At 39.8% G+C, this 573,188-nt stretch overlaps 3 protein-coding genes and 1 long non-coding RNA gene across 21 annotated transcripts; 3 read left to right on the top strand and 1 right to left on the bottom strand.

Annotated features, from left to right (window-relative positions):
- Positions 1 to 18,589: 18,589 nt before the first annotated feature.
- On the top strand, positions 18,590 to 152,336 carry CHD7 (chromodomain helicase DNA binding protein 7). Of its 8 annotated transcripts, none has more exons than XM_071554467.1 (38): positions 18,590 to 18,824; positions 61,613 to 63,473; positions 92,407 to 92,828; positions 101,858 to 101,996; positions 105,283 to 105,420; positions 106,465 to 106,530; positions 111,090 to 111,145; positions 112,556 to 112,670; positions 114,028 to 114,111; positions 115,029 to 115,166; positions 115,258 to 115,379; positions 115,832 to 116,075; positions 120,721 to 120,897; positions 122,796 to 122,939; positions 125,010 to 125,265; positions 129,818 to 130,028; positions 130,543 to 130,738; positions 130,963 to 131,130; positions 131,782 to 131,961; positions 132,250 to 132,360; positions 132,452 to 132,657; positions 133,599 to 133,798; positions 134,401 to 134,560; positions 137,580 to 137,669; positions 138,291 to 138,394; positions 139,812 to 139,941; positions 140,210 to 140,282; positions 140,501 to 140,555; positions 141,242 to 141,470; positions 141,639 to 141,847; positions 141,988 to 142,665; positions 143,068 to 143,228; positions 144,871 to 145,098; positions 145,326 to 145,769; positions 146,334 to 146,555; positions 146,969 to 147,109; positions 147,615 to 147,719; positions 148,493 to 152,336. In XM_071554467.1, exons 2-38 carry the CDS (start codon positions 61,788 to 61,790, stop codon positions 149,444 to 149,446), a joined length of 9,042 nt encoding a protein of 3,013 aa, XP_071410568.1. In that variant the 5' UTR covers positions 18,590 to 18,824; positions 61,613 to 61,787; the 3' UTR covers positions 149,447 to 152,336. The 8 variants fall into 8 exon arrangements, with proteins under 8 accessions (XP_071410568.1, XP_071410569.1, XP_071410573.1 ...); XM_071554468.1 differs by lacking the exon at positions 18,590 to 18,824 and adding an exon at positions 19,477 to 19,797; XM_071554472.1 differs by lacking the exon at positions 18,590 to 18,824 and adding an exon at positions 20,081 to 20,518 and having other exon boundaries at positions 143,071 to 143,228.
- A 21,515-nt stretch (positions 152,337 to 173,851) lies between these two features.
- Positions 173,852 to 217,471, top strand: LOC139670950 (uncharacterized). Of its 2 annotated transcripts, none has more exons than XR_011697614.1 (3): positions 173,852 to 173,999; positions 214,140 to 214,288; positions 216,208 to 217,471. It is a non-coding gene; the product is annotated as an uncharacterized lncRNA (long non-coding RNA). The 2 variants fall into 2 exon arrangements; XR_011697613.1 differs by lacking the exon at positions 173,852 to 173,999 and adding an exon at positions 174,618 to 174,752.
- Positions 217,472 to 335,222: 117,751 nt separating this feature from the next.
- Positions 335,223 to 438,264, top strand: CLVS1 (clavesin 1). The gene is made up of 6 exons (XM_071554464.1): positions 335,223 to 335,611; positions 345,336 to 345,956; positions 370,267 to 370,441; positions 417,324 to 417,434; positions 418,242 to 418,477; positions 436,064 to 438,264. The coding sequence occupies exons 2-6, from the start codon at positions 345,568 to 345,570 to the stop codon at positions 436,149 to 436,151; spliced, it is 999 nt and encodes a 332-aa protein (XP_071410565.1). The 5' UTR covers positions 335,223 to 335,611; positions 345,336 to 345,567; the 3' UTR covers positions 436,152 to 438,264.
- Positions 434,479 to 554,607, bottom strand: ASPH (aspartate beta-hydroxylase). Of its 10 annotated transcripts, XM_071554460.1 has the most exons (30): positions 554,098 to 554,290; positions 537,665 to 537,814; positions 536,832 to 536,876; positions 535,578 to 535,646; positions 522,357 to 522,401; positions 515,365 to 515,454; positions 513,879 to 513,953; positions 512,919 to 513,080; positions 510,533 to 510,592; positions 508,983 to 509,039; positions 508,415 to 508,459; positions 507,631 to 507,666; positions 503,522 to 503,560; positions 502,570 to 502,614; positions 502,434 to 502,475; positions 501,336 to 501,386; positions 500,299 to 500,343; positions 489,897 to 489,938; positions 476,410 to 476,498; positions 474,778 to 474,864; positions 472,642 to 472,792; positions 471,430 to 471,566; positions 465,950 to 466,048; positions 465,191 to 465,280; positions 461,434 to 461,571; positions 454,492 to 454,627; positions 454,031 to 454,122; positions 449,283 to 449,416; positions 437,071 to 437,133; positions 434,479 to 436,091 (listed from the first exon to the last, which is right to left on the bottom strand). In XM_071554460.1, the coding sequence occupies exons 1-29, from the start codon at positions 554,231 to 554,233 to the stop codon at positions 437,088 to 437,090; spliced, it is 2,433 nt and encodes an 810-aa protein (XP_071410561.1). In that variant the 5' UTR covers positions 554,234 to 554,290; the 3' UTR covers positions 434,479 to 436,091; positions 437,071 to 437,087. The 10 variants fall into 10 exon arrangements, with proteins under 10 accessions (XP_071410561.1, XP_071410559.1, XP_071410556.1 ...); XM_071554458.1 differs by lacking the exons at positions 434,479 to 436,091; positions 437,071 to 437,133; positions 554,098 to 554,290 and adding exons at positions 437,319 to 442,159; positions 554,307 to 554,607; XM_071554455.1 differs by lacking the exons at positions 434,479 to 436,091; positions 437,071 to 437,133 and adding an exon at positions 437,319 to 442,159 and having other exon boundaries at positions 501,336 to 501,383; positions 554,098 to 554,292.
- Positions 554,608 to 573,188: the final 18,581 nt, after the last annotated feature.

Here is a 573,188-nt window from a genome sequence, read left to right as displayed (position 1 = left end):
TAGCATGTTCATGCTCCCCTGTCATTATCCTGAAGTCCAAGAGAGATGCTTAATGTATATTACTAGAAGCTACATAACGTGCTATCTATTTTAATGCCAAATGTTTGCTGTTTGTCCACAATTTCCACAGCACCTCTTCAGAAATGGATTAGCTGTTTGCCTTAATAAATTCTATAGGTAAAAGTAGAGTATGAATGAAAAGTAGAGGAGGAGTTCATAAATTTAAAATGGCACATTATAAAAACATTAATCTTTTCTCAGTGTTTTTTTTCTTGTTTACCACTTGATTTCTAAGTATATTTTTCATGCAAGGACAGTTTTTCAACCTAAATGTATAGTGGTTGTGTAAAGTTTTCTTTTAGTGACAACTTGTAATCCTAAATATATGGTAAGCATCTTGTCTATTGTGAAGAGGGTGTGAAAATAAAATCTGCCAGTTTGGAAATCTTGATGAAAATCAAAATTAGAAATGTTTTGGTACTTATTATGGTGGTGGTTGGGGAGGGCATGTTTTACCTCAAGTGAAAGGGTTGCAACAGTACAAAACTAAATCCTGTGTTTAAGTGTTGATTTGTTAAAATACAGTGTTCATGTCACTTTTCCTACCACTGTGCAAACAACTGAGTTTCCATCTTATCCTACTTAAATAATTGCAGATAAAAGGGTGACACTAATGCTAGGCCATTCTTTATGTGTTGGGGAAAAAAAAAAGGGGTGGGGAGCAATGACTGCAAAACTTTTGTCTTACTGGACCAATACTGACCTCAGCACAACACTGGGGGACAGGGATCCTCATGTTATCCCTTCTGATTGTCAGAACTTTAACATCCAAAGTGAATAAATTTCAGCCTGACAGGTGTAACATAGCAGTGGTTCTGAGATTAAATAAAATTTGAAAAAATGTGTGGAACCTTTTGTTGGTATTTAGGGGAAGGGGCAATCAATATGGATTTTTGTTAGTTGCTGACTTGAATTCTTTTTTACACATTTAGGAACATTTTCAGCAATGCAATACAATTGTTTTCAACTATTTATATTATTAAGAGGTCAGTCAATTTACATACTTGCAACTGTTACCTGTTTATTATATGAAGCTTGCATTTATAAAGCACACATTGTTTCAGGTGAAGTTTGAAAATTGTGTTGCTTGACAGTAAAACCGTCGGACTGAATTGCATGGATGCCAAGGGAAAACTGGCTTGTAGTAACTAGCTGCTCACAAGAAGGAGTGAACAAACAAAGAGTACTTGCTTGAATTAACTGTTTGAAGTGTTTTTTGCAACTGGCAACATTGTAGAACTTAGTTGCTTGAGATGTGATGGGAGGAAAGTATGCTCTTCTATAGCGGCCTCAGCTCCATTACCAATGGGAATAAATTTCACTTAGCCATAAAAATTGTCCATTATTAAGGGAGCAGAGAGAGTATTTGTACCCTATCCCAACAAGAACAAAAATGCACTGTTTTAAGTGGTGATGATTTGCAATACCGGCAGTTCTGACATCCTCTCACTTTCTGAAAGCATGGCAGAGGTAGAGAATTGCCCACGAATCTTGGGCTACTGTAGCAAAGAGCCAGTGTTGCTTTTCGGGGGGTGAGGGGCAGGGGGAATGTGCTGTGAGTTACTGAAGCCACATATGCAATCGATTGCTGATCCTGCTGGCTGGTCCTGGCTCACATGCCAATCTTATGCTGTATATTTTGTCAAGAATCTGGTACTTTCAAAAAGGAGCTAAAACAAAACCGGTTTCCATGCATTGTGGCTGGGTTTTTGTCACAAACTTCATGTACACATAATCATTTTGCTGCCAGTTACAAATCTGTATTTTTGTGACTTTGGGATTTTTTGTTTAGTTGGTTTTGTTTGATTTTGAGAAGCCCTGATGCTATTTTATTCTATTAGAATTTGAAAATTATATAGCACAGGATGTATCAGGAGGGTTTTCTTCTAGAACATGTGCTTTAACAGGGTTATTCTTTCACAGCTTTCAGTTTTGCCTGTACATGAGTGACTGATATCTTGCCGAGATTTCATGTTGAATTAAAGTTGCTTTTATTAGTTGCATTTTCACAACCAAGGAACCATTTACTTTTCCCCCAGCTGTACAGCTGTTACATATAATGTAAAAGTATCAATACTGAAAAATCATACCAAGGTGCCGTTTTCCGTATTCCCAGTTTAGCATATGGTATAAATCACACTTAATTTACAAATCAGTAAATTTGGAGTGATAAGTCTTCTAAGCATGACTTAAGACTTGTCTTTCCTATTCCTACTAAAAATGAGAAGCTCCAGGATTTTTGGCAGTCATTTAAGAAAGATTAACCCTCCCTCTCAATCATACCTGTGCATTTCTGTTGGCTTCAGTCATTCCGATTTATTCTTATGTGAAATCAGACTTAGTGAGTTAAGGTGAAATAAGCTGATAAGCTAAAATAACAAGAATGTCTGAAGCCCTTGGCAGGCAGCAAGTGCTCTGTCCTCTGCTCCAGGATTGTGTTCTTTCTGCTGTGTTACACTTTTTGTGGCACAGCTCGTGGTTGCAGCTGGAGGCTCTTCAATGAGCCGCCTTATTTTTGTATTGGTGGGGTTAGAAGGGCGCACACTCGTTTTAGGCTAAATGGTATACATTTAAATCAGGAGAGTTATGTCTGCCTTAGGCATTTGCCTGTTGGAACATTACATCTGTTCTTGAGAAGAAAGGTAAACCTCTTGTCAGACTCAGAGTTAAACTGAATCTGAATGAAAAAATGTATATTAAACTAACTTAGAAATATCAGAAGACGATTGCCGGCATTGAAGGATTTTTTTTATTTTTTTTAACGTAGTCTTTCTTAATGAGATCACCCCAATGTACCTGCATTTTTCTCAAAGTTATCAATAGAGTTTTGCTTTTGTAAATGCTGAGGCCTGAGGTACTGTTTCCTCTTGACGGATTGTTCTTCTGATACTGATTGTCCTACAGCTTTCTTCTTAGGTTTTTTTAGTTGATTGGTTTGTTTTGTCTGTTTTTTCCTTCTAAATCAAGTCTCTCTTTTGTATTATCTCCTTTTGTCTTTTCTGTTTTCATATTCTTTCATTCAAACTTAATCCTGTGAGCAGAGTGCTGCTCTCCATCTTTGTGCTCCACTCCTACACGTACAGGAATCTGCCCAGTATGGGACATTTGTTTTTAGGGATGGAAAGGTGGGGCAGAGGGAGAGGGATATGCTGTCTTGCTGCATGATATAAAATGATGAAGGAAGTATTGCATGGTTACACATACTGTGTGTGCTGTTTTGCATGTGTGTGGGGATATAATTTGCCTAGAACTCTTCCACTATTGCATGGGAGGAGATAGGGGAGACAGAGGAACATTAACAGGTTTTATTTGGATATGTTAATAAATTTGTTTGCTGATAGCATATGTATGATTTGTATATACTTAGTGTTCCTCCCCTTGGAATCTCTGGGTTTTCTTCTACCGCGTTACCACAATTTAACTGTAACAGTATGCAGTGGTGATTTATTGTAATACACTACTGAAATCTCCATTTGTAAATAATCCAGGCTGCTGCTGTGTAAGTAGCTGATGAAATGTCTTTACTGGGTCTGCTGTGTATGAAAGAAACCACAACATTAGGCAATAAAAACTACTAACAGAATGTTACAAAACCAAGACCATGACAAAAAAAGCAGCATGTTGTGGATCTATCTTTTTTATTCTTGAGACAGATTTTATTATTTTTGGAACTATTACAAGGCTTATGTTAAATATTGTGGATGATAAGAGGAAACAGACTCTTGGCAAACATGGAAAACCAATTACAGCATATTACCCTATTCCCCTTCCAATAAAGGAGGGGCGAAGCTAAAAGTTTATTCTTTGCTTAGCAGCTGGAGGAGGTGGAGGGGGGGAAGTGTTCCTGCTTTAGCATTGGCTTGAGGAAAGAGATTGTTGCTGTAGCAGTCTTACCGCAGGCAATCCGAGCTGCAGAAGGCAAAACCAGTGCACTCCATAGCCTGTTACCCCAGCCCAAAAAAGCACACTGTTGTGCTGAGTAAAGAAATAGCTATTCTATACCATGAGGAATACTGTTCACTTAAAAATACATCTTAAAAACTTGTGTTTGGTTGCAGATCTCCATGTCATGGTGATAAATACTTGATTTGATAAATAAACTGGAATATGTATCTGATACTTGGACATGGAATTTAACTGCTACATCCCATGGCTCTGTGACATAGAGGTGAAATAAAGTGTAGGGAAAACCTACATCAAAGCCTTTTTAGAAGTCGGCACATCCATTTGAATTCCCATCCCAAATTGCAGTTCTTGTAAAATTGTCCATAGCAGCTTGAATGTTGATGAATTGACGTATCAGTGTGTTTATGTGGGGGTTTTTTCCCCCACAGCATAGTTACGATTTTTAAAATTCCTTCATTAAGGAGTCAGAGATATAAATGTTTATATTGGGTGGACTCTGGCTGATGGTTTCAGTCTATGGTACACTTGCTGTAAATTACAGCAGGATCTAACTGGCCTTTCTTAAGCAAAACCCAGTTCCATGTATCAAACTAACTGGAAACTGATTGCTTGCTTTTCCTAGATTTAGACATAAAATACTGGGAGGCAGGAATATCCTGAAGTGCAAGGACAGCTCAGAAGAGACCAAGTTACCACCTAACAATTGGTAATTTAACATTGTCTGGGTTAAAGCAGTCAAGTAAACAGTGCGTGTTCTGATTATGGCATGGGAAAATATTTTCAGACACAGGAAATGTCTGAAAGAATGTGGCTTGCAAGACAGTTATATAGCAAGCATGCTTGGGAAGACAAAAACTCATGCAGTTGTTTGCTTTCTCCCAGGATGAGGCAGGAGAGGCTGCCAGTTTGAGGCATTGCCCAGCAACTGAGCACTGACACCTATGCCAGGGCAGGTGATGCTGCTTGAGGACTGTAGCACTGGGCTGCCTGTGAGGAAGGACCTTTTAAAATTTGGACACTGTTGCTGGGTGTGCATTGGTAGCTCTAAGATGAGAGCTGAGGCAGCATCTGTAATCTGTAGGATACATATGCCCGGTTTTAAGGAAGAGAGATGGGTACAGAAACAGTGAAGAGGACATGGGTCAAATATACTTGTCAAGGTACAACACCTGTCTGTGATTGTTGTATCCAAGCACAGCAAAGCTTTGTTTTGAATGTAGTTGTATGCAGATTATTCTCTGGGTTTTTTTAATTGCATTTTATTCGTGAGGATGACTGGACCTTTTGTGGGTTGCTGGTTAGGTTCATGTCTAAAGTCTTTAATATGGAGAATGTCAGAACACTGAAGAATTTGTGTGTCTGGTGCCCTTGAGAGTAAATCCAGCCATTTCTAAGCAAAATCTGACTGACTGACTGACCGACCTAAACAAACTGGTGAATGTCTGTCAACCATCAGTGGTGCACAAAAATCCAGCAGATGAGCTATGCTGATCCTCCTTGCCCCCATGCTATTCAACTCCCATCTCAGAAGTAAAACATGCCTACACAGAAACAAAAGTGCTTGTGGTGTGTCCCATAGTTTTGGCTGTGAAGCAGAAATTAAGCTTGTGAACTCGTGCCATATTGTAATTCTGTCTAGGATGTTTTTCTGTAAAGCCTCATAACTCCAGAGAAAAAAAGCATCCTTCTGTACAGGACTGACCACTGTGCATCATCAGTTAAATACTCCATCATAGTCTCTGGATTCCTATCCAAGTCCAGTTCTGTGTCCAGTTTTCAGAGCTCCATGTCTTCTTTCTTGTGTTCTTTCCTATCTTCTATACGTTCTCTCCCACCTTTTTCTTTCCTTCTTGGAGTTTGGGGGTGGGTGTCTGTTTAGGGGAAATGATTCAAAAAAAGCAGCAATGTATTTATGGTACCCAGTTCTTCTGGAAGACCTGTATTAACTGGTAAAATAACCAAAAAAACACTCTGCATTTGGATGAAATGGTTTTTTGTAGCAATGCCATTATATGAACTTAACATACATAGTTGGTCACAGACCCCTCTCTTTAATTCTGCTGAATCCTCTCTCCTGCGTCATGCACCAGTAGTACAATCACAGAAGAAAAGTGCAGTTGTCTACCAGTAATTTTCTTTTTTGGCAAAGCACCATCTGAATGGTGGGGTTTTGTTTAGTTTGGACTTTGTTTTGAAGGTGTGTGTAACTTCATTCCATCCTGGCTTTCTAGTTTAATTCAATTGCTATGCAAGGCAAAAAGCAGTTTTCCTTCAATGTCAGATGAACTCTGAAGTTCTAAAGTTATTGGGTTGTTGTTGCCTACCACACATAACAAAGATCCATTAGAGGAAAAGCTGCTACTGAAACTATTGCTTTGTGAGCCAAGGAATAAGCTGCTTGCTGCAAGCAGGAGAGGTCTCATTATCTGCGTGCTGGGAGCCACTGTGGTAGAGGCTCCTTTTTCCTGCTCCACAAGGACTGAGGCGTCTCTGAGGTAAGCAAAGCAGCAATGCGATACTCCCCAGGCTTATCAGCTCCTATCAGTTGGATCTCATGTTTGCTCTAGACTCCACCTTTACTTGGAAAGTGCTTGCAATTCCATGAGGTAATTCTTCCTCCCCGCGCTGTGGCTTGTTAAGACGACTGTGTCGTCCTAGCGTGCGCCGGGACACAAAATGATAAAAGCCTACCCCGCCATCCATGCGCTGTAACTTCCTTTTTCCCCGTCCTGCCGGGGCAGGCTGTTGTGCTCCGCATGTTTTGGCTCTGACCGCCGTGGCAGCGGGTCAGCCCTGCCGGGAGGGCAGAGCCATCGCCCTCCCGCCAGCCAAACGCCTGACCGAGTGCCCACTGCCGCTTTCGCCACAGGTGCGAGGTAACACCTGCTCCGTTGGCACCGGAGCCAGTATAAATCTGCGTTATTTTGATTGAGCTCGGATTGATTAGGAACAGGTCCGGGCTAACATACCATAAACACCTATTAAACCGAAATAAATACGTCTACAGGGGGCTTAGCTTAACCGGGTGCAGCTTTGCAGCGCGGGGCGGGCGCAGGCGGCGGCGGGCACCGCCGGTTCCAGGAAAGCCCGTCCGGGCTGACGTCGGGCGGGGAGGGGGCGGGACGGGATTTCCCCTGGGAGGCCGGTGCGGATCGTTCCGTGCTGGTGGTTCCCTCGCAGCCCCGTCCGGGGGGGACGGTGTTGGCCCGTCCCCATGGCAACCTCCGACCCCCGGCGCGAAGGGGCGCGGGCAGCGGGTCGACCCCGCCATCCCTCCGGGCCTTCCCCCACCCCTGCCTCGGGGACGCGTCCGGCGCCAGATACTCGCTCTTCCCAGCGGCCCTGCGAGGGCTGTGCCCCCTCGGTCCCTTGCCCATCCCGGCCGGGCTCCTGCGGCGCTGCCCCGGGCTCCCGGCGCGAGCCTGCCCGGGGCTCCCGGGAGTGACCGTGGGAATACGAAACGGCAGGAGGGGACGGGCGCGAGGTTGTGCGATCGGAGCCTCTCGGGAGGGAGGGGACGGGTGGCCCTGCCCCGCTGTGGCCCAGGGCTCAGAGCCGGAGCAGCTGGAGACTTTAAGGGAGGGACGCCGTCCCGGAGCGGGAGCGGTGGGGAGGCGCGGGAAGGGGCGCGGAGCCCGATGCGTGCGGAGTCCCGTTCCCGGGAAGCACAATGGCTGCTTCTCCAGCCTCCCGGAGCTTCCCTCCGGGCTGTGTTTGTCTGCTCGACCTCCGCCCTTGCTGGCGGCCGCGTCCTGCCCTCGCCGCCTGCGTGGGGAGCTGCGCCGCTGTGGGAGCGCACGGAGACGTGCGAGAGGCGAGGCAGCAGGAAAACCATGCCCTGTGACCAGGGAATGGCGTTTCGTGGTCACTTCCAGGGTAGTCCGGCCTGTCGCCTCCTCTCGGCCCTGCTGAACGTGTCCGTAGCCCCTCCCCGAGTCTCTCCTCCGACCCAACTCCAGCTGGAGCGTTGCTGACCCGTGTGTTGTGCTCCCGAGCCGGCTCTGAGGCTAATTGATGTAAACATACCTATATAGCTGTTCTGCTCGGAAAAAATAATAGGAAAACTGATGGGTTTAACTTCTTTCACTGCATAGTATTATCTACAGTGCTATCTCCAAAATTTTTTCAACTTTTATGTTAAAAAGTTATTGCAGTGAAGAACACTTTCTTTCAGATTATTTTTGTATTTGGCAAAAGGAAGGCCAGAAAAGATGCAGTGCAAGTAAGTATTTTGACCTTTGAGTGGTTAGACAATTGAGCTTTGATGTCTGTCATTTTTTTTCACAATATAAGCAATAAATAACATTTTTACTGTCACCTGTTTTACTTGCTAACGCAACAACAATCTATCTGGATTTTTTGCCCCTGCACTTGCCTTTTGTACTGATACTCTATTTAAGTTTTATATAAATTAGACTGGTCTCATCTAGAGAAAATGGAAAATCCATATAAAGTCAACTTTTCCTTAACAAAAGTCTGTGGATGATTCAGTACTAGATGTGATGCTTAGACAGTAAAGTTTCATCTTGCAAAAGTAAAATAACATTTTCTTTTTGCTCTAAATCTTACAACTCAACAAAGTGTTTAAAAGTTGACAGTGGGCACAGTTGGTATTTACCTGATCAACTGCTTCAGTTTTAAGTTGGTTTCTGGACAGGTAGAGTACACCACAGGCATGCCTGGACATTTGGCGCCTCTGAGCAGTTTGTCTTTGAGGAAGCAGATCATTAAACTGTAATGCGAAGAGAAACCATTTCAGCACTCACAGATAAATACCTCTTCTCCTTTTTATTTTTGACCTCCTGACATCCCTAGTTTAGGTGGGTTTAAATAAATGGGAGAAACACATGGAATGCAATGCATACTTTTAGGTGTACACTAACAGAATGTGTACATTGAAATACTATTTAATAGACAAACAGCATCTGAAAAGCACATAAGCCTAATTGATTCCAGACACAACTGGCCTGGGTTTTGTTTCCTCTTATTCCAACTTTCTGACCTTGTAAAAATTATCTTGATTGTGTTATATTAAAACAAGGCCATCATCTTGCAAAAACTACCATGTGTGCTGGTGCTGAGAAGTGCCCAGTTAAGCACTGGCTCTGGAACAGATGCTGACAGCATTGGGCCCCAGATTGGTGTGTTTGTTTTCCCTTGCTTATATCTAATCATAGTGAAGCAATAGTCTCTACGAAAAGTGCTCATTTTTAAAGGATGTAAAAAATGTGTTGTAAAACTTATGATTTGTGATGAATTATAGGTTTTAAATTCTTAGAGCAGCTTAAGCTACTGGGATTTTATCGCTTTTACACTATGGGAAAGAACAGTGAGGGTTTAAAAACATGTATTGCCTGTATTTTTTTCCGTTGTGTGTGTCTCGTGGTATCTTTGTTTTTCAGAAGATTGTTTCTAGGGATTTGTAGAAGGGTTGAAGGACTTGCTGGCTTTGATGATAACTCGCCCTTACAATACCATGGTGCCTTTGTATAAACATGTGAAAAAGACCTAAGGACAGCATAGTGTTAGATGTGCTGCTGTCTTTGGCACTGGAGAACTTCTGAGTTTAATAATATTTTCTGCTTGAAAAAGAATCCACTGATCCTTTTATTACAATAACTGCTGCTGCTCCATCTATTTGGGAATCTGTGTCCTGCTAGCCTTGAATCTCTGTGAAGAGTAGTGACAGAAAGATGTTGAACTGAACAGATGATCTCTCTCTTTATTTCTCTGAAGGCTGTCCTTTTGGGTTTTTTTCAGGATCAAGAATAAACTGTGTGTTTGTGCCTTTGTCAGCAAGGCTCCCGTGGGGAAATCCTTCTAAGTGCTGGGATTGCCTGGTTAGTAGCAGGGAGGCTTATAAAAAGCAACTCCAGGTGGAAGTGGGCCTTTACCTGCTCCTCCCTTCATCCTGCTGCAACTCCCTTTCATCCAGGCCCTGACAACAGCTTGCCTTTCAGTCTAAGCTACAATACTAAGACAGTTGTAGTCACTTGACCAAGGCATTAGACTATCTGCCTTTACAGATTCATTGATGTTCTGAGGAGTTTTGTTGTGTATAATGTATTATGTCAATTTCTGGTGGTCATACAACAAATGTAACTTTAAAAACTAAGGCTACCTTTGAAGAAGGCAAGCAGCTTTTATGCATCATTAAACTTGGGTTCCAAAAAGTTGTCATCAATGCAACTGCCATTAAGTTTGGACTTTTTAGCTCTCATGTCAACATTTCTTTTTTCCCTACAGATTGCAAGGTGGACATGGTGTGTGGTACGTAATTTATCAAATAAAAAACCTGACAGCATGTGCAGTGTTCTGACTCAAAAGTCACGTTAGTAACCTGGTACACCAAAGATGAATATTAGTGCCAGAAAACTGCATCAGTTGTCTTTATCTTTTAGCAAGTGTTTTATAGCTTTTCTGTGAAGTTATAGACAAGCTTCAGGTAAAAACCTGCCGCCTTGGAAGCCGTGATATAATCTGTGTTCTCAGTGCAAAAAATACAACATGTTCTGGCTTGTGTTTTTTAAGAGAGAAAACAATTGGTCCATTGCTTAAAAGCTGTACCGTTCTGTGCTGCGCCACTGAAGTGTGCAGCCTGTGGAGTGTGACCTGTGGCGTTACAGATGCGGCACACATCCCCTCCCTTCTCAGCAACCACAGGATGAGGACACAAGGTCTTTCTGCCTTAACTGAAACAAGCAAGTTCTGTTCATCTGCCCAGAACGTACGGGTAAATATAAAACGATTGTGTAAGGTGGTTGTAATACCCAAAGTATAAACAAACTTGTGCACAGGAGAGGTGAGTTTCTGGCAGGTTTTCAGGGGAGTTTCCCCCAGTGCTGCAGAATCAAGGCATTGCTTTTTAAGGATAAGACAAATTTTAGGTATTTATGTAAGTCTGTGCAGAAAAGGTGCAGAGTAGGGGGATACCAAATGAGGTGTTGTGTGCTCGTGCTTTTAATGCTGCCCCGTGACTCCAGATTTATTTCTTCACATTTGGCACTCAGTGTTATTGAACCACCTCTACTTTCATACCATGTCAGCATGGGTGGCAAGTACACACCATTTCATGGAATCAGATCTCATATATCTCCTATGAAACATAAGCAAGAAGTGAGGTGTTTCTTTACCTGTGGGTTGTTATTATCAGACGAGTGAGTTTTAATATTTTTAGGTTTAATTAATGGTGTATTATTGTAAATACTTAGGTGATTAGAAGTTTTTTTTACAGAGAGTGTGGCTGTAGTGGGTTGATCCTGGCTGGATGCCTCTCTCTTGCTCCCCTCTGCAACTGGACATAGGAGAGAAAATATAATGAAAGTTTCATAAACTGAGATAAGGACTGGGAGAGGTCACTTGCCGATCACAGTCATGGGTAAAACAGACTCAAAGTGAGGAAGTTAATTAAATTTATTACTAAAAGAATCAGAGCAGGAGAATGCAGAGTAAAATACACCTTGAAAAGACTCTCCTCTCAGCCCTCCCTCCTTCTAAGGTCTCCCTCCTCCCCACCAATGGTACACGAGGTCAGGAATGGGGGGTGCAGTCAGTTGTTGTTTCCGCTGCTGCTCAGGGAAAGGAGTCCTTCCCCTTCCCCCTGTGGGGTCCCTCCCACGGGAGACAGTCCTGAACAAACCTCTCCAGTTATGAGTGCGTCCCACAGGCAGCAATTCTTTACAAACTCCTGGAACATGGGTCATTTTTCTACAAGGTGCAGTCCTCCAGGCCCAGACTGCGCCAGTGTGGGTCCCCCACAGGGCCACAGGTCCTGACAGGAAAACCTGCTCCAGTGTGGATGCCTCTCTCCCTGGGTCAAGCAGGTCCCTGCCAGGCCCTTCCTCTAGCATGGGCCTTCTTTGGGGTCACAGCCTTCCTTGAGCCATCTACCTGCTCTGGTATGAGTCTTCTCCACAGGCCGCAGGTGGATCTCTGCACCCCCATGGACCTCCATGCTGCAGAGGCACAGCTGCTCCACCAAGATCTGCACCACGGGCTGCAGGGTAACCTCAGCTCCAGCACCTGGAGCACCTGCTGCCCTTCTTTCTCCACTGACCTTGGTGTCTGCAGAGTTGTTCAAATGTTCTCACTCTGCTCTTCTCTGGCTGCAATTTTCAGCCGCCCAATAACTATTTTTCTCCTTAAATATGTTATCCCAGAGGCACTACTGTTGTTCCTTATTGGCTTGGCCTTGGCCAGTGGCGTCTCTGTCCTGGGGCTTGCTGACATTGGCTGCAGGTCATGGGGGGAGCTTCTGGTACTTCTCACTGAAGCCATCCCTGTAGCCCCCCTGCTCCCAAAACCTGGCTACAGAAACCCAGTAAGTGGTTAAGCACTAGAGCAGGTTGTCCTGAGAAGTGCTGGATGCCCCATCCCTATAAACATCAAAGGTCAGTTTGGACGGGGCTCTGAGTAACCTGATCAAGTTGAAGATGTCCCTGCTCATTGCAGGGGGATTGGTCCATATGGGCTTGAAGGGGCCCTTCTAACTATTCCATGATCAAACTCTGCTTAGTCAGGTAGTTTCTTTTCTTGCACTGAAGTGCTCCACCAGGGATACAGGTTTGGCTGGCTTGTGAGGAACTGTGAAGAACAGACAAGTCAGTTTAAGTCCTTATTGTGTTTGCTGAATATATCTCACACCTTTTAAATGTCCCAGTGTCCACAATAATTGATGCAGGCTACAGTGTGAGTGCATTCTCCTTTTCCTCCAAATTATACTCTTTCCATAACAGAGTATTGATTAATATTTAGAATTCTGGCCCTTCTCTTAAAGTGAAATGGAGACCACAGCTGGCACCTTCACTACTCTCTCACAGCAAACCTTTTCCATAAGCTTTAAACTTAGCTATGTATGAGATTATTTTCTTAATTTAAACATGTAAGAGACTGTTTTCTCAGGGCTGGATCTGAAGGAACAATTTATTTGACTGTTTTTTCTATATAAACATACAATGATTTTATGTATGTCCCTATATCCTTCTGAAACCAAATTTTCCATGCACGCCCTTCTGGAGAGTGAAAGGATGAGACAGAGAGGGAAAGAGACAGAAGTGGTGTCACCAATTACTCTGCTGTAAGGCACCAGGATAGTACCATGATAAATTTGGTCAAAGAAAACACAAAGGATATTCTGGATTGATGTAATGCAGAGCATGTTTATGAATTGTCTCAATTACACCAAGCTGGGAGGACTACAGATGATCCTTTCAGAAATCAAAATGAACTTCCTAAGTGCAAAAGAAAAAAAAAATCAGTTTCATGGAGAAATCAAGGTAGATGGTTAGAGGGAGTTTGTAGAGCATCACTAACAAAATAACAGTGGACAATGCAATGCTCCTGTGAAATGCTCTCTTAGGATTTATCAATAGGTGGCATGTGTAAGTCATCAGAATGATGTAAACGTGACTCCACCAAATGCTGGTAAAGCCCCCACTGCCACATTGCCCTTGGTTTCATGTTCTGTGCTGAAAAATAAAGTATAGGACAGGACAAGAAAGCAAATAAGAGATATAGAATATAAAAGGAAATGATGAAGGAAAGGAAGATGCTGAACCTGAAAAGTAATATTTAGAGGAAATCAGATAAATTTTCCAATGTGTAAAATATTAGAAGAGGTTTGATCAACTGTTTTTGAATGCTGAGGGAAAGATGAGACAAATTGTATCTGTACAGAGGGAAAATGTCTCAGATAACATGTTAGGAGGGTGGGAGGATGATTTAAAATGGATCTTAGGAGAGTGGGGGGATATGCAACAACTTCTAAATCATTGGAGTGAAATACCAGAACAAGCTACTTAGGAAGTTCAGGTCTCTGCTTCACGGAGGGTTTCTAAGAACAGGTTAGACAAACATCTGTTGGGGATTGTCTGGGGCTACTTTATCCCATCTTCGTGTGTCCAGGGGGCACCAGATGGTTTCTTCAGATCCCTCTCAGCCCTCGTCCTACAAGTTTACCAAGCAGGGAGGGGAGTGGACCTGAGTTTAATGACAAAACGGTATCATCCTATTAGTTGATCCTCTTTCAGAATAGAAAAATAATCAGAGAGAAACCACATTTAACTATGTAAGTAAATGGACTTTTTAAAATTGCTGTTGAATTGCAATTTTATGAAGAATTGATAAAAAAATACATGGCTATTAAAAAAAGTTATAAAACTGAACACATGTAAAATAGTCCTTACAGCATTTGTGGTGTGACAGTTTAAAGAAACAATTTTAAAGGCAAAGTAGCAAAAATAGCAAATTTATAAGTATTTCTCAAGCATGCTGTAAGTGTGTGTTTGGCCATGGGTTTTACATTGCCTCCCATTTCAAAACAAGCAACAAGAACATCCGTTGATATATCTGACTGTATCCGAGAGTGTCGCACCTAGGTGTTCCTGCATGTGCAAATCCAGGAAATAATCATGATAAATCACTTTTGCTCTCCAGTCCACAGAAGGAACAAGTTATTCAGTATGTGCTCTGAAAAATCTGTCTGGAAGGACAGCTGAATGGAAACATGGCAGTCAGTGCCTTTCCTCCTCAGCAGGTGAACTCTGTGACTGCAGCGGTGTCTCCCTCCCTCCCTCCCTCCCTGCCTGCGCGTTGGGAAGTTCCAATGAAATATAGCTGCTGTGGAAAGTCCTGCTCACAGCGAGGAGACGTGACCTCTCGGCGAGTCAGATCCAATTTTACAGGCGGCTCTGAGTCAGGGCGGAGCCCGTGAACTGAACTTTGTATTTAAGAAGGAAGTGATGTTGGTGGCAGCCTGTGTTGCTAAGCAGATGAGTTGCTGTATTTTTATGTCAGCTGATAGTTTCAGTGGGGGTGTGACTTCATTCTTAGATATGATGCCTTCCATTTATTAAGGACAAAGGTCAGAAATTGTCAGTGCTGGGATAGCTGTGACTCTCCATATAAGAAGCGGCACGTTCTGCTGAGCCGTCAAAGATGGAAATGGGAGTCCTTAATGCTGCTCCTGCATGGTGAAAACAAAACCGACCGTGAAACTGTCAGTTCATGTCAAGTCCAAAAGCAAACCTCCTCACAAGCAGCGATGATGTGGAGTAGGTCAGTTCTTCAGTGTTGCTCCATTTTTATAAGACCTCAGTACTGTTCCCGATTAAAGAGGTGGCCTGGTCTTGTCTCCAGCAGTAATGGGAAGCGGGGGCCTGAGATGAGGAGTTGGTCACTGGCCTGTTAAATCAGAATTTAGGTGGAAAGCCAAGTGATTCTGCCTCATAAGCCAGTAAACTAAGTGGTGTGTCTGTTTGGGAGGGAGAGAGGGTTGTTTATCACCTCTGTGCTGCTGGCACTTCCAGCTGTCCACAACAGCACGGGTAAGTGGCAGTACCCAAGCAGCATTTCAGAGATACTTGAGGGGGAGAGCGCAGGCAGGTTGGGGACAGCTGCTCACAGCTGTGTGTGCACCCACACAACCCACAGTGAGAAGTCACAGTGTGCTGTTTCAGGCAGCATTTTCATGTATTCCCCCCTAAAAGTCTTTGGTTATGTCCTTAAGTCAGCCTCAAGAGAGCTAGATGTTGTTAACCTTGTTCTGACAGAGACTGCTATATCAGAACACTTGCACCAAAAAGAATTAATTTCAGGAGTACTATTAATTCTTCTTGTTGTTGCTAGATTCCTGAGGGCGAGGCAGTAGTGAATGCAGAAAGCTTTGCCCTTTTAAGGCATGGCAAAGGTGAGTGGCATGTGAACGTGAGCTGCTGGAGCTAGCTGCCCCCCTGCTTTTCTGGTTCGGTTCCAGAGTTAAGGACTTCCCCGCCACAGAAGTGGCTGTTTGGGCCCGTTCCAGCTTTTGTCAGTCACTCCAGCTGGCTTGAGTTTCAAAGAAACCCCCAACTAACCCCCACAAGTGTCTACATTGCCTTGCCCTCTGTTCCCTTAGCTTGCTGGTGCCACAGGGTGGCTCCTTGTAGCACTTCTATTTCCAACACTTTTAGCTCTTCATCTGATATCGTTAAAGTTGTTCTTTCTGATATGAGTCTGCTGCTTCCTGGTACTTACAAAATCCATATGTTCTTGGTATTTCAGTGTGCTGTAGGTTGGTGAACAATTTCTTTTGAAGAAGGAACATTGTTTTCCTTCAGCATGTGGCATGTCATTAGCATCTGTGCCCTTTTGGCCACTACACGCTGTCAGTCTCGTGAGCTTCCATTACTGTCTAAATTTTGAGAAAGTTTGACTAAAACTTTCACTTGTGAAAGAAAAAGAAACCATTTGTCTTTTTCCGTTCATTTGGCTGAAACAATCTTCGGAGATTAATAAAACATGAGTGTGTGTCAGGGTCGTGTGATTTTGGAGCCACTTCCCAGCAATCATGGGACAAAACATGATGCCTTAGCTTGTCTGAGGCTGTCGAATGGCATTCTGAATACTGCACTTGCAGTGCTCAGAGGACAGTTACTATAGGCCAAGCTTGGGCTCCCAGTGCAGTTTCACATATCTCCTTGCAAGAAGAGAAGTAAAAGCAAGGCTGTGAGAGAAGAAGTTGTTGAGGTTTGTGTACATCTGTACAGAAGTTCCTTGGGACCTGCAAGTTCCTTCACCAAAGCATAAAAGCCTTTTAGAAGAAGCCAGCTGGAGGGTGTGGCACCAGTACAAGTACTCTCTGTTGGAACTGTTGCATGGTTTGGACTGTGGCACTGCTGAGCAGGTGAGGAAGCAGATGTGCTGAACAGAGCTGCTCTCCAGTGGGGTGGGCTGCTCTGTGCTCCCTGTGCGCAGCTCTCAGCAGCTCTCAAACAAACTCAATACCTGGACTTGGTTGTCAGAACAGACTGCTGGTGCCTTGTGGCCTGAAGGCTTCCCTGTGCATGGCTTGTTTGGGGACTCACAACTTGTGAGGTGTCATCCTCTGCCTGCGGAAGTAACAATGTCTAGATCTTCAAATCCCATTTCACTGTACCTGGCTGTTAAAACAGATGCTGGTTCTTCAAAGTCTGCTGAATAAGTAACCTGCCTTTGTATTTTCATGTGATGCTAAATCATTTGCATTTTGTAATACTGATGTTTTAAAGCAGTTTTAAATGCTGCCTGGTAATCTTGGTGGTGTACTTCTTACAGAGTACATTAACTTATCTCTGCACAATTATGCCTGTCATACACAGTGACTGGCTTAGCTTTGCACAAACTATCCCCACCTTGAGAGTTTACCTAGTTAGGTAAAGTGTAGCAATTCATTGGGGTTTTGTTGGTACACATACCCTTGCTCTGCAACTGCTGTTGAAATTCTCAGCCATTAATGCAAATTCTTGTTAATCTGCGAGCCAAATGGCTGCCTACATCAGATGGATTACTTCGTCCCAACACCACACAAAGGGTTGGGTGGCTGGCTACAAGTGAATTTTCATCCCTATCATCTCATGGATATTCTAATAAGCTGTTACCAATAAGGTTAGTTGTGAAGACTGCCATGTTGCTGTTTCCTCACTCTCCTATGGAGCTGCCTTGTTGATAACTCATGGAGTTACGGCTTTCTTTTTGGGGACTGGCTGAAACACAAGTTCAAATTTCAAAAATTTTCCCTCTGTAACAGCTATGCAATGATGTATTTTGTCCACATCTGGTACTACCACTGAGTGTGCATGTGTGAGAATTTGTGCCACACATAGATGGTGTCCCACCTTGGAGTGGTGAAACCCCAGCAGCACTTTTCCTTACTCCATTTCCTGTTGTTGCTGAGGAGTTGGAGAGCAGCTGTAATTGTCCCTGTCCTGTGAAAGTGCTTTCCTTGGAACATTTAACCAAGTACCTACCCATGTCCCCCCTCACTGCTGCTGCCATGCTAATGTACTTTTTTTTTAAGAATTGCTGCATTTCTTTGGTTATATTACGCTTACCCTGTCACCATGATATTCTTTGAACACTTTTCATGCTTGACAGCTTTGCGATCTGATTTCTGCTCAACAAGAAACTGAAACAAGTTCTAGAGGGAGCAGTGAGGCTGCTGGCAGTTGGTCTCAGAATGAATTTGTCTTGCCTCTAAATCTTGGAGAACTTAAATCTTTGAAAGCAAGGGGAGTTCCAGGCGAGTTTACACTACATCAGTGTACTTGGCTGCCAGATTAGAGGCACAGTTAAGTGATACACATAGAAAAACAGACACCCCAAGTGTTTTTAGGCTGTTTTCTGTCTGGTCTGTCAACATACTGCAAGAGAAAACTGAAAGTGATTACATTTAGTAACTTGGGAGGATACCTCTGTGTAGGTTGGCCTGTTGTTTTTTTCTTTTTTTTTTCCCTCAAAGTAAAGAAATGCAAATTAAAAATAGAATGATAGTAAGTGGGCAAATTTGGTGAAGGTATACTCAGGGCATGTACTGCTTCAAAGTGGTTTTTTTTTAAAAATACTATTTCCACTTGCTATTTTTAACTTCATAGAAGACCTTGGTGAAGAACACTGAATGTATTCTAGTGCACCGTCACGTACTATCAGCTTTTCAACACGTTTTTCGGTTGAAAGCATGGGACAGCAACACCTCCCCGGCTGCCGGTCCCTTTCTGTGTGATTGCGCGGGCCCAACTGCATGGGAGGTGGCAATGCCTCTCCAACCACAAACCGTCCCTCTAAACCCAAGAGAGACGGAGTAGGTCAGACACAAATGACATGGTGTGGAAGAGTGTCATACTTCCTCCGGAGAAGCCTGAACTAGTTTTGCAGCTGTAGTGGACCTCATGGCTGTGGAATCGACAGGGACACCTGGAGGGAGGGAGCCAATGACCCAAGAAGCAAGAGAAGCTTTTCACATCCACGTTCATGTCCAGCTCCCAGCTTACTGTGTGTTAAAAGAGCATAGAGGAGAAGTTGTGTGAGATCCTGTGAACATGCCTTCTCTCTTTCCCACGGAACAGGTATGAGTGTGGGTGCAGCAAACAGCCCCCTAAAAGGAACAGCAGGAGCTGGAGGGGGGAGGGTGTCTCACTCCTCGAAAGCACATGACTTTGTTTTTCCTTCACCAACCTGCTCCAAACAATGATGGTAAAAAGTTATCTCGTCAAATGACTCGCTGAAAATTCCTGTAAGGCCGAGTATCTTTACACTGGGTTTACGCTTTAATCTCTTTACACTTTTAAGACGCTTATTTAGTTTCCAGAGCAATGTAGGGAGTACCGCTAAGCGCGCTACTGGTAATCACTTTTGGGTGGAATTTGTCTAATTTACTTATGGGATGAGTTTGTTTCGGTTTGTAGCACGAATTCGGGTGTATCGCGTAAAACATGGGAGAGGCAGAGCTAGTGCCGGTGCGGTGCCGAGGGAGCGCGGCCCCGCCGGGACGGGGGCGCTGCCGCGGGCGGGCAGCACTTAATGGCCGCTTCCCTTTGAAAGCCCGACGCGTTCGGGACAAAGTCCACCCTAAACCGCGGTCTCGGTCCATCCTACCCCCGCCCTGCCCCGCCCCGCCGCGGTGGCCGGCATGAGAGCGGCGGGCGGGCGGGGGCGCGGTGCTCGCTGCCCGCCGGGGGCAGGGACCGGGGCCGGGGCGGGACGCGGGGGGCAGGCGGTCTTCCCGGGGCGCCTCTCGGTTTCGTTTCGCCGCCGCGGTTGGGAAGTTTGAAGCGCGGCAGTGACACCTCACACAGAACACACAGCCCGGGCTTCACCGGGAGTTTCCCGGGAAGGGATGGGCCAGAGCGGTCGGGCGCGGCGCTGACCCCGAGGAGCAGAGCGGAGCGCAGCGAAGCGAAGCGCTCCCCTCGCTGCGGTCAGCGGCAGGCGGAGCGGAGCGCAGGGAAGACGCCAAGCTCCGGCCGTGCCCCGCAGCAGCACTGCCGCGGCCCGCGGGGGAGAACCCCGGCGGGGCGCTGGCGGGCCGGGTGCAGGCAGGTTAGTGACCCCCTGCCCCTCCCCCGCCCGGGGCGGGGGGGGCGTTTCCTTTTTTTTTTCCTCTTCCCCCCCTCTTCTTTTTCCCTTTCCTCCCTCCTCTCCTCGTTGCATAAATTATGCCGGGCGGGGCCGTGACGTCGCGGGGGCGGGGCGCGCGGCGGCGCTCGCCCCCGGGGAGGGGGCGGTGTCGGGGGCGCGCCTTGTGGCGGCGGAGGGAGGAGGAGGGGGAGGGAGGCGGCGGCGGGGGCGGGCGCGGGCGGGCGCAGGGGGCGGCAGCCGCCTGGCTGGCTGGTGTCGCGCTCGGCTCGGCTCCGGCGGGCGCGCTCGCTCGCTCGGGAACTATCGGATTAAACTTGAATTGAGTGAAATTACACAAAGGAGCGAAGCGGAGCCGGCGGAGACCCCGAAACTACCCGAGACCCGCGCTGACCCTTCCGCTCCCTCCCCTCCCTTCCATCCCTCCTTCGCCCGCCCGCCCCGGTCAGGGATCCCCCTCCTCCCCTCTTAGCCCTGCCCCGGTGCGAGCGAGCAACTCCGTGCGTGTGTGTTGTGTGCGTGTGTGTGCGAGACCCGCACCCCATCTCGCCCTCCCCCCCCCCCCCCGCGCCGGTCGGCGGCACCAACTCCGGAGCGTGTCCCCTCCTCCTCCCCAGCCCCTCGGCGGAGGGCAGCGAGGGAGTGAGCGGGGGACACCGGTCCCCGACGGCCACGCACCGGCCCGGTGAGTGACCCAGCACCTCTCTGGGCACGGAGGGAGGGAGGCTGGGCGGGCGGGCGCCGGCCATGGAGCAGGGGACCTGCGGCAGGTCTCTGTCCCCGGCCGAGCGGAGCGGCGCGGGGGTGCTTGCTGCCGGCGGCGGTCCGGGGGGGCTGGGGGATGCTGAGCCCTGCCGCGGCTCCGGGCGAGGCAGGGCGGGTGTGTGTGTGGGGTGTCTCAGCGGGGCACTTCCCCGGGTGTAAATGGCTTTTTGTTGTGCTGCGGCCGGCCAGCCGCCTGCCTCGCCTCGGGGGAGGGGAGGGCACTGGGGAGCCAGAGCGCCGGCGCCCCTTCCCCTTCCCTTCTTCTCCCTTGCTCCCCCCTCCGCTCCTCTCCGTAAGTTTGGAGGGTGACTAAAAATCCGGGAAAAGTTGAGCGAAACTGCGCGGCGGGGGCGGTGGGGCCCAGCGCCGGCCGGGATGGCCGCGGGAGCGCTTCCCCCGCTGACCACGCTGACGGCTCCCGGCGGCCGCGGCGGCACAACAAGCGCTAACAAAGTGAGGGCGCTTCCCTGCCGCGCACGGCCTGGCCCGGCTCGGCCCGGCACCGCCCGACTCCTCGCTCCGCGCCGGCACATGGGTCGCCAGGGCCGGGGCCGGGCCGCAGCGGGGGCACCCCCAGCAGAGGCCGGGCGGTGGGTGGCGGCGGGCGGCAGGAAGGCGGGCGGGGAGGGAGGAGGAGAGGAGGAGGAGGGAGGCGGGAGCACGAGGTGCCGCTCCGGCCGCCGGTGCGCGCGGCGGGGGGATCGTCCTGCCCCGGCGGCACCGGGAGGGGGCAGGGGGCGGCCGGCGCTTCCCGGCGGCCGGAGAAGAAAGGGGAGCGGGGGAGGTAGGGAGGGGACGGGAAGGGAAGGGAGAGCGCTACCCGAGGTAGCCGGAGCGGTGCCGACGGACGCCACATAATAGGGGCTTCACCTCGCTGGGCACCTTCGCTCCGCCGGCGCGGCGCGGGGCCGGGGCAGGCGGGAGGCGCTGTCGCCGCCGCCGCCTCGCACATGGGGTCGGGGCGCTCCCCTTGTCGCGCTCCCCCACACCCCGTTCCGGGCCATTTTGAGGGTGAGCGGAAAAAGGTGGTTTGAGGCCAGAGCGGTCAGGGCGCGGAGCGGGAGGGCGGCCGCGCTCTGTCCGCGGGGTGAGGGGGGAGCGGAGCGGGGCTGGCGGCGGGCGCTGCGTGCGGGGCGCGGGGAGCGGGCAGCGCCTGTGCGTGTGCGCGGGTGTGAGAGAGAGAGCGAGCGGTGGCGGGGGGAGGGGGGCAGGGTTGTTAGTGAGTCTCAGGGAGAAGGCGCTGCAGGCAATGAGCAGCCATCATTACATTGCCTTCATTTATCCCGGTAGCGCTAAATCAGGGGACGCGCTCCCACGCCGGGGGAGCCCCTCCGGGCGCGCCCCGTGCCGGCCTTCGCGGGTGGGTGTCCGGGGGGGGCGGGTCGGGGTGCCGGGGAAGGGGGTGGCTGTGGAGCACGGGCTGGAAACGAAGCCGGTTTCCCGGCTCCCCCCGACACCCAGCTCACGCCTGGGTTTAAAGTAGTTGTTTTTTAAACAGACAATGGACAAAAGGAAAGTAGCGATGGATGCCCGGGAGCTCCCTGTCCGCTGCGGGGCCGCGCGGCTCCGCGCAACTCTCCCGCACTTACCCACTTTCTGTCTTTGTTTTCTTTTGGAAAGGGGCCGAGCGCGCCTCCCCATACAGAAAATAGCGATTTTTTTCATTTGCGAGAACCTTTTTTTCTTTTTTTTTCTTTCTTTTTTTTTTCCCCTCCCTGTTTTCTTTTTTTTTTATTTTCCCAGCCACTTGGGTTTCTGCGCGTGTTTGGCTCCGGGAATATCAGAATAACCTCGGTGCGATAAGTTTGTTTCTGTGTCGATGTTCGTCTCGATTTTTACTTTCATCAAAGCAGATCGCGGGCTGTGTTTGTCCTGGAAGATGGCTTTCGGGAGAATGTGTTAGCCCTTTCCCCTCACCCCCCCATTTCCTTTTTTTCTTTTCTCGTGGTATACGGGAATAGCGGAGGTACAAACAAGCAAGTTGAACAAAAAATGTTTCTGTTCGTTTCCTCACAGATCATCCATTCTAACGACGGCAAAAAAATCTTAATGACTATGACCTTAGCAGCATGGGTAGCTGATTTATCCCAATTATAAATCCCGTTAGTTTGCGGTAATGTGTGAGTATCAATATATAATTCATATTAAAAAGCATGATCCATAATTCTTATTCCTTTTTTTTTTTATAAAAGTTGAAATCCATCGTTTTCCAGTGAGAGTGCTGCATCTGTCGCTTGGAGTGTTTTTGTCTCGCTGTTGCACAACAGAGGCTCTCTAGTCTTTAACCTAAAATGGCAGCTTTAATTTGACTGGGGCCCATTCATTGACAATGATAATAAAAAGGCTGAAAGCTAAATGTAGCTGGATGCTTGGGGCACGTTTGCAGAACACTCTCCTCCTCATTGCTGGGCGCTGCAAAGAGAGGAACTTTGAAGCTCTCTAGTTTCTATTGTGAAAGTTTCAAACACTTCTTTTTTCTCATTAAAAAAAGAAAGAAGAAAAAATTATGTTGCTCAGCGTCAACCACATTGTAGATGTCTGGGTTGTTGACCAACTTAACGGAAAGAGGATAGTTAGAGAAAGCTCCTTCCAAGAGGGCTGCATTTATAATAACAGCGGAAAAATTCTAATAATGCCTTTTAAAATAAGATGCAGTCCAGGGGAATATTAACCATTTGTTTCTGAGGTTTGTAACAGGTGATTAGAACAATTACATTCCATATATTTTTCCTGTCTCCAGCTACTAAAAGCAGGGAGTGTTGCTTGTTTCTTCTTGTCTGGTGTTGTATATGTTCTCAGGGTTTTGCGGAGATCCTTTTGATAATGTGCTATTTTTCTCCAGGATAAAACCACAACTGCTTGGTAAAAGTAATTATTTTTGGTCAGAAACGTCATTTGAAGTTTGAAACAGTTTTATTAAACAAAATTTCCCCCACTAAAGCATTGGAAAATGCCACGGATTCACACATCCCCTTGTCTTGCCTTTCTGTTAACCTGAACTGCTTATTTTCAGTTTCTGTTGAGCCTTTTTTTTAGTGAGAAATTTATAAAGATCATTATTAAAGCTGTCGCACAGGCTGTTAGAAGAGCATTAAATGCTTGTGATTGCAAGTTTAACTGAATTAGTGATTCACTGATACTAATTGGATAATCGTATTTGACCAAATATCTTACTAAATATTTAACAATGTAATGATATTTCTGTTATTACTTGTGAATCCTGGTTAGGTTATTTAAACAGTGGAAAAAACTCACTTATATTGGAAAATGCAAGTGATTTTATTGCCTCTTCAGTAATGAAGGGAAGTTTTGATCATAGGCAAGGATCACACACAGTCCCTTTAGGAAAATAACAATTTCTAAGGATGTAGCATTGTAACAATATCAGTAAAAATAAGGCATAGCAGAGTAGTCTCTACTGCAATCAGAACTCTGCACAGTGATGGGAGATTTGGGTTAGGACCAATTTTTTTGGGATTTGATTAATGCAGAAACCTGAAGATTTGGGTTAAAAGGAACACTGTAAAGGCTTCCCAGTCCATGTAGAGGGGTCAGTTAACTTGAATGTAGTATTTTTTCACATGAATTATTTGCTGTTTTGAACTGAAAAGCTTTTGATGAATGTTCACCGTATTTCCCGTTAACACTCAAATAATATTAGGGCTTTTATAAGACATAAAATGAGTTATTTGCAAGTCAGGGTGAAACAGTCTGATGGCAAAGCTGCAAACAGTGTACTCTAAAAGGGGATGTGCTGCTCAGTCTGAGCTTGGCACAGGTGAGTGGATGTTGGGGTCTGTGGGCCTGCCCTGCCCTGGCACGGAGGGAGGCTGTACCAGGTGTGTGCCCCACAGATGGTGGCTGTGCAGGCAGGAGGTGGCCTGGGCCCTTCACTGGAGAAGAACCTGCAGCATAAGGATACAGCCAAACCTTAACAAACAAACAAAGCTGACCCAGATGTGATTTACTGTAAAGGTGGGAGGCTTGAGTAAGAGGGTCTTTTCAGGTTTTCCAAGAGCTGGTGAAGTGTGGCAGTGAGGCTCAGTGGTTTGCCATGTCCATGGCTTTTCTAGAGCATCTGGCTGTTCGGGGTTTGGTTTTGTTTGTAGCATACGGCATGATAGGTAAAGATATCATAGGTAAATGACATGATAGGTAAAGATGGGAGGAGGTGGAAGAAAGTAACCAGAAAAAAAGAGTGGAAATAAACACATGCATTTCCTTGAATCCTGTACCTTACATCTATTCTTTATTTCCCACTCATTTTTTACAATTTTCAGAGGGAAAACCTTTAGAACCTGCTGCTTAGAAATTTGTGTGGCTAGCAAGAGTACAGGCAACTGTGTGTCAAGTTGTTTGTATGTCTGAAGGTCTTCCTTCCTCCAGTTCCCTTAAATCCTGACTTCCAAACCCTTATGTATTCGTCTGCTGTGAACAAATCACTAAGTGCTCAGATTTATGAGCTGGTTAACTGATGCCCATAAGTAACATGGGTGATACTTTTATGTTACTTTAATGTTCCCTGTATACATGAGAAAACTGCAAATTTTAGTAAATAATTAAACTGTCTTTCTGACAAATGAGTCTTTTGTGTGTAGGTGAGGCTTTAGATTTCACTTTTCCAACAGAAAACTTACTGCATCAATTTATTGCATCAATTTAGCTTCATCATTAAGACAGACATCAACTCCATCATTTGTATTTCCATGAATAGCTTGTTTGCACAAATACAAACCACAGGATTTCAATGGAAGAAAATCTCAAATATTCTCTATGTTGGAAAATCCAACTATAATTTATTTTTTAGAACTCTTCAGAGGAAGGAGTGAGGTGTAATATACAGAAACATCCTATGTTTTTATTAGGATTCTGACAAGAGACTGAAACCCAGTGGAAGAGTTTTCCTCCTGATTTCTTTCTGCCTGCAGAATCAAACTAACTCAGTGCTTCATATCTTACCTAAGATCAGCAGTCGTGGAAATACAATAAAATTCTTCCTTGTAAAACTCCTTGCTTGGAAGGCATGATGCAAAAAATGAAAAGGAGGCTGTGACCTAAAGAACACACTTCAAGAGCCTGAATATGACAACAAAGCTCTTAAGGGTATTCTTAAGTATACAAAAGCTGATTAGCTCTTAGCTTGCAACATTGTGACTTTTCAAAGATGTAAACATGCACCTAGAAGAAGCCAAGCCAAAACTAAGGATCTTCATGCTGCCAGTTGGGTTCTCCGGATGCTGCTCAGTAGTGGTCTCTAAACATCCTGGTTATTTTGCTGACATTACACTAAATGCATTCTCCTTGAAAAAAATAAAGGAGAGATGCAACTTAATTTAAATCTTTTCTTTTAAAAGTTGTAATTCAATAAAAGAGTGCTAATTATCAAATAAGCTACTGTATTAGTTGAGCATTGTAACACATGATTTTGAAAGCTTATTGGCATATAGGAACTAACCAGAAACCCTTGCTGCCATGATGTAGGGCTCGCTTTGCTTTGTAGTGACCTATATAGCTATTTTGGGTGTGGTTTTGCTTGGCTTTCATGGGAGCTGAGTCCAGCCTTCCTCTGACATAGACAATTGCAGTGATGAGAGGGCCTTGAGGGAAATGGTGGGGAATAAATAACTTTGAGAATCAATTGTCTGGAAAAAGTCATTGCCCCTAAAATGCTTGCCACCTTCTAATGGTTCTGAGGGAAAAATTAATTTCAACTTACATGGTCCTGGTTAGAGGTTTTTCTCTTTAGGTCTCATTTAAATATGGGCTGGTGATTGTGGTGAGCAGTGCAGTAATTGACCTGCTTGGGAGTAGCTGGTATGTGGAGAATCCAATGTTGGATAGTTTTGGAAGCACTTTATTTAAATGTTCTTCAGCCACTTTTAAAGCTGTTCATTAGAGCTTTCTGTTTACTGCGAGAACTTCAACAGGTACCTGACTTTAAAATTTTTTCTTGGTGATTTTTGAAAGTAATTGACATCCTCACAGTTTATCATCAGATATACAAAGTATGATTCCTTTTGTGCAGCAAAGCCAGTCCTGCTCTGAAAACTAAACCTTTTATTTCTCTTTCCTGCCTGCCCCCGCCTCTCCAGTTTTCCCATAGATTTTTTTTTTCCTCTTCAGATTGTGCCTTTCCTGTTGGGTTTTTAATCTTCTTTCCAGTTCATATTGCTGTCTGTTTGCTTAGTGGAGTTGTGTTTTCTTGCCAGCCCTAGATAATTAAGATATGTTACAAAATAAACATGCGTTTCAACTCCTAATAATGCTGCTTTCTACCCAAAGCATGGAGGATGCTTTTGTTGATATGAGGAAAAGCTGGCTGGCTGCACCAAAGGCTGACGAAAGGCTCATGTTAGACCTTGGATGCTGTTCTGGCAGGCGGATGGTCGACAGTGGAGAACCAGAGCAGAGGGCCACTGCAGCCTGCCAGCAGCTTTCCAAAGGTTCTTTGTGACCCCTTGAATACGAAAGGCCTCTTGTTGTTTTAAGTTTTGTTTCCATGAAAGTGATGTTACCCCATCTTTTAACAGTTAAGACACAGAGCTGTAATGCTTTCTCTTGCTCTGTGCACTGAGCAGTTGTGAGGGGGGAGGGTCTAGTCCCATGACAGCTTTGAAATGGGCATGGCCACTGTGGGCTATCCCTTGCCAAACAGGAATTTGTGGTGTGGGGAGGAGTTCCTGGGAGGTTTGTGATGTTTCTGAAAGCAATAGGGAAGCTTGGAGACGAAGAACTATGTGACCAGTGGTGAAGCAGATCAGAACATGGAGCAAGTCCAAGGAAGACTTTAATAAAGGCACTTTTGTCCTCGACCTTAAAAAAGGAAGCCTGTGGATTTATTTACAGGGTAAACAGGATTTGTTAAATGGGTAGTCATTAGGTGCAAAGGAATACTAGTCATTCTTTGAGAGAGAATTTAGGGGAAAATTAACTAAAACTGAACTGAAAGCCAGAATTTTTGAAGTTTAGACATCAGTAATATGACAAAACAGGGAGAAAGTCTTCATAGAAAGCATTGCAGTAGTGCTGTTCTGTGAAAAATGTGAAACAAGCTCTTATGTGTCAGAAACAGAAATTCATTTCAAGTCTTTGGTATGGTATTAACTTGAGTGAACTAGTAAGTGGGAAGTCTGAGCTGATGACAACTTACAAGAAAACATTCTTTGCTTCAAAGAGGATCCATCAATGTAGCTGTTGAGATTGAAGTCCAAAGCTGAAATGCTACTTGGTGAAGTGTCTTGCAGGAAAGTGCATAGCAGTCTGTACTGCAGAGAATAGTAGCTTAGTATTTCATCAAGTTGAAGATCAGCAGCCAAAAAGGCCATACAACTGACCTCATTTTTAATGCTCGATAGAAGGAAGATTGAGGAAAGAAGGGTAATGTTGTGGCTAACAGATGTTCAAAAATCACTCTGATAAGCCTGAGATAAAACTACACATAGGTGAGAGACTGGTAAATTTCAAAGATGAATCTTAATTCATCATTCAGGATATAAGAAGTGTTTTCACAATCTTACTTGTTCCTGGGTAGGAGAGCTTATCTGAAGTCCAGAAATCAGGTATCTTGCTGCTTGTAGTTCTGTATTTGAATGTGCATTGTTTGCTTGTGTAGGATAAGAAATAACTAAGCAAACATAACTTTGGTTGTTGGCTTGAAATAAGATCTAAGAATGTGATTTTATTTCTTTTTTTTTTTTTGTCTTAACTCTCTGGCATATAGCTAGGCAAGTCCTGTGGCCTTTTGAGTATGTGTTTTGGTTTGCAATGCTTTTGGAGTGGAGTAGGTGCTTGTTCTATTTGGTGTATTACTGCAAGGCAGAAAGCAGGCAGGTTGTCATCTCCAGTTCTTGATTTGAGAGGTGCTGGGACTATACTGCTAGTTCCTGGGAAGATCAGGCAGGCTTCACAGGGTGGTGTAGTTGTGTAAGCATGGCTTAAAGGAAGGCCCTCTGACATAGCAGCCATTGCTTATGTGAATTCAGACATTCCTTTAAACTCCGATGAAGGACTCTAACTAGGTATAATTCTTGCCTCGAGTTGTTTTAACTGTGAAGAATTAAACTGAGAGTTTATAGTGAGCAGTTTAATATCTCTCTTGATTTAGGAAGGAATCATTCAGCAAGTGAGTTAAATAGGGGTTTCTGGACTGCCTCAGGATGTAAGTCTGGGAGAGACCTGCTAAGTAATTCAGTTTATTTATCAGTACCACTGTGAGGTGTCTGCTATGCTTTGCATTCACTCAGCTCTGTAAGTGGGGTACAGCCTCACTCATCCTTACTCTAATGACCATTCTTTCATTGGTAGGGAAGTGAATAAGAAGGCTTCAGCTTCACTTCCCCCCTCTTTCTGTCTTGATCTCTGCAAAGATACATTGTCATTTTCGTTTGGTGTTTTGTGGGTTTTGTTTTGTTTTTTGTTTGTTTTGTATATATGTAAGTGAAGACAGTTACACCTTTAATTCTGTTGTAACCTTCACAGAGGTTACTAAAAAACCCTGCCTCAGTTTCACCTGCATTCCTCCTTTCCTTCAGTTCTGCAGTATTCCTAGACCACGCTGCCTTCCCTCACAGAAGTGGCTCTTAGTGAACATTCTTTTGTGTGTTAAACAGGATTTGAACCTTGTGGCAGCCATGCAGAGGGAAGGGGTTGTTTCATAGAATTGGCATGGCTATTGGAAGAGTCAGCTTCTTACAGGCAGTGCTAGAACAGGAGCATGTTTTACTGCCTGGGTTGGTAATTGTGGTAGGTAGTAGTTCTAGAAGTCAAGAATGTTAGACATTACACGGAAACTATTAAAAAAGAAAAATGGAAGGGGGGTGTTTGTGTGGCTTTTCACTTACCATGGTTACTGAGTTCTTGAATGGTGAGTTCTCAAGGAAGTAAGTTAATGCCTCAAATCCCCTGGCTGTCCTCTGCCCAAACCATGACTACTTGATTTTGGAGCGTTAAAAAAGAAAACCTTGGCTACAGAAAAGAAGGCAGGTGAAAGAAATTGCTTCCATTGGTCTTCTCTTAAGTAATTTCCCTGACATAGTTATTTAAAAGATTAATCTCTCTTCTTCCCCTTTCCCTGCCTCCTCTCCCAAAAGTCAACCAGAATGCCGTCTTCCTGCCTCCCTGGAGAAGGGATGCACAACCTTTGGCTTGTCGGTGGTTCATGCTGAGATTGTCGCATGACCAGTGGCACAACTGGACTGTGCAGTATGGGGCTGGTTGGGCAATGGGAATTTTTGTTGTGTGAGGAACTGGACTAGGAAGGGCTCTTGGAGGCAGATATTAGTGTCAGCTGGGATGCAGGCTGTGTGCCTGATCTTATGCCCTAGTGGGGCTTCGGGGATCTGCTCTGCCTTCCTTTGTGTGCCTGTGTCTCCCTGTCACATGGAGATTCATGGTGCACTCCGTGGCTGCCCAACATTTAAGATTTTTGGTAGGATGCTCATAAGGTCAGGAAGGCTGAATATCCCTTCTCTCATGCGACAAGGTGTGGTGATGGTGGTGTTTTGGAGCAGTGTGCTTTTTCTCTTCACTGCATACTGAAAGGAGCTGTTTTCTGTTTCAAGGTGCCTCCCAGGTAGGCAGTGAACTTTGAATAGCAAGGCAGGGACTCCCACAGCTGAGCTGTTCTGTGTGCTGCTGTCATGGATTCCAAGTGGCCATGGGAGCGATACATTTGATACATGTTGACTTCTTGCTTCTCCAGTGAAATGGTACATCCACAGTAGGCAGTCCATTGCATAAGGCAGATTGATCCAGGAAGAGAAATCCGTGGGCAGAAAACCTGGAGACTAAGTATCCGCAGCACCTGCCTCCAAACACTGTTGTCTTGACTGCCTCCCTCTGAGTTCTTCCTCCTAGGCACGTCAGCCATCCCCTGATAGGTTTACTTTGGATACTGGTGATAATGTTAGGAGAAAAGACAAAGTTCTTGCTGTATTTTGCCTATCAGAAATACTTGTTTCTCCATCATAATGCCTATTGGGTTTGCTGTTCATGTTCCCAAGGCTTTTTTATTGAAACGAAACAAAAACCCAAACAAAAACATGCCAAGCTTTATTTACCCTTCTCTTCTAATTATTATTCTTATCTTGATACTGTGTTTGTAAGAACTTTTTTTTTCTTCTGACCAAGTGTTAAACTTGTGTAAGACTACATACTACCACATGTTTTTGTACAGTAAGTTTTTCAAAACTCTGAAAAGAGCTGGAAGCTGTTGAATGTCATCTTATAGTCCATGTAATCATTTGTAAGTCAGGGTATGGTTTGAGAACTGCAGTGAGCTAATTTAACCAGACATTGTTCTGAAAGGAGAAGTTTCCTCTCTGCCTTTGTCCCCTTGCACCCTTCCTCACAACTGCATGGCTCTGCTACTTTCTTTCGTCAGCTGTGCTCATCAGGTCCTTCTGTGAGCCACTTTAGTTCACCAAAATGGCAGAAAAATAACTCTGTAAAATGGAGAGCATTTTGCTGTTGTAATGAATCAAACTGGCTCATAAAAGGATGTGATGAACACCAGAGCTGGTACTAAGGACGAGGGGGGGCACTGGCTTGGAGAGCAGCAAGCGCTTTTCATCTTTTCATTTTGGTGGCAGTGAGCAAGTGGATTGGATCAGTTGCCTGGGAACCTTCATGGGAGAAAGAGAAATAGAGTAATCATCTGTGAAGCAAAGGACACCAGAAGAAAAATGTGCTGGCCTGAGTTCAAATTGATATTAAAATTTGTTTATTCTGGTGGTGCTGTGGATTGCATGCTATAAACAATTTGTTAGAATTAATAATCCACTGCCCAGAAATCAGTTTTCTTCTTGAGGCAGGAGAACAAAAGCCTTAAAGATTTACTTATATATAAGTAACTTTTCTGCTATTTCAAATGTGAAGTATTTAATCTTTGAAACATTTTATTTGCAAGCAAGGAGGTTTTATTTGTGTGGTGGGTTTTTTTGGTTTGGTTTTTGGGTTTCTTTGCAAGCTTGAAGTTCTCCATGAGGTTTATCAAAGTTCTGAGTCAATTTGTGTGTCTCAAATTTTATCAAGTCAGTGTTGTTTCAGTGTCATTAAGTTTCATCAGTCAGTAATTCAGTGGATTCTGTTATTCAGAGTTTTATCCCAAGTATTTACATTATTCCTGCTAGTTTGAGGTGGAATGAGAAGCTTGGTCATAGTATGTGGCTGAGATTGTTATTTCCTATAATAGTATAAAGTTTTCTGATAGTGAAATGAATGCACTCCTACTTGTTAAAATTGGTGAAAAAATACATTGCAAGTCAAATAACACGCTGCTTAGTCACTCCTGTAATACTGTCTCCTGCTATTCTTCAGAGAGTGAAATGGGCAGTTTATGCTGTGTAGCTCAGCAGAGGAATGAACACCTTAGAAAAAATGAGGGATTCTGACTGCAGCTTCTGCTCAATCCACCTGCCAGCTTGAGGTGACTCTTTCAGTGCAGCAGGAAAACATGGCACAAGAAGCTGCTCACTTTCTGAAGATCCATGGCTATTTTATCAAGTTATTTGTGTAAACTGCCTGCAGTGTGACAGAAAGGGACTTGTTAGCAGGTGGGAGAGTGGAAGCTCATGCTTTCCTTCCGTTTTTTCTCAATATTTGGGCAATTCTATGTGCCTTTATGGAAAGTAAACATGTGCCATAACTATTAAAAAAGCCAAACTCCCATGTAGTACACCATCTAGAGTCCTTTCTTTGGGTTTTACATCTAAAAAATTCCCTTTCAGGAGCTACAGGGGATGGTGGGAGGAGCAGGAGAGAGGACTTAAAATTCTATCTTAAGGACATGGTAAGCTGCTTTTGGTGAAAACTGTGAGGAGTGGTGGCCCTGCCTAGCATTATGTGTGTTCAGAGTGAATATTGTAGTTACTAAAAGCAGCTTGTTTACATTAGGAATTGTATGTGCTAGCTCTAATGGGCTTTAGGAAGCTCAAAGCACAGCTGTAAAACATCTGTCTCTGGGACCAGATCTTGTCTGTCTGATGAGTTGTCCTGCATTTCATGTTCAGATTTAGAAAACAAACTTTTTTTTTAAATTTAAATGGAGAAATTCTTCACTGTCCTGCTTGAAGACTGGTTTGCACTTGAAAGGCTATCATGATGTTGTCTTGAACATAGAACTTAAAATAGTGACTCCGTATTAACTTAACTCCGCTTCCTCTTTAATCCGATCATCTTGCTTGCTATATGACCTTATAACACCTTAATTTAAAGACTGCTTATTCTAGTGGATTAAATTTGGAGGTGTCTGCTGTGGTGGGCATTGCTACAGGAAGGACTTAACAGGAACTTAAGCGTTGCATCAAAAAAATGGGCATTCAGAATCGGAGCAGCAAGAAAGTGTTTTCCCACTTTGGAATGCTTACTGTTACTGACCTGTGGACAGGCTTGCTGTGAAAGGACAGGAGGAGTTTTAAGCACGTAGTTCCATTGTACTATGAGAAAAAGTACATTCATTTCCAGTGAGTGAATTGATGCTCCTTGTCTCAATTACACGTGGAAGTGATAGAAGGCAAAATATCTGCAGCTCCTAGTGTTTGGATGGTTTTTCTTCTCTTCAAGGCTAATGGCCTGAGCAGATGGTTGGAAGCCAGGATCCTAAGTGCTACTTCAAACTGGTGTACTACCAGGTTCATAGTGATGTGTTTTGCAGTCTGCCATACTGGGATACGTAATAGTTGCTGATTATCTAGCAGCACTCATCAGATGTTCATGGTTCTTTACCAAGTGTTAATTTTGCCTTGCTACTGCTCTCGTGAAGTAGATAAATGCCCTCCTTAAAAGGAGAGTTGGTCTGACATCACTTAAAAAAAAATCTGTTTTAAGTGTGTTTAGAGTCGGTGTCTGAGTAGGCTGTGATTTTTCAGAATTTACATCTTATTCCTTTAAATATTTTTCTCAGGAGTAAATTCTAAACAATTGTATTTTGTGTATTGAGTTTGGGGGACTATAAGCTTCTGCCTTGTCCCATACAGTTTCCGGAACAAACTCTGCCAAATAGTCTGCAATTATATGTTAAGCTTAGGTTTAGGAATAGAAACAGTTCAGTGAATATACTTTGTATTCTGGGCTATGTTATTAGCCATTTTCACTTGCATTTTCTATTAGGTTATTTTTCCATCTCAAGTATTTAATCTGACTAAACTAAACTACAATCAAACAGTCAGTCTCTTTTGAAGAACTGTGTGTTTCCAAGCAAGGGTGTGCAGTTTCTGGGTTGAGTGTGATCTGGGGTTTATGGTGAGTTTTACTGTACCTGTGAAAACTTTGATTGTTACGAGTCCTTGAAAATAAACCACTGGCTTGTGCTGCCTTGTCTCTGACAGAGATTTAGCAGAAGGCCTGTTCTGCTCTGGGAATATGCTGTGGCCTTCAAGCTTGGACTGTGCTCAGCATACAATGGCAACAGCACCTCTCTTGGATTGGAGGAAGCAGCAGTAGACTGGAAGGTGCAAAGAGACAAGGGTTCTTCCATTGCTTACCACAGCAATCTCCATGCCTTCCTTATTTGTTAAGGAGAAAATTTGTACCCCTTATTTAGGAGATGGACATAGTCGCCTCTTTATGGGTAATAGAGAGGGTTTGTTTTCAGCAGATAAGACATTGCACAATGACTTGTGGCTTGGAGCTGAGGATTGAATTCAGTCTTCCAGTAATTCCTTTAAGTACTTAACCTAAATATATTGTAGTTATTTTAAGTACCTTTTTATAACAGTAGTAAAGCTTCAGGCCAGTGCTTTGAGCTCATGCTATCTTTTATATCTGCCATTTAAATCAAGAAAAGTATGAATATTTTAATTTTTTCACCACTTAGTACTGTTTTTAAGTCTTTTTCCTTCAAACGTGAAAAATGTTTTTAGTACAAGTTTGGTATTCCTAAAATGTCAATGTATAATAGAACTTTGTTTTGAGTTATTAAAACCACACTTTTTTTTAGTTATTAAAAATGAACTTAAAAACCTGCAGGTACTGAGCCGCATCCAGAGAAGTACTGCTTGTGCTGCAGTATTTAGTATTGTCAATGTTTCTGCCAAATTTTTTTGGACTCCTTTATGAGGTTAAAAACAGATTTTAAACTCTTCTCTGAATTTTCTGTTGTTGGAATAGGATAATCTTTCATACAGGAATAGTAGAATTTCAGCAGACTCTGACACAGTTTTGGGTGTCCTTTTCTGTCTCATGCTGTGGTTTCCTGAAGTGTGGTACTCTCACTTGTATAATTGAAGTACTAGTAACATGGACTGAAATATAGTTTCTTCATGAAAGAAGGGTGAAATGATATACTGAAAATTGTGTGTTATGGAAGTAGCATAGTTGTCAAGAGCTATTAAAGCCATGTTGTGAGTATCATATTAGTTTTCTAGTACCAGAGGTCTGTCTCATCCAGAATCCTATTTCGCAGTGACCAAGGGGAAGGCTACCCAGAAACAGAGCAAGCCCCTTAGTCTCCAAAACTGTGCAGCTCAGAATTGTCTCAGAAAAAGTAATAGGTAATGCTTAATGAATTTTTCTTGCATGAATTCATCTGGTCTTCTCTTGGTCTTTGTAAACTCTTGGCTTCCATTGGGATCGTGGCAATGAGTTCTGCAGCTTAAGTACATATTGTATGAAGAACTGCTTCCTTTTATTTGTTTTATTTTGAACCTGCCACCTGCTAGTTTTGTTTGATGTTCTCTAGTTTCCTTGTTAAAAGAGAAAGAGAACAATGGTTCACTACTTACCTGTACCATGCCACTCCTGATTTTGTAGGCTCTTTTATTCTCTCCCAGGTTGTCCCTTCTTGAGGTTGGAGATTCTGAAGGGTCTTCAAATGCTTATAAGCTCTCTCTGGTCTGTCAATAATTTTCATTTTGAAGTGGAGGTGAGCACAGCAAACACTGGTACTGCATCAAGATGTAGGTACCTCTTAGACTTGTGTTTTCCCATTTTGTACAATTATGTGAGGTATTTTTCCTTCTCTTTTTTTTTAAGTATGCCTAGTATTCTGTTTACTCTTCTGACAAATCTTGTTTTTCTAGATCTATTTATTCTGACTCCCGAATCTCTTTATTGACAATGATCACGTCAGAGCTCAGTAAAATGTATGCAAAACAGTCAGACTGTATTTTCTCAGGTGCATTGTCTTCTATTTACCTACACTAAATCTCATCTGCATTTTATTACACCTTCACTGGGTATGAGGCTGCTTCCTGCATAGTGGATTTAAATTTTTAGCAAAATAAACTTGTTAATATTATCAGCAAACTCGCTTCTAGGTTCACCACCTGTTTCTAGACCTTTTATGTTCATGCTATCAGCACAGGTCTGGAAAAGAGTTGGGTGATGTTTCCTAATGTTTTTTTTCCAGTTTTGAACTCATTACTTTTATCCATATGAAGACCTTCCCTCTTTTGCTGTTGTAGCTTAGTTTCTGTAGGAACCACTGCTGAAGGACTTCTGTTCAGCAGCTGGCATTTGTTTTGGTCATCCAAGTTAGCTTAGACTTTGACCACTTATCAATTGCTTCAATGAAATCTCCTGTATTGGTTATACAGGACTTTTCTGTGAGAAAGCATCAGTGTCACATCTGTAGTCTGTACTTATCTATGTGCCTGTGTTTCTTCTGTCTTCTACTTATCTGCCCTACTGAGACCTTAGACTTGTTGGTCTTGGGAGGCTAAAGGTGTGACCACCTTTCAAAACTGATGCACCATTGACACGAAAGCAGCGTTTGGCCCTGATGTGGTATGCAGCATAGTGGACAGACAGGCTATTTTATCCTTTGGCTCTTCAGAACTCTTGGTGACTGTCATCTCACACTGGTAACTTGTTGCTGTTTGTATTGGTTTGACCAAAACTACCTCTTGAGAGTTTATGTGAACAAAAAAGAAGAAAGCTTCCCATAGCTTCTCCAGTGACTGTAGATACAGAAAATTTAAATTTTTCTTTCCTTGGAAACTTTTTTCATGTCTTGGTTATACGTTAGTCCAGTGGATTCTCTAGCAGGCTTCATATAACTGGCATTTGTGAAAGGATCTTTTATGACTTTGCCATTTGAGGAACCTATTTTTGTTTGCAATTTTCCTTGCTAGCTCCTTTTGTCCAACTTATTTCTTTCTTCTTGAAAAGTGTTCTTACTGATAGTTTCCTAGCTTGTGGTTTAACTGTGATGCGTTTTTCCCCATGTCTCTGCATTTTTAGTTTATATATATTTTTTATCTGTTGCCTGTATAAGTTTTGCCCAACTGATTTTGTATCTCTTACCAAGCTTCCTCATTCTCATGCATTTTTGTCTTTGAGAGTAAGCACTCCAACAATGCATTTTTATTACTTGTTGCTTTTTTAGGAATGCTAAGCTTAAATATATTTAATGTATTTCATTAGCAGTAGCCATGAGTCATGATAAAGTTAAGTCAAATATGACATGAACAAATCTGAATGTAATGTAATTTGATGGATTCTTAAATAGTCCATGATCTGGTTAAAATGTGCCAGTGTGGCCCTGTGTAGTTCACCGTAACTTCATGGAAGTTGTTTGATAAATATGGTTTATGTGCTTTTATACTGTGATTTCTTCTTGCCAGCAAACCAGTCACCTTACCAAGTCATACAAGTGGAATGGAAATTTATTTTGAATGCCACTGATTTATTCTGGAGTGAGACAAAGTATATGACTGTGTCCTTCAGTTATAATTCCCCATCAATTGTAAATTGATGCATTTGTTCAAATACACTGTATAAAACAGTATTACAATCAAGCTGTAGTTATCATGGGAGCCATAACTTCTGCTTTTCTTTTTCTTAGCTCTCTATGTGAAAAACTGTACTGTAATATATTATTTGATTGTTTAATACTGAGGTCTCTCTGTTTTATCATAGTATGTGACATGCTACAGTACCACTCTGTATAAAAACCTTTGGTGCTTGAAGCAGTGGTGGAACAGTAAGAGTTTATTCATGTCTTCATGTATAGATATGTGAGTACCGTATTTCGAAAAACTTTTGCACAAATAATAACCACTTCATACTGGGGTTTTTTTGAGAATTGTGTTTCTTTGCTTAGCTGAGAATGACTTGGGAAGTCGTAAGTCTCTAAATCTGAAGTCATGGACATCGACTGTTACTTTTATGTTCCATTTGATAACTTCTGTTAGAGAAGTGACTATCCTGAAAGTTACTTGCTCTTTCAAAGGAGTCTGTAATATGCATTCAAATATTTCAGCATAAGCTACTGAAATTAGAGAAATTTCATATTTTGGTAATGGAAAAAATGTTTGCTGTATTAAAATCATGAAATATTTAAGAACTCATAGTCATGAAAGTAGGCATCTGGTTTTATAAAGAAGCATCAGTTGCACTTTCAAAGTGGGTGCTCCAAAAGGTGGCACTTTCAAAGTGGGTGCTCCAAAAGGTGACATAGTACTAAAAATAAACAGAATTTTAAAAGAGATCTTGCAAAATTATTTTTTTTCTTAAGAAAAATGAAGGTGTCATGAAAAGCTTATGCCTGTTCCAGTTGTTGAGGAGTCATGGTTGTGCTTTGCTAAGTTAATTTTTAAACTTTCTCATGAAACCTACTACAGCTCCTAGATAGCATGCCATTGTGTACAAGATAAACTCATAACTTGTTTTGTTTTCTGCTTAAAATACAAGTTAAATTGCAATCAATATGCTTACAGGTAAATTTGTTGGGGGCAGCAGGGAAAGGAACTATAGAAAGGATAGGTTTTTGGTTTAAGAAAAAAACTTAAAGGAATATTAGGGTGTGATAATTTCTTGGTTCATCTAATTACTAGCAAAGCACCTAGAAGAAAGTGGAGGGGTGGCTTTCTGTTTGCAAAGTAAAGGTTGCTAACAGAATTTGAAGTAACAAGAGTTGAAACTAGTCCAGCCTAGATAAAATCAAAAGCAGTGTGGTCTGAGATCGTAAATTCTCTTAGATGTTGTTAAATGAATGGGTGCTCTTGCCAGTTGTATCTCTTCCCTAATTAATGCATTATGAACTTCTCCTCGTAAGTAACTTTCATGAAGAATAAAGGGGGATTTTAGCATTTGCTTAAAAGCTGCGTAGTTGTGTGTTAGTAGAACGTATCTCTCCTACTGGAAGATCACAGGCTATCAGTCATTTAGCACTGAGGTTTAAATGGAGTAGGTGCTTTTACCAGCTGATTTATTAGAATACATTACTTGCAGGCTTGCTGAAAAATGTAAGTAGCAAATTTTATATGAAAAAAGACATGAAGGCAGTTGGGGATTTCATCATGGTCTATGAATAGCTGATAAGCAAAACGGGGTGCTGCAATACTCTTGTTTTCTCTCTTAACCTCCTTTTTCCTTATCTGCCCCACACATAGGATTTTGAAAGTGGTATTGGGAAAGGGAAGTAGGTCTCAGTCTAGCAGCATGAACAAAGCTATGGATTATAGGTTATAGGTATCTGTCCCTGTTTCTGTGATCCTTGTCAAAGGTGTGTACCACTTTTGTTCCCCTCATGCCCCAGCAGTAAGGCAGTATCTTTTCAGGGCTTTTAAAAGGCAACCTTTGTGCTGACCAAATACATTTTTCAAATAAATTTGGTGTTGATGATTTAATGATCTTGTTTGTATTACCTTATTCTTAATCAAAAACTCATATGTAGCATAAAGTTAAATCATGTGCTTTGTTTAGAGAACCAGAACTAGATGATCTTTAAGGTCCCTTCCAAACCAAACCATTTTATGATTTCTGATTTGTGAAGCAGTTAATGCATTGGCAAAATAGAGTCACAGCATAGGGTTTGTTGTAGAATAAAATCAAAACTGACTCTTTGACAGTAAGTTGCCAGTTTTCCTTGCCTTTTCAAAGGCTTGGATACATACTTGTTCCTTCTGGTCTACCTTGAATTTTAACTACAATAGCAAACTCTGGAAAATTTTATATGGAAGGTACTTGAAATGCGTCAGAAAGATAGACTAATTCACCATGGTTCTGATACCTCCTTTCCCACCTCCCCATACAATTATTGATCTGAATCCTCAGACATTTTCCCATCACTTGTGCTCATTTTCTTATTAATGAGATAGATAAGGATAATTGGAAGGAATTAAATTGTTTGCTTCTGTTTAAGCACTGTTTTGCAGAGTGAAGAATCATGATTTTTCTTTCCTCTATTTTCGTTTTCACCTATATATGTCTAGAGTAGAAATAGTCAAGGTACCAGTTACATATTTTTAGCTGGAGGAGTAGAAGAATAATCTAGACCTTTAAAGTATTGGATATAAAAGAAAAATGCTTATCTGAATATTCAGGTAGATATAAGTGTAATACAGAGAAGCTCTGTGTTTGGAGTAACTTCTGAAAAGTGTGTAACTGCAGGAGAAAAAACCCACAACAAAGTAATATGGTCCATTTGAGTGGGTAAGCAAGTTGGGACCCTGAGGTGAAGGGTCTCCATAGTTTCAGAATACAGAGACATGATTTAAGACAGTATTCTTAGTCATCTGGCTTGGAAATAAAAGTACAACTTCTGTGTTTAAATGGAGGCATGTTTAGAATTGATAATACTATTGACACTGATGCTACAAACTGCCTTTTTATAGACTGATGTCCTGTACATCATCTCTAACCTTTTCCAAAAATTGTGAGATCTAAATTCTCTTACCATATTCTGCCTTGTGATAAGTCTGGTTGTATCCAGCTATTCTTCTGGTTGTGGACCATCCTTACCCTGTGTGATTACAAAGTTGCTGTGCATTAACTAAGGGAATCCATAATATGTTTAAATACATTCACAACTGTGATTTTCTGTGTTTAAAACCTCCAAACTTTATATTAGGTTCTCCCGTGTCTTGTAATTTCTCTTTAAAATCTTTGTGCAATTAGTGACTTGGCCCTTCTATCTAATTAACAGCACCCATAAAAGTCATCTGTGAGTGAAAGGTCAATGGTCTGCTTTCTTTTTTGTTTAGCAGTGGTGGGGTTGGGTTTGTTTGTGTTTTTTGTTTTGCTGGGTTTTGATGTCTTTTTTCTTTTTTGATATGAAAAAACTTTGAAGTCATGTATGTTGTGCATCTTAGTCCAAGTCAAGGTTTCTGTAACGTGAATTGTCATTCATTGGAATTAAACTGCTTTCATACTGAGGCTTCTGTTTTAAGATACAGGTATTTTCAACAGTGGAAGGTTAAAAATGATGTCTTGAAATCTTTCTGTTATCTTGAAATATGTCTTGAGTCAGCAGCTAAGTCAAGTTCTGGTTTTGAAACCTGATAGATCCCAGCCTCTGGTATTCCTTCAAATAAAACTGTCTTTAGCTTAGAGATTGAACATTTGGAGTTAGTCATAGATGTGAGCTTTGTGAAGTTGCAAAAATGAGGCTCGGGTTACAGAGCCAGAAACCACTCTTTTAAAAGTTCAATTTGTTCGTTCAAGAGATTTGGCATAGCTGAAGGTAGAAACCTGTTCTCCAGAATAGCATTCACTTCCCTGTAGCCATGAGTTTATTTCATTTTTTGCTGGCTAGCTAGCTGACCACAGCAAACTGATTATGTGAAGTTGAAAAATTACAAAAGAAAAATTGCCCTCTTGCACTAATTTTTATATATTAATTACAGGTTATTCTTCATTTATGACCCTTAAAATCTGCATTTCCTACTAGAGAATTAATAACACTTTAGGAGATCAAACCTCTCTTTCTGATCTGTAATAAATACAGCCCATGGTGAAGATATTTGCTGTAACCTTTGGAATCAGATTTCTGTCAGTCTATAAATTTTCATTTTCTTCTTACACTATTTGTTCAATGTAATTATGATTTAGTTGATGATCACTCTGTAATTACACTTGATAGAGTGAGTGAATCCACTATATGTAACTTCAAGTAAAAAACCATCTGTGTAGTGATGCTGAATGATAAAGCCATTGATAATTTATTTTGCTTCAGGAATAGTATTGCAATTCAGTCATATCACAGTTGGTATCCCTTTAAAACTGCTTCTAAATTGTTGAAGCATCCTGTGTGATAGCTCTTGTATTCAATGAGTTCTTAGATGTTTCTGAAAGATTTATAGTGAAGTCCAAAGCATTTCAAGGCCAAGTTATAGCAGTCTTGTCAGATGCAGCTTTACAGCCTAGTGACTTATAATGAGAGTAGAATGTAATTAGAAATTGTCCGTGTCTTCACTGAGTACTGATGAAAACTATGGCTCAAAGGTTAATTCAAATAATAATTAATATTGGTTTCTGTCAGAACAGGGTGGTAATGAAATCTTTGTCATACAATGACTTTGATTTTAAGAAGTGGGTGCATAAGAAATAGAGGCTACAGTTTACCTTTTCTGATTATATGCAGTTATCTTATAATCAGCATGATGGCTTGATAAAGCATAATTTGAGGGCAATTTAAACATATTCAGAAATATTACAACCTACAGTGAAAATTATCTGACATGTTGCATCTGTTCAAGGAGATAGATTTATAGCTAGATTGCTGAAGTAGATAGATTACTACAAATGATCCTTAAGGACTGCATCTGATTTTTTGTTGTTGTTGTTGATAATAACTGATCAATACCATGTTTTTGTGGAAAGTCCTCTTAGTAAGATTTGCTAGCATGAGAAATGTGGGATGTTACATTAATGTTTGTTTAAATTGGACTAGTTTCAACTAAAGCAATAGACCAGGTTTTGCTGGCAACCAAAACAAATTCTGTTCAGTTTCTTTTCTTGAGTTGAAATTTTCTATTGGAAAAAAATAAATGCTGTTAGTTTTGCTGAAGCCAAACCCATAATTTTTCAGTTGCCAGTATTCAGTGAGCTATTGGACCTGTTATTTTGAGAGGCATTTCATGAATACTTTGCTGTCTCCTGTTTTTTCCTCTGTCTACTCTGATCCTGTCCTTAAAATCTGCCTACTGAAAAGCTTCTCTAGAAAGTTACAGCTGCAGCTTGGGTTTATGGGTCAACATAGTTCTGTATAATATGCCTTTCTCACACCTTCTATTCAGTCTGCTTGACTTAAATGTTACTGCACTGCCTACCACAATTTTAAATTTGCTTTAATTTTAAGGCTGTTTCCCCTACTGTCAAAAAGGAAATCTAAATGCCTCTAAATTAGATCTGACAAACATCAAGTTTTTTCATTCTTATGTGTTTTAAAGTGATCACAAGACTGATTTTTTTTCACTGATCTGGATAATGCTTTCCATACAAAGAGCTTCAATTCTTGGATAGCAGAGTCCATATTCAAGATTGTACTGTTTGGGAGTGGTGACACGCAACAGGGAATGAGTTACATGGTGGGGGTGGGAGCTGAGAAAAGGGGTATGCATGTTGTGTGTTTGAGGGGTGTTTTAAAACTCCCGAGATGAGAGATGTGTGTGGCTCATCTTCGCGAACGAAGATTTGGGAAGGGCTGTCCCCACGTGGGTGTGCCCTTCCAGCCTGCGCAGTGGATTTTTAGGTGAGGCTCAGCATGCGCAGAACTGTCCCCACCGTTTAAGTCCTGAGGTCCATCTGCCTGAAGTGTTATGTTGGTTTCTCGGACCTATTCCTGTTCTTTCTTCATACATTTTCTCAAAATCCAGGATAAGAGAGTTCTATGCTATGCTGAAATATCTACTAGCTGAGGAGGAAAACCCCTCCCTGGATTTTAGTGGTAGCACTGGGGAAAAGCTCACTGTTCAAATCAGATGCTTATATTTTCTCTCCTTTATTTTATTATAAGCAAAAAAATACAGGCTCGGGAACTGAGCTGCACTTAAGAAAGAATCTTACTTAGATTTCTGAAACTTTGAAAGCTCTAGTGAACAAACTTGACCAGGAAATAGAGACTTTTTATCTAAAACAATCTCCATACAAGTTTTCGAAGACTAACAAAGGAAAATCTAAGGGATGACTGAAACCTTTCTTAGGCAATTAAGGTTGCATGTTTATACTTAGTCATTTGGTTCTTTAACAGAATCATTGCCTGTGGAGTTGACAGCATCTGTAGAAGGTCTGCTATAGTGGTAGAAGAAAAAAAAATTTTGCTAAATTTGAAATATCGTGAGTTTTACTGCAATATAAACTCCTAATAAAAAGACCCTTCATTTATAGCAAGACCTAAACATACTGAAATTTGTTCTGGTACTTAAAGATGTCAAAGCACAAATGTAAACGGATAGAAATTTAAAGGGAGGTGTTTTTTGTTGGACATTCTAAAAACTTTTTTTTTTTTGGAGGAATATATGGAAACATTCTGAACCATACACTGGGTCATTCAGCCAGTCCCTTTCCGTGACAACTCCGTATGCTGATGAAGAGGTATTGATTAAGACCACCCTTACTTAACTAGAGATGCATGCACTGGTGCAAATATGCCCCCCCCCAAACAGCAGTGAGACATACATAGTGGGAAGCAGGGGAAGGGAATAGGAGGATGGTCATTTTGGTTCATCTTTTTTAATAGTAGAAGTGGCAAAGTTTCTGGGATTAGGTTTGTTAGTTTAAATGTGTTGTAGGTTGTCCAGTAGTTTGCTTTCTCCAACCACTTGAAATTCTTTGGGAAGGGAATCTTCCAGAGGATTGTATCTGTGCTGTGGAATAAACAGTTGTCGTGTGAAACTGATGTGAGCCTTAGTTTTACTCTGCCTCCACTAAAATACACTTTTACCGTAGTTTGTGCAGGATCAGCACAGAGGAGTACAAAGAGGGAGCTTTTCAGTACAAAGGCTGCCTGTTTGGCCTGCCCAAACCACCGTGAATGTGTTTAAAGGGGACTTTTATTACCATGGAAACTCTCAGACAGGAAGGAATTTGTCCTGCCATATCTAGAAAATAGTCTGTAATGGTCAGCTCTTGGAACAAAAGTGTTTCGAATAGTAGGATATATTTAAAAATTCTTGTGGTGAATATGTCCAAAAAAGAAAAGAATATGTAAAACCCAGGCTTATGCTAATGGACTTTTCGTATGAAGATTTAGGGAAGACTGCAGACAAGTACAATGTGAGCAGGGGAAGTGTACTGAGAAATCTGAAGAAGTTTTTCCTCTCTAGGTCCAGAAGGCTTCCTAGGTGTTGAATGGATGTTGATGAAATATTCTCCCTTTAAGTAGTGTGTTTATCCATCACAACCATTCATTGAGGAACTGTGCACGTGCTTGGCTTGAACTGCTGGAGGCAGTCTTCTGAGCACCATGGAAATAATTGCCTTTGAAATGTCTTAACTAAAACCTGTTCTTTGACTTTCTTGACTCCTTAGTATTCACAAATGGCCTGTATTTTCCTAAATCACACTGCGATATAACATTTCTTGTCTAAAAGAACTTCTAACGCCAGATCCCAGAATATTTGCGCATCTTTTGCTGGCGTTGTGCAGTGGTATGAAATACCTCTAGGTCAGCATCTTCCAGTCAGCAGGAGCAGCTAGTGGGAACTGCAAGATTTTCCATGGTTTGTGTAGTGTTTGGTGTTGATTTGATTGTCTGTCTCATCAGTTGGATGTTAAATATTTTTTTCCGATATTTGACCAAATTAGAATTCATTATTTTTTTTCTCTACAAGTCATACCAGCAGACAGTGCTTTCTCATATTCTTTCTGTACAGCAAATGCCTGGCTTGTTTTACTGCTGTGCTTTTCAGGTTAAGTTGTTGAACCACCTGGCTGTGGCCTGAAGGCAGTTTGAATGAATGGTATAGTAATAAGCTGATCCAATGGGTTGTGATGCTTGAAATCAGCCATACCACTCTTACGTCTCTCCTTGTGCTGTTATTGCTGTTCAGCTACCCCTGTGGTGACTATCTTCTGATGGCAACAAATGGTTAGATCAGTTTACCTCTGGTGTTAGACTGCACCTGAACTTTTTCTTGAGGTGTTTGGGATAATAGTAGAAAAAAAAAAGGCATCATATTTGGGGTTAGGAACAGGAATAACTATGGAGGAAAAATTGTCATGAAAACTTTCCACTACCATGTCGATTTTGCATTTGCTCACAGATGCTGAAAATCAATGTTCAAACTTTAATTCTATGTGGGAGGTCAGGTAAAGACCAGGTTTATATGTATGTGTGTGTATATATGTGTTATATATACACATACACACATACATATAAAATGGAGTATTTCTGTATGCCTTTCACAAGCTTTGACTGACCTTGTTTGCGTTATCTGGGTTAACACTCTAATCTGCTGCTCTCATATGAGGACTTCCTTCTTACACGTTGATCAGTTTAGTTTCTTGTCTCCTGACTTGAGGAGCCAAAAGGATTGCAGAAGGTAGTTCCAACCAGATTTAAAATAAATAAACAAACAAGAACAAAACCCACCTTACTCTTGTTTATACTAAACTCCTTGCTTGATGGCTCACTTTCCCTCGTAGGGCTTGGTCTGTTTCCCTCATCTGGGGACTGGGAGTACGCTGCTGTCCAAACTGTGTCAGGAGATGGGCTTCTTATTCGTGGACAGTCATTTGTTGTTCCAAAAGTATAGAAACCCCTGTTAGATGTATTTCCCTTATCCTTAACTAAGTTGAGAAAGGAAATACTGGTTACATCATGTATGACTTAATATGGTTATTTAATGTGCAGGTGTTGTAAAGCTGTGAATCTAAACTGCAGTGGAATAGTTGCACCATATGGCAGGGGTTTTTTTTCAATTCTTACTATTCCTTATTTACCATGTTTGGGTTTTTTTCTCTTTAAAAATGTATCTCTGTGCCACTTTGGTTCTGTAATACCTCCTATTTAAAAAAGAAGAAAAAAAATCCCTCAAACTTTCACAGATTTTGATATTAATTCATTTACTATTTGCTTACTCATTTCTCTAGTATGCATATATAGTTTTGTTTCCTTCCTCACTGTTCCAGTTCTAGGCCTTCTCCAGCTGGCAGTTCTTCATCTACTGTGCTTTTCATGAAGAATGGAAATGCCCAGCTTGCTCTTTTCCACTATCTCCCACTCCCCTGAGGGGCTCACACCCAGTGCTTGCAGGTCTGTGTTGCATGGCTCAGTGTTGCTCTCCTAATAGGAAGTCTGGGAAGCACTAAATCATCTGGCCACATACTGCTTCCTTCAACTTTCTCCCCAGCAGATCTGGGGGCTGAGTTTGCAGTACAGCATGATGGCTGCACGCAGCTTTAAAGCTTGGGAGCAGGGATGGGCTTTCTGCCCCCACCCCACCCCCTCGTCGGCACAGACATTTCCCTGCTCTCCAGCTGCTCTGGTTTCCATCTGTTACAGGGCCTTCTGGTGCGACTGTTTCCTCATCTGCTGAGCTGAGTAAAATGTTGAAGGACCAGACACTGCTGACCCGGGGAATTAAGGGGTTGTGGTTTTGGAGAAAATGGGTTGCATGCTTATTTTCCTTTTCTCTCAGAAACTTGGCATGCAATACATGCACATCTAATATAATGAGAAACTTTGCTAGGTGCATTTTCATTTCTTTGTAGCAAATGAGTTTACTCATCTTAGTTGCATGTGCGATGCTGTAGGCCTGTCCTGTGTGGTAGCTGCCCCCTGCCCTGGGAGCAGCACTGTGCTTCTGTCTGGTGGGCTCAGAAATGTACAGCGATGCTAAATGTTAACATGCAGCAGACAGACGGAGAAATAGCTGAAGACTTATTCGTGAAGATAAAAATATGCAACTAGTGGCAAAAAGCAGGGAGCCAAGGGAGGCGTTAAGAAACCTTGGAGTGGCCATCACTCTCCTGGCCCAGGAGCTGGGGAACTTTACCCCACGAGGTGGTTTTGCTTTTGGCAGGCAGATGCCTGCTGCCCATCTTCAGACTGCTATTTTAGGCTGCTCCTGTCTTTAGCACTTCTTCCATCCTGCAGTCACTTAGATTATCCCTTTCACAGATTGCTGAGCTGTTGCTCTCTTTTGAGTGAATCTGGTGAGTTAGCCACAGCAGCAACATGGCAATGCAGGCCTGCAACTGAGAAGTATTTCTGTAAAACAAAATATGTGAAAAACAAAATTTCCATTTTATAAGTGAAGAGTTGTAACCACTTCTTACTTGCTGGTACACAGAAACCGTGCAGAACTTTGTTAATTATCCCTGCCAAATATATAAAATTGTCAGAGTGCAATCCCTTGCTAGTCAGGTTGTCCTAGTGAGTGAGTAGCTTCCCTTTTTCTGACTACTGCATCATCATCTTTTTGGAAGTATTTGTTCTTGGCTTTAAAATTTGTTTAGACACCATCAAATTGGTTTGGATTTCAAAATTATATGTGTAAATGAGAAATGTACCTAGCACCCACTTTAGTAATTGAACAAAGCTTTTATTTCCAGAATCTGACTACTACTCAGTGTGTGGGAGAGGTGTGCTCTGACAACTTGGGCTGTTTTTTAAGGACTTATGTGATCTCATTGAAGGGTTTTAATATTAATTCATTGCTAGTGTTATGGTTATGTTTTGATGATAGTCACTTAGGAGATGGGTGTTAGGCAACCAGTTGGAAATTACTGTAAAGTGATTTTTTTTAAGTGGTTCATACATTCAACTGGAAATCCCAGAGCACATTAAAAGTGCTAATTCTCACTCTCCTGAAGGTAAAGTTTCTGTGTATTTCTCAAATTAGCCCCCCTCTGCCCAGCTAATACGGTATATGTAACTTAACCACTTATTTCTAACTGAGGATCATGCATTTATATAGCTTGATGTTGGCAGAAACTGATAATGGAGGAATAAAATAGAGAGTTGCTGATAGGAGCAATTGTTTGCCTTTTGGGATGATAGATGTATTGCATTATCAGAGGTGTAATATACTTCTGGATGATTTTCTGTGCAAGTGCAGCTGCCACAGGTTGTTCATGCAGAGTGAAGAGAAGAGAAACCCCATGCCCGTGAGATGTTTTGCCTTTTTGAAAAACATGGAGTGAATGAAACAGTGACCAAGGAGAGGACTTGGTGAGACAGGAGTGTTTTTATTGATAGGTAACATTTGCATGACATAGTCTCTCATTTGTGCTCAGTCATGAGCAACTACCATGTTAATAGTTTGGGAGTTCAGCTGAACAATAAAGTGATTATGGAGAAGTCAGGAAAGAGGCTCTGCAATATTTTGGTAAAAAGCTTTCCTATCCCATGTTCAGCACTTGGAGCATCACCAGGGAAGATGCAAGACCAGGGTCAAGGGAAATCCAGCTTGTGATTACTGAAATCTGGGAACAACAAACAGTGGAGTGAATGTCTACTGATGGTTTCAGGAGTTACTAGGTAGTCTAGCTACAAGGCACTCAGACTAAGTACCTACAGTATGGTGCAGCAGAAATAGGAAATTAATTTAAATAGATGAATTAGTAGTTTAGTACCTGGGTTTGAATTCATTCAAAGCTGAAGATGCCTAGGTCAAAAAGAAATAGGGGGAAAACTGGCTGGCTGACCTCTGGTTCCAGGGAAATGTGAAATTTGTGGTTATGACTGAAATCTTTGATCTAGTTATCAAAACTGTAAAAAGACACTGGGTGTGTCAGTTAACTTGAAAGGTGGTATGTCTTTTGTGAATAAGATGGACACTGCTTTTTTAAGAAAGTATAAATGATTGGACCATATTGCCATCATAAGCTTGAAATAGAGGCGCTCCATAGGTTTCTGTCTTGTAGATGTTCTTTGCATTGCTGCTTTGTCGATGCTGCTCAGATGAAACTTCCTCCTTGCTGCTCAGATGAAACACTGGTTTAAACTTGTTTTAGTTGGCCTGAGCTCTGGAGAAAAAGGCTTTTTTAGTACTGATCTGGACCTTAACTGTAAGCTTTAATGCTGTTACCTCACTCAGTGTTTTAGAAGGTGTGAGAGGGAACTCAGTTTTGTCCTTGTTGTGAAGAAGACATAGGACATGGGTGTGAGACATGAAAAATTAACTGTTGATCCTGAGGTAAAGCAGTATATCATGGCCATAGGAATAATCTCAAATTCTCAGATTATCAACAAGGGCTATTTGCCGACCAGGCTGATACCAGGGAGCTGACTCTCCTGGTTTAAATGAACTAAATTGAATTACATGTATATGGGCAGACAGAAAAAGTGATTTAGCATGTTTCTTCATAGAACATCTTGATGTTGTGAAAAGTGTGATGATCCCTCCTGTATGCGATGCTGTTTACAATCTTGAGATCCCTAAAGAATTAGGGGAATGTTTCCTTTCAAGCACACAGATATCAAAGTGGTTTTGTTTGGGTTTTCTTGGTGGTTTTTCTTTTTACCTAATGCTTTGGTTACTATTTACTAAAGAGATTACAGATACATAGTAATTCTAGTTTCATGGTATCTTCCATTCATTCTAGAAATATGTATTGTATATGGACGTGTCAGAAAGAGTTACTTTATAAGTAGAAGAGTTAATTTATACAGAAGCCGCAAATCCAACACAAATGCAGCCTTCCTTCCCCAGAGAAAAAAAGGACACACACAAAAAATGTCTTAATTTAAAATAAATACTTCTAGGTTTTGGTAGCAACACCTTTTGAATATGAGCACATGCAGCTTGTGCTGTAATCCAGCACTGGTGTGAGAGGCATGGCTGACTAGTGAGGAGTGCATCTGAAAGGGAAGGTGGCAGCTGGTTTACCTGGATGCTCAGGAGCAGGCTGGAAGTCCTGACAATCCCGGTGAGCAAATCCGGTTGACAGCTGTTGCTATTGCTACTGCCTTGCAGACATCTCTCAGTTAAGCTGGTTCCACTATCTTTCCCTTGACTCTTCATTTTTGGTTCTTGAGAAACTTGCAGAGCTGCACAGAATGTGTTGGGTGCTGTGGAGATACGATAGGTGCAGTAGGTGTTAGCATCCATTACACTGAGGAGTGAGACCAGGATTTCAGGGACATCCAGACAAAAGAGCCTCCTTAACAGTTTATACAAAAAGCAGGTGGTAGAAGGTCAGTGTATTAAATTAAGTCTTTGTGTATTTTTGAGTGGTAAGCACTAAAGCTTCTCACATAGAATTTTTTTTCCCCAAACAACTTGTTCCTGCCCGAGCTTGGCACACTGGTTTAGTGTCCAGGGGGGCCGATTCTGAGGACTGGCTATTGCTGATGTGTGATGTTGCATTGTTTGCTTTGCTTTCAAGCTGCAGTCTCAGTTGAGGACATAGCATGTACTTCACTTAGGTGTTCTCTCTTGTTTCTATTTCAAGACTAAACTCAGGGATAACTGTTGCCTGAAAACACAGAGATACTTGGAATTTAGGTGCTCAGCAAGGTAGAAAAGGAAGAATCATGTATTTCATATTTTTGCATGATGCTTTGTGACCAGATACAGTAATTTAAAAGGTACTGTAAAAACATTGGACAGGAAAGCTAATTGTGGAGGTATTGTAGTGACAGCAGGCATTTCATCTTCCTTTTAAGTAATTCTATGTACTTTTACTTTCATAACTAGTTTTATATAGTATATATAATTGGGGGGGGGGAAGGAGCTACATTTTATAGCTTTGCAAGCATCATTAATTAAACAGTTACCAGAGTCTCAGCTGTAGGTCCAAATACAAAAATGTATTTGCTAATACAGCATAAGTATTTAATCTGCCACTAATGCCTGTGACTTCTAAATCAATTGATCTCTAGCAGAGCCTCATCCATGCTTTTTCCTTTGCTATGCACTGTATTGTTGGGTTCAGGTGATCTAAGTCTATATTCTAAAAATGCCATTTAATATATGCTTAAGTAAAACATAGTATAGTCTTTCAGTCTTTTATTGGCTATCTTATTCTGAGTTATGCTTTTTTTTGGCAGAAATAAAATAAATTTGGAAATACTGTTTAGCACTGGAAATTTAGAGTTCTTTGTACCTGTTCTGATTTTTCTCTCTGTAGTTGCTAAAGCAAAGGAGTACATTTTTAGCTGTTTGTATTTATTCACCTTTGACTTGCAGGTTTTTGACCCTTGATAGAATAAAGATTTTGCTAGTAGCATTTCTGCATTTCACTACAGCATAGATAACACACTAGCTGTTGTAGGTCTTGTTCTGAGAACCAGATTCTCAGCACTAAGTGAAATAGCTCTAAACTTGGCTGGTTACACAAATCTGTATGGTAGCAGTCTCTGTATAGTACTTGCTTAAGAGTCCTCCCTTATGTCATTCTGGTATCTTTGCCTCTTGAGTGTTTTTTTGCTTGGGTGTGTTTTAAATGAGCCATTTTATTGGTCACTTTTACTTTCTCAGATATTTACAAACACAAAAGAAAGGAATTGCTAGTCCAAGAAAGTTTGCAATCAAACTCTTCCAAAGTTCTCAAATAAGCATAAGAAATAGGAAGGCTTGTAAAATAGTACTCCGTTCTTTTAGGCAGCCTACCCACTCCTTAAATTTTCTTGGTTTTGTTACTTAAAAAAAAACACAACAAAAATGATAACAAGAAAAACCCCCACAAAATAACCCAAACAAAAAAAACCCACCAATTCTCCACTCTCAATTTTAACCTCACAGTTTTCTAGTGAGTAGAGATAAATTTTGGGGTTTGTTGAGGGGAGGGCAATGTGGAAATAGGTATTTGTGTTTGTTTTGGTTTGTGTTGAGTTTGGTTGGTTGTTTTTTGGGGGAAGTTTAGTTGTTCTTATATTTATTTTAATTTAAAAGTGTTCAAAAAACTTCTGTAGATGTTGCAGCAAGATTGATAACCTTGAGAGGTAAATTTAAGTAGAATATGAATCATTAGGAACGCTGAAGACAGTGCTTCCTATTATAAAATTAAGTTTAACTCTGCTTTCTGAGTGAAAGTGAAGCTACCTACCATGAAGTGGAACTGATTTCCAAGTTCATTCAGAGAGGAGTAAAAATCACGTTCACATCTAATCTGTGAATGCAAATCTCTGCAAAGCTTGTGGGGAACTGAAGGTAGATCAAGAACTTTGCTGTTGGGTGTGACAGATTTTTGTGGTAGATGAATGTCAGCTGCTCCTATTTCTTGCAGTGGTTTGAATGACTGTGGCTCCGGGTACTGGGTCAGTTGTTTGCAAGTCAAAGATAAATACTTCCAATTCTTCAAAATCTCAATGAGAAGGGGAGTGAGATTGCATAATTCTAGAACTTTAGATGACAGATTTTTCCCTGGAAGGCTCTGTTTGTTAGAACATAACTACACTGGAGTCATCTTAAAAGGGCACATCAATGAGGCAATACATGTGAAAACACCTCAATTAGTTTTCTTACTTGCATGAGGTCCATTAAAGTTTTGCACAAGAAAATTTGGGTTTCCTCCCTTTGAACCTATTCTGCTATTATAGAGGAAAAACTTTCAGCTCAGTTCTGCCTGGAAAGAAGGGCCATGCTGCATATGAAGCTGATAAGGGCTGTGCTCATCTGACAGTCCCCATTTCAACATATAACTTTTGGCACTATTGTTTATGCTCTCTAGGCACCCCTTTTCCATGTCTGAGTGAACTTTAGTGCAGCAGTTTATTTACTCTTAAATTTCTTAGTCTTACACAGTTGAAGCTGTTGAGAGCTCCACAGTGTTTCTCCTTGGCATTCTCCATTGCAGAGAACAGCCTGGTATAGTCGTTTGTGTTGTGGTTTGAGTAAGTAGCTATGATTACTGAGAGCCAGGCATTATGTTCAAAAAAAAAGAAAAAAACAAACCAAAACCACCCCCCCACCACCCCCCCCAACAGACTTAATTTGTGTGTGCAAGACTCTGCTTCCATTCCACTGACCGAGAATAAACCACTTTTTTTGGCATATCCTTCTTCAAAAAAAACAATAGAATGTTGTGTTCTTATGTTAATTTTGTCAAAATAAACAAACAAACCTCTCAAAATTAAATAGTCCAATGAACAGTAGTTGTGGAAGATCTTTTGGGGACCTGTCCTATAACTCAGCTGTCCCCCATATCCTGTGGGACATTACTGCACCCACTCAATGGCCTAGGCACTAAATGAAGGTTCCTGAAATCTCTTTACTCCATGTACTGCCTGGTGTCCTGCAGAGGACTGTCTTTCTTCACACCCTCCCTTCCCAGCTTTTTTCTTTATGGTTGATTTTAAGTTAGTGAAGGAATTTAACATTTCCTTTAAATAGTTTATAGCATATGATAAAAGACATAATTAGTTTGGTACTACAGGTCTTTTTTGTAACAAAGTTAAAATTTGTAAAATCCAGTAGATCACGTTTGGGGCTTGGGATGATCTTTAAGGTCCTTTCCAACCCAAGCCATTCTGTGTGTGATTTCATTGAAAATGCTGTATGAAACACTGATGTTATTTTTTTTCTGAAAAAGATAATTTGTAATAATCCTTTCCCGGTGTAATAAGTAGTAATTTTTTTCTTTGCTGAAAAGTTCAGGATGGTATGCTTAATTGTATGGGGCCAAAGTGATCATGAGTGCTGGGAGTGAGGGCTGAAGTTCAGATGTAGGACGATTCATCTTGCCACATGTGAAGAGAGTAAGGGAGAACTACCATTTTGTTTCGCAGTCCTGAAGTGTGTTCTCCTTAGTCTTGGCAAAACTCTGGCTTTTCACTTTGGATGCATAAGGTGTATTTATCTTCACAGAAATGAGTGTGGATATGTGGTTCCTGTAAAAGCGCAGACTGTGATCTGCCAGTATTTATGAAGAACACATGTACAGGAAAATGGCTCTTAAGTACAAGTCATAAATTGAAATGATTATAGAATATACGTGGACAAATATACCATGTGTGGTATCGGTAGACTGTAATTTCATCAAGTGGTTTTTCAGACTTCATAAAGTATGAATGAAACATGATTGTATTGGCCTTGTAACAGGTAAAGTAAAATATAGGGTCTGGTCACATTAAAGTGCTCATAATTCTATTGCTGGAAATAGCCTTTTGGGATACGATTAAGTCTTAAAACCTGCCCATGATTAAAAAAATACATTTCGGCGAAAATCACATGTTCAGAAACTCTGGGAAGCATTTGAGTCTCCACCTCATGAATTTTTACAGTTCCCAGCTTTCTGTGTGTAAACACCATGAGCGGCTTTCAGCGCAGGGAAGGGGCAAGGCCTCCTGTTCCTTACAGCCTCGTCACCCCTCCGGTTATTTTGTTGTTTACTGCGGTTTTTTCCGGTGTTTGTGGCCCGGGCTTTGTTTGCTGGAGGGGCCGCAGCGGCCGGGCCGGGCCGTGCTGCGCTCATGGCGCCCTGCCCTGCCCTGCCCTGCCCCGCAAAAACCTCCCGCTCGCCTCGCCGACCTCTGCCCCGCTGTATCCTGTGACACTCAGCCTGTCTTTGTGCTCAAGTTTATCCGTGATGGATACGTTTCCCTCCCAATCGCATATGCCGGGAGCCCGGCGGAGCGAGCAGATAAATGATTTTCAGCTGCAGGCGGGGGCCCCTGCGCGCCCCTCGGGCCGGACGGGGCGCTGCCTCCCCTCCCCCGGGAATATGCAAAGGGATGGCTCTCGGGCTCTCAGATCCTTTTTAAATGCAAAAGAATGTAGGAAATTGCCAGATCAGTTGGTTAATCAGTGACAACTGCAGTCGGTGCACAAAAAGCCGGGCCCTTTAACAGGAGCCCCGGGTTGTGCGGGGTGTGTTTGCAGTGCCCCAGCGGGGTCGCCGCTGGCCCCACCTCTTGAATCCCGGGGCCGGGTTAGTGTCAGCTTGAGAGGGGAATGTAATTGCGGGGAGATTTCTGGTGACTGATGGCGACAATATAAGTCTTCTCCCTGACACCAGCGCCCCGGCGGCCCTGCCAGGCCTTTGTGCTCGCCTGGCCGCGGAGCAGCGAGCGCTCGGGTACGTGTCCCCAGCCCACCAAAGCCCACCAAAACAAGGCAGCCGTGTAGCCCATACAATTTTTCATATCTTCTATTTTTTATATTGGCTACACGGCTGCATTGTCATGGTCAAACGTCATTTAGGGCTCACCTTAAGCATGTTCCTGCTCCCCTTTATGGAGCTGTTTGCAAGGTTAACACATCTGTCAAACGTTTTGAAGAGTATTGCTGAAATGTTTTTGTGACTGCAATTGTTTCTCTTGCTTATCTAGGACTATTTTTAGATAAACTGCTTCACATATGTGTTTTAAACTTATGTTGGGAGAGAGGGTGGTCAAACGCCTGAAAAAGAGCTCTTAAAATTCCAGATTATGTAACACTGAAACTGAAGTGTCTCTGGATTGGGTTTGTCCCCTCTCCTCCCACTCAGGTTTGTAATGTACTTAAATGTAAAAAACAATTTTTTTTTCCTTATTGCTCTGGTTGCCTCATTAAAAACCTCCAAATATGTGCTTGTAATAAATGGCTCAAGACTTTCCTCTTTTTCTTCTGATCTGGAAAGAAAAGACATGCTGAGGCTTCTTACTTTGTTATAGGCACTGACTTAAAATTAGCAGTGCTCCCATGTAAGGGAAAAGAGTTTGCAACCCAACTGGTGTGGCAAATGCTTTCATATGATGTAACAACAAGGCTTGGTGTGTTTGCATCAGAGTCCTCCTATGTGACACTGTTTGTGGTCACGTATCAGAGCTCCTGTGAACTTGAATGACGTAGGATATTGTTTCCAAATGTGTGGCACAAGCTGAACTCTAGGCTAGTCATTCCTGCATCAGCTGCTTGACAGCAACAAGCTGCCAAATATTTGAAGGCTGTTGTGCCCTCAGTTGCCTCAGTAGAAGCCTGTTCTTTGGCAAAGTACATCATGTATTAAGGAAATAAAATACAATCTGGCTTCTGCTGAACGATTGTATGGGAAACTTAGGATTTTATGGATTTCTTGCCCAGAAGATGTTACTGTATAGGATTCATGGCATTTGGCTGACTGCACATAGGCCAAACCTTTGACTTTCGAGGGGCACTTGAGGTTTTCACTCCCATCCCCGTTCCCAGTTCTTAGTTTAACAAGCAACACTTGACAGCCCCAGCCCCTGTAGATTTTTGTAAGGATGTGTATTTCTGTGAAGAGCTAACTGAATTTTAGTAAGATAAATGTTAAACAAAGCTTTTCAAAAGTGCTTATGTCATATTTGTGGGCGCTACCCACTGAAGGCAGAATATTTCCAGAGTGCATCAGGTCTTTTCATCTTTTCAAGTCCTATCGCTCCTTCCCAGGATGAGGGAGAATGAGATTCCTGCCATCCTTTGATGTCCAAACTACATGGATTTAATTTTTAACACAGCTATACTGCATGAAGTGTGTACTAGGAAAGCATTCTGTGTGAATTAAAAAAAAAATAAAGTGTCTTCAGGCATTCAGAAACCAAGTTTCTTTGGAAGCTGCAGTCAGAAATAATGACGCAATCACTTTACAGGTCTGGTCTTGTATTTTGGCCGATCTGTATGCAAGAGGAACGTATCGTCCATGGTGTCTGTGACAGCCCTGAGAGCTAAGCGTTAGACACGCAGGAGACCAGGCGTGCTTCCCGCAGACGTGGTCAGGCACTTGCATAACTGTCCTGGCATCAGCAGCACTGTTCGCTCAGTAGGTAAATGAGCTGAAATGTAGAAGTCTCACCAGCCAGCTTCCCCAATTTGAATGTCTTGTCATGTTTTTTTCCATGTTGTCATGGTCTTACATGTGTTTGTGAAGTTTTTGGTGAATGTTTTCCTTCAACTTTGTGAGTAAAATAAAAATGTGACTTTCATTGCTGTCATATATGTCATCTTCTTCCATGCGGCAAATGCTTAAATTACTACCCCTTACAGCCAGCAGGAGCTTAGCAGTTTTGAAAAGCAGTTTAAATACGCAATGTTTAAATGCAGATTTAGTAGCCTAATGTTTAATCCTACATTTTGAGGCTTTGATCTCAATATGACCTTTGGCATGGCAATTTCTAGCAGGAGAGGTCTTTTTAGCCTAGTTCTTCAAAATGTGTAGGTGCATAGTTTCAATATATGAGTTTGTTTGTGTCTTTTAAGTACTTAAGAGTTTTGTTTGAGATACCAACTAATAGCTGTAAAAATACCAACTCTGCATGACATGTCTTTCCAGGTTGAAGCACCCAGTATTAGCTGCCTTCTCAGCTTCTGTTTGTTTAGTTTACTTGCTGCATGGCCATCAAGAAATGCTGCTAAATTTCTTCTGTAGATGGTCAATAGCTGAATTGAGGAACCTGATCAATTACAAAAACTTCTTCTGAATGGCAGAATGTGAGAATGGTGGTGTGGAGGGTGCATGTGCTACCCTTGCTGCTTTCTGGTCTTGACTGCCTGAATCTGCTGCTTTAGGGGCAAAAGTAATGAACTTCAGGTTTTAAAGTCTGCAGCCCTAGACTGGGTTATGCGTGTGCAGCTGCCAGTTTAGTTCACCTCATAAAAGTGGGAAGGTGCCCAAGGCTACTGAGTCCACGCAGGTCTGAAATATTAAGCTGGACAATGGTTAACTGCTACTTAAATTTGAAATCTAGCTCTTTAGGACTGGAATGTTGCAGACTGGAATAAATGTAAGCTTTTTACGCTGTGACAACAGGATTGTTAAGCAATTGTCTGTGTCCTGGTGGTTGGGATCATACCATGGCTTTGAACAGAAACAGGCTGTATAGGCAGCCTTAAGAAAACATATTCATTGACTATTTAGGTCAGTCTTGGTGCAATCTTTCATGTTCAGGAACAGAAATGTGATAGAATTTTATAGCAGAATCTGTGTAGTTTAAGATGATTTTAAAAGAATTACTGCCTTTTATAGACTCACACTTTTTGTAAAGCAAGCCACCTTTCTAAGGGTTCCAATATTCTTTCCTTTGTACCTAAAAAATAGTCACTGTTTCTCTGTATGTTGGTTTAAATTATAGGAACATAGAGAAGAATATGCACCATCTTTTGTTTTTAAACTATTTAATCAAATAAAGACTGTAAGCTGAGTTCATCCTGGTCAGTCTTGCTGTTAGTATGTGTGCATTAATGGGGAAGTGAACAGTGGTACTGAGTGTTGTAGAATTATTGCTTGATGATGCAGGTTCTGCCTTTAGTTTTGTGTTGGCTTTTTTTTTTTTTTACTAGCTTTGAGAATTTAAGCAAAGAATTTATATTGCTTGGAGAGAAAGAAGCAAAGAGATTGCTGCAACTTAAAATAAAGCTGACTCTGGTGACTTATTTAACTATCTAGAAGGCATCCTCTTATTGTAGAAGGTTGAGAGGTTATTAGGTAATTCCAGTATTGACTGTTCCCTTATCAAAACATTGGTTAATTTATTTTGATCAGGCTGTGGCTGCTACTGTCTTTCATGCTTCAACAGCTGCTGTTAGCCATATATCACATCAGAGGTGTGACTTTCATTGGGGGAAGTAGAAGAAGGTTTGGCAAGAGCACAGCTGACTGTAAAGAGCTGTGTTCGTTAATTTTAGAGCAAAACTTAAATCTGAAGAAATACTCTTGCAATTTGAGACATCTTCTTAAACATGGTCTTACGCTGTGTTTGAGACCTAACAGCTTCAGCATCAACAGCTCAAAGTCTATTCACACTTCAGATAAAAATGTAGATCTAAAATCATATGTAGTGGCAAACAGTGGTTTTGCACTGAATTTAGATGATGGATTTGTTTGTTTACAAACTACATCATGAATGTAAAGGTTACTTTTTTTTTGAAAGATCACCATGCTCAGGAAGCCAGGTGAGTGCTGGGTTCCAGATCACATCCCCTTCGTTGTAAGGGGACAGTCTCTAGCCCAAATCTGCAAATCAAGATTGAGTGATCTGGGCAGAAATGTGTCTGTAGTAAAAAAACCATCTTACCATGTTCTAATTTGGTTTTCTGAGATTCACAGCCTAGCTGCTGTTAGCTGATGTTGACTGTTACCTGTGGCTGACTGGCCTGGATTTCCTTGTAAGCTTGTCAGCTGAAAAACAGTAAAAAAACCCAGTATAGTTCAAATGTGTACTTGCTGCTTGTAACCTTGTTTGTGGAGATGTTCTCTTAGCTTGTCTATAACAGGTAGCAAAGAGAATGCCTTTGTGTAATTTCAATTCTTTTTATTGGAAAATTTCATTAGTTCTTCAAGAAAGTAGAGCGTGCTTGTCTTAAAAAATGATTCTTTTAGCAGGCATGATTTATATAATAAAATGAGTGAAAATTCTTACATGTTCATAGCTCTGTGACTGTAAGCACCTTAGAGGATGGTGGAGATCCTCTACTCGGCTCAAGTTTGATATTGCCCACATTGCATCAGTGGTTGGGAGCTAACATGTATGTCTGTGCTATTCTTCTTAGCTTTTCCAAGCAAAGAGACTGTTCCATTAAGTGGAGACTCTCAGTACACGCTGATGTCCAGCTTTGACAGCTCCTGGTGCATCAGTAGTAGCAGTGCCAGAAGTCCTCAGGCAATCAGGAATCTTCACCATGACTCTAGTCTGCTCTGGAGCAGTCTAATAACAAAAGTTTGTTTCTTGGTGAAGGAGGTTCCTTCTCACCTTCTTGTTTGAACTTCCTTATGGTGTGCTTTAGTAAACTGATTGAGGTGGTAAAAACTACAAATGGCTTTGCTTAATAATGGAAGTGAAATAAAAAGAATAAGTATTACAGATAGGAAGATGGCTCATAGGAGTTTACCTCCAAATGATTTAGGGATATAAGTGTTAATATCCCAGCTGAACACTAAAGAGATTTAAGAGTGTGGTTTTAAAGGTGACATTCAAATGCTATTTTAAGAGGAGTGATAAATGCTTTTGCTTTTCCTCTTGCCCTCTGCTTCATACTGTAGAAGGTCCTTTTGACAGTGGCTACAAGAAGGGTAATAAATGTGCTGATATTTTCTCCCTAAAACTTGTCTGGGACAAATCACCTTCAGTTAAATAGTCTGGCCTGGCATTTTGCATCCAAAGTGACTGAAGGCATCCCTCCTCCACTACAAAATGCAAGCTGTGAAAGAACAAATTTGTAAATCTTCTTTACTTTGGTTGCTCGTTAAAGGGCAAATTGGTATCTGCAAGTACAATTGCTACTAAGTTGCAATAAAGATGGAAAAATACTTTTATTTGCTGTGTGGATAGGCTCCCTTGGCTATTGTCTTAAAGTTTATTTTGAGATGTAAGACACAGCATTCAACGTTTTGATCATAAGAAGAAAAGACAGCATTGTTCGTAGTAAATGGATCCAAACAAAATCTTGCAAGTTCTTGTGGGGAGAGGATAGGGGTCCCATTTCAGAACAGTTGTCTTTCCTGTGAAAAACCTAAATGGAAACTTTTCTGAATCTACTCTATGACTGTTGCTTTTTTTTTTTTTTTTTAACCTGAATCCAAGTGTATATCTTGTTAGGTTAGCTTCTTACTATTTGAGCTCTTTTGCCATTGCTAATTCTCTTGAGTGAGTATTCAACATTATAATTCTGGACAGAGCAGAACTTCAGTGTGGTCTTCTGAAGTGCTGTAGTTGCAGTAGTAGTAGCATGATTGCCTGAAGATGAATAATGAAATCCAAGGATACTAGTTTCGTGTTACCATCATGAAGAAAATTAGGATATGGATTGGGAAATCTACTTCCTCATGGAGTGAAGTTTTTTAATTTAATTTTCTTACACAAACCGAGCATATAGTTTTGCTTAACTGGACTGAAACATTGTGTCTTTCAGTTTACAAATTCGTTAAGATAAGCTGTCAGTTTAAAAAAAATATATTTTTTTTCCTTCCTATAGGCTAAGTCTTGGGGTTGGATACGTTTTAGTGGGTCATGCTTGTGTGCACTTGAAAAATCTGTTGTCCGTATAACTAACTTCAGTTCATTGTAGGACTTGGTGCTTCTGCTTGCTCATCTGATTACGCAGCTCAAGGGAATAAGGTTAAGGACATGCTGTTGGTAACTAGAGCGTTTTCAGGGCTTTAGTTCAGCAGATGGGCTGCCTGGATATATTCATACATCTGCCTACCTGCTGTGGCAGCTGCTGCTGCTGCATGTTGTGTTCTTTTGTTCTGTTCCACCCAAGAAAGGAGCACTAGGAAGTGTAGTGAATGGATTAATTTAAGGTTAAGGCTAGTGTTTTGCTTGCTTCCTAACTCTCCATCATAACAAAGCTTCTGATAAAGCTAATGAATCCTTCATAAAGGGAAATAGATTTTTAAGATGTATTTTAAGGGGCTGAAACTAGCTAGAGTTGTTTAAAAAACAGTCAAGTATTTTTTCTTTATATTGCCTGATGTTATTCATGCCAATATCTCCCTCTCTTTCTCTTCCCTCCCCCACTTTTTCTAGGAGCAGTAACCAGACTTTGCCTGACACTGCGTGGTCCAAAAGAATTAAGGAAATATGGAATGACATGAAGGAGATTAGTTGAGGATTAAAGGCTTTGAGGACAAAACACCTCTCCGAGGTGAAGCACAGACTAGCATTCTGGTTGTAGCTCCAAGGAGCTGTGTGCTGAAAAAACATGGCAGATCCAGGAATGATGAGTCTGTTTGGAGAAGATGGGAATATTTTCAGTGAAGGGTTGGAAGGTCTTGGAGAATGTGGATATCCTGAAAATACAGTGAATCCTATGGGGCAGCAAATGCCTATGGATCAAGGGTTTCCTGCTTTACAGTCATCTCTTCATCATCCCTCTGCAAATCAAAATCAAGCCAAGTTGACCCATTTTGATCACTATAATCAATACGAACAGCAGAAAATGCACATGATGGATCAGCCAAACAGGATGATAAGCAATGCCCCCGGGAATGGTATAGCATCTCCTCATTCGCAGTATCACAACCCTCCAGTTCCTCAGGTTCCTCACAGCAGCGGTGCTGGTGGTCAGATGGGAGTTTATCCCAGCATGCAGAATGAAAGACATGGCCAACCCTTCGTAGACAGTGGCTCCATGTGGGGACCACGGGCAGTTCAAGTGCCAGACCAGATAAGAGCACCATACCAGCAGCAACAGCAGCAGCAGCAGCCACAACCGACACAGCCCCCACAGGCACCCTCTGGACCCCCTGGGCAGGGCCATCCTCAGCACATGCAGCAGATGGGAAACTACATGGCTCGTGGTGATTTTTCAATGCAGCAGCACAGTCAGCCGCAGCAGCAGAGGATGAACCAGTTTTCTCAAGGCCAAGAAGGCCTCAATCAGGGAAACCCTTTCATTGCCACCTCAGGACCTGGCCACTTGTCTCATGTGCCCCAGCAGAATCCTAGTATGGCACCTTCTTTGCGACACTCAGTCCAGCAATTTCATCACCATCCCCCCACTGCTCTCCATGGAGAATCAGTAGCCCACAGTCCCAGATTCTCCCCTAATCCTCCCCAGCAGGGTGCTGTTAGGCCGCAAACACTTAATTTTAGTTCTCGGAGCCAGACGGTACCCTCACCTACTATAAACAACTCAGGGCAGTATTCTCGATATCCTTACAGTAACCTTAATCAGGGATTAGTTAATAATACAGGGATGAATCAGAATTTAGGCCTTACAAATAACACTCCAATGAATCAATCTGTACCAAGATACCCAAATGCTGTCGGATTTCCATCAAACAGTGGTCAAGGACTAATGCACCAGCAGCCCATCCACCCTAGTGGCTCACTTAACCAAATGAACACGCAAACTATGCACCCTTCACAGCCTCAGGGAACTTATGCCTCTCCACCTCCCATGTCACCTATGAAAGCAATGAGTAATCCAGCAGGTACCCCTCCTCCACAGGTTAGACCTGGTAGTGCTGGAATACCAATGGAAGTTGGCAGTTACCCAAATATACCCCATCCTCAATCATCACACCAGCCCCCTGGTGCCATGGGAATTGGACAAAGGAATATGGGCCCCCGAAACATGCAACAGAATCGTCCGTTTATGGGTATGTCTTCAACACCGCGGGAGATGGGTGGGCACATGCGACCAAATGGTTGTCCAGGTGTTGGCCTTGCAGATCCACAAGCAATACAAGAACGACTAATATCTGGCCAGCAGCTTCCTAGTCAGCAGCAGTCTTTTCAACAGCAAATGCCAACCTGTCCTCCCATGCAGCCTCATCCAGGGATACATCATCAGTCTTCACCACCCCCACATCCTCATCATCAGCCTTGGGCACAGCTTCACCAGTCACCACAAAACACACCACAAAAAGTGCCTGTCCTTCAGGTAAGCTACTTCCAATTAGCAGAAAATGCTTTAAATGATTGTGAATGAGTTTCAGGATACACAAGAACTATGGTTTCAAAATACTTGATCCTGTTTGACTACCTTGTTTGCTACTGGTTATGTGGCTCTTTTGGTGTACAGAGGCTGAAGGTAAAATGAGGTTCAGGTAGCTTGCTAACGTCCTTAAAGTAATTTTTACAGGCTAACATGGATAGAGTGAAATTTGATACCGCAACAGGACAAGCTGAATACCTTGTCTTTTTTTCATGTTGGTTCCTTTGAGGGGAAGATGGAAAGCACGTGTGAGAATTGTCATTTAAACTATTAATTTTTGTAATTGCAGTTTGGAGAAAGAAGTGTGTGTTATAATGTGTTTGTTTTGGCCAAACCGGTGGTTTTCTTTAAATCTTAAGGGAATATTCTGTGGTTTTAAATTAAAGCTGAAATCTTTACATGTGAAAAAATTTGCAGCGCGAACCTCTTCAGCACTAAGTAATGGCAGAGAAGCGATGGGGCAACAGTTTATGCAAGGAGAAGGCAAGAGTTTATGCAAGAAAAAGACAACAGATGTGAATCACATTCTGAAATAAAATGAGGCTTAAATGAAATGTTAAATAGAAGTTTTGTTTTACCAAGTCTCTGATCTGCCAGGTTTTGATGGCAATGTATTGCTTCCACGTTATTTTTCAATTAAAAGCTAAAAATGGTAAAACATCTTTGTCCTCCATAGCTTACCATGTTTGACTAACTGCTAGTATATTAAGCTTCAGCTGAAAAAGTGCTTTTTTGGATCTTCACATTTGACATTGTTTGCTCTTTGTCACCATTCAAGAAGTTTTGGTACAAACTGATAAGTAAGTGGTCAAGATATCAGAGGTTTACTTTTGGTTTTTTTTCAAACCAGTCCAGGATTAATGCAAAGTAGCTTTGCCCATAAATATTTAGAGACAATTGCTGGAATGCAGTTGTAATGATACAAGGCTACAATACACTTAATAAATCATAAAAACAGTTGTCCTAGCCTGTGTCCTGGGCCTGTGTCCTGGGCCTGTGTGGGAAGCAGCTGCTCAGCAGTCGCCTCCACTGCTGCCTGCCGGCTGCTTCTGTTCGCTGCTCTGCACAGCGTGGGGTGGGTCTGGGAATCAGATGTATGCACTGCAGAGAGGCAGCTGCCAAGGAGTGGTAGATGGAGCAGCTCAGCAGCTGGGACGGGCTTTACATTCCCTGTGAAAGAGAGGAAGGGGGAGCACTGGAGGTGCTGTAGGGTGGGGAAGCCCTGGGAAGGAGATCAGGGACTAAACTGGGCAAGTACTCTGTGTTTCTGGGAGAAAGGATGAAGTTCTCTTGAAGGGGCAAAATATATCTTCAGGACTATCTTTCTCTTTCCTGCCCTCCTCAAAATGGGTATGAAATTTTATGCCTGTGTTGATCCTCCCTCTTCCTCCATCTCCATGCACACACTTTGTTTGGAGAATCTAAATTACTGCTCTTGCATGCACGTGGAGTTGTGTGTTCCTGTTGAGAAAGTATCTTTTGCCAATGCCTTGTGTTATCCACTGTGTAGGTAAACAGGATGAATAAGGAGGGAACTTGAGACTATATGAAAAAACAAAGAAAATGAGCAGATATTGGGAAAGGGACAGCACAGAGAAATCAGTACTGAAAGAGTAGGGATGATAAAAAGAAGTACAAGATGCAGTTTTTACCCTGAAGATGAGAGCTGATGCATCTAGCAGAAAAACTTGAAAGAAAACTGTAGAAATGGTGATGAAAGACTCGTAAGGCAGTAAAAAAACAAAAACCAGTGTCACTGACATCTTCCACAACTAGTGATGGCAGGGGATGTGGGAGGAAAGACTTGAGGTGGACTGTGCCCTAAAGCTGTGGTGTTCTTTACCAGCATTAATTCCTTATTTTCATCTGACCATCTAGGAAGCCTATTTTTAGCATCAAGAGGTGGTCTGGGAGAAGGTTTACTCATAGATTGGACAGGCTTATATTAAATGTTCTTGGGACATATGTTTCTCTTCAATCATTGAAGAGGTAAAATGCAGACAGCTCAACCCTTAAATGAGCTGTACAACCTGTTACAAAGTGCTGAACTGCAGATGAATAGCTTGAAGAAAGGTAAGTACTGAAACTAAATAATTAGAGGAAAACCACATGGTAACTCTAGTTTTATTTGATAAAAATCAGTAATTCAGACAGTTGTAGCAAGCCAAGTAACTTCTAGCCTACTTCTGTCAAGTTTTTATCTGGTAAAAGTTATTGTTAACATACCTTCCCATTAAGTAATTAGTTTGAGCCCTGACTGTAGTAATGAAACTCTTGACAGGCAGGCATTTTCCCCCTTGAAAACTGTTTGGATGAAATAAATATTGCTCAAATCAATGAAAACTCAACTCCTCCCTATCCCCTGGGGAAAAATACAGATGTGCAAACCCCCTATTCTAAAGTCGAATACAGAATTCATAGTTTTTCCTGTGTCATGGTTTTCCCTTCATGTCAGTAGGCAGAAAGTTGTTCACTGAAGAACAGTTATTTAAATGACTGCTTTGTTTTTATTTGTATAAAATTAATCAACAAAATTAATATAGTCAGTGAAATGGAAATCAAAAATCAACAGAAGGCATCTTAGTAATTATTTTTCAGTGATTTGAAGCTACCCTTATCATGGGAAGGCTTGTGGTTAACCAAATTACTGTTTTGTTTTTAGATATGCTGGAAGGAAAGAGAAATCCTTTTACTTTTAAGTTTAAAAAATTGCTGTGTCAATTCTAAAGCTTGTTATTTCTTTTTTGTGTGTGCAAAACTGCAAATTACTTTGGCTGGGAGATGAAGGTGATGATTGACAATTCATCTGGTTTCGATTAATGGCTGAAAGAAAACTAGACATGGTTATTAGGACTGTGTTAGCAGTGAGTTGCTGGCTTCAGTGGAGTTTGGTAGATCCATAAGAACCAGCGTAGTGCTGGGATGTGCAGTTGGTGTGCTTGGTTTTTCAGGCCCTCCTTTGAAGTGTTCTTCACCACCAAAAGCTTTTGGAAGAGCTCAGTGGCCATGGGGTGAGAAGGCGGGTTCTGCTGTGGCAGGGTAGTTCACCAAGGTGCAAAGCGAGGGTAGGAGTAGCTTGCATCTTTTCACGTGGAGGCATCTGTGTTGGGCTTATGAACCTGTGCTCTTCAAAATACTCCTAAATGATATGGAGAAGGGTGAAAAGTCAGGTGGCAAAGTTTGCTGCTATTGTCAGTATACCGAAGCAGAGTGCCAAGTGTCTATGTGATGAAGAGCCTAACAAGAATGAAACTAAATAATGAAACTGAATAGAAATATAATAGGAATGTCAGTCACTTGGCCCTAAGTTGTGTGAGTCAAGACACAGCCAGGGGAGGCTTAGATTGGATATTAGGAAAATTTTCTTCACTGAAAGGGTTGTCAAGCATTGGAAACAGGCTGCCCAAGGAAGGGGTAGAGTCGCCATCCCTGGAGGTTTTTAAAAGATGTGTAGATGTGGTGCTTAGGGACATGGTTTAGTGGTGGACCTGGCAATGCTGGGTTAACAGTTGGACTTGACGATTTTTATACATCTTTTCCAACTTAAAAGATTTTATGGTTCTGTGGTGCTTGGGCAGTGAGAGAGCAGGCAAAAACCTCTCCTTAGGAACTGGGTCTTGGTGTTGGATGGCTGCCTAAAAATGTGCTATTTAAAGAAAGAAATCAGTAGGAATTGTTATGGAAGTAGTAGAGAGCAAAACAAAGATTTATTACCATGTTGCTACCTGTATGCGTGGTATGCTGGGGTGGCAAGTGCTGTTGATTCTCTGGGTCCCTTCCTCAGGCCTCAGAAAATGCAGCAACACTTGAAAAAGCACAGAGGGAGGCGATTTGGGGAGAAGGAGAGAGATGGTGAAAGCCTCTAAATTGTGAGTGATATGGGCAGATGAAGAGGGTGAATGTGAAATAAGGCTTGTTTGTCACCTGTTTTTTATCTCCTTTAATTCTTTTAAGGTATTCAGCAAGTTACCAGGCGGTGAACTCAAAACTGCACATTAAGATGCTGATCTCTGAGATCTTGCATGGAAAAATGCATCATCATTTGATAAACATGAAGGCACCACATTTGGCTCAGCAGATCTGTGCCGTATATAAGTGGCTGAGAATTTGTTACTGGATTGCATCTACTGCATGTCTGGTTCTTGTGCTCTTCCACACACTTTATCAGAGATGGAATATCAGGTTAGACAGGCCTCTGGAGGTCTAATGCTATGCAGTTGTTCTTACATGTCAGTATTTTCAGAGCATTTTATTAGCTATAGAGGAAATGTAGGAGTTTTCTTTGCCAAGAATAGGCTGTCCTGGGTGTGTTGTTACACACAAGTTATTTACCCACAGCTACTGTGTGGGCTGAAGTTTTGAGTCCTGTTCAGTAATCATGTTCCACAAATGCAATCTATGTTATTTATAGCCAAACACAGGAATATTTAAATGGCAAACAGATATGGTATATCCTCCATACTTGACTAAATGATAGAGCTCGATGAGGGGCACCAGCAGTGTTGAAGGATGCCAGATTGCAGTGTCCAGCTTCTGGTGGAGAAGGAACTCCTTTTGTTTATGTTACCAGTTCACTGCCAGGTTTATTCTGCTGGCCTTATTATCTGTGGGCATGTGACTTTGCTTTAAATCATAACTCATGGCTGTGTTTGGTATGAACACATTCTTTTGAAATTTCCTGCCCTCCCTTTCTGGGGAAGAGGCAGGGAAAGTCCTGCTGAGTCACCAGCTGGGTCACCCCTCTCACAGGCCCTTCCTGTGTTTTCAAACCCTGGTTGCTGCCTCAGGTTAATTTATACTTGGATATACCTGAATGGAGAGGGATATTAATGAAAACTACTATCAGCTGGAGTGGTTTGATGCCGGTTTTTAACCTGGCAGAGAGTGGAGGTTAAGTCAGTTACTTGCTGACACACTAAAATGAAGTTGGCTTTCTCTTAGGTATTTTTTTAATGCCAGAGAGAAGAGATTGACTCCGTATTGTCTTCACATGAGCAATTACCTTTCAGCATGTTTCCTATAATTTTACATAGAAAGAAATGGTATAATTTCAAATAGTTAAGATTTTTTTCCCATTAATTAATATTCATAAGCAATTTCCCACATCTCCAGAGAGGACTGCTTTTTAATCCCTGAAGTGTTTAACTTTTTGACTATTTTCCTGTTGATAAGTAGAACAAGTTCAATTTTTTAAAAGAAAAACTGACAGACACTACTGGTTACTTTTTTGTTTTGATACAGAGGCTATTTCACATGACTGCCTGCTGGTCTTTTGGGGTACTGTAGGTGCTGCATGTTCAGCAAAATCTCATGGCTGCCCCTGGAAATTATAGTTTCCCTTTCTAAGTATTCATAGACAAGCAAACTAGTTTATGCTGGCAAGATTTCTGACTAAATGAAATTAAAACCCCACTAATACTGAACTTTAATTAATTACAATTATATATTATTTTTATATATAGGTAAACATGAGTGTGTTTGTTTATGTTATGTATTTATGTAGAAAACCTAGGCAAAAACAGAAGTGGGGTGGGAGATGAAAGAAAAGCTGAGAGGATCTGAGGAATTCCTATATTTGAGCAATGCATGCAATGTAATGAACTATAATTTTCCAACTAAAAGAAAAGTAGACCATAAAAGTGTTTTAAGTGTTGAAGTAACTTCAGCTCTGTGGAGCAGAACAGTCTGTTACACTGATAACTTGATCCATCTATGAGCTAGTTCCCATGGTGTTCTCTCAAAGGATATAATAATTAATTGTCCACCAAAAGTTCATGTTTTAAAATTCCTCAGTTATATTCAAGTCTAAAGTTAATATTGAGATATCCAAAGATATTTATTTATTATTTCTCTCTCATTCTTGAAAAGACCATGTGTGCTTTTGTAAATAAGGGCTTGCAGGGATCCTTCAGTGAATAGGCCTTTGGGCCAAAGACCTGTAGTTTTGCTATAAATTCCTTTGTCTTTTTTTACTGCTGAGGAGGCACAAGCAACTTCAGTAATATTTCTTCCCTTGGGTGCCATGATTTGACTGTGATGAAAATAATTTGTGTCATTAAATTATCTGCTCTGAAGTTTTGGGTAAAGCCAGTTTGCATCATTAGCATGAAAACACAAGTCTGCACCAGCATTCTGGTTTGTAGGCTTAAGAGTTACCAGGCTTGTTCTTCAGCATGGATATTTTGAAAGTTTCTGTGGTATGTTGGTGACCTGAATGTATTGTTTCCTGAAATCATTACTATTATCTGGGGAATCACCCAACTAGAAGTATTTTTAAATTTATGCTGCTATTCAGTACTTCAGTACAGTGTTCTTATCTGCTGATGCTCAGTTCCAGTGGGATTTGACAGTCGTCTTATTTTCCTGTGGCTGAACAAATTATATTACTTTGTATTTATTTGAACAAATTTAAATCTGTTGTCAGAGATGGGTTTTTCCATGATTTAAAGCTGATAGTCCAATACAAACCCTCAAGTCTGACTTACAGGGGTGGAAAATTAGGGCAAATGAAAGGAAAAATGCTTGATTTTTATTTTTTAAATTTATTTTTTATTTCTTAAAATACAGTAGAAATCCTAATAAGGAACAAGTTGCAGGCAAAGTAATAATTTCCTACCTTTTTATTGTGGATCCTCCTCCCAGTCTTCTGTCCTGCTCTTTCACATGGAATTCCAGGCATCCATTTATTTTGAACTAATTTGCCTATGCTTGTATCTTGAATGCAAGTGTCACATACTTGCATAAGTGTCCTCTCATTTTCCTCATGTGGGGAGTAAATGTTTTCAGTTCCTGCTATGATGGGACACCACCACTTCTTCAAAGTGTAATTTTTAAATTTTGCCTGTAGAAATTGATTTCTCCCTCAGTTCAGCGAGCCAGTGCTTTTCACTTTTGAATTTTCAGTTTTCAGTTCTTTAAATTCGATGATGATGATACATATAGGATGATACGGGTGATAATGTGGTCTGGATTTGGGAACAAAACATTTCTTTGTTTTTTTCTTTATAGAGATGCCATCTATAAATATTTATAGATTTGTTCTGGCAACATAGTTGTAAAGTTTGGTGGCTGATGAGCAAGGTTGACACTCTTGAGTTTTTCATGGTGGTTAAAGCATCTGTTTGTACAGATCTTTCTTTTGAAATATTCCCAAATTTGCAGGTGGAGTTTAAAGGTGATGAAGCTGCTTCTTGGGATCTGGTAGGAGCAGAATAGGAAATGTAAGCAGGAAGCAGTGATCAGGGAAGGGGCAGTGAAAGGCTGAGCTGAGCTGACAGAGCCGTGCTGAGCAGTAGGAACAGAGAGGAAATGGCCAAAGTTCTGTTAAAATGGGGACAAAGAAGTTTAGGGAGTCACCCCGCCTCACCTGCTTGAGTCACCTGCCCCTTGAGCCCTTGCCATTTGGTCCAGTGGTGCCTGTTACCACCCTGCACCCTACTTCAGGGTGTACCTTTGTGTCACTGTGCGGTGGCCAAATAGTCCACTGACAGCTTCCCAGCAGAGTTGTGTGAAATCCATAACTCTCAATATCTAATCTGCTTAAAAAAAATAAATCCATGCAAATAAAGGTGGCTGAGGTCTGGGATACAGAATGTTTGCTCCTTCCTTGCATCATCAGCATGCCTGGTCATTTGGTGAACAGGCTTATCTGGCCAGCTCACTTCTGGACAAGTCATGTTCCTGGCATCTCTTTACTGTGTGACCACAAGATCACCCAAGCTGGGGATGTGGGACTAGGAATGATTGCTGGGGCAGAATGGGGACTGCCATTTTCTCTGGCCCTTCATACCCTTTCAGACCCTTTAATACTCTCACACAGCTCATGTTTTTGTAGCACTTGCCCTCAGTAACTGGCCCTTGAGTTCTCCTTCAAATTTTGAGAAATTAAAACTTCTGTTAGAAGTCAAAGCTTTGTCTTGTTTTATTGAATTAGTGACAAACAGGTCACATTCCAACTTTTCCCAACACTTTTTTACTCCACTCAAATATGAAAGACTTGACTGTTTTCCAGCTGAAGTATTTACAGCTATTTTGTTATTGAAGAGGTGAAAGAACATCCCCTTTCTACCACAGAGCTTGACACAATTTTGTTAGTTATGTCATGTGCACTGAAATGAGGAAAGATGCTTCCAGTACCAATGAATGAATTGTTTTCTTTAAGCACTGAATGGGATTTTTTCTTCTTTTTTTCTTCAGCACAGAGAATTGTTTAAAAGCATGAAAAGTTAGAAATAAAACTCAGGTGGTTTTAGTCATCAGAGGATGACCTGGTGAACTGAGGGTAGGTTTCATTTATAAACTCTGAAATCAGCATTCTTTCTGATTTTACTGTACTTAATCATGTGTTTAGTTAAAATTTTCTCTGTTCCTAGGCAAAGTTGGTGTAGCCAACAAAGAGGAACATGCAGGTGATGGGCATAAACTTTGTTACTTATTGAAAACCGAAATCCATAAAATTTCCAATTTGAGTTCTTATTAGGTATCTGTTACTCTAAAACATGTCACCTCCTTGCTCTCCTTGTCAGTCCTTCCAGTATTGCTCTGTCTTACAAGGGCAGCTTAAAAAGACTGTGACAACTGGTCTTAACAGTTCAAAGCAGGACATCCTACTTCTTCTGCAGGAATTTGTTAATTATAGAGGTTAATGTGAGAGTAATGCAGTTATGCAAGACGTGGAAGAAAACAAGTAGATCTCTGATTTTTTTACTGTGGGGTTGAGAGGAATTGTTCATTTGCTTTTGTTCTTCCTCAGTACTGAGGATCTGGATGCAACTCTTTCCTTTACTCCCTCAGTGGTTTTACTGTGTTAGCCAAGCTTAGGAGACAGCAGCTCTTGTATTATGCTGGACAAGCACAAAAATTAAGAACTCCTGGCAATGGGTTGATATTGCATGGGTTGCTGCTGTAGACGTTAAGCGTTAAGAAATCACAGGCTGATGCAATGACTTGTGTTGGAAGGACCTTAAGGATGATTTAGTTCCAGCTGTCCCACCACAGGCAGGTGAGCCACCCACTACATAAGGTTGCTCAGGGCCCCATCCAACCTGGCCTTGAACCCTTCAGTGATGGGGCATTCACAGCTTCTCTAAGGAAAGAGAAGAGAGGATTCATAACAAGCTTCATAACAAACTTCCTAATGTCTAGTAGTCAATATGAACACTGTTTTTTCTACTCTCCTTTTATGTCTCCTTTCTCTCCAGATGGCCCTCTATCCACTTGCATTCTGTTACTTCATATCTTTTTTGGCCCTGCTAGACTCTGATAACTGAATACTGTAATTTTCCTTACATGTGAGCACTGAATGATATGAAGTCCTCTATTTTATTTTTGGAAGAAATCTCTATCAGCCCATTGTTTCTAAATATAGTGGGAGTCTTATAATACACCGTGCATGGTTGAATTTAAAGTGACACCTTTCCATAAAAAGTTGACATCACAGTTTACTTAAACAACTGTATATGAAATATGTAGTCATTAAAACTAGTCTAAAATTTTTGGGCTTTATAGTTATTATTTCTATGTCACTCAGCTTGTTAATGGGATCTTGCAGAGGTTTACAGGATGTTGTCAGATGTGGACTTAAGGATAAACACCTGCAGTACTTGAAGACTATCTGGTTCTAAGCGTTTTTCTCTGCAGACCTTGTTTGAAATACTTCAGGAAAACGTGTTGAAAAACTAGAACATTCTGCACCTAAGACATTAAACTGGGATTTGGGGGCTTTCTGCTGACTGACACGGTTGGTTGTTTGGTGCTTGTATTGCCAGTGTTGCTGTTGGGTGTCCTTGGGAGGTGCTCTGCAGCAGTGGCAAGCAGGGGATGGCAGAGCAGTTCCTGCAGTTCCCTCTTGTATTGTACAGCAACGCTGAAAAATGTAACTAACAAACTCTTACGGCAATGAGGGGTGAGTTAAAAAATTGCTTTAGGCGCAGCAATCCTGTTATAATATAATATTACAATATAAAAAAAAATCAGACTTGTTTTTGCTGTAGACGTGTCTGATGTAAGACCTGTGTATAGGTATTTTTACATTTTACTATAGCTTGTGTAAAGAACAGACGGAGCTAGGATACAAAAGGTTTCTGCACTAAGGATAAGGTGTTTTATAGAACAATGTTAATCAAACTGGTTGAAGAACCTAAAGTATGATTAAACATTATAATTAAGAGTTATCTAAGTTGGTGCTGCTAAATGAGGTAGGTGTTTGTCCACAGAAAATGAAGTGTGGGACTTTTGGTTGGCTTTCTCCCTGCCTGCCCCCCCCCCCCCCCCCAACTCCTTCCCTCCATTTCTAATGACACGTTATGATTTAATTGTTAGTTTAGCTCAGTTACTAGAGAAGCTGGGGAAAGACTCACCAGTGACACACCATAGCTATCATATTCAAAGACTATTTTCCTTTGTTGCTGGGACTATAGAACTAGAGTCTGAGAAGTATCTTGGGCTCTTTGACATAAATGGATCTTGGGCAGCAAATATAACATCAAAGGATTTTTTACAAGTCTGTGATTTCAAGCCCACTTTGTCATGTTGAAGTTAATAAAACAGTGCAATGAAAAGGCCGTATGAAGAACTGTTGTTTTCCCACCCCAAGAGAAAAAGAGTTGATTACTGGTGATCACTTTTAGTTTTGTATGTCATGTATCTGTTAAGATTTCTTTAAGTTGGGGTTTTCAAACGATGGTCTGTATAGCTCTGAAGTCCCCTGCAGACTACTTTTATGTGGTCTGGAAGAGTTAAGTAAGGAGAGTAGGTTTATATGATAAGCAAAAATATACATGTAGGCAGTTGGTCATGGGAATTACTTTTCCCTACTAGAGGCTTACAAATCTTAACAACATAAAAAAGGGAGAGATAAAAACTTAACAGAGTTTTGTGGTATAATGTAAATCTCATTTCTGGAGGAATCTGTTCAGGTTGGTGTCTAAAATGACAGTGGTTACACTTCAGCATAAAGCTAAATGCAGAGACCTCCTGTTCCAGACAAGGATATTGTAGTCAGTGCCATTCAGTGTCTTCATCAATGACTTGGACGGTGAGATCAAGTGCATTCTCAGCAAGTTTGCAAACCACACTAGGCTGAGGGGTGTAGTGAATGCACCTGAGGGATGTGAGGCCATCTTGAGGGACCTGGAAAAGCTTGAGAAGGGGATTTGTTTGAGGTTCATCAAGTCCAAGAGCAAGAGGTCCTGCACCTGCATCAGGGCAACCCCTGATATCAGGCTGGGGGATGAAGGGATTGAGAGCAGCCCTGCCGAGAAGGCTTGGGGGTACTGGTGAATTCAAGACTGGGCACGACCTGGCAAAATGAGCTTGCAGCCCCAAAAGCCAACCATATCCTGGGACGCATCAAAAGCAGTGTGGCTAGCAGGTCAAGGGAGATTGTTCTGATCTTCTACTCTGTTCTTGTGGCACCCCACCTGGAACACTGCATCCAGCTCTAGGGTTCTTGGCATGAGAAAGACATGGATCTGTTGAGGCAAGTCCAGAAGAGGACATGAAGATGATCAGAGGTCTGGAACACCTATCCTAGGAGGGAAAACTGAGAGAGCTGTTGTTGTTCAGCTTGCAGAAAAGAAGGCTCTGGAGATATGTTATTGCAGTCTTTCAGTACTTAAAGGGGACTTCCAAGAAAGATGAGGACAGACCTTTTAGCAGGTCCTGTTGTGATAGGGCTAGGGCTAGGGCTAATGGCCTTAAACTAAAAGAGGACTGGATTAGATTACATACAAGGAGGAATTTTTTTTACAGTGTGGGTGGTGAAGCAGTGGAACAGGTTCCCCAGTGAGGTGGCAGATGCCCCATTCGTGGAAACATTCACAGTCAGATTGGACGGGCAACCTGATTGAATTGAAGATGTCCCTGCTCATTGCAAGGGGGTTGGATTAGATTGCCTTTAAAGTCCTTTCTGACCAAGTCAGTCTATAATCTCTTCAGAAGGGAGTTCTGTGTTGGCTCCAAATGGTGTAGCCCTACTTCACCTGGAAGTAATGAATTGTAAAGTGGCACCTTTTTTGGAAAGGATACAGGAAGAGTGAAAAGGACACATACTAAAAATGTTATATTTGCCTTTGGATTTGAAAGGAACTGGACATAACTGAGCCCTTTCTGTTGAGCTGTAAATTCTGTAGTGGAAAGTGTCAGCATGAAACAATAGTTACCTGAGTTTGACAGGTGAGTATTAGTAAGCCAGCTAGAAAAAGATTACTTTAGCCTGTGACAGGTACCCTCCATGTCTGTTAACTTCTTCCATCAGATAACCTTTGTGTAATTTGAATTGGTGGGAATTTGCTGGTGGGTCAGGGAAACTGAATCAGTGTTTCCATTTCAAAGGGTGGAAATGTGCAGATGGGTAACACGCCTGGTGTTACAGAGGTGACCACAACCTCCTCAGTCTTCCACCCCCACCACTCTGGGGAAGCTCCTCCATGTCTGCTTGGTGCTCTGAGGAGTGCCTGCCTCAAGCTCTACCTTGAGAATAGTTAGCCCTGCTTGTTCTGCAGTTCCTGCACACTTTCTCGATTGTCTGTATTTACAGGTCCTCAAAAAGGTAAAAAAGCCTTTGAGTGTAGTCCTTCATTTTGCTTTTTCTTCTGCTGTATCCAAAATACAAACTCTGCAGCTTCAGAAAGTGACCTTCTACATTTAAAGGGATTTTACTAACTACATCCAATTAGATAATCAAAAATTCTCATGCAAAACTGTGGGGACTGGTAGATAAAAAGAACACTAGCAGTGCACGTGAAAATATCTGCCTCCAGTGCTAGAAAACCACCAGTTTATTTCTTGCAAGTCACAACTAGAGAATTACTTAAATCTTGATTAGCATATTTTCCTTGGAACTCAGGAATATGTTCTGTGACTCGTAGATTCTTAAGAGGTAGATGCTTCTATTCACAACTGAAGCAAAGAAAACATTATGGGAGGGAAATACATATCCAAGAAAACTTGGGTTGTAAGTAGTTGAAGTATGATCTGCAGGTTTTTTGCTCTTTCAGTGATCAGCTGCATAGGTCTGACTTACTAGTAGGTGTAAAAGTTAAAAACTCTTCCTCCTCTCCTGTGTCTCTACACCAATTTGTATCAAACTTAAACCAAAACAAATCACTTTTTTAAACCACTCAATTGCTTCAATGGGCAGGGGTGGGAGAAGCGGTTTTAGATTGTAATTAACTGGTCAGGCCAGGAGAGCCCTCAAAGCAGTCTGTGGACTTCTGGGCTGGGAGCTCTGGGGTGCTTTATAAAGAAAAGAATTTCTTTTTTTGAGTAAAGAATTTATTCTGTATTCATTTATCATCATTGATTCTGATCTTTTGTTTTAGGGATGTTGTGTGTAGGAAGTGGTGAAATTGCCTCAGGAGTCGTTTTAGTTGCAATATTCCTGTTGCAACTTAAGACACATGCTCAGCAATTGGATACAAGCACCATTCTGCACTAACCCACTTCTTACAAGTATATCACTACTACTTAAATAATGTTACTGTATAAATGTACCAATGATGAATGACCAGTAGTTTAATAAATTGTTTACTTCTACTTTTCTCACATCTCTATTGTCTACAGTACTTGAAAATAAAAACGACTTCTACGATATTCTGGGGAAATTGTCCAAATCAGGGAATAGAAAAGCTATTGCAAAAGAATACTGGGACTATGGCATCTTTATTTAATAAGTAGCCCTTTCTGTTTTAAACAGCACTGTTGTATTTTATATGGCAGTCATGGTACAAAGACAATTCCTAGTCAAGGAAAAAAAGTTACAAATACAAATCACAGAGGTTTTCTTTGCGATATCTGAGTCATCACAGTCATAGCTGTGATGATTTGAGGATGTGTGTGAAGCAAGGCTTATAAAAGAGATAGTACTTGAAGGGTTTTTTCTGACTACATTGGCCAGTGTAATTATAAAAGCTTTTTTAGTAACCAACCCCTTTTTTTAGGTCTGAAGATAAAATTTCTGTGACCAGAAGCTTGTTTTACCAGCCCTAATTAGTCTGCTTAATAGATATTTTCTTCCCCTTGAAAATTAAACATAAATGATTGTTCTAAGAATATTTAACTCTTTTCTGAACTAATATGTTCCATGTTTGTCACATTCCAATTTTCCTTTGTTAAATGCTTTTATTTTTTAATGTAAACAAGGCTTGCTGTTGATTTTTACTGTCACCAGTCATTAGGAGCAAAGTACTTGTAAAGGTGGTCTGGGCCACTGAGTTGAAGTTCCGGCTGTCACAAGCACCATCCTACGAACTGCTTTTTGCAACCTCATCAAACTTCAATTTAAAGATCACTTTGCTTTTTCTCCCAGTATTCATTTTTCAAAAAAATTCTTACCCAAATCAGATCACTTTGTATGTTGGAGTAGGCATCTGAATTTCTATCCTAAATGTATCAGCTGCTGGTTTTATACCCAATTTGCTCTAGGGCCAAATTGGCCCACCCTAATTATTTTAATTTCCTGTACTAGGATCTGCCAGTGTTTTGATAAATAGCAATCTGTCTAATAAAGTAAGTTAAATTCACTTTAGACTTCTTCAAGACAATCTGTACCCATGTCTGATCTGTTAACTGTTGTTGATGTGGATGATCAGAATTTTGTCCAACAGTGTAGTCTGGCACAAATGCTTCCCTGGGAAGCAATCTTGAGAGGCACTTCAACATTTTAATTTTTTTCCTCACTGTATATCCCACAAACTTACAGACATTCTGTGGTTAAGCACAAACTCCTTGGGTATTCAGCTACACAGTCTTATGCTGTTTTATGTAAATATAAATGAATTAAAAAAAATTAGGGGTAATAACATAGCACAAAAATTACAGGTACTGAAGTATTTCAACTTTGGAAATGCATATGAAATACTGATTAAATTTGAGAGGGCTCTACACCAATGGACCTAATTTCTGTGATAGTATTTTGAAGTTATAGTGTCCACAAATTTCTGAGGATCTCACTTAAAGATGGTAAGCACAAGCTGCTCTATTGCTACCAGAGGCACAGCTGGGTAATGCTTAAAGGACACCTTCCTTTGCTGTAACATTTAAAAATACTAATTCCTCTTACTCATCTGCAGTAGTCTTCCCACAGCTTGAGCTCAGGACTATAATGGAACCTATTACAGGGAAAAGGTCTATGACTCAGCCATTGAGCCATGCAAACTCTTGGCTTCTTTAATTGGCATCATTAAATCTTTAGTAGTTTTTCTCTCATAAAATAGGTGTCACTGGTATAAAATGCATCCCTACTGAAGATATATTATACCTTTTGCCCTCTGATTTCCATGAACTGGTCAACTATAGGTGTTTAAAGGCTGGTTAATTAGAGAGACTTTTCTAGAATTACTGCTTTTCCATAACTATTTAGGAGTGCATTGAAAACACAATGTAAGAAAGCCACTGCACAAATAATTAGTTTTTCAGATTATTTTGCTTTTCTATTTAGACTGAGGAGAGGGAAAAAGGAAACACCTGCCTTTCCACTGTTTTTTCTTTTATCTTAGGAATTATTTAACTTGAGAACTGGTTATCTGCTACATGACAAGATGGGAAAAGTTAATTCTTGAGTATGTAATCAGGGGAGAAGGGGCATGGTTTCGCCAATTTTTTTTTAATTAAGTATTACATGTTGGTTTAGGGGTTGGTTTGGGTTCTTTTTTAAGATATTGAAAAGTGAATGTGGAAACAGCTGTAGTTTGAGCAGGGAGTCAGACATCAGTAGCAAAAATTTAAACACTGAAAGTTAAATGTTTGAATATATAGTAGTAAATATATATGTCTATAAGGAAGAGCAGTAGCTTCTAACTCTTTTGTTCTTTCCCTGCATGCTTAAATGGGACATCTTAGAGCTTTTAAGTACTTACATTGCTGTAAGCATCAGTGCCTTTCAGAGAGGGGTGTGATGAGGACATCTAGAAAACAGTAATTGTTACCATCTGTGGACACTTAGACAAGAAGTCTTTGGTTGTAATGTTTCTATATACTTTTTAGTAAGTATCAAGAAAGAACTAAGTAAGATACAGAAAATATTAAACTGCATAACTTTTGGCACATATTTTAAGTGATGGTGTTTACAGAATGATAGCGAGCTGCAAAGCTGGACTTCAGAAGGATTGGAAGTATGACTGACACTACACATTCCTTGTGCCTATGAAATAGGATTTAGTCTGTGTATGCAACCATGTTTTCTCTGTCCCATTTCTTGTACCTGCAGAAGACCACCTGTGGTAGAAGTAGCTGTTTAATTAGTTTGTTTTTATTATTTGAGGTATAGCCTGATAATTTGTTTATTCTGTATTATCCAGTAAACCCAATAATAAATATTACTGAACCTCATGAAACAGGCTTATTCTTTCTACAGTGTCTCTCTTCCCATCTTGGTAAAGAATAGCTCAATGAGCTTTTTAAATAGTAATTTTAATCCTAACACAGAAAAATTTCACCAGCCGCTACTTCATTCATCTTCTAAACTCTCCTACAGTGTGTATTCTCCACTTTACATATGCGGAACCCAAGACAGAAGGATGAGGAGTTCCTGAGGCCAGAGTGGTAGTAGTGGGCTTTGGGGCATCTTTCTGTGTGTGTTATGCTGGGCTGATTGCCCTGATGCTGAAGCCAGTAGTTATCCAGGTGGGTGTTGTCTTACAGTCGTGGTTGGACACTTCTCAAAACGAGGGTCCATGGCAAATCCTTTGCTGGAGACCCAAGTTAGAAAGAAATGAGTATGTAATTAAAAGGGAAAAGAAACCCCACCAACAAACAATATCTTGTGAACTGAATGAGGTAGCAATTCTGAAAGCAACTAGGGAGGAGCCACCCATATGTTAGAGGTATTATTGTAAAAAGTTAAACAATAGGACATAAAATTTTTTAAATAACAACAATTATTGTTTGTTTTCAAGTATTTAAAATACTGAAATGATTTAGACTGCCAATTAAAAAAATAAAAATATATTTATAACTTACAGTATGTTTTGTTAGGTTTGCAATGAAGTTTAAATAGTCTTTTTTTTGAAGGCAACATCACATGTTTACTATTTCATTGAAGAGTGACTCATTGGCCTGTGTCTGAAGGAAGCTTTTGAATTTCTGCTGGACAAGAACAGTGTAATGTTGACTTAAACTAAACATGGGTTAGAAAAGTCCCTTCAGCTTACTCGGGACATCTAATAGATGTAAAATTGATAGTGGCATTGGGATTTTGCAATTTATCTCATGATGTGGTACTTCTTTGTGATTATAGAAATCACATTTAGAATGTCAAAACAAAAAGCTATAATTGTAAATTATGAATCTCCTAGTACTAAGTGTACTCACCTGTACTTTGAAACAACAGCAGTTAAACAATTTTAGATTTCAAGTACACATGAGCAGTAGAGACAGCTTGATTGATATACCATAGATATCATCTTATGATATCAGAAAGCATTCACCAAATACGGTCTTTTGGGGGGAAATTCTGAGATGAGCCCCTTTTAATCAGAAGTCAGACAACTTAAAGATTAGAATCATTAAATAATAAGAAAAAAAGCTAGTTTAGACTGATTTAACTTTCATTCCTAGGTGGTTTCTTAGTATTTTACACCATTAGAAGTCCACGTAATCCAAGAATCCTGTGTGGTTTTTAAAATTTGTCACAGAAAAGCCTTGAGTACAAGTTGTAGTTTAAAAAAAAAAGACACCAGCTCAACTGTTGAATCAAAAGAATTACATCTTTTGATTGTGGATACAGTACAATTGCACCTTGCAGAGTGGCAGGGGAAGAAAAAAAGTATTGTTTGTCTAGTGGGATCTCTTGCCAGTCATCCACATAAAATATTGATGAACTGTAAGTTTGTCAGCTCTAAATTGAAACCAAAGTGTAATACCTGTATTGGCAGTGTTTCTTCTGATGCTTTCAGCTCATTTTTGCTCTATCTGGTACACTCTTACCTGCTCAATATCTTGGTGAAATTGAAAAAAATCTTGTTGTAAATCATGGAAGAATTCAGACTATTCTGTGATTTAATAAAAATGCTTAGGAGTGGTATTGTGGGACTTCAGTGGGACCTCCTTTCTAGGGACAAGAATAAAAGCTCAGGGGATATGGTCTTTTTCACATCTGTTGAAATCTTAAACATCTAAGGTCATTGCCCTTTCCTTGAAGTATTAGAACATGATGTCTATATTTATACCTTTGGGGAAAACTCATTCTTTGGTGAGGGCTTGCAGATAGGAGAAGTGATAAAGTTCTTAGTAAAGGCTCTCTATGAATTGCATCCTCTTTTCACCAGCCTCATCATCTGATGCATGTTTGTCATTAAACTGTGATTGTTACATTTTTTTATATGTGCAGGCTTCTTAAACAAGGAAGCAAGTGTAGAAGCTGATGGGGGAAACTTTCATAACAAAAATGCTGGGCTTTTTTTTTTCCTAGGTACATAAGGAAGGAGTTAGAAAACTGTTAGAGAAGTTGTATCTTACTTAAAGTCTTCCTACTGTACTGGAACAAACACCATATGCTAATAAAGGGAATGGCCTAAAAATACATTTGAAAGCATTCTGCTGGTGGTTGCTGTATCTTACTGTTTTATGAATGTATCAAGTCATGCTCTTCAGTTGCTGCCCTCATTCACGTCTATGAGTGAGGGCTTGGTGGGCAGCTGAGATCCCCAGGCTGTCCCCCAAGGGATGGCTTTCTCAGAGATGGGCTAGACCTGTTGAAGACCCTTGCATTAGAGTGCCCTCAGAAGAGGGGTGAGAGATGGCCCTGGGGCAGGTATGTGGAGCAAACCAGAGCATGATTTACCACCAGAATGCTGAAAGAACTGGCTGTCTTTCTAAAGCTTCCCAAGACTGGAAGGTAACCAAGCCCAGAAGAAAAGACACTATGGTGTGTGCACACAAGCAGGGCACATAGTTGTGGATGTGAAGTGTATAAGGCTGAATTTGAGGACTTCCTGGCGCAGGCGTGTTGTAAAAAAATATAGAGGCATGCAGGTGGTGCCAAGTAATTAGATTGGGGCAATATGACGTTACAGCCACATGGCACCCATCTGCTCCAAGTGCATTTCCTTACAGTCTATCGCAGATTGGTCCTTGTGCAGTCTCTTCTCTCTGGTGGCAGTAACAGGACTGCAGGCAATGTGATGAAGCTGTGTTAGGGGAGGTTTAGTTTGGATATGAGGAAAAGGATTTTCCTGGAGATGTTTGAGCGCTGAAAGAGGCTCCCCAGAAAAGTGGTCACAGCCCTAAGCATGCCAGAGTTCAAGAAGCAGCATTTGGACAATGCTCTCAGGCACATGGTGTGATTCTTGGGTGTCCTATGCAGGGCCAGGAGTTTGACTTTCGTGATCCTTGTGCATCCCTTTCAACTTAGGATATCCAATGATTTTATGATTCTTAGATGAAAAGTATTAGTGTGGTTCTTACAAGCAATGGACTGAGGCTCACAGGATGTCCATCAGAGAGGTGGTGTTTCTCTAACTTGTATGTACTTTAATCTTACTTTATTAGAGGTTTGGCAAATCAGAAAAGAGAACTTCCTTCTGAATTTACACATACACCTTGTATTTTTGTTTTTAATAGTTTGTTTGTATCTTTTAAGTACGTATGTAAGATATCTTACTGCCTTTCACCTTTTATTTTTTACATTTAGAGCCTGTAACAAAAGTTTTGCTGTTACCTTTTTTGGGGGTTAGAAGCAGCGGAAGAAAAAGTACCAGAATGGAAATGCTGTTGCTGGTGTGACATGAAATGCTTTTACTGTTACTGTTGCTTGCAGCAGTGAAAGCACAGATGGAACTTTTTTGGTTGTCTGTGGTCAGAAGAACCAGCACTTGTACCACGTATGCTGGTCTTCGATTTTCTCTTCAGTCGTAAACATGGTGCTGTTTGCTGTGTGTCACTGTGATTTAGTTTTGATAACAGTAGAGAAATGTATTGATAGAAGTAGATGTGACCCATTTAAGGCCCCTCTTAAAATTGTTCTCTAAGTGACTTTAAGTCTTCCATAGAAAAAAAGCCCCAAAATTTTAGAAAGTGCTTAATATACCAAGTCAGGCAGGACTGTTTTGTTGTGGTTGGTTTTTTATTGGTTTGTTTTTTTTTCCTCCAGGGTAGGGAACAGGGTGTTTAGTGGAAATCATTGTTTGTACCAGAGCATCATAAACTATGGTGATGGAAATACAAGATGAGGTAGGAATGGGTTACCCTTCAAACAGGATGGATCCCTATGTATTTGACATTCAGTAACTGAACAGAGGGAATTCTGCTAGCTGAGGGAGGAGGCTGCATCTGCAGGACAGTGTAGTTCCTCTTTTCCCTTCAGGACCTTGGATTTCAAAGGATGGCTCTGAAATGTGCCTATGAGAAAAAGGATGTTTGCATTTTACTATTTTGGAGGAACTGCTTTGCTTTCACAGTGAAGTTTAAGGACTGAAGAACATGGAGGCAAGCCCAAGAGCAACAACTCAGCCTATACATATGCTAAAATGTTAGATGAGTTTTTGTAATGCTTATGTATTTAATAATAGTTTAATTATTACTGTTTTAGTTGAATATGTGCAGATGTTTCCTCCATTATTCCCCTTTTACTGGAGAAGTGGAAGTATTGTACAAGGTCCTCTGGAGACTGTTTCCTCCTTACATGTTCTTACTTTACTGTGTGACCTCCCTATCTTGCCTGGAGATCAGCAGCCACTGCCTTGTTTTAGAGGGGTTGGAAAAGACTCTTGGTAAATCTCCTGGATATTCTCTAATCCAGGGAATTCTTTAGTAAGCACTAGGTATCTTGATAGCTCTGCTGGGGTATAACTTCACAGACATAACTTCACAAAGAAAATACATATATTAATATATGGCAGAATCAAAGAATTGATAAGATTTGAAAAGACCTTTAAGATCATGAAGTCCAACCATCAACCTGGCACCATTAAACCTTGTCCTCAAGTGCAATATCCATGTGTTTTTTGAACACTTTAAGGGGTGTTGACTCCGCCACTTTCTTGGGCAGCCTGTTCCAATGCTTGAACAATCATTTCTGTGTAAAAAAATTTTCCTAGTATCACAATCTAAACCTCCCCTGTTACAACTTGAGGCCATTTCCTTTGGTTCTGTCACTTGTTATCTGCAAGAAGAGACTGACCCCCACCTCATTACAACCATCTTTCAGGTAGTTGTAGAGAGTGATAAGGTCTCTCCTGAGCCTCCTTTCCTTCAGGTTTAACAGCCTCAGCTCCCTCAGCCTCTCCTCATAAGACCTGTACACCCCCTTTAGAAGTAAAGTGTTAAGGAAAAGGTGCTTATAGGCCATATTACAGGTGAGCTCTTGCTGGCCTGCCAGTTGTTTTTTCACCTGTGGTATAGACTGCATGGTGTAAACTTTGCAAAACTTCCGTGGTACAACATTGGCATGTTTTGGCATGTCTTCTGCTTGATAATGCAGTGCACACAGAAGTGAAGATTTGTTTGGCTGTGGCCATGCAGAAAAGGCAGGCTTGAGGTAGACAAGCTGTCAACATGAGCAATATAGCTTTTGCCAGTAAAATTCAGTACCTAATTGTCCCACCCTTTCTATGTGTCTCTACAACTAGAGCTAGTAAAAACTTGCTAAAACTATGAATCCTCAACCAGTCTGTCTATATTGTGATGATGGAGAGTGGAGAGTCTGGCTGATGTTTTGTAATACTTAGGACCTGCCCTGCTTGCATTAGGAGCAACCTTTTCCTGCTAACTCAGTATATATTACAAAGTAATCTGTAGCAAAAAAAAATTAATCAAATATTTGTCATTTGGGCCATCACATTAGCAGTTACATACAATCAGTGTGGTTGCTGCTGCAATGTCTTGTGTAGAAAGCTAATTTGGATCATGCACGCTTCATTATTGGAGGGGCAGCAGTTGTCTAGGATTGCCTGATTAACATTGATGCCAATTCTGATTGATGGACAGCAAGCTAGGAACTCTCTTAGGGGGAAAGTTCGTTCTTTTTTGAACTGTGAACAAACCATCAGCACTCATGGCTTTGGCTGATATTCCATAGGTTTAGTAATGTCTAACTTTCTGTGAGCATGAAACACTGTTGCTGCATATGATTACTATAAAATATAATGGGATGTTTGCTTTTTGGGTGGCCACATGAGTATCATTCATATTTTGTAATCTGTGTACATGACAGGAAAACAAATAATTCTAATATTATAGCTGCGTGAAGACTCAAATAAGAAACTGTATTTTTCATTGAATGTTTTTACTATTCCAGATACAGTAATTGGGTGATATTTTCAGCTCCACCAAATCAGCAATGACTGTACTTTTGCTGTGGTGGCAGAGGGCATTAAGATTAGTTTTAATTGCTTCTACTCCGCTGTTAGGATACTGCTAGCATCAAAACTTTAGTTGTTTTGAATCAGAGTTTTTTTTAAAAAAACTTTGGATCAGCGAGTTAGTACTTGTTAGTAGTTATGCCTGTTTTTAACAAGTTTCCAGTAGCAGTAACAGAACAGGATGATTAAGGATAGTCTTAGAATATCCTGTTCTCTGCTAGGACTAGCTCAAGAAATAAAATAGGACTGCAGCAGCACTTTGCTAAAACATTAACTTTTTCATGCACAGTGATTTTAAATTGTCAAGTTATGTCTTGCTAGGAAGGTATTAATAAAACTGCTGTTTTCCATACAGTTTCATCTGTTTTGTAGAGGTATGTCAAGAAATTTAGATTCCTGTCAAGCCTGTTTGCAAAATAGACTTCTTTCCTTCTCATCTGGTGTGATGTCTTTCACTTTATTGCAGAGATCACTGACAGCATGTGTTGGTTTATAAATGCCAGTTTTCACTTTGCAACAACAATTTTCTTAGAGGGGTTTGATTTACTGAGATACAAGTTATTTCTAAACAACATCATATTCCCCAAAGTATTTTAAGTCATACTTTTTCAAGGTAGTAGTTTCACATGAAAGTGAAGGGATCACCATTCACAATGAAGGAGAAGAAACTGATTGGTAAAACAGATTTTTGAAAGAATTATGGGTGTGAATGTAGTCTTGAGGATGTCTCTGTACTATAGGAAAAAATACTGTACAGCTGTAGTGTTTTTGAATGTAGGTATACCGGCATTTGGTTGAAGTTTTGGAGGTGGTGTTGATTCCTATTTGCTCTGTAGTTTTTACTGAAATGTGAGCTTTGCAAATGGACAATGTCTGAATAGTATTTACAGAGCTCTAGAGAAGACAAAGCATGCTTCAGACTGAGGGAGCACCAAGAGAGGCCTCATGGTGAGTGCTGGTGAAACACGTTGAGAATTGCAGGGGTAAAGCAAAGAGACATGATGCAGAAACTTTCCAAATTATTTGTCTGGGGGATAGTCAAGAGGAGTAGTTAATTCTAAATAATCCAGAGGGATGATGAATCCTTTCATTAACCTTTAAAACAAAGACTTGTGGAGTGATTTCAACATGTGATGGCTTTTATCACCTTTTGGACTGTGCCATCAGGAAGGCTACAAATTGAAAATGAGTCATCTCTGTGGCACTAGGTAGGGCTGCTGCCAGAAGCAATCCTGTAGTCTATCTTCTGTTGTAAAAGAATTTTCTTTTGTCACAGGTTGCTATTTTAGTTTTTCCAAAGCAAATGTGCTAATTTAACAGGACTGCAATTGAGAATATATGATTTACCTAAAGTGAAATCATCCATTGTGTGGAGATAGTACTGGAGAGGTTTGTATTTTGGAGTCAGTGGGAACTGACTGAGCACTTGCTTTACTGTTAGACAACTTAGTAAACTGAAGTTTTACTGGAAAATTTAAGTAAAGTGGTTGTCATAGATGTCTAGTAAAAAAAGGAAAAAACATGGCATCTGGCAATAATACCCATAAGGAAAATGAAAGCAGTCCTGATGAAAAAGGACCTATTTTTTTTGTTCTGCTTTGTTTGGTGCTGATGTTTAAATTTCAGAAAGTTAGCTGAGTCATGTTGCATACTTTGCTGCTCTCGCTTCATACTTCTTAAAGCTCAATATTGGCTCAAGTTGCTGCTCTGCTGGGGAAGTGACACTCAGCTGCTTTCAGTGCTTAAGTACAGTTGATTGTGGTTCAATCCTTGTTCAAGCAACAGAAAGACTTTCCTCCTTAACCTCGCTGCCTGCCACTCACCCTCACTGGATTAATCCTACATCCTGGTCCATCTTGCTGCTTCACGTAACTGGCTTGGTTTGAGACAGCGGTCTGTGCTCTGGGCTGCAGAGAATGAGCTTAGCTCTAAACATGTGAGCAGCTGTGAAACAAACATGGGCAGCTTTGATTTTGATTTTTCAAGTCTTAGTGATACATGTTTGAAAGCTTAAAAATAAGCTAGAATTCCAAAAAAGTGAGATTTTTGCAGTCTAGAAATAGTTTCTTCAACAGCGTTTTCATTTTTCATTTCCTTGGATGTTGTTGGCTCTTAGTGACAATGCAAAAGCATATTACCGTGCTGGGTAGCCTGTTGAGCTGCAAGTGATTTTTAACTCTTCAGAGTTCCTGAGGAATCTCTGTTTTGCTCTAATAAGCTGCGATCTTTAGGAGTGTCCTGCATTATAACATTGCATGTTAATAGCGTTGATTAACTGTCAAGCAGTGGGAACTGATGAGAAAATGTCCATTCTAAAATGAAATGGTATTACTGAAGGCTGTGCCATGCTGCTGGTTAGGGAGGTGACTAGCCCCAGTAGTCGCTGGTAGGAGTATTAATGTGAGCTCCAGGTTTTTTCGCATGATTAAAACAGGCCATCTGTTCTTTGTTAAATGTTTACAAAAACAGCTTTTCTCTAAAAGATTTAAAGAGATGTGGGTCTAGTAAACAAAGCAATATTTTTGACCACCTTTTTCACCTTATTTCAAATAATACCAAAAATAATTCTGCTGCAATATCAAATAGGATGAATACCTATTTGTGTTTAATCTTCACTAGTTTCTTTCCTGTGAAAGATTTAATTCGGTACCAACATACTAAATTATGGCTTTGTTATTAATAAAACCAACAGGAGAAGTGATTTCTGTGAAGTATGCAGGTAATTTTTTTCAATCTTTTGGTAAAACTCATAATATATGCATTTTTTAAATTTTATAAATGGAAAATGGGCTTCTTTCATTAGAAATTGTGACCCTGTAACTAGACCTAATCCTTTGTAGATTCAAAGTAGAAGTATTTTAAATAATTCCCTGTGGTAGGCTTAATCTAATATTTACTAGTGAAAGTCTGTTGTTCTTCCTTTTCTCCCTGCTTAAGAAAGAGCAGACAACTGGTTTGGGTTAAGAAAATGCATCTTTCAAGCTGCTTCCCATCTCTTCTTCTCACTAGATTTGTGCTGCTCCTACACAGCTTCACACTAGGGAGCAATGTGGGGTTGTTGGTTAGGGATAAACCGTTTTAGCATATTGCAAAAGTGTAGCCACAGACTTTGTAGAAAAATAGAAGTACTCACAACTGTTTCTTTGAAAGAGTACTGCAATTTAGAAAATCACATATAGGTTACTTACAAAATGTGCTAGTCTGCAAGGGGAGTGGCATGTGGCAAAAGTGATGTATTTTCAAATAACAGGAAATGCAACCAAAGACTAATTAGGGCAGAGCTGGGGTTTTGTAGCTTAATGTTTCTGAGATTGTCAGCAATATGAAACAAAATCTTAGTATTTGTATGCTTGGTAATGCACATAACTTGGTACTGTAAATAAAAGGCAGTAAGTTCGGGGTTTTTTAATATTTATTTCAAGCATATCATTTAAGTCTAATGTATAGTCTAAGTTGTTTTAGAGCCTGAAAATGATTTTTATGAATAAGGTTTCTGGGAAGTAAGAATCTGAATTTTCATGGAATGAGTGAGTTACTGGGTACTACAGTGGGGCAGCAATTGCTGCCCTTCTCAGTGCTTTATCTTCTGGCCAGACCTTCCATTAAAACTACACATGTCAAATTATGAAGCCTGACATTTTTTTCGTGGAGATTTGGAAAGCTTTGCTTTCAGATTTGCCAATGACCCTCCTGAAAGTTGTTGTTCAGACTTCTAAAACAAACAAACAGAAACAACCCACAGGTCTTAGAAAGAAGACAAAGATTAATTTTTTTGAATACTGAAGCCTCTATAAAACAGAATATTGATTTCAGTGACACAGTCATACCACTAATGAAGGTGCAACCTTGAAAATTTCAAAGAATTAAATGTACATGTCATTACTGGATTTCTTGTGGGTTTTAATACTTGTTGGCTTGGGTGTTTCATAAGCTCAAGAGGAAGAGAAATAAACTACCAATTCTGATTTGTTCTAGAAAGTTGTGGCATACACATAATTTGCTAGATAGTTATAAAAGTCTCTCTTAATATGGCAAACAAATAATATAGTGCTAAATACCAGGTACTTGCTCAATATAAAATTTACCAGTACTGGAAAGAAAACCTTGGATTTCTTATATGTTAGACACAGCAAGTGGACAGTATTTTCAAAGAAGATTTAGTATTTTGGTGGACAGCTCAGTGAAGAAGTTGGTAAAACTTGCACTTAAGGTTTCTGCAAAATGTAGGATACATGAGATATGAAATGGCAGACAATACAGAAATGTATGGACTGCCATGCAAAAATGTATGTTAAAAGTACTGTTCTGAAAGCCTAGGGGTGAGAAGGACTTACAGGTGATCTGTGTCATATTCAGTTGTTTTCCTGACTAAAAGTAAGTGTTAGACAGTACAAGCATGTAGCAGTCTGAGGTAGAAAGAAGGCAGTTTTGTTCTGTATCACAGACCAAATTTGAGGAGACATTCAATTCAGTCAAGTGAACCAAATTCAGAACCAATTAGAACATTTTAAAAGATCTCTATTTTATGGAATGCATAATTGGACTGCAGAACTCATTGTTACTACTGATTTTCTGGGATCAGTGTTTTCTAGACACATACCCAGTTTTTGTGAACTTTCTGGCATGGAGATATAAGTGTCGATGGTGACTACGGATTTCTAGAACAGATGTTGCTTCATACTTCAGGATTCCTAACATTAGATAGGCTTCAGGCAGGGATGATTGATGTTGGTGCTAATGCAATGGTTGCCTCAGGTTTGCATTAGAGCTGAGTTTCCACTGCAACTTAGGCCCTGTTGCACAAAAAGGTATCTTAACAGGTGGAGGACAGAAACATGCAGAAGTCACCCTGGAAGTTCTTGGTTAAGCCAAGGAGACCCAGACCTTCAGTCTGTTACTCAGGCTTTCCTTCTTGTCCTGTCTCTTCCATCAAGAATTCTAGTGTATAGCACATACCATTCAAACCTCTCCTAGACAGCAGAGAAAATTCTTGTCTTCACTTCTTGACAGCCTTGCTCCTTCTGCTGCTTGCTTAGCTTCTGAGTATGTGAGTGTATTCAGGGCACAGTGGTTTTATGCTACTGTGAAGAAATGACAGAAGTAGTTAGACTGCACTGGTTCAGTTTATTTACATCCAGAAAATTATATTAATGTATTTGAAAAGATATACATGCATTCACTTTCTCGTGTAATGATATCAAGAATTTTGTTTCCTAAATCTTAAGCGCATTTCTGTTTAGATCCAGGTGGCTGAACTATATGTCTGTGTATGCCCATCCGTTCTCTTTATGCTCAGGGATTGGGTTTGCAGTCGTTTGTTTGCATGCTTGCCATTTCTAAGTGCAGTTTGAATAAAAAGTGGAGAAAAGGAAATGTGAAGAACATGACAATTACACAGGCACTGGTATTCTAAGAAGTAAAATTCTGATGTGCTGTAAACTTTTCCCCAAATGAATGGATGAAACATCTCTCAACGCTAGACTTTGACACCATAGCTAATGGGGATTCCACCAAGAATCATTCTGCCTTAATTTTTAGTGAAGAGAAAAGGAGGAGAAACAAAGAGGGAAAGAAGGTGGGGAAATGATCTGACCGTATATTTATGTCAGGCCATGAGTACAGTGTCATGTTATTGCTTTTCTTCGTGCAAAGCCCTGTTGTCCTTCACTTAAAACCGCAGGCGAAAAGGCAGGAGAAGCAGGTTACAGCTTGGATACGCTGCAAAGTCATGGTAGAGCTTATGCATCTTTTCACTGCAGGTTCATGGATCTTTGTGTAGAACAGAAGTATTAAGATGAAAATAGTTCTTAATATATCCAATATGTTTTTAGTTCAGGCATTTGACATTTGTGTAATTACACATAGGTTTTCCTGTAGTTATAAGTCTGGCATAAACCTGATACACTATAGAGACTTTGAAATAGGATGTTTATGCAGGTTCATAAACACTTAAGGTCTTTCTTTATGCAGTTTGGAGCAGGAAGAAATCTGTTTTCAGTACAAGTTGGGAGCTGTGGCTCTTTGACATAAAATGTAACATTTTCAAGTGGCTTAATCCTTCACATGCTGATCGAAATACCTCCTGTCACAGCTGAACCAATGTAAATTGCCTTGATTAATTTTTTATAAATACAGCCTGTGAATATACTTTATTTTCCTTTGAATGTTTAGAAATAAACTTTAAAAATTTTTTCCCCAAAGGACAAAAGTACAGTGCAACCGAATAATTTGTAACAATATATTAATTCTACTAACAACTATTTTGAAATACCTGAAACATTTGCTTTCCTTTTGCATATAAATGTTGAAAACTAAATGTTTTCTATACATTTCATATACAAGCTTTAGAATAATTTTACCCTTGATATATCAAGAATTTCTCATCATTTTGCTACTGTTTTGAGTGCAAAAAGCTTTGTTCTTTACTGTTTTACTGCACAGTGTTTCAGATATGCTGAGTCTTGTTAACAGGCTAATCTTGTGCTTAGCGTTTTCTCTCTGTTACCTGATGCTCCAAAAGAGCAAAGTTTTAGAAATCAAAGTTGAAAATCTACAATTTTATTTCTATTTATCTCTCTCAGCATTCTCCGTCGGAACCCTTTTTGGAGAAACCAGTGCCGGATATGACTCAGGTTAGTGGACCGAATACCCAGCTAGTGAAAAGTGATGATTATCTGCCGTCAATTGAGCCACAGCCACAGCAAAAGAAAAAGAAAAAGAAAAACAATCACATTGCTGCAGAAGGTCCTAGTAAAGGTTTTGGTAAGGAAGACTTTCCTGGGGGACTTGACAGCCAGAATCTAAGCAGAAATTCAGTGGATTGCTCCCAAGAAGAGAAGAAGAAAAAGAAAAAGCCCAAGGCAAAAAAAGAACCGAAGGATCCTAAAGAACCCAAGGAAAAGAAGGAACCCAAGACCCCCAAAGTCCCTAAGACCCCTAAAGAGCCAAAGGAAAAGAAAGCAAAAAATAGCACGCCAAAACCCAAGACCAGCAAAAAGGCTAGGTAAGTCAGGAAACTTCTATATGTGATCAGAGAAAAACTGTGTGTTTGTGGGATTTCTAGAGCATCTGTGCTAAATGGCGTGGGTGGAGAGGAAATCTTGTTTTGTCGTTTGTCTTCTACCATCTACAATATCATGTTTTTGAGAAGCTTGGGCACATTTCTCTCGTTTGACTTTCCTGTTTATGGCTTCACAGTTATTTTAAGCAAGCTGAAAAGGCAGAAGGTTAATTTTTCCTTTCAAGGCAGAAAAGTTTCTGGACGTGTTAGATTTCAAAATTGACTCTTTCTCTTATAGCTTTGACCAAATTCAGAGATGAAGGCTTAGAGTAAAAAGGTTTAATGATGTTTTTCCCTAAATGAAGAAGTTAGGTAGTTCACGTTGTTGTAAGCTGTACAACCCTTACAGACACTATTTTATATCAATACAACCCGTGGTCTACAAGCTCTGCTGTTAAAAAAAGCATTTTATATGGATATTGATGGATCCTCACTGTAGGGATTATATTAATTTTGCTGTTTCATGTAAAGACAAGTTTCCTAGCAGAAAATCTTTGTGGACGGACCAGATGCTTCAACCCTGTTTCTTAACTGTTTTCATTCAGCCTTGTGTCCCTTTATCAGGATAGGCTTAAAATGCTATAAAGTAGTATGAGAAAGAATAAACTGCTGTTACACGAGTAAATACGTCACAGATAATAACACAGATTCTTTGCTTGCCCCTCAACTCCCTGAACACTGTGGTTATAAATGTCTACTTGAAAGAAAATGGAGAGGAAAAAGACATTAAAGCTCAATTTTTTTTTTCATTTGTATCTAGAATTTCTTACAACTGTTCTGAATTTGTTCCAAACATCTGAATCCATTTTTCAAGATGTGGCTAGCGTTATAAATATAACTTCCAGATGGAAGCACAGCCAGACTTGGTTAATCCAAATCAGTGTGCAAAACCCATTTGTATTAGGGTTTAAAAATTGAAGTTAATGAATCAGCTTTGCATATATCCTACAGGACTGACTATTTATTAAGTGTGATGCAGTTACATGGCTAAAGAAGGCATGGACACTAATATGTCACTTGCTCCTTTAGCAAGACAGAAACAACATTTCCTGAAGAACTAATAAACAGTGTCTTGTAAAATCAAGAGTTGTCATAAACAGATTATATTAACTGATCAGTAAATTACAGTTGATCAGCCTATCCCTGTTGGAGAAGTTACTTAGGCTGTATTCCAGATTGTCTTAAGGATGGGGTTTACATACATAGCAGCAACTCACAGCTTAGAAAGTTACGTATCACCCAGTATGTATTTTTGACACCAAAATACTCTTATCAGCTAAAATAACCTTTTCACAGAATCACAGAATGGTTGGGGTTCAAAGGTGCCCCTGGAGATGATGTAGTCCAACCCCCCTGCTAAACGAGGTTCACCTACAGCAGGTTGCAAAGGATCACATCCAGACAGGTTTTTAATATCTCTGTGGAAGGAGACTCCACGCTCTTTGAGCAGCCTGTTCCAGTACACTGTCACCCTTAAAGAAGTTTTTCTTCATAGTCAGATGGAACTTCCTGTGTTTCAGTTTGTACCCTCTGTTCCTTACCCTGTCAATGGGTGCCACTGAGCAGGTTTGGCTCCATGATCTTGACACCTGTCCTTAAGATATTTGTATGCATTGATAAGATCTCTTCGCAGTCGTCCCTTCTCCAAGCTAAACAGGCCCAGCTTGCTCAGTCTTTCCTCCTAGCAGAGATGTTCCAGTTCCCTAGACTCACAGGTTTCAAGATTAACCAGGCTACATAACTCATGGAATTGAGCATCTCCCAGCAATTTTTGCCACCAAAAAGTAAAAAAAAACCTGCAGGACTTCTCAGTTAGTGAGGTTTTACAGAGGCTTGGCTACAATGAAGCTCTGTTTAATAAACCGTGGGTAGAAGGAGTCTGCCTCAAAAACATGCATGGATTTCTGTGGCTGTGCTGCACATCAGAGCTCTGAGATGATCTGTCCCATCCACTCAATCCTGCTATCTCCGCATGTGTCTTTAAATCTTGAAACACGATGTGCAGATTAAAGGAGCTGTGGCACATGCTGTGCAGTTAAAGGAGCAGTGTCTCCTTTGAAGGAACAAATCACTGCTTTCTTAGATGTGTTTGTAGGAGTCTTTATCTTGTTTTCCATGCAACAACTCTCATCTCTGGGTGGCCAGGTGACTTTGAGTATTCTAGTAAGTATTTAGCTCTACTGTCTTACCTGTGAGAGAAACGTGTTTGGAGAAGTATTAAGAGCATTCCATGTTTTTTATGCTTGCTCAGGGGTGTGGAGAAAGTCCTACTTTCACCATAATGGGCTTGTGTCTCTTATTACCAAATGCTCTCTTGAAAACAAGGTTGTTCTCATTTTGTGGTCTTGTCATCTTCAGTATCAAGCTCCTTGAAGAACTTGGAGACTGTGTTGTGATGCTGTGCTGCCAAGGAATTTTAAGTCAGTGAAAGAAATTGCTTACTTTGGCAACATCACAGAGTGGGGAGCCTGTCCAGCGACAGATCATTGAATCAAGTTTTCAAATAAATCAACAGTCCAAATGTTTAATCGTATAAGCCACAGTATTTCAGTGGCACTAACTCTGGAAAGGAAATATTACAGTAGCTGAGATGGGTGAGATTAAGGAAAGTTAGTATAGATTATGGATGATTATGTAGCAGTAAAATATTTTGATAAAGTAAGAATCTGCATGTCTTTACTACTGCTGCTTATCTTGCTTGGTATTTTGCTTCTAAGCATTGAAAGGAGTAGTGTGATTTTTAGATTTCCAAATGCTGTGCATAACTAATGGTTCTCATCCCTGAATAAGATGATCAGTTTCAATAGAAGAGTTTTGCAGTCTTATAAAATTCAGGTAAATAATGTTAGGTATTTATTGAAGAGCAACAGTTTTTGGATAGAGCACAGTGAATCCTTGATAGATAATTTTGACACAGGCTGTATTCGAGTATACACATAGATAAAATGCCTGGTATTTAATTATCTTAATTGTTTTGTAATTTAATATAGCTCATAACTCTGCTATTTTACTTCCAATTTTGACTAAAAGTATAGTCCTTTTCTGTAACAAACCAAAATGATACCCCAGAAATTTTATCCTTTACATCTCTTTTATCTTTGGTGTAATTTGTGATGAAGTGAGCAGCCTGTCTCACTGAAATGCACCTACATGTGAGGGACGAGTCAGATTGGAGAAGAAGCTGATTAATTTCTTGCTTGTTTGAATTCTGTCTTGTGGCATCTGAAAAAGAAAGAAAACACCCAAATGGGCTGCTAGTGTGTTACAATGCATAGTGAAAGAAAGATCATACATTAATATTGTACTGTTACGCCTCTAATGGATATTAGCCCAATCGTGCCAATATAGCAACACCAATATAGTGGTGACTAGAAAAGAAATTTGAAAAACAAATCTCTTGTGGACCAAACTAGTCGAGTTTGAAAGCAAAATGTAGGTATACGTAGGATCACAAGTGAAGGGGTTTCATTAAATTGTGGGGGCGCTGCGTATTACATGAGCTCTAAATGTTAGCTGTCAGCTTCAGGCACGTGCAAGGCAGGCAGATTTTTCCAAAAGTAGACGGACAAGGAAAGGCAAGTAATCCTGGTGAACTGCAAAGTCATGGCTCAGATATCTGTTCCTCCTGTGCATGTCCCTGGAGGAGATGAGGACCACCTGTTTGAGAAGATCATGCTGCAGCACAGCTGATCTCTCTCCTACCACTTCCTATGAAACTGAGCGGCCACCAGTAATGGTGGGAGAAGCAATAACTGTTTGCAAGGGCCAAATGGCAGCTCTTTGCAGTAGCTCTTCTATTGTCCCACCTCCTTAAAGCAGTGTGCTGTGCTTTGCAAGGCTGCCCATATCTGCTTCCTCCCCTCCCTGTGGCAGGGAAAACTCTTCATCCTTCACACATACAGAGCAGCAGTCTGGGATGCAGAGTAGGGCAAATGGGTTGCTGCTTACAAGGGGAGTGCTAAACATGAGCATAATTACAGCTTTTAGAGGGCGGTGGAGAAGGGCTTTTTTGGCACACAGATTGGCTGTTTGTTGTATCGGAAAGGGGATGGCTCCTGGCCACGGAAGTGGGAAGAGGCTGCTGTGTTGGGGAGCAGCGCAGACAGCAGGACTCAGCACCCTGGGGAGCTGGAGGGCAGGAAGAGAAGGTCTCGAGGCAGTGGTGGTAGTTTCCACTCCCAAGGTTAGATCATCCTGAGCACGGCAGGAAAGGGCTGCCTGTGGGAGAGAACAGGAAATCATGTGAGATTTCCATGCATAGGTCCACTGAGGCTGTTCCTGTTCACACCTGTCCTCATCTTTGAACCAGCCCAGCTGCCTGATATTTACCTTTGTGTGTGCTGCCAGCAGGCCTTGTAGGCTTCACTGTTACCAAAGATTTTTAGTCATTTGGCTGACTTTTCAGGCTGGAAAGAAACTTTGTTTTCCTATTGCTTTTCCTACTTCAGTGATGTATAAAAATTGATTTTTAAAAAAAGTTTTGATTACACTAGGAGCTGTAAAAAATAGTTACTTTCCTTGGGTAAGGCAGTATAGTAAGTCTCACCTCACTGACATTTTGGAAGGGTGGAATTATTTTTAAAATTATTTTAATGCTCTACAGTGGATGTGTAATGTTTGTTTAAGCCAGGTTCCAGTCATGATACTCTCACATGACAATGTTCCCAAATGATAAAATAGGAGTCAGTAATTCATCTGACTTACTTTAGATCATAGAACTGTAGGGAAAAAGAAATCATCCAAATCATGACAGTTGTCATAAATTATACTGATAAACAGATCTATCTATTACCCAGATCAGATGAAGTAGTTACACAGCATAAACATATGGGCTAATTACTTCCTCTTAATCCTGCAAAAAGCATGCCATGATTTGGGGTTATTTTTGAGTCAGTTGGTTCCTGGAGTTTCACCTCGCTCTGTAGGTGTCTTCTGGGCCAATTGACAGAAAACACTTTGTCAGAGTTTGGATACCATTCACAAACTGTAATTCAAGCTTTCTTTTCAGCTGTCCTACTTAATATTTTCCTGTTCAGCCTATTTTTCTTCATGTTTGCTCATCTGACTTTCTGCAGGTTTTTTACAGTATGCTGTGCAGTCCTCAGGGGTAAAAGGTTGAAACCAAAAAGTGGTATTGGACATCTAGATTGTAAAATGTCTAATCTGAAATGTTTGTATTTGTATCACTTGAATTGAGGCACTAATTCAACTGACAGTTTTGAAATACTTCAGTGGCATGTGTGTGTGGCAAATACTACTTCAGTTTCTCCCAGATTTATAATTCTTGTTTTCGCACTGTACCCTATCTTGTCTCTCGGGGGACTTCATTCATGCATGTGTAAAAGCAAATACGAGATAGAGTTGTCTAACCATGTATGTTGCAGTTCACCTTCCTTGTTGCTACGTTGGGAAAGCGGTATCAGATGTGCACCCAGAGTTGAGCATTGACAGGGAAACCTAAGGGTAATGGCAAAGTTTCTAAGAAGAGTTTCTAAGTACCTGCCATGTGGAAAGGTAATTCTGTCCCAGGCTAACACTGTTCCTGAATGGCCCGAGGATGATCTGCTGGAAAGTGGAAAAGCGGAGTCAAAAGTGGGTGCATTTAATTGTCAGGAACAAATCATATTGGCTCTGTGGGAAGATGGAGAGGAATAGTTGCTGACAATTCCAGGAAGCTGATGCTCCCACTGGCCAGGTAAAGCTCCTGAGTGTGGGATGCACTGGGAAGCACTGTGTTGCCTCGCTCAGAGGGATGGTGCTGTTCCATAGTTTATTTCTACTTCAGCTTTTTTTTTCCCCTTTTCCTTCAAGGAAACCGTAGCTGTGCATTTGAAAAGAGCAATTCTGCTGCTGAATTTAGAACTTAAAATTCCCGGTGGAGTTGCACAAGGGCTTTGTTCTCCCCAAGTTGGTGGCTCTTTCATGTGTCTGTTTATAACCGGCCTAGCAATTTGAAACTGTGTCCGAATCGCTTTGGTCGCGTCTCCGTTACCGAGAGTGCCTGTACGGCTCGAGGGTATATATAGGTCAAGAAATACTCATGGCTCGGAGGGGTAAAGGTCTCTCAGAAGCCAGAAAGAAGCCCGTGTCGGGGCGGACCTGCCCGCAGCGCCGGGGTCTTTGCGCCCGCCGGCCGGGAGCGCAGCGCGGTCGGTGGGTCGGCGAGCCCTCGTTAGCAGTGCCCGGCCTTTCACAGGCTGGTGTTTTATCCCGCCTGGCCCACGCTATTCTTCCCGGCTTTAAGCCTGTTATTCACAGGCGGCCTTGCTCCTGGGGCACGGCACGGCGGCTCAGCTTAATTGCGCGCCCCGCTCCGATTCACGGGCGTCAGAGGCGAAGGGCGCCGGTCCGTCAGTGCGTTTCACCTGGTGGCGATCTTCGCCTTTGATTTAAAGTTCGAGAAACGTGTAAAGGGGGTGTGGTTGTGGGTTTGTTTTTTGGTTTTGCTTTAGTTTTTTTTGTGTGTGTGTTGCCTTTTTTTTTCCCCCCTAAGCGGTTTCGCGGTGATTTGCTGGCGGGCGGGGGAGGCGGCTGGTCCGGGGGGTTCCCGGTCCGTGGCCGCGCAGGTGCCGGGAGCGGGCGGGCGCTGATGGAGGGAAGCAGATGGCAGCGCTCGGTGGCCGCCGGCCAGCAGAGCAGGTGCTGGTCACGTGGCCGCGGGTTGCCGGGGCGACGCCAGCGCTCTCGGCGTGCGGATGAAAAGGCGAAGGGGGCCCCGCTTCAGCTGTGGCTTTTTGTGCCATTGGTGGCAGCCAGAGCGGAAACAAGCGCCGGCGGGGAGGGAGGGGAGCCTGCCGGGCACCGAGCGAGGCAGGGAGGGACGCGCCGTGCCCGGCCCCGCCGCCTCTGGGGCTCGCCCTCTGCCCGCGCTCCTCCCGCCCTGCCGAACTCTTCCCTTTGCCCCCGTGCGCTTTCTGCTGTGTCAAATGCTTCCCCCCACTCACTGCCTTTATTTATTTTAAATTGTTGCAGTTTGAGGTGTTTTCCTCCTGAGCTCTGTTGCACCCTGTTAATTTCACAGAAACACGGAGTTGTTAGGGTTGGAAGGGACCTCGGGAGATCATCTGGTCCAAACTCCCTGCCAAGGGAAGGGCACCTAGAGCAGGTTACACAGGAACGCGTCCACGTGGGGTTTGAATGTCTGCAAGAGAGGCAGACTCCACGAGCTCCCTGGGCAGCCTGTTCTGGTGCTCTGCCACCTTTGATGTAAAGTTTTTCCTCAACTTAGGTGAAACTTCTGCTTGTGTGTGGCCATTGCTCCCCATCCTGTCTCTGGGCACCATTGAAAAGAGTGTGGCACCATCCTCTTGAGACCCGCCTTTGAGATATTTATATGTGTTAATGAACCACAGAACTGTTAGGGTTGGAAAGGACCTCTGAGATCATCTAGTCTCAGTCTTCTCTAAACAGAGCCAGGTCCTTCAGTCTCTCCTCATAAGAGAGATGCTCTAGCTCCCTAATCATCTTTGTGGCCTCCCACTGGACCCTCTCCATAACTCCTTCTCTTTCTTGTACTGAAGAGCCGAGTACTCCAGATGTGGCCTTACTAGCGTCAAGCAGAGACAATGTTGTAATAATACAAATTTATGTTCAAAACTCGGAGCTTTTTCACATATAAATTTCTATTTTAATTTTTAATCTTTTATCTTTGAAATCGGCATTCATTTAAACACAGATTGCAAGGAGAGAATAACTGCAACCAGGTTGTCCCAGTCCCAAAGCGGCATGTGCCCATACTGGGAAATTCAAATTTTATTTAATTTAAAATTACAGCTCCAAAATATGCTGTTGGTGGGCTAATGAACAGGGTTAAGGCTGATGTTGAAATGGGAAGTTACAAATCTGAGGATTATGAAGGAAAAACAAACCCCATGCAGCATCCTGGACATGAAATTAAAATTATGAGTATACACAAGCCATATAAAAGTGTCTGATATACTGTTTGACAACCTGTGTTCTCTCTGTGTCAGGTACCAGCACACAGCTCTGCTCTCAGGCATCACAACACCCTCCCACAGAAAGCCCCTCACACTGGTAATGGGCCAAGGTGGGCTTGACCACAATAAACTAGCAAAAACCCACCTCGCATTCAAAGGCCAAATGTGCTTAAAAATGCTAACTTCTACCACTGATCTTCTTCATCATAGTTAAAAATTTCACCCCTGCAATATTCCAGATCATCTCAGTCTGAACAATTTGGTTGATGGTGAAGCTGGATTTTGATATACGTGTCCTCACCCATTTCCAAATCTCTGAGTGTAGCTGGAGGAGACCTGTGGTCTCAACTCCTCAGGTGGTGAACATTTTCATGGAGGAGGAGAGGGAGAAACCACTCTCAAAACATTTCTCTACCTTCAGTGGATACAGCTTTCTAGTGTTGTGTAGATGTTGAGGTACCAGCTGGGTTTTTCCCCCCCATACAAGCTGCGGTTGCATGCATGGAAGCTGTACAGGTGCCCTCAGAGTGGACTCAAAAGTGCTTTTCCTGCTTGGAAATAGCAAGGATCGTAGAAGAAAAGGAAGAATTTTCTAATTCAGTCCGTTGTTTTGGTAATGCTTATTCTGATTCTGCTTAGTTAGTTTGCACAGTTAATATCAAGACAAGCACATGCATAATCCTGTTTCTCTTCTCATGTGTCAGGTTGCCCAAACACTACTGTCAGAAATTGCAGGTTCTGAAGAGAGCAGCTCTTCCTTTCCAGCCCCATTTTTAGTTTCCTGTTGAGTACACATCCAGTGTTGCTGTCTAAGGTATTGAAGGAAAGAAGTGAGGTATCTGTTGTTACGGAACGAGAGATGTGTAGTGATGGACCATGCATCACTGATTTTGCAGTTAGGTTGAAATATTTAAGAAAGGCAGTTGAAAATTATGAAGTCACTGAAAACAAATGTCTCACAGATTAACTATTTTATTGAGCACCTCTTGCTTGTGCTTCTTTACAAATAACTGATTAAAAATACCTCTGTTTCAGTAATAAGAAACAAGATTCAGAAGCGAGTGCTGCGAAGAAAAAGGTTAACAAGGGAAAGGAAGGCTCTGAAAACTCAGATTTGGAAAAAACTCCACCACCATCACCTCATCCTGAAGATGAAGATGACCCAGGGGTTCAGGTAATGCTATTATTCAAGTTCATTGTAGGCTTTGACAAGTTAGATACATAAAACCCTAGTTCTCATGGTCTTTGTTACAGAAATACAGCTATTTGGGTAATTTCTGTGTTATTTGCAATGAAGGTGAGAACTGAAAATTGCTGTGGTGAATATTTTACAAAAACAAGTGTTTTTCATCATAATTCTGCTTTGCAGTCTTGTTACCTGTAGATATGTGTGCGGTGCTACTGACTTTTCACACATTCTCTTCCATCACTGTTGCGGTTATGGTGCTGAATTTTCTGCTCTGTAGACTTAATGTACCATTACGAGATCTTGCTTATAAGCCTGGTGTTTCTTGCATTCACTTTGCAAACGTTCTGAAATCAAGAATGAGACAGGACAAAGCAGTATGTTGGAAATGTGCATGTCAGGGATTGTATCTACTAATGGATGAAGGGCCTTTTTGCAGAACTGCCAGCTGTGGGCTAACATTGATTAATTTCTCTTGACTACTGCAGACCTATCACTTTCTGTCCAAACTTTATTTCATGTGAAGACAGTCTGGAAAGAGAAGTAGCATATATGACAAGTTTTGTGTGCTTTGTCACTAGCTGTGTTAAGAGGTGGTCAGCTCCTGGCTTGCGTCTGTTGGCAGCGGTTTGAGTCGACACTAAAAATAAGAATCCCCTCATGAAGGAGTAGAGACAAATTGTGATGAGGAAAGTATGAGATTCCTAAGTAGTCCTAACTCTGTAATTGACATCCACAGCATTTGTCCATTGCACATCAGGTTGTGGATGTGTTGCTTCTGGTTATGAGGGATGTCCAGATTGACAATGACTTGAGAATGGTCAAAGCGGCTCAGTGAAGATGCTGACAAACAGTGGTGTCCTACACAAACATGGTTTATGCCTTTTCCTCTTGCATTCTCTGGAAGGATGTAGGGTATAATGAAATGTGAGCAATCTAGTATATTGGAATTAAAAACAAAAGCCGCAACAGAAGAGTGTGTTCTTTCTGACTTGTTCAGGCCATTTATTCTGAATTAGAGAGGTTGAGTTATACCATGCAGATGTTAAAATGTTTGAAGAATTAAATTTTTTGTCCTGTGCCACAAATCTCTCTCAGCATGATTAATGACATTGACAAAAGATGTAAAACAAATTTTGAGGCTGATTTTTTGGGGGTTCATTTGCAGAATACATTCTGTTTACAATTTAACATCTATGCATGTTTGCTTATTTTTAGTAAAGTGGAACAAAAACTTTGTGTTTGTGAAACTCAACTGGTGATAAACTTTTTTGATTTTTTTTTTAAATAGAACTGTTAGGGTATTTGCATCACTTTTTAGTTAAATAAAGTATTTCAGGTAACTTTTTTTCTTTTCCTAGAACTTTTTCATACTGTGCATGGTTTACTGCACCCATACCTCTTTGCCTAAACTTAGGGAAGGATTCCAACAATACATGCTAGGACAGCTAGCATTAATAAGCTTGTTGTGCATTTCCCAGCTGAGATTATTGTCTAAAACACAGTTGCATTCTTAGTGTTAAGTCCTGAACCTTCGGTAATATTATATAGTAAAGCACAAAGTGGTGCATTGTTATGTTTAAAGAGCAAAAATACTTGCCTTTTTATGTTACCATACAAACTTTTTCTATTCCACTATCAAGTCTCTTACTCCTTTCTACCTATAGAACAATTAATGAGTTAACGATAATTTGATGCATGTAACCATAATGCACAATTTCTGACAATAATGCATATCAATTGCAGAAGTTCATATGAATGTAAGAGGAAACAGGAAGTTCATCAAGTCAATAAAATTCAAATAAAGAACTACCATTATACCTCAGGCATTCTTTCTATTAGGTAAATGGAAGGAGAGATTTTTGGCACCAAAAATAATGGTAAGACTTACCTATACAGCCAGAAGAAAATTGGTATTTTCCCATCTGATTATGTAAATGAAGATGCAAATTTGTCAAGTGGTATCTATTTTAAAGTATAAAAATACTGTAACAATTTTGTGGAAACCCCCTTAAGTTACCCTGATAAAGGTAAAAACCACATCACCATTGTTTAAAAGGGTGATGTAAATTTAACCTTTGCTCAAAATTTTTGTTTTCAGTTAAAGAAAGAATTTCTAATTTTGTGAAGTACATCAGGTATTTGTGCTTTAAAAAGCATGACTAACTATCTAAAAGTAAATATTTTACTTTTTCTATGTATATTGAAAGACTCAGGTGCATAGGCCTTTTAAACAAGCTACATAAGTATTTGCATGTACCAGTGAGATGTGTGATAGCTGAAAAAGATGCTTAAATAAGTAGCATGGGTTTAACAATTAATATTCAATATACTTTTAGTAAATACATTAGTCCATTGAGATATTTGATACTCAGTTGACAGTTTCCTTCAACAGCATATGTTCTCGGCTCTTCAAAATAAATAACCAGATGCATACTACCTGGGAATTTGAATTTTATTGTTGTAGAAAACAATGCCAAGCAACTGAGCATCAAGTTGCAAATTCTGTCAAATGCATGCTTGTGTGTTTTACAGATTGTGTGATTTTTCTGGAGCTTTCTCTCATCCTGGTAATGAGAACATGGGAATACAGAAATCGTGTTTTCAGTTTGAGGTGGTTCAAGTTTTTCATTCTTCTCTATTAGTTTTGGGGTCTTTTCTCATGCTGTGCTGCAGGATGCCTTTCTGAGCGGTGCTGGGTCAGTGAAGTGAGGAAATCGTATTTCATTGTTTCCCCTACAAGATAATCCTGGTACAACTGGGTGGACGGGCAGAGCAAGAAAGTGTGTTGTGTCACTGCTTAGCAACACTGTGGGCCATGCTGTGGAAAGGTGGTGTTTGGTTCCTGCACTGGCCATCTGTCAAAGTTTGTCATAGACATGAATGGAGAGGTGCAACTTCTTGGGTTTTAATTGCTTTCTGAGATAGGCTTTCTAATTTTCTAACATGGTTTTAGTAATGTTAAAAACAAGGAGAAAGGGAAACCCCACTTTCCAACTCAGAACACACATAAAATAGATTTTTGTTTGTGGTTACTTTTTTGTTTGGTTGGTTTGTTTTCGGATTTTGTTGTTACATTTTGCTTACAGAATTTAACAACTGGCAGGAGTTCAGAATAGTAGTGTCCTGAGTCTACTATTTCTACTGGCGTGCTCTAAAAATTACAGCATTAGGTACACACTGGTGTATTTGAGAAACGCAAAGAAGTTTTCTCAGTTATTCTGCTGCTCATCAGTTTTGCTTCTCATGAAAAATATTAATGGTTTCTATTCAGAAGCGACGGTCCAGCAGGCAGGTGAAGAGGAAACGCTATACCGAAGACCTGGAGTTCAAGATCTCAGATGAGGAGGCTGATGATGCTGATGCTGCTGGAAGAGACTCTCCTTCAAATACTTCTCAGTCAGAGCAACAGGTCAGATATGAATGGACTGGAAAGGTAGCTGTAACTGCAGCATTCAAAGTTGAAATATGGACCCTTTTTTTCATTCATGTATGGTTGGCACAGTGCGCCAGAAGGCATTAGTTCTTTATATTCATAAAGAGTATATCAATTCATGTCTTTGTTTGCAAGCTGATGATACACATCTTGAAAGTTCTTTGAAATTAATGATCTCTACCTAAAGGAAGCCTAAACTGTACTGCTAGGAATCTTGAATTTACTTCTGTGAATTCAGTGGTCTGGCTTCTGTGACTTTAATAAACCACTCAAGCTTGTCCCCTGCTGCTAGGCACCATAAGAACTCCTTTATGAAATTACTGCCTTGTAGTACCCAGCAGGGTACACTTTATTCTCTGTGCAATGTAAATGACGGATAAAATAGTTTGAATAAGATGAGGAGCAATACTGTAGGAATGACTGTTGTAACCATCTCATTGTCTTGTAGTGCTTTTTCAAAGAACTACTTGATTTAACTGATGACCTATTGGAGAATATATACATGTTCTTTGGTATTTCATTTGATAATTTGTTAAGCCTTGAGAAATATTGTGTGTCATCTCCATTGTTAATTGTGTCTTATCAGAAGGGGAATTTGGTAGGTTTGCCTACCATTGTAATAGTGAATTAATGTAATATAGAATTGCAGGCAGTTTTGATAGCTATCATGTGGACACTTCATCAGCCAACTAGAGTTTCTGAACATCATCTGATATTTAGACTGTATGGTGCTGAAAGTGCGTATTAGTTTAGGGGAGGAGAACTGCCTATTTGATTATATCTGTTTATCTATGCCTGTCAACCTTATTGAGAGAGCTGGAGTTGCATTAGCTCTTAAACAGATATTCTTCCATCCTTTGTTACAGTATTAAATCTATTTGAGTCCTCTTAAGTTCTCATGCTAGGGGGGGAATGTCCTTCTGTCTATTAAGCTCCTGTTGCAAAATATTATTGGAAAGTTTTCTAATAAAAAGTCTTTATGTAACACAGATTCACTCTTGTATGGTGTTTTTGATACAGGAATCTGCTGATGCTGAAGGTCCTGTTGTGGAGAAAATCATGAGCAGCCGTTCAGTCAAGAAGAAGGTAAAACAAGCCCTCTCCTCCCTGTATTTTTAAATAGGTTAAGCATATTTCTGCTGAAGCCCCTACTGAGTTCTTAAAATACCTTGGATATTCCAGATTGAAGACTGTTGTGTTGAATAGAGGGGGTTCCCTGAAAGTGTATTTAGATAGTATGCAACATACTTTTGGATGCACATACATAAAACAGATTGTTTAATCTTCTACTCATTTCTTGCATTTTCTTAGATGAAAAATTTGATTTTTGCAAATATACATATCTGGAGGAAATCTGTGAGTGCTCTTCACTTCAGAACAATGTTTCGTGGGAGTTTGAGCAGTGAGAACTCTACTGCAACACAAGTTTCTGCCTTTTCTACCCTTGCCCATAATTTTTGCATCTTTTGATTGTGGTTGTGCTTAACAGCTAAAACAAGTTCATATGTGATCATATATGTTACATATACAGGGGATTAATACTTTCCTTGTCACTATGCTAAGATGGTGTAAGAAACTCTCAAGTTCAGCGAGGTTCTCTTTTAATTCTGCCCTGGTTGCTAGTTACATTCTTAGTAGAAAAGAACTTGTTCCAAAAAGGGCATGATGATATTTTATAGACTCTTCTGTGTACCTCATTCTCTGACTTGTACTACAGTTGGACCAATATGGTACTGAGGTTGATCTTAGTTAATAAGAAATACTTCTTTTCCTCGGTGTTAATTTTCAAATAGGAGAAAGGAAAATTGCCTTTATTCATGGATTTTTTGCAATGTTGTGTTGGTTTGCTTTTTGGTTTGTGTTTTGTGTGTATGTGTGTGGTTTTTATTTGGTTTTGGTTTGGCTTTTTTTTTTTTTTTTGAGCTGGGGGTTAACAGCTTTGTAAACCTACATTCATGCAATGTCATGACTGGCCGTGATTCAGTCTGACCTTTTTATGCACCTTGCACAATACAAAACTTCTAGGGTGGGGTTTGTTTTTTTTTAAGTCTAGAGCTGTATTTTGTGTTTCAAACCATAGGCTTCTTTTTCAGATAAACTTTAGGTAATATGAACTGAATAATTAGTTGTCCTGATGGTCTACTAGGCAGGAGAGGAGAATGTGGTCTTTTCATAAATGTCTTTACATTGGAAGCTGTTTTTCACCAGTTATTCTTCTCTTCTTCCTCTCCCCTGCAAACAAAGGTGTGATTACTCATGGGGAGTGTGTATTTGCTTCAGTTTGTGGGAAGTGCTTGGTCTGCTGCCTACATGTCTTTGATTGCAAGCTCTGCTGGAGGCAAGCTCTATTTTGAGCTTTTTCTTTAATGTTTTTTATGGATTGTATTTGCAGGTTTGAGGGGTGTCTCTTCTTTCCCTGCTCTTCTCCCCAACCCATTTCTCCAAAAAAAATGGATTTCAGGATGTTAATATTTAACATCTGAAGTATCCAACTGTGCTTTTATTAAAGGTCTTTTACACTCTTACTAACGTCATCAAAACCCTGGTTGTTAGATTACTAATCAAAGTAAAATTGCTGCGATCAGGACCAGTGCATAAAATAAACATGAGGAAAGGCTTTACTAGGAAACCTTTCAGTGGATTAGTTTTAACAAAGATGTTGCATTCAAGTAAAGGACATTAGATTATGAATACACTTTTGGACAGTATTCTTATCATAAAATAATGCTGTTTTTCTCAGAAATAGTCTTAGTCTAGTTGTGGAGCTGCCAGATAGGATGCAGCACTCTACTTGCAGCCATTTTTGAAACATGTAAAGTAAAAGGTAGAAATTAGCAGTTATGTTTGAAGTATAAAAGACGGTGTTTTCCCCTGTTGTCCTTAGCATGGAATGTTGAATTCCCTTGAATACTCTTTCCTCTTGCAGAAAGCATTAAGTATATGTATCACTCTCTTTCCAAACCTAATGTCTTATTGTTGAAATTTTTCATTCAGTCCCCTTTGAATTTCTGCTTCTTAACTTTGAAAAGGAATGGCTAGAGCTGAATATGGTATCCAACCCAAATTGCATATATTATGGAAAGACATGGGAGTTTGTACAACATTGTACCTGCATGTTGCACATCTGAATGTGTCTTTTTGCCTACCAGTATATGTGAGAATTGGATCTAATGGAAATGTGTACAATGCCTACGTCTCTTCCTCAAACTGATCAGTTTACTGTCTAGTCTTGTGTGTGTACTGAGGTTATTGGTTCTTATGTGTTGCTTTGCATTCCTTGAAGGAAGGGATCATTTATTTATTCAATTATTTACAGAGATTGTGGATCAGATTGTCAATTCTGGTCACAGCTAACGGTGAAAATTTGAAGTGTTCCACATTGCCCAAGTCTACCATGTGTTATTTTAGTATGTCTGTGTAATTGCTTTTGGGAGAATTCTCCGTAAATGTTCTGTCTCACTTTTTTACCTGATTAATGTAAATGTACATATAGTGGGAGTTGAACAGTGAGGTTGGAGTCATAAGCTGCTGTCTCATATATCCTAAACTGATGTACTGTTAACTCATACTTGAGGACTGGCAATTGTATCTTGATTAAATTTTTGGAGGAGGGTGTAAGTGTTGAATGCTAGACTAAGATTTTAAAAAGTTTTTTTCTGAAATACTTTTTACTTAGGTGAATCTTTGATGCACTCTCTTAGAACATATAATAACACAGACCAGGTAGACAATACAAGTTAGGCATATTAGACAATACAAGAGTGTTTTACTCATAAGAGCTATGGGATTTATCAAGATCTACATTATAAATTATTGTTAGTAACTTTGCAGCTGACAGAAAATATGTTTAGCTGAAATGCTGTTGAGGGGAGTTAAATTGGCTAATACGAAAACTCTGTGCAAAGGTGTTTAACCATGTTGTCATTATAAGATTGATGGATCTTAAAGGATTCTGATTTAACACTAATCAAAGAGACTTGGCTGCAATACATTTTAGCAAATAAAAGAATTTATTTTCTTAAAAGTAGAGTTGACTTCTTAAAGACCAATTTTGCCTCCGGGCAGTGAATAAGTTCCAGATAATGTGATCTTAATTTATTAATGCTTCTTTTTAAAATGCAGTTTTGATCTCTAAATATGAATACCGTCTTGAGAAAGACATGAGAATCATTTGGTTGAAAAAGAATCTTGATGGTTTTTATATTCCTTCCTTTGATAGTGTCTTTGTAAGTGACAGAGACATTTCTTCCCTGTGTTTAGGATTGGGGATAGTTTGGACAGTTCATCATCTTTGACAGAGGATTCAAGAAGTAGCTCTGGGAATACCTTATCTTCTTCCTTTTTTTTAGGGATAAATAGAGGAAGTCTGATGTTGCTCCTGTCTCTAGAAACGAACACAAGCAGACTGTAAACTGATAAAATCCCTGGCTAGTCTGGAAGCAAAGGGACTATATGAATCAGGGACTAGAAATGAATGAACTTTACTGTGCTAGAACACCGTTTAATGCAGTTGCTACTGTTGCTTCTTCACTTCTGTGCAAGGAACATTTAGCCAACAACTAGGAGAGGACAATTCAAGTTTTAGAGTAGTCTTGTGTATATATGTTTTTTTCCTCTGTCTTTTTAAAACACATGTATATAAATACAAAGAATGTTGACTTACACAGCAGTCAACAGTTTTGTCTGTTTAGTGCTGCATACAATATTTATTACAGATGTTGTTGTTCCTGATGAAGTATGTAAAACAGAAAATGCTCTTCTACTTAAAATTGTTACAAAGTTCATTAGTAAACACAAACCGTTAATGTTGTGACATAAACTGAATTCTAAATGTGTGCCTGATGCACTGTCCTTAGTTTGTCCTATGGTTGGGTTCAGGAGTAATTCAACAATGTATTACATGCCATATGTTATGCAATACTTGGCACTAGGGATGAGTTAAGGATAGTCTCAACCCTTAGCACTGAATGCCCTTGGTTTTGCTGGTTTATATCACAACTTTAACCTTGCTTTAAATGTAGTTTTTGGGTGTTAATTTAATTTGGCTGCTCTGTATGTGAGACATCTTGCCTGAGTGAATTTAATTGCACCATTGAGTAAAACTAAAGCCGTGAACATTGATGCACTAAAATTCTAGCAGAGGTATAAGGTTTAGTTTTATATGGCTTCTTGTTTAGAGTTATTAACTATATGGAGGAATAAACCCCTTTTAAAACTCTTTTTTAAAACATTACAAAACCCACAATGTAAAGTTGCCATGAGCCAGCCAAAAATAATACATATGGCATTCAGAAGTGCAGTTGCTAATTGGCTGCTGCCTGAGAAAATGGTACACTTGGCTTCTACTTAACACTGTGGGTTTGGCAGAAAGCCAGGTTTGGGGTGAGGTTGTGAATGAAGCTGCATGTGGTTAGGGAGGAGTTCAAATGATTCATGTCTTGGAAGTTGTAGTAAGCAGTGCAGTATGTACTTGGGTAAGCAGCTGGAGGAAACTCCTCACCCATGTCCTCCCCCACAAACCCCCTCCTGCACCTCCACTTTTGTGTCTATGTGGGGACCATATTCCATATTTTAGATAGCTTTTAATCATTTACAAATTGGGCTGTTTAGAGGTTTAATTTGTTTCAACAATTCTTTTCTTGTAGATGGAGAATGGAGAGGAGATAGAAATAGAGGAATTCTATGTAAAGTACAAGAACTTGTAAGTAAAGTTGTAAGTTTGATTGCTGTCTTTAATGTCATGTTATTTCCAAATAGTTTTCAGAAACTGGTTTTGTAATTGATATAACTGTTACTATTGAACTTTAAATATATCTCATGTTTAATCCTAAACCATGACAAATAAACAGGGAAATACCTTGCGTTGGTGGTATTGTGTTTGACAGTGTTGTCTTAGTTTGTGTTCTCTCCAAAATTAAATCCATAGGTAAAATTGCTCTGCTGTTAAAATTTTCAGGCTTATTATGCATGCAGATTCAGGATCTCATACCTATGTAGCTGTGTAGTCTAACTGCAACTGTAGAGTAACATATGTGCAAACTACTCAAAAATAACCCTTGATGTTCTTTCAAAACCAAGATTTATGTTCAACAAAATGTCTTAGATAACAAAGGAGATGGCTTTCAATATTCCAGCAGATCATTGTCCCTCTGTAAAAGGCATGTAAGAGAGGTCAGAGCAGCATGTTGTATCACTTCTGAACTTGTAAAATGCAATGCAGTCAGTATTTAAAAAAAAATGCTTCATAGCTGGATAAGCTCACTTTTTTGGTAGAAAAATAGCATATCTTGTTTAATATTACCAAATTTTCCATCTGACAGACAGAAATCTGCTTCAAGTGAGCCTCTTGCAGCTAGCTGTATATAATTGACCTTACTTTTAATATGCTGTCATTTTGTACCTTTTGCACTGTATTGCATGATGTTTAATAGCTTAATTGTGCTTTGTTTAGTTCTTTTACAGAGACATGTAATTTTTGTATTAACTATTCATGTCTTAGCAGTAGAACTTTTGACAAACTCTACATTTATAGAGTGGGACAAGTCATTTTGGCAGAGATGCTTTTCCTTACTCTGTGTTTTCTTAAGGAGCAATTATTACTATGGAACTGAAGTTACAAAGGGTTTTCTTTCCTTTCAGTGTTAAAACGACAATTAACTCATAAGCAACTTCTAATTACAATGCTGTTCTCATAAAAAAATTTATATAGGATGTTAGTGCTTAAAATGTTTACATATTTTCATTAACTTCTAAAACCCCTACTCTTTGCTAGAATATGATGCTAAATAGTGACACTTATGATAAATGTCTTGTATAGTAATTATAAGTATGCCTAATAAAAATCAACCTAGCTTTGTGCCAAACACTAAGTATAGAGGGTATGTATTTAAACTTTGAGTGGGAGTTGTTTCTATTTCCTGGCAAGTTTCTCTGCTAGTAAGTATAATTACTTTCAGTATAGATGATTTCTTAATAACTTGTATGATAAAGAAGATACAGTTTTCCAAGCCTGGCACTACAATGTGCTGCAAAGATCTAGTTATGCTAGTGGGATACATAAGGTTTGCAATGGAAGCACTGTTTTGAGTAAGATTTTTGTTTCATCTTCTAGTTCTTACCTCCACTGTCAGTGGGCATCTGTGGAAGAGCTGGACAAAGACAAGAGAATTCAGCAGAAGATTAAGCGGTTTAAGGCAAAACAGGGCCAGAACAAATTCCTTTCAGAAGTACGATTAGTGTGTCTGTTTCTTTTGGGTATTTTAAGGAATGTTCTTATGAATTCTTGTTCTATATGCAGGCAGAACATTTTGAATAACCATGTGATACATCAGTAGCATTTATTCCCATATAAAGTGTAACCATTCCGGATGCAAGGCTTGCAAGTTTATGAAACTCAAGTGATCCTGACTGTATACTTTTTCCTGTAGTAGGTTGTTTGTTTTGGGGATTTTTTTAAGTGAGTGGCCAGTTGTTTGCTTTGCAAGCATGACTGAATCAGTACGATGTCTCTTTTCTCAGGAGCTGATTATGCCAGAAAAATTGCATCCCATTTTTCTGTGTTATGGACTGCTGCTCACTAGGGATTCTAAGCTTTTTATCATCAATTTAATTTCACTTAAAGCCATAAGCAGTAATGGGGCAGGGGTCCTGTCAATAAAAGACCAGATCTGCCAATTTGTGTCTCTGAAAGCTTACCTTTCAGTAAAATGCTGTATCTTAAGAAAAAAAAAATTAAGTTCATCAGCTACTGTATTTATTTATTTATATTTATTTTTACTAGATCATTCACGCCAAACAAAACCTGTTGCAAATTGAAAACTTTCATCTGTTCTCAGTGAAGATGCCTAGAAATGCTTCTATATTCTTTTTTAAAATCTGTTTCCAAGTGGATCACGAGTTATTGTAAATACTTGGAATTTGTTCTTGTTTTGGAAAAAACTCTTAAAATGTACATGGCCTTTAGTCCCTTTGTCTGTCTCTTCTGTTGGAGGGGAATCTTAAAAGTATAAAATGAAATTGAGTGCTTTAGTGCGCAAGAGAATCCTGATTGTTAAGTCGTTGAAGGGATAACAAATTGTGATTTTTGGAGAAACTGTGTATGCATGCATTATCTTTTCTCTGTTTTTGAAATAATCTTTGAATCTTGCTTATAAAGCTGTTGGACAATTCCTGTAGTTAAAATAATCCAAAGGCACTTATTGTACAAGGCTCTAATTTCTTTATTGCAAGCTGTAGTTTTCAAGAATGCTAAATGCATTGCATGCCATAAGCCTTTTCGATTGCTCATTAGTGAATTGTAATTTCACACTTCATTTAAAATATTCTTAAACATTCTCTCACAGTAAAAGGTTTCACACAGTAATTAAGAGGCCCAGTTAACAAAGTCTGAGAAGTCTGATTCCCTCACGGGGAATGATCTTGCTGAATTGTAGCATTTCAATTAACATGTTGAAGTTTGCCAAATATAAATTCTGTGTCACCGTGACCCAAAATATTATTGCCTGGTGAAATATATAATCATTTTTCCTCTCAAGAAGGGCTAATAGAGATATCTTTTATATTTTCACCTCTCTCCTTGAACAGATTGATGATGAGCTTTTTAATCCAGATTATGTGGAAGTTGATCGAATCTTGGATTTTTCACGTAGCACAGATGATAATGGAGAGGTGAGCAAAACTTATAATGCATCTATAGCCATATGGACATTGTATTTAGAATTTATGGTTTAGAAATGTGACTATATTAAAACACTTACAGAAGCTATTTCAGTGTATATGTGTAGAAAATGGGAGAAATTTAAGAAAACATTGGCTAATATGGCAGTTGCCCTAAAATAAAGGGAGTTAGGTGAGAATTCCAAACTTCTGATAAGTTACCTATATTTAAACACTGCTCCCCACCCCGAAGCAACCAACCAAACAACATGAAAGGATTGGTACCTAATACTGTAGAAATACAATGTCCATGCGTGTAATGCAGTGTTTAAATGAAAATTGCAAGGAAGAGTCTTAGCTAAATGTCATAGTGGTTTAGACATGGCTTGGACTACTTGTTGCAGAAGAGATAATGAATTCACTGTTTCTTCACTTTTGATGACTCGTTCTGCTGAACAAGACCATTTTTTTCTTCCTGGAGATTGCTTTTTGGTCCTGGGAGAATAGAAAGCTTCACTGGCAGTGCCAGTGTTTCCGTATTTCTCTGTCAGTGAATTGCAGTGGTTGAGTTGTCTGCTGGGAGTTTCTGATGACACTGATAAGAAAGTGCTGTTGACTGTTTTCAATATGTAGTAAATCATTAGCAATTGTAAGGGTTGAAAAATTAACACTGTTTTAGTTCTAAATTTTAGTCTAACCTTAGTGATTTCAAATGTAGTGTTGTTCAGTTTGGTGGTAAGCCCCCATTACCCCATGTTCTAATCTTGCTTCATTAGGTTGCATGCTCTTTGCTTATCTTTTGGCTGATTCAGACATTCAGGACTGATAAAGCTTTTTAAATTTTAGCTGGCCTGCAGATCCCCTGATAAAAATGGTTGCACTTTATTCTTTCTATGTTGTGATATAATATTATTTTTGTCTTAACAAAGCCTGTAACGCATTATCTGGTGAAATGGTGTTCGCTTCCTTATGAAGACAGCACTTGGGAGCTCAAGCAAGACATCGACCAAGCTAAGATCGAAGAATTTGAGAAACTGATGTCTAGGGAGCCAGAAATGGAGCGTGTGGTAAGAATTGGCTCCATAGAGAGGATCTTATTTGAAAATAGTAATGTGGTCTTTTAGAAACCACTAATGGGATTTGCTGTATCTGAAACAGGAGCGACCTCCTGCCGATGACTGGAAGAAATCGGAGACTTCCAGGGAGTATAAAAACAATAACAAACTCAGGGAATACCAGTTGGAGGGAGTAAACTGGCTTCTTTTCAATTGGTACAACACGTACGTAAAACATTGCTTATTGCTGAATCCTGCTTTGGAAAAGCTTTTATTGCTTGTTTGAAATAATAACCTTTTAAAGTAATCATTTAAAGCGAGGTTTTAGAATAATTTACTTGTCTCATTTTTTACTGCGGCAGTCATATACAAACTAGCTTGGGGTGGAACATGAATATTTCAGATAGATTCTTGTGGCAAATGCTTTGCGTTCATGCATACGCCTGCTGCCCCTTCCTCTCTCTTATGAAATTGAAGGGTAGATAAAATGGATGTATCCATGCTTATTGCAGCACAAATCATAACGTTTATTTAAAATGCAAAAATATTCTAATGTATTTTCAGTGTAAAATTGCCATTTTAGAAATAAGTGGTTTATTTAGTCTATGTCCTTACTGATTTTTCTGTGGTTTAAGTTAGGAATAAATCATTCAGACTGTTTTTATTATTGTTTTTAGACGAAACTGCATTTTAGCAGATGAAATGGGGTTGGGAAAGACTATCCAGTCCATTACGTTTCTCTATGAGATATATTTGAAAGGAATCCATGGTCCTTTCTTGGTTATTGCACCATTGTCCACAATTCCCAACTGGGAAAGGGAGTTCCGCACCTGGACAGAGTTAAATGTGGTTGTGTATCATGGGAGTCAAGCAAGTCGGCGGACCATTCAATTGTATGAAATGTATTTCAAAGATCCACAGGTAAAAGCTCTTCATTATTTTTCTTTTTCTCTTCTTTGTATATTCTTTGGAGTTGTTTATTAATTTTAGCATCAATTAGTTTTTCAGTACTAATATATTAGGTTTTAGCTAATAAAGAAGATACATGTATTAATAAGGAGAGTGCTTTCTAATAGTAGCCAATAGATCAGCTAGAAATAGAGGAGCAACAAGAGATGGTGCAACTCTTGTTTACAGTTTCATTGTTTCATGAAAAGTTTTTGTTACTATGTGTTCCTGAGGAGAGCTGTCAGAAAAGATTCTTAACGGAGAAACTTTAATTGGCACTAAGCTTAAAAATCAATCTTTGCCCACCATTCAAGGAAAGACCTGCTTGCAAAAATTAACTTGTTGATGTTTCTTTATCAAATTTTATAAATCAGATATATTCTGAATGTGTTACTGTGCTCAGGTTGAATAGTTCTTATGAGTGAAGGAAAGCAGGTACAGAAAAGATTAGGCGTAGAAATGAAAAATTATTTGGAAAACAGAAGCTAAGAAGAACAACAGATCTCTACTCTTAAGTGCATGGTTTTGCCCAGAGTAGAGAGGATTGGGTGAAAATAATGTACATACATTCGGTGGTATTGCAAAACAATATAATCCTCCTCGCTTAAGAGGAAAAATAAAAAGAGTGGAAGTTCAACCTGATTTGATATATTATGGAGTATTATTTTCAACTGAGCTTAAAGAAGTCATAGTGGTGAATTCATACATTTAGATTTTCTGTAAAGCATTTGATTTTCTGCCACTCAATATTTTGATTAATAAACTAGAAGGATATAAAATCAATAAGGCACACATTAAGTGGATTTAAACTGGCTAACTGATATTTCTTGATATAATTGTAAATGAGAAATGATTTGCATTTCCAGCATAGCTCTTCAGGGATTGGTTTGTGTCCATGAGTTATGTAACACTTTTATCAGTGACGTGAAAGAAAAACATAAAATCATTACTGAGGAAGTTTTCAAATGATGCAAAGGTGGGAAAAGTGCTAAATAATCAAGACAGTTCATGGATACAGAGTAAGCTGTATTATTTAATAAATTGGATCCATGCTAACAGTACTCAGAATAGCTACATGTAGGGCTATGTGCAGACAAGCAATGGTGATTCTTACTGTAGGGAGAGGGCTCTGCTCTGAGAAGGCTATAAGGCAAATGCAGATTCTTTTGTGTTGTAGCACACAACCAGTTAAATATGAGTTCCTACTGCAAGACTGTGGTGAAAAGGGCTAGTGTGTAGGAGGAAACAAATCTTTAATAAGGATGAGAGAAGTTACGGCATTCTTCTCTTTGTCAGTAATTTGGTGGGTAGTCCTGTTTAGTTCTCACTTCCTGTCCTCGAAAAGGGTGTTGAAAAAACTGAGTCTTTGAACAAAGCTATGTATGAGGCTGGTTGCAAGGTAGAAAATACGTTTTTACAGGGAAAGAACTGATTAGAAACTGTTTCGAAGCTGATGACTTGTAGTACAACTTGACATGCCATTAGGACAAACAGAAATAGAATTATGTCCTTAAATGTAGTAGAAAAACACATAGTAATTTATATTTGTTAGAAATTACATCTGTTTGGTCTAGAAAATAATTGTTCTCACAGCAATTTATCAAAGAAACTTTCAAATTAAAATTATATACCTGGTTTTTGATGATTTATTTGAGTAATAGTTGCTACAGTGAAGTCTAGTGGTCCAGAGATGTTGTGGATGCCCCATCTCTGGAAGTGTTCAAGGCCACGTTGAATGGAGCCTTGTTTAGTGGAAGGTGTCCATGTCCACGGCGGGGGAGTTGGAACTAGATAATCTATAAGGTCTCAATCCAGGCCATTCTATGATATTCCTTACAATAATTAACACATTTAGCTTCTTACCTGGATGTATAATATACAAATGAACTGTAGAGATTGATATTTTATATAACTTAAAAATCTGAGTTTATACAAATACTGTCTCTACTGAAATGTGCTGTGTTAAAAATCACGTTTGTTATTTAAACAGTGCTTGTTCTTAGCATGTTCTTCCCCTTAGGATACAGCAGTTACCTAGCATGAAACCTGAAGGAATGTCATCGGAAAAAATCTCACTTCCTGTGCAGATTCTTAGAGTTATTTTGGCAATATTGGATTTTTGATCTAAAGACAACTAAAAAGATCTGCAGCAATATGCTGCAGAAAGTTTTGTTCCACCTATTGCCATATTCTTAACTTGGCTCTTGCAATGAGGATGGCAGTCATTTGACCCCATAGCGAGTAATGACAAAGCACTCATGGCACAGAAAAATGAATCATTTTCTGCTAGCTTTGCTCCCTGAACTGGCTTAAGAGGAGATTCAGACAATTGCTATGTATGGGGATAAAGAAGAAAGGGAGTGAATTCATCCTTTTTGTGGCAACTAGCTTAGGTGTGTCACCTTCTGTGTTCCATTCTTTGCAAGATCATGTCAGCTATGAAACACATCATAGAAACTGAATTATGGGGGGAAAAAATCTCTTTGTATTTTGTCAAGAAGAGTCCTCATATATTGTTCAGTTTGGCATTCCCCAAAGTATTGTCATTGGGCATACAATGGGAGACAAGGAAAGACAAAGAGGACAGGATTTGGCAGTATCATTTCTAGTTCCCTTGCCAAACACATCAACCAAGATATCAGCATCTTTGACTTTTTGGGTCTTAACATAAACAGAAGCCTCTCAAGTTGAGCTGTTTCTCAAAAAGACAATTGAACTTTGAGAAAGTCTGAGTGGCTTTGAAGGGCAATAACAAAAGACAAGCATGCATAAGAAGCACCTACCCCATCTGTTGTAGTGTGTTTTTTCAGATTCAACACCAATTACCAGAGTCAAGTTGTTGTGAAATGCTAGAGAGTTGTCAATGACAAAACAGGTTTCTGCAGTGGTGTGACTTCAACAGTAAGGACTTAGTGTGACCAGAGACATTCTGCTTGTGAGATTCACATAGAGAAGCCTGTTCTCGTGTTCTTAAGCAGTGTAACTGAAAAGTCCTTCTAGGGGGCTTTCCCTGGTTGGAATATCAAATAACACATTTGCTTTTCTGAAGTGTTCTACCTCTGAGAAGGAGTTATGTTTTAAGATCAGGAAAACTATATATGCCAAATAGATCTATTGGCAGAGTCCTGTGAAAGAGTTGACTTGTTTATGGTGGAAATTTACTTGGCTTATGAAAAGGTTGCAGCATTTCAGTTTGCTGGTTTTCAAAGCTGCCCCCTTAGTATATGTTCATCTCCTTGTTTGTTAAGTAGCAACTTATTTTGTTCCCTGAGAAGATAAATGTTTCTGGACTATGCCATGAAAAGGCATTGTTAAGCAGGTCATTACTCCTAATGTTCTTGATGCGAGAAGGCAGATTTAATGATGAGTTCAGGATATCAGGTTGCCAATCATTTTATTGAATCAGTAGCCTGTTCTGATCCCTAAGGTTTGGAGAGGGTTATATGCAGGTCACTTATGAAAGGATTCAGTCTTGCACAGGTCTAAAAGAAATGGTCATCTTACTGTAAAGTATCTGTTTTTTTTGAAATATATTCAACATACAACCACAGACATAGTCCTGCTTTGAACTTGTGTGAGGCCCATCCTTAGAGAGACAATTTTTCTGCACAGACCCAGTGACATTGGAGATGCCAAATAGCATTTTTCTTTGAACAACACTGGGAAGAAGCATAGCTTTATGTCAGAAAGATGGTCACGACTGAAGTTTATTTAGGGCTATTTGGGGTTTTTTTTCTAAACAGCCTTCATATCAGTGCTGAAAATAAGACACTCAATTAATGAAATAGTGAATATGGTGCCAGACATCAAGCTAATTGTCCTGTTGAACTTTGCTTAACACACATTTACAAAAATACTATGGAATTGTTGCATTCTTCATTTAAGGGAGTTCAGATTTTTACTCATTAAGAGTTCAGATATTTGCTTCTATCAAAGCTGTTTACTAGAATTGTTGTAGAAACCTCATCCCTGGAAGTGTTCACAGCTGTGTTGGACAGAGCTTTGAGCAACCTGGTCTAGTGGAATGTGCCCCTACTCATGTCAGGGAGTTTGGAACTAGATGATCTTTAAGGTCCCTTCCAGTCCAAACCGTTCTATGAATTGTAGATGTTTTGAATACTTAGTGTCCACCAGGAAAAAAATTACTGGTGAGCACAATATTCAAATAGTTACAAAAAGAAAGCCTTAATGCACTTCTGCTTATTTGAATTGTTTGGGAGGACCTTCACATACCTTTGATTTAAAAAAAAAAAAAGAGAATTCCCTTGACAAAGTCTGAAAATCTTATTTGAATATTGCAGCAATACATTAATTCCTCATGGCATTAGTATAATCCATATGAATTACAACTTAAATACTTGTGTAACTTCTTTGTAATGAGTGTGCAGTGGTTCTATGGGCCTTTTTAGGGGATTAAAAACACCTATCAGGAAGGCAGTAGCAAACTTACACATTTGTATTCCCCCATTTAGTCAGCAATAATGTGTTAATTTGCTTTAAATGATCATTTTGCCAATTGTATCATTCTGTATTTTTAAACAATAAATTTTGAAGATGAAAGAAATCACTTTCTTTCTTTGCCAGGGAGTTTACTTTTAACATTTGCTGTTCTTTTTAGGGTCGTGTGATTAAGGGGTCCTACAAGTTCCATGCCATTATCACAACATTTGAAATGATCTTGACTGACTGCCCAGAGCTGCGTAACATTCCATGGCGTTGCGTGGTCATTGATGAGGCCCACAGGCTGAAAAACAGGAACTGTAAGCTTTTGGAAGGACTCAAGATGATGGACCTGGTCAGTGTGAATTGTCTGTATTTTCGTTACTTCTGTTTTATGGTTTAAACCAGAAGCAAAAAAAAAGTAAAGGAATGCAGATGAGAAAGTCTGTAAAATACCTGGATGCATATGCATGCCTTCAGTTTTGGAGTGCTGGGGCTTAATAAGTTTTTTCATTGATTTAGTTGTTGTAGAATTGTTGATTGTGTTAAGAGAATAAAGATAAATTTGTTCTTTCCTTTCTCTTCTTTCACATGACTTAATCCATAGTCACTTTTTCACACAGATGTTTATTTAAAAGTATAATGTGGTCAGGAGACCAAATTCAGCCATGAGAGTTAAACTGCTCTGCATTAGTATCACCTCTAATGTTAATTTTTTGTGTAGCCTTAGGGGTGTTCTTTCAGAGTGACTAAGGAGGGAGAAGTGAGTTCATTTCTGATGTTTAGATAAATATGTATTATTTTGTATATACAAAATTAGTGTATTAAGCACAAAGAGAAAAATAAGATAATGTAAAGATATTTACCATTTAAAAGACACAATAATTATTTTTTCTAGTCAGAATACTCTTTTAAAATGTGAGACGAAAGCAGTCAAGGTAACTTAATAACTGTAACTCAGTTTGTAAAATTGCTGTGTACCATTTATTGTCCTTATTACTGTTGCTGTTAGAGGAAAGCTGAACTTGGAATCATGGCTATAGATAGAGAGATGGGACTTTTCACGTTGGTTCTTGTTATACTGCTAAATTCATGTTTGGCTGTGGGTTAGTTGCTTAACCTCTCTGGGCTCCTCCTAAAGCAGTATGCAACTTTCTCTGCCCATCTCATGCTCAGTAATGTTTAGTAGGACAGTAGAACTCTACTGCAGATTTACTATGTTAGAAACTTAGACCTGTCATGAGGAGATGTCCTGGGTTGAGCTGGCAAAGTGCCAACTGTCCAGGACAGAGTGAAAAGGGTTCCTCCTCCCCCCAACCAGCCAAGGGAAAAAGAAGAGGGAGAGAGGAAAAAAAAACTTCCAAAGCCAGGTCTATGCTGAAACTAACTACATGTATTTATACAGAAAAGAGAAAATTAAGAGGAAACTACAATGTAACACACACTTACACAAGTCATGTATAACAAGAAATAACTTCCCACTTCCCAGTAAACACAAATTCTACCATTTTAACTACAAATCATTCTAGAGAAGTTGGTTCTTCAGAGACAGACTTAAGCAGAGAGAAAAGCTAGGAACAAATATTTTACTTCCCTCAGATAACATGATGTTAAGCCGGTGCTCTGGGCTTGGGGCTCCCCATCCCTCCTGGGACAGCAGAGTGTCTTGCTGGCACCACAGCTGTGAAGCAACTGCCCAAGCCACACCCATACACCAGCTCTTACCCCTTTTGAGATGATGCAATATGGTATGGAATACAATATTATTGGCTAGAAGAAGTCAGCTGTTAGCTAGCTCAGCCCAGCTCAAGTCAGCTGACAATTCCCAGGCCTAGCTGAACTTTAAAACCTAAATTTAGGCCCACCTGGCTAAACCCATAACAGGAGATCAATGCACTGAGCTCTTTTGGATGTGTGGTAAATCAGTGGATTTTTACTGGAAGTGATGGTATGAGTTCAACTGCTATTTTGCCATTTAAAGTTCATTGTACTTGTGAAGGAGCTGGGATGTTCTGGATCAGTAAAATCTCTTGTGTCTTGGAGAACTTTTGAAGGTGCTCTAAGTAGTGAAGTATTTTTCTGGGCTGTCACTGAAGGAATGTCTTGAAAAGAGTTTTATGTAGGAAGCTGGGGGAGGAAAGAGGAAGCAAAAATGAGACAGATATAGGGTGATGAGGGGAAGGAATTTTGTGAATTTTTCCTTTGAAAATTAATTGAGTTGGATGTCTAGGCAACTGTATCTTAACTTTTCAGGAGCATAAAGTGCTGCTTACTGGAACCCCTTTGCAAAATACAGTAGAAGAGCTATTTAGCCTGCTTCACTTCTTGGAACCAGGTCGTTTCCCATCAGAAACCACATTCATGCAAGAATTTGGGGATCTTAAAACTGAAGAGCAGGTAAACTTATCGTGCACACTGTTGTATTTATATATTGTGAATTTATCAATTTTATTCCATCCGAACTTGTAGTTAGTTTTACAAATAATACCTGTTTGCTTACTGGAAGACTACAGTGATTTTATCCCTGGTTTTTGTTTGTTTTCATTTTGTTAAGTTTTTTGCTTTCTGACCAAAAATCATTTCCCTTGGTTAAAATGTAGTGTTTAAATTTAGAGGTGGTGTGTCTTGTAATGCTTACTGGAAGAAAATACTTCTAAGAAAATTGTCAGTTGACGTTCTTCCTTAAGTGGCAGCATCAGTGAGGGGACTGTCCTCTGTAACTTCTGTGGAATTAACATCTGAGAGTTTTTTCTGTGCAAATAGGGACATTCTTGAAAACCAGTTTAGCAAATGGAGGGTGGGAGGGTTTTTTGACTCAGAAACAGATTTCTCAAGCTGTCCAATAAAAGAGATGCATAAATTAATACACAGTGCAGCGTGTTTTATATCTGAAATGCTAAATGTTCCCTTGTATGTATGTTAAATGAAGCATGCCATCTTAGTTTGGCCCTTTGCAACCTGTGATAATAACTGCATGCATTTTTGTGTGCATTTTTGTTGGGTTTGTCTGAAATTTCAGTTTCTAATATCTTAACTTCGCTTGAATTTTTTTGCTTTCTTTGAGAGCAACTCTTTTATAGGTAGTTGTCTAAATTACAAGATATCTCTTCCTCCAGCCCCTTACCTCCTGCCAAAGTCATAGGATGTTTCCACAGATTGTGCAGGCTGTTGCATGCCAGTCAGAATGGACCCTGACCTGACTGAAAGTGAGCCAGCTCTGATCCAGAAGCCATGCAGTCCTGTTAGTATAGTACAGTATAGCTGGAGTTAATATATCCTAATTCTCAACATAGCTGTTGTCTGGCCAGCTCAACATAACTGGAAACTTTTGCAGCCATACATAGAACTATTACTAAAATAATGCCATTGACTATGATCCAAATTATAGCTTGGATTGCTTGGCCCAACAAGTTTTGGAAGAACTTTCTTCTATGTTGACAGATACACAATCAGGTGGTTTGGAATTGGGTTTATCTTTCAGTGATGGTGCAGTTTATGTGTTAATGACTTGAGGTTTCTCCTTCATTCCTTGCGATCGCCTTTAATGTATTTTTCTAATTGTTCATCCCATTGTACCAATCTATCTTTTTTTCTCATGAAGTTGCTTTATTACTCAGGGTATGGTGTGAATTTAGGAGAAATTGTCGTTTGTTCATGTTTCAGCTGTGTGGCTCTCATCAGGAGATGATTACCAGTTTCAGGGTGAATTATTAGTTCTTCAGTTCTGAGGTGGTTTATACTTTGAGAGACTACTGAAAACAAGCTAAATACCAGTCTTTTTTTTTATATATGGAATATCTTTCAGCTTTTCTGTAAGGGAATTTTCAAAAACTTTGAGAAATTTAGCTTCCTTTTTCTTTTTCATTTTTTTTTCTCTTTGGAAAATGGATGTTTTCTTCTTTCCCCCTTCCATTCTTTGGGATGTATCTTAAAGTATATGCCACAAAACCCAGCAACACTAAAAGTGACCAGTCTTAAAAGTGTTTCCACTTTTAGACCAGGCCTAAGTAGTTTTCTACTAAGTGGATGTCAAAACTAGAGAAGTAAGAATATAATTGGGAGCAGATATTGGAAGGGGGGAAAATAGCATTAAACACTGTTTAGTGATTTGAAGTGAATGGCAAAAATTGGTCTTACAGTCAGATTTGCTTCTGTAGCTGTACTCAGGGTTAACTGTATGACTTGTGTGCTGTACTGTCCTTGTCGAGAAGGATAGTTCTGAGTGAGGTCTTTTTAATAACAGACGTCACTAAACAGAAGGGTTGCACACTAAAATTGATTTTAGAAGTGTGTATGCCACTGAGTGAAAAAGGAGAGCTCAGTCTCTAGGCCACTGAGGAAAGACTTTTTTACTTGGGATCTGAGGCAGGAAACAAAGATTTTAGAATTAAGGAAATTGAAAAAAAAAAGTAATATTTGAAGCCTGGCAGTTTTAGTTTAGGTATTTATTAAACATCTGTTTTCCAGGTGCAAAAACTCCAAGCTATTTTGAAGCCAATGATGCTGAGACGTCTGAAGGAGGATGTAGAAAAGAACCTGGCCCCCAAAGAGGAAACCATCATTGAAGTTGAGCTGACAAATATTCAGAAGAAATACTACCGTGCTATTCTTGAAAAGAATTTCACATTTCTTTCCAAGGGTGGAGGTCAGGCAAATGTACCTAATCTTTTAAACACTATGATGGAACTAAGAAAATGCTGCAATCATCCATACCTTATTAATGGTAGGCCTCCTATTTTTCTCCTCATTTGAAAAATGGTTTTAAGGATGTTCAGTAGGTACAAATTCTATTCTAGCGTGTCTTTTTCTTTATTCATGTATGTTAAGTAGAAAAGTGACATACCCTTTTAGGTTCTCATAGGTATGGAGATGTGCTAGCCAGAACAGTACTGCTTTTGCAGACATGTATGCTGGTTTTTTCCAAGGCTTCCTAACCCTGACAAAGTTAATGTTGGTAACATTAAGTTTTGCTTTCTGTTATTTCTGACAAACAGGACATAAATTATCATGCAGGTTGTTAGATGCTAGCATGAATATGGCAATTTTTTCTTCAGAATTACAGCTAGCTGCTACTTAATTTCTTGATGTAGAACATTTTTAGATAATAACTTAAAGTTACTGAATAAAAGTTACAGGGTAAGAAGTCATGATCAGACCTCCTTTTATGGCCACATGTTGTCAGCTCATTTCCTTAATATAACTAGCAAGGAAAAGATTAGTATGAATGTTTGTCATCTTAGGCTTTAAAGACTGGTTTTCAGTGTGATGCTGTTGGTTTTAGATCAGGATTATCTTTGGCAAGTGCTATAGAATCATACAATATTTTAAGTTGAAAGGAACCCATAGGTTGTTGATTCCAACTCCCTGCTCCTCGCAGGACTACCTAAAATTAAAGCATGACTTAAGAGCATCATCCAGATGGTAATTGAACTCTTGACTTGTGATGCCATGACCACTCCCCTGGGGACCCTGTTCCAGTGACCAACCCTATGATGAACCAGCTATCTGTAGCTGTCTGAAGTATGCTAAACTTGTATTTGTTGGTCAGTTCTTCCCTTTGAGGATGTAACTCAAGCCTCCATACGGGATTGCATTCTACTAGTTTCTTGTTTCCCAGCTCGTCTTTCTTACTGTATATGGTTTATGCTATGGTTGGTTTAATGCTGGATATAAGCTTCATGATGAAAGACTGTTTTGTTTGAGCCATATGTGATTTCAGTTTTTTTAATTGTATGACTTCCATATTGCAGTACTTACGTTTTTTTCCTTGATATTTTGTGTTTAAATGTGGAGGAAAATGCTTAAACTGACTCATGAAATTACATCTAATTATATTTCATGCACAAGTAATTATTCCAAAGACATGATATAGGGTTACCCCAAAGTACTTTAACTCAGCCATGCTAGTGGCTGCTCAGTTTCTGAACTCATATGAACATACAATAAAGTAGCCTTGTGGTTCTGTTACACGCTTTGTTGAGGGGGTTTTGTTGAGTTTTTTCTTTTTTTGTTTTGTTTGTTTGGTTTTTTTTACATTAATCCATATACGAATGAGTTAATCAGAAAATAGTTTAGGATGTTCAAGTTACGAGCTTCTGAACCTGATGCTTCTTGGCATTCAGATAGTTTTAATCTTGTCGTTATCTTTCCTTATTTCTTGTTTGCTAAAAGAAATAAACTGAATATTTTGCTGCTACTTTGTTTTGTCAAATAGAGTGTGTGAGTGGTTCAGTGTTTCCTACAGCAGTGATCTTTTTTCCTCAGAAGGCTTTTGTATCATTTAATGTCTTTTAGAGACTGCTGAAGTCCATGTGGTTATCTAGGAAATTTCAAATATTTTTTGGTGACTATATCTTAACCCTAGTAAAATGGGATGGATTTGTCTCTTGAATGCATTTGCTTTTGTAACGTTTTTGTAATTTTTGAACTTTTGGACTTGTTTGGTCTCACTCTGCAACGTGGCAGGTGGGTCAGACCTTCAGATTTGAGGGGAAAAAGAAATAAATCAACTGTTATTAGTGTGGAGATGGAACTGAACAAATACATCCTTTGTAGTTCTAGGACAGAAAATACATCTTACAGTAGTCTGAGGCTGAGGTTTTATTTTGTTAACTGATAATCAACATCTTTGTATTTCATGTGGTGACACAAGTTTATTGTAATTCTACTAAGAGGTCTTGTAGTGCTAGGATTTATTGTTGTGTAGTGTTCTTCTGATGAATGATTTGTTGCAGTAGCAAGTTCTGGTTTTGAGACTTGAATGTTTTCTTAACATTTCTCTGAATCTTTATTATTTTCTTCCAAGTTTGCAGGTTTTGTGAGGAAACAGTATTGTGTGTGTATTTGAATATCCAAGTAGAACACTGTATGTTTTGTTTTGCGTAAGAGTTACAAGCAAGTCTTCTATATAATCTTCAGTTAAGGTTACGTGATGGAAGTAGTAGTGTAGGAGTTGAATGTAGAGTGGCTTTTTTGTTTATGGATTGATCTATGTGTTCTATGGTCTGCTGAGACTGAGTAGACTTCTGGAGGTAGTTACTACATTTTGTGTATTCTCCAACCAACTTGGGCAAAGCATTGTGTGTCATTTTTCTTAGAGCTGGACTCCTTGTTTTCTCCATTCCCAAGTATTTGTATGTCATTCCTTTTTCTCTGTCTCCAGGAGCCAGCAGTGGGGAATGCTTCTATACTTACACATCCTACAGTGCTGAACACTGGAAAGGTTCCTTACTCTGTTCTGCCCTCTTGAGCCCTAGAAGCCTCTCCTAATTAGGAGTGGAAGTGGGGCTTTCCCTAATGGACCAAGCACACATTTGAATACCTTTCTTTCATCCCCTACTAAAAATCAGTCAGGATAGGAACTAGTGTTACAGACCTGCAGGTTTTTGTTTCAAGTAACATTTGGGTGACATGTGCTCAATATACATGACTTAATTGCAATTGAAATAGGAATTAAAAAAGCTAGGATGGTTGTTTACAGGGTTTAGCTAGGACAGAATTATTGAAAGAGCAGGTTTTTGGAGGTCATGGTCTGGTGTGGATATGGGTCTTGCAGAGACCAGGCTCTGATACTTCAAAATTCACCATTCATTAGACCAGTTTGGGGGTTTGTTGTGTGCTTGGCTTAGGTGGTTTGCTTTTGCAGATGCTGTTTGCATATTGGTTCGCTTCATAGTAGTAAAATTTAAATCTGGATGTCACAGTTGAGTAAGAAACAATTGATGTAACCAGGAAAGATCACTGAAGTTACTGTGTATGAATGGCTTGAAATTGCTGAAGTTCAGTACAGAATTGGAGATTTGCTGCCCAAAATTCTGCCCATTTTACAAGTTAGGAAGTGATGTGATTGAAGGGAATTTTGGATATCTGATTACACAATTTTCATGTGAGCATATTCTTCTCTTACGTGCAGACCATGAGGATGAGTATTTTGTGGAGCAGGGGATCCAGATAAGGAAAATTCAGGGATGTAAAACTGTCTTCAAATGTGGTTGCACTGAGTCCATTAGGTCCTGTAAAAGCGAGTAGTGCAAGTGTGTGAAGTAACACGAGCCTGTCAGCCAGCCTGCTCAGGGAGGTATCTGGTTAAGGCACCGCATTACAGCAGGCACTGAACCAGCGATCGCACAGGGAGGGTGCATTTCCATGTTTGTTTACAGGCATCTACTTAGAACGGGGATATGAGAGAGAGATGCTCAGCAGAAGCCTGGCAGTAAGCTGTTCTTCCCTCCTCCCCCAACCCTCCAGCTTTCCTTTTGCTAGTCAAAAGCAGAATTAAAGCTGAATATTATACAAACTAGAAATACTTTATAAATTACATTTTGTTAAAAAAAGGCAGAGGGTCTGAAAAAAGATGGCTCCAAAACAGGATTTATTTGGCTGGGAAATAAGCTTAGAACGAAGATTCTTAACCTTTTACATAGTCAAGAATAGCAATCCGATAATTCTTGGAATTGTCCACTGTTTGTAGGAGTGACATAAAAAGTGCAGTAAAAGCATAGGAGAGGTTGAAGCGAAAACTTGAACTTGGTCTTGTGGTAGTGAGCAGAACAAGGAAATAGGGTCTGCTGTGCATATCATTCATGGGCAAATCGAGTGGCAAGAAAGAACTTTTGACCAATGTTGTAAAGAGTATATACATTGGATAGCTTCATCAAACTGAACAAACAAATATATTCAGTGAGAAAAAAAGCTAAATAGAAGGTACACTAATAATTTCAGAGCTGCTTTCCCCCAGTTAGCTTTTTCATTGTTTGGATTCTGATTCTATAACTAATAGTGAAAGGAGCGGATTCAGATCATGTGGGTGTTTAAGGCTGATTTTGGAGGCACAGACATCAAATGTGACTTGTATTCCTTGTATTTTCCTGTAGAAATGAGGTATTTTTATTTTCATGTTGCATTTTAAAAAGAAAAAAAATCCATTTTATCAGTTGAAATGAGTTTGTTGTTTTCATATATTTCTTAATTTTTTCATTAAATTGTGTGCATCAATAATTGCATGAATTTATTTAAGAAAGAGTTGCCTTTTTTTCCCCCACCTCTTTTAAACACTAGTCATGAATTCTCAGTTACTTTTTATTTATGCTGCATTCGTGTGTATGTTTGCTTTAAATTTAAGCTTAATACTTCTAATAAATGTTTATTTTTTAGAAGTGTTTATTCACATAGTGCTTAAAACATTCCTGCAGTTTCTATAGGGTATTGAAAGCGGGCTCATTGTTTATTAGTAAAACCCTTTGCACTGTTCATGTATTGCTGTCCAATCTTTGCAGGTGCTGAAGAGAAAATTTTGGAAGAGTTTAAAGAAACACACAATGCCGACTCTCCAGATTTTCAGCTCCAGGCAATGATCCAGGCTGCTGGCAAGCTAGTACTGATTGACAAGCTGCTGCCAAAACTGAAGGCTGGTGGCCACAGGGTGCTTATCTTTTCCCAGATGGTGCGCTGCTTGGACATACTGGAAGACTACCTCATTCAAAGACGGTGAGAGCAACAGTATAATACAATTATAAATAAACCATACCTTCCTCAGCGGCCACAGTATTTAACCTGTGAGTAATCCATATTGCAAAGGGATGAAATTCAAACACTACTGTATTTTCTGTAGTGATCTGACTAAGGGAAAGAACATACTTGTCAGTTGCAAGTACTGAGCTTTTTTTTTCGAGTGAATACAAAATGACCTCATATGGAGAGCTTTCAACCTCTTAGTTCACTGTTCCATTAAGTGTTTTGATGGCTCTAGAGTTTTTTAGCGTAGGCCTAAACGTTTATTTCATTCCTTTGAGTGAAAATCTGTTCTTTGCCAAAAGGTGCAGAGCAGGAGATAAAGTAGTATGTCTTTTACTGATGAAGTTAGGGGGTACAGACACAGTCAGTTTGTTGTAGTTCTTTTGACCTTATGGTAGCATATAATTTCTTTTTTTAATTGCATATTCTTCTAAAGAAACAATGCCATTGCAGCAAAGCGATCCCCTATAATGCCTCTGTTTTTCAGGTACCCATATGAACGAATTGATGGCCGAGTAAGAGGCAACTTGCGTCAGGCAGCTATTGACAGGTTTTCAAGACCTGATTCTGATAGGTTTGTTTTCCTGCTGTGTACAAGGGCAGGAGGTTTGGGCATTAATCTTACTGCTGCTGATACCTGCATCATTTTTGATTCAGACTGGAACCCCCAAAATGACCTCCAGGTAATATTACAGGAGATGATTGTAGTGAAAATTTTTCTTTGCCTTTTTCCGATGAGATTTTCAGCTACAATAGAAGTTATCCATCGTTGCTCTCTTGAAAGCATAAACATTATTATTTATATTGAAAAACAATAACTTTTAAAATAAGTTCTCTGTATTGATTATTTTAATTTTTTTTCTTCCCTGTATGACCTGTAACTGAATGTCTGCCTTTGTTTCATCAGGCTCAAGCACGATGTCACAGAATAGGGCAGAGCAAATCAGTGAAAATTTACAGATTAATAACCAGGAATTCTTATGAAAGGGAAATGTTCGACAAAGCTAGCTTGAAGCTGGGCCTTGATAAGGCTGTGCTACAATCTATGAGTGGAAGAGAAAATGCTACAAATGGGGTGAGAATTAATATTTTAAGGTGCACAGCAAATGCTGTGAATGTGCTACACTTTTCTTGTTTGTGTTTTAGCTGGGGGAGAGTGGTTTTCAGATGGAGTACAGCATAGTAGGGTTAATTAAGGGCATTGGCTACGTGAACTGACTCAGCCTATCTACCGGCTCACTTACGGCCAAAGGGGCAAGTGAAATCATGTTTCTTCAATCCTGATCGTTCTCATCATTCCACCCTTTACATTATGTTGATCCTGGCACTTTATGGAGTTCTTCTAGTTAGCTTTTGCTGGTGTAGCCTTTCTGACTAGTGTAGCTTTGGACTTTCTTTGCTTTAGCTTTTTTGTCAGGTTAGTATGTTAAATCTGCTCCCAGAAGGAGTTTAGCAGTCATCAGAGCTAAAGGGATTCAGTGACATTGAATTATTAAGTCCTTTAAACCACTTGCATACCTTCATGCTGAGAATTTTGTTGTTTGTATTCTTCTTTAAATGGTGATTTCAGCATGAGTGTTTAGTTGACTGACACTACATTATCGCAGAGTTTCATTTCTTAGAACACCAAATAAGAGGACAATCAATCTGATTGTGCTGTCACATGAACACATTGGATGGTGTAAAAAAAACACAAAGCAAAAAAACCCTCTCCTATGTGTTACAGGTGCAACAGCTTTCTAAAAAAGAAATAGAAGATCTTCTTCGAAAGGGGGCATATGGTGCTTTGATGGATGAGGAAGATGAAGGGTCTAAGTTTTGTGAAGAAGATATCGATCAGATTCTCTTAAGGCGAACACACACCATTACTATTGAATCTGAAGGAAAAGGCTCAACATTTGCAAAGGTGTGCATTGAAATTCAAAGGAAGATGAATAAAATGTGACAAGAATAGATGGAAGTAGTATTAAATTGCATTCTGTGTCAATTTGCTTTTTCAGTGTACTCGTCTCAGGTATTTTCTTGCAAATGTTCGGAATCTGTATTTCCAGTAGCAATAGTTTTCAGGCTTACCTTTTTTCTGTCTTGACACTACCATTTTATAAGTCCTAAGTATTGTATTTGCTAATGAAAAATAGGTATTCTTTGTAGCATGTAGTTAAGAAACCAATGCATGTGTTTTCACATTTACTAGGCTAGTTTTGTTGCATCTGGGAACAGGACAGATATTTCTTTGGATGATCCTAATTTTTGGCAGAAGTGGGCGAAGAAAGCTGAGCTGGATATTGATGCTCTGAATGGAAGGGTAAGAACTTTACAATTATTCCTAGCACAATTAAATTGAATATTTTACCCTTTCCGCCCCCTAAATTTCTACATTTTCACTTTCCTTTTAGAATAACCTAGTTATTGATACACCAAGAGTAAGAAAGCAAACCAGACTCTACAGTGCAGTCAAAGAGGATGAACTGATGGAGTTTTCAGACCTAGAAAGTGATTCTGAAGAAAAGCCTAGCACAAAGCCCCGTAGGCCTCAGGACAAATCACAAGGTTATGCAAGAAGTGAATGTTTCAGGGTGGAGAAGAACTTGTTGGTTTATGGGTAAGTATATACAAATGAAATATACTGATTGTGGCTAAACATCTGAAAATATATACATTATATATAGTAAATAACTAACCCTTCTCTTAGACACATTCACATCATCTCTTACTGTATAATGTTTGTCTCATTATGCTGTGTACATGCCAGGGAGATTTTTTTGGTTCTGTCTATATAAGTTGTGTATGTGTGGGTTTCTTAAAGTATCTGAGTGTCTCTCAGATGGCTCTGAGCTCATTGTGAAGATGAGTAGTTTTGTGATGATGGAATATTTGTTTCTGATTTCTCATAGCATAAATATTCTTGAGTTATAAAGTTTTAATCTCTCCAAGTGTTGAGAGTAATAAAAATGTATTTGTAAAGAACAGTATGGTTCTGAAATCACAGTCAATCTAGGTTTTCAACACAGATTCTGGTATTTTGGCACCACTTAAATGCAGATATTTGATATTGATATTTTATATTTTTCCCCATTGAATGTGCTGGTTTGAATTTTATCTCTTTGCAAGCATATTTGACTGCTAACATGGTGGGCTTCAGAATGATTGTCTTTATTTTAGGAAGTAGCATACAACAATTGCTAATAATGAATTTCAAGATTAAAATAGGAATGATTCCCCAAATCCCATGATTCTAGGAATTGGTTGAGTTTCCTGTTTGTAACTTACTGGGACCATTAGAGTTAAACATATGTACTTTATTATTTTGAGTGTAGTTCAATTGCAGCTTTACGAGCAGTGAACTTACTGCCTGTTCTGTAAAATAAACATTCGTAACTCTTTGGTGCGGGAGGTTGAATTCCCTGGCGTAATCTGCAAATGCAAAATGCATTAGTGCTAACACAGGAAGTTCCAACTTGCTTGGTACCAGGAGTTAAATTGAAAGTCACAAATTAAAATATCAGTGTTCTGGCTATTGTATTGAACATATTTTTCTTATAGCTGGGGTCGCTGGACTGACATCCTTTCACACGGGCGCTATAAACGTCAGCTAACAGAACAAGACGTGGAAACCATCTGCCGGACTATCCTGGTGTATTGTCTTAATCATTACAAAGGGGATGAAAATATCAAAAGTTTCATCTGGGATCTGATCACTCCAACTGCAGATGGGCAAACTCGAGCTTTGGTTAATCATTCTGGTATGTCTACCGCAATCAAATAATGATGCTAGTAAATAGGAAAGAATTGCTTCAGTCATGCTATGTATTTAGTTGAAACTATAGCTATTCTGACATGTCGTAGGATGTTGTCAGATTTTATGAGTAAGGTGGGCTTTGACCTGGTCTGTACTTAAAGGGAAAGTCTCCCTCAGACACTTTGTAGAATGCAGTGCTCTTTCCCTTAAAAATTATGCTAGAATGTTTGTTTAAAACTGATTCAACTGGCACCAACTGCTGGAGTTAGTCTCTTTTAAATTGCCATAAATCAGAAAGCTTGTTTCCTTACAGCCATTCAGATTCATGAGACTTTTTACAAGAAATATTTATATAACACCATTTTCTGGCTAGCACTCTGAATTTTTGAAATCTTCACACCTAAATTTGCATGAAAGTTTTGGCTGATTTTGTTACTTGCACTTTTCTGTACTGAATTACGTCGCTGTTCAGTTTTTGGTGGCTGTGTTGTCCACAAAGTAATTAATATAGCAGTGATACTTAGATTTAAATGTATGTTTGTAATGTAGTTTGGGGTGAGAGTTTTTCTATTCAGATTGTGTAAGAAATATTTGGGTTTTATCTAGGTCTGTCTGCACCAGTGCCCAGAGGGAGGAAAGGGAAGAAAGTAAAAGCTCAGAGTTCACAGCCAATGCTGCAAGATGCCGATTGGCTCACAACCTGTAATCCAGATGTATTATTTCAGGAAGACAGCTATAGGAAACATCTCAAACATCACTGTAATAAGTAAGTATTAAAAATATCTCATTTAGAGGTTTAGTGGGTGTTTTTTAGTCTACATGCTTTTGAAAAGTCCTCAACTTAATTTGGATATATTTAATAGAACACAGGGCCATGTAATAGGATGTAAAGGCCATTATTACTTTTTAATTTGGGGATAATCATCTTAACAGATGTCTGGATACTTCTGTAAGCTCTTTATGACTGATCAGCACAGTTCTGAAGAAAATTGTTCACTCCTTGCTAAATAAGAATGGAATCAGATGAGGTTATTCTTTTTACCATATAAAGGAAAGACTATATTCCTACACTGTGTCTATTTCTCTTGACAATTGGCTATCTTTAAACAAAAGCTGTTTGTTTCTTACCCTTTTTGTGGGGTCTCTCAGGCTGATGTCCTTAAGGTTCCCTTTAGTAGATGGTACACTATTATATCCAGTTCTTAGTTTCCAGAGTTTCTTGTAGTAGTTCACCTATATCTGGATGTATCTTTTCATTCTTTCTCTCCCTTCCTCTCTTGCTCTTCACATTATACAGATTATTCTTTCTCCTTTGAGATGAAATTTCTCACTGAGCTCTCTTACCTGAATTGATTTGTCCTGATTTGATTTTTGAAGTTCTAAACAAGTTGCTAAACCAAAAACCTTTGGGGATAGAGGTTATTGTATTTATTTTTTATTGTTGCATGAATGTGTCTTAAGAGACTCTCTTACCTTTTTTTCTGGCTTTTGTTTTGTACTGTATTTTTTTTTGTGTCAGCTTCCTTTGACTGCATCTCAGATTTGCTTACTAGATTCTCTATTATAGACACTGAACCTACTTGTGTCCCAGAAATACCTTGTTTTACAGTTGAAAGTGGTTGTTTGCTTTTGGGCTTTGGGGAGTTTGGTTTTGTTTTTAAATTTCTACTCATAGTATATATACCATAGAATTATAATGCAGTGTTACTGAAAGGTTGTCACTACTTCTGTGTTTTGAATAGATATTGTGTCTTACTCATACTGTTTATTGGAAAGAACTTATTGATTTGAAAAGTACCTGTGGGCTGTCAATAGGGGGTGTGATGTGATGGAGGAAAGACATTTAAGGGGGTTATTAGTTCATTTCCAGATGCTAACTGAGCTTAATTCTCAGCTGATGACAACAGATACTCATAGAATTACGTTAGCAAGTGCACTTCCAAATAAACTGTTTTCTGATTTTTTTTGTGAACTGTTACTCAGATTTATTATTACATTTCATTTGCTCATGAAGGGATAAAATTCTTTTCTGGAATATTATTTTAATCTCTCAGGTAACATGTCTTCGTTGCTCATTATATCAGTTTGCAGATCACACTTAAATTCATTTTTTAAATATTGCTTCTTAATAACACAGTGGAACAGTTGCAAGGATTGGGAAGACTAGTAAATGTGCAGGAGTGTTTTCAGTTGCTATCTTTTTCCTTCACTTGCGAGATCCACCAGGACTAAGTGAATTGTAGAAGCCACATGTTTAGCACAGGTAAAATCAAACACAGGTGGAAGCCAGTTAATAATCTGAGTAATTTCCTTCAAAAGATACCAGTAGCAGTTGAGTTTATAAGAACTGGTGTTCTGTCCTTGTGTACCATGTATGCTGGTTTAATGCACAGTACTTCTGAAAGGTTCAAAGAGCCTCTGGTTTTTGGTTGATCTTGGGTTTTATTTCCTGCTCCTCCTCTTTGGCTTGATGTAACAGCTGTTATTGCTTAATACTAAGATGATAGAGACCCTCAACAGCTTATTTACATAGCCACACAGGGAGCAGGGACACCTTAGTGGTCCCAGTTACCATGCATTCAGAAAGAAGCATGTTGGACATGCTTTGAATTGCAGACATGACCTTCATTCAAATCCCTGCTCTTCCAAGGTTTGATTGTATAACACGTGTGAAACTGGGTATTGCTCTGGTTGCATCAAGTCTCTAATGGGGAGCTCTCAAAACTGGTGGTGGTCTAAATTTTTCATGCGAGTGGGTGATCAGATTACTGCTTCCCTGGTCACCCTCGCTATTCCAGGAGCAGCAGCAATTCAACAGTTGCCGTGATGGATATGGGTACAGTGAGAGGGCAGGCTGAGTAATCTCCATTTTAGCTGGTACTGGTTTTACTTCATGAACTAGGCAGCAGGGGGTGCCCTGAATTGGGTAAACATAGGAGAACGGGATTATTTTCAGGTAGATACTTTGTCTATAGAAATGACCTCATTTCAAGTCTCCTTGAAAAGCTAGTCTGCCATTCTCTCTCCTGCCAGCTTCAAGTGTGACCACAACACCTGACAGTGCTTCCAAAAACGACTGTAGTATTGCAGAAATGCAGAAAAATAAACATGGACTATGAAGATTTTTCGCTTCCTTGTAGCAGTTAGGTTGTGCATAGGTAATTAAATAGCAGTTTGAACTATTAAGAGTAAAAATAGTTAATATCTCTCAAGGGAAATGGGGGATTATTTTTCTCCCCCATTCTCAGAAGCAAAAAGTTGTATAATCTGAAAAACCTGACATTCCATATTGAGGGTTTATTGTAAGGTAGTAAAACCAGATTTTATATCTCGTTTATTCCTACAACTTCTGATGTGCTTCCAAAAATGGTATTAAGGCAGCAGCTGAGGAAATTTTATGAGATAATGAAGCAGAACAGTTACTGAAAGCCATCTGCTCAGTTGTTTACAAACTTGCTTCAATACTTCAGAGGCAGTGGTAGAGTACGTGTCTAAACTTCACAAGCTGCACTAGGTAGAACTAAATGAAATGCGCCGGGGCCGGGCTGAGCTGGGTCCCTCTCTGTGCAGTGTAAGCAGTTGCCAGGCAGGCCTGTTGGAAGCCAGCAGAAAGCACCACACAGAGGTGATTATGTGCCACCATCTGTCACGCTTCAAGCCTACCATACAGCATGGCTAATCAGCCTTGGCAGGATGATGGATGAACAGCAGCAGCTGCCAAAAGCCACTGTTGGCAAACAGTCCTGAAGTTAAGAACTTTTTCCCCCCTCTGCCTTGCTCTCCAGGGTCCTGCTGCGTGTCCGCATGCTCTACTATCTACGACAAGAAGTTATAGGGGACCAAGCAGACAAGATCTTAGAGGGTGCTGACTCAAGGTTAGTGCAAGTGCAGGTTTATTTTTTGTTTTATGACACTGGCTTTTATAAAGTACACATACTATAATAATGCGATGTTTAAAGGTTGTCACACTTTTTATCTTATATGTCTGTTCTCATGCAGCCTTATTAATTTATCAAGGGCAGTGGGTAGTTTTCCTGGAGGAGGAAACAAAGTGGGAAATGACAAAAGTGGATTTTCAGATCTCTAATATTGAGGGATTATTCTATCGCAATTTAAAAAATACTAAGACCTTAAATTAATCATATTTAGATAACCATTCCACTCCCAAAATAGCCTAATGTTGGGGTTTTTTTGTTGTGGGTTTTTAAGTTGGTTGGGTTTTTGTTTGTTTGTTTAAAAATTGTAATTATTTATTAGGGTGTTTCAGTTTCTGTGTTGGGTTTTGGGGTGTTTTTCCCCCTCAAAATTCATATTTACAGAACAGTGTGAAACATTTGGGGGTCTTTTGGGGGGTTGGTTTTTTGGTGTGGTTTTTTTTGTTTGTTTGTTTCTGTTTGTGTTTTTTGTTTGGTTTGGGGTTTTTGTTTTTGTTTTTGTTTTTTTTTAATCTTGGTCCGGTAATACCTTTGAGAATGTATATAATGCCATCTTCACAGTGAAGTAGATGTATGGATACCTGAGCCATTCCATGCTGAAGTTCCTGCAGACTGGTGGGATAAGGAGGCGGATAAATCCCTTTTAATTGGTGTTTTTAAGCACGGTAAGCGATGTCTCACTCTGAACAAAACTCAGTTGTAAAGCTTTCAGTGTGTAGGACTGTTCAGTCATAATATTAACAAGTATTGTTCCAAAGAACTGTTGGCTAGTATCTCCCTTTTTTTCCTGCCTGCATTAAAAACCTAATATGAGCTGTAAATATCAGATGCTGTTTTTAAATGTTTGCAGAACATTTGAGAAGAAAACATTAGTTTCTTGGCTGTAAATAAAACAAAGCCATATTTGTTTAAATAATAGCCAAATAGTAAGATAGATCTTCATAAACTTTGCTTCCAGCACTGCTTCACTTGCTAACTCTGCCAACCAGTGTCAAAGTGGACGGTGGGCTTAACCTCTGCTATTAATCTGTACAAGTGCCTCCTGGGCTTTGTTCCAAGCAATATTTCACAAATGTCAGTGTTGAGAACTCCCGGCTCCCTTGAGTGGGATGCAGCCTTGTTAACTTTGAAAGGCTGGGGATGCAGAGCTGGCATGATATATACAGTGAGCGATTCCTGATTATAATCCCAATTCTCTGGAGGTCGCAGAGGTATTCTCAGCAGCCCAGCCTGACTAAAGGGGAGAATGATGGCTTATAAAACCTTTCATGATTACAGTTTGGCTTGAGGCTCTACAGCAGTTAGGAGCAGTGTGTTGTAGTACAAATCCTAATTGAATTGTGCTGTTCTGCCTATGTACAGCAGCTCTGTGTTGTGGGCTCAGCTGAGGCAAGTCTAGTCTAAAAATCATTTTCCTGCAGTGCACTGTTGGGATCTGCCATTTTCCATCTAGTCAACTTGGGCAGTAAAAAAGCAAACAGCAGTTTGAAAACCATAGAGGGAACAGTGTCATCTTACTGACATGCATCATCCTAAACCTAATAAGACAGGTTCATTGGCCTTCCGTATAACCCATGTATACAGCATTTTTTCAGCCTATATTGAGGGCTCCAGCAGGGCTGGAGCTATAGAAAATGTGTGTGTGTGTGTGTGTGTGTGTGTGTGTGTGTGTGTGTGTGTGTGTATGTGTGTGTGTGTGTGTTTCCATTCACATCTGTGTTTCCACTGGTGAGTATTGAATGTGAAGAACCACTGCAAAAGTCATATAAGAAACTTCAAGTTTTTCACTTGTGAAAGGTTTTTACTTTACCTTATAACTATATTGAATTTAATGCTTTCCTGACTATCTTCTGTTGTTTAATGTTGTTGATGGGAAAGTGTTTCAGTGCTGGTAGAATTTATGAATGGGAACAACTTCTTTACATGGATGAAGTGATTGTTTCCAGCATGGTGACAGCTTCTTCATTTTATTAAAAAATAAATAAATGAATCCAGAAAAATTTACTTCTACTGCCTAAACCTGTTCTATTCACAGTTGGTCATAGCTTTTTGAAAAACATTTGTCTCCTGCTCTGCATGCAGGTTATGAGAAGTACAATTCTATGAGAGCTGATCCAACACTGTGCTTTCTGGAACGGGTTGGCATGCCTGATGCAAAGGCCATAGCTGCTGAACAGAGAGGGACAGACATGTTAGCAGATGGCGGTGATGGGTAAGGAGGACATGAAAAAATTAATAAACTTTTTCGGCATTGTATATGTTGGCATGAGTTCATATGTCATATTTTACTTACGTGTTGCCTGAGGATATAAAGTGATCATATGATGTGCAAAGTACATAGAATAGTTTACACAGTTGAGCATGAAATAGAAATGTGCAACTTGGTACACCATACTGATGTCTTTTGTAGCTTATTTGCTTCTGTCCAGAAAATTAGCCCCCTCTCAAAACCAATATACTTCTTTTTAAATATTTTATAGGGGTGAATTTGACAGAGAGGATGAAGATCCAGAATATAAGCCAACCAGAACTCCTTTCAAGGATGAAATTGATGTAAGAACTTCCAACTTTCTGTAATTACAAATATATAAAACTATAACTGATTCTCCATACTTATTTTACTGTGCAGCTCTTAAATTTGAGAGCTACCAAATAAATACACCTTACAAAGATTGTTTGTTGCTCTGTTTGAGACATAACATATTTTTCTCCTCAAACAATGACATATGGTAAAAACTGGAAACTAAAATAACTTCTGTCTTCTCCCTAAGGAATTTGCAAACTCACCTCCAGAAGACAAAGAGGAGTCCATAGAAATACATCCAAGTAAGACTATAGCAAAGATGGATCGTTTAGTGAAAGGTGGACTGTCTGTATTACTATGTGAGGAGATGGGTGGTGTTTTGGGGCAGTACCACAGTAAACTTTTTACTGCCGAATTGCTTTGTGCTTCATGTTTTCCAAACCAATTATTTACTGTCTTTAAATAATCCTCATTGTGGTTCACTGGATTTTTAATTACATAGTAGAAACTGTGATGATAAAGACCAGATGTTTCATAATGCAGCCATTGATGGTTTTGCCGAGATAATCTTGGAAGTTACAGATATGTTGTTTCCTCAATATGAAGGAAAATTGCCAAGTTTACTTGAGAATAATAAAGTGAGAATTGATAAGCATAGGTGTTTCCTCAGAGGCAGAATAATCTCCTTAGTGATGTATTTAAAGATGCATTGCATTAATTTAAATACGTAGTGTTCATAATATGTTTGCATTCGTAATATTGAATAATAATGCGTGATTGTTATCTCTAAATGTTTCACAAGCATTTTTGAATTCTTAGAGTTGGATGGTTTGATTCTACCAATAGTTATCCTGTTTCTAATTTGTTATGCACCAGTATTACAGGCATGTGTTCTTATCTGATAAAACAGGAATCCAGTTTTAGCCATGGAAACTTTGAACTGTTTAGTGTTGGTTTTACAGTGTGCAAATACTTCTCTGTTCTCTAGACAAGCACAGTGAAAGCAATGCTGACTTAGGCCAACTCTACTGGCCCAACACTTCAACCCTGACTACCCGTCTGCGTCGCCTCATTACTGCCTATCAGCGCAGCTATAAAAGGCAACAAATGAGGCAAGAGGCACTAATGAAGACTGACCGCAGGAGACGTCGGCCTCGAGAAGAAGTGAGAGCTCTAGAAGCAGAAAGGGAGGCTATAATAACTGAAAAACGACAAAAGTGAGTATCTAGATGGTATCTTTCTTTAAATGTTATTTGAGCTTGTGTGTCGCTGATACCGCTCTTCTGTTTTGAAAGAATAAACTAAGGGGGGTTTGAGGCATCTAAACTATGTTTGGACTCTTGTTTAGTCAGTGGCCTCACTTCCCTTGTTTCTTCCTTGACTAGATGGACAAGAAGAGAAGAAGCTGATTTTTATCGTGTGGTGTCTACTTTTGGAATTATTTTTGATCCTGTAAAACATCAATTTGAGTGGAATCAATTCAGAGCATTTGCACGGCTTGATAAAAAGTCCGATGAAAGCTTGGAAAAGTATTTTAATGGCTTTGTGAATATGTGTAGGCGAGTGTGCCGAATGCCAGTCAAACCAGATGATGGTAAGTTTTAACTGACTGTGGAAATCAACATGGTTATTACTTGAAAGTAGGACTGTTGAAACTTCCTGCCCAGGTGTAATGATTTTGAAATGGGAGTACATTTAATCCATGTTAAACAATACAAATTAATGTCATTGCAGAACCACCTGATCTTTCCATGATGATTGAACCGATCACAGAAGAGCGTGCTTCTAGAACTTTATATCGCATTGAGTTGTTGCGGAAAATCCGTGAGCAGGTTCTCCATCACCCACAGCTGGGGGAGAGGCTGAAACTTTGCCAACCAAGTTTGGACCTGCCAGAGTGGTGGGAGTGTGGTAAACATGACAAAGACTTACTGATTGGTGCTGCTAAACATGGAGTCAGTAGGACAGATTATCACATTCTGAATGATCCTGAACTCTCTTTTCTTGAGGCTCACAAAAACTTTGCTCAAAACAGAGGGACAGGTAATGCAAATACTGTCTCCTCTGTAAACCCTCTGGGTGCTGGCTGCAGTCAAACACCACCTATTGTCCCATCCACACCAGTACAAGAAGAAAAAACTACAGAACAAACAGAGTCTAAAGTTGAAGGGTCTGAAAATCCAGCAGCCAAAGAAAAATCCGATATCAAAGAGGAGACAGATATTGCAGATAAGGACACTAAACCAGATTGTGATGCTGAGGCTGAGCCTGGCTCTGTTAAATGTGAATTGAAAGACATAGAAATGAGTACAGATGTAGATCCAAAATCTATTTCTGAGAAAGGTTCGGAAGAAGATGAAGAGGAGAAACTGGATGATGATGATAAATCAGAAGAGTCCTCCCAGCCTGAAGGTAATACATTGGTCAGATGAGTTCTGTGTGCTTAAGCACGAGTCCCACAGCTGTTGTAGCTCATGCCAGCTGGTAAGTGGCACACATGGTGCCATTCTGGAGTATGAGTTGGGCTGTATGCAGCAGTTCCTCTGCCCTCCTGTGTATCAGGTGGCTAGATAAGCTTTCATAAGAACTATCCAGCATCAGCAGGGTATTCTGCCACAAGGGATGATTTTCAAGATAGGTTACTGAGCCAATAAATGTGGTCTATCTGTGTGCCAAATGCGGAAGACTAAGGTTCTTCTGTAGTAGTTAATGAACTCAAAGCCTGAGCACAAAATGTTGTGTCAAGCCTCGTTGCCTTAGCCTACCTAGTTAGGTTGACATTGGATGTTAATTCTGGTTATGGTTGTTATTCAGCAGGAGCAGTTTCTCAGGGTAAGAATTTCGATGAAGAAAGCAATGCCTCTATGAGTACCGCAAGGGATGAAACACGCGATGGATTCTACATGGAAGATGGGGATCCCTCTGTTGTTCAGCTGCTTCATGAGAGAACATTTGCCTTCTCTTTCTGGCCTAAGGTTGGTTAGGGTTAAAAAGATGTGTCTTTTTCAATATAGATAAAATATGTGCAATGTGTTTGCAAAATGAACAGTGAGCTTTGTATGATAATGCAATTCTAACGGGCAAGAGACTATTTTCTGTGAATGATGTGTGGAATAGCATTTTTTCCTCTATTTCATACAAATTAGCAGTGGAATTGAAAGAAATTGTTTATTGAAAATAGTGTCTTTTATTAAAACCACAAACATGCCAGACATGAGTTCTTCATAGGGTCCATAAGTGTGTCCTCAGAATCCCACCTCTTGCACCACCACTATACAGTTTTGAATTATGAATTTTGTCTGCAGAGTAATCTGCAACACTGAGAGATGAGACTTTCTAAGATCACCTCTTTATTTTGGGGTGAGGAGGTTTTAGAGAAGAGTTTAGTGACCTACATGATCTAAGCCATTATGTAATGTTGACAGATGTAATTGTATTAAGGTATCCTGCAAACATAAGCAGCCGTTTTATATAGGATAAAGCTGTACCTTATTTTGGTAACAATGCAGAAAATTATCTAATATGAAATGTTTTTAAAAATACAAAATTGTAACCTTGTAATAAATCCACACTTAATTTAGTACCCTCCTTTGCAGTAAGGGGAGAGAGAAAAATAAAGTAGTAATAGTCTTAAGCTTACTAATCACCATAACAGGGCCATCTGGTTTGGGGTGGGGGGGAAGGGGGGAGCAAGGCGGCAGGACCTTGCTCTTAATAGGCTTATTTCTGGGGAAAGCAAGCAGTCTGTTGCAGCTGCTGAGATTTGCTAGTGGCTTTTGCACGGTTTTGCTGTTCAGGAAGCTAACTGATGTTCATATTCCCTAACCAGCAGTATTTCTTTTAGTCAAGAAGTTTCTACTACTTCAGGTAGGCTAGCACAGAATGCGCTTGAATACTGAAATGGGAAAAAATCAAATAATACTTCTCTGCTTTCAGCAAGTATTTAGGAAACGTGGTCTAAAATCTTGTTCCTGGTCATAGTGTGAAAACAGAACAGAAAATCCTTCATCTGTATAGGTTCAGCATAAGTAGACTAATAAACATAATTAGAGATTTTTAGTGTACACGCTTCAGTGAAATTTGAAGTGATAATGGGTGTGGAATGAAAATTGACATTCATTAGATGTCCCTAGGTTGGTGCCCATTTCATAATGTTGAACTTTATTAATAGTGACGCTAATGAGGATCCACTTCCTAGGACAGAATTGCAGATCCAACCTCTTGGATCTCACGAACTGCAGCTTTAAGATACTGATTGCAGATGTTTTGATTTTTCCATCCTAACTGTTGATTTTGCTAACTACTGGAGTTTTGCAGTGTAAAACAGCAGTGAGTTTCTGTTAAACTTTTCAGTTAGTACATTGTCACACAAAAAACTTGATCTGTTTTTTTTCTTCTTCCCCAGCAATATAAATGCAGTTTTTAAATCCTAGTGATGTTTTATTCTATAAAATTGTGTGTTGTCTTCTTGTAAGGTGATCAATTTATCCTAACATGCAAGAATAGTTTTAAGTGTATTTCTTAAGCTCTGGAAACTGGGCTGTGTCATAACAGTCATTTGAGTTTAAGTGGCGGCTTCTGCGCTGAAGGTTCATTACATACTTTTGCTTTATGCAGGACCGAGTAATGATCAACCGATTAGACAACATCTGTGAAGCAGTGCTGAAAGGGAAGTGGCCAGTAAATAGGCGCCAGATGTTTGATTTCCAGGGGCTCATACCTGGATATGCTCCAACAGCTGTGGACAGCCCTCTACAAAAAAGGAGCTTTGCAGAGCTCTCCCTGGTTGGTCAAGCCAGTGTCAGTGGCAGTGAAGATATCACTGCGTCTCCTCAGTTATCAAAGGCAAGACTGCATCTTTCTCTTCTTTATGTAAAATATTTTATCTTGCAGGTGCTTCTGCATAATTGAGAAAAATAGCGTATCTTTAAATAAAATAGGAAAAATATAAAAGTGTTTCTTTGAGTAAAATGAAGGCTTTGTTTTCCGAGTTTTAGGTTTGGAGTTATATTTTAAATTCAGCATAGCAAACAGAGCTTTGCTAATGTTTGTAAATGCCCATTTTTCATTAGGAAGATGCACTCAATTTATCAGTTCCACGTCAGAGGAGGAGGAGACGCAGAAAAATTGAAATTGAGGCTGAGAGAGCTGCCAAGAGGAGAAATCTTATGGAAATGGTTGCCCAGTTACGTGAGTCTCAGGTGGTCTCAGAAAATGGACAAGAAAAGGTTGTAGATTTATCAAAGGCCTCACGAGAGGCAACAAGTTCTACCTCAAATTTTTCGTCTGTTACTTCAAAGTTTATCTTGCCTAATGTCTCCACACCCGTGTCTGATGCCTTTAAAACTCAAATGGAGCTGCTGCAAGCAGGTCTTTCACGCACACCCACAAGGCATCTACTAAATGGCTCTTTAATAGACGGAGAACCGCCCATGAAGAGGAGGAGAGGAAGGAGGAAAAATGTAGAAGGGCTTGATCTGTTATTTATGAGCAACAAACGGACATCATTGACTGTAGTAAGACCACAACCTTTTTCCTTTTTCTCTTGTATTTGTTCTTCTGTCTCTGGTACTTCCTGAATGTGTTTAAAGTCTTGTTATACTCTGCCTAATAGTAACATACTGGTTTTGCCCAACCAGCTTTTTCTTTGTTTAGAGCCATTACTTCTTTTTGAACCAAACAAAATGTTCACATCAAGATTTTACTCCAGCAAATTGTAGCTGAGTTTTAAGTAGCTCATACTTTCAAAATTGCTTTTTTTTTTTTTAACAAAACATATTTCTAACAACTTATTTTGAGGTTTAAGTATGTCATCCTTGTTGTGTTGAAAAGGGAGGGTCTTGGAGGACATTTACTAGAAAAGCACAAAAACTGCTTTGTCTTTAGCTGTATGTTCTATATTGTTCAAGAATGCTAAATTTACAAAATTCCCTAATGCAATGATACTGCTTTATGTAGTATGAATATTTAAACCCCATTAACTCTTGCATGTGCAAAATCTTGAACATTTCTCTTCAGTCTTTGAAATTATTTCTTCAGATGTTCCTTGAAGTGAAAATTAATATAGATACTGTTTTCAGGAGGATGCAGAAGTGACCAAAGCTTTTGAAGAAGATGTGGAAGCCCTACCAGCAAGGAACATTCCATCTCCTGGTCAATTAGACCCAGACACTCGCATCCCTGTAATCAATCTAGAGGATGGGACCAGGCTGGTGGGAGAGGATGCTCCAAAAAACAAGGATTTAGTTGAATGGCTTAAATTGCATCCTACTTACACTGTAGATATGCCTAGTTATGTACCAGTAAGTATGTGATTCTAAAAACATTGTTCTATGGAATTAATGCAAAAGCTAGCTTTACAGACATCAGAACGAATTTCTTCACGTTTGGCATAGTAATTCCATTTTGTAACTTTGTTTTCAGTGGAGGTTTTTTCTTCAGCCACCCTAACTAATGTATCTAAACACCCCAGTGGCATCAGGGTGTTTGAGTTGCTTTTCCTTTCTTAATATTTGTATATAACAACATGTTAGAACAGTGTTTGTCAAGTTCTGCAGAATTTCTTCATCTGATACAAGAAAAATGTCTTCTGACATAATCTGAGAGTAAAGTAATTGATCCCTTCTTAAAATTGTTGTGAAAAGTGGTACTGTTATTGGTGATTTTTGTCAAGAAAATGAAAAACTAAAAAGCAATACATTTCTCTTCTTTTCAGAAGAGTGCAGATGTGCTGTTTTCCCCATTTCAGAAGCCGAAACAAAAACGACACAGATGTCGAAACCCTAATAAACTGGATATAAACACCTTGACAGGAGAAGAAAGGGTACCTGTTGTAAATAAACGGAATGGAAAGAAGGTAAAAATTAAGTTAGTTCAGTGGAGGTCTTTAATAATGGCTTTGCATGTGGAAAGCAGGTTTTCTACTCCAAACTTTCAAAGGGAAAATTTAGTAATTTGGCACTGGCAGTTATTTGTACTGGGCTGTGCCACCTGGTTCCTTTAATTCCCTCTTTGCTCTTCAGGTATGTTCATATTGATCACTTGAGTGAATAGCTCTTACTTTTTGAACCTATATAGCACATTTTTTCCTTACATCTGATCCAAATTTTATTACTAGGCCTGCCTAAGCTGCAGCACTTGACTGTTTCGTTGGGTTTTTTGTGGTTTTTTTTAAGAAGTTTTTTTTAAAACATGATGTTGTCAATTCGGGTATGCCATGTAGTTTTCCATAGTCTGAACTAACAGTCTTCACTGCTATCCTTCAGAGATGAAAATGCATAGATAGAAAATACCCATATAAGTAGTTGTTTGGTTTTGTTGCTGGGTTTTTGTTAAAGTATTAACTTTATCTCTTCCATTAGATGGGTGGGGCTATGGCCCCTCCAATGAAGGACTTGCCAAGATGGCTGGAAGAAAATCCTGAATTTGCTGTTGCTCCAGATTGGACTGATATTGTTAAACAGTCTGTAAGTGAAACTCTCATTCCATGCTTCACGGTAGATTATAGCACAGAAAAGTTGAAGGCTACGTAAATTGATTATTAAGTCTTTATGTTATAGCACCTTCTGAGAAAATTGTAATGTCTGTGTAGGAGTTACCCAGCTCAGGAGGAATGGTGATAGGAGGCTGCTGCAGAATGGGATTGAAATACACTCGAAAAGCAAGCTATAGTTAAGGCAGCCTTCAGCATTTGTTTTGCATTATTTTTTTCTTATAAACACCAACCCATAAGAAACACGGGTATCTGTACATTAGGAACTATTAAGAAAATTTTTGTCACATTCATAACAGAAATATATGTGGTTGGTTGTCTTGATAACAGGCAGCATCAAAGGAATAGGTTTTCTACCTTTTATTTGACAACATTTGTTTGAAAATAAAAGGTCAAATCTGCAAGTATTCAATTTAATACTCTATTGCTATACTGAAAGTCAGTACAAATTGCAAAGATAAAAATTCTTAACTACAGCATATCAGGGTGGGTTTTTTAATGAAGCTACAAAGTTTCAGTATGTATTGTTTTACTGTTTTAAGTGTAAAAAAACTGCTTTCTGCAGCTTTCCTTACATGTTCTGCTGCTATTCACTATAGTAGCTAGCTAGTCACCATTTGCCAGTGTGAAAAAACAAACTGCTTTTTGCTGAAATCCCTTCTGCTTTTTTCATCGTCATCAGTTAACTGCTGAAAGCTATAAAAGTAAAATGAGAATAAAGTTTGTTTTTTCGCCTCCCCTTTTCAGGGTTTTGTTCCGGAGTCCATGTTTGACCGTCTTCTCACTGGACCTGTTGTGAGGGAGGAAGGAGCAAGCAGAAGAGGAAGAAGGCCAAAAAGTGAAATTGCCAAAGCAGCTGCAGCAGCTGCTGCTGTAGCATCAACTTCGGGAATCAACCCACTACTAATGAACAGTCTGTTTGCTGGAATGGACCTCACAAGCCTCCAGAACCTACAGAACCTGCAGTCTCTCCAGCTCGCAGGCCTCATGGGCTTTCCGCCAGGGCTAGCAACAGCTGCTGCTGCTGGGGGGGACGCTAAAAATCCGGCTGCCATGTTGCCTCTGATGTTGCCAGGGATGGCAGGATTGCCCAATATGTTTGGACTAAGCGGATTGTTGAATAACCCAATAACGGCTACTACTGGAAATGCCACTACTGCTTCTGGTCAAGGAGAGACTGAGGATGGCGCTTCAAAAGCTGAAGAGAAGAAAAATGAGAATGAAGAGGAGAACAAAGACTCTGAGAAAAGCACAGACACTGTTTCTGCTACTGACTCTGCAAATGGATCTGTCAGTGCTGCTACTGCGGCGACTACCGCCACTGCCACCACTACCACCACCACCAACACTGGATTGCCCACAAACCCTCTGGCCTTCAATCCTTTCCTGCTGTCTACCATGGCTCCTGGCCTCTTCTATCCATCTATGTTTCTACCTCCAGGACTGGGAGGATTGACTCTGCCCGGTTTCCCAGCACTAGCAGGACTTCAGAACGCAGTGGGCTCCAATGAAGAGAAGGCTACTGACAAAACTGAAGGAGCTGCCTTTAAAGATGAAGAAAATCTCGAAGGCAGTGATGCAGAGGAGAGCCTTGATAAAACTGCAGATTCCTCTGTTTTAGAAGATGAAATAGCACAGGGTGAAGAATTAGACTCACTTGATGGGGGGGAAGAAATAGAAAACAATGAAAATGATGAATAACCAGTACCAGTTACAGTTAAAGTGTTTTAAACTTTTGACAAGTGGTAGTCCTACTGTTTACACTCACAGTTAATGTCCATACTTAGTTTTTATAAGCTGTTCTGTAACATAGTGTAGCAAAAAAAAAAAGTTCAAGTCATGTTATACAGATGTGTCAAAAGGTATCTTGGTCATTAAGTATTGTGCAGTGCATTATTTATTATCCCTAGGAGAGATGAAATTTGAGAGGTGATCATGTCTTTTTAAGGAAATTGACATAATGCTCTGCTTTTTGGTTTTTTTTTTCTTTTGGTACCATTGGTATTATGAATTAAGCAGCAATTTGTAATCAAGTGGCACTAATAGAAGGAAGTGCTGCTTAAAGGAAGGATGAAATTATATATTTAATTTTTTTTTTTTTTTTGCTGTGAAGGTCAAGATGAAATTTACCATACATATCGTACTCGCGCTTCATTTTGACTGTATGGGAGTTCACCCACTCACATGCGCGCACACACCCACACACACACTCTCTCTCTGACAATCTTCATGATAGTGTGAATGTCTCTGTCTTGAGACGCAGCAATAATAAGGCAGCTGTTGAATGTGAAAAGTACCTTTTGGAAATTAACCCGCGGAGAAGGTTCTTACAGGATAAAGCTACAGTTTAATCGTCTCGTGATCTTGTAATGCACTGGTATAAACAAAAAGAAAAAAAATCAGGTACCTTTTTTAAATTAAAGGACTTTGTTACTTTAGCCACAAAGCTAAACAGCATTACCTCAACTCTAAACTAGCCTTGAAGTTTACACACATGACTTTGTAAATGTATTGTTTTTCTTTGTTGTGATGTCTTTTTATTTTTTTTCTTTGGAAACTGCTATCATGTAAGATAAGATGTAAATTGCTGCCAACTGTAGTAATGATGCTTTTAATAAAAGTGGCCCATGATATGCAGAGATGTAATTATAGAATGTAGTGTTTAGGGACATCAAAACTGGTGTTCACTTTCTGTATTTGCATTTGTGGCTTTTTTATAGCATTTTCCTGCTATATTCTTTATAGATTAGTGGCTATAAATGCTAAACTGATCGTCTTCAGGGGACTAGGCAGGAAGAGAAACCTTGAATTGCCTTCATATTTTCCACACTAAGTAACTCTACAGAAATGCACACTGAAATCCCTACTTTACTCCTTCAAAGGGGCATGAGAGACTGAGAATACTTTAAATGTGTTCAGCATGTGATAATGTGGTACACTAAAGAACAAAAGGGCAAAAGAAAAATGAGGCTTTAATAGGCACAATATCTAGGTCATTTATCCTTGGTTAATGGGTAGAAAAACACAATGCTGTAGTGACAGCAAGGGATACAAAGGCTCTGTGGTATCCTGTAGACCAGAGCTTGTGATGCCCGAAACCACTGTGTCAAACAACCTACATGAAACTAAAACTGACCCACTTTTCATAAAAACCAGTGTCTCTTCTGGAGAGCTACCGATTTGTACCCTTTTGTGACCTTTTGATATTCGAGATAATGTACCATTTGAGAAGTTCTGTTTTAACAGTGTTGTCACCTTGACACACACATACACAACCAGCTCAAGAGTGAGGATAAAAGGTTCGATTTTCAGTGGAGTACATGAAAAATTGGCTATTTCAGTAGCCAGCTGTGGGTGGACCCCTGTCTTTAGGACTGATATTATCTATGTTTTGGAATGCAGGAGAGCTGTGAACCTCACTCTCATGTAGACTGAATTTGCACAAGAGCTCAAATGGACAAGTATTACAAGGCCAAAATTTGGTCTTGAGGGGGATGTATGAAAAGGGGTGAACTCGGCTTGAAAAGAACATTTCATGGATGATGAAAGTAGATGAGAAATGAAAGCTTAGGAAGTGAATTTTGTGTGAATGAATCACAGGCACACACTGTTAAAATGAATAGAATGTCAGGATGTCTTGTACTGCCACTTAAATAGATCATAGGGAGTTAATGAAGGTCAGGAAGGATTCCCCCCACCATGTGCATCACAGAATGGTTGACGAGGTGTGTTATTCCTGCCTCTTTCTAAAACATCACACATAGACCATGACAGAAAAAGAGGCTGAAAGCCAAGGTGCATTAACATGATCAGGTGTGTTACATACTCTGTTGAATTCGTTTGAGCTGTTGTTTAAATGCCTTGTGTCTTATTTTTTCTCCTACCCATAGAATTCCCACTGTAAGCACTGGCAGGTGCTTCCCATTGTGTGTATTCCACATACTGTATCAAATAGCCTTTTTTATTTTTTTTTCAATTCAGTTTTATAATTCCCAGAAAAGATTTACACAGACTAATGATATCCCTTGGGAGGACCCTTTTTAATTGGCAAGACTAGAAATTATATTGTTAAATGCCAGACTAAATCCCTTTTTCCTCTGTCAAAGCGGGGAAATTCTTGTAACCACCTATTTCTGCCTACAGGTTTTTGACACGGAAATATGTAAGTCATAGTGTCCACGTAACAAGTGACAACGAATCTTACCCCTAGTATAAGGATCTTCCATGATGGTATTACTCATCTGCCTGTCCTACTCAAGAAAACTGGAGAATTGTTGCAACAGAACGAATACAATGGGAATATGAGAGCCTCTGTGCTTTCTGAACAGCCTCGCTTTCTACAAGCCAAACAGAGCCCTCACCTGTTGCAAAGGTGGTGACATTTGATTTTTGGAAGGGATATGGGCCCCTGGTATCAAAAATGAAGTGGGGGGATTGCCATCTAATGTCCGAGAAATGTATTACATGAAAATATGAAGGTTTTTCTTTGATTTGACAGAGTTTTTACATGTTAATTATTGCAAATATTCTGACGGAGTTTTAAAGTGTGTCTAAATGAATAAAAGCTTACGTGAGTAAGATGCATAAATCAGATACTATTCTGCACTTGATTCGCATCTGGAGCACCCTTTCTGTCTGTCTCGATGAGGAGGGAGCCTTTCATTTGCCACTAACTTTTTTTTTCTTTTTTTTTTTTCTTTTTTTTTTCTGGACATCCTAATGTTCATGGAAACGCTAATGGGGTTATTGAGGAATATAAATGACTTTCACTGTTACTTTCAAGAAGAAAGTACCTGTATCAAAGTACAGCAGTGGTCTGAATGCTATCACAGTCTGTTCTGTGTGCACAGTGTGTAGTTCTGCCAAGGGAAAGAACTGAACAACAATTCTGCCCAGGCTGTTACAGACATATTTTTAAATAAGGGAATTGTAAATGAGAAACAGTTCAAGTATGAGTGTTGAAAACTGTCATTGCTGAAATAGCAGGCAAATTCCTGAACTAATCCCAGGTATTTTCTGTCAGCTTCACTCTCGTTTCATATTCATGTCAAATATCAAAGTGTTGCTTATTGGAGTAACCTACTTCTATTGAGGACCTTTGCCATTAAGCACTTCCTCATTTGAGAGGGGCTTGAGATTGGGGTAGGGAATGAGATTGATATTCAATATTCAATAGTATTTTTAGTATTCAGCTTCACATTTAAATTTGTATTGTGAACAAAACTGCTCGGGACACTTAAGACTTCTATTGCTGTGCACCACATGTTTCAGCTACCTCTGAATTCTTAACATCAGGACTGCAGTCTGATAATGTAAAGGGCACATGAGAATTCTTGGTCTTGCTGCCTTCAAACTCTCCTGGGGGCCTGCAAAGTGCCAGCCTATGAACATTTTCTGACTCTCCTCAGTGGGAAAGAGCATTGGCTGCAGGTTTTGCTTTGCATGATGTACAAATAACCTTTTATACCCTTCTTTGGCTTCAATGATGATGCCTTGGAGAGACCTGAAGATGGCTTCTTGCATAGACAGATGATGTTTGGGGATCCAATCTAATCACTAGCTTGAGTCAGCTGTTCTGAGGAGAATACATGAAGGAAAATAAGGATGAACAGTTGCTGTGATCAAAGTTTGATGGGACTTAGGAAAACCTCCTTCCAAATGCAAAGTGAATATCCCAGCTCAGTCTGCATGCAGTTTTAGATAACAGATTTGATGCAAAAAGCAAATACTTAGAGTTAGGAACTATAGTGCAAAATACATATTTTGTAAAAGGGGGGAAGTTATGTCAGTTAATGGTTTTGGTTTTTTTCCAGCTTCTATAGGTTGCTGTCAGCACTGGTAAAACCATCAAAACTCAATCGTTTGAACTATTTCTGTTGCAGTAGCTCAATGCAGGTAGTTTCCAATTTGTTCCTTGCCCTCCCTTAGTCTTTGCCTAAAAAATTTAGATATTGGTGATAGCTGCAAGTCAAATACTTCATTAAATCCTAATTTGTAATTGTAGTTACATTAAAAACAAAACCCCATCCCATCCATTTGGGAAGTTTGCTTGGAGTATGTAGGTGCAAATATTGTTTATTGGGGTCTCACTGCAGAAAGTCCTTTTTTCTTTTAGTTCCAACTTTTTATACATGAGCCTTACTAACCTAAGGGACAGTATAGAGAAGTTGAACCATGGGTTCATCAGTCTTTTGGGCAGTTGCACCCATGAACTGAATGGCAGACAAACTGTAAATTTTAAAACATCCAGTGATGGTGTACAGTGGGCAGTGTGGGTCAACTCTGATAGCACAGCTTTTACAGCTCTCCTTTTCTTGGGTGATTCTTTGGCCTTTCAGTTTTCAGGAAGTGCCGGGAACCTGTGAGGTTTACAGACTTAGGAGTTGGGAGCAGCAGTGCCTGGTCTGTGCTCTCGGTCTCCTCCTCCCACAGGGTTTCTGCTATTGTTGGATCTGGGGAAGGATTTGCATATCTGTGAGCACAGAGCTGATGTTCACTCCCTCCGCTCAGAGGCCCTGCAAGGAAACTCCACGATCCTTCCCTTATTTTTTTTTTCCCTTCTAAAGGGTAGTAGAAAATAAGAGACAGCCATTGTATTTCACTGCAGCGGCATTGTTCTGCACCAGACAAAGATGGCATATTTCTCTGAACCATAGTTTCTGCTCCTTCAGCCATGGCTCGCTACTGATGAGCAGCTGTGCAGACTCTGAATAGCCTACAGCATTTCCTAAAACCATTAAAAAATATGAATTTTCCCCAAACATGTGCCAAACCCTTCCCAAAAATATGTGGCAGAAGGAGGGGGGCATAGCCTTTGCTTTTTGTCCAGAATATATCTTCCTAAAATCAAACTTTCAAGGCATGCCGGCTTTCAGAGAAAGCCTAGGAGTTCTCTCAAACATATCAGTTGATTCTGGAATTACTCAAATAAGTCCTTTTTAGCGGAATATTTTAAAAGGAAAAAAAAGAAAAAAGATTTTTAATGTTTTCTTTCAGGCTTTTTTTATGGAGGAAATAGGTGAAAGTGAAAGGTTTATATTATGCTATATAATTTTGCTTTATGAACTAGGCAGTTGCATGTAATAAATAGCTGAAGAAAATGCTAAAAATCAGTCCTGTTCATCATCTGCCATGCATGTGACATTTCCAAAATATCATTTTGGGCTGTCACTGTAAGGACATGCTTTATCTTCCCAGTCGTCTTCAAGTTCTTCTCAACCAGACTGGCCATCTTCTGCTGTCTCAGTCTGCAGCAGGCTTGCCATCTGCTATATGGCTAATCAATTCACAAAGGTGCTGCTGGGCAGTGCAGACTCCCTGTCCTCTGCCAATATTTTCTGGAAGTTGTCAAACATAGCTGAATTTGTTCTCAGCTGTCACAATCATTGCATTGATTCCAGCTTGTAACACTCCAGTGACCAGTGGGGTATGCGCTTTGTTTTGCAAGCAGCGTTTGCTCTTTTGTGCCTGTTTGATTAGGCTGGAGCTATCGCTGGAGTCTGGGGAAGCATCTCTCAGGCAGCAGGTAAAAGGTGCCTTTTGACTGTTCTAAGTTGCCTGCTCCCAAGTTTGAAAGGTGAGCCTGTGGGCGAATCAGCAGACCAGGACTCCAGACTCAATTTCTAATTCTGTCTGCTTCCCTGAGGCGGTTGCTTTAATTGCAGTTTCCAATCTTCAGAATGGAGAATGACACTTGCCTTCTTCACAGAGGTGTTGTGAGGCTAATGTTAGCAACAATCATGCAGCACTCAAACCATCCTGATTAGGACTGCCTGGGTAAGACTCCAGCTCATCCTTGAACATGACAATCTTCATTACATCTCAGGCTGTCGTAATACAGCCCCCCTCAGTCAATGGCTGCCACTGTACAATGGCAAACCTGCTACCCTGCTGTGAGGTACCAAATTTGTCAGCCTTTCCCCTCTGTCTCCTACTTCCATGGAAAACTGTGTGCCAATCTTTGGGTCTAGATTCTCATTGTTCCTTTGAGTCCCACTGTCAGGGCAGGGCCACAGCTATTGCTTTTGTTGTACAACTTGCTACCACTTGACCTTATTGTTCTGACTACATAGTACATCATAGAAATGGGAACATAAATCAGTACATTGACTTCTTCAGGAGGAGGATTGGTTGTTGTTCATGTTTCTTTAGTATTCCTTTGGGCGTGCCTAGATATAACGTTGGAGCCACTTCACCTGCCTAATGCAGTTATCGAAGTTGCAAGTTTGGACACTGGTTTTAAGTGGTAGAATTTGCATTGTTACAGCTTCAGGTTCTCCTCAAAAGGCTTCAGCTGCACACACTGCTCTGCTAGTGGGACAAATCTGAAATTAAGACAGTAGATTGCTGAAGCTTTAGTAAGCAACAGCTTCTCTTTCTCCCTGGTCATGCAGGAGTGCCCCCCAGTTCTTCCTTGGCTTTGCTTACAGCTGCCTCAGTAAGGGAGCTTGTGGATATGTTGGGGACAGGCAGAGAGATGATCATATTACTGTTTCTTTCCATCCTTGTCTGCATTCTGTCAATAAGAAGTGGTTAGATGATGCTTCCAGTGTCCACTGGTCTCCTAGCAGAAACGAGTAGTTTTAAAAAGGCCTGAAGTCCAGCTTTCCAAGTACCTGTTCCTACCAAGGAGCACCTGTCGTTGGCTCTATACAACAGCACAGAAAATGAGCATTCAGAAAAACAAAAAGGCATCTGCTGTCTTTAACACTTAGTGCTTGAATTGAGCAAGCTTTTTCCCTGCCTTATTAGTTTCCCTTGCCACGTGAAGAACTGCCATAATTTCTTACCTTCTGTATACTTATATTTAATCCAAAGGAAAACAGCAATTTTCTACAAGTCATGAGATGCAGGCTCCAAAGTATCTTTCAGCCTGTTTTCAGGACATGCTGCTAAATATCTCATATTTGTCAGCTCTTCTTGGCACCCGTCTATGTAACAGCCTCTAATGATTTTGGATCGGCTTCTCTGCTGATGGCTAGTAGGGATCACGCTATGCAGTGACAACACTTGAATGTGTCCAGCATTTGGCTACAACCATAGCAGAGGTGGCTGCTTGTAACCTGGATTTGGAATAGGATTTGCAAAACTGTTTTCATCAGTAGATTTCATTATATACAAGCTAAAGGATGAGTGGGCTTCCTTGCACATTGTTTATTGAAGTCTTCAGAAAGCAGTTGCAAGTTCACGTGCCAAGAGGATCTTAACTAAGTTGGAACCAACTATGCTTCTCTGCCATGTGCTTTATTTATTCCTTGTGGAGGGTGGCTTTTTAGCTCTCCTCCTAGGCCTTATGCCTCTGATGACCCAAGCAACATTTGCGTGCAGTGGTATCAGGTTTTCTTGCTGAGCTTTTGCTGTTTGCACCTACAGAAATAATCTGCAAACGATTGTGGAGCTGTTTTTTATGCTTGTCTTCACTCCTGAGAGGTAAGGGAGAATATGCTGTGAGCAGGCAAAAGCAAATTAAATCTGCACTGATCTCTCTGATGACCAATGTGCAATAGGGTGGCACGCAAATGCCTTTGTGTCTGTTGCTTGCAGCAAATAAAAACTGTCATAAGGAAATAAGAACCAGAAGTTCAGGAAGGAACAGGGAGATTTCTGTGGGAATACTATGGTTTACGTTCCAGGTTCAAGTGGCAGTGATGCCCCTCTGGTGAAAGGTGAAGGCTGAAGGGATCTGTAGCTGCTGTGGTAAAGATCTCCTTGTATTTTGGTACATTTTGTTAATGGATAGTACAGCAAGGGCAGGGAGAACTTCCTTCGTTGACTCTGTTATCTTGGGGAAAATGCACAGAGAGGGCTGGCACAAGGTGACTCTCCCACCATGCCATCCTAGGCAGGGTTTCTGACAGAGCAGCTGCAGAATGGAGGCGAGCCAGAGGTGACAAAATCCTCTCATAACCTCACAGAAAAGAATGGTTTCATCTGCAAAATGATAAATTGATGGTATGAATCAGTAGCAAAATGCAGAGCCTTTCTCTTGTGATTCTCATCACCTACCAAGTTCAGACATGAGCAGTTAGAGCCTCTCTGCAAAATGTGTGTAGGATGGGAACATGTGGCACAGGCTTCTTGGTGTTTGCTAGATGCTTGCTGGGTAGTCACTGAGCACATTTTTAGCTGATGCAGGCTATATATATGTGTGGGGCTGTCGGGAGGGTGGAAAAGGTGAGCGTGCCATCCTGAAAACCAAAATGTCACCAGATACCCTACTCCCTCTGGATTAACTCCCCATGTTCCTTGATGTCCTGGCCAACAGATTTTAGTGGCTTTTACAAGGTCATTTTCAAGTTCTGGTTTCATGCCTTGTTTTATGGTATGTTTACTCCCATTGGTTTTATTACTGACTTACAATTCTACAATTCTCATGTTTGCTGGCACCAAACCTCAGGTGAATCTACAGCTACCATTCTCACCACTAAAATGCTAATGGCAGCTCCTGAAATCCCAGTAGTGATCAATGTAACACCAAGTATTGCAGGGAAATCTCCAGTGGCGAAAGGTCTGTAACCCTTTTAATATTTCTGCTAGTTTGAGTCCTAACTGCCATAGAAATAAAGGCATAAAGCTAAAGATGAAAATGTCACCCTGAAGTACAGGCAAACTGACCACTCTGAATTTGTTTAGGAATTACATTTGAATTTTAGAAGTCAGCCAAGCTATGCACAAGTAATTCAAGAAGATATAAATGGCTACATTATAATGAGTAGACACCTATTTTAAACATGATCTATGTTTTTAAGAAAATTCATTACAATAAGTCTTACAATACCAAGCTCTTCAATGAATTTTTCATGTCTGCATACCAAGATATATATAAAATGATCGTAATCATACACCTTTGGGGCAATGCTGAGCACCAGCTGTTTCACTGATGATTTATAGGTTGCCATGTTCAAGGTTAATAATCAGGAGAAACAGGTTACAGTATGCAATGTATTTATGTCAGGTTAGAAGTTCAGTAGTGAGAATATGATGTTAGGATGATATGTGTGGTTTTAATTAGCTACATCCCAGTTTTCTGGAAAATCAATGCATCTGCTTTCTAAAGGTAAAATCTGAAAAGTTACTGGTGCTAATTTTCTTTTTTAACTCAGCTGAAATTAAACCAGCAAAATATCTTCATCTTAACTGAAATGTGCATGCAAACTGCCCAAGTGATCAATCCATAATAAAAATTCAGTGCTGAGGTGGAGGAAGATGTTCCCAAGACAGGCAGCAGGATGGTTTAAACTGCAAGTGCATTTGCCCTCTATGCTTTGTGAGGTGCCATACTTTGCAGTCCAGTCTGTTAAGATCAGCCATTATAGTCTGTCAGTGTACCAGCCTTGAAGCTGGAGATGGCAGTCACAACATAAGACGGTGCAGCAGCCTCAGCCACTGGCAGGGGCATCGCTGGTGGCCGTGGTTGTTTCATCCCTGGATCCACCTAAATACATGTCCTACTGAAAAACAACCGGTGTGATTGCCAGGATCTGCTCTTCTATGAACAATCTTTTTTGTTGTCTGAAGGCTCGGAGTCAAGATTTGATGCCACAGGCTCTTTTTAAGTTTCTGAATAGTTACCCTTTGTGTTACCTAGGGAACTGGAGTTTTCTGACACAAGCCAAAGGTGCAAGCTTTTCTGCTAAGGCCTGGGGAGCTGTAGCTGCCTGCAAACACCAGAGTCCCTGAGCTGGGCCTCAGAGAATTGTCATCATAGTGCACTGCTTTGCAAAAACCTTTGCTTCTTCTGTTCTGCTGTCCTGAGCTCTCTCAGAGCTTAATGCTCATTCCCAGAAGTCGGCAGCTTTCTCCACACACTTCTGTGATTATATTCACAACAGGGAACTCCAAATAAGATGAGGAATGGGGTTGATTCATTTCAGAGATATCTTTAAATCTGACCAGATGCACTAATAGCAGACTGCTGTTGAATGGAAAGAGCTGTTCCATCTCATCTGCATTTTCAACTGTGTTACCCACCAGACTGGGAGTGATGGGAGGTGTGCTGGTGCCAGGGTACCAGTCCTGGGTCAGGTCAAGCTTCATGCCCACAAGTTGCTGTGTCCAGCTCTTCATCTGACTTACTGGAATTTGAGTCTAGTACTGCTGTGAGCCTGTGCTGAGGATTTCTGTGATGCTGAGATGTTCTGTGGAGCAGCGTCCTGCACCCACAGACCCCAATAGCAAGCTTTGACTGTTTGATGACATGCATTCAAGGCCTGCCTCTGCTTCCCACTGGCCATTGATGGATGCTAAACAACTTGTTGGACTTATAATAACAAATGAAGCCTGCCCTCTAAACAAATGGGAAGAGTTACCCTGGCATAATAAAATCACCACAGAGAAGGCAAGGAATAGGACACAGATGGGATTTCATTCTCATAAATTGCCTCTCTATTATACTTGAAGTATATTCACAATAGGGAACTCCAAATAAGATGAGAAGAGGGGCTAATTCATTTCACAAGAATGGCTTTAAATCTCAGCCTATACCCATGCTAGAAAATTAATTATGGCTATGATGAATGAAAGGAGAAGTTATACTAGTAATGAACATTACCATATCCTGCTTTCTTAGCCCAATAAAATTTTCTTTAACTAAGCAGTGGCATTCATAACTGTCAGCAAAGCAAAACATGAAGATAATAGGACATGTTGCGTGCAGACAATGGTGCCTGTGGGTATGGAAAAAGCTGTTTGAGTCCTTACATATTTGTGTATAACTTTAAAAGGCCAGGCCCTCTTATGCATTTCATAGAACAACTGACCAGAAAGTAGCAAAAAAGCCAATAAAAATAGGTGATACATTTTATTGAGAATTGTGGGCAATGGTGAAGGGAGCTGGAATCCCAGGGTGAAAATTTGGCTATATTGAAGGTAGTAGTAAAACACATCCTGCATCTAGATTCTGGTCTTACAGCAAGTGTAAATTGTTTATTAAGTTCCTAGACTGTATACCCGGGGTTATTACTGAAGGGCTAGTGCTCAACCATTTTATTTCACTACTATGTCAATGTATATTTGCCTCTCACTGACCTGTCAAGGGCCTTTGGATGTTTAACAAATCTAAAAGAGGGCTAACCACCCTTCATGCTCTTCTGTTCATATTTGCTTAACCTGTTCTTGAAGACTGTGAGAGATAGAGATTCCACAATCCATGCTGTGCTCCCTTTGCGTTTTAGCTTACTCTCCTTGCTGTAGTTTTTGCCTGTTCCTGTTACTCCCATTTTGTGTGAACATGGAGTACCAAATGATCCCTTTTCTTTGGCAAATGATCCCTTGGCAAATGATTCCTTTTCCTTGTTTTCTAGCTTGGACATAAATTTTCATGCTTTTCCTCAGTCTTTTGTCTTCAGAATGACCCATGGTTGTCCCAGTCTTTCTCTGAGGGTTGTCCCTTCAAGGCCACTCCCTTCACTCAGTCTTAAGGCACATCCTGGTACTGGCCAGGACTGTTTGGGCTGGGGCATTCCTTGTAGCCAGCTTGCTTCACCTGGGGCTTCAGCTTTTCCCACTCACATCTCCTGTTACCCAGGTCTGTTTGGCCGTGGTGTCCTATTGTTTTGTGCCCAGCTTGTGATCTGTTTCCCGGGAGAACCACTCAGTGGTCCCCTGGCTGGTCATCTCTCCAAGTATTATTTCTGACTAACTCCAGTCCTGTTCTTCTTCTCACCAGATTGCATGGGACACTTCTTCACTGTGTTATTTCAAATCAAGACCTTTTTTAAACATAAACATCACTGTTCAAAATATTTTAAGCATCTCCATGAAGGTGTGAGGCCCTGGGAGAGGCCTCACAGAATCCACTTTCAACTATAAACTAAATCCTTTCATACAGTTTCCAATTTGATTTTCAGTCATGTTGCAGGAGTTTGAGTTAGAGCTTTCTTCCCCAATTTGCTTAGGAGGATGTTTGGAAGACTTTGTCTTGCTAACCTCAAGTATATCCACAAAGCCTATTACTTTACCACACAAAGAAATTAATTTGATTTGATGCAATCTGTTCTTAACAAACCCATCTTGGCTGAATCTCATCTCCTTGTTCTCATCCGTGTGCCTACAAAGAGGTGTTTTTTTTATTTTCCTGGGAAATGAAATTAAGCTGACAGTGGTTTATAATCCCCAGCACTCCTCCTCCCAGCTTGCCCTCCCCTTTCTCACCCCATGCATCCTCTTCCTTTCTCCAGCCACACTACAGCCTCTGTGTGTTGCTGTTGTGGCAGTCCTGGGCCTTCTGCTGAAATTTCCGTCCATGCTTTCCTATCCGCTTTTCTTTTTTCTCCATTTGGTTTGGTTTGGTTTGATTTTGTATACCTCTGGTACAGTAACCATCCCTTTGCATCCAAACCCCTCACTCCAGCACTCCCACAGGGGATGGAAAGCTGCTGTTTTCCCTCACATGTCATGACATTTGACCATTTCACCCTCAGCCAAACAGCAAGTGGCTTGCTGCTTAATTTCAGGATCCAAAATACAATTGCTTTTTAAACTCCCTATGGACTCTTTCCAGGCTACTGCACAAATTAAGCCTGCCTCCACTCTTTTCCCCACCACTTCCTTTTCTTACAGAGAAGCAGCCTCTTCTTTTTAAACTTTTATATAGTGCTATAAATTTATGTGGAGATTTATGAACACTAGATAGGAACCCCTGGCTGCTCAGAGGGTCCCCTCCACAGTTCTACGCTCCCTCTTCCAGTGGCAATTGCAGAAGCCAAATGGGAGCAAGGCATGTCTCTCTTGACAAGGTATCTTCGGTAAATGGTGCCACCCTATCAAAAATGGTTACAGCCTTCTCTGCAAAGGTCTGAAATGCCCAGGGATCTGTGTGTCTCCTGTGTGGCTCTGTGGTCTCCTGGTTTGCACCCAAAGCAGAGCGGGAGCTGCAGTTTTGTTTCCTTTACCTCTTAATGAGCTCAGCTGCTCTGGCAGCAGCAAAGCCACAGCTCAGCTGCAGGCTGTGCACAGCCCCAAAAACACTGGCAACAGCATCTCCAAAGGACAGAGAGAAGCCCTGTAATGGAAACCAGCCCATCTTTGCTCAGTCTCTGGGAGCTGTAACCCATTTCTTTGGCAGCAAGGGTGATGCCACTCTGCAGGAGTGGTTCCCAATGGGGAAATGGCATCCGGTATCCTTTCCCCTCTGCTGACTGGAGAGGTTTCACAAACCCATGACCCTGGGAAACACTGCCACCACTGTGAAGGACCAAAAGTATTTGTTAGAAACTCAGCGCCAAGTCATGTGGATGAATTTGGTTCCCATTTATGCTTTGTTTTGAAGTCTGCATGAACCATTTTGAGTCTAAATACACCTGCTAACCAAGCTAAGCTTCATGTGGTTTTGTCTTTTATGTCCACAGCCATTTCTCTTCTGTCTTGCTCACCATCTAGAGATTTTGGTTTCTGCAACAGAAATAAATCTGTGAAGACCTTCTGGTTAATGTATATTAAAAGACCTCTGTAAGTAATGTTTGCTATGAACATTATAGCAAAAAACTCTCCCACAATTAGTAATGAGTGAAAATTAATGCTAACAGAGCATCTCTGCTTTGGTACTTAATGTTACCTCCTTAAATGCTTACAGAAATATGAGCACTGAGGATGCATAGTAATACAGATTTCAGATTTTACACCAGTCTGGTTATCTAATCAAAGCTAAAGTAGCTGGATTGTAAAACTTGCCTAGTGAGTTAACAAATCCTCAGCAAGCAGAAGTCACAGGGGAAATCCACTGTTTTGATTTTTTAATAATTTTTGGCTTTGAATAAAATACACTGCTTGCTTCTCCGGAACAATATAAATCCATCTTTGTGTAGATACTTTGTATGCTGTGCCATTCACAGCCTCATTACTAGGTGTTACATGTTTATTAAAAAAAAACCCACAAAACACAACGGTATGGGGGCAGAGCCACCAAACAATATGGGGGCAGAGTCCCAAAACCCCTGGGTGGCCACAGCCATGTCGTGGGGTGCAGCAGCCACGGGGGGTCCTGTACATGTGCCGTGCGTAGGGCAGCTGCCCTGGCTGTGCTGTGTGAACCTGAACTTTGGTGTGAACCTGAACTTCTGCATTTCCTGCCTTTGTTTTGTTTTGCTCCATTGTTGGCCAGTCTGGCCTCCCCCCTCGCCTAGCCAGCGGATGCACCCTGAATTCAGCGTCTTCCTATTCTCAGAATCCCTCCCTTATTTTCTCCTCTTCAGGCTCCGAAAAAACTTTTGATCCTTTCCATGTTTTGCTTGATTTTCCCAGCAGCTGAGTCAGCATCTCCCTTTCCTTGTGAGGCAGCAGCCCTTTAAAGCTGCTGTTATCTCACAAGCATGCCGTTTGCTGCAACCACCACCTAGAGCGCTGAGATAAGTGAAGCAGTGAAGGGAGTAACCATCTCACAGCCCATGAATGCTTCCAGTCAGACTGGGAAATAATAGAAATATTTATTCTCTGGAAAAGCTTCCTGCAGCTGCTCTTGCTCCCTCTTTGTTTCATCCGGTGCTGCCTATTTCAGTGGCAAACTGAGATGGAGCCAGGAAAGGCCTGTGCCTGGTGCGAAGTCCAGCTCTCCTCCTCATTATCAAGGGTTTCAGTGAGCACCAGAGTGAGCACAGACCAGCTTTGCCCCCCTCCTCTGTGATATCCTCAGCCTCGAGCACTGACAGAGGGACTTCGCAAGAAATGAGGCTGTGGTACCAAAGCCTCCTTGTCAAGTGTCCTGTGCAACAAGCCCGAGGTCTTACAGGGCAGAGGAGCAGCCAATGCCAGCACCCAGGAGCCGTGCTGGGCCTGAAGGCAACCCCCCCTTTCCTTCAAAGGCCACTAAGCCCCAGTAGCTGCCCTTTCCCCGGAAATATATAATGGAGAAAAGGCTGTGGCACAAGTGCTGGCGAAAAGTTTCATGGTAAAGAAGACAGCACTGGCATGCCACCCAGGACAGATTTGGTCTGGCTGGCTGAGCCAACCTGGGCCAAGAGCCAGGGGAAGGAACAGGTGAGGGCCAGGCTGCAGGGTCTACCCAGGAGTCCATGTGCACACTCAGAAAGGGAATGAGATCCAGGGGACATAAGCAGATATTCTGTATTTATAGAGTTTTCAGCATCCCATTTGACTTCTCTGGGTATAACCCTCAGGGTAGAAACTGAAATTGCAGCTTAGCTGGAAAAACCAGGCAGCGTGTGTTATAAACACCCACTAGAGCTGTGAGCTCATACCAAGAAAGGGATAGCCTTCCTTGATATCCCTAAGGAGCCCATGCTCAGGTTAGACGGAAAACTAGTTTAATTTGCTCTTCTCTCTGGAAATACCACTCATACAACTATTTCCTGCAATGAGGAGGCAACTGCTTTCTGTTCTATGAGGTACATGGATACAGGGGAACCTGCTATTTTTATATCAAGACCAACAACTTCTACATCAGCTGTTTGTGATTAACCTTTTTCTTCTCTCTCTCTTTGCAAACTGGCTGAAGTTCAAAGGCTCAAAGCTGGGGCACCAGGTTTATCCTGATATGTTGTGACTGAGCCATGGTTTTTGACAGGCTGGAAGTGGCTGTATAGGGTATGGGCAACAGTGGCTCCCTGTTCTGGTTTTGCACATCTTTCCAGGGGTGTGAAGAGTGGCCAGGTACTATGACTTGTTAATGATGTTTCTGGGGGCTAAACACGTTGCTCTGTATTTCTCAGCCATAGTAGACTACAAGTGCTATCAGAGAAAGGTCTCATGCTGATGTCTTTGTACAAATACATATATATTGTTGTACTGAAAAGTGCAGGGAGTTATTGTAAAATAGAGCTGTCCTTCCCATGGTCCGTATCAACCTAAGGATGGCCAAATTCAACCCCAAGAGTTTTTGCTGCTGCCCGTGTGCCTGTTCACATCTTGCTCTTCTCTATTCTATGCCATGTCCCAGTGCAGCACACTCCTTGGTGTGCATTTTTCGGGGTTCATTCCTCCCCTGCAGGCTGTTGGAAGCGACAGGATGAGCACTACACAGACTCCACGGGATTCCAGCTATCCACATAGGCAGTGCGAGGTCTGTGAGAAGCCATCTGTGCCTCGGGACCCCTTCGTCCATCTCATCCAGATGCTTTTGCCCAATGAATCAAGTGAAAGTGGCTGGATCTTGACCAATTTTTAATTACCAGTGCACTGACTGAAATGGTGGCAGTGCCGGCTACCTGGAGTCAGTAGGAATTGTCTCCTGTCATGTGGTGGGTATAATCTGCTCTCACTGTGACCCTGCTGTTGGGACTAAAGCCAGGACAACAAGAGCAGAAAGTGGATTTTTAGAGGCAGTGAAAGCCCACAGGTTCTGCCGAAGGAGCGGAGAGCATTGAATCCTCTGTGACACTGTGGATATCAGGCCATGGTCCCTGGCCAGCCCTTCTGTGTGTAGGACTGCTATGAGATAGCATTGTGGCATGCCATACTGTGTTCTCAAATAAAGAGAGGAAGGAAAAGGATTTTAAGTAAACAAGAATGGAGCAGTTCACAGAGCTGACTGCCACTGCCAGGCAGCCTCGTCAATAACTTGCATACTTGCCTCAGACTGCAGATTATTTCAATGTCAGCACAGATGCCATTTCTGGAAACTCCCTGCAGACCAAGGACATCAGAGGAGCCATTTTATTGTACTTGATGGGCGAGTGCAGGAGGCAGAGTTTAGTAAGACTGGTATCGTGCACAGACCAAGCAGAATAAACCAGGCATCGTGAAAACTTAGTGTGAAAAACGTTTCATTTTCTCTAGGTGTGCTGAAGAAAAAACACCATCATTTCCTCCAATACCTGTTTTTAAATGCACACCCGTGATTTTTGCAGCTGCTAACGTGTGTAACAGCACTGTAAGGCTCTCCTGAGCATAAGACTTCTCACCTAATATGCACATACTTAACCGCCTCTGAAACTCATTTATCTACACCAGCTACTTCCAGACTCCCTGGCAGAAAACAGTTTTGCACCAAAGCTGTGTTTGTATTCTCATATGTGACAACACCACATGAGGTGTTTTGGTGTTATTTTGTAAAGTCTCTCTTTTCCTACGCACAAGCCACATTTGTCTGTGGGTGTAAGGAAGCCTTCCTACCCCCTCTGGCTTTAGAGAGAGATTTGCGAAAAGCAATAGTTGCATTTTGGAATACTGTGTAAGTTTAGAAAAAGACAGTATTTTTATATTTACTCCAAAAAGTACTTGAAAAAACTAGCTAATGCAGCTAATAGAAAAGTTTACGATCATGTTTTCAGATACTCTCACCAGAAGTCACAGTGAGTTTTATAGCTGCAGAATCTTTTCAGAACCCTCCACGTGCACAGCCCAAGTGAGATGCTGCTTTCAGGGTATCTTGTGAGTGCTGTGACACCCAAATGCCCAAAACCGTGGTAAACACAAGCATTGCTGAATATGGTAGAGGGCTGCCAGCACCACCCCTGTTAGAAACAGAATGAGAGTTTTGCTGAAGCTAAAGGAACTCTATTGATAAAGAAGAGAATAGGGGGAGAGGGGTAGTTAAGTTTCCAGCAGTTTTTCCTGCCTTTGCAGAGATGTGGGGGGTGTTGGGCATGTAGGTGGACTAGGCCAGACAGTGAACCCCCAATTTCTAGCCAATAGGAAGGGGGGGGGGGGGAGGGGGTCAGGGAAGGCAGAGACTTTTCGGCCGGGAGAGGGTATAAAAAGTTCTGTTTCTTTTTGTTCTGTTTCTCCCTCCAAGGCCAGAGGGACACACCCAATTCAGCTGATTTGTTAAATAAAAGTTTAGTTTTGCTTTGATGACTTTGTCCCCTTTAAATTTTATTAGTAAATGTGAGCATTTCTCACAACCTCTATTTGCAAAGATGCCCTTTATGTCATGGGGAAACCTCCCTGCACATCAGGCTGTGAAGAAGGCATGTCTGTCATTCCTAAATAATGCTTGAATAAGTCTTTCTAAACTTTTCAGAGAGCAGTGCACACACAAGAAGGAGAGAACAAAGGTTTGCTTTTGCTAACCTTGGAGTCTTTGCAGCACTGCAGAGTGAAGGCTTAGGGAGATGATGGGAAAGGAAGGGTCTCAAGTCACTAATTATCACATGGTTCTAGTGGGCTGAACAGGGACTCCAGCACAGAGAATGTAAAGATGTGAGCCCCAGATGATGAACTGGGGATAGGACAGGGTGGGGTGGAATGCCCTGACAGGAAGTAGATGACTGACTGGTGGCAATTCTCTGAGCATGAAGCATCAGTTTGTCTGTACTGCAAGAAAAGTGAAGAGGGTGCCGTGATGTCCCAGGTCTAACATCTCTTGGCCGCATTAACAGCATCCATGAGTGCTTACAAAGGTAAAATACTTAGGCGCTGGCTGTCTGAATGCTCAGGCTCAGTTGAATGCTGAGAAAGCAAAGGGGCTTCAGCTATTTCGAAGACAACAAATTCAGACAAAAGATGCAGCAAAGCTGACTGTAACAGCATATGCCACAGAAAGTTAGCTCCTCATCCTTTGTAGCCAGGATGGGCTGCAGCTGCAACACGGGGGGAGCGAGGGGAGGCTGAGCAGGAGTACAGCTGCTCCCCATCACGTGCGGAGAGCTCACACGGCACCTCCTGGGGAAGACTCAGGAAAGAGGAGGGAGGAAGGGAAGGTGGCTGGTCCCAGGATCGCTGCTACCCTGCTGCTTCTGCTGCTGCTGCTGTTGCTGCTGCTGCTGCTGCAAAGCAGATTTGTCGGATGAGGGACAGCGAGCACCAGGCTGCACATCAAGGTGTTCTTGGGCAAATTGCTGTCCAAGAGAAAAAAAACTAGGTGGATTGAAGGAGATGAAGTTGATGCTGGCTGTATGGAGCTATAGAAAGATACCTGTGCTGTCTTTCCAGGTGTCCTGAAGTGGGTTTTGTTCATGGCATTAGTTGATGGGGAGGAGTTTGGTACGGCACCCATATAAGGACAATGTGAGCAGTGAGAGGTTAAAATACATGTGGGTAGCAACAAACAGACAGAATACCAAATAGCAGAGATGTCATGGGTGAGCCATGAGGTGATTCTGAGAAGGGTTAAAAAAGATGCTGCTGCAAAGGTTAAAGCTGTAACTCAAATGCCAATTAAAAAAAAATTAAAATTGAGCAATGGATGCTGTCAGATGCCTGGATGCTCATATATAACCCCCGTGAAGGAAAATGGCTACAGCGCAAAGTGGATGGAGTTGAGGTGATGGCATGGCAGACCCGGCACTGTCCAGCCAAAACATTTGCTACCACAACTATCCCCTTGCTGGAAATGATTCCCCCCGACCCATCAGTGAGAACTGCGGAGAGCATCGTAGCACTAAATGGTGGCTTCTTAGCATAGAGATTGTGATTGATATGGATTTAAGCAGTAAAGTTAATGCAATTTGCATTACTAGACCTTTTTCTTGTTCCCTATGACTTTCTCAAATTAATTCTAGGTTTTCTTGCTTGAGCTTTCCTCATGAGCGACTTCTTGTTGTTGCTTGATGGGATGAGATGGGATGAGATGGGATGGGATGGGATGGGATGGGATGGGATGGGATGGGGGAGGGAAAAAGGCAGGAATGCAACCAGAAATCCTGTCTCCTTTTTGATTCTTATGGATGGGTTTAACCAAATGCGACCATTTGACCTGCATATTCCAAATAACACAAAAGAGATTTTGTTCAGCCATAGCACAACCTCACAAATCCCTGTGAAATAATACAAATTCTAAGAAAACTGAACTAAGTCTTTCTGTGTAGACCTGGCAAGACTGAATGAATAGGCTGGGGAGTAGCTAGCATACAGCTGTGCACATAATCAGTTCCTGAGCACCTTTCTAATTTTGCTTCTCTCCATGTCCTTCTCCCGGCGTGCTTCTGAGCATCATTTCAGACTCCACAGAAATACATAGATGTAAGCTCTACTAAAATGTCCATATAGCAAGTTGACTAGAGGATGCTGTGAATATAGACAGAAGAACTAAACAGATGATAAGGAATCCAAGTGACTGGAGTCTTACATCCTTTTCTGTCACTGTTGGGTCTTAATAACTGGTGTTTATCAAGTGTCGCTTCATCATATTATTAGTTGAATTCGATACTAAGGAGACTGATGTTTATAACCTGTCTTACCAGCAAAAGACTGGGATAAGAACATCAGTGTGAATTTGTCTTAAAAAAAAGGAAGTAAAAACAGTAAGGAAAATGTAGGATGGAAAGGGAAATCATGTTGTTGAGAAGTTGAGACCAGAAACACAGGGAGAAGAGGATCTTGAACTGATGCAGTGTCTCAGAAAAGTGTGTTTCTCCTCAGTGAATGTGTTGGAGTCTACCTATAGGTCCTGCCTTTGCAGCCTGGTGTCAAGTGATGCCTAGAAGTACATATTGCCTGGAGCATAACAGGATGTGATGGTAGGCTGAGAATTTGCAGAAAACACAAAAGATCAAGGCAAATTCTGCAACTTGCTGTTCGTTTTAGCTGAGAGATTAAAATACAAGCAAAAAAAAAGAAACAGAGGGAGCAGATGCAGCATCTCCATGGGGCTTCTTCTCAGTCATTTTCCTGTTCCTGTTTTGTGCTTTCTTGTCCTCTGGAGTGTCATGGCAGTCCCAGTTATTACTAACAAGGCACACAGTAGCACCACAGTGTGCAGGAGTGGGTGCCTGTGGGGGGCAGCGGAAGGGTGGACGCAACCTGAGGCAATTTGGAGAGACACTTGTGTCTTCTTTGGAGGACATGGGATTGCCACACTTTGGGGCCAGAAACCATCTGCTCTTGGATGCAGAAACTCCCAGCTTCCTGGTGCAAGATGACCTCCAGCCTATTTCTGGAGAGGCAGAGGAGATATTCCATGCAGGCAGGGGCACCAAACTGGGGTAGAGGGAGAGTCTTGGAATCCCTCCTCACTCTTCTGTCCAGCACTGCACTTGTCTCACTTGCATGGTGCCTGCCGTATGATTTCACAGGGATACCTGGCTTCATCCTGATGAACAGAGACTTATTGTCACCATGTGGACAATTACCTTCCCCAGCAATTACACCTCTTTCTGCACTAGAAGAGAGAGACATGCAGGCTGGGGACATCCACTTCTCTCTCTTAGTAAATTTAACAACAACAAAAAAGGTTTTATTGAACTGGAAAAAGATGCTCAGCAACACAGGAAATAATTAAAGATTAATTTCACTCCAAAGAAGACCATTTAATTTTGTTTTGCCTTCTACATTCCTTAAAAAAAATTTCAAAGTGAAGCATCATTTAAAAATACAGAATTGAGTAATTTCATTTTAAAAATTGTACTTCCATTGGAAAACCCCAAATTATACACTGGTGAATTTTTGTTTTATTTATCAAAACTGAAGGATTTAGAGTTGCATTTTTTTCCCCAAATCAATTACTCCCTTGAAACAAACCTGTCTCACCACTAACCAAGAGCACAGCTTTGGCCCTTCAACATGCAGAAAGCTTTTATTTCCCTTCATCACTCCCTAATGTGCATTAAAAATTGCACATAAGATATAATTATTGAGGTGTGTAATCCATGCATAGTGGGAAAAACAAAAGTGATGAAGTGAATCTGCCAGGCTGGAGTCACATCAGTCACTGGCTTTCTGGGCAAGTGCCTCACCCAGCTAAAGTCAACAGCAAAACTCTCAGCAGCATCAAGAGTTTAAGGTGTTTTGTTTTGTTTTATTTTGTTATATTTTCTTGTCCCCAAATCTGCTTTAAAGCACCGCTTTTTAAACTCAAAATTTGGATCCACCGTGGGGAAAAAACCCCAAACCACAGAACCCTGAAACTCCTCAGTTAGCAAATGTACTTTGAAGGCTGCAGGGCTACATCCTGATGCTGCCACTGTGCATGGCAGGGCTTTTAGTCCACAGGCACCAGCTGCTGAGATGCTAAGCAGCTGACAGCAGTGTGCAGGCTCCAGCACATGCACATGGGTGCACACAGACACACACACACTTTTGAACCCTGCTGTCTCTCCCAGCACACACACAACAAAGGAACCCTGTGTGCCCCCCTCTGGTCTCAGCAGCATCGCGCTGTCCCCACCATGAAGCTCCTATGTGAAACTCCAATATATCTTCAAATAATTCTACATGGGTTTTTTTATTCCAGTTCAATTATTTGCTTGTCTGTCTATACAATGGCTATTCTGTCATCAATGTGTTTTTGTCTCTCATTCATTTCCCCTCTTTTTCCTTCTTTTTTTGAGCGGGAGGCGAGGGTGTGTTAGGGTTGGAAGAGGCTAATTAACCCTTTGCATAACAGGGTCCCTGGCAATCATCATCATCCAGTGAAGGTGGGGCTGTGAGGGGGAGGAGGGAAAGGGAAGTGAGTAAGATGACACAACAAATATGAGGCCACAGCAGCCGGTTCCAGACACAACATCTGCAGAATGAGGCCATTTTTCTGTAACTCTAATCTCATAATTCATTGTTTGTGCGGTGTTGGTTACAGTAGCTGAAAGGGGGGATAACAGCAGGTCAATTTGGCACCGAAGTGTGTTTGAATCTTCAATGAGGGACTAACCCACCTTCTGATGAGCTGCTGAACTGTGGCCAGAAACAGAGCAAACAAGCAGGAAAGTGGCTTTGAAGAAGAAACAAGACCTCTGAAAATTGTATAAACCTGCTAGAAGGACTTTTTTTTTTTTAATCTGTGGGGGTGGCATGCATTTGGTGAGAACCAGGGAGACAGTTTTTGCCTCGCTGTTGCTTTTCATTTACTCTTTGGGCTCCAGTGAAAGGGGGCTGCTGGACTGGCTCCTGTGGCCAGGGTCTTGCCAGCACTACCACAGCACTGTCTTATGCTGCTGAGCCTCTTGCCTTTTTTTTTTTCCTGCAAAAGGAAAAAAAATATTCTTTTTTTTTCTTTCCCATTACATTGAAGGATGCCCGAGCCTTGTGCAGGTGGTTGTGTGAGAGGTGTTGGTTAATGTTAGTGGCTGATTACTAAACTTCTTCTTTCAAACCGCAAACCCCTAACATGTCAGCCTAAATTAGCTAACAGCAAGGGAGTGTCCATCTCGCTTTGCACGCCACAGCACATCTGCTCTTTGAAGAAAGAGAATGAGTGAAATAGGGTGGGGTGGGTGGTGGTGGTGGGTTTTTTGCCTCCCCTCAGCCTCCCATTTGTGCGTGTGTTCATAAATATCCTGATGAGAGGCTCCTCTGCGGTTGGTGTATAGGAAGGGGGAAGGAGGGTGGATAAAAAGCGATTCTCCACCCGCGTGGGGGACACCCTTCTTCTCCCTGCCACCTCCTCTTCCTCCCCCTCCCTTTGCTGTTTGACCTTGAGTTCATTCTCTGCTCCCGCTCCCCTCCTCCCCCTGCCCGCTTGCATCTGGTATCCAAGACAGGCTGGTGCAGCTGGGGGCTGAAAATCCCCCTCTCCACAACCCATAACCCCTGCTGCTCTGGGTGCAACCACACTGGATGTCCCCCCTGCACCATCCCCAGAGCAGAGTGCTGAGGGATGGGACACAGCCCCCTTGGGGACACCCGGCACGGGTGTCCTGCACTGCAGCACTGCCACTCATCTCCCCTAATCCGGTTGTCTTTTCCAGCAGCGTACTGGGAAACAATGGGCAGCCTTGTGCTGGCTCAGGCTGCACGTCCCCGTCCTTGCAGCTGGTGCATCCACCGGTGCTAAGCTCCAGTGAGCAGGATCAGCTGAAACCCTCATTCCCCTTCACCCTCTTCAAGGGCTTGCCTATCCGCTGGGGCTGCTACATGAAACATTTGGTTCGCAATGGCCTGTTTGTGCTGGAAGGCAGAGGGCTCTTCCAACAGTGGGCAGTGATCCTCAGCACAAAAAGCTCACCCTGTGTTAGTTTACAACAGTTTCACCCACACAGAAAAGTACAATGGAGACAGATCATGCACAGTGACAGACTGCTGGCAGCTCCAGGGGATCCATAATTTATGATGTTTTTCTTACCGATACGGTTTTGGATTTCACGAGCAGGCCTGTTTCCTTCCCATTTGTTGCTTCCTTCCATCCTCCTTTTGAGAAACTGAACACTGGGCTCTAGACAAGTGACAGTGGCAGCAGCTGCCTGGCTCTCCTAGGTAGCTGTGTTTGCATGGGGCAGAGGGGGGTGGGGGGGTGTTCCCCAGCCTCACCTTGCTGCCCTGAATTTGTTACAGAGAGGTGAACGCCCTGACACGCATTGCTGCAGCAGAGCTTCCCGATGAACAGCAGCGGTGGCAGCCCATGTGCTGCTTCCCTGAACCACATTCAGGTTCACCAGGTCATCTGATAAAAGCAGGACTTCCAGGATGTCCAGCAATTGGCTGATTAAAGGTAAGGAGGTTAATAATGGGTTTTAAGGATTGTTCCTACTTCAAGTAAGTAAGAATCAAAACTTAATCTGATCTACCATCCATAATCTAGCCATTGCTCCTTTGCCAGAAATAGATGCACCAGGGCAAGTTGTGGGCAGTCAGACGCCACCTCCGCAGTGAGCGCAGTGCCACCAGTCACGTTCAGACATGGATGTGCAGAGCTGTGTGGGTTTGTGCACTGGACCAAGCCTGAGCCCGTCATCTGGGGAATGCTGCAGTGTTGGACCTGGATTTTTGGCTGAAGGCCATCCCCACCAAGAGCTACAGGTCCTACCTGCTCCATGGCCATGTTCCCACCCTACTTGCACCTATCCAGCACAGAGATGGTGAAAGGACCAGCGTCAAGGTCCCACTGCCCCCAGCCCACGCATGGGCTGGCAGTGAGGAGTGTGGGCTGTGTGCCCCCAGCCCCACACCACAGCTGCCTGCCCTGCCACAGATGGCTGGGTCATCCCTGTGGTTTGGAAATGACCAAGTAAGGTTAAAACCACAGTCACTGTGGTTACCGGCACTGTGATTAGTCACACAGTGAGTGATCCAATTATAGCAACCTCTCCCTTGCAGCAACCCCCACCTCATCTGTGTAAAAGGAAAAGCCCAGGACTCCCTTAACTCGATTTCAAGGGAAAGGAGATGAAGTTGAAGAAGGAGAAGCAGAAGGCTGGAAGAGGTGCCAGAAAGGTGGTTTCCGAATCTGCCATGGATCACAGGGGTAGGAAGTCCAGCTTGCCCCTGCTTCGGAGCACTGTTCTGAGTGACGCAGTCTAGAGGGTGGTGGGGACCCTGCAGCTCAGGGGATGTCAGAGCATGCGAACTGCTGTGGTGGTGTCACCATGAGGCCTTGGCAGGTCGGTCTATCTCCTGCCAGCACAGTTTGCTAACCCTGGGGCTGCTGTCCTGCTGCTTCCCACCTGGACCTCAATGCAGCTCAGTTTTCTTTTTTTTTCCTTTCATTCTTTAAAAAAAAGAAAGAAAAAAAAGAGAGAAAAAGAAAACAAGAGAAAGGATTTCAAGCAATTTCAAGAACTCTACCTGATCTGCCTTGCAAATGGCTGTGGTTTGGAAGGGAATGAGGCAGACTGGGCTGCTTGCCCCTATCCTCCTCTATCTCAGCTGGAGTTGGGAGCAGGTGACAGGCACCTGTGTCCCTGCACTACTGGGTAGCCCGCAGGCTCCCTCCCTGGTGGTCACCAAGGTGGTGTGAGGAGCGAATGAGAAGCAGGGAGGAAGGGAGGGGAGTCATTAATTTGCTTTCGTGGGCGGAGGTAATGCCTACCCATAGAGCACAGAGCTGGGTACCCTGAAACAGCATTCTGCCTGCAGAAGCCTATGCCCTGCAGATCCTACTGACATCCTCCACAGAGCCCTCTGCACAGGGCACACTGCTACCACCATCAGTCACTGTTATTTATTGTCTTCTTTCAGTGCAGAGCAATCCCAGGGGCATCAGACAGTTCAGCAATGCCAATCCTGTACTGGATTTTTCTCCACCTCTCCTTGCACGTGTAGGTTTTTCTGGGCATGCTGTGCTCAAGTGTAATCACTCCAGCTGAGAGCACATTGACTCTTCTTGAGCAGGGTGAGGGCTGAGAAATGGCTGAGGTAAATCTGCAGAGGGAAACTGATGCAACAACTTTGTTCTCATGCTGCCAACTTTTGTCCCAGTGTACAGTTTTATAGCTGAGATGTAAATCCTCGGGAAACCATCTAATGGAGACCTTGATCCTCTGCTGTGGTGTTTGCAGTCATGTTCATGGGGTGAACTGCTATAGCCAGAGCCCTCCTTCACTTTCTCATGAATGCAGCAGCTTTGCTCCCAGCAATGGGCTTTACTACTCCATCTCATGTGCCTCTCTGGTTTTACCTGGTCAGGGCTGAAGCAACATACACAAAACTGAGGACTCTGTCTCAAAGGTGTGTGAATGAGGGATGGGAGGCTGTGGACTGACCCAGCCTCAGTGGTGTGCTGTTGGGTTGTTTGAGGGGCCTGTCAAGATCCTGCTGGAAAAAAATTCCCCTCTTTAATTAGGGATGAGTCCATTGCTCCTGTTACAGCCATTCCCTGTCTACCTGCTGACAAATCATTCCTGGCTGAGTGCTCAGCTGTCCTGGGGATCATACAGCAATTTGAAATTAGTTTCCTGGCCTTTCAGGGCAATACCTGTGAGACAGTATCCAGAGTATTTTGGAGGGCAAGGTACATGCAGGCACTCCCCACTTCACCCACCGGATTTATCTCCTTATACACCTTGTCTCAACATATTCCTGACTTCCTGAATAACTGGGAACTTTCCTGGAGCTATTTCAACAGATGCTCCATTATGCTGCTTGCCTGCTGATGTTGCTTGCCTACATGAACTTTCCTGCTTTTCCTGTTTTGTCCCTTCCCTGACTACTTTCTGGCCTGCCAGGAGGATTTCTTCCTGCTCTTGCCCGTAGCCTTCCCCAGCCAACCCAAAGAAAACATCCCCTCTTCATTCCATAGTGATGTGTTCCCCTCACATAGCCACTTGCCAAGTGCAAGCAACGTGCCTTTCTCATTGGAGACTGATGCTTTGGCAGCAACACCCTCTGGGATGGGAAGCCCCCTAGACCACAGAGATGTGGAGGACCAGGTCCACCTACCTCTTCTCTATCCACCCATCCTCCTGGTCTCTGGGGCAGGTTTCAGAAAAACAGCATTGGCACAATAAAATATTATAGTCTGTTCTTGAACCAGTGCCAGCTCTGATGACCAGCATTGCAGCCTGGGTAAGCAGCAGCAGATGTCTGAGGCCTCAGAGAGCCATTTCCCAGCGGAGGAGAAATGAATGACATGAAGTCTAGGTCAAGGCGGTTCAGCACCAGCCACTGTAGTGCCTGGAGATTGGGCTGGAAGCAACTTTCTTGCCTCAGTGAAGGATGAAGGGGCCAAGGAAGGGCTGGGGAAAGCTCACTTGCCTCTAGCAAGTCACCTCAGGCCAGCACACTTACACCTGAGGGCACCACATCAAGGAAGAGCATGCCGTTCTTGTGAGGGCTGTGAGCATCCGTGACCAGACTCTAGAGCTGGCACCCAAACAGGTTAAAACACACTGAGTTAAACAAATTCTGGATGTTAGTTATTTTCTATTTGCCAGGATGTGCCAGTCCACCAGCAAGGATATGTGGGTTGCCTGAGCAATTTTTCCTGGCCTGTCTGGCCTCTGCCACCGGAAAAGCTTCTAACTGAGGCAGGGAGCAGATGAAAAAACTTGTCTGTCTCTTCACACAGCATTATCTTCAAGTTGTATGGCCTCTGCACAGAGCAGGGCTCAGGGAAAATGCCAGGTGCACCTTCCCAAGATCGAGTATAATTGCACATGAAGCAACAGGACTGTGACAGCAATGCATAACAACCACCTGGCATAAATCCTGCTTGTGAGGCTACAAGGACTGCCAGAAACATCACCTTTAGTGTTGTTTATTGTTTGCACACCAATGAATTATAGAAGCAATTCCCAAGGATAAGGATTACACTTTCTACACCTCTTGGCAGAGTAGATTCCTGTAGGTAATTGGTTCAAATTTTCAAGTCTGATCCAAACTCCACAAAGTTTTACAAACCTTAATCATCTAAGGTTCAAGTTTTTCCTGCGTAGAGAAGTGGAAAGAGAAACAAAATAATTTTCTTTTATGAATGGACGGAAGAGAAGAAATTCCTAAATAATTATAAGCATGTTTATAGTGACTCCCACTGTTTTATGCCTGTGACTCTGGGTCAGATGTGAGGGTTTGTATAGATCCATCCATAAGTAACATAACACACTTGTCATAGATAAGATCAGCTCTGATGTATTTTTCTGTCAGTTTTGGAGCCATCGTATTTTCAATGTTTTGTCCAGTCAATCACATCTCAAATGATGGGGTTTCCATCACAACCCTCCACTGTTTCTTGGGAGCACTTTGTTAGGACAGTTTCTCAGTTTTGTCAGGAACTCTCCAGGTAGAGAAAGGCAAGCTTTGCAATTCTTCTAAAGATGACCTGTTTTATTTGCATTAACTGTCTTCAAAATGGAACTCCTTGCAGTCCTCCCTATCTCTCATAGGCTTGACTTGCATGGATCTAGGAGCAAGTACCTACATGGCTGAGCATGATGCTGTGCAGAAATACCCTGGGCAGCCCCGACTGGAGGCTATAAACCTCAGCTTGCTCACCATCCCTGGTGGGAACATCAGCCTAGGATGAGCAATACACTACCTCCAGCAGCAGATGCGGCTCCCTGAGAGCCCATCAGAGCAATTCTGCCATACCAGCAGATGCCTGCTTAATGGTAGTGGTGATGTCAAGCTCAGCTGTGGCACTCCAAAGAGCGAAGGGGCAGGCAGCACAGCTCTATGAAGTGTGTAGCCTGGGTGTCTAATGGGCAGCTATGGGTTTGCTAGACACTTTTCTGCCCTGTATGAGATCCACAGGGGTATACCTGGGCTTGGAAAACAGGCTGTTTTTAATATGTCATTGCCGGCATCTTCAGATGTGCTCGGGGTCTGCCCTGAGGCTTGCATGATCCCCAGCCCCTGCTTCCCGTAGGGTCACTGCTACGGGTAGGGTGTGTATAAGCCACCCACCTCCCCTTTTCTGCATCTTCTGCCTTGACACAAAACCCCAATACAAAATGCACACACACTGTAGGATCCTCTCCCAGTGTAAATTTGCTTAGATAGGTCGCCAATGTGAAAGAGTGGGACACCAGCTGTGGATTCTGGTGCCTGAGCCCTACCTGAGGAGTTGCCTAGGTCAGTGTTCATGTGCTACCCTACCAGCAGCACCACACATCTTCAATCATTTTTGTGGTACTAGCCTGTGCTGAAGTAGGATCATCACAGCAAAGGAGGTCGCTTCTGCACTATCATACATGTTTAAATATTTTTCACACCAGTGCTGTTCCTGCTACCTTTGTGTTTCCACTTGTCTTGCCTCAAGCAACCAGACTCAAACCTGTTCCCATTTTCCGTTGGCTGTGACAGAAGTAGCTGGGGGTCAGTTGTCTCCCCAGCCACCGACAACAGCATAGAACTGACGGGAAAGTGATGTTGTCCCGTGGCCATGCTGAGACCCAGCAGAATTGTGTTGGCAGGTCCAGGGAGGGTATGTGTGACATATGGCATGTGGGGAGGATGTTTATGAGAGAGCAGAGGGAAATCTGTCAGAATGGGCAGCGGCAGAGACACTGGCCTTCCCATGTGTGCTCCCTGGCAGGAGTCTTTCTACATTTATTTTTTATTCTCTTGGTACTGGGTGAACTTGAAACATTTTGGAATTTGAGTGTGTGTCTTCAAGGTATGCATAACCACTGATCTTTGAAGAGCAGAGTGTGGATCCACCCCGTGGCTTTCCCTGAGACCCCCACATTCTGTAAAGCAATCACAATGGATAGGGAAGCCTGTGCTTCCTTCCTTCCCTCACCCTCCACCTCCCTCCTGGAGCCATCATGCAAGGCAGGGCAGTGCAGAGCAGGACAGGACAGGCCTCAGCGCTCAGGGCGGAACTCAGGGAGGTTCTTAGACCACTGACATTTCTCTCCCTGATGATACTGATGAGGAGACATGGTAATGCTCCTGCTCACACCAGCTCCGGCTGTGGTCTCACATGTATTTCTGCTCACATCCATGTTCCTACCATATCCCTGGCAGCTGTTCTCATTTATTGCCTCTATTTTTGACTACCCAGTGGTGCCCATCATGCCTGTGCCTGTGGGCGAGGGTTCCAGAGGTGCTTCCCCGTGCACGGGTGCCAGCAGGTGCTGAGTAAGGGTTTTCAAAGACATCCTGTGTCTTAGGACTTAAAACAGGAGTGAAGCATGCTGGCACCTTTTCTACCCTAATCTGCATCTTTTGTGCTGAACACTGTATTTAGTTAGGATTACTTGGGTGTCCTCACCCTGCTTGTCTTCTGAATCACTGATATGCAAGCCAGCTCCTATCTGCGGTAAAGCCACATAATGGTGTTAGCAGTTAACACCAAGCCTGGGTAAATACACCCAGTTGGGCTGGCGTGCTTGGTTTGGCCCTGGGCTGACCACGGCTGCTTGGTCTCCGGTGAGGTTGGAACATAAGCAGGGCAGGCTGTTAATGTCTTACTGGAACTCAGGCAATTTATATTAGCCCAAGATAGGTCCTTGTGGGTCTCAGTGGCATGCACTGTACAGAGCAAATGTTTGTTCTGTGATTCGTAATTTGGGGAAGTGCAAGGGGTATGCTTAAAAAGAGCCCTTCCCCACCACTACCCAATTAACTTCCCTGTCATAATTTTTTGCATTTCTGTATTATTATTTCAGTAGTTTCAAGTTTATTAAGAGTATTTATTATAATATCTGGGGGTTTATTTAAAGTCTCAAGTCCTGGAGTCTTGCAAATGCAAAGGGACTGCTGCTTTCAGTGCAAGGATAAACAGAGCAAGAATGAGTTTCTGCTTTCTATAGCCACAAAGACATGCCAGAATACTAAACATCCCTCAGTCACCCAAAATGTCAGCAAAGAGAAAGCCGATCTGTTACACTGGAGTGTATTTAAACACATGTCCTCCTTTTAATTTCACTTGTGGGGGTGGGGGGTCTGAACAGCAGACTCATGCTTTCTGCATGATGATACCGCGTTTGACCCATTTTTGGAGTGGATTGAGAAGCTGGACATAAGCTGCAAGGAAGAGGCCATGGTGCAGTGAGCATCGAGGTGATGTCCCCGGAACAGAGAGGAGATAGCAATGGATCAGGAAGGATGTGGCCCTGGAGCAGTGAGATATCCCTGGAACAGTGCAAAAGAAGGAGCTGCACCCTGGGCAAGGAGGAAGGAAAAGACCCCCGCCTCCTAATGGATTCCTTCAGATAAAAGAGCCCCAGCTACCTTTTTTTCCCTGTAATGGCCCCTGAGGCTAATGTCTTAAAGAGGAAACAAAAGGATTGCTTTACATCACACAAGTGGGGCAGGAGGGAAGTGGGGAAAGGCACTTGAGTGCTGCATCCCTGCCAGGGCTTCTTCAGCAGGGTAGAGCCGGGGGCGGGGGTGGGGGGGGGTGGGGGTGGGGGGTGGGATGGGGGGGTGGGGGGGGTGGAGGGGGGGGGGGGGGGGTGCAGCTGGCCCTAACTTGGGCTTTGCTGTGTGGCCTCTTGGTATTAACCCTTTAGTAACCCCTTCTCTGCTCTTCTGGTCTCCACGTGCTCCAGCAGGGCCCTGCTGCCCTGGACCATTCAAACAAGCGCTGGCACCAAGGCAGGCCACCTAAATGGGCTTCATGGGCACAGCCAGCAATGAAGACATACCGTCTATGGTGGCTACATTAGTGAGAAACAGCAATAATAATGATGGAAAACACAAAAGAATTCTGCAGTAATGCCTTAAAAACGATGGCAAGGGATAAGAATGAGGGAGCTGGAAGAGCCAAACGTGAGAGAGCCGCTGGAAACAGAACGAGGCTTCCTACAGAAGAGGGGTGTTGGGCAAGCACTGTACCAATCCGGGTAGCGTGCAGCTTCCAGCAGCTCCAGCTGTGCGGATCGTCCTTTGTCTCCTCTCTCCTCTGGTAGCTTTCCGAGGGAGGGCAGAGCAGGTGTGACAGCCACCGAGGGAGCCCCAGCAGCAGCTAAAGCAGGCGGTCAGCTGGCAGCTGCGGCTGCAAGCAGAAGCTGGGGGAGATGCAGCAGGTTTGCTTCTAATGGGGATGCTGTTAGTGCTGTCCGTTGTGACGGACTCTGTCACGAGAGCCATTGTGTCTCCGTGGCTTTCCTTGGCTGTTGACTTAATAAACCACTTACTCTGGCAGCTGAAATTTTCCATGCTTCGTCCCTGTGCAGCACCTTCTGTGCATCTGTTTTTTGGCAGGGTGTTGGGTAGGAGAGATTGTTGTAGGAAGAATAAACTGTCAAACAAATTAAAAGAGGCATCTTTGATTAGTAGCTAATAGAAGAAAATCAACTCTTTTGGACCATCATCATCCTTGCCACAATGGATCAGAATGATGCTCTGATAGTGCCCTGGTTTTGACCCTTCCCTACACCAATTTCTTTGCAGGAAGATACAGGGAAGTGAGCTAATCAGCATCTCCTCCAAGAGCATCCTTCTTACCCCTAGGATTCTAGCTCTGTCACATCTCTGAAGCACGACTTTCTATACTTGCCGTAGACTTGTTTTCCAAGGCTTTTGTGCTTGGATTTAGCATGTTTAAAGAAGAGCTGGCAATATTTGATACTTGTCCTGATACAGTTTCCACTCACAGTAAATGTTTTGCTTGATTGAATATGTCACAGCCGAATAAAAGACTGTGCTGACTGATACAGACTGCTAGGACTTTCAGCCTTGTAGGGCAGGTATGACCCTTCTGTAACATTACAGAGCCTGAAACACTCTTTCGGGCTTGTGAGAGCTACACCAGCTCTCAGAAAAGCTTACCAATGACATCCTGCCATTGAAACCTATAAGAAATGCAGATAAAGTTAAAAATAATTAAAAATTAACAAAGAAAACAAATCAAACCCTATCCCCTCTAACAGTAGAGCCAAGGGAGAATATTGGGCACTGAAAATGGCATATCCCCAGGGAACAAGCACCATCTTTTCAAAGGTGCAGCTCTTTCAAAAGCAATAGGAGCAACATCTGTACATATAACTTTCAAGTTTGTAATCTGTCTACAATTTATCTGCAATAACCAATATTCCATGGGGCTTCTAGGGTGCTTTTTTTTAGTGTTTTCTTTCTATTGTAAAGACTAAACTCTGAAAGCCCATATGCTTCTGTTCTGTTTGACTTTAGCTTGCAGGAAATGGCCTCTGTCCAATTAGCAGCATGGGAATTAGCACTGCTCAAAATTCACTACTCCCCACAGTATTCCCCTCTGAGTGCTAAACTTCAGTGCTCGATTTTGTCTCTTTCTCTCTTTTTTAAAACAGCATCACAAAGATTGGGTGCATAGGAAACTATTTGAAAAGCATTGTTAATACTGAAATCAGGAGATGCAGCTGTTCAGTTCCTAGTAATACTAACATGGAGGTATTTCGTGTGAGTTGGGTTTTCAAGGTAACTTTTTTTGCTGTTTTAGTATATATCATTTATCTTGTAAGAATTTAGTAGTGTTGGCAGTTCTTGTACCTCATCATAAACTCGTAACATTGATACTTTACTTAAGCCCTAGCGAGTCTCATGAATAACAACAAAATCTTAGTTTTAGCACCTGCACCTTTGTGAAAAGAACATTGGGCATCATCAAAGTGCAAATGGACAATGCAAACTAAATAAACAATCACAATTCCATATATACACTTATATACATAAACATATATATTTATACCTAAATAATGTACTCTAAAGTATGATGCTTTACTGGGGTGGGGAGAAAGCAACACATGCTTTTTATGTCCTTAGGATTGACATTTCTGTGTGAATAGTGTGAGTCACATAAGGAGAAATTCATCTGAGATAACATAATTGCAATACCTCATTTTTAACATCCCATGCTCAACCTTTTACCAGTCTGACTTTAATGTGATACGTTTCTGTGGTGTTGCATATTTACTGTATAAAAGAGATAGCTAGTGCTCTTTTGTGATGAATGCAAAGCATGGAAAGGAAACTTTCTATTTAGGCTGCTGGACACAGACCAAAGCTTTGGTTTTTCCTAGCTGTCTAGCTCCCAGTCTGACTCTCACAGTGGGTGCCTGGTGTCACAGTAATGGGTTTCTTGAAGTCCTGGCCTGGATTAGGCAATTACAGATCAGAGTGAAATGCCAACAAAATTACACTTGGTTACCTTTTTTCACAGCAATTAAGAAAAAAAGAATCATTTAAAACACACTTTTGAAAAGGTGCTTTGGAAAACACATTTCATGTACAGGGCAGTAAGTCCCTGCTGTGTCTCTTGCCCTTCTCCCACAATCACAGTCAAAATTAAGCATAACTATTGTCATTATTAAATTACCTTGTGCCAAGCAATGTCTTCAGGTTTTCAGGTATAGGGCCTAATATATAAGTTGTAAACCACAGTAGCTGACAGAAACTGATGAAAAGGCCAAAAAGCATTTGTTTAGCCTGAGAACAAATTGGAGGGGTGTGGGAATTGATCTTCCATGTCCTCCTCTGCCAGAAAGCCATTGAAGGTGTCTGGTATATCAGAAGATATTTAGGGAATCAAACTTCTTTCTTGCATTCACTGGGCCAAAAACATATGATGTCATAATATCATAGAATGGTTTGGGTTGGAAGGGACCTTAAAGATCTTCTAGTTTCAACCTCCTTGTCATGGGCAGGGGCACCTTCCACTAGACCAGGTTGCTCAAAGTCCCACTTCTAGGGATGGGACATCCACAATTTCTCTGGGCAACCTGTTCCAGTGTCTCACCACCTTCACTGTAGAGACTTTTTTCCTAATACCTAGTCTAAACTTGTCCTCTTTCAGTTTAAAGCCGTTGCCCTTTTTCCTATCCTATGTCCCACCATTTGTGTCTCTGAACTCCAATACTGGTTCTCTTGGCAGGGCCTATGCAGACACAAACCAAGGGAGGCGCACATGGATGCCACAATAATTCCAAAATGCCTTTCATTCTGAGATGGACACAAAGTGGAAATATTTTCCCAAAATAGAGGAAAGTGCATCAGTAAGAAAACTTGAACAGAAACACATTGCAGGACACTTGCTTAGCTTTCTTGAGATTAGCACAACCCTTCTGTAAGGTGCAAATGGTGATGAACTGGGAAGAGTTTGGCTGCATGAGAACACTGGACAATGTAGCTTGGAGAGACTAGCTTGATGACAAAAGTAAATGGATGATATTTGTGGCAGTCTGGAGGCAGCTCAGAGGCCCATTTTTTCATGATGAGGAACTCTTGCTCTATCACTCAGTGGTGGGAAAATAAATAAGAGAACCCTAGGAGAGGACCTGGACAGAATTGCTGTAAGACAAGACTGAGACACCAGTAGGCTTTGGAATAAAACTATTTCCCTCAATTTTCAATAAAGATTATTTTTTTTAGTCAAAGTAGAAACTCACTTTTATTGATACACTGTTTAGCCAAACTGGGGCCATGGAGAGGTACTATCCTAAATATGTGTAGAATCTCAGGCAATGTATGGCTTCACCTTATTGTTTGACACCAAAAATTCTTCAGTCAACATATTGCATCCCACCTGTGTCAGGGTTTGAGCTGGAAATTTATATAAGCAGCATGGACCTATTCCCACAGTGTCCTTTCCTAGAGAAGGCCTGTCATGTTTCCTAAATCTTGCAAAGAACCAATCTCATACTGTCCCAGGAATTAGTCATTATAACACTGTGGTCATATTTAGACATTTTTGTAAAAGAATTTTCTTCAAATCAAAAGTTTGCTTATGGGCCTTTGTCCCTCAAATGTGAAGCAGATTTGACTCTAAGGAGCCTGTTATCATCCATCCTTCCACTTTTGAGGATCCATGACCTAGCCAGACACAAGGGCTGTTCCCAGGTGCCCAGGATACTATTGTGCCTCTCATGAGCTGTGTGAGAGGAGGTGATGCTATTACTTTGGTGTGACAGCAGTGAGGATGGTGGGTGGCCTGGCGTGCTGTGAGTGGGTATGTCCTCCCTACATGCCAGGGTGCTGAGGGCAGGATTGCTCTGCTGGCCCCCCTTGGGGTGCGTGGCACAGCATCAGCCCTGATTACCTGTGGGGGTGTTGGGTCCTCCCTTAATTAGCTGTGGCCTGTGGTCATGGACAGGCTCTCGGCTATTTTAATGAAAAGATGTGTTCTAACAGTGACCTTGATCTAACTGAGAGGTGCCAATCACAGCAAGGATGACTGTCAAAACAATCATCATAGGTACATAGGGGACCTCAGGACTAGCAGAAAGACAGACTGCACTATTCACAGCCTCTGCAGCTTCATCCTGCAGCAGGTTAGAGGAAGCCCTTGAGCACAGAGCAAGGGAATTTAGACTTTCCTCACCATCATGTGCTTGTGTTCTGGTCTGAGGAATTAATTCTTCTATAGGGTCTTACAGAGCTTCATCCCTTATTAACTGCACAAATATCTCCTTTATCTGTCCTCTGCTTGTGCTGACTGTCCTTCAGCAGCCTTGGCTGGGTGTACCCAGCACTCATGCAGGTTTGTTCCCCACTGTAGCACCGCAGGGCGTTGTGCTGGGATGCCCCAGCTCTGGGGGTCTGCAAAGGACTCCCACTCCCTCTCCTCAGAACCCCTTCTTTGTTCTGCGCCTTCATTCCCTATTCATGTGATCACCTCAGTGCAATGCTGTCTCTCTCCTTCCCTGACTCTGCAGGAATCAGCGGTAGCTTCCCTCTCCATCTGCTGCTGCAGAAGGCTCCTGGGCTGCACTCTGCCCTTCCCCCAGTATTTGTAGGTCTCTCCCTCCCTCCTCGCCCTCTCTCCCCCCCACCCGCTACAGAAGTCCTCAAGAGTCAGCTGTCACTTGTTTTTATTTTCTCCTGGCTCCTGTAGCACGGTCACATCTGACTTGCCTATGCTATTCCTCTGTGGCTGGAGGAAAATGTGGCCAACTTTTGCCTGGTGTCAGTTTAGCAGCCCGGGCCTCCTCCTCCTCCCTCGGGGTTGTAAAAGCCATTGCTGCACTGTCTCCTCTCCTTTCTCATCATGGCTGGGCTGCAGCTGGCATGACTGCTTTGAGAAAATCTGGGGCTCCCTGCAAAGCTGCTCAATTGAGTTTGCCCTCCCTCTCCCTTACCCTGCCCCTGAAAGGCTTGGGAGGGTCTGTGTGACTTTTCCCCCCTTCTCCCTCCCCTTGGTAGGCAGGAAGACCCAGTCCGAGTCAGAGATGGAGACAGGAACGCTGGTGGTGGTGGATAGGGAACTCATGGCAACTGTAGGCAGCGAGAGCTTTCTGAGGTCCACTCACTGCTGCCTTCTGGGGCTCATCCAGAACAAATAACCAGTGGCTCCGCCAGTATGCCAAGGGCAAGCAGACATCCCTGCTGCTGGGCTCCATCATGCCCAGCCATCCCATGGCCCCAACCCCACACTGCCTGGCCAGGGACTGCTGAGGTCCCCCAGTCCTTAATGAATTGACCCTTTCCTGCTTTCCTGCTTATGCTTTTACGATTGCCTTGAGGCATGGCTTGTTTTACTCCCTCCTTTAATGAGTCAAAGGGGTCCAGCTGGAGCATTTCCAAAACTGAGCTTCCTGCAGTTCTTTACCTTACGCTTTCTACAAGCTTAATGAATATGCCACCAAAAAGCTCATTAGATGTAATGTCGGTTCTGTTTCTGGTGCTCCCTCTTGGAGAAACTGCGTCCTGTGCTGGCAGGGAGATGAACCCAATGACAGCCACAAACAAATACTAAACTCCTCCCATCCCTTCTTTTCTGTCCTTCCCGTTTTTGCACTGAAACAGAACAAGGGGAGATTCATAAGCCTTCCTAACTTCTCTCACTGTTCATTTACCCAAGACTGTCTTCCCTCTTGGTCCTTTGGTCTAAAATGAGTAGCCTGGACTTTTTGGTCCTTGTCGCTGCTGTGGCCAGGGGAAGGAGGGGAGGGGGGGGAAGGGGGAGGGGAAGGAGGGGGGGCAATGGTGGGGTGTGGCAGGCTGGTGAGAAGCTGCCTGGAGGAAGTGGAGCCTTTAAAGAGCCATGCAAACCACAGTTCTTCTGGGTAGCAATCAGCCCTGTTTACTGCAGGTGAATCAGAGATCCATGACTGGTGAATCACTGGAGTATTTGACATGTCACAGCAGTGGAAAATGATTCACTGAAGGTTTGATCTCTGGAGAATAGATTTTTTTTCTCCCTTACCAAGGAAATTTGGGATTGCTTCAGGGTTTGCTTGGGTCCCCTCCTCCCTTCCAGGGAAACAGGCATTCACAGAGACAGGCAGACAGACATAATGGAGGGCAGGGGGGAGAGAAATTTAAAGATGCAGTTAGTTGGTTGGGAGCAGTTCAGTCCTGCTGCCTGTCCTTGGCTGATGCTTGTCATATATACATGAGTTGCAGCAGGCTGCCAGGAAGGGAGAAGCAGCAGAAGAGAGAGGACATTGACTTTGCAATATACAGTATTGCCACTACAAAGTTTTAAAATGCATTCTAGTTACCTTGCAAGCCCCTTCCAAAAAGTGTAGGAGAAAAGTTCTTCTTCTGCTTTTCTATTTCACTTTCTACAGATGTATTTTTCAATGTAACGTTATTTTGTCATCTGTGTTACTATCATCTGGTGAGGAGGTCTTCTATTTTGGGAATGAGTATTCTCAGCTCTAGGAATTGTAAAATGTAATATGGCTTTTCACGCAGTAGGAGCACTAACTCCCTTGTAAAAAATCCTATTTATGTTTGAATTTGAACAAGGTATTACAATGATTTAAAGGGTACAAGGTCAGAAGGACGCCAAGATTAGTGGCCTCCTATTGGTCTTAATCTTTTTCCTTTACCATTTTCAAAGATATATTAATAGCTTCAATTTTTAATTTGAATTTTTCCTCCCTGTAAGGTATCATTAAGTTGAAAGGTGCAAATGAATGACACTAGTAAATTGGTCTGCTTGAATGTCTGTGCCTACTATCAGAGGGTCAGATGTTTCCAAGTTGCTTCCCCACGTGGATATCACTTACAGAGTAGATTGTATCCTGTACCTCCAGAGGTGTGGAGAAGGCAACAGTGGCTGTAAGTCACCTTAAACTTCCTAGGCTTTCTCTTCCTGTTTCAGAGCTGAAGCAGCTCCCTGTTCCTTACTTTTCTCTCCTTTAGTGCATGTCTCAGGAAACAGTGATGCATTTCTTGGGTACAGCTCCTTGATGGGAGTATAGGTCAGAGGATGGGTCCCCAGTTTGCAGAATGAGGCTGCCCATCATGAGTATGTGCAGACAGAATTGTTGGCTGATAGTGTTTTGCAAAGTACCTGCTCTAAAAATGATGCTACCTATATACTAATAACTGTTTATATTTTGCATTATTTTTATTTTATTCTAATTAATACTGTGAAAAGCTTCTTGCACAATTAAAATGATGAAGTAAAAATATAAAAGATGAGAATCCCTATAGATAAGGGACAAAGGGAAGCAGCAATTAGTGGAGCCATCTTTAGCTCAGCCCTTTGCTAGGACAGCAGAGAGCTATTTATTATGGAGTCTGGGTGTCCTGTTTAAAAAAAAGTCTAGGAGAATACTCATGCACTAAGATGCTTAGTTCTCCCTTGCATCTATTCACTTCTGAAATAGCACTGTGCTTTTCATTTTTTTAAGATGAAACTCTCTTATACCCCTTAACCTCATCTCCTCTGAGGGAGATAGAAATTCTACCAGGAAGCCCTGCAAGAGATTAGCGCTACTGATATACTCACCACCATAGCTACCACCTCCTTATTTGTCTAGGAGCATGCTGTGTCTGGCAGCTGGTAAGAAAATAAATAAATAAACACCAGGAATCAAATTCCTGAGAAATCTGGTCATTTCAAGGTTCATCTGTACGTACACAGGTTTCAAAGGCCAGAAGGGACAATTTATTCTGACCTCCAGTGCAACATAATCCATTGAATTTCTCCTAGTGTCACCAGCACTCAGCCATATGAAATGAGTTTGTGCTTTTTAAAATCCTCTTCTCAGCTCTAGTCTCTTCTCTCAAACAATCCCATCTTACCACTCATACTCTCCTGTTCAGTACTGCTTATGTGGGTGAGGCTGTTTTCAGGTCCGCTAACAGTAGCAACCCAAGCATGATTATTTTATGTTAAAGCATCACAGTGTGATATCCCTTTAACTCATGCTCACCAGTTCACCTCTGAGCCTTCACCCAGAGGTGGGGTCAGCCTTCACAGATGTATCACAGATAACTCCTCTCTGGGTCCCCTCCATGGAGCAGTTTTAGGGCAATGTTTTTTTCCCATCAGGGAGGACAGGTGGTACCTCTGCCAAATGGCTGGAGAGTAGTAGCACCACAGCTGAAGGGCTAGAGCCACTGGGGTGTGTGTCTCCATACAGCCTCAGAGTGGGAGAGTTCATGTCTTTTCCCTTTATTTATTTCTGTGAGGCTGAGATCCAGGACTGGCCTGCCACTCACAGGGATAGTGGCAACGAGTGGCTAGCCCAGATCATGGATGTGCTCTGTGTGGTATTAGGATCACACTGGTGTTTGGGGAGCATCAAGCCTCCTCCATGCCTGAAGTAGGTAGAGCTGAAACCACATAACAAGGAGAGAACAGTTTCTTAGTAGATGAAAAAGCTGGGAAGGGAATCTGGATTAAAGTCCCTGGGCTGGGTAGGGCAGGGACAGAGTGCTCTTGGCACTTACTCAGAGCAGCCCTCCTGGCACACCTGGGCGGAAGAGATGACTGATTCCTATACAAGGACTGAGTAACTTGTGTGTTTAGTCAGAGGATAATTCCCTCCCCAGCAGGGTGGTCAAATCCCAGCAGCTGCCTGCAGCCTGGCAGAAGCTTTGCTTGCCTTCTCTTAGCAAAAGGAGAGCAGAAGCCCCAACACATTTCAGAGGCAGGCAACTGGCAGCGTCTGCTTGTGCCAGTGTGCTTGCTATGGCAGCAGTGTTCCATTTACCTCGACGCAGATATGGGCTGAGTCTGGCCCACATTTACTAATGTTAAACCACGTCTCTCAGTTCTCTTACAATGAATCTGACTTCACAGATTTATCTAGAAAGTCCGAACTGAGATTAGCTGCGTATCTTCAAATGCTACAGTGATGAAACACCTATTCTGCAAAATGAATCAGCAAGAATTACTTTTTTTGCTGTGCTTTAAATCTGCCCTAAATAGTGTGGATTTTTTGGAAAGCTGTGTAGTTAGGCATCCATGAAGGTAAGATTTGTCCCTCTACCACTTTGAGTGTGCCAGAGCTCCTGTAGTTCTACCCAACACCTTGAAACATGCATTGCCTCTGAGTTAAAGCCTCACCTTCCAGACGTGAACAATCTCACAGGGCTGCTCTTTCATTTTTTAAGTCAGTTTATTTACTTACCTATTCATCCAGGGCACATGTCTAGCTATTCTAGCTGAGCAGCAAAGCTTGAAAACTCAGGCCATGGAGCAAATAAAAAGAACCCCAAATGTATTATTTAAAAAAAAATCTCATCATCTGGTAAGCATGTCCCCCTGTCTGCTGAGGACCTGGCTGGTGTTTTTGGACTGACTGGTTGGCAGGACTGCCATTTCCAACAGGCTCCAGCCTTCCCACAGGAGCAGTGATGTGTTTTATATATTTCAGTCTGCTCTTCGGTGTGCTGCTGTCTTTAAAATGGTTGAAAGTCCTGAGTACAGGGAGTAGATGTTCCTAAAAAATCCCTTTGTGTGGTGCTTTCTTTTCCACAGCTGTGATTCACTTACCATTATAAACAATGCAATAACTTCATTCTGATGGGCTGTTTTAATGTGCAATAAAATATAAATTTAGGCAGCATGTAAAAATAAGCTTTTCCTGCCATATGACAGAAACCACAACTGTCTGGCATGGACACATAAGCCAGAACCTGAAAGGAAGCAAAGCACAAAGCCAGACATGATCTTTGATCATATGTTGTTTAAAATTAACAGCACAGATCATAACCACACTTAAATAACACATCTGTCTGGGGGTTAGATAGTAACACACAATATGCTTTTTTAATTCATTATGCATTTGAATGTCTCCCAAGTAACAGGTGGTTTTCTGACAACTCAGTCTGCCAAAAAAGACTTGAGAAAGGTCTGGCTGATGGTTATCCTGGGAGGTGAGGTAGCCTGGGTTCCTGGATAGCAACAAGCCCTGGCTCTCTTAACACTTTTCCTTCTGGTTCTCCATCAGTTTCTGCCATCATTAATGCCATGGCTGTGTTATGGCCCTTGTAATAGGGCCTTTGCAGGGGAAGCTGCATCCTGAAGCAGGGCAGCAGATGTTTGGGGTCTATGCCCTGGGGCCAGGGACCCATGACACATGGGCAGTGCTGGTGGTGCCAGCCTGGCTGCTGAGCAGGTTCAAAGGATGGGACTGATCTGGCTGGACACATGGCTTTTCCGGGGACAGGTCCAAGCTAATGACCTTAGATATCCTTTATGGTCACCAGAGAGGAAATGGCACCTTTGAAGGGCGATTCATCCAGGGCCATAACAATCTCATAGGTGTCTGTGCCCACAGGATGCCTGCTTGTCCCCCCATCTTGGCAACATTTACACTGCAGGCAGGGGTTGGAGAGGTGAATCTCACCTGAGCTGCTCACACATATTCTGGGAGAGCTTAAGCCAGCCAGGCAGCCTTGACATGGCAATCTGCTGCCCTCTAAACCAGAGCACATCTGAAAAGTTTGGGTGGCATGCAGACAAGAGGCTGGGGTCTAACATGGCAGGCATGCCCTAGACCCCTGCCACCTGCTGCTCACAGAACCCTTTGAGGTGGAGGGAGGCTGTGACTCTGACAAGCTTGGTGTTCCACTGAACAGTGACCAGCACCCAATCCGAGACAGGGAGGTGTAAAACCTGATGCACCTTGCTTTTCCCCATTAAATAGTCTGCACAGATGATCCAGCTACAGCAAGAGGCAGGGAAAAGATTAACTGTACCTCATTGCATGTAACAGCAACCACCAGAGCTTATAAAATTAGCCACGTCATTTAAAAATCCAGCTGTGATGTTTGTAGTCCAACACATGTCTCACTGCACAATTTCTTGGGCCTTGAAACAGGTTTTCTGGTGCAGAGACCACTGGCTCTCCAGCTTGGGAGGGACAGGAACATGATGTGGCCCCACTTTTCTCCTCATTTTTTTGAATTCCCTCTGGGCAGACTTCAGGACATCTGCCTGTCCCTTTGGCAGTCTTTTGAGCTCAGGGTAAGGGGAAAAGTCCTGACCTCAGCTCTTGCATAGTGATGTGAACTCGGATCCAGCAGCAATGGATTTATGACCCTTCATATACTCCAGTTATAACAGTCATTCATTTTGAGCTGTTCCTTGTGTAAGCAGCTGCTCTGGGAGGTGGGGGAAGGAGAGACACAACTTCCTCCAGGGCTTGCTCATGGTAATTCCCATTTTTGGCCAAATAAACTCAGCAGAGGATGATGGAAAGCTTTCCCTTTTTCTGATAGCTCTTTGATCTTTATATCCTCAGGGCTGAGGGGAACAGCTTCCTTTGGGTGGTTGGCACAGGCCTGCCTTACTAGAGGTGCTTGGTTAGGTCTCCTCCAGATTCACCAGACCAGGGAACCTGAGCTTTGTAGCCTGGGAACAGAGCAGAAGGTGGTCACCTTAGCTGCTTTCCCAAATGTAATGACATGTTACCCCTCAGGGTCCTCCTGGGTCACTTGTCACATGCAGTTCAGGTTTGAGGTATGCCCAAAACAGATTTCCAGATCAGTGACTGCCACTGCTGAGAGGAAGTTCGTTAAAACAAACTTCTCAAACACTCTTTTTATGGTTAAGTAGAGTCCATGTAGGCACATGTGTGGTCTGATTTGAAATGTGCGATCTGTGGTATGATTGGATCCCATCCACCCTATTAGTTACAAGGAGGCCTTGAGAGTTCCTGACACTGAGTAGGCTGCAGATGAGCTCTGGGCTCGGGGAGTTGACAAGCCTGTGTCCTGCTCTCTTTTCTGTGTGAATTCCTCCTGATTTTCGCACATTCATCACACAGATCTGCTTTGCCCAGCACCCGGGTAGGGATAAGCACTGTGAATACTTAGCACAGCACAGCTAGTAGGGATCCTAGGCTATGCTGCACTGTAAATAGCAATGATTCCAGACCCTGAAGACAAGGTGTTTGGGCCTTTGGCTTAGGCTTTTTGCCTGCGGAGCGAAGAGAGTTCTGCAGATCCTCTGATGCATACACTTACAGACAGGAGTGGGGTGCAGTCATGAGCACTCCCTAATCTCAAACGTCACTTTTTGTGCTGCTTGCAAATGTTCCTAGAGGACTTTCTAGGAACCGCACCTGTGCGAAGTGCACTCACACAAAGCGCCAGCGCTCGCACACGAAACCGGTGGGGGCTGCCCGGGTCAGCTCCCTATACTGGTGCCGGGCAGCACCCTTGCCTCTCCTCTCCCCTGCACCTTCTGGGCAAAGGAAGGAGGGATTTCCCCGAGGTCTAAGGCCCGCAGCCGCAGAAGGAAGTCGCTCCCCAGAGCTTGCTGAAGAGATGATCCACCTCGCCAGGGCACGAGAGGGCACGAGAGGGCACGTTCATTTAGAAACCCTGTTGCAGGAAGGTGAAGAGCCATCTGAACAGCGAACCCGGCTTGTACGGGTGCCGGAAAAACAGGGTCTTCTGTCAGACTGGTGGAAACCCGAGCATTGCCCGGCGTGTTTGCGAGCGGTGTGTGGCACACGCGTGGCAGGGGGCTGGCAGCTTCCACGGAGGCGAACAGCCCCCCAGGGCAGGGGCTCCCCGGGGCCGCTGATGCCCACCAGTGCGGTGTGGCGGTGCGTCAGCAGAGCGCAGCTGTCAGCCGTCCTCCGGGGGGACAGGGCTGCGTGTTTACATGAGCGATCATATGGTAACCTCTTCTAGCTTGTGGGCAACTTGCAGGGTTACCTCATCTGCAGTGGAATTACCTCATCAGTGTGAAATGCAGCACGATGGAGGCAGGAGCGACACAGGCTGCTCTGGTGCATGGCTCCCTCAGCAGCGGGCTGCGGAGGAGCGACCGCTCCTGAAATCTGTTAGTTTTACAATTATCTCGATTCACGGAATCCCTCATAAATCAACTGAGATTGCTTTGCAGTATGAGAGGGTGTCCATGCGTCACCCATCGGATTCCTGCGCAAGAAGTTGGCTGTGCTGACCCCAACTTCACTCTTGGCTATTCCCAACTGCCATATGAAGTCCCGGCAGGAGTGCAGGGAACCGCAACCAGGATGCTACTCTTTCTCCACCACAGATTAAGACTAGGAGAGCAGAGCTTTCTGCATCCTTGGGCTGAACCTTGTTTCTTGACCCAAATTGTCCAGCTTCACCTCTTTTAAAGCAAACCAACCAACTACACATGCATAAATAAAAAAATGCATGGGATGCCTAGGAATTTATAATAAATTATCAGTGCCATAGGCAGAGGAGTTTATTAGCCCCTGTCAAGCTATTCACAATGTAGAGGACATACTGACCTAGAATGATCTCTTCCTTCCAATCAGCATTTACACTGTAACAGGAGGAGAGCCAGTATCTGTGCATTGGTGAGGTTAACCCTTTGGTCTACTCTTGCAGATATTTACTCTAGGATTTTGTGTATGATTCCAACTCTAACAAGCCATTTTTATTTCTAATCCACCCTTAATCGAGGAAGCTGTGAGCTGGAGGTCACCACTTCTGTGAACAAACATATTTTAAATTCCTTACAGCATGTGTGTATGCACATATATATTTCTGTGTGTGTGTGTATTTTTGTTTTCTCCTAGGCTATTTATTATGTCCAGTTGGACACATTGTATGAACACAGCTGTTCTGATTTAGCATGGGGTAGGATATTAAAGGGAAGATTAAGATTAACATTTTGCTTTATTTTATTTCTCAAAGCTTGATCTGCATAGCCAGTGCTTGTGTATGTATGTGTGTGTGCGAGTGCAGAATAACAGCTGTAAGCAGCATTTGCACATGGTGTCTCTAGGCAGTAGGTAAGGCACATCTGGAGTTTACAGCATCCTGGAGATAGTTGCTCAAATCCCAGGAGTGTGGGTTGGATTGGGAATGGGGGGCTGGTATCCATGGTGAGGCTTCCTATCTCACAGCGCCAGGTGTGTGTGTGTGTGTAGTTAGATCCTGGAAAGGCCATCCTCAGGAGGGAAAGAAAGAAACCAGGAGAGAGGTAATTAGGAATTACCTTGCACAACTGGACCAGATTGTTAGGGATGGGTATGGGACGGACAGTGCTCGGAGCAGGTGATATGTGTGGAAGTTTCACACAGCGTGCCAGTAGTCATGCTCTTTTTCTTCTCTTTTTTTTTCTTTTCTTTTTCTTTTTTCTTTTTTTCTTTTTCATTTTTTTTGTTTCTCCTCCCCACTCCCTTCTCCCCTCCCCTCCCTTGCCTTTTCCCCTCCCCTCCCTTCTCTCCTCCCCTCCCTTCTCTCCTCCCCTCCCTTCTCCCCTCCCCTCCCTTCTCCCCTCCCCTTCCTTGCCTTTTCCCCTCCCCTCCCGTCCCCTCTCTTCTTCTTCTCTCCCTTCCCCTCTCCTTCCCCTTCCCTCCCCTTTCCCTCCCCTGCTCTCCCCTTCCCTTTTTCTTTTCCTTTTCTCTCTCTCCTCTTTCTTTTCCTTTTCTCTCTTTCCTCCCTTTCTCTCTCTCTCTGTGTTATCAGGAAGGGAAAGGGGCAGGAGAGTGGAAAACAGACCTTCTGAAATAATTCCAGGAGGCTCTGTTTGACAGCATCAGTGCTAGTTGTTCTCTACACTGAAATAAGATCCATATAAGATCAGTAGAGATTTGTGTGTGGGGAAGTGTTCCCTTTTATTTCTTTGTCAACTCAAGGTGGCAGAGCTACTAAAAAACACATGCTCTGAAAGCTACTAGTTATTAAAAGAAACTCCGCCTGCTCTGTGTGCATCTCATCCATTTTCAAACATAGACCTACAGCATGGCTGAACTCAGATCTATGCTATTTGAGCCCTGCACATCGAAGAACATGGCTGTTTTACTTCTGGAAGTTTGGAGCCTACCAAATCCTGCACCAGCTTCCCAGCATCCCACAGACCAAGAGCAGCATGGTGCTGCCTTAAGCTCCCAGCAAAAATTGGGTGAATATGGCTCATAATCCAAGCTTAAGTAGATTTAGGGGGTGAAGAGGCAATCGTCCTTCTGTTCAGTGTTTCACAGTGTTGTTTGGAAAGAAATCTGATGCATGATTGTATTAAACCTTCCCTCCACTCCAAGCCCTAAATCATACTGGAAAACAACATGTCTGTGTGGGGTGCTGAGCACTGGCTTTTGTGAAGCACTGGGGACCATATAAGATCAAAATCTGATACAGGATCAGAGCAGGAAAGGCTTCCCTTAACTAAGCTTACTATTTAAGTAATGTTCACTAGTGGCTATCTCTTCAGCTTTGCCACTGACTTCCAGGCAAGCAGAGTTACTGCTCCCTGTGCTGGGGTGGGCTTAAGCTTTCTTTTTGTGGGAAGAATTTTGAACTCGAGGAATTAGTAGAGGAAGCTGCAATTCTCTTGTGCAGGTGAAATTAGAGAAAGATATGACTCATTGGTGGGACAAATTAAGCCTGCCAGCTGGGCTTCATTCAGCTGAAAAATATGCCCCTGTGGCTGCAGAGAAACCAACCAGAACTAACCAGAGGGGTGCAAATCTTCCAGTCAAACTGCAAATTGGGAACACAAAGCAAATCATTCAGGTAGAAGGCATGCAAAATGCAATTGGTTCTCTTGCGCTTCACCTTGAATGGATTAAATCTGGCACTCAATGCACGAACCCACAAGCGCTTGAACGGTAGTAAGCTGGCATAAGGCTGGCTATAATTAGAAGTGATATCTGCTCAGAATTAAAGTGCCAAATGTGCCTTCAGGTGTATTCTTTCTCCATCTTGCTTTTTAGTTCAGGCCTGACACATTTGGGATTCTTGCCACAGGAACTGTACCAAATGACTCACTCACAGTGGTAGCCGTGTGCTGAGGACTGCATCCCACGGAATCAGTGGGCTAGGAGTTCAACATGAAAGGAAAACCTCAGGAGACTGACATATGGTAACTTGGTTCGAAAAAAGCTCCTTCAAACCTGAAAATTTGTCTACATTTTTGTCTTCTTTCTGCCATTTCCACAGTTGTGGCTTTTCTTGACTGGTTTCTACCTTATTTCATCTTCTCTGTGCTCTCATTCCTCTGTTTCCTTTAGTCTCAGTGTACTTGGACAGTCCCCATTCTCAGATTCCTCCTATTAACAGCAGGCACCACAAGCTCTCTGTTTATCCTTGACTCCCTGACAGCATGAGAGGTTTTATAGCCCCTCTGGAGGCTCAGCTGTAAAGACTGGAATGCTCTCTGCTAATTTCCTACTCATTCTTTCTTGGTTGCTGGTGTAATAAGGGACAGATCTGCAAAACCACTTAGAGGTTGGAGGGGTGAGCTCTGTAGAGCTTGTCTTCTAAGTCTTCTGGTGGAGTTCACAGCCCAACAGCAGCAGCTGGGCAGCCATCAACAGGATGAGAAGGAGAGGTATTCGGGCTCACCTGATAGAGCAAGTGTAGAAGGGAGAATAATACCTCCTGCCCCAAGGAGAGGCTTATTTTTCATTATGCAGAAACCTCCAAGGGTGATTGGTATTGGTTGTACTCTGATTTTGTACAAAGTGGCTGGTGCTGTCTGCCCTCAGACCAGGGTCTTAAAAAATGTTCTTGGATTCAGGTACTATCAACAAAATCCATCCAAGGTAATGTTTGTTCTGCGATCCAAGTTAGCCAATCTGATTTTAAAGTGTTAGACAAATTAAAATGTGGTTTCTTGCATTTTGTAAGTCCAGGCATCTTTTAACACCTGTTGGATTAAAAAAATAAAAATAATTTTTTGGGGTTTGTAGCATTTTGTGCTGTTGTGCTTGGCATGTCAGGAACAGGAAGGAAGACCTCCTCTTCTCTCAATTCCCCCCAGATTAGACTGATAATATGTATTGAATGATGTTGCTTAAATCAATGCAAATTGATTGAGGGCCTCAGAGCATCTGGAAGATAAAAGGAGAAGAGAAACCAACTTCCTGAAGGGATATTCATGGCCATTTTTACACCACTGCACAAGTTCTGCCCAAAAGCAAAACCTTGCAGGTCATTTTGAGAGAATGACATGCTTTGGATTGAAACTGAGAGCCCGTGTAAGATAGGTAATGATGCTCCCTGAGTACTGTTATCCCTCTTATTTCTTTTAACTCCTATAACTGCTAATAAATTATGTTAACCATTGGATTATGGGCAGCAAGGATTCTTAAAGAAAAAAAATTGGTTGTCTTAATGAGGAAGTGGGAAGGGGAAAAAAGAAGGGAGGGATTTTAATAAAGAAAACAAACATCATCAGGACACTGGGCAATTTATTTTTTCATCCAGATTGTGTACAAAACCAGGAAACCTGAAAAGCCAAGCTGCTGCTGCTGCTGAATTTCTGTCCATCTCCTCCATCCTGCTCAGAGTCAGAGGCAGCTCTCATAGCTGTCTTTGTGATAAAGCTTACAAGCAAATTGGACAGGGTGTCAGGCTTGCTATGAAATATGACAAATTAACAGCTGAGGCTGCTACTGCCCTGGTAACAGACACTTCATTTAGAAGTTATCATGTTACTGGATGCTTTCTGTAATCTGTGATGATACTGATTGTGATAAATTGCAAGATTCAGGTAAAAATTTCAGCCCATTCCTGAAGCTGAATATTAAAGGAGGAAATGGTTGTCAATACTGTGCCACTTAACTTCAGGCCCCAAATGAGAAAAGATCTCACAATAACAATAAAATTCTCAGTCACTGAGCGATGTAATTAAATTAAGCTAATTACATTACAATTAGCAAATCTTTAATTTATTTTTAATGCACTGATTAAACTTTATGTGGTAACCATAAAGCTTTCTGAATAGTAATCCTGTTGGGTAAGCATTGACACCAACCCTGGGTCATTGCTTGATGCTAGAGTATTTCCCGAAGTAATAAATAATTGCATTTTATATCTAGCTGGGAAAGGTTTCATACAAATATTTCAGGCACAAATTTATTCATTTCCTTCCCTTTACTTTGATGGCTGATAATGAGAAAATGAATGTTCCACATTCCAGTCCACTCCTTGGTCCTGTATGTCCCATGGATTATATGCATGTTCACTGGATTTGTTTATTTGTTTGTTTGTTTTTTAAAGCTGGCAGTTGTCTCAAAGGACCCAAAGAAGTCCTTATCAAGTGGTTTATCAGAGATTCCTCCTTATTTCAGTAGGACACCCTCTGAGAAAAGGTTGGAGAATGTACCTCCTTGTAAACTCTGCATCCTACGTGTAGCATCATCTCACACCAGACAAAAGAGGGCAAATTAGTCATGACAAATGTAAATAGAAGGAAATTAGGAACCTGAGAGTTAAGTTCCCTGAAAACTATGTTCAGATCCTGTCTGGTCTTACAGGCACTGAGACTGTGCAAGTCCTTCAATCTTTGCTAATAAAGTTCCCAAGGCATCTAATGGCATTTCGGAGCATGCCTAACTAGTGCTTCTGCCTTGACTGGGCTGTACAGTGGGGCACTTATCTGACATTTAAGTCAGATTAGAAACCATGAACTCTGTGTTCTTCCACTTATCTTGTGGCAGGGCTCAGTCTCACAAGGACGCTTTGAATCTGCCTGCTGTGCTTTTCCAAATCTGGTCCTTTGGCCATTAGGCCAAATATTTTTCCTTCTTATCATGTTTTGTCTATTCTATCCAACAAATACATATCTATATATCTATATATCTACAGAGTGACTGACAGATCTCCACAGAGAGAAGCGAATCTCATCAGGCAGAAAAGGGGACAAAATACTTTGGGTGGCATTATTCAATTGTTGTAAAATATGGAGGATTTCAGTCACTTGGGTTCTTTTTCTGATCACCCTCTGTGACACTGCTCAGTTCTGCAGGAAAGAGGTATCTTTCCAAAAGAGGCATCTTTCTGAAAGAGACATTCAAAGTGAAAAAATAGAGTAAAATAACTAAGATCTGGAGAGGACAGGAATTTTAATTGTATTCCTATCCCACATCCATTTCCTAGAGGTGGGCTATGACGACTTCTTGCTCTGTGATGCTTTTAAAATGCAGGCATGGAGCTCTGTTGATCAGGGCCAAATGCTGCTATCTCAAAAAGCCCATGCCCCAGCTGTGCATTTCCCCTGTCTGCTGGAGGAGGTGAGGGTGAAGGGGGGTACAGAAACAATCACATTCCCAACCCTGCCTGTTGTGAACAGTGGATTCCTGGCCAAACGGGAGCCGGGCATTATGCTGGGAGGGTGACACCTCATCCCTGGGGAGAAGACTGGGCTTTTTGCCCTGTGTCAGCATTACTGATGTAAAGCACCTACCCAGCTCCTGGGATGTGAGCTATTATCTCTGCAGGGCTCTCTACTTCTTGGAGTAGATGTATCTGTTTCCCTGCTGTCACCTCCAGGCTCTCTCATATGGCAAGCACCAAGGCCCACACAGAGACACGTGTTGTAGCTCGTTTTTTTGGATCTGATCCTTGATGCTTAGGGACCAGATGTAATTTGTTCATGCACCTTGAGCTCTGCAGGTGACTCAGAAGCGTGGGACTGGCCTCTACCTACGTTCAGCATCAGTGAGAGGCAGCCATTCCCTGCAGACAAATTGACGTGTCACTGCCACACTAAATACACTGAAAGGAAATGGCTGAGCTGGAGGAGCTGAAAACAGAGCATACTTAAAACTGTGAACATTTGGGGCCAATTATTGTGCTGAAAATTTTGCAAAATTGCTCTGTCAGCACTGAATAACTATTAAAAAATTAATTGGAAAATGCGTTATTTTGCATCTTACGAGTAAATAAGAGCAATGTCTCATCACTGTGTATGGAGTGACCTGCAGCCCTTGTTTTGTTTGTATGAGACCTTGAGCAACTGCTGTGTTTATTTTTTTCTTGATAATCTCTCTAAAAACATGGAAAAAGAAAGCACAGACTGTGTCTTTTTTTTTTTTTTAATTGAAATAATTCATGTTACTCCTCTGTGGAATGAATTTCCCAACCACAATACCGCACGTTGAGTGTATCTGGAAAGGATGCTGCCTTGTTCGATGAACTGAATTGTGCACACAGTTGGAGGCTCTGACAGTGCCAGCATCGGTGAATGCAAGTTGCATAAAAAAGAGGCAGCATCATTCATGACACTAATGAACAGTCCTTCCTCGTCCATCAGAGAAATCTTTCCCAGGGATAACGATTCTCCCAGCATTTTCTTAGCCATAAAAGAAGAGATTGTGTTGGGTCTTTGGTTCTGTATGAAACTATCAGGAGGATTCTTAGGCTGGGAACAGAAATCAATGTTTCTGTGATACTGTATTGGCTAAATACTTAGACAAGAGAAAAAAGATTTTGTTCTGACTGCACAGTGAACTTCTTGTTTTGCTTTGCTGCTACAAGATTGTGAAAATAGTGTGAAATTTAAGGAGACATATTTGATTCCAAGGAAATCTGCCATCAAGTTCTAGTCGTTTATTGCAACACAATCTACCTGGGTCACTCTTATAATCCTACAGCTTTAAGTAACTGTAACTTCATTGATTTCAGTAGAATCTCAGGAGTAAAAGGGGAAAATTGGTGTGACACAACAGTGATTCATCTTTAATGTATTTCCTTGTTCTTCTCCAGGTATTTATTATCCTTTAAGAGACATCCACTTTAAATCTTTCTTATTACTTGAAAAAAGGTCTCCTAAGATATGAACAAAACCAACAGCAGAAGAGTCTCTGGGGATCTATTCTACAAAATGACAGTTAGACAAGATCTAAACTAGGGACTTGATTGGAACCACAGTTAAAGGCATTATCCTTTCTTTAATTATTGAAATGAAAGCTAATAAACTACAGAATCAGTTTTGTCAGAAAAGTAGGATTTGTCTTGCATAGCTTTATTAGAATTGTTGAATAAATATGGCCTGTACCTACTTATTCATCAGCATATGTTACAACACCCCTAGGAAGTTCTATCAGTGCAAACCTACTACTGTAAACCAGATCTCAACCCACAATTCCAGATATTTTTTCTTTTAATTTGCCCCTTAAATATTTTGACCCTTGCTCCCTGCTCTGTGCATGTATTTCTGTGCAAACCCAAGTAATATTTAATAGGCTTCTCCATACACTGTATAATGCTCTGATTTTCCAATACTTTATGAATGGCTCCAGTGGTGTGTAGCTAGATCCCGATCCATATTCTTCTGTGGGTGATCATACCAGTTGTAATGGCTTGTGTGTTTAAGTTTTAAATGCATGTGCAGTGCCTTTTGGGGAAAGAAACTGACACAGATAGCTAGGTCTTGGAGATTGTGCTGGGGCTTGTGATAGCAAATGTGATGATTTGGATTATAGCTGAAAAAGAGTTTGAAGCTTGCCTTTTAGTTAGAGAGGAAAAATCAGATCTTATTCCATTGACCACATGTAGTTATGCATCATCTCACCTTCTCCCCTTCCCCAACACATGCTAGTATCTGATAAAATTGCATCTATACTTTATCCATCTGCCAGAGATGGATTTAAACTAAAAAAAAAAAATAGAATCTATGTTGTGACTTAATGGTCTGATATGAGCCATTTAAAGAAGTATATTTTAGGACTGACTGTGATTAGGTTACAGGCCACTTTTCTTTAAAGCAAATTTGTTACATATTGTGCATTAGTATCAGGCATGAGGCTTTTGTCACTGGAGGAAATCACTTTAAAGAACCAGAGCAAATCTCTCTCATTGGTGAAGTATCTGTAATTCCAGATCTCCCTCGCATGACTGATTTCGTCAGAAGCAAAGCTTTTGTGATCCATGCATTAGCAATAACCAACTACAGCTACAGTAATTAAACAGTTTAAGTCTACCATCCTATATGGATCCACTTTGATTGCTTGCTTTCTTGCTGTTCTAGTTACTGGACTCTAGAAATTAACACTTTGGTAGATGCAGGAAAGGCCAGTTTCCTCCCATTCCTGATGTAAAATGAACCTCATTAGAAGTCAAAACATTAATTGGTATTGAGTTCGTATTAATATAGTCATGATATTTATACTTCAATCACTACAAATTGCAAAGTGCAATGCCAGTTCAAGCAGTTACTATCTTGTGCAATTTTGTTAGGAAGTTTTTATTAGTTCATTTGGTTTAACAGAATTAGAGAGCTTCTTTGAGAAAAAAAGTATGAAGTGTCTTATGGTGGGTAACACACACTGGTAGACTAGTTGGTTGTTCCAAATTGTGCCTTCATTGTCTGACCAATAAAGGCAATGGCTACTTCTGTAAGAATATGGACTTATGACATGGGACATTTCTGTTGAAGCCAGTCCTCAAAACTTTGTGTGACTGATCTGTTGTTTGAGAAGTCAAACTGAAAATTATTCTTACACCTCTACAGGTCTGATAAATTTGCAGATCATCTTCACTCCTAGAAGAGAAATGAAGTGTTCAGTCTCTAATATGTTTGTTTACAAAAGACAAGTCTTTTCTTTCTGAGTTGCTCACAGGAATGTCAAAGCTTAAAAAACTTTTTTTTTCTTTGTTCCCAAGCCCTGAGTTTTTCACCTGGGAAACCCTTCTAGGTCAAAGCTCCTCCTCTGAGACCATATGACCTTTAAAGGTGGGCTTGAACCTTTTTTATGCAACTGCTCTGCAATACAAATGAACCTCAAAGCTTTAGCAATCAGACAAAGAAGAGGTCTTTAACCCACACAGTCTCTGTAAGGGGGGTCATTTATGCTCAAATGACCTCTAATGGGCAAGTGATGAGTACTGTTCAGCACAACAATATTAATGGGCAGGCAAGAGCACAGAGGAAGGGGCAAGATGGATGTTTGCATGTTTCCCTACCTAACAAAACAAAAAAGGGTGGGGAAACTTACCTACTCCTTTCCCAAAGGACAGCCAACAGCATCTGAGTACTTAAAAATGTTATTTTTATCAATTTATTTCAATAAAATGAAAAGATTTCTAAATTCACATTTAATTAGATAAGTTTAGATTTATTTGGCTTGTATAGCCCAGCTGATATGAAGGTAAGAAGTAGAAAATTTACTTTCTTTCCAGTGATCTGATGTCCATTTCCATGGAAACAGAAATGGAAGCAGGAACCAAACATAAGCAGTCACAGCCCTGGTTAATTGCCCATGGCTGCTTTCTGTTTCCACCTCTGTAGTGCTGAACTCTATGTTTTCTACTGACCCCTTTACTAGAAAGCAGTTGTGTCTGAGAGGGGACCAGTGAGGGGAGACCTGGCACAGGAAGGTGGAGAGGGGAAAGATCTGAGCGGCAAATGCAGGCTCTACAGGCTCACCAGTGGAAAAATCTCCTTTAGAGTTTGTTTTACTTCACTGGAAAAAAATTAAGGAGTAACATCAGTGAAACTAATCTAAATTAAGTTATTGCTATAAGATTGGTAATATAACAACTCTTAATGATGACCACTGTAAATCTGGAGTTGCTCCATGGAAGTCAATGACAGTCTAACAGGAATTAAGAACAGACTCTGGCCTCTAATGAGAAATGCAAAAAAAGAGAATAAAAAAAAATTAACAGAGAGTGTGTTTCTGTGGTTGCTGAGGCAGTGACAAAAGTGGTATAAGAAGTCACATTTTCTTGACTATGATATGTCTACCATGCAACAGTCATCTAGAGGGAGGCCACCATATTCAATGATAAAATAAAAATTGAGTATGAGAAACAAACCACCAGCAAATATATTTCCAGGCTGCAAAACTGTTTTATTTGTTCATTAAAGCGACTGAACACCTCTGCACTCTCAAATTTTGTCTAAAACCAGGAGAAGAAAATAAAATTAAAACCAATACTCCCTGTTCTTGTAGTTTCCAAAACCAGATCCTCCAACAGGAAGAAATGATCCCCAGAGGTACAGCTTCATGGAAACCCAACCAGATTTTAGGCCTTTTGAGGTTTACTCATCTCTTGGAATCATGCTGGCATCTGTCCTGTAACAGCTGATATAGAACAGCTTGTTCTAACCTAACAGATATAAACTAACAAAAGACTGCTGTTTGGAAGAGTTTAAAAAGGCTTGTGATAAAAAAGGTTTACTGGGTTTTCTTCTCAAATGTTTTGTGGACAAAATACTGAAAATAATCCAGCATATCTTTCAATATGGAAAATAAAAGGGAAACAGGAAGGGAAAAAAATGTGTTATAAGGTACTTAAGCTTTGAGACAAGGTAGGCTCAAAGCACAGCAGTTTCTTCTCCCAGTCTCACATCCCACCAATACTCAGTGACAGTCTGCAACACCTCATGAGGATCCTTGTGCTGCTCTTCCTTTCTGCAATGCCCTTCTGAGAAGACACCACCTTCCTTTGCATGTTAAACTTTGGTTTGCTAACTAGCAGGAGGTGACAATGGATTTGCCCATCAAAACTGCAGTCAAGCACTGCAATGAGCTTCACAGTGAAGTCGTGGAGTCACCTTCCCTGGAAGTGTTCAAGAAATGACTGGTCGTGGCACTTAGTGCTGTGTTTTAGTTGACATGGTGTTTGGTCAAAAGTTAGACTTGATGATCTTGAAGGTCTTTTCCAACTTTTATGATTCCTTGATTCCATGAAAATATCACGTATCAAAAGAACAACTGTCAAAGGAATACAAGCTTTTACAAAAACTATTCCATCAGGATGTACTGCAGTATTGAAATGCACTTGGATTTCCTTCCTCAAATAAATCATCCCCTCCATTTTAACACTGCCTGGGATATCATGGAAAGGGAGTGCTGATTTTAAGCTGGGCAATTTGTTCATAGCTTTTGGAAGAGCCTCCCCGATTGTCTAAATGTATATTCCTTGATAGATTGAGTGAGAATTGTTTCAGGTGTGTAGAGTCAAAAGATCAGGTGTAAGTGGTGAGGGATGTCTGACTGCAGCTGGAGTGTGGACAGGCCAGATGGCTGTCGAGGAAGGAGGTGGAAACCTGGGGAATTCTAATGATGAGAAGCTCTGGGCTGCAGAAAAGCTAAGGTTTCTGGGAGATTTAGCAATAAGCCTCCATGCAGCCTGCGCAGGGCATTCTCACACATACAACTGCATTTTAAGGTATGGCATAGCCTTACAATCTGTGACTCATGCATGAATTTAAAAGTTGGGGCAAAAATGTCCACTCCAAAGTGGTGCACATATTTTACAATCACACTGAGTAGAGTCTGACTGAGGAAGTGTAAAGAACACTGGTTTTGCTGTTCCATTGTTTCCCAAATCTCCAGCTTCAAATGATACATTAGCTCTGACTAAAAGTCTGTATTTATAGACAGGAAAAACATATTGAAAGGCACAGATCTCTGTGAACCTGCAACCTCAGTCTCCATTTTCTTGTACCTTCTGTTACCCTACTAACTTGGTGGTGGTTTACCATCCTTTTGCACAAATGTAAAAGATAGTGTAAGAAAAGGAAAGTCAGGCTGAGTGTGCAAATAACTTAGTTCTGTGCTAAACTTTGTAGCAGAGAAATATCAGTTACATATGGTTTACTGTAGATTTTGATTACCCACATACTAGAGGTGACCCTCACTCTGACATGCTCTTATGTTGATAACTATACAAATTCCAAGATTTTTACTAAAAAAAGAAAAAAGTAGGACTACCAAACATTAGAGCTTTCCATGGGAAATTGTATGTAGCATCTGGTACCTGATGAGGAAAGCCCAGCAATGTATATAATCTGATTTTCTGTGAATGACACACAGACAAAAAAAAATCCAGATGTGTGGAGGTTGCAAAGTTTAAACCTTGTATTTCTTGTGAGTAGGAAGATACAACCTAGAGACTTACTTGACTTTGTACATACTCATCAGATATTTGAGTCCTAAAATACCTTCTCTTTTAGTGGCCAAGCAGTTAAGATGTTATTGAACTTTAGACTGTAATACTCAAACAAGAAGTAAGAGGCCATGTTGAATGTGTCTGGGTTTTTTTCACTTTTTCACAGTAGGTGCTTCTGCTTTTCTCTATCATATTAAAGGACAGGAAGATTTCCAGAGCAGCACAGCTCCCAAAACAGAAGAGTGACTTGATTTCAAACTGAAGAGCAGGTAGCTGCCAATACAAGAGACTGCAGGTTAATTGGGTATCCTGACCCAGGCAAAACTCAAAAGAGAGAGCAGTACAATTCTTTCATTTTGTACATGAAAAATTACTGTTTGTGTTGCACAGAGTTCAGTTTAATCAGCCCTGTGAGCCACTATTGTAACATGAAGTGGATCACCTCTTCCCAGGAAGGAGGAGGAGAACTACAGAGGAGACCCAGGAGAACTAAAAGATGGTAACTTTAAAAAAAAAAGCCAAGTTAGTGATTTTGAAAGGCACCAGATTAGCAGCACAGGAAATGGCCTCCTTTATTTAATCATACCTAAGTGCTTTGAGATAGATTCTTATTCCTTTTATCTTGATGAGTAGCACATCTTCATGATGGGCACACAGCATCTGCTGGGGCAGCTGTGCAGGAGAGATAGGGGTCAAGTAAAGTAAACCATGCAGGCCTGTCAGCAGCAGGAAGCGGATAAGCGCAGCGTTGTTCCTCTGCCACTGTTTCCCCTATCTACACATCTCGAGGTCAGCCTAGGGAAAAAAGCTGCAAAGGGAAAAAGGTGTTTTAAATGGTGTGCTGTAGCAGATTTACAGATGAAGAGCTAAAATAAACTGAGACTTAGTGCTAACTAAACACTTTGAGATGGACACTGATGGTCTTCCTTTGGACTAGGCAGTTTCAGAGGACTGTGAAAAACAGATATATGGGGTGCCATAAACATGGCCCATGCTGTACCCTATCCACCTGCTATCTTCATGGCAGTCTTGTGGACAGTTGCTATGAGCGAGTGCCTAGCTGATAATCTCAGCATTCAGCCATGCCCAGAGATGTGCCTGCAGACTTGTAGTTTGAAGATATGGTGCGGAGTCAAGCTGGCACTCAAAAGCACTCAGTAGGATCACTGGGATCTGCAGACAGAGCCTGCAAATTTGGGCATACTTCTGGTAGAGTTAGATGGTACTGGCACATTCTAAGGTAGGTTATTAGCATTTGATCTTGTATCAAATTCCACTGTTAATTCAGAGAGAAGAGCTCAGAAGGGGTGCCTGAATGACGGTCAGTGTGGTGTGACCACTGTGACACCTAGACTAAAAGAAACTTAGATGGGTGTTAGACAGCAGGGAATTACCTGCCTTCTTCAACCCCTTGAAGCTAAATTCAGGAACAGTGCACATTTCTTTGTTCCACTGGAGTAAAGTTGTTTTTCATTAGTAGAGTGGTTTTGGTTACTGTTTCATTTTTTTTTCCCACAGCTGAGTGAGCATAAGAAAGGAGGGAATAACGCTGGGTGGTAATAAGTGAGCTGGAGTCCTAGGATTGCTTTACAATGTCAGATACCTAGAAACACATTTTTATGTTGAGGAAATATTCAATGTCAATTCTTTATCTCCCATGAATGGTTAATGATTCTTACCTACACATTTTCTTCAAAGGATCTTGCTAATGGGTTTGCTTTTGGCAGAAGCTGCTCTTCATTTGGAAATACACCCATTTGCTCCTTCTCTCTTTCCACCTTGCCTTGTCAGTCTCCTTGTGAACTGCCTCCGGCCCCTGTTCCTAGAGCAGGTCAGAACTTGTCCCTTTCACCTCTCCTCACAACTCTCCTCCCCCGAGAAGCTCTAGGAGCAACTGTAAGGATGCTGTTGCGTTTCAGGTCTGTAGAAGAATGGATTTCACTTATGGTGTCTATATCCAAGTGTGAATTTTTCAAAACAGCAGCAGCTCTGGGATGTCATAAATTAAGGGTAGGTGTGTTTGTGGCTCTTGCTTAGTTTCCTTGGCCTCAATGGCTACTGATGGCATTAAAACAAAAACTAGACATTGTCCCATCTGCTTTTTGTACTGAGTGCCAGATTTGTCAATTCTTGACTGAGAGACAAGAAAAAAGAAAGGGCAGAGTAGATTGGAGACAGGTCAAAAATTGTATGCTCTAAATCCTGGTATTTGGCCCCCTCATAAACAAAAATATCTTTATAAAATTCCCAGCAGTGGCAGGTTCCCATCCAAGAATGTATGGCATTCAGATCATATAAATATGCACATCTCTCTGTATCCTTTTAGCTATCACTAATTCTTTCTCAGCCTATGGGGCTAATGACTAACTCCCAATCAGTAAAATCTTAGTTCCTTGTTGGCAGATTTCCTTTGCTATAAGTGCTTCTCTTCCTGTGGGTATCAAAATTATTCCAACACCCCATCATTAGATCTCATGCCAGTCTAATATATGTGAATTTGACTTATAGATTTAGTCTGCAACTTCTTTAGCTCTGAGTCAAGTCAGCTGTTTCCCAGATAAGACATTGGATAGACAGGAAACTCTCGGTGCTGTATCTTGTTGTAGAACTGGCTTGGTGGCCTGAACATAAAAATACATGGGAAAGCTTCTCCTTGATAAGGACTTTAATCACAACGGCATCACTAACATTTTGCCACTATTTTTAACCACTTTTGTAGTCATAGAACTTTGGCCCAGGAACTATGTTATGAAATTACATACACATTTCTTGGAGTGGGGAGATACAGAAGTGGCCTGAATCTCAAACCTCAGGAGGCTGACTCTTCACAGAGTCGAGATGGATTTATATTGAGAGACCATGCCCATGAAGATTTCAAAGTCAGATCTGGATGATACCCACCTGGAGAATCCAAGTGGTCCTTCATCTCCAGGAGCCTGAAAAAGACGCAGCACCCTTCTGAGGAGTCAGTCCATAAGTAGTAAATACAGACTTGTATATGAAGGCAACAGTGGGAAGACTCCAGTACAGATTTTCTTGCCTTCAAGAATTAGAGCTTCTGCTCCAAGGAGGCATAGGTCCAAGATTGTTATTGGATTTGTTTTCGTCTTCTGAGCCATGTATTGTGCCTTTCCAGTAGCTCCCCCTGAATCTCAGGGTAATTTGAAAGATCAAAAAGAGACAAAGACATGATCATTCTCCAGCTCTGTACTGGCCAAGATAGTTTTGGCTGACAGACCTAGTACAGATGGTCATCAGCCTCTGATCCAGCTCCTGGACTGCCTGGACGTGATCTCACAGCCCTGCAGCCAGATACTCTGTCCAGACCTAGAGTCACTGCACCTGACGACACTGCTGTTGCTTGGCTGTGTAGCACTTAGAGACATGGATCCCTACATCTGTAGGGATCCTGACACACATGGGAGGAAATATATTTGTCCAAATGGAGAAAGTTTTCTTTATAGACAGTCCAAACTGACTGATCTGACCTTGTTATCAAAGGTATTTTTCTGTATTTGAAACAAATTCTCTTTGTTCACTTTGGTTTGAACCAATTTGCACATTCCACCTGCTTATTTAATTATTCTTTGTCTTTTCTGAGTGCTCTTGCCCAGTAGCCAGAGATAAACTGTTGGCTTTGCATCCAGAATAAATGTTCCCAAGACTTCTAAAATATCTCTTAAAATGTTTCTTATATCACTTGTTTGTTACCTCACTTTGAAGTCCATCTTTCTAGCATCTATCCTCTAAACTACAAGGCTGATCTCAACTCTCTCTTCTAAGCCTTTTCTGTAAACTCTATTATGTAAACTATTCCTTTAAAGTCAGATGTTACACTGGGAGAAAAGACCCATGTGAAAAAATGACAGCATCACACTACTGTCAACTGACTGGTATCATTCTTTCTTCCCAGACTAACTCCACTTTGCCTACTTGAGAAATGAACCTAAATCCAGGGTTTGGCCAGAAAACTACAGATTACCACTCCCAAACATATTTTTTGTGTCTTCTGTCTGTGTTCTTTGATTGAAGCTGAAGCAGAACCTGGTTATTTTGGTGCTCTGTCCAACATTTTTATGACTTGTGTGTTATTTCCTATTTTAGTAAGGTTGGGCACCTTTAGGAGCCTCCTGAAATTGTGTCTGATTTCTGCAGATTGTATGCTGGGAACACTCACAAATCTGGAATTTCCAGCTCATTCAGCTAGAATGGCTGCATTTGCCTAGTGCTTACAGAAGACCTGCAACAGCTTCTGAGAATATTTCTTTATTTTTACTTAGCTGTATTTAAAGAGACTCAGGCCTTACGGCAGAATAGAAACTACACTGCATTGTAAAACATTTAGAATTGTGAATCAGCTTAGCCTCTGTTTGCACTTCTGCTGTTTTGATTTCTGTAGAGCTACAGCAGAATCAACCCAGTCAGAGGTTTTGGCCCTGACTAAGGCTTCAGAGTGACACTCTGTTCTTACACTGCTGTTTCACAGGAAAAGACAATTTCAATTCCTTCACTTTGGTTTATGTTTGCAACTTTCTTGCTCTTTATTCTGCAAAATTTGGCTTAATGTATTGAGCATGAAATCACCAAACAGGATTCTCAACTTCAGCTGATCCTTTTGTAAAAACAGTTTCTGCTTTGGTTTAATTGATCGTAGTTGCTGAATAGCTAGTTTGGGTTTCCAGCCGTGCTCTGTCAGCTACTACTCAAGGTGAACTTCATGAAGGGTATGAGGTTTTTTCTGGCAATGGGACGCACTTTGCTCAGTATAAATGAAACCTTTTTGTTCACCAATAGGATTTCCATTGAATCATTTTCCCATTGAATACTAAAAAATATTGGAATAGGTGAAATTTGGAAATGGAGTGGGTGATTCCTTTCATTTTTTGCGAATGAGCCATTACTCAGCCAGTGTAATTTGTCAATGCTCCTGAACAGTAGCAGCAGTCAGTTAAGATTGGCCTCGCTGCAGTGTTTAAATAGTATGTGATAGAACTGCCTATGCTGCAGCAGGGACATTGGAAATCTCTAGAACCCTGTTTCCAAAGTGGGAACCCCACCACATCCACTGACCAGGGCTGGGCTGTCAACTGAGCTCCCATTCATGAATAAAAATGGCAGAATCTCACAAAGAGAGAAGTAGGGAGGAGATATGGGTGATTTTATTGAACGTTACGACATGTAAGTGCCAGAATACCAAAGAGCTTATTACAGCACACAAAATCCCCTCTGCTAGCAACTCCATTTGCACTCCAACACTATTCCATTGCAGGACCTATAAAGCAGATTGCTAACAAAAAGGTTATTCAGAAGGTTTCTTTCAAGAAGCCCAAAGGTAACAAGTATCCACTGAGCAGATGTCATGAGACTGAGCTGCACTCTGGAAAACTGCCGCAATATTTAAAAATAATGCTTTCTTATTAACCTAAGTACAATACTAAAAGTCTTTTAAAATAAAACTTTCCAGATGGCACCTGAATCAAAGATGCTAATAGGATGAATGCCAGTAAGCTCACTAATACTGAAAATGCACTTTAAGGAACAACTACAACTGATTGTACTGGCACAAACAAATCTAAAACTAATTTATGTATCCCTGCAGCTGCATCTCCAGCCAAAGCAGAGGCAGGAGTCAGGACCAATTCACAACTGACTAATGTGGCCTCATTCATTGCAGATTTCTAGCATTTAAGTGTAATTAAGATTTATTGTTTGCTAACTCACAGGTCAGAACAAGCACTGCAATATGGAGAACTTTTTGTTGACTAGTAAAATGCCTGGTAGGAGGAATCATCAAACCTTCCAAGCAGAACATGACAGAAATAAATAACAGAGTTACTCTCATTTCATCTGACTGTTGTGATCTCAGCAGGATCAGGAAGGGCTGGATATAATAGTAGGCTAGAGAAACCAAATGCACAGGGTGGTATAGAGTACAAATAGCTGAGTGCACAGTAGCAGAGGATATTGTAGGCACACTTTAAATGCTGGTTGGTCTTTCCCAAGTCAGATTTACCTATCACTATCAGTTCTACACCCTTGCTTTTATGTCTCTTGAAGCCTTATAGGGGAATGCAGGAGGCAATGTAGGGCTCCCTTCATCTCTTGCTAGCATGATCAGGTAAATAGAGAAAGTGATCCACCACAGGTTCCTGTCCTAGAAAGCAGATGAGAAAGGGATAAGATACTGCTACAGTTTGGCTGCAAAGGCGATAAAGTCATGCAGGAGGATGTGAGTTAGACAATCACTGGTCTGTAGCTTGTATCATCAGCAGGTTTAATTCATTCATTGCCACCAAGTTGGCAAAACTATACGCTAGCTGATGACTGAGACCTAAACACAGTTGGGACCAGAATCCTCTTAAGGGATGGTGAATCTTTTCTTCAGGTTTTGCATGGGACTTTTATTAGTACACATAGCATAAGGTGAAGCTCAAAGTCTTGTTGATGAGGAATAGCCACAGAATATGAAAAATCACATTCTCATTCTTAGAAAAATACTTTATGTTTATGTGCTCATTACAACTAAGAATTTCCAAGCACTATTTTGCATTTATAATTTAAACTTCCTTACACACCTGAGAGTTACCCTTATATCACAGTCACTCCTTGACAGAGAGTAAATGGAGGCAAAGGAGATACTGGACTGGATTCCTTTTTTTATATGCATCTTAAATATTTGTTATAACCTGTGCAAAGAGGAGACAAATGTTATCTTGTGTCTTTTCAGACTGCCTAGTGCCTGGGTGGAGATGTAATGAAGGAGGTTTGGTTCAAGGAATGAAGCTGGTTTGTCTCAGGCATCACAGGAACAGCAGAATAAAGCTGCAAGCAAAGTTTAGCTTTCCTTTGCTTCTGTTGCCAAGCCTGATTACAAGGGTAAGACTGACTTGAATCATTTGTAGTCATTTACATCCCTGCCAAGAAAACTACCAAATCAGGGTCTGTACAACTCCATTCTTTTAATCCTACTCTTTCTTTCACCTCAAGTCTGTTCATAAGCTGAGTCCAAACTGTTGTGGAGGGACACAGGATAGGGATAAGGAAAGCTGTGCAGATCCACTTAATTTACCCAGCAGTGCAGATACTGTAAATAAAACTGGCTGTCATAGATTCTGGCACCAAAGGATGGAGCAGGAACGTATCTGAATGTAATCACTTTCAGTAACTTCAGCAAATAATGAAGGGCTGACTAATACCAGGAGCCTCTCCTACAGCTCATTTACTGTGTGTAAGCTAGTTCTGAGACATGCTCGGCAGACAAGAATGCACATCAAATGTTCTGATCTATGGAAGAACATTTTTCCCAATATTTTTTCAAAGATTTTTTTCCCTCAACTTTGTAATGTGACTCTGAAGACAGTCATGCCATATTTTTAAAGGAGAGACTTCGTGTGTGTTTTTTAAGACCTTTTTTGAAGGGGGATGAAGGGTTGCATATTTTTTAACTCCAAAATCCAGATGTTCTTTAACACAGAAAAATAGAATAACATACATTAATAGCTTGGAAAACAATGGCAATATTTAATTAACCTTTAGAAATGCCTAATCTGTGAATCTGCACGTGTCAGCTCATCTTTAGAACAGAGTGACTGTGTGTGCCTTTGCCAAAATCAACATGCTTGTTCGGTGGATTTCTTCCATTGGGGATTCACATGAGGAACAAAAAAAGATAAAAAAAGAAAGAGAAAATAAATTTTTTTTTCAGTTGTTTGACTTGAAGCATTCATGTGATCCAGATGACCTCGTCAGGGCTGATGTAGCCTGGTGTGCCACAGATCCAAGATCTGCATGCTCAAGGCTTGGCTCTTAGCCCTTAGTCATTGGACCAGACAGTCTGTAGGTCTTGTGGGACCATTAAAAGCTTCAGCTTAGCAATGGGGCTGTTACCTCTTCATCACTGACTTTTTCTACCCCCCTCCTCTTTCTCCCCCTTTAGCTTAGCTGCTATCAGTGCTTGCCTTCATCAGATCTTTTACCTGCCAAATTCACTCTTTTTTGAATATTTTAAGTAGAAATACAGAGCACAGGAGACAAAAAGAGTCACTGAACATTTGGCTCCTTTCAGAGCCCCCCATTTCCCATTTGAAAGGAGTCCCATGCTAAAGTGGGATGGGCTACATCCCTCCTCCAGCTGGCTCCAGGGCTGCAAGGTGCAGGCAGCTCGAAGAGTTTCTCAGCATGCAAGAGAGGTATCTGAGGCATAAGGCTCGTGGTGCATATGGGAGGAGTGGCAAGTACACCAGAAGGTGAAGAGATGGCTGGAAGCAACACTAATGCCCCTCCATCTGGAAAGATGAGTGCTGTTTAGTACGTCTGGAAAGCATTATTTCTGCAAATAGCTCAACCTCTTTCAGCTTAGAGGCAGGGATCCCAGCCTGCTGCCAAGCTTAGATCTCCCTGATGGCAATGTGGTAGGGGAGATGGTGAACAAGTGTACTAATGGCATAAAGCAGGAAAAAACAGCATCCAGTGCATCAGCTTAAGCTACATCAGGCATCTGCCCTTCTCCCAGAAGGCTGCCTGCAACTTCAAATTGCATTAAGACACACTTGTGTTTTATATCATGGGATCAACCCCTATGATAAAAGTTTAATTGGGTGGGTGTGAAGAAGAATTTAGAAGTCACTTAACTGATTGTTCCCAGTGATTTAGTTTCATGGGAGAGATATAGGAAAGGATCAGCTCTAATCTACTAGTGTCCCTGAATTTTTGTTTAAATTGCAGCTCTGCAAAGATCTAGCTTTACGTGATGCTTGTCTGAAAACACTGAGGTGTGCTATTTCATGTTGTTTCAGAACAAATGCTTGCAAGCTTGATTAAATTCAGAGACCAGAGAGGATCTCTCAGCAAACCTCATCAGGCCTTTGGCCTTGTAGCAAAATCAAGATCAGTTTTTAGGACTTGTCTCTAAAAATTTTTGAATGGATAGAGATCCAGATCAAGTTCCAATAAAACACATTAAGTCAACAAGTCAACAACCTACACATTTGTCAGGAATGTACTTCTCACGTGAATCTCAAGCAAGACAATTTCCAAACTCCTTATCAGTGTATTGCCTGTTTTCTAATGATATATATTCATGATCAATGTGGGATGCTGTGCCTGGTAATGAAGAAGTTGTAATGCAGCTGATGTGTGAGGGTCCTGTGTGTATTCTCATGGGTCACTGTTGACCAGCCATCTGATATGTGCCAAGTTTGGATGAGACACATGGTGTGCCAAGACCAAGGAGGATTTCTGGAAAACGTTGCTTTGGTTTATTTACAACAGATTTTCACCTTGATAAATGTTGGTGATTTTTTTCCCTCATGAAATTCAATAAATGTTCTTATTTGAAACCATAAGTTCAAAATGTATTTTAAAACTCTCTTGCATAGGACTCCAGACCTTGAAATACATTTTTGGAAAAGCAGGCTATTCTCAGACTTTAAAATAAAGGCACAAACCCCACATTTTAGGCAGTTCCAGGAGAATTTTGTCACAGTTATAACGGGTTTGTATATCTTTTCACAGACTTGTGGATGTTTGCCTCAAATATTTCTTTATGGTGCTTCTCTCCACATCTGTCTTCTGTTCAGAATGTCAGCCTGTTCTGAAATATTTGTTGAATTTTGTGCAACTTGAAGGACTCCCTGTAGCTTATATGCTTAAGTGTATGGAAGACTTCGCAGGTCAGAGCTGACATTTGTTTCCTTTTTAGAGGCTTCAAAATTACTTCAAAAATTGCCTGTGGTGATTTAAGATTACTGCATAAGCAAACTTGTGAATTCACTTATATAATAATTCTTAACGGAAGAAATCAAAATGCAAGGAATCAATTTATAGCAATAGCAACAACAAAATCTTAGTAAGCAAATGTTTCACAGTTTTCACCAATATTGTATCAAAACTATTTGCTTGTCATGTTTTCTTGGTGAAAGAGTAAAGATGTCCATATGGATTTGGATTTTTTCCTCCAGATTTTTTTTTTTTTCACTATGCAAAGTAAGAAAATTGACAGCATTCTGGTAAAACACGATAGAAAATATCCAATAATAAAGAAAAATGACTGATGCATTTTGTGACGAATTGTTTTTGAATAAAATGGTTCTTTTCAAGTGAAAAGGCATGTTGTGCAAAAAATTCAATTAGTTCTAGTTTCAAGATCCCTATGGGCCATATCCTGAATAGTTATTGAGACAAAGCTCCCATTGAAGTCATTGGGCATACTTCCTTGATTAAAGCCTTCAGGACTAGGTCAACTGGGAGTTTTGCCTGAGTAAGCACTTCAGGATTTGAGTGTAAACACACTCATTGGGGAATAAATGGGTTAATACAGCAGCCTAATACATTCTCTGCATTTGTAAGCTCTCCTTTATATAAGGGACGTGGATCCCTCTTCACCCTCATGTGGATGGCAGACATTATATTTTCCAGAAATGCACTGTGCTGGTGCCATTTACTTCATGTCATCGATGTACTGTGGTCGGTCCAAGCCTTTTCCCACTGCCCTACATCTCTCCCCTCTGAGAACGAACCCCCCACGTCAGCATAAAGGCCAAATCATCCTTTTAATACAGTACCAAGGGAGGAATCCCCCTGCCCCCTCCCAGCCAACCCCGTTCCCCCATCCAGGCTGAGTTAGTCATGTCTGACTTCTCCTATTCACATTATGGCTACCCTTGTTGCTTTTTGGGTTTTGTTTTGCTTCCTTACTGTTGTTGTTTTTCAGCCAAAGCTGTCATTTATCATGAGAACAAGAGCAGCCATGTGTTGATTTTTCTGGATTCCTTTTGGACAGTGTCCCAGTGATAATGAAGGCCCTTCCAAAGTGCTAAAGAGCTGGTGCCAAAATCAGTTACAGTGAAAACAATAGAGGAGTGGTGCATAGACAGCACATCTAGTGTGTGTGTGCGTGCATGCGTGTGTGAGTGGAGGGAGCACTTACAATTGTGATTTTGGTCCCCATCCCTTAAGGATAATAAATTTGACTGAACTAAGGAGATCGGATTCACATTTGCTAAGAGTCTGGGGCATATTAGAAATAAAAGCCAGTGGAAAAATAGATGGTAGATGTTCACACATTATGTCCTGGCTGGTCTGGATAATAACACAAAAATCAATGTTGTACGTCAGCTGTGACAATGATGATGAAGCTTCTGTGAGAGTTATAGGACCTTGAAATTCAGGGCTTTATCTCTGCCTGTGGGCCATTTATCTAAAAACTTATTTTTTAAGGGTTGCTGAAAATGCCTTTTTTTTTTTAACTCTCTTTAAAAAAAAGCAGAAGTATTCTGCTTCTCAGACTATATAGGCTGCTGCACTGACAACATGTGGTGGGTCTCACAACACCAAGCAGCACTCATTGCATGCCTCAGTGTTAAGGTGGAGGGTGGCGATGGGGACACACTTTTCCTGGGTCCACGAAGGGGAGTGAAACCGAGACAGGAACACGCAGGAGGCGCACGAATCTCCACAACGTCCCTACGGAAGTCCCGTCCAGACACGAATTCCAGGCTAAAGACGGGCGGTCATCGCGTGGGAGCTGAGCCTCGAGTATTTTCACCTCGTGGGAAGCGGACAGTCACTGCTTTTCTCTGTTGTTATTAATCTCGGAGGATTTATGTGTTTGATCGAAATACCGGGCAGTTTTGTAGAGCCCCTTTCTCCTCCCCCCACCCCGCTCCAGCAGCGTTCCCCAGCCCTGTTTCTGGCCTTGTGCTCCATCTACCGGCTGCCGACCCGCTTTGTGCCCGGACAGACGGGTTTGGGGCGCGGGCACATGGAGCGGCCCCGACCTGCCCCCACTCCGGCGCATCCCGGCGGCAGCGGCACCGCGGACGCTGCCCCCCGGCCGCCGAGCGCACGGCACCAAAAACATACAAGGCAGAGTCCATACACACACACGCGCACACACACAGACGCGCACACACACAGACGCACACACACAGACGCGCGCGCGCACACACACACACACACACACACACACACACACACACAAAAAAATCTATCTATAGCTCTCTATGTGTATATTCATATATCTTGCACCTGGTGGGTATCCAGCCACTTCTGCGGTATTTCAGCAGCACCCGTTCTTCTTTATTAAACCCCAAATGATTTAATCAAACTGTTGTTTACCCAACATAGCTGGGAAGCCATACTTTCATTAGCAGGTGCCAATCTTTCTTGTGTGCATTTCAGTTGTGAGCAAGCCAGTTAGGGTTTAGAGGCAGATGTTGATGGTTTGGAAAGGCCTTTCTGTGATAGTACCCACTAACACTGCTGTTTGAATTTTGTTCCAAAATATATAAATATGCAGGGGTTGGATAGAATAATCTCTATAGTTAGGACTAATCTGATGGGTGATTGAATCTAGAGACGAGTTAAATTTACCACTGCACACCTACCTACTTACTTCTTTTGTATATATATATATATATGTTCTGTAAATAAAAATGACCTCTGAGTAATTCACATTGTTTAGTTTTTTATTGCCATTTGACATAAAGTGTTACCGGAACTACGTAGTTGATTTTTGTTTCTTCTCTGCACAGACACTACCTCCTGCAAGATTTGGTAAGACTCCATAGATTCTTAGGCCAGAAGGGCTGTTACGTTCATCTGCTCTGATCTCCTGCATAGCGACAGGCATACGATTTCACACTGTGATTTCTTCATCTACGGAAGCAATTTGCAGCTGAGCTAAGACACAGCTTACAGAGAGATAGTCAAAAGGCACACAGCTCTGTGCAGCACTCATAACAACCTATCTGGACTTTAAATTTTATTCGAAACGTAGCCCTCCATTAGAAGTTTCCATCCATGCTCCCCTGAGCCACACCAGAAGAGTTGCTTATCCTCCTTTGACAGCACTAAGCTATTTTAGATGTAACATTTAGGCACATAGATGTTTCAGCTATCTAATTTATCAGCTATCTCCTCTTCTTTCGCCCCCTTATTCAAGCATTTCAACAGAGCAACAGATGGTCCTTTCAGGCCATTTGCTGTGATTGAAATTGTAGTGTCCCAAAGAAGGGCCACTTTCTTGTATCTAAAAGTGGGTCTAAGTTTCCTTATTCAGTAAGAATTTCAAATGATGCCTCAACTTGCCTTGCTGCTAAAGAAAACATGTTTTTCCAAGAGCTGAAGGGTGAAATCTGCAAAGTAAAAATCATTTTTTACCATATGGACTACCCTTATAATCAGAGAGAATGGAGATTTTGAAGGCATTGCATAGAGGAGACCTAATTTTTATCTTTGCACCCTTGGATCCTGAATTTTTGATGACTGAAATAGTAATTTATTTGAAAGTAACTCCTCATTATTTATTGATATCATTGGCACATTTAAACATTTGTAGGGACTAGTTTCAATTATATACTGTATCGATGCCCCTTATAAGCACAGTCATTACGTGAACCTGTATGTTGCCTCCCTGGGCAACCTATTGCACTGTCTGACCACCCTAGTAGTGAAAATTTTTTTCTAATATCTAATCTGTATCTCCCCTGTCTCTGTTTAAGGTCATTTTCTCTAGTTCTCAGTTCAGAGCCATTAAGGCTCCTTGCACATGAGGTCTTCTGCTGAGTTTATTCTAGTCCTGTTTTATATAAAATAGGTTTTCAAATTCTGTTACCAGAGATTGTCGTAGAGAACTTCTTTCCTCCTGCCTAATGTCACCAAGTCTAGGTATTCAGGACACTTTCTAAATAATTTGAAGCCTGTGTGGATGTACAGGACTATGAATTTCATCTGTAGCTTTCAGTCATCGTCTGGGTCTCAGAAGAGGTTTTATTCATTGTATTTTTACGTGTCTCACTACTTTACTTGTGTGCATCTTAACAGCTACAAACTTGAACTGATCCAGCCTCTTGACTCTAGGGATTGACTTTATGTCACCGCCTGTTCACGCCTGTCTTGTATGTGACATACAAGCTCACAAACCAAGAAAAGGGATGATTCAAGACTGTGATCTCAACTCTTTCACCAGGACTCAAAGGTAAAGAGTTACATTGTGTGATGTCAGGTTTCAAGAGGGCAACAACTTTTTTTCTCACTCTACAAGAAGACAGGAGAAGGTGGTTATTGTTTTCTCCCAGGCTAAAAAGTTAATTATAATATAATAGCACTTCTTTCATTCCTCATCAGATTTTACTGAGAGCTCAACATAGCCTGGTCAATGGATAAGGTAAAATAAACTGTGAGATTTCAGATGGAAAAGGCATTGTAGGAGGAGATGAGATCACTGAGGGGAATACGTTGATTTAGCCAGGCAGGAAAAGCATATGTGCTAATTGAGGCAGTCTGGATTATGGAGGTAAACCCTATAATTTTGAACTACATTCACAAGGTGAACTCATACAGTAAACCTCTGCTCTTTTATGGGCTATCATCTTGGGGAATTCATAATCCAGGTTAGATAACAGATTCCCTTACCTAGTGCAGAACAATTAGGTGCCTGAGAATTGGAAATAAAAAAATAGCATGCTTAAGAGGAAGATGTAGGTGTGAGTCTATGGAAAATGCCAGTACATTTTGCCTAACCTTAGCTTGGAAGGTTTCTGGTTTCCCCACGTGTTCAGAAATGTTTATTCAGGGCAGATGACCACCTTATTAAAGCATGAGACTTCAGCCTGGTACAGATTTCATGCTGATGGGTCTGTGCATTACATTTAAGAGTCATTTATGGAGAACTATGCCTAAGACTACAACTAGCTTTGGTGGTGCCATCTTTTACATAATTTCCTACAACAAGGGCATGGCAAGAAAGTTCTCATCAGTTTTATGAGGACTGGTGATTAGAAGGACATAATAAATATCACACCATGGCATTCCTGGTGTGACAGCACTTTCCAGTTTTCTGTTCTGTCTTAAGAAGTTGAGTCACTGTGCAGATGCATATGCAACACTGGTGGGAACACAAACCACTGAGTGGTTGTAGCACTCAACTGGGTTGGATGCTCGGGCTCTGAAGGTGAAGGCTAATGGATTGTATGTTACCTGGAGGCTGGTAACAAGTGAAGAATAATAGGGGACTGGGACTTACAGAATCTTAGAATCATTAATGTTAGAAAAGACTTCTGAGATCCTCAAGCCCAACCATTAGCCCAGTATGGTCAAGTCCACCACTAAACCATGCTCCTAAGCACCACATCTACATGTTTTTTATACATTTTCAAGGACAATAACTAACATCTTTATCAATGACCTGGAGGAGATGACAGTATGTACTTGTCACATTTTCAAATTACAACAAAATAGAGGGGCAGGGAGTTGGGGTGGGAATGGGGACTCACTGATCTGCGTGAGGGAGGTGTCACCAGTCAGGGGGACATAGACAGGCTGAAGGAATGGACCAACAGGAGCCTTATGAAATTCTATGAGGACAAACACCAAATTCTGCACCTGGATCACCTTGCAGTGATACAGGCTTTGGATGCTCCAGCTGGGGAGCAGCTATGTTGAAAAGGGCTGGAGAGCTGTGACAGACAGCAAGCCAAATGTGAAACTGAGACTGCAGTGTGCTCCAAGCAGCAAAGAAGGCTGCTGGTGTCCTGGACTATATTAGCAGCAGTATGGCCAGTACAGAGAGGGGAGTGATTATCCCCCTTTGCTCTGCACTCCTTTGGTGGCACCTGGAATACCACATCTGGTTTCAGACCACTCAGGTGTGTATAAGAAAGACCTTTTCCCCCATGATGAGAGTCAAGCAGTGAAACAGGTTGTTCAGAGGCTGTAAACTTCACCTTTGAAGGGTCAAAAAAACAGACAAGACAAGGCAATGGCCAGCCTATTCTGATCTTGTAACTGAGATGAGAGTCTTCCTGAGGTCTCATAGATGAGTTGAGAGATTTCCTGAGGGCTTCTTCTGAGTCATCCTCTAATGCTGTGACTCTATAACTGAAGTTTCTTTCTGGAAACATAACAACTCTCTGAGTGCAAGGAGAATACCCTGCTATTTCTGTGCTGCAGGCTTAAGATAGACACTGTCTTGTCACAATCTGGTAGACAGGGTTTTTTCTTGGGATGTGGGTTTAATGCATCTCATGATGAAAAGAGCCTAAATCCAAGTGTGTTACTTCCTCAGTTGTGTAAATAGTCATCACAGGGCAGGTGGCAGCTGCATCCTTTTGTTGTAATACAGTTACATGTGATATAGCTGTAATATGTTATGAGACAGGCCCATCCATATACATCCTCAGAGAAGATCCCAAATAGCTACTGACTGTACTCATATAGGGGATGGCCACCCCTCACTGCCCAGAACTCATGGCCCCAGGTCCTCTCAGGGGTTAGTGCCTGCCCTTTTCTGCCAAAACCTAAAGCTGTTGCCTTACTTGCACCTCAGATGTCATGAATTGAAACAGTCATTCAGCCTAAAGGTATGCCAAAAGGATCATGTAGCAGTTAGTCAGGATATAGCCCTGAAAGTAAGTGAAATGCAAAGTGTAGTGTCTTTGACAGGACTGGCTGCAGTGGTGAGGGATCATAACTTAGGGTTTCATCTGGGAAAATGGAATGTAATTCTTCAAAACAGTGTGACAAAATATTTATACTTTCTTTATGACAATTAGGGTACTAAAAGGGAAGCCGAGAGATGGCAAGGAACTGTGTCATTTTCTCTTCCATCTTTGCTGCACAAAACCATTTTGTGACCATGCTCTGAGCCCTGCAGACCAACTAAGGGAGGCAAGATAGGAACTTTTCTTGTGGCAGTGAAGTCTTGGAAAAAAGGTGACCTTAGGTGACTTGTTGCTAAGGGAGTTAGGGTGTAAACTTGTAAATGCAAAGGCCACGTAGGTAGTGGACTTTGGTGCTGAGTTAGGTCATTGTGTCCTCTGAGTCAGTCTGGGCACTTGCTTTTCTTTATTCAGAACAATTTGCTTGTAGAGTGAAATTACTGAAAGCCAATACACTGGAATACATGGATGTAGCTACCTCATTTCCCTTCTTTCAGTGCCGTTATATGTGCTGCTTGAGTGATATGGGAGGGATTGAACATTTTTTCAAGCAAGAGATCTATAGAATATAGAAGGTTGATGGGGAGGGAAGGATAGCAATATAATTTATCAAAAGCTCTTAGAAGCAACAGCTCTAGCTTTCTGCTATCATGGAGCACAGCTGAAAATAGCAGGTAATGGGACCTGTGTCCCTTTAAGAATTCTTGAGGTTACTAATGGATATAGGTCATGGTGACAGCCTTAAATAAACCTTCAGTAATAAACAAATCATTTTGAGTTTTCATAAGATTACCATCACTCTGAGGCTGCTCCAGTAGGGCTAAGAATGCGTGAAGGAAATGAGCATGATAGATCATATACATCATACTGTCATATCCCAAGAAAAGGACAAAAAAAATTTTTCAAGGAGGCTCACACTGTATTCCTGATAAAAGCTGTTAAGAGAGTGCATTAATATTAATCCTCTATTTTGCAATAAGCTATTCACAGCCTCTACACAAAATGCAACATTGCATCAGAGGAAAATGAAAACAAAACTTGGGAAAAATGAACTCAGCAGGAATAAATATACAATTCCCAGGATTTGGAAATTGAAGTACCTAGAGGGCTACAAGGAATGATGATTTATCTAAAATCGTATGGAAGTCTATACATTTCAGAAATTCCATATCTCATTGTTTCCTGCAGTACATTCCTTATGTATTGCAGTTTTACTTCGGTTTTAGTTATTTACATTTAATTTAAATAGAGTTCATAGTTCTTGCCTATTCTAAAAGTGCTTCCAGTTGGATAGATTTTGTGCTTTCTTATGGTGAAGGATGAGGTGCATTTACACAGAAATATTGCTTGTTCTTATTTGATGCTTCTATATATCTTAAATAATCAATGTTTACACTTGGTGTTCTTACTACAGCACTGGGGAAACTGAACTGGAGTTAAGTGAATTGAGATGTGATTGAAATAAGATTTCCTTCTTTAGTAATAAAGCCTTCTCTAAATTGAGTGTCACTTCATTATTTACATAAGTCCCATTCTGAAATACAAATGTCTCATGGATTGTTTTTAAACCTTTGATATGTCCTTATAAATTCCTCCAGCCCCCAAAAGGAGCATAAGAGAGTGAAAAGAGATTTGGTGTAGAGTGGATAAGTAATAGAATTTATGGCTGAAGAAAAAAATTAGTTGAGAGATCTTTATGGATAATGACCTGTCAATGATTGTAAATACAAGGTGACATCTTTAAAGATAAGGACATTCACAAATCAATTAGACAAATCATTTAAGTAAGCCACACAGATATATATAACTGTTGGGATTAAAATATCTTACTGCATAGAACATACAGATGATTGAAAATATTGTAATGTCTTCTTCCTTGTGTCCATAAATAATAAGAATCATAATAAACATGCCCCTGCCAACAGCCTAAGCATCCCAGTAATGTGAATTGATTGTTAGCATTTTGCTTTAGAGATAGATTAATTAAGGTTGAATCATATGGCAATCCTTGCAAAAGTACTGTACATGTGACATCTAAATTAATACCAGATTAATTCATCACAAGCAGGGTAATTACAATGAATATCTAATGAATTAATGATGATAGATCATTTATGATTCATGCATATATATATGTGTATATATATATGTATGCACATATATACACACATACACACAGAGGATAGCAAATTTGCTGTTTCTGCATGGAAGAGTGAGATCTGTGATTTTTAGCTCTGTATGAGAGTTCCTATATGAAATTAGCACTGTATTATACCTACTGCTGGGCAAAATGGAGACAGAGAAACTAGCTGAAATAACATCCAGGTATGGGTGGTGAGTCACTGTCTTAAAGTTGTGATCCTTTCTTACTGTGTAATAAAAGATACTGATATAGAAGCAGAGACATAATTCTTGTGCAGTTTCAAAGCCACTCTGGATGGACTTTGGATATTTGACAGAAGTTTTGCAGGTGGAATATGGAGACTGAGCACCTAAATGTACTTGTGCTCTAGCAGCAGAGGTCTGCTGTGACTGGCTGGTTGGGCCAGGAGCCTCTTTTCAGTACTGACAGCCCTGAGTTCCCTTGTCATTAGTTCACTAGCCTCTATAGGTTGCGACAACTTAGAATGTTTTCAGTTTTAGAAATGCTAAAAGGTAGCACACATAGGCATGAACATAGACTTGAAAGTGTTGAGTTCATCTGTATCTTCCAATCACAGATACTTTACTTTCCCAACATTTAAATTTCTTTTCCCTCTGTCATCTGACCCATCACTCATTTCCTCTTTTAAGATCTAATCTTGACTTTGTCTTTCTCAGCAACTTCTAGCTATCTTTGACTTTGTGAAAGTGCCTCCTACTGCCAGTTCTTGACTTCCCTCGAATCTTCCATCCAGTACTCTGTAATGGAACTGAAATATGGCATCTTCATTCATTAACAAGGTGTTTGTCGAGGTCAACATGACCTTTTCTGGCTGCTGCCACAAATTCTTGCTATTTTCATCTTTCCCAGTCTATCTGTAACTACTGAGTCACTGATGATAACTCAGTTAATAAATTTCTCATTGATAATTTTTACCTCAGATATCTTTGAGTGTGCTTCCCCACTACTCAGCCTTCCCTTTATGACCATTCATTCAGTGACTCTTAGTTATTTTGGCTCTATCTTCAGCCTGTTCTTGTATTCGTCCCTTGGTAATCCCTTGGCAACCCATTTCCCTGTCCTTGCTGATAGCTCACATGGCCATCTCCTTGTCCTTGACCCACTGCTTAGCCATTCTGTTTCTAGTCTTCTTCCATTTCTCTGGCATTGCTATGACGAACTCATCAAGTCCAACTCAGCTTTATATTGACTGTATTCTATTTTTTGCTTTTATTTTCCCTCCTTCTCCATTACTGATATAAGTTGCCCAGGCTTCTTGGCAAAGTGACATGACTGAACTTCCTCCAGATAGTTACAATAGTGCCCAGACTCTGGAGACCCAGTATTGAAAACTCTGTTCCTGGCTTTGAGCATCTACCCTGCATTTCAGAAGCAAACCTCATACCTGACACCAGGGAGGAATCCTCAGTCTAAAAGTCTAGCTCTTGAACTGGTACTTTGTCTGCCCTATTCTTCTCAGTAGTTGTTATCCCACTAAAGGAATATCAATTTTCATTTGTTTTATGTTTTGTTTCTTCAAGGACACATGATAGAAGCAGGTAAAAAACATCTCTGTGTATGCATGCACACAGTTTGCTAGAGAGTCTAAAACTTGGCATATCTTTTCTAAATAATACAGGAAGCATGTGAATCTAGGTAAGGTTAATAAAACCATAAAGCCTTCCTGCCTCTCCACTACCTCAATTCCCTCCTCACTCTGGATGCAGTCTTTGAGGTTCCCTCAGAGCCATTAAAGAATATAGAAAATATTTTCTCTGCAACACTGAATTGTCTTTTAAACCAAAAGTTTCATTCAGCTCACTTTAGTACAGTTGGTCTTGCCATTAAAGAGGGTCTTCCTATTAGAAAGTCTTATCTTTTTCTTCCCTACTTAAAACCCTTTCTTGCTGCCATCTCAGTGTCTTCTCTGTGTGTGTTCCAATACCCAATTCCTTTGTTTTGCCACTGACTCTTCTTTTCTTTCTACTTCACCTGCAGACTAGCTGGAGTAGAGTACTTCTCCTTGCTTCTGCTGACCCCCCTGGTTATTGTCTGTTTAGAGTAGAGACATGAAGATCTTTATTATATCTAGTCTGGGAAAGACTTACTTATGGCCTTGTGAGTGAATACACAGTGGCATTCAATGATACAATAGTTTTCATTGGAACAGTTTCATCATATCGAACACTACTGAATTTACACTGCCAATCTTTGACCCATTTTTCCTCTCCTCTTTCTTTCATTCCCCTCTGATTGATACACTTGGCTGACGCTCAGCAGAAAAGACTGTGCAGTAACCTAATTCTTTCTCCACCTTTTCTGCTTTCATGTGATACCTTTGCATAGTTGTGCAGCCTTGGACCCCCTCATCCCTCAAATCACTACTCCTTATTCAGCTTCAATCTGGGCAAAAATGTGTTTACCATCTGGCAAATTGTCTTCCTGGTCTACCACACCCACATAAAAAAGGGAAGGGAGCTCAAGAGGTCACCGAGCCCATCGCTTGCCCCAGGGCAGGATCAGCCACAGCTACAACATTCTCAACAGATGTTTATCTAACTTGTCCTTAAAACCTTGAAATACCGAGATTTTCCAAGCTCCTCATGCAGTTCTCAATTCTCCTTGCAAATTCTTAATGATCCTCAGTGTCCTGAGCTCTTCAATTACAACCTCTCACATTCCCCCATTAAATTCAACCTGCTTATCTGCTCCTTCAAAGGCTCTGCACAGCCCTGGCTCCATCTGTCCCTGGTTCTTTATGAGAGTGTCTTCGCAGGGTGTCTGGGTGCCTTTGCCCTCTTACTGATTAGCTATTTAAGCCGCATATCTCTCCTCACTTACATTCTGCACCCACCCATCTCCCTATCTCCATCTGTCTGGCATCCTTTGCCCAAAAATTGCTTCATCAGGCTTTCATTTTCACTTTCAGGAGCTTTCCCCTTAAACTCTTTCCTTTTTGTGAATAAGCAGGCTCTCGTCCACTTAAAAATGTGGCTTTTGAAGGACAGCCCCTCCACACTCCCCCGCCCGCTGCCAGCGCGGGAGTTACCATTCAGCCTGCCACCCTGTTCAGCCAGTCAAGTGGAGGGTTTTGTTTGCCTTCATTAGCCTGTAAACTCATTTTGGGTGGGGCTGTTTTCTGCCCTTTGTTCTCTGCCGTGTTGAATGTGCTGACAGCGCTGAACTCTCGATTATTAATAGCACAAACAAAGCTTAAAAAGGGATGGATCAAAGGAAGGAGAAAGGGAAGGCAGAGGGAATATGAGGTTTTGTTTAAAGCAGCCAGGAAGCTTCGGGATAAATGTATCCTGTTGGGATGTGTTGAACACCTGTTAGGAAGAGGTTATGGATAAGATTGTTGAACAATCTGAATGAAGTCAGTCTCTGCATCTCCCTGAAAGGCTCAGAAAAAAAATCTATTCAGTGTAACAAGTCGACATTTTGCATAAATTAATTTGAAAAGAGGGACACAACCAGTAAATTAGTGAAATGAGGAAAGGAGGAAAGAGGCAAATAGAAGGCAGGGAAAGCATCAATGACACTTTACCACAGGGTTTACCAGGATCTGAACATTTAAGCTTTCTTGCATGTGCCCACCCTGCTATACTTCTCTTGAGTTATAACTCATTTAAAGTGATGGCCATGCTGTCCCAATACTTCGACTTTTGGAAAGCCGATGCAGACCTTTGAACCCTTTCATACTGTAGACCTATTGGTGACTGCCTGTTCCTCTGTGTGGAACTGCTGAGCAAATGCAGGCTGTGCTTACCCTACGGGAAAGACACCTCATCCCATCACTCTGTCATCAGCAGACCCAGCATGGTATGAGGTGGGGAGGCTGAAGCTGGTGTGAGGCTGGAGATGGAAAGGCAGCATGGGACATGTTACAGAGCTTTCTGGCGACGTTCAGAGGGTGATTTCAGATGCTGGTGAGTGGATCATGCAGACCTCTTGGAGACATCTGTCTGCAGCCATGAGGGTTTCGGAGAGTCCTTATGTACCAACCACCGACAGCAGAAGAGAAGCACAAGGACAAAATGTCTCAAAAAGGCCTGTCCTATGGATCTGGGAGGGACAGGACCTCCAAGAAACTGTGGAAGGAGTTCAGTGCAAGGGTGCTTCAGACCTGACATCCCCAGGAAGTCCTGAGGCAGATTTCCATCATCCTCTGCAGTGTATGCCACACTACTCCAAATCTGTTGCTGGCTGGACTATCATTGTCAAACCAGACGTCAGTGGTGTGCTAAGAGAAGAGCATGAGGTCTATTATTGCTTCTTTCCCCACCAAGATCATATTTACCACTGAAGAAATAAAAGACCCAAATTGTGCTGGGAACATCAGTGACATGAATATGTTCATTGTCTGCCTCTGCATGTGAGAACTGAAAGTTAAGAAAACACTACTTGGCTGTTATCCAGTTTTGGGACAACCATCAATACCCATGTGGGGTGTACCCATTAGTTACAGAAGGCAAGGTGTAAGACATTCTGGAGTTAACTTGTCTGGTCATGAAGAACAATATCATCTCACAGTAACATGAATAGCAATGGAGTGTCTGCCTCCCTGCTATCCAAGTGACCCAGTGACCACATTTTTTATTGGCTTCTGAAGATGGAACTGGATGAAGGAGAATTTGAGTAAAAGTTGTTGCACTCACCCCAGCATCCAGGGGATGTACACCTGTGTGGATCAGATGTGCTGCCTGTACATTTCCACCTGAGTGTCTCTAATGTTATTTGTACTATTAGGGCATGCACTGCGTGGCATGACACATGGATGAAAAGGGGATGGGATGCTTCCTCCAGGAAAAGAAGGATTTAGATAGTTTACAGGCATGATAGAGGCAATCAGAGAAGTTGTGTCAGGCAGCAAGGGTGTTGCATGCTAAGGGAAAAAAAAAGCAATTTGGGGAAGTGCTGTAGTACACATATCAATCTGTCTATTCACTATTATTATTATGAGAGTTTATTAAAAGTTTTAGTTTACACTTCTTGCCTTTTTCCTTTTGTGAAGAATCACATAATCAGTAGATAGTGTAACCTGGTGGGTTGTACAACCACAGACATCCGTGTCATTGTTATACAGGAAAGCCTAATTTTAATAAAAGCAAAAGGTTTGACAGGTAAGGACAAATGGTAGATGAGTCCCCCAGACTACAGCACCTGTGGGAGCTGAAGACATGGGTGAGCAGGAGTTGCCTGGCCACTCTCACTTCCCTCACAGGAGTTCACTGACCCAGCAGCCCAGGCAAAAGCCTCCAGACCTTGCTTGGCCTACAGCACAAGATAAACCAACCCTGAACTGAAGGACTGTTTCCCCCTAGCTCTTGAGGAGAATATTTAGAAGATGTTTTTTCAATTGAATTTGCCCATTGGTCTTAACTAAAAATACATTTGAGATGCTGATTTTGTTATACTGGTCAGAATTTTCATTCAGTATTTTCTAGAAAAAAAGCCCACCTTGATTTTACTTGCTTGAAAATATTTTGCTTTGAAATAAACTTCAGTTTGATAGCTAAAAATGTATTAATGAATGATTTGTAGTATCAAATACTTCACATGACTCAAAGTGAGTTATTTTCTAGAAGAATTTTTGGAGAGAAAAATTATGGATTATTTAAAATAATAACAGGTACCACTCTCATCAGAAGTTGAAAAGTGTTAATAAGATTTTACTTACACCCACACTGTCAAGTGGCTAGATTAGTACAAATGTTAATGGGAAGCCTAGGTTTAATTTATATCACCATTTCAATAACCAAGCCCATATTCAGGACACAGATACATCTGAGTAAAAGACTTCTGTGCCTGTATAAGAGGAGTTTAAAGACAATCTGGCTCACAGGCTAACTGAAAAGATGATGTGTTCCCAAAAGGCTGGAGAGGGAGGAAGTGCACAGCAGAGAGGAATTGGAGGAGAAAGATAGAGAGCGAGGGAGGGAGAGAGAGGGAGGATGTGTGCATTAGGGAAATTGCCAGTAGGGTGGTTGGAAAAAGATTAATTACAACAGTAGCAGCATAGCAAAGACAAAAGAACTGACTATGCCTGAGTGGCTTCTAAGGTGAATTTATGAAAAAGAATGAGATCAAATATCAAGCTCTTTAAAGCACAATAGTGGCAATGTGTGCTACTCAGCTAACATCAGTGGTATTACTCCAGGTTTACACCACTTGCAGTGAGAGGAATTTATCTCTGATTCTCTGACTTGTTCCTAATATGTTGCAATCTTTCAGTCAGATACCAAGCTGGGTCTGAGGTGCCTCTTTGCAAAATGGTGCAATTCTCTCAGTTGATAACAGCTGAGGATGAACTTCTGAAAAGGATGAAATTGTTTTAGAGACATTTGGCTCTGTATTTAGTTTTATCCTATTGAAAGATGGGTGCGTCCCCAGTTCTAGTGAATTATCTTTAAGGATTTGTCCATATCTGTGAAACAACTCCCCTGTAGTTTCCCAGACTTGTTCCTAGAGAACATCTGTGGAAATACTGAGGGCCTGGTGTAATCATCAGAATGGCAAGTACTCTGATCAGTGAGCCACATGCCAAGTGGGTTTCATGAAGTTAAATGAAAAAGGACCTCAAAGTTCAGAGAACGGCTGCACTTCTAATTAACGGTATCTATGAGGTTTCACCGCACCTTCAAATTACACATATGCCTATAGTTCACCAGAGTATCCATCCTTCCTTCACACAGCTGATTAATGATTCTTTTGCGCATGCATCTGAAGCCTGAGGAATTTCATTTTCTGATGATAATTTTCTTTATCTGTGCCGTCAGTGAGGAAGTGTTGCCTTGTGCAGGGCAGAATGTGGTAAAGAGAGGAGGCAGGACTGCAGATGGCTGCTTGCACCACCCACACACATTACTGAAGTCCTGAGGGACACATACCTGGTACTGCAGCAGTGTAGAGGAGTCATGGCATGCTTTGAGCACCCACCACTCCTCCACACTGAACCTTCCAAAGGGAAAATGATTTTCAAGCACAAGGACATTTTCCTGAATGCCACCCCACCTTCAAAGACCATGTTATCAGGTTGCATCTTCTGAAGAGCGTATACAAAGTTTTCAGACCACTCCATTCTCCCGGGGGCATATGTTTTCTGTAAGTTTCTAGGCCTCTGTGCAAGTCTGAATTTTATCTGCAAGCACATAACTTTGCTTGAAGTCCACTAGAGGCTAAACCCTGCCCTCAGACAGTGTCAGGCATGTCCATGGGCATCTGCAGAAGGTCAGAGTGAGGATCCAGTTCTGCCCAAGGGGGCTGATGAAAAGTCAGAGATTGAAAGATGAGGTCGTTTCTCTTTTATTCCTTGGGACATAAAGAGTTATTTATTTAAAAGACTGTATTAGCTTTATTGTAATTAGTTTCACAATGGGTGCCTGGCTGTTCCAGCCCCAACCAGCAACTTCTTGTTCTAGGCACTAAAATTGCCACTGTGACCTTTGGTTCATTTAATACCTGGGTGTATCTGCTGATGTTCCTTTTTTAATTTTTCTTTTTCTTTTTCCTTTTTTTTTTTTTTTACCAGAGAAATTTACATTTCAGAATCCATTCACATGTGCTAACCCAGTTATGAGCCAGTTTCACTCTTCATGAACTTCCTGCCTACAGGCATTTTTTGTAAATTGCTGTAATATGATAACTAGAAATCCTTTTTACTATCTCCAAACAGGAAATAAACATCCTGTTGTGAGAAAAGAATTAGAACTATGCATGATGCTTCTTTTGTAATTTACTCAATCTTGATAACATAATATTATGTAGGAGAGACTTCTAGGGCATTAAAGCAAAGATGACCAGCAATAAATCAACCTCAAGGAGAGAGTCTGCTGAATCCCTGTTGCACAGCACTTACATCATTCTTGTTCATCTTCACTGTCAGTAATCTTTCACCTTTGAGACTGATGAGGAATTGTGAGATTAGAAAATATTTAGAAATTCAACTGGATTTCTGAGTCTGCATTTTGTTGATTTGCAGATGCAGGCTCAAGTAATTTGTACTTTCTGTCCCCTACTGCTATATATTTGGAAGGTGTTTCCTTTAATGCTGGAAATGTCAGTGTGCAGAGCATACTTAGGGTAGGTTCTTGTGAGCTGGAGATTGCCTTTTCAGCAGTGGGCAGCAAACTCTTTGGTATTGGAGGTCCTGAGGTGTGTTTTGTACTTGTCATCCTTAGATGCCTCAGTCAATATAACTAAAGTTCCTCTTCTCAGTCTTCCTAAATCTGAATTTGTTTTTCTCCATTGAAATTATTGATATATATATATTTTTTGGCAAGACAATATTTTGCTTTTGCTTTTCACTTAATCTAGGATTTTTTTCCTTTTTTTACCTTTCTTTTTAATTTCATATGATAAAGTATTGCTGGAAGTCTTATGAAGATGTTCTTATTTTGGATGTCAATAGGAATTTTAAAGAATGACTTCTCTCTCTATGCATCTTACACTTCTAATCAGTAAGGAATTTAATTTAAAAAGGAAAAGGCCAGCCACATTACTGTAATTTCTGAAAAGTGCCTTGATGATGATTTGTGGCAGAGGAATGTTACGGTATCTCTCAGTTAGATAGGATCAGACAAATTAGACTAATGTTAGTGTTTGGATTTCTACTGTCATTACTGAGAAATCTTTGGACCAAAAAATTAGGGCAAATATTCTTTGCATAATATTCCTTTATGAGTGATGCTACACTACTACAATTATTTTTGAAATTGGAGTTCTTTGGTATACTAATCATAATAATATGAGACAAATAATTCCAGTTTGGCATACATTTATAAACACTGTTGAAATGTTTAAGTGCTTGTAACAGCTGTAGGACTGGGTTTTTTTGTTGGTTTTTTTTTTTTTTGAACCCTTTCTTCTGTGTATGTGTCTTGTGTTTCTGGTTTAGGTACTTTAATAGAAGTAGTTTTCAGATGAATGAGAAATAAGTGCAACACAGTGCACTTATGCAAGATAATATTTAAACCTGGAGAATGGATTATTGGTCTGTCTTTATTCAGATGCTGCTGGTCAAACTGGATTAGAGTTATTTAAGCCTGGGGTTTTTCTGAGCTTTGGTAGAGTCCTTCAGCTGAACACTGAGGCTTCTCTTAAAATAGATTCTTCCCCCTCCCTCCAGTTTTAAGAATACAGCTTAAATATTTTGTCTAGGCACATTTTCTGGGAAGTGGCTGGTGGTTAAAGGATGTGTCTGTGAGACAGACGTATGTGACTCTAATCTGACGTCTGCTTTTGAGTCATTCAGCTTCATTTGCCCTGATGGGTGCAGGTCATCACATGTCTCCTTCACCCACACACCGAGGTGGCCACATATGGGCCAGCACCAGAGCAGTTGCGTTATTGTGGTGTTAAACCCAAACAACTATATCCTGCCTCTTAGCGTGGCTTATTACAAGTTTGTAACCAAAGTTCTGATTAAACAAGTCACACACTGGAATGTTCATCTCTCCAAAACCTGCAAGACACATCCCACGTAGTTCATGGGGCAGGAGCTCTGGGAACACTTCATAAGAGGGAAGTAGCGATGACTTATCTCCCTACTCTGTTACTAAAGGGAACAGGTCTGGGCATTTGTCTGGTTCCCAAGGCAACATAACAATATTGACTTTATCAACCTTTGATGATTTGGTTATTGCCACAGCTGGGAACTCAGATTACTCGGAAGTCCCCTTGGCTGTAGGGTCTTGCTGCTCATCATGAGTGCATAACACACTTGAACTGATCGAGAACCACAGCTGTGCCACTTTGAGATTATTACCTTGGACTTGTGCCTACAGAGCTCCTGGACGGGAGTTGATTCCTGTCCATCAGAAGACAAGCAAAGCAGATGTACAACTGTCAGCACTTGTAGGTCCCTCAGCTTTAAAATCACGGAAACTACCAACCTTTTCTTTCCAGCGCTTGCTTGCTAAAGAGGTTTCTCACACATTAGGAAGCTGTGATTCCTAGTCTTTACTTGCTTAGTCTGTGCTTTGACATATTCCTTATTCGTTTTCAGAAATGACTACAACTTCGACGTGCAGGCATCTTTCAGAGTGGTTAAGGAAGAAATCTCTCTGCCCTGAAAAGTTTTCTGATAAGGCCCCAGTTTTGCATCTTGAAACAAGTGGGCATGCCCTAACACCTCTCTGGAAAGTCAGTTCTTCCTTGTGTATGTTTGTCATTTTAAACAGCAAAGTATTGTCAGTAGAAGTTTGTTATGCTTTTTGAAGAAGGACATGGATGAAAGCTCCCTTTAAATTCAGTGGGGTTGAGGTTTAGTTTGTATAGTTGTGAGCCTCTGAAAAGTTTCTGCAGCTTAGTTAGTGTTCATAATTGTACTCTAGAAGTGTAAATTATTTTTGATGTTTTGTTATAAATAATGCTGTCTTGCTTTGGATTTATTAGTTGCAGCTACTTACATAGTAGCTCATTTTCATCTCCACAATAAGATTGCTCTGGGACTTGCTTTTGCAGTGTGGAAGGTGGTGAGATCAGTCCCACTTTGGAAATCCCTGTATTTTCTTCATATGTCTGGATAGGCCAAGGGTGGAACTTTCTCTCTTAGCCTGAAAACTGAATTTGTGCTATTTCATTTTCACTTTTGCATCCCTTTTGCAGTTGTTAGAACCTTATCATCTTAAGCTGTCACCCCTCTTGCTAGTGGAATGTGCTGTCATACATTCCACATCAGTTATTGTAGCTTCTATGATGAAAAAGAAATGACACCCTTCACCATCACTATAGGGACTAGCAGGGCAAAGTGTCAGTAGTACGTGCCTGAAGTTTTAGGAAGAGCCCAGTTTCACTTCATTTCTTCCTGTAATTTCAGAAAGGTCTTTATGAGCTGAAGTTTTGGATCACAGGCTAAATAATGATTGATTTACTTAACAAAATGATGGTTAATTCCAGGAATACAGGGAAATGCAAACTTGGGTTCAATGGACTTGTGTATGAAGCCATTTCAAAAGGTTTTACAGGAACAAAGGCAAAGACAGGTTCTCAATCCTACTTTCAGTTTAATAGACACAAACATATATATGTTACCTTCCAAAGGATCAATTTCATACAACAGAGAACTGCTGTGAGTCACTAAACCAGGAAAATATGTAAACAGGAAAATGAGAAAGGGAACATATAGCAAGCACCAGAAGTTGAAGGCAAAAGGGGTAGAAGATTCAGCAGGGAAGAAGATGATACAAATGGAAATGCTTAAACAGAACAAAAGGAAATTTTACAGGATTTCACAGGATTTCAGATATAAAACCTCTCCAAGATATGGTATTAATCCATTTATTAGCTGGTAGAATTCTCAATAATAATTCAGAAAGGGCAAAAGTGTCCAATCAATACTTCTGTTCAGTCCTTGGGGAAAAGCCAGATGATTCAGGACAGAATGATGATGAAATGCTTTTCATTTCAGCAGTAACTAAGGGATTGTGTTAAACAGCAGATATTAAAGTTAGATACATTAAAATTAGTGGGTCTGGATAATTTACATCCAAGATTTTCAGATCAATAGTCAAGGAGGACTACAGACGATTAATTTTGATTTTTAACAAGACGTGGAGTATTGGGGATGTTCCAGAGGACTACAAGGGAGCTAATGTTGTACCAATATTTAAAAAAGGTAAATGCAGTGACCCAAGTAATTATAGGCCTGTCAGCTTGCCTTCGATCCCAAGCAAAATAATGGAATGGCTGATAGGGTGCTTGAGTAATAAGGAATTAAAAGAAGGTGATATAATTAAAGACAATCAGGATGGTTCTGATCAAACTAACTTAATATCATTTAAAATCAGATTTCAAATGGGGTGATTTAATTTGCGTTTTGATGCAATAGATTTAGCCTTCTGTAAGATGTTTGTTCAGCTTGACATTTTGATTATTCAAATAGAGGCCAGCTCTGCAAACACTGTTTTGAGAGAGAAGTTAGAAGGAGTTTAGGCATCTGAATCTGAAATGGCAATCCTGAAAACCCAGCTCGGTGGCTGCCCAGAATTGCCTTAATCTCTTTGGTTTTCAGCTGGAGAAGTTTCCAAGGTAACTGAGGTTCTGCTTTTGTGCACTCCCAGAAGACACCTCAAGCCTCACAGGGTTGAGCAGTTCGGTCTCAATGTCATAACTATACATTTGTCTGTTTCCTGTACAGAGCTTGATCCAAGGAGTGTGCTTGTGGCACACTTCAAGGATCAGTCTGTGTATAAAATGCAAAAGCATATGCAACCTTTCTTTAACACATGACCACAGGAAAAGGTCTTTTATTCAATTACTCAGTGGTTAGAGTTTGTCCAGGTTAAAAAAAACTCAAAGTAGAATTCTTTCCTCCCCTCAAAAGGTTTCAAATCTGCTTATCTCACTGGAACTCACCAATTATTGGTGTATGGTAATGATGGAGAAAGGAGGGGCAGAATGCACATTAACAGAAGCAACCATCGTGTCCAAAGTCAAGTTATGATCACAACTGTGCTCTTCTCACAAAGACAGATATTCAATATCTTTGGCATGAATTCCTGTACTCAGGTGCTTCCATCACTGGACAGGAAGGTTAGATTACATCCTTAGAAAAAGTTAGGAAAAAGAAGTTCCACATAAGTACATACACATTGATCAGAGAGAGCTCTCAAGTTCAGCAAGGATAACAGCTAGTGGTGGAACCATTATTCAATTAGTGGGAAAATTAAGGAAGGAATAAACCACCAGTTTTTATTGGTGAAGGTTACTTAGAGTTGTTTATAAAAAACTATATTGGATTTGGGTTTTTTCTTTTTTTTTACATTATGTATAGTAGGAGAAATATGTATGTATGTATGTTTATGTGTATATTTTTTTTCTAAAGTCTATTCTTTTGTCAATCTCACATGCTAAAATAAGAATTAATTCTGGGAGCTCTCAGGACTTGTCTTGTATAAGGGGTCATGTCCAGATGATCACTGTGGTTCCCTCTGGTCTTAAGGGTTCCAGCAAAAAGCACTGAGGACAAACAAACTGAAAACCCAAGCCCATACAGTAAGAAGCTTTCCCTGCCCAGGAAAGCAGATAATCTAAATAGACAAGACAGACTGGGGTGAGAAAAAGGATGTGTTATCTCTGTTTCACAGATGGGAAACAGAGGCACAGAGAGATTAAGTGATTTACACAAGGTTTGTGTCAGAGCCAGGAATGGGAGCCAGATCTCTTGAATTCTGTGTCACTACCTTACCTCTCTCTTACCATAGCCTTGAGAGGGAAAGACCTGTACCGTCTTACACACAAAATTGCACCATTGCTTACAAGGTAATCTAATAAAATTATATGCATGAAGCATAGATCTGGTGCTCTGATTTCTTATCTTTTGTCAGACTGACTCTTCTTTACTTCCTTCCTTCATCTTTTCTTTTATCCTCCTTTTCCTCAGTTTTCACTGTCTTTTGCAAAGGACATTGGTGTCAATTCAACCAGAAGAAAACCCCACTGTCTCAGAAACAGCGTAATCAGACCATCTAACCTTTTAATGTAAAGTCAGAAACGTACCAGGCATACTTATCCACACAGCTTCTTGGACCGAGTTTGCAAATATGAAAAGAAATAAAATTAGGAAAAGGTATTTGAGATTTGCCTGTTTTATTATGACCAAATCTGAGTAGATTTTCAAGGGATTCAGGAATTATCTCAATGGGGTCTGCTTAGCTGAGTTGGCTAGGTTCAATTATGTCTAAATCCTTGAATCTTTCCCTTCTGTATCTTCTCTTTTCACAGATGGTTCTGGCCCCTTTGGGTAAAAACGTTTCATTTTAGATACAGATAGCGGGATCCTGAGATGAGACAGTACCTTGGACAAAACCTGTAAATACCCAGCCTGTTTCTGTGGTGGCTCTGAAAATGTCAGTTCCCTCCTGATTTATGCAATACTTGGAATAAGGTCTTCTTCCAGTACCTCAAAATCTTGCAAGTTTGCAAGATGCAAGAGAAAAAGCATCTAATAATATTGTTCATATGTAGAACAGAAGAATATCTGAGAGGATTTGAAAACATTTTCAGCAGGCTACAAACAGAGGACAGTCAAGCATGGTTTGCGAGGGGAGGACAGTTTGCCCAGAACCCTGTGTTTTGAGAGGTTAGAGAGGGCCCCAGCTAATTGCCTAATGATACACAAGAGGTCATAACCTCCACCTTTGCCCCTGGCCCCCTGGAACTGCTGCTATTGCTTGTTCCTACACTGTGGCCACCTACACAGCACAAAGGACAATGGCCAGCCAACAATGGTGCTCAGCATTTTATTTTGGGCAGGCAAGCAAAGGCCATACATGGCAACTGAAATTTGCATCGAGCAGGGTGTAGATAGTGAGTCAGAACCTTACGTGTGCACATGACAAAGGTGACCTCGCTGAGAGATGCAGCTTTGGGCTCTGTTGTATCATAAAAAGTTCTGGTCAAAACTCTGAGAACCTGAACCTCTTTCCATCTAGCTGCTCCCTGGGAATAGGTTCCCAGAATCAGGTTATCCTCCTATTAAGGGAGGCATAAAGGATAGTGCTGCGAGAATTACAATGCCTTTTTATGGAAAGATCAATGACATGTTCTAAGCTAGAATGCTGTTTTTAGGTAAGGGTAGCTTCACCTCGTAAAAGATTATATGGCTGACATATTTTTATGTCCAGAGAAGAGTAACAAAACCTGTGATGAAGAGGTATGGAAACACTTTGAGATGAAGATATGGACAATTGAGTAGTGGAAGGTGGCAAGTAAGAGTTGTCACTGTAGTATATAATATAACAGATGGTACCAAGGGGTCATGTGGTCACTGCCGCATACCCTCTTTTGTAATAAATATCAGAGAGAGATTCAGAAATTAAAGCAACAGGTTTAAATCTAAAACAGCAAATGCTTTTTTAACACAGTGTCACTGCCATGGCCTTGAGAAAATACTGAGGTAAAAAGCTCAGCAGGATTAGCAAATGTTAGACATTGCAATCGATACTGCCTACATCTGCAGTTAAACTATACAGGGTAAAAGTTAATCTATTAACTCATATTTTAATGTAATATTATTTTAATAACTCAGATCTCTGCTTCAGGGTTTGTGACAATGTGTGCTTCCCTCTTGCAGTGAAACTGGACTCCTGAACATGTTTTTGGATGGGCATTTGTCCTTTGCAGGGGGGTTCTTCTGCATGTGTTCCTGGCGAGCAGGAGAGGCAGGATTTCAGGCGAACTGGACCTGTGATCTGATCTGCTCTGGCACCTGATGCTGTCTAGGGCTGCTGAGAAGCGGCTGGCCCAGCTCCCCTGCTGGCGGCTGGGGCTGAGCTCCTATAGCTCTTCCCAGGGCTGGTCCCATTGGCATTTCTGCCTGCCAGACTTGCACTTGCAAAACGTGGGTTCAGCTTGGTATCGATGAGCACAGCATGTTCAGGCAGCTTTGAGATTTCACATAAATCACCTGCCCTTCCCTGGAAGACATCACCTATGTTAAACTTACCCTAGTCAGGAAATGGAAGAACACATCAGACCTAATTAAAAAAAAAATAGTTAAACTGCCTGCCATCTGCATAGGAGCAGAGGGGATGTGCTTGATTCATGCTGTGATTCGAATGGAAGAGAGTGAATTGAAGGCTGATATATGTCAGTGCTGAGGGCAGGATTCAGACACGTGAACAGTTGTTTCTACAGCAAAAACAGATAATGTTGTCAAGTTTGTTCCCTAACCAAGGATTCAATCAAACACTCACCAGACTTGAGCTAAATCTCCACAACCTTTATTGCTTCCTGTACACTCACTTAAACCTTGCCTAACCCCTTCCTGTCCCAGCACTGGTTTCCTTCTTCCTCCTGAGGGTGGTATTAGCATCTGCCCACTAAACCATGTCAGCAGGTGAAGTTTCTAGATGGGCTACGGCAAGCTGTTTATCACATTTTTTGTAATTTCTGTACCCACTCCCCAGTAAATGCAATAACCTTCTGAGCACTTTAGTAATGAGATCCACTGTCATATCCAAAAGATTATTTCCCCTTCTGGCATGTGAACATGACAATTCCCTGTCCCATGGCACTGCTGCAGTCACTTAATGGTAGTTTGAAATAATTTATATTTTTTAAGAGAAAAAAACCATTACAAACACAGTTAGAACTTTTACAAGCTCTGCAAATAGGTCATTCCCCTTAATGAATCTCTCTACTAAGCAAAGTAGTCACAGTCACAAGGAGAAATTGTAATGAGCATTTCCTCTCAGTATTTGGAGATCACAGAGAGCTTGTTCCCTCCATGACCAAGTGTGGACCTTCAGGAAGTGAAGTTGATATAAGTACATGACCTGACACTCATGCTGCAGGGCTTCCTTGTACTTGGCCTCTCCAACCTCATGTTTTCCACACAGATTTGGCTATTTCTGCCTTCCTTCTAATAAGCAGCAAACATAGATAGCTTAGAAGAGTTTTCTTGGGAAAGGAAGGAAATGTGCATTCTAAAAGGAGGTGCCTCATGCTCTCATTAACAAAGCAAAATTGACCAGCAGAGGGTATGATTTTTCTGTTCCCCAGCTTGCCAGAGGCTTGCATGGGGAAGGGAGGAGGACCACATCTTCTGGGGGCTCCTCTACATACTGCTGGAAAGGCTGCCCTTGGGCTGCTGGGCAAAGTCATACTTGGGAAACTGGTGACTAGGAAAGTCTGTTCTCACAGGTGGGTCCACTTCCTGCTCTGACATAAGATACTGCTCGTGTATAAATAAATTTTGGGGAAAAAAAAGGCCTTTGGGAGTAACAGGAGGAATTTACTGGAGAATTGTGGGAAGTACACTGTTAGTTCACCAGGTGGTAATGGTAATTTTTCTCTGTTTTTAACTTTTTAGTGGTAGCTTCTCACTGGCAGAGACAGAGGAAAATAGGAAATGTCCCAGGTGCTAAATACAGAAGATGGGCAGTTTTAGAGAGTTTACTTTTGCTCCATTGACAAGGTAGTCTGGAGGAAAGGGCTCCAGGGATTGTACAAGAGATAAATACATTGTGTGAGTTTTTCTTCAAAGACACTTTCAGCCAAACACGATTTCAGCTGAGGATTCTAAGATTGACAAGCATAAATGTGTTGATATAAATAAACATTAGAATGCACCCATAAACATGAAGCAATTTTGGTGTGCTTGTTCGCTATGCAGGCATTGGAAAAATGAAACAACAGTTCTGGGTGATTTCAATCCTTCTTCAGCATAGGCAATTTTTTATCTTTGGACACTCTATTCCTTTGATAAATCCAGAGTGGCTTGAATTTTCAGTGCTAGTTTAAGCCCACCATCCCAAAGCCCGCCCTGTGTTATTGAAGGTAGCAGAGCTTTCAGCTTAAGCCAGACCTACTCTGCCTGCTCACACCACAGACATGGAGGGTGCTGGAGACAGTATGGGAGTACACACACACTCACTGACTGTCCTTATATTGCCAAGGGAGGGAGATTGCAAGGATTTGGACAAACTTGCTCAAATAGCCAGCTCTCTATTCTGCTTTAAACATGGAAGTTAAAAGATCTCAACAAACTATTCTAGACTTTTGATTCATATTCACATTTTGATTCATTTCCTTCTCTGCTTCAATCACTTCCAAACCCTCTGTTCTCTGGCCTTAAAGTCAAACAGTGCTGCAATGCACAGGAACTGTAAAATTTATCCTCTCAGTAACTGCTTAAATCTCATCTCTAATCCTCTAAACTCCTTGATTCAGGGTAGTTTAAATTGTTGTAAATGTCTTTGAGGTGGATTATACTGCTTAATTGCTACTGAGGGAATAATAATATTATGTGTATGTGCATACATATTATAATGTACATAGAGAGACACAGACACAGGCATAAAATCTTTCTAGCAAAGAATATATTAAATAATAGTTTAAACTACTCAGGATTTGGGAAAGCCTGTTAAAGGGATTAGAAATGAAATCCCAAACTGGACAAGGGGTAAAGGTAATAATTTTCACAGATGACAATAGTAACAACAAGTGTTTTCTCTCTTTCTGTAAGTATGTTTTCTTTATACATGGTCTATACCACTTAATGAGAGAACATGATCTTTTCTATTAAGTCAACCTCAATTAGGTAAAAGACACATGTCTCAGGAAGCACAGATAATACTCCCACAGGAAGATGAAAGCAGAGTGTCAATCAGTAGCACTTCTTTCATTGGAAGAAAATAGTCTCCCATCATCCAAACATCAGAGTTGTAAGTCCATCTGTCCTAAAATAATTTAAACCTGAGAAAAAACTGTATAAATAAATAGTTAAATATGGTTTTCTACATGTGAGGAATCCTGCTGGGTTGCTTGTCACCTATGTGCATGTGCAGGTGCCTGGGCAACTGGGAACAAAGACTTCATCCTGGAAATGTGCAGTCAGATATAAACCATTTAAAGAATGTATCTGCAATAGTAACTTTTCCTGAGAGTGGGAAAGATTGTAGGAAGAAGATTTTAACTTTTAAAGCATTCATAAGAAGAAAGCTTATGAATTTCCAGAATCTTGGTTCTCAAGAGTGTGTATATCACTGTGAATGTATGCATTTCATCTTTGCTTTTCTACTCTGTCTTGCTCACAAAATGCTGCAAATTAATTTTTGTGGAAGCAGCATTGGTTGCCTGTGCTGACCCTTGACTTGAGCTGCGATCTACCACAGTTCAAGAAACCAGTTCCAGAAAACCACTCCAAAGTACTATAAGGAACTGATTTTAAAAGAAGTTTACTGAAAAGGTAATGACTGAATGTAACAGCTGGAGTGAAATACCTAGTTAATGAAAGAAGTAAATTATGCTCTTATAGACTTAATAGAAAACATTAGTCCAAATATTGAATGTTTCAAAATGTCAAGGACATGCAATAGCAGTGAGCCTGTGATGGCTAATTGTTGCCCAGACTTCATTCACTACATAGAAGCAAGAGGCTCATTACACCTGTAAGTTTGAACCTGAGCATGGACTGAGTTTCAGAAGAACCATGCCTTGAGGCACTGTCTGTCTTTTATCAACTTAAATAAAGCTACTTTACTAGAAACACAGTAACTGAATGTGCTTAAATGATTGCCCTCTTTTTATGCACACTGGATCTGCTTTTCATGCTAGTGTTTATATTCTGTGATTAAAACAGTTTCATCTTGTTCTGAAGTAAAAAGAAGAATCTCCACTCTGGAAGACAAAATACACAATCTTACTACCCCTTGCCTATTCTATGGTTCATCTTCCCTAGCTACCTCTTTTAATTCAAGGCTGGTTAAAAGTCTGAATTTATGTAACAGCATGTGAATATCTAAGGAACATTAACATTATCACATCCTCTTGATTTACATCTTGTATCCATTCTTTAGGCTCATGGTACTCTTTCTTTCCAGTGTTTGTACAGTACCTTGGAGACAGGCTTTGGTTCATGATTTGTTCTCGTTGGATCTGGCCAAAGTGTAGCGAAGTCAGCACAGCCATATTTGGAGCTGCATCTGGCCATGAGTGTGCTAAGGCCAAGGTCAGATGTGCTCTTGTGTGAACTGTGAATGCAGCAGGGTGCCCTGTGGTCCTACTGCTCCTCGTGTACAGGCACAAGAGTGAAAGGTACAATTATGAATGCAGTAAACAAGGTTAGTTTTCAAACAGCTGGAGATAGAAACAAACATCTCTCTGCAGAGCCAAAAGTTCATGTTGTACAGTAAAATCTGCTTAGACTGCTAAATATATTTCAGTTTGTGTCCTTTTCTATATAGTTGCAGTTTTTAATGTCCTATGCATTAATTCATCAAAGTAGGCTTTAACACAGCTGTTCTTAAGTAGCTTGATAAATAGGGATCTACATGTACTTGAGACTAGGTCAAATAAAGGACATGGTGACCAGCAAGAAAGGGGAAGCAGTTGCCCATCCCCTGGATGGAGTCCAGGCCAGGCTCTGGGGTTCAATGTCTGGGTTATCCCTGTAAGCTATTCCTGTACAAGAGCTTTACACACTCCTATAAGGAAAGGGAGGAGGTAAATTTTACAGTACAGGAACTGGACCTGTTTCTCAATCATTTGTTTGCACTTATTGTTAAGATGCAAATGGTTTGAGTGCTTTGTATTTTTTGTGGGAAGGGGATTTTTTCCTCGGTTTCTGCTGAACTCCAGCCTTGGTTGTACATGAGACATTTGAAGGAAGAGACATTTAAGTTTAGTTTTTTCATCATTATGATCTGTTCTAGTGATCCCTTCCTACTGCTGTGTTTGCTAATTTCCTGGCATAAATAAAGGGTGTACTGTTTTTTGTAAAAAAATTTAGCAGCTCTTCTCATTCCAGAAACAGAAAACTGAGGCACAGGATTGGGAACTGGCCAGTTAGAAGGATTGGAGGACAGGTCCAGCAGTCACTATGTGCCATCTTCTGGTCTACTGTTGATTTTGGCAGACATTGAAACAGTGCCCCAGGTTTAGTCACCTACAATTGCAAGCAGCTTTTCAAATGCTGGCAAACAGGCTGGGTCCTCAGCAGAGCTTCTGGCAGCAGCCCATGGTTCTTCCATTTTCTTTTCTCCAGATCATTTTTGCTCGTTAGGCCTTTTCATCTCCTTTTCATGGAGAGCATGATTTCAGAGGTGATCTGCTTCCCCCACCCATGTAATCAGAAGTGAAGGCTGTGATCATGCTTATTTACAAACAAAAAGGGATAGGAAGGAGGAAGAAAGAACATAATCCAAGATTGTGATATTTGGGAAGAGAGATATGAAAAGGGACAAATTTATTCTTTTTGGGTCATAGTGGGAAAATGAGGTGAAAAGGAAGAGAAACAAAACCAATAACAACCACCCTAGAAGCAGTCATGGACATATTGCAGTGACTTTCAGGCACATTAGGAAGACTCATACAAGATCTAGAAAAAAATCCCAGCAGGTTGTAACCTTTCCTTTATTAAATAAAATATAAATTAAAAATCTCCTCAAAAAGTGTAACTGAATCTAAAGCACATATAGATCAAAATATTGCCCCTAAATAAACTGGCTGATTCTTTTGTTATCAGATCATGTATTAAAAAAAGGAATTTGTGGTATGCTTAGAAGAAGCAATAACTTACATGAAGGTGGCTTGAAGCACTCGTTCTGGCATTGCGAGAGATGTGACTGTAGAAGGCAAGTGCACACCAATTCACAGACACAGAGTAGATGGAGTGCTTTTCTAGCTTGTGTTTTGGAGGTGGAAGGAAGGACAAAAGCAGAAGTACTGGTGTTTTTACAAGGAAACAAGTAAAAAGGGAAGGAATAATCTCCAGAGTAAGATAACAGGTAGGAAAAAAATCATTAATAACAAATAACCTACACATGAAGTGAGGTGGAATAGCTGTGGTGAGACCCACAGAGCCAAAGCATAAAAGCTGGCCCATGAAGAGTCAGAGCAGGTATTGCTCCATGCTGCTTCTGCAGTTTGCACTGCTGTAAGGTTATCAAGATATTTTCAGAGGACTGGGATGTCTTCCAGGTATATTTCACCTTGAAACAGAGACAGTGATTCAGCCAGGATGGCATCTGTGTAACCACTGCATCAAGGGAGAAGGAGAAGCAGCAGTTGCTAAAGTGCATGGGAGAGAGATGGTGCCAGTGCTGCAGTTTCTGCACCCCCAGCTGTGTGCTGACCTGACGGCCAACCTCCACATGGGCAAATGCTTCATTCATACAAGCCTGAGCGACCTCATCAAAGTATGACAAACTGCTCATTACCAAGTGCCTGTAATGAAAGACATGTTAACCCAACTTGGCAGAAACAAAAATAGCCTCAGCACTTGATGCCAAAGATAAATATTGCCGAATGCTATTGGATAAAGAAAGCAACCACCTCACTGCATCTTGGACACCAGCAGGTAGTTGCAGATGGTGGAATATGCTGTTTTGGATCAAACCTGCAGTGGAAGAATACTTCTGCTGCCAATAAGATGCGCTAACAGGACTCACAGGGATCAGAGGTGTGGATGATGGCATTCTGCGGTAGAGCTGCAGAGACACGGAAATGGAAACTGACATAGATCGCACTCTTGTTTGTTTGCTATAAAGAACCAAGAAAATAAACTCATAGTTAAATACTAATAATTGTCCTATCCACAATAATAATAATTTGCAGCAGACTGTAGCATCTGACCCTGGACTCTTAAAGCATATCAACATTCAGTGCAAGGTCAGGAGCCGTGAAGTGCTGGCTAAATTTGTCACCTGGGGCTTATGAACATTTTTGGGACTTGAGGGAATAGGAAGTGATGCTACGGGATGGCAAGGTTGGGCTGTATTCCCATGAGCCTGGAGCAAGGTTAGAAGGGATTTTCTACAGAAACTATCTTAAATGGCTCCATACTGGCCTGGTAGACAGAGGACACACTGAACTACTGTGTGCCAGCAAAATTAAACAACAGCTCATCTTAGAAGCTGTGTAGTTTCAAATTCAAAATCCCCATCTACTTTCAGGAAGGTTTTTTAATTTTACCTGGGAGTGAAGCACAGTCATTCCATGCCTTCAGTTACATTGGGTATTATGCTATCACAGACAGGCAGCTGGGAAAGCTGTTATAATTCCTAGCTGTGGCTTTAAGAAGATTCAAAAAGCAAGCAAATCACATAGCAAGCCAGCCTTGAACTCTGAAGGTACTCTGTCTCTAGCATCAGCACCTATAACACTCAGTGTCAAGATGCATCTCTATGGCATTGCCTATGGCTAGTAGTAGTGAATGAAGGAACAGAGGAGGACAAAAAGATGTGTGGGAAGGATATGGCCTATCACACCAAAGAGATTCCCCACTGGTGTTCAGAGACGTAGTTACAGGTAACACTTTTTCCTTGAGAAATGTCAGGCACAGGAAGGCAAGCTGCATCAATCAGGCTGTGAAATTCCAGTTTGGGGAAGATGGTGGTGCGTGGACTTCTCTATCGGTGACACCAAAAAGACAGATTGGATACAGCACTACGTGCACTCTGCTGTACTTTGATTAGCCAAATGCCGAAAGCATACAAGTTTTGAATGATCAACTACAGTACCAAGGCATGGTACACCCTCCACCTTCTTCCACAAAAAGAATATAATTTTAGGTGCAGTCGTTAGGCATGATTCTCATGTATGTACTTCAGAGAGATATATGGCAAGCTGAATCTAAAAGCAAGCCAAAGAAGTGATTTTTAATTCTGCACTGGAACTTGGGAGATCATTGACTCGCTAGGTGACCAAAGCAAAGTATTTTTACCCCCCTAAGCCTTCATTTCCCCATCTGGAGAAGAATGGCTGCAACATTTGATGGTGTAAAATGTGCTATTTGCAACTGGGTATTATCATCATCTGAAATGAATGTGACAAATGGAATGCTGTGATAAACAGCTTCCTCATCCCCGAGTTGGGAGCACAAGGGTAGGATTGTGTGGAAACTCTGAGAACACAGCACATGACCAGAATCGGGTATGGGTGACAGCAGAATAGGCAGGGGGAAGAAGAAAGCCTGAACGTATCCCCATTTTCAGAGTTCTTTCTCCTTTTGCTTGAACACCCAATAATAAGGTCAGCTGTGATTTTAACCACCTCAAAGAGAAATTCCTGATTTCTTCCCATCTGGACTTTAATTTCCTACATATTTCACATGGTACTACATGGTTTTGTGGCATCAGAAGTCTCACCAGGATGACTTCATTTCCGTTTCCATGAAACAGCAATAGCGATAATGCTCAGGTAGCCAGGCTAAATTATCTGCATTTTTTGTTCATTGCAGGAAGCGTGCCAGCTGCTTACATGACAGGGCAAGCTTTCTGAGGCCATGCACACAGTGAGGGCACCATGCCAGTTGTCTGGGTGGCTCTGCTTTTCACAAGTCAGTGAGTCACTCATGTAGTTACTGCTGCTTCAGCTCCACCCCTAGTATTGGTTTCTAATATCTTACCCTGGCAGGAGGTCAGGAATCCAGGAGAACCCAAATTTGAGTACAGGCTTCTGTTCCATTTCCTTCCCTTTATGGCAGTAATGGATTTCCTGTGCTTCTCTCCCTTTCATCTCCAATTTTTTTGTAGATTTGACCATTACATATCTTGGACAAAATGGATTACCAGGCAATGTTTGGCATTGCCACTGCTCTCCCACCCATTTATCTGTTTACAGAACCAGACTCATTAAACAGAGGTTTTTAATTGCTGTATTTGTTTTAGCCAAGTTCTGGGAGGCCATGGTATTTCAAAGCTGTGGCAGGCTGGGAGGTATTATGCCTGTTGCCTACATTACCCCATTTGCTACAAATCACTGAGGGAGACTTCTGGATGCTTCTTGTAACCTCTGGATGGGGGTGAGTCAGAATTCCCTTGAAGGCTCCATTGCAGCCGTTGTCATTTCCTCCTCCTCAACATGGCGTGCGACCAGAGGCACCTACAGAGCCAGGCAAGTGGAGTTACAAATGGGTGTGCCTCCCTGAAATGAAGCAAGCATTTTGGTGAAAGGTATCCATGCTAGTGCCACTCACAGTGTGCAGTCAGCAGGGCAGGGAGTGATGGAGGGCCTCATTAAACAGGCTGGTACTTGCTGCTGAAAAATGACACTGTGAGAGTGTCACTGTACTCTCCTTGGGCCACAAGCATGGTCTGTCCATTGCCCTGCAGGAACACCTTGAGATAGGAGCTGCTGTTCAAATGGATGCCTTAGAAAAGTGAACTGGAACAAAAGTGTTTAGGGGGTTGCTATTTCATTAGCACTGCTTGTAAAGCTCTCTGAAAAGTGTGAACGTTTCCTGCTTTTAGCCAGGCTCTTAATTTACACCACACTAGGCTTGACCTCACCTCCCACCAGCCTCTTCTCTGCTACCACCATCCTTCCCCAAACCTGCCCCTGTACTTTTCCAGTCTCTCTCACTGGATGATGCCAAACCTCAGTGTCCTTGCACCAACCCTCCAAATCAGGCTGTTGATGCCACAGAATAATGATATATCCCCACTATGCATGTGATAGTAGGTGTCACACATCTGCTGCTGTTGGGGAACATAAGTAGCTCCATTGCATGGAGGGGTGTGAAGTGATTATGGTTTCTCAGTCTCTCAGTCAGGAGATGTTTCCAGGCCTCCCTCCTCTTCCTCCTTCAATACAGGTTGAACCCACCCTTACTGCTACTGCTTATCCTCATTCAATGAATCTGGACTAAGGTATCTCCTTTTGTATGTCTGAGACTACAGTTCCTCATACTTGAAGTCCCTCCAAACCATTTTAGTTATTGCTTCTGTGTTTTCTGTTTTGCATTTCATTGCCAGAATAATTTGATATTCAGGAAGGAAGTGATAACAATTTTTTTCAGGAATCTCTGTATAAAGCATCACACATCTCTAAAAGGCTGTCATTACTTATGTTGCAAATTCAATTTGTTTTAAAAAGCACCCAAATTTACATGGGAGAGTAGTTGTAGTTTAAAGAAATTGTATTTCTATTTACAGACAAGGAAATGGATGTCTTTAAAAATTGTGTAACATTATTTGCAACAGCTGGTTTAGTTTATGAAGCTTCTAGGAAAAGAGAGAGCAGTCTCTGAAACAGTGATTCTATACTTCAGAGTACTAGTAATCTGTTTGTCCCTGCTTAACTTCTATGCAATGCCCCAGTTCACATTTGGAGCTATATTTTATCTCCAAGTTCCTATTATTTCTTACAGGTAAGCACACCATATGACCTATGTCATTGCAGCCATAAAGAAAGTAGGCACATGTGATTTTTCCTCCAGTTTTCATATCTCAGAGCTCTGGCCATTCAATTTAGTTTCCCAGGTTCTGACAGCCGGTAATGCTCGTAACTGCTCTCCCCTGTTGGTAAGTTATGGATATTTCCTAACTGAAGTTTAATTGTATAACTTTACTTCACTTGAAATGCCAAAGGTCCTAGGAACCCATTCCTCCTTGAGGCTGATTATGGCACTGGAGATAATACTGTTTGCAGATGGTGAACCTAAGTTCCTGCCAAGTGTCTTCTAAGACAAACTGACATCTATTGTGTTCCTCATTATGACATGACCATCCTGAGTTGGCCCAGAGGACAGAACCCCACCTTTTTTTAGGTTTCATCTCCCATGTATATAAAAACAAGCATAAGGAAAAAATGTTTGAGTTTATCATTCAGGCTCAAAGAGATGGTAGCAATAAGTGATTTAAAGGAAGAGCTGTTCTGTGGATACCAAAGGTAGGAGCAGGAACGCACAGGTGTTGCACCAACCCAGCACTGTGAGGCAGGATTCAGTCCTACACATAGTGTCTCGTACCTGCCACATTCAGTACGTGTTTGTCCCCCTCTTCCTCATGACATCTCCCTACTCTTGGTGTTGGGCATACTGTGCAGTGCCAGGCTATCTTGTCTGCTGGGCCCTGCTGGGGTAATCCCTTGGTGGCCTCAACGCAGTAGCTAGAATGTTAAGGGTGAACTCAGAGCCCCTTCTGTGAACCTGTTGCCCCCATTTCTTCAGCCTGTAGCAGCGTTGGTTGCCCTGGCTGCCTTGCTTCCCAGGTGGGCAGAGTGACATCAGTGACATTACATCCCATCAGGCTCCTCCTCTCTGAAAGAATCACAGAATAACAGACTATTCTGAGTTGGACGGGACCCACAAGGATCATTGAGTCCAACTCTGAAGTCGATGGCCCATACAAGGGCTTGAACCCACGGCCTTGGTGTTATTACGACCAGGTTTTAACCAACTGACCTAATTTCAGTGGTAAAGAAAGGAACCTGGCCAAGGGACCCCATAGTGATGGTACTCCACAGTGAGAAGGTACCAGGTCTGTGCACACCATTTATAGGACCAAAAGCAGATCACATGGCACATGCATCAGTGTTACTCATCACCAGCCTTCCTGACCCTCACTGGGAGTTAAGGTCCAAAATACCTATTGAGACTGCCATGAAGTTTGCCCATAGCTTTGCTCAAATGGTGAAGTAAGCCTTCACTTAATCCCTGGAGGTAAAATGAGGTTAAACTGTGAGGGCAATAAACTGCAGGTAATGAGCAATAAAATAATGGTGAAATGTTCTGATGCTGTTGAAACAGACAGGCTAGGGTGGGGAAGGCAGGGCTGATTGATGTTCCTTTTGCTGAAAGGTGAACTCACTTTGCCCAATTTCATGACTATTGATTGCTTCTGCAGTCATGGCAAGATAGACTCAGATGGAGAGGGAGAGAACTTAACAAAAAATTATCATGGCATCCCTTTTGTTCTGCCTCCACTCTGTATATCCATACCTCTGTGTAGTTGGGAATATCTAACCTGTACATGGTATTGTCAGCTTTGGTGAGTTAGGCTGCTTCTCCCTAAAAGGCAATAGAGGAAAGTTTGTTGTGGGAACCACTCTGGATTAGGTCTACTAGTATCACTGTGAAAGAAAAAAAGTTTGTCAAAACTTGATCCTCATTTAATAAATCCTCAGCAAGTTGGCTGGGATTCCCCTTCTTTGTTTTTGGTTTTCTCCCTTCGCGGACTCTTCAGTCCCCTGCAGCTGGCAACTGGATGCTGCCTGTTCAGCAGTCGATGGGGAAAGATTAATGCAGTAGGAGAAGGTGTTACAATCCTTCTGGAGCATCTGCCCCAGCTTTGCTGCTTGCTAGTGAAGTCCAGAGGCAAAAGGCTCTCCCTCCCTGCTATGTGAATGCTCCCGGGGCCCTTGCATGAGGCATGGGAAGGGTGGTGAGGCAAAGGTTGTGTTGTATTTGAGGGTTTGGAGTTCTGCTGCAGCAGAGGAGAAGATCTCATGCATAGGGAGACCTGCATGTCTTGCATGGCCTTTTCCAGACAGTGTATGGGATTTCACAATGCCGAATTGCGAACTAGTCTAACACAGATCCAGTGAAGAGAAGCTAGGAAGAAACAAGCAAGTTTTTTTGGTCCAGTTAGTAAGGTAGCTGGCTACTAGTCACTGTTAATGTTTCTATAGGAAGAAAACAGTTGGAAAAGCTCCTCATCCCTCCCAGTGCATTCCCCCTCTACTCTTTTCCCTACTGCAGTTTCCTGTCTCCTGCCACAGTTACTTTAAGGCAGCTATTTTTGATGTCAAGGTCTAAAACAGACCAGCAGGGTTTTTCTGGTTTTGCTCATATGAACCATTTCACTGATTTAGTTTAAAGGGTATCAGCACACTTAGGAGTGATAAATGGAGGCAGGAGGGAGAGTAACAAATAGCTGTGGGTGAGAAAAGGCAGTCATCCTTTGGCAGCTTTGCCATTAGATAATTGTGGTGTGGAACAGCACCTTTAGATGTCCACTGAGAAACGCATCGGCATTTGGGCCCTGATTCCAAAAAGCATGCTGGAGCATGCTTCACTGCTGCTCTGTTGCTTCATTCTTAGTACATTGTCAAGCAAGCACCACTGACTAGTGAGTGGGGAGAAAAGTAAACATTGCTAGCTTTATACTGATGAAACATACGGAAAATAGACAATGCAATACTTTCAATAAAAATAAAATATACAGACTGAATATCCCTTCACCAGGTATTGCAGTGGTGCAGTGCTTTGCTGAATTGCCTGTGGTTTTGCTATAGCACTCATCTCTAGTATTTGAGGCTTACACATGTATTTAGGCTTCTTGCTTCTCCTTAGGTGACAAACTTTTGGTCCCACAAGAACTCAATGGGCCTGTTTCTGATTTATTCCACTGAATAGTTTAGTTTTTCTTGAGTGCAATTTCTCTTGATTTTTGCTGGTGATTTGGAACTGAACTATAGATCTGGGTACACTAGAAAGTTCCACTGGAAATTGCTGCAGGGGATACCCAGTACTAATACACTTTTGCTGATCATCCTGATTGCCTAAAGGATTACCTGATTAAACCTGTGATTTAAATGCTTCATGTCTTTATAGACAAGGTGACAGTTATGCAGCCTGAAGTGCCACCTAGAGTTTTACTTCATGTATCTTTTATAACATTATTCCTCAAACTGTGTTGGAAGGTCAAGAGCTGGATAGTGGGGGCAAGATTAGCAAGTGATCTTCAGAGGTCTAAGAAATTACAATAGTGAAAATTAAGTGACTGGGATGAGCAGACCATCATCACTGGAAAAACCCTGATTTCTATTTGCTCTCTCTTGCCTGATTTCTCCTCCACACAGAGAGATGTCGGAAGGTAATAGGGTCAAATGGGAATCCCATGAGGCACAACCACTGTGGGGTCTGCTTTGGACAGCAGATGGGAGCCAGAGTTGTGTTAGCCAGAGATGACTGCAAAGAAGCGCTCAGGACCAGTTGGTGTCTCCAAGCAACCCCAGTGCACCCAACAGTGCCCTCTGAATGATCTGTGCCTAGGAGAAAAGTGACCCAACTGAAGGGACATTTCAGTCCTCCTTATGAGAACGTGTGCAGCTCAAGAAGTTCCACCCATGGTACCAGCAACCTGCCAGGTCCTGCTGGATGAAAACGAGATCTGCTCCTTCCCCCCCTCCCTGCGAAGCAATGCTCAGTCCTTGTCCCTGCTTTGGGGGGAAACACAGCAAGCTGAGGTGGAATTTCTTATCCTGACTTCTTTCTCTGCCAGTGTATGTCATTTCCCCCCTGCATGCTCCTAGAGGGCAGGCTTTTCCTTTCTCCTGTGTCTCCTGAGCTCACACATTAAATTGGAAAGACCTTTCTGACCCCCCACATATTCTGTCACTTAAAGTGAACCCCCATGGTTCTTGGAAGGTAAACTGCCCCCCTTTTCAGGGTTTCTGGGATAATTCTGTGTCAGAATGGCTGAAATCACAGGAGGAAGGAAGATGTTCAGAGCTATGTGAAAAAAAGTGAAGCCTATATGCACAGATCCTCATGTTTCCCACATATAATATCCTGTAGTATTCTGAAACTGATTTCCTTTGTAGCTATATTGAGAATAAAAGCTTTTCCTTCACCTAACAGAATCAATCGGCCCATAGTGGGTCTTTATTCCCATTCAAATTAAGGGCTATTCCATACCGAAAACACACTAATGTAACTAAATTGATTTCTAACTTGATTTTAGTTAAATGGGTGTAGTTCCCTGCGGGGATACACTTAAATCAGTCGAAGAGTGGGTAAATTATGCATCTTTGTGTATTTCTCTGTGATATATCTTAATTAGGTGTAAAGGGATCTCAAAGTAACTGAGGTTCTGATCGCAGGTAAAACCCCACACACAGAAACCCCCATCTTCCTATTCCTGGGGATGCTTACAACTCTCCTAAAGTGCAAAATGCTCTTAACTCCTGGCGTAGAGTGCCGGAGGTGTTCACTGCCTCACAAGTGTTCAGCACTTCTGCAGATCAGGACCTGCATTGTCGCTCTGTGTGTGTGTCGTGTCTCCCCTCTCATATTTTCTGGTAGATAATTGCCTCCCCCCCTAGCTAGGAGCAGCCTTGGCTCTGAAGCACCCTCGTTGTTCTGAGAGCTGAGACTAAGTGCAGCCCCCAGCACGCCCAGGATCCCGGAGGATTTGGAAGGAGGTTTTTTTCTTATTGAGATGTGCCACCCTTGCAGGGGAGCTTATCTTCCTCCTGAGAAAGAGGGAAAAAAAAACCCTTAGCAAAGGAAAATGGAAATGATTTCTAACCTGAGGCACAGCCAGCACAAGAAAATGCCTTCCCACTCATCTTGGGCATAGCCGAATCTCAGAGCAGCTTGGCCACAGTTTTTGGCTTTGAAATGTTTCTTTACTCCCAAGCAGGAACCTGTTGTCTGTTCCCATTCCCAGTGTCAGGAAAGCAGGGTATACCTTCAAAGCAAGGATGTTAGGTGGCTGTGATCCCCACCCCAGAAGGGTATTACATGCTATGTTTTATGGGAAGGAGCCATTCACACTCAACACTCCTACAAGCTATGGTGCTTAAAAATAATAAAATCAATGCTATATTATTTTAATTGTTTTCAAAATGGATGGATTGGAAAGCTGCAGAGACCAAACTGCCTGTAACCCCTTGAAACAGAAAGGGGGGATGGCATGTCCCATCATTCAGGATATGGATTTTGAAATTTCAGTGTCTAATTTATTGGAGATTATATGCCAATATATAAATGTGTGAGACTTTTGACCTTTCACCATTGATGAAGGCTGTGGACAGGTCTAACGTACACTGGGGTAATGGCAATATAAGCAACAGCTTCTAGGGTAAAGGCCAGAAGTGTGGAGGCTGTGGTCATTCTTCCAGGAACGATGTGCAGGCTTGATTGACCAGAAACATCTATGAGAAAGTGAGGGACCCAAAGAGGTCAATTCTCTCTCTTCAATGGCTCTGGCTATTTTCTTTAAATTAAAAAGAAAAATGGGACACTCTAGTCCTTTGTGTAATTTTATAGCCTAAGTAATATTTCCTAGGCTTAGTCTGCTGTGTGCACTATAAAGCACAATGGGGTATTTAGCTCCTGAATTTTCCTGTGGGTGTTTTTGTCTCCTATTCACATTAATTTACTGTACAATATTAGGTTTTATATGTTCTGTGTTGTTTAGGATTTTTTAAAAAATGAGTATTTTATATTAATAAACAATGGAATCTTAATGTCAGTGTTTGCCAGCACCATAGACATATGCATTATTTTACAGATGTATTTTCTCCCTTCTCTCACCCTTCTTTCTTCCTCTCCCTTCTTCCTTCCTTCCTCTCCTAGCTACTACCTTTACATCTTTAAACACAAGGAGGTTCCCAGTCAGCTCCATGTAGTATCAGAGGAACTGTGTCAATTTAAACATGCTGCAGGACAAAATGTTGAATGGCAGCACCAGAAGGGTCTTCTGGGCTCTGGGTGAACAGACATTCATTGTGTTTGCTCATATGATGACTGCAATCTCTCCCTTCCCTTCCTTTCTCCTCCCCTCCCCTGCCTTCTTCTCCTCTCCCCTCTCCTCAGATTCATGAGTCTGTAATTTTGGTGGCAAAGATGACTTCAGCAGCCTTGCATCCCTCAGTCTCTCTGTTTTGGTGTCCAGCTCTACATCACAGTTCCTTCATGCCAGTCTATCTCTATCTGAACTTGTATGCATTGAAAATATCCTTTCTTCTGAGGAAGACCATGAGGTGGGTATGACAGGAGTGTTGCAGACTGAACTCTTAAATTTGGTCTACTTTTATATCTATATCTCAGAAAGCCAACCAGATCCTGGGCTACATAAAAAGATGTGTTCAGGTTGAGGGAGAAAATTCTGGCCCTCTACTCTGCTCTCATGAGAACTCATCTGGAGTCTAGCTCTGAGTCCTCCAACATAAAAATCTAAGGACATGAACGTTTTGGAGCAAGTCCAGAGGAGGGCAAAGAAGAAGATCAGAGGGCTGGAGCACCTCTCATGTGAAGACAGACTAAGACAGGTGGAGTTGTTCAGCCTGGAAAAGGGAAGGCTCCAGGGAGACCTTATAGCACCTTCTGGTACCTAAAGTGGCCTTACATGAGAGCTGAAGAGGGACTTTTTACCAGTGACAGGATGAGGGACAATGGCTTTAAACTGAAAAAGGGTAGGTTCAGGTTGGGTATCAGGAAAAAAATTATTTACTGTGATGGTGGTGAGGCACTGGAACAGGTTGACCAGAGAAGGTGTGGAATTGTAGTCCAGGCTGGATAAAGCTTTGAGTGACCTGTTATAGTGGAAGGTGTCTCTGCCCATTGCAGGGGGGAAGGAACTAGGTGATCTTCCAACACAAACCATTTTATGATTCTGTATCTGTATCTGTGATGCATGTACTCTTACCCTATGTCAACTTAATCTTCTTCACACTTTTGAACCTAAGGAAATTTAAAGCAAATCTGCAGTTTACAAGAGACAGGACCATCACAACTTTTCTTTCCTCTGGAACTGCATATGTCAGCTTTGGTATTGGTGGCAAAGAAGTCTTATGGTGGATGGGAAGATGCTTTGGTAAGTACATACAGCTAGCAAGTGTACTTTTTACCAAAAAATTTTGAGTAAGGAGCAATGTTAGATGACAGAGCTGCAGCGTCTGTCCTGGGCAAGTGGTACAGCCCATGTAGTGTCCCTGACATGGCATCTTGTGCTTTTGGCTCATGGGAGTTTGCAGGATGGAGCTGCACATCGTCGTCCTCCAAAAGGCAGTCCCTCACAGGGAACCTGCACTGCAACTGTACAGGCAAAGGTAAAAAGACAGCTCTGACTCGTGTTCGATATTTTTCTGAATGGTGGTGAAAATGTGCCTCATCATAATCTACTCAGTAATAGGAAAGTGATCATTTTTATGTCATTCAGCAGAAATGTACAGTAAATGAGATTCAAAGGATTAATGCACAAAGGAAATGTCAATGTTAATCTGTAGACAGTCCCTTTAGTCCTGCTTGTCATAAATTCAGAGCAAGAGAGTTTGCAGACTGGCTTGGGAAGGATAAAATTGAAGGATTAAACAAACCATAACTCAATCTTTCAGTGCCTTGAATTCTTGCTTTTGGGGGATTTTCCTCTGTCGTTTCTCTTAAAAGAACATATATCTTTAGTGAGAGAGAGAAATTACAAACATTAAACCATGAAGTTGGGCTTTCTTGTAGTCATGCTTGCACAGCCGGGCTCTAACTCAAATCAGCTGTGCTGGCTTAAAGCTGTGCTAGTATCCTTTATTGCTAACACTGAGCTACTTTGGTTACTCAGTGTTGTGTCTTCTATGGGAATACAGGAAGAGACAGGCTGGCTTTGTCTCTCTTCTGACAGGGAGGCTCTGTATCTACCCATCCTCAGCAATCAGATCATAAAATTAGAGCTTCATGATTGTTGTTAGTTTTGTTTGTTTGTTGGTTTTTTCTCCTTCTTAGATGAATGTTAAATTTGTTTTGCTTCCCAGTATTCCAGCTCAACATGAAAGGAAGGTGTGGATCTTTGGATAATGTGAAGGACAACTCAGAGCTGACTTTTTCTCTGGTTGAGGGACTCATTCATACACCAGGATTCACAAGGGTAGTACTTTCTGTTCATCCATTTAGACTGCAATCTGGCCAGTGCCGGGCCCTACCCAACTTCTTAGTGTACAAAATGTGCATTCAATTGCATATCTAATTTGTTCACAAATTTTCCATGAGTGTTGAACCAAATCACACTGTAAAGACTATGCCTAGTTATGTGCCTAACTCAGCATTTGCACACAAAATTGCCTAATGAGCATGTGCAATTATGGCAATTAGGCTTGTGAATTAAGCATGCAAATACCCTAGCATTTGGGTTAGAGAGTCATAGCCCATATCACTAGAAATAGTATAACCTATTTTAGATATGATGAAAAAACACATCCACCTTTTCCAGTGTGACCACATTCATGAAAAGAGAGCATTGTAAGACTTCTGGCTTGGGGAGGAGAGACTACAAGTGCTGGGCAGAGGCCACAAGAAATCTGCGAATGTAATGAGACTTTAGGTGCTTCTCTGTTCCCGGGTGTCTCTTACTTGTAATGAAATACCAGAATGCTCTGACTGAGCATACCTTGTCTTAATGGGGTTAGTTGTTCTAATGTAGCCTCCATCAGCAGCAATTACTGTAAAAAAAGTGGACAACTTTCCTTCCATATAGTCCTTACTTCTAAAAATAACTTATAATGTAGAACTACCCTATGTCCACACAAGTGTCACTGCTGAATTCGTTTGTTTCTAAGATAATTCCACTCTAAGGCATTCCCACCCTACTGAGGGAAGGCACTGCAGCTGGCTGCAGCACAATTCCCAGTGGAAGGTGTTAATTCATTTGGCAGCTGCCACGACTGAGAGTTTTGCAGCAGTTATTACTGCTTTAGTGAAATAAGGTTAACAAATACAGAGGTAACCAGGTGGTCAGAGATAAACAGGTGAGGAATACATTTCTGTAATAAAGAAAAGTCTTGGGAAGAAAACCATACTCAGCCCCTCAACCTCCCCTTTAAATTTCTGCTTCATTAAGGTGATTTCAAACTCGCTGGGAAATCAAGGACTCAGTAGCTGATCAGCGCAAACAAAAATAATCCAGGTGGCAAGTCTGATGAGATATGACCTTGTTCAAAATCAATAGACTGTTCCCCTTCCACTGAGCACAACCGACTCTCGAATGAGTTTACTTCAACGGAGGCATTTCCCTCACAACATTAACATTTTAATTGCTTGTGCAGGATTTTCTGGAAAATTAACCCAGCGCTGGTTGAGCACCGGGTGAGGATGCTGGGCACAGGGCTGGGACCGCAGGCGGTGCAGCGGGGAGCTGCAAACACATACCGCCACCTAAAGGAAAGAAACCTGCAGGAAACCACGGGAAGCTGCTCCCTTCGACCCTGTCAGAGCTGGTTAAAACAAAGAGGCTTAATTTGCTCTTCGCAGCCTGCCTCCCTGATGCCTTCCAAAGGGCTTTCTGCCTGGCAAAGAAGGACAAGTCGATCAACACCATGTAGTCTCCACCACAGGACCAGTAATGCAATGGTCACGCACCTCGCAATGGGCACAGGGTAACTTTTCAAGTTATCCCAACTTCTTCTGTGTGTCTACAGACTCTTGAAGCAGGGCCACAAATTAGGTGAAGCCAGGTAGTGTGCCAGGAGAGACCTGCAAGAGTTGGGGAAGGCTCTGACAGGGAGCAAAACCCGACCTGGGCTGTGGCACAGCACTGTGGCATCACTTGCAATCATACAGCCAGGTTCTGTGGGACAGGGCCAGCTGGCAACAAGAAGAAAGCTCAGGCCCAATGAATGGTTGGGGAGAATGGGTGGCAGGTGAGTAGGTGATCTTAGACCATGTCTGATTTTACTTCATTATCTAGTGTAGATTGCATAAATGTCAGGGGGACAGGACTGAGATCTGCTCAGCCCACCTGAATATCTGAACTCCTAGTGCTAAAGAGTCAGATGTCTTTTCAACAGGCTTTTTCTGGCTTCATAAGTCCCACATTCCTGGATGCACAGAGGAGGCAGGCAGAAGAAGAAACTATTTACACATGATATATTCCCACTGAGTATTCCCAATCTGTTTATGAGTAAAGCCTGTGAAAATAAAGGGATGGAGGGTGGGGGCAGGGGATAGAAGGAGGAAATCTTCCTCCAGTCTTCTGTAAGCTTGTGGAGCATAAAGAAAGCAACCTCTTCCAAAGACATATCCAGGCAATGCTGAGCCATGGAACTGTGCCCTTGGGGTGTGGCTAACATGTCAGCCTGCAGTGGCTGAGCAGACTCTGTGCCAAACCACCAGCAATAAAAAAGGGTGAGTTTGGGAACTTTCCATGTTTTGGAGAGCTGTCCAATTTCCCGGTGAGTGGCTGCCAATATCACATTAACACCATGACCGTTGGTAATGTAGAGTTCTCAAAGGCTGAGCCAGCGAGCCAGGACTGAGGAGGTGTGGAGGCACATGTAGCTGGCACACTAAAAACAGTCTACCCGGGAGGCAGCTGGGGTTAGGGGAACCTGTGCTTGTAGCAGCCCCTTTTGTTGTTTGAAAGGCAAAATTTTGGTCTTTTGAAGCATTTCTGCAGAGCAGTAATGTTTCCTTAAGTGCATGCCCATAGACAGACATACACACACAGAGCCTCCTGCCTAAGCTCTGCCTGCGGTCCATGGTGTCTGACTGACTGCAAGTAATCGGTTGCATCCAACTGCTTGACATCACACATTGCTGTCCTGGGAGGGATGATGTCTCAGAGGTTATGCACAGACAGCAGCGCCCCACTGAGCAGCCATAACCAGCACATTCCTGGGATTCCTGCAGGGCCAGACCCAACTGCCAACTCTGAGCTCACCAGGTGGAGCCCTTCTGGTCTGGTGGGCCACTGTGCCGCTGTTCTCTTTGGTCAAACTCTCAACAAAGCTCCAGAAAAGCTGCTAGGCCATGGGTAGGCACAATGGATGCTATTTTATCTTATGCTAGTTATTTTCTTTTTAAAAGTGACAATGATCTCAGCATTGTTACTCAGTGTTTGATCATGGAGCAGGTTCAAGAAGTATCTTTCTTGGGTTTGGTGTTCTCCATTGTAACTTACAGCCTCGGTTGCAATTCAAAATGTGCTTGCTGAGAAGAAAGTTTCTCAGACTGAAAGGAAGATTAATGTGACTTTTCATCATACAGAACTTTAATATTATTTGTGATAAGGTCATCACAATGAGGTATCTGTGTTGGTGGTATTTTTATTACTATCTTAGGATCTTATTAATGAGGTACATTTTTTCCTTTTGTTTTCCAGATGTTGATTCTGTAAGCCAATGAACATCTGTGTTCAGGTACTGTTTTCAATCCCATACAGCATCTGCGTTTCCAGTGGCAGGCACTAGCATCTTGCTCTCTTCCATATCTATAATATTGTTTAATGGGCTGGAGGTAAATGTAACAGGAAAGGAATGAAAAGACAGACTCTCAAATGGGTTAGGGTACTGTAAAGCACTATTTGAAAACCTGGATATAGCTTCTCATTAATTAACACTACAGTTGTATGGACATGGTCATAAATGTTGGAAGGAGCACTGTCCTGTAGGGAAAACATTTCATGATTCTCAAATAATAGACTTGAACAAAAAGCTATTTACTCCTCTGTGCCTTAATTTTTACATCTGATTAGAGACATTATGATTAAAGCTGATGAAACATTTTCAAGTCAATGACTGGAGAAGTTGGTTCTGGCTACAAGGACTAACGGAATATTTCACAGCTGTTCCTCTGATGGGATCAACCCAAGTTGTCTATTTCTAAAAGATCCAAAAGACCAAAGCACTTTAATGTCACACGTTAATGTTTTTTACATTAAAATAGTTTTCTCTTTGTTAATTAAATATTCCAGCTTTGTCAAAACTAAATGCTTTTGCAAAGTTATTAAAAAGTTCCTTTCTGCCCTTTATCTTCTGATTTTGAAAAAGACTTTGAAGGTATTGGATCCCCTTTTTCTGATGTTCACGCAGCTTGCAATGTGACTAGTGCCAGGGATTAGTACTCTTTGTATGTTTTGGGGGCTGTGACAAAGTACTACCAATGAATGTTCATAAGGCATAGTCAGTGCTTCCCTGGCACCATCTGCAAGAGTAATAGCTCAGGACTGCTCCTTTACAAGCCAGACATCACTCAGCTTTTCTGTCATGGTTTCTCTGTGCTGGGTCTGGCGGAGCAGAAGCTAATATTCCTTATAGAAGCCCTCACAGTGCTGCTTTTTCTACTGTTACCTAGGAAGGTATTGATAACACACCAGTGTTTTGGCTACTCCTGAGCAGTGCTCGCACATCACCAAGGCTGTCTCTTCTAAATTCCACCTTCATCCTTAGGCTGGGAGTGGACAAGATCTTGAGATATAACACAGCCAGGACAGTTGATCCAAACTGACCAAAGGGATATTTTATACCATATGGTGTCTGCTATGATATAAAACCTTAGAGGAAGGAGGAGGGGAGGATATTCATTACTCCAATGTTTGTCTTGTGAAGCAACAGCTATGTGTACTGAAGCCATACTTCTCAGAAAGTAGCTTTGTGACCTTTTCTTTTTCTTTATTAAACTGCCTTTATCTTGACCCACAAGGAATTTTTTTCATCTTATATTCTCCCCTGTCCTGTGCTTCTGAGGAGGAGAGTGGTAGAGTGGTTTGGTGAGCACCTGGTGTACAGCCAAGGCCAACCCACCACAGTCCTTTCTGGTGCCCAATGTGGGCACGAGACAGTGGCAGTTTTGTATTTTTTGCTACAGCTGCAGTAGTTATAAAGTGGCCAGCACCTGTGCAGGTCACGGAGTTTGTTGGCTGCACTGCTTATCTCTTTATTTTACTGAGTTTGGGAACATATGTTATACAAGCAATGGCTCTGTGCTTTGCCCTGGCATTGATGGTCTTGCAGTTCTTGGGAGAGCTATCATGTGGAGAGGATGAGGGAATACATCTCCCTCTCCCTACCCGGTATTGATGTGGATGGTTTTATTATGAGGTTCATGAAGTTCTTGTTCACCCTTGTGAGCACTTTAATATGGCAAGTTAACAATGTAGCATAGTATGTGATTTGTGGAGTCTGTTGTCATCCTGGTGTAAGAGCAATTTTTGAGGCAGGTGATACTGAAATGTGCCCTGAGGCAACAAATCCCTGGGTGGCAGGATGTGTGAAAGGATTTGGACAGGTTCCTAGGATGGTTGTCATCTCCCATAGCCTGGGACTTTGCCCCTGAACAGGCAACCATGCCTGCCAATCTGACTTGCCACATGACAGAAGAGTGACTTGCCTACCCCAGTAAGAACCAGTTTCCACTGGCTCCACTGCACTGGTGCCTGACCTGTGCCTATTGAGCCACAGTTCAGTACTCTCAGAGGACTGTGGTTGTGACAGAGACCCAAACAACATAACTACCCTCATTGCCCCAGCAATGAAAAAGAAACAGATGACAAAAAGGAAAAAAAATTACCCAACCAAAAAACCAATGGGTCCATATCATCAATTAGTAGGGGAGGAAAAAGAGGAAAGATTTGCTCAAGAAGCTGATCCTTTGACAAAGAAGTTGGAGGAAGGAGCGAGAAAATTCAGACAGGAAGCAAAAATTACCTGGTCCCAGCCTCATCAGAACTTTGAGATGTATAAGATGTTTATCTTCCAAAGCAAGTCCTACACATACCAAAGCCCTGTTTCTCAGTAGCTGTCTGTGCTTCACCTGCTGATAGGAATTAGAGAATAAATATTTTGTTTTCCTTTGCTTCTGTGCATGGCCTTTGCTTTTGCTTTATTAAACTCTCTTTATCATAACCCAAGAGTTTTTCTCTATCTTATTTTCTGCCTTCCTTGCCCTCCCCAGCTGAGAAGGGGTGTAATAGAGTGACTTGGTGGGTACCTTGGTGGGTATCCAGCTAAGGTCAACCCACCACAATCCCCCAGGTCAAGTCACTGGCAAGTTCAGGAAGATGGTTTAGAGAAAAAAGTCTCAATATGACTTTTCCTAAGACCACTCATACCATTATGAGTGTCTTGCAGCTCTAGAGGCAGCAGGACTTACAAACTCAGCTGCAGCCCTTCTCCAAACTGGTGATATCTGCAGGAGCACATCCAGTAAGTACATTTGCTGGATTCCAAATGATGTTGTGTGGCTGCCATAGCTTCCTGGGAGCCAGCCTCCTCACTGCATGCACTTTGATGCCTGCGTTTTCCTTCTCCTAGCATAACTAGTTCACAGCCTTGCCTACATTGCCTAGAGCTGGAAGGCTGTGTAAGAGCACCACGTACATCTCAGAGGAAAACCTGTCTTTGAAGAATAGGAAAGGTGGGCTCAGGGGAATATGTATCTGTGATTAATCTGTTCAGCCACTGGGTGCCAATGTTGGCTCATATTTGATAATCGGATACATTTTTCAATGGGTAGAGGAATTTTTGAAATCTAAAAGAAGATGTTGCAGCTTTGAAATCCTATAGAGCCTGAAAAATGTCTGAATTTTTCTTGAAGCAAACCTGGAAATGGAGTGCCAGGAAGGCATCTGTGAGGGGTGGGGAGGCAGGGGAGCCCTGGGTTAACAAAAGAAAGAGAGGTACCCTTAATGAAATGGGCTTGCTGAGAATTATGAATCTGTGAGCCTATGTCCTGTAGTGATTAATGATGAACCACTGTTTTAACTTTGGATCAAATAATGGGTTGCCTCTGAAGAGGTTCATTAATCACTGTTAGAAATAGGCCTGCCAATTCATTACTTCAGGGCAGACATGAGCTGAACAGTTCAGCAAATTTCAGGATTGAGTGACTCTAGGCAGGGGATGGTTAAAAAGAAAGCAGGGGTCTAATCTGTGTTTTAATGCATTGGGGTTTATAAGCAAAGAATATCCTCTCATTGGCAGCTCCTCTTCTTCCCCTCCTCTCCCACTAAATCTTTTTGCTGATTGTAATCTAGGCACAATGGACAGAAAAAATGTGACATTTGGGGCCGTATCTGGGCCATATTCTTCTCCCAGGTATGCCAGATGTGGGTCCCATCAGAATCACTAGAAATCATATTGCTGTCCTCAGATGCTGTTTGTCACTTTGCAGACTTTATCGAGGAATAATTCTGCCTACTGGTGCAGGAGAACATTTGCAAGAAACATATTTGTCCCCCTTTTAAGAAACTCCTGTCAATAGTAAGAAGCTTCTGTGCTTTTGACGTGATTCAAGATTTTTAAGCCACCTGAAATCTATTTTAATTGCTGTCTCAGGAAGCTAAGGACTGGGAAACACCAGAAAGTACAGCTGATGCTCCCTGCTTGGGAAGAGACCAACTCGGGTTTTTTTTAAGTAACATGCAAATATCAACCAGAAAGTGCACTGTGTCCCCATGCTCTCTGCACCTAACCATTCTGGATAGAGAGAAAGAAGGAAATGTAAATTAGGGCCAGAATAAATTTATTTGTCAAATTTGTTTTGCTCCCAAAACATTAGTTTTGATCAAAACAAAATGGCTTTGAAGGTTTAATGAGACCTATTCTGGTAGTAATCTTCCCTTTACTCCTGCAAAAAGAAAAAGAAGACAAGCTATTTGCTCTACTCTCACCTCCTTCCCCAAAGCCTAAATGCATTGACTTTTTTTTCTGTCACTACAGCATTTAAAAATTTGCTTCAACTATTACTTACCATAAATTTCTCAAAGATCAAAATCATTAATTTTTTTTTGTTTCTTTGTTTTGAAACCTTCACTCAAAATGATAATTCACATTATTTTGATTTTCTGAAAATACGAGTACTTTTGTTCATCATTGACCTAACTTCCTTGAAACAAACAAAAAAGACATTTATTCTCACAGCTGGAGATAGGGAGGGAAAAACATCTGGATGTGAGCAGAGAGAGAAAATGTGCATTGGAAGGGAAAAAAACAGTAAAAGGACAAAAGGTTATAAGTAGAAAAAGAAAAGGGATTGATATGGGGGTTGGAGAACGTGTCCAGGGATTATGTGAAGAGAGCTATAGAAAGTGGGCATTGAAAGAGAAATGTAAATATGTTGATGGAAAGGATGAGGGGAAAACTAAGATGAAACCAGGGAAAAGGTAGGGGGAAAATTAAATGGAATAAAATAAACAAAGGAAAAGAAAAAATAATGAAAAAATTTACATTTGAATAAAACAAAAGAGTAACCAAAGCAGGAAACCTGTAGCCTAAGAAAAACAAAGCTAAGAAAACTGATGAGAGTAAGGGATATGCTGAAAAAGATCTACAAATTGAAAAATCCTGGAGAAACTTAATAATTTATTGCAGAAAAGGAAAATATCCTTTTCGAATCTTGACCACTTGTCACCCAGCTCCAGCTGTAGTGAACATGCTGGCACAGCGGCCCCTAGCCCGAGACTGCAGTGTCCCTGCTGCTGAAATCCACGTGTGGGACACAACAAGGCTAGGGCAGAGCAGGAAGTCACATGTCAGCACCTGGGACCTGTGTTAATTCAGTGCATCAGCACCTTGGCTTCTACTAGCTCATTGTTTCCAGATGGTGCCTGAGTTCTGAGCTGGTATTTAAGGCATTTAAGGTCACCTAAGTTAAGATTCCTGGGGGCAGGAATTAACCCACTTCTCATGTATGCAGAACTCTTTGGCATGTTGCAGCACTGCCAAGCGCTTTGCAAAATTGAGATTGTCATTGAGCATAATGATCTGTTTTTCATGGACTCAGCAGCATCTCATCCGGTGCAGCGTGGGGAAGGGAGTGCACTGGTTTGTACTGGACCCCCTGCCCTTGCAGCAGGGAGATGCGTCCATGGTCTGTTTATCAACGCCTCTTGGGGAAGCTCTGAGCTCTCCATTCTCTGGGGACAACCCCAGCTTGAACTTGCAGGGACAAGGCTGGGGTCTAAGCCAGCCTTCCCTCCTCATTCACTCTGGCAGACAACAAGCAATACGCTGGGGCACGTGAAGATGGTGGGATTTCATACCTGCCCTCTGAGTATCTGGCTGAGGAGGCAGCTGGGTACTTTCAGATGAATTGCCCTCAGGACATTCATGTGTGTTTCTCCAGGACATAGGAACATCCTAGAAAAATAGTTTAGTGATTTGAACTGACTCACTCCTTCCCAAAGTCATGGAGACACCTCAGACCCATATGTGGCTGAACACACATGATACACCACAGAGTTGCTGGTGGCCCTGGAACAGACTAGCCCTGAGCCCACACCAGTGAGGCAGGAGACACTCCAAAACCTGGTCTCTGTCCCTCACAGCACTGGCCTTTCACAGTGAAGATGTGGTCTGAAGTTGCATGTATGGCAGCAGCTATTTGAGCACCTTTTGATATTTCTCTTTTCTCCCTCATACATGTTTCTTCTGCTTGGCTGAAATTGCAAAGCCTTTTTCTTATTTTTTAAAATTTTCTATTTTCAGGTTTACTTTATGAATGCCTCTAGACAACAACCTTAAAACATCAAAAACCTGAAAGTAAAAGCAGAGTGTGAAAATTTAGGTGATGTGGAAAAGGGTCTGGAATCAATAAGCACTGCTTCATAAAAGGGTGATGTGTTTCTATTGGCTTACTGTAAACAACCCAAGTAACCAGCATTGTGATTCAGTGTCAGATCCTGGCTCTGCTGAACTTAATCCCATAAAGTTATTAAAACGTCAGACAGAGAAATGAAACCAATGATCTTCCTCTTCTGTCATACTGTTTTAGTTTCACTATTACACATTGATTACAACCCTGCCCTCATCAACTGCTTTTGTTATTAATTTCAGCATATGCCAACTTGTTCACAGACTTTAAAGGTAATACCATTTCCTTGTACCCTTGGATAAGGGATAATCAGGCAAAAGTCCAAATTCTTAATGTTTTTGAGGGCAGTATGGTCTCAGATGGTATGAAAAACCTATATTTAACCCCAGCATCTAAGGGTTAGTGAAATGTGAATAATTTTGATTTCCACACAAGGACTGGATCACTAGCATATCTCAACTGTCTACTGTTTCAGGGAATAAATGCATTTATAACTGAAGAATTTGTAAATTTTCCCTTGAAACTTGTCTTACAATGAAAGCTCTTGGTCATAAGCATCAATATGTACATGATCGGATTTGTCCTGTTGTAATTGTCAAACTGTTAAAAAAAGCTGACATATGGATAGAAACATGTATTTCCATACAGCACTCAGCTTTCAAAGTATAGCCCATCTCTTCATTGTCTTTAAAACAGCATCTGAAAAATCTTCACCTAGTGTATGTAGTCAATAGTAGAAACTTGAAAATGTGCTATAACCCTTTTATTTGTATTGGGTTTGCTTGGCAAGGCTGATGTTGGGGGTGGGATTGGCTTCCATGAGAAGTTGCCAGAAGCTTCCCCTATGTCTGACAGAGCCAATGCTGGCCACCTCCAAGACGGACCTGAGCTCATCAGTGATAGTGGTAATGTCTTTGGGCATTTAAGAAGAGTGGGGAAAAAGCAGTGTGTAACAGAAGCTGGAGAGAGGAGCAAAAAAATATTGAACAACTCTGCAGACCCCCAGGTCAGGGAAGCAGGAGGGAGAGGAGGTGTTCCAGGCATTGCAGCAGAGATTCCCCTGTGGCCCATGGTGAAGAGCATGATGAGGCAGGCTGTCTCCCTGCAGCTCATTGAGGTCCATGATGGAGCAGAAATCCACCTGCAGCCCATGGAGGACCCCATACCAGAGTGGGTGGATGTACCCAAAGGACACTGTGACCTTGTGGGAAACCCACACTGCAGATGGTTCCTGACAGGACCTGTGGAGATAGAAGCCTGTGCTGGACCAGGCTCCTGGCAGGGCTTGTGACCCCATGAAGAGGAGCCCACAATGAAGCTGATGCAGGGGGTGCAGAGGAGGCTGGGGTGATAGTTTCTCCTCCACTTCTCATTAGGGTGGTGGAGGAAGCACAGCATGTCCCCTGCCAATTTCTACCTCCTGCAGGTCCAAACCAGCCCCATACAGAGGAACCCGTCCTTCACTGGTAGCTCCCCTGCAATACTCAGCTCCAGGTGAAAGGTGTGACCTCTGGGAGGCTTCAGGGGCACGAACAGATAGTAGATAGCATCAGACTTACAAGAACTCCAGATGCTGATGGCTCTGATCAACCTGATTTGTGGCATGAAATCATTCCTGGTAAATCATTGGAATGCACACAGCAGGTTGTCTACCTGGTCCTGAATAAATTTGAACCCAGAGGCTGGGTCCTACATGTGCAAATGGAAGTAATTTATCAAAAGTCAGAGCTACAACCACAGCCCAAAGAGCAGGATGAGGGCTACAGCAATGGCCCAGAACTGCCACTGCAGCATGGCAGTGAAGCACAGGCATCCCTGGGCCATGTCATTCTGCTTCAGCTCCTGCAGCAGACCAGTCATCTCCTGGCTCACCATCTCCTCATGCTGCCACATGCATGTGGCCTCATCCAGATCATCATCAGCCATCTGTGGGCACTGTATGATGCCTTGTGCCAGACTGAAGGACATTAGGGCAGCCATGGCCTACAAGAGGAGAGAGAGAAGGGGTCAAGTGGGGCTGGAAGGGAGGAAGCTGGGGATGGGCAGGCAGAGATGGGTGTTGCAGGGAATTGGAGGCATGTAGGAGAGGGAATGAGTCTATTGGCAGGTGGCCGGGCCCTCAGTGCAGGGTGAGAACCTACCAGGCTTCTGTGTTTCTGTCCCAGCTCTTGTCCAGCCCAGCTTCCTTCCACATGTAGACTCACTGCTGGCTCAGGCCATGCTGGGATAGCACTGGGACAGCACTGCCAGCTGGAGCCCCTGATAACCACCCCTACCGCAACTCTTCCCCTGCGATGCCACAGGCACCAGAGCCCATTGCAGCCCTGCCCACTGGTCTCACCCCAGCTTAGCAGCTCACAGTGCCCTGGGCAGTCAGAGTCCCAGTGTCCTCAAACCACAGACTTACCTGGCAGGACAGGTAGCAGTGGAGGCCTCAGGGATGGCTTCTATGAGAAGGTGCCAGAAACTTCCCCTCGTTTCTGATAGAGCCAATGCCAGAGAGCTCCAAGATGAATCTGCCACTGGCCAAGTCCAGCCCAACAGCAACAGTGACAGTGTCTCTGAGATAACATATTTCATAAGGTTTTTTTTTTCCCATAGCAGTAAACAGTGAGTGATTTATCCCTGTCCTTATATCAGCCTATGAGGTTTTTGTTGTATTTTCTCTCTCTTGTCTGCCAGGAGAGGGGAGTGATAGAGTGGCTTTGGTGATCACCTGGCATTCAGCCAAGGTCAATCAAGCACACATCTGCAGGATGTGAAGACAGTCATCTTGGGCAACAGGCATCTACATATTGTTGTTTTCAGAGCTAACCAAATTAGCTCTAGTAATTCTATACTTCTTGCAGCTGAAGAAATCTGATGGAAAATATGTGCTGCAATTGAGGTTATAGAAGTTTGGAACATTAGATTGGAGCTCAGACATAAAATGTTGAAATATTCTTAATACAGTTCCATTAATGTAATGAAAACTAACAGGCAGACAAATAGTTATTCCCTTTACAGTTGTGAAGTTATATACATCTTTTGAAACAGGCTGAAATCAGTGGGCACAGATAAAAGTAGTCCTTTTCAAATCAATCTTCCATTGTAATGTTACTGATAATGTATGAAACTTTTATATGACTGAGATCATATGATGAAATTTTGAAAATACATAATACCACATTTTCTGCCATGTTGTTGTATACAGAAAACTAAGCAATACTAGAGCAGAATGGGTCCATATCGGGGTGTTTTCCAACTAGAGGCCTATAAGCTGCTTAGTAGAATACCTAGCAAACTGACTCAGGATCTCTCAACTATGACTCCTTGAGAGTTTGTGAAGATGGCTATGATGTTGTAACACCAGAACAGCTTTAAAAAATGAGAATAATACATCCATTTGCCTAGTTTTGACATTCTTACAAATACTGGAACAAATAGAATATTTATTAGTGCTTGGAACATAAGAAGAAGAAAAAAGAACAATCCACAACAACCCACATTAGTCATTAGCTAATCGTATCAAATCCGTCTCAATTACTTTACTGTAGGACACTAGGTCCTATAAGTAAATGAGAGTGGTGTCATATACAGTGATTTTAGCAAAATTTTTGACATTGATTCTCGTATAATTTTAAGAAAACAAGATTTACATATGTGCTGGTTTAAAGGTAAACAGGCAGGAGAAATGGACCCACCACAAGAGAGATTATAAATCAGAGTTACAATTTAATGAAAGATATTACAATAAATAAACTGACACAAAGAAAAATTGCTTTCAACTCACAAAACTCCAGCAGTATAACCCAGTGTCCTGGGGCACAAACCCAGAGGAGTTTGTTAGCCCTTGTGCTGAGACCCATGTAGTTCCTCCGAGTCCAAAGCAAAAGGAAGTGAAGAATCTGTTGGTGCAGGTGATGGCTGTAGTCTGGTCGACAGTGGTAATCTCCTCTTGTTGAGGTTGTGGTCCTCCTCCCAATCCAACGAGTGGTCCCGAGGTCTTCAAATCCCCATATTATGTACCGTCAGGTCCAGGTGGGAGCACCCGGTACCTCCCCCAGGGCAGGGAGTTACACAATAGGTGATCTGACTCTGTGAGTCATGCGATATTTTGGAATCGTTGATGGCCCATTAGCACCCTCAGGCTGGGTGTGGAGGTGCTAACAACTTGTTGGAAGGGAGTTGCCACAGCTCTTATCTCACAGGCTTCTTTCACACCCTGAGGGGGTCAGGTGTATCCTGGGCAGTTGCTGCAAATGGTCCATTGTTAACAGTTCTTGGGAAATGAATAGAGGGTGTGGAATACATAGCTTTGATCACCTACACACAGTGATAAACTGGTCCCATCTGCTGAACTAGGACAACATGTAAGTCATACGAAGCAGGCACAACACTGCCCAGAAAACACTGTATTTACAATTTAGTTAACTGAGCAATTCCCTGGCAAACCCCAAGGGTATATAGAGTTCAATTCTGCAAGAGTCTGGTATTATTCAGTAGTTTCCTTAATAGTTTAGATGATCCATGAGGTATAATATGCTAGGTTTTAAGCTTTCAGATAATGTTATGATGAGAAGCACTTGGAGAAGAAAGAAAATGATTGGAAAACTTGTCATAATTATCTGGAAAAACAAGTGAAAAAGAATAAAAGCAATTGAAGAAAAAATATGTAAAATACTGCATTTAGACTGAAGTATTTTAAGAGACATGTATAGAGCAAGATTAGGTACCCTAACCTTGACTGGTTAATAATCAGTTCTCCAGAAAAGCATGTGGGGATTGTGAGCTGACTATGATTCAACATTGGCATGTTATGAAAGGCAAATACACACTGCAAACTAGAGAGAAATCTGCAGGATTTAGATCTATGATTTTTTTGATACTGAGTTCTCAGCTAGAGCATGGTGTCCAGATTCAAGTATCACACTCCGAGAGAGATCTGAGCTAACTGGAGAAAACTCAGAGGAGAGCAACAAGAATGGTCAGCAGTCTATAAGACATGGAAGACTAGGTGATGTGAAACTGATAGCCTAAAGAAGAGAAGGAGATGAGGGGTGGAAAATATTGGTGCAAAAAAGGAAAGGAAAAATCTGTTCTTCATTTCAAAGGAAGGCTATGGAGATATAAAGTGCCTGAATACAGTAAGGAAGGTTTAGGTTAGATTTCTGGGAAACCTTTATTTTGCAGAAGCCCAGGAAATGTTTCAGTCTTACAGAAACAGGTAAGATGGATGTCTGTCAGGAATGGCTGAGTGCTTGATCCAGTCTTGAGGCAGAACAGTAGATAGTAACTTCTCAGGATGCTGTTCAGACTTATTTGATTTTATGACACTTTTTTGTCCTTACACAACTGTCACCTTGTCATTTTCTCTGTTTTCAAATTTCTTAGCAACAACACAGGAATTGCTGTTCTGATCAGTTCATTTTCTTGTGGTCCTCCATTTGACAATCAACCACCAGCAAACACGCTCCCTGTGAATTGTTATAATCCTGTCAGTAATTATTACTACCTTTACTGAGCCATGAAAAATAATTTCCTCTCTAATTCTGGAAAGCAAGTGAGTGTAAAGATCATTCTTGCTTTTACTGTGTATCATGACTTGGTGATGAACATTATGGGCTAAATATAAGCTTGGCCCAACTAAAAACACAGAAATTATATGTACACACAGCTTTACACTGTGATCAGTGTGTATGCTCAGTCCTCTGTGGTCAGGGCCAGTGGGTTCAGGTACATACAGTATTTACCTCCTGATGACGATACGAAAGAAAACTGAAACCAAATACTATTAAATTGAATAGCCACAATTATTTTTTTTTAAGGTAGAATAACGCAGGTCTCAAAATGAAATTTTAGAACACAACTTTGCATTTCAGTGGCAGGTGAAATAATTTTCTGCATTCAGACTACAAAGAAATTGCAAATGTTTTATTTTTAAATATAAAGTGCTGTTGATTAAGATCAACTGCAAAATAGAGGAGATATTTAAGTCTAGTGAATTCTTTAGGAAGATATTGAGGAATCATCCATTTGGAACCCCTTCTGAGAAAGAACTGCTTGAGATATTCCTCTCAGTTGCTTCCTGGTGTTTTTCTGTAAACATTTCTAGTTCTCAAGCACTGAGTTGAGCATAGAGATCAAAGTTTTGTCCCATTTTTTGAAGAAGTTTTCCATCTGATTGTCTGAAACTTCATTCCTCTAGTTCTAGGCTCAAGAAGGATCTAATCCCATTTCTGTTCTCCATCCTCCCAAGTGCCACTATTGTCCTTAGTTTTTCAACACTCTCTGACAATAACGTCCTTCCTACTTTAAATTAGTCTTTGCAGATAAAATTTCTCAAGATCTAGCAAAGTATTTAACTGGAAATTGGTAAGGAGCTGGCCTGCTACCATTTTCCAGTCCTGGACCTTGCTATACTGTAATAAAGAATTAGTAGACAGCTGTAACAGGGATTTGGTTTTTAGCCATTAATTAACCCTTTAGAAGTTTTCTTCTTCCTTGCCTTTAATTTAGTCTTTCATTAAATTGCAAGTACAAAAGCAGAAGTCTGTGATAGTATCATGTTTTAACAGGCAAGCCTCAAAAGGGAGGTTCCAGACATGATTTTTATTGCAGGTCTTCTGTTTGATCCAGAGTAAGGGTAATGCCAAAAAAGAATTAAAAGAAGAAATTGTTTTTCAGCCTCAGTGTTGTTATTGTAAAAAGAAAACGCACACATTTTGGAATTTCTAAGGTTCAATTCTACATTGAAAGCAACATTTAACCAACTATTAATTTGCTTAATGTTTCTCTATAAGCATTTGATTAACTGATTCAGCCTTCTCCTTACTCATATAACAAACAAATGATGGGATGGCCACTTAAACCAAGGGATGGGGAGAAAGATCATTCTTTTAGAGAAACTCAAATGAAAGAGCAATTGTACAGTTAAAAGATAGGAATTGTACAGTTATAAGTTAGGAACAGATCATTATCTCTTTGATGATTATTAGTGTCTGGATTGGAATTCTACTTTTATCGTATAATTAATGATACATATTTTCTTTTTTGGGGGAAACTAACACATGCTAATAGTGCTCCATGTTTCCTTGTGAAGCAAGGAACCCAAAGAGAATATCCAAAAATAAAGCAGAACACTCAAAGGCAACATCAAAGGACAATGATGTTAATTAGAGGTCAAATCCTGAAGCACTACATTCATTAAAAAATGTAAACATTGCCTAGTGGGTAACCACTAGATTACAAGACACTGCTTTGTTTTGCACAGTGAATCCTCAATTCTTCATTGTACCTTTGGACAACCTTGGCAGAAAAGGTGCAGAGACCTGGCATCCAGCTCCTCACTGAACGCTGCAAGTAGACAATGATTTCAGTTTCCCAAGTAAAGGAAGGAATTGAATTTGTTTTCGCAGGAGGCATCTATAGGAGCTGTGTCCAAAACTCTGAGTTGTATCCTATGAAATAGTCAGGATGCCTTACTTGGAAGAGGGGCATGAGACAACACACACTCATAAACTGCCCTCATGTAGAGGTGTTGAAGTTCTTCTGGGGTTTAAGCTGCAGTCCTTGCTCAGGGTTCACCTAAGTCTCACACATCCAGAATTTGCAGTGAAACATCAGTCATTGTTTTTCAGGTAGTGAAAGGTAGTTCTTTGTGTATTTGGGGAAAAAAAATTGGCACGAATCATACTGAAAATGGAATCTGGAAAATGCCTGACATGCAGAATGAACCCAAGCAGAGCTTTGTATTATTTTGCTAGACAGGAACCATTAGTCTGGAATAAATCTTGTTATTTTGAACATATGAACTGTCGCATGAATGAGAAGGCCAGTTTAAACAATAAAGCTGGTCAAATGAATAAAGCTGCTCTATTAAGAACAGAAAGGGTTATCATAGAATCATAGAATCAAAGAATGGTTTGGGTTTGAAGGGACCGTAAAGATCATCCAGTTCCAACCCCTCAGCTACTGGCAGGGACCTCTTCCACTAGACCAGGTTGCTCAAAGCCCCATCCAACCTGACTTTGAACACTTCCAGGGATGGAGCACTCACAGCTTCTCTGGGCAACGTATTTCAATGCCTCACCACTCTCACAGTGAAAACTTCTTCCTTAGTCTCAGTCTAAAGTTACCCTCTTTCAGTTTAAGTCCATCCATTTCCCCTTGTCCTATCATTACGTGCCCTAATCAAAAGTCATAGTGTTAAAATGGAATAGCTGAAAAAGTCCAGAGAATGTAATTACACAGCAGTTGACACAGATGACCAAAATATTATACAGCAAACATAGCTCTCAAAATTAAAAATAGAGTAAAATAACATACTTTCAATAGGAATGGAAGTGAGCATCAGGAGGGAGGGCCTGGCTCCCAAAACAGTCCAAACCCTGCTTCCCTGCCTTGAGGTGTTAGAGAGCATGGGGGATAATGACTTTTTGGGAAAAGGAGAGCAGAAGGTTTGCTTTTGGTCCACAACTGAGAAGCAGAGCAATGAAGAGTTCAGCTTGAGACTGTGCTTCTACCCTTCGGAGCACGCCATCAAAAGAAATTGAGTTCATCGCATCTTTGCATGGTGGACCAAATGCTTTTGAAAAGCCTGAACAGATTCGTGAAAGAAAATCATCGCTGCGTTATTGCGATATGAGAGGCTTGAAAATGAGCGAGAATGGGAAAACGTCGCGCCTCGGGGAAGTACCAGCAGAGGTCAGCACAGCCGGAAAAATGGAGGAGCCGCTGACGGGATGCTGCTGCCTCTGCCGGGATGCTCCAAGGCCGGCGGCGAGGCCCTTCCCGCGCTGCTCTGCTGCGCCGAGGAGTTGGAATTAAGTTCTGCTAAGTGCGTTAACAGCAGACACCATCACACGTTCTGTGACAACACAGCATCCGATACTGGTAGTTTCTTTTTTCTGACCTCGTATGTGCTTTTCAAATTCAAGAAATGTAGATTGACATGACACTTATATGAGGAAAAAACCCACCTGAATCCTTTCCCAGCAACGACGTTTCCTCTACAATTCATATAATATGGAAGGTATCACATTTGTCACTGTCTGTTAAGAAGCCCATCCTGCTGCACCTTTTTCTTTCATAACACTGGTTCTCACATAACACTGTAGACATAAAAGCCAGAACATCATCCATTGGACTTAATCAGTAAAACCCTCCTTCATGGAGCTGTTTGTTTCAGGAAGGCTCAGTTTCATGAATCATTTTTATCTGGATTACTTGATTTAAAGCTAGTGCAGGAGACTGGATTTCCCTAACATAAGGTGATACATCACATCTGTCTCTCCTGAGAACAGTGCTGGAACTTGGGTTCCTTCCATATGAAATGATGGCAAATGCCAAAATGCCCTATAGAAAGAGAAGTGAAATGTAGAAATATACACAGAGCTTGCTTCACATCCTTCTGAAGCAGAACAGTGCTAGTAAGAGAGTTTTGGTATGTAGCAGAGTTTTGTGAGCTTGAGGTTGTTGAGTTATGAAATTAATTAATAAGCACGGCGATGCAAAGCTTAAAGTAATGCCAGTGATATCATGCCAGTGATTTCCTGACTGAAAAGAACTACAACTGATCGACTGTTTTGCTTTAAATTGTGTGAATTATTTTCCAGATCCAAAAGGCTGGTTTTCTCTAATTTCCCATATTTATGCTATAAATGTTAACTTAGATTTGTGCTTCTCCAAGATAAAGTGTGAGACACAGTTATTTTTCATAGTGTGTGGTATGAGGCTGAGATTTTCTAAAGAACTGGTAAGAACAACCAAGTGAAATTATACGTCATCCCTAAAGATGTAATTATAGAACTGAGTAATTTTATAGTGGTATCATTGCTGGTGTCTCATGCAAAGACAGGAAAGAGAAATATATTGTGCATGAATTCTGTAGATAGGCACCTGGGGCAACTTTGTACCTGCTGCCACACCACCATGACATGATGCAGCACAGGAAAGAGGTGCTGACATGGGCCTAGAAGCAGTAGAGCTGTTTTCATTGTATTTTCCACATCATTTGATGTTAAGGAACCCATAGCAGTATTATTTAGGCATGTGATATCTATATGACTAAATTGCTTTCTATTCCAGAAGTAGCTTATATGACAGAAGCTTAAATAACTTTAGTATCCACTGTATTGCACAGTATGGGCATCTCCCTCACTTGAGTTCCCAAAGAACAGAAGTTACCAGCATCCAAAGAAATTTAATTTCTTATGAGGCTGAGTCAGCTGAAAAATGGATATGGAGATCCCCTTTGTGCATAATTTTTGAGCTCAGATGATAATTTTGTCTAATCAAAAGACTATCTACTACTGTTTTAAATATTGCTAAGCCTGAAAAAACTAGTGTAAAGAGATCTAGCAGCAGAAATGTAAAGATGTGTGTAAAGTCTGTCCTCAATATTATTGCATAGAAAGGTGTGCATGGAAGTCTTATGGGAGCAGGGCTTCCATAGCTACATAGTCAAAAGGCTGAGTCAGACCATCAGATGGTGGTGAGGCTGAGGCCTTGAGGAACAGTTGTAATTGTAACCACAAAAATTTCCAAAGCCTTTTATTTTGTAAGCTAAATTCATAATAAACCCTAACAACAGTAAGATCCAATGTATTGTCCAGACACAGAAATAGTTTCAGCCTACTGCACATTTACATAGTTTTCCTCAGTTTTCCAACAAAATTCCATTATTCAAGGTAATTGTTGGCAGATCTAGAGACTGTGGGTTGTAACTGGATGATCTTTAAAGTCCCTTCAAACATCAAAACCAGAGTTAAAATGGCCTTGTGTATGTAAAATGTCAGTTGTCCCTTTATGTGAGAAAAATCACATAGAACTGGATTTATCTGATGCCAAATATTATTTGAGACCTCAATTTCCTGATAAGAGTTGAACAAAGAAAACTGCATTTTGAAGAAGCTGTTTAAGTCTGAGAAAGGAAAAAAAAATGCAGCTTATTGCCATTAGTTTTCTATTTCTCTAAAACCTGTAGTGTGTAGTGCTTTTTATCTGTGATATAAACAGAATCAGTATTTGTTTAATAATGTAAAACTTCCTAAATGACAAAGATGTTAAATAAGACTGAGGGCTGCAGAAAGTACCTGCTATGTAGTAGTATAGCCTTCTCCTAACCTAAGAAGAAATATGGCATTTTTGGATATCCAAGAAAACTGTTCATGTGCACCATAATGGTTAATAAAATTATTTCTCCCTCTGTTACTTAGACCTGCATGAGACTGGAGTACTTGACAGAAGATGTTACCTGTGAGCTGATGTTACTGATATGAGTGATGGAGTAACCTCATTTTTTGCTGATAGCTATCAATGTATGTAGCTGTTTTTTATCATAGTACAAACCCCCTGTAACTCCTTAATAATTAGAGAGGCATAAAAATTATTTTCTCTGAGCATGGGGAATACACCACCATTTGTGACTGCACAACTAAAAAAGGTGTCTGTGTATTCGCATTATGTCCAAAAAGGAAAACCCCAATCTCATATATCAAACGGAGTCAAGGATACTGCTTGATAAGTATTAGTTTATATTAAAGAAATGCAGCACCATGCATCAAAAAACATTAGTGAAACAGGACCTCATCCATCACTGGCTGTCAGGGAAGTGTAACCATATCCATTAATTTCATGAAAATTCAGAACTGAGCATCCGTTTATGTTGGGTAATCTTTGCATCACATCATATTGCATTAGGCAGAAACTCAGCTTGGTAAGTCATTATAATTAACTTCTTCTAAAATCAACACAACTGTCACTTACCACTCATGCACTCTTGTTACACAAACTAAGAACCCCAAACCTTAAAACCACAAAGTATCTTTCAGTCAGGACATATTTATGAGGCACAGCCTTAGATCACACAGGCTGTGTGTTTTTGATGATGCCAATGCAGTGACATGGAATGACAATGCCAAAGAGCTGAACTTTCTTCCCTGAAACACACCCCCTGACTCAAACTCATCACTATCTTTATGAGAACCAGCCTCAGTTGCATTCAGGTAGGCATGTCTCTTGCCATTGTAAATCCTCAGAGATCTGACAGGGATGGCACTGGGCTCATGGGTCTGCAACCTGCTACAACTGCAACTAGAGGACATAGAGGACGGCTTAGTGTCTCTAGCATGCTACTGGAATTAGTCAGTTAAGTCCTACCATTGATGCCTTGCTTGATTTCAGAGAATTTTAACGTGCCCTTTTCTGAGCACTGTTAACAGATTAGCAACACAAACTAATTGTCTTGGGTAGAAAAAAGCAGTCATGCTATATATATATAATATTCCGTATAAAAACATATGTCAGTCATGGAAAACTACAAGGTCACAAGTCAAAGAAAAACATGAGAAGTTTTATTCCATAGTTTCACTGGTGAATTATATTTTTAGATCATGGCACTCACTTTTTAATTCCCAACATGCAGCTCTTTTTCAAAAATCCATTCTTACCAGGACAGGCAGGGAAATGGCCAGGGAGACCGTCTGCCTTGGGTTCCTGCTGTGAAAGGAGCTCAGAATTTCATAGTATGGTAAATCTTGCTATGTAAATCATGTGCCCCAACTTTTACATTTGGGCCTTCTGGAACCACTTTGTGTCCCTGAGTCAAGTAACTCAGCTTCAATCATCAAGGTACCTCAGAGAAAATTATAATAGGGCATTATTTTATAATTAAGAATGGAAATTCAGTCTCCCAAATGGTAATGAAATTAATCCCTTTTCATCTAGCGTTTTCAGAATGAGAAACCTAGTCTAATGCATCTCTTGACAGTAGCAACAAAATCATCATCCATCACTTTGCACCAGGGAAGTCTCTTCATTTGCTTCATTTTCAGTCCGGGAATACCATCTTCACACAAATGAATGAACACCAGAAAAACAGCCCTTCAGATAAATTGCCTCCTGGGGGTATATGTCTTTAGATACTGCATTGCATTCATATATTAGTATTATATGCATTACCTTTCCCATAAGATGAATAAAGTCCCCATACAGCAGAAATCATCCTCTATATATTCACTTAATGATCAGGATAAACCTGCTACATTACCTATAGTGTGGGAATTCTGATTGGAGACCAGGAAAACACTAGAGGAAAGGAAAATCTACTTTATGGCACTGCAAAGTAAATGTAATGGAATGTGCTGCTAACAGCCCTACATAGACAAAAAGCTGCCATAACAACCATGCACAAACACTAAACATAAAATCCATTTTAAACAACCTCAATGTTGTCTGCATGTGTTCAGTACAATGATGCAGTTATAAATGATATTGAGGTTGGCAACCTTTCTAGGGAAAGAAAATTAAATATCCTCCAGCAGAGTCATCCTTTGCTTTCATTCAGCAAAGAAATTTTGCTGCATGTTTATATTTGTAAAGGAAAAAGCCCCAACCTATTACTTATGTAACGTTTGTTTTTGCATTTAGAAAGAATATCAATAAGATTTTTGAAAAAAAACATCTGAGTCGTTTTTGTTCAAAAAGACCATGTGGATGAGGCTCAAGACAATTATGTTGTATTAGACTGTAAGCATTGCCTAATACACTGCTGTCAGTGAAGGGATCTTGCACTTAGTATCACATCATTTCAGCAAAAATGCACCTAATTGGATCACTTCATTTAGAGGAATTGAGATACAGACATTAGTTCAGATCAAAAATATTTCCATAGCCTGTTCTCAGTGTATGCCAGGGGATTTTCCATCCCATCTTGCAAGAGTCAAAGAATTTCTTACTGCTAGAAAGGGGAGCTTTTTCTACATATTCTACCTAGAAAAAAGATGCTTTACCATGTGCTCCACACACCACAAGATTCATTTCACTTGGCACAAAACTTCTGAGAATAAATTTATCTAACTGCATCCTTTCTGTTTTGAACTGAGGCAGGAAAACTCAGTCTTGCTTAGTATATACCATAAAAGACTTTCAGGTTTAAATTTATGTTGAAGAAATTCCACTTCACTCATCTTAGAATAAAGTAAGAGCATGTAGAAGCTGATGTTCATAAATCTAGCATACCTTGGTCATGTCAGTAGTAGGGCTTCAGACCTCAACTGATTACCTGCAATAGATGGATCAACATGGTCCTTGAAAAAGCAGATGGGGAAATATATTGTAAATGGGAGAAATATTTTATTGGGGTAAAAAGGTGTTTTTCTCTCATTCTTCATTCTATTTAATTAACTGTGTGTTTATTGAGCACATACACTGAATTGAATAGAAGAACCTCCAGTGGAGGGATTTCCCACACTTAAAAGAGAAAACTAGCATACAATCAAAAAATGTATTTCTTTAAAATGGGACAAACTTCTTATTGGTCTATGGGATTTGTGAATCTGGGTCCTTGAGTCTCACTGCTTTGTTCAATAGTTGTAATTAAGGTCTGTAGGTTTAAAGGCTGTGATACTCACCTCTTACACCCTCCCAGACAAGTAGAATGTGACTGGACATTTATTTCAGCTGTGGTTTACATCGATGAACATCAGGCTATGTTTCACTTTACACTGTGGAAAGTTGGTTCCATGTATTAGTGAGAAGTTCAGCATGGATGGATATATCACAGTATGCAGTTGGTTGGCTGGGCCCATGGCACCTGCACATGAAGTGAAAGATTGAAATGAACTTTCCAGTGTCCAATCCCTCCATCAGTTGGTAATTTTGCTGTGACATTCAGTACGAATTTTGTAGATTGCATTCTTTTTAAAATCAGAAATATGAAAAAAACCCAAAACAAACAAAACACCTCTACTCCTGTACAGAAAACTGCCCTCATGTATTGAGAAAAATAAGGGCATCTCCAAAGCCTTTAAGCAAGGCATTGCAGGGACCAGCAGTAAAACTTGATGTCACCAAATAGTTTGTGTTATGACAATGCCCTTTGATCTCTTCTTCTTACCTAAACATATGTGAACAAATGGAAGCACCACTGATGGTCTGATGTCAAGGAACTCTGTCTTCAGGTTTCTCATTCCATACGTTAGAAATGGTTATTAAGTATCACTGGATCTTTGAAAAACACTAAATCTCCGTTCAAGTTACATAAGGAAAATATAACTCCGTGCTTCACTGGGTGTTGGAGAAACACATGCATCACTGTAGATGTGAAGTAGTCAGCAGTTGCTTTTTATGCTCTTTACTCCCAGGAAACATTTTCCCAGGCATCACTTTTCATTAAAGATACTTGCCCACATGTATCATTCTGCAAAATGTAGAGTTGGTATAATAAATCATATTACGAAAGGGAGATGCCACCACACATTACACTAAAGAAGTGCTGCCTCATGATTTTGTTAAATATTGAGGAAAGGTAAATCTTTCACTTCGTTTAACATCATGGGAACACAGCCTGGCAGTGAGCAACCTGGACTGGGAGAAATATCCTTAGCTAGAATAGCACAGGAATAAAAAACATATAATTTTTTTACTTACAAATATTAGTTAAATAATTTATTATTGTTGTTTTCTCTCAATCTAAACATTTAGCTGTTGGTTATTTCTTCCACAGATGCAGCTGATGATGGCATTTTCTAATTCTAACATGTTATCTTACCATGCAGATAGGGCACAGGATGCAATCTTGTTGCCTAGAACATAAGAAGAGTTTTTCAGCTTTCTGTTCGGAGCTTCCTCCCTTCTATTCAACACTTTTAGATTTCTCTCTTTAAAAAAATTCCTATGACCACATGGCCTTCTAGGGGCCAGGCTGCATGTGACTGAGGTCCTAAGCTCCTCTGGTTTGAGGAATGTGGACACTACTTTATTTTTGTTCCTTTGAGAGAGACATGTCCCAAGAGCTCACCAAGGCTTTCTTTGTGACAATACGAATAACAAAAATAGTAACTCATGGCCTGTGGGAATGATTGAAAGGACTGGTTTTTTTTAACATAAGCAAAAAAGTAAATCATAGGGGCTAGTGATAGCAATCTTCCAGTACACTAAGTACTCCAGTGAAGATGAGAACGATCTGATGTCCATGTCTGCAGTGAACAGAATATGTGATACACTGATCTTGCAGCAAGAGGAAGTCAGTGTAACAGTAGGGAAAGATGCCTAGACATGAAAATAATTGTACATGGGAAGAGTCTGTTCATGAGAAAATGTCTCTATCCTAAGGCTTAAGAAAAAGTTGGTGTTGCCTTGGGATATAAGGTTTGGACTACAAGACCTCTCAAGTTTTATTTTCTAGTTTTATTTTTGTCTCTAAAGCAAATCTCACACAGTGTTCAAAGTTCAAATTTTTCTTCCTCTATACCTTTTTGGGGGCCATATTAAAATTCTTGAACACTTTTGAAACTATAGAATGACCAGCAGATTTAAAGTTATCCCATAAATTCAAAATATCTTTTGCCAGTGTACTCAGTATAATCATGTCCATAATCAATATCCACCTTCTCCCCTTCCCACATGATACATGATATGTTGCTTCAGTTGTGAAGCTTCCTCATCATAGATAGCTTGGGCATTGAAAAATAATTTCAAATGTCATTTCTAGTTGTGAGTTATTCTGAAAAGACTATCTTCTCTATGGAAAGTTTTCATTTTGCACTGGTAAACAAGAATTATTTCCTGACATCTGTAGCAGACAATATAGTCACATGAAGAACCAGATATTTGCAGCTAAACTGCCAGTTACCCTATGAGAAGGAGGTATCAGTGTTACTGTGCTGTGCTCCGCTGTGAAATTGTGATACTGTGGGTTTTGCAGTCTCATTTTTGAGCCAATTGTCCTTTAGAATTCCTTATTCCATGGAATGTTTCTAGGGACACAGAGTCTGTCAAAACAATCTGTCCATCCACATAGTGACATTTGTCTGTTGCCATCAATCTGTCCACTGTGATCACCAATAGTTCCTTTCAGACAGTGTGCAACAATTTACTCTTCAAGTGTTATAGACTCCCACTGCAATTAGCCATGATCCTCTGTAGTCCACTACGTTCTTGTGTCAGTAAAGTCCTGGGTTGTGCTTAGTACCTATCTCTTGTGGCATGAAGCTTATAAAGACACACCAAGACACCAGTGGTCACTTACAGGAACACTAGCCAATACTGACCATGCTAAAGCATCTCCAGGCTGTGGAAGTGACTTTTCTTTCTATACAATTATGAGATTATTTTCCTGTGATATCAAACTCACAGATACCACTCTCAAGAAGAAGCAGAGTATTTAAAACATTGTTAGTCTGAGTGTTGACCACATCAACTCTGAAATTCACCATTACTGAATTTGACTCCAAAATTTTTGTAGTACATATAGTCTGACTGCATTTAAAAATCTCTTCAAAGTTCTACTTTAAATAACTATAGAAAGCTTCTTCCTCATCTAACATTTTACACAATAAAAATTTTATAAGAAGTTGAAGCCATAATATCAGTGTATTGATGCCTGTACCACAGCCAACTACTTTCAGTAACAGCTGTCAGGCTCAGTGCTGCATCAGATCTCTTAATAGTGTTTATAATTTACTTATCTTCCAAGAGATTTCTGATGAATGTGGACAAGAATTTGTAAAAACTAATTTCTTTCTTTTCTTTCCCTTATATATCCAAAATATCCCTGACTTTTCCACTTAACTGATTTTTTTTAGTTGGCAAAATAACAGCAGAACTGGAACATTGCTAGTTTCAATAAGGATGTGTCTGTCTTTCACTACTGGATTTTATATCAAAGCCAGATTTTGGTGCCTTTCCTATACAATAAATACATATATTAAAGATATGTGTGCTTATACACAAACTTTCTTCTCTGTTTGAAGGATTTTCCACAAATGTATTTTTCTTTCTCTTTTTCATTCCCTTTTCTATCCTGCATCCACAGGTAACTTCAGCTTGTTGAACAGAAATAAGGAATACTGCATATTACTAGGAATTTATGAATGAGTCCTACAAGGAGAATTTAGGATTGTTATAATAAATTTTCTTGGAACATTGACATTAAAAGTAAAATAATTTTCACTGCAAACTGAGACCAGTGCCAAGGAAAAAGACAATGCTAAGAGAAGACAATATGTGACAGACATTAAAGATCCCTTCTTGGTGATATTGCTTTATGACTCTTGGTTGTATTTATATTATCAGAAGTTTCAACTCTTTCTCACCACAGTGCTGCCTGTTGGTACATCTCAGATAGTCTTTCTGAAACCTGAGGTTATAATTTGCACTGGAAACTGTAGTTCGTCACAACAACACAGTGTTAGCTTCTTCCAGTCATGGAAGGACATGCAAGTCACCTATCAATTACATTGCTTCAGAGATTAGGAAGAGTCCTAAGAGAAACCAACCTACCCACTGTTATTACTAGGAGTAGCAAGAGAGTGAGTACCTTTCTCTTCCATTTTGGTCTATGATCATTCTCATCACATGGAACTCGGTCTTCTCCAAAAGTTCTCTGTAACAATCCGTTTGACAGTGTATTTGCTAACCCAAAGTCAGAAAAACAAAGGGAAATCTTTTTAAATATATTCCAAAGTCATCTTGTCTGCACTACATCAATGTACTTCCCTGATACAAAGCAACATATAGTAAATACTCTGTTTTTCAATAGTGCAAGGGCCTGGGTTTTCATAAATTCAAGTGTAGCAGAGTCTGATTTCAGTATTTATGATGCTTGATTATTCTTTTGTGCAGGAATGCATTCACTGTGATGTCACATAAGTACAAAAAGATGTCACATAAGTACAAAAAGAATGGATTTGATTGGGAAGTACAGTAACATGCAAAGTTGGATTTCTGACATAAACCAGTGGATGGGATTGAGTTCTCCCTTCTCCAGCTATGGAGCTGGGTTCCAATGAGATAGCTTTATGAACAGAGCTGGCTTGTATGTTTTCTTACAAGGTATTGTAAGGCTTACCTTCATTACTTCAAAATTAAACTTAACTTTCTCCTAATGTTAAAAGGATCTGTGATACAGGAATTCTAACATTATAAGATTCCCCCCGATTTTATATGCTTTCTGTCTGTTTTGTTTTTATTTAGGTCTTATGACTCCTAATTGAAGATCGCATTATTATCTATGCCTAGATTCTGTTTCTAGGCACATGACTGCAAACTGATTCAAGTGGTGACTGCAAATGACCCTTGTAAAAGAAACCTGAGGATTTGGCTAAGTCCAGTGGGTTTGCAAGAAAATATGGAGATTATATCACAAGACGAATAAGCTCTATGAAGTTCTGATTCCTATTGCCATCAACAGAGTAACTCAGAGTTTGTTTTAACACAGTAATACTAAAACCTGTCACTTGTTATCTCTGTCACCATTAGATGTGTTTGAGAGACTTGTCTTGAATGTTTACAGTTTTCAACCCTTCCCAGTCAGAGGGGTAAGGAAGATCTCCCACTAACTTTCAGAGGTGCTTGGATATAAGCCATGGTGTAATACAATCACCTGGGGAACAGCTGGAAGAGATGTGATGACAAGGGGTACATTCACACATTGGCTGAAAGTTTGTGACAAACAACAGAGAAAATTTCTCTGATTTTATCCAAGTTGTACGTTAGCTTTGACTTTTCATTGACATATAAACCCAAAGCTCATTTGACGCCTACAGGCATAGAAGAGGTCACATAAAACATGCACTGCAATAATAGTATTTTACTGCCAGCAATGGATGGTTTGGCCAACACCTAAGCCTTATCCTTAGAGGGACAGATCACAAACATTTAACTCTATTCCTTTGCTTACATCTACCACTTCATATAACTTCAACCTCACCATGGAGCTTCTGAGAAGGAATATTCAGTCAAGAAATGTTTGTTTTCCCTATGGTACACTTCAGACCTCAACAGTTATTCAGAAATACCTAATGGCCCACATTCATGGTCATATGGGAGATGGTCATTGATGTCTGTTAATGAGTTTATGATTTCAGATTTAGTTTCCATCTCTTACCTCTCTATCTGCTGTTAATAATAATGAGCTCAGGGATGTGATTCACTGGGAGGAGGAGGATCCCTTAACATTTTTTTGCTCATTCCCACTAACAGAAGTAGTGCTGGGACATAATTGTGCATGTAATCTCAGAGGTGCTTCTGGTGCATCCTTTCAAACTAGCAAAGAGCAGATTTTCAAAGATATGAGGAAGTGTCTGTTTGTTTCCCACTCTAAGAGAAGCAGAATGGTCTAAAGTCAAAAAGTTTTTGCATCAATCCTTTAGGGGACACTTAAAGTAAATCTGAGACCTCCTTGAAGTTATACAAGCATCTTTCAAAGAAGGAGGTCAAAACCAGCAGACAGCACAAACACACCAGCAAAGTATAAGCTAGACACAGTCTCAGCTAAAGATATAAAGGGGGAAACACTCATCTTTTAAAAATGGCCTTAATTACTTCTTGCTTCAGCTCAGATTACTTGCATCCCTAGAGGGAATAATGCCCGATAATAAAGAAAAAATCTTGTATTTGTAAAGATTACCATTGTTTGGAGTGATTCAAAAGATGAAAAGGAGCCCAGAGTGAAAAAAAACAAGAGACATCATGCAGTCCAACACCACTGAAAAGACTTAGGGAGGCAAAGATGTGATTTCTGGGCATCATGCAATTTCTGAAAAAACATCTGTTCCAATTAACCTCTTGTCCTTGAAAGTCTGAGCTCTCCATGAGGTTGAAATGCAAGGTAGTTATTGAACTGTCCCCTGGCTGAAAGTCTGTGAGGTGCAGAGCACCAGCAGCCAACTCACTGGGCCCCAGCAAGGTGAGTTGCAAGGCTTACCATCAGTGAAGAGAGACAATAAGGGAAACAACACCAATCCCCAAATCAACAAGCTCTTCTGAAACATAAGTCATTCAGGACCATGCCTTCTTCTCAGGGCTCGACATTTGTCCAGAGAGCATGTTTGAGACAAGACAAGACTTCTGATGCCGTTTAAAAAAAGAATGAACATCCTCCATTGTAGCAGAAATAGAAGAAAAGCAATTGCTGCATTTGTTTTTTTGCATCCTGAACAGTGTTTGAAACACCACTTTCAAAATCACAAAATCCAAGGGGGAAGAAATTACAACCTCTGCTTTTACTATGTGGAGGTGACTGATGACTTCCAATACCTCTAAATAATGCCTAAACTGGTAAATCTTCTGTCTCCTTGAGCTTTGCTGCCTGGAATAATGCAGCTTGAGCTGCTGGCTGGGCAAAAACCTGAATCAGGACATATTAAAAAGTGATTTGTCAAACCGCAATTAAACAATAACAACAACAACAACAACAACAGTACTACTACTACTACTACTACTACTACTACTACTAATAATAATAATAAATTTATTGAGCTGCTGCAGGTACTACTGCTTTAACTGAAATGATAGCATTTTCCCTGGATGTGTTCCCAAGAAGAGGATGACTGCTCACTCATACACAGGGACAAAGAATTTCTCCCCAGACTACAGTGTTACATCTGCCCACAAAGAGCACTTAAAAAGCTACCTTCACTCACAGCTCCTTTATTGCCTTCAGTTCAACACACACATGACCCTTTTCTATTGGTTTTTCCCGGGAAGACTATAGGTGATCTTGCTCCCTTCTTTGCTACAAGAATCCCTGGAAGAAGAGGATGCAACTTTTAGGAATAATAATAGATTATCATGGGGACACCTGGCCAAGCGATTAAAACAGTCATTGCAAATTCTTCTTTTTCCTGTTTTTAATCACTTTAATCTAGTTAGAACTCTGCATTCATTCTGCTCATTCATATCCACTGAATGTTTTGCATCTCATAAGCAGAAATTCTTGAAATTTCCAAGTACTTACTAATGAATTACAATTAATTATTTGTGATGTGTTAATTTACAAATCCTTCTGAAATTTACTACCTCCACTAGTACAATTCAGTATGGATTGTGTGACTCATTTCTCTGTATGAAAATTTGAATGGCCTATGTTAAATTGCTATTATTGTTAATGCTGTTGCTTTTACATGTGCTAGTAAATAAGTGGTTGATGATAAGCAATAGCTTACACACCACAGAAAGATTCTGCGAATTGATTACATTCATGAGGAAATACTACCTGGAGTCTGAGTGGAAAAAGTTTCTGCACAATGCTGAACTTAGGAAAAAGCCTAGGGAGATTTTGGCACACTGACTGACCCTAAATAGCTGCAGGGTAGGTAACCAATGTATAACAGCAGCAGAAGTTATCTCTCTCAGCAGCTGGTAGCAACTTGTTGCTTATCTAAAGAGATCTGAAGAGGTTAGAATCCCTGAAGTTCGAATCCTATCTGAGGAGGAGACTTATCTTCTGAAATCACGGCCTCCCTGATTCCTCTAGGTACTCAGTCATATTGGCAGAGTGTAGTCTGCCCAGAAAGTGATGCTTTCTCCATTTTTCTCAGCAACAATGGTATATTTTGTGTACAATATGCTAACATTCACTAGAGCAGGGCCACACATCTAGAACTTCTTCCCAACTGAGTGCTCTAAACTCTAGACTATATAGTGTTTCCACTGATTCTAGTTCCAGCACAAAGGCTATTTATTTATGCTGTTCAGTTTGGTAGAACTTCAACCGAAAGACAGAGAGTCACCTTCATGAATGTGTTACATAGTCTGGTGATGAGACCATTTGCTTAGGAGAGAAGAGACATCAGATATCTGGAGGCAAAAGAGGGAGTTGAAAATAAGAGTCCTTTGACCCATGATGTCCCAGTATTTTGCTAACCCATTGTATTCTAAACCACTTGAGCAAAAAGGACTTCCATCAGCTCTGGCTCTTTGTCGGCTGTAAGACCAGATTCGAGGATTCTTATCAATCCTGGCCTGCAAGCATTACTATTACCCTGTGAGTGTTATGGCTTGGATATGACTTAGGTAATTTAGGACTGAATCCTCCCACACTCATTTTCCAGGATTTCTGGGTATGTAATTAACTCAGCTATTTACGTTCTGCACCTGAGTTGCGTGCCTAAGAATTTGGCACTGCAGCCCAAGTCACTGCAGTACCCAGGTCTTTTCTGGGATCTGTGCGTCATCCACTAAATTAGGTAGTTCTCCATGTCTAGCAGCGGTAAACGTCTTTGGCAGAAACATAGGTGCTAGGCAACTGAGATGTATTTTTCAGATTTCACATCTTAAAAAGGCAGTTAGTTGCCTATGTTTCTCAGGGGCATTAGACTCTGCTCTTCAAATACAACCAAGGACTGCACAGCACAAGAGAAATACCATGATTTGGATACCTGCAAAATGTTTTTGAACTGACATCTGATGCATCCACCCAAGGTCAGAAAGTGTGAATAAAATCACAGCATATTTTGCTGGGTAGAGGTAAGTGATCATTGAGCATGAGCAGTATAGAACACAACTATATTAGAATCACCTAGCTGAAAACATAAGGATGATTCAACGGTATAAGAAAGAACCAGCCCTTAAAATAAAGTACAAAAAGCAGCCAAAAGCCACAAAAGGGGACAAAGTTCCCAAATACACTTTAAGAAAGATATTGCTTTAAGTTTGATTTCTGCATTTGAGTCACATACTAGGATCTGGATGCCCTTGAGCTATGACGCTGATGATTATTCTTCCTGCTGGTATCAGCATATCCAAGGTCACTTGCTCTGCTTCATCTCAGCTGGGTCAGGGAGGCATTGCTGACTCACTATGCTTCAAGAAAAACCTGAGACGAGCTGGAGGGGGGAGAATTTGGGGCAGATGAAGTCATAGAATCCATTATATCAGCTAAAATAAGGCTCTTCATTGAATGGCCAGTGGTTCCTCACATCACTACCTAGAGCTCTGCCAGATCCCCCAGTGGAGTCCTTCAGTTGCCCAATGCAGATGATCACACAGGACAGAGATGAGTGGGGGTGCACAAGCCTACTGTGCCACTGCAGGACAGTGGTTAGGGCCACAGTGAACAGCTTATGTGGCTGTTGTTTTCACCTGGGGCCAAACTATATGGAATGGGTTTATCTTCAGGACTATAGAATTGTGTACGCACTAAGGACAAGTCCTCCTGCTGACTGCAGTGGTTGTTCAATGTGCTGGAATGAGAATGGCCATTGTGGTGATTCTTGGATGCAGTGGGGAGCCTTATAGCTGGGGTAGTGCAGAGGGTCTGCTGGTAAGATAGATTCAAGCAACACCAGTGCAGTGGTGAGCAGCCGTTTTCCCCCTTCCTTTCTTGTTCAGTTCTTGGTTGCGTGCTGAGCACTGAAATTCCCTTCCTGCTTTGGGTCAATTAGGTGACTCAGGTTATTCAATTTTCCTCCATAAAATATCAGTGTAGAGCCTTGCACTAGGACCTGTCATGGGTAGCCAGAATATTTCTCACTCTTTGAGTTATTATAGTTGATTTTAAACTAAGTTTGTGTAAACAAGGGGCTTGTACAATTAAGTTATCCTCTGTAAGGCAGGATGTTAGCTCTCATGAAAGCTTTCACTTTTCTTAAGTCACTTTTTCAATCTGCTTTTGGTAGCTGGTGTTACAAATTTGCAACTTTTCCTTCACTGATATGACAGCACTAATTTGTATGTCTTGCCTTTTCTCAGCTGCTGATTTTCACAAAGCCTGTGAGAATATAAATACATTTGAGGCTTCCACCCTTTTTTTAAATCGGCTTGAAACTAGTCAAGGATTTCCACAGTCTTAAGGAGGGCAAAGGACAGAGAAGTAACTAGGACCTCTTAAATTTCACTTTATAGGAAGACATGCTAAAAGAGGTATTTCTTTTTTTCAGCAATCCTTAAGGGATTTCATGATGAAAGGACAGGCCCAGAAAACTAAATATTAAGGAAGCCATCGTAAAAAATAGTGGCATTTTTTAGAAAACACAAGGTGGAAGAATTCTCTGTTTCAATTCTCTCCACCTGATGGGTGAGGTATCATATTTATGCAGGGAAATAGGTCTCTGAAAATTGTCCTCAAGCCTTAAATTTAGAGTATTCACCCCAGACTGAAAGCACACAAACAGCAAAAATAGACAAAGGTTTGAAACTTTGATCTATCAAATATTTTTGGAAGACTTTTGACCAAACATTCTGTTTCCAGGTACTTATATTGCATATTGCACATTCCTCTCTGGTTGTGAGGGGAACAGCTGGTCACTTTGGGTTCATTTCCTCCCTGGTAGGGCTCTGGCTGGGGGGGGGGCTTGCACTAAAGGATATGTCCACATCCCCCTACAAGCTTAACAGTGCTAGTGCCTCTGGCCTGGAGCTTTACAAACAGACAAGCCCTGGCATTCATTTTTGTTGAGCAGGGAATTCAATCTCAGAATCAGCAGGTTTTCAAATATTGCTTGGTGTCTGTGTGCAGAAGTGAGGAATTTTCCTTTCCAATGCATGTGTGTATCCATGCTGCTGCACAGATCAGTATAGTCAGAGTAAGGGCACACTATCAAATTTTGGCACCACTCTAATATTTCATACCAACAAAAACTGACCAGGAAAACTGAACTATAACTACAAGAGAAGAAAATAGATGCAAATAAAAATTCAGTGTTCAGCCATAGTAATTCAATTTGACCTATTCTCAGCTTTCTCTTCTGAGATTTATAACCGCTTTCAGTGGCCCCAGGACTGCATCTTTCACTACTTCTGCTTTTGAAGCAATCATGGTTTTTTAAGTGATTTGGGTGCTGTAGGCTCACTCTGATAGAATCTATAGGCAAGGCAATGCTCCTGGGGCTGGCAGGATTTGCCTACTAAATTGTTTCTAAACCTGAGGTGACATAAGAGCTTCCAAGCTCCTGAATCTGGATGTAACTTAAACAACAGGGGGAGAACAAAGTAAAAAACTTCCTTCTTTTGCTTCCCGAGGGAAGAAAATGGGATAAATAATCCCAGCAAAGTCTGTGAGGTCTTCTAACTGGATTCACTGGATCCCAGGGACCAACAGTGCATTTCAGCTGCAAAGGGCTGTCAGCTGTGGCAACAGTGAACAGTGGTGAGTTCACCCAATGGTGAGTCTGAAGTTTAGCCTGTCAGCAGCACCCACATCTCTGTCAGAAGTCCTGCTGTCTGTGGTAACTCGGATTACATGTGATTGGTCCCCAAGATTCCTGTCTTCTCCTGAAGTGCTCAGATCAACTTCCCCAATATTTCAGAAATATCTTGCTGTCAATGTATATAGACAATACAAAGGAGTTACCTATGCCAGTACAGCTGCCAGGAACCATGGATTTAGCTATACCTTTAAATGTTAATGGGTCAAATGTTGCTCTGCATGCTGTGTCAGAATATGTTTCAGACCTGTTAGAGAAAGAAAGTGACTGAAACACAGATAGGGTGACTTACCCTTCATACCAGGCTTCACAATGATCCCTGGTACAAGCAGTTTGCATAACTCCTTATTTTTAGCACTTATCTTTCCAATTAATTGAACAAGAATGGAATTAGGCCAATGCTGAGGAATTGTGAAAATCCTATGTAGAGCATTGTCAGGAACTGACCAGTCAGTATGAATCAGAGAAAGAACAGATTACTTGAAATCCTACAGACTAAATCCTATTAAGATATAACAGTTCACTTTTCCTGTGTGGCTTAAGAAGATAAGAAAGGCAAGCTGTAGATAGCAAAATATGTCTTGAAGGGTTTTGTCCGTTCCTTTGTTGATGCCATTTTACTAGCTATAGAGAGAAAGACCTGGGAAAAGCCTAAGGGAACAATCTTGACAGAACTCCAGTTAATAAGTCTTTTATGCTTTATACTTCAGTCCTGTTCTCCAGTGTTACTCATAGCTGCACAGAGGCTGGGGAATTATTCCTCTTTTTTCAAATTTTTGTTTCTCCATTTAGATATATTGATTTTCTTCTCTGCTCTTCCATGTGTTTGAAATCACCATTGCACTCTTACCCCCAAATCCCAGCACCTTTGTCTTCCATACTTGCCAGGTTAGGATTACAACCCCACACACTATTGAATCCTGTCAGGGGTTACAGAAACCCTGGAACAGCAGTCACTGGTAGCCAGGGAGCTCAAGGGGGAGGGAAGAAAATGTTGAAAGCTCTATCTTGGGGCTTTGGCTCGAGCTCAGCTGTAGGAGGCACAGAGTCTGACCTTCAGGGATCTGACAACTTCTTTCAGGGGGACTCACACCCACACTGACTTCTCCACAGTAAACACTCAATGATGCTGCAGTGGCTGCTGAGCTGCAAGTGCTGCTGGTGACACCACTCTTTACTAACTCCCTCTTACCATCTGCTGGTTTTATAGAGGGCTTGCCTTTTGCTTTCCACTTGGGATAACATTTTGGGAGATCTATTTCTTCTTTGGAGCCATTCTTTCTTGCACCATTGGAGACAACAAATATTGATATCACTTTCATGGAGGGGCATTCCTCTGATTTCCATGGGATCTTTGCCAGAGGACAAATATTATCGTTAGACTATTCTTCCTCAAATCTGTCCAGAGATCTCAAAGTTCAGAACAGTCTTTTGCAAAGTCTAACACTAATGCAAGACTCCAGGGTGGTCTGTCCAGGGCATACTGCCCTGCCAGAATGGCCCTTTTTCCCTGACAGCTGAAGAGCTGCAGGCAGTAGCAAGTTTGTGTAGTAGCATAGTATTATATATAGCAGGCATAATACAAAATGAGTGTGTTTCTCCTAGACTAAAAAAATGAATTGTAATCGCTGATCCAGAAAAGTTGGAGCTGGGAAGCATGCTGTGAAACTGTTAATAAAGAAACATGTTTGCTGCAAATGGAATCATTACCTTTCTTTAAAATAAAATGTTTGATGGATTTGGGGTTTAATCTGATTTCACATACAGAATATATATCACAGCTTATCCTGCAAAAGGAGCTACTAAGCCTGGCCACATGCATACACAGATGCTGATTTTACAACACATGCAGTGATAGGCACCTGAGAAACAGATCAATGAAAAACTGATAATGTGTTCTTGACACTGCAGAGTGTGAAAGGAATTTACAGTGAATAGAGATAGTTTAAGTAAAAATGTAAGTGAATGCAGGGCTCTGAGTTAACAGCCAGGGCATCTTCTCTCCTTTATTTCTCCCAAAGTAAGTAGGTAAGGGAGCAACAATGCAATGTTTGCTGGAGAGCTCATTAGCACTAATGGTGTTATGATATCAAGCAGAGCTGAGGGGTGAACTTCAAAAAAGTCACAAGCGAAGGTGGCTGAGATGCAAATTTATTGTCTGGAAGTAGAATAACACATGAAAATTCAAAACTGTTCTCAGACTAGAATTGGCAAGATATTTCCTTCTGGAAAGACAGTGACGTGTCATTTTCAAATTAAAACATGCACTGGCATCTCATCTGTATAAGTGAAATAAAGTCAGGCAATGCAGAAGCTCCTGTTGTAAACTGTGTGGCACCAGTCACTTCAGTGTCCAACCAGCAGAACCATGGGTGAAAAAAAAGGCAGCCTCACTCACCCCATCTTTCTCCTATCAACTCAGCAGGGGACAGAAGGGGTTCAATATGGAGATTCCAGGCCTCAAGTCCCGTGAGATCCTCCAGCATTAGGATAGGGAATGGCTGTGAATGCAGAGATCCAGACACCATGGCATCCTTGGCGAAGGCATCTGGACCCCAAGTGTTACAAGCTCACAAGATTTAGACACTGAGCTTCTACAGCTGTAAGTGGCTAGACAAGCGGAAAAAATCTGGCAAATGCCCTTTGTTTGGTCTGCCCACCCTTCAAAGCCTGTTGGAGATAGGTTGATTTTGGTGAACTAGCTGATTCTGATGTATAACAGGTTGAGAATTGAGCTTTCCAGTTCAGTTTAAAGGCCCTAGGTGTTTTGCTTTGCTAGCTCTCAGGAGTTTGCAAGCAACGGAGATTAATGGATTTTCTTTTAATTATTTTATTTAGGACAGGTATATTCAGGATAAAAATGGAAGTTTTCAGGATATTTAGGATAGAAATTAGAAAACTATTTAGAATTGACTCTTGGATTTATGGGTCTAGAGATTTACAGGTTACAGAATCTATGGGTCTAGAGATAATAGAAGTAATATTTTGATCTTTAGCAAAGCAACACACCCATACAAAAAACCATTTGAGGCTCAACTGGAGAAATACTAGAGTCCTGAAAAGATAATTAAAGCAACAAAATGGCACTGGAGCACTGGCTCCTAGATACTGAAATGCCACTGAAAATCCAGAATCAGGTATATCTTAAGTTTTTCAATAGTAGGCTTTTGCTAACAAAGGCAGCAGCATGGATTACAGGTATGACTCTCTTTATTGTGGGGTTTCCAGCCAGGCTGAGTTATTAAGGGCATTGAACTCCAGACAAGAATGAAAATTACTTTGGAATAAAGATGATCTAAATGGACAGCTTTAATTTTAAACCTTTTGAACTACAGGAGTGGAATAAGGTCATGTTTGAAAGATTAGATTCTGCTGCCTCAGTTTTGGCTTTGTTTCAAATGACAAACCCAAGTGCAGATAACTTTCATCTCTGTGGTCCTTTGAGATAGACAAGTGTGAGGTCAGACTCATGGTGACTGACTGTAACACCTGTTACAGAAAGGATGGACTGGCTGATTTGCCTCTGGCCGTAGCTAACAGACAGTCCCCATATGGGGATGAACTCAGATTTTTCAACCAGGCTGTTGTTTATAACAGGCTAAATACCTCTTCAGACACAATAAATGCTATCAGTTTCAACATAAGCTCAAAACAACTAAAGCAAGCCAATTGAAGATGTTCATTTATATTCTGCTAAGGAATGAGTTGATCACTTTTAGCTCCTGATTTTAATACTTGTGATTTGTTCTCCAGTGACAAGTTATCTTGAATGAAATTTCTGGGGATTACTTAGTCCCTCATTGTGAAGGAAGTGTTTTTAAACATGACTTAACAGTTAACAGTTGGACTCCATAATCTTAGAGGTCTTTTCCAATTTAAATGATTCTATGATTCTATGAGTTGCTGTTCTGGGTCAAACCTACTTTGTTTCAATTTTTGGTTTGTTTTTCTGTTTGGGTTTTTGTTGGATTTTTTTGTTTGTTTTTTCCCCACAGCTTGGTTAAGTGGGTAAATTGACTTTGCCTGAACATATGATAACCTTTACAGATAAAAAGTTTTCTCTCAGCTATGAAAAAAACCCTTAATCTCTTTCAACCCTTTTGAATATGTGAAATGCATTTGATAACAGGATTGGATTTGAGGTGCTGAGACTTTGTGCTCTTACCGTGTTGAAAAGGAAGCCATATTTGTTGGGAACACAGAAAATGACCTTTCTTCCAGTCTCCTGGAGAGCCAAGGGAAGACAGCACCTATCTGAAAAAGAAAGGAAAAAGACCTTTCAGAGCCTTTAAAAACTTTTAGGCAATTTAAGAAAATCTTGGAGTCCTTAGGTACACACTAACAAGTTCTGAATGCCACTACAGTGTATGTTCTTTCACCTTAGCTTTGGTTGTCCTTTGGCAGAAAAGGGCAAGGAAGGAGCTGTGTAAAGGAAAACTTGTTCTCTGCTACAGCAATTCCTCCTGGGAGAGCTCTGGAAGCATCACCTGCTGAACTGGAAGGAAGGTGATCCACAGCTCAGGAGGAGGAGTCAAGGAGGTAGTTTCTTTTAAGAAATAGTGATCCATAGGGATATATGTCTTGGAGTTGAATCTCCTTTTTCAATGAAAAAAGAATGACTTGGAAGTTGCATTGCCAAGATTATATGAGTGAAGTGTAGGAGAATTTTATTTTTTTCCCTCTCTGAACTCTTTGTCTGAAACCCTCTGTGCCTGTATTGGCCTGAATGTGAGGGTCTTGAATCTGAGGAAACCATTACTTATCAAGAAGTAGAGGAGAAACAGAGCAAGATTATATGGGAAAGAGAAGGAAATTCTCAGGCACCCTACACACATTTTTCTTTGATCCCTAGTACAGTTCTGAAGCCTATCCCAGCTCAGTGGCAGCTGGGCTTTGCTGATCCACAAAATACTCTGTATCCTTTCCACAGTCTCCTTCACACTTCATTTGCTGTAAATGCTGATGCAATACACTAGGCATGGGTACTTCTGTGCCCAGCTCTGGATTTAGGAGATGGTAATAAGGATTTACAGGTCCCTTTGCATCCTTGATCAAGAAAATACTTAACCAAAAGCCACACAAATTGTGATGCTCTCTAGTCAGACATGAGGACACACCTGTGCAGCCAAGTGCAGGCGGACTCTTCAGGAACACACTATGCTGGCCACTTGGTTTCCCAATCAGAAATGGCTCTTCCTTGTCCTTGAAAGAGAAGGGCAGAGCAAGCTCTGTTGTATTAGACTTGAACTGCTCACAATTTGGGTTCCTTCTGCTGCAGGTTCTGGAGTTCCTCTTGTAGTAGATGTTAGGGGTTTTGGGTCAGACATTCAGCCTAGGGAATTCTGTACAACATTGCAATTCATTAATATACAGTGGGTTTTCTTACATCTTAATTTCTAAAAACAAATGCTGTATTCAAACCTATCAATATTTCAAAGGGCTATATACAAATGATTAGTCTCATGGGGTCCTTTTTGTGGCGCATAAAGTGCAAATCCTTTCAGGTTTAGAAACTAAGGTGATATTCCCACTGCACTGTCTCTAAGGAAATATGAGAGAATGTAGCAACATTCAGTCAGTTCAATAAAAATCAGCTGATGAAAAGCTTTTGAAATAAATATTGAACCTCATTTCTAAATAGTCCATGGGGTTGTTACTAAAAAAAAAATCAACAATAATGGAGATATGCTGATCTTTAGTAAAGTGTATTGATTTTTACCTTAAAAATAACAGGTAGGTTGACTTGTGTCTTCTTAATACAGCTGGAAAACTAACAATATTCCATGATCAATATATGCATAAATTAATTTTGGAATCCAAATATGTTAAGTAAGCATTATGTCTAGTGTAAATAATTCTATTTATTGTACATGTTAGGAAGTTTCATCAGGTGAGAACATATACAGATATAATAAAGAGAGCAGCCCTTGTCAGTGTGAAGTATGTTGCCTAACAAGACCTGAATGCAAATATAAGAATAATTGAAACCTTGACTATATGCAACTATTCATGTTAGCCTGGTGAGTTAAATTCTAGAAATTGCTAGTAACTGTAGGACATAGCTAAATCTTCATAGCCAGATATAATTAACAGAGTGTCAACACCATTTTTCTAATACAGAGGATATGAAATATGTAATGGCATTTTCCATCATTCATTGTGACCTGTATCCTTAATTCGTTTTGGAAACAAAGCATGGTGAACCTACTCCTTTTCCTTTACAAAATAAATAAAGAGTTGAAAAGAATTAGCAGAAAAGCAAGCTATATGTACACTAAAAGGCTGTGTTTTAACATGGATTCAGACTTAAATGCATGAAGCATCCCTGCTAGGACAGCACCAGCAGCAGCTTGAACCCAGCAGCTTTGCTCAGTTTGGGCTGAAGATGCCAAAGCCTGTCTGGCAGCACCTGCTGTTTCCAGCCTTGATGAAGTTTGTCCGTTCTCTGAAGTCTAAGAGAAAAATTAATTCATCACTAGCAGCTCTAAAATCTCATGTTCCTGACACTGGTATTTGCTTTTTTGCCCCTACTTCCAATGCAATTAGAGAGAAGACAAAGCAGGCTTATTCTTCACAAGACTGCTGAGGGATCAGAGCCCAGAAGGGTCACTTGTAGGGTATACTGGTAGGGGACACATGCCTTATGGCCTCCTGAACCAGCTTTGAATTTTTTTCTCAGCTTTTCATATATTTCTGATTCTAAGAAATATTTAAATTAACATCACAAAAAGAATGAGGTAGTGAAGTCTTTTGCATCCAAGTTAAGATATACTTGGATGAGGATGCAATTCAGTTAGTCAAAGGCTCCTCTGAAGACACAGTCCGCACAAACACTTCCTTGGAAGCAGACAGGCTTTTCTCTGTTGTAAATAGGATGCTGTGCTAGATGGACCATGTGTTTCATCCACCATATCTCTCTTTGCGCTCCTTGCTCCAGGGATGCTTCAGTAACTGTGTCAGGAATTTGGAGCCAAATATGACAATGAATCCTAAAAAAAAAAATGTTCTGCATAGATACGCTACAGAATTTGCCTGTGGTCAGCAACACTGATCATATTTCCTAACATGAAAAAGATGAACACTGGCAGTATATTAGAGAAAGAGGTTGACAGAGCTTGCAGAAGAAGCATCCAGAATAAAAACAGCATGTATGACATCTAAAGAGAATTAAGAAAAGGAGTTTGAGTAGAATTGAATTAGTAATGGAAAAAGTTAAAACCTCTATTTTTATAAAGATGTTAAGATGTCTGAGTGCTTAATGCATTTCAGAGCTCTCTAATCTCTTTCCTTAGCTGTATTTGAATGTTTTAGATAAGTCATGTTGCCTCTGTTAGTAGGGAGGTGGTGAAGTCCCATGCTGAAATCAAATTTTAAATTACTCTTTAACTGATACATGACTCCAAATATAGATTAAACTTGCACATGCATTAATTTAGGCTAACATTCATAGCAACTAATAGTATCTAACCCTTACAAACAGCCTAGCCTAGTGCTGTTTATACAATCTGGCTTTTCCCAAACCTCAGAAAATGGAATCTTTCTTCAGGAAAAAGAATCCAAACCCTACTTTTTACATCTTAATCTCCCATGTTGTATTTAAAGCCTGTCCTTTCCCTTTTTAGATATAGTATGCAGCAAGCAGAAGGAATCCCTCTATTACCCCTCCAGCACTGTTCTACAATAGGGATATCCAGCTTCCCAACACAGTAGCCTATATATTGTTTACTCTTGCCATTTTTTGCAAGTGAGGGAACCTCACAGTACCTGAGATTATAGAAAGATCCTCAGCTCCTGGATCCACATGGTTGGGCTTTAGCTACCATTGAGGACATAGAGAAAATATTTCTCTCTCCTAGTCAGACAGCAAATTTTCAAATTATGATTGTGTTTGGAAATCAAAAGGATTCAATAAATATAATAGACAGAAAGTGTAGACCTCCTGGAATTTCAAGCAATCTCATGCTAATACATAACGGATACTGGATAAGTTTTGTGCTCTAGACTGGTGATACTATGTATATTCCAGGATTATAGACAGTTTATTTTCTTTGCCTTCTTTTTCTGCACAATGTGACACCCCAGAATGTGCTACATACATGATTTTGGTGTCACTGTGTACACTTCTCTGAATTTTTTACCCTGAGAGATGGTACATGGAATGGTGACTGGATTGCCCAAAGCCTCTTTTTATGTGTGAGTACCATGTGGGGGAAAAAAATTCTCTAAGACTTAATCTGTCAATAATGGGGCTCAACAGTAGACAGTGATGGAAAACATGATGTGCCCATAACTATCTTCAGCAGTGCTGCTGCCATGCACTAGACAGCAGCTTCTTTTCAGAAAAAGCCACTTGGCAGAATGTACTGTTTTAAAGGTAAACTGGGAGGAGAAATCAATTCAACACAAAAGAGATTATAAATCAGAGTTACAATTTAGTAAAAATATTGCAATAAATGAAATGATACAAAGAGAAATTGGTTTTAACCCATGAAACCCAGAAGTATAACCCAGCCCCCTGGGGCACAAACAAAATTGTGCTCATTAGTCCCTGCACTGAGGCCCATGTGGTTTCCCTGAGTCCAAAGTAAAAAGAAGGGAAAGAAAAACCTGTGGGTACAGATGACAGTCACAGTCTGGTCAAGAGTGGTGGTCAAAGTCCTGTCAAGGTATTGGTCCTTCTCTGGATCTGTCAAATGGTCACAGAATTCCCCAGACCCCAAGATTATAAACCCTCTGGTTCAGGAGGGTCCACCCAGTCTCTCCCCCAGGGTGGGGAGTTCTACAATGGATGATCTGACTCTGTGAGTCATGGGGTAATTTTTGGGATTGTTGATGGCCCATTAGCAGACTTGCCCCCTCATGCTGGGTGTGAAGGTGCTAACGACTTCCTGGAGGGGAGTTATCACAGCTCTTATCTCACAGGCTTCTTTAAAACCCAGTTTACATCCTGAGGGGCTGGGTGTGCCCTGGGCAACTGCTGCAAATGGTCCATTGTTAACAGTTCATGAGAAATGACACAGAGGGTTTAGGATATACAGCTTTGGTCACACCCACACAGTGATAAACTGGTTCCAGCTTGCTGAACTAGGACACAGAATTCAAACTTTTACCTGGTAACAGAGGACCAGAGCAAACTGACCTCAATTAATTTTATCGTTAGTGAAACCATCACTGAACGGCACAGTGATGAAGAATGTAGAGTATCTTGATAATGATTAGAGGGGGAAAGCCCTCTTTTTTCACCATTCACTTTACCCTTCCCATGATAATTTGGTATTCTACCTCAGTCATCTGAGATTCCTCACATGTGATGAGGTGGCCCCATGCCCAGAAAGACAGTAGCTCTTGTTTAGTCTTTTCCTTGCATGTTTTGGAATAAGTCCACTAATGAAGCCTGCCAATTTGCATTTTGATATTTTACCTTCCCCCATCCCTTTTCCCCCCTCCGTTCCTCTTCTACTTTTCTTCCTTACTCCAGGAATTTCATGATAGCTTTTCAGTGGGGATTGTATTCCATGCTTTCATCTCTACCTCCCTCAGCTGCACTACTGTAAATGGCTTTGTTTTTCTTTAATGGATTTTCTTGTAGTGGTGAATAATTGTTTGGTTCACTGCTTCATTTTTCATGCTTCATTTGCCTCATGTTCAAACTTTTGCACTCCCTTGAGCAATTCACTTTTGTTGCTTCTGCTTTGCTCTGCAGCCTGTGGCTAAGATGAGTGCTCAGCCTGGAGTTGAGGCTGAGGCTTCTCAAGGCAGCAGCTGTGTCTTGATTTGCTTCTGGTTTGCTGGTTTCTGTAGCATGAAAACATTATTTTCCTAGTGGTATTTTGTACAGCTAGCGGGTGAGAAGGAACAAGGAGCAGGTGGATTAGCTTTTAGCAGTTTAGGGGATTGGCAGCTGGTAGAAGCAGAACAGGCAGAAATTTCTTACCTTTGTGACAAAAGCCAGAGCATGAACTCGGCAGGTAAGACCTATGTGCTGATTGGAGCTTTCTTCATCTTGTCTTTAGACCCTATTTCTTTCAGGTGTTACTCAGTACTTGCAGGTCCTTTCTAACGCAAATGACTTAAAGTAGTATTTTGACATAGGCATCACCATATGTGTGACTATTTCTACTTAAGAATGCTCTAGAAGAGGAAAACCAAGGTAAAATAATGCAGTAATAGGGATCCTGACTTTCTAGACATGTTGAAAGGTTACATCTAGTTGAAGTGTTGGGAATGCATGCTCATTCTGGCCTCCTCAAAGTGACTACATCATGGCCCTGGGTGGAGTTTGCACTTCCAGTTCCTTCCAGACCATTTACTAGGCACTTCTTCAAATGAAAACCAGGGTAGAGGAGAGAGTAAGATTCTGCTATGTTCTTTGGTCTGATTAAGAGCTAGGGCTGGACCCCTGATGTCCACAGTCACCTGGACCTTGAAAGTGTTTCACTTGGGGTAATCATTGTTGACCAAACATAGCATGTAGTGTAATATCTTCTCTGAATTACAGTATTTTTCCATAAGGCCACCGGCTGCTTGAAGAATTTGGCCAGGTACTACAAGAATGATCACAGAATAATGACATTTCAACACTGCCCTTTTCTCCACAGTGTTTTGTATAGCAGATGCCAGCTCCAGGGACTATACATGGATGTCAAAAATGCAGTCATTGTGTATTTGTCTCTTTTCCAGATACCATAGCCTAAATCACAATGTTTAATAATTCTGAAGGGAAACAAAATAAGAGCAATAATATTCCAGTGAAATTTAGGCAAAAAGATTCAGTTACCTGAATATAGTAATGCACACAATGCACCTATGCATCATTAGTGTGTGAGTACCACTTTGGATTAGATTCTTGTATTTGTTCACTGTGCATCACAAAGATTGGTATTTTCATTTTGTGAGAAATACTTTTATTTGAACATTTGAATTCAATGTATATATGCAACTAAGAAACCTAATATTTTGGTGTTTGAAAAAAATTCTAATAAAAAAAGATCTCTCATAAACTGAGCAGTTGACTTGGACTTTCTCATGATAACTTCTACATTTCAAAGTAATGCTTTGGTTAGTTATATTTCAGATAAAATATTAAAACAACTCCCTATGGCTATGTTCTTCCAAGCAAAACATCATGTTTTAAATCTCCCAGAAACAAATAAAGACAGCCTGGAGCTGGCCACAGCCTGGATTCTACTGAGCAGGTAGAGCCAGCAGAGAAGTGGAGATGGTGGAGAGATCACTGGATATGTTAGAGGACTGTAAACTGCAGTTGACTTTGGCTGATAGAAGGCAGATGGAAAAGAGAAAGAATAAGTAACCCTTCAGTCCCTTTTGTGAAAAATACAGTTGGCTAGAGAGTTGTAAGTTGGCCATGTTGTATGTGGCTTTAAGCAACCTGGTCTAGGGTGGGATTCCTCATTGTCACAGGGGGGCTGGAAGTAGATGATCTTTCAAGTTTCTTCCAGCCTTATTCTTCGTTTTCTGGATTTCCCATTCCCATCCTCAGCCAAGGTTCATATTAAGCAAAACTGGGAAACTGCAAGGAATCTTCATATATATAAAAATATGGAGAATCCCATTGTCTATGAAGTATTGCAGCATTGTGTGAAGACATGAACCAAAGCCATATGTGGCAGGAAAAATGCTACTAAACAGTACAGGTTATCATGAACACAACTTAAGCCTGTGCCCTGACTCTTCCATTTGCCAGTATACAGAAACTTATATGTCCCTGGCCAGCTTAGGTGGCTGCTTCCAGTAATGATCAAGGAAAGACTGCAGCAACATGCTCTGCCAGGGCATTGTGCCTCATAAGGAGCTTGGTGAGAGGTGTAACTTTCAGGGCAGTCCTCAGAAGCTGCAGTGAGACAGTGAGCCTTCAGGAGGCTTTGCATGGAACTGGTGAGTATAGTCTAAACTGATGTATGAGACATTCAAGATAAAAAGAAATAAAAAGCTGAGGTGAGATTGAAACAAATATCCAAACAAGGTTCAAATATAATAACATCAATATTAATTGATAAACAAGGATTTAAATTAGAATATAGGCACATGACTGACTTAGAATAGGGCACACATTTACAATCTACTGTTACAACCACCCACTCCAACAGCTATTATAGCTCTGCCAATACAATCTCTGGCTGTAACTCAGTTATATATGTGCCTGAACTCTGAAACTGAGTTGACAGAAACAAGAACCCATGTTTAACACCACATATCTTCAGGGCTGGATCCTTCATGCGATGAGCTTTTTTTCCCCCAGGGCATAATACATAGGACTCAGGCCATTGAAACATTTCCTTTCCAAATTTCCTTTCCTGGTTTGTTTAGTTTGTGTATTTTTCCCATGTTTTGCTGTAAAAAGTAGAAGATGAAAGGGAAGGGAAGGACAGAAACAAGAAGGAAGCCACGCTTATGTTTCCAAGAGTAAAGCAGCTGGAAGCCTTCTTGACCTTCATGTGGTACAAAAGAAAGACAAAATTGCTCCTACTGTTCCATGCCCCTTCCACATTGTCAAGGTGGCAGTCCAATTAGCGCTGTGTGCTGGGCATATAGAATGGCAGGGTTTTATTTAGTCGCAAACATCTTCATCTCTGCTGAATGAACAGCAACTAATTCAGACTTCCTCAGACTGAACAACCAGCTCCTATTAACAGTAATTAGAGTGAAGTCTGTGCATTGAGGAAAAACAGATGTACATGATGAAGTAATGGCAAGCCAAACAGATTTTTTCACCTTACAGCTTGAAGTTTCTGCCTGTAAAATGTCTTCTAAAGGATTTGGAACTTGCCATTGAGAGCTAAAATATTAAAAGAAATTGCAACCTGTTGCAGGACATTTGAACTGACCAGCTATATAAGATCCAAGACAATCTTTAGAGTATGATATCATAAACAAGTAAAAAAAGCAAAAGTCCCTCTCTAGCAGAAAAATCCAGGTTTTTTTAAGGCACAAAGTAGAATCACAAAGTTCATTTCAGTAACAGCATGATTTCAAAAGTAACAGGATGGGGACTTAATTTTCAGGGACTTTTGGAAGTTTCACTATGAAGCTGTATTTCAGCTTCTTGATTGCCTCTGTAAATGCAGGGTGCAGATCTAGGGGCCATGTTTCCCTGAAGGATCATAGGAATTTCTTTCCTGAGAAACATTTGAAAGTGGGGCTCATAGGAACTTTGCTTATGACTTGATCATAGCTGTGTTTATTGATTGTCAATGCAAAGTGATGTCCTCTGAAAAAATAACCTTCTTGTGAATTGTAATCATCTCAACTTCTCATAATTCAACAAGAAGGAAATATGAGATAAATTCAAAGATACATATTGTTTTTCATTGTTGTTGCAATTCTGAGAAAGGTGGATATTTAAAAAAGGCAACTCAGAAAAACTACTGAAATTTCTATTGTTATCATTAGAACTAGACAACCTTAGCCAAAGAAAAAACGATTGGGTAGCCTTTGCTAACTTTATGACATGACATGACAGAAAATATACAGTTTTCCATTTTCTCTTTCCAGGGCACAAAAAAACAAACCAAAAACATGTCCTTATTCCAAACCCAAGGAAAAATTTCTAGTGCTCTGAATAAAAATTTCTATTCATGGCCATCATGTGGTGTGGAAGATGGCAACAGGGAACAAAAATATGCTAGAGGTTCCACAGAAGGATCCTCAAGATGTTTTCTTGTCCTCTCCACACTTCCATCAACCCCTAGCTCTTTTCAACTTACAAGAATTTTTTTAGAAAAGCGAGGATACCTATTTGATGGAGAATACCTAGTACACTGACAGCAAAGTTCTCTCTTTTACAATCTTTTAACAACATGTTTGCTCTTGGTTCTATTTATGACAATGTTGTCTTATATGTCTGAAAGTAGAGAAAAATTATTTGTTACAGAAATGCAAATGTCAAAGAATATATTAGTAAATATTTTCATCAGATTTTTTTCTGCCACATTAATGCTTCTGTTACCAAAAAACAGTAGGCTAAGCAAAACTTCCTACCTTCCTATAACAAGATTAGTTTATTTCACAAGGTGTCTGTAAAAAGCTGAAAAACTGAATTAAAAAGTCAGCTTAACATTAACCAGCTAAAAAAAGGGAAAAGTCACAGATATGGTTTTATTTCAACATAAATCATGATAAGGATAAAGATAATCCCACCATCTAAAGTAAGGATAAATCATGTTCTAGACATGATAACTCAGAATTCATGTTTAGCTTTCAGTTGCTACCATTGCTTCAGACAAATTTCAGCCTAAATTTTGGAAGTTAGAATCAAAGAATGTGCATGTTTGATTTTACCCTTGAAATACCTTTTCCTTTAATTTTAGTTAAACTTTCAGCAAAGCCTTTGAAGGATACATCCTCACCTTGGAGACCACTAAGAAGACAATCTGACTGAAATACTAGCTGTATATTACCATGGAAATTCTTCTTGTCCTGTTGAAGTAAATTATCATGTCCATTAATATCAATAGGATCAAGATTTCATCCTAATCCTCTACAATGCTGCAACTTTTCAGGGTTAGCTTCTTCTTAAAAAACCCCAGAGGAGCCAGATGGTCCAGAGCCCATTTCTTCAATGTCTCACCTAGAAGGGAACATAAATAGCCAAGCCAGACAACTGCAGCAAAAGTACATGAACAGTTTTGAAGGGCACCATCTTACCTTGGGTAATCATGTGAAGTACTTGGATGTCCTGTAGTTTTATTGATGTCCATTTTTACTCTAGTAATGGAGGAGATAATTTATAGACTAAATTTGCATTTACATAACACCTGAATAAGAACACAGTGTTATAAGACAAAATAAGACTCAGGCCTGTTTTTGAAAAAAAAATCAACAAAACACCACTGGGCTTGTTCTTAGCTATTGCTGTCTTCTCCTTAGTACTGTAATTGAACAATCTGTATTTTTACAAAAGTGTTGTTCCACACAAGCTCTTAGTGCGTGAGGATCAATGAGAGATGCTGGAAGGTGAAATTTAGACTGACAAAGGGAAAAAGGGCTTTTGTGGCACATTCCATTATTTTTAAATAAATGACCTTAATGCATGTGTTAAGTAGGAGCTGGCCTTGAAGAATGGCAATGGTAAAAGCACTGCCAGCTGGACTGGAACATGGGCTCTTTGTTCCAAATATTACGTATTTATTCTGGATCTAAATGAATATAGGATTTTTTTCCATTCCTTAATAATGAAATGAATGCCTGGCCTCCCCCAGGGAACTGACACTGACCAAGAGGCAAGCAGTTGTCAGACACTGCCTGCAGCAAAGCTTACAGCCCCTCCAGATCAAGCTGCACTGAAGAAAAGACTGTTGGGTCTCTGGGGATGCAGATAATAGACAAAAATGATAATGTATGTGGACAAAAGTAGAGGACAGTAGTGCTTTCTGGGATTAATAAGCAGGCAAAAAAATGGTTTTGTTATACCCTGAAAAATGATTGCTGACTCTCATTTTAGAATGACCCCTGACCTGAATGGAAATAATGGATGGCCCATCTGCTTGATACACAGGAATCCTCAGGCACCATTTTGTCCTATTATGTCAAAACTGGTGCTAGAATTATGAATGTGTTACCATTTGTCTTTCCTTTGTCACATGAAACAAAAGTACCAGATACTTAACAAAACTCCCCTCCCAACAAATATCCTTCCTCCTGCATAGGGATAAGATAGAAGCAGGTCTTCCTCATGCAGTCTTACTCCTCATTCTATTTTCATTACAGAGGAAGCCATCCATCGCAACTCAGAGCAGGCATTTCTTCAATGAACTGTGGATGGCCTGAGAACTGCTAATAGGATATGGAGGCTTTCATTACTGTGCTAGTCATCTGAAGCTGGGCCAGCTGGGGAGAGACTGAAGGGCATTACTGTTTATCAGCTGTGTGAAATAGATGAGGGAATCTATTCTGCTGTCCACTTTATGTCACCAACAACATTTACAGCTCTTTCAGCATTTGAGCAAATGATTTATGAAAATCTGAACCAATTTCCCCCCAGTAGCAGCACTGTTCAGGCTGAGGTTGAACCATGCTGAACAAGGAGATTGTATTGGAGTTCCCATGTTATAACTCTGCTGTGCTAGATGCAATTCCATGTCCACCAACCCTGGAGCTTGCATAAGATACTGGAATTTTGAAATTTCTGCTTACATCTGACATTTCTTTCACAAACTGAAGTAGGACGTCTACAATTCCCAGTAATTTCAATGATGCTCAAGAGGGGTGATGGGTTTATTTTTGCAGACATGAAAGGAGGAACCTAGCAATAAAAAACTGTCAGTACTCCTTGGGTCATAACATTCACCACAAACAAGCAGTTCTTATATCTGGGTGGGTTTCAGTGCATTTTTATTTCTTTCATCTTTTGTTGGAAAGATCTTTCTCCTGGCCTGATCCAAGACACCAGGAGGTGACATTGCTCATAGAGAATAACGCAGTGATGTGTAGTTGCTTGTATGAAACCACCATGCACATTTCCTGAAGTGTCCCTGTGTTTATACTTTCTACACAATCTGTTCCTCATAGTACTGTTGCTGAGAGCATTTTTTCTGATTATATCTTACATGCAACTTTCCCCCCATCCTTCAGCCTGCAGCAAGCCTGGACAGATAGACATAAATTGGCTCTCAGCTGTAATACCAAGCCTTGTGAGTTTCCTCCTGGTTGCCAAAATACACCCTCCAGCGTCATCCAGCATCTGTAAGGAGGCAGGCAAAGATTTCTCTATAATGGGAAAAAGAGCCATCATGGATTCAAAAGGCATGGCATAATCAAATCTGCCAAGTAGCACAGAGGATTATTAATTCCATTCTATTTTGTAATTGGGAGCAGACATGAACACCTTTGTGTGATGTACACTGATTAAATCATCAGCACTCACATAATATCCCTCACTATTAAGGAGCTGCACTGCCTATTGATGGGAAAGGGAAGACACTGTAGGAATGCAGTTCCTGACCCGAGTTCAACTGGCATCCATGACACTGCTTCATGCAATGAGAAAGGAATTTGTTTTGGTGCTGTTTTCAGTGTGAAAACTGTGACTGGCCCAATGATCTTGAAGAACTTTTTCTAGATGATCCAAGATAAAGATTAAGAGAGCGATAGGCAGAATAAACATGAAACAAACAGATCTTAAGGGAACAGTCCACCATAATTCCCACTATAAACCTGGGGAAGTATGCCAAGCTGTATCTGGGATACCATGCAACAGTTCTGTAAAATTTCCCACAAATAAATGTCCCTAGCTATGATGTCACTATATAATTACATTTATTTTCTATGGGGTGACAGCTAGAGCAATCTGACTCATTTACAGGAACTTCAGAACCAAACTCAGTAATAACATCTCTCATTTCCATAAAGTTTTTAATGTCTGGAACACAGAATGCATTTAATGATTCAGCAACATCTTTATTAGTCAGATCCAAGTTTCAGGTGTAGGGAAGTTTAGATGCATAGAAGTTAAATAACTTCTCTGGAGTCACACAAGAGTTCTGACTCAGAGCTGAGAATATTATTTAGAATAACCAAGACTTCATCTTCTTTTCAACCCAGCAATCTGTTTTAAAATAGTTTTTGCTTCTGGATTAAAAGATAAAACCACAATTTAACTTACAATACATAGTTCACTTGATTTCAATGCAAAATCCTCAGTGCCATTCAGTTGTTCCACTGCCTGAGATAAATAAAAAGCTAAAAATATTCCCATCATTCTAGTGATTTATAGAATATAAATCACAAACACTAAGAAGGCATGACAGGCATGCTGACATTTTAATACAATATTTTCCAGTAAATACCAAATCCTACCCTCCAGAACTGGAAAACCAGTGACAAAAGTTGTGATGCCATTACAAAGTAGCAGTTCTTCTGTTGTAACATCTGCCATTCGACCATAGTTCTTCTACTTCCTTCTCTGTTGGACCATGAAAGAAGAACTTTTCCCCAACATCCAGATGGCCCTATTTTGATACCTCAAAGCATAAGGACTCATAGTTCTTATCCCATGGTCATCTCAGGCTGAGCTGCAGATGCTATTCTTTTCAGGAATTTACTAGGCTCTTTCCTTCAGTGGAATCCTGTGACAGTGATCCGAACAAATCAACTGTAAAAGGTAAAAAATGGAAAATTTGTACTATTCTATATCTGTTGACTTTCAGTCTGTTGCCTTTTTGCAATCTGTAGGCCAAACCAGGTTCAAACATTTCATGTTCCTTTCCATTACTTCATATACCCAGTACATTGCCTCTTTCAGTTGTAGCTTTTCCTTTTAAAATGTGTCTAGTTCTCCTCATAACTTTAACCTTTGCATTGTTCTACTATAGACCTTTTCAGCATTTCTTAGGATCTCCCTGAAGCAAAAGTGATCAAAGAAGACTGTGGTATTTACCATAAAGCTTTATTCATACAAAAAGTATGTAAAAAACTGCCATCAATTTCAACGGAATTTTGGCATAGGTAATTGCATTTATTGAAATGGAATTTCTCTGATTTAAACTTATCTTGTTATTACTCTGTATTTAATTTTCTACCAATTGCAAAATCTTCTGTAACTGTCCTTGTTAATTTAAATATCTGATATTTGTTAACTTTCTGCTTTTATTGATCCTCATTCTGAAGATGTTTAGAAATGAACTCACAGAACTGATCTGCAAAGCCTCACAAATGAACTCTGGATTTAAACTAGTTTTTGATTCTTACTCCAATACTTTGTAATCTTTAAGCAAACACGTATTTTGCTTTCCAAAATGGTATAAATCTTTGAACTTAGTGCTATGTGCCTTAAACATCAGCTAGTATTCAAACCGCTCTATCCAATAGTACACAAATGTAAAAACATGGAAAATTGATGGCATCTTTATATGACAGCATGCATCTGTTGTTCAATTTGTTCAAGATACAAGATTCACTTACTCAAAAGTAAAGCCTTTCTCATGTCTTTTCAGATCTTGGCACAGAGTCCTTCCTGTGGATTGTTGGCTGAATGGGATAAGTAGCCTTTGCCTCAAGTATCTTCCCACTTCTCCATCAACCCACTGAACCTGTCCTGCACCTCTTGTATTATTACTAAGTAGTAATAATTACTAATAATAATTACTAATTACTAAGTAGTAATGATTCTTTTAAATGTTAATATATATGACTACTCATTTACAAAGTACTGCATTTATGACATGAAGCATAATCCAATTGCTGTTTCTAATAATCTCACCATAAAAGCAATCTTTCCGTAGTAATTAATGGCTGAATAATTTCTATAATGAGAGATAAATGTTGGTGTGGTAACAAAAAGTAATCTGTCTAGACTAAGTTTCCCTTTCACTTTTAACATAAGATTCTGCAAATAATCAGTGTTATAAAATGTAACAGATGTTCTCACCTCAGTTACCATTCACTATAGATTTGTGACCAAATCTATGAGCCTCAAAAATAAAACTGGAACAATACAGAAAAGAACTGATGTGAAGTATTTTTGTTCCTGTCTACTAATTTGCTTGTGTTTGTTTTATTTTGAAATTATTTCCATTATTCCAAAGAGCTTGCATAATGAAGTCAATTTGGCTTAATGCTTGGAAGAAATCCAGATCTAGTAAGCAGTCTTACAGATAAGAAGAAAACTGATGCCTCACACCATAAGCAGATTAATGAATGCAAAGAAAAATAGTTTTTTAAACCTCATTCCTATATTCAGTTCTTTTTGTACGTTTGGTACAAGCTATAGTGACCTAAGGGTTTGTGCCTTGTCCTGTGAAACCCTGTTCATAGCAGCTGTTTTGAAACTCAGGGAACAAGGTGTTCACTGCTGTTAAAAGAAATTGGGAAATTCTTTGGAGCAGCCTGCGGTAAGTCCTTTCTTTTTCCACCTGTCCCTGGCTGTGAGGCTACCCGCAATAACACATTGTGTTGAAAATAGTCCAGCACAATAATATTTAACACAAGATTTCTTATTGTAGCAGTTGAAGGATTGATAGTACTTGCTTATTTATGATGACGGAGGACAGATAAATAGCATTCAAAGGGCTGAAATTTATCTCAAGTGCATCCTCAGTTTTCAGTATCTCAGCTGATGCCTGGTTTTGCATGCAGTGCTCTTCTGGGGATTGTGCAAGTTTACACCATATTGAACAAGCAGCACATAACACGTCATACTGGCTGGTTATTTGACTATTAAGAAACGGCTGAAACTATGTAATGATATAGTTATCACTATTTCCTATAGCAAATTTGGTGTTAGTTAACCCAAAGTAGCAGCAAGCTGCTCATGCTGGATTTTACTGACAAGGTTTTACATAGAAGAAAATTGAGAATGGGCCTGGAGCACTTAATAGGATGCTAACATGCCTATATGCTTAATATAAAATAGAAATTTCTAGTCTGCTTCCTGTCAGACTTAAATTGTGGAATGTGTCAAAACTCATTAATTTTTATTTTCCTGTATTTAAGACAGAGTAGTTTCATCTAACCATTGTATCTATTTCTGTAGCTAGTGTGCAAGCCTTTCCATTATGGCTTCTGCTAAGGTGTAAATGCTTGAATATTCTGAATTACACATTATTACCTCCCACTGACCGCTAGGTTTAGTTAACCCAGTATATGCCAACACAGCCATTCGAAATCCTTTCAACAATAATATACAGCAGATAAAGGGAGATGAAGCTGCTCTTTGGCTGCTACAAATAAGGATGTTGGACAGGCATCATGTGGGGAGGAGCACATTAATGTATGATGTGTTCTGTCCTTTAAAAAGCAAAGCCTTTTGTGGGAGACAGGAAAGCAACAAAGTATTTCTTCTTTGTCCAATCCATTTATATGTTATTCTGTGACAATGTTGGGAAAGTAGTGGGATGAAGCACATATTTTTGTAACAGAGGCAAGCAGCCCCAAGCAGGCAGCTTATCTGATCCAGTTTTTAATGTGTTCATGTCCTGCAGTTCATTTGATCAGATAACACTGCACTAACTGGTGCTGTAGCTGTTTTTAATGGTACTTCACAGGAGATTTCAGAGTGGAAAGCTTATTGCCTAGTTTAATTTAAGAACTGCTGTTCCCTTTGTGAATACACTGTCAAATTCCCCTCACATATTTTTTATATGGAAGTATGTTCTTCCAAGAATAAATCTTAAGGCCATATCAGCCCATCACTGCTTGTCCCTCACCACACTGGATCTTAAGAGGCTTTAAGGGTATGTCTTAATAGAATGATTCCCCAGGTGTTTGAGAAATGCAGGATTCAGCCACTGTTTATAAACTGAGTTGTGAGGGCACATTGCTGAGCAGCCCCCATCTGAAATCTCATGTTTCATCTATTCGGACTTCCAAAATAAGGCAGTGCCTGTAGAGCAACCACCCAACTTTCAAAATCATCACCAGTTCTTAAGGGTCTATAAAATCTACCGCTTCCATTCTTCCTTTGGAGACCTAAATAAGCTGCATTGTTTACATGTTTATCATTTATAAGAATTTTCATCTCCTGTACAAGATTCCATAGCAATAAAATAAAATAATCCTGAAGCAAGATTCCATCTCCATTGACATATAAACAAAAGACTTGTTTAATAAATACAGGTAGTAAATTCAAATACACGTAAGTGCAAGCAGAATGTTGTCAGTGTAGAGACACTGCTGAGCTGAGCTGAAGAGCAGCCTTTTGCAATAACCTGCATAGCTCTATCCTAATATTTCATCTCCTTTCCTGCACAGAATAGTAAGGTACATGTCAAGGTGTTTTTATTCATCACTACACTTTCCTCAAGGCCAGACAAAAAGAGCAGATCCATTTGAAGAGATGTCTCCTAAAGACATCGAGAGGTAGTGATACATCATAACAGAAAACCTCATTCTCAGGGTGTAAAGTTTTAATCTAGATGTAATGTGGCATTACATCTGTGCCCTGGGACCTTATCAGTCAATGAACCTCTTTTTCTTTTGTTTTATTTTGTTGTCGGAAAAAAGAAAAGAGAGAGAGTATGAAACTTCCAAGGTTTCATACTGTGGTCTTTTAAAAGATGTAAGTTTCTTAATTTTTTTTATTAAATACTGTTTTGCATTTCTTCTAATTACTTCCACTGTTTTGCATGCTGGTAATGTTAGGCTAACCAGATTATAGATGCTGAAATCTTCAAATCCCTTTGAAATATGATGATTTGACTAATAATCCTTCCATCTTGTGTAGTGCTATGTTCTTCAAGTTGTTTAACAACTGGAGGGCTCAGGAAGATCCTCACCCACTTCTTCTTTAATTTATATTGTCTGGGCTTATTTAGCAGCTTTCTCATGCTTCTTTGGCACAGACATGTCCTTTATCAAGCATATCATATTGGATAGAACCATGTTCCTGCTTTATTCCAAATGCAGAAGAGAAACAGCTATCAAACACTTCCCATCTCTCTAAATCAGTATTTATCATTCTTTGAGTACAACAAATAAGGTAGAAACTGTGCTTGCCTGAGAGGAACACAGCCTACATTTGGAAAATCCAGTGATAATATTAATTGTAAATGTCTCATATAAGATTTTAAACAGTTTCTCACTCTTAGCAACAGTCTCACTGTCATAGTCTGAAGCACCCAGTACTGTGTTTCTGCCGTAGCATTTTTCTCTTCCTCTTCCACAGCTGCAACACTTGCTGTTTGGTATTCAGTATTGATTTGATATTCAGTGCTGCCAGAACACAGTTTGAGAAGGATTGCCACTAGTCCCCTAAGAGTGGTTTGCCTCATATTCTCCGGAATGGAGCCTCCTCCTGAAAGAGATTTACAACTAGGAAACTTGACAACTGACTTGAGAGCCCTTTGTAAGGTTCTTCAGCTATGTTGATGAGGTCCTACAATTTCAGCAAAAGCCTTCTCTGCATTATCGAAATCTGTCACAAAGTTATCAGAAAGAAGGTAGCAGAAAGAAGGAGAGCTCTACTCAGAATTTTTACATAAGAAATACTGCACAGGAACACATCCACTGTTTTCCCCTCTCTCTATTTTTCCCATGCTCCAAAACTAAGCCATACCAGTCTGCAGTAAGCCCTAATCAAAAGTAAACTCTGCAGTTCTCTGATCCCATTTGACTACAAAAGAATAATCAGCATTATAGTGTTTCCTTTACTAAATGCTTAATGGAGCATTTTAGCAAAATATAGCAATGACAAATTGGCAAAGTACGCCTTAAGTGTCATATGACAGAAATACAAGTGACACTTGGCCAGTGCAATCTTTTCACTCACCAAGCAATGTCAATCAAGACGTCTTGCTTCCTGACAGACTGTCCATCTAGTGGAAACACTTAAGAAGATTTGGATCACCCTTTTCCCTGTGTTAACAGCATCAATAATGAGCTCTTTATCAAAGGGTCAACAGGTCACTAGCCCGTCAGCTTGGATTACTCGTTTTTTCACTCTGGGGTCCCATTCCCTGATCAGCAGCGCAGCTTGCAGACTAGATTTGTCCTGGAATCTGTTCTAGAGGGGAACAACTGAGTATCTCCTAAACAAAACCATGAGTGGGTTGATGCTCAGATCAACCAAAGACAATTCTAGCAGGTATTATGACACGGGCTATGCCTGTCTCTGCACCCAGCTCAGGCCTCCGATAGATACCCAGCATGATGGACCTTTTCATGTGTTGTAGTATTGTGGCCTGCTATATGCAGTCTGCACTCTCCTGCTGGAAAGGTATAAAGGTACTGCAGGTTTCACTTTTTCCAAGTATATTTTGAAAAAATGAAAACCCTTTGAATCTTTTTAAAAATAAAAATAAAAAAAACACACCAAAAAACGAAACAAAAAAACAAACAAGAAAAAAACCCCAACAAACCTCAACAAATACAAACAAACAGTGAAGTGTCCAGGACAATAGAGAGTACTGACTTGGCCCAGAGGAGAACTGACTTTTGTTGCAGAAGGATTTAAGTGATACCAGAAATGAGGGACTTGACGAATTTCAGGGTAACTTGAGAAATTTAAGTATTGTGGTAATTGCAACCATAAATTATCACAAAATGCAGTTTGGGAGGTGGAGGTTAAAAGAAGGAAGAGAGTAATGCACTACTGAAACAGGTTGCATGGAGATTCTCCATTTTTTGATATTTTAAAAACTGAGATAGACAAAGCCACAGCTGATTTGACATGATATTTGCACTTTGAACAGGGGCCTGGACTAGACATCTCCACAAGTCCTACCCAGGCAAGGCTTTTGTGAGTTTATGATACTCTGTTGCATTGCTGTTCTTATGAATCATCCACAGATACTTAGATTGTGACCTCCAGGATGCTTTGGTATATATTTAGACTCATGAACTGTCTTTTAGACATCTATTTGCTGTAAAAAAGAATGTGGGTTTATGTTTTCCAGATGTCAGGGAATAGCAAGGACAAACTGCTCTGCAAGGAAAAGGGAGCTAGTAGCAGAGGGTGACAGCAAGGTCTGCAGAGTATGTGACCTCCCCAGCAAGAAGTCAGGAAGTTTAGCCAGCATGGGTCAGGGTCAGGGCCAGGGACATTGGCCAGGGCCAGCATTAGTCCAGTGACAGCCCTGCTAGTCCACTGTAATCAGGGATCAAAATGGGAAGTCAAGTCAAGATCTGTCAGTATCTTGGTCAGGGTCAGAATCAAGGATGTGTTTGTTCTGGACACACAAAGCTGTAATAAAGCAGAGGCATGGCCAAACGAAAGAGCTGCAGCTTGAAAGCAGCTCCCAAGGGAAAGCTTGGTGGGCAGAACATTGCTTCTACCTTTCTTCTTGGTAGTTCTTAACAGTGAGGGAGTTGACTTTGGAGTCAGTCAATTAGACTCCTCCTGAAAGGATGGAGGAGTATGTTCAGAACGCTGACACCAGGGTTGATCCTACCCCAAGTTCAGTAATCTAGAGCAAAAAGCTGGAGAGGAGAGCTTCTCTAGCCCATAGATCCCTAATCACATCTTGGTTACTTGGCAAACACCAGTTCATGTTAACAGGGTATACCCTTCCAGTGGATGTTGTAGCAGATTTAATGCCAAAAATTCCTTAGATATACTCCAACTAGAAAAGTGGCAGATCCAGCCCATCCAGACAGATTCTGCCATATATGACTGTTTCAATTTTCTTTCAGATCAACTGGCTTGACTACCTCCTATTTTCACAATAAATTTAGCAGCAAAGGATGGTTATCTCTGATATTGAAAGCATTTGCTGATCTTAAACTTTCTTTTCTTCTCACCTTTGCAGGAAGTAGGTTTTTGGGGTTGTGTATCTAAATTCCTTTTGTGCAGGTGCAAAGCCTTTTTCCTTGCTTTGCAATATGGCAGGTTTTATTATTTAAAAGATTTATTATCATTTAATACAAGCTTGAATACACGCTTAACGAAAATAACACAACAAAAAAACTGGTATCAGCCTGCTTTAATGAAACAGCCTCTTTCCTATTGTTTGTTTGTTTGTTTGTTTGTTTGTTTGTTTTAGGGTATGCTGTCACACTATTCAGCACCTTGCATTCATGGGGTGCAGTCCTGCAAGTTTCCAGACAGAATGGTTACAGACAACAAGAGGCAGCTGAAACATGGCAGCAGCTGTGGCATTGCCCTTTACTGAAAGAGACTGATGGGGTCTAGAGGAAAGGCTGTGTCTTGTAGCACATGGCATTGAGCAATGCCTCAAAACTGAAAGTAGGGAATAAAACCTTGCATCGTAGCTGCCTTAGTTTGAGGGAAAAAACAGAATGTTTACCAAAAAGCAGAGGAAAGGATTCCTTCACAGTAATCATGTCACTCTATTAAATTTAAGAAAAAGGAACTTTAACTAGAAAATGGATATAAGAGGGTATAAGAGGGATAACTGTTCTTAACTACTATATATGCGTGTGCATATATATATATATATACATGTGGATATAGATATAACTATAAACAGACCAGAGCAAGCAACTCCCCCAGCACCAAAGGTAAAAAAACAAAAGAGAACAGCCCCTAAAACAGTAGATTTCTCCTAGAGCAGTTATACTTATGGGCAGTGTCGGTGTTCCACCTCGGCTGGCTGCAAGATGAACTCTCAGCCTTTTTCCCAGTGAAGCAGAGACGAGCAGGGAGCACTCAATGAACTCTCTCTCTCTCTTTGTCCTTTGTCCCAAATGAAGAAGGAATAAAGCTGAGAGTGGAGGAAATGGTGGTAGTTCCCAGGAATCTCCTTGCAGTACAAATCAGTCCTCAGGAAGAGGGGAAAAAAAGGTCTGCAGTGTCCTGAAGCAGCTGTGTCTCTCCTCTGTTCTCGCTCTCTCCAAAGCTCAGGGTGCCCAGAGATGGAGGGGGAAAAACAAAGAGCAGAGCCAGAAAAAAGAGAGCTCACCAGCAAGCTGTGGCTCTTTTTTCTGCAGCTGCCCAAAGAAAACCCCCCCAAAAGTCAAAGCAGCACACAGGGAATGAAGAAAGGAAAACCTCTCCCCACCCCCAGGTGCTGGAGTTCTGTTTTCTCAGCCCACCCAACCATTAAGCTTGAATCTGAAAGTCATCAGCTGTCTTTTTTCCTCAGTCCTGGGACTCCAACCCTAAACCTTTTGTGTTGGTATGGTGAGAAAAATTCTCTGAGGGGGCTTCTCCCGACACCACCTTCCTGTGTTTGAACCTTTAACAGTAGCTGAATCTGCAACAAAGAGGTATCCAGAACAAGAAGGAAATCAAAAGCAATGATTATCTAAGAAACTGGTGCTGTTGATTGTTTTAGAACATTCACATTTCCAGTTAACACATGTTCAGTTGGACAGTGATTGCTGATTTTGTGTGTGGTCATGGATAATTGCCCCATGTGATGAACTAAAATATTCCCACAGAGTTCGACAGTATTGATCCACAACCTACTCCTAGAAGTCATGAAAATATCTTTCAAGGGGCATCAATAAGCAGCCATGTTCTGTAGGAATTTTTATTTGATTTGGCAGCATTAAAACTGTTTAAAAATCACTCAGCTGTGCTCATCTTGTTGAGGTTGAAATTCATTCACCTAAGGAATGATACACTGAGTCTTCATGCATAGCTGGAGATTAATCACTAGAAACAGTCAGTGGGACATAGGGGTATATAAGTCAAAGGATGATTGTTTTCTTGTAGAGTTGTTATTATTTTTCCAAAATCACATTTCTCTTAGTAGAGGTATTGCACTGTCTGCCAGTGCCAGTAATTCAAGGAGACAAAAACCTTGTGGGTATATGGGTTTGTAGGGATAGTTGATTTAGGAAAGGTCACTGTTTAGTCAATAAACGTCATTTTGACTACACAAAGAATTAGACTATATACAATAGATTAGAATAAATAGACTATATTTAATTTCAGTTTATAATTCTTGCTGCTTTATATATCTAGCCTTTATCCATTGCCCACCCAACAAAACGTCAATAGACTTCAACTGACATTCATCAATGTCCTCTCAGTGGAGCTTTAGCTTGACAGCATTAGTGTGAGACACCTTCTGTGCTGCAAGGTGAGCTGGGATGATATAAGGCAGCAGAAACTTGTCAGATCCTACAGCTAAGTACAACTCAGATTTCAAAGACAGAAAAATAGACTCCTGAATGGCTGTCATGTTTCAAGGCTGAGAAATTCTCATTTCAGTTTAAAGCAAGAGAAATTATCTTGGCTCTGTATCAAACCCTTGTTGTGTAACATCAATTCTCTTCTAAGACACAAAAGCATTTGTTTACCAAAAATGGTTATTTAACAATTAAAACACTGGGTTTCAAAATAAGTTACATACTGAATCCTCAAAGATATGTAGCTTATTTGCCATAATAATATTTTGAAATTTCTTTTCACCTTTTTTTTTTTTTTATATTTCAGAAATCACATTACCCCTGTTAAAGAATTAGGACCTATATGATCTCCATGCTCTGGCTAGTATTGCTTTTCTCAGTCTACAGAGCAGGAAATGTAAGGAAATCAAAGTAATTATTTTGTTCACTGCCATTTAGAAGATGTATGAGATAGATGGAAATAAGATACAGATCTCCTTAATTCCAGGATTGGGGTGTCAGCACTTCAGGATTCTCCTCTTACTATTAGAAGTAGTAACAATATTATTCACTGAGTTAACAGAAACTACACTTAGGACACACATACTCCATCAGGCTATGGAAAGTTAGCAGGAGAAGGGAATAACCAGTCATTTGTGGGTTCTCAGAGTCCTTCATCTGTCAAGTGTTGCTCTTCCATTGAGCTTTAAAGTCAGAGGAAACAAGCTAGATTAGTTGTGGGTGTAGTCATATCCCGTATGTTAGGATTTCTCTGCTGAGAGATGGCAACTTTATATGTTCATGGCATATGTTCAGCCATTCCTCTGAGCCTTGAATATAAACCAGGGATTTAATTTTGTTCCCTCAAATGCGTCACACCAATGGGTTCTCCCAGCAGTTTCCAAATATTTAATGTAGTAGCTGTTGTACGTAACATTCTCATGCCCTGTGGTGATATGGTGTGCTAAGTATCTTAATACCAAGAGGAGTAGAGAGAAAATGTTGATTCTGGGGTAGACTTTACAAATCTTAGACATGCCAGTGCATGTTTGAAAAGGTTTTGACTGATTTTAATGAGACCACACTTCATGGCATCCCACCCTTACCCAGGAATGCTTGCTCACTCTGCCCACCTCTGGAAGCCACAGCATGACTGACACAAAGGGAACTGAGGGCAGCCACAATAGTTTCTAAGGCCAGGCAGATGTTCGTATACCTTTGTAGTTCCAGCTGCATGAACAAGGTGCTGCAGATCATTGGTCTCACTGAGGATTATTAATAAAAGGTGATAGAGAAAGTGCACTAGAAGTAACTGTGGAGAGAACTGTACACTGTTTGGAGTTGGCGAAGTACTGTAATCCATGCTTTTCTAAACAATAAAGCATGAGGTGTACAAATGGATTAAAAGAAAAATAATAGACTTTTCAAATCAAACCAAAACAATTAGTGAAAATCTTGTGCAAATAAATAAGGAAGTGAGTCCACCATGTAATGAGGACAGACTAAATAAGAAGCATAATAATATGGCTTTGGTTCCAAACTAATACTTTCCCTCATTTTTCAGTAAGAAAGATAATATTGATGGGATGAATGAAGAAAACAAATGGCTAATGGACATGAATGCATAGAGACAGAAATTACCACATCTGGGTGTAAGAAGGCACAATATGCTCTTTTGAGAAACAAGGTGATTTGCACATTGAAATTTGAAACAAAAATTCTGAATTTTTAATGGAACCTGTAGCAGTATATCTGACTAGAAAATAGAAAACACTCTACCCATATCTACAAAAGGGAGAGGAAGAATCCAGAATCAAGAATATAATCTGAATTAGGTGTAAAATTAGCATAGATATTGAAGCAGTGAATATTTAAAAGCAGGAAATTAAGTAGAAACCAGAACAAAATATAATATGGATTTACTAGTGATAGTTTGATCAGATGATTATTTTACATTTTAATACCAAGGATGACTAAATCTGTTTAAAACACAGGAAAAAATTACAAGAAAAAACCCACTAAATTTAAAATTAAATCTCATCTATCTCTATTGTAGCCAGCTACCAACACCTTAGAGGAAATTATTATTTAGAGAGGTTATGTGAAGAAAGTACCAGAAATATGAGTCAGAATCAGCAAAAGAAAAGAAACAATAATTAGTCTGGAAAGAACTGCCACTAGTGGAAATCCTTAAGCATCTGGGATTGCCTTTTTAACATCTTCATTAATGACCCTGGGATAAGAAGGTGGTGTGAACTAATGAAGTTTGGTGATGACACAAAACTCAACAGAGAGGGAGACTTTAATATCATACTGGAAATACTAAATGACCTTGAGAGTATAGTATTAGAAATGGGATGAAATTTAATTGCATAATGTGCAAAGTCATGCAATTAACAAGCTTATAACATGAACTTCTGCAAATTGGGAGTTTCAAATGAAAATGACAGAGAAGATGGGAGACCCTGGGGCACTTGTTGATTACAGGAGGATTGTGACCCACCAGCACAGTGTGGTCATGAAAAAAGCAAGTGTCACAACTGGAAAATACCTTTCCTAGTATAACCAGAGATGTGTTTGTGTTAATGTGAGAGACATTAATCAAAAATCGTGTGAAATATCACCTATTTTCTTTATTTGAGCAGGGAAGTTTCAAAGGGAAACGGACATTGGATAAGATACTGGGATTTTCTTAGAGATGGAGATAGGGGTTTTCTTTGTGAATGAAAAGGCAATATAGTCACATAAATTTCCCTATCACGCTCACAGGTCTGGCTTGTTCCCTGCACAGTTCTGTGCTCTTCCTGATGGAGTCATAGGCCCCAGACACTGCAAACCCACCATACAACAGAGACGTGTCCTCCCAGAGAGAGTTTTCTTGGCCTAAAGAAGTAAAATTAGCTAGAAACTTTATCATTCTCTATAGATAAACACTAGCATTTGTAGCTGTCCTGTCCCCCAGAAGCAAAGCAAAAAAACCCCAAACCAAACCAACAAAAAAACCAACCAACCCCAAAAAAACAAAAAAAGAACCCCCCAAAAAAACAAACAGGGAGAAAATAACATAAGCATAGGTTGACAGGAAAGAGAGTTTTTTAACCAACAGAAAAGAGAGATTTAGCTGTGAAATTATGGAGGCAAAGAAACTTGTTTTAAAGCAGAGCTCAAATTCTTTAGCATCCTCTATTCATATCCTTTTTCCAAAATGGTCCCAGATAAAGCCCTCAGTCTCTGATTTGTTGTGTAACATCAAAGCATCAAACTTACTCATTTAAATCTACTACTTGTTAGGGAATGTGCTAATTTTTAAGAACTTATTGATTCTTTATGGAAAAATACATACTTAATTCAAGTTTTGGGTGACAGGGGTTTTATTAAAGAAAACTTGGCATAGAACTTTCATCTTAGAAAATAAACTGAAATTACTGGAGTTGCCTTGTAGTTTCTGCATCCTTTACAGTGATCTGTAAAGGATTTTCCCTCTGCACTCAGCACTGGTGAGGCCACACCTTGAATCCTGTGTCGAGTTCCGGGCCCCTCAGTGCAAGAAATACATCGAAGTGTTGAAGCGTGTCCAGAGTAGGGCAACTGAGCTAGCGAAGGATCTGGAGTACAAGTCTTATGTGGAGTGGCTGAGGGAACTTGGGTGGCTTAGCCTGGAGAAAAGAAACCTCAGGGGAAATCTTATCACTCTAAAATTACTTGAAAGGAGGTTATAGCAAGATCGGGGTTGGTCTCTTCTCCCAGGCAGCTAATGACAGGACAAGAGGACATGGTCTCAGCCTGTGCCTGGGGAGGTTTGGGTTGGACATCAGAAAGAATTTCTTTGCAGAGAGATTTGTTAACCATTGGCATGGACTGCCCAGGGAAGTGGTGGAGTAACCAACCCTGGAGGTGTTCAAGAAAGAATTGGACGTGGCACTTAGGGCCATGGTCTAGTTGATGTGGTGCTCGATCAGAGATTGGACTTAATGATTTCGGAGGTCTTTTCCAACCTAGCTGATTCTATAATCCTATGATCTCTCATTGTATTTGATGAACATTTGCCTGTGGGAAGAAAAGTAAGCAAACTGAACTGGGCTATCAGACACATGGTGCTAATATCCAGTGCGTGGAAGTATTTTCACCACAGACTAGTCTTTTCACACTAAAGATGCAAAAGACACAAAATTTTTCCACTAACTATCATGAATTCTTGATGCTTTCATGACTACGACACTGATAATACCGACAAACGTTCTTCATGATATCTCTTTTGGGCTCAAGTTTTACACCAGATGTCTCCCTCCTAATGGTTTAGAGCAGAGTGATTTCTTAGGAGATCTAAAGTACCTGTCTTCCTTCTAATCCTGCTAGACACAAGTTACTGTCTGGTAATGTATAACTCTGCTAACAAAGTCCCTCCATCTCAAGTCCCTGAGCACTTCTTTTTGAGGACATTCAGTTTCTTTTTTTTTCATATTTTCCAGATCTAACAATCATATGTGAATATGGGGATTAGTTTAGTATTCAAGAAGGGATTTTTTTAACAAGTATTTTGAGTCCTACATGCCCTGCTGCTTTTTCTTCAGGTTTTACACTTGTCTTTAGCTTTTCAGAGATGACAAGCAACACATGGTTTTCACTAACATCTAGGACAAGTAGATACTTGCCATTGCTTCACATTATACTGCAGTTTCACAGGTAGAAAATACATGTGAAGGAAGAGAAACTGCAGCTCTATCACACACAAACACCCATGTTGAGCCACTCCATCATCTGGTTATTCACCCGTCATCTGGTTATTCACCCATGCAGAGTACTTGACACCTCCTGAAGGGTGCTGCAGGTCTGTGGCAGGACTCAGCCAGTCTCTGTTCTGCAACGAGATTCCAGTACCTGGAGAGAGTCAATCTAATTTAATGACAGTTTCTGGGCTTTTGTCCAATGCAGGCATAGTGTGCACCACATCGTAGAAAGAGTAACAGACCAATAATTTAACCTTAACATTAGTGTGGAGCAAACTGCCACATGCTTTTATGGCATTGATCATAAGTCCTGTATTGAGGAGGGCAAAGCACAGTCCTCTGTGGAAAATCACAGCTGGTAGTTAAATGTTGACCTTTTACTAGAGTGGAAGCAAGGATAATTGTGCCCAGCTATTTAGGCAATAGCTGAGCTTGAACACCTGATTAAAGAGTTTCTGGGATTTTATGCCTCTCCAGAGATGATCTGATTGGTGTGATAGACTCCAACAATGCCTGACATTAAGGTCTTGCTGCCAGAACCAGGTCTTTCCAGACTTTTGCAAACAGTGAAACCCCCTTTCATGTGTGCATAGGAGAAAACAGGTATTTGCAGTAGCATATATGAGACACAGAAGAGTGACAAAAGAATACATTTTCTCTCTCTCTTATACAAGTGTGCACACACAGAGAGACAGACATGTCCCAAAGCCATTAAAATCTCTGCCAAAAGGAGGAGATTTCTCAGTATGCGTGAAGTGACAGTTCTTGGCACTTTTCCAGTCAGCCCTCCTGCAAATCCCTGCTGCATGAGAACAAGCTGATTAACAGTTCTCCACACTCTGAAGCTAGGGACACTTAAGAGGAGGGGTTGTTCCTTTTATCCTGTAGCTGCAGAGAGGGTACCACTGCAGGCAAGGTAATGAGAACTTTCCAATAGTCGCACCTTTCCCTTCCCAACTGTTTCTCTCATTCTTCCTCTGCTCCTCCTCCCTCTGTCTTCAATATACTCGCCCATTAATGATTAAAAAAAACCCAGTTAATACACAAAGAAGTGCAAAGCTGCTGCTGAACAGACTCTGCTTGCCTCAGGATAGGTTGCTACATTTGCTTGTGAGGCTGCCAGTCAGGACTGCAGATGATTTAAGGGGCTTTCTTATTGGCAATTTAGTTAAACCTGCTGTGTACAGCTAGGTCTTGGGAAAAGGAAGATGAATGCACATTTTAATGACTGAATCAGCATATATTGGGAACCAGGATGGCAGGAGCCTCACCTCCCTGGGGGCTCACCAGCTATGACAAGCAAAAAACCTCCTGCCAGTTGAAAAGTACATGATTGCTGTATGCCCCACTGTTGGATATATATCCTAGATAGATTGTGCCAGGACTCCACGATGATGTTAAAACATACCCAGTGCTTGCAAGATGATACTTGTGCTGTTTACACCCTGCATCCCAGGAAGGAAGAATAAAACCATTCTGAGGAGTGGCTTCAGCAGATTGTTGTGTCCTTTATGCTCCTGTATGAAGTGGTAATGTAAAATATCAGACTGCTGACAGGTGTAATAGTTGTTTATACATGCAGACTTACCCCCGTGCTGGCTAGTGTAAATTAGCACACCTCTAGCACAGTCAATGGAGTGATGTTGATTTATATCTGTGGAGGATTGCAGCCATAGTTCTTGCCTCTATTTTTGTACATGTATGTACATGCATTCATATACTTTAGTTATCAACAAAAAAGTTTCAGCTATCCAGAACAAGATTATGTCCTCCATCTGTTTATACCTCCCACAAAAATTTCTGCAGTTATTCACAGTCAAAAATATGAAATTATTCTATATCCTCAGTGACATTCAGATAATTGAATTTATATTGCACATATGCTTGTTTACACATGCAAGATTCGTCATTATTACTGTTCCTGATTTATGGTACTGCCATCCAAAGCTGCATGCATTTCTATACATCACTCATTTATAACTATTTCAGAAATAAATAATCACATAAAAACCTAAGCAATCAGATTATCAGTATCCTGTTATTCCCCTCATCTCTAACTATTCCAATCTAACTACCAATCTTCACATTTTTTTTGTCACTTCACAAGTTACATTCTTGTGCTTTCAGCTCAACTGTTAGAGCTACTTTGGATGAATGCATAGAAGCAATTATTGCAATTATTATCCAAAAAGGAAAATATACAAGAGACTTTGGAAAGTTAAGGCACCCTGAAGTTAACACACTGGAGAACTGACATGAAACAACTTACTTATTTCACACTTTTAACATTTCATATATGAGATCAGTATGTTAGTATTTAGACTGAATTGTTGCTTATGTGCAGACTCATCCCAACATAGTAAGGCATCAGAAAGCATCCAGTGTTTTCCCAAGAGGATTTTTCTGAATTAATTCTTTGACACCCATCTGAAACCTTGATGGACTCATTTACTTTTTTGGAATACTTGCCTCACTGTAAGCTTTCTTTGTCATTCCAGTCCTCTTTAGGTTGCCTCACCCTTGGACCAGGAAAAACATTAGCTCTGATGTTCACCTTAGGCAGTATGGCAAAATTTTGCCATGCTATTCTTCCTTTAAAGCTCATGTAATTTAGGTACTAGCTATGAAAAACATCTCACAATTTATTTCCTTCCACAAAAGGATGGTTTAGCAAGACAGTGCCATTGTTGTTTAGACAGAGTAGCACAGACTTTGTGAGTAATCGAACTCAATAGGAGCAGGTCCTCAGGTGATTTAAATCATAGTTATCTCACTAAAGCCTGCACAGTCAGAGCTTTCAAGTTAAACCAACTAAAGACATGAGGCCAAATCTGTACCTGACTTTCAGAGCACATCTGTGTCTAAAGTCAACATTTCCAACATGCAAATGTCAGAGAGATATTTCTGGAATGCTTCTTGAACTCTCCCAAGTGCTGTGATCACTTCCTTGGGGAGCCTGTTCCAGTGCCCAGTCACCCTCTGGATGAAGAATCTTTTTCCAGTATCTTACCTAAACCTCTCCTGATGCAACTTCAGGCCATTTCCTTGCATGCCGTCACTGGTCACCACAGAGAAGAGATCAGTGTCTGCCCCTCCTCTCCCCTTCATGAGGAAGTTGTAGACTGCAGTGAGGTATTCCCTCAGTCTCCTCTTCTCCAGGCCGAACAAAACAAGTGACCTCATATGACTTCCCCTCAAGGCCCTTCACCATCTTCATTGCCCTCTTTTGGACACTCTCCAACAGCTTAATATCTTTCTTATATTGTGGTACCCAAAACTGCACACAATATTCAAGGTGAGGCCACACCAGTGCAGATCAGATAGGGAGAATTCCCTTCTACAACCCGCAGTGCTTTCCCTGGTGGCGCCCAGGGCACGGTTGGCCCTCCTGGCTGCCAGAGCACTGCTGACTTATATTCAAGTGTAGTTTTTGAATGTTGATTGATCATTGGAGCCAAGATAGTCAGCATGGGTCTCCACAACCCTAAAATAAACCAGCTATGGGATTTAGACCAGTTCAGTGTTAAGTAAGACCTGAGGGATAAAATTGCGGATCACAGTTCTGAGAGTTCACCTCTACCTGAATTCTGCTGCTGGCCTCCAGCTCTGTGCCGGATCTCCTCTCCATCTCCCGGAACTCCCGTAGAACATTACAGCTTCACCCCTCTACGTGTCTGAGGCCAAAACTTTTCTCATGTCCCTGTTACACCTGATTCTGGGAGTGACAGAAGTAGTGATTGCATGTGAATTCAGCAAAAGAATGAATTATCTACATCAGGAGTAAAAAACAGCAAAACTGAACCTTTCTCATTAAATAAATCATACAATCAATTTGCATATGTTTTGCATTCTTCAGTATAAATTTTTAAATATTTTAGAGATTCAGGAAACATGTGAGGATTTATAACATGAATCCCTCTGAACTGTGATCTGAGAGTTACTTCTCCCTTGAGAATAATGATTTATTTGGTCTAAGCAGTTTTGCCATTATTATTTTTTAATCTACTGGGGCTTTCAATGCAGTTACTTTCAAAGGAAATAAAACCAGATGGTAATTGTGGATTAGAGAAAAAGATTGAGATCCCAATTCATTATTAAAATTGACTGTTAATTTTAGAAACTTGCAGCAAATTGTTCACAAAGGAAAATTTAAAGACACAAGAATATCCCATACTATATTATTTCTCAAATTCCCTTTTCACAAGCTATAAATATTTTAAATATTGGAGAAATCACATTGAGAAAGTAAATGACACTGCATATGTACTGATTTTTATTAAAGATCTATACACCTCCTTATATCACAGAATCACAGAAGGGATAAAGTTAGAAGGGATGACTGGTGGAGTCATCTAGTCTAATCTTTCTATTCAAGAAATATATATGCACAGCATTCATATGCCCTAACCCTATAAAAAGCTGAAGATCAAAATATTTCTGTGTTATTTAGATATATCTTTGTTTCAGTCTTAAGGCAGAGTGAGAGCAGTTTTCCATTTATTTGAAATATTTTTTAATATTAAAAAAATCCATTCCTTACTGTGATGAATTAAAATATTTCAATGGTTTTAGGCTTTGTATGAATCAGAGGGCAGTATCAGAGATGCAAAAATGTTCAAACCAGCCCCTAGCAGCACTTCTTGGGAGTCCAAACTACTGCAAGAGGTTATGTGTCTAGTTTAACTGAGTGAAGACAAAATATTTTTCTGCAGAGAGAGTAGAAACTATTTATCATACCTAGGCTATGGACCAACCAGTCACTCTGACCTCCCATGGTTTTCTTGATGGTTCAGGTACATGGATCCTTTCTACTGGTTCTGAAAATATACATTCTCTCTCCAAGTTTGTTATGTCTTTGTTTTTTGTGAAAACAGAGAATCAATATGTGTAGTAACAGAGGAAGTAAATTTAATATTAAAATTCTGTTTCACTTTCAGAAAAGACTGCATAAAATATCCTCCCCTTTCAAACTGATCTGTTCCCTCCATGTGTTCAGTCAGTTCTAATGCCTTCAGTGACAAATTGTGATTGCAGGCACATTTTTCTTCCCCTAGCACTGTGTTTTCAGCACTGCAAATTAGAAAGGGATGAAGTTCCACCTTGTGCACATCAGCAAGGGAGTTTCTAATGTCCCAGTCATACCTTTACAAAACTTAAAGTTTGTACCTTCAATACTGTTGTTTCTGAGGTCATAACTGCAGCTGAAGTGTTATGACTGGGGCAATGCAAAGAATGAGATGACCTGAAACATACTCTCAGAGCACAGAGTAGACTTTGCAGAGAAGTGATGAAGAAGTGATAAAGTGGTGATGAGAAAGTAACATGAGAATATTTGCAGTGGGATCAATATAAGGCCCTGCTGTAATATGTTTAGAGATATGCTTCTACCACAGGTTTGTGCTACATGTCAATCATCCAGTGGATCAGGAGGTAATTTAACAGCAACACTACAGGAAGAAAAAAAATATACAAAATAAACCAAATAAAAATGTTAAATCCCAAAATACTAAGCATACATCAAATTTGGCAACTCATTTTACTGCCTAAAGCAGTTGGTTTATAGAGTCATGCTCATTCCACTTAATATTATTAACAATTCCCAGGGAAGTACTGCACAGTTACAGTAGCTAGTACATACATCTTTATCATATGTGCAAGAGTAGAAGCTTGCAAGAGGATTAGGAAAACAGAGTGCTTATTCTTTTATCTTCAAACTGATCTCTATGCAGAAAATAATGATCTAATGAGGCTACTTAATAACTGACTGGCCCTGAGGCCAGAAATGCTCTTCTATCAAGTGCTGGGACAAATGCTCTTGTGATAGTTTTGAGCTTTCTGTCTTTTTGTTGCTGCTTCTTCTCTTCCAGTCAAAGTGGTTGGGTCATAGGATGCAAATACGTCATATTCCAGTTTTAAATGTGCTGTGGGTTAAATTAATGGTTATGCATGGAAATCATTCTAAAAGCTCAAGTCATCTTCCTCACAGATTCTTTTTGCCTTTCCTCATTAATATTGGGGGGTTTCCTCTAAAAAGCAAGTGAATCCATCTAGATGTACGCTCTTTGAAATAGAACAAAGCCACTGGATATTCCCCTTTAAAGGGAAAAAAAGTGGAAAGGGATCATGTTGTGTTCATCTTCTCAAAGCCTACTTTGTATACAAGAATATAAGAGAAACCAGCACTGGGTCAGATCAAAGGTCAATGTAGCGCAGTGCCTATCTCCAGCAGTGATCAGCAGTGGATGGCTAAGGTAAAGAATAAGAGCAGGGCAAGGATATAATCATTCTTTCGCAAATATTACCCCAGCCTTCAGCAATTTGTGGAACAGGGACTTGCTGAGCTAGAGGTCATGACTTCATGTTCAAAAGTCCTTAATGGACTTTTCTTCCATAAATATATCCTACACTTTTCTGAAGCATGAATTCCTGTGGAAATAAGTTCTACAGTGTCTTGGTTTGAGATAAGCAACTGCCAACCCCCCCGCCAAGCACAGAGAGAAAAGTCTCCCTCCTAACACCAAGAAAAGGGAGGAAAAGAGAGGGGAAAGAAAAAAACACTTTCAACTACGTTTATACTAAAACTACATATATTTCTACAGAAGAGACAATTAGAAGAGAGTACAAATATACACTCGCACAAGTCTGCAATAACATATTTCCCACTTCTTAGCGAACACACAAATTCTACTGTCTTAACTACACATTACTTAAGAAAAACCTTATTCCCCAGAGAGACAAACCCAAGCAGAAAGGAGAGACCCAGAACAACACAGTTTACTTTCCTGAGATACCCTGTGAGCCGGTGGTGGGCCTGGTCCTCTCCATCCCCCCTGGGACAGCATCATGCATCCTTCCAAGAGGAGGGCTGAGAAGCCACTGCCTTAACCACTCCCACACTGGTTCCTACTTCCCTGGAGATAATGTCATAATGTGGTATGGAATACAAAATTACTGGCTAGAAGAGCTCAGCTGTTAGCTCAGCCCAGCTCAAGTCAGCTGACAGCTTCGGCCTAGTCCACACTTCAGAGCCCAAATCTAGGCCCACCTAGGTGAACCCATAACATACAGCTTCACTAAATATTTTGTGAAGAAGTATGTCTGTTTGTTTGAACCAAAGTTAGTCTATAGTGGGTTTCATTTCTCTGACTCCTAAAACTGGAAATGATACGGAGATATTGTTCCAATTTATCTTCCTCATGCTGCTCATTATTATGAAATATTATGAATGAAAAAATAAAACCACACCACTGTTTCATCTACACTTACTCAAACTTTTTTTCCTTGCCAGAGAATCGTGCTAGGTTTAGCCATTTCTCATATAGAAGTTGTTCCTTCTGCTGTCCATTCTACACCACAATCTAAAGCTTTTAGATCCCTACAATGAAAGACAGATGAGAGTTTGTGAAGTAGGTAGATGACCTAGTCAAAGGACATTATGGAAGGATGTTCTAGAAATTTGTGAGTATTCTAGGAAACACTATGAAAGTTCAAGGAGTACAAATTCATCCAAAAAACACAGGTACTACAATGCTGGTGAAATTCCTGAACTTAGGAGAGGAGCTGGGAGAGTCCAGGGTTGAAGCTTGTCCTGTTTTTACATTCTTCACTAGACATTTGTTGTGGGTACTGTTGATGACAGCACAGTGAGCTAGATGTCCCTGCATTGTCAGACCCAGACAAAACTTCTCTTATAAACCCAGGCTGTCGTTCATTAAGACAGCCAATTGATAACACACAGCCCATTATGACCACCCTTTCCATGGCTGCTCTAGAAGCCTCAGGAGGCTGTGCTCTGCCCGACTTTCGCTGGGAATGGGGCGATGCTAGAAAATAGGTGATGAAGCCTATGCCGCTGGGTAGAAGCCCGCGGTGTTAAGCCCTCCTGGCCGCCAGCAGCCCCATCCCACCCCCCGCGGTGGCGCGGAGCTCCCAGCCCGCATCCCAGGGGCGTCGGGAGCGCCGGGAGGCAGCTCGGGCGGGCGGCAGGAGGGTTTAGGACCCAGGGGGACGGCAGTGGAAGGACCCGGGCTTTGGCGCACACGCCTCCTAAAAAAAAAAAAAAAAAAAAAAAAAAGAGAAAATCACGGCCCCGTGGAGCTGGCGCTCGCTCATTCAGTTTTCTAGAGAGATCTGAGCCGGAACCCGGCAGCCGGGAGATCTTTCTCGCCCACCCAGCTCCGCACCAAGGACATCTACAGGGAGAAAAAACCCACTCCACGCAACCTCCCGCCGCCCCACAGAAGATGCCGGCGCTGTGCAGGTATTTGGATTTGCCTTCTCTGGGGTAGCGCTGGGCGGCTCTCCGCGCTCCGGAGCCCCCCGCCCCGCCGGGCCCTGCATGCGGCGTTTCAGCACCGCCGGGCGGACAGCTCCAGCTGCGGGTAGGGGCCGCTCCCTTCGCGGCCTCCTGCTGCCCTGGCTTGCTGCCTCCTGCTTGCCCTACTCCCTGCTTGCTGTGCTCCCTGCCTGCCCTGCTCCCTTCCTGTCCTGCTCCCTGCCTGCCCGGCTCCCTTTCTGCCCTGCTTCCTCCTGCCTGTCTGCTCCCTGCCTCCTACTCCCTGCCTGCTGCCTCCTAACTGCCCTGCTCCCTGTCTGCTGCCTACCCTGCTCCCTGCCTCCCCTACCTCCTGCTTCCCAACTTGGCTCATCTGTTTCTATTTCCCTGCCTCCTGCCTAATCTGTTTGCACTGCCTGCCTCTTTTCTCTGCTCACCGCCTTCCCTGTCTCTAAGTCCCCTGCCACCACTGCTTACCTCATACCTGTCTTGAATCCCTGCTCTCTTCCTGCCCTGCTCCCTGCCTCCTCTGCATTGTACCCAGCCTGCTCTCTCCCTGCCTCTTTATCATGCTCCCTGCCTACCCTGGCTGCCTCTTCTGCCTGTTCTACCTCTCTTCTTTCTGCCTCTCTCCCTCCTTCTCCTTATCCCTGCATCTCTTCTTTGCCCTGCCTGCTCTACTTCCTTTAGCTCCCCTTCCTCCTCTGCTTCTCCTGCCTCCCTTGCCTCTCCCTGCCCTGCTTCCTGCTTCTAGCCTGCTATCTACCCTGGCTCTTCTGCCTCTAGTCCTCCTTGCCCAGCTTCTCTGATTCTCTTCTTCCTGCCTTCCTCTTTTCTGCCTTCCCTGTCTACTCTCCTCTCTGCCCTGCTCCCTTGTCTCCTTTCCTCATTTCCCCACATTCCTCACTCTCCTGCCCCCTTTTTCCCCTCCTGTCTTCCTTCTCCATCACCAGCCCCAATCCTTCCTGAAAGGGGGCATGGGACTGGAAAAATCCACTCAGCAGCCCAGAAGCTGGGGAAGAAAGGGAACGGCAATAACTTGGAAGGGAAAGTCCAGATCCAGTTTGAGAGCAGGAGAGGAGTGAGAGGAATGTAGGGGGAAAGGTTAAAACTGGGAGTTAAATTAATGAAATAAGGACTCCCGCTAAGTGTTGACATACAGGAGCTTGCCAAACAGCAGCAGATACCTGTTTGCTCCTTAGCAAATTGGTGCCTGTTTTGACCAGATGTACTCAATCCAAAGAGGGAAGAGGGATTAAAGGGAAGGAAGAATGTGCTAGGTCAGTGTATTGCCTTCCCAATGGCAAACAATGATGAATATCAGGTGCAGGGGTGAATCATGCCTCGTCCATGGATCCTTTGCTGCAGGAAGTCAAGAATTAAGCTGTATGCTCTGCAAGAAGTGAGGCTGTTCAGAGAAGGTTTCATACAGAAAACAAATGCAAAGCAAATAACAGCTGGAGAAACCCCATGCGTGCTACTGGTCTGACTTTAATTCTGCTTGCAATGGTTTAATCCTGAGAGGGTGAGGAAGGTCATAGGAGAAAGGAAGCTTCCCCTTTTCAAAATGCTGATTCCTCAGTTTTAACAAGCTCTGGGAATAATGAAGTTAAGGAGCAGATGGCTACTCCTTGTCCATCATTAAACAGTGACTGGATCCTATTTGGAAGGAAAAATTAAATTACAGAAAGGCTGTTTTCATGTGCTTTCTCAGTAATCGGATGATAGCATGGATTTTCTCCAGTACTAGAAGTTAACACAATGCCAACATCTACATGAATTGTTATGTAATGGTATTGTGCCATGCACTACATAGTGAAGATACTGGTTTACTTTTTCATATAATGATGAGTCAGAAAACCTTATAGACCTTTTAACTCATTTGTAGCCTGTATCCCAGCTTGAACTTTACATGGGCAGCTTGTGTTGTCATATATCTGTTATAAAATGCTGGCAATTATTTTATGAATTCTGTTGACTCATCCAGCTGTAAAAGCTATTCAGTATTTTCTAAAAATTCAATTTTTGTAAGGCATATGCAAAACAGTGAAAGATATTACAATCTTTTCTAAAAATCTTCTTACTTTATTTAATCATCATATATAACTTAAAAGCTGTTCCAGAGACCAGATACTCTGAATAGCTTTGAGTGCTGTTGAATAGTAGCGTAAGCAGTGTAATTGAGTTCAGCAACAGAGGAACTGGAGAATCACCCCATAGCACTGTGTCATAATTTCTTCAATTCTATGTGCTTTGAACACAGAAGTCGTTTCACTGAAACATATAACAGCACTCTTGTCATCTTGCAAAAGATGACCATGTCAGACGAAATATGAATCATCAACCTCAGGAAAGGATGCAGAATATTTTCTTCAAAATAAGACTGTACATTCACGCAATTGTTAACCTAAGTGTGCAATTACTGAAGCAATGCTGCTATTGTTTAGCAAGTGAGTTTTATTTTCTCTCACAGCCTGGTACTGTAGTGTTTCTCTGGCAGATACACAAACAAAATATGACAATTGGGTCCTACTAGTTGAAACAGACTAACAAACAAAACAGAAGCAACATTAGTCTTTTATAGAGTGCGAAATTCACTGAGTGGAAATTCACTGAGCAGTAATTCATGTGGGTTTCGGCACATGAGTTGTAATTCTTTTCCCTCATAATATAATACTGCTCTGTGGATTTACTTGGAGAATTTCTAAAAGTTTAGTGGGGTTTTGGGTTTGTTTGGTTTGGGTTTTTTCCTTCAGTAGTATTCATAGAAATAAACTCCCTAAATCTGTTATGTTCCTTCGCTGAGAAAACAAATCCACAGGGTATGATCAACCTATATTAAACTTTATTTCTCCAGCTCTGGAAGAAGTATCAGAGTGCAGTATTTCCTGTTTGTGCTCAGACTTCAATACGAAAGAAATAAAAAAAAAACCACAGGAGAATTGCATGAATTCTGGGGTGCAGAAGTCCCTCCCTCTTTCCTTTCCACCCTTCCTCCCTTCTTCCTTCCTGCCTTTCCTTTCCTTCCTCACCTCCTGCCTTCCCTCCTGTCTTCCTTACATCTTTTCTGCCCCTGACTCTCCCCTCTTTCTGCCCCCACTGCCACCCCGTGGGGTGCCACAGATGCCTTCCTCTGGAATAACATATAAAGCAGAACTAAGTTAACACTAATACATCACTTGCATTTCATATTTTTAAAGGAACCTTATTTTTCAAAACATGAAGCAAAAGAATGGCAAAATTAGATAAATGTCATGTTTTCAAGATGCAATACTGAATATCTTGATAATATGTTTTTTTCTCCTATATATCTTTGTGCAGATGTTGTAACAACTTGTAATATATTTAGGGACTTTTAGACACCAGTATTATGATTGCATGCTATCAGATTTATACATATAGCTTAATTATGAGTCTTGGGGGTCAGAATTCATGTTTTGCATACTGCTGGTAATTTCTGCTGTGAGAAGTTTCTATATTATTGATGAAAGTGACCTCTGTCCCACGGTGGCCAGCATGCTTTTTTCGTGGAGACGCTTGAGGTAGTTCATGAATGATATGCAAGTCCCCCATAGACTGCCGTGTTTTTGGCATGCCACAGATCAGGGCTCACATTCCCACAGGGATTTGCAGTTTATCTGTAGCTGGTGAACACTTTAAACTTAAAAACTGTGATTTGGAGAAAAACTTCACAAATCTCAAGTTCACAGGTATTTTTTTTTTCTGGGTATTTCCCAGGCTGACTTTTTATTTATGAGTTGTTTAAGTTCCACTCCGTGGCATGTGGTCCTCTTCCTTAATATTCAAGTAGGCAATATGTTTTGCACATTTTAGGTCAAAAGATAATGGGACAATTTCTTTTATTTTAAGTCTGTTAGACAATCCTGTCAGTCTCTCCTCAAGCCTGGCAACTTCTAGGAACAGCAGGACAACTACAGGTCGGTTGCAGTTGCAGATGTGCCTGCCCTACCTACTGCGTAGAGAGTAGCAAAGATCAGTTGAGTTGCTGCCATGTTTTGTGCTATGCCATGGCTAAGTTACCACCTCTGAATATTTAGATGTGGCCCAAAGGCAACCTGTAACTGACTCAAGCTGAGGCTGAGGGAGATGGGACTGTCCAGCCTGGACAAGAACAGGCTTGAGGGGATCTCCTCAGTGTGTACAAATACCTGAAGGGAAGATGCAAAGAGGATGGAGCCAGCCTCCTTTCAGTGGTGCCCAGTGCAGGTCCAGAGGCAAAGAACTCAAACTGAAACAGGAGAGGTTCCCTCTGAACTTCAGAAAACATTTTTTTACAGTGAGAGTAACTGAGCACTGGCACAGGTTGCTCAGAGAGACTGTGGAGTCTCCCTCCTTGGAGATACACAAAAGATGTCTGAAAAGAGTCCTGAGCAACCTGTTCCAGGTGGCCTTGCTTCAGCAGGAGGTTGGCCCAGAGGCATTCTAGAAGTTCTTTCCAATCTCAGCCTTCTGTAATTCTATAATAATCTGAGCAGCACACAGGTTATTGGACTTGGGATATGAGATAGTCCTGTTGGAAACCCCCACAGAGAGGTTGATCTTTGCAAAATCTAAACAAATGGTACAATTTAGGCGTCCTGATTGTGTCTTTGAAGCCTCATGGGATTACACTGGTGACACTGGAAACATTGCAGTCTACCTCTCTGTTTCCCTGTGTGCAACATGACTTCTCGCTTTTCTTATGATATATGGAGGAGAAAGATTGCCCAGATGTTAATGTGTAAGCTTGTGGCTCAGGAGACATATGAACTGCTCCCAGTTATGTGAAATGTGTCCTCTGTGATCTCAGACAAATAACTTAGTGGTGGGCTTCTCCCCACAGTCTGTGGAAGACGTTAGGATCTCACAGCCAAGGACAAGAGTCAGTTTTTCTCATTGATCTTTTGAAATTAGTTCACAGAACCAGGGTAGGTCCCTTTCTGTGTCTGACCACTCTGTTTCCAGTGCAGGTTCCTACTAAGGTACCACAAGGCCACAAAGTGCCATGGGAACCATTTATATAGGTACAGGTATGGATTCATCCTCTCCTGTCCTTATGGCGCAACCTCTGCTAAGCAGAACATAGCCACAAGATGTTCTCCACAGTTAACATAAAAATATTTTTCAAAAAGTAATTTAATGAGATGACACCCACACTCTGAGATGAAATCATTCCAAAATACCATTTTTCCTCCCCCCCTGCCCACTCCCTTCCTCTCTGGCATGATTTTAGCAGCTAATATCTGTATGAATGCTAGGAGTTAGGAATTACGTAAGGAGCCAGACCTCAGCTGCAATGCCTCTTAATACCAGGTGAGAACCAAACACTATTACATTCTCCATTTGAAAACTGTGGTAATGAAATTTCATATGGCATATAGCTTTGGACTGAATTGAAAACACTTGGTAGACAAAAAGACAACTAAAATCTTTCTGGAACTGAATTGGATGGGAAAGGGCCAAATGGACCTGAGGTGCTCAAAGAGGCAAGTGGTGTTGCAGGGACAGCTGAGTGGGTAGGAACAAAATGATCCAGAAAAATATCATCAGTACTGAGAGCAGGTTTTGGCCATCTTCCAGCAGATGTAGGGCAAATAGGCGTTTGAATGCTGATCCAGAACCTGTTATTGAAGAAAGAGCAGTAAAGCATATTAAGATCTTCCATAATATATTATTTTCATTTTATTTTGTAGAGCATTACTATAAATATTATTATTAACTAATTTTTTTTTCTTGGAGGATCATACAAAAATATAAGCTACTTGTCTGAAAACTATCGCACTTTCAGTATGCTACCCATCCTGAAACTGCTCTGTGTCCATTGTCATTCTCTTGTTGGAACTGAGAATAAGTAAGCCAAAATGGTATGTGATACCACAGTTTTGGTGGAAATTTCCCTCCTATATTTTTGGTATTAATATGTTGTGTTTTGAAACCCTGTAATTTTTGTTGTTGTTTTGTTTTGCTTTGTTTTAAGCTGGGTTTTGTTCCTTTGGTGGGATGAATTATTGTAAGTGGCTGTGAAAAGACATTAGGAGAGCAAATACTCCATTGGGAATAAAGAGTCACAAGACAGAAAAACAGCTGTTGAGATTATAACAAACAATCCAGTGTGCCAACATGCAGGAACACTATTCTGGATAGGGAAAAAAGACCAACATCTTCATCGGGAAGATAAAACAACGCAGAGGCAAACTGAACAAAGATGTAAACATCTGAAGAATTAACAGATAGGTCAGAGTTGCACACAACACCAAAAGAGAAGGAGAAATTGCCTTGGGTGAGAGGGGTTGAAAATGGAGACAGTGCTTCTGTTATACCTTGGGAATCAGAATAAGTCAGTACCATTTGAGAAAGTGTAGTGACAATTAAACTGAGTAGCTATGGAGCAATAAATTTACTGTCAAGGTTAGCAGTGGGAGAACCAACTCATCCACTGATGTATATCAGACTCCTTGAAGGCAGTGGTGCTTGAGTGGATTGCTAACCTCATGATTTGTGCTATGACTCATATAGTGACAAAAATGTTCATACATATTTTAGATTATTTTGCAATATATCTTCACACCAATAAAGTATTTTAGTGCAGTCTGTTCTGATAATCAGGATAATCTATAGAAAACTGTAATCCATAGTTACAGCTCAGCTCACTATCAGAATACTCTGAAATGCATTTAAAAATGTATCTTTTGTTAGACTGACTATTTGTAAGTTGCTTTTTTGGCACCAACATCTGACAGGAAAGGACTGTATCATCTCCCTCACCTTGGGATAATCATGGGTATTTAAATTAGCTAAATACAGTAGAAATCTTTAATGAAAATAAGTAACATAATTTTTGACATTAAATACTTGATGATTCAATAAGAAGGGCCGCACTTTGTCTCCTTGGTCAAATCTCAATTTCTTCTGGAGTAGACTACAGTTGACCTTTCAAGAATTTCCTTATTTCCAAAGAAACATCTTGCTGGAGGTGTGAGTCAGAAAAGGAGCAGAGGAAGGGACAGTTTTACTCCCATAAAATCCTAGAAATCCTGGAGTGTGTGTGTGTGCCAGAGTTATCTTGCATATTTTAGAACAGGTCCAGAGAAGTGCCACAAAAATGATCAGAGAGCTGAAGCACCTCTCTTATGAAGATAGGCTGAGAAAGTTTGGGTTGTATAGAACGGAGAACAGAAAGCTACAGGGAGACCTTACAGCAGCCTTCCAGTACCTACAGGGGCTTATGAAAAAGATGGTCAGAGATATTTTAGTAGGGCCTGTAGTAATAGGACAACAATATTGTTAAACTGAAAGAGTACAGATTCACAATGGTTATAAAGAATAAGTTGTTTTTATTATGATGCGGGTGATGAGGCTCTGGAATAGGTTTCCCAAAGAAATTGTGAATACTTAGTCTTTGAAAGCCTTCAAGCACAGGTTGAATAGAATTTTAAACAATCTGATCCAGTGAACGTTGTCCCTGCTAATGGCAGGGAGGTTGGACCAGATAATTTTCCATGGTCCCTTGCAACCCAAACCATCCTGTGATTCCTTTGTTTGAGATTCTAAGCCACAGGAGCACTAGAAGTATTGTAATTCATACTAGGCCCTGAGCCAAAGCTAATGCAGACCCTAGATAAGCTTCTTGCTTCCACCCCTCTGCTGAGCCCCCTTGACCACAGTTTCCTTACTGTACTACATGCTATTTAAATTATGGAGGGACGATCCTTACACCACAATGCCTCAATGACAGTGTCACACTTAAATACACCTAAGCTCCCCTAACTAGCTCAGGGAGGCAATTTTAACTAAAACCATGATTTATGCAAGAAAATGCTAATGTCACCATTAATTTGAGATCTTGGTCACAAAATATTGGCCTGGTTTCCCTATGGCCTACTGTAAGTTTACATCAGTGGAATTCAGTTGATACCATAGGAGTTATTCTAATTTGGTCTAATAATGGCAAGACCAAAGCAAGCAACTGTTTCTTTATATTTATGTGAGGAATCCACCTTTAGTACGGCTCTTATGTCTTTAAGAATTGAATAGCCTGCACCCACAGATTATCCCTCAGAATGTGAGGACTTGTTTTTCTGGAGTCATTTGTACTCCATAGTGCCTTGTGAAAGCCTCCTATTCTCCCAGCTCTGCCTTTCCTGAAGTTTTCCCAGGCTGATCAATCATCAGATACTCTACCCTGCAGGTAGCTCTTTTCAACTCCAACTTCACAGTGAATACAGAAAGAGGATGGTTAATAGGCTCTCCTTTGTGTTACCCACAAAAAGTCCAATTCATATTGCTGTTTAATGAAAAGCTTATCTCCCACCACAAATGTCATTTAAGCAAATATTCAGAAACTCTCTATATTCAGGTTTTGGGATCTCATCCTGGGGCTGTAGCTGTGGCATCTAATATGTGGTTTCTATCAATAGCATGCAAGGTCACAAAGCAGAGAACTGAGGCATCCCTTGTGCTAATTGACTTCCGGGTCCTGCAATGTAACTTTAAGCAAGCCTTGAATTAGGAAATGCTTTGGCTCCTGCTCTTCCCTTTGTTTGATCTGAGAATGCTGAACCCATGGGAATAGCTGAGTGAAATGGTTGTTTTGCTATAAATAATTCATAACTTTCTGAACAGCTTTCTTCAAATACAAAAAGTATGTCTTTCACTGAGGGATTCCCTTTTAATTTTTAAAAACAATTTTTCAGAAATTAGAAAGAGATCAGTTAAGCAGCAGGGGAAGTTTGTTTGCTTGTCTGTTTCTGTGATGGCTGAAAAACTGTAAGAATCTTGATCTTTCTTCACACACATATTGCATTTGGGCAGACCTTGATCTTATTTCACACAAGTGTAGCTACACAGACTTCGATGACAGCCTCTTGCTAATTATGTCACTGAAATGTAAGAGATGCACTGTAGCGTTTTGCTAATACATAACAGCTTAAGCAGCTCTTTTTCTAACACTTGTAAAAAGAAATTCTAGACAAATGAAAATTAAATTCGGAACTAGGCATTCAGGAAAGCTACAATATAATGAAAAAAAGCATTTTGGATAAAATGCATGTTTCAACTAAAACACCAACCCCATATGATTAGATACTTCAAATACCTTATTCATGGGAAGTTTCCCATGAAGATGTATTAAGTCTCAATGGGAAATAACTTCAATGAACTTCTACAAAGTAGAAATTATCCCTGATGTTGGTGAAGTTTTGGATTTTTAAAAAATCAGTTTTACAGTCAGCTTCAGGTCTAATTCAAGGAAACCTACAAGCTGATAATACAGGTGATAGAATGAAACAGTTTTTCTGCCTGGTATGATGAGGCCAAATCTGTGTACTTATGAAACTCAAATGTTGCCCCTGTTAGGGGTGAAAAAAAATTACTATTATTTTTGGTTTTGTCATCCTTGGCTTAAAGTTATAGGATACTGCAACTTCCACACTTCTGTAAAAAAAAATTACAAAGTGTATTCTAATATAAGTTGATACAGCTTAGTATTAATTGCTAATAAATCATATTACTTTTATGAAAGCCTGACTACATACATTCAAGATGTTAGTGACTGCCTTATCTTAAATGTATCCATTCTGAATTTATTTGACTGGTATCCTCATAGCTATAAAGCACACAGAGAAATTTTAAGTGTATAGAAATTCAGAAATGCAACCCTGCAAGCTTTGTATATGTGTTTAATCTTTTATGTATTCTCTTTGTCTTTTAGTAAGTGATGGAATGAACAACACTTTCATTTGGATGGATTATACCACAAGTGAACTGCCTGTTACTCCTTCTGCAAGAATAAGAAAGGCTTTTGCTTTTATTTGTCAAATATCATCTTGATAGCAAAAAGCATCTGAATGGCTCACACTCACAGCAGACCATCAACTGAATGGGATCAGCACCTCTACTAAAACATCTGAAGTTAAGGATTTGGAAAAGAGGTTTTTGCAGAGATGACCCATTTACAAGCTGGACTTAGTCCAGAGACTATAGAGAAAGCTCGCCTGGAACTGAATGAAAACCCAGACATTTTGCATCAGGATATCCAGCAAGTCAGGGACATGATCATCACGAGGCCTGACATTGGGTTTTTACGTACAGATGATGCCTTCATCTTGAGATTTCTCCGAGCCAGAAAGTTTCACCAAATGGAGGCCTTCAGACTGCTGGCTCAGTACTTCCAGTACCGTCAATTAAATCTGGACATGTTCAAAAACTTCAAGGCTGATGACCCAGGGATCAAACGGGCTCTGACAGATGGGTTCCCAGGAGTACTGGAAAATCGCGACCACTGTGGCAGGAAGATTCTTCTGCTTTTTGCCGCCAACTGGGATCAGAGTAGGTAAATGTAGATAGTATCCTTATCTTTTTACATACACTAGCACTCAACTTGTAACAGAATATTTGTGACCATTCTTGAAGCAGCAAAGCCATCTTCAGTAAAAGATATATCCATATATCCATATATCCATATATCCATTTTACTACAACTTCCACCTCTTCTGATCACCTGTTATTCATGATTTTTAAGACATGAGTAACCCATATTTCTTTTTTTTTCTAATAAATATTTCCATTTCTTATCCAGGCAATGTCTGTTTTCTACAAATACATTAATGCCTATTATACAATTGCTTCAGTAATATTGTAGACTAACCAATCAGGTTGACAGAAAGCAAATGTCTCAAAGCGTATGGAGGTTTTCATCGCTTCTCTGGTGCAGAAAAAACTGACCATATTTATTCTGTCTTCAGAACTCCTAACACATCTTTTTTGTTTCTTTGAACCATTTCGGGAACTGTAACCTGTGCTATATTTGCACAAGCTGCATTGTACTTTCTACACACCCTGATTACTGTATGTTGTTATTCTGATAAATGGGAGAGTCAGGCAAAGTGTATTTTCTGTTCAGGTCATTCCTATACAGAGTGGTATGAACAAAGATATCTCCCAGCCATTATTATAAAATGATGTCCTTAAATGTTAATGTGATTAGTGAGCTTTCACCATGTATTTGAAGTGATACAGACAAAAAGGACTGGTCCAGGAATAACATGTTTGCATTGTCCTCTGCCTTCACAGTGAGATGGAGAAGGGTAATTAGCTATAGGGTTACCATGTGTTTTACTGATTTTTGATAAAAGTCATGCTGAAGAACAAAATTCAGATTCAGGTTTTGAGTATCATAAGTTCTGATAAGTTTCAGGCAGGATTTTGTCTTGGCACGGACCGGAGTATTCCATGAAAATGTCTTATCCCTAGGAGTCAATAGACTGAAGGTTTGAATTTACATCATAGAAATTATGAGAAAACAATACACATATGCCTGCAATTTTTCATGTTAGTTGTTTTCTGGGAAAAGCGTTCATCTGCATGTAAAAGCAAAGTTCAGAAGAGTTTCTGATTTTCTTTTGCATATGAATAAATGTACAGAAAAGGATATGGAAATGTAAGTTAGCATAATCAAACATATTTGGTGCAATCCTTCACTGAAGGCAGTAATAAAATTCCTGTTAACTACAAAAGGGGCCAGCAGTTTATCTCCTGTCTTTCTGAACTGCAAGCTTTCCATTCTTCCAACCACAAGACTCTTCCTTTAGCAATTTGCCTGAAAGGAAAGATGAATACACAGGTATCTTGAATTAATAGAAAGTACCAGCTTTAGAGGACAGAAGTACTGTGGCTCTGCTGGTTGCATTAAGAGATTTAGGCATTACATAGAGCCAGCTTTGGGTTTCTGATCCCTCAAGAAAATAAATCTTTGTGATTAACCTCTTACATCAAGTCTTGTACTTGGAAAGCTGAGAGTGCTGCTGTCTAAGGCTCCTGCAGTGAGATTTGACAGAGCAATGATTCCTATCAGATACTGACTCAAATTTTCTGCAAGTCCTTTAGTATGCATGCATGTACATGTGCATGTGTGTGTGTATGTTTGTGTGTAAAACCCAAACAGATCCTGCATGTTTCTGAAAATAAATTTTAATCTTCAAAGAAGAAAAGCTGAGATAAATAGGATAGGATGTACTTTTCTAAGACTCCTCAGTGAAATTAAAAATCATGCAAATTTTACCTCAGTTTCGCCACTGAAACTTATCTCTTCTCTGGATTCAGATGCCAAGAAGTGTATTTTTCTGTGGCTTTTGTAGCACTCAAAGTGCAACAGGGATTTCAGATAGGATTTGGACTGTAAGTAAATGGGTTTCCTCTTCCTTTTTACTGTCTAAAGACATCAACAAGAGGAAAGTTGTTAAGGAGCAGGAAATGGTGAGTGCAATGTCCTATTAAGCAGCACGGAAGCAGGTTATTGACCAGAAGAGAATAAGTTTCACAGAAAAACTTCAAACAGGCATTTTGTACATCTTACGTACATCTTGGTCAACCTTTCTATAAATGTGTCTTTAGCAATGGCAAGATGTTCGCAAGCTCACATTTCAGCTGGATGCTAATGGAATCAGCTGTGATGTAGACATGCCAGAGTAAGAGCTCAACCTTCATCACGCCTTTCCTAACTTTAATCTCATTTGCCACTGGCAGTGCCTTCTCTATCTTTATGATCAAATCCTAATTTGATTTATAAAGAAATCATATGTTACAAAGGATCTTTAACATCAGCATAGCTATAATCCATAAATTGATTTTCAGTCCAAACATTCTTACCATTTATGCTCCTGGGAGTATGTTGCTATTGGGGTCACAAGTCAAGGAGGCAGAGGCAACTTTGAAACTTTCTAATTTGGACAAATTAGATTCAGGATGTTTCTAAGGTATTCCCTGAATCAAAGATAAATTTTCTATGTAAGCTTTCAGAAACATTTGTAATTTTAGTCTCCTGAAAGTAACTGATTGATCCCATCTCTAGAAAACTAGGTTTTCATTTCTAGCCTCAATGTTTCCAGCTTCAGCTTCCAGCTGCTGGATCATGTTAGTTTAAATGGACCACAAAAATATGACAGCTTCCCATGCTTGAACTTTTGTGTCCTGACTACGTCATATCTAACCTACTTTTGAATTCACTGAGGATGTGGCACTGCAGGGTAGGTTACTGTCAGGCAATAACAAGATAGTACGTTACTTACTCTGTAGCAGTGGTTCTTGTGTTCACCTTTAATGATGATGAGTGTAAAACAGCTAACCCCCTTCTCCTCAAGGACAAAACAACCTTGTGTTGTTCACAAGGTAAAGAACATACCTGTGGGCAGCCAGCACAGCAAAGATAATGTTCAGCAAAGTAATCCACAAGCTTAATGTATCGCAAAATATTTAAGCTGCCAAAGCTTAATTAGTTTTAACTTCTTTACTCTCAGAATTAGGAAGATTTTCCAGGTTGCTAATACTCTTCATCATTCTTTTCTGGACTGTTCCTATCATTTTACTGCTGTTGCTAATGTGTAGATGGGTGAATTGAATAAAAGTTTTCCCTAATAAATCAGCATATGTTAATACTATCTCTTCTGTTCTGTAGCTCCCTCCCTTTATATAAAAGATTGTCAGTGTGTTCTTAGTACTCTGCCACATTTTGAGCTCATATTCAGCTCATATTTGCTTCCAAGTCACTGTTTCCTAAAATACAAATGCCACTGGTAAATGTGTCATACATTCTCATCCATAATGTGGGCACAGTCTAGCATGTGATTCATGCTCTTCTGCAGAGCTAAACCTGTCCTCCTCATCAATTATCATTCCAAGGTTTTTATGACATCTGCAAAATTCACTGGCAAGAATTTTTTGTTTGCTTCCACATAGTTAAAAAATATAATGATGATTGTTTTGACCAAAACCTCCTTGATGTCTGGGGAAAAAAAAACAACACAAAGAATGATAATTCTTATTGCCAAATCACTAAATGAGATCTATCATGGTGCCAGAGTTTTATAACTCTGCCATTAGTTTAGCATGTGCTGCACTGGTTTGATTTTGCTCTGGTTTTTAGACAGGTTTCTTAGAGATGATGTCATCACTTTCTCTCTAGGTCCTACATATTGTATTTTGGATCTGTTAGTTAATGTTAATCCCATATGATACAGAACATAAAACTTCTGAGTTATTGAATAAGTGAAAATGAGCAGATGGATAGAAAAGAAAGAGATCTGATAAGTTTCATAGTGAGGGAGAAGAAAAATGTTGAGCTATTACTGTACACCACAACAGGGCAGGGCCATTGTTCACTTTGATCAGCTCAAGGTGTGAACTCACCTGAAACCCACAAAGACTTTATTTACCATTGCTTACAGTGTACCTTATTTTTAAATTAAAATTGAATAATAAAGACAAATAAGGATGTCAAACTGACCATGAATGTTTTTGATTAAATAATTTGCATAATAAAAGATCCCAGTTTTAAAAAGAAACATATAGTTTTGATGAGACCTGAACCAGGATTTCACAGAAAAACTATGTTCCATCTGCTGGATTACAAATACTCTTCCTCACAGTTTTTCATTTCATCAGTCTCACCAAACCTAAACCCTCACTTCCCTGATGCACCTGTAGTGACACAAGATTTTAAAGAAGTCAGATAAGCGTGCCTTTTCAACTGTTGGATTGAGGAAAGCCTACACTAACTACCACAGCTGTTCCTGCGTCTGCTCTTGCCTTCTAATACATGCTGCTTATAAAACAAGGAGGTGGAGCTTTGAGTGAACAAGTAATTCAGCAGAAGATGTTCCTTAATCTTCCAAGTAATAATATTTCCTTAAAGATTGTTCAGCCAGAGTAAAATTTATTTCTGTGTAGAGAGCCAGCAGAAGGACTCTCTCCGGTCACAATCCCCTGCAAATAGGGTCTTAGGGTAGGGGGCAGAAGGTTGCCCACAGTCCTTTGCAGTAAAATGGTAATTAATTTCTGTCTTCATGTCTGTGCCTTAGAAGCTGTCACATAGCTCCAAAAATTCTGGTGTCAGATGGGAAAAACTCATGCTATGTTTACAACATATTATCTCAAGTCAACTGCTAGCCCTAAATTGTCTTTTATGAACCCAGAGATCTCAAATGCCAGATACTTACTATTCTCTAGGAAAGTGTATTAGATAGGCTAAAGGGAAAGGATATATTCTGACATAGTGGTAAACCAACAGCTATAAATACTTTAAAGGATTGTGATTGAAAAAATTATGTCCTTGCTGAGAATGCTCATAGTAGTGTAATTACTAGGATATTATCATCATCAGATCCTGTTGGTATAAATGAATATGTCTCAAGTGCTGATTATTCCAATATATTTTAAGCATAATCTCAGATGTTTAATAGAATATGAAGGAATGAACATCTGTTGAGACTGATTTATAGTCAAAGGCAAACTGTGGCAGTAACTCAGCCTCGTAGCTGTTTATTATGAGAGATTACAGCTGAAATTACAGCTGAAGTGCAGCCAGCCCTAACACCAGAATGATTTTTACACATCAAATCTTTGGGTTTGGTTAAGAGGCAGTGTTCTCTGTTGGGACTTGCTTACAGCAATGCAGATTGACATCATGATTCAAGCATTGCATTGACTAATAAATAACCTAGAAGCACAGTGCATTAAAACACAATTTATATGACATTACTGAGCTAGTCTGAAATGGCAGCAGAATTCAGGCTAATGAAGGAAGGCAGCACAGCACAAGCAGAATACTCATTTCAAGGAGTAACAGATGTGCAAATTAGACGTTGGACAAAGAAGATGAAAAGAAGCTCTGTCTTTAAAATGTTTTAATTTGCTTGCAGGAGGCAACTTAATTCAATTAGTACCACTTGCTATGGAAGCCATATTTGGGAAGACAGTTGTAGTCCATATGAATGACAGAAGGATGACATACACAAATAAGAGTCCTGAGTAGGGATTTAAGAAAGGAATACAAGCAGAGAGAGAAAATGTCAGAAAAAGAGAAAGAAAAACAATGGGTTGGAAAGTAATGAAACATATTGCGAGAAGCTGGACTGAAAAGAACAAAAATCCATTGGAGTGGGGTATGGCAATCAAACACATACTGAGAGGGAAGAGAAGGTGACTGGATGTTTTGGACTGAGGGCTGACAAAGAGCTGTGAAGGACAGTGCCTGTGGGTGAGAAACACTGTTGCTGCACTCAGCCTGTGGGTTAACAGGGAAATGAAGGGCAGACTGGAAAGTGTCCCTATGCCAGCTCCCTGCTGTGGAGAAAAGAAACCAAATCCAATCCTCAAGCTTTATAAACTGGAAGGAAGGACACTTGACTAAGAAAAATACAGTCAAATACATGTATACAGCAAGAACATATGCACATATATATACCCACTGCCTTTCTTGCCAGACTGTCTCAAAAGACCCAAGTTTTGCATACAGTTGTGATAGCATTTGTCCCTAAAAAAATACCCCTACATGAGCTGCATTTGTATATGTTATGAGTCTTGCAAAAGAACATTATAACAGAGCTGCATTGACAGAAAAATAGGGAGCCAAACATTATGACATCCCACTTGGCTCTTTGTCCCTTTGAACAATGGAAACAGCTGGAAACTATGAATGAATGTTCTTATATATAGCAGCTTGTTGAGGTGAGACTTTATAGGAAGAGACCAGAACAGTTTTTTGTCACAGCACTTCCTAAATCAAGTTTTCTAAAAGTCTAATATTCTAATCAGCTTCTAATTTTCCAGTCTAATTAAAAGCAACTAAGACAAATTCAGGCACTGCAGGAGAAACAGACTGAAAGAAGTTAGGGAAGGAGAAAAATGTAATTCTCTGGCCAGCTATTTAATAAAATACATCCAGTAGAAGCATCAGAAAAGAATATAGATAATGAGCTGGAATCCTTAAATACATTTGAAATTTTAAAATTTTAGTAGTTTCTTAATATATTATTTCCCCAAACTGTTTTATTTTAGACTCTTTTCTCTGAACTCTGAGCCCTGTATCAGTTGCATTTTACATTAAAGTATCTGCTTTTTTCATCACACCTTGGCAGATGCTGAGCACGCTCCCCTTTCAGTACCTTCACAAGCAGCACAAGGGATGCTTAGGAGCTGGTGCCATGAGCGGATTGGGTGATCCCACCCGAGTTATAGCAGACAGCATGAATTTGGTCAGGATGTCCATCATGTGGGGTGTGCCCAGCTTCATGAAATGGCTGAACAACAGAATGGGGTATATTCTACTCTGCCACCACAGTACCCTGCTTCAGGGTGCTTGTCTGCCATGGTGAAGCTGGAGGATGAAGGAAACACGATTGGTCCTGTGGTTGCACTGATAAGAATGCCCTGACCATGTATATCTGGGATGCTCTTGTCAATGTGAGAAGGAAGTGGTAAAAGCACCCCTCTGCCAGATGCTCCTAAAATTTAGAGGTGGAGGATAGGGGAAAGGATGGAGGAGTGAAGCCTTTGCAACAAACTAGAAAAAAAAAGTATTGTTAGTCTTCTGTACAAGATATTTTGCTTCCTTTCTCATGGGTAAACTAATAAATCAGTTGAGCATCATAATTAATATGCCATGACTGGAGAATTGATTTCTAAAGAAAAGAAAATTGAATAAATTCTTAAAAAAGAGAAAATCTTGGTCTTAAATTCTGATTGTACTCTCACAGGTTTTTTTTTTTTAATAAATGCGGCAACTACAGAGGCAGTAAAAAGCAACTATCCCTTGTTCACAGACAATGATAATCTCAGCTCTGGAAACTTCCTGGAGGGTCCATTTGTATCAGGGACAGAGGGCAAAGCAAGCCAGTTAGCCTCCTGCTGAAACCATTTCCTATGTAACTGCCTATGAAAACTGCCCATGCTGAGCAAACTCACATCAGTAAAGATTCGTTTTTAACAGAAAGGTGATATGCAAGTATCTTTGTCTTTATAGAGAGATGGTATCTCTTTTCCACTTTTGCATTGCAGAAACACACTAGATGGCTCGTGTCTGTGCATGCATTAACACATGTGGTGCCAGTTTTCTTTCACATACCCAACAGAAATCACAGCACCAAGTAATGTTATGAAGCCATAGGACCAATAACAATCTATTTGAATAGCGTATCTGGATTATTTATGTAATATCCCATAATAGATCTTCAGTGGGCTAAAATTTGATTGCAAGTGTAAGCTATAGGCTACCATTTAATCATTCATAAGAAGAAATGTTTGTTTTTCAGTGTCAAATCAGTATGTTTTGTATTTTAACCTTGCGAAACTGCTGTGTATCAAACCCTTTACTGGGGACATGACACTGGCAAGGACAAACCTTTGCTCTGATCCCACAGAATCACTCTAAAGTGTACTTTACAAGACACATACTCTCACATACTTTATCAACCCAGATGGCCTGAATTAATAAAAAAGGGAAGATCAAGATTTTTTTTACCTTTTCAAACCAAAAATGCTTTTCTTCATTGTGTTCCAGTTACAAATCATCCCTGTGCCTTCTTTTTTCTTTTTTATAGATAGTCCTGTGCTCCCTTCTACAAAGCCACAATTTCATCTCCTCTGGTTCTATACTATGTCAGAAGGCAAACTGAATTCTGTGCATTCAGATATGAATGAAGTAACACAGGTGAAAAAAAGAGGTAACAAGACAAGGCTAGTTCTATGGAGCGACTTAGAACATGTACTCCCCTTGCCAGAGCTAAACATTTCAGTCTTTCCTTCCTCCTGGCTGCCTTTCATGGCAATTCCAAGAGATGCGAATCATGTGTTAAATAAGGACAGATCATTCTGCAGAGTATATGTGTTGCCTAGATCCCTCCAGAGTGCTAGGGTATGTGTTAGTGTGCAGGTTTCCTTTAGCGTAGGTATTTCTAACCAGCAAAATCCACACCACAATGGGATAACCTTGTCTGAGGCATCTTCATCCTCTCCTATTGTTTTGGACCTGTGATCCTCTAAGCTGTTCTCACTTTGAGGGGTTTCTGAATAAATATGGATTGCCTTTCTTTCCCAGGGTTAATACTACCTGTCTGTTTCATAGGTACAAAAGAAGAAATGTGATTTATATTGCAAAAGAAAGAGACTGCTGAAAAATCCTACTTTCAAATGCACTGCAATATTCATTTGAAAAATAAGATACAAAAAGAGGAGGAATAAACTTTGACCTAGGGGAAGATGGTGTGAAATCTTTCCATTTCTTAGCTTCTTATTTACATGGAAGCCACTTCTAGCTGGCTACTGCAATTTAAATTCACTTTTACTCCGATAAAGCCTTCAAATCTGTTTGAATAGAAATGCTTTGAAAGTCTGGAGAAAATGGCAATTTGTGCCTGCTGTAGCTACCAATGACTGCCTTTTCTTTCTCCAGTATCTCACTATGTTTCTCTGCTAAAATGTATATGCAGGTACATGTACATTCACTTTCTTTCAGAGAACATTTTATATGTTTCATTTGAAAGTAATTCAGGATCCTTTGGGGATTTACTTTAAAAAGAGACATATCAGATGTGGAATCCATCTTAAAAACCAAGGAGATTTGTGAGACATCAGACATGTGTGCTGTTTACTGGTTTAGTCCTGGCCGACACATTTGTCTCTACTGGGATTTTCTCACCTCTTGATTTGTTAAATAAGGTATTCATTGTTAATTAATGGAGAAAACACTGACTGGGCACAAAAGGATTTTGAGGTAAAGGATGAACTACAATGGAATGATACAGTAAGGTAATACCACTGAGGAAGCAAAGACTTTGAGCTGTATTGCAGAACATTATCTGCAGGACACCAGCAGTTATTCCCCTTTACTCATCTCAATTGACCTGTAATCTAGGTACTAGCACAAGAGATGGGTCTGAGCTAAGTTAATAAGGGAATACCAAAACAACAAATCTGAAAATCAGACAATGTAATACAAGTTGGGGATAATAAGAGGTGGGATATGAATCTTCCTATATTTAAGAGTTTACCTTAACAAAAGGTAACAGTAAAAAGTGGATGTATAGAATAAAAGCAAAATTATCCCTAATCTTAAGCAGAATTATATTTCCAAATATTAGAAAATATTTTGCAATGATTAAGGTACAGGTAACTGAGGCACTCTGGAATCCTCATCTGCAACAAAACTATTGAAATGCTTTGCATCAGACCTTTACTTAAGTACCTAACAGCCTAATATACTTCAGAAATTAAACCAGGGCATTTACTTGACTGTTAAACACTACTGCACAATATTAATCAAAGTTAAGTCAGCCTAATGCAAGGAAATGGAGTGGTGAAGAGTTTTGCCAGATCAAGGGGAAAAATCATAGAGAGCCTGGAAGGTGTTGTTGTGGAGTGAAACTATCTGCAGCATACTGGGATTCATTTTGCAAAGATATGATCGTTTGTAGTTTTTCTTTGATATTGCCATAAGGCTTTTTTAGTACTGTTTTTGTGAAGTCAAAACATTGACTAGAATAAAGAAAAGTATGCACTGCAGTTGGTTTTAAGCAAATTAGTTCTGCTTTTGTAATAAATGTGAACTAAGATTGTGGTGACACCTATAGGAATGGACTCTCCCTGCCTAATTTCCTCCTTTCAGTATAGTCTAAACTGTGAGAAAATGTATGTATGGGTAGACTGCACAAATGAAGATTTGGGAAGAGCTCTACCCATGTGGATGTATCCTTCGAGCCTGTGTAGTGGATTTTTTAGGTGAGGCACAGCATGCACAGCACTGGTCCCACCCTTTAACTCCTGAGGTTCATCTGCCACAGCCAAGCGAGCTTGGACAGTGACAGTGAAGTCCTCAGGACTAGAACCTACAGCCCCTGGTGTTCCCAGGAGGTCTCCCATCCAAGTACTAACTGGGCCTTACCCTGCTTAGCTTCCAAGGTCTGATGGGATCGGATGCGAGCAAGGCATTTAACGGCCTACTGTGAGACAATAACATACACAAAAAGAACACCCAATGTAGTATTAACAAACCTGACAATTTTAATAAGTCATCCCATGATATCAAATTATAACTTTTATATATTAAAGCTTCCAAAGGCCATATATTCCCTCTTAGGGTGCAAATAGCTCCAATGCCATCTCCTGAAAAGCAGACTTAAAAAAGTTTAAAGATAAAATCTAAGGTGGCAAAAGTTTTCTGTTTTTATCAAGGTTGACTTGGGTTTGGATTTTTTTATGGGAAGGAGTAGATGAAAAATCAGGTGTTTGTTTGTTAACAAGTTTGCACCAATGACTGCATGCAAATGTTTTCCAGAAAACAAGAGGTAAAATACAGGAGTGACTTATTTGTTCAAGACTTCCACATTTGTCTATAATATTCAGGTTTTCCTTCTGGCATTTTTCTCAATGTCATGTGACTATATTTGCTGTGGCAATGTTTGCTGACTTTTTTTGTCTCTAGTTGGCTAACTTTTGACAAAATAGGGTCTCCCTGCTGCCTGTGTCTTTATTTCAGTGTTTCCCACTGCTTGTTTTTTGGAGTAAAGGTCCTACTTGTTCCGGCTATCTGCTTCCAGAGCTGCCTCCTCCCAAGGCAACATAGGGTACCTTGGGACATCACTGGGCATTGAGTTCAAAGACACCAATTTATTTTTTCTGTTTTCTGAGCTTAATTCTTACATATGTTGCTCCATGAGTAATTTTTTATAATTGAATTAGCAATACAGAGTAGTGACTTCAATTAATAAAATTTCTTCAGTAATTCACTGTATTGACTATGTGAAGATTCTTATTAGAAGTGTGAAAAAATTATTTTGAATTAATTATGTTAGCTTCTTAATAAAAAAGAATACAAACAGAAGAGTATAAACTAATATGTTATCATTGTACAGTTTCCACTTGTTTAGAAACTTAGAATGCAACTCTTTTCCCCAGAAATATCAAACTATGAAACAGCCAGAAGGCAGAGACTAAACATCCACACATATAAATATACTGTGTTGTACAGAGGTTCGAGCGATTTAGGAGGTTGCTGATAACTTCTATAATCAGAAATTAATAAACTTTTATATCAGAATCCCTAACATTGAAGTTCATATGAATTTCTGCTTTCAGCTTAACTGACTTCAATAGTTTATAAACCACTTAGATGTTTTTTCACTGGAAATTCCTAAAAAAATGTGATGGTCTGTGAAAATAATTACATAATATTACTATTCCGAGGCAAGGACCACACTGCATCTGCAACGCCCTTCTGTACCCTCCTGGAAATTGCTGGCATGTACCAAAAAATTTTACTGACATCAGGGCAATAAGGGATAACAGGCTAGGCTCCCTTTCTCCATTACCATGTATTCCATACAAGACTCTGTAATCCTATTTCTACTGCCTTTGGGATCTCAGGTTAAACTGTTACTACACACTGTCACTGTCTGTATGATACAGAAAGATTCACCCCGCCACATCTGATAGTGAAAAACGCTTTGAAATAAATACCTGCTAAGAGGCTTTTTGTCTTATTTAGCAGCAAAGTTATTTATTGACAACACTGGAGGCAAGCCAGTTCATACCGGGCAAAAACTTGCCTAATTTGATTGTGTAAAATGAGCCATTTATAGTCTTAAGTTCATAGTTAACACCTTCTAATTTCTATATTAACGACTGGGTGAAATCTTGGGCAGAGCTTTCCTTTTGGCTTCGAATTTGGGTAGTGATCTCCTGACTTCATCCCTCGGGTGGTCTTGAAGCATCTTCATCACTGTTGGACTTACGCCTTTTCTTTGTTCAATGACATGACCTGTCAAACTTGTAAAATCTTGGATTATTACCATTTCATTCTACTGAAGGGTCTAGCTTTCTTTAATGTATGGTTTCTATTACATGGAACACTGGTACCAGAAAAAAGCAACTCCAGCACTTCATGCTGTTCCATGAGTTAAAGTGGCTTTGCTGTGCAAACAACATTTTGCAAAGCAGAATTAGAAATTTCACAAAACTAGGGTTTTTTTGTTCTCTTTTTGTTCTCTTTTCTCTTTCACATCCAAGGAAAACCTTCATGCTACTTGATCTTGGATTTAGAAATCTAAGTTAAAAGGCAGAGTTTATTTCAGAAATTTACTGTTTCAAATACTGGTAATGAAATATAAGTGAAGCATTGATTAATGGCTTCAGGTAGATTCCTTTTTCTTTGTAATGGAGAAATTATGGACCAACCCACTGCATTCACATAATTATGAATACTGGTCTTAGAATTTTAAAATAAGCTTAGTTTTCCTCTTTTTGATATCTAAAAATCATATTTTAAAAATTGATTCTAACCTATGTTTTCCTCTGTACCTTCATGGGAGCATTTTGAAAACAATTGTAACCCTGGCAGTTTCTAATTTTCAGTTTGCAGCCTGCACTTTAATATTTTCGTTCCATAAGTGCATCATCTGCTTTGAGAAAGCCAGTCTAAACACTGTTGTACTTCTAAATGAGCTGAGCCAGTTACATTAATTTGTTCAGGTTGCTGCTTTGGAAAAAATTCATAGGGTCATTCCAGGCTCACATCTATTCCCTTTGTCCTTCAGTTCCCTCAAAAATGATAATCTGCAACTTGAAGGCCAAAAAAAGCCACTAAAAAAACCAATGCATTGCAAAGGACCATTTTTGTCACATAAATGTTGCACATCCTGGTAAAGATTACTTCCTCACTTCCAAAACATCACGTGGTTGTAGCCATCTCAGGATCTGAACATTTTTTTCTTTCTCTTACCCCATTAATTCTGCTTATGTGGTAGCAAAATACACAGAAGAATATTTTTAACCTTCTTTAGGCTTTAGGTTTCCTCCGTTGCTGTCTCTGCTCAAAAATGCCCTCAGTGAAAGGCTAGTAACACATATAGTAAAATGCTCATGATAGTTTGTTTCTGTATTCAGTAATTCCTCTTCAAAAGGAGCCATTGCCTCATTCACTGGAGCTATTACAGCACTTGCCATCTGTGCTGCCTACAGAATTAAATTCATAAGGTTTCTACTACAATGTGATTTAGTTCAGACTGACAATGTCTTTCCAGAACTTTCATTTTCTACTAGCTCCTTATACAATTGATTCAGTTATCAGTCTTTAGTTGATTGACATACTGGGAAGTCATGTGTCCATGGAATCCAGATTTCTCAAAGCTACTTCTGTCAGCTCTTGTCCACATGGGAGGTCCAATACTCAATGAATTCTGAGACAGACCTGGAGAATGTGAGTAAAAAGAAATACCTATTTCTAATTGCTGTGGTAACATTTAACCAGATTCATCACTGTTGGTTGGATCATAACCTATTTTTATCTAGTTAAAGATTCTGTAAAGTCTGGAGATTTCTACAGATATGGTTCATTTACACTGTTGGTGGATTTCTGGGGGAAAAATAAATCTTTCTTAGAGGGAATGTGTGTTGCTATTCATTCCTTCAGTTTATTCAATGAAGTTCCATGACATATGGTCCACTCAGAAGCAGCTAAGGTGAAAACTGCTCAATTTTCTTGAGCTTCATGTATACCTTTTTCAGTGTAACTGTGCAAAGTGGCTTCTTTGTGGCTGGTATGATTCTATAGACTTTTAACAATTTTTATTTCATAAATCTACACAGTTTCTTTTTTTTTTTTTTTCCTGGTCCAGAGTCTTTCCTGCTCAGTTTAGTCATTGTAGCAAAATTTTTCCATCACTGTTTCTGAACAGAGATGAAGATTTTTTTTTCTACACTGCTGTCTTATGAATTTTCATTGCTTTGTTTTGAGTTCCCCAATGATTATTTCTACATCAATACTATCAAGTTCCTCAGTCTTGTTAGCGATATCAAAGTTTCCTATTGTTCCAGTGGGAAACTTCTTTGATACATAATGCTTGACACAATCTTTTCTTTTGCTTATAAGTAACTATTAGAGTATTTTCATGTCTGAATTTATGTGCCCTGAAGGGCTCTAACTAAAACAATTTATAAATATTTTTGTGATTGACATCAGTTTTGTATATATTTTTAATCTCTGCTACTTTCTCTGTCTATATTTTAATACAGGCATAAGCACAGGTATTTGCTGTTTTCCTGATTGAACAACCAGTTTAGATGTTTACAAAGATACATTTGATTTCTACTTTTTGCCATGTCTTGTCATGTTTTTTGTAACCTTTTAACCAATATCTCCGTAGAGATTCAGCTTTGATTATTTTTCTTTGGTGATGACATCACACATGGCTTCATCAGTCTGTTCTTCTCTTCTAGCAAAACCCTAAAACGGCCTCCACCAGACAGACATGTGCTGAGGCTCTGAGCCTCTCCAAGCTTTTTTCATAACATCATCATTTTTGTATCCTCCTCTATTATGGTGATTAAACCACCATTTTCATTGGAGAGAGGTTGTAAGTCTAAGAGGGTGTGATGTTTCTGATTGCTTTTGAAGTAAAGCAGAATTCGGGGCTTAAAAGAGATCTGTAAAGATGAAGTAGGACTGAAGCAGGAATGCACCTAACATTCAGGCAGGCCAGGTAAAAGAGGAACACCCAAGAGATAAGGCTTAAGGCTCATCCAAAATAGGGCAAAATATGCACACATAGGAATATAACAGAACAAGTCAGCCTGAAGAAAGAAGATAAGGATTTCACAACACCATCTTTGGCAGAACCCATCCTAAAGTCAGCAAAAATCAAGCAAAGTTGAAAAGTTCACTGAGGATGAGGAGCTGAGATACGACCCCCAGCAGATGAAGTAAGAGGAACTCCCACCATAATATTCCTCAAAAGGGACGACTCCACCCCGACTTCGCCTGAACTCCACCTGCTATGAATATTATAATCAAGTGTTGCAATAACCTGAATATGCTTGCAAAAATGATGTAACCTATCACTGAAAATGTATAAATACTGTAGCTCTGCACTGATGGCTTTGGAGCTCTTTTGTCCGATGCTAATTGGAGGACTCCCCAAAGTTGCATCAATAAATACCTTTACTGTTTATGGACCAAAACTCTGTCTCTAAACAGTTTTCTTTGCCTCTTTGGGCATCACTTTCTTTGCAAATAATGTCCTGGTTTTCATTGATGGCATTGCTGCTCATTACCCATATTTGCTCTGCTTTTCTCTTTCATTCCTCCTGAAAGGAGAAATAAAACATGGTCTCTCCCCTGATACTTTGGGTAGAGAGTAGGATTTGTAAGTGACAAAATTATGTTATCATAATGCCCAGTAGTAATATTCTTTTGGCAGACACAAGGTGAGTTAAATAGTGGTGTGACAAAAAGTGAATGGAAGGGTGTGCAGGTTGTTGAGGATAAGCAAAAATTGTGGAAAGCTATAGAATGACTTAGAAAAGCAGCACTGTTTTACAAAGAAGTCTAAGGACTTGTTGGATTTTAATGTGACCACATCTTGTATGCAGATCCTTTATCCTTTCTTAACTCTGTGTACTTTCATCTGGATTTTCAATTACTTTTAGCCTTTTAAGAAAAACATCAGGTCATTATGGACAGCACAATTAAGAAGCATGCTTATTGTACAGTGGTGGTCAGAAAAGTTAATTAAGTGTTAGGCTGCATTAGAAATGAGATGGAGAATAAATAGGAAATGATAACATATTATTTTATATATGACGATATTCCAAACACCCCTTGAATATGAAATTCACTTTACACTGTATTATTTCAAAAAGTATGTAAAAAATATAACTATCTTATTAAAAAATAATAAGAGCAATGAAAGAAATTCATTAGCGTTATGAACAAGTGAGGTGATTGCATCAGGAGAGAACAAAAAGTCCAGGGCTATTTCAAATGGAAAGATGTTGAAGATGCAGTGGAGATATAGCTAGAGGAGACATAGTGGAATCACATAGAGAAAACATGATACCAGGGAGACTAAATTGGTGGTGCCATTTGTACCTTCCAATAACAAAACAAAGGAGCTGTATAATTGCTTTCAGTGATTAAACAGTAGCTTCATAATGTTCTAGAGAAAATCCTTTCCCTTTCTGTAATGAAAAATTAACTTGTGGAATGCAATCGTGCAAGAAATTGAGCAAATAGCTTAGCGTGATGCAAAGATGAATTGCAGTGCCAAGAGGGAATAAAAAAAGGCTATGCAATCAGACAGAATAAAATAAACAACAGAGGTCATCAATCCTAATGCTTTTAACCATAGCCATTCATGTACCAGCTCTCTGTTATTCTCATCATTACTACAGCTGTGCTTGGAGGGAACAGTATCATGACACTGGTGAGATCGCGATATGAGATTAAAAGCTATCTCTTAACAGAATCCTGAGCTGTGACCATCAGTCTGTTCCCACATGTCATCTCCTAAATTTCTAACAGTGGAGACTGCAAACCTGAAAGCACCATGGACTCCCTGACTGTGCTCATGCTGGAATGAAATCTTTGCCCATCTTCCCCATGCTCCTCACAGGGGACATTGCATTTGGGACTCGCCAGGAAAATTATGACAGTGGCTCTGTCAAATTGATTTATTTTTCGCACTTAGGGATTGCAGCATAGGGCATTTAATAATTTCCACAATATCCTAACACTCTGCCTGTGATTGTCTCTTATTCCTTCTCAATTGAGAAATTTGCACAATGTGCAAGCATGAGATTGCTCAGGGTACTAAAAACATGAGAAAAGCACCAGTGTATATCTCAGAAATATTTAACTTCTGAAGGAATAAAACTAATCCACAACCAGAGAAACAGCCCTATTGCACCCAGTATTGAATTCTGGCCTTTCCTCTCAGCAGCAGACTACTGAGCAGTGATGTATTTTGCTCATGGGAGTCCAGCCAAGCCATTAGCCTGATTTCTGTGGTGCCCTGCTGCACCCACAAGGACTCCTCAGGAGCAATCACTGAGCTTGTGCTGTGATGGGTTACAATGAGTTCCCTTCTCCATTTGAGATCAAGTTTTTGGAGAGCTCTGGGAGGGATTTTTTTGAACCCTCAGGACTGAAATAATTTTAGGCTTTATCTTGGACTGATCCGCTGCTAGATGGTGTGATACTTCTGCAGGCAGAGGCAAAGGGAAGAACAGATGTCACCATCCCCTTTCCCTGTATAGGTCTCCGGTGTAAAAATCCCCACCTCCCTTCCCAAGCACAGGGTCTGCAAAGGTCCCTGTTTGTCACCCAAATTCCACATAAGAAAGGGTCCTTTCTCAGTCACATTAACATCAGGGACAAGGTATTCATTTGCTAAGGGTGTCCTCAACATGAATGAGTGCATGTAGGAGGAGATTCGTAACATAGACTTGAATGCAGAGTGTGTAATTCATGGGCTATTGGTTGCTATGGAGTTCAACTGACGTGGAAAGTCACAGCGAAAAAAATCCTCCTAATACTTTTATATAGAAGAACTTCCATCAGAAACATAACAAGGGGGAAATTTTTATACCCTTAAGAAAGTCACTGAGAGGCAAATTTTGCACGATAAAAGAAAATTGTTGTGTTTTTTTTCTTCAGGTTTGTACATTTCCCCTTCACTGGCAATGGCAGAGGTTTCCAGCTCATTCCAAAGAGGACTTCAAAGCCAGCCAGTTATCCGTGTGTAGATGGCCTTTGTGCAGTTTTACACTAAGCCATGCATTTCTAATGTTTAATACAGTTCAGGTCTCAGCTTAGTCTATGCTATTTTTTGTATCCATCATATTTTTGGACTAAGCACTATTGAAGAACAAAATCAGTGTACTTATCTAGTCTGTTGTCCCGGATGTAAAGTTACTTGTAAATTTTATTTATAGAATGACACAGATGCTGTGGGGAAAAACTTGCTATCTTTTTATTACAAAACATCAGAGATGTCTGTTCAAAGCTGACATACTGGAACAACCAAAGATAGCTACACTGGATGTGACAGAAAAATAATTTGGAGCGCTGACATTAACTTAATGCAACCTGTGTTTTATTCAGTAGGAGTTATCTGTACATGTATTATAGTTTGATGCAGAAAAAAAATAACAAAAAAAAATTTAATTGGGGTGATGCCTCAGGGGGTTTTGATTTTTTTTCATTTTTATAGATTTTAGAAGTACTTTTAACTGTAGTAAAATGCATATTTAGTGTGTTAATATTTCCAGCAGCTTAAGTTCAATGTTTATCTATTGTAACCTCTACCACATATCAATAGCTCAAATTCTTTTAGCTTTTTAGTCATGTTTCCAAGGTAGAAGGCTGAAGAATATCAGAAGGTCTGCAGAACGAGACATAAAGATAAGCCAACAGCCTTGGGCCCAAGAACATTGGAAAACCTCCAAGCCCTACATGTGCTAAGGAAGACAAAAATGATGAAGAGAGGGTCCCACTATCCCCCAGACTCAAATCCTGAGGAGGTGTGACCCAGGGGCAGGATGGGGCTAGACCAAGAGATGTGTGAACCAAGAGATGTGAGATTGGGTGGAGAATATTATAAAATCCATGGAAATCAGTGTTCAAAGGCATGTCATCATGTATTCCTGAAAGCCCTAAGTCTAGACATTAAAGAATCTACATTTTTATCTTATCTCACACTAAACTGGCTCTGAGTCTTGTTTTTGGGGTCTCTGAAGGCATCAGGGCATAACAAAGGAAGGGTTGATACCCTACAAAATAAGATAAATACCTCATATTTTCGTGTAATAATTTTTCCAGTTTGCATGCTGGTGACTTAGCCATATTTTTTGTGGCTTAAAAGTTTAAATGGCTGTGAATCATTCTGTGAAAGAAGTTACTCATGGCAGGTCAAAATATATTTTGTGAACACTTTCTGTGAATGTAGCCCATTTCCTCCAATTGCAGACAAGCCTTGCCAATTTCTGCACATATATGCACTATTCAGACCTCAGACAGTAAAGACAAACCAGCCTTTTTCAGTGCATGAGTCAGCTGTGAGCTTTTCTGTTTGACTGTTCATCTTCTCTAGCGCAGGTTTAATCAAGTGAGTCGCTATGTTTATTCATGATTCTTCATTTTGAACTTGCTCTTCCTGGTTATTCTTCAGTCAAGGGCTGCCCTGCATTGTGCATGGTTCACACCAAAAGGTCATAAGATGCAAAGATCAAGTCTTTAGGTGGTTGCTATTTCCCACTGAAGACAGAAAGGCAGGGTAGTTACTCAAGATCATAAGTTTGAATCAAGACACGAACCCCCAAGGGCTGTATGTTAGTAATTTCCAATACTTATTTCAGCAGAGGTGAACTTTCATTTTCTGAAATAAATACAAGCATTTAAAAAACATCCAAGAACATGTTAATGGAATGGGAAAATTTAATCTACTAAAATAAATTACTTCATATGATTTATCAACACCTTTTAGAAAAAAAAAAGCTGACTGGATTCCAAGGGCTCTCCATGAATAGCATACCTTGGCTGTGTGTGGGATGTTTCCTCCTGGGTTCTTCCTCCTCTACCTTCATTGATCTGGGTTGTTGCTCATGTCTCCCTTTCTAAGCTTTTCATAGAATCATAGAATGATTTAGGTTGGAAAAGGCCTTTAAGATCATTGAGTCCAACCATTAACCCAGCACTATCAAGCCCACCACTAAACCACAACCCTAAGTGCCACATCCACACATCTTTAGATGTCTTCAGGGATGGTAACCCAACCACTTCTCTGTGCAGCCTTTTCCAATACTTGGTAATCCTTATAGTGGAAAAAAAAATTAATAATATCCAATCTAAACCCTCTCTGGAACAAATCAAGGTGATTTTCTCTTGTCTTATCACTTTTTGTGTGGGAGAAGAGACCAACCCCCACGTCACCACAACCTTCTTTCTTAGTTGTAGAGAGCAATAAGGTCTTACCTCAGTCTCCTTCACTCCAGGCTAAACAACCCCAGCTCGCTCAGCTGCTCCTCACAAGACTTGTGTTTCAGACCCTTCACTAGATGTTTTCCTGCTCTGTACATGCTCCAGCACCTCAATGTCTTTCTTGTAGTGAGGGGCCCACAGTTGCACACAGAATTTGAGGTGCAGCCAGCTTCTTGAGCTTAAATAATTTGGGGCAATCTGAAGATGTTTTCCTGGTCCTTTCTGCTTTACTCCCAGTGGGAATCCTCCTTGCAGGACAGTGCCAGCTCTGCTCACTTAGAAACTATGCATGCATTTTTGCTCTCTGTTGGTGATGTTTTGTGTGGGAAGGGAACAAAGTGAGATGTGGTCTCTTACCTGATTTATATCTACACCATCTTTACACCTTGCTAAATGTTGTTGAGCTTTGTCCACGTTTTAAGTATCAGAGGAGCGAGGCACTTGCTGCATACTAACTTAGGGATATTAAGATAAGTTGTCTGCAACTGCCAAGATAACGGCACTGGTCCAAACTTTGTTAGCCTGCTGTCTTGTGGGACAGTTGGGATTTGTAGTGACAGTTTGCTTCCGCTTAATAGCAGACAATCTTAATGGCTTCAGCTGCCAGTACTTCTGTTCATTCATACTTTAAACTGCCTGAATAATCCAATTAATTTCACTAACATGCATAAAACAGAGCTTGTACTTAACTATTCAGAAAGAGTAATGTCAAAAGCCTTTACTGATGCTATCTTCTCCAAAATGTGTTGCTTTCTTGCAGTGTGTCTTATTTGACTCCTTATTTTCCAATAGTCCCTCAATTCTATTATCTGTGTATCTCTTCAAAATGACAGGTGGCAGATACATGCAAATAGATCATTTAATTTCCCTGCAATGTCTTCATCCCCTTTAATTGTTCCCATTGCACCCTGGTACTCCACTGAGCCTTTTGGTTCTCTCACAGCCTGCTTACACCCCTTATAATTAAATAATTTCTTCTTATTTATTTTCATGTTATGCCTTTGGCTAATCTTCTCCCCACCAAATCCCTCAGCTAAACCATCTTCATTTTTGTTTTACATTATTGTTCCTTACCACTAGCTACTGTTGGGCTAACTTCCCATTTTCCAAAGGGTATTTGCAGAGCCTCTTTTGTGGTACCTTTCCGTTCAGCCAATGTAGATAGGCATTCTCCCTTCCTCCTCCTTTTTGTCTTTCTGAGGCTTGCACAAGTCTTTTGTAACTCATTAGTGACTCACTTCAGTAGGCTCCATGCCGAATCCTTACAGGACCTTACACATTTCCCTTTGTGTAATAGTAATTTATTGAACTGTTTTTTTCAATGTCAGGGTTAAACTGGTGAGAAGGGAGGTTGAAGGAGGGAAGGGAACATTAAGCAAAGGAACAAAGGAGATGGACTAATAGAAAGTGGTTCTGTTTTCATGCATGGAAAATTATTTGGATGCAAATCAGTCGCACAGCTGAATGACTTGTCTCAAAGGCCCAAGATTAGGGAGCAGAGGGCTTCAACCTCAAGTGGCACTCTGTCTGAATTCTATCCAGACTCTGCATTCACAAAACAGTGTGTCTGCAAACAACCCACCTGGAGGACTTGTGTGTTGCTTTCATGTCACCCAGTACTCATCTGAAAAATGTCTTTTTGTTCACTGTGAGTTCTTTCCTACACCATGTATTAAAACTTCAAATACATAGAGAGGGGAGGGATACAGGCAGGGAGAGACAGATTAATTACAAACTAATAAAACTGCCTGCCACATCTCCCAGGTAAATAACTTCTACTGCAAGTACAGCGAAGTACAGGTGAGTAATTTCTTGATAAACTGACAATTTATGTAGACATCCAAACAAATACTGGGATTCCTCATCATAGAGTCCAAGAGGAAAATTTTGCACTCAAATATTTCATTGTCATTTATCATTTATGTGGATTACAGAAGATGTCTTGCATGTACCATTCTCAGACAGCCCTACTGAAATAATTACACAGACTTTATAAACATTAGCAGTAGCAGAATCATAAACACAAGTTTGAACGTACTCAAGAAAATTTCTTCCCACAAATGAAGGATGAAACCTTATCACAATGTGGCTCTGTTTTCACACCTTTGGTAATAACAAACATTTGGTTCATTCTAAGGTTGGCAACTGTGGGGTTAAATTGAGGTCAGGATTATTTCATCTTCCCCAATCTACCCAAAAAGCACATGCATGGATGATAATATTATTCTGTATGGATGACAACAAGAGTTGGCATGTGTGTCAGCATGCTACTGGAGCAACTGTATATCTCTGGGAGCTCCCATGGGGTAGTTCTTGTGAAAGGCTGACCACCTTGAAGAGTGATAGTGTAGGATTTATTAAGTAGATATGGTCCAGGGGTATATTTACTTTTTCACCATTGAGAGCGTAATCATCTGCTGTTGCTGCTTGAAAAGCATCCCCTTTCAGTTGGGCAGTAGGCAGTATATCACAGATTTCCAAATAGATTTAGACTGGAAACAAATGTCAGGTGCCAATCCAGTCACTATGCCTTCACTTTACATTGCTAATGACATACTCATTCAGTTTTTCCACTTAGCACAACTTCCCTGCAGGATTTGAAAAGGTCAAGGTTGTCCTATAAGTGAGGGAGAGATGATTTGGTACCCAGCAACAACAAAATGTATTACCTTTAAGCTCTATTTATTGTCTCAGCAATTAGACTTCAGAGAAACTTTTAACTTTTGCAGAAAGGCAGAGTAGAGAAGCTTTTTCAAGAGATTAAGTCTTTAGAAAAGGAACATACATTTTCACTCAAAATATGCTGAGAGAAAAGAGAAAAAATAAGAAAACACTTCTCCATTTTCTTCTAATAGAAATTTACTGCATGCTGATGCCATTCAGAGGTAGAGGTCTTAATGGCAGAGAAGTTTGTTTTGACTACACATAGGGTTTTTTATCTCAGGCAAAATTTGAAACAATGGTCTTGAACTTGTTTTAAATTTAAGAAAACAGCAGGAAATTATTAAATTAAAATCTCCATAGGAGAACTTGGTGTGAACCATCCCTGTAAGAGTATTCAGGCCTTATCAAAATTTGAGAATTATGAAGGAGTAAAGCACATTGCACCAGCAGTATGCTACAATTTCATTTTATAAAGGTTAAATGGAACTTACTGAAGTTTCCTTGCTTGTTGCCGTCTAAAAGAATCTGTTGTCATCAATCATCTTCATGGAAAGGACAAATGAGGAGAGCACCTGATTCCACTTACTTGGGTATAAATATGGATTAAGTCATTAAAGTGCCCAACTCTCACTTTTGTAAAATGCATGAAATGATAGCAGAGAGTGGCCCAGACTTCCCAGTATAGATATTCACATTAAAGAAAACACTTTAACATTTTCTTCTCTGTTATTTGCTATATCCTTCAGGGCCTCAGAGGTTTTTAATTATTCTCCCAAATATGAGGGAAGCCTTGCAGCCAGCCTACTGTAGCCAATAATTAATAAAGAGTTCCCATTTTAAGGATATGCAACTATTTTTTATGTTGTGTTTGGTTTGCAGGAATATGACAGTCATATTTTATTGTGCAAAGCTTTGGATCATTCCCTCCACTCAAACAGGAAGGCACAAAACCTAGTTGTATCCATATCTTTTATCTTTTTTTCTGAAAAAAAGGGAAACAAACAAATAAAGGAAAAATATGGCAAAATATATCCAAACAAGCAAGGATTTAAGCTGATATCTTGAATTTGTTTCATTTCACCATAGACAAATAGTTTCCCAATGTAGCTTAGCCAAAATCAGTTGTAAGAAATGCCAGAAGAATTGATGAGATCTCATTCAGTGTTTATTTTATCCACGAGTGAGCAGGATTTATCACATTGAGGAGGGTAATGTGAGTTTTGGAGAGGGAACTCTTTAATGACACCTCTGAAACAACTCTCTTTTCAGAAGAAGTCTACCAGAATAAATCCCTGTCCCTCACTCATGCCAAATCCACAGCAAAGCTGAGTACCTTGAGGTTTGAAGATAACTGCAACCACTGATTTTTTTTTTCTTTTTCCTGTTTTGGCTTTAGAAACTCCTTCATAGATATCCTCCGGGCTATTCTACTTTCCTTAGAAGTGCTCATTGAAGATCAGGAGCTTCAGATAAATGGATTCATTCTAATTATAGACTGGAGCAACTTCTCCTTCAAACAAGCCTCCAAGCTTACACCATCTATCCTCAAACTGGCCATTGAAGGGTTACAGGTAAGTGAAGGGTAACACATGTACTTGCAACTTTTATTGATACAGTGATTTTTGCCTCATCACTTACTGGGCAAAGTGAAGAGTAGAGAAAAAAATCCAGAATGCTTTAATGTCCCATCCACTTGCAGCAGAGATTGATTTTCAGACATCTCATTTTTGCTGTCTTTCACTTCTATTTCAGCTGCAAATCAATGTAACCAACATGTGTGTTACTTACTGCAGCATTAAAAGAAGGAGGGATAGAGATTTGAGGTTTAATCCCTCAGAGAATTTGGGAGGGATTAAAATCTAGCAGCATCTGCCTTCTGGAGTGTGCAGTCCACATGCAACCACATGTGTTTACAGAGGGAGGATGACAGAAGAAGAGAGCAGCTCCCTCAGCAGATGGAAGTGCGCTGTTGTGTTCACGTGGATGCATTTGAGTTGGAGAGAAAAGAAGAAGAGGGAGGACAGGCTCCCTGTTTTGCCCTCATTCTGACTGCCTTTATTTGTCACAACGGATCCCGTTACATTTATGGTTCAGACTGTTTAGGGGTTGCAAATCCACTTGGTTCTTGCAGATACATAGGAGCAAGCTAAAACTGTGCTGTTACAGGGTTTGGAATAAAGTGAGGATAAGCCATCCGGGGTCTGGTGGGGCAACCTGTGGATGGGGCAACCTGAGGATAAGGATAAACTGTGGTGCTCAGAAAGGACTTCAGCCCTTTCCACTAAAGTCTGAGTCCATCTCTGCTGTTAAACCTGAGATGGATTTTTACATCTAAAAGTAGTCTGACATAACCTTACAAATTGAGGGCATGAGACAGAATCCAAGGTCTGTTTAGGTTTGAAGGAGCTCTGGAGATCCAGTTTGTCCAACCCTCTGCTCAAAGCAAGGCTGACTTCAGTCTTATACCAGGTTGCCCAAGGACCACATTTCATGTAGCTACATACTTTAAAAGAGAGATAATGTAAGTAATCGTGGTTTTGTTTAATTTTCAGTACTTACCAGAAATCCTACAGTCACAAATACCTCAAGAATAATTTTCTCTGGGATGTGTGTGTTTGTTTTAACTTATGCACTAGAAAGAGAAGATTGTTCAACTATTTTTTGTACTAAAACTGTCCACTATTAAATCCCAATTGTCTCTACTTCAGGTTATTATTCAAAAATTAGGTAGAAAAATCTGCCAACAGCTTTAAGCCTTTGTTCCCCTTGTGAGGAATTTTCATCTATTCTAACAAATTAGAAAGTCAAGCTGTGCAATTAGTCCTTATGACAATACCTTATCTTCTCCTGCTGATACTATCACTTCATACCGAATAACATTCTTTGATTCAAAAAAACCCCTGCAGTCAGGAGGAAGATAAAGCCAAGTGACATTCACAAGGAAAACAAGTTCTAGCAAAGTGTCCTTGTGCCTGTCGAAATTTTGTTTTTCCATCTGTTTGGTAAGAGGTCAGTCCAGCCTTCATCTCACCTGATTTCTGGCCACAGCACTGCCAGGTTGTCTGCCTACAATTTATTTGCAGTTGTTGGCAACAATGTTTCTGGAAGCACTGAAGCCTGGGAGTACCAAGCCCAGTCTTATGACTGTGTCATTAGCCTTATGTCCAGTGCAGGGCAATTTAGGGAGGTTGCCTTTCTTGTGTCTGTGTGGGCATTTCATTTCTTACTTAAAGTCAAGTTACTGTTGTCTTCTCCAGGATTACTAGAAATATAACTCTCTCTAAAAGTGCAAATTGGAATAACATCCTAAACTTAACTAATTACTGGGTTGATGAGATGTAGGAGTTGTGAATGCTGCACTCCAACCTAGCAGGCTTAGAAGCAAGTCATTCATGCTTATAAAGCACATATTCAGCAAAGAGTGACGGTGGAGGCTTTTTACTTTTGGGTTTTTTTGGCTCTCACCATTGCTGTTGAAGTACCTTCACTGGCACTTTTTCTGTTATTAATTTAAAAGAACTATTGCTATCCTAATGTAAAATTTGTGTAAAATGTAGTTGGATATAAGACCTACAATATGAGTTGCATTGGAGGCCACCGATACCAAACCAGTCAGGTCCTGCCCTCGAGATGATGATGTCTGAAAAAAATTGAGATTGCTTCAGTTCCTTGTTATTTCCCATAGCTAAGGCATTGGGAATGGTCAGATCCTCAGACAAGCAGATTACAAGGCTATCTCAGTCCTCCTTTATAAAAAGAGATTTGGGGTTATATTTAGTCCTGTATAAGTCTAGGCAAGTGGATGAGAGGATGGAAAATAATTCTCCCTTACAATTTCTACTGGAATCGAACCCATATGTTCACATGTGGGTATCTGAGCCAGGAACTTTTAGTCTCTCTCTATGTAACTGTAATTTTAATGCCATAACTGAACCATTTCCCCACAGTTTCTTAAACTCTTATCTCATTCAGTTTCTCAGATCATCACATTCTGAAATATAGAATGGCTTAAAAATAAATAGTATTTAACAATTTATGCATTTGGAATTTTTCTTATTTTCAAATTGCTTTCAGCCAATTAATATGTTGTCAGTCCATTTCTTTGTATTTGCATTCAGTTTATTTTTCCTCAAATTGCTGCTGTGATGCATTATCATTAAGTGCAGAAAACAAGCATTACACACATGCATATGTTAATTCATCTTGTTTTGTAAAACAAACACTAGTCAAACCTAATAGACTTGGATGCAGAAATTAATATATTACTATTATATAGGCTGATCAGTTCCAAATACTGTAAAATTACATCACCACACATCTGAATGCACATTTTGCTCTGTATTACTCCTTATTTTGTATGACTTTCTGTAAGTATTGCATCACACAAGACAGTTCATTATAACTCAACAGAGCACCTATTCTGTTTCTCAACTGTTTTTATTTAATGACCTAAATATAGTCTTATGTCTTCACTTTAAACAACAGTTTAGTTGCTGAACAAGTATTTGTACAGTATGGCAATTCTCATTATGTCACAGCTGCGCAAGGACAAATGTGTTCTTAGTGCCTAAACTATCTCTGATTAACTAGCTCTGCTATTTTATGCTTTGAACTCATGTCCTGCTCCTTCCTTATTGATCTTTTGAGTTTTAACACATTAAATACAAGATTGTCATGTGGTTGGAAAGGAGGGGAAAGAGATGTGTGTAAAACCAATCTATTTTGTCAATTATTTGATGAGTTTTGACTTCTAATCCTTATTCCCTTAATGTGAACAACTTTTCCCCTTCACAGCATATTTCTTTACCCTGTTTTCTTCATCTGTGAAATTATGGTTCTCTCTATGTCATGCTGAGCTTATAATTATCCTGTGATAGTAGACAAAATTAAATTGTGGCTTAAGTTAACCAGAGACTAACCTTTTAGCATTTTGCCTAGCAGTTTAGAAGCATCAGAGTTCAATAGCACAGGTAAGAAACCCAAGTTGCAATCATGAAGCAGGTAAAGCATGTAACAAGTGGTCACTTGTTTGTATGCAGGATGTTTGCTACTAACCACTGCATTTGAAGACCTCTAATAATCAGGGGAAGTGTTTTAGTATATAACCTGAGTGTCCAGTGAAGCCCAGTCTTTTACTTTTTTATTTTACACTGGTAGGCTTCTGCTCTGAGAATGCAGTGCCTTTGCCTCCAGACAGGACTTTTGATTTTAGGGTGCTTCTACCAATGTGTATAGAGAAACACTGTTTGCTTCTGACTTATCCAACACCACAGCTATGTGCTACAGTTTGTGTTCATGCATGTTATTTAGTAATTTATAAATTCCCCCATCTAGTACTCTGAATTGAAATGCAACAACTTCTCCAATAGCAGCCAGAAATATTCCCAAACCTTCAAAACAGCAGGTCAGACCACAACTACCATTCCTTTGTGAAAACCAAGCCAGAAGGCCATGGGCTACCAAGACCTAGCTAAGTGGACTGTGGCACAAATCAGCAAGCTGGATTCAAAACTGATCTGAAGATCAGATTTGCAATCCAGTGCTCCTAGTGCTGCCTCACAAAGGCTAACTTGCCCCAAGGCTGTCTCAAGGTACTGAAACAAGTAGAGTGAATGCTTATTTCCTGTATTCTTTCTTTCTCTGATAGTTCTGTCACACGCAGTTCTACTTATATGTGATGATATAAAAGTAACTCTTAAAAAAGGAGCTCTATGACTACTTTGTTAGAATGATCAATCATTTTAGGAGTGATTTTTAGGGTTCAATAAGGCTTTGAATCAAATTCACAGTAATTTCAGCAAATAGCAGTAACATCAGGGAGCAACAGAGACCTGCAAACAGGAATTTGTCTCCAGATTTTTATAGGTAGTAACTTGACAGAAGATTTGACAAACAAAATACATTAGGAAATCCATTAAAGTTCTTTATTTTTTTTCCTTAATTATCTTCAGTTTATCATAATCCAGCAAGAAATTGAAGTTTATATTTCTGTGAGTAGAGGAAAATGAAAGGAAATTGATGATGCTTGACTTAAGAACACTTTAATCAGATACTAGTATAGATAAAAATCTTCTGAAAAAAATCCCACTTCAAAATCTGGGATGGGATGACAGATTATGGAAAACTCAGCCTGTTTAGAATTAGATGGATCTTTAACATGAACAACAGGTTTAAAAAGTCAATTTTTAAAAAAAATTTCCTCCTACTGTAATTATGTGGGATCAAGAAACTTAATGTCAGTTAAATTATTCAACAAATTACTTGTCTCTTAACACTGTATTATGCAACCAAATATTTTTCATGTTGTATTTCAGAAGGAGGAGCTATAGTATAAAACATGTCCAAAATATAAAATAGCATATAATCCTTGAAGTTAAAAAATGTGCTTCATGTTAGAGACCTGTGCTGGATGGCTGCATATGAAATCACAGCTAATCATGAGCATTTAGTATCCACTGAAAGAAGGCCATTTTGAATCATTCCAGAAATGCTCATGCTATCTGTCTCCAACAGCTGTTGCGATATGTAGAGGGAGTACTCTCTGAGCTGCCAGTGAGGGTGCCTTTGAAATTACAGGAGACAAGAAGAGGGATTGACTCATTTTATATTAAGAAATAAAAAAGGTACATAAACAGACTTTGCTTCTGCGAGAGAAGGCCTATGCTCATTGTGTGCCTACCATCTCTAGGGAGCTGACTGGAACAAGGAAAAAGAAAAGCATAGGAGGCTGTAGACTCACATTTGTCACTTGAAAACTGGAATTAGCTGCTTAGTAGAATTGATCAGCTCTACCACGTTTACCAGTTGGATGCTCTGGGGGTTTTGTCTGTGAGGAAAGGATAAGCTGCAATGTGGATATGTTAAGTGGAAAGTCTTTTTTTTATGCCTGTTACCACATTTTAATAAAGATCTCAAGTTGCTGATAAGCATTAGAAAGGAAGAAAATACTCTTTCAGTCCTGGCAAGGAAACATGGAAGTTAAATTCACTGCCTGCTTAGGACAGAAGGTAGCTGTTTCTTACTAGAAGACAGTAAAAAGGCATCTAGAGCTAACACCAGTCATGCTTGAACCTTCCCACCAACACATGCATAAATAAATCATGTTGTATGTTGAGCTTTTCTTTCTCTCATAAAATGTGAACATGGTCTAATTTACTTGCATTAATTTACATTATCCTTGTCCTCATTAATTTCATAGAATTTTGGGAGTGATGCTTCTGTAATCTGTTTAACTTCTTTTACAACTCTGAAAGCTTTTTCTTTTTTAGCATGGAAACTGAGTGAATGCTTCCTGAAGAGAGTGCTTACTACAGATTACTTCTTGCTATGAGAAATATATAAAGTGATTATGCAAAAATATAAAAGGTATTGCATATCTGAAAGATATATGAGTAGTGACATTTCAGTGAGAGCTACGTGACAACAGAGGTGGAATGGATACTATTTTGTTTGAGGTGTGGGGTGGTGATGGAGGTACCTGTGGACAGGGACATGGAGTCAAAGCAAGATGAGGAGTCATCACTCCAGCACGACTGTACACTATGTGGCACGGATTATCCCGAGCACAGGTAGATAAGAATTTGGCTCTTTCTAGGAGAGGATTTGTGCTGGAGTCTTCACTAACAACTGCAGGACTGAAATTCATGTTGCCTGGGAAAGCAACTGTGACAGTTGAAGATCAGTTTCTGCCTTAAATCTCCTGTTTGCAGCGCTCTCCTTAGCACATGCCTTCAAGGACATGCTGCGTCAGTGTAACTGGCTGTGTGTCTCTCACTGCTGCTGTGGAAGAGCCATCAGCTCAGTTCACATAGTGCAGAAGAGGGCTCTTGGCAAGACTCTGTTCACTCTGCTGCTCTAGGCAAGGTAATAATTTCTGGTGCAAAATTTTAAGAAAGAGCTGCAGTCACCAACATTCAAAAATTCTGCAGAAGGGCAATGATTTTGAGAAATATTTGCCTGCTTGTTGTTTGACCTGATTATGTGCAGAAAAGCAGGACTTTTGTACCACACAGAAGAATTCTTTTTAAAGCCTCATCTATTATTATTATCTCCTCTTCAACAAAGGAATTTATAAATTCCTCAAACTTTTTATGGTCATACCTATTTGGTTGGTCAATGTGTGTATGGTCAGCATGGTGAAAAGAGACCATAAATCTTTCAGGAAGTTTGAGGTGAAGTCCCAACTGATGCAAAGGGGTCTTTTGCCATTGCCTTGATGGAAGTTGTAATTCCAGCTCTATTATATGAGGTCACAAAGTGATTTTCCACTTCATAAGACTTTTCTAGGCTTGCAAAAATATCCCTCAATGTTTCAGCACTTTTTGGAAACTCTGTACGTCAATTAGAACATTTGCCTAGTGATCTTGAAGAACTTTTTTGTTCTCAAATTTTTTTATGTCTCTCCCTAACTGTGTAGAACTTAACACTAGAAATAAACATTACTGAATTGCAGGGGTTCCTTGATGCAAAAATGTCAACCTCAAACATTACAGTCTTCCAAGAAAAGATGAAAACATCAGGTGAAATGTTCAGCCTACTCCTTCTCCCCTCATCTCTACCCTTTGCCCCCTCACTAAGCTTTGATTTCAACAAATGGGCATTTTCTGAGGAAAAAAGTATTTCAGGGAAAATTCATCCATCTCTATACTGTTCTGTAATTCAAAACTTCCTATAACTATTTCAGCATGTGTTTTCCATCCCTTTCTGGTAGACACGTATTAGATGTTTTGGATGTGCATTCTGCTTCTCACTCAGGGAACACTCCCACTGTTTCAAACTGTTTGCAGCAGAACCAGTTTATAGTATGGTTAAAGTGTAACAAAAATTATTTCCATTTCAGATGAGGTTTTCTGACTAACTCCAATCTGCATGCAATAAAAATGCAGCTAAGAAAAAACATAGCTAATACAAGTACAATTACAAGGCATGTATTCTTCAATTTACATTTAGAAGGTCATTAAATTGACAGTTTTTCAGAAGAAAGGCAGAAGTATGAATATATATGTGATGGGCAAAATACTTGATCACTGTGTAAGAATTACAGAGCATAACAGGAGAGCACTCAATGAACTGAAAATGGAAGTCAAGCTTGCCTAAGCTTATAGGGTAATATAAATTTTACTCTTCTATTTTCCAAGATTATTTAGAAGCAGCTTTGAATTAGTGAATATGCTCAGTAAATGAGCCCAGTGCCTGGAAAAGATGGTTTCTTGTGGGTTGGTGGGAATGACTATGTAAATGGACATCTGAGGTAGTTACAAAGGGCCCTAGTCTAACATCTGTATGAAGTTCCATGAAGAGTCCCACTGACAGTCCTAACTTTGTTTGATGTCACTTAGAAATACAAAAAACCTGAATTTAAAAGTATCTCAGGAAATAACATCTCCTCCATATAGCACAGATAGCATTAACTTCCTTGTGACGGTCCTCTCCTTTATCATATAGTTTATCAAACCTATTGCTAAGTGTGAAGAAAGCTGCAAGGGAACAGTCTCTTTAGAGATAAGGATTCCTGAATCTGTAGTGTAACTGAAATTAATTAATTGGCTCAGATAAAGCTTCTGACTTAATTAATCAATCTGAGTGGGCTTTCCACTAACACTGGAGAAAAGATCCATTACTCACTCCCTAAAAAAAAAATAAATATAAACATTCACACTCAAAACTAACCAGTTAAACTTCAGTTTCTATTGCTGGCCATTGTCTCTGCTTAAACTGAGTCAACAATCACTGCAGCATGGAGACTAGTCACTTTGGCCCCATGTGTGAAAGACCCTCTTGAAAAACTTTACACAGAAATAAATACATATTTTAGCTAGAAGAGCTGGGTCTTATTGAAAATGAGATAAACCCAGTTTCTCCACAAGAGTCTAGGTTATGTTTATACTGTGTTTCACCCCACATATTCCTACCTGACATGGACATGTGGGTTCAAAGGGTTTTCTGGCCATCTAATAACAATTGCTGCTCATACAAGAAGGACTGCAAATACTACAGCAGTCCAACCACAGCTATCAAATCAGCCAGCCATTATCTACTTTTCCCACTTCCCAACCTCTTTCTCTACCTTTGATACTGCTTTCTCCTCTAAATATTAAAAGACAAATAAAGCTGAGAGGTAAACCAGGTGCTGAGCTCATACGCCTAACAGTGTTAGGTATTCAAACACACAAAATATAATTAACTATTCAAGAAATTTCCCTCCTCCAATGTGTTATACATGCCTTAGTGAATGTTAATGGGGTCACATAGCTCTTTGAACTGCTGCTGACAGAACAATAAAGAGTTCCTGTGGTTTTCAAGAAACAGCACAGTGTAATTTTGCTTGCTTTGCAAGGGCATTTCTTAATGATATCATTATACCCCCTAAACTCCTAGTCCACTCTCAGAAACTCACAACACTTCAAATGACAAGTTACCTTCTCTTCTCCCTGGGAGAACTGAATCTCAATTATAATTTATAATGTGTTACTTACTCAGTGAATATTCCATTCCTGAGCCTCTGAGAGGTGCCAGCCGTGGTATTTTAACGAAGCACCCCCATTTTATAGCCTCTCTCCTGTGAAACTGGAACAACTGCATTTAAAGAGCTAGACCACTTATCCAGTTTGCTGAGTGAGTAAGGCAAATAAATTCCATTTGAACTGTCTTAAAAGACAATGAAAATAACTTAGATTTTCTCTGTTCCAGATATAAGTTGTGTCTGAACAGTATTGCCTCAGAACATATAAATAACCTTCCTAGTAAATTCCTGCCATCTGTTATAAAATTAATTCAAATGTTTGAAGTATTTTACTTTGGCTTCTTGCACCACTTTGAGCTTGTTTGTTTTGCAATGATATTCTAGGCAAATCAGCTCAGGAACATTTGTTAAACTAACAAAATAAGTGAACGTTGCTATTACCTTGGTTAGATTTATTTGGTATCTACCTCTAAGGGTTGCCAGCTTTGCGTGTGAATATAGAATAAAAAAAACAAACTAGAGAAAACTGCAACCCTTTGTAGTAGTGCATTTCTTTTCTTTGAAGTTAATGCAGAAGGCACATCTGTGAGATGCCAGGTTTAGGAAGAAAGAAAAAAACAATCAGGAAATAAGCTTGTATGCTTATACGAGATTTTGCAAATTAGTCCTCTTTGATGATTTTTTTTAAATTGGAAATTTTACATACTACAAATTCTGTAATAGTATCAGAATATGATTTTCAGATAATTAGCTTTTAACGGCAGACAACTTTATTGGACAATCACATTGTTGAAAATAAATACATGAATGAAAGGCCTTTCCATGCAGTTAGTTGTCAGGCTGCAGTTTTCCCTCAGCAGCAGTATCTCAAATCTGGGTGTACTCAAAATGCCCTGGGCCAGTCAGAAAGTATCCATGCCACTGGCATAAACAGGGGCAAATAATCAAGGATTTCAGTGTAGTGAATGTTCATTTATGTCACCAGCATTACTAATGTGATTCTGGTAACCACAGGCAAAAATCGTTTTCTCCTTTGTTTTGTGTATTTGGGAGGTGGTATACAAACCCAGAGAGCAACTTCATGACACCTTTCCCAACTCTGGAGGCTGTGTTTTTAAGGCAGACTTCTTTGAATCTCGGCTGGTTGACATATTAAAAGAAATGTGAAATAACCGTTGGCAGGAACATCTTACTAACAATGAAACATCTGTTGATTTCTGTGTGTATTGCATCCTTTTGAGAAATCTGTCACCTCAGCAGACAGCCCTGGAAGATGTGACACAGGTGAAGACTTTGAACCCTTCTGATTTCTTTGCCATTCAGTGTTGTTGCATGTGAAGCAGATCTTGCATCCTTTAAACAACTAGAAATGCTTTTTGTGCATGTTAAATGCAGCAAACCACCAACTTGAACTTGTCATTTTTTTATCTACCTTTTTTCACTTTCAGTCATGAGCTGACTGCATTCCTTCAATGAGTAATGCACAGCCCAACTTTTACAATCTAAAGGGCTGTTACACTGCCATGATGGGAAATTTTGTGAAGCAGAACAGCTAATGCTGTTATCTTGGGGGTTTGGTTAGTTTTTGGTGGTTGGTTGTTTTTTGTTCAACATCAGAATTATGTAAATGGGCTCAGCAGCAACACAACAAACACTGATAAGCTTCCCATCAGGATACAGTAGAAGAAATTTTGGAGAAGTTTGCTTTGCTAAATGTAACAGAAAACTTATTGTTTCACTTTTTCTTTCATTGCCACATCTCCCATGTTCACAGTATTCTGCCTTTCTCATATAATTTCATCTTCCTAACTTCAGGGTACTGTCTCTTCAGAGATTTTCTATCCACAGGAAGCAAAGTTTAGATAGTAGTTAATACTTTTACTTTGTTTAAAAGCTTTACAAAGGTTGTGACATGTGGAGAGGTATAAAGGATGGACATTTTTTTCATACTAGACACTATTCCAGGACTTGTGTACTATGAGCACATGGTGAGATGCTATAAGAATGCAATCAAAGTGCTGTTCCAAAAAACTCATTCATTTTCACCCTGCAGCAAAAGATAAAGTAAAAATGGGAACAAATTAAATACAAGTGGAGTTGGTCTCTAAGACACAACTTTCTTTACATTTTTATATCCTGGGGTTGCAGGTAGTGGAGAAATAAACAAGTTTGGACTTGCAGAACCTTAGAAATTCCAAGTAGGATGAGATCCCCCCAGAAGTCCAGCTGTTGATGTTGTGTTTAAAATCTAGATCCACCAGAATATTAAATAAGAATTCATGGCAAATCCCCTCTATGCAGGCTTGAAGTTATCAGTGGGGCTGTAATAACTGAGGTCTGGAAACAATTGCTATGAAAAAATAGAGAAGCAGAGGGCTGATATTTTGCCACTGTCACTAGTGACACCTAGTAATTTTCACTTGTACAAGGATAAGGAGGTAGTAAACAAATTAGGTTTGGAACAAATGAAAGGAGGCAACTTTTCCTGTAGTGTGCTGTACATCTGAAAGCCCTTATCTTGAAGGATATGTGAATGCCACATGACTTCAAGAGACACTTGAAAGAGAAATGCAGTGAGGGTGATGAAAGAGTCAGGAATCATGTCTGACTCTAAAAGCTGAGAATAACTGAAGACTGTGACTGTGTTTAGTGAAGACCCACTTACCTGTTCCTCCTCTTCCCTTGGCAGCCGTGTAGGGCAGCTGGTCTAGAGGGAGGATACAGGGCCAAAAGGGTCTTTGGTTTGGCTTGCATGGCCACCTTCTGCTCCAGAAACAGCAGTGATTCCTACAAGTACTGCCTAGGCACTGTAACAGTTATAGAAAATTTGTTTCCTAGAGTCCAAAGGCACTAAGCAGAAGTGGTACAAAATTTTCACCCGGTATGTAACAAATAGGATGACAGACTGGTGATGGTTCAGGAGCAGCCCTTGGCACTGCAGGACTCAGTTCTCTGCTTGTCAGTGCAAGTCAGTGTCATCAGACCATGCTTTACTGGTTTATACTGAAATACATGAAAACAAATTAGTACTGACCCCTGTGAATATTGATGAAGTCCATCCTGTAGAAAATATGGTTTGTGCAGTCAGTGGCTCTGTTAGTGATGTTACTGACATGGCAGTGTATTCCTTTTTCTTTCAAACAATTTCCAATTTCTGACTTGAGGGAGGGTTCTACAAATATTCATCTTCTGGGTTTACTAAATAAGTGAAGACTTGATTCCATTCAATATGGTTAAAATGAACGAACAAACAATCACCATTACTCCCTGATCTCCCCCAAAAGAGAGAAAGCACACATCCTGGAATGAAATAAAAATATCTGAGCCAATGGTGTGTAAGCTAAAAGGAAATCTTTAGATATATACTAACCACCCCCTCTGAGCGACATGTTTCATTTTGAAACAAATCTGTACTGGGAGGCATCAGTAATTATTTTCATTTATTTTCCACTTCAGTGATATGTAAAGTTGCAGTTTTGATATGGCTTGCCAAATACCTCCATTGATTTACATAAAAGGTTCACAGGAGGCAGAAATACTTGCCTGAAGGATAAAAATAAATATATTCAAGCAAACATGACTCTAGTAAAAATGTAGGAAATTCTGAAATTTAGTGGAAAACTGACAGCATTTCTCCTTGTGCTTGTCTAAGCATGACCACAGTTTGGTGGATCAAAACCATGGAGCATTCAGCAATTCCCAGTGATCTATCACCTGCTCCTAAATGTCACTGTTGCCATCCTGGTGGCCTCTTTTGCAGAAGACAGAGTGAGATGCCTGATGAGCAGCTGGTCTGACCGAAGTGGGTGAAGGTCTATTTCTCCTCTTGTAGTGCTAGAGTGAGCACTGCTGATGGGATGGATAAGGAGGGAATAACTACAGAGCCTTTTCCTCCACCCTCTCAAGCAAACTTTCCTTCACACACACACCCCCCATGTCCTGGGTTCAGATGAGGTGGTGACTCTGACCATGTGATGAAAGTTAGACTGCAGCACTATAGCTCCAGACCCCACAGAAGAGACACAGCAAAAGACCCCTGAATTCTCTAGCTATGCTCTGACCAAAAAACCTACACAGTCTTCCCCAGTTCTTTTCAGCTTTGTGGGAGTTCTGCACAAACCACAGGACTCAAAGGAGAGAGAATTTCATTCAAAACCCTGCCGCTGCCACTGTGTTCTATCTGGATTTCTTTGATGAGCGCATGGAAAGCTCACAGCGGGTCTTCTCCTCCAGATGGGCAAGAAACATCAGTCAGGGCAGCAGCTTCATAGTACTCTTACAGTCTCACTCTGATAACATCCAAAATACCACACTCCTTCCCTTTTTTAGATCCTTGATGCTATGATTTTTTAAAATAGATATGTAACTGCAAACAGAAAATTTAAGACTCTTCTTTTGTATTTGCAATCTAGGTTTTGAGTCTCTGGGGTGCTTCCAGTTACTGTCTTCAAGACTATCTGCTGCCATGAAGGCTGGAACCATTTTGTTTCCATTTTAGTGAAAGCCAAGCTTTAATGTGATATCACAGGAACTTAAAGCTCAGTCTTTATGGAAATCTTGGAAAATCACAACGTTGATTACTTCTGCTGCTTCTGGGTCTCCAGAGAATAGGTTTACATATGCCCTCACTCCCTTGAGAGGTCTACTTGGGACCTGGCAGCTGCTGCTGGCCTTACAGAAGACACAGCTGCATTGGATATGGTTGTGATGGCAATGGCAATGGGATGGTGGCTGGCTTGAAAGGAGGAGAGATGGATGGAGACACACAACCTCTTTTAGCCAAATGAAACTGCATTTGTTGCTCTAAGCAAGGATTTGTGAGCAGCTCCAACAACTCCCTTTTCACCAAGTCCACATTGAAAGGTTTTTATGCATGGAAATTCTATTTATTTTCAGCTAAAATAGTTCATTACAAAAGATCACCTCCCTCCTCCTTTGCATGCAGTCAAAAGGACTCCTTGTTGTGTACAAGATTTATTTTTGCACAGTGACACTGTGGAGAGTTTTTTTCTCAGAGTGAAGTGTTCAGCAGCATCATCATCATCATCATCATCATCATCATCATCATCATCATGGCTAGGCTTCAAGAACAAAGATTTGGGAAGGGCTCTCCCCACGTGGGTGTGTTCTTCAAGCCTGCACAGTGGATTTTTTAGGTAAGGCACAGCATGCACAGAACTGGCCCCACCCTTTAATTCCTAAGGTTCATCTGCCATGGCCAAGACAGCTTGGATGGTGACAGTGAAGTCCTCAGGACTAGAACCTACAGCCCCCGGTACTGCCAGGAGGTCTCCCATCCAAATACTAACTGGACCTGGCCCAGCTTAGCTTCTGAGATCTGACGGGATCAGGTGTTCAGAAATCATACTCTTCCTCCTAAAATCAGAGAACCAAGGCTTACCTTGAGGATGAATTGCTATGTTGCCATTTGTTCACAGTAGCACTGACAAATCAGAGCAGAACAGCAAGCTTGATTTTATTGTCACTTGCACACCTCCTGAACTTTCATGAAATGGGAATGAGGTAAAAGGGAAGAGCCTCACATTATTGCTAATTTAGCTGGAAAAACAACACTTATCTTGTCCATTGCAATATGGGCACAGTTTCCTGTGGAGACTATAAACTCAGAAAATTGTTCCAGTGACATTAGAGAGCCCCTACTCTTCCTGTTGAAAGCCCAGTTCTGACCAGAAAAGAGTAATATGTGCTATCAACCAGTACAGCACCTTGTCTGTGAGGTCAGTTTATACTCCACCATCTGAGCTATGCTGAAGAAGGCTTTCAGGCTCTTTTGAAGTTGTGTGCTATCCCTAGGTGGATTTACGGTGCACTTTGCAGCCAATCACTTGCTGAAAATTCAGAGCCTTTTGCTAAGCAATAGTCCAGGCTAGGTTTCCCCTTTGTTTTATTCTAGCCTTTATAGCTCTGCATGGCTGAAAAACAAGGACTCCTACTTGTCCAGTTCCACTTAGTAGCTTTGCAGACACACAAGCTACTTCTACTGCTGTAAACTCTGTTGTATTCTGATTTTTTTTATTCACCTTGTTCTTTAACACTGGCAGCAATGTGAGGCTGTGAGGAAAATTAGCAGGTATAATTTACAAGGAAGCACACATGTTCCTGTACCAGAACAAGGAGATTTTGAGTAGGAAAAAAGTCTAAATGAGGCACCTAGAAGGGTTTTGTTATCCAGGTAGTCCTTGTGCCTCCTCACACAGCTATTTTATTACAAAGAATGGATTAATAAAGAGCATAGATCCATAGCTGTATCTTCACAGTGCCTTGTAGGAAATAGTGTGCTATAAATGGAGAAGAATGAAGTGCCTTTTTCAAAGGTGAAAACAGGTTTAATAAAGTGATTAATCAAATAACCTGCATTCTGATTGCAATGGTAGATCTCAATGGGGAAAAAATGGTTCAGTGAGAACTCTGCATCCTCCATGAGAAAGGAAGAATGGGTAAGCACCATCAAGTAACATCCCTGATGAGACAGGGAAGAAAAAATGTTTTAATTTGAAAAGCAACTGTGTGCCATCAAAGATTGGTAGTGAGTTTTTGTACTCAGCCTTGTATTCCACCCATGAGGATGTTAAAGACGTCTGTAAAACAAGAGAAATTTTTGCTGACACAGCAGTCTGTCAGCAGGGAGCTGGGCTTCAGGGCACTCAGTCAATGGCATGGCAATTATTTACAAAGAAGAACAAGTAACCTCTAATTCTTTGAATTTTAGTCCCCTTTCACCTCCCCCACCTTCTTTTCAAATACAGGGCTAAAGAGAGGAAAATAAAGGTAAAAGTGCTCTCTTTGTTGTCAGAGGTAAGGGATGGGGTGGGAGGAAGGAAAAAAATTTACATGCATGTTTTCTCCAGTTTTCTTTTCCAAATCCTATAAAAAGGAAGTTCCAGATCTAATTGTAGACTAACAGTATGGAAATAAAGGGTCTAAATGCATCTGATTTTCCTAAAATAGATCTTACTTTTTGTTCCATGCATCATTTTTAAAGCACATTTCTGGGGACCACAGTCTGTATTTAGGTTTTAGAAATCCCTGTGAGATGTAGGAGCTGAGTCACATCCTCTGACGGGGGCAATGAGGGAGGAGCTGCTGTGATGGAGGACAGTGGGCTCAGAGAGCCATGGAAATTTATTTCAGTGATTGCAGATGTCAGCAGATGGTTCAAGCCAAGGTGAAGGACCCAAAGATGTAGGGCTGAGGAGCCATCCCTGCCATGTGATCAGAGTTTATTGCTCTGGACCATAGAGCAGTGAGGGGTGGCAGTGAAGAGACTGAGATGAGCAGAGAAATTGGGCAGGATTGGGCAGAAGGAGGTTTGGAGCAGAAGGTTGGAAGAACTGAGGAGATTTGGAGTTGAGTGGTGCTCTGGATGGCTTTTTGGGGCAAAGAGGATGGGTAACCTGGTATGCACTGTTAAGTTTTGTGAAACTCTGATCCAAGACGGATATGTGGAATTAGAAATAACCAGGAATGGGATTTTTGAAGTGATAAGAGCAGTGGGCTTTTGGTGCAGTTGAAGAAGGGACAACAGGTCTCCTATGTTGTTAGATCAAAAGGGATGTTGAAAACTTAAGAGGTTGTGTGGAGGTATCTATGGTGCATCACTCAAGAATTCTTGTACTCAAGAATTCTTCTGGTTTGTGACAGAAAGCACACACTACCCTGTATCCTTCAGCATAGGAACCTGCCTTGTTCCTTACCACCAGGGTCTCCAGGGCCTGTCAGGTGGCCTACAGGATGTCTGGAAGTGCAATTAAGCATTTATTCAGCTTTAATGATTCATAATACTGCACAAGTTCAATATCTACACCTTGTTGGTAGGCCTATATATGTAAAGGAGTGTTGTTTAAGATGGAACAAGACATTAGTCTCCCTTTATAACTCTCTAAATTAGCATGTGAAGGCAGAAGGATCTTAACACTACAAATATATCAGCAGTATTTTAAGGAAGTAGTATCTATATGAACAGTCAGGCCTTTTCTTCTCACTCCCCAAAACTTGTTCTGGCAACAGTCCTCAGCACTGGGTGGCCTCCATCACATCTGGGAGTGTCTTTCTAGTACCAAGAGCTCACAGTACCATATTTTACTGAACCATCATTTTTTTTGAGTAAAATTTGTCTGTATTCATGGCCTGCATGACAGTTCTTTAAAAAATAGTCACAGCTATGATACTGAGTTAGCTAATTGGAGTTGAAAGCAGTGTCAGCTCCAGAAGAAATTCTGAGGACAACTGCATGTGTGCCTCTCCATTGCAGTACCCTGCTCTCCACTGGTCAGCCTCCTAGATTTAAAAACCCCAGAATTTCATAAGCCACTTAGCATAATGTAGACACTAAAGAACAGATATTTCTTTACATTTTCCCTCTGCTTACTGCGACTGAAAGGATTTTTCCTTTGAAATCTCAAAGCCCACTGTAATTGGCTGAATATGCTTGTCTCTACCTAAATTTTACTTTTTATCACCTCCTTGTCTGGAGCCTTCTCCAGGTGGTGGTGACAAACAGTTAAAAATTTTGATCTGACATATGTGTATTGTATCTGCAACCATAAAAAGGAGAAACAGTATATTGGTTAATAGTTTAATCAATACCCTTAGCTCTTTATCTACCTCTGGATTTTATAAATTGAATTGTCTCTACTATGGTGCAGGCACATTTCTTAAAGTTCGTTGCAAGATTTGAAGCCAGCAGCGGCTGGCTATGACCTAGGTAATACTTCTTGTGCTACAAACAAGTACTGTATTTATTTTGCTCCTTTTAGCCTCCAACTCAAAACTCTAAAGTCCCTCTCTTTCCCTCTCTCATTCCATCCCTCCCAGCACTGCTGGGATCTTTCACAAAGAGCTAGAAAATGAGTTTACAAACATGCACACATACTCCAGTCTGCAGAAAAAATGGTTTCCACACAGGCTTGTAAAGCTTTAGGCCTGCCTTACAGCACTGGAGAGCAATCACATTTTCTACCTTGTGGATTCATAGGGTAAGGGGTAAAAAGCAAGACTCCTGTTGCCGTCATGGTCATGCTGCAGGAGCCCTACACTGCAAATCTTGTATTGACCTCCTGTGCACTTCTAAAGCCTCCTACACAACTTGTGACATGACACTATATAGCACTAGCCACCTTCCTGACAGCAGTAATTGAGGTACAAACTCCAGTCTGTTTGGATATTTTTATAAATATATACATATATTTATATATATACATAAGATGATGGTGGCTCTGTGGACGTCTCTTCCAGCATTGATGTCCTGCTGCAGCTCCAGCAAGTTCCTCACAGATCTCTCTCTTTGTTACTGGAATTGCTGTGTGACTATCAGGAGGTGCAGATCAGGCTGGTCAGTTCATGCTCACCAGGAGGCTAAAGGCCCTGTGGGATCTGCTGTCATCTTATAGTGGTATATCTTCACAAATACACTGGTACATTTTTGTCATAGTAATATCTGCATAAATGTTATGGGAAAAATTGTGCAATAAGAAATTTCCTGTGCAGGAAAGGGTTTACTCATGGCCATGCAACTCTCCTGTTTGTCATGACCTGTATGGCAAACTGTATAACTGTTTTTATTTCCCAGCTGAATAAGTTTCTCATTTTGGGCAACCCCTGCAGATCATTTCTATGTAGGTATGAATGTACATATCTACATATGTTTTGTTCAGTAGAGGTCTTACTTTAATAAGAACTGCAAGACTTTGCCTTCTAAAGAAGAAGCACAGTGGAAACTCTTCAAATGACTTTACAATAATCATAGCCAAATCTGTCAGACACATTTTTGGCACAGTTGCCAATATTTTTTTAAATCACAATTTTACACATATTGAAACTAAGAATAAAAAGAATAATATGCAGTCAACTTTCTTCAGGACATATACAATTAATTCAGTCATTTCCCAGCTATTTTAATTTCAAAAGTTACAGGTACTTCATTGAATTTCATATTTTAGGCAGTCCTTTTTCCTTCTTTGAATATTGATAATATACGCTTTAGGGAGGGAGGTAAGATAGTTTGATTCATGAGCTGTATTTTGCAATAGATGCAGAAATGTGAAATAGAAATTTCCTTTTCTTTTAGTTCAGAAAATCAAGAGCAATTTTCTCTTTGGGCATTTTGTCTTCCATCCACTAGCTTAAAGAATTTGTATCCATTTGAATTTTGCCAACAGCAAGAGCTGACAAGTACATGTACCGTGCACATGAATTTCCAGAACTGACAACAAGGGCAAATCTTCTGCTGACTCCAGAACAAAGAATTTCAGCCTAGTGAGTAATTTTGAACTATTTGCCCTTCTCAGACTTTGCAATAATGGGACTGGATGCAAAAGTGTGAATCCAGAAAACTACAGCTACTGTGTGCTACTGGGTCTTTTAATTAGAGATACTCACTTATAATCTCAATGGGTAATACATTCAGTACAAGAAGGAGCAGTATTCCATATCACTACAGTTCATACATCTTTCCTCTGCTGGCTAATACCTGTCTTTCTTTCTAGCTGTGAATGACAGTTACTTGCAACTTGCAAATAAGTAAACACTTCTGAAATAATAGTATTGCTATTTCAGCTGCATTTACAGTTATTCAAAAAAGTGCAGGAAAAAAAAACAACAAAAGACAGCAATTCCATAGCCAAACATTTTTATGAACTAAGAATGTGTAGCTCTAATTAAATAAATTCTTTCTGCTGCAACGATGCATTGTTTCTCACCACCTTATCTACTGATGTCCTGCCAGGACAGGGTAGAGCAGCATGACTGGAGACGGGCATGACACTAAAGCGAAGGGGGAGCTGTGTAGCTGTAAATAGTTGTTTCAGGTGTCATGAGATTTCTCCATTTTCCTTATCCATGATGAGTGATCCTATGAGAACTTGTATCTGTGTGAGTTTATGTGCTGGGAACATTGTTTTATCAAAACGCTGTCTCCCAGGGAAGGCAGGTAGCTTGTTGCTTATGTTCCATACCACAAATTTTAGCACCTCTGCACCTAGGAGAGCATGTCAGGTCCAAGGACTTGGAGGGTATTGCTGGGAGCACAGATGTTATCAGTTCCAGGATGGGCAACAGAAGGAACCCCCTCAGAGAGATCCTGAGGGAAGAGTCATGGCCTTGTGGGGAGACAACCATCATGCTTGCTGCCTCTCAAAGTCATTCTTCCTGTTTGCCAGTGCACTTGCTGGGATAACTGCCTCTCCTCAGAGATCTGGAGGACATGATTAAAAAATGTAGCTCTCAAGAACACAGATGTTCTGCTTTCAGCATCCAGTCACTGGTATTTCTACCAAATGCTCTGTCATTTGCTGGGCAGCTCTCGAGAGGGCTGAGTTCTACTCATGTAGCCTTGTTTGTGTTCAATGCTTCCCTTCAGCTGGGCAAAATCCCTCATTTTTGCCTGAGGCTCATTAACCTGGGTTAATAAACTCTCATTATCCAAGGTTTCCTCAATCGACTGCTGAATTGATGATGAGCCTTCCAATATATGGCTACATCAGAGAGAGAGGTTTAACATCATGTAATTAAAATCCCCATTATTCTAGCATGAAGGTGACTGAACTGACACAGAGCAAACTCTGCCTACTAATTCAGAAAATAATGATGCAGAGTGAAGGCACTCAGTACTTCTCCCATCAGGAGGCCTTCCTGTGGCTGTGCAGGACACAGCTAAAAGAACTTCAGATGCTGGGAGGGACAAACGAGTCATTTGAAATGGGAGACTGAGTCAGGAGAGGTACACAGTATAGCTTCTCTGTACTGCAAGAAAGGGAGCAAACGATGTCTGAGATAATCAGCTTAAGAACTAGTGGTGAGCTAAATGAGAGAGATGTGAAGGAAGTAATACTGATTCACGTGTGATGTGGCACATCCACACTGCATCAAGGGAACTTACTAAATTAGGTCATGTATAGTCGAGGGGTGTACTCTGTGAGGAGCTGTAGGCATGACTTTGGTACTCTTAGACTTGTCTCGTTGACTCATTTCCTTTCCCTTTACAAGTCAAATTATTTTTCTAAATATCAAGTATATGGTACTGTCCTAGGTATGTGTCATCCTTTTCCTAGTCAGCTTTGAAAAAAACCTTCATTATTGAGTTGTCTTTGAGAATGCTGTGTAATAAAATATACACATATTCAAGTAATATATTTAACTAGTATCTCTGTTGTGTTTTTTCTTGGGATTTTTAGATATTTTTGTCTTAAGTGAAATACAGACTGTAAAACTATTAGGAAGGTATTAAGTGTCCCAAGCAAAATAGTTTCAAGCAAAAAAGCCACAAAAAGAAATAAAATGAAGATGTTTAGATACGTGTTCATTATACCAGAAATTGAACTCAACAGGGGATGGGACAATTTTCAATGATAATAACCAGCTTGATTTATTCAAAGTCTTATGATAACATTTTTATAAAAGTAAAACTTTATCCCATATCTGCACGTCTGAGCAGGTAATTTCTGGTCTAAACAGGGAATGATGGAGTTTTAAGAGTAGATTTGCATTTATTTCCAATCAAGGATATTTGCCAATGGCATTATGAGATTACTCAAGTCAATTCAACCAAACAACTCTAAGAGTTTAGAAATTTAGACCAATTTAAGAATATCAGTAGATTTCAAAGTCAGTTGGTCCAGGTAACACAGTAAAGCTGTATTAGTACTACTAGATATTAAAACGAAAGTGGAAGCATCCAACAAGATCAACTCCAACTTCAGACCAATAAACACAATAGCCCTTTCAGAGGAATGAGGGAAACACGAATAAAAATCTTACAACAATTTCTTCTCTGGCATCCCAAATCCCTTGGTCCTAGTATCTTCCTCTCCCCTTGTGTGACTCAATATACCCCCACCATGTAAGCAAAATGAAGTTACCTTTATTACATTTCTGAATGAGAAATGGATGTGGCATTTAGTCACATAAAGTCTGTGCTTTCACCCATGGAACAAACACAAAGTTGATTCTTAGAGTCTTCTGGGATCTCTGTAGATGTTACATGACACACAGGACATATTTTTCCTCCCATAATTTGGAATCCATGTGATAATGGATTCTCCAGTAAGAGGTAACTTTTTAAGACAAATTCAGCATCCAAGTGTTGAGTCTTCCCCAGACTTAGTCTTCCCAGATTTCACTGTGGTTTCTCTGTCCCTGGATGTATGGCATAAAGACACTTTTATCTTTTTTTTTTTTTTTTTTTTTTTTTTTAGATAGAAGGATCTGCCTCCACTTCTTGGCCAGGCAAATGCAGCTTCCAGTAGATATTTACAAATGGGCTTAAAGTACTTTAGGCTTGTCTTGGGACTAGGTAAGAAATTATTTGGAGTGAGTGTTTATTTCAACCCTCAGTCAAAAGATTTGGGTCAACCACTAACACCTGACCCTGGCTTTACCCTCTCTGTTGTACCTAGGTTTCATTTTCACCTCTTTGCAGACTGGTATTAGAGAAGTGATTTCTATTCTGTTTCTATTCATGCTCACTTTGTATGGGCCAACTCTTGTTTAATGCTTTATTTTACAAAACTAAAAGAAAGGAGGAATAGGATTACTTTCCAATTTCAGAGGTTTTCAGTTAGTCATGTCTGACTAGCACTAGAAATTCACAGCCTGCAGTTTCTCTGTGTTAAATAGCAGGAACAGCACTTATCCTCTAACATGTATTCAAGTCATATGCTTGAATTTTGCTGAGGGTTTCTGGTTTCTGGATGGGTTTTGAATATGTATCAGCTATACAGGTGTGAATAATAGCTGTATTTTCGTTATCGCTACTAAAATCATTAGCTTAGAGAGCTTGTCACAGAATAACAGTTTAGATGGATTGCAAGCCCAATCTAAGTCCCTTTGTGCTATTATGGAAGAGGTGGTAAGGAAACCAAATTATAATTTTATGCAGTATGTATAACCTTTTTCATGTAAAATACGTGCCATGAGTTTAATTATTAACACTATTCTATACTGTGTCTAATTAAAAATCATCCTCAAGGTGACAATAGGATGTCTGCAACATCTTAATATGGGAGATGTCTAAATAATGCAACAAAACCACACAGTTGGCAGGATGATGCAGCCACGGTTTCCTGATGCTCATAGTTGTTTTTTCCCCATTACTTTAATGTACATTTCAGCAAAATCCAACGAGTGCTCCACTGGCCAAATAGACATGTAGTAGATCATGAGGCCACCTTATCCAGATTGTTCTGTTAAGATTCTACAGTGAAGAAATATTTAAAATCTCAGTAAAAGTAAAATATTATCTTGAATTTTGACAGCAATTTGTACTGAAGACAGCTCAGCCATGCTACACAATAAGTGTTATCGGATGTTCATGAGTCCATGGGCCGAAAATGTTAATAACGTTAGATAAGTTGTTTATTCAATGTGGCCACGAACCACACTGAATGCTTCACTGCACACTTAATGACTAGAGATGAGAAAATTGATTTTCTAAGTCGTTGTCCCAGTATTACGGCTGGAAAAGCAATTGTTGGGGGTCAAACCAAAACAGAAAACATCCAGTACTTTCATTGACTTGCAAAAGGGTTTGTGTAACTTTCAAATGTATTCCCCGCCTTTCCATATCACATTAAAGCTACATATCAAAATAAAATCAGGGTTCAAAATAAAACTTGGAAATGGCTCTGTTTGTCCATTTGCTTGATTCTTTTTCTCATTCTATTTTGCAAGATGCTTAATCAAATAAATACAAGTAATTTCAGTCAATGTTTTGTTTGTTCAGTAAATAAATTACTTTCTTAACATATTCTGACCACATGAGTCTTGTCTCTACAGTTGAGGAAGATAGATTCTCTGTAACCCCACTTGCTAGTGCTAGTCTGAAAACTGGATAATCACTCTGGTGAGAAGCATTCAAGTCAAGAATTCCTCTTGAGATGTGTGTACATATGTTACTTTAAATATATTCTCATGTCAGTGTAGCTGTGCAGCTTTCCTAAACAACTTTTGACTCAGACAGCAAATGCTGGATGTTGCTAGAAATCATCCTCCAACAGAAATACTTCTTGTTTTGTTGTGGTCCAGCTGGTACTACCTGAAACAAATTGGTACCAAATTGTATTACATTGCAGTGTTAAAAACTAGACAGCACTGGATGGAAGAGGAGATGTCCTTCACTGAGGAATGTAGGGTTTCAATTTGGTCATGTTGTCAGCAAAATCACTTCTTGTTTACCTATCCAAACAATTAAATGGTCACTTAAGAATGTTTAAGTGTTTATAAAGGGCTTCCTATGGTTTCCCAGTCTGGAGCTTGTTTACTTTGCAGAACAGATGGTGTTCCCAGGGCCAAGGAAAAGGAGTATTTAAGTGCTCCCTGTGGGCCAGGCAACAGAGAGAAATTCTGAGGCAGAGGGTTGATCTGTGATGAGGATATTCATATTTTGATTCTAAGGGATGGTTGTGCAGAGGTCCATATATCCTATGTAAGCAGAAGAGACTGCCACTTGGCTGTTTTAAACCAAGCACTGCAACCCTTCAGCATTCTGCATAGCTTCAGTGAATTGCTTCCAGTAACAGGCTGAATTAAGCTCTATGGATGTTGTGGGTTGTGGGTTTTTTCTTAAAAACAAAGGTTTTGCAGATAAAGCATTCTGCTTTGCAAGAATAGATTTTTTTTATTTTTGTGACTGCTTGTTTCTGTCTTCACCTCTTTTGGTACTGCACAGAAAGTATGTTGAGTATCCATAGCTGCACAATGTTTATTAGTCTGACACCATGGAATTTTTAGAAAATACACTTCATTGCATTCCCAGGAGTAAAGACAGCTACAAAAATAAAGAGCACTGGAATAAGGGGTGTATTGTACCTTCTAGAAGTTGTCCTCCTGACCGCTTCAGAGTCAGCATTTCCCTCCAGCACTCTAGATAGCTGTATAAGCAGTACATAACAAATTGTAAGGGATTCTTAAAATGTCATATTTTTGTGAACTGAGATAGCCTTAGTAGCCTTTTTCACCCTTTTAGTCTACACTGAGTTCTACTAAACACTTAGCAATATCAGGAGATCCAGAAGTACTGCTGCAGTACCTGCTTCAGAGGCAGGGGTTGAGCCTTCAAATGGCAAGTGCTTCTGGATGAAGTGACATAGTGTTGTTTTTGCTTTCCTTGCAAATTGTTTTCTTACAATCAATCATCACCTTTTATTCAATCCTTTTTCACCATAGAAAGCCCGTGTGCCTCAGGCTTGGAAGTGAATCTAAAAAGGAAATATCAACCTAATGAAAAACAAACAAGTGTTTTGGAAAGTCACAGTTCACACTCGTAAGTGTTCAACACTAGAGTGCTGAGCCAGATCAGGTTCTCAGATAGTCCAAGGACATCTGCTACCATTGGGTCCCAAGGTCATTGTCACACTGCAAAATCTGCTCAACAGCCCTCAGCTCCAAGGAGGACTTGCAAAGTTATCTATTATATATGCAATGTAGCCAACGTGATCATAAAGATCCTAGTATTTTAGCAAGTTTTTAAGCCTTGATGCTTAAGAGCTGCATGGGAGAGCAGAGCTCTCACAGGATTTACCTAGTATCTGAGGAGAGCATGTAAAATTTTCCTGGCTAGCACTGAAATGTTCCTGGAGCACACATGGAAGTTACGCACAGGACTGAGGCACAGAGGGCAAGCAACTGGAAGGACATTGTACTCCAACATTTAGGATCCTGATCATGCTCTCACGATAACTGGCTTGACCCCTCCCAAAGAAATGCTTTTTGCTAACTTTTTCCAATGAAAAATTATCCTACAAGACCCAGAGAGTCCCAAAACAGTATTACAGTGAAAAAAGTAATTAGCTATTGACTGTGGCAAATAAAAATAAAATGTGATGAAAAGATAAAATATGCTGAAAAGGCAAAAGCAGACAAGCAGAAATCATGATTGTGCCCCCTTCCCCTTCTCATAAAAACATTGTATCTGATTGGCTCCCTCTTATTTTAGTGAGGAATGTTTTGAGAGGAGAAAGCTGAACCTTGCAATCTATTCCCAGGCAGGCAAGTGGGACTCCTAAGGTATCAAGAGTGTTCAAAATTCCCATCACTTTAGTTTTAGCTTTTTAATCCATAGATTGGGTAATCATGACTAAATTGTCACTAGAGAAGAGATGTCTTTGGAGACAGAAAGAAACCTTTCAGGAAAAGAGCAAACACAGGAAGCTGTTAACTGGATACTGAGGATACTCAGGGAACATACCAAATTTTATCCTGTTTTTGTACTACTTCCTGGCTGTCCATCTCTAACCCCTGCCAGAGACAGGATATTGGATATGTAGGATCTAGTTTAGCAAGAACATTCCTATACTTTTATGAAAGCTCAAAAATTGAATTTGAGCAAGAAAGCGTTGAGCTCCTAAGTATTTGTCTAGTTGTTAATTACTAAGAGGCAAAGAAAAGGCAATCAGAGATCTCATTGGTGTCAGCAGTCAGCAAAAACAATTAAGGTCAGAGGATGGAAGAGAAGGAAGTGATGTTCAGATCCAGTTGTAGGACTTGGGGAGTTTCCTGCTCTCATATTTCCTGCTTTCCCTGACAGCAAAAAAACCAGGTAACATTTATGTACCAAACCTGAGAGCACCTGGATCACTGATCACCTATGGAGGCCCACCTTTAAGTGTTGCCAGAACAGTATGTCCTTTGAAGAGTATCTTTCTTCTTTGAAGAGCAAAGGAGGGAGTATGAGGGAAGAAGAAATTGGTAGGCAACCTTAGAGAGGAAGGTAGCCTGAGTTTTCCAAAACAAAGCCTTACACAAGACGACTGAGTGAATGAAGAGGGGTGACGATTGCAAAAATGCCAAGGCAGAGTTTTCAACCTCCACTGTTATTCAAGGAAAAGTAAAGCAAAGGGTGAGTAGATTCTCATTCAAATGTCCAAGCTGTAAAGCCATCATGAGACTCACTTGTGAGGCATGTCTGATGCCCTTTCATATTGCTTGATGATTATTTCCTCTGATGGTCTCACATGAAGGTGAACTGCCAACTCTCCTTCGTGGACTTCTACCAATAAACATAGTCCATCAAGATAACATACAATCAGCATTCAGTGTTAGTTCCATTTAAATGTCAGATTATTTGGTCATCCCAAACCCAAGACAGTGAGGGCAGCTTTTAACATACACTGACTGCCTTGATATTGCAGGGGTTTCCTCAAAGTCTGATACCACAAAGTATGAAAACAAATATCAGATTCTTTAAGGGAGGGCATAAGAAGCTCTTGGAGGCACAGCCACTGCAATATATTTAAAATACAGTCATATCTGCCATTTCTCCACACATCTACTTATTTACTGCAATGTTTAGTATGCCTGGAGTCAAGGCACATAAATGCTGAACAGCACAGCAAAAATGCATGGGTGAAATCTTCCCTCTTATTATGCTGCCAGTTCCACCAAAAACATACTTGAGTTTTTTTATATATTACAAAATAAAAAAAATGTGATACAAGGCTGAAGCAAAGCTTAATGTGGACAATCAAATGGAAATTGGAATTAGATGGAGAAGTTCCTAATTCTGCTCAGTGGAGTCAGAGACTTGAGGTCAGAATCATTCAGAACGTTGTCATTTTGACAAACAAATCTGTAACTGGAAGCCATTGGAGCTGGGGCTGTACTTTGGAGCTACAGTTTCTAATGACATGAAATCTGTCATAAAGCCAAGACACTTAATCAGGCAGAAAAAAATAATACACAGCAAATTTCACTTCTTCATGCACTAACAAGTGTCACATTCTCTTCTAAATAAGGAAAGCAGTGTCTATATTTCTGTGTGTAAAATGAACAAGTGCTAGATGTTAACCTTTTATTCTGTTACTCAGACTCTAAAACACTCAAACACATGAGAAGATATTTTCTTAAGAAAATGTAGAGAAAAACAAATGATTGAATGGATATAAATTAATAAGGCTTTAGATGTTACCATAGTTTAATTGGGGGAGGTGAAAAATGACAGTGTATCTGTTGTTAACCCACCACAGTTCTGCAGAGATTGGTTAGAGGAACTCAAACCTCACAAGTGTACTTTTGGAGGAGTACCAGAGATGGGCACATAGTAGTATCCACACCTCATCTTGTAGTATTCCACAGCTGCTCTTTGGTATCTCAGGGCAGATACATGTGGTTCACCTAAGCCATCCTGGAAAGGGTGATATGTAACATTATAGAGACCTTCACAAGACCAGGTACCACAAGAGGTGGTAACCAACAGCTTCAAGGAGCTTATTAGCAGTGGTGGGATAGTAACCTCTCTTGCTTTTTCAGCATTTCTTATTTTTCACATGTTGTGTTTCATTTCAGAGTAAATTTTCCCATGTCTCAGCAGAGGAAAGATTTTTCACTTTGTCTCTAGAATTACACAGAATTGCTGCACACAGGCAGGTGCTGTTTTCTTCAGCTTCCAGCTGGTGTGTCTAGCTTCATGTTTTGCTAGGCTGATCAGATATGTCTGTGGTATGTACTATTTATTTAGAAGAATACTTTTTAAAACAGCAGGGGACAATGAAGCTTTTGACCTGTGGCTCCAAAAACACATGGGAAGTCAATCAAAATGAAAGACAAAACACACACTGAAATATAATGGCACAGATTTTGCTTCAACAAACTTAGCTGAGCCAGAGGAGGACTGCAGATGATGGGAAGTGTGAAGGAATGACAACAGTGGGGGGAAGGCACAAAAAGGCACTTCATGATCATTAGCATCAGGTCCTGGTTTGCAGTCTGAATCTGAAACTTGTGACAAGCTTCAGAGCATAAAGAAAGAAAGATTGCTTGTCTACTAGACAGGAATTTTCTTGGAGGAGTAGAAAAAGGCAGAGCAATGAAACAGTAGTGTCCCAATAACCAGCACCTCTGCCTCCAACTTGTCCACATTGGCAGGTCAGAGAGAAGAGGCCAGGAGAGGCCAGAGGGAAGCTCAGAGCAAAAATGTAGGACTGTCTAACACACATGGGTATGCATCCATGAGCACAGGGCAGGTCCAGCCACAGAGGCCCAGTGAACTTAGCCCACACAAGTCCATAACTTGGGATGCATCCTGGAGAGGCATTGGATCTGCCATAGGGAACTGAGTCCTGCACTCCAGCTGTAAACACCAGGGTTGTGCATATCCCTGGTTGTTACTGGTATTAAACATGACTGATGATTCTATTGTGAAAAGTCTTCACATGCTTTAAATTGTCTTGCAGGGTATCTGATTTCATAATACTTTAACTGCAGTTTTGCTGTTATTGTAATTTCTGGTATTACTAGATATATATTTCCATAAGATGCCTGATTATTTGTCTAGCATGATGCCTTTTTAGAAATGTCAAGTTAAACTACAAAAGCAATATCAAAAAAATTTAAAGAATGGAGAAACAGGATTAAAACTGAAAATCTTTTTACTAAAATAAAAGAAACCCTGAAGAGCTGTGATGTGACTGGGTGACTGAGCTGCATATCCTTTCTTGAGGTGTCCTCTTTACATGAGCAGATGGTTTGCTATTATGATCAGGGGATCTGAAGCCAGAGAAATTATACTGTTGGGAGAATTCCACTGAGGAGAACACATTTACTACCTCCTTCTTCCTCCTTCTTGTTTTCTCTTCTTTACTCCTTGTTCCTACCAATCCAGTTTCTGTAAACAGTGTGGGAGACCTTATCCAATCACCTGCAAGGGAAAAGAGGTTGTTCCTGCCACTTTTAAAGGAAATACAAAGAAAGTGTTTTTTCTTGGTTTCCACTCCAAGTTGTGAGCACAGCAACAGAGGGGGTAATAAACTGATAATGGTTAGATTGATGGAAGTGGGGAAAGGACCACTAAACATTTATAACCAAGTGGCTGTTTTAAGGGCCTCTTGCAAGTTCTTTATTTTCCCACAATTCCCCTTCCTAGCTACCCCATCATTGATTTTTAATGCAATTTAGAAAATCAAAGACCTCAGTTACCAAGACTCAGTTAAGTCCTAAGCTGTGCCAGAACATCACATGGGTCCTTGGATCTCAGTTGTAATATCCATGCTGTCATTTCTGCCATGGCCAAGTCCTTCAGTCCCTGCTGTTCCATGTCTTGGAGCTCAGCTCTCTCAGATGAGAAAATCTATTCCACTTCTGCTTCTGTCCCTCTGGTGCAGCAGTGTCACTTGCATCTGGGACAAGTCCAATGCACATTGGCATGACTGCTTCCCACCTTTATCACTGCCAGCATCATTTCACAAACCATACTGGACTTGCTGCTTTCCTCTGTCTATCTGAAAACACCTGTAAGGCCAAAGTGACTCTGACAGCTGCCTGACAAGCACAGGCATCTCGTCTTTAGAGTTCATGTGACCTTCAGTGCATCACTGGTGCCATGGTAACTTCACAATGTGAAATACAGACCGGGCTGTGACCTACCTTTCCTGCATGTATCTTAGTAGCCCTCTCAAGCTGCTGCTGCTGCAGGCAGATAGATTAGTTGCAAATTTTCTTACAGCTCCCCTGTGTGAGGAGACTGCTGGGGGAGACATTCCCATGGGGTTTCTGGAATATATCTCTACATTTTACATCTTAATTTGTTCAGATTATGTCAAAATTTATGAGTTATTTGATGCCTCCAAATAGGTTTTCTTACACTTTCCCCCCATGTATAACATAGTTTATGTGTAGCTGAGTACTGTTTACACTGTCAGATATTTCGTATTTCCAAGCAAAAGCCTTTTGGCTCTAAGTGCAACCCAATGGCATTCTGAGGAAATAATTTCCTGAAGAGATAATGATCATACATATATGGATGCCCCAGTTTCATAAGGTTGTCTCCCAGAGTGTTACTGCCTTTTCAGTTTCTCATTAGAGGCAATGCAAGAGGTGCCATTTTTAGGTCATTCCTATGCAAATGAAATAGTTCAGTCTTTTGCTTGCTTTTTACGTGATCTGTAAGTGTGATACCTTCACTTGTTCTTCTTCATTATATTTGTCTCTCTAGAGCAATAGCCTTCTCTATTGTAGCCTGAATTATGGCGAGAGAAACTTTCCTGGATAGATTAGCCCTGGACCATCTTGACCTTTTCATCTCTATTCTATACTCTGTTGAGAGTTCCTTTATTTCCTGGAAGCATCAAGTTTCAATTGCTGCCAACATTTGTCTGTCCACTGAATTAATTCAGTCTTTGAATCTAACTGTGATCTTATCACAAACTGAATTCCAAAATTTTAAAATTTTTTTAAACTTTCTGTGAATCACAGCCATATTTTTTACCATATTCTTTGTATTGTCTGTTTAAAAAACAAACATGTTTCATTTTACCTTGAATGTAGTGCTCAAATAGCTGTAATAATCTTTCATAATTAGCCGTCTCTTCCCAACTTAATGGGAAAATATGTTTAACAATGTTTCTCCCTCAGAAATTAAGCTACCTTTCTAGTGGCACTTCTGGTTTATGGATACAGACTGAAGCACTGGGCAAATTGCTCCAGTTATCTTCTGTGGTTTGAAAGAATTTTGGTGCTGACAAGTTGTTTAATTCTTCTATTTTTCTCTTAGGATATTTTCTTGCTATTTTTATAGGGGGAAATTAGTTGTTCAATAATCACCGTGAGTGAAGAATTTTCTACTTTCGGTGGTGGATTTCACACTGAGCAGGCTTTCATAACCTGAGTCCCTTCACAAAACTCAACCAGTTTAAATAGCAGAGTCTATTTAAGAGAGTAGTCCCTCCCGGATTGTACAGCACCGTGCACCTAAGATTTGTTTTCAGCTAAAAATTTGAAACAATATAGTGCCTAGAGCAGAGAATTAGGGAAGGAAGGGGGGGAAAAAAGAAAGTTTGCTAACAGATTGTTCTTAAAATTTTGAAAAGGAGGGTACCAATAAGCTGTGGATGGCCTTTTCCAGCCAGATCCTAATAGAAGTGGGGAAATATATTAGTGTAACCTCTACATTCTAAGTGTGTTGCTGGGGACCTTGTCTTAAATTTTTATGCACAGTGTACTCTACATGCACATTACTGCATACATATGATAAAAGTGTGTCGTTGCCAAAAGAAAAAACAAGACCAAAAAAACCCAGATGAAGCATCTGCAAAGCATCCAGCAATACTAGTCACTTTTCACTAACACCTGCAGACAAACATTGGCCTTGGTTGCAATCTCCAAATGTTTTTTCAAATTGACAGATATCCAACAGAAATTGTTTCATTCCTATCAGAAATAACCTAACACTACTGGAAAGCTGTCCAGTGAACTGCATAAATGAACACTCTTTCCTAAGCTCTGATACCTTTCTGTGCCAGTTATAGATTTCAATAATTGAGAGGTTTTAATTAAGTTGATGGACATAAGTAGGATTAATATGCATTGGGGCATGTATGAAAGTCTGTAGCATCGAATAGGGAATGCAGCTTTTTTAATGACTTCTGTTCACCTGGCATATTTGTGATAACAAGGAAATCACTCATTCTTGAAACAGCAGTTCAATGCAGGGAGTTAGTGATATAGATTTTCCTCTGGTCTGAACAGATTATTTTCTTTTGTTTATTGCTGACATTTATGCTCATAATATGGGTTTTGCAGCAAAGCATATCATAAATAAATCTTACCTTCCTGCCCATTTATCTATAATAAATTCCATGGCATATTATAAAGATGATAAAAGCTTCAGCTTTAAATGGAAACTGTAACCTGAAGACCTGAATAATCAGTGATCAGTCAACAATAACTGTGGAACATGAGTAAGTAAATTACAGGGCAGGAACAGTCTGACAACTTCAGATGCACACATAACCCCACATAAAAAATACCACGTAACCAGGGGTTAATAAAGGTTGGGAGGGATTTGATCCCATTCATAGCTTAAAGCAGGTCAAACTTTGAAGTTAGAACCAAGTTTGGGTTTAGAGCAGGTTGTTCAAGGTCTTTTCTAGCTGCAATATGAGCATCTCTGGAAATGGGGTGTCCACAGCCTCTTGAGAAATGCATTCTAATGTTTGACTGCCCGTCATCATAAAACTTTCTCCAGATATGAGGTCTGGCTTTCCACCTGTCATGGTTTAAGGCCAGCCATCAAACAAGCCCCGTGCAGCCTCTCATTCACTCCCCCACCAATGGGATTGAGAAGAGAATCAGAAGGGTAAAAGCTAGAAAACTTGTGAGTTGACATAAAGACAGTTAAATAGGGAAAGCAAAAACTGGACAAACAAAGAAAGCAAGGAATTCACTGCTTCCCACAGGGAGGCAGGTGACTACCCATCTCCAGTGGATAAGGGCCCCATCACACATAACAGTGACTTGGGAAGACAAACACCATCACTTCAAAAGTCACCCCTCCCTTACTCCTTCTTTCCCCCCAGTTTATATACGGAGCATAGTGTCATGTGGTATGGAAAATACCTTTCTGAAAAATACCTAAGCTGCAGTATAGGCAGTTAAATGCCTCCCTGACATCCGATCCCGTCAGATCTCGGAAGCTAAGCAGGGTCAGCCCTGGATTAGTACTTGGATGGGAGACCTTCTGGGAAATGCCGGGTGCTGTAGGTTGTAGTCCTGAGGACCTGACTGGGCACTGTCCAAGCTCGCTCGGCAGTGGTAGCAGATGAACCTCAGGACTTAAACGGTGGGGCCAGTTCTGCGCATGCTGAGCCTCACCTAAAAAAATCCACTGCGCAGTCTGGAAGGGCACACCCACGTGGGAGACAGCCCTTTCCAAACCTTTGTGTAAATGCCTCTCTGACATCCGATCCCGTCAGATCTCGGAAGCTCAGCAGGGTCAGCCCCGGATTAGTACTTGGATGGGAGACCTCCTGGGAAATGCTGGGTGCTGTAGGTTCTAGTCCTGAGGACTTCACTGGCACCGTCCAAGCTCGCTCGGCAGTGGTGGCAGATGAACCTCAGGACTTAAACGGTGGGGCCAGTTCTGCGCACCTAAAAAAAAAAAAAAATCCACTGCGCAGGCTGGAAGGGCACACCCACGTGGGGAAAGCCCTTCCCAAATCTTCGTTCAGGAAGCCGAGACACATACACAGTTTTAGCAAATTCAGAGAAGTCTTGGGTTTTTTAATTTTTTTTTCTGCTCTTGGCCTTAGAAAAATAATCAGAACAAAATTTTAAGAGTTGAACCAGAGAATGGAGGAAGCATTAGCTTGCAGACTGATGATGTGGTGCCTGAAAACACAATTAAGAATAACTTTTTGTCATAGGCAGTAAAGTTCACTGGTAACCCTCAGACTCCTCTTGTTCAGGGACTGCAGATGGAGCAGGTGATACTATACAGGATGTCAAAGGGCTGAAACAGTGTCCTGATATTATGTTCACAGTCTAATATGCATGATTGTCTGATGATCATAGAAAGACTGGGAAGCTGCACTCATTAGCGCCTTACTTGCCTTGCACCTACAGAGACAGCAGAGATCATTTTTCTACTTCTATCTTTTAAGGTTGTTTTGAAGTAAGAGTTATGGTGGCAGTAAAGCAAGGTAGTGAGGAATAAGAAGTGTGAACTGGAGGGAAGTTATGTTATGGAAATGAGAGAGCTGTTGCAGAGAGTATAAGCATGTATTTTGTGTGGCAAAGAGTACAAAGTGTATGTGGCATTTAATGCTGCCAAACTGGCAAAAGTCCTGATTCCAAGTAATTATGTGATGAGCAGCACTGACTGTTGCCAAGCTTTGCCAAGGTGAGCGTGACACAAAAAGAATATTAAAATGGCAAAGTCATGCACTTACAAAACGAAAAATCCTAGTGTCAACGTACAGCTTCAGGGGGCCCTGACTACCTGTGCTCTACAAGATTTCTAGAAGAAACCACTGCAGGGAGACCTGCCTGTGGGTCAGGCTTGAAATCTCTCTATTGGAAGAACATAACTAATGAACTCCAATTATTTTCACTCATCATAGCTTTTAAGGCAAGAGGGTAAAAAGAAAGCAAAGCAATCTTGGTAAGAGACTGGAACAAGGACAGAGACTGAATCATGCAAAAAATAAAAGGTGGGGGGGGTTTCCCCCAGGTTTCTATTGGTCTGAAGAATAAGAGAATGTATATGAAGAAAAGATGTTGCTGCTCTCACATGTTTATCTAATGCAGCATGAGTTGCCTCTTATTACTAGGTTTCCAGCATTGAGCAGGCATTTAGCATTTTGTCTTTAAAATAAAGTAGGTCACAGGGTTTTCTCTCACCCACAGACACACACATACACAGACTCTTGTTGAAAGAGAGTAAAGAACTGAAAAAATATCTTCACCACGGAACACTTACCAGAGTATATTTGTCAAAGATGACAGAAATTGTTTTAAAAAGAGGTTCTGCAAGAGCTAGGTGAGGGGAAACTGTCCATTTTAAAACAAGGTTTCAATCTCAAACAAATTAGGATAAAATATGAAATATTTAGTGAAATAAGATGGGAATCTAGCTTCTACTTAGCAGGTAGCCCTCAGAAAATGAGCGCTAGGACTCTGTGATACCTTCAAGGAGCTGTACAGAGAAGTGAACAAAAAAGATCTTCTTAACTTACTGCTAGACGCAAAGAAACTTCCTGGAAAATGAGTAACTTCTATCAAATTCTTTGTTTTATTCAGTCAACAAATGCCAATTAAAAAAATTGCTTCATCATTTTCTTCTGACCGTGCTAGGTTATAATCTCCTCACAATGATATTTTATCATTTCCTTTCCATGCCACTCTAATGTGAAAGCAGAAGCTTGAAGGTGGTTCAAGCCAGGCTAGATCTCAGTTCTGTTCAGTGCCAAATAGATTGCCTAGAACTATAAATAACAAAATCTCCTTTACTCTGACATCAGCTTTCAATCACAACAAAAATGTAATGCAACTTTAGGAATTCTGTTTAACACCTTGGCACTTCCACAGGCAGAGATGAGAAGCTTCTCTGCAAAGTCAATAGGTCTCCTGAGAAGAAATGCAAGTGCCACAAGACCTTTATAATTGCTTTTCTTTGGCTGACTTTAACTAATGCTGTGGGCATTTGCCCTCACCATGGGAGTTTGGCCTTCACTGCCCTTTGCTCAGACACAGAGCTATTTCAGCAGAGAGCATGTTTTTATATATATGTATATACATATATTACACAGCAAATGGCAATGTAAAGAAAATATAAAATAAATGTTTTACATACATGATGCAGAGATTTTCAGCACAACAATGTCTATCTAAAGAGGTAGTCTCTGTACATGGGGGTTTTTTTGTTTAAAAATCTCAGTACTGGATAAGAAATAAGGTGCTCCATGTTATGTTTTTCAGTCCTGACATTTTGCATGCAGTCAACCTTATCCTTTCAAGAGCCTTTTAAATTCTAGTGGATTTGTCTCAGTGTCATCTTCTCTGCCCTAATCCTTCACTCTCTGCTTTCAACCAGTGTCCCACAAATCTACTACACTTCAGGATGGGTGCAAGGCCTACCTTTGGAGATAGAAATAGCTAGGAGAGTTTCAGATCAGGTCAGCTAAGGAAAGCAGCAGTTGCTTTTTGCTACGGTGGTTAATAGCACTAATTAATTTTGTTTAAATCTTAACTTTAAAATAACCCTAAGTTACTCTTTTTCAAAAAGTGTATATTAAAAATAGAAATTCTGGGGGGGGGGGTCAAATTATCATTGCCAAACAAAATATTCCTGGATGGATTCTTTTTGAGTTGCAGGGGAATTAGGATGTTAGTTTTTAAAGATGTCTTGATGCTGACCATTACTTTTTTTAGTAGAGGTGCTTATCCTGCTGGTGGGCATTTTGCTTTAGAAGGCGCTGCATTAAAATCTGGCTACAAAACCCCCCTGTTTCTTTATCACACCCCCAAAACTGAGAGTGACTCACACCCACAAGCACCCACCAACAACTCAAGTGGAGACCAACAGCACTCGTTTAGGTCCTGGTGTCAAGGAAAGGATTGGAGGGAGGTAATCTCTCTCAGAAACCTAACATTTGCACAGAGGCCTTCTGGTAATGATGATTTTGAGTGAGCAATCAAAGCTTGTAGGTCACAGTCAGTCAAGGGCTTGGTATCCAGGGGCTGTGAAGCACCTCAGCCCACCTGTGGTAACACACTTCAGCCAGCAGCACCTGTGCTCATCCAGCAAATCTCCAGGTGAGGCTTGGTCTGTGCCCAGCACATTTTGCCATTTCTAATTAAGCCCAAAACTACTTTCAGCTTTGATGATCTTCCTTCTGCTTTTTCCTTCCCCCACAACTAATTTCAGACATTCACATTCAGTGAGATACAGGAATAGAAGCCACTCAGCTTGCAGTCACCCTCACTTAGGAAAGCTGAATATAAACATGTTCCTGAGCTACAGTTTACACCAAAAACCAGGACACTGGAAACAATTTAGCTTGGTTTGCCGGAGCTGGCTGCAAAGATCATAACAAGTTCCTAAACTAACTCTGAAAAATAGCCTCCAGCTAATTCATGTCCCTTCCCATGCTGCCTGTGACCCAAGCTACCCCTCCTTAGCTTAGCAGGTGACTGTCACTCTTCCTGCTCCACCAGAAGCATCCTGATCTGGCTTTACCTAATCTGACCTAATCTAAAGCAAACTGCAGCACCCCAGTCACACACATGAATGGACTACTTCCAAATTAGTGTGTTAGTGCTCTTTGTTGTATTAGTTTTTAATCATGTTTTGAATTCCTGTCTTCTCTGTGTACCTCTTCAACAAACTCCCTGAATGAATCCACTGTTTCTCTGTCAATATAATTTATTCATCTTGGGTGTTTCATGTTTCTGGAGGGAGCCTTAGTCTGTACTTTACGTGTGTGAAACGGGCACATGACAAGCAAAAAAGTAGCAGAAGGGTTGGTGACAATCCAACAGAGTCACTGTTTCTAAATTATTCTGAGCTGGTTGAGTAAAGGTTTCTTGTGAAAAGGCAGTGAAGAAATCCCCTTTTTGCCCCAAGCTTACAAGTTATTCTGTTAGACCAGATGACATGACAGCATGATTCTATCAGGACAAATCAAAGTTTACTCAGCAAATCTGTGTTCCATAACCTGATTTATTGGTGCCATCTGCCAACACCCAAGAACAGATGCTCTGTAGGACCTCAATAGTGTGCAATAATGATTGGGAGAAACCCACTGCAAATGGCTGAATTTTAAAAGTTACCAAGTGTAGCAGGACAGATAACCAACATAATGAAAAATGTTTAGGAGAATACATCCAAGTGTTCATTTTTCAGTTCTACTTCTCTGACAGAAGTACTTCAGAGCATCCTCATCTACATAAGTGGGCATGTAATGTAAAAATAAACCAAGCCCTCACGATTTCCTGTGATTTTGCTCCAATCCTTTGCTACTGTGTGATTTAAATAACGGAGAAAATTTTGGTGTGAACAGTTACAGTCACAGCTTACTCAAAATTAATGAATTCTTCATGATTGCAAGATTTCGTTTTACTGTCGTATTCAGACAGGTCAGGACTGACATACTGCTAGCACTAATGTCTTCCTTTTAGTGCTTTTCCCTTATTCTACAGCTGTTTCCAAGCCCTGTGTACTCTGAGGGCATGCCAAGGTAGAAGCAAACGATTTGCAATTATTGCCATCGGCAACATTAATTTTGCAGTCCCATCTCTTCAAAAACACAGGGGACCAAAAAGAGATAACAGAAAGATGAGCAACTTGTCGGAATAGAGATTGGAAACGTGCCTGGGATCAGAGCAGGCACTGCAGAGCCCCAGGGAACACTTGAAGAAGTGCAGGAGCATCCGAGTCCCAGGATCCTCATGGCCTCCAGTCCTGCTGCTGCCTCCCACTGCCTCCTGCCGAACTAGACATCTATCTCTTAGGAGCTGAATTAAAATTAGAAGCTGAAGCTGCAGTAATGGGGGGATACTTTGCCTTCTCTCCTAGCATGCACTATTCTGCAGCTCACTCTGTCCATTTGGGCATTATCTGGAATTCAGTCAAACATGCTCAAGAATTGTTTTTTCAAGACACCTATCCAATATCTGACAAAGTCATAAAATCTGGGAACAACAACTTTCAGCCACTCTCACTCTTTCAGAGGCTGAATTTGGATCCAGAGGTAGAGAGCGGAAAGCCTCTTTCCCTTGTTGTGCCAGTCCATTAAAATTGCACACTCAAAGAAATTCTCCATGGAGAAACTATGACTGAACTACTAATAAAATCTTCCTGAACTATTAATACAATCTGTGGGAGCTTTAATCCACCATGGGGACTGATTATATAAGTGCACAGGCATTAAGATGCTATTTTTATTCTCAGTTTACATGACCTTTTTCTTTAAACAGTTTTTTGTTTATGACTGATATCTTCCTGAATCTGAGGGAAATTATCTTCTTTCAAGGGGGATTATATTTGGATTTGCAGTAAACTGACAGGCAGGTTGAGACTGTAGTTCAATGGGATGGCAAGGTGCGCATTTTCTTTTCTGGTTGCAAAGGCTAAAGGTTATGAAAGCATTTTGAAAATGCTTGTGTCTCAAAATTCAGATATTCTGTAACCTAAAATTATGCTATAATATGTATATTGAGATCAGGTCTTTGGTCTATGATGCCTATTCATGCAGTTTGAAAGGAGTGACCTTGAGCATCAGGTTGAATTTATTATTTTTGTATTCCAAAGATTATTTTGGTCTCCTGACATACTTTGATGTGAGGAGATGCTGGAAGATCATGTTGATTTTTAGCTTTCAGGCAGTTCAGAACGTGACCACAGTAATAGGTTTCTTATGCATACTCATGCCAAAAGAAATAGATGTGATGGCAAGAACAGGCAGAAATAAAGAAAAATTGTTTCCTGTTCACCTCATAGATATCACTCCCAAGCTATTTAATGGAACACTATTGATTAAACGTTTTCACCCCTAGACTCATTTCCATTCAGAAATTTTGCTGCACAGGAGTTCTGAGTGGTGAAGGGAAACACTAATCTCTAGCATTTTGCCCTGACCTGCAAGGTTAGAGACACTTCTCCAATCTGAAGCAAAAGATGTATTGAGGTCTGTATGGATTTGGAATGTCTCTGGCAGCTCCACTGTGGCACTTAATGTTCACGTCTTTATCTTCTTTGGGGATATAAGAGGGAGAATAACTAAAAACAGTAAAGAAACAAATATATAAAGCAAAACAAAGACAAATCAGGCAAAAGAAAAGTTCCGTCAATGACCCTGGTTGCATTCAATCAACTCAAATCCTGTGTTTGAACAATTTTCTCTCTCTCAGTTTGCCTACACTGGTCCAAGAAGGTGTCACTGCACCATGATTAGGTATATTCCTTGTTTTAGCTCACTTCAGGTCCCAGTGAAGAAGGACTGGTCTGACTCTGCAGTGAGCCAGCTGCCTAAGAAAATAGCTGGAATCCTTTCACTGAAGTGTGAATTGGACGAGTGGACAGTGAGGTGGATTGAGAAGTGGCTGAATAGCAGGTCCCAGAGGGTCAAAATCAGTGGCAGAGGGTCAAGTTGGAGGTCTGTTACAGTGGTGTCCCCCATGGATTAACTTATTCATCAATTACTTAGATGAAGGCACAGATGCCTCTTCAGTAAGTTCGCAGAGAACACAAAGTTGAGAGGAGTAGCCAACAGCCCAGAGTGCTGTGCAGCTCTTCAGAAGGACCTCTCAACAGGTTGGAATGACGGCCAGAGAGGAAACATCTGAAATTCCACAAAGGCAACTGCAGGGTCCTGTACCAGCACAGGCTGGGAGCCAGCCTGCTGTAAAGCAGCTCTGCGGAGAAGAGTATCAGAGTCCTGGTGGAGAATAAACTGTCCATGATCCAGCAGTGTGTCCTGTTGGCCAAGAAGGGAAAAGGTATCCTGGGGTGCCTTAGCAAGACCATTGCCAGCAGGTTGAGAGAGGTGGTCATGACCCTCTTCTCAGCCCTGGTGAGACCATATCCCGAGTGTTGTGTCCAGCTCTGGGTACCTCAATGTAAGAGAAACATGGAACTCCTGGAGCAGGTCCAGCAGAGGGCAAGAAAGATGATTAAGGGACTAGAGCATCTCTTTTACAAGGAAAGGCTGAGGGAGTTGTGCCTGTTCAGCCTCAAGAAAAGATGACCAAGAGGAGACCTTATCAATATATGTAACCATCTGTGAAGTAAGATAACATGCAGGTACCCCCAAAATATCAGGCAGTGGAAGGATTGTAGGGAAATTTACTTCCAAAGTCAGTACCACTAAACTTAAAATATTATTCTAACACTTCTCCAAACACCGGGCCTGAGAAAGACATGCCCCCTGTTCTTCTCAGGGCTTTTATCATCACTGGCTTCCCAGGCCCTCCCCACCACGGAGGCCCCTAACATGTCTGTGAGTGCTTATCTCTCTGCTCATACGTCTCTGAAAAGCTGAAGGATAAAACATCCAAAGCTGTCTTTGAGAAAGATGCTTCTTCTAGGCATGAAAGCTTTCTTAATAACAAATCTCTATCTCCTCATAGTGAAATCTTCCAGAAAGGATATATTCTATCCTTACAGTATCTGAAGGGAGGGTGTCAAGAGAATGGTGCAAGGCTCTTCTCAAAGGTGCCAAGCAATAAAATAAAAGGCAATGGACAGAAACTAATGCATGGGAAGTTCCACCTGAATATGAGGAAGAACTTCTTTACTGTGTGGGTGATTGAGCACTGAAACAGATTGCCCAGGGACATTGTGGAGTTTCCCTCCTTGGAGATATTCAAGAACCACCTGGATGCACTCCGGTTCAATGTGCTCTAGGATGACTCTACTCGAGCACGGAGGTTGGACCAGATGACCCACTGTGGTCCCTTTCAACCTTACCTGTTCTGTGATTGCCTGCTATTCCTGAGAAGTAAGTTAGCTAGATTAGCACTGGGCTGGATGTGTTTATTCACACTGCAATTTCACCACTGAGCAACATGCCAATATGTCCAGCCTGGTTTTCAGAACAGTAGCACCCAAAAAGTATTAGTCCAATTCATGTGTGTCCTATTTCATTTATACCACTGGAATAAAATGTAAATATATTCTCAGAATTGGGTATTTTTGACAAGGAATCGGGTTAAGAAAAGGCTCCATGATCCCAGGGTCCATTTCACAGCACACTCCAAAAAATGTACCTCATTATAAAACACACTTTCCTAAGGAATCACAAGACATGAGAAATCAAAAGAGAATTCCTAAAAGCAAAAGCTCTCCAGCAGAAAATCAATTTCAACTACTTTCACCTTGCCCCAGGGAAAGCAGCAGAGACACTAAGTGGGGTGTGGGAAATGTCTCATATATCTTCCTGGAGCTGCACAAGGCAGACCTCCAGATGGGAGCTTTTCTTTCCAAGACAGGTCTGCTCTAATTAGGGACTCCTGCAAAATTAGTATGTTGTAGTTCCAAATAGTGTCTGGATGATTCCCATATCAAATTTCTTTGGTTAAAAAAAAATTGTCTTTGTCCTGGTTCTAATTGACAGCCTTACAAACACAGGTGGACTGAGGGATGAAGGTCAAATTGAGCTTATTGTGCTTAATAGGGCAAGGAGCAAAATTCAGCAGAAACTTAAACACAGAAAGAAATGTTCTTTGATGTTTGTTATTTTTCTTAACCATATTTCCTTTTCAAGGGTCTTTGTGCATTTTTGGGTGACCTTCAGAATGAAAAGAAATTTCCTTTAAATAAAATTGTTATATGAGGGGTTTTTCTGTAACACTTAATCTACAAATGTATCAGACAGAATTTAGTTTATAGACCTACAATCAATGTTGGGTGGACATAAAATTAATTTCCTATATAGGAAAGTACATCCTGCTCCTTAGTCGACCTTTTCCAGAGGCAGACTGCCAGTTTAAACCTCTGGCTGGTTCCTATAGTTCTTAGTATTTAGAACTTTATCTATAGTGTGGTATTGTAAAGGCTGGTCAACATGTTCTAAAAAAACATGTTCTCCCATGGAAAGGATGTCTAACTGACATTTCTCATTGAAGATTTTGATCCATATCATTTATACATTCCAACAAGAAGGCAAAACAATTTTCCTTTTCTAGTCTATCTAAATCTGTGTGTCTTAAAGTTATTCCCCTGCTTCTTATCTCTCATTTACTGTCTTGTGCTTCAGACTCAGACAGTATCTTCTACACTGAACTGTGCTGCTATAGTACAGCCAGAGAGCAGCTGTGGCAGTTTACCTGTGAAGAAAAAGTGTCCAAAACTTCTCCCTTAGACATTCCACTTGTGGGATGGCAGCCAGCTTGACAAATATAGAAATAATAGTAAATAAAATGAAATAAAATAGAAGATATCTGTGTCTGCCCCTCTTCTTCCCCTCACAAGGGTGTTGTAGACAGCGATGAGGTCTCCCCTCAGTGTCTTCTTCTTCAGGCTGAACAGACCAAGTGACCTCAGCTGCTGCTCATATGGCTTCCCCTCAAGGTCCTTCACCGTCTTTGTTGCCCTCCTTTGGATGATCTCTAATTCCTTTATATCGTTCTCATATGGCAGTGCCCAAAACTGCACACACTATCCAAGGTGAGGCTGCCCCAGTGCAGAGCAGAGTGGGACAATCTCCTCCCTCACCTGGCTGGCGATGCTTTGCCTGATGCCCCCCAGGACACAGTTGGCCCTCCTGGCTGCCAGGGCACTGCTTACTCATATTCAACTCGCCATCAACCAGCACCCCCAGGTCCCTTTCCAACATCTCATTCCCCAGTCTGTATATACACTCAGGGTTGCCCCATCTCAAGTGCAGAATCTGGCATTTTCCCTTGTTGAACTTCACATGGTTGGTGATAGCCCAGTCCTCTCATTTGTTGAAGTCTCTCTGCAAGGCCTCCCTGCCTTCAAAGCAGTCAACAGCTCCTCCCACTTTTGTGTCATCTGCGAACTTGCTTAATATCCTTTCCAGTCCTTGGTCCAAGTCCTTTATGAGGATGTTGAAGAGCAGAGGGCCTGAGATGGAGCCCTGAGGAGCCCCCCTAGTGACAGGTCACAATCTGATTTCACCCCATTCACTATTACCTTCTGTGACTGACCCAAGAGCCAATTGCTCACCACATGATGTGTTTATCCTGCTGTGTGCTGGACGTTTTGTCCGGAAGGATCCTGTGGAAGACAGCATCAAAAGCTTTACTGAAATCGAAAAAGATTACATTAATCAGCTAGATGGGTTACCTTGTCATAGAAGGAAATCTGAGGACTTCTGCCTTATGAAGCTGTGCTGGCTGTGACCAATTACTATGTTGTCTTTTCAGATGTTTTTCAAGACTTTCCAGAATAATCTTCTCTATAACTTTCCCAGACACTGAAGAGAGACTGACAGGCCTGTAGTTTCCAGGGTCCTCCTTGCCCTTCATGAAAATCAGGACAACATTCACCAGCTTCCAGACAGCTGGAATCTCTCCTGATTCTCAAGACCACTCAAAAATCACTGAGAGAAGTTTTGTGATGATGTCAGATAGCTCTTTGAGGATTCTGGAATGAATCCCATCACGTCCCATAGATTTGTAGGGATCCAGTTCGACTGAATGATCTTTGTGAGTCCTTTCCAACTCAGCATATTCTGTGATTATGTGATTCTGTGAAATAAATAAATCATTTTAAATATTGAGCATTCCAGTTTGTCTTAAGATTTTTTAAAAAATAATCTGTAAAAACTTTCAAAATTTTCATTTCTGTGTGTGAGGAAGACAATTGAATACTTGAATTTTGCATAAGATGAGCATTTTTTGGCTCTGATCTGCTCTAAAATGCAACTTTAGGTTACCATATGGTAGAAAATAACTTTGGGCTTCACTTCACACTTCTGTCAGTCCATGTTTTTTCTAGGTGGGTCCAGATGCTTGCAGCTGCTTCTCAACTCAACACAGCTGAAGTCATTGCAACTTGCAGCACTGCAGTAGTTTATCTCAGTCAAAGCTGCATCTCTAAACTCTAATGAATATTCCAGCAGCAGTGGAAATACCGTTATCTTTATTGAAAATGAACACTTCAACAGAACATCCTTAAAAAGAATCATAAAATCATAAAACAGAATCATAGAAAGGCTTGGGTTGAAAGGGACCTGAAATATCATCTAGTTCCAATGCCCCTGTCATGGGCAGAGATGCCATTCACTAGATCACCTTGCTCAGAATCCCATTAAACCTGGCCTTGAACACTTTCAGGGATGGGGCATCCACAATTGCTCTGGGCAACCTGTTACAGTGTCACCACCCTCTAAGAAAAGAATTTCTTCCTAACATCTAATCTAAACCTGCCCTCTTTCGGTTTAAAACTTTGTTCTATCACTATCTACTCATATAAAAAGTCCCTCTCCCTGTTTTTTATAAGCAATGAAGTCTTCCTAGGGCCTTCTCTTCTCTGGTCTGAATGACCCCAACTCTCTCAGCCTCTCTTTGTAGGAGAGGTGCTCTGATTCTCTGATCATCTTTGTGGCTCTTCTCTGGACTTGCCCTAACAGGTACACATCTTTCTTGTGCTGAGGACTCCAGACCAGCTGGGGTCTTAAAAGCTAAATTCATAGTTTAGTTGAATTTAAAATGGGATCACCTGTGATGTTACACTACTTGTCCTCCTGATTACCCATTAGTCTTCAACAGAACATCCAGTACCGAGATTTGTAATGATTTCAGTTCAACTGACCTGTCTGAGTAGGAAATAGTTTATACTACTGTATAGCAAATTGAAAAGGTATCACTTAAAGCCTGTGGCTGCTCACAAGTGTTACCTGAGTATGATTTAGGATGACTGCCACAATAATCCATGGCCAGTGCTAAAGAGCATGCCAATCTGCACTGCATGGCAGGAGGTGGTTGATGCATACATAGTGCTAAATCTGGGGGAAAAAATTGACCTTGAAGCAGCACAGAAGCTCTACCAAGCATGTGTAAAGGGGGGTTATCATATCATCTTACAAATCTACTCTGTATTCTCACCAGCTATGCACAATCTCTGATGCTCCGGAGGAAAGCCAGAGAAAGCCCCAGGACACTCTGTGCTAATTGTGGAGGGAAGGAACCTGCCTGAGTCCCAGAGCTAAAGCCCTGAAGGAAGAGACCTGATTCTGTTCTGCTTTACATGCTGAGCTGTAGGGGTTAGGAGCACACACAGGATGAGGACGGCTTCATCAGAATCTCCCTTCACAGCAGAGAGACGAGCCTCTCTTCTCTCCCTGGAAGCGTATTTGCACACAGGAACAGCAGTTGTCCCATTATTTATGCAACGCGAAAAAATCCTAGCGTCTTCCCTGACTGACATTGGTTAGATAAGATCGTAGGTACAAAACACCCATCACAATATACAATAACCCTTAAAGACACGCCAGCAACCTCTGCTTCTATTAAGTGTGCCAGGCTGGCAGAGCGGGGTAGGATGCTATAGCAAACACCCCTCCAGCAGGACGCTACCTGCATGCTAAATACCGAGTGTTTGTGCTCAGCCTGGCAGCAAGAGCGAGCCGGGCTCCAGCAGTTTCCATGGTGCTGTCATGGTGCGCTCTCCCTACACCTTCACTTATCAACATTTCCCACCCATCCTCCTCCCTGTAATAAGCTGCTTGCTCACCCCGAAAGGTCAGCCATTGTAATGATGATTTTAGCAGGGGGAGGTAGAGAGGCCGAAGGGTGAAAAGGTGAGCTCTGAGCAGCAATGTGCGTGGGAACCAGGGCCTTGCCTTGCCCTACACAATAAGAAATTAGAAAGCTTCCCCTCGAGGGAGCAGTGCCTATCAACCCCCTCTCACTTCCCAGGCCAGCCGAGTCAGACGCCCTGATGGAGTTAAAAAATGTTTACGCGAAGTGGCTGGAGACCCGACTTTAAATAATCGGCATCTCATAGGCAATTGATGCTTCAGTGTGTGGAGGAGCAAAGGGACTGCCTCTGCCGACAGAGTAAACTGACACAAATGTTTCTAGTCGCCTGGGTTTTTTTGGGGTGGGGGTGATTTAGTTGGGTTTTTTGGTTTGGTTGGTTGATTGGTTGGTTTGGGCTTTGTTTTTTCCTCCTGCCCCCTCCCAGCAAGCCCAGTGGTTGTGTGCATATGGAAAGAGGCAGATTCGTCTTCTTTCTTCCTATTGACTGCTGGAGTAAAGCATTGCATCTCCTAACTGCCTTCTTGTCTTTCCTTTTACAGGACAGCTTTCCTGCACGTTTTGGAGGAGTCCATTTTGTCAATCAGCCCTGGTACATCCATGCCCTGTACACGCTAATCAAACCCTTCCTCAAAGACAAGACAAGGAAAAGGGTAATTAGATAGGGGTGGGGTGGTGGAGGGTGGATAGGAAGCTGCAGACCCGGAGTAACCGAGTAGCTGCCTGCTTTCTTCTTCTTCTGTTTTCATTTTCCATATGGCCTCAGAGAATTGCTGATGTTATTAAACCTTAGAGTTTGCAATAGTTTGGATTAAATCAGTAACTCTGCCAGGGACCAGAAATCTGTTTCCACTAATGGAGTGTTGATACATTTTACTGGGACATGCCCAGGGATAGCGAGAATTGGCAGTGTGGAAAGATTATCAGGCCTGGCTGAAGTTACTTCCAAGTGAGGGAAACTTCAGCTCAACTCTTTCTGTGGTAGTGAAAGTTCCTTTTTCATTCCTTCAGCAAGTTGACTGTTTTCATATGGTGGTAACAGGCTTGTTTCCACAAACAATGCCAGTGCTTGAAGGCATCTACTTTCAGTAAGCTCCAATGTCACCCTTTTTTTTCCTCACTGTTCTCCATACAAGTCTCTATCCTCTTACAGTAGCAATAATCAGTCATAATTCCTGACTACCCCTTCTCCTGATCTGGTACTTAAGAAACTGAAAGTGTCATAAGCCCAAGCAAACAAATTGGAGTTTTCAGAAGTGTTTAGTGCCAGCCTAATTCTTCAGCTGCCCACCCCAAATCCCACCTCCCATCCACCAAACCTGCCCTGACTGCTTCAGAAATTCCCACTTGAAACTGCAGTGTCAACTAATGACACTCCACACCTCATTAGTACTGCTATTATTGTGCTTAATGAGGTAAGGAAGCGATGATGACTTTGAACTTTCTTTTATTTGTTCAAGATCTTTCTTCATGGTAACAACCTGAACAGCCTTCACCAGCTAATACACCCTGAATGCCTGCCCTCTGAATTCGGAGGGACTCTGCCTCCCTACGACATGGGGACATGGGCTCGAACGTTACTTGGTCCCGACTACAGTGACGAGAATGAGTACACCCACACCTCCTACAATGCCATGCACGTGAAGCACGCGTCGTCCAACCTGGAGCGGGAGGCCTCGCCCAAACCCATGAAAAGGTTAGTATTGCCATTGAAATCATCTCTTATTTGGCTCTCTGAACAGGTTTGGCATAAATCTCGCAGGAAGGGCTCATCTGGCTCAAAGAGAAGCTCTAATTTTGCAAACGTTGATGGTAAGGAGCTCTCCACCCTGGTCTGCGCTCATGGTGTGGTGGGAGAAAGGATGTCTCTCAGTGGAACCGTAATTACTTGTCTGATGACTGTGCATGTAAATGAGGGGAAATTAATGAGCCCCTGCACAGAGCATTACAGAAAGTACAACAGAGTGAGATACTGTTCTGTATGGCTCAGTGCAACCTGCAGCACCGCTTCGGTGCTGGTCCCTATTACTTGGTGCTGCTTTGCTGCTGCTGACCTGATTGTTATCGATAAGGGATTTACCTCCTCAGAAATGTACGATGAACAGCACTGCCCTCTAAAGGGAAAAGGGGTTGATATCCCTCTGCTTCTGTTCCCGCTTACTCTGCCAGGCGCTGCAAAGGCAGCTGCAGAGCTGCTCTTTTAAGAGGTCTGATTTTAGTTCTAGTGATTATGCACTTATCTCCAAATGCTCAAAATAACACCTCTGGGGCATATCACCCTCAGCAGTTTGGACTGATTGCGAGGATGGAGTAGGAAGCTGGATACCTGGCACAGTGCTGTGGGTGGTATGGCTTAGCCAACAGCAGCTGCAGTGAGTGGTGCAAGGTCGGCTCCCCTGTGTGAGTGGAACATCTGCACTGGCCTCACCCTGGGCATCCCACTCTATAAAACGGCTTTCCGTGCAGACTGCAGTGATGCTTTCCTCACTGCTGCCACTTGAGGAGTGCGGTGCTTACAGGCACGGTGTCACTCTTTCTAACAAGGGGTGGCCATCATTTTGTCACAGCAAAATCAAAGCTGACAACACAGACAAGCCATAATGTCATGCAATTAATTTTAAAAGTCTTTCATCTTCAGAGGAAAAAAAAAACAACATTCTTGATTCACAGCTCCCTCCCAGGTCAGAGGGATGCCATGTGGCTGTGTCGGCAAAGTGAGGCCTCGTGCTGCAAACACTAAAACTTATGACTGACTTCAGGAACTCACAGAACCACAAGACTGCAGGGCTATGAGCTGCAGCCATGTCATAAAGAGAGGTGGCCACCTGCATTTTCAGCAATTCTTATTACTGACTGCCAGCCAAGGTTGGGAGCTGGGAAGAGTTTACAGAGCTAGTCCAAGAGAACTAATTTTAAAGTTGGGGTTTTGTTTAAATATTGTCAGTGAAACACACTGAATTATTTTAGAAAGATACTAACTAAATATTTGATTATTATTATAACATATTTCAAGAGTACAGATTTTATGTGGCTTTATAGAAAGAAACCTGTAGATTTTTGTAGCTCCAAAGTGTTAAGAGCTGCTCACAGGTAAATCTTTGGTGAAGATCAGATTCTTGACTGCAAAGAAAGGAGGGTCTTATTGTGATTTCAAGGGAGAACCTTGGCTTGAAAATTAGTTCAGTGCCAAAAAACCTGTCTTGAGGCAAAGCCTTTTATAATCTGTTCACTGATACAAAAGGGTATTAATACAAATATGGGGAGTGGATGAATCCAATTTGTCATGTTGCCTCTGGGCAGACTAGATCTAACTTTTAGCCTAATTTTGTTACTCAGTGGTTAAGTCAACCATCTGATCTTGCACCCTGTGGTCATTACTTGCTGTTAGAGGTGAAAAGTTCATGGCTTCAACAGATTTTTCTCCTATGAGTATTTGCTTTGATTCTTCCCCTGAAATTACTGTTTGGCCCAAGCATAGGTAAAAGCCTATGCTCACAAAGCATGATTGTGAGCTTTATTAGATTTATTAGACCAGATTTATATTTAAAGCAACTTAAAAGGCCTCTAGACTTTTACCAGTATTACCTGTCTTTATATACCTCCCCTCCTTGCCTCTTTAGGTTCATATATCTCTAAGACAATGAGACTATGGCTGAGGTTCCTGGGTACTCCAGGAAGGTTTACACCAGACATAAGCGATCTCCTAACATTCTTCACCTTAAACATAATTTCTTCACAACTGTCCTACAATTTCTTCCCTTATTAAAGCAATTTTGTAGTTTCATTGAAAATCTCTCCTTGACTCCTCCACACACAGCATACACTCTTAGGTAACATGTTAATTTTGTATTTCTCTGATGAAATGTTGGGTTTAACAAAAAAAAAGGGTCAAGCTCACTGACTTTAACAACTTATATTCCTCTGAAAGGTATTAATATATAAAGACTAAGACTTCTTGTGTTTCTGCAATTTAGGGATGAAAAGTCTTGCTGAATGCTTATAGGCCCTCTCCTCTCTGTCTTCCCAGGTACCACTGCAGGTTTACTTGCCCAGTAATCAGCTGCAGGGGAGGGCAGTGCTTATGAGAGGTGGATTTACCTCAGAGACTGGGGCTACAGTTGTTCCCCTCTATGGCACTGTCCGCTTCTCCTGGCTCTGTGGCCACTTTCTGTAAAGCCATGCAAGCACATCCTTGCTAGAGCTGCCACTGGACCAGTGCTGTATTAAAGCGTTCTTAATCTCCAAGCTATACTAATTGAGTCTTGCTCTGTGACCACAGAGAAGTGTCCCTGTGAAAGAAGTGCTGCCGTCCTCTACAACTAGAGAGAAACACACACTGGGCACAGTCTACTCCAAATATAGTGTCTAGCAATTTTAGTAGCAGAGATGCTAAGAAATCAAGATATAATTTTTAGATCTGGAAGAAAAGTGCCAGGAAATGGAATCAGAGAACAAATGTAGCCACTGAATCTATGTTAGCAAATTAATGCAGCGGCGGGGGGAGGCGGGGGGGATGGGGGAGGAGAAAGAGGGCACTTTCAAGATGTACCTGAGACCAAACTGAAGTCATGGCCTGAAAATTAAAATAAATCTCAAAATGCAGACGAGCTAAAAATGCAGCACCACGCAGCAGTGGGAGGGCCTGAAGCTGAAGCAGGTACATGCCTGTATGTTGGCTTCGGGACTGAGAGCAGTGCTTTGGCTTCCATCACCAGGTCAGGTGCATATAAATTGAAACAAGTTCACCAGAGAATTGTGGGAGAATGAAGAGAGTGGAGAGAATATTTTTCCAATGAGAAGCTATAGAAGACAGTGGTTTGTTCAGACTTGCAGAGCAAAGGTTGAAATGGATTTGAAAGGAATAAAAACTGTGGAGAGAGAGAGCAGGTAACTGAGAAAAAAGGACAACTTGGGCATGAGATCAAACAGGTATAAGCTGACCAAAGTATAACTTGGCTCCAAATTAGAGTTGGTTTGCTAGTCATCAGAGGGCTGAAACTGTGCCAATATAACAATCGAACTGATCCACAAGTGAAAGGTCTAATATGAAGTGGCTACAGAAGATTAGACTTGCCTGTCAAAGTTTCAGTTTCTGAGACCAGAATGCTATCTTCTTCCCAGTCACAGGCAGAGGTGGTTTTACCCGGTGACTTGAACTTTCATAAGATTTATTCTCAAACAAGAGTCCTTGTTTACTTCAGAGAATGGAGGCATTGTAGATGGGGAGAGGGTTGAATATCCTCTTAGAAAAAGACTGACATGGACTCTAGTCAGTGAAAAATTTGAGATTTGACAAATTTCTGCTATATGGAAAATCTTTAATCAAAAATATTGCAATTTTTCCACCAGTGACCACACGAAGTCCCACTGTGACAAAATCAAAACAGTGGAAATTGCACTCCCATCTGCAGTGTTATCTCAGAACTCGAGTACCCTATGAACAGATGGGAAACAAGGAAAAACAGCTGATGACTCCATATAATGAGTCTTAACGGCCAGGGGGAGGGGGAGGAAGCAACAATAACAAAAATCCATTCAGAATATATGTTTATTAAGATTCAGCTCAGTGAAGTCTGAAATAGGAAAGGTAGTAAACATGCAAACCAGCATTAATAGAGTAACAACAAAGTTTGTTTAATCTGAGAGCTTGGCCACATCCATTTGACAGTCCTGGAAGCAGCAATGGCAACAGACCCTTCCCCTGTCTTGGACCATCTCTTCTGAAGGTTCTGCATCCATGCAGGGAGCTTGTCACGAGCTTTGAGATTTCAGAGTAATGTAAATGGTGCGAAACTTTGGAGCACAGGGAAAAAAATCCCCTCTCTTTCAGCTGTGGCCAAATCTTCTGATGGTCAGAAAGGAGCTCACACAAAAGCAAAGCATTTGCCTGAGGTGCTCATGCTGGCTTTTGTTGATGAGCTGTTGTTTTTAGGAACAGCTGGAGGTTTTATCTGGGTATGCAGTTTAATGAATAGTTATGGTGGATGGTTAAGCCCAGCAGTTAAAGAGTCAGAGACGGCTCTCAAAATATCACAGTGCCAATAGTACATAGTTTTTTGACCAGCCATAGTGGAAGAAGCGTGCCTGTAATTATTTGGATAGCTAATTGCAGTAGATGAGCATTCCCACTTGGAGGGATGGATTCAGTGACTGAGGAAGATGTAAAAGAACTCAGTCCTTTGACGAGGTTCCTTTTTTTTTCCCCAGTGTCAGCCTTGCTTTACACTTGCTCTCATACTCGGGTCCAGCAGCAAAAAAAGTAAGTTGTAGCAGCACGTTAGCTCGCTGTGCCTTGCTTTTCCTAGCAACAACTGCCCTTCTGCAGCTGCATCTGAATCACTTCTTGATGTCTGAACTGGGTCTTCATTCCAAGTCACAAAGAGTGTTCTCTGCCTTTGCTTGTTCCCTGTGCAGGCACCAAGCACAGCCTGGGAGCTGAATGTTCCTTCTCTGCCCTCCCAGGCATCAAAAAAGCACTTGCTTTTAACCTGCTGCCACTGCAAACAGGTCTGCAAACCTACTGCATTTTAAAATTGCCCTTCAGAGAAAGGAAATTTTACCTAAAAACTACATACTTAGTCTAGCCAAACGATCTGTGCCATTTAATCAAATTTATTTAATCAAAGTTTAATTAATTATAACTTAGGATAACATGGGTTGCAAGAGCAATACTATCGCTGAGTCAAGCTTATTAGAGATTCAGTAAATTCAGAGTTAGGGTAAAACTTTTAAAGTAGAACCAAACAAACTAATTGTGAAAATATATGATCTGTGCATCAAGACACCATTACGTTTTTCTGCTGTGAAATAGAAACTTATAAAATCATAGAATTATAGAATCATTTAAGTTGGAAAAGATCTTTAAGATTATTAAGTGGAATGTTAACCCAGCACAGCCAAGTCTGCCACTAAACCTCTTCCCTAAGACCACATTTACATGTCTTTTAAGTACTCCCAGGGATGGTGCCCTGGGAGCCTGTTTCAATGCTTGACAATCCCTCCAGTGAAAAAATTTTTCCTGATATCTAATCTAAGCCTGACCTGGCACAACTTGAGACCGTTTCCTAAAGCAGTTGTGCACCTAAAGATGCAAAGACCTGGCTAGTGGTTCATTAAAAGCCATATTAAGCATTTTGAAAATGCAGCAAAAAAAGCCTTTTGGAATGCATTGCCCCATGCTGTTGAGTTGCAGCATGTGGATTTTTATGTCCTAGATTAGAGTAAAAGGATTTTAAAGTACATATTAGGGTTTGCCATTATTGCCTCCTGATGGGTGTGTTTTCAAAAGCCCTGATATTCAAATGAAGTTGTTCCTGAAACTAATTGTTGTTTCTTAGAAATGGCATCCTGCTCCCAGAAGGAAGGATATTACAACTGGTACACACTAATGCCGACTGGAACAGTTTTAGATCCAAAAGGGGCCATTCATGGGGGTGACTTATGTAAGGTTTTTATTTATTCAGACTGCTTCCTCCATATGCCCAGCTGGGCTGTGCAAGGCAGACCTTTCTAGTTGTTATCCTTTGTGTGACCTTAATGTTCCTTCGCCATATGTTTCTGCTTTTATGGGTCATGTTTTATGCCAGTTCACAGTCAGCACCAATTTACTGCAGAAGTAGTAAAATACCAGCAAATAAAAATCAGTAAGAAAATGCGTGAAAAATTCCCACTGCCCATGGGTGACATCTGGATTGATCTGCTTGTAGCTGGGGTGCATTTCTACATGTTTTGGGGGAAAGGGAAAAACTGTGATAAAATAGCTCTATAATACAGAAGACCTACAGTGCAAGGCTTACATTGACCATTTTATTATAAATTATTTCAAACAATGGAGAATTTATGAATACTTCTGTGGATATGCTTCCCCCACACAGAGATGATGAATGAGACACATCCCGATAGTAAAGCAGGTGTCCCAGGAATATGCGCATCATTTAATGTGTGCATTCTCTTTTAATACGGATTGTTAGCTGTGGAACAGTTTTATAGTTTTTGACCAGAATTCTGCTAATACATCAGAGACAATTGGAAAGGAACTGGTGGATCTGGTGCATTAGCAGGTCCTAGGAAGGCTGCCGGGCAGATGGTGCAGAATACCCTCAGGATGGAGCACCAAGGGAAGCCAAGGAGTAGATCTGTGTTGCAAAGCTACAGCTGAACTAAGGACAGGAAGGATGGGTAGCTTGGTGCTGGGATGCCCTGGGACAAGGCAGGAAATCGTTGCTCTCTGGGGGCATTGACAGCATGGGTTTCATCTGTTTACAGCACTCAATTCCTAGTGCACGGGTACACAAACAGGTTGGAGGTGGGAATGGCAGAATCGGTGCTGTTTGGGCTGCCTAAAATATTGCATTGTAAATTACGTCATCACCTGGTTATAAATTTGCCAAAAGTTTAGTAGTTTAGATTAGAAACATGACACTTAATAAAACAAATGGTTTTACACTGCTTATGTCTTTTGCTGTCCTGTGAAAAATCCACCTACATCTGGCTGAGTTACAAGCCTTTGAAAAGGCAATTCACACATGCCCTGTAGAAACATATTTAATTTTAGCATTTAATGGCCCCAAGGATTGCCTCATGCTTTAGCTTGGCCTCCCAACATAAATAAACTTGTTCAGCTTAGGCTGACAGTTCAATGCCCACAATGTGCATCTCCTGCCTAGACCGTGGTGTGCAGAGGGCTTTTGCAAACTTTTACTTGTGACCACTATTGTCCTTTGCAGTTAAATGCCTCCCTGACACCTGATTCCATCAGATCTCAAAAGCTAAGCAGGGTCAACCCTGGTTAGCACTTGGATGGGAGACCTACTGTTAATACCGGGGACTAGATTCTAGTCTAGGACTAGATTCTAGGACTACGGGTCTAGTCCTGAGGACTCCACTGTCACCATCCAAGTTCTCTCGGCCATGGCAGATGCACCGTAGGAGCAAAGGGTGGGGCCAGTTCTGCGTACCCTGTGCCTTACCTAAAAAATCCACTGTGCAGGCTCAAAGGACACGCCCATGTGGGGAGAGCCCTTCCCAAACCTTCATTTGTGAAGCCAAGCCATACATGTATACACTTGTCCCTGCACTAGGCCATTCTATAGCAAGACATGGGCCCAGGATTTGGAGGACTGACACCCCATGCTCTCGGAGCTGCAACCTCTCTGCTATTGGCAGGAGAATTGGAGAGATGAGGATTTAGCAGTGAACCCATCTAGGATCCTGGGAACTTGAGTCACTGTGATGGTAGCCACAAGGCAGACTGAAAGATAAGGTAGTTATAATTGACTGGAAGCAGCTGGGCTAGGACGCACACTTGGTGGGCAAGCAAATAGGTGTTGGAGACCAGGAACAATCCTTTGGTTCAGCCTGTTGGGTGCAACCCTGGAGAAGCCAATCCTGCTCTCACTCTCCCCCTCAGCCCCTGTCTCAGCCTGGAAGGTAGCTTAATCCAAACTTCACACAAATGGTGTTTGCACGTTATTTATTTTCAACCAGCCAAGCTGTAGACTTTGGGGTCTAATTTCCAGAAATACCCAGCACGTGCTTGGAACACACAAGCTGCTGTTTAATGCTGAGGACTGCAAAATCAGACCTTCAGCACTGGAAAATGGACATGCCACATTAGAGGAACACTTGTACCTGTGCTTCAGCTCTCCACATGCAAAATAAAAATTAAAAGAAAACCAGCTCTCACAGTCATGCTATGGCAGTAAATGAATTAGCATTTAAGAGGCACACAAGTGCTGCATTGATGAACTCCACAGAAAAGCTTAAGAGGGAATTAACAAAGGCTATCTTCAGAGTGGGCTTGGACTAATATGCAGCAAATGTGTCACAGAGCCACATGCTAAACTGCTACAAGAAAGCAAAATAAACACCCACTTATTAGCACAGCACAGTGTACCTTGAGCACTGAGGGAGGAAAGAGCCCTCTGAGAAAGAACAGTGTGTGTTCCTGGGGTCAGGGTGCATTGTGGGGGTCACAACGCCACCCCCACACCTGGCCAAGTGACTGCTGCTCCCACAACCTACATTTTGGCTTTTCACACCATAGTGGTACTTGACTTTCCAGTCTAAATAGTACATCTGCAGGGTCACTTTCATGCTATGGTGCTGTTCTTGTTAAATACAGGAAACTTCTGATGTATGATGGGGAAGAAGGAAGACTGATCATCTCTACGCTCAGGGGTCCATCTGCCCTGTTATTGCCACACAGTCATGAAGAGACCATGATTCAGTGGCAAATCTGCTTGAGGTTTTGAGAACAAGTCACTGGAATGGGAGCAAAAAAGGCAGACTGAAAGATGAGGCGGGAGTAAAGGACTGGAGTGTCTGAACAGAGGGACTGGAAGCTGTTGGGCTAGAAAAAGTGCTTGGTGGGCAAGGAAATAGGGATGAGCAGGAAAAGCATGAGTGCTGATGACAAGTGTATGTGTGTGTGTGCATGAATATGCATAAAGTTTGAGGAGCAATTTTGTCATTACCTGGCCTGAAATTAATTCTTTAGATATGAAATTCTGAACACTTCAAAGTAGCTCTGCTGAATATGCTGTAAATTGGTGTTTGCTGCTGCACTGTTGTCTTTATTTGGTCCCTTACTAGCCTTACCTTTTGGCAGTTGACATAGTGGATTCCAAGGGATTAAGAATCTCCCAGAAACTCCTGTCTCAAGCAGGTTATCCCATTCCTTCTATGTGAAAAAAATAGCACGTGAAAGACTTAGTCTATAGCAGAGAAAGGAAATGGAGAGGTCAAGCTCCCACCCATGCCTTGCCCCTGGATTTGGGATTGTGACCGAGACTAGATCTTGACAGAGAAGCTCAGAGCACTTAGGAGCAGGAAATACCAGGCAAATCCACACTGATGAAAGAAGACTGAGATGTGTACCCTAATTCCAAGGTTGGTGGCAAGATCACCGCCTGTCTGCATTGCTCAGGGATAGCCTCTGCCAGAGGAATCTGGCTGCATTTGCCCTGCACAGTGCCTGGCTCTTGCTCCCCTCTGGGTCTCAGTGGCCTGATGATATGAGACTGTATGTGCTGTGTCAAATACTTAAGCATTTTTGTATGTTTTCATGATTCAGAGTGCCTGTAGTAACCTGAGAGCTGTGTGATAGCCCACGAGAGAATTGTTTTTACCGCAAGAGCCAAAGGGTGTGCCCTGCACCCCCGGGGTGTGGTGTGGGCTAAGGGACAGGCCATGACTGTGTGTCCAGCCGGCCAGGCCATGGTTGGAGCCAAATGCGGTGCAGTGTCATCCCTATCCCTCTTTGGGGCACACCCGGCAGTGAGCTGTGCCCAGAGTTTGCAGTGGAGAGAAGGTGCTGTGGCCAGCTGTTGGCAAGGGAGAGGCATGGAGAGAGCTGACAGGCATAGGGAGGATGAGGGGTCTTGTGCTGGGCTTTACCCTGCAGCAGTCGCCTCTTCAGCAGTGGAGATGCACTCACAGAGACTTCTCCACATATGCAGTTAGGCACGGACCTGGGCCAGGGCTGCCCCTGACTGATGTGTACCAAGGCACTACTCGGACACTGCTCTCTAGGGTGTGGTTACTGGCGGGGAGAAAGGTGGTCAGTACTGCCACAGTGGCCACAAGTCAGCTTCCATTTGGGAAGTGCAGCAGCTTGTTGCTACTGTCCTGTGGGCTACACCCTGAGCTGGCAGTAAGGTTATGACAGAGATTTCACGCTGCTTTTCCACCTGACTCACCATGACAGTGGATCACTTCACAGCCCAACTGTGCTCCTGGACATTGGTGCTGCTGCATCTCTTTGCCATCCTGCTGTAGGTGAACCAAAGCTGCCCCTCTGGAAAGGTCTCTGCAAGTGCAATGCTCTGCTCTCTTCATGCAGAGCTGTGAGCCAGCACAAGGAGAAGCTGCAGACTTGCATTGGCAAGAGATTTGAGCAGGGCTTATGAGCCTGGGCAGACAGCCACACGCCCTGGCTCCTGCACTGAGGTTGTGCACTGCTGAGCAGGGCTTGCGGCATCTGCCCGCGCCATCTAGGGAGATTTCATTTTCAGGTGCTTTCAATAACAAAAGAACAGCTTTCACCACAATCACTTTGCACCTTTACTTCTGCATTGTTTCTGTGATACTGGGAAAAAAGCCTTGTTTTTCTCACCCGATGAAGCCAAACACTTGACGTGTGTTGCAGAGCACATTGAGGTGCCGCACCCCCATCTGCAGTTTGGCGGGGAGGAGGGCAGAGAAAGAAATGCCCTTCAGACCTTGTTGATACAAACATCCATGGGTGTAAATTAAAAAAAGATGCTTATTATATTCCGTAAAGGGAATGAATGATTGGGAGATGAAAAGCTCTGAGATACTAGGAAATGAGAATGGAAGTTGAGGAAAATGAGCAGATGGGAGGTGAGAGGTAGAAAGTCGTCACACGACATGATCTGCGATGTGTCGCTCCAACAGCTCCTGCACTTGGAGAAAAAAATCATGTCACCCTCTTCTTTCCTCCACAACCCCCCTGAAAGCAAGCCCAGCACAAATACTTCCTCACTCCTGTGGGCTGCAGCACACCAGCATTGCTGTGATGAAAATCATAAAAATGAGGGATCAGAGAATTGGAAGATGTGTGTTAAGGCAAACATGCTATGATATGCTGGCAGTTACTGTTAGCTTAGTGCAGGATTTTGGTACTGTATTTTTTATGGGAAACAAAACTGATACCCAAAAGACATCCATTCCTGTGAGCTGACTGACTGTAGCTATACTCTGACAAAAGTTTTTTGAAACCAGCTCTTCTGCAGCTAGAAGGCCTGCTTCCAGTTTTCTTCCGTGGTTTTTGACTGAATTAGAGATAGTTGCAATAAAGTGACCACACACATAACGCCATCTGTTCTCTTAGCTATTGATGTACATACCTATGCAGTGCTGTCATTTGAAATATATGGCTGGTCTGCTGAAGAAACAGCTGGATACTGTTGATTTTCCAGATTTCCAAATATTCTTGCTGAACAGTAAAACAACCCTGGGGGGTTTGATTGACGCTTTAAATGGACCACACTCAAATGGTACCTAGAGTTCAGAAGTGAGACTGAGAATTCATTTCTCTTTCCATTTTCACTCTGTTCTCCTAAGCAAGGTTACCTAGCCTTGGAATGTAGGGTACTAACGTCTATGGGCATTGACTTGTCTTTTAATTACTTCAGATTTAGCACCCATCCCTCTGTGATCACATGTTTTACAGGTTCTGGATCGTGTTAAAGAAAGCGTCTGCCAGCTTAGGACAGTGGCTCTATCCACAAACAATTGTCTACTTTGTCAAAATTTGAGTCAGCCAAATCCTCCACAACCAAGCATGTTTCAAACTGGTTATTGAGAATTTTTAGCTGAAAAAGGAGGAAAAACAGAAGTCTTTGAATTCAAATATACTAATTTATAATTCCAAAGTTGCAGCACACACAGGAAAAGTGTCATATTTCTGGTGAGTATTGAAGGTAATAAAGTGAAGGTGAATATTGAAGGTGTGAGGCAGTCATGGCTATGATATGCAGGAAACATTGCCTTATAGGTCATGAAATCTGTTCTCATTGGTCTTAACAGATGAGAACTCATCAGAACCAGGACTTGAATATAGATAACCCATGAATCATATGTTTAGACCATATGTTTAGAACAGGTCAGATGAATAGCACCTTGAGAATGTTTATTTCTCTCTGCCATTTATAGCACAGTGACCATAGATGTCTGTTGGTGAGACAAATCAAAACACAAGTGACTAAAATGTCTTGATAGGAGGAAAAGGCCAATGTAATTTCTGTTTCCTCTTTAGATGATTAGTTCATGTCTGGCCCAGGTCAAAATTACTTGGACATGTCTTGAACACTACAACTAGTTGCATTCATCCTGCTAAGTACAATTAAATTATATGGGTTTAGGCACTATAATGGTCTCTTGGCCTCCATCTCTTGCTCCAGAAGGACATGACTCCTCTGCAGGTCTTTTATAAAATCCAGACTCATAACCTTCAGTTGTCCTGGATACCCTAAGGTGCCTTCAATAGCCATAGGTATCTATGTTTAGCAGCTAAATGTCATCCACACAGTGAAAATTGACACCACAAAGGCATAATGAGCTTAGAAAGAAAATAATTGCCCTGTCAAGATAAAGGAAGATGAATTGGGATGGTTCAGAGAAGCTAGTCTTTCTATGGGCACAGAATCACAAAAAGGTTGAAAAGAGACCTCTGGAGATCTACCCAACCCCCTGCTCAGTGCAGGGTCAGCTGGAGCAAGTTGCCCAGGACTGTGTCCATCTGGATTTTGAATATCGCTAAGCATAAAGACTCCACAAGCTCTCTGAGCAATTTGTTTCAGTGTTTGTCCATTTCCCAAGTAAAAAAATGGAAGTTCCTATATTTCCATTTGTGTCTGCTGCCTCTTCTGTTGCTGAGTATCACTGAGATGATTCTGCCTTTTGTGTTCTGCTACTCCATCAGGTATTTGAACACACTGATATAGAAAGGCAGCAAAATAAAAATGCTTTTGTATAGTGCCATGAACAACTTCTGTTTGTCATAGGATATCACCAGAAAAGTATCCACTGCAATGACAGGGCCAAAGCTAAAACTCTACATGCCAAACAAGAAGTTCTGTACTGCTTATTCACCATTTTAAATCAAAATTACTTAAATTGTTGTGCAAGAGGCTGCTTTGAATGCAAAGAGGGTTGCAAATTACAAGGACTAGTCAGGGCAAAAGTACTTTTCTGTCTGACTGTAATTTATTTTTCAATGAGAGGTTAAGGTGCAGTTAGATACCCAAACATCTTTTCAAGAACCATGATCAGATTCTACTGAAAATTTTGAAATGTGGTTGTGAAGTCCTTTGAAGAAAATGTTAATGCAGATATAACAGGTAGTAGTACTTCTAAAATAAATTAAAAAAACAAACCTAGTCTTGGTCCTAGGTTCAGTACTAGAGTTGGCATACAAAACCTTCAAAACAATGTGTAAGCTTGCACATACCTAGAATGTGACTGCTTTCTTTGAACTGAGTATGTCTGATGGATCCACAAAACCAAGATGAAACCAACATATAGGGTAGTTCTTCCAAATAGCATTTGCTTTATATTAATCTCTACAGCCACAAAATACAGGGGACCTCAGTGCCCTGAGCTGGAGGACCATGACTGTGAGAATGACCAACTCCCAGCTGACACTGAAATTGTGCAAGATCTGCTGCTTCAGCTGGATCCCTACAAGTCTGTGGGGCCTGATGGGATTCATCCTAGAATCCTCAGAGTTAGCTGTTGTCATCACAAAACCTCTCTTGATTTTTGAGTGACCCTGGAAATCAGGAGAGATCCCAGTTGACTGGAAGCTGGCGAGTATTGTCCTGCTTTTCAAGAAGGGCAGGGACGACCCCGGAAACTACAGTCCTGTCAGTCTCACTGACAGTAAAATCATGGAAAAGATTATACTGGGAGGGATTGAAAAACAACTGGAGGACAATTCAGGCATCAGTCACAGCCAGTAGGGCTTCATGAGGGAAAGTCATCATAAACCTTCATCCTACCAGGAACTTTTAACCCATCAGGCTTGTTGAGCCTGATTTCCTTCTACAACTGGGTAACCCACCTAGCTGACCTAGGAAAGCCAGGAGATGTAATTTTTTGAACTTAGCAAAGCTTTTGATACTGTCTCACACAGTGTCTTTCTGGATAAAATGTCCAGCACACAGCTGGATAACCATGTTATGTGATGGGCGAGCAACTGGTTCACAGATTGGGTACAAAGAGTTATAGTGCGTGGGGTAACATCAGGCTAGTGACGTGCCACTAGTGGGGTTCTGGAGGGCTTCGTCCTCAGCCCAGTTCTCTTCAACATCCTCATTAACAACTTGGATGCAGGACTTGAAGGAATTTGAAGTAAATTTGCCGATGACACTAAATTATGAGGAACTGTCAATTCCCTCGAAGGCAAGGAGGCCCTGCAGAGACATCTTGACAAATTAGAGATGGGCAATCGCCAACTGTATGAAGTTTAACAAGAGAAAGTGACAGATTCTTCACCTGGGACAGGGCAGCCTTGGTTGTGTGTATGGACCAGAGAACAAGAGGCTGGAGAGCAGTGCTGCAGAAAGGGGCCTGGGCACCCTGGCTGATGGCAAGTTGAATATGAGTCAGCAGTGCCCTGGCAGCCAGGAGGGCCATCTGTGTCCTGGGAGGCATCAGGCAAAGCATCGCCAGCTGATCAAGGGTGGGGATTGCCCCGTGCTGCTCTGCACTGGTGCAGCCTCACTTTTCACATTGTATGCGGTTTTGGGCACCACAATATAAGAAAGATATTAAGCTGTTACAGAGTGTCAAAAAAAGGACAATGAAGATAGTAAAGGACTTCGAGGGGAAGCCGTATATGGAGTGGCTAAGGTCACTTGGTCTGTTCAGGCTTGGAGGAGACTGAGGAGAGACCTCATTGTAGTCTACAACTTCCTTGTGAGGAAGTGAAGGGGCTGGCACTGGTCTGTTCACTTTGGTGATCAGTGACAGGACTCAAGGAAATGGCATGAAGTTGAGTCAGGGGAGGTTTAGGTTGGATATCAGGAAAAGGTTTTTCACCAAGAGTGTAGTTGGGCACTGGGACAGGCTCCCCCAGCTAGTCACAGCATCAAGCATGACTGAATTCAAGAAGCATTTGGACAATGCTTTCAGGCACATGATGTGATTCTTGGGGTGTCCTGCACAGGGTCAGGACTTGGATTTGATGATTCTGATGGGTCCATCCCAACTCAGCATATTCTATCCCTCTACAGTTACCGTCAGTTAAAAATGCTTTCTGCAGCAGTGGCCTATGGCAAATCATCTTTTCTCTGTCATTACATATAGAACACGTATTCCAGGATGTTCTAGGCCAGTAGAAAATAGATCTTATGCTAAGTTATTACATTATATTGTGAACTGCGTTGATGTATATTGCCAAAATGCTTTTCCAAGCATCTACATTTTTACTATTTACTATAAATGAAGAATATGAAAAGAGTATTATAGAATTCCATTAAGAACTGACTTATTATATGCTTTCCTACATAAAAATTAAGTTAAAAATAAAACCGGAAGCATTTTCAGCTAATGAAAAACTGATGTATTTGGAAAATGGAAATCCAAACAAAAGTCCTTTTTTTGTGGTGTCTTAGAAAATAGCAATGATTGTTTCAACCATGACTATGCTCTTCAGATAGATGTCAGAATTGCTTATTTTAGGATAGGAGGCTAAGCAGCTTTTAGCAGAAATGGAAAAGAAACTGTTGCTGCAAACCTTAGCAGATACTGGAATCTCAATTGGATCCCTCTTCACATTATTCAGGAGGGCATTTTGAATTTGGAGATCGGGGGGTTACAATGCATTTACTTGATGCTCTGACTATTTTGTGTGAAAACGAATAGCCTGGGACCTGCACACAGCTTGGGAGTATGTTGTTCTCAAGGTGGTGTGCATCCAAGTACCAGTATGGGGGAGAAAGAACTTTTGTGTGTGTAATGACATGAGAGCAGAGATGATCAGCTGTGATCACAAAAGGCAAAATGGTGAGATTTTTCACAGTTGACTTAGAGCAGAAACTTTCTGCTGTGTGCTGGCAAATGCTTCAAAGGTAATGCAACTTTTTATATCCATTGAAGGGCAGTGGATCAAACAGAAACAATACATTGGTGACAAGTATTAATCAGCTACTATTTAATAATAATTTAATCTGGTAGTCCAGAAAAGAAAGGAAAAACCTGCTAATGTTGCAATCTGAATCCATTCCCTATGAGTTTCCTGTGGCTATATGATCAGTTTTTACTGCCACATACCAGAAATATGTACATTGCCATTTTGCATAATCTCCCAAATCAGTTGCTTTTTTATATTAAAATGCAATCATAAACATTATGCATGTCACATATCTATAAAATATACACAGACAGACATTTGGGCAAACAAATTTACTTTGAAAATTTTGGCATAAAATCCTCTCATTGAGCATCCAGTTTTTGTTATCTTTCTTTGGAGATTTTTTTTAATGAAATTTTTTATTATGCTTTAATGAAAGTGCCAATCAAAAGAATAATTATGTTATTCACAGTCATGGTATTCAGTCCTGATCAAGTGCTGCAGTACCAAAGGATGCAATTTATTAAGGATTGTTATCAAAAGAGAGGTGACATCTAATCTCATGAAGTAGCTAAAGCTTAAATGAACAACTGGGAACCACAAACACATCATGCAGGGAATGAGAGCTACCCCTAATTATAAAAAGCTATCCATGAGAAAACTGACTCTTTAAAATTATACTATGTACTATGTGAATACCTGGGCTGGATGACTTTACCCCCACTTTTGAAAAAGATTGCTTCTTAAAAGTTCCAGAATCACACAGTGAATTTGCTTTAAAGTTCATTATCCTCTCCATACTGGGAAGCACCTCCTAACCCAAAACAGAGAAAATGGAGAATAACAAATCTCTGTAACAATGAACTCATCAGATCATATTTCCATAGGCATAAGCAAATATTGGAGCACACAGATCTCAGAAAATGGAATAGTTGTGAATTTTTTCCACCATTTTAAGACCATTGAGCTTTTTACTGTAAGAAATCATCATGTTCTACTTTCTCTTGTGTTTTCTCACTTTTCTATGTGTTGGGATATTTTTGTCCACTAACAACAAAGGTTAAATTATGCTTCCTGCCTTGAAGACAGAAATTAATTTAAAATGGACTAGCCCTGAATAAAGTTCTCCTTCAGGGGTGTAGACAGAGATAAAACTGCAGGACTGGGCACATCAGAAGCTCCCTCATTGTCATATTAGCTCTGGCTTCTCTATTGGTCTTGGGCAATTCATGGAAGCCCCTACATCATGTGATTATCTATTTGTATTTCTTGAGATTTACAACAAGCATGAGCTGTGACTCATACCTGCAAGCACTTTGTGCAATGACTCTGCTTTCCAGTAAGCAGTCACACAAACAGTTTTGCCTAGGAAGGCATTAAGCACCAACAGACCTAACAGTATCACAGGGTCAGGTCTTTAAGTTGTTGAGCAGGTTCAGCATTATGGATAGTAGGTAAGCACTAAATATTTTGAAAGCATTTGAGATCTTTAGTGAGCCACATCCCTGTTTGTATTTAAAGGAATGTTTCTCAAACTCCTTATGCTTTCCACAGAAAAGAATTAAAAAGCCATAAAGATGAAAATGGACTAAAGCAAAGATCATAAAACGAAGCACGGCTACTCCAGGAGGGTGAGTGCTTCTGCAGCAGTCCTTGCTAGCATGCATGTCTTCTTGCTTTCAGGTCCCAGTCTGTGGTGGAAGCTGGCACACTGAAACATGAAGACCAGGGGGAAAGTGAGAACACCCAACCATTGCTGGCTCTGGACTGAGGTCCGACATGCCCAACAGATGCAGATCCATGAACAGACTTCCATCATACCAGAAACCCACAGAGTACACCACACACAGATACACGCACGCACACATGTTTCGCTTGATGACAAATCCTTCATGTTTCCTGACCAAGTAACAACTGCCACCAGCCATCTGTCTGTGCGGTCAACGCTGAACAAAAACTGAGACATTTCTATTGACACAGGAGTCTGTCCATATACAAAGAAATTTTGGGGTTATTTTTGACTTATGATGTCAAAATCTTGGAAACGATGGGACCGCATTCTCATTTAAAGAAACCAGGGTACGTCAGTAGTGTTCCTGAAGACTTCATCAGGGATGCTCATTTTATAGAAGCGTAGGTTAAGGCGTTTTAAAGAAAAGCATCTCAGATTTAAACTTTGCACTGTAATCAGCAAGTGTAATCTGAGTCAGAGGGCAGAATCATCAGCATCTACAAAGTACTTGAGGTTTACAGTAGGATTTGGAATTTAAAAAAGAAAAAGAAAAAACTCCCCCCCAAAAGAAACCCCCAGTGCCAGCATAATGCCATTCAACTGACACTTTGTGACCGCCTCATCCATGCTGCTTATATAATTGGCAGGTCACACTTCAGTATCTAGCAAAAATTGTTCTTAACTTTTGAAGCCCTTATAAAATTGTCTGCTAAAGTGGAATGAGCTGTGTGGGCAGCAGATGCACACAATTTGAGATACAATTATTTAATTTTAACAATTTGTTTTCCACTGGCAACTCAGGAGCCTATTAGATACATGTGTGTGCACGTGTGTGCACATGTGAAGGGGGGGGTGCCAGGGAGATCCATTGGACATGTTCACCAGTGATTAATGGTTCAATCCAGATTGTTTCATTCAGGTCACAACAGCAAATGAAAGATCTGTAGAGCCATCTTACCCCCTTCCCTCCTGCAGTCAGGTAAAGTTGCAGCCAGAAGTGTATGCTGATTGCAGATGCAGGCTATGGGTAAAATGGAAAAGGAAAATTTAGAATTAATTATTCAGTACAAACTTCTGCTAGAAGGAAATGCTGAAGAACAGAAGAACTGAAATGCCAAAGATCAGTTTGTTATTTCTCTGTTTGCTCCAGCTGCAAAGAGTACCATCCCTTCACTGAATGGAAAATGGATTAAAAAAATAAAAGAAAAATGGTTATCAAATTGCATGTGCAGTGACTTTATTTCCCAAAACAGTTACAACCACTGTACACACTTTAGTCTTCAATTATATTGCCTTATGTTTACAATTTGCTTGTACAAGTGGTTAGCAACAATATATCAAAGGACGCAGTGTAAACCATACATACAAAATGAGATGATAATAGGCATAAGGGGTTTTAATGTGCCCCTGGAACATTCACTGAATTCTTAAGTGTTACACTGAAGTGATGATACAGTTCAAGTGGACATGGTCAGCCCTAACAGATGGACTAACAGAATACTACCTTTATCTACAACATACTATGCCTGCACAGGACATAAAAGACATCCTGTCAGATCTATCAACACACCTGGGATTTACCCACTAGTATTTGTACAGAATAACCTCATTCAGACTAACTAACCTGCTATTGCAGCAACATGTGATTGATACAGAACCTGGCCTCCATGATAGAGAGTGAGACTTTAAGGCAGTGGATGGTCCCAGTAAGGCAACACAGGAGTCAGAAGAAGAAGGAAAAGCTTGCGGGTTCCAGGAACATTAAACATATAAGATGACTAAGCCCATTTATCTTTGGAATTTCTTCCATGTCCCCTCCCCTGACAGTACCATGCATCACAGGATGTCAAGTCCTGGAAGGACATAGCTCCCTTCCCTTCCCTGGGCTCATAGAGACTCAAAGGCATTTGGATTTGTCAAAGACAATTTACTTAAAGCAGAAAGCAAAACCCCAAACAGACAAAAAATTACAGACATTGCCTAGTGTACCACAGCATTAAGAAAGAAATACTTTGGTTTGTGATTTTTCTCTGTTAAAACAGAGAAAATCAGGTAATCTTTGTTACCCCCACTGCCACTGAATCTTTGTGATGACCTGTTACAATCACTGCTCATTGAAGTGGGTCTTGTTCTGCCCCAGAAGTGCAAATATCACTGAAGTCCTTGAGGATCAAACCTTGCAAAGGATTAAAATTATTTCTTTTGTTTAACTATGATGTGAATAAATACATATGATGCATTGTATATATCTGTATGAAGCCTGTATTTAAGTGTAGGATCTTATAGAGACTGTGCAAGGAAGGTAATGACTGGCAGGGTGGAACCCACTTCCTAACATCATGATGAGTACATACTGCCTTACAGACTATATTGCCCTTGTCTGCCATTTCCTTCTGCAAATAAATCTAATGAAAAAAAATAAATTGCAATGGATCTCCATTTAAAAAACATTTTCATTCGTTTCTTCACTTGGCATTTCCAATGCTGAAAAGCCTTTTCAAGACAAAATACCAGTTGGCAACTAGGAATATCTAAAATAATATGCCGATTATTCACTGCTATATATAGCCTCCCCATGTATATAGTTAATCCAGTAACTGCACCTAATAAAGCAATACGCTCTCAGCTTCCTCCCTTGTAGGCATAGAGTAGATTCACTTCAGTGTTGCATGAGCTATTCATAGTACACCTTGTCTTATTCTACACATTTAAGATCTTTAAATGGCCAATGTATCACTACAATCTAATAAACAATGCTACTTTGGCACACACACAGCTTGAGTAGATTACTTTTATCTATTTGCCAATTTTATCTATTTGTCAATTGCAATTGGAAAAGATAAAGTATGAGCCTTCAAAGGCACAATGAAACAATCTGAAAGACAGCCTGGATTTTCATAAATAAAGCTCCTAACCACTCCTTTAGCATTTAATCCGAGCCATAGAAACTAAAATGCAACATCAATAAATATATTCCTAAACCACCAATTTCTGTTTCAAAAGTTGTTGTTTCTTTTTTTTAAAAACTGTCTTTATTTTAGAGAATTACAAAATAATTATGATTGATACTGCTTGATCACTTCACAAAGATATCAAATACAGACTCTGATTTAGTAACTACCTGGAGATTTAAACATTTTTACTCTTTTACCCCTCACAATAATGAGTACCTTATCTCTAGTTTTGCACAATTCTCCTAATGATCTCCAAAAGTCTTTTTAAATTTTCTAAAGTGTGAAGTTTACTAATCTTTTCAGTGTTCATTATTATTAACTGAGAACTGTTACTTTCTTATACGCTGTGTATAGTCAGGATTATTTTGATATGGACAACATGTTAAAACCTAATTATCTTAGCTGACGAAAACTGGCTCTTGATTAGAGAGGGTTTATCAGTTTATTATTCAAAAAAGGAAATTAAAGTGCACACTTCCAGAAACTGGTTACACTAATTTATGGTATAATCACCATGTGTTATATATGGCATTGCAAGATTTAATTACCTAGTAAAATACAAAATCTGAAAAGCATTCAGTTTATGGGAATGCAAAGATCTTATCTGTATTTTGCTTTAGCACATGCAGCATTCAGGTCATAGTACTTAGGTATCATGATGTAGTCTCCACATCAATAAACCACTGATTATTACACAAATAAAATGCCTGTTCAGTGTCCTTTGGGCAACAAAGCCAAAGCTGTGGAGACTAAGTAATCTCAGTGTCTCCCTGCTTAGTGTTTGTCTCTCACAATCCTCAGTAATGATGCCACTGCTCTGGACGAGCACTGAGCATCCCAACACACCTGTCCACACCCAGCTGATGTTGCAGGTGAGTAGGTCACAGCCTGACAAACATCAACAGTGCAACCTCTGGTCTCTCTCTTCTGTTAGTGTTCTTAGAAGTGAACAGTGGAGGGTCCCACACCCTCCATCTCCCACTAAACAGTACAGACCCAAAAGACCTGCCAACTGCTTAAACATTCAATCAGTTTTCTTCCTTGAAAATAGGCCTTTTTATGATACAGTAAATTCTGCACGGCAAATACAGAGCATCCTGTAAACAGTACTGGGATCAGACTACTTCAGCCTTATGCCATACATTTCAAAATACAGAAAACATGATTAGGTCAATTAGGCGATCATTCTAGAACTCCGTAGGGTGCTGGCAGTGGAAGTTAATACAAGTTAATAGCCTGAAGCTCTTTGTCTCTGTAATGGTTTGACCCATGGCTTCGTCAGTAACCACTGTATCTAAGGAAGTTACAAGTATTCCACACGTGTCTTCCACGTAACTGGGGGAGGGGTTTAGGATCTTCCCTTCCTTGGCTGGGGAGCTCATGGGTGGTGGTTGGAGCCTGATCCCTCCGGTTGTTGGTGGTTCTCCTGCCCTGGGTGAGATTGTTTCATATTTGTTCCCCTTCCTTGAGGGTTTTAGTTGTGTTTTGTCTGATTCATTTGTTTCTTTTGGTTTGGTTTTGTGTTCTTCTCAATTTTCCAGGAACTCAGTCCCCTATTCCCCTTTTCCCTTTCCCTTTCCCGTGGGGGTGGGATCCTACGTACTGTGTATACAGTGTGATTGTAAATGTTAGAAAATATAATTCATTCTTTTTATTCAGTTCAGTTTCTTTAGAGTGCGTTTCTTTTCAGTTTTTTTCCTTTCCTTTGCTGGGAAGGTTCTGGGAGGGGGAAGGGGGGCCAATCCAGGGTTGGCAACAGCTAGGCCAAACCTGCGACAGTCTACTCTGCATTCTGGCAGGAAACCAAGTTAGACCTTGTCCTTCTGCCCAAAGCACAAGAAATTCTTCATATATTTTTTTTTCTGCTGAATGACCACCCAAGGGCAGCCAAGAAGGAGCCCCTAGAAAGAGGCGCCCCAGATCCTTGATGAATAGAAAAAGGGTATCACAACACAAGATTTTGTAACGACAGGAAAAACAGCAGCTCACCATATACTCCTAAGAACTGTCAAGCACTTTACAATCTGAGCCTACAAATGTCACATTGTTCAACATTGTCCAAAATCACATTATCAAACTGAAGGTTGCCTGCTAGTTAAGAGAACTATTTTGTTTTAGAAGCACAAAGCTTCACTAGGCAGCTGATTATGCAAGTTTCTGTTTCCATTTCCAGGAAGGCAAAAGAAGGCCACACTTAGCAAAAATGAAATCTGTTCATATATAGTGTTTTCCTTCTGCTGATAGCTAAAGACACACTTGTATATATAATGGGGTTTTCTTTTTAAAAATAGTGGTTAATTAAAGAAGATTTGTTCATAATTAAGCTAGAAAAATACAAATACTCAGGTAGAAAAAGTACAAAACACACATAACCCATTCACATTATCTACAGTGATAACATAGGGACATGTTCTATACCTAAAGCAGCTAACATTACAGATGTATACTGATTTTCAATGTCAGTTGTGTGCATATGTTTGCAAATACCTTACATGTTGCTTCCCAGATAAAAGCCTGGGAAATATTTCCTAGATGTAGAATCATAAATCTTGTGCTTGAACATGGTCGAGCATGTGACCAACTGACTGGTTTTGTACACATAATACAGCCATAGCAAAACCATCAGCACATTCCTCAGTTTGAAAACTGTCAGCTTTTTGGCTGACAAGATTTGTATTTTCAAACTCGCAGCCAAAAAAACAATACATATCAGTGCTGTATCAGTATGAAACAAAACATGGCTTCTTTTTTTTTTAGTTTTTACCTTTTTTCTTTCTTTCTTTTTTTTTTTTTAAATCAAGTTCTCTCTGACTGCAGAATGTCATCCTTATCTTTTCTTACGCTTAAAATACTTGTATACTTCGTATGCTGGATAAATTAATCCCATTTGCACACTCCAAAGGGGTTAAAGCTGATCTGCTTCACTTATCAGAAGGAATCCTTTAAATAGCAGGAAGGGTGCGTCTCTGTTGTGCTGTTAACTCTGGGTGCCACACATCCACAATGAATATCAGGCGATAACTTTCAGCATCCTGCCATACTTCATGTTCAAAAGAGTCATCAAAAATAAGAACTTTCCCTTCTTCCCAGGCTCTACAACACAAAAAAGAACATAATTTAGTGTATTATTTGAAAGACCATGGAGCAGGCAAGTTATATATCAGCTCTGAAGATGCTCTTTGACATGCGAGAAAGATTTAAACAGTACAGATTGCAGTCAAGATTTCAATACCTAATATAAAGAGACTGGAGTACCAGAGTTTTAATTGAAATAAACTACAGAAGATTAGTCTAATGGATCTCCATATTGATGGATCCTTTCCCCTCACTCTGCATAATTATGCCCAGAAACATATCTGTGCAATATGTTATTTATATACTTTTAATGAGTTGAGTCCATTAAGCAGTGAGTGAGTATGATACTGGTGTAATAATCCACTTCTTTTCTAATCAGATACATTAGTGATGTACATAAGGGATGGAAACTGAGGGAAGAACCAGTAACATGGTCATATGGTTTGAAAAGAAATTACATTAAATCAATTTACTTTTTCTAAAAATCAGAGCAACAAAATTATGCTTAAAATCTCTGTGATGTTAACAATACTGTGCCTTAAGTCCATTTAAAGCACTAAGCCTAAAGATTTCTCTTGAGAAGTAGGTTGCAATGACATAGTGTACATTGGGTTGGCTGTACTATTAAAGCTGAACTGGAAGGATGAGTTCCCATAACTTAAAACCCCTCTGCTCGCCAGGTACTGGTTAGGCAGAACAGATCACTAAACAGATGTAAATATCCTGGGTGAGCATTCATTACAGCAGGGAGGAGCCAAATTTTAACAGTAGTACTTCTACAAGATCAGTACCTTTGTGTTGTAGTTTTGATGTAAATTCTGTCCCTGCCACTAACTCCCCATGCCATTAGTTAACAAAAGAAGTAGTTAACTACTACCAGCTCCTTCTTGATCGTTTTGGGTGGGACATCACACAGCTCTGGGGGAAGGTTGGAGCTCTGTGTGTTGTCTGTCGGAGGAGAGAAAACTGTTCGGCTGCTCCTTGCTGCTCCTGTGCAGTAAGATAGTTTTCCTCTTGCCACGGCTGTTTCTCCTGGTTTTCGGCATTTGGGGGCCCTGGTCGCCACTCCGGCCTCACCGTCGCCGGCAGTGTCACGGCCACCCACCCCACCGCTGCAATGACCTGAGAAAAGAGTCACAGCTGCCTTTCAGGACACGCTGCGGCTCTCCACTACCAGTTTTCCTTCTTCATTTGGCACAAAGGATAAAGAGAGAATTCCTCTGAGTGCTCACCGCTCGTCTCTGTCTCACTGGGAAAAGACAGAACTGACCCTGCAGCTAGCCAAGGTGTGACACTGACTCTGTCCATAAATATAACTGTTCCAGGAGGAACCTACTCTTTTGGGGGTTGTTCTCTTTTGTTTTTACTCGTGGTGTTGGGGGAGTAGTTTCCTCTGGTCTGTTTACACTTATATCTATATCTACATATATATATATATATATATAAGTTAAGAACAGTTATCTTTCTTATAACCATTGTCTAATTAAAGTTTCTTTTTCTTAAATTTAATAAAGCGTGATGTGATTATTGTGGAGGAATCATCTCTGCTTTTTTGGTAAACATTTTGGTTTCTTCCCTCAAACTAAGACACTTTTTTAGGCACAAAAAGGGACACACAATTTACTCGAAGTGGCTTGGTTTTGAGCACCTCCATTGTTTGAAAAATTAACAGAGAGACTTTGTGTAAGAGTGTTATTAATCAGTAGAAGAATCAGTACTTCTGCCAATTTTAAGGAGTATAGAATCACACAATAATTTAGGTCAGAAGAAACTTTGGAAGGGCATGTAGTCCAAGCCTCTGCTCATAGCAAGACTCACTGGAAACTTAGATCCAACTTTGAGGTTAGATGAGATATTAAAAATTCCACTAGTGAAGAACCAGAGATATCTGCAACCACAGGCACTCCACCATTTTCTCCTGTGTTTCACCAACCTCACTGTAAAAACTCCACTTTTGTAGATGACATTTCCTTTACTGTCACATGTGCCCATTACTTCTCATTCTACAACTGCACAGGGCAGTGAAATGCCTCCCTGACACCCAATCCCATCAGATCTTGGAAGCCAAGCAGGGTCAGTCCCAGTTAGTATTTGGATGGGAGACCTCCTGGCAATACCGGGTGCTGTAGGTTCTAGTCCTGAGGACTTCACTGTCACTGTACAAGCTCGCTTGGCCGTGGCAGATGAACCTTAGGAGTTAAAGGGTGGGGCCAGTTCTGCGCACGCTGTGCCTCACCTAAAAAATCCACTGTGCAGGCTCGAAGAACACACCCACGTGGGTAGAGCCCTTCCCAAATCTGTTTGCAAAGCCAGTCATGATGACAACTGTACATCTCTGAAAAGAGCCCATCTCCGTCTTCTGCATAGTCACCCATTAGTAGCTGAAGGCAGTAACTAGGCTCCTCTTTAGCCTTCTTGTTTTCAGCCTTCAGAACAGTTCAGTGAGCTTCAGCAGTCTCCTAATCATCTTCCTCCACTGGAGTCCCTCTAGTCTATCAATGACTTTTATTGTACTGAAGAGTCCCATACTGGACACAGTCCTTCAGAGGCAGTGTCTTGAATACAGAAGAGAGGGGGAAAAACTGCACTCCTCAAACTACTTCCTACAAACTTACTAATAGTCCAGTGCACAGCTAGCCTTCATCAAGACAAAAGAAGATTGTAAGTCATGTTCAACTTGGCCCCCAGGACCTAAAGCCCTTTTCTGCAAAGCTGCTTGCTATGCAGTCATCACCCAGCCTGTACATTTCCAGTGTTGGTCTGTTATCAGCTGCAGGGATTTGCATTGGCCTTTGTTGAACTTCATCAAATTTCAGCTGGCATGCTTCTCCAGCCCACTGAGGCCTGGATTCCTAATTTTGAAGAAGTTTGACACCTGATTATACCCCGTCAGGTGAGACTGGATGAAAAATAGACAACAATGGTCAAAGAAGCATTCCTTCCTAAAGCTATTATACAATGAACACAAAATCCAGTTTTTTAACAGAATCCTCTAAGAGCTGAAGCAGTTCAAGAGGATGGATGCCCTTAAAAGGAGTCAATCATTATGAACAGTAACAATGGCAAACAAATAAAGGCCTTGCCATCAAAGATGGAATACGATACATTGCTTAAAATTATGTAGCCGTGTCTATTCACAGAGAAAACAACTTTCCTTTTTCAAAAACAGGGTGAAAACTAGATTCATATTCCCAATTCATCTCAGTATTTTTAATTCAACAAAAGCAAAAACTAATCATCTAAATTTACGGAATGGTGTTGCAATGTTCTGAAGAGAAATGGAAATTGAAATTGGAATATTTCAACTGGATGACCATCTAACAGATTTTAAACCAGAGCAGATAAACAAGAAAGCATAACACAGGAAAAAAATCACACACTGACTTGCACACAGACATCAGACTTGAAGGCCCAGATAAACAGCCTTTTGCAGGTTTCAGCTATGATCATGATGTGGGTATTTTTTAGCTACCACATTAGTTATCTGGTAACAAAAATGTTTTATGTTGTACAGACCCTGGGTTGCTGTTACTGCAATGAAGTCATATTGGTTTTATTCAAGTCAGTGGGAGCCGATCACTTGCAAGGTTATAACCGGTAAAAAAGTCAAACAAAACTTTGGGTTGTATTTTTGTTTTGCTTTGGTATTTCTTGTTTTGGTTTTTTGGTGGTTTTATGGTTGTGGGGTTTTGGTTTGGTTTGGTTTTTTGGGAGTTGTTGTGGGGTGTTTTTTAGGGAGGGGTTTTTTGTGGTTTTTTTTTTTGTTTGTTTGTTTTGGTGGTTTTTTTTTTGTTTGGAGGGTGTTTTGGGAAGGGGTTGGGAGATTTAGTTTTGCTTTTGTTTGGGGCAATTGAATTTTGGTATTGTTTCTGGTTTTTGGGGGAGTAGTTGGATTTTCAGTTGGTCTGGGTTTTTTGTTTGCTTTGCGTTGGCTTTTTTCTGATATTTTTTCTTTCTGTTTTTTTTTTTTTAATTAAACTGAGCCTTAAAAAAAATTATTTAAATAGCCTGAAAGTGCAGCCCAGTTATGGACAATAAAAATTCCAGGCACCCAGATGAAGTAGGTCCAGAGGTTAAAACCCAGGATCTATCATTTGCATGATAATGGGATGGTCTATTTCGCATAACAAAGGAAAAGTTATAAAGTTGACAGAACTATTAGCCCCTTTTGAAAAGCCTACAAACCCCAGCATTAGCATGCAAATAAATATTTTCTAGAGGCTTGATGGTTTGAGAAACACTTCACAGTGGTAACGTGGGGCCCATACTCTTCTGCGCTGGTGCTGAGCTACTTTGGGGTAGTTTCTCTATCACCTGCACGGCTCTAGTGAGATCTCTGACTGGCTTCTGCATAAGAATAACTCTGCACCTTCATTTCAAAATAAGACTGTGTTGCCTGACAGTGATGTTCAATTATGATAACTAAATATTATTTACCTACCACTTTTGTGCATTGCACCCTACATTGTACAGAGCTGGGACTTCAAAATGACCCAACAACCTAAAATGACCACAACTGTATTGAACAAGAAACACAGAATCAGAGACCAGTTTGGGTTGAGAGGAAAAGCCATCTAGTCTACCTCCTTGCAACGAGCAGGGGCATCTTCAACTCAGTCAGGTTGCTCAGAGTCCCATCCAGGCTTGACCTTGAATGTTTCCATCTATGGGACATCTACCATCTCCATAGACAACCTGTTCCAGCATCTCATCACCCTCTCTATAAAAATCTTCTTCTTTATATCTAGTCTAAATCAACCCTCTTTTCATTTAAAACCATTACCCCTTGTCCTGTGGCAAACTAACTGATGAAGACTGTCCCCATCTTTCTTATAAGCCTCTGCTAAGTACTAAAAGACTGCAAGGACATCTCCCTGGAGTCTTCTCGAAGTTGAACTGCCCCAGATCTCTCAGCCTTTCCTCACAGCAGAAGTGTTCTATCCCTCCACTCATCTTTGTGATCCTTAACTATGAAGTATATCAACTTCTAACAGCTGCAAAAAAGCTCTTCTGCAAGTGAAAGAGTAGAACACACTACTAGACAGTGCTGAGTTACCTGCCCGTTGAAGGATGAATTGCATTGTAACTTTGCCCTTCTAAACAACCCCACTGTGTGGCACATAGATAACCAAGCACAAAACTCTCATTCTGTTTGCTGTCTCACACACAGCAGTGGCACAGGAGGTCAGAAAAGGCATGATGCTAACCTTCCTGTTTGAACCAGCTCTCCTATTTGAAAACACTAGTTTATGACTGCTCTGAACCACCAGGAGAGAAATGGAAATTGCCAAGGTTAAGTCTTCCTCCTGGCACCATTATCTTTCACAGTTCACCCATTTCCTCTTCCATGGGAGAAGGGATGTTAAAAACCCTTTTCAGTGACAGCAGCAGATACAGTTTGAACTCTTCCAGGAAAAATCTTGTCTTTGATTCTGAATGTATAGCTCTTACCAGAAGCAACTGACAGTAACACTTTCCAGCATAAGCTATAGTGAACCCCTGAATGTTTCACATTTCAAATGAGTGTGTCAGATGCATAAGACTGAGCCAGGTTCATGATGTGCTCTCAGCTCTGTCTGCAGCAACAGGTGTTCTTCCACTCTTGACTTGGAGGCAGTGTTGCTACCAAGGAGGTAGGTAGGTTCATTCTCCACAGGGCTATCCCTTCTGTTCAGGTTAAGACAAAGAAGGGTGCCAGCCTCAATAAAGGGTGGTGACCTGTGGACACATGCTCTCTTGCCAGCAGATCAAAACCACTACTTTGTTCATACCAGCTACTAGACAGCCACCTAATGCTAATGCAATTCACTCACCACCAGTTTGAATTCACAATAATGTCCTACAGTGAAAAGACTGCACGTCTCTTTATTAGTCCTCTAAGCCCATTAGCTATCTCTCCCTCCACCCAATTTACTTTGGATATTGAATTGGAATGCTGGAAACAAATGTCTATCACTATCTAGATGTAGGTAGTATAGATTGCAACACTGACTATGACAAATAAATAAATAAGCTATATGTTGGCAGGAGTGCATAGTAGTATTTAAATATTTCTTATTGTAGTTGTTTTTAAATGTTATGAAAAAAAGAAATTTTTGCTACATATTACAGTCAAGCAGACAGAAGTGGCAATTCATTTCCCAATATCAATTTAATCTGTACATTACTACTACAAAAAGAATTCAAAATTAATGCTTGTTCCACTCAGGTGCTGCAGACAAGAATCTTTCAAAATATACATATAGATACTAAACATCATGACAATTTCACCTAAGTCTCAGAAAACTGAGTCTGTAAGCGAAAAGCAATATAGTCAATAATATATTTTTTCTACCTGTGTTTAATAATATAATGCAAAAAGTTACAGAATACTCTCATATATCTCAGGGGAGTGTATGATTGCAAATATATGAGCTGTTGCATTTTATCGTGGTTTTTAGACCAAGCAGAGATAAAACTGGTCTTCAAGTCAGCATAATTTTTCCCTAAGTGGTAAGAAAGTTTACTTAAAATGCACTTTAAAAAAAATTTCTACCTGTGTAACTCATTGGGCCAATCATTTCATAGATGTCTTCACCCTGAAATCAACTTCAACTGAAATAATTTTACCTGAATTATAACAAATAATTCCAGCTAGAAAGGAGGTTTTGTCCAAAAATACCATAGTATTCTGTCACAGTGGTGAAAATGTAGGCTTACCTCAGTCTTAGCTTCTGCTGAAGAAGCAATGAATTCTAAGTCTCCCCAAAATAAATAGAGGAATTCTTTTAATGAAACTATTAGACTGGCATTGTAAAAGTAAACACAGAGACCCCACTGCCTAAACCCACTGTTATTTTCATGCCATAGCAGAGCAGGTTTATCTCCAAAGGTTCTCCTGGCATTGTTTGAGAACTGATATTTATATATTTGTCCAAGAGTTAGGGTTTAAATTCCCTGTTTAATGAAATATATTACACCTCCTGATCAATAAAACAGCGCATTATTTTTTTCAATTATATGCAGTCCCAGCCCTTTTCCAGTCTTGAGGAAAGCAGAGATAAAACCCAACAAATTATTATTATCATCATCAACATCAACAACAACAACAACTACTACAATAACTATAACAATAAACAAACCCCCAAAGCCCCAACCATACCTGTTCTCTTGGGCACACCGTATTCTGCAGCCTTCCTTAGGTATCACCAAGCCCAAATGCATCCTCAGCCGACAATTGGTGGGCCCTGTGTGGGGCCAGACATGAGTCCCAGGGTGCATGATAGAATATTTGATCTGCAAGAAGAGAAAGGCAGGTTTTCAACACATTCTGTTTCACAACCATGCTGCTGTGAGTTCAGGACTTCATTTTATCTCATTCTTGATGATGGGTGAAAAGTGTAATGTCACCTTTTGTTAGAGTCTCAGCAACAGTTGCTTTCTTATGTTCTAAAGGTATTCAATACTATAAAAAAAACATGTTTTGTGGGATGTCTGTGCATCCAGGAGTATGTTTGTATGTAATAGTACATAATAGTAATTTTACTTAAAATAAATAGTATTTTTGTTTCAAGCTGAAAATAGTTATCCTCTGTCTATAGTCAGAAAAAATACTCTCCTATGGAAAGACTTACAGACACTCATCATTTAAAAGGATGGACAACAGGAGACACAAGGCTTCTGTTCATCAGACTGGCCAGCCCCTCTCAGATGACATGTCTATGAAGGTCACTGTGAGCCTCGGCTGGAGCAACCATGAGATGGTGTTCAAGATCATGAGATAACAGAGAAACACAAAAAGCAGAACTATGACCCACAGCTTCCGGAGAGCAGACTTGGTCTTATTCAGTGATCATCTAAGAAAAATCCCATGAGAGAAGAAGAGTCTACGATAGCTGGTAAGTAGCACCTTGTCCAAATTCAAGAATCCTCATTTGCCACCCAGACAAAATTGAAACATGAAAGGAGGCATACAAGAGACGGAGGACTGTAAAGACACACTCTGCACATGCAGGAATAAGGTTAGGAAAGTCATAGCTCTCCTGGTGTTGAATGTGGAGATGGAATTGAAGGATAACAAGAGATTTTTACAAATGCCTCAGCAGTAAAAGGAAGTCTATGGAAAACATGTGCCAGGTGCCAAATGCAGCAGAATTATCTGATGCCAAAGGCTATGGAAAAGGCTGAGGCTCTACATGCCTTCTTTGCCTCAATCTTTATTGGTATGACTAACTTTCAGTGAGACCAGTGAAATAGATGGGAGAAGGATCAGGCTAGGAAACATCTGAAAAATGCAAAAACCTGGTTCGGGGGTCCTGATGGGATCCATCCATGAGACCTGAGAGAGCAGAACAATGTTGTGAATCCATATACAATCCACACAATCTTTGAAATGTCATTGCTGCTAGCAGAAAACCATAAGGACTGGTAGAAAACAAACATTGTTCCTATCTTCAATAAGTGCAAGTAGGATGATCTGAAGAACTACCATCTAGTCAGCCTCACCTCAATCCTGGGGAAGGTGATAGAGCAAATAATCCTGAAAACAATTTTCAAACACATGAAGGAAAAGAATGTTCCTGGGAATAGTCAGCATGGGTTTATGAAGGAGATACTGTAGTTTACCAGCTTTCTGTGGTGAGATGTCTAGCTTGGTGGATGCTGTTTATCTCAACTATAGTAAGATTTTGAACACTGTCTGCCATAAACATCCTTATTGACAAACTGATGAAATAGGATCTAGATCAGTTCTCAGTGAAGTGGATTGAAACCTGGAATTTAAGCCAGGCTCAAATATTTGTGATTGGAGGCACCAAATCCAGCAGGAGGCCACACTCATCAGAAGTGTACCCCAGGGATCAGTACTGGGTCCAGCACTATTTAATATCTTCACAATGACTCAGAAGATGTGACAGAGTGCATTCCCCTCAGCAAGTTTGCATATGATAGAAAATTGGATAGGAATGGCTGATACACTACCTCTTTTGTTTTGGTTTTTGCTGCTCTTCATAGGGACCTTGGCAGGATGGAGAAAGAAGGAAACAGGAATCTTACAATGCTCAACACAAAGAAGTGCAAAGTTCTTCACTGGGGAGGCATAACTCCAGGCTGGTGAACAATTGTCTGGAAAGCAACATCCTAAAAAGAGATTGTGGGGCCCTCATAGGCAGGTCCTCATGGTGTCCTATTTGAACATGAGCCAGAAATGCCATCTTGCAGCAAAGACCACCAGCAGCTTCCATGGCTGCATTATGGAGAGCTCTAGCAGCAGGCTGTGGGAGGTTATCCTTCCCCTCAGAGCTGATGAGATGTCTGGAGTGGTGGATCCAATTTTGTGCTATCTACTGTGTGAGAGACATGGACATACTGGAGCAGGTCTAGTGAAGGGGTATAAAGGTGATTTAGGGATTGGAGAAGCTAACATACAAGAGGAAGCTGAGGCAGTTGGGACTGCTCAGTCTGGAAAACATAAGGTTCAAGGAGGGATCTTATCAATATATATAAATACCTGATGAGAGGAGTGAAGAAGGCAGAGGCAGGTTCTTCTCAATGGTATCCAGGGTAAAGCAAAGAGGCAATGAACACAGATTGAAATACAGGAAACACCATTTAAGCATAAGAAAACACTTTTTTACTGTACACAGAAACAGGTTGCCCAGGGAAGCTGTAGAATCTCTCTTCTTAGAGACACAACTGGATGCAGTCCTGAGCAACCTGCTCTAGCTCATCATGTTTTGAGCAAGGGCTGGACTAAGTAATCTGCAGACATCCCTTTTCACTTCAACCTTTTTGGTTCATTCTACAACTCAATGAATAGGAAGTGGGAATAATGCATGACAGTGGCAAAAAGTATCTTTTCAATTCAGAAATCTGCATGTTTGTTTGGGACAGGTGAACTTTGCTAAACCTTACAGATTAATGTGTTGCTTGGACTCCAACTGTAACACAGTCAGCAGAAGAGACTGAGGTTCTCACCATCTGAGGTTTCAGCTTACCAGCAGTTTCTTACAACAGAAGTGATAAGCTCCAACGGCCATGGTGAACACAGATCCTCCAACCCAACCTCTGCTACACCATGATGTGTTAACTTGATTGCCCTGTCAGACACTAAAGCAATGCACACAACTGGCTATGCAGGATAGTTCATAATATCCATGAAAACCATTTCTTTTAATGCTACTATATCAGCACTGAAGATTGATTACTGTCATGTACATTGTCTGTCCATGTAAATCAGTCTGAATATGTCTGTGAATTGTATCTATGTGCTGCACTCAAGTCCTATAATTGAACAGTTCTAAACTACCAAGGAGTTATACTATGGTTGTAATGTAAAACTGAAGAGTTAAGAAATGCCCAGAATTAAACCTACTGGTACTTTTAGTTTACTTCTATTTTTAAGAAGAATGATATGATTTTAGATAATATGATCACTTGCTATTGTTCTACACAGTTTCTCAGCAACACTGAGGAGGTAGTTGATTATTTTACATTTCTTTTATCCTTTCACTACACAAGGTGTCCAGAGCATCCATATGGTCTACTTACAACAGAATTTCCTATTTCCCGATTGTTTCTGTACCCATTGCTTCCTAGTGTATCAGTATGCCAATAGAAATCAGCTGATATTCAAAATTTAATTTGCCAGTAAAACTTGAGTCATGACTAGCATAAGACTAAAATTGCCCTAGGCATCCCTTAATATTGGATGTAAACCTTGAGACTTCTAGAGCATCATTTCAGATTATTTTACATTTACATGTTCAAAACACATGACTACAGATATAGCTGTAAATACACAATGTTTCTGCAAACCATATTCTAGTAGCTCTCAAAGAGAATTTGCTGTGTGGGACAGGTCTGTTTTGGGTATAGATGCCACAGAGAACAGTTTTCTTGTTAGCCACACTGAACATGATGACCTCACTCATCAGTTATATTCACTACAACCAGCCTTTGCAATAAATCAGTGAAAGAATAAGCTTGCTCATTCCCACAACAGTAGCAATCAAAAGCAAGAGTCTGGTGAAAATGATGAACAAATACTCTCAAGGCTCTGAGTTAGGATTATCCTAGCACTATGTTTTCCAACTTTTGTATCCCTAATTTTGCCATGTGAAGGTTATTCTTATGTAGTCATTATGGATAAAATATAATAACTTGAAAAAAAAGAAAAATTCTGTCTTACAGAATCATGATAGCTGTGTTGAGCCATTCATTCAGCTACATGTGTATTGATCCATACAACACAAATTTAATGAGGTTAACTTATAGCTGAATAGTCAGTGTAGGCACTTGAAACAAACTTCATTGGCACCCACAGCCACAGCTCATGAATGTAAAATTTCTTTCCTTTACCTTGAGGAAAGAAGCATGTGACAGTAGTGCTGCTATTTGACTTCCACAAGATTATTCTCTTTCTGTCTAGTGCAGCCAGGCTGGGGTAGATAGGTCAAGTTTATCACAGAATCTGGGCCACTGTATTAGTCATGTATAGTTAGGTTCAGATTGGAAAAAAAAAATAAGGTTAGAAAGGATCTAATCCAATCTCCTGCTCAAAGCAGAGTTAAGCTATGAGTCAGATCAGGTGTTTTCAGGTTGAGATCTAGTAAGTCATTACTTATTGTTTGACTCATGGCAAATAACTACTTACCTACCACAAGCTCCCAGGAAACATAAGGTAAAGTGGCTGAACTAAAGAGTCCATAGAAAGACTTCAGCTGACATATCTCATCTGGTATGTGCTGACAGCTAAAATCAGGTATATTTTTACTGTTAAGTTTATGTGATTGAGGTATCATTAAATACACCAAAGTTGTGCATCCCTCTCTCTATATATCCCTCTATTTCTCAAAAATCACCTGCTCCCAGCATTAAGAATATGTAAAAATGAAGAAGTTTGCCAGGTACCTGCCCTCTTCTGCAGCCAGTAGCTTCTGGGAATCTTTCCAATAAAGAACATGTTTTTGGAACACTTTTACAAGCATTCTCATTTTTTCTTCCTAGTTAAAAAAAATGGATAGAACATTGGTAAGAACAGTGAATTAACATGTCCCTGTTTTCTGGTTTGCAGAAGAGCTAAAAAGCTGTTAAAGAGCTGACATTGAAAGACAGGCAAATATTATTATTCTCATTTTACACATTGTGCCACTAAAGTACTAGCATGTTGTAATATCACAGCAGCCTGCACATTTTGTTGTTAAATTATTTGTGAACACCAGGCCTTCTACCACATAAAAGATATTATTCTAAGTGTGTAATCTGGAAAAAGTGTTTTTCTGGAAAAAAAAACCTGTGTTGTTAGTCCTCATTACACTATGTTAGTCTGAGAAAGTGAAATTAGGTAAGAGAAGAAATATATAATGTTTTACCTTGTTGCCATAAGGTAAACTGGCTCCAGTCTCCTTTTTCTCGTAGGTTCTCATCTTCAGGCAGGAAGAGGTTTCTTTTTTTATCCATCACAGCAAGACCCTCATCCCGAATGAACTTCCAATTTTTCTCTAAGGACTGTTATGAGAGCCGTGTTACTGCACAGAGAACTGACTGCATTTGGCTTTAGTACCATTTTTATTTTTCCCTGCCATTATTAAGTTCTTTTTTTTTTAATTTAAAAGAATTAAAATGAACTGTTCATCATTATTATCAAGTTGCTTTACATTCTATTCCCTTCTGACATGTTAAGGCAGGAAAAACAACTTTCACAGCATCCTTCAGATTCAATTACATTAGGACTGTAAAATTTCAACAATTCCCAGCCTCTTTGTAAACTAGGCATCACTTTGACTTGCTTTCTGATGAGCCTAAAGGCTTTTTAGCTGATCATTTTGTATTGCTAGCTAAGTATATTGATCTTCCTAAATGCTGCATATGTGACCTGGAATCATTCCTGCAACTAGAAAACCACTCACATAATCTAGAACTCCAGGTGCTGGCAGAATATTATGGTTCAAAGAGGACAAATGTAAACACACCAGTTAAGTTGAAATTTATGATTTAAACATTCAAAAAGGCTTGCAGAGATTCACTTGCACATGCTGATGCTATTGAAAAAATCATATACGACTTTAAATGCCAGGTGAGGATCTAAGGACACAACCATTAAGAACATGTAAGCTGCCTTACACTTCATACAAACCAAACACGCAGAATAGTAGAATTAAAATTTCTGTTCTCTGCTGCCTTAGGACTTGTAGAAATCAGATAGGTTAGAAAACCTTTTATTCTACCGATAACAAATAATTTTAACATTATAGCAAGATAAATGGGAAACCGATGGTATAACAATGGATCCCGATAAAAGTAACTTCAATTTCCCAGCAGCTTACTTTTCTCACTAAACCTTATTTTGGCTGAATAGTTTTCATTTTTCCTTTGTGCTCTTGAACAAAGCATTTCTGTAAGACATTTTTCAATCTATTTCACAATAAAATAGGCTATGGTATGTTCCCACACTACCTCTTTATTTGATGTGTAAAACTGAGCAAAACTCAAAAGTCTGTATGACACAGAGCAGACTAGGTGATACAACTGTCCTCTTTTGTCTTACAACTCCATTAGTCTTCCCCATTTAAATTAAACAGTTGCATTTCCACTTGAGGGTTTTTTTACTTAAAAGACAAGTTGATCTGAAAAAATAGTTTTTAAATTGATAGACCATAAAAGGCTCAACAAAGCAAGCCATGGCTAGAACATGCTGTCAATAACTTAGCTACTTTCTCCCACTAGAACAATTTTAGTTAGGCTAAGACCTATGTAAATATGGATTTCATTTCTGTTATTACAGTAGTTTCTTCTTAGTAACAAATTGTTTTCTTTCTCATCCCTCAGGAAAGGAAGAGCAGCATTTATTTTTCCTGCTGTATTCACCTTATTCTCCCTTGTTGATGGTTTCCATAATACTCATTTAACAGTTAACATTAAGCAAAAATGCAGGGGGTTTGGTATTTTTGTTGTTGTTGTTATTTGCTTGGGTTTCTTTTTGTTTTGTTTTTTAGAATATCTTTGGAAAACTGACTTTTCCAAAGTGTAGGTTACAAAACAGACTGAAAATTTCCACCTAATTGGAGATGAATATGTCAACAGTGCTGCTACTGATTCAGCACTATCTATAACAAGAAATACCAGCTTGAGTACCTGGTTTTGCACTGGCTGGAGAAGAGAAAGAAAAGAATAACTGACATCCACATCAGCCTCAGTTTAAAGTGATACAGATAGACAAAACTGGAAAACCTTTTACACATATTACATATGCTTCTGTGTTTCCTCAAACTCTTCCTACTCCCTCAGCTGAAAAAATATAAGAGGGAGCATTCATCCACCCAGACAAGATGATGCATGAGGAGCACTGGTGGTCCAAGCAACAGCTGATTCTTCATCTCTATTCTCTCACAAGTGCCACAAGCTGAAGGTTAACCTGTAAAGGGGTTTGTCCTTGCATTTAAAGGCTCCTTCCCCAGCACTTAGGGTAAAAAGTTATTTGAATACATATAATTGATTCTGAACTAACTTTTCAATGGTTTTAGACATAAATTGCCCTGAAACCAATAGGGTTTATGTATTCCTGAAAACCTGAACCTCATCTATAAAACACACTGATAGTGCTTTATAATGAGCGACAGATAACTCCTAGGTAGAAATGAAGTAGGGAGTTCAAATGCAGCTCAGCTTTAACCTCCCCGATTTTACAGACTCTTAGGCATACCTTAAATATGCCTTGAAGCATATTCACCATTAAAGCATAATGACTAAGCTGGTATCTACAGATAAAAGTTAAATATGCTCATGCTCTATGATATGATGGGATTCAAGCTCTAGGTTAGAGCAAAACAATCATATTATATTTGGTGCAATATCCCGATTCCAAGTGAAGAATCAGAAGGCTACGAGCACTGGGAACATATGTACTTGTTTTCTAGCAGCTGATTCCCATAAACCTCCATATGGCTTTTTAAATACAGTTCCTCAGAACAACAGAAGTTTACAGCTGCTGTACATCTGGCAATAGTGTAGATTTCATTTAAATAAATTTTTGATATTGGTTTATTTTTATGTGAAATTATTTTATTGAAAGAATCCTTATTCTGTGCTTTCAAACCCTTTTAATGCATGATCATAAATGAGACCAGGAGAAATTAAGAGGTTGCTACTCCTCATGTGAGGTGTAACTACTGACCACATGTCCATTTTAATCCAGTGAACTATAAAATAAAATCATGATTAAGAGTTGAAAGTACTTCACTTTGTTACTAAAACAGAATAGGAAAGCATCCACAATCAGTTACTGCAACTCCACAGGTAATGCTGATGACCTCCAAGCAAGGGGCAGAGTTTTAAACCTTTCAAAACAGATTTCTTGCACCCATTCAATCACTCACAGTCCTTAAACATCAGCACTTCTTCCTCATCTTTGCTATTTTCAACACAAGGCTCCCCTTAAAGCATCCAACTACACTTTAAATGGACATTGCAATTTAATTTCTCCCTTAACTATGGATGTTTAGCTATTATTAGCTAAGCCATTAAGGGCTACATGTCAATCTATGGAAAACGATACAGATATGTGCTGTTGCCAGTATTTTCATTCTCTTTCTGCACTTTTCCCACTGCACTTGAAACTTTAATTAATAAAATCTAAGCTGTCAGAGAAAACCAACAATGCAAGATCTACTTCAATCAATCAGCTATTCACTGTAGTAAATTACTGGCAAAGCATCCTCTGGGTCCTTTCCAACAGTCAAAGGACACAACATGCAGAAAGGACAAAGTCACTTAAGGCATTACCTACGGATTAATTTCAGACCAGTGAAAAGACTTTAGGATCCAACAACAATATATCTCTTTTATTATTTTTTAAATATGCACCAGAATAGGATAATGCTAAAACTGAGGTTCTACAAAGGGTACCAGAGAATGATTCAATAAGAGTGGCTGAGGGAAGCTAATTGTCCAGAGGATAAAGGACAGGTTTTCAAAGATAAGAGTAAGATTTCCTTTAAGCTGAGATCAAAAACGAAAGACAGTTTCTTGAATCTCCAGATCCAAAGGCCTTAAATACTGTAGATCAGAGACATTAGCAGAACATTTCTGCATAAACCACTTGTCACACCCTTCCTGATACAAAGGTTTATGATTTCTGCTTCCTGAGAAATCAGGTGCCTCTTCCTATTCTTTCAAGGAAAGAAACATTAGTCCCAGAGAGATGCAAAGATCCACTTTACTTCAGCACAGTTCCACTAACCAAGATTTAGCATGTCCTGGTAAGTGTTACTGAGACTTTCTGAGTCTCTTCCCCTCTTCTTCCCCCCCAAAAAACCCAACCCAAGATCGTCTTCCTTGAGACAATCAGGCAAGTAGGTAATAGTAAACAGAGCATGAGATTGTCTCTTTAACCTTACCTATCAGGCAGTTAAACATCAGGCATAAATTAATTGTTTGGGTTTTAGTTTTTAAGGAAAGCAGGAGGAAAGCTAGCACCAGAAAGGCAGACATGCCATCCCTAGACAGTTATTTAACACAGTAAAAATAAATTATCCTGTGGAAATACCCCTTTTTAGACCTGTAAACAAGGCCACAAGCATGGGCAATATGCCTCCTGTCTGTATAACTAGAATGTCCCTCAGAAGGAAGTTATTCAACTGAGAATACTGAAAAAAGACAATTTTCTCTTCAGGCCTTCTTTGGAAAAAAAGCAAGGCACTGTCAAAATTCACATCTCCATCTCTTTCCCAAGAAACTACATGGTCCTTTATAACAAAATCGAGCCAGGTGTGTGATGTAAGATGCTACTGACCACAGATATGCTGGTTAATGGAAAGAACCAAAGAGCTGCCAAAGAGCTCAGCTTTAGTACTGTCTCAGCCATGAATAAATCCTCAGTTAGCATTATTAAGGTACTATTGAAAATAGTTCATTCACATTTAACATCAAGCAGTGAAAGACAAGGAGAGAGGGTCGGGACCTCCAGTGCTTTGTGCAGTAGCTTCTATATTGAATTCTACCAGTAGGATTTGGAAGCATTTCACATTTCCCACACAGATCTAAGGGGAATGTAAGGAGATGAAGCAGTAGGAAATACCTGTTGATTGGTTTTTGCTGTGTGAAAAAGGAAAATAATGTTGGATTTTTAACTAAACCATGTACAAAAGTTGGAATATTTCAAAAATCAGTAAACCCAATGTTATCAAATTTTTTGCCAATTTCTGGAGAAAGCTACTTTTATTTTTGGTTGCAGCATTGTATATTATTAGAATTAAACTTGCTTTCTTTCAAAACTTGAAGTACTTTCTTCAGTTATGGGTGAAACACAACAATACAAATCTTTGTCCTGATGCATTAAACTTACATTTTGGGTTTATGCTTTAAACTGTGAATATTGTCTTTAAGAATGCAAATCTTACCCCTTCCAAATTATGATATCTATGTAAGTAAATTAGAAGCCCCAATTTAATTCTGATTCAGTGACATATTTCTAATAAAACATATACCACCAAATGATTGTATTGAAGAGATATTACTGGATTCCAGAGAAGCAGTTGTGCTGTAGAGGTCAGGGGTGAATTTATACTCTTGTTGGTCTTCTGAGCAGCTATTCTAGAAGCCATGCAGGATGCTGATCCAAACTAAGACCTCCATGTATGGCCTAATCCATCTGAAAAAAATCCCTTCAAGGTGGAGCTCTGGCCATTTTATAACAGGAACTGAATTATTTCAGCCTTTAAAGCTGACTCATGCCAAGGACAAAGGGATCATTACCTTCTGTGACAGCAATTTGAACAGTTTATATGTAAGAGACTATTCAGCAACACTCTAAGTAGTTCTAATAAATCAGTCAACTAACACGCATTCTTTTCTTTTTGTTTGCTAGAAGTATGATAAGAAGTTCCTGGTTTCTCTGTATCTTTTATGGCAGGAAGTATCTATTCCTACACATTCCTCAAAAATTAGTTCAATATGAACGCATGTCAGATCTTCCAAAAAGGTAGTCTATAAAGTTAATTGGTTTTTTTTGTAGCTGAGATTACATTGGAGAATCACATTTTAACCTAAATTTCCTGGCCTTACTTAAGATCCCATCAAAACTATAACAAAGAGCAATCTTCCTTTTTAAACAATTTTTCGTTTTTTAAAATAAAATCATCCTTCCATAGTACTTTTTAAACTATTTTTGTTTTTTAAAATAAAATCATCCTTCCATAGTACTTTTTTAAACATTCTATGTATGTATGTATGGCCAAACGAAGATTTGGGAAGAGCTTTCCCCACATGGGGATGTGCCCTTCGAGTCTGCGCAGTGGATTTTTTTTTTTTTTAGGTAAGGCACAGCGTGCACAGAACTGGCCCCACCGTTTAAGTCCCAAGGTCCATCTGCCATGGCCGAGCGAGCTTGGACAGTGACAGTGAAGTCCTCAGGACTGTCTACAGCACCTGGTACTAACCGGGGCTGATCCTGCTGAGCATCCGAGATCTGACAGGATGGGATGGCAGGGAGGCATTTAACTGCCCTGTATGGTCTCCACTGAGACTTGAACTCACGACCTTGTGATCAGAGTCCGGAGTGCTCACCATTACACCACGGGATCGCCCACATTCTATGTAATGAAGTATGAACAACTACCATTCTAAATTAACTTGTTTCTTGCCAATAAACATTTATGGCTTTAAATTATTTGCCCAGAATAATTTTTCTAAAACACACACCAATAATTAAAACATAGAGGGGACAAAGAGTTCTCTCAATGTTTTAAATTTTTTTGAATTATTATTAAAATTGTAACAAAATAATGTAAATCATGCAATTTTGGAAATAGATACTATTTTTATATAAAATAATCAGACAATTTGCCTTGCAATAAAGAAATAATTAAATAAAGAAGCCTTTAAAGAATTTAAATTATATGTTATTATCTCTTGTTAAATCCATTACTAGAATCTACACTTCCTTCTCTTATGCAATTAAAAGCTTACAAAGTCACTAAATATTACACAAGGGCTGAAAGACACAGCCTTTCCTGACTAATTATAAATTCACAGTGGGTGTCCTAGACATCACCAAAGCTTGCTGTCATTTTCCACTTGAGATGTTACAGTTGTCTACCATGCAAATTTTGTATTTATTAATAATTTCAATCATCCTGTCCCCATTCTCAAATTTGAAAATGCCCAAGCTCACTTTATAGTATCTTAGTTGTGCTCAGTCTGACAGTGCTGTCTGGAATTCACAGGCAATAGTTCAGACATTACAGCTTAGCATTTACTCTGCTTAATAAGCTTATAGTTGCAATTTTAATAAAAATAAAAGTATAAAGAAGTTTTACCTTCACCAGCTCTGTGTAACCAGTTTCCCTTGCTGTCCACCAAGGCTGAGCTTTCAGTCCCTTGACATTGTAGAGGGATCGCTGCCAAACTGATGCAAAGTGACCTCTTTGGTATCCAAGTTCATACCACTTGTATGCCTAAAAGACCATAGTTGTTAACAACCAAATTCACATCAGCCAAGCTCCTACAGGAAAAATGTAACACATTTTGGCAAGGTAACAGACAGTCTCTTTGGATGTTTGGGTTATTCTTTTAATAAAAGGTACCAATGAATACTTTAAGAAAAAAATCCAAACAAATCAAAACAGAAACAAACAAAAAAAAGCCCGAAATAACAAAAGAGATCAGTTGGACAAGGCTATCCAATCCAACATTAACAAAATTGGATAATCTTCTCACAACCATTCACATCAAATATGAGTCAGTAATTCAGGCCCTGTCAATGGACTTGGGAGATCCAATAGTTTCTCATCCTGGTCAGCCTCATTTTCTCTGTTTCGTTCTCTACCTATTAATTAAAGATTACTGTCTTCTGCTGCCAGTGGAGATGCTGTGATGATAAAAACACTGATGACTCTGGTTCTAAACTGTTCATTAATTATCTAATATTGAAATGCACTTGAGTTTATTCAAATATTTGTTGCAAACCTAAACTGATCGCATGGCAGAAGCCTACTAAGGTTAATAGACATTTGGTTTGATCATTGTCTCTTAGCTAGTGCTAGAACAGTTAATGCTTGTTAGACATATTTTTACCTAGTCAATTCAAATTAATGATACTGTTTCAAGAGTAGTCTGGTCTCATAATGTAGCCCTGATGCACTTTCATAGACATTTACTTTGATATCTGATCATTGTCTCTTAATAAGTAGACCTTTAGTTGTCTTACTGTCCCTTGAAACAACTTGTTTTATCCTTGTATAGCAGCAAAACAAGGTCCTGCAAAGAAAGAAAATGAGATGCTTGGAAAGAAAAGATCCAGCATGTGATGAACCATACACAGAGAAGGTTATATATAGCTGTCTCCTTCCTGCACAGCAGTGCTGCTACAGCTGCAGTATTTTAGACAACACAAAAAACCAAACAAATCAGAAAACAGAACAGCTAAGTAGGGAGATATGAGGATAAGACATCCAGAGCAGAGGGATTGAAGCAGGCAGCAATCCCTGCCTAGAACAGAAACCGGCCCAAATCCTCTTTGAGAATCTGTAAATTTTCTTCAAGCTTTTAAAAAATTTGGTACTCTGATCTTTATAACTCCCTTGAAGTGGGGAAGAAAATCTGCAATAGAATGTTGCCTTACAGTATTTATCTGAAGTAGAGAAAAGCAATGTGGATGAATGGAATAACAGCAGATCATATACAATCTGTGATCTTTTTTCCCTAGAGCACCTCAGTAAAATTGTGCATAGGTCAAAAAAATATTATGTGTTACCTCTGGAAAATACATGGTGTATCTTTAAATTTTGATGGTTAAATCCCTGAAATGGAAGCACTGTGATTTATAACATCTGTTCCCCAAGATGTAAGTTGTAATAGCAATGGGATATCAATAGATGGTTCATGCTGACTGCCTGCATTCATTTGCAATGTCTGGAGTTAGCCAAAATGATAAGGGGGATGAATTACTTGTTTCAGCCACTATCTGATGAGTATGAATGTTGCTGCTCTTTAACATACATCAGCCATAATCACGATGTATAATACTGTTAATCTTTATCTGTTAGAAGAATTGTGCTATGGAGGTTGCCTTTGACAACATGAAGTAGGGTTAGACTGCCTTGCTCATCCTCTCCATTCCTGAGATTCTGTGAGGAACCTTTCTTTCCTCATGCAGGTCTTGGCAGTGAAAAGACTAAATAGTGACCACAGTATTTTTCAGGACAGCTACAACAGTGTATCTTCTTCTCCAAGACAGAAATTTTTTGAGATGCAGTTGCCTTATATATTCAGTGTGAACAGTGCTTTGTTCTATAGTAAGTTTTACAGTTTTAATTTATCCTTTTTTTATCAATTTGGCATGTTATCAAATTTTGGAAAGGGCTTACTCAACACTGTTTCCCTAATACTCACCAAGATCATATCCGTAATTCTTAATTTAGCTCTAACAGATGAATATCTACCTTCAACAAACCTTCAGTGATGGCAATTTCACATGTTCCTTAAATATTGATCTGTTTCCTTGATTAAATCTTGAAATTAATCAAGTCTAGCGAGGTCAGCAAGAAAAATTTAGCTAAACAATGGACTTTCCACTGATAAATTTAGAAGTCTCCTCTATCCCAAGAAGTCAACTTGTCATAAATTAAACATTTTCTATAGCAGATTTGACCATTAACTCCATAAATGTTAAAATAATTATCCTGGGGATAGGGATGATGTATGTTAATTATATTTTTGTGGTATCTTTAGTCAAACACTGCAAAGGGATGTTCTAGGCTCAACCATTCAACCCAGAATATCCCAAGGAAGCACACAGGGAGGAGACAGAGTCAGATAGAGCATGAAAGCAGACTCTGTGTGTGTCTGTATGTGATTGTGTGCATGTGTTTCTGTGTAAAATAAGGGATGTAAACTAATTCTCAGTTGTAAATGAATATTTAGACAAAAAAAACCCAACTCATTGGAAAAGTATTACAGGGAAGGCAATCTAGCTTAAAATTCAGATAATGTTACATTTTAGTGTTCTAGATCTAGTACAGTCATAAGGTTTCCCATGAATTGTTAAAAAAAAAAAAGCTAAGCTGGTGAACCAGGCTTTGAGAAAGGTCACATACACAGGCTTCATCATAGCTCACATGTCTATAACCCATATTGGAGAACTACCTACTGACTGTGCCATGACGTTCAAGAGGTCAGCAGCTTTTACAGTATTTTAAATATTAATAGTTCAGGCATTACTAGACAAGTAACTAAAAAGCAGTGACTTTCATAGCTATTTCTACTATTCTTTTAAATGCCTATTCTTTCCATGTTTCCCACCTAGGAACCTGAATGGTGGTTTTTTGTTGTTTTTCAATTCTTGACCATAGTAGACTTCATTACTAATAACAGTCTTCAAGAAAGGCCCTACCATGACATTAGTGATAATTAACACATATAAAGTTGGCTTTTAAATAAAAATAGGTTAAAATAAACAAACTAAAAACTTCTATGGCTTCCAGTGACGTTTGTTTTTCTTGGGCACACAACAGATATGCTGTACAAATTGATGCTTTTCTAATCTATTTGCTAATTTAATTATTGAACAATTTCATCATTCAGTCCACAAATTCAGTCCTCTCAATGTCTTCTTTTATCACATATTCATTAGTCCTCAAGATTATTGTGGGAAAGAAGAGATTTATAAATACTCTTATACCAGAGTATGAGAAAACTTCTATGCAGTGATGTACTTGTAACTGCCTTTTTATAACTCTTGTTAAAATCTTTGTTGTAAGTGGCAGGAGGAGAAAACAGACTCTGAAAACATCTTAAGGAAAATTCCAAAAAAAATTTTAGTCCCTCGGTTCAAGCTGCTCCATGCAAGGTTTAAACCTTCAGGTTAGTTCTAAAGTAAGGGATGCTAAAAGATGGCACTGTTATGCCAGTGACAGATTTTTTGCTGTTGCTTATCTTGACCTCCACATGTTGGATAGTTATTGCAATACGACTACTCATGTTTTCAACATTAAGGCCATCATTGAAGGTTTTTCTGGATTTCTACAGTCCCTCAGAGATTTAGATTTTAAAGTAAGAACGTGTTTAAACATGTACCTCTTTGTCTCCCATTCTCTGTAAGGCATCACCCAGATGAAAATAAAAGCGCCCATCATCTGTGCCAGGATCACCAGACTCTAGGCCTTCCTAATGAATAAATAAATAAAAATGAAAGGTACAACAGAAACTTCAACAGAACTTCTAAAGGAATTCACTTGATTGCTGTAAATAGGCTGTCAATTCTATGCAAGAGACGGGATACAAAATTGGATGAAAATGTAACCATGGTCACCTGAAACTCAGTTAAATGAATACAGTAAGTCAGTAAAAAGTCATTGGGAAATGCTATCAGTTTTCCAAATCCCGTGGCCTCTCCTCTCAGTTCCTCCAAGACAGAGGTGTATTCAAAGATGGACATTTGCCGCTGACCCCATAAACAGATACACAAGCATTTTAGAAAGCTGGATTAAGGTTTTGTTTTGCAGTATTTCTTTCCAAACGCTCAGAAATATATGCAGCAAGCCTTCTCCAGATCTTTCAAGAATCTTAGGTTTGCAGCACACTGCCAACCTCAAAGCAATTTGAGGCTCAGAGCCGTGTACTTTGGGTTAACAACTAATACAACAAATACTTGATGTTTAAGAATTGAGGGGTCTCAATGTACAATCCTGTTCCAGTTCACATGCAATACAGCAATAAAACTCCAACAAGTAGCTTAAACTGTGATTCAAAATTAGCACGCTTCTAGTTTGACACATCTCATATATTCCAATTCTACTTTTTCTGGTAAAACATTTACTGTGGGTGAGAAAGTACCTGTAGATAGGGTATGCTCTCTGCTATCTTGTTTTCTGCCTTCAGGATGAAGCCATAATGTACTTTGGCAAAGCCATCATTTGGAGCCAGACTCAGAACCTGTTTGAGAACAAATGAATAAAACATACCTATATGGATCTATGCAAATTAACAAACCTGAGCAAGCACTACTATTTAGTGATACAATGGCATTTGCTTCCATTACGGACTCTGAGTACTGACTGTTGACTTGTCGGTACTTTCTTTATGGCATATACTTTTGCGCTTCTCTAGACAAATCTATTACAATTCAAACTTTGAAGTGTCAGAAGCAAAATTATCTCAACAGGAATAATTAATTTGCAGTTGTCCATCCTTTTCCACCCTCTCTCTTGAGGTACAGCATGCTACATTACAGAATTAAACTCATTTGTTAACACTGAAGTTACTTATCCAGGTTTGACTAATCTGAAGGAAAGCAGATGCTCTTGAAAAAGTCTATAGCACAGTTACAGAAAGCATAGTGTAGAAATACACCTGAAATAGTTTAAAATCAGATAGGTTTCTACTGGTGGCAAACTAGTTTTCACAAGAGAAAACATCCTGTGCAGTGAAGCAAAGTGACTACAGCTTAGAAAGAAGCTGTAAAATAATGCCTGCATCACATGATGAGGATGTGCAAACCATGGAACTCCAACGGCATTCTCAGCACAGTGGTAAACTGCAGCACTCTCTGGAACAGTGTGCACTTTCCTGGTCAAGAGAAAGAAGTTGATGCAGTCTAATGCAGTAGTGACTCAATGTGCTTTCACACTAGGTGGTGATGGATAAATTATTCTAGCATAGTTGTGTGCTACTCTTTGACCAAGACCAAACATACTAAATTAAGCCAAAAGCTTTTGTACCCTCAGCCAGATTCAGATAAAATCTGAGTCACAAACTGGCTGAATTTTGTGGAAAAGGAAAACTTATGGGCAAATATCCAGAGATGGATATTTCATGGGGACTGTGCAAGAGGAAGATTTGTAAGTACAGGGACAGCTGAAGGAAAGGATCAGTGTACAGGGCAATATTTCAGGGGAAGGAGGTGTGAAGCTGTCCAGCCTGAGTTCTGAAACATGCACCTCCAACACCAGACAGATAATTTAAGTGTATTCCTCAGCCAAAGGGAAAATTAGAGAATGTCTTGATATACTTTCCAGCTCTGCATTTCTATTATGCATATATTCAGTACCATTTGCAGCTTTATGTAATATCAATTACATGATCAACTTAATATTTTCACACTTCTCTCTTTGAAATAAGGGTTGTTTTATCTGTACAGGCCCTCAGTATGTGAAGATCATCACAAGAGCCCAGCAGTCAGTGGAATTACAGATGCTAATACCTACTGAACATTTAGACAGCTGCTAAATACAAAACAAGAGAGAGATGAGCAATTTCTCTTGCCTAAAACCATTTCCTACATCATGGATGAAATGCCTTCATACATTATAGCTATTTCCCTCTGCCTTTTCCAGTCACTAACAATTTCACAATCAAAATAATTACAATCAAAACAAATTCTCTGGACCAACTTCTCTCTTTTCTCAAACATTATTACATACAAACTATATCTAAGCAAAATCAGAGCAATGGAGGCATCAAAAATTATGAGTTAAAAATAGCATGATTTCTTCACTTTTTTGGACAGAAAAGAGTTACTATGAAGGAACAAACAATTTGAGAAACTACCTGAAGTCCATAATATGAGAAATTATTAGCAAAAAGTGCTGTAGTAAGGATCAGCTTGATCCCTAGTATAAGAACACACTACCACCTTATGCATCTTATGCCTCTTGTCTTACAGCATTCTGTGTATAATTATTTTGATCCAAGAATCTGTACCTGCAGGGTGAAAACAAATAACCGACAGAAATATTTATTAGCCATACAATTTTGTTACAGTTTCTTTAACTACAGGATAAAGCTATCTGATTAATTAAGACAGAATAGACTTTTCTGTAGTATGGTGCATTTAAACTATGCCGAGTTGCATTAAGGAATGATCTACATTCAGAGCCCCTAAAGAGAAGCAAAGAGATACAATCAGCAGAAATTACACTGGAAGTATTTAATGTAAATTGTATTACTCTGTTGCTGTTGCTGCATGCAATATTAATTATGTTTAGAAATAAGTTTTACTAAACTGCTCACAGCCTATTAAATATTAATCATGAATATAGAAATTAACCTCTGGGGCTATCAATGGCTAATTAGCCAAAGCAGAGTACTGTGTTAATGTGGATATTCTGGTTTGGGTACCTGAGGTAGCTCAAAGCTTGCTTATTCACATCTGTGTAATGCTGCACTGAGCCATGCACACATACCTCAGCATGGCAGGCAGAGAAAGTGTTATTAGCAGAGTAACCAGTCTTATAAAGTTCTCTTCTGCTGTATTTTTTTATAATATGTAGATCTTTGAAAACAAGAATAGCTAAATTCTACCATGACTAATAGAAATGTTATGTTTTCTTTTAAAACTAAAAATAGCTCTGAATTCTACTACTTTAACATTATGGTTCCATGTCCCCCAGTGTAATGTTCAGAAGAAAATGCTCTAATATTAGAGACAAAACTGAAATCTTCTCCAGTTGGACACCATTTTCCATTTGTGGATCAGCAAAAATTCCAGCAAACGTAGTCTAGAAAAGTGTATTTTGGGTCAGTTAGATTACACCACACTACAGTTGGAAGCAAAAAAATTCAGTGCTTATACATATCGCTTCTGTAGCTAAAAAAAATATATATTCAAAACATTTAACATAAGCTGCTAAGATGTATCAAATTTGGAAAGGAAAGTAAGTAAATTGACTATTAAATGTAAAACAAGAGGGGAAATTTTTCATCTCCTAGGATTACTTGGGCTTCTATTCAATTCTTTGGAGATGGTGCAAACTAGGGTTTGTCTGGTCTGACTTGCTATGTACTGTGATCCCATGTAGGGAATGGTGCCTTGTGAAAGGTCTAGCTGGTTGCATATGCTCAGTCCATGCTTAACACAGATGGGTAACACTGAATTAAGATGGAAATGTAACTGCAGGAAGCAAAGGCACCTTTTGCTTGCCCACCTAGTAGATTCCCAGGAAATTTGAAGTTTAAGTTCTCCTACAAAGAAGAGTGTTTAACTACCTGGGAATTTGCCTGAGCGGCAGAAACAAAAGCACCACATACACAATAAGTTAGACAACCATGAAGAGAAGAATGAGACCAGAAGGGAATCAACAAGGAGCTGAAACTTTAGTTGAATAAGAGGTAGTTCTCCTGAGGATGTGTCCTGAACTCTGTTCTGTCTTCTTAGATGCCCCTCCTTTCTGCATTAAAGAACACTCAAATTAAATGTATAAATGTCCTTACAGTGGGAAAGAGGACCCAGGATTAATAACTGTTGGAGGCATCCACTGTGCAGCACGGAGTTCATGCTTGTCTGTGCTTTTTTATGTTTTTCCATCAAAAGATTAATTTGTCCTACACTATCGAGAAGGATTTAGTCACACTATGGAAGTTTCTCACGTTTTTCAAAAATCATGGGAAGAGCAAGATGTCTCATGGAGGCTCCCAGAACCGCTATTTCATAGTTTGCCCCTCTCTCTACTGACTGTATAGAGAACCTGAGCACCTACAGCAGGAGCTCAAAGCCGTCTGGCCATCACTTTCTAAATATGCATTGCAACAGCTGAGGGAAGCACTCCAGAGCAGACCAGGTAGCCCCTATGAAATATGGCCAAAATCATGTCAGAAGCCTTCAGAAGAACCAAGAGAAAAAGCAGGTACACATGAGCTTCTCCCTGTTCCTTTGGCTATGTATTGTTTCTTAAAATTCTTACTGTAAATGTATCCTGAGTTACAACAACAAATTTATATTATTGTGCTGGAATTCAGCCTGAGGAATAGCCAGAATATGGACAAACCAACTATGATTTTAGAAAGGACGAAATTCAACTCCTTTAAAAAAATTATTGTTGTTCTTTTATGAGTACAGAACATAACTATGATCTATTCTATTTCATTGGTTAGCGAACAGCAAAACAGAGTAATTACACTGGATAAAGTCTGTAGAAGAAAGGAAAACAATATATTAAAAGCACACCGCTTCTTATTTTGCATATCTGTTCTTAATCAGAGCACTATACATTTCTTTTGAAGTATATAAAACTCAATATTAAAGTAATTATATAGCAAACTCTACCTTCTTCCATGTATCAAAATTCCTGTGATTACTGATACTGAGAAATTCTAACAACTGCACTGTTTGCAGGAAAACACTGAAAATTGCAAAGGAAATTCTTGCCCCAAAGGAGTACGTTTTTGTATTCTCAAGTTCCTTGTAGCTTGAGTAGCAGGTTAGGTTAATAAATTCTACCTATAAAAGCTGACATTTCCAATACTCTGAGAAATTTTGACAGCAAGTCAAAAATTATTGAATAGAAATGTTTGATGGAGGGACCTGCAAAGCAGCCAAAGTAGCAAACCAAACATTATTCTGGCAACATCTCAGCCTACCAGAGGATCTTGAGGAAAAAAAAATGGTGTTAATAACTTTTGGCTCCTACTTCCAAACATGTAGTTGAAATTCTTCCTTCTCTCTGAGAAACTACAAGAGATGAGAATTCCCTAAGACTCCCAGATGTGGGGGATGGACAACTGGACCTTTATTTTCAGGAGGTGGTACTAATCATGCTGACTCCTCTCTAGCCTACATAACCAACCAACTACCATGCTAGTACTGTACTAAACAAGCCCTGCAACAAATGTGCCAACATCAACAAGACTGTCTCTGGTCAGGTGCTGACAGCTTGTGCTTTCCCAATGATGTCAGGCTCCACATCTGTCAGCTTCCAGATGTTAACAAGGTTTCCAGATCACAGGAACAGAGTGGCCCTTCCTGGCTGTGAAGCCTCCCCAGCCAAATAACCATAGTATAAGACAGGAATACAAATTCAGTGAATTGTCCACACTACAAACATCGTGAAAGAAAAATAGAACTTAAAATGCCTACAAGATGATGCAAAATCAAATGTTAAACATCTGAGTAGTGAAATACTTGATCCCATGGTTAGAGATACCGTTCTTGTAAAGAAAGTGCCTTCTACTTTGCTTGTCTTGCAGATCGGACTTTTTTTATACTATACATTACATATTACACATTACATACAACACATTCAGATGTGTTGTCAATAGATTCCAAGCCTGACTAACAGAAGGTGTAAGATTTCAAATATTATTAAGCATATGAAACAAATCTGCACTTTTCTGTCCATGAGGAAAAAATTAGCTTAACAGTACCAAGAAATCTGAATTAAAATTTGAAGATAATTGTCCTAGTAAAGAAAATCATATCTACATTAACCTTTCAAAACAACAACATGTGAAATGTTTAACAATTAAAAAAGGTAAATCAGTCTTTAGAATGAACATATGAATGTAAATAATATTTTTCCTTGGCTGGAATGGAAACTCACCTCTTCATATATTTTCTTAGCATTGCTGTTATCTCCGATCAAGAGGTAACCAACACCAAGGTCATTCTTGAATGAAGTATCACTGGGAAACAGCTGAACCAATTTCTGTAGAGTAATCAGGGAACCCCTCATGCGACCTGATTTGATCGAAAAAGACTTAATTACAACTGCAGATATGAGTAACAGTAGCAAGACATTAACACATCTAAGAAAACACAAATCAGAGCCAAATGCTCCACTTCCACTAATGATCAAGAAGGAGAACATGAAAAAGCTTATGCAGATAGGAGCACATTGAGCTGCTTGGTTGTCACTGGGGATGTAGCAATAACAGGAATATTTCAGGAAATCACTGCAACTGAACATCATGCAGTGTTATGGTAGCCTCTTGTGGAGAACCCTTCACAGTGCAGCAGTAACATCACTTAAACTTTGGTTGCTCTATCATACACAAATTATCAAAGCACTCAACAAAACTAAGTAAATAGTTATAATAAGCTTTATTGTAATTAAGTAAATGCATTTCCAGCATCAAGTAATAGTCTACTCTACTTCCATTATGAAATTTATGATGCTTTAAGTACTTAAAACTAAGCGTGTTCCTCAGCTTCCCAGATGAGGTTTTGCAAAGACACAGCAGGATCAAAACAAGTTCATATTAAAAATCCAGCCTACAGGAACAGAACTCTTCTCTCCAAAGTTGATTATGCCTCCTATTCTAATCAGCACTTCTCATACATCACCGAACTGAGACTTAAACCTACAATCTAAACTGATCTTATCCCCAAGTTCAATTCCATTCTGTGTTTACTGAAAGTTTATTCTGAGTATGTTCACTCTGCTTATGTCATTAATTTCCACTTGATTTTCTTCAGCTTCAGTAGAAAAAGAAGATTTCTTCTTTCTCAGTCAATAATGATTTTTGACCACCTCTCATCACAGCTTCTTGTAGCATCTACTGCAACTTTCTACAGGCACTTTTATCATACAAGCAAATTATTACATTATAGTTAAATTATATATTTATATATACATAAACTATATACATTAGTTCCCTAGGAAAAAAAGAATTTTTTTTCATTAGCATCTAAAATATTAGGAGGACAAGTTCTACCAAAAATTCAATGGAATTGGCATTTTAAGTCCTTCGTGATTTCCAGAAATTCTTGTTCACACAACTTCCATAATTTTTACACTACCCTCAAAACTTACCAAGGAACTGCTGCCTGTCTGCTTCTCGCTTCAAGCTCAGTTTTATCAGATCTGAAGGGACATTTGGCAGACTAACCACTTCATCATAGGTGTTGATAGCTTGTTGTAGCATCTCATTGCTCCTCATTTTCTCAGCCAAGTCATCTTCAGACTAGAAAGAATAAACCCCCCATTATTAGAGCACTTAATATTCCATTAGTCTTCAAAATAACTGTTTTCTTAAAAGGCAAACCTAGCAATTGTTACAATAGGGGTTGTGCGTTATGGGAAGGCACGTTAGAATTATCGTTAATTCTCGTTAGCTTCAAACTGTTTGAAAGCAAAAGTATGAGAATATTTATATGTAAAACATACACTAACACAGATTTTTTATTAATATTTGTAGAATTCAGAATCTCTACTTTCAAAAATAAATGAAGCAACCTGTTTTAATAATACAGAAGGAACACAAAATTTTGCCTATGGACTAATGATATATTAAGTCTCACTCTGGCAGCAATATACCGACCAAAACACACCAACAAGTATTTCTTTCATCTATTCTGACAAATTTATGTAAACTCTTTCTTAGAAAATGAATTAGGAATTGCCTTTCCTCTTGGATATGTTGATAGAAAATCTACCCTACAACTCTTGTTTATCAAACAACTTGTTCATCAAATTCAGAAGCAGACCAAAGGCTATATGAGCTCCCTACAGTGAAATCACAGCTTCAGTCAATGTAATAGAAGCTATGACTGATTTCACCTGTGGTAAGGTGTTTTCATAATTTGCTTCTGCAGCTGAAAATGGAAGATTATGTCTCAAATGCCGAATTTTTCAAGGCTTACTTTCAATTGTTTAAATAAATGCAAGCATTTTCATGTGTTTCATGCATTCTTCCCAACTACTTCTATATTTATTGGCTTGTGTTCTTTTTTATGTCAATTTGCAGAGCATCACAAGCACTACAGGTGCAGAAGCTCTTGTTAGTCTATTTAAATTCACTGTTGTATCAACCATATATATTAAATGAAACTGCTTCAACTGTGTTTGCTGTATATGCTGCAGCAAATATCTGAAATCTTTTTGTACTTCTGCCCTTTAATTTTTTTTTCCTTGAGTTGTTTTGAATTTGAGTATGGGAAACACCAAACCATATTGTTACTCAGCCACACAGTTCATCATGCATTTTTCAGAGATAACTTCAGAAATCAGTTTTAAGCAATAATTTATTTTCTCTGATATACATTCACTAGGAAGTTTGCTTTTCTTTTTTTCAAGGAGAAAGATTTGGTTTGCTGTGCAACAAGTACTTGTGTGATAGTACTTTGCATAATCATGGCTTTAGTTTTAGCATAAGTATTATTGACCAAGTGAAAACTGGCTGTGATTCCAATTCAAGGGTCTAACAGCACAATTCCTTCCTACATTTTGTTCATCTTCAGTAACATGAGCTGAAGGAGCCATTTATTACTCCCAGTGCAGTAAGATTATTGTACTATTTTTGAAAATTCAAAAATTATTCTGTTCTGAGACATCCCAACACAGCTCATAAATATTACGAAAGTAGAGTTTATTTTCTGCTGCAATCTGGTTGGCTTTTTTGGAAGTGGAACACCTGAAATACAACTATCTCCACAAAAAAAAAAACAAACCAAAAAAACCAAAACACCAGAGCTAATTAAGCCTTCTTGCCTAAGAATCTGTGTTCTTTACCCTTTAACACTCTATAAACTCCAAATCCTCTTCCTCATTCCTACTAAGCAAAAAGCAGCATTTATCCCAGAACTGACTGATGTGTTGATTTACTAGCTACAGCAAACAGTATGTAACAGCTAAGTTCTACCTGTTGTTCCTACACTAGGACATTAGTTGAGGTTTATCTCTCACCATTCACCCGACAGCTCTCATAAGATCTACAGGGCATATCTTATTTTTGGCTCTATTTACAATACTTTCCACTAGACTCAAGTTAGACAAAAGTTGCCAAAGTAATTGGGGAAGGATAGTGGACTGAAAGAGATACAATATAACAGAGTGCATAGAAAACCTCCATAAATTTATAAATTAATTCTGACTAGGGTTTATAACTTTATTGCTAAAAAAATGTTTATTTTAGCTTTTTAAGCATTCATAGGGTGTTTTTTTAAATACCTGTGCTTTCCCATATCTTGCTCGAGGACTTTGGGGATATTGCTTCACTAATGCTTCAAAGGCCCTTAGAGCTTCTTCAACTTTTCCCTGGAAAATAGAGATATTTATCAGCAATTCCATCTAATAAAAATGCTGAAGGATGCATGACCTAATAACAACCAAAAACCCCCCACAAAATAAACGGTACACTCTGAAGCAACAGTTTTCACTGATACTTTTCTTAGGATTGCCTTCTTATTTAAGAGAAATTGATTTCATTATTTATGAAACAATATTGCCTACTTTACAGGGTTAAAATAAATACCTTTTTTAAAATTTTATTCACTTTCCCTTTGTTGACTGGACAAAATGCTGAGATGACAATAACTGTCTAACTAAAAAAGTAAAGATTCTACTGCTAATAACAAAGTCCAAAATGAATATAACAGAGAATAGGAAGAAAGTTCTAGACATACGTGGACATTTTCTTTCCGCACACCTGTCTTGATGAACAGTGTCATAACTACAGTTCTTCTAGGGGAAATACTGTAGACTCATCCATAGTGTATGGCTGTTTCCACCAAATCTTTTGCATAACAGTGTCCTTCAGGACACTTCACAAGTGTTCTGTGCCTCTTCCCTATCCCACACAAGTCCCAGTGTAATGATGGTATTCTCGAGATGGATGCTGACTAGCAAGTATGGATAGAAGTTGAGAAGAACCAGCCGCACTGTTAAATAGGTGCTAAGCATTGCTTGGCAATATTTGGCAACAGACCTTTCTGCCACTTCCAGCCCTTATAGCTTTATAAATATGAGTGGGCTATTACACACAACTGCCTTGCTATCTTCAAGTATTACATTGTCTGATTTGTTATTAAATTTATCCTAATCCAACACGACAAGCATGACCATCTGTAACTTACCAAGAGACACAGGCAGGAAAAGAGAGTCAGCAAACTGACACTAATGGCTCATCAAAAGTTTCCACTACACCTTTCTTTGATTACCAGTTGCTTAAGTAACAAGAAGCATGAAAATTCCTTTCAGTTTTATACTCTAACATGTAAAGTCTTCTAGTGACGAACAGCAGTGGCAGCATGAGGTTAGTACTCTATCTAATAGCACACCAGTCCCATCACAGGTCTACCAGAACCCTGGGGCTGCATAGATGGCAATATAAAGTCAAAATGGCACAGTGTTCTGAAAATAGAAACAACATTAGAAGCAACACCTACTTCAAGATCTGCACCTAATGCTCATGAAGCATACAAAAACTTCCTGAGAGATCCATATTAACACACACATATTAAGTTCTCTGGTAAGAGTTGACTTCAGTACTCAAATGGACAACAGTGACAGAACTAACCTTGTTCTATGGGACTAACTTAAGTATAAATTCAGTGGTTAAGCTAAATATTTTCAACATTAGCAGTGAGCAAACATACATGAACAGACACACATTTATGACCTTAACAAATTTAAATAAAACATCCAGCAGGAGCTAAACTTGAAGGACAAATATGCGCTGAATATTTAATTTTGAAAAGTTAATTTTACCAAAAATAATCTAAAAGTCATTCTTCCTTTTTCTAAGTTTTTATTTATTTTTGACCATTGCCTACAGTTCTGAGTGAAACATTCAACACTTACTTTTTTACGTAGTTTTTCTGCAGCATCTAATTCAGCTTTAATGGTCTTATCAAACTTGTTCAAGAGCTTTGGCTTCTTCTTCTTTTTAACTAGAAGATTTTAAAAAAATAGTTAATTACTTCTTTCACATTTGACAGCAAATGTCTAGAGTAACATTTAACTAGGGCATCTGCTGGTAAAGTGTATGATTTTCAAGTAAGGCAGTTTCAAATTACACTGAAAATAAACTGATTTCTTACTGATTACAATCACAAACTCCTACACAAAAAAAACAAACTTCAGTCATTCACATTGAATAACTTGACAGTCAAGTTTTGGATTAAGAATTTTTCATCACATAACAGTAAATGATTTTTTTCTAAGTGGTTCAGCAGACACGGAAGAACAAAGAGAACTGCTATTTTTCCACATTAAATGGTATTATGAAAAACATGATTACCAAGACATACTAGTAATTTCTAAAAGTTGTGACTATTTATGTCTACTTCTTTGCCTAGAACAAATAGTGAAGCTTCATCTGGAGTGCTGGATCCAGTTCTGGGCTCCTCAGTACAATAGAGACACGGAGCTCCTGGAGTGGGTCCAGTGGAGGGCAAGAAAGATGATTAAGGGACTGGAGCATCTCTCTTACAAGAAAAGGCTGAGGGAGTTCTGCTTGTTCAGCCTTGAGAAGAGAACACTGAGAAGGGACTTCATCAGTGTCTTTAAGTATGTGAAGGGAGGGTGCAAAGAAGGATGGAGCCAGGCTGTTCTCAGAAGTGCCTGACAATAGAACAAGAGGCAATGGGCAGAAAATGATGCACATGAACACGAGGAAGAACTTCTTTACTGTGCAAGTGACTGTGCACTGAACAAGGTTCCCCAGAGAAGCTGTGGAAAATCTCCCTCAATGGAGATATTCAAGAACCATCTCAATCCCATTCTCTATGCAATGTGCTCTAGGATGACCCTGCTTGAGCAGGGCGGTTGAACCAGATGATCCAGACCTGGCCCATTCTGCCATTCTGTGATTAGAATAGTTCATAGAAATCAGTTACTTGGGTTAGGAGAGATCCAAAAAGTCAAGGAGTTGCAGTTCCCAGCAAGTTCAACACTGAAATGCCAGAACAAGACCCCTAAGTGATCAAATTTCTACAGCTTAGTAAGCTATCACACAAGAGCAGAGCAGCACCAGTAGCAGCAAACCAGCCTTGAAGTAAATTGTGTGAGTTGCATTTGAAGCAAATTTAAGTAAATGGAGCCAATTTAAACAGTTATTTACTTTACAGCACTTCACTCTTAAACAATGTCTATTTGGTTGCATTAAGTATATTAGTTGTTAAAAAAAAATGCAAATATGCTATTGAAAGGATATGGCAGCAGGTAACTGTTTTTCTCCACATTTGCTAGAGCTTAACTTTGCTTTTGCACTTCATTAGGAAAAAAGGACTCCATCTTTTCTGACACAGAAATATGTATTGGCTGATACAAGTTATGACTAGTAATGTATATCTGTAATTAGTAGCGCATGTTTTTGCTTTAATTATGAATTACTGCTTTTTCCATCTCTATGAAGAATAAGTCGTTAATAGCATGAAAAGAAGAATTACTCTTTTCTTTGTAGAAGTTTAAACAGGGAATGTTGCAACTGGTATGTGTAAAGCTAAACCTAAACATCCTAAAGTTTAAAATCACAAGACTGCTGCAATGATGCAGCAAGTATTTTGTATAATAAGTCATTGTAAGTAGCCACGTTTGGTTCTGCCAGGTGCATTGTTCAGGAATGACAAGAGCCACCACACGCAGTAGCTGTGCTTGTGGATTGTTAAATGGTACTGTTTCTTTAAGACTCTGATCCTACAGAGTGTCTTAGACAGACAAACCACATCATCTAATCATGTCATCTATGTTAAACCTTGGGGAGAATGACAGACACCTTAGTTAATGCTAAACAAATACTAAGTCTATCAAATCCTTAGAAGATCTCCTAAGTCTGAGCTGCTTCTGTATAGGATTTGACTAATTTTGGGGTTTTTTTGTGTAAAACCCTTACTGTCATGTTCAGTGCTGAACTCTGACAGCTCTGTGCTGTGATGTTTTTCTTACATTACCTTTTTAAACTCTTCTGTAGCATTGGTATGCACAGTTGAATAGATGCTACTGCTTTTCAGAGGCAGGAGGGAAACAGATTTTAAGCAGAATCCAAGCTATCCCACCAAATTCCATTGACTTATTCACAATGGTCATATGAAGCTTTAAACCTAAAAACATATTGAGATTTATCCAAGAAAGGTACTAAAGCAGCAGTACATTAGGATTATTATACCCCTGTTGATCCTTATAACAGAAGTGACTATAATTTTCCATTGCATTAACTACCAAGAAGTTAAGAAGAAAAAAAAACCCAAACTGTCTGACATATAGGAGTTTACTCTTTTTGCAGGATAAACCACCAAATAACATACTTTAATATTTTCGTTTTGCTCCCCTAAACACTTCAGGTTTTCATTGCAACCTATGACTTGAAGTCAAGGATTTATGCTGAAGCACACAACAATGCACTTAAGGAATGTAGTTATCATAGAACTAAACTGACCAAAGAGGAGCTTTGTTTTGTGTTTTTTCATAATATACATATTTTTAATGTTGGTTGTTCCTTCCCCAAGGATGGAAGGAAATTGGAAAGCAATGCTTTCCAATATGTGGACAATTCCAGTCTTGCTCTGTTTCACTTTAGTATCACCCATTTAGCAGGAAAGCAATATTTTTACTTCATTTTCATGCAGTCAATGGTGATAAGGATTAAGGAGCACAGCACTCGCTCTCTTCCAATTGTTCACACCCCTTGAATCCAGTAAAACTCACAGAACCAGCTCTTATCACAAGAGCAAGGATCATTCCACCCTAAACCTCCAGTTGACAGTGACTAACAGGTATAGTCAGAAGTTTCTCACGTAACATCACTGGGCCTGAAAAGAACAATCCATACAGGTAAAATGTTTATTGGGTTTTGCCTTTGCTTTTTTTTTTCTCTTTTCTAAAAAATAAGCCAACTCTTTTCTTAAGCAACCATTGCTATTTTTCTAAGGCCTGGCTTTCTCAACAGCAGGTGTTGATGAACCCAAAAGTATCAGCCCAAGGAACCAATGAAAGAAAACAACACTGGGGACTTTTTAGGTTCACTGAGCTCTTGGCTGCCATGAGAAACTGTCCTTTGCTTTTATAGCAGGAAAACTGAGGCATGTCAGTAGTTCCTCTATGACTTGGAAAGCTTCCAACTGGACACCACCACCAAACATTTGGTTTAATTTCTGTTCTCTAAAAAGGAGGCTGGAGGTACACATAAGAATAATTTCAACCACAACTAAAAATGTCCACTCTCAATTCTTACGGCATGAATGAAAAGCTTTATCCAAGGCTTGTCAGTTACACAGGAACTCTATATATTTAGTAAAACACGTCAGCCATTTGTCAGCTGTTTAGCTTTCAGCACTCACAGAAAGACAGTGCGATCTGGTCCTTCAGTAAGCATGGCAACAGCAAGGTACCTTTGAGGCAAAGGAAAGCAGCTTTCCCACTCACAAGGAACCTCTTACTGCCTGTGGGACACTGTTTCTGCTGTTCATTGGAATTTACAAGGAGATGAGAAACAGCTCATCACAAAAGAGTAAATTAAAATCTTACAAGTCTCTGGCACAAAGATGTATCTTTCCTTTCACATCCAACTTGGGTCATGTGTTGGAAGAACCTTTTTGCCATCCTTCATTACAAAGAAGTATTATCTTCCTATTCTCAGTACAATTATATATCATCTCTAGACCAGCAGGAGATCAATATAAAAAGCTGGAAAGGAGCTGTTAACATAAATATTATTCATCTGCTAGGCACCAACATAACACAGTAAACATTATATAACGAGCAATCATTTTGATCTCTCATTCTCCTTCTAGGTTAAAGGATTCACCAGGGAGCTTTCAGTGTAACTATCAAGCATTTCTCTATATTAACCAGATAGCCTGGTATCTCCCTGCAGGGGTATTTTCATAAATTATCCTTTGCCTCCTTCTAGTGTAATAAACTTTTAGCAGATGTGACCAAATATATTACAAAGAAGTTAACTAATCTGTTTTCAGAGGAAAAAATATGTTATTTTTATTCAATGACAGATTTCACCATCTCACCGAAGTTGTGCATGATCACATAACTGTGAGGGTGGTTTCTTGTTCAAATTGGGTTGAGTATTAAAATGGTAAGAATTTTTTTATCTATCATACTACATTCTTTCAAGAAGACTGAGGAGTTTCAATAATAGCCTTGGATGTAAGGATAGGCTTTCTATCTACTGCTGTACTGTTGTTATAGAATTCCTTAAGACTCCCTCAGGTAAAACTGTTTCCACTGTCAAAGCAGGAAGCTAGGAAGAATTCCTATAAGAATCTCTATGCTAGTTCTTATGTTGGAGAATAAACAACTACTAGTGATGACAAGCAATCTCACATTTCCCTTATTAAAATATAGAAGAAAAAGAAACAAAAAGGAAAGAAGTGTGCAATCAACTTAGCCTGTCACGTCACCCAATGAAAGATGATGCAATAGTTATTCTATATACCTGTTCTGGTATATGAAAACTAAAATACTAGGCATATTTTGGTTTTATGTTGAAAAGCACTTTGTCATCACCAAAAGCAGAGAGAGTCTTTTTTTTTCTACAAATGACAGAGAAATTCCTTTTGAATAAAAATGAATGCACTGCTAGATATTCTTCAGACCACAAAACATCACATAAAAATTAAAGAAAAGTAACAATTATTAAGTGTGATTGAATCACTTTGGAAGAATGATTTAAAAATATTTTGTCTTTAATTGCTGGATAGGGAGGGGAGTAACATTTACGTTTGAGTAAGCAAGAAACAAATAAAGGTAAAAAGCCGGTAGGAAAGAGTTTGCCAGTGGAAGAAGGGTAAAAACTTCTCTTTAAAAAGTACCTACAGAGATAAAAAGAATAATTTATTTTTAGTATCATCATAGTCCGGATAAGGAATAGAAGGTTTAAAATTGCTACAGCAGGAAATTTGGCTTGAACATCTGGAAATACTACCTCCAAGCAGGCACAGTAGAACAAGTTGCTGAGGGCAGTTGTGGAATTCTAATTACTGAGAATTTGAAAGACCAAGCTGTATAAGCATGTGCCACGAACAATGCACACAGCTGATAATTTGCCTTCAGTCAACCAAACAGACAAAGTAAGTTTTAGACTTCCACCTTATATTCTACAATTTCTGTAATATACTGCTATATGTCGATGTGCTTTAGTGCCAACACCACAATTACATAGGTAACTTCCATTTCTCACTTGGTAACCAAAGAAATCTCCACAGAATCTTGCTGTGCCAGTCATCATAGTGACCAAAATTTCTCCTGTCCCTACATCAGCAACAGGATATTGAAGTTCACAAACTTTTCCCAAAGCAAAATTTCATCTCAGTGCTATAATGTGAGAAAAGCCGTAAGTGATTAAAAAGCATCATGATAGAAAGTAATCTCAAAACAAAATACTAGTAACATCGAAAAAATCAAATTCTGTATATCTTCATCTGAAGCAGATCTTTTTATACTAAGCAACCATCCAGACAAACAGCATAAAAAAATAAAACTGCAAACTGTATGTTAATTTCTTCACAGATTTGTATTTCTTGCAACTCGACAGCGTTTAATGTAAAGAGCTGCCTGAAGAAATAATAATCAAGGAATTAAAATTTTTTTAGGATTTTTAGACAAATGTCTGAATGGTCTTGTATAGCTGAGCAGAAGATAAGTTTTGAAATTGGTATAAAATGCCAAGCAGCCAATTATGTTAATGCAATAAATGCATCCAAACCAATTACATGAAGCAACAAGAAAAAAAAAAGAGTGATAACTAGAAAATGGTAAAAAAAAAATTGATTACGTGTGACACTAGATCCAAAGCAATACAGAAAAAACACAAATAACTACTAATAATACTTCCATAATGGAGTAAATTAATCTTCTCTAGCCTCCAGAGAACGGGGAAGGGGTATACCAGTGAAATATCTTCATTTCACATTTTCATCTGAAATATAAAACCATCATCCAGGCTAAGGAAAACCTCATTTTCCTGAAAGAAAAAATACTGATGACCTGCCTGATTAGGCATCATCCTAATATCTCAAAATAGTTTCTATCCTTAGTCAGAATTGGACAAAAACATTGAATGCTAACATAATTATCTTTTGTAATTAATACACTTTTTTATCCTAAAGAGACACCATGCACTTGGCATTATAAGAGAAAGCAAGTTACTTTTAAGTGGGTCAAGATATTTTCTACACTGTTAAGTCTTCAACTAAGTGTTTTCTGAAAAGAGAATTTAAAAGATGGGGTATGTTTAGCACAACACATAGCATGAGATGTTCTTTCCTTGCTGACATACTTTGAGCCTCTGATCAAAGGATACATGTACAGTTTTGATCCTGAGCAAACTAAGTGCAAGATAATATCACACTGCTATTAAAAATCCCAGAACTAGTATTCACTTCCATTCATGTAATACAAAACAACTCTCATTCCTGTGCCTTGTAAAAAGTTGGGAGCAGATATTCTACAATTCTGTGATTTTATTCTGACACAACAGACATGCCAGGTAGAAAGACATGACAGTGAGCTTCTTAGCTGCTGTGCAGCCATGGCCAGGAAGGCATCTCAACTGGGACTAGCTCAGGGAGTTTCACACTCATTCTTGCTGCCCTTTTCTCCTCCTCCCTCTTTTGCTCTGAGTGTTAACTAACCATTCCTTTTCCCAAGCCCTCTGCTCCCTTTCTTATGTTCAGAGCCTAGGAAAAGTGGTGAGGTGGGAGAGCAGGCTTACCTCCTGCACTGAAGCTGGCATTTTGAACCTGGTTTGTTCATTGATAGCAATGACTGACAGCCTGGTTGGTCTAACTTGGTGTTTTGGGAGGAAGATTGCCTTCCACATAGCCTTGCTTTACTGTTTGGAAACTAAAGCTGTAGGATTTAAAGTTAATTGAGAGGGGCAATAGCCTGCTCTTGATTATGAGAGTACATATTAGCATAAGTATTTCTTGTTAAACGTGTCTTAGAATCATAGAATCAATTGGGTTGGAAAAGACCTCCAAGATCATCGAGTCCAACCCTTGGTCCAACTCTAGTCCATTTACTAGATCATGGCACTCAGCGCCACGTCCAATCTGCATTTAAAAATCTCTAGGGATGGTGAATCCACCACCTCTCTGGGCAGCCCATTCCAATGCCTGATTACTCTCTCTGGAAAGAATTTTTTTCTGATATCCAACTTAAATTTCCCCTGGCAGAGCTTAAGCCCGTGCACCCTTGTCCTATTGCTGGATGCCTGGGAGAAGAGACCAGCCCCCACCTGGCTAGAACTTCCCTTCAGGTAGTTATAGACAGTGATGAGGTCACCTCTGAGCCGCCTCTTCTCCAGGCTAAACAACCCCAGCTCCCTCAGCCTCTCCCCACAGGGCTTGTGCTCCAGTCCCTTCACCAGCCTTGTTGCTCTTCTCTGGACTCGCTCCAGCACCTCAATATCCTTTCTGAACTGAGGGGCCCAGAACTGAACACAGTACTCAAGGTGTGGCCTCACCAACACAGAGTACAGGGGAAGGATCACTTCCCTGGTCCTGCTGGCCACGCTATTTTTGATACAGGACAGGATCCCACTGGCCTTCTTGGCCACCTGGGCACACTGTTGGCTCATGTTGAGCTTCCTGTCAATTAGTACTCCAAGGTCCCTTTTTGCCTGGCTGCTCTCCAGCCACTCTGTGCCCAGCCTGGAGCGCTGCAGGGGGTTGTTGTGGCCAAAGTGCAGGACCCGGCACTTGGCCTTATTGAACTTCATGCCATTGGAATCAGCCCATCTCTCAAGTCTATCCAGATCCCTCTGCAGAGCCCTCCTGCCTTCCAGCAGGTCGACACTCCCTCCCAGCTTGGTGTCATCAGCAAATTTGCTGATGATGGACTCAATCCCCTCATCTAAATCATCAATAAAGATGTTAAACAGGAGTGGACCCAACACAGACCCCTGGTGGGGAACACCACTGGTGACTGGCCGCCAGCTGGATGCAGCTCCGTTCACCAGCACTCTCTGGGCCTGACCCTCCAGCCAGCTCCTAATCCAGGAGAGGGTACACTTGTCCAGGCCATGGGCTACCAGCTTTTCCAGGAGTATATTATGGGAGACAGTGTCAAAGGCCTTGCTGAAGTCCAGATAGACCACATCCACAGCCTTCCCCTCATCCACCAGGTGGGTCACCTGATAGTAAAAAGAGATCAGGTTGGTCAGACAGGACCTGCCCCTTCTAAACCCATGATGGCTGGGTCTAATCCCTTGTCCACTCTGAAGGTGCTGTGTGATTGCACTCAGGATGAACTGCTCCATAACCCTGCCAGGCACGGAGGTCAGGCTGACAGGCCTGTAGTTGCCAGGGTCCTGCTTGCAGCCCTTTTTGTGGATTGGGGTGACATTGGCCAACCTCCAATCATCTGGGACCTCCCCAGAGATCCAGGACTGTTGGAAGATGACGGAGAGCGGTTTGGCAAGCTCTTCTGCCAGCTCCCTCATCACCCTGGGATGGATCCCGTCTGCTTCTAACAAACTACCTCGTAAGTGTGGTTTGGTTCTTGCAATTAGATTTTTAATTTACTTATTAATTAGTTCATATTGTCATTATAATGTTAAGGGAGCATTCCCAGTGGCTTTCTCAATCATACATCTGCCAATATTGGCATGTAAAACAGCCAGGAGTTAGGACTCTGGCTTTTAGTTAACTAAATCACAAGACATAAGGATTCAAAATAAAGCTGGGTCTTTACAGCCACCTCGAGGACACACAGTCCCCAGGTTCTGAATTGCAAGGTACACTGGAACAATCCTGCTGAACTGCCTGTATGTTGTGCTTGCTGCTGGCAGGTAAATTGAAGATGTCCCTGCTCATTGCAGGGGGTTGGACTAGACAGCCTTTAAAGGTCCCTTTCAACCCAAACTATTCTATAAGTCTATGATTTAAGTTTTCAATACAGTTTTAATAAGAGCTGTAACTATTTAACTGTAGAGGTTATAACTAGATAGTTATGTCTCCCCATGTTATGCCATCTCTAAAGCTAATCTAAATTAAAAACCTCCTCATGTGATGCTGTCTCAGTCACTTGCAGTGAAGGCTCCTCCTCTCAGTTCTCCATCTTAAACAGTCAAAAACTAAGGAAGCAATTTCCATGGGAGCCATAGGCTTTGTTTTCATAACACCCTCCTATTCCTGCCATGATATAAGTCCTGTAGTAATGCTCTTAGCAACTTGTGAATGGCAACTTCTGAGTGCGGGACAATGACAAGTAGATACCTATGATCATGGTCTGCAATTGTTTTCCAACCAATTTCGTGTATATGTGTTGAAAAACATACACATATATACTAGCAGACCAATTACTTTTACCTGGAATTCAAAATTTGCTCAAGTAATTGTCCTCCCTCCTCATACGAGCTCCATATCATTACCCAAATTAGTTTTGGAAATTGTGCTGCCTCTCAGTAGGTGCGTGAATGAGAATTTGATGATGATGAAACACTCCTGTCATTGTCCTGTTGTTTGGGAAGCTCATTATGTGTGATGCAGAGAGTGTAAGCGATCCACTTGCTTTATGGGCTTCCATAAATGATAACTTGGAAGGTATAAAACCAAGTAACTGCATCTCGACAATTTAAAGGCAGGAGAACTACCATAATTAAAGGATCCTTCTAAACTATACTAGTAGAGCAGGCAAAATACCATAATCAACTTATCTGGGGAAGTAATCAGACAATAAAAATTGAGGTATTTTAGGGACTAATAAAGCAGGAATATAATGACTATAATAAATCTTTAGCTGCGGCTATTCCAGAACAATTTCCCTTGCAGTAAAACATATTCTACAGGGCTTTCTGTAAGAAATTATTGTTGGTTGGTTAGATGTTTATCACAAGAAACAACTGAAGAATGATTATTTTTGGCATGTACTTCCATCATTCACTTCTCTCTTTCACCGGTAAGTCTTTGGGCTTCATTCAAAGGCTTGACTCAAGCAATCTTTTGATAAGACCAGAAGGAATTTTCTCCTCTGACTTTCTGTATAAAAATACACACAAATATTCTAATGTCTTACATATTTAGTTCAGAAAGGCATTACACAGCAGTTTTGGACTTTGAGAACTACATTTCTATGTTGGTCATTCTGCATACAGCTCATAGATATTTAATTGTAGCCTGTATCAAATATTTAAATCAGTAGGTACTTTCATACTCCCATAAGTAGAGCTTGTAAGAGTGGAACTCAGCCCACTTAACTTGAGGCGACAATGCTGGAGGTGAGCTAAGTGTGTAAGTTCTTTCTCCAGACAATGGAGCTCTGGTAAAGGCTCTCAATGGAATTTAGAGGACAACTAATCTGCAACATCCTATAGCAAACCCCTATATTTAGTCAGAAAAATAGCACTTCAGCCTCCTAAGGTTGTATGGGTTAGATCTCTACTGGTACCACAGTGGAATCCTCTATATCCTCTTCGAAGTTAAATATCTAGAGAAAACAGTGGTGTGTGCTGACCATGGTAACAAAATGTCACTTGCAGTGCCACTTGTGGCATGACATTGTCCTAAGCCTGCCTCACATACATGTCTGTCCCTGATGCAATGCGAGTGCTCCAACCAAACAGCATTAATTTTTACAGTCATGATTAATCAGTTTCGAAAAAATTATTATTTATATTACTACCTATGCTGAAGTTTATTGCATGAAACACATTCATTGCTGAAAATTATTGCTACAGTTGTTACATCTGTTCTTCACCAATATTAATGAATATTTAATATATGCCAATACAAGTCAAAGTAGAAATATGAAGCTCCATACTTAAAATTATTTTTTTTTTACCTGTGATCAAAACCAACTAAAAACACCTCATATGGAAAGACATCTTATGGATGTGGCATGTATGTCCTGCATTGTACTAGCTGTGAAAGACAAAGATTTTTTTTTTCACAGATTCACCTGAAATATCCATCCCACTTAAATGACTTGTTTAAATATAAAGTCTGATCACATTCTTAGGAGAAGACTAAGAATTCTTCTCAATTAAATACAACAGAGTAACCTTGAAGTAACAGTATGCTACAAAAAAGGTTAGTTTTATCTTTTGTTCCTTTAGAGGACTTTTCAGAGGGGGATATTGTTAATACCAAAGAATTTTCAGTGAGACTTAATAAACTTAAGGAAATCCTGTTCAAGGCTGAAATTTACAAAATTATTAAGACAATTTACTAGCAAAGTACAATAAAGATTGCAGCAGTGAAAAATATTGATGATATAAGATCTACTCAGAGCTGTAAATACTTTCTACACAAAAAGCTCTTTGGAGATGTTTTTAGATATTTGTACATAAAAAAATGAAGACTCTTATCTACATCTCTGTGAACTGTCCAAATCGGAAGCAAATCCTAAACTCAAGCCAAAAATGAATTCTCAAATCCCCAACTCCTTAGATTTCCTAGTTTTTTACATATACCAGTCACAGTAGAGCATTTTTTAAAATACATCTCTCATCCATCTTTTGCTTCATCTTATTAGGGTAATTTAAAATAAACCAAATCAGTAGTACTTTGTACCACTTTCTACAACTAGGATACCTACAGCTAGACATAGCTTAAAATAGTTTAAACTATGAAATAAGTTCAAAAAAATTAACCTTGTATGAAAAACCACACAAGGAGTTTAACTATAAATAAAGTTCATAGAAAAATGCAGGGTTGTTTTTCTTTGCAGGATGCAAAATTTTATCAGTTTATCCTGGAAAACAAAACCATCACTTCTTCTACCTTATAGAAATCTGTATCTGCAATGGCATTTATTTAGTTGCTGTTTAAAAAGAAACAAATCCACAAAGCACTTAGGATGCAAAAGGGAAGTAGCTCTACCTTGTCATACTTTCAAGGCAAAGTTCTGATGAATAATGTTGCATAACTGTAAATCCTAATATATTATTTAAATCTTCATACATAAGCTAGTATTTTTATCTAAGACTGCTTTTTACTCATGACTGCTTTTTACCTGTAGTGGACAGCTATTGTATGTAATTTCCTTATACTGTTCTAACAGTTCAGCAAAACCCTGTGCAGTAAGGTATTTTCTGCCAAATCTATCCTCTTATAAATGGAAATGTAGACATAGTTGCCTTGTTTTCCAAGGTTTTTTTACTTTTTATATGTAGTGCTTACATGTGAAATATATAATAAATAAAATGTTTAAAGTTTGCCCATCCTAGAAACTTTATTTAAAATACCAATACACAAACCCAAACCAAATAAACCTTACCAAAAGATCATAAAAGTATTATTTCCAAGTACTCAAATGACTGCCCCATAGAAAATGGAAACAATGAGAAAGGAGCAATAGAGCCCCTGAATCCCTTGGCACAGGCCCTGAGATTTCTGTGCGTTGTCAGCTAACAAATCATGATCCCAGGGAACGAGGTTGTGCAAACTTCATGCATGGGTCATCACAGGGAGAAGAGATTCACAGTACTCTTTAGCAAAACTTCACTACTTTTCCATCGCTTCTGCCTCTGCATCTTCCTACCTAAACTGAACCACACAGAAGGACTGATTTTAATGTCACTTGTCTCTCCAGGCTTAGCACAGCTGGCAGTGCTGGACCTGGCTCCTGGGACAAGGCAGCCCAGGTTGACTCTTGCCCACAGACGCAGCAGGAGCTTGGTGAAACTGATCTGCAGGATTAGAGCAGTGATTGTCCCCCTGTTCTCAGCACTGGTGAGGCTGCATCTGAATCCTGTGATCAGCCTTGGGCCACTACAAGAAAGACATTGAGGTGCTGAAGTGTGTCCAGAGAAGGGCATCAAAGCTGGTGAAGGGTCTGGAGGACAAGTCTTATGAGGCTGAAGGAGCTGGGATTGTCAGCCTGGAGAAAAGGAGGCTTAGGGGAGACCATAATGGTCTCTACAACTATCTGAAAGGAGGTTGTAGGGAGGTAGGGATGAGTCTCTTCTCCTAGGTAACAAGTGACAGGACAACAGGCAATAGCCTCAAATTGCTCCAGGGGTAGTTTAGATTTGATACTAGGAAAAATTCCTTCACTGAAAGGCTTGTCCAGGTGGTGTTTAAAAGGTGTTACTTAGGGACATGGTTCAGTGTTAGTTTGACGGTTGGACTCGATGATCTTAAAGGTCTTTTCCAATCTAAATGATTCTACCATTTTATCTATGACCATGTAAGAGGGGAATACACTGATACTTGGAAAAAACTGTGTATTTACTTACAAAAGCACATGCTCTCTGGATGTCTATTCAATTGCCGTTTATCTACATCAGACGTACAGGAGCTAAGCTTCACTATTGTTTAATCTGGTTTAAATCTATCTACCCAGAAAGTAAGGGTCTGAATTTCAGAACAGAATGTTACTTTCAGACTTACCTTTTCCTGTTTTGTCTTGTTCAGTTTCTTTTTCACTTTTCCCTAGAATATTAAAAATATAATTTCATTGAAATAAATTTATGTTACCAGTACATGATAAAAAAAGAGATACAAGAAAATTAAAACTTATTCTCAAGACATAATTGTGCCAACAGGACTTTTTTGTTCCATTTTTATTCCACAGAGTACTGTCTTAACTATATAGTTACCTATAAAGTCTTTCTCTGCAGATGATTCAAATATTGTATTATTGCTTCAACCACAAAATACTTCCTGGAATTTCCCCCTCAGATATTTAGTAGATTTTGGTGATATACACTTACAATGCAAACTATTTTGCAAAAAAGAAAGTCTGTTCACTAATTAAAAACTCTTGAGAACACTAACTTTAATACATACATCAGATTAAAATGTGAAAACCAAAATCAGTTGGAACCAAAGTCTCATTTTCAGAAGTGGCTTGGGTACTTGGAAGCTTCTGTCTTTCTTCAACTTCTAAAATAATTTAACAGCTGCTCTGTAAACATTTGACTGCACAGGTAAATATTAACTAAGCATTAAGACAGTTTGTAGCAAAGGCAGACTACATCCTGTACCCAAATTATGTATGTATACATCATGAAGGTGATAAGATACATAAACATCTTTTTCTCCTCTCTAAATACTTTTTGATCCTGCCTTACTCTGTAACATATGAAGCATTGTGAGTCACAATTCTAACACTGTTATGGTTTCATATTTTGTCCCAGTAAGTTTACAATATTTCCTCCTAACCGAGAACATGAAACAGGGAGACAACTAAAGTCCGCTGGCTTTTAAGTTAGTTATTTTCCTCTCTAACATATACTGATTTTGAGGTATTCTTAAACATTTTCTTTAATTTCCAAGTCATTTAGAGACACTTCATCAGAATATTCAATCTTCACTGTTTTTAAGGCTGACTGCTCAGAAGCATGATAGTGTGAATAAAATACACCATTTAAAAATGCTGGAAAACATTTCACTTTTTCACAGAGACATTGGGTTATGCACACACATGAAATCAAATTATTTAACATTCTAATTTCCACTCTTTACTACAGGTTGACAACTGCTGCTACTGAATATATGGACACTACAACCACTACAACTCTAATTTACATTCAGTACAAGACAGAATGAGCATGAACTTGAATATAATATGGTAAATTAAATAATTGGTCACGCTGAAAGTCATTCACCCCTTCAATTACATCATGAAATCTAGATTGTCAATTACACTGAAAGAAATTACAAAAGATCTATAGAGTCGATTACATAATAAGGATAATCACTACTGTAACAGTATATTAATGAAAGCATCGTGTAGTACTTCCATTGACTCTTCTATTATTTGTGTATATCACACAATAAATAAAATGGTTGAGTATATCTGTATGTCATCAAAAACACTGCATTTTAAAAAGAGCAATAATGCAGTGCTAGATAAGTTTATAGCTTTTACACAGAACAATTTACATACTCATATTTCTATTATTTTTACCAGCTCACATTGCCATGATACAGCATGCTGCTTAGTCACCCATTTTCCCTGTATCTTCTCCTCTATCAGCAACACTGATATTCTCACCTGACCTCTCTACTTCATTCTAGGTCACTCAGTAACTTGCTTCCACGTGTCTTGGACATTCAATTTATTTCTGCAACTTCTTTGCCATGAAGAAATAATAAGGTATGACCTCATCACTCTAAAGTCTGCTATCTCCCATTTCTTGTCTGGCTTCACATTTCTTTGTTACTGAGACTCATGTGACATATAACTTACAGCTCTCTATACCTATTTATGCACTAGAATCAGTTCTCCAAACTCTCTTTTTTCAACATACATTCTGATAAATTAGCTGTCATTGAGTTCACCAAAGTCTTTCCAATGAGTTTTTAATACTTCAGCTTCTCCTCCGAGGTAGCTGCTTTTGAAATTCGTCACAACTTGATCTTGTTAGCTCTGAAGATCTTGTTTCTCTCAGCTCTCACCACACTTAACTAAGCATCATATTCAGCATATATTGCTTTGTTCCCTCCACACTGATCCTTAGCATACTTTGATGGTGCAAAAGGTTTTAATTATGCTATTCTTAATGTACTGTCCCAAAGACAGGGATGTGATAATAAATCTTGAGACTATTTTGTCATCAATTTAAACCAACTGTTGCTCATACAGAAGAAAAAAAACATTTAGCTCTTCAAATCCCTCTCATCCTTTACTTAATTTCTCCATTTTCAGCAAAAACCTAGATCAAAATCACAGACAAAACAGTTTCAGCTAAGCTCTACAGGCTGGGACTGCTATTACTGTGTAACATATGAGCACCAGGTATTTCAAGAAGGTTTCTACCATGAAGAATAAGTTTATTTTTCATATTACAATACATCTAAATGTTTGTGATTGCATGTGACAATGACTTGAGTCACAATCAAAAATGTATTTCAGACCTTCTAGTTTTAACACGAATCTTAATCAACACTATAAAATATACAATACATTTACATACACATAACTTTTGAAACATGCAAAATTACAAATGATAGTCAGTAAAGACATTAAAATTTTTAATATCTTTCCTATATAAAATCTTAGTCATTTTCTTTATTTATTAAAAGGAAGTACCATGATATGGTACCTTTTCAATTACAGAGAATGTTAAAAAGTGACTTAAATTGTAGTAAATTGTCAGTATTAAAATACAACTTTTGTAGCCTACTCTTTATTTATTGGTATTTCTTCCTGTGGTTTCCAAAAAAACCACAACTGAAACCAAGATTTCATAGATTCACTGAGATATAACAAAAGGCAATGCAGTAATGTGACAATATAAAGGTAAACTTTTGACTTTTTCTTACACTAATATTCAGCAATACTTGATCATTAAAGCTATGCAGGTGTTTGAAAACTCCCAAGTTCAAGGAGAACTTTTGCTTTCAAATAGAGAACTGTGCAGATCTTAGTAGATTTCTGATTTAGCTGTGGACCATAACCATAATATTCTGCATGTAAGGTAGATATTGCACTTTCCCCAGACATTTTTGTTTGTTAAAGAATGCTACATCATCCTTTTTAAGTTACAAACAGGAATTATGTGTCATGGGAAAATGCATGCCAAACTGGTTGCAGAATGTTAATACTCCAAAAGGACGAACATAATGCAATTATAGAAGACACAGACCTTAAAGTACTGGCCATTTCCCTCACAGAAGACCAGTCAGAAATAAAATTTATTTTACTTGCTATATTTCTTCCTCCTTGTAAAAAATGCCTTCAAATATATTTTAGATATTCAATTTTATAATTTAAAAAATAATATTAATTAGTGGTTTAGTCAAATATTTATCCCTATAGTTAACATCTACCACATTTGAGAATAAATGACGACACTAGAAAAACAAAGATATTCTTCTGTGTTTTATTGCAGCCAAACATTAAAATGGATTAAATATACATTTTTTAATAGTCCACTTGACCTTGCTCAGCTTGGCATATCCTTGTAAACATGAAGCACGTAAAACCACATACCCAGTTACAAAATACTTGAAATTTGATCACAGCATAAGACACTCTCACAGTCTCATAATTCTACAGATAGGCTGCCACTGTTATATAAAAAGTCCTCCATTCACCATTCTAAAATTATTACCAAGATTCCTCACAAAATATGGCTTTGTAAAAATTATTGCTCTGTAATTCACAATCACAGGTAATTTCACTAAAATATCCTCTCCCAAAACACATCACAGTCTAAGAGTATTATTGCTTTCCTGAAAAGTCTAAAGAATCACTTTGTGACATCTGTATTTGTTGATCAGATGGAACACTGTCATGGAGTCTTACTGAAACCCCAATACCAAAAACGGCAAGCAAATACGATGCCTCTTTCACTATAAATGTAAGCATCTAGAAACCTGACTTCAAAACAATGTTACAGAACTTGAAAGTCTCCCTGTAAACCCAAAGGCAACCACTGTAAGGGTTACCAAATTGTTTTTTCTTTTTATAAATTTATCTTACTTTATTTCTCCTAAACTCCTGTAACAGGCTTGGCAACTTCCTAAAGTCACAGCAATTACTCCTGAGCCAAAAAAAGGAACACATGCAAAATGGTTACCAAAGAATAAAATATGTTTCTGTAATTGTGGAACAGCAGCACAGAACAGGTAAAAACTACACCTGTTATATTAAAATAATAAATTACTCACAGTCTAAATTTCAGATGTACCGTTTACAAGAGCATTTATAACTGTAGGTCTTAAATATTGACATCATACTTTTCCTAAGGTTGAATCTACAAAGTTTTTTATTTTATTTTTTAAATAAAATTTGCAAATCAAGTATACAAACCTGACTTTTTAAATAATTTACTGAATATAAAGCTTACTAAATTCAGCTTTGAGAGCTTTATATTGGAAGGCAAACCAGAAGAAATCCACTAAATTCAACCTGTTAGTAGCAACTCAGTTTTGTTGCAATCTCCACTGATTCCCTGACAGGCTATCATGTAGTTTCCAGACATTTTTGCTTTATAAATCAAATGGGCATCAACAAAAAGTTCTAATTCACACATAAAGAGTTTCTGAAATGTGTAATTTAGTAATCTGCCCTTTTACTAGTATGAACAAAACACACCCATTTTGTATCTTGTTAGGCTATTTAAAAATCACCTGAAATTCATGTAGTGTAACTGTTGACATAACATCAGTGCAAAGAGAGAAGTCAAACTTCACAGCATAGTGTATGCCTGATTAGTGTTTTTAATAAAATGCAATTAAGCTGTATGCTATATCAGCAGTTATAAAACATTTAAAAATTTGTAATATCATATGTTTCCTTTGACCAAATTGCTCTGTACATACTGTATAAATCCACAACAGAAGATATATATTAAAATCTGAAAAAATGTACTTGCTGCTACGTTATAAATAGAATATTAACAATTGCTTATACAGTACATGAAATGCAGCTCAAAATTGCAACTCTGCCACAAACACAGAAGAAAAATAATGAATTCACTAAACTTGACCAAGGGAAAAAAAGAATAATATCAGACAGGAATGTAAACTCAACATCCAAGTGTTAAAACTGCTTACTAAAATGACAGTTGGCTAAAACTCAGTTACAACATCTTAGTGTTCATTCCCCAAACCCTGAACTGCGTGGTAATTACGTCATAAGATCAATTACAACCATCTGCTCCCCTTTTGTAGCGTATGGTTAGGGATGGTCCTCCTGTTGTAGGGACTTTTCTTTTGAAGCTTTAAATATCTGAAAAAATAAGGGGAAATCTATATTAAAGGACCAACCAAAACACAACTTACTCTAAAACAACAACAAAAAAACTTAAATGCTAAAAAAAGCAACTTTGTATCAGACTAGTAAGTTAGAAAAAGCCATAATTTCTAGGAGCTACAGTAATGAATATACACAAAGTTGCTGTATAAGGTGGAAAACGTAAACTTCAAAATATTTATCTATGCAGGAGATTTTTTATTACCATATGGCACTTCATTTACCTTGTAAAGGAAATCTAGGCCATGTGACAAACACATTAAAACAGTTTTGTGTTTTGGGTTTTTCTTTTTTGTTTGTTGGTTTGGTTTGGGGTTTTATTTGTTAAAGTCAAAGGTAATTGAAAAAGAGGAGCCACGGAATACAGAAGGGTCAAAGTTCTAAAGTGGAAACTTCTCTACACAAGGGATTTTAGCAGTTGATAAAATAAATGTAGGGTTATAAAAATGTCAAGGATACAAGGTGAAGGGGAGGAGTGGGACAACTCATAGATATTTTAAATCTGAACTCATACAAGAGGGATCAAAGTCCAAATACAGAGAGCAATCGTATCCCAAAACATGCAACATGTCTTCCCTAAACTATGCATCCAAAAAGTACTACTCTATCACAACCACTGCAATTTATGTGCCAGCATAAAACAGGATTAGCCAGAAAACCCTGAATCAGAAATATCTGAAGCTAGTTTATATCATACCACTCAAGTGCATTAGTTACAAAAACGCACACGGTAACTGAAGCTAAAGTAGCCTATGTCTGGAAAAGAATAGTGGTAGTAATTTTAGTAAAAGAACTAAGAGGATTGGAAAACAGTACCTGCAGATACCTAAGCACTTATTTTAGTAGTATTACTTGGTTTTTTGTGATATACCTCAAAGTCAGCAAAAAACTTTAGACTTGCACTCCAGCACACTCAAATCTCACATCCAAACTCTTCACTGGTGATGTGAGAATGTTCCTTACAGCTGAATTCAGCCTCTGAACTAACTCCTGTTTTTTTTCCAAAACAACTAAATTCCTGTGTTTAGTTAAGAATCAAACAGCTGCTTCCAACCTGAAACAAACTGGTGCCACCATGCTTGAAATCCAGTTGCACGAATTTATACTACTGAAAAATAAGGACTCTACAATGGCATTTCTTTTACACTGCCTGAAGTTATGCATGTTACATAAAAAAATACATCTTTCATATAGGCAAAGAGTGCATATGTCTGTAAAGGTGTGTTCTTCATTCAGGAGAGAATTCTTGACTGCGTCTGGTACAATGAACTTCGATATTATTATCACTGGAGAACAGTAAATATTAGCTTTGAATACCTGAACACAGATTTGTGACAACACAATCTCCATACAATCCACCACAAATAACATATTAATTAAATAAAAAAAAAATTGCTGGCAAACATAAATGTTATACTTTATGTGGAAAATTTGAGATTAACATTGCTTTCAAAATGATTCATATACATAAAAGGCAGGTAACCATACTTAATAGCAGAAAAAATAATAATTTAATACTAATTTTTATTCATGGTCAATAGTAATTTATCTCCTCTGTTTCTTTTCTCAGTTTTCTGAAAAGCTATTTGAATTTTACTTTATGTGCTGAAACAATAAGATTTTTGGAAAAAACTATAAAGATTCTTGAGTATATTGGTGCACTACTGCAGATTTTGTGCTGATCAAGCTATTTTAATTATCTACTTCCTAAACAAAGAATCATGTACATGGTACTACATCTAATAATTATCTGTGTCTTTAATAACTGAATAAATAAATTTTGAACAATTCTTTCACCTTTTTCCCTGTGAAGGGAAAAAGAAAATAATTCATTCCTTCCAGTGCCTCTGCTATTATGTGTTTCTACAAGATACGCCAGGATAGAGATAAGGGTAGCCTTGCAGTTTAAGAAGTGCGTTGCACTAGTTTGGAAAACAATGCTGGTTTAAAAAAAAAAATCCAAAAGATCTTTTGAAAGGATCAGAAATGCATACTATTTCCAATTAGAACAAGCTATTTCTCACTCTAACACTTTGAAAACAGTGAGGACTCTTTCAATATCACAATACAACAAACCAAGAGTGGACAACTAGGTTCAATTCCACTGTCTTATTTGAAATTACATCTGAAATTAAAGGAGCACTGCAGAGGCTGCACCTCGAATCCTGTGTTAAGTTTTGGGCCCCTCGCTACAAGACACTGAGGTGCTGAAGCATGTTCAGAGAAGGGCAACAGAGCTGGTGCAGGGTCTTGGAGCACCAATCCTATGAGGAGGGGCTGAGGGAGCTGGGGTTGTTTAGCCTGGAGAAGAGGAGGCTCAGGGGAGACCTTATCGCTCTCTACAGCCACCTGAAAGGGAGGCTGTAGCCAGATGGGGATGGGTCTCTTCTGGCAAGTAACAAGCAATAGATAAGAGGAAACAGCATGGACTTCTGCCAGAGAAGGTTTAGATTGGGTATGAGGAAAAACGACTTCCTCAAAAGTGTGTTTAAGCACAGAACAGGCTGCCCAGGGAAGTGGTGCAGTCACTCCCCCTGGAGGTATTTAGAAGGCCTGTAGATGTGGCACTCAGGAACACTGTTTGGTGGTGGATGTGGCAGTGGTAGGTTTATAGATGGACTGGACCTTAAGGATCTTTTCCAATCTAAATAAGTCTATCATTCTAATGGTAGATTTCGGAAACCATCACTACTGTAAAAACACCTAACTTTGTGATGGTAAGGACATTAATTTATTGCTGCCAAGACTGAGCCATAAAGTACAGCACAAAAGTGATAGAAATATGGTCCAAAACCCCAAAAATTAAACATTTCAAGTTGGCACTTGTATTCTGAATTTGATTTTTAAATAGTATATGTAAGACAAGAGATCCTCTCAAAATCTTTGTATCAATACAACTGGCACTGTGCAGTGGAATTATCTACAGTTGAAATTTTGTAAGTCTTGTTACACACCAGATCAGTGATTATCGTGTCAAAACCAGATTGTGCAGAGGGGTGCGTGTGTGTGTGTGAAGGAGCAGGGATGGGTCGAGCCTCACAGAGGTTGAGTGGCATCAAATCCCTCATGGCAGGGCCTGGAGCCCACACAGGGAAGCCTTGGAGCAGCTGCCAGTCACAAAGAGCCCAGGAAAACTAGAACACCCCACAGCTCCTGGAGCCCCTGACCTGCTTGGATTGGCAGGGACAGTGAGAACATGGCCCCTCACCCTGGCCTGGGACCCCAGAGTGGTCAGTGGGTCAGAGGTCCTGCCAAGAGGGTTTGGCCATTGAGACCAGAGCAGATAAAGAGGGAGCACAAGGTCTCCATTGGGGGCTTTGCCCTATTCTCCTTGAAGCCATCAGCTTGTAACCTTCTGAGTGGTAACTTTGTTTTTTCTCCTCTCTTTTTCTCTCTTGACTCTTTGATCTCTTAATCTCTCTTCCTTTATTATTGTCTTCCTCTTGTGGGTAACTTAAACACCTATTTTCTGTAAGTTATGGGTACCTAACTTAAGTTGCATGGAGTTTGTGTTTGCTAAGTGTAACAAAGGTTCTCTATAACAATGCTTCTTAGTCCTAGTAATCTGTTGTAATGCTTCTGTGAAGGTGCACATTTTTTTCCTGTAAACCCCTTTTTGCCAAAACACCTATAATCTCACCAAATTAAAAGAAATCTCTTAGAGAAAAGGCATAAATTCAAAGTACCAAAGAACCCATGGCTTTACAAGAGTTTGTGTGAATGAAATCCCTTGGAGCCAGAAATTAAAGTGTAACACCTCATAAAAGTTCAGCCTTGGGGACCAGGATGTAAGAAGTCCTTTAAGGGCCTTTCTGAGAGAAAATATTTTTTTTCTTCTACAGTTCCAACTTAATGCACAACAAACCAAATGAAGACTACCTCTGCAGAACTTCTTGCTATGCAGTCAAAGCAGCTACTGTTTGTTCTTACACAGATTATAAACTTTGGTTAAGAACACTCCATTCATTACGAAACGAAACATTTTAGATAAGGCATCTATTAATTGATATCTACAGCTTCAAACATATCAACACCCCGTGTGGCTGTTGTGATAAACAGAAAGACCTCACAGACAACACAGTTACGTCCTAAAATGAGCATTTCAAATCACCTCCATTAAGGTTTCACATATAAATTAAAATATTACCTAAACCATGCCTTCAGTCTGTACTGGGCAACCAGAAAGGCCTCCTATGGTTTTTTCACTTCTCTGGCTACTTTTGCAAAGACCAAGAACCAAATAGAAGTTTCATTTACTGCAAGGGAAAACAAAACATCCCCCTCAGAACTCTCTGGGCACCACACCTCATAAGAGCTTTTGCATAGTGTAAAGATTAACTAACCTGGAAAGGTGCTCAGGCTAATGAGAACAAAACAAATATAGCCACCAGGGCTCTTGGATTGCAGCTTCTCTGATCTACTGTGCTGAGACACAACTGTTTCACTCAACACAACTACTTTGTTACAACCAACAAACTAGCACCTTGTAATAATTAACTCTAAGAAGCAGGAGAAAAGTAACAACATTTAATCTTCAAATTCAAAAGCCAAGTAGCTACTCTAAAAGTGGTTTCAGTGTGTTTACTGACAGTGTGTTTACTACTGTCAAGCAATAGATGGAAGTGCTCTTGTTCTTGAAATCAGTTATGTCAAGAAGAATGCAATGGCATGACAAAAATGTCCTGTTTCCAGGGCAGTGCCCAAAGAATCTACCACAGCCAGACTCCAATAGATCTGACTGACAGAGCATTGACACTATCACTATCCATGATTAGTTTCTCTGGAGAGAAAGCACACACATATTTTGAGACCTGAAATTGTCATCCTTCCCTTCACAGCAAAACTATCCATCTCTGTCTGAAATTATTAAAAACTAAGTTTTAAATTAAAACTAGATACAGTTTATTTGGAATGCTTTCATATAACCCAGTAACTACTACTAAAATTTATCAAGTACAATAAAAAAAATTGTTTCAAAACCAAGAAGCAACTTTGACAATAATATTCCTTCACGTCTCTCAGCAAAGTAGCTTGTGCTTCTTTATTTATTTTGAAAAAAACCCCAAGCATTTAAGATCGACTTACCCCCTTGAGCATCATTTGAATAATCCTCAGCTTGAACATGCATCTCTGTAAATCAAAAATGTAAAAATAATTCAAACTGGACTGCTCCCTAACCATTTGTAAAAAGCCCCTTTTTCCCCTTTTGTTCAAAACAGTGACCTATCAAGACTATTCTGTAATACTGCTTTTGCAGGAGCGGGATGCACATTTCTTCCTCAGCTGAATTTTAACAAGGGAAAGATTAATACTTAAGTAGGCAAATGAGTAAATGACAGGATTGCATTTTCAAAAATTATACTTAAAATTTTGAAACTATACCATCCAAAGCACAAATCTCCCACAGTTTCACATGTTATCACAGTACGGACTTGGAAAAATTAATACACTTATTATGTTCCCAGCTGCAATTATGAAATACTTGACTTCAAGATTCAGTTATTTTCAATTTGATATGTATGTTAAAATTAGCCACATCACATAGCACCAAGTATTATTACTGCTATTAGATGGAAGGCTGCACACAGTCCCTATTAATGCATGGAGGGACTCAGGCTCACCAGAGAAACACCTTCACAATAGCCAGGATTCTGGCTGTAGACAGTAAGAGTCAAAGAGAGGGAAATGCATTCTCTGACTTGGGAAGCCCACAAATACAGCTCAAGTCTGGGAAGACATTCCACTTTATCTCTCACATATACCCTCTTTCTCAAGTATGCACTACTGACTGGCTGGTGGAAAACAGAGCAAAGAAAAGAAATCTTCAATTTCATCATATGGCCTAAATATGGTCATTTTTATCAACGTAAGTTTTCCTGAGCAGGGAGCACTTTCAACTTCTAAAACTGAAGAGTGCTATGAAAGCCATTAAAATATTGCCATTAAGGAACCCAAGATGATAGATTCCAACAACACAGATATGTTTCTCCTCAATAGAAAACAGTTGCAGAAGAAGTTATGAATTATTTTTACTGCTGGGTAAAATTCTATTCCACAATATTTATGACTTTCCTTTTTTTTTCTTTTAAGTGGCAAACTCATGCAAAACATAACATACAAACCTGATTCCTCTGGTTTAATGACCACATCATCTTCTGATTGCTTGTTTTCTACTGTTATAAAGAAAATAAGTGTTAAGTCATACATAGTACACTTACAATTCTGTTTGTATCCCTCAGCCGCCACACAATCAAATAAGTATCCAACAACAAAGAAGACAAACTGTTGTTTCCTTATTTAATTATATCAGAATGCATTTTTCAAACAGAAAATCTAAATAAATATAGCATCAAATCCTACACACTGTGCTTAGACTAAACTGCTTAGATCACCTCGCTCTAGCTGACTGAATCAACAATATGTTTGAAAAAAACTTCCTTAATGACATTTTTAACTGCTTAGAACAAATCTTCACATCACATTTGACACAGTACTCATTTAAAGTTTCTTGATACCAATAAAGTAAACAAAAATTTACAACTTGATCTTTATGAGGGGCAATGTGGAAAACTAACATAGAGCTCCATAGAGGAACTGAGCAAGTACATTATAAGAGCACCATGAAGTTCGACAACGCCAAGCAGAAGTTCCTGCACTGGACAAGGCCAAGCAGAAGTTCCTGCACTGGAGTCAGATGCTGAAGCACTTCTCCTAAGAAGACAGGCTGAAAGACTTGAGTTCCTCACTCTGGAGGAGAGAAGGCTGCAGAGAGACCTTACTGCAGCCTTTCAATAAGGGATCTTGTAAGAAAGACAAAAAGATACTTTATACCAGTGCCTGTAGCAACAGGACAAGTAGCAATGGTTTTAAAATGAAAGTGGGTAAATTGAAATTAGACATAAGAAAGTATTTTTTTATTCTGAGTGTGGTGAGACACTGGAACAGGTTGCCCAGAGCAGTAGTGGATGTTACATCATTGGAAGTGTTCCAAGTCAGGATGGACAGAGCTTTAAACAATCTCACTTAGTTAAAGATGTCCCTGGCCATGGCAGGGGGTTTAAACCAGATGATCTTTAAATGCCCCTTCCAACCCAAAATGTTCAATGATTCTATATAGCACATTTATCTGCTTTGTTTTTCATTTGCTTGGTTTTTAATTATATCAACAAATACAAATAGAAGAAAATCCTTTGTCTTTCACAAATTATGAAAACTCATACCTGAGACGTCCTTGGCAATATCAAAATCTTCAGTAATTTCATCTATAATAAAGGGAAAAGTATATAATGAGCTTGCTTTTTTTAAACATCAGATTTGCAATTCACAATTTGCAGATCACAATTACAAAATACATACCTGGCTCCACAGCTTCATTCACCTCCTCCGGAAGGTCCTCAACAGCTAAAAAAACATTCAGTTCAGAGCAATAAGGAAGTCAAGCCCCCAGCTGACAGAATTTACACACAGCACAAAAAACCACAGCTAGCACACAGACATGTTCAGCTGTGAACAGTGAACTGCTACTGCCAAACAGGAACCTCAATGAATTTGAGGGGAAAAAACACACTGGAGAATTTCTTTACTTCATTCTAAACTAAACAACTGCAGTTTTTTTCAATCAGCTGTCTGAGATCACTTAAAAGAGCTGGTATTTCAAAACAACAAAGTATAGAGGATGCAGAGAGTACTGCAAACAATTTTTAATTGCTTTTGCAATTAGACAAATGCACTAGCAAAAGTCTGCATCAACGTAGAGTTAGTATTGACAGTCTGTACATTTTGAATGATCTTACACAGTGGTTGCAAGGTTATGAGCAAGGCTTACAGCAGGCAGCAGGTTTGACTGTGCTGAATTACTGTGTTCCAACTCTCCATTAAAAGCCTCAGATACCCTACTTCATGTCACTTGAGACTTTAAAGATGAATCCTCATGAACAGCATATCAAAAGGTGTCTCAGCTCATAGGACAAAATGTAACTTTATAACAACACAGACTGTAACAAACCTTTGCCATAGCTGACAATATGTCATGATTGAAGGTCACACAGATTATGTATTTTAATATATATAAATAACAAGATTAGGTTAATGATTTTGATGCTAACTTGCTTAAAATATTACTCTGATTTTGAAAATAACATGTATTCTAACAACATTCATTGTAGACGTATTTCTACTTTGCATATGAAACTAAGATTCTCTAATGTGTTTCTCATACATATATATATATATATACACATGGTGGGATGCGTGTGGGAGTGCACACACATATACATATATATATATGCATTTATATATATGTATATACCTGTATCTTGAGTCTCAGTCTGCTTTTCATGTTTTGGTTCTGAAAGAAAAGAAAAAATAAAGGTCCTGGGTGGCTTATATGCACAAAGTATCCTAAAAATTTGGTTGTTAAGCATCCAGGTAATGTCTTTAATGATAAGGTCCTGAAAAAACTTTTCCCGCTCTGGGCACATGAATAGATATATGAACCCTCTCTGGAACTTGTAGTAGAAATGCTGCACTGAATCAATCAATCAATCAATCAATAAATAAATAAATGCACAGGTAATGTGAACATATTGCTCAAATTTGAAGCCTTTCTATCCACACAGAAGAAATGCTGAAAACAATGACAACACTAAATCTATCAATCTCTACAGTTGCTATAATTCTCCTACATTCTTAATATTTCAGTAAAGAACCAGTCTAATTTTCATAATTCTGAAGAAATAGTTTAAGAATATCTAAAATTAAATATTGAATAAAGTCTGAAAACAGAGAAAAATGCTATCCATTGTCTGAATTTTCAACATACACTTACTGTGAATTTTAGAACTAAAGAAGTTCAAAGTTTGTTCAGCATTTTGGATAATTTCATTATCCTAACAGGTACTAACCCTCATCTGAAAAAGTTAATTTACATAAGATTTAAAAAAACAAACTAAAAACTCCCACACCTTTATAATACTGATTTATCTTACAAGGTACTAATGGTCATGTACCCTATATCCCTTAGAAAAAATGTTCTTACAGAATATCCTTAAAAACCATCTAGAACTCTTTGCTTCTAATGAAAATCTTAAACTTGCTTTTTTTCTCCAGTTTCATTGCTACAAACTGTAGCAAACTCTACATAAAACTACTGAAAGTTGCGTACAATAACTGACTTCTTGTATTCCAAATATATAAGTAATCCATTCACACACTCCACTGTGGGTTATCATACACTTATTTTAACTACAAAATTTTTAGCATTAGCAATAACCTCAGTGATGTGATTACAGGAACAGTGATTTTATTAGAGCTGGTCCCCAGTCTGAATTAAGAACCAAGTCATACAAAGTGATAGTCACAAAAGAAATTGAACTGCTCTGGCTAACAATACTCTTGGCACTGCCCTCACCTTTCTGAGAATTCCAGAAAGCACCAGAATTGGAGAAAATATTTCATGCGAGGGTCTTGTCAGAAGAGGGGAAACACATCTGACAGAGATAGGGAAGATACATAACTCCAAAACAGAGAAGCTTATTTATTGACTTCCCAGACAATTGCATCTGAAGCTTTAAATTGAATCTTTTTGTGGAAGTGAACTGCAGTTTTGGAGCCTATGCCAAAACCACAAGCCTTACATTTGAGAGAAAGAATTTCAGTCTCCACAATGGCCTCTATCCCTTCTTTGACTTTAGAAAACAGGTGTTAAAATTGCTCTTCTCCAGAAACAGCAAATCTGTTCCACTTTCAATCCAACCAAAAGCATGCCAAAAGGGACAAGAAAGGTAAGCCCAGGGACAAAAAGGATGGAAAATAGGTACAACTGCTAAAATGGTGTCTAGCACATGAACATGCCCTGAAACTGAGTAGACTGAACTCAGAAAGAAAAAATGGTGTCACAGAAAGGCAGCTTGGCTGCCTGGTCCTTTTCTTCTACACTGCTCCAGGCTGGAGCTCTGAAATGAAATTCCTGCAAGAAGTGCAGAGGACGCACTGTTCTTTCTCTTACAACCGCAATGTCTTCAAAGGAGAACTTGAAAGCAAGACAAAGTTATGTAATGAAAAGGTGAACTTTAATCAAGAGAAAAGCAGTTTGCCATGGACTATGTTGAACTGTGGGAATAACTTATTGCGTAAAAGAAGCCTGGCAATTTAATAGCCAAGAATATCGAGTTTTTTGACAGTCACCTGCTACCTTAGAATTTCCTTTTGAAAAAAAGACTAGAACTTCCTATTCTCATCATCATCCTAATCAGAGATTCAGAAGAGTAAAGAAAGAGTAAGGGAAAAAAATCTGATTTATCTGATACTATTTAAAACTCTCATTGCAGCACACAGTGGCAACTCCATGTGAAATCACTGCTTGCTGAAGCACATGAATTACTCACAAAACAGTGATTCACTGTTACTCTGCCGGGGTATCAGAAGAAACTGCAGAATACAAAATGGTTTTGGAACTGATTTTATGAAAACCTGATATAAATTACTTCGGTTACCTCTCTGATCAACTTACTGAAGTGCTGATGCATGAAAAACAGTCCCTGAGCCAGAGTTGACTTCTAGATGAACTTTCCAACCTAATGTTATATTTAGTCATGTAGCTGCTTATTAGCCAAAATTATGTATAATCATTAGTAAAATACATAGCATGATACAACACCTGTGTAAACATGCATGCTAATTAAGTAAGATATATTACTATCTGCTCACTAGTGAACATTTGTATCTGTTCATTAATGAAATATGAATGTATTTATCTTTCTGTATTTAGTGACTGGTCAAGGCCATGGAAGTAGATGTCTGGCCTTGTTTGGTGGTAGATGGTCAAAACTAACTCCCTTGATTTTCCTCTGAGCCCTGGCCAGGCTTTGGGTGAAACCCAAGAAGAGAATGAAGCCATATATTTTCCACACTAAATGATTATGTAAGCTTGTTTGCTTTTAAGCTGGACCCTTCCACAGCAAAGATGGAGACCTGACCTACAAGTAAGTGGATGTACTGCGCAGGATTTTCCAGTTACCAGGAGTGGTCCTCTGACCCTTCGCTGTGACTGGGGCTCCCCAGCTGACGCATGGGTCTGGATGATGGGAATGTATCAGAGGTTTAACTGGTGAGGTACCTTTCTGAATCACTATAGACACTCTTTGTAGTAATGATCGGGTGCATTGTGGAGCTGACCCTTTTGTAATTCTTTGCTTCTTTTGTAATTCTTTTCTGGTTTGCATTATAGTAAATTTACACACTTGTTCCTTAAGGTTGGTGTCTGTGTCTCTTGTGCTGATCCTCATATCCCCTGGAAAAACACCTACTCAAAAAGCTGATACAAAACACACTTCCCAAGGGCACTGAAGTATTCTCTGTCCATGGCACCACTACATATGAAGAAGTATAAAAACTAAAGATTAAAAGTTGAGCTTCTTCATATTTAGGTGGAAGAAGCAAGAGGAAATTACTCCTGATTAGAAACTGACCGTAAAGTAGCTATCTCCTGGAAAGGTGAGTAAAAAATAAACCCAGCGAAAAATCTAGAGGTCTCTTTGTCTTGCATCTATTAATGACAAGACATTTTGTCAAGGGTATCATCACTGAGATAAACAATTATTTCCTTAAGACTGAGAAAGACACTAAGTGCAAAATATACTCTTGGGGCACTTGAAGTCTTTCAGTGGGATTTTGACTTCTATCCCTAAGATGGATGTCAGAATTTCCCTCCTAATGATCAAGAATGAACCTCCTTAAGGTTTGCTCTCACAAATATTTTGAAGTTAGGAATCTCTGTCCTTTGCTCAGGTTAAATAAACATGGGAAATAAACATAAGTGCTTTAAAGGTATGCTTAAGTATTCTGAAGCGTAGTAGTTCCCACATGGACATCACAGCAGGAATCACAACCACATACCTTTGTTTCAAGGCTGTGACTACTATTCTCCTTCTCATTTGCTTTTTGTTCTCGGCAATCACTAGCAAATTTGGTTTCAGAGCTGGTGTCAGCAAACATTAGCAAATCATCAACGAAATCAAACTAAACCAGAGTAATTCCCAAAGAACTGCTAGTGACAGAAAAGACTCAAAGGTAATATTGAGCTATACAAACACAATGAACCACAGCTGACTTGGCCAGGCTTTCCTAAGAAAAAGGGCATGCAAAGATTTCAGTGTTCTTACTCCACATAAGCACAAAATATGACAAAGAGGACCAATGTGGGAATTTAATGTATATGAATACTCTGCACTTATTTCAGTGTTAAAGACTGTTTGCTTACACACACAAAGGGTTGGAACACAAAACAACCCAAAACATTAACAGAGCACTTGCAAAATAATATGGCAGCATAAAAAATTTCAAGACAAAGTAATTTCACTTGCATATTAATGAAAGATTTTTATACTGTAACTTCACTAAATACAGCAGTTCTCATACCTTGGTCTTGATTATAATTGCCATGCACTCTACCCTCTGTTTAAAAAAAAAAGAATATGAAAATTCATGGAATTTTAAAACAAAGACACACAAATAATACAATGCCAAGTTTATTCAGAACAAAACAGATATTCAAAACTATAGTATTTTATACTGTAATACAGTTAATAAAAGGTCAAAGGTGAAGATTTCTAAAAGATCCCGTGAGAAGAACAGAGTCATTTTCTGGCATTAAAAATAGACTTAAAAAAAAATAAAGTAATATCAGTAGGCTTTCTTATGCAGTTCTTTAAGCCATCTACAAATGACCTAAAACTCAGAATCAAAATATTCTTATATCATGTCTATGTACAGCTACCTTCTACAGTGTAATTTTCAGATCTACCTGTTATGGCTGGCTTGCTTTTAAAAAAATTTTAAAGACACTACTTTTTCCTTGACATCACACTAACTTCAACACCATTGGCATATTTCTATTCTTTTTTTATCCACAGAAACATCTGTATACAATTCAAAATACCAACATACACTCTCCTGGAAATTCAGCCCTCAAAACAGTATTCTGCCCATTTGGATGACACTATAGAGAAGTAGTACTCACACAGGTCTTAGTATTTTTTCAGAACATAAATAAAAACATAGATGTAGTAACCTACTAAGGAACAGATACTACCTAAGAGCTCCAACGTCTTGAGTGTTGTGGTGGTTTTTTGTGTGATTGTCTTGATTTAGGGCCAAAATTCAATGACACTTCAACAGAAAGAAATAATACTTTGGACTGTACCTGTGTAATGTTCCACAGCATCTTCTAGCACCACATCAGAGTCACCTTAAATTAAAATATTTAATATTTTATATACCAATCAAATTTTCTTGCAACAGTTAAACAGCATATACAAACTTTAAAAGCCACATATTTAGCTCAAGAATAACAAAATAAAACATACTGAGTTTATACTACAACATTTTATTTAAAAGTGACAGCTGAATTGTAAAACAGATTCAGGAGCTACACCATAAGATACAGAATATAATAAGTTCACGCTTGTATTTAAGCTTAAAATTAGGAAGATAAGTAGGTCTTGGACAATCGATTCCTTGATTAGACTGCAAGACTCCTGACAGAACAAGATACTAATCTAAGTATTTCTGGTTTGGATTCATGGAGTGTCATGCTCACAAATGTAATGGTAACACAGTGGCAGAAAAAAAAATCAGGCTTACTTGAAATTACCTAAAAACTGCTTGCAAATAAAACTGTGATGAAACAGTCAATACGACACATTACTTTGTAACACATTTAAAAACCACGAGATTATACTATCATCTGAAGTAACAAAAAATCTACAAACCTGGAGCTTCTGGATCACTTACTCTCTCCTCCATAGATACATCATAATTATCTAAATCTGTAAATTAAATATGAGTAAGTAAATATTTTTAAATAGAAAATATGAAATATCTTTAATATTTGATTGTTTTAACTTGCATCCATAGCTGAAAACTGTCAAATTAAAATTTTACAAACTGACACGACTTGACACGTGGAAATCTAATTGAAGATCTTGGGTCACTCTCTTATACTCTCTGTATCAAAACTAGATCCACGAGAGCCATTATTCTCTAGAACTATTTTTTAATATGCATAAAAAATGTAAACTTCCTCTATCTTCAACATACTACAGTAGCTTCTTTACTGATATGCAAGAGGCTCAACTTGTGATGATCTACAAAAGACAAGATGTGAGCCAGAAATCAGACCGTGCATAGTATGTACTTCAATTCTGGCATCAGACATTTAGGGCCATTTACTTCTTTTCATTACCTAGCTAAATAAGTCTATCATTTTCCTCTATTACTACAATGCTTGGCAATGCTGTTAATATAGTCAGCATGACATACTAACAAAACACGATACTGAAGGTAAAGTAACTATCCTGTTACTTTGGAAGTGTCATAGCTTGGATTCTAAATGACTAACTGGAAAGCAGTAATCTCCCCCATAGTTTGGAATAAACAGTTTTAGCTGTATAAAACAATTTTTTTTCTATTTTTCAGTCACATTTGGCATCAAACAGGACTGCAAAGTCCAGAACTAACATTGAGTCAAAGAGAAGAAGCCTAGTCTAAACATAAATCCATGTCTAATGTAAATGGAGGAGGCTGTACTATAAATAAACACTGTTAAAATCCTGAAGAAAATACTTATCAGACAGCAGGGAAACTGCAATATCAACCTAATGTTTCTACATAACAGGAAAGATGAGCTAATACCATTGTACATTTTATCAAGCATCAAATGAAGATGACTAAGCTAACTGGATTAGTCAGGCAAAATTTCTAAAAGCTCTCGAGACGTATTAAAGTATGTAGAAAGACAGTTCAGAATGATGTCCTTGGCACTGACTCACTGATAGTAGAGTCAGCCACAAAGGAACAAACAGTGCTGAAGGAAGAGTTAAAAACTGGATGCTTTTGATGTCAAGAATAATAGTCTAGAAGAAGCTTAGTATTGCAAACTGTAAGAAGACAGTAATATAAGCAATAAATCTCATTCTCACTTTCTTAGACTGTACAAACCACAGACCTCTTGCCTACCCAGATCCCAATCATACACAACAGCCAGAAACACACAGTAAATGCAAAGTGTTCGCAGCAATGAAAGCACAGTTTCCATATCTGTCATTCACTATTTGTATAAAGATTTTCAATAGCAAGTACAATACAGTCATCTCAAAGTAAAAATATCCATTATAATAACAAGAAGTTATTTGGTGAAAAAACATCTTCAAAATTACATATTCCTAAACCAGTCTGACCTTTTCTATTTTTCTTTCTCATCCAATTTGTTACACTTAGGTGAAAAACCAGTATTACTGAGTTTAGAAAAACAAAATGATACCTGAAACTTCATAGGGTTCAGACTCCACTGCTTCAAGATCATCTGCCAAAAGACCAGCATCTGAATAACAAATATGTTTATACAAATTTTAACATTTTAAAATTAATACGATACCAAAACCCCTAAAACAACCTAAAAAGAACACAGTCAATTTTCTAAACTGAAAGTAGAAGCAAATATATTTACAATTTTACTCATATAAAATATTGACAAGGTGTATATATGACCAGACTCCATACACATTTGCTCAAAAAAAAGACTCTCCACAGAAATGTCTAAGTAAACTTGAAGGAAAGAGAACGTATTCATTTTGGTATCTTAATTGCAAAGATTTAAAATAACTGGAATTTTAATTTCTCCTCTAGTCTCCTAATTGAGCAGTGGATAAATAAAGGAGATAGAGAAACATGGAGATATAACAGACCCAGACTGAAAAGAATTAGTTCTGTAGTGGAAAAAGAATCTCAGTATTCTTCCAGCAATGATAACTTTTAGATCACATCCATTACATGAGTTTTTCAAAGAGATGTAATAAGAGATGTGTAAAACTTCCACTAGGGCAGATAAAAAGCATTCAGAAATAATTTTCCCCAAGCTGGATTTAGATCATGTGATTTTAACTACAATTTTTATCATCCTGTTAAACAACATAGATCAACCATAACACTCTCTCAGGGAGACACATTTGAATGAAAGAATACGTCTTTCGAGAAAAGGTTGTGTTATTAAACTAAATTTTAAGAGTTTATTAAGCCAGAAAGTCCAGAAGCAGACTCCATACAAATACTATTGATGGGGAATGACCAGATTGAAAGCAGCCCTGCCAAGGAGCTGGGGGTCCTGGTGATGCCTTAATATAAGATGTGTAGCATATATATTTTTAGTAATATAGCTGTATTGTTTCTAACACTTTGAAATAGCAGTTATTAACAAGTACTAAATCCCCTTTCTCATGCTTTACATCAAATTCTCAAAATTCTTCAAATTTTGCTTAATGTTCTTTCCAAGGAAAAAGATTTCAGCAAGTACATCTTGTCTGGGACACGTATCTAGAAGGACATAATAAGATATCATTGTAGTCAAAGCCATGGAAGGCCCAGAAACTTTGGAGAAGCTGCAAAGAAGGCATGCAATGTGAAGATGATGACGGTGAAGGATTATGATGTGAAGAAGTAAGAGGTCTTGAGACATCCGACTTAACTCTGGGGCAGTGTGCCAAGGGGCAGATGTGAGGGAGGTTCTGGGGGCAGACAATCCTCAGGCTGAACACATCCATTACATATGATAACTTGCGTTATAAATTTGTAGGAGCCTTATACTGAATTGTGCACTTATGTATTCAGTGTACCTTGAAGCACCTTAATTAAAGACCTGCTATTTTATCTATCATAGAATCGATTGGGTTGGAAAAGATCTCCAAGATCAAGTCCAACCCTTGGTCCAACTCCAGTCCATTTACTAGATCATGGCACACCATGCCATGTCCAAACTCAGTTTAAAAACCTCCGGGGATGGTGAATCCATCACCTCTCTGGGCAGACCATTCCAATGCCTGATTACTCTCTCTGTAAAGAATTTCTTTCCGATATCCAACTTAAATGCTAATACTGTCTCGAAAATTCTTCCATTTTAGACATCACTGGTAGATGAGGGGCTGGACACGGAACACCTCTCCTCTGAGAAAAGGCTGAGAGAACTGGGGTTCAGCAGAGAATGAAAAGCTCTGGGGTGACCTTACTGCAGCATTCTGGTCCCATGAGAGGCCGACAAGAAAGCTGAAGGACTTATTACAAGGGTATGTAGTGAAAGTACAAAGGGTCTAGCTTCAAACTGAAAGAAGGCAGGTTTAGGTTTGATATAAAGAAGTAATTCCTTACTTTGAGAGTGGTGAGGCACTGGAACATGTTGCCCAGAGAAGTTGTGAATGCCTCATCCCTGTAAGTGCTTAAGGCAAGGCTACAAAGGGCTTTTGAGCAACCTGCTGCAGTGAAACGTGTCCCTGCCTATGGCAGAGGGGTTGGAACTAGGTGATCTTTAAGGTCCCTTCCAATCCAAACCATTCTGTAAGATCACAGTCATCCCTCTGTTCTGGAGAGATATCCATGTTTGGAATAGAGATTAATTTGGTTGAAAGTCAGTATCACAGTAATTAAATAAAAATATATAACTACCTGGATTCCAAGACATGTAATATTAAAATATAGCACTTTGATTTAAAAGACATTTATTTGCTAAATAATGTTAGCTATGGTTATCACTTGTCACATCTCTATTCTAAGAAGAAATTACAAGTCAAGTTTTTAATGAGACATATTTCCATTTGTCTGGGTTGGTTTTAGGGTTTCTTTGTACATTTAATTTGAAATGTATTTAGTCATTCAGATACCTTTCTGAACTGAGTCTGATGTCTCATATGCTTCTGGTATTTCATTCTGTAATTCTCTCAGCATGTCATCTGCTGCAGGAGCTTCAAAAGTTTCTCCATGTATTTCTTCCTTCACTTGCCACTGGTCACTTATACTTTCATCTACATCTTCATGTCTCTCTCCTAATCAGTAATGCAGATTATTAGTGAATACATATTCTTTGGTATATTCTATTACCAGCAAACATTCAGTCTTCAGTATATCCGTTGTGTTTTCCAACAAGCCTCCAAAGGGAATGGGATAGATGACTTGTCGTCACCTTCCAGCACTATGTGCATGGCCAAACTTCGTGAACAAAGATTTGGGAGGGGCTCTCCCCAAGTGGGTGTGCCCTTCGAGCCTGCACAGTGGATTTTTTTTTTTTTTAGGTGAGGCACAGCATGCACAGAACTGGCCCCATCATTTAAGCCCTAAGGTCCATCTGCCATAGACGAGCAAGCTCAGACAGTGACAGTGAAATCCTCAGGACTATCTACAGCACCCGGTACTAACCGAGGCTGACCCTGCTGAGCATCCGAGATCTGACGGGATTGGATGGCAGGGAGGCATTGAACTGGCCGGTACACTCTCCACTGAGACTCGAACTCATGACCTTGTGATCCAGAGTCCGGAGTGCTCACCATTACACCACGGGACCACCCTTCCAAGACTATAAACCCAAAGTATCTGCACTGACTTGACAGGACCTTCTATGCCCACAGTAAAGGCCATCTCTGCTGCCAAACACCTCTGGATAAGAGGCCATAGTTTTAGGATTTGGTGACTGAACTTTATGAATGTTCTTTAAAATTACAAATGGGCTCAGGATATTTTATGCAGGCAAAAGTACTTTAAGTGCATACCAAAACCAGACGGACATATATCTAGCCTATGGCAGTATTTATAAACTCTTCAGTGATTTCTAAGTGTTAATGCATTACCAGGCTGGGAATGGAGAGCTTCATGAAGAACAGATTGAATTTCCTCTTCCAATTCTACATCACCAGTCTTGTGTTCTAAAAGGATTATAAATTGCAGTGAAGATAAGTGCAAAGGCAAAGTGTAAACATTAGCTCACAGGTTACAGCCCTTAGTAAACTCTGTAAAGTTCTTGTTCTGTTCTGTAAAAGTCCCTATAGACTGACCTGACAAACCCCTGCAATTCACACAATTGCAAAAAGAATTTTGTCTTGCTTATTCTCAAATATACAAAGATCAATCACATCAGATTCATTCTGAAAATGAACTGAAATTATCTACACTGCATTTTCTGCATACATATTTTTCTCCAGAGCAGTAACAACTTCAGAAAATTTTCAAGCCAAGAACTCTCATCTAATTATTTTGCTAACACTTTCATACAGTACATTCCTACAGTTTAGGCAGCAGGACTAGAGCATGTCATATTTTACAACAGAATGTCACTTGCAGAAGTAGGGTCTTGTTGACTTCATAAACAGGGAAAATAGGTAACTAACATTACAATATCAAGGTGTTATTCTGCTATGAATTGCCAGGAGAAATCACAAACTGGTTTCAGGGACAAGTGATTGTCATCCAATACACAAGCCCAGGCCATAACAGGAATTTGTACGAAGTGTTGCCTTCATATATATGTTAATTAACACTCAGAAACCCTACAGCATAAAAATCAGATCACAGCTGCATTTTGAAATAAAGATCTCAAGTGGTACCAGTTATGGGGGAAAAAAAAAGGTAATGCAAGTCTTAAAATCTATAGTCCATTTTATCTGCCCTATGTTCCATATTTGTGGATTTATGAGTTAGGTTCATATAAACATCAAGTAGGATAAGCCGCTTCAAGGAACAGGAAGAAACATGTACTCTCTAAATAATACCAAAATACCAAAATGCAAATTGCATACCTGAAATGTGACATGTAAAAATATTTTTTCTTGAGTTTCTCTTAAATCAAATACATTTTACTAGCTCTATGGGGTTGTTCAAATGTTCAATTTTTTTCAACATTAGAAGCACTACTTATGTATGTATTATTTACTATTGTTTTAGTGGAAAAGGGAATTATTTGACTATGTTACGAAGTTGGTTGTTAAGGGGTTTTTGTTATTTTTTGTTTTTAATGTGGGAAATGTATTATCCTGACTGGATATACAGTTGTAAATGTAGCTAAACCACAAATGTACATAATCAGAAAGTTATTCTAATGTTATATAGCTACAATGGTAACCATGAGGGCTGACAAGAGTGTCTTCTAGACAGTAAAATTTTACACGTTTCATGGTCAGTGATCCGTACAAAGTTATAAACAGTGGTATCTGTTAACTAAACTGCAGTAGATAAGCAACACAAAATCTATGAAAAAGTTTGCATGCTAAGGAAACAGAATTTTAATTCAAATGAAGCATCATGTCTTTTGTTTCACCCATGATTTATTAAAGGCCTTACCTGATTCGACATAGGACTTCTCAGCAGGCTGGACAGTCTCCTCAGATTCTGGTGGTGTTGGCTGTGCTGGGACAGATCTTTCTTTAAGGCCTGCATTTTTCAGTTATAAAATTAACTTTATGCTCCTTTAGATCTGATTCAATTATAAACTAAGAAAGTTGTTTCACTTAAATTAACTGATGCTACACTCTCCAAAAACGCATTCAAACAATCATAATTACAGGGCTGTCCTGATACCCAGTGAGATATACAAAAACTCAAGTGTATTCAGATAGCAAACAAATATGTTTGGAAGACAAACATACAATGAGGGAGGGAAAAACAGACAGAAATTTAAGCACTTGCATTTATTTCAGAGTAACTGAACAAATTACTATGGTATTCTCAACATCTATTCAGTATCCAGAAGAAAAACAGGCAGCAGATTTTTTTCACTGTTTTCAATTTGGGCAAAAGGTGCTTCATGTGATCAACTGTATAGGTTCTAGAAAGAACTAATTTGAACTTTACAAAAAGCTTCTCAGAAGAGGTATATTAAATTCATGGGTTACATCTTAGATGTGATGAACAGAACCATACTTTCTTCAAAATAAGAAACTGAATCTCCAGTTTCTTTTGACAATCAAATAACTATAGAAAAAGTACAACATGGAATTTCACCAGTAAGATGCTTAGTATCATTATCAATACCATAGAGTATTTCTAGATCAAAACACAATGAAAAAAACAACTAATAACTGCAATGATCAACACCTTGGTAAGAGACAAAGATAACTCTTAGATGTGAAAGATTATGACACGTCTTGAGACAACATAAGCTCAAGAATGTATTGGTATTAGACTAATTTGCCTGTCAAATCTCCTTTAGCAAGGTTCAAGCAAGACTTACACAAGAGGTTCAGACTGGGCACAAGAAAAAAGTTACATACACACAGAGGCATCCACCCTGCATCCCTCTTTCCACCAGATGCAAGGGAAGGGAAATCAGTGGGAAAGGCTGTACAAAGAGGCTGTGCATTCCCATCCTTGTAAGTTTTAAAGACCACACTGGATAATGGCCCGAGTAACCCGGCCATTCCTCTGAAGTGACCCTGTTTAGAATTGGATGTTGGAATAGGATCTCCTGAAGCCCGTTCCAAATGGCATTCTTCTATAATCCTACATCATCCATGGTGAATTAAGACAACCTTCTTAAAGAAACCTTCACATGCACACACTGCCCAAAGCAAACTAGTTTTTCAAGAGCTGTACACACAGAAATCAATAGAAAACTAATACTCAGTAAAGCAGAGGCTATACTATAATGAATACTCCTGTACTGATAAAAATCTTGTAAAAATAACTCTTAAGTAGAATAAAAGTAGCAATATATTTCAAGTCAGTAAAATTTAAAAATAATAATTACCATGTTTCTAATGGTGTCAAACACATCTCAATGCAAACAGGACTAGTATGTCTCAAACCAAATTTGTGTAAAATAGAGCAATATTATTTTATGTATCATGAGAAAAACATGTTTTTATTTTAAGTAGTGGAAACAGAATACCAGAATTAATTCTATCTTTATTACTGAAATTTAAACTACCTGAAGATAAGGACTTACACTCCATTCAAAAGTTCTGTAACTAAAATTACCTCCACTATCATGGAGTCAAAATCAGAAGCTAGGGAAAAAAAGCGCCAAATTTACATTTAATTTTTTGCCAATTTTTTCTGTGTCATTAAACACCCCCCCATAAAATACTAACAAATATTATTAAGACATTCATTTTTTGCTGTAGGAATATTAATGGCTATAAAGGTAAGAAGTTACTTCCTTGTACCATCACCTTTGGATGAAGACAAAAAACAGTTACTTAGTATCTGCCACCATCTCACACTTCAGAACCTGGAAACAGAGAAACAGCCACTGTGCTTCCACAGACACAGTTCACTTTGCTTACATATACACCCCCCTAATAAGTCTTCGTATCCTCTGATAACCCACATCTCTAATTCCAGACAATGACTTGCTCTGCTTTATGAACAATAAATAGACTCAAAGTATTACAAAAGACAGTCAATATTCACAGCCAACAAGCACTGTGGGTATTTAACAGAAGAGACTGGCAAGAGTACTTCTTTGTTTTGCTTGTGCATTACTAAACCTGACTTACAAGCTTTTTATACACATCTATCATGATTCCTATTCAATCTTTTTGAACATGCAATACATTAAGCTATTTATTTTTTGCAAGATACTATTTTCTTTCTTATTTTTATTAATTTCACTCAGGTTTTACTTATGTGGTCCATTTTTTATGTTTATGTGGTAACTTGCTGCATTAATCTTAATTACAATAATATTTTATAGAGATATACAACAACACAACAGATCTCTGGCGGAAAAATATCATTTTATTGTGTGGCTATCTGTATAGCCTGGAGTGCTGCTCAAATAAAATGTTCCTTAGAAAGAAAAAAAGCAACTCAACTCTTTTAGAACCAGATAAACTTTGGGTCACAGATACAATAATATGTTAATCAGAAAAGCAACTTCATTCCAAATTTCACTCCCACACAGTTACGAGGGAGAAAACAAAAAGTGATGTGCACTACACCACTGTGCTACCATCCTTGAGATGTGTGATTTGAATGTTCCTCTGGTCAAATAAGTATCTTAACACGTATCAGCTCAAAGCTGAATTAACTACATCTATTATCGCCAAAACCTAAGAGAGAATGCTCATTATGCAAGTGCATTTATTAGATTTTCATTCTGTCATATTTTCTGCTAAGCACTATAATGTTCACAACAAACACTTCTTCCCTCCCTCTTCATGCATTTATAAATATTTAGAAATACTTTGGTATATCATCTCTGTTAATTATCCCAGTTAGAACCTTAAGCTTCTAACTATTTTCTATACCTCTAACTCCAACTACTTTTTGTAACTATCTGAACAATGCTTCATTTTCTCTAAAACAAAAGAAACAAAAAAATCCAATCTTCTTAAACCTTATTATCACATCTTATATTAGGGATCAAAGCATGTTACAGACACATGTATTGAATGGCTGAGATAAGTGCATTGCCAACTGTTATACACAAAATTTCAGCAAAACCACAAACAGAATTAACCTTCGGGATTTCTTCAATCCTACATTACCATTCACATGCATATACTCATGCTCAATTTCTCTCCTGAGTTTTGTTTTCTTTAATACTGCAGTATAACAAGAATAAATCTTAACCTTTTATTACGAATTTTGTTCTGAATTCTGTGTAATTAAATTCTGCAATTGCGTGCAACATACGTGCTTTCAAGTTTATTTAAAAAATAATTGTTTCCAAACAAACTTGAAAGCAAGTATAGATTCGATAACATACTGAAATATCTCTAACATCTCTGAAGAAATGTTTAACAACTTTATTTTTTCTAATGAGACTGCTGGATAAATTCTTTCTTGACGCTAAGAATACCAAAGCTGTAAGAGCAAACTAACACACAATCTTGCTTATAGAAGTATCATGCACTTGAAAAGTGTTGAAAAAAAATAACAGTTGCAACAATATACTGTTCTCTAAGCAAGTCCAACCAGAACAGAGTAATAGTAGCATATCACTTCTTCAATGCGAATGGAACCCAACAATACTTATCAATGGTGAAATCGACTGCCTAATTTTAAGCAGTATTCATTATCCAAGCACTTTGAAAACTTGATTTCAGAAAAGTGACAATGAATCAAGCTTTCCAACCTAACTTGAGCTAAATAAATAAATAAATAAATACATGGATGGAAGAAGAGCAAAACATATTTTCATGGGACCAGCAGAAAAATCGTTGCAATGCACTGGTTGAGTATATGCTGGAGTCTCATGAACAAGTGCAATACTAAAGTTGCATTGCCTGTGTACAAAATAACTTTCTCAGGGAAAAAAAGTAGTTTTCTTAGGGAAAGAAGTTTAGTAGGGAACAATTTACATTTATTTGTAAGTTCTTATGACACTACAGTCCATTAATGCTCCTCTTGGTTGTTTCTATGAAACGAATATTTTATGTGTGAGTTTCCTCTATATACATCCAGATAATTCTCTTAATATTGTTTTTAAACTTGCACTTCATATACAATATTAAACTTTCATCTCCACATCAAGAAAATAGTATCTAAATACAAGGAAGGACAAAAAACCCAACCAAAACCCCCAAACCCATACTTAGCAGAGGCTTGAAGTAACTGGCATCGATTTGACATTTGAATGTTTTCAATACACATTGGTAGCCAGGCACATTACTGTGTGTACATATTTGAGTTTCCTGGCAGATGTTTCTGCTTTGCGTTTACAATACCAGTACACACTGAACAGTTTTCAGAAAATTATTATAATATACCTTTTTTACACTTATTTCCAGAAAACAATATTTTCTTATTATCATATTTACCACATTCATATAAATATGCTGAATTTCTCATTCTTGAGGTCTGTTCCTCATTAGCAGAAAGGGAGCTGTTTATTTCTTTTCTTTCTTGTCTTCCTTGGATTGGCTTTTAACTATCTTTTTTGTTTCTTTTTCTTTTCCCACCTGAATAGCACCATTCTTTTCACTGGCTGATTTTTTTGTAGTCTCCTTAGATTTCACATTTTTGTTTAGGCCTTTTTCCTTTCCTCTGTCTCTTTTAGCCTTGTCAGAATCTTTCATTAATTTATTCGTATCAATAGCTTTCTTGTCCTTTCGATCAGTAGCATCTTTTCCTTTCCTGGCTTTCTTTCTTTCTTCTTCATCTTTGATTTCCTGCTTCTTGGATTCCTGCTTCTCCCTTAATTTCTTGAGTGGTTCTTTAATAGCTTCTTTTACTTTTTAGTTTTTCATTTAAAAAAGAGGAAACGTTCAATAAGAGAACCATTCTGAGCTCATAAAAGCTTTGATCAAATTCTTATTTAATGTTTGTTAGATGCCAATTTAAACTTGTTTAATGAACTTTTCAGCTTTAAGCAGTTCAAACAAATTAGTTTTGACTTTTAGCAATATTGCACACCATGCAGCCAGCCATTAACCTTAGCTTATATTTCAGCTGCGTCTGAATGAAGCATTAATATAGTGAAAACCATGCCTCTATTATCTTACTAACTTCTGCAGAATGCTAAAACCACTTTTGTCCGTGAGCATGAAGATCATAATAAATTTTGAATCTTTGACAACAGTGTGACAGTTGCAGCAGTTAAAGTGTTAGAATACAAATTTATAATGCAACATTTTACTGATATTTCTACCTTGTTTTAACAAGCAAAGACTAGAATAATATATATGAAGTATATATTTTCCAAGAATAAGAAATAAGTACACAACAATTAAGAAGAAACAGCAATGTCCTGGAGAATTCACTCAACTCCAAAAAAGTTAACTGGATTTGACCATATTCAGTGAAATTGAAGTAATAATTGTAAATTAATTCCTACAACTTTGTTTTTCAGTTATACTTTTTTGTTTGCTTTACTTCTGGAGTTGTCTCTTGTGCTTATTTTCCTTACTTCAATTCACATTTGGCTGTGACACGGTATCTGGATACTACATCAAAAGAAAAGTCAGAACATAATCCTTGAAATTTTCTTCAAAATGTTTACTATTCAATATTTACTTCCATTTTGCCTGCAGTTTTGAAAAAAATTGCCATTACCAGCAGCATTCTCCATAATAGGGATTTTTTAACTCAATAAAACTTAGATTTCCCACCATCATTAAATTTCTATATGTAATAGTTGCATTTAATTTTAAAATTAATACTCCCACATTATTGCTAGGTAATAATGATTTTCATAAACATATTTTTATAGGCTTTTGAGAGAAATTGCAGTCTGCTGTGGCAAAAAGCAGGTAAGTGAGATTTCTGTGGAGTGAACAATTCAATCACATAGCTCAGTCTAAAAGGAATGATGTCATATTTTCTTCCAAATGTTTTTTTGAAATAAAACATTTGAAATATACTATTTCTTCATTCTCATACCAGGCATTAAAAAATAATCCAAAATTCAGGAATGAATTGTTATATGATTTTTATTACATTCTTGGAAACACACAATTTGCAACCAAGTTATACCAAGCACAATGTGGAACAAATGCTAAAACTTCCCTCAGTAAACACACTTTTTCCTCATGAAAGTCTCTATGACAAGCAAGCATGCATTTTTCCACATACTGCTAGGAAAAAACACCTTAATGCCTAAGTGTCTTGGATGCAACAAAGAAACTGGGTTCGTTACAAAGCCCCATGCTAAGATAAGGCATAACTGAGCAGACCTAAAAAGTTAAGCACCTGAAGTACACCTGGTACCTTGGTGTTCTGCAGAGGTTAATCAGCTTTTTTGTCTCTCGGCACATTTAAGACCATCATGACTTGTTCATACAGCAATGTAATTACAAATAAATATATGGCATAAATTGGTTGCAAGCTATCCTACTTTAAGCTTTTAGAAAATGTGTAAGCATCATCATTGCAATCAATCCTGAAAATAATATTAAAGGGGAAGCTTTTGAACTTGGCATAAATTTCTTATCCCATAAGAAAGCAATAGATGAAACTATTTAAGCACAGACTTAAGTGGAATTAAGGCACTCAGGTCCAACTACAGTACAGTAATAGTATCATGAATGATAACTAAAATAGTATTTCACACAGAGCAAAATCTTACTGAAAAACATGCAGAACATGTAACTGTCATGAACTACTTACAATCCAAACAATACAACTGTTGTAAAAAAATTCTCACTAACAAAACACAATCTTTAGTTAGAAAAATACTTGCATTGCCATTAAATTACAATCAGTAGTAAAAAAAAACTTACTGAGAAATTGCAAGGATAATGGTTTGCTCGACCATCAGACAACATTTAGCCAACATAGCTAGTATTAGTAACCAATATTATAACCTGCAATAGGTATTTGCAATGCACATGCATTCCATACATTATTATCTACATAAAGTTCCACATGAAAAAGAACATTAAAAATACCTTTGAGTTTAGTTTTTTTCTTGGCTACCCCTCCTGGCTCCTCACCTAATTTGTTGCAAAATGGAAACAGGTTATGAACATATCCGTGATGTTCAACAAACTCTACATAAAATTTCCCAACTTGCCATGCTATGTAAAAATTAACTTTACACAGCACACTTCAATGCTATGGAGAGATACCAAATGTTAACTCATTAATAATAAAGCATGTTCAGTTGCAGGACCACCAAAAGTACTGACATAAAAGACTAATCAATCAAAGAAAAGCACCACATTACCAGATGCATGCTTAACTCCTTGGAGCTATCTCAGTTCTCTCTACAGCTGCCATGTCATTATGACAACACTCCAGCTGATTTGTCCATGAGGTATTTGTCAGTTCTCTCTCATCAAACCTACTAAGTTACATTTCTAGAAAAGTATATAAATATTTTATAAACATATTAACTCAAAAGATCTTCACATAGGTATAGCAGATTGTATAAATTGACCATTTTCTTACAATGAATTACAACATATGGTTCTTTATCCAATAGAAAATAAGTGTTTTGGCAAAGGTATTGCTCAGATTCCAAAAAGCACTTGCCATATCATTTCAGTTGCAATTACTTATTGCATTACTTCAGACTATTTAAGACTGTTAAGACTTTTACTAAAAAATACAAATCCTACTCTCCAAAGTCAGGTGCTGCTCTCTTTGTCGATTGTAGTTAACAGAAACTGAGGGCATTCAACATCTTGGTTGTGCTTCATACCTAGTTCCACAAGAAGCATGAAGGCAAAAGCCTTTCCAAAAATATAAATAATAATTAGTTTCATCTTTTTAATACTATAAGAAGGGACTGGATTATCACCATCATGATGCTGTGAATTAAGACCTAAATCCCCACAAACACAACAATTTTAACCACAAATTACACGTACATTTCTAACCAAAAGTCAACTAGAAAGTAAAGAAAAGTTGAAAAGTTAGGGTAAATACATATTTTTAAGCACATACATAATCTTATTAAACTAGAAGAGATATTCCCATGTCTCAATATTAGGCTTCTCATTCAGACATAGCGGACATTCTCATTCACCTATATCGGACATCTGCACCTTGAGCTTCGGTTTCCAAAAACATTAAGCATCCAAACTATGCCATAATACATCAATATTTATTCTGAACAAACAAAACAAACAAAACTCTGATAACGTACACAAACAAAAATAATAAATTTGAAAAATATAGTAAATAAAGTCAATTTAGTCAACTTGCAATTAATTTCTATATTACATGTTTTCAAAATATCAGGCATTGACATTATGGCCAAAATTGCTTTAAAAATGGGTCAGCCAAGTAAAAAAACAAATTTTAAATTAATTTCCTTACAAACTCATACCTGGCAATTCAAGTCTTTTTAAGCTCTTCCCTCACAGATTACCACCAGTGGTGAAGTCCAGAGCTTTAACTTGACGAAAATCATTATTCAATCTTACTACTTGTAAGCAGTACATGGAAGAATAAATTCATATAAAAGGAAGAATAGACTCCAACTTTGTTATAGTACAGCACCAAGGAAAATATAAACAATAAAAGGTAGTCAGCAAAGTTGTACAAAAGCCGGTTTAAAATTCCAGGTCCTCCCTTCTTTTCATCCTAAAATTAAATGTTACTGGATATTTTAACTGACACTGCAAATTTTTGAAAGGCAGTGGGGGGCAAAATCTGGCAAAAAAGTTGCTGCAATTAAAATTTCAACAGATATGGAAAAAAAAGTATATACTTACAAGGAAAACTGTAAAATATAACAAAGACCAGAATAGACAAACCTTAGCATAAAGGTATTTCAAATTCTTTTTCAATAAAAGTATATGCACTACACTGAAAGATTAGAAAATACGTTGTTCACTGATTACTGAAATTTCAATTCCTAAATATTCAGACAAGTAGTAATTTGTTTCAATGTGCTTTTATGCAATGAATATCAGTAAAGGTTCTCATCAAATTACCAATTAATGAAATAATTACATAAATCACCTATAGATTAACATAATTAATTTATTAATTTATATTTACAGGAAAGTATGTAAAAAACCATATTTCAAAATCTTAATATTATATAATAATCACAGGACAGAAATCCTGCTGCATGTTGATGTCCACCTCGGCTGGGTCCCTACAAGGACTACAGCACAAGAAAATCTCATCTGTCAGTCCCAGTTAGCCTGAAGCAAAACCCCTCGTTTTCCAAGATAGGAATGCCCTGCACATATGACAAAATCTGGCATCTAAGTAAACTTATGGCAAAGACTTAAGGTCTTACAGCCTTGGGGCAACAAACCAACGTCCAGAATTTTATAAATCATGTAGTTGAACCTGTGGACCCTTACTCTAAGGTCCACTTGTTTTGAGCTAGTTTTAAAGTTTCTTCTTCTTTCCGCTCAATCCTACATTATAAATGTCCAGTGCTGGCAATACATGAAAAAATATAGAATGTATAACTACAAATGTGGTTATAATAGAATGTCAGAAATTGCTACTATTGGAGTCGGTGAATTAAAAAGTTGACTTCCAAATTAACATAGCTAGATACGTTTCTAATATTTTCCAAACAACTGTTTTTAACAGTCATTCTAAAAATTAAATGCTCTGACCAGAGTGGTTATTTTCACATAACGCTCAATAGTAGAGAACTTGGTATCTTAACTGATTCTTTGAAGCTTCAGAGTATTACAAAGCATCCTTATTCTTCAACAAAATCCAGTAATTTCCTCTATTTTGCCCATTAAAATCTTCAAGAACATTCTCCACAACAAACCCAAGTGAGAGCACTGATTTAAAATTTCAGCATCAAAAGAAAATATAAATACAATTTTTATTCAGAAAGATAACCACTACAAAACAAAAATAGATAAAAGCACTGTCTTTTTGAGCAGTTTCACAGATGTTGACAGATAAAATTCTCACATTTAACGATATATTGAGAAGCCTGACATATGTGAATTCTATTTTAATCATTTAATAATCCTGAAAACTTTAATAGTCTTGCTAGACAAAAAGCTTTGCCATACAAAAAAGAATACCTAGAAATTTCTCACCACAACATCTACCTGCAAAAACCCTTTTAACCTGCAGCATCATGCAAAAATGTAAGCTAATTAAGGTGGCTTATCCACTTACATGTGAAAAGGAAGAGGCTATTTTGCATTTACCATAGAAAGCATACGGTCCTGGTTAACACTTAAGCAGCTGACAGACAGAACTTGCAACCCTGCGGCAATTTGTGTAAAGCCTGGTTAACAAGGTATAAAGTGTCAAGCTTTAAACATCAGGGCTTGTGTTCAGACTCCTGCCTTAACTCCTGATGTCCCATCAAAAACCTCCTTAACCACACAGGAAATTAGCAAAAGATGTTAAAATTGCAGTATTAAAAAAGGAAATACAACTCTGTAAGCCAAAACCATGATTAAATTTTTTTGTCTCTCATTTTCATTTTCCTTCTCTGGAAGAACTGCACGTCAGAAAAAGCTATGACTGCTTCCTTATGTACCTGCACATAATGATTACTATGATTCTGCACTCATAATATGCTACACTGGATACACAAGATCATTTGCTAAACAAAATAGCTTACTGACAGAAAGCTAACACCCACTTACTGTAAACCGAACTCATTCCCTGTATGCAGAGTGCTGGGTTTACCAAAGCCTGTAACTCTCCCAAATGCAAGAGAGCTTTTTTATTTCATACAACTAGCATAAAAAAACCCAAATAAACAAAAAACCCTACCAAACTTCAATACATTCCAGTACATTGCTTTAATACCTCTTGCTAATTAAATTGCCTTAATTTCAGATGAAGAATCCAGATCAGGCACACGTAGCAGAAATATTTTTTCTTTCCTGAAGTCATGTATGCTTATGTTGCATCCTGTATAAGCAGACACAAGAAACCAACAAGGAAGCCTTGCCTTTATTAGCCTCATCTTGGGAAATCCATCCTAACTGACCATAAGAAAAGCAGTATTTAATGTATTCATGTTGCTGTGCCATGATTATGAGAGCTGCCTATCTGGTCAAAACCAAACAGGGAATATAGCACATGTGTTCAAAGTGAGCCATCTGTACACAACAGCTTTCGCAGCTCTCAAATACTTATCAAGTCACATTTACAACACAGGTGGGTTTCACCTCTCCCATCTCACCATGAAATGGTCTTCTATACCTCCATCTGACTGTAACCTACACCAATAACTTATGAAAATTTAATTTCTTCTATAGACAGTCAATTCAGACTGATCCTGCCAATTTTTGAAAGACAGGGGCAAAAAATGGCAACAAAGTTGTTGCAATAAAAATTTCAACAGATATGTAAATAATTTACTGTTCACTGTCTTCACTTCTAAGTTATTATATACATTATGAGCATTGTGATGTCCTTCGCCCATGTAAAGCAGTATTTTACTTTCAAATTAAATACTGCTGAAGGTGGTCACAGAAATCTGGGGTTCAAAACTTCCACAAATTCTCAGCCATTTCAGATCTGTGGGTATTAATATTTTTTTCTCCTTAAAAATTCCTTTACATTAGTATCACCAAAAAGCAAGCAAAAGGTTATGCTACAAAGGTTAATGCAGTATTTTGTTTGAACACTGGCAGTTAAAATAGCAAACATTTACCAACACGAGAAAACAGCACAACAAATCAAACAAACTTTAAGTTTCAACTTCATTGACTATTTCAAACACTTTGTGTGGACTTACAAGCAAGAGTTGAAATACAGTTCCCTTTTCCTTGCTTAGCTGAACATCAGATTAACCTTTTCTCTGATAAAATGCTTTTCCAAAAAAATTTAAAAACCCAAACTCCAACACTCAAACAAAAAACTGTCATGCTGATACAACTGAAGGCTCATCCTAATCTTATTACCACCATTACTAGCCAAGCTCTGTTTCTAATCAGAACAATTAATACAATACATGAAAATCAAAGTCTTCTATCTCAAACTTCCAAAGAGCTTTGAAAGCTCCATTCACCATTGGTGAGGATTCAATTGTTGACTCAAGAGGAAGAGCACCAGGCAAGAATGAACACTTCAGGAAAACAGTATATTCCAGAAACTAAACACTCTAAATATTATTTACTGTTCATTTTTATCCTAGGACTTTCACCCACTCCTCATCCTTTTTTCTCCTACAAACTCTCTACTCCCACTATAACTGTTTTTGATCAGACTTCTACACACATAATAGAATCAACAAAAAATTTGCATGATATGAAATCAAAACTTTCTTGGCCTGTATTTCATCTCTGTAACCTAAGTTAAATTAATTTAGTATTTACTGATCACCTATTTCAGTGCCTGCAGCTTTCTCATGGTTCAAGTAATCCATCTCTATTTTACTTGAAACTTTACCAGTTTATCAATATGTATTTTTACTATTTGGTATAAACTTCATTATACAGAATTTTTAGAGCAGATGTTTCCCTCCTCTTTTTGGCTATCTAGTTCCATTACTGAAGCATCTACAGGAGAGTTCAATGTTCCATGACAATTTTTTTTAATTCACACTGAGGGGTATCCACCAACAATGATGAAACTCTTACTTCTAATTCAAATCTGCTTCTAAAATAAAAGATAAAAAACCCTCAAAACCAAACCAAACAACCCAAGCTTACTTATTTCCTACATCTCAGATACTTTGGAAGTTTCTTCCACTTGGTAAGAAACTTCTCAGTAATATTCCACAGAAATACTGGCATTCAGTTTTATAATGTAGGGGGGGTGTTAATTTTCTTTGCCTTACACTCCATATATCTCAATCCAAAAATCATGGAATTTACATGTTGTTAACTTTTTTACATTCTAATCCTCCGGTATTTGGAAGAAAATGTGACTAATGTTCTTGGGGCTCTATTTCACTCATAAACTTTGAGCAGCAGTATTAACACATCACAGTTCTTCATTTGCTTAACACTAGTACTTTTTTATTACATTTAAAATATTGAATAGAACCCTGAGTTAGATGATTTAATGGAAGTTTTGTTTTGAAACAGGCTTGTTAAATTGCTTTAAAACTGGCATGCCAAAGTAATTGAAAATTCATTTCTTTTAAAAACACATTAAAATTTCAGCCTGCAACCACTGGAGTTAAAACTTGAGTATCAAGTTCATATAGGAAGCCAACACGAATTTAAGCAAAGCAGGCATAATAATAAACAATTTCATATAATTTTAATAATAATCTGTTTGAGTACATTATTCATGTATTAAAAGGACAGCCCAATTTCAGCTTTTGACACCTGATACAAAATGAAGAAGACAATTATAAACTGCCCTTTCTACACCAGTAACTTCATGACAGTAGACAGGATTCACAAACATGGAAAAGATTTTTGGGACAACTGTCATAAAACGCTATCACAAGAAAAAGATTCCAATTTGTAAAACTGCATTAAATACTTCAATTTAGCAAGGAGTAGAAGACATTAAATTCTAATTCCAATTCATCTTTAATATAGTCCATATTACATTAGAAGTACATAATCACAGCTTCCCACCTCCATAAAATGCCCACCTTAAAAAAAACAAATTTAGAACAGCCCTTATTAAAGAAATGACTGAAGATGTAATTTGAAAACAGACAAATCAATGGGAATAAACCATATAACAGAGTATCTTTGAATACAACAGATGTTAGCTAACTTAGAAATAAATGTTTCTGTAGAGTTTTCAAGAACTTTAAAATTAAGGGCTATTCTTTGAACAAGTAAAGCAAACCTACCTGAGAAATCAGTGAATCATAAAATAGGTTATTAAAATTATATTTCACAAAAGAATTATCATTGTCATGTCTGTATTAGAGGATTAACATAAATATGTATTTACAGAAAGCAGTCATGCTAGAATACAGTCAAAGCTGTTACAAAATGCTTCAGTTAATGCTTGCTAGAAAGACAAATGTTATAATGTTAACAGTAGAGGTTATTACACTTAAGCTTTGTAAGTTTTGTGCATAAAATGCACAAATTGAAGCACATACAGAAACCAACTACACAGCCACAGATACATGTTTTATTCTACATATTTACAAGACCATATAATATTTGTCATCCTGTCACAAAAATGGAAAAATCATTGAAGGGCTTTCAACTATTGAAACTGCATAGCATGGCTGACTTTAGTTCAATCTTTATAGCGTCCATTTGGGAGTTCCCCTCAATGCCATAAATTCTTGTTATATTAAGACTGATGATTTCATGGACACTTTCAAAACCCAATCAAATTAGTCTCTCAGTCACTGGTTCTGTAAATCCAAAATAACACAAGTCTTTTTTCCCTGAACCCCTTCATTCTGTGACGTACCATCAACATCATCTGCAGCTTCGCTCTCTTCTTCTTCTAGTATTTCAAAAGGAGTCAATACATCATAGAGAAATGAGAGAAAGCCATAAAACCAATCAGAGCTTTCCTCTGCTAAAATATTAAGGACTTCCTCAAGGGAATCAATATTTTCATTATTGCCATCTTTGGTCAGGCCTACACAAGAATAGAGGAAAGAGAGAGAGAGAGGGAAGGGGGAAAAAGAGACAGCAGTTAGGTGGAAAGAGGAAACTGTAAAAGGAGGATCTGTGAAAGACATCTGATGTCACAGACAGCAGTCTTTAAAGGAATTCTAATTAGGAAATAGAAAGACATTAAGAAAGTGAAATCTTTCCAAGTATAGACTATAATTTGGGCAATAAACATGCAAAACATTATGCCAGAATCTTATTTTAAAAGGTTTTTTTAAAAAAAAAAAAAGGTAGAAGCTTTGCTCTACCTTCTTCCTAGTCCTAGAATCAAGCCACTTATATTCCGTTTTCTTGCCACAGCATTTAACTTTAGACAATTTTTAAACAGTAATCTTCCACTACTTTAAAATGACCAAATTTGCCTTTCTTTATTTTTTTAAACCATCATGTTCAAATTTGAGAGCTTGCAACTGATAGCTGAGAATAACATTTTAAAGCAAAGAATAGATAACCAAACTTGTCACAAACATACTGTTAAGGATAACAATCTACCATGCAGAATTTTGATTTTGCTTAGAAGTGAGGATTCCAACTGCTGCAGGGTGTTGTTTTGCAGTGTGTTTGCTTATTTAGGTTTTTTAACATGTTTCTCAATCATTTTTTTCTATGATGCATATTCTACATGATATACGTGGTCCTCAATTATTATTTCCATACCTGAGGATATACAGAGCACTAGATAAAAATGAGTAGGTAGCCAATATAAAGGGTTTATGTTTTGTTATATAGAAAATGTAAAGAGGGGTAAGGAGTTAAAGCAAAGATGGCCAGAACAGCAAAAAAAAGAGCTTGTCACTGCTCAACTCCCTAATACTAGAAGTTGCTGTTTTAGGTTATAAGACCCACTGATCTAACTGGCATTTGAAAAATACAAATAAGCTATGAATAATGCTTTTTTTCCCCTCCTGTTTTTTTGGTTGTTGGTTTGGGGGATTTTTTATTTGATTGTTTATGGGGTTTTTTGTTTGTTTGGGGGTGGGTAGTTTTTCAGCTTTTCTTTTCCTTTTTTTTTTAAATTAAAATCCATTGGTTTACAGTTATTACTAAATAACATTTCAACTTTTCCATTCTGGGAAAAGCACAACAGAATGACCAGGCAATGACAGTCAACTACTACTATGCTTCAAAGCTAGAGAGATATTTCCCACACTTCTAATCAGAACAAACTTTCATTTGTGTAGAAAGAACAGGCAGAACTAAGGGTGAAGACAGATTGTTGAAACATAAAATTAAGTGACCATGTTGCACATGCAGACTACAAAGCAGTATTAGATGCAGGTTAATGAAACATTCAAGATAGAGAAGTTCATGGCAGAGACATTTAGCACGTTTAAAAACTTTTTTCTTACAGCACATTGTGAAAGTATCAATGATAATTCTGAGGACAATTCCAAGTTCATGATATTCCACATCCTTGTACCCAGATGTCCAGAACCTCTACTTGAGTGACCAGGCATTCTCTTTAACTTTTCACTGGACAGCCCAAAGATTTAAAAATTACTGAATCCAGAAGGCAATCAAGGTATTATAAATATCCCTCTCCAACTTCTTCCATGGCCTAGTTCTATAAAAATTAAATTTTATAAACAACTTTATGCATGGTAGTCAGTCATCATTCTAATTTGTTTTCAAAATTTGTATCAAATGAGATGTAAAGACATAAACCAAAGTAAGAATATTTACTGAAGAATGAAATCTCAATTTAAGAATGAAAACCTGAACTAAAAAAAATTAATAAAAACTAAGTTACAAACACAGAATTATAAACATTTGTGCCATACTGTCTGAACCCAGTCTAAAAACAAAAAATAAACAAACCCCCCCATATTACTTCCAAAATACCTCAGGCTTTAGATATCATTTCTGGAAGCACATGCAGAATCATACAGATGCTCCTGTTCTTGCACTAAGTCAAGAATAAGACTCTTGGGTAATTACCTTTATAAAATGGAGTACAGCAGCATTGTTTTCTTTGAAAAGATTAGGACACCAAAGGGAACCACAGAAACTGGGAGGACGTGTCTTACAGCCTTTCTAATTAATACTCAAGCTATTTTTTGTCTTCACTCACTCCCATAATCAAGAACTGCTTTTCAAATAAAAACTCACATACTGATAATCTCACATAAGCATCAAAACAAGTGTCTGAAAATGGTGACTAACCAGAACTGCCCAACCAAGCAGCCATACCATGCTAAAGCAGTGATTCACAGGAAATAACTACTACTTTCTTTCAAGAGGAGTCTTAGCATCACAAAGTGAATGAGGGAGTCAAAATCTATCTATTCAATAGTGTTACCACAAGCAATGGGGAGAGGGCTTCCCTACATGCATTTAATAAGACAAAGCCCTCCTTCCCCTGCAAACATCTCTTTTATGAGACTGAGTACAAGCAAGCAAGCCTTTAATATTTGAAGGTGCTACAGCAGAACTCAGGAAAAACAGGGAAGAGTATGAAACCTATCCTAAACAGCTGAACTGTACATAATCATTCTTTTAACTCCTATTACCTCACCACAGATTTTTCAAATGTGCAATCTTGGTGTGATTGCCTGTAAATGTATTTTTCTACTGTAGGTGAAGCAGGTGGAAAGAAGTTCGTTTACCTGGATTCTACTACTTACTGTCCTTTGTTTGCTGATACACTAGGGTGAGGTTTTTCCATTTTCTGCATAGCTGGACTACTAACTGCACAGGAGCAATTTAATGATGGCTTTCTGTAGCTGCAGTTCCAAAACTGTACTAACTGCAGCAACCATTCAAGCAAAATTTCTCAGGATATTGTTGCATGTTAGAAGGGACTGAAGTACAAAAAAACCTGGCTTGGCTCCAAAGATACTATTACAACAGACATTGGTACCCCCTTATAAATGCCATTTTTTGGTACTGCTAGACACTGTTTCTCTGTACCGAGCTAAAGCAAGTACAAAAGTCTAATGCTCTTTCTAAAACACTAACACCCTTCAAAGAACAATCAGAGTGAAATGGACAAAAACTGGGAAGAGAGTACTGAAAACAGCAGCCATCAAAGAAGTGGAGTAACAAAGCCTCTCTTCCCATTACCGAAGGAGTTCAGTAAACAGAACCTCACAAATACCTATGGAAAAGACTAATTTTTTTATAAATGCTACAACAGTAACTTCACAAATACTTGGGGTTGGTTGACTGCCAGGGTTTTAGGAGGTTTGCTGTGTTTTGGGTGTTTTTTTTCCCACTTCTCTTACATGAGTGAGTGGGGGAAGCAGGGAAGAACACACTTCTCGCACATTCTTTTTAAAATTGCATAAATACCTGAAGAGAACTTAATCATCAAATCTGCTTTGGTTCCAACAAATAAAAATAGACCCTTACACAAACAAGAAATAAAATAATTAATTTTAATAAAGAATTAATAATTAATTTTAATAAATAATAATTAATTTTAATTGTACTATGTAGGTATGTGCCCAAGTAGTAAAAAAAAACTATAGAAAATAAACTCGTAATAATAGAAGCATTTCTCAAAAGTAAATTAACTAAAAAGATATTTACTATTAATACGAAATTAAATCTTAAAATTTGTAGTGAAAGAATTACAGAAATGAACAACACTAAACCACTGTGCCACTAATGCTGTAATAGCTAAATAACAGAAAAGATAAAAGTATATATATTCCTATCATTAAACATCAAACTGCAGGAACTCCTTTATTGGCAGAGAAACCACTTGCTCTTTCAGGGTAGCCTGACCCAGAGAAGAATCCCAGAAAGTAATAAGCCTTCAAACACAGCATATGTATTAAGAAAATTCTCATAAACAGGAGGACCTATGCATCTAATACTTAGAAAGTTACCCTAATGCAGAACATAGCTTACTACATGATTTACTATATAGGCTTACTATATGGTCTTCTTTACTACAAAGACTTAATTCTGGAAAGCAAATTCCTCAAGAGGGAATCCAACCTTCTAGTTTCTGCATCAAAGAAATAATTTCAGTCTGCATAGTGGTGTTCATATTTATTATTAAATTTTAAACACAAACAAGCACATAACTTACAGGGAACTTTAGTTAATAATTATGTGCTCGCTATTAGAAAAATCTTTTCTATATTCATAATTTTATAATTGCCACAAAACTTCAAAATTTATAATTTCTTTTTACTGCAGAAATTATTATCAACTTTAAGAGAGATTAAATCATATTTCTAAGGAAATATTAAAAAATATTAAAAATAAATTTTTATCTGTGATCTTTTAATGTCACATTTGAAGTACAAGGTTTAAATGTGTGATAAGACAAGCTTATAATAGAAACATTTCCATGTACTGGCAGAATTCCCTGCTATATCAAGCTGCATAAAACAGAGTTGTAACAAAGGAGCAGAGTGTTCCTGGCCACCACCCTGGCAATTCGAATCCAACCAACATGACCTACAAGAAATTGATACCCACTTTCTATAGACTACATAATAGACAAAGATAAGGATTATAACTATACGAAGCGTTATGTTACTCACCACTTACACTTAACACTGAATCTGTAGCTCTGAAGTCATTCAGGGCACTGGAGATCATTTGGAGTCTCTCACATTCACACCACTGCAAACTGGTTCACTAGTTTTTATTACATGACTTTTCTTTAAACCATGAAGGAATTAAACAAATGAACACACATCCTCCAAAGACTTGCTTCCAGACAAGTAAGAAAAAGTAGTCTGATGATAAACTGGTTTTTACCAAGTATGAGTTTCAAATAGCAAACCATAACTGCCTCATAAATTACTGGTAACTTTGATTAGTTTTAAACATTCCACTTTGTCCTCTGCTCAAGTTATTATTTACTATGCTGGTTTTTTTGTCGTTTTGTTCATTTGTTTAATTTGCCGGGTTCACATGCTCAGAATAGGTGTAGATTTTAACAAACCAGTGAAAGAAAACTATACTTTCCAACATCAGGTATGCAAGAAGTATCTATTCAATGGCTGACTGGGAAGTGGAAGATGACAGCACTTTAAAAGATGTTGATAGAGGAGCAGTATCATGAAGCATGTCAAGTGATTGAAACTTCCCTTTTAAGGTACATGGTGAGCAGAAAGACATTCTCACAAGTCACAAGGAACAGAAACCTAAACCCAGTGTTGCAATGCCAAAGAAGAAAAATTCATCTCATGTACTACTTTTGAAGGGCAAAGAAAATGAACAGACTTGTGGAGAATTCAGAATAAAAACAGTACAAAAATATACTACACAAATAGTCCTCTAAGAAGTACAAAAGCATGTTCAGTCTTAAAGTGGACCTGGGTTAACATGTTAACATAAACAATGCTTTAACTCTTGAAGATCTTAGGTCTTACATCTGAAAAAATTATTAATAAACACAACTATCTTGCAACAGTCGATACAGCAGCAAACACCTAATTTCAAAATCATCCTGTAAGTAATTAAATGCATTCCACTTAAATTGCTATATTAGGAGAAAAAGAACAAAAATTGCTACATCTGGTTGCACACCCAATCCTACAGTTTGCATTAAGAAAAAAAACACATTACAATTAAATCAATTTAAGTTCTCCAATCAGAAAAACAAAAACCAGAAATATTGTTTTAACATGGAAAAAAAAACAAACATGAAGATGACAACAGAATTATACAGATTATTCCACCTGTATTTGTACTTGCCTAGCAACACTTTAGCATCTTCCACATCAAAATCTCCATCTCCATCAGCATCATAAATCCCAAGCTTGCCTAGAAGTGCAAAGACAGGAGAAAAAGACAAATTAGCCATTTGTTTCCAGCAGTGTTCTCAATGTGCAATGGTTGCCTGTCAATGCTAGATTGCTACTGTATGTTTTTTAACAATTTATATGTACTTATAATCACATTTTAAATTTCCTGTAAATATTACAAATATTTCAAGTTCCATACTGCGCTTCCTAGACTTGAGACTGAACACAAGTTTGTCTTTTCTTCTGGTGCTTAAAACAAATGCGTAATTACGTACTTGATGTGAACATGATTTGCTCAAAATAAAATCTAAGTTCACAAGGAATGTTCAACATGTTTGAGGGAAAATAAAGAAAAAAATCTCAAAAACTAATCAAATAGGCACCATTTGTTTTCTGATTACATGCTTCCTGCACTTCTAAATTCTCAGAAAGGAGATAGGTATACAGGTATATAGTTTTTAGTGCCAAGTTAATAGAAAGCAAGCAGCCTACTTTCCAGACAAGGGAAAATAATTCATAAATTTTATCAACAATTGTACAACCTTCCACGCAGACAAAAAAAGTTGTCCGTTCTTTCATACCTGACTATTAAATCAGCTTTCTCACTTTTATTTTTGAAACTGCTGCTCTACCAGCCCTAAGTATATGCAAAAGGAAAACTCAGTTTCTACTGAAAGAGAACTTTCAGCACAGAATTGTCGTATCCAGGATTTGAAGTGTCTTATAATTCAGACATAACTTTTAACAGGATTAAAACTCTGCAGTTTGCAGAAGAATTCTGTGTCCTTATAGTCTGACAGTATATCATACATGTCATTCTCTAAATCAAGGCAGAACTTTATTTCCATCAAAATCAATGAAATACAGTTCTTAATATGGTACTTAGAAAACTAGAAAATAGTTTTGTGGAGGAAAAAATTCAGACTTGGGTCTAGAATAGTCAAAATACGTTCCTCAGCATCATATTTTCAAAAGAATCTGTATCAGTTTATGGTTAAACATGGCAGGCTGGTGCAAAAATGTAATTGTCTAGAAATAAGAATACTATCTTTAAAACCGTGAAGAATGAGACAGATGAGAAATGACTGAGTTTCATGCCACTGCAGAAGAATAGTAATTCTTAAAAAAATAAAAACATCATAAAGTAAACCAAAACTTTCAGCCAAGGGACTGTAAAAATAAGCTTATTTCTCCAATATCCTACCTTGTAGGACCTCTGACAAGTTATAACGGAAATCCTTTGCTTTGGCTGCATGCATGGCAAAAATATAAAAACCATTACTTGCATTACTAGATCCAGTTAAGTTGCAAATCAAAAGCTTCTCTTAAAAAAATTGGTTCAGATCAAAAAAGGCACATATCAACAGATTTCTAAACTTCGTAAAACCACCAGTTCCAAAAGCACGTGTTGAATCCCACAACACCAAGTACAACTGTACCATACATACATCTTGAAATCAGAGACATGAATTTGCAACCTTCAATATTTTATTAATACATAATAATAAATTAATATAGGTTATTAATATATAATAATATATTAATTAATATAATATTTCAATATTATATTTTATTATCAGTACTCTCTAAATATTGTCATACTAAGATACAATTATCACTGTTGTAAGCTTAAAACTGAGGTCATTCAACAGCTCCCTCATGAGAGGATGACTGATTTGTCATCCTTACCCTACAGGCATCACAGTCCATCAGAGGAGGATAACACTAGCTGCCCACTTTCAACCACTGCTGTGAGTTTCTAAGAGATAATAGTCAAACAATGCATATTTACCTCACCTCTCAAATGAACTGCAGTATACATGTCAGAAAGAGATTCTGAAGGATGTTAACACCCTTTTTGAGTCTTATAAGAATTCAGCACTAAAATATAGTTTTTGAAATATATTACTTATTGTTATCATGTAGGTCATTTGGAAACACTACCGCAGTCAAGTAACTTGGATAAAAATTTAAAATGGCCTTCATTTAAAGAGTATCATAATACTATTAGAAAAATCTTAAGATTTAAAATCTTACCTAGAACTTCTTCATAATCTACAAGTTCAAACCAGACAACTGCTACTGACGTCCAAACTCCCAGCAAAGCAATTACCATAAACCAGGTGAAAAACGAGCTTCCAGAGAGGCCTTCTTTCTTTCCATTCCTGCTTCCTCCATGCTTAGTCTCTGTTAAAATAAGATAAACAAGTAGAAAAAATGGATTTGTGTAAGAGTTAGAATATTATTATTGGTAGGACATAATTATAAAATTTGTTACTTATGACTACACACAATACAAGGCATTTAAGAAACAGGGGGTTTGGTGGTTTTTTCTTGTTCTGGGGTTTGTTTAGGTTTTGTTTAGTTTTTATTTAAACTTCGTCACTGTTCCTTGCTTTTCATATCACTGTGGGAAGCTTGATGATTATCTGAACTAAAGTCTCATAAGCAACCAAACACCAAAAGCCCCCATGTAATTTGTCTTACAACTTAGCCAGACATCCCACCTTGCTCTCCCTCTCCCCTTTCCTGTGTATTTACACAGAGCTTAACATTTTTGAGATGCCTTGCATTTGTGCCCGAAGTGCCCAGGCTGCCACCAGAGGGACACTACAGCTGGCAGAAAACCTTTGCAAGCATTTCGCCTGAATCAAGTTTCGAAAGTACTTGAAATAGCTCAAAGAACCAAAATGACAATTCAAATAGCCCAAGATAGCTTAAAACTCTGAACCATAGTACGGGTAAGACTCCAAGTTCAGACAGACAGTTAACCAACTGAAAACATCTTCCCTGTTGCTTAGAATCAAACAGAGATTCACTCTGTGCTAAATAACCAGACTTTCAGTACTGTGGAACATACAAGTAAAAGCATGACACAGAGACATACAGTAAATCACAATTTCATTTATAACTGCACATATGGAAAGTAAATGCATATAAAAAAATTCAGAAGTTATAAACAAACCATAAAAAGATAGACCTTGACCTAGATATGGGTAATGGGTTTCAAATGGATATTGACACTAGCAAAGACATAAATTCCTTGGTCTGTTTTTTTAGGATGATTTTGGCAAAAGAGTGATACATGTAATAAATATGCAGCCAAAAGGTGGCCTTTCTCCAAAGTTCAAGGTCTGCTCTTCTGCCTCTTGATATGACTGCTACAAGGTTGGCACTTGGCTGCAATTTCACGTTGATCGCTTGATTCCACTTCATTCTGTTCTAAGAATCAACTTTTGCCTGTTCAACTACAGGCAGTCCCAGTTTTTCAAGCCAATTTTTTTATATGTTTTGAAGTACCTGAGGAACTTTGTCATGAATATTGTGATAATATAATAAGGTTAGGAGTTTATCATACTAATTACCAGTAATGTTTGATGTACACATCAACATTGATGATAGAAACAGACAAAAAATACTCTCAACAGCCAAATATCTACACAATTGTTTTTTACAATAAAATGGAGTAGCTCTGAAAAAATAAGTAATTATAGACTGGTGACTGACTTATTTCTGCAACAGATACTATAATAAGTACTTTCAGAACCTGCTTGCTATCAGGTAATAAACTACCCTTTTATTACACTCATTGTGCTATATACCAACTTCAGACCAATAAAATCCTCAGTAATCCACGTCAACCCTTAGTACAGCATTTTACTGAAGAAAAAAATTTTTTATTGAGACTACTCCCTTCAAAGATCAAATACCACCTTTAGTTTCTTTTCTACATTAAACACACATGTCCAATAATATTCAGAGAGAAACTGAGACAACTTAGCCTCACATCTGGCACGTATCACCTGCTACTGCAGAGTCCCCTAATTAAATATGTGCAAAGTCCATATAGTCAGCCCATTTTAACATTTCTCTTGTGGAAAATGCACAAGGAGACTGGAAACAGAGGGAAAGATAAGCACCATGTGCCAGTATATTCAGAAATATGCTCAACTGTATATGAATACTACTTAAGAGTATTCTTAAGTGGGAAATGTTAACATTCAGAAATAAATAATTATAGTATGTGACAGCAGGGCTTCATTATACCAGTGTTCCAAGGCAGTCAATGAAAGCCTTGTATGTATTTAAAATTAAACTTTAAGGTTAAAACAATTTACAGGATTCCAAGTTTCAACTTGGTTCTAGAGTAAACAGAAAGGATCTCAGTGCATTGCACACTCATTTATCTTACTGTTTACTGCTAGTTGCCTCTGACAGAAGGGGGTTTACTTGTTAGAAGAAGAGGAAAATAAAAGACAACTTATTTAAGTAATTAAGCATAGTTGCTCATATTTTTTGCTATATAAAAGACTGTTTCATGCAAATTCCTCAAAAATATTCTGCTATAAAAATGTAATTCAAAACAGTCACAAAGGTACAGTTTTATGCTGTGGCTTCTGACCTTACAGGAAAATTATTTTCAAAACTCTTGCAAAACAACTCAACCATGGCAGCATGATCACGCAACACTTTTACATAAGTGGAAGTTATGCAACATAAAATGTACAAATTATGTCTGCACAAATAATGCTACATAAAGGGTCAGAACAAAACACTGCGTGCACTGAAGCTGGCTCAGACCTCATTCCAAACAGTTAATTCTCAACTCAAGCCCTTTCCCTGCACATGCTGCCAGCCATGTCAAAAGTAGGTCACTTGCCATATCTGGTAAGCCTGTGCTTACACCACCAGATGTCTTTATGCAGACATCAGAAAGTCTTGAAGCGCACACTATTCCTCAACGGCAAATGTATAAAATCCTGTACTTCACCCACCCTCTCATTAAGACACTCCTAGCTAAAATTGTATGAAACTCCTTTTTCTTTAGCTTACCTTCAAGATACCTAGCAACTTTGCATATTCAAAAAATAACTTTGAAGTCAGATATTTGAAGACAAAACAATGTCTCTTTTGTTAACATATGCTCAAGTAAAAAAGAAGTTACAATCAACGACCCTGCCTTAAACTCATGAAATACCTCTAGTCCAGAGAACACACAAGCAAAGCGAACAGATGCAGTCTGTAACAGACTAGAATGGCAAACTGGCAAGTAAACACCAAAAAATGGCAGTACATCAGTTACTCTGTCGATTACAAAATCAGACATAACCGGTATATGCAAATACACGTTTTCCATTTGTCTATATAAAAAGGTTAGGATTATACCTGTGTCATCAGCCATAACATTAGTACTCGATTTCCACAGAGAGAGCAAGTGTCAGTATCTCCAAAATATTAATGTTGAAAGCAGAGTAAGAAACAATTTATCTTCACTCCAGTCTTGCAACAGGAGCAAACAAGTTTGCTAAAGCCAGCTCAGCTGGAACCCGAAACTGGACCCAAGAGAAACCTCCCCTCCAAATCTATTTTTAGAGTGGTTATCTTCAGGAGCCAAACGCTTTTCAGAACTCATATGGCAATCTAGTTCTGACGACAATCAAATTCACTCACTCCTCCAAACAGAGCATCCTGGGTAGTTGATCCTTTCCCCTCCCCTTAATCCTCCAACATCAAAAACAACAGCGAATGAAAACGAGCACATTGTACTGTAGTATTTTTGCTGCAACGCATGTCACAGTGCCTGAGCTCTAAGGACATTAAATCCATGTGCATAAGCGGAAATACAAGTCTGGACACAAAGCTTGCCTGGTTGCATTTGTTAAGCTGGCCCTCATCCAAGAAACTTTCTCCATGTCGGCACTCCTCTACCAGGCTTCCTGAGACTGCTCATTTGAAACTTGCTAACTACTTTAAGAAAAGAGACAACTCATTTTTATAACACAGCTTTGAGTCCTCTAAAAGCATTACTTGACATGAACCACACGCATTCTTGTCAAACAATTTTCAGATCAGAACTCTTCCCTGGTACACATCGTATGTGCTTCTAGCAGACCCAAAGGAGGGTTCCTCATAGTTTTGCCAAAGGAAATTCTGTTTTCCTAGCATGCAATATACCACATGCCATAAAGTTAAACCAGGCAAATCTTGAGTGGAAGTCAGAAACAAACTCATTTCTCATTCATAGCAACCCTAAAAAAAACTTCATGATCTAGCATTCTGTCCTTTTCCCCCACGCTTCTTTAAATAGCTCAGCTGTAAGGTAGATGGAGTGAACAGACAAATGTTACAGCTACTTTGAAAAACAACACATACCTCTGGTGGTTTCAACATCCAGCAACTAATTGCCAAATGCAATTCCCAACAGCTCAAGGGAGAAAAAAAAGGTGACAAAAAGTACCAGAGTTTAAGATTTTTTAAATGGATGAAAAGGAACTACAGGCAGTTGATTCTGTAACTAGTGTATCTTTTAACTATATTGAAAGTCACTTGAACACACTTAAACAGACCAGATGCTCTAAGACCTCCTGACTAGTACATTTCAGGAACTTAAGTGATGCACAAGCAATTCAGAATAAGACAAAAGGAAAAAAACAAAGTTACCAAACACATGGAGAAATCAACAGCTAAGTAAGGAAAACAATTTTACATGCAATGATATGTAGTCTATTGCTTATAAATCACAGTGTTTTGACAGGCATCAGGTTAGGCAATTTGCTGCAACTTCACTTTAGCTGCACCTGCATTTGCAAACACCAGATCTTATTACAAGTGGATTCATGGAGCATTCAATAGATGCTGAGAACCTCAAGTCCATATAATACATATCTGGGGGGAATTGGTCTCAACTAGAACTTACCTGGCTGAATGCCTGTAAGCATATACCTTTTCACTTCATTTAATTCAGACCTAAGGGAGTATTTTCTATTCAAGGACAAAAGCACATTGCATAAAAACAAAGTGAGTGGAGACAGTCAAGAAATTGATTTCAAGTGTACTCTCCAAATCTGAACTGAGACACATATTCTGATCTTTAACCAAGGATCCACAGCTTTCATCTTGTGCCCTTTAAAAAACAATTGATTGCAAGAACATGTCTTCCCAAGAAATTACAAACATCTTCCTTCCTGAAAGGTGAGGTTACAGCTAAAATGGGGAAACTCTTCAAACTCATCAAAAGGAAAATGGACAAAGATGGACAAAGGAACCACAAAATTAATTACACACCTCATGAACAACATACATTAACACACACTTTGAAAAACAGAGATTACATACGTATCTCTTGAAATGTTATAGTTCAAAATACCAAATAATAAAATATATAAGAAAGGTTAATTGAATATATGCCTGGTTTAAAACACAGGCTTCAAAGCATTCAGGTAAGTATTTGTATAATTTTTATAATTATTTCTTGAAGAGAAAGGTGTACAAAAGCAGGTGGTTACTAGAAATTATGTATGTATGTATGCATGGCCAGGCTTCGTGAACGCAGATTTGGGAAAGGCTCTCCCCACATGGGTGTGCCCTTCCAGCCTGTGCAGTGGATTTTTTAGGTGAGGCACAGTGTGCGCAGAACTGGCCCCACCCTTTAACTCCTCAGGTTCATCTGCCATGGCTGAGTGAGCTTGGACAGTGACACTGAAATCCTCAGGACTAGAATCTACAGCCCCCAGTATTCCCAGGAGGTCTCCCATCCAAGTGCTAACTGGGCCTGACCCTGCTGAGCTTCTGAGATCTGACAGGACTAGATATTAGAAATATATTAAAAGTATGATTTTCCACCTTTCTCTTAAAATACAAGCTTTCTCCCCCACACTACTGTGAGACAAATTATGTATGTGTATACACACATAGACACACTTCTTTGTGACACTTATTTTAAAATCTAGACTTGATAAGCACTCGTGTTGAACTCTTAAATTCTGAGAAGTCACCGCACCATAATGACTGCAAGTACTATGATGAGGTAAAACAGATATTTATCTTCAATTTTGATTTATTCTATACCAAGGGTAGAGTAATACACTTTTAATAGACAAATCTATGCTTTTACAAACTCTTTAATTTTTTAAGGGAGACAGGGTCACTGCTTTCTCTCTTTACATTTGGAAGAGAGATTTTTACTGAAATACTTCTAGTATCATTCATGAAATATTCCAATCATATTTACACAAATATCAATACTCAGAAATTTTGGTTTGTTTTAGAATCATGGCAGCAGGGTCTTCTAAGATAAGATCTAAAGCTTAAAGGTTTACTTTTAATAAATTCTATATAAATTCTTTGTGACACAAAATTGATTCTTCCTTTTAGTTTCTAAGACATTTTCTTCAGCACTACAACCTCAATGGAAATTATGGGGGAAGAAGAGTGGCTTTTTAAATTATCATTATACTCATTAAACATCAGATCTCTGGTCTGAACTTTCTATCATCTGGTCTACATGTTTATAAAGATACCTGTGCATGTTACTAGAGGACTTTAATACCTAAATCAGAAATTTACTCATTGGGAACACAGAAACAGATGGAACAGAAAAAGCACTATGTTCAAAGAAAACCCAAAGACCAGAAGGTAAATTTGAAATAAAAATTAATCAAGTGAAATGCAATTTTGGTTCTCCTGATGCCACTTCAAAGATTTTTACATCAGTATTTGAGGAACTTCTCCTTATTCCACATATAATCAATCCACACATAAACCTTAAAGTTCTTAATTTTCAATCCCTACAAGATTTCTCACAGTAAAATGTCCTACTATACAAACAAGCAAAGAACATAAATACTGAACACAAGGGCAAAGTCATAAATTCAGGATTAGACAACAAAGCAGGCTGATCGTGGAGATGCTGAGGCTGGCCATCTGGAGGGGATGAAAAAAAGGAAAAATAAATGATGTATCAGAAAATATGTAAAAAGGTCTAGGATCATAAGCACCCTGCTGAACTTCCCTAGTGAAAGGAAGCTTCTCCCTTCAAGAGATTAAATGATTCCACTGAACCATCTCTTCCAATTCCATGCTTAATCAGGATGTGAAAGATCAGAGATTCAGTTCTCTCCTCTGGGGAACAGTGTTTGAACTTCAGAGGTCTAAAATAATTTTTTAACTATACCCAAATGTATAAGAGCAAAGCCATTTTAGTCCCTCAAGATGAAGCCATTTATTCGTGCACAAATCTTAACTGACCACAACAGTAACTTGTAAGAGAGAAACTCTGCAATATAGAGACTAAAACCCAGTTTTCTCCCTCCTTTCTAAGTAAGAAACAGGACCCCAGATATACCTTACTCATCCTCATACTCACTCTCGGCAGGCTGAATTTCTGTTTCACATTGAATTGGAACAGTTTCAACAACATGAATCTAAAATATACAGTCTCCCTCCTGTTCAAGAATATCCTATAAACAGCAGCTGCAACACTGGAGGAAAACAACCAGATTTACTATTCTTTGAGAAAATGAAATTAAATCTTTTTTTCTCCTCCGACCTGGATGAGTTACTAAGTTACTAGTTACCAAGTATTGCAGAAAAGCAGGAAACCACTCTTTAAGCCATACTTGTAACCATAACACCTGTTTAGACAGAATCAGATCTGTGATCCTATTAGCTGAAAATATGCTTTCAGTAAAACAGACACATATAGGGTTTTTTTCTTTTTTATATTCAGTTTATAAAGAGATGGTCAATACTGGAGACCATCAAAAAGCCATTTCTGAACATAAGCTGCTCCTACATTCAAAGTACTTTTAAGCCTAGATATACCTTTCTGACTCAGGAATCACCACAATATTTAGAGTTTTTCAGTTGCAAGTTACCATGATTTGTTACTAAGTCGGATTTAATTATTCTTCAGAAAATAAAAATCCAAAACAAAAATAAGATTATCATCTGGCTGACTGATGTCAAGTATCACTCCCAGAGCGTATTTTTTTACTTATTATTCTTCAGTTAGTTACATTTTCCTGACTATAAACAAAATCCTGATGGCTTTCCATTGACTTGATTCTTCTAAGACACACATACATAAGAAAATAATAAAGTTTATTCACATGAAATCTACTCATAAAAGAAACATTACAGTAATTAGTAGGTTCAGTGTTGTTGGTTAGTTGGTTTGTTTATAAAAAAACTACGGTTTTCTCTCTAAAACAGTCACAAAGGAAAGACAAAGAGAAACTTAATGAGAAATTCTGTCCCAGGAATTTGCACATTTTCATAAGACTTGTCAAAGGCACTTGATCTAAATAGAGCACAACAGTGGACACTATTTGAAGTGCAAGCTGCACACTTTTCAGTGAGGTCTGGAGCAACCAGCTCTTTGTCCCCATAAAAGCTGCTGCTGTTAACAACTTTCTTCCTGTCGTACTTATCCAAGCGTAACTGGTGAAGTCAAAGAAGTTAAAAATGAATACAGAGAAATATATTCGTAAGAGAAAATCTTCCTTTTTATGTGTGCTAGAAAGACCATCACTTTCAAAACTTAGTAAAATTTTGGCCAAGCCATGTCTTGGCTTTTACTTTTAATTTTTGGATATTCAGATGAATATTTTTTGGCTAGTTCTTCAAGTAGGATTCTTCAAGAAAAAAACCACACAGATGCACAGATGTGCACACAGTTTAAGTGACTAATGACACAGCTTACAACCCGAAAGAGTTTTATAATGAATACTGACTATCAACAGGAATATGTTTAAAGCAGTATTTAATGCATCTGAACAGTTTGGATTACTTTTTTTAAAAACCTTTTCTCCACAAAGTAATGATAGTACAATAACAGGCTTAGAGAGTTAACACTTCAGAAAACAAAAAAAAACAGGAGTCCCATGAAGATGGAACAAAAATATTTTGTTATATATTTACCTGATCTAAACACATTTGTACAAAAAAGTCCCCTCCTACATTCTTATATTTCTCCCAAACAATTAAGACATTTTTCTCTAGTTCGTTTTTGATGTGTATACAGGCACATGATAGAATTAAAATCTAAAAGTGAATTCAGAACTTGCCTCTTGTAAATTTACTTGACTCTTGTAAATTTCCTTAAAATTTTAGTTTGCCTCCTGCTATAAGAACATCTCTGTATCAGCTGTAATACCAATGAGTAGAAAAAATTAATATTGATTTTAACTGAACAGGTGATTTTAAAGATTTTTAATAGCTGCTGTTTTGATTAACCAGCTCCCTCCCACAGAACATTTGGAAATAAGATCTAAAATTATACAATCTACCTATCTTGCATTTGAATGATTTAATGTAGCCAACAATCCTACATAATTACTAGGTTAATTAAATACTCGGTTGTATTTAGGACAGAGTAGAGTTCAGGGAAGGTAAACGTGGAGAGGAAATACAAGAAATACTTGGGCCCAGAACATGCAAATTTTGCTGGTGGTGACCTTTAAAAAAGATTTCATTACATAAGGTCGAAAATCCTCCTCTCTGTGTATAGTACATGGGCATTCATTTAAGGGTATTTTTTCCTTGTTCCATTTTCCTATCCTGTAATGTGGGTCACATCAATTTGTTTTAGCAACAAGTCCTAATTAAGCCACAAAATGAAGAAAACAGATTATGTGTTTCAGTTCTTCCAGTTTTTCTCATAGTTTGAGGGAGTTCAAAGAGCAAAGCTTGAGTGGCCATACTAGTCCCCAAAACTCTGCTTTTCATGGGTTTCTGCTCATGGGAAAAAAAGAACATTTTTAAATGCTTAAAATGCCTAAAACTTATAAAATTTTCAAGTCTGATACTAAGCTAATTTAATTAGGCATTTGTCCATAGAGGTGCTATGCAACTGCAACCTTTATGGAGTACAAAAGAGCTTTTAGGTGTCTCATTCCTCAATCATATAAGTAGCTATTAAAATACATTGTTAGGAGATCTCAACTGAAGAATTGCTGTTTGCACAACTTTTTGGCTTCAAAAGATACGTCTGTGTCTTCTGGCTACTATACGTCCTCTAGTTACTATAGAAAGAAATAGCACTACAAACTGCTATGTGAGATTTAAGACTACTAAAAAATATTTAAAAATTTAAAAGACACTATTATAAGTGAGAAAGTGAGATATTTTTCATTAGTAATTAATTGTTGATTATCAAACAGAACTTCAGGAAATAAAATTGCATACCCAGAAACCCACCACTGAACAGTTACAAACCCCTAGCTGTTAAGTGTTATGCAAAAGAATTCATCAAAGAAACAACTTGGTAGCATTTGTTACACCAGGTTAAGTACATGCATAATAATAGTGCAACTCCATATGAAGGAGACTAAATTTGTTTAAAGTTTAACAAAGCTGAACCACACAATTTAATTTCCAGTATGTTTAAAGACACATAATATTATGATTACCACTTCAAAGCGTAGCTCAAACCTTTTCCATGCAAAGACCTAGCCTGTAGATGCAGTTAGGAAAAAGATTGCTGCAGGCTGTCACACAGATTACCAGATTATGATCTCCATGAGGAAAGAACCGCTTGGGGCAAATCAGAACTTCACTGCTCAAGTTCTCTACAATGAAGAATTCAACATAAGAATTAGCACAGGAATTCTTATTACATGTTTCAAAGTGATTCCAGGTGAAAATAAACCCTTTCCCTTGGTACAGATGAACAGCTAAGGGATTTTCAGTGTAAAGAGACAGCAATATTGAAATCTCAACTCTTCATGCACTCTGTAATTAGAAATAATCTTAGCACATGGGCCTTCTATTGCTGGTAAACTGTTGTCTTTACTGAAGCCCTCATACAACCTATTGCATTAGCACAGCCAACCAGACCATTGACCTTTCTATGTTCTCCCCATGGCTCCATGATGACATGAACAAACATAAAACTCTAGATTCAGCCTCACCCTCCCCTGCTGCCCACCCACGCATTGTCATCTCTTCCTTTCTCCACAGATGACCTTCCAGGAAGCTGCACACTGAGCCACTCGGGGGGTAAAAAAGAAACAGAACCAGCTTTCTGCTTATCCGTTCTCCGTGTGGTTCACCTTGCACCTGCACAGCCAATAATTCAGGTACAGGGAAGGGGAACTGAAAAGAGGAAGACCACAGAGCAATCTCAAACTATAGCATTGAATTTTTTATATAAAAAGTAATTGTTTATTCCCCAATATAATATACACCCTTGGGGTCTGAACCTACACTAGCCATGACATCTGATGGGGAAACTTTATGTGCATTCTCAGAGTAATTGCCAAAATCTGAGAAAACATACTCCACCTTTCCATTTCCCCAATACTAGAGATATTTTAGGTTCTCCACCTAACATATTAAACAAACCTTATCCCAAAAGGCTGCTAAAAAGGTTACCTTATGTACCGTTTAAACACTTAGCAAAATGCTTACAAACTATGTTAAAGCAAACATCCTTGCAGATGTGAAATGCAAGTTTCCTCCATATCTGAAGCACCATTAAGATCTTTCAGCCCACTATGACTTTCTGCATACAGGTAATATACATTAGAAGACACAGAGCAGGCCCAAGATTTCAGCCTACACTGAATCAAATGGGACATGACAACTTTCCTTGATGTCTTTATCAAGTAGCAGCATCTCTGGAAGTGTGGAGAGGAATCTCCTAGTGCTCCACAATTCTTTGGAAGAAAAAATACTGACAGAGAGGAAAGTATCAGACTCTCTTTGTACTTATGTCAATCCTACTACACTTAAGCATTAATCTTAAAACCCAAAATAATACATCCATGAGAAAAAGCAAAGAAATCCATATACCAGTCAAGATGGAAAAATAAGTCATCAAAGCACATACTGTGTTTGAATTGACTGCTTTTCATTGCATGGTCACCTTGGCAGTCAGTTACTGCACCTTCCAATAGCAAACACCATAGAGAAAGTTTCATTTAGATACACCCAGGAGATGAAAGGGTTGTTTTTCTAGAGCTCACTTTACTGTAGTTGTAGATAAATGAACCACGAGTTTTATCAAGGATTCACTATCCCAATGCACATCTGCTCATGTATGCAGAGGAATACCTGTGTTAATGATCTTCAGAATATTATTTATCTCACAGTCATTCCATTAGAGATAAGAGAACAGACTTGCTTGAAAAGTTGCTGCTTGAAATTTTGTACAGGACACTTTTAAAAAAGGAAAAAGAAAAAAGAAAACCAGCAGATCCAGTAATTTCACTGGTGGCACTGCTGCAACATACCATGTAAATTACAGATGTTTGGATTATTATGTTGCTATCAACTTTTTATTTGGTAGATTATTTTACAATATGTTAAAAGTATTTCTCAGAAAGGCCATACTGAACAAGACAAGGCAAACAGATGAATCAGAAAGAGACTGCTCTCTCCATTGTCATGGTTTTCTATTTGTATTAGTGTGGTTTAGGGTTCCCTGAAGATTTAAGAAGGAAGTATGCACACATAGTTGTTATTTAGGTACTTTGTCCCTGGCATGAGCAACTCATACTATGAAAGCTATAGTTAGCTTTAAGATAACAGGTACACAAATGCCATTAAAATTCAGATGTCCAGGATTAGTCTTACAAGTCACAATCAACTTTCCTGGTTAAATCTATTTTGTTCCAAATACAGAGACATGATTTTTGACCAGTCTGTGTCAAACTGTTTATAAAGTAATATCTGGCACTAGTGGTAGAAATTCAAGATCTTCAATTAGTTGTAAATAACTAAGGAAACACCGTAAGCTTGCAGAAGAAATCACCAGAGCATTTCTAAAACAGTACAGAAAGTTTCTATCAATGAGGCAGAAAGTATTTCTTATTTGCCTTCAATAGACCTGTAGCAACTGTAACATTAATAGCAATCCACTGTATACTCCTGAAGACCAAAAATGTTACAAGAAAACATTTTAACCTTGGCTTGAAACAGCCAAAGCAAAGCACTGAGCAGGATGCTAACTGAATTCATAAAAATTCATTTTAGTCCACCAAACACTTGGACTTTGGTCACTTTTGGTCAGCAAATACTTTGACAAATCAAAATATTTGCTAAGCTCCAGAGAGCATCTCAAATTTACATCTCACTTATGACCTCCAGCATCTTAATACCTTTCTTCTGAAGGACTACAATTAACACAAAGAAAGAAAAATAATGGATGGACCGTAACACAAAAAAAACAGATTATACGCTACGCAACCATAAAGTTGAGAGCATAAATAAGCACAGTGGACAGTAGTTCAGGCTAAAAAATTGAGACAGAATTTTTAGACAGCTAGAAGCATCATATTTAAACAGAACCCATAGTGTAAGAAAATTAGATGTTACACTGCAGCACAGCTGGGTAGCTCTGAGAGACCAGAGAACGCACAGGCATCCTACTTTAAGCACTGGAAGCACTGATGTGACATTCAATGTTCCCAAAAGCCAACAGGAGAGCTCCAGCAGGTAAAAAGTGACCTGTTTCGATGATGGACTTTCTCTGCTCTTTAGGTAAATTAAAAATCTAATGGGGAGTCTCACCTAGAGAAAGTACACTATGAAGAAGTCTTTCCAACAGACAAGATAAAAAGCAAAATTAACAGGTACAACTTATTTCTAGAAGGAATACAGGTAAATGAAAAAGTAGCAATGTTAGCACAAAACTGCATTTGGATAAGGATATCGGGTCAACCTCAATGCATACCAAAAAACCCCAAACAAATCTGGAGAACAGTTGAAAATCCAAAAATTAATCAGATAATTCCATTAAGGGATGTTAGAGGGTCCAAAAGATGAGTAAAAAGAGTCAAAAGTTTGGCAAAACACTTTCATATACAAGGAAAACACATGGTTAAAACAGAAAAAAGTGAGAACTAACATCTTCTGGGATCTTGCAGAGAAAAGTAGGGGATGTCAGAAGATTCTCAATCATTACTGTGGAGATTAAAGAGAATTTATCAAAGCAACAATAAAGATCTTTATCATCATAGAGACTGAAGTCAACACAGCCTCAGAACTAGCAGAGGTAGGATAATGTTTATTTTAATACAAAATACAGTTGTCTGTAGATACAGATGATGCCTCGTTTTGGAAATTGCATAGTGCCTAGCTTAATGGAGAACTCTCCCACTTGGCTTTCAAAACGCAAATAAAACAGACAACAATTATTACACAACTGTATGATCAGTAAGAATTATGTTTAAGTAAGTCCTTACTTAGGTACTGTAAGAAAAAAGACACTTGCAAAGCAACATAATGACAAATGTCAACCGTACCCTTACTTCTGTAAGTAAGCATAGCTTACAATCCAATCCATAATTTTTCAGCCATCTGTATTTCACTAATAGCTAGGCTGCTGATCCTCACTCCTGCTGGAAGGCTTCTCCACAGGCACCTGCTAATGCCACAGACATTTCCAAATGTCACATCTCATGAAATCTGAGGGAGTTAATTCATGATCAGGTGATATGCATTTGTTCCTGTACCAAAACTCTCCTTCATCTAACTAAGCTTCAGGTAACATTGCAGCAAGTATCTGTTACTTCATCTAGCTGTTTAAAACTGATATTCTTCATTTAGAAAGGCCAAGTCTTTACAATGGATTCTGTAGACTAGTGAAAAGAAGCCAAACTTTCCAGTAAAGATAATAAGAAACACATTTCCCTTGCTTAAGTACCCCCAAACTGTCAATTTCCTCCTGGTTTTCAGTTCTGCACTCCAAATAAAAATCACTGGCACGGTCATACAATTCTGTAAATGTCATTTTCAAAGAAACATCCATGAGTAGCAGTACAAAGCTTAAATACATAGATTTTTTTTAATTAGGACTGATTTGACAACTTCTAATATACAACTACTGAAAGTAAAAGGCAGAGTTTTATTTCTAAAAAATATTCAATTCCACTTCTGACATTTTAATGTATCTGAAAACACCTACATCAACTTCAGTTAGAACTATTTTGGACTTAATCTCTTTGTAAGATTACTCTAAATATTTTGTGATGCAGAAACCTAAAAGCAGATTACTACATTCAGGTGCAGGCATTGTCTTGAGAGCACAGATTTTGAGATAAGCTGCCAGTCTCATCGGTTTCAGAGCTGTAAGCAAGGCGTTGCAAAGAAGCCACATCCTCTCCCAAGAACTGCTGTGAAAGTGAATATTTCTGTCAAGTAAGAACTGCCTCAGACTTGAGGTTTTCAGACTTCACAGTCTCACCACCTCAAAATTATTTCCTCATCTCATTTTCACATCCCCTGGCTGCTGTGAAGAGTCTGCTCCTCTAGCTGTTCCTTTATTCGCACAGGAGCAATCACCCCTTACCCCTTTCTGCAGCTGCACCTGTGACAGCAGCATCAGCTCCACGCTGTAATTGCTGCGGCTGCCCAAGGGGTTCTAAATGGGAGTGTCTGAGACCAGCAAAGCACTTGTCTAAATTCAAGAGACTACCTCTTAGGAGAGTGCCTAACATGTTACCTAGACTGCTTCATCCCCTCAAAGACACCTTTTAATACAAAGAGATACAATTTTACTCACACTGCAAATAAAAACCTATGGAATACTTTTTTTATTCAGAGATTCAGTTTACAGATAAATTTATTTTTCAGATGTTGATAAACCTTTAGAGTGATATTTAAAATATTAACAGTACCATGTTCAGTATTCAAAATCACACCAAGGATGCATGTTTTTAATTCATTATAATTGAAAATCTGTATTCAGCATGCTTAATACTGAGTGATAATCAGAACAGCTCAAGTCCAAGGAAAAAGTGCAGTTAATATAGACTCTACAGCATAGGTCAACAGTTGGAAAAGGATTTAAAAATATAAGAAATAAAATTAAAAAAAACAAATACAAAAACAAAACCACTTCTATGAACATGGCAATATCATCTCTAAACTCTTTGAAGCTAAAGTATATTTGAAATCTTTCCCTCTAAACCCATGTGATAGGTAAACGAATGCTATATTGGTTCTTCCTTTAATTAACACTGTTCTCCCTATTATTGCTATATTCAAAGAGAGCCAAGGTATTACTGCTGTGTCCGAACGGCATTTCCCCACTGGTGCTCTGTGAGCATCAAGCTCGAAACCAAAGAAGCTACAACACGAAAATACTCAATCTCTCAAAGAGCACTTCCCCTCTTGAGTGCGGTGTGCATGGTTGTACAGTGACTCCAAAAGTACACACACCTTTTTTCCGCTTTCAAGCATGTTCTGCTATGCTTAGAAATGCTGTTAAGTTGTCCACACGTTGAAGTTTATGAATAGTCAGATTTATTCTGGGGTTCTTTACTGGCAAGGTGGGGTGTGTGAAGATCGCTGCCTCATAAAATCTCACATTGCCCCGAGATTATCTATTCCTCCTTCTCTCCATACTTACAGAAACCATCAGGTCAGATGCTCTACACTCAACAGGTCTAATAACTAGATCTACTGACTAGCGTTGCTAACCAGGTCAATCTGAGGAGCTATTCCATATCCAAGCCTGGACACAAGAATAATAACGACTTGAGAATGGAGCATCCCAGTTCCACCCCCATCTCCCGGAGGAAGTGGTCTAAGGGATGGATACCCAGGGATGCCGAGGCCTGCCCGGCGCTCACCCCAACTCTTCTGGGGAGCCTCCGAGGGGCGTCCCCGCCGCCCTAGCCCGCCAATTTTTCCCTCCACGTGAACTCCCCGGATCGGGGACGGCGGAAATACGAGGGACAGACCTCGGTCATCGGTCCCTGCGTCCCCCTCCCCAGCTTCCGCAGCGCCGGAGGAGGAGGGGGCGAGGGAGGCAGGAGACGGCGCAGCCCCGCAGCGCCTGGCCCGGGGGCTGCTCCGCGCCGCGGGGACCGGCGGCATCGCCCCTTCCTCGGCTCCGGCCGTCGCTGGCGCTGACGCCCCCGCCCCTTCCCGCGGCAGCCGCGCCGCTCACCTCTCTTGGAGCCGGGGCTGGGGCTGCCGCCGGCGGCCCTGGAGCTCTTGCGCGAGGCCATCGCACCTCCCGTGGTGCCGCGCAGGGGGCGGAGCTGCGGCGGGAGCGCGTCGGGAACCGCCGCCGCCACCCGAGCCCGGCGCGCGCGCGCGCCCTGCGGCCACGGCTGCGCGGCCCCGCGCGCCCGGCCCCGCCCACCGCCCGCCCCAGCCAATCGCGCGGGCGAGGCGGGGCGGCGGGTGCGCGTGCGGTGCGCGCTCCCCAGACGCCCCCGGCGCCTTTGAACGTGGCAAACGCGGGCGCGAGCACGGGCGGCCTCTCGCGAGGGTTCGGGCGCGCGCACGGCGAGGGGGCGTGGCCACCCTCGCCGCCGGGAGTGGGAAGGGTCGGAATGTGAGGCTGGAGGGGCCGGCTGGGATGGGTGTTCATACGGAAACTCCGCTCAAAGCATCCTCTCCCGTATCTTAAACTCCACATCCAGTTGTTAGAAACAGCATTAGGGTTTTGCTGAAGCTAAAAGTACTGTAACAGAGTAGTTAAGCTGTAATTCGTTTCTAACGGGTTTTCCGGCCTTTGGTGGGGGTGGGGAGCCTTGGACAGGTAGGCGAACCGGCCTAGATTGTGAGTCCCCAATTCCCAGCCAATAGGAAGAGGGGCCAGGGACTTTTCGGCCGGGAAAGGGTATAAAAAAATCTGTTTGTTTTTGTTCTGGGTCTATCTCTTGGGCCAGAGAGAGACACACCCGGTTCAGCCGAATCTGATAAATAAAAAGTTTAGTTTTGCTTTGATGACTTTGTCCCCTCTAAATTCTATTGGTAAATGTAAGCATTTCTCACACAGTGAAACGCCCAGATTTGGGGAAACATCATCAGTGTGCATAAATGTCTAAGGGGAGCGTGGGTGAGTGCCAAGGGGACAGAGCCAGGGCCTTCTCAGAGGTGCCAGGCAATGCCAGAATCGGACATGGGCAGTAAGGGGTGCACAGGAAGTTCTCGAGGAAGAACTTTACCGTGCAGGTGACCGTGCACTGGAAGAGATTGCCCAGAGAGGCTGTGGAGTGTCTCTCACTGGAGATATTCCAGAACCGTCTGGCTTCACTCCGGTGTCATAGGCTCTGGGATGACTCTGCGTAAGCAGGAAGGTTGGACCAGGTGACCCACTGTGGTCCCTTCCAACCTGATCCATCCTGTGACTGATTCTGTGAAACAGCTTATCAGGCCTTCCTGAGAGCTCCTTTGAGACCTGTGTAGTTAAAGTGTTTGAAGTACATTTCATCATATGATGAATTCTCCAACAAGGCTTTTTGAGGCTTTAAAAATAATCACCTGTGACAAAATAAGTCTGTTTTTTCTCAGGAGTTCAGGGTGCCTCCTGGTACTCAATGATCCTGATTGAGAGCGGATTAGGTAGCAGTTTTGCATAACAGTAAAAGTCTGAAACCAAAAGGTGAAACCCAGCTTTGAGTCCTGACCATAAATACACTGTTCCAGGTCAAAATCAACAATTTTGTAAATTAGATCCATTGCGAGTGGATGTGTGCGGAGCAGGATGACTTTTTTCCCAAACAAAGATGGGCACTGAGTTTTTTGGATGGAGTCATGCAATGAAACTAACTAGGAACAGTAATTTACTGAAGAGCATTAATTGGTAGCTTTGAATGAGATTTGCATTTAAGTGCTTGGTCAAGTAGCACAATGATAGCATGGGTACTCTAGCCAATAGAAGTAAAAGCAACTAGTTTTAGGAACCTCAAAAATAATGAAGTCTACTTCTTGATATCTCTCATGTGACCTGATTGGTATCTGGTACAGTTGAGTATCTGAACATTTTGCTTGGTTATGATAATCTACCAAAGTCTTATTTTCACATAATGTGTAAGTACTTAATATTTGTGCCATGCTCTCCTTTTGTTTAGTGAGGCTGAGGCTGAATCTGCTGAACAAGTTCCACGTCTGCTAGAGAGGAGTACATGTACTCATGACCATGTGCAATTTATCACAGAAAAGCTTAACAGGATGAATTATTAACATTTCAGCAAATTGGAAAGTATAACATAAAGAATAAAAGCTAAACAAAAAAATCTGTAACTGGGATTACTGAAAATAAAAAAATTAGTAGAAAATATCTGTGACTGTATTCTTACAAGTAGTAGTAATTACTGTCAATTGAGTCAACAGCTGTTTAAAGTTAAAGTGTGATAAAGTTTCCTGAAGCTATACTATGGGAAATGTCAGTTTGATAAGAAAAGAGATATGGAGAACATTGAAGCCACTGGGTGAGCAGTGACACGTAGATGAATATTGCTACTGTTTGACTGTGAGCAAAATTTTTGGCTGTAAATGAACTGTAAAATCCCTTACTTTTGCGTACTTTGGCACACAGCTCCAACATTTGGTAATTGATGTATTCAGTACCTGCTTGTACACCCTTCTGTCCGAGAAGTTTCTTTTGCCGGGTTAAAATATACATGCAGAGGTGTAAGTGCTCATACAGTATTGTGTCTTTATGCTGATCACTACCCTTCTGCATGATCTCGTTATTTAGATGTTTCCGTTGATCTCCTCTAGCATCAGGAAGGCTTTTTGTCCCAGTCCACACATAAGTGTAAACTGAAGAAGAATGCTAGGTAAGAGGGACTATTGTCTTCTACTGATCAGAGAACCTTTTTCTTATATTTCTGCTTAATATGTATGATCATGCACTTAAAATCTGATCAGCATTTATGGTCTTGGACTGAGCAGCCTTTCAGTGAAACTTAGCAGGAAGCAGAAGGCCTGATTTTCCTATTGGAATCACCTGAGGACAGTTCAGGTACAGGGTATGTGATTTGTGTCGTGCCATTGAAGAAGCTTGGGACAGCTTGGTATCAGTTATTTTAGAAACAGTAATACCTAATTTGGTTTAAATTTGGCAAGGTGACTGTTGCAGGAAATGGTATGACAATCCCTTCTGATCTGAAATGTCATGAAAATTGAAGAAAGTATTTAAAACGTCTTTTTTGGGAAAGGTGACAAAGAGAAAAGCCCACAGTGTAGGTAGGTGAATCTGCATGGGAATGGCTTGTAATTTTTTAACCTGCTGAATTACTTCAGAGCTACATGTTTGGTGCCTTGTAAGGGTGTGCAGGAAATCACAAGACGATAAATATCGTCTTTGTAGGAGGAAAAGAAACAGCAGAAAAAAGAATGTAACAATGAGGAAGGAGCAAGTTTGTAAGGAAAAGGCAAAAAAAAATGAAAGCCAGGAAAAAAAAAGTAATAAAAACAGCAGTTATAAATAAATATAAGGTATATGAGACAGATCACATGGTGGTCAGTTGGAGACTTTCCACTGGGATCAGGCTTTTAAAAACAGAAAATAAAAAATCCTTTCTCTGAATCACCTTTTCCCTCACTCCAACTGTCCTAATTGTTTGTTGAGACTACAAGTAAACTAAATTTAAATTATACTGCATAACATAGATCATTGTATTAGAGGAATGCCACCGATTAGTGAGCTCTGCTTGGAAAATAAATAAATGTTTTTACTGAGCATTTGTTTCCATAAATACCTTTGCAGTAATGCAGTCACAGCTGTTTTGCTGTCCTGATTCATTCAGGCACAGTGACTCTGCTATTTGACAGAAAGAAATAAGTCCGAGGGGAGAAGCAGAAGAAGCAATGAAATAATTACACAAAAGAAGAATTCAGTCTCTAGTCTCCTTATTTCTAGAAGAACTGCACACATATGACCTTTTTGTAGCAGTGAAATGAGATGCTGAGTAAAAGAGGAATTATTAATATGAAAGAATGAGTGTAATCTCCTTAAAGGAACCATTCATTTAGGCCTATGTTTTTCACTTTCTATATCATAACTGAATATACCATTTTAAACCCCCCTTCACCTGGGCCAAATTCACTGCTATAGTTTACTGAGTTTATTTCCAATAACAGTTTTTACCTGAATTTGCCATGAACACATTTGTTACACTGCTAATAGGATATGACATTTCTTCTCTGAAAAAGGTATAGTCATTGAAGGGTGCAACCTTACCCTGTTGGTGTTCATAAGCAATGCTATTCATATGTTGATAATTCTGACTTACAGCTGTCCATTAAATTGCATACATTTCTCATAAATAAATGAGTTTCACTTATGTATTAGGGGAAAGTCCATTCTACAACTAGAGAGGAAAAATAATTTTAGTACATTGCATTGAAAAGAGGTAGAGAATTTCCAGGGTATCATTAGAAATAATATGCTAAAACCTCTAAGATAGTATAAGATTTTCTGTTGAAAAGTTTGGCATTTAGAATGTCAAGTGTTTTGGTTGCCCAGATAATATATTTTCATGCACAGTGAGTAAGTTATGCACCTTGCTAGCCAGTTGGAAAAGGTCTTCCCACCAGCAGGGTGTGTTCAAAAATGTGTCTTGGGTAAGTATGGGACAAAGAGGGTGATGAACAGGTTTCGCTGTTACTTTCCTGGATTATCAAGTTGACACTTGAACTGCTGGTCAGCTTTCTGGTTTCTACAAGAAATACAGAGAATCAACATCTAGCCATTTGTATTTGTCAGCCAAGATTCACTAACCACTGATCAGATGTTTGGGGAAGAGGAGAAAAAAAGAAGGTAAAGAGTGTCTCAGTTATCCAAACCTAAGCCTCTCCATTGTCTGTGTTGATGTTCCACTTATAGCTAATTGAACCTGCAGCAAGGTGAAGTATAGTTAAGCTAGTTGTTCTTAAGGAGAAATTTTCTCTTTTTATGTGTTTATTTTAGCAGCACTTTGATGGTAGTAGACATCAGTTTTAGATTTGGGCATTCTTTTATAAGCAGTGGAAAGTTTTCTAAATGGTGACAAATAGAAAGCATTCATTTGTTGGAGAGGCATTGAGAAGGATGTAATTATCCTGAATATAAGATGCACAAAGAAGTTGAGCCAGGTGAAAGATGTCAAGTTTAGGCAAAGCTAAGGTTGAAGTGAAGTTTGGTTTAAGACTGCTAATGTAAAATGTAGGTTACTTTACAGTCTAGGTCAACAGCTTGTTCTCATTACTCTCAGCTGATTTGTATTGACCTCCCCAATGAGTAACTCAAATAGCTATTGGCCTTTGGATCAGTGGTATTACCTAGTAGTCGTTACACTGTTGCTTGGATTCTGCAGGTATTTCTGCAGATTGTACCAGGTCTAACTCAAGTAAATTGATCCCTTTGACTATAATTAAAGCTGAAAAATGAAACAAATTTCTCAGAGCAAGATTTTTCATCTGATGATTAGATTTTGCATAAACTGGAAAGACTATTTGGAATTTTGGTGAGGACTTGTCAAGTCTCTGTGCATCAGCACAGAATTTTGTGGATTTTTTCTTACATCATGAGATGTTCAGAAGAAAAGAACAAACGTTTATTTGTACACCTTTAACAGTTACTTGTAATGTGTATTCTTGGAAGCGCTATGGGAAATAAGCATTACAAGATTTAAACTGGAAGTCACACCTTCACGATGGACTGAGAGCAACTGATGGAGTTCAAATAATGCAAAACACAGGTTGGGTACAGGTAAAGACTACAACAAACCAGGATTAGTATTATTTCAATTATTTTGGATAAAATTACAATTCTCATTAGAGTGGCAACAAGACTGAGACAGTCATTTCCAGCATGTGCTACTGAAATTAGCAAGAAAAATAAGAAGTTACTTTCCTGCCACTGTACTGTCTCTGCTGTTTTCCTGCTCTCTCCCAGCTCTGCTCAGTAGCTTCCCATCTTCCACTGAGAATTGTGATCATCCCTGTGGGGTATTCAGATAACGTGTTCTGTCTGGTTAGTGCAGAGCTGAATGGCTGGCATGTTCTGGCCAGCACACACTTGCTGATTAGTCATCCTTGTTGGCAAATTAAAGAACTGAGTCCTCTCTAGTGAGCTTTGTATCTTCAGTTATAAATAAATACCACTGAAGTTTATTTAATGTTCTGCAGCCTTGAGAGACTTTTACATACTCAATTATTACAGAAATAAAATGGAGAAGATTCACTTAGCTGTATTTAGAAGAAATTAAAAACTGAAAGTGCCTGCAGAAAATAGGTACAACAGGCTAGTATGGTTTTTAAAAAATAGCTGTAAGTGATACAGCTTTCCCTGTAAGAGGCCTTTTCAGCCCAAAGCACTTAGGGATCCCCTGCAGCTGATTTCACTCTGGCTGTAGTAAAGGGGCAAGGCAGCAAATAAGATGAGTAGTTTCATTAAACTAGAACTGATCAAAAGCTAGAATTCTGTCATGCTCTTTCTTTGCAAGTAATTTCTGGGGGGCATAACCTCTAGCATGAGCTCACACACTTGGCTGTACTGAACATTCAGGGCAGCAATATATATACTTGCTGTATTGTTAATCTTGTACCCCCTCAGGGAGGGGATGGAGGTAAGTTTTTGGCAATCAAAAGAATAAAGTCTGTGACACAGAAATGTGTGATTTCTTTTTCTTGATGTGAGACAGCCAATGCAGGTCTGTTTGCAAGCAATCTGGAAGCAATGTCTTTGATTAAATACATGTAATTAATATTTGCCATGATAAAATACATAAATAATAAAAATATAATGTGTGTATGTTAAGCAGTGTCAACTAGGCAGGAAGAAAGGCTAAAGCTGAGAGCCAGCTGAAGTGGGGAGTGGGAGCCAGATGTGTTTGATTTAGGTGGAGTGGGAACAGGAAACCAGAATACCTGTTTGTTAAGAGCCTATTTGCAAAAGGCCTTTGTGGGGCGTTGACTTGCCAGCTGTCATTTCCATCTGGCAGGTATGCGCACGTGTCTTCCTCTGGGAAGCAGGTAGTAAAAATTCACCTTACAATTTGGGTATCTTGTAGGTGTGGTGGTCATGATAGTGTATCCTGTATGTTATGAGGAGAGACTGCTTTGTAGTGGAAATGTGCCATCCCTCTGAAACCTTTTCTGTTTTGTGGCTGTGGAAAATTAGTTGTGTTGAAGGGTTGTCATTCACTCCTAATAATTCATATGACTGAATTCAAGACTGTCCTATTCTCATCGAGTTAAGTCTAAATCCAGGAAAACTGACATTCAAAATAGCAAGTTTAAAAAAAAATTAAAAGGGTCTTCAAGGAGAATTTTCTAACATTACACATACTCAAGGTTTTGAGGGCCTTCATCTTTCATTCCTTTGCTTTGTGTGGAATGGAGGCAGGGTGCCAAATTCTGTATATTATACAGTCAAGAATAGCAGACTGGCATTCAGCACATGAGTGGGTCTCAGCTCCACAAGCTGATAGATGCCTGTCATTTGCCTGACATCTGACTTTCCATATCAGGATTAAAGTTATTGTTTCTCATCATTGAGATGATGACTTCATTTGCCCATATGTTACATTTTATAATAAGCACTGGTGTGCTTTCTTCCACGTTCTCCTTTCTTCTTCACATTCCACCTTAAAACTCTTGGCTGTAAAATGAATTAGATCTTGGTGAGTACTGGTGCACTGTAATTAAAAGGATGGTACTGATTCCTGGTAGTCCTTGGCTGTCTGTATGTGGTCCTCTATGCTGACTTATTGGAAATGTTCATTTGCCGGAAGGGGGAGCCTATCTTCTGTTGTGATAGTAGAGTTTCTATTCTTCTTAGCTGGTACAGTAATATGAGTGAGAAGTAGCTAAATGGAGTAATGCCAGTGACAGAATCTAGCCTGTGTTGTTGCTTCTTTGTTTCCTATGTGAAATTCATAAGCATAGCTCTTGTACTCGCTCCAAGATAGTATTGAGTAGCAAGTAGAGCTGGATCATACCAACTGTAACTTTCTTGATTTCAGTCAACTTTACTGATTTACCTCTGTAAAGTCTCTGGCCATTAGTTTGTAGCCTTCAATTTATGTCATGTGTTTTGGAATGTACTCACCTGTGGAGTCTAAGAACAAACTATCATTAAATCTTCCTCTGGGGTAAGGATTTACATTTCTGATGCCTTTTCCTCAAAGTTCTTGCTATTTGTTTTTCTAGCGTAAATTCAAATTAATTTTTAGTGGTAAAATTTCCACCGATTTCCATTTACAAAGTAATTCTTTATATTTCTGATACTATCAGGCTACTACTTTCTTTGTACTAAGCTGTTTTACAAACTGTGTCATCCATTGCCAATAGGTGGAAGGTGACGTGAAGGTCCAGTCACACTACAGTGTGAGACTGAACTGCAGATGCACAGGAAGATAGTAATATGAGCCCACAACACCTATCACAACACATTAACTGAACTGGTGAAGTGTTGAGCCTAATGTTGTAAAAAGATATCATTTCAAGAACCTGTTTACTTTTCTCATGACTGGCTACTAAAATGGCATTAATGTTAATTTAGAAAAACAGCCTGTGAACCTTTTGCATACTGGTACATTTGGAACAAAATGTTTTATTAATGGAAAATATTTGGACTTTGTGATGGAGCAGAGAAGGGTTGGGATGCACAGAATGGAAAGGCAAGGAGAGGTGTCAGGTACAGGGCTGGGAATTTTATGTGCTTAGGTGGGTAAGCATGATCCAAACAAAATTTTAACTGCTTAAACCCAAATATACTTTGCTAAATGGATTTATCTGTCCTTAGTTACAGTTTTATGAAATCTAGGGATAAGTCAGAATATGGGCATTAACAGAAGAATACAAGGTAGCAGAGAGTTCCTAACACTGAGAGCTTGTTCTGCATGAGGAGGACATGCAAGAACTGAGAAAAGAAGTAGAACACACCTACTTTTGAGATCATGTAATGCCAGCAAACACAGTGCATCCAACGTAGTCTTGGGGAAGAGAGGGTCGTTGTTTGAAACAGGAAAATACTGAGACATTAAAGCAATGTGGAAGCCAAAGAAATGGCATCTGACAAGTTCACTGCAGTAAATCTGAGAAGAAATGTAGATTGATGGCAGTGTGCTTAGTTAATCCAAACAAAAGTATAATAAGCATCTAATTACTCCAGGGACCTGGACTTTGATGATCCTTGTGAGTCCCTTACAACTCAGGATATTCAATGATTTTATGGATTAATATTCCATTAGACAAATAGACCCATAATTGACCATGGGTGACCTTGCTGGAGGGTATTGCTATGACAAAAAGACAAGACACACAGTCACCTGCTTACTGCAGAAGTCCATGGTGTTTCTCAGCATAATTTCATGTCACAAATTAGAGCAGCCTACAGGTGGTGCATGTTTTGAAGCCCTGTTGTGTACATCCTCCACTAGTAGTATCCAAGTACAGACCAGCTAAGTTTGTTTCTTTTCTTTATAGTAGGTTGCCACTTCCACTGGGATTAATGGAGAACAGAAGAGAATAGAGCAGCATGACCGTAATGAAGTGACAGAAATGGGCTGAGGGATCTTGTCAGGGGAGGTGTAGGATCTTAGTCTGTGAAAACAGGTAAGGGTCTAAAGTTTCATTTCTGTGAGAGGGAAAATGATGTTTGCATCTCTATTAGAAGACCGTTCCATTCTTGCCCCATGGTGAAAACCTGTACAGAGATCAAGTCAAACAAAAAAACTCCTATGCATACTTGGAGTGTTGTTCTTTCATCTTTGCTTCATCCCAGGCTCCTGTGCTGAAGGAGGAATATCTTAAGACATAGTGAGCTTTACCTTCAGTGATCAAAAGCTTAAATGATTGCCAGCATTTTGAAAGTGAGTGTATTTACTGCTACCTTCACATCTCCTTTCAGTGTAGCCCACTCCAGGCTGTCCCTTTCATCCTTCCCTTCCCTCTTGCCTGAGTTTTATCAATACTTTCCCTAACTACAGAATGCAGCTACTCCTCAATAAACAGACGGAAGCTGGCTGATGCAGTTTAAATGCATCAGGTTACTTGACTGTTAAACCTGCCTGGCTGACACTGAGCTGACATTGGTTAATTGTTAAAAAATCTGACATGCTAAAACTGTATCAACCACCTTTTATTTATCTGTTCAGTGAATGAGAGCTTGTCTTTGTAGAACTATTGCTATGGATAAGGAACAATGCATTTCCAGTGGTCTTTAGTCATGTTACACAAATAGCACTGAACTGTTGGGAGGAATCTGGAAGAGTTCCTCTTCACCTCTGCTCCTTCCTATTTTAATGTTGATTTCACTTTAGTGATCATCTTCTTTCCTTACCAAAATTGCTTCACCTGTTAGCTGAGGTCACTTTCTCTTACCATAACATTATGGATGTTTGTTTATTTCAGGTCCTCTTTGTAATTTGATTTAAGTGCCCTATTGAGGAAACCGGAAAAGGAAGAAAAACTTGTCACAGCAGATACATCTGCTTTGTTGTCAGTAGTGCACAACATTGTTCAGAACATAGCCTTAAAATTATTCTCTTTTCCTTTCTCTAGCTATCCATAGCTATTTTGTTCATATCATTCCAATGGCAGTGTGTAAATACCATCTTTGAGTTTGTACAGTGTATAATAGCTCAGGTTCAAACACAGTTTGTATGCAATCCTAATGTATGATTTTGTATATAGTGGGTTTGTGTGTGAGTTTATGTCTATATATACATATTTGTGTATTGAAGTAATTTGTAGTAAATGTTATTGATAAAAATTTTCTCCTAGATCTTCACAAGTTTTTAAAATAATACTAAAGCATTCATTTTAACCTACAGAAAATAAAAACATGTCCCAAGGTGTGTCTGGGAGTATCTTCCATCCCATGCTAGCATATACTGCCCAAGTATCTGGAGGAACTTGTCTTAAGTCACTATTGGAATAAGAAGAGAAAATGGCAGCTGAAGTATTTTCCATTTTTTTCCCTTTTTCTTCTAAGATCTGCAAAATATCTGAGCTTCCTGGACTTATTGCAAAGCTGGCTCTTCTGCTCACCCCTGTGACTGAATAGCTGGATTTTCAATGGGAGTTGTCAGTGGCAATATGGAAGCTCCAGGAAGTAGGAGGGTCTGTTTACAATGTTACTGAATTATCTGATTTGGTCTGAGGAGTATTATCTTGTTTATTTATTATTGAAATCTTTAAAATATTATCAATAATATCTACAACATTGAAGGGTCGCTTTTAAATCATCTTATCTAGTAAATATAATCCAACTAAGTTGTGTAAAGACACATGCACACAAGTTATAATCAAGTATGCTTTTCATGATTTTATATGTTTGAATAGCATTATGGTGCTGGTCTTATTTGCCTGAGTGTAAAGCTCTGCATTTTAATTTTGTTTACCATTCTCATTTACAGTGCCTGGTGTTCCATTAAAATAAATTGGAAGTACAACTTTTAATGTAAATTTAATGACCTTGGAAATCATCTGTATATTGAAGTATGATGTATAATAGAACTGTTTTATTTTTCACCAAAGTAGCCTATAACAGTAAAAAGAGAGCAAGATTCAGCATACAGAATCAGTTCTGTTGTGATTCTGTAATCTAGAAATGTTTATAAGCTTCTACTCAAGGAAAAGGTTAAAAAACAAGCATCGAGATCTGTGACACACAGCGCCAGCTACTCAGGAGTACATGTGAGGAACATTCCTTTCTCATCTTTGTAGATGACCAGGTTATGCCCTGACATGAGACACTGGAGTGCTCATATTACCTTAAGGTGGCTCAGCAAGTGACTGTTCTTGAGTAGCAGACTCATCATCCAGCCCCTTAAAAAATCTTGCAATCTATATGTGCTATATTTGTATTTCAGCGAATGTAATGTTACTAATAGAAATCACTTTTATGTTCAATGGTATGTCCTTTAGTTAGAAAGGTGATTCATTACTTCTAATTCCACAGAACAGAAGTCTGTTTTCATTAGGAACTTCATAATTTTCTGGAAATGTAAGTTCTGTTTCCAGAGAGATTCCACTATGCAGTATTTTTTACTGTAGGAAAATCCTGATATTCCACTGTCCTTATTTCTGGTATTTGGTCCTGTTGAGCATATACTTATTTTAAACTGAAATACCCAGCATAAAGGAGAGGTTTGTAAATGCTCAATATTTCTGGACAGAAACATCAGAGCTAGGAGGCATCAAAGGCAAAGGGAAACAACCTACATAACCTCACCTTATTTACATGAATCATTGTGTTATTTATTCCTAGGTCCACACTGTACTGTTATCTTCCTGCTTTAAATGTTCTTTCTCAGTTAATATTTTGTAATAATGATAGGAAAATATAAATTTTGTGATTTGTTTCAGAGTTAGAGAGTCATCCTAACTTGGGAGGCAGGGAATTGTGAATGGAGAATGGTATTTAAATGTGACAGGATAACCTCCAAAGTTGCCTTCCAGCCAAATTTTTTCTGTCATTTTATGGATAGGGTATGTATTTCTGTTTCCAGAAACCATGAAAGCCTCTCCAAATAAACAAGAGTAAGTCTAGCATTCCTGTTCCAAATCCTTCATCTTGAGGACAGAAGTGGTCCGTGGGTCTGGAGGATCTGTTTCAATCTGTGGAATCCTACAGGCTTGGACTGGTGTGGGGCCAGGCTGAAATAGTGGCAGTTACTGCAGCAGAAAAGGAACTTTCCTTGTCAGGCTCAGGAAGAGGAGTTGTAGTTGCCCAATGGTAATACTGAACTGATTTGCAGGAAGACTATTCTGTAGTATAGTTGTGCAGTAGGACTGAGTTCATGCTTGCTCTTACCCAAACAGGCAGCACAAACCTGAATACCACAAACCAGGCAGCAATGGCAGAGTTCGTGTCACAGAAATCAATCATACCGAAGCACACTGGAGCAGAATCGTGTGATACATATGTTGCTGGACTGAAATAGATGTGAAAAAAAAGCCAGCCTGAGACTCAGTGGACCCACAGGCACAATTCTTTTGTGGCTAAACTGTAGCTCAGTAAATCTGATAGCGTTAGGAATGATGTTATGACCGTACTTCTGTTACACAGTAGATTTCGCTCCATTTATTGAATGTCTGGCTCATGAATGTGCACATTTAGTAGAAATATGATTATGTGCCTTCTTTCCTCACTCTTCTTTTCCTTAAGTACTCCCAGGTCTCAGTTTTTTGGGAACTGGATAAGGCAGAAACATGGTAAACGTGATTAATGAACAAGCTAACATAGCAAACCATAGTACAAGATGTGACTGGGAAAAGGAGAAATCTTCATTGGCCTTGAAATACAGAGAACCTCTAGCTGAGTGAAACTGGTACATGTGGATAGTGAAAGTGTGGCTGTACTGCTTTTAGAATATAGCTTGGCCCACTCAAGACAATTCAGATGACTCTGCCTCCTACAATGTGGCTGACATGCAATCTAGATAAAGTCACCAGAGATGTTCTGAACAGCTGGTTGTCAAGCACATGCGGGTCCATGCTCACAAAGCCTCTCAGGATTTGTCAATAAAGAAAAGGTGAACAGGGAGATGGTTTAACTTCTCAAATCCGGAGGCACAGGTCAGATCACCTGGTTGACCCATATGTGCCTGGCGGTACAAAGCAGATAATTGTGTAAGATTTTACACAGTAGTGTTACAGAGAAGATGCAATCCCAATAGAATTGGAATAGGATAGACTTTATTAAGTGTTATTTAAACATAGCACTTGTATTAACAAATAAGAACTCTGAGAAGACAGTTGTTGCAGCAACATTGAGAGCTGGGGCTGCTCAGACCTGTAAAAGTGGCCTGTAGGCAATACTCAGAAGGCTGTTGTAAGTGAGAACAGTTCCTTGCTGACTATTGGTGTAGCTAAGTACCAAAGAGTGATCTCTGGTTTTGTGCAAAATAAAGCAGATAAGGATTTGGATCACTCAAGGGAATGTGAAAAGATCTATAAAAGACACTCATCACAGGGAATCTGTATGGTAATACCTGCACTTATCTTTGCTGACTCAGCCATTGTATTTAACATGTCTAATCTCTTTTGAGAGACTTTTAGACAGTCTTTTTTCAGTGACTATTTTGAGTACCCATACTGACAAAAAAAGAATAAAAAATATTAGTTATAGTCATGTTTTGTATTCATAGAAAGGTTTTAACTGGGATTGTTATATGCATAGGGATAAAAGGTAAGATTCTTTTCTGAGATACAGATATCTATGTGATGTTTATAATGGAGAGTCATTTTGCACTGCCTCAGACCGTGGCTGAGATCAGAGGGAAACCTGCCTGCTGAGAAGTGGCACAAAGTGCAGTCTGATCTGGTACGTTCACAAATACAGTTCAGCATTTCACAGACTTAACAGCTCAGTTCTGAAGACACTGTGGGTATAAATTAGCTTAGCACAGTTCCTGAGCTAATGAGCTCTGACTCTTGCTACTGCACAATAACTGGGGCACAGAGCTGCACTAATGCAGCTTTGTTGCTCTGTGACCTGGAGCTGGCTCATCATTTCTTAGATTTCTATGCAGAGCGCTGGGCCCACACCATGCTCAGCACAGTCAGAGCCTGTTGAGTTCTGTCTGCACTCATCAGTGCAGAGTGATTTGGGAGGTTGTTTTCAGTGTCCCTTGAATGAGTCCCAGATAAGTCTGGTTGATCTGCTCTTTAAAGGTCCTCTAGTAACTTTTTGGATATTAAGTGGCTTGTGATTTGCCAGCATTTGGTGAAGAATAAAATCGCTTTATTGTAGAGAAAGTTTGAGTTAAAGACCCCTTATATGAGCAGCTGGGGATAGTTTGGGATTGGCTTGGGCTTGGGTTTTGGTTTTGGGTGAGGGGAGTTTTTTGGTGTTTTTTTTTACAGTCTTTCAGCTCTGTTATCGGATGTATTAATGTGCCATTTTGGCAAGGTGTCATTTTCCAATTCATTGCTTTGGGATGTCATGTGAGAAATGTGCATTCGCATTACAAGCCACTTTAATGGGTAATTGGATAAATGCAATTTAATGAGAGAAATGAATTTTTTTTAATCAGTGTTTATGTAATTCATCTGTCAAGAAATTACCCTTATGGTATAACATTAAGAGAGACAAAATGAAATAATGAGATGAGTGAATTACCATGTACAGAACACTTATGTTAAATATTATCTTTCCTCTTTTCAGTTGTGTCTGTTAGTAAAGCTTTTTCAAGAAAAGAAAATCACAATGGGGCAAATGAAGGTTTAATAGATATTTCCATTTTGCCTCAGTTCAGATTTAGACAGTGGCTTCTTTGCTAGGAGTGTCCAAGTTGTCTCCTATGTGGGACTCAGACCCCTGATGCAGATGCTCAACTCCTGGTGTACACAACTTGCCCCACAGGAGAGAATCCTGAGGACTTCTGCTGTTGCTAAAGATGTTATGCTGATACGTACATATTTCTGTTCAAGAATGATTTCTATGGTCCTCCTAAGAAACAAGGAAAATATTTTCGGCTGTCTTGGGATTAGGCTTGGGTTCATTCAGTCTGACATTGGCAATCTGGACAGCTTACATTCAAAGAACAGAAAATACTGCTGTTGAAAGGCAAGAGGTTTTATCTGAGATGAAGATGAGCAGAGCTCTCTGTCTCCGTGAACTGGCAGTGGGGATGCTCTGGTAGAGGGTGGTATTTGTCAGTCTGTATGATCACTTTTAGCTTTGAAAGTGAGAGAATGTCTTACATTTTTGTTTGATCCTAAGAATGTTCTGTCACTTCTTTTAAGCCTCTCTAGGGACTGATACACCAGCCTATTATATAGGAGACTGCTGACAGTGCCCAGGTTGCACCCTATGACTCTGTCCTGGGGTGAAACTCTTTTGGGTTATTTCTGGCCACAACTCCCAAAATTAGTAACATGAGTTACAGTTTGGATCTTATGTAAGCAATGAAGATCTTTAACAGACCACACATATTCTTCATGAGGCAGGCACTGAAATCCCTAAATTGTGTTTGCATTCACAGCTACATTCTCTGTTCTTCTTTCATCTCTATGTAATATTAGACAGTGTTTAATCTATCACCTGATTCTCTTTCTCCCTCCAAGGAATTTTAAGATCTCATCTACTCTCAAGCATCTTACTGGGGCCTGAGTCACTACCCAGTGAATTAGTCTTTTGCCTCTATGGCAATAAATTAAATCCAATTTTTTTCTAGATGAGCATGTGGTTACATTTTGGGACACCTACACAGTACTGCTTACTTTTTCAGGAAGAGCACAGTTGAAATTTATTTTGGAAAATTATCAAGACTATTGATCAAGAATTTTTAAAAAGATATTAATATGAATGCTTCTAGGGTTGGTTAATATTTTATATTCACCTTTAATCCTGAAAAATGTGGAGCTTTGGAGAAATACCAAAACCATTATTTTGCTATAAAATAGTTTCTAAAACAAAAGGAGAATTAGCTATTTTGGTTTTCATGGTCTATTTAGAGAAATGGCAAAACACTAATGCAAGTTATATCCTTCTCCATTTGCAGCAGTTTTTTGTCGTATGAGCAGAATTCCTTTTTTAATTATTTTAAAAAAATATGTTAGTTATTATCCTTTTTGTATCCTGTTTTTAAGATATATTGCACATATCCAACACTTCTTTCGTGTTGATTTTTCTGTTTATACTTTTTAATTGATTCTGAAGTTTTTTGAAAGATGCTGGTTTTCTGCTGTCAGTATGTGTTTTGTCTCTAAAGAAGAGAAAAAAGGTAATTCAAAAGTTAAAACTCTCACACTTGTAATTATAATTCCATTAAGCTACTAATTTCTTTTCTAGCCAAACTAATCCAGAGGAGGGGTTAAAAAACATCCTGAAGTTTCTCTGAAGAGATTTCTACCCAACAGCAATACTCAATTTGATGCTGAGGAAAAGTGTGATTCTCTCTTTGCCAGTTTAAGCTCCTGCTGAGAGCAGACTTGGTAGCTCCCGAAGGTGTCTCCAGAAGCATAACTGTGACTCAATTTCTGCCCAGGTTCAGCGAGTAGATAAGAGCCTACCACCACCCTGGGGTGAAGCAAACACTGGGTGAAATGTTGGTGATGCCTTGCTGTTGAAGCACAGAGACCATAACACCATGACCATAACAGTAGCGTACTGCTGCAGTCATATAGTGCAACACTGCAGCATTAGTGGGAAAGCATTAATTCCAGCTGTAGTTCTGACAAAAATCTCTGTCCAGGCATTTCTGTCTCTCCTAAACAGACAGCACCAAAGGAAAAGAGTGTTTGTGGTTCCTGCTGAGTGATTCTGTACTTTTCAGTGTCTGTCTCGTTGCTGTATAGGCAGGAAGCTCATTATTATGTCTTTTTGTCCTTTTCCCAGTAGTACAAGTAACATGCTGCTGTTCCCATGACTTTTACCAATTCTCAATCTGTGCATAAGGTTAAAGCTCTCCATGGCCATGAAACTATTATGCAGTGACACAGTGAAGTTAAAACTCAATAGCACTTCTAGAGATACCCTGTTAGGATTGCTTACTCCAGAATACAAGGGGGGATGCAGAGCAGTTCTTTCCTAGCTTTTATGAAAGGGTTTTTAATTCATCATCTGGTTTTGGTCAAGCTTACTGTGTGTTGCTGGTTCAAAGGGACTGTGGCAACAGCTCTCTGGGTGGGAGTGCAGCTTTACCCTCATTTCACAATATTTTTTTGGAAGTTCATAGCACCTAATGACCCTGTCATTCATTTGTGCTGGTATTCCCCTGTCCCTTCTTAAAAACAACTTCTTGTTCTACTAATTATCAGCAGTCTATTTTGGGAAGTATAATGTCCTCCTTTCATTTTTTTTCTTTAAATGGGATTTTAAACTGTTAAAACTTTTTTTTTTTTTTGTCTGTGAATGTCACTATTGTCAGCAATTTAGGAAATACCTTGTAGCAATTTTCAGGTATACTATGTTCTTCATGGAGATTGAATTGCTCAGTCACTAGAAATAGAAATTTTGTCTTAGATGGGCTGCAAAAGACTATAGATAGTGAAATTCTCCCATCTCCTGGCACCCTGGATGAAAGGATGTGGGAGTCTTGGAGGAATGCCCACAATTAGACAACATTGTCAGTCTCTGGATATTTGAAGTTGCCTGGGACATGGAAATATTTCTAGTTTATTTTTACCCTTTGAAGGAGGTTCTTCTAGTACCATGTAAACATGATTGTATAGTGCAAAAATAAGACAACCTTAATAGACTCTTTGAAGATGGAAGGACTTTAATTTTAAGAGCTGTTAACCTAGACATTTTTACAAGACTGTCAAATTATATAATATCAGCTATGTTGTGAACCAGAATGAGGGATAAACAGAACTTTAATAAAATTGACATGCATTTAAAGTTAATACTAAAATGAAAATACATTAGCCATTTGAACTCTGTGAAATACTTGCAAAGTGTAATACGGTTTTCAATGTCATGTGCTTGACACTGTATACAGTATTCCTCAGGAGCAAAATTCCTGACCAGTCACGCACATACCAAGGAAGAGATGTGTGAGACTATTTCGATGGAGTGCTATTTTTATAATATGCTACAAAGCTGTTTCTCACAAATACTCAAGTTTCACTGTATTCTCATGAGGTTTGCAAGCCTGATTCTAGGAGCACTCTGGGTATCATGTCACAGGTTTGCAGATTTGGCTTTAATCTTCTAGTATCTTTGAAATTTTACCAGTTTACAGTAGTTAAAAAACACCATTTCCCAGTTGTATTATATGTTCCTCTGGAAAGCAGTTTCTTAGGAAGAATAATACAGGAACCTAACCCAGCGACTCTTGCAAGCATTGCTACTTTGAGACAATAAACCTTTATTAGAGAGAATCTGAGTTGGTATCGCGTTCTCTGTGAAGAACTAAGAATTTCTGGCAATTTCCTTACTGCTCAGTAGAGGTCAGTAGTGAAGCATCACAGAAAGAAAAGCTGAGCAATCATGTAAAGAACTCAGTTCTTTTCGGGATTTGAGTCAAGGAAAAAAACAAACAAACCAACCAAACCTGGTTTGCAGATATGGAATTTAATTATATTGTCTTAAAAGATATTTCAGGTTAAAATGCATGAGGATATATTTTCTGAACATTTAATAAAACAT

Source organism: Pithys albifrons, chromosome 4, assembly GCF_047495875.1.
Source record: "Pithys albifrons albifrons isolate INPA30051 chromosome 4, PitAlb_v1, whole genome shotgun sequence".
Lineage (NCBI taxonomy): Eukaryota > Metazoa > Chordata > Aves > Passeriformes > Thamnophilidae > Pithys > Pithys albifrons.
The sequence above is the reverse complement of the archived record's forward strand: the minus strand, read 5'-3'. Positions and strand labels throughout refer to the sequence as shown.

Excerpts from the sequence above, each read along its gene's own strand:
- CLVS1 (XM_071554464.1), top strand. The coding sequence starts at position 345,568 with ATGACCCATTTACAAGCTGGACTTAGTCCAGAGACTATAGAGAAAGCT. Across the intron at positions 370,442-417,323 it reads TGGCCATTGAAGGGTTACAG|GACAGCTTTCCTGCACGTTT; the intron begins GTAAGTGAAGGG and ends TTCCTTTTACAG. Across the intron at positions 417,435-418,241 it reads AAGACAAGACAAGGAAAAGG|ATCTTTCTTCATGGTAACAA; the intron begins GTAATTAGATAG and ends TATTTGTTCAAG.
- ASPH (XM_071554454.1), bottom strand. The coding sequence starts at position 554,233 with ATGCCGCCGGTCCCCGCGGCGCGGAGCAGCCCCCGGGCCAGGCGCTGC. Across the intron at positions 509,040-510,532 it reads TGAACCCTATGAAGTTTCAG|ATTTAGATAATTATGATGTA; the intron begins GTATCATTTTGT and ends TTTAATTTACAG. Across the intron at positions 465,281-465,949 it reads AGAGCATACCCTATCTACAG|GAAGGCCTAGAGTCTGGTGA; the intron begins GTACTTTCTCAC and ends TTTATTCATTAG.
- CHD7 (XM_071554467.1), top strand. The coding sequence starts at position 61,788 with ATGGCAGATCCAGGAATGATGAGTCTGTTTGGAGAAGATGGGAATATT. Across the intron at positions 106,531-111,089 it reads GCCGTTCAGTCAAGAAGAAG|ATGGAGAATGGAGAGGAGAT; the intron begins GTAAAACAAGCC and ends CTTTTCTTGTAG. Across the intron at positions 140,556-141,241 it reads GTCCATAGAAATACATCCAA|ACAAGCACAGTGAAAGCAAT; the intron begins GTAAGACTATAG and ends TCTGTTCTCTAG.